Genomic DNA, 500,404 nt, shown 5'->3' on the forward strand with positions numbered 1-500,404 from the left:
CTTTTCCACTATTACAATTAAATATCACTTCAGTTTCGTTTCGGCAACATTGCCCGTTTTCAAAGTAATTATTTTTCTGTAATTGTTTTTAAGTTACTTCGACACAAAAAGTCAAATAAAACATAAACCCTTTTCAAATGTTGGTCCACAATTATGTTAGATTATGCTAAATTGCTTCCCAAACAAATTTTTATACGTCCAAAATGTGTCGTTGGATGATGATAGGCTGCTGAACCTAAAATTGGTGCTGTAGGCAAAAAACACGCTGATAAATTTTCACTCAATATGGACATGAAAAAGTTTTGTTAGAAAAACTTTTTTCCTTAAATATGTCACAGGAACATTATTCCCAGAAAAGTTAGATAATTAAAATACCTATCTGCAGAAAAAATTTCATCGATTTCTGAGATGAGGTTTTTTTGTAATATCGATTTTAATTTTTAAAACTAATTTTTTTCAGTGTAGAAATCGGTATTTTATTTTTTGGATATTTTTCTAAAAAACTTCTGGGAATTTCACGACAGTCCGCCATACAACACTTTTTTGTAGGTCTTGTCATTTTAGAGTTACATCGATTTATAAAAAATCCATGAAAAAAAATTAGGCCCTCATCAAATGTTACTCTTGACAATTTTTGAAAAACTAAGTATGCAGGGTGGCTTAGAAATACCATATCTTTATGCCCACCAAGTTTCATTCGATTCTGAGATGGTGCTGCCAGCCCCATAGAAGGGTTGGCGCGAAATTCGTCAGTGGCAACTATATTGCCACCAACAAATTATATTGTTTTCTATTTATTAACAAGAGCACTACTTATTATTTCTCATGTAGTGGCTTTATTTGCTTCCTAGTAACACCCCAGATGAATTTGAACCATCAAAAAATTGAAATGTCAATTTGAGAACAGTTTTTCTACAGATCATAAGTTTCGAGTGGAAAAAGGATTTTCAGTTATAATTCGTTAAAAAAACGACAAAGATATATTTTTTCCCGTTGGTATTAATTATTTTGAATCTCCTGTGTTAGATTATTACGTGATTGGCGTGAAAAAAGCTTTGCCTTTCTGTACCCTTGGGACCCTTGGAAACAAAAGCGCAAAAAAAATTGTTTTCACTTATATTGCGTTTTCCGACTAGGACTCTTCACCAGAAAATGTAATGTGCCTTGATTTGACTGGTTTTACACAAGGATGTTAACGATCATTTAGTAATTTAGTCATTTAGAAGTTTGTCAATAACTCATTCCAGAAGCTGAATTTTAAAATTTGTTGTATGGTGGACTTCTAGTGCGATGGTTTTTCTAGAACTATGCCTAACAATTCGTTGTTCGAATTCCACTAGTAACGGAGTTATAACACTAGTTGCAGTAACTTAAACTAAATGATTGGAATTTTGTTATCATTTAGTCTAAGTTACTGAAACTATAGCTATAACTCCGTTATTAGTGGAATTATTTTGAAATTCAGCTTCTGGAATGAGTTATTGACAAACTACTAAATGATCGAACGCAATTTACTGAATGATCGTTAACATCCTTGGTTTTACATAAAACCTAATTTTTAAAAATCTTATTTATTTTCGTTGTTGCCTGTTTTCCCGCTTGCCGGGCAGTGGCAACTATATTGCCACCAATGTTGTCCCGCTTGCCGGGCAGTGGCAACTATTGCCACCAATGTTGTCCCGCTTGACGGGCAGTGGCAACTATATTGCCACCAATTTTTCAATGTTTAATGTATAACAAACATACATTTGAGTTTTACCATGTCAACATTGTGTCCTATTGTTGTTTTTGTTAATTTATTGTTTAGATTCGTCTGCCTTATAAAGGGTTAAAAAAGATCCATGGTTCATCAGCTCAATGTAAGGAAGCGAATCTTTCGAACAGCTCCTGAGCGGAGCGCCCATCTCTACTCGTAACTGGTTGGAGGCGAGGTTGTATTTTATCACCGCTAACGTTTTTCATCGTGATCGACGAAATTTTGGTAGGTGCCATTGACCAAGAATCAAACCGCGGGCTGGTATAACCTCTAGGGAGTTTCGGATGATAATTGGAACTGCAGAGTGGGGATTGAAATTGCTTATAATTCTACATATTTACTTTGATTAACTTCTCAAGTGTAACAATGTCGATATGTCCGTACAAATCAAGTTTGATGCTGTACTTTCAAATCATCCAAAGTAGCCTGAAAATTTAGATAAACGATATTTTTGAGATACACAACTTGTCGAGTTGGTATTTATATAGGTAGTAGTATGCAAGACCCATCATTATTCCAATCGGTCATTTTTTGTTTGTTTTCAATTTGACTCGTTTTTGTCTATCCTAGAGGACAACCAACTCATAACTAGTGAAAGGGGCAATTTAAACCTATTTTGTTTTCGGTGTGGATTTTAACTTAGAAAGTGCATAATCTATCAACATTTTTTACACAAAATTGTATTTACTAGAATGCTTTCTATGTATAGATTTGCTACGCAACTAAAAAAGTTAGTAACTAAGTTGTGAACTTTGTAGCGAAATAGGGAAATCTTCAGGCATTTTCGTAAGGCTTCTTTATTACTTTCGACATTGGGATTTGTCGCGGGAAAATTGTGATCATTAATGATACTGGGCTAAATACATAAGTTAAATCAAGTATTAGAACGAGGGTGTCCCGTCGTTCAACCATTATAAAGACCCGCTAAAACATTCGCCTTATTCCATATCGCTTTCGCCAGTAACAACCACCCAACCATGTTGGAATGATTGGATACCAACACAAGTTTTACACATCTTGAGCTTAAACAACAGTGATTTGTCTTTTTTTCGCTGTCATCTACCACTCGGCATCGCCGTTGGATTTTTGGAATACGTAATCTTTACCGGTAATGTTCATAATACCGTCTTTCAGATAAAACTTCCATTTATTCCTGGATCTCGTAATCTGTAGAAAATAATTCATTAATTCGACATGGCTAAAATATATATTCATCTTTTTAAACCTACCTTATCATACTGACAAACAACCACATTATCCGTATCAAATAAATCAGAAGCATCCTCGTCGGTCACATCATCCTCGCTGTTCAACGGTTCTTCCTCTGCGCCTCCTTCTCCATCTAAGTCTTCGTCATCTTCTTTGTCCAGGTCGTCTTCATCGTCGTCTCCAATATTATCGTCACTGATATCGCTGGCTTCTTCGTCCGATGTTTCGACTGCACCATCAACCTGGTGCCTGATTTCGATCAAAACTGTAACGGAAGAACACACTATTAACCCTCTAATGCCCAAGCCCGCCTTTCAAAATGAACGAAACCATCCTTGTTAGCAAGTATTTATCTTTCCCGCCACGTTGTGTGAAATATAAAAACAATAGAAACCCACTTCCCGAATCTGTTAGATAGGGGCTATTATCGACATTTTCAATAACCTAGAAGTATTTCTGTTTTTAAATACCGTGAGCGTGCCTTATTCTGCGCGGCTCCTAATTCGGCGCACTTTGACACTAAAACATTTTTTTAAATTTTATTTACTGCTATTTTTATATTTACTTACATGTCATCAAAAAGTTGGGAATTTATTGATGTCATGGGCAGATAATACAGCAATAAATTAGCGCTAATACCGGGAATATTAGGAAAACAAAATCTGTAATATCAAAAAATGTCAAAAAATGGCCTCCATTAGCAGCAGCGCTAAAACGCACAAGAAAATTTTTTTCTCGAATTTAAGCAAAAAAGATTTGGACTCATTTTTTTAAAAGCGAAGTGCAAAGGCAGATTATTTGTTGATTCAGTATTATGAAAATAGGCTATCAGAGTGTAATCTCTATCTTATAGAAAGTAATTTATGTTGCGCAGAATATGGCACAAAATTTACTTTCTGTTACTAATTGTGCGCGCGGAATGGAAAGGTACAATAAGACTGGCTTGTCAATTTAAATTTAACGTTGGGGCTGTTTTGGCAAGGAAACATTTTCCGAAATGCTGGAATAAAACAAGAAGAGCAAAAAAAAAATGCAAAGATAGATTATCCGGAAAGAAATTGGCTTTGCGCACCCCAGCTCCACTATTTTTTTTTTTTAATTCGAGGTGTCTAATTAAAATGTATATATCACGTGACTAGCACGAACAATTTTCCCTGAAAAATCGACACAATTCCCCACTCGGAGATTTTCTAGGCCGGACTGGCATTCCGACATTTGAAAAAATAGCACTTTTGGCAATATCAGCATTTATGTAGGGCTGGTCTTATTGTTCGCGTTGGATTACATTTATTTACATTCCATATAATATTTATGTTTAATATCCGTTTCGATCGGAATAAAAAACTGCCTTTTCATCAATCGCGAACACAATAACCTATCTGGAAAGTTGTTTAACGAAAAAAAAAATGGATCGTCGAAAGCAACTTGTGGCAACGGCGAGCAATCAGATAATGGTATTGAAAAATGGGTTGTCCGACATTTCGCGGTAAAACATTCCGCGGTAAACCATTTCACGGTGTACCATTTCGCGGTCTGTTGGCGGTAATCTGTTTCGCGGTTTATACAATTTGGCGGTATTCCGTTTAGCGGTATATATTATTTCGCGGTTTGCAATTTCGCGGTGCTCCGTTTCGCGGTATTCAAGCTTAGCTTATCTTTTTAACTTTTTTTTTTGTATTTTTAAGTTTGCCAATCTTTTCTACCAACTATTAATTTTCTCTTCTTTATATGGCCGTTTATTTCATTGCGTTTCCCTTTCAAGTATTTTTCTCTTTTCTTTTACGCATTATTTGATGTTATCTCCAAAATACATATACAGTAGCCGTTCGATAACTGCAAAATGTTTACTTTTCAGTTAACGAATGCCGTTCGATAACTGCAACGCATTCTAGACGTCAAACGGTTGTCAATCGACGTCAGATGCAATAAAAGTGCATCTAAATGTGCAGCGCAATGCAGCTGTCATTGAGTTTGACATCAGTTTGAAGTTTAGCGGTCCGATAACTGCAAAACTGTTGCAACTATCGAATTGCAGTTAAAAAGCATTGCAGTTAAATGACTTGCAGTTATCGAACGTCTACTGTACATGATTGTCAATATTGTGTGAACTTTGTCATCAAGATACACTATATCATATGTCATATGGTAAAGGTCTTAATACCTTAAAAGGCTATGGTATTCTGGTAGAACTCAGAAGATGGAATGACTGAAAATTATGCATAAGGCCAAATGTATCTTCCTTTAATGTTAGCCAGTATTAGGCTAAATATCATGTGCTGTCTTCTTCAAATGTTCGCATTTGCCCGGTAAAAACAATATGTGTTGTTTCGTCTTACTTTTTTTTTTTTTTTTTTTTTTTATTATTATTTGCTAATTATCTAATACATGCATTCATCTCTTAGACTAGGTGTTCCGTGTTTTCTTAACACTATCATCCTTATTTGCTATGTTACTTTTTAGTTTAGTTTGCCTCTGGCAGTTAGAATTTTTCCTCTGGTTGAATTGAACCATGTAGGAATTACAATGTTTTCAACTTAAACTAAACTTAACCTATTTTATACTAAGGGTTCAAGGAGTTAATCGTTACAATAGAAGATTGCAACGATTTTTGTCTAAAATTGGAAATTATTTTGTTGGACATTTGTTGCAATGTCTCAATATTAGAAATTCTATGAAGTTCATTGGTACTATACCACGGAGGCAACTTCAGAATCATTTTCAAAATTTTATTTTGAATCCTCTGGAGTGCCTTCTTTCTGGTATTGCAGCAACTAGTCCATATTGGCACAGCATACAACATGGCTGTTTTAAAATTTTATCTTTTTTCTGTTCATAAGTGGATATAGACACTTAATATATTTGTTACATTTGACTTGAAGGCCTTCAATGTGATTTTTAAAAGTTAATTTTTGGTCTAGCAGAAGTCCTAAATATTTAGCTTCGCTAGACTAATTGATTGGAACCCCATTCATAGTGATAATATGTCTACTAGAAGGTTTCAAATAAGAAACTCTCGGCTTATGTGGGAAAATTATAAGCTGAGTTTTGGAAGCATTCGGGGAAATTTTCCATTTTGCAAGTAAGTGGAGAAAATATCCAAACTTTTTTGCAATCTACTACAAATGACACGAAGGCTTCGCCCTTTGGCTGAAAGGCCCGTGTCATCTGCAAACAAAGATTTTTGACACCCTGGTGGTAAATCAGGTAAGTCAGAAGTAAAAATGTTATACAATATGGGCCACAGTATGCTGCCTTGGGGGACACCAGCCCTTACAGGTAATCTATCAGATTTAGTATTCTGGTAGTTTACCTGCAGTGAGCGATCTGATAAATAATTTTGGATCAGTTTAATGATGTACAGAGGAAAATTAAAATTCATCAATTTTACAATCAAACCTTCATGCCAAACACTGTCAAATGCTTTCTCTATATCAAGAAGAGCAACTCCAGTCGAATATCCTTCAGATTTGTTGAGCCGAATTAAGTTCGTAACTCTTAATAACTGATGGGTGGTTGAATGCCCATGGCGGAAACCAAATTGCTCATCAGCAAAAATAGAATTGTCATTAATATGAACCATCATTCTATTTAAAATATTTTTTTCAAACAGTTTGCTTATTGAAGAAAGCAAACTGATTGGGCGATAACTAGAAGCCTCAGCTGGATTTTTGTCCGGCTTCAAAATAGGAACAACTTTGGCGTTTTTCCATTTATCTGGGAAGTATGCCAATTGAAAACATTTGTTAAATAAATTAACCAAAAAGGATAAAGAGCTCTCAGGAAGTTTTTTGATAAGTATGTAGAAAATACCATCATCACCAGGGGCTTTCATATTTTTAAATTTTCTAGTAATAGATCTCACTTCATCCAAATTAGTTCCCAACGAAGGGTCAAAAACATTCTCTTGATTGAGAATGTCTTCGAAGCTCCGTGTAACCTGATCCTCAATTGGACTAGTGAGACCTAGACTAAAATTATGGGCACTCTCGAACTGCTGAGCAAGTTTTTGAGCCTTTTCGCCATTTGTTAATAAAATTTTATTTCCCTCTTTAAGCGCTGGAATTGGCTTTTGAGGTTTTTTAAGAATTTTTGTTAATTTCCAAAAGGGTTTCGAACTGGGATCCAACTTTGAGACATTATTCTCAAAGTTGGTATTTCTCAGAATAGCGAAACGTTTTTTAATTTCATATTGCAAATCTCGCCAAATAACTTTCAACGCGGGATCGCGAGTTCTTTGGTATTGCCTTCTTCTCACATTTTTAAGACGGATCAGTAGCTGAAGATCGTCGTCAATAATAATGGAGTTGAATTTAATTTCACATTTAGGAATTGCAATGCCTCTGGCTTCGACAATTAAATTTGTCAAAGATGCGAGAGCATTATCAATATCACTTTTGGTATCGAGAGGAATATCAACATCAAAATTCCTATCGATATACGTTTTATATAAATCCCAATCAGCTCTATGATAATTAAAAGTAGAGCTGATTGGATTATAAATGGCTTCTTGTGAGATTTCAAATGTCACAGGAAGATGATCAGAGTCAAAGTCAGCATGAGTTACCAATTGGCCACACAGCTGACTTGAATCCGTTAAAACTAAATTAATTGTAGAAGGATTTCGACTGGAAGAAAAACAAGTTGGTCTATTGGGATATTGAATAGTATAATATCCCGCAGAACAATCTTCAAATAAAATTTTACCATTGGAATTGCTTTGAGCATTATTCCATGAACGGTGTTTGGCATTGAAGTCACCAATTACGAAGAATTTTGATTTGTTGCGAGTCAGAATTTGAAGATCAGCTTTCAACAAATTCTTTTGCTGCCCATTGCATTGAAAAGGCAAGTAGGCTGCAATGAAGGAAAATTGTCCAAAATTTGTTTCAACAGAAACTCCCAAGGTTTCAAAAACTTTGGTTTCAAACGAAGAAAATAATTTATGTTTGATACGTCTATTAATGACAATGGCGACCCCACCACAGGCGCTGTCAAGACGATCATTTCTGTAGATAAAATAGTTTGGATTTCTTTTAATGGAGAGTCCTGGTTTTAAATACGTTTCAGTTATAATGGCAATATGCACATTATGAACTGAAAGGAAGTTGAATAATTCATCTTCCTTACCCTTTAGAGAGCGGGCATTCCAATTTAGAACTTTCACACAATTATTTGGATCCATTGAAACGGAGTCCGATAACAATTTTTGTGTGTACTTTATACCAACCTGAACAGCTTCAGGAATGGTATTTGCTTTGAACATTGCATCAATCATGTGATGCAATTGTTCAGTTAAAAAATCAAAATCGGAAGCAGTCATGCTACCTGAATCGGCAACATGACCGTTATTTTCCGTTGGGACATGGGTATAAACCTCATTTTGAGAAGAGATATTTTGTCTACCAGCAGCGATGTTTGCATACGTAGGTACATTGGAAAAATTGGAATTTACTGAAGTGCTTGCTACCCGTTGACGAGCGGCAAAATTTGTTTGTGAATTGCGGTGGGTATGAATTGCTCGACCGGTAACCGGTTTCGAAATTTGAGCGTTTGAAAAATTTCTACCCGTCGAATCTGGGATCCGATTGGAATTTCCCGTCATCAATTTTGCACGGGAATTCAAAACTTTTTTGCGTGAAGGGCATTCCCAGAAATTGGATTTATGATTGCCCCCACAATTAGCACATTTAAATTTATTGGAATCTTCTCTCACAGGACATGCGTCCTTGGCGTGAGAGGTTCCACCACAAATCATGCATTTAGCATCCATGTGACAATGTTTGGTTCCATGACCCCACTTTTGGCACTTACGGCACTGGGTGGGGTTTTGGAAATTTCCCCAGGCCTGCGGAAATGTTCCCATGTAACACGGACATGAGACATAATACAGGCCTTTTCCAAACTTTTCATATTATTTAGTTCACTTTTGTTAAAATGAACTAAATAAAATTCTTGAGAAATGCCCCTCTGGGAAGTACCAGAATGGGATTTTTTTTCACCTTAATTACTTGGACTGGTGAAAATCCAAGTAATTGAGAAATTTCAATTTTAATCTCATCCAGTGATTTGTCATCACTGGGGAGACCTTTCAAGACAACTTTGAACAATCGCTCAGTTTTGTCGTCGTATGTGAAGAATTTATGGCGCTTCTCAGTTAAATACTGAAGAAGACGTTTGCGATCGTCAAAGGATCCCGGCAAAACGCGGCAGTCACCCTTCCTAGCAATCTGAAATGAAACCTTGATCCCCTGAAGGTTACTCAAAATCTCATTCCTAAAGCCAGAAAACTCGGCAACAGATACCACAATCGGCGGAATCCTTTGCTTTTTCGCATGAATCGAATCACCTGGGCTAGATTCGATTTGCTCAATATCATCATTAATCAAATCGAACTGATTGCTCAGTTCGATAGGAGAAAAATTATTTCCGACATTAGAGTTTGAAGTAATATCTGAATTCTCCAGCTTCCTTCTATTTTTCCGCGCTTTGGCAGGACGGTCTTGAAACCTTGTTTCTTAGAAGGAAGTGGAGAATTCAAAGACTCCTTCCTCTTGTTTTTATTAATACTCATTGCTGAGCGTGGAGACGTGACCTTCTAAGAGGTTTTTTCCCAGAACGGTGTCCCTGCAGGATTACCACCGCTTGTCGGAATTTTACTTCCGCAAACGGGTCCAACGTAAAACGAAGGCACGGGTCCTTGCAAAGATCGTAACGGGATCAGTGGGTACAAATTGCGCTGAGAAGCACTGTTGAAATTAAAATAGCTTCGGGTAGTATTAAAAACTTCCTTCCGCAAAGAGAGAAAGAACCGCACAGCACGAAAGCACGATGCGGTCTGATTTTCGTCTTACTTAAATGTTCGCATTTGCCCGGTATAAGGCAAATTGTGATGTTTTGCCTTCTTTAAATATTTGCATTTGCCCGGTATAAGGCAAAGCAATCCGTTATTTCGTTTTCTTTAAATGTTTGCATTGTGTTGTTTCGCATTCTTTACATACCGTCATCGGGGGTGACAATGGGTCAAATGGGGGTAAGAATGGGTCACTGTTTCAACCTCTTGTAGATTGGATTGAATACATCTGAGGGCAAGAAGATTAAAATATAAGAGACCTTTTCAAACGATTTTGCTCTTCGACCTCCTGACTGCCGGTGAAAGCGATAACCCATTCTCACCCCCAGACCCATTGTCACCCCCGGTGCGGTGGCGGTAGTCGTATTCGCAAATATGTTTTGCTTAAAACAAACAGTGTAAACTCAATGATTATTCGCTATACATAATAATTAGGTGAATTTCGAGGCTTTACAAAGCTAAAGAACACATTATTGAACTACTTGTAACATTAGTAAAATTAAACCTGCAAATTGGTTTTGACCGCGAAAAGTTTCACCGCGGAATTGTACTAACCGCGGAATGGTATACCGCCAAATAATATAAACCGCGAAATGTTATACCGCGATATGATACTGAACGCGAAATGGTAGACCGCGAACTGGTACACCGCGAAATGGTTAACCGCGGAATGTTTTACCGCGAAATGTCGTACAATCGAAAAATGAATAAGATCTTTGTGTACATACATCATACACACGTACGCGCACATACAGGCAATGCCTGTCAGGCATTATCTCAATTTATCGCAGCTGAATCGATTGGGTTTGGGTCTGATTCGCCAGGTCTTATATTAAAGTTCGTTCTTGAGCGAACGTTGTTTCGTATACTTAGCGTACAAGAACGGTAAAACGTTGTAGTCAGATAGAGTTTTGGAAACATAAATTGTACTAAAAACGTGCAAAAGTATTGAAATATTTGTCTAAATGTTCAAACCCATTTCATGAGACAAAAAATTACCCAAACTGAATTAGAATTAGGAATCATATGGTAATTTACAGATCGAATAATAATATATGTTCTTAGTCAATTTAATCAAAATTTTCACGATTCATAGTCTTCCGTGGATTATAGTTACACATCTGATACATAAAGATATTCATAAATCATTATAGTTTCTCGATAACAACAATTTTATTTCAAAATTTTCTTAAATGCGCAGAATATGGTATCTCCACGGTAATTTAGTGCTTCAAGAATTTGTTCCTTTGTTTGAACAGTAAGAATTACGAGCTTTCATAACCATATGAAAAGAATTCAAGCTGTTGGAGAAATAGTCTACCATCAATAAACATGTGTTTTACTTACTTTTCCTGCGATTTTTCTTTTTCTTCTCACGACTTGCCGCTGCTGAGTGAGACGATGTTGATGGTAACGAAACGGCTTCATTATATGTTGATTTTGGTAACAAATTATGGTTTAACACTTCGGAGAGCGCTATGATCGGAATTTGGAAGTTTTCGTCAGAAATTGTGTCCATTGGCATGTCATAGGCACCATCCATCTGTTTATGAATTTGTATTGTGTCTGGAAAAGAGTTAATTGTTATAAAAGTTTTCAAAAAAATATGAAGTTAATTACTCATTGTGTTGTTTTGCAAATATGAATTAACATGCTGCTGGAGTACGGATGAGGCAATTTGTGGCGGTAGGGGCATTATGGAGGTGATAATGGGTCCAGTGAGAACTTGCTGCAGTTGATTCTCTTGGAGCGCAGATGCCGGTACCTGGATTGTCAGTACTCTCGGTTGTGAGTTTGCTACATTTGGCAGTGCTGGTAGGGTTATCTGAATTGCGACCATTTTGTTGGGATCCAGTGCTGCCACAACTGCTGCCGGTGGTGCTGGTTGTTGGGCAGGTGGTGGATGTACTGCTGCAGGTTGTGGTATCGATGGTTGAGCCTGAGCCAGAGGCGGTGGTTGGAGTTGGTGTTGTGCCAGTATATTTGGTGGTGTTTCGTTTACAGGCTCTGGCTTGATTGCCGCTGGCGCTGCAGAAGATGGTACATTCATATTGGCTGACTTTGCCATTCCGTTCTGATTCTCCTGGTTGGCAGCGGCTGCGGCTGCAGCAGCTGCAGCTTTCGCTTTCTTGGTACCATTAGACTGAAATGTTATACAATTTATTAGAACTTCTTGAAAATTTTGAGAGAGATTTAATATTTGCAAAACTCTGGTGAACGAACGTTGATTATAATTACGAATAAAAATAGGAGGTACATCCGCGGAAAAGTTAATACTATATAATCAGGGCTGCCCAACTTATGGCCCTCGGCTCCATTTTGTGTGGCCCGCGATGTGAGCTTGAGCTTGAACATTACGACTAGGTCATCTAATCTTGCACAGGGAACCAACAGATGTTTGTTTGGTAGCCACTCTTCTTCAATGTACAAATACTGTTGATCTCATTTTGGTTAGGTAACCGTAACACTGGTGCCATTTTGAGGCTTAAGAAAAAAGCTGTAAGAATTCCAACAATTCAAAACTGAGAAATGGTTTGTCTTTATCAGTTGTTTTTAATGTTTTTATCTACCATTAATACATCTTCTATAAACACTCCTTAACCCTTTTTTACCTATGGTAGCTGTGTACTGCCGTGAATCGCACATCTGTCCCAAATGAATAGGAAACCCAGCAAATATGGGACAGATATGTGATTCACGTCAGTGTAGAGCGGCTGCATACAGCCCAGAGAGATTTGGTCTGCTCATCCAGGGAAAGTGATTGGTTTTATAAATCACATCATTCCGGGTTGGTAACGTGTCGTGGCATATGACTGACCATATACTAAGTTGTGGTCAGTAATAAACGACACGTACATAAAACAGGGATATACTACAATAGTTCTAATTAATTTAGCCCCCGTGTATTCCGAAAACATCGCATATGCAGAAGCACATGGGGAAAAAAATCCGCGGACCGAATTCCCGAGGTGTGAGGCCACCTTAAACCTCATATGATGTCACGAATTAATATAATGTGTAACTGTGAATCAAATTTCCATCGTCACAACTCTTTGTTTTCAGCTTTTTTGAATGGCTTTGGAAATGTTTCAATATTTGAAATAAAAGAGGAGGGATACCAAATATATTTATTTGGACAAATTGGAGAACTTAAAAGGAAAAGATTGAGATAATTAAAAATCAAGGAAAGTTCAAATCAAATTTAATACAAAAAATCGGTGCAATTAAAGTTGATTGCTCATGTTCCGGGTACATATAAGTAACCCGGAGTTGTAATTAATTACTATGTCTGAAACTCAACTTTGGTCAACTTGATTGAATGGGGTATTAAGGGTCTTCATAAATACATGACCTACTTTAGAAATATGTAAACTCTGAAATAGAATGGAATGAGCAAATGAGTCTACCAATTATCTCATGATGTTTGATATTACTGCACTATTTTTTACAAAGAGACAAATGTAGATTTGAAAATTTTCCCGGTGGTTATTAAATTTCCCGCATATTTCCCGACATTTTCCCGGTGATTTTCAATTCCCGGTTTTTTCCCGGTTTTCCCGGTTCGCTGGTCACCATGAGTATGGCAATGGTTGTATGGCAAACTGCGGAATGCCATTCCGCGGAGTCCGATTCCGCGGAATGCGACATATCCCGGGAAATCATTTCGCGGAATGTACATTGCGCGGAAACTGACCATTTCGCGGAATGACCCATTTCGCCGAAAATTTAATTGGGACATAATTTTTTTAGCTGATTTGCAAATGCTACCTCGTTTGTACTTTGTATGTAAGGCTGTCAAAGTTCTTCACAGTGTTTTATTTGCCGTCAAACTATGAGCCACATAAAATAATTGATATACCAAATGAATTCACCCTTCTTTAAATGCGCGTATTGGCGCGGTATAAGGAAAACTAATTATATTTGTATAACATGCACGCTAGGGTGGGTCAAATTAGTATGGGAAAAACTTTTTTCAATTTTTTTGATGGGTCGCCCGTTTATTCGGTTCTATTTGATGCCCCGCTGCTCTGGACAAAATTTCAGCCAAATCGGTCAACGTTTGAGCGGTGCTAAACTCGTTGGAAGTTTATATGCAAAAATGTATGCAGAAACATCCAAAAACAGTAAATTGCAGTTGGACGGCACAACTTACGATGAAGAACTATATGATACTCATTCAGATCTTGAAGAATTTATTACAGAAAGATTATGCGAGAAGATTAGAGTTTGCCCGGTTAAGTTATAAGCATTTCTCTGAAGTGGGGTTTGAGCAAATTTCGTTTCTTTTACCTTTGAAAAGAAATAAATTCACCCCTAACAGCACTCCAGTAAAATGCTAATATCTTTGCGCAATAAACTCTAATCTTCTCATGGTTTTCAGCATAACATTCTTTATTTAATTCTACAAGAACTGAATGAGTTTTCATGGTTCTTGATCGTAAATTGTGCCGTCCAACTGCAAATCACTGGTTTTGGATGTTTCAGCATACATTTTACCATATAAACTTCCAACGGCATCAAATCAGGGCATCAAATAGAACCGAATAAGAGGACGGCCCATCAAAAAATTTGAAAAAGTGTTTTTTGAGCCACCTAATGCACGCGTTACTTCGGTACAGTAGACGTTCGATAACTGCAAGTCATTTTACTGCAATGCTTTTTAACTGCAATTCGATAGTTGCAACAGTTTTGCAGTTATCGGACCGCTAAACTTCAAACTGATGTCAGACTCAATGACAGCTGCATTGCGCTGCACATTTAGATGCACTTTTATTGCATCTGACGTCGATTGACAACCGTTTGACATCTAGAATGCGTTGCAGTTATCGAACGGCATTCGTTAACTGAAAAGTAAACATTTTGCAGTTATCGAACGGCTACTGTATAAGGCAAACGACGAAACGGGTCGTTTTCTAAAAATTCTGTGTTTTTAAATGAAGGCATTTGGAAAAACAGAAAAGACAGAATCACCGTCTTCGATCAGAGGTCGCACAGACTGAACACTTTATATCCTAGCATGAGACAACATACAGGAGTATTCACACAACACCCAGTGGATCAGTGGAGAACTTTTCGCTTTACGAAAAGTTTTATCTTTACCGAAGCGGGAATCGAACCCATACTCCACAGCACATGCGTCTAGCTAGACGATTGATGTCGCTAACCGCATGGCTACGAAGCCCACGTGTATTGCAAATATTTGGATTGGCCTTCTTTACATACACGCGCTTTCTCGATACAAGACAAAAACTGGGTTCTGCGTTCTTTATTGCACGCATTTACCCGGGGGTACGCCGTTTGACATAAAGCCGTTTGGCATAAAATAATTTGTCATAATAGTCGTTTGCCGTCGGAGACCATTCCTCAGAACGTATTTTTCCGAGCACGCAATGGGTTGATGCAATGCGAAAGGGGAGACTATTCCTTCTTTTGAATTACGCAATAGCTCGGGATAATGCAAAAGAATTGATGATGCCTTTTTTTAAAGCACGCGTTTATTCGGAGCAATGCAAAAAAGAAGATCATTCCTTACTTAAAATTACGCGATTGTTTGCGATAATGCAAAATAATTGATGCTGCCTTCTTTTAATAAAGCTCGCATTTGCTAGGTGCAATGCAAAAAGGGAGGAGATCATTCCTTCTTTTAATTTACGCGATTGCTCAGCACGCGTTTGCTCGGTGCAATGCGAAAGGGGATATCATTTTTTCTTTTATATTACGCGATTGCTCAGGACAATGCAAAAGAGTTGATAATGCATGCGCCTTCTTTATTGTCAATATCAAGAAAACTATGTTGAAGTCCAGCTTGAAGTTGCGTAAAGAATATGATTATAGAAAATGAGATCATTTTCATTGCCAAATGACCTTTATGTCAAACGATTTTATGCCAAATGACTTTATATCAAATGGGGTAGCCCCCATTTTCCCGCTACATTGATTTTTTTTGGATTGGCCTTCTTTATATTAGGTATTAAGCTAAAATTGCGTTCTGCCTTCTTGAACTGCACGCATTTGCCCGGTATAAGGTAAAAACTGGGATCCGTTCAGTATTCGAGTTTCCTCGTACACAAGACTTAAAAGCTGTATGATTTTTTGAACAATGTACAAGAAGGATGATTTCAATAGATAGCATTCGTTCAATGACATATTTTCAAATGAAAAAGTTAACATTTTTTCTTCCCTTACTAAGCTGGGCCAGTCTACTATTGATTTACAATCAGAAACTTTTTTTCCTTTTCCCCTAATATTAGCTACACTACACTACACATAACTTTTGTTCTTGCATTTCTCTCAAAGAGGAATCTTTCCTAGTGAAAATATCATTGGAAAAAAGTTAATCAAGCCTTATTCCACTAAGGGTACCCCCGCTTAGTTTCTAAACCATATTTAAGCGTATGGGAAAGCACCACTTAAGAATTAAGCGGAGGTGAAGAAATTGGCCCTAAATACACTGAGAAAAATTCAAACATATTCATTATGTGTGGCACACATACATTTTGACTATAGCATTTCCCACAATACGGCTATGTGAATTCGCATAGCATATATGTGGAAACACACAACCGTTATTAACTAGAAACCTTCATGTGGACTCTCCTATAGCGGGTGGTTATTAACGTACACATAAAATTTATTTGTAAATTTCTTTAGATTTTTGGCAATAACATATGTGGATTTTTATTAGTATATTATATAATCAAACCCTACATGTATAACACACTGGAGGTTTTTGTTAGCAATCCTACTCTCGTCACCAACATTTATTATTCAACGGCTGGCATCCAACCGAATAAAGATTGGTCAGCAACTGAAGCAATTTCTTTAAAATGCGACTTAGTCTAGGGTCAGAAAACTCTTCTCAGCGAATGAAAACTGAACTATTGCCGTTGACACAACATGTTTGTCCTTTCTTGTAAATATACGCTCGCAACAAGTGATTGCCCTAGCTACAAAAGAAAAGGACTATGATTAGCTGTTTCTGCCTTTTTTCGATAAAACTCAATTCGTTGACATTTAGATAGAAACACAATCATCTATATGGCGTAATAGCCAAAATTTGAATATGGCGTAACAGCCAAAATTTATTCCTTCTGATTCTTCGTCTACATATATTATATAGCTTAGGGTGCCAATGAAAAACTAAAAACGAAAACTTTGGATGCCAAATGTCTTAGAATGCATGATCTGGTTTGTTTGTTTGTTTGTTTTTATTAACGACATTTCACACTGCTGGAGTGCATTCATGTCGAATCAAAAAAATTCCCCCCTTCCCGATATAATTTTCGAACAATACATTTCATTTTTTCTTCGACCTAGTGTTGTACACTTTCCATCCTGGATCGGGAAGATTCTCTTCGGTGTGCTGCAGTTCGTCCAGGCAGCAGTCATTGCCACACGATCTCTTCCGATCTTGTTCGCATCTAGCCTCATTCGAATTCGATTCATTTGTCCCAGTCGACAACCGCCTCTTTGCTGTGGTTCCGGGCTGTGGGTCGATGTGTGCGTCATCATCATCATCATCATTAGATTCGTTGTCGCTTGAGTTGAGATCTGCCGCATGCGGGGTAGCTTCAGCTGTATCGTTGCAATTTTCGTCCACGTCTTTGCTCTGTCGTTCGGCGGTGTTTGAAACTGTTCGTTTTTCTTGCTGAGTCTCAGATCCTTCGCTCGGTGTCACTTGTTTACTTTGGCCTCGGAAAGTTACGAGTGTAGATTCGTTTTCTATTACTATACGCGATGGTATTTGTACCTCCATCCTCATTCGTATCACTCTGACACCGTTTGGTATCCCAGGGAAGAAGTTCTTCCATACTTCGTTTTGAATGGAGATCACTTTTCCATATTGCTCCATATGCTGGATGATGGTTGTGTTAGACCTACATGGTGACAGGTCATAAAGCCTTACGGTGGTGGTGGGGCCATCTACATACACAGGGATGGAATATTTCACACCCTGGCATCGGAATGTGTGTAGGAGATGATGCTCTTTTGCAGCCGTAGTGCCAAGCCTGCTTCGTTCAGCTCGATGAGTACACAGTTTCTCAAGTTGTGCAGTTGAATATTTCTGACATCCACCATCTTGAGCTTAAGATCAACCTCGATGACTTCTTTCACTTGCTCTAGCGTAGGTCGTTTCGGAAGAACACCGAAATCGACGACCAGTGTGTTTCGCCTGTTCGATGACATTTTGCGACGACGCAAAATTGTTTCGCGACAGGATCCACAAAAAATGCTATTTACCGTAAAAACGTATGCGAGCTATCCGAAAACACGACTATCGCGCACGAGAAGCGAAAAATAAATGACTTTTTAAGACTTCAAAAATTTGAGACTTTGAAAAATTTTCGAAATCGAGTTTTTTTTTATGCCAAATGTCTTAAAATGCATGGAACGTTGATATCTGGTTTTGGACAGCCTTGAGCTGAAGAAAGTCTCGCTTATGTAGACAAAAAGAAATGTGTCATCTTAAAAAAAAATGAAAATAATTGACTTTTTGGGACATTTTTTCGAAATCGAATTTTTGTTTATGCCAAATGTCTTTCAAAAAAATTGTTCAATTTGAAAACAAATTTAAGTAGAAAAAAAATCCATTTTTTTGAAAAACAAAAAAAAACATTTTCGGGATAACTCTTGATCTCGACGTTTTATGCATTTCTATGACATCCAGCATAAAAAAAAAATCCCAAAATATAAGTCCCAGTAATTTTTTTCTATTTTTTTTTTCAAAATGGCACGAGATCTCGACGTTTCATGCATTTCTAAGACATTCGTCATAAAAAAAATTGATTTCGAAGTTTTATAGCTATATGAGGAGGACAAAGAATCAGAAGGAATATATTTGGTCAGTTACGCCCTTCTCAAATGTTGGTCTAGAATTGTGAATTAAAAAAAAACTCAGTTGGATTTTGTCATTAAATGCTTTCAAAATTGGTGTCTACTATCATGATGGGTCTCTAACAAACTGTCGTCTAACTGTTGTCATTATAACTTAAGACGGATGATTTGTACATACATACTATTAGGTATACATAATATAATTAAAGAATATGTTGTGGAATTGTTTTGTCTTAAAATAATTACATACCTTAGAACCGGAAACGGACTACATAATTGTCAATGGATATGGTGCAGGTACCGATAACGAGAAAATTATACCAGTTATTAATCATTAAAATGTGATTAGGTGGGTGCATAGCATCTAAATCTAAACAAATCTCGCTTAACTTTTCAAACGGACCTAAGTAACATTTTTTCATGAATTAATTTGAATAGCGCAATCAACACAAAAACATGAAAGCTTTTGATTACAGTACTCATATTAATTCATGCTAAAAATGTTACTTAGGTCCTTCTGAAAAGATCAGCGAGAAATCGCAAAGGACCATCATAGAATTATGTTAATCAACAAGACTATTTCTGTTTACATACACTATTGATGAATTATCATATCACTTATTTATATACAATAATAAAATTCATTAAAAAAGATCATCCATAAAACGTACTTCTAGTTTAAGTAATATGTAAGATGCAGGTCAATACCCAAACTTCATGCAAATTAAAAAAAAACATGATTGCATTCAAGATGAGGATAATTTTTCTAGTCCTGCATATATTATCAATCGTAATAAAAATAATTAAAATTAATTTGAATGATGAGAACAATTTGCACGTCAATTTGAAAAAAATCAAATCATGGTTTATGGATGACTTTTTTATTATAATTTGATATAAAGATACTATGAACAAACAGGAAATGTGCCGATTGGAATTCCAAATTTACTGTCAGTAACATTCCAAAAAATCGCGGGTAACATTTGATAAGGGCTATTTTATTTTAGCCAAATAAACACGTTTTAATTATTATTTTAATTTGATTTATCATTTTTAGCTAATAAACTCCAACTAATGGACTGTGTTGAACCTAATCCTAGAATTAAAAAACACATTAATAAAGATAAAAAAAAACTAATAGTTGTAAATGAACAAAACTTGTGTACCTATTTCGAATTTGCAACCTGATTTGCGTTAGTGAACGCGATATTATAAATTCAGTAGAAAATCGAATTATAGCCGCTATCGAAATTGGATTTTTCTCACAATCCATAAGTTAAACCTAATTTCGGAAGTAGTGCGCTGTATAGCACATCACCAAATGAAAACAGCGCACTACTTCCGAAGTTAGGTTTAATGTATGGATTGTGAGAAAAATCCAACTTCGTTAGTTGCTATAATTTGCACTGAATTGATTACGGTTACGGTTTTGCACTGAATTGATAATACAAATTCAATAGTTTCAGATCACATAAATTCTTTAGACCAATTTGAGTGTATTCAGCATCAGCAGATTTCGCGTCTTTGTTTATAGTATCTTTAATTTGATGGATACTAAAATTAGATATACCTTTGTACTGTTCGCTAGAATTGAAGGCGGTTGATCTGAGGGGTCGGGGGTAGTTTCGACGGCCTTGCTTGCCATCAACTTCGCCGTCCACACTTGCTTCATCTCTTGCAGCACTTGTTCGTCAACTCCCTCGTCGAGAAATGCATCTCGCACGCCGGCAATAACATCATCAATAACAGTATTGTAAAGTTTGAGCTGAAAATGAAAGTAAAAAAAATAACAATGCTGGTAAACCATAACTGCGACAAGTTATACACCGAGAAAATGAATAAATTATTATGTTCTAATGTTTACCTTTAATGTTTTCTTGTTCTGTTAGACACTGTCTGAGGATTGCGGTTTGATGCCGTATTTATTGACAAGTGAACTAAATCATCTCCACAAGGATTGATTGATTGATTATTTATTAACCAGTAGCTACGTTTCTTGCAGCAATAATTAAATAGGTAGTAAAGCAACGTAATGCTTTTTTTTAAATACAATTCATGTGATGAAGAAATCCGAATTAGGGAAAAATATCAAATCTACGAAATCTGAGATGTTTTTTTTACAAGACGCATTTCGCGCCAAATCGTTTCCGAAGTTAGCAACATCCTCTAAGATTACAATGAAAATGAACATAATCGAAAAATGGCAAATTCTACAAAAAAAAGTGATGTATCGCAATTTTTTTTGGCCCCTTTGGATTGCTATGATCGGGGTGGGTTTTTGAGAATAGACAAGTGATTATGCCGGAAGAACTAGTCTAATTTGACCAAATGAACACCGTACTGTGGGAATCAGCTAACATAATCCTCTCGAAAACTTTCAGGAATGTGGTTTTGTCAGTCAAGGCAGTCACATAGGACAAAGTCTAGTCAAAATGTAAATTTGAATATGTCAGTATTGTTTTTTTTGCCTTTCTCGTATACTAAGTATACGTAAAGGCTATATGATCGCTCCAAAAACAAACTTTTTATAGAAGGCCCGGAGACCCATAGTGTTATATACCGATCGACTCAGCTCGACGAATTGATGTGATGTCTGTGTGTATGTGTTTTACCGATTTACTCGCAACAAGTTGCATTCGACGCAGGATACTCTTCCATTGTTTCCTATTGAACATTGGCCAAATCGGACTATGGGCTTAAGAGTAATGGCCAAAATACTATTTTCATAATGCACGAGAAAGGCACCATCACCGCTAGGTGGATTAATCTGTTTTTTTTTATTTTTTTTATTCCTTTATTTATTTGGTAGGCACTCTGTGTTACTTAACCGCTACTGTGCCGAGATCTACTGTGGTATTCTGCTGCCAGAATCCACACAGAATCTATTTTTAGATTTTTCCATTATTCATTCTTGTTGTCGTTGCTGGTCCATCTCGTTGTGAGTCCATTGTGCTCGTTTTGTCCATGTCGTGTATCCAATGATCGTTGCATTGTCCGGTTGCCATTTATCCGGGTAACGTTTGGAGGAATGCCTCCGAGAAGAACAAGTTGTCGGTCGTCATCAGGCAGCCGTGACGGTGAGGCGTGCACCCCAGTACGCCACCGCATAGGCTGCGCATCCGGCGACTGACGAGGGCTTTGGTGGAGGTGGAACCCATGATCATTCGTTTGGAAGGCGAACGTGTAGCCAACTACGCTACGAGACCCTCTGTCAGTATTGTTTGTATGTACGTTAGGCGTTGATTATTTATTGAGTCATTTCTATTATTGTGAGTTGTATAATTAATGTAAAACACTACTTGTATTCTATATTTTTGATCTGTTATTGTCATTGTGTTGTTGTCGGTTACCTGTCTGTTATGTTTCAACATAAAGGTCTTATATAACTTTGTCTTATTAGTGTTTTAGTCATTGTTAGATACAGTATGTATAAAACTACAAAATAATTGTTGAGTATTGCCTTACAAATCCTATATCCTCTATCTATCAATATCTGCTTTCTTCTTTTATCAATCTCTTTTTCTCTTTTATATCTCAATCTACTTTTTTCTTCTGTCTCTCTTCTATCTCAGATTTTTAATTTAATATTTTTATATCCAATAGTACAGTAAACTTCTACCTTGGCTACTCTAAACAATTTCTCAAACAAAAAAAAAATCTGTTTAATAACTGAATCTAAAATCACAGACAAACTGACATAACACTTGTGAAATCCTCATCGTTCACTGATTTACTGGTCAATTTAAATTATCATTAGTTGGCCAACCGATCACTCGTAGCGCGCGTATCGGATTTGCTCGAGTTTGACGTTTGTTCACTACCGCCATCTGGTTCGTGGTTTGCCCAACTTACTGAAAGCAACAGATGTCGTTAGGGTGTTTACGACGATGAATTTCATGAGTGAATGTTCAATGTGTTATGTCTGTTTGTCTGTGCTAAAATGTTCAATATTATTATTTCATTTTATGATCAATCTAATTTTTTAACCTGATGTAAATCCTGATAAGTCTAAATAACTCTCCACTCCCAATTGAAAACATTCTGAAAATTGAATGTCTCTAAGATACAAAGTAGACTTCAATTTCAATCTATATTACAACCTATCCTATCCTTCCTATGGTTACGCGTTGGCTTCGCTACTTCCAGTTGACGAGAAATTGATTAATTTCCCGACACCTTGGAGAGTGCTAATTAGCCCTAGCGGATCTTCCATGTAAAGAGCTATACCCTATACCTGCCGGGACATACGATCAGGGGGGGGGAAGCCCATATGGCATAATGCCATTTCGCATAATGCCGTTTGGCATAATGCCATTTGGCATAACGATTTAAATGTCTAAAGGCCATTTGGCATAACGACCATTTGGCATAATTTGTTGGGTACCTCGAGGACATTTGGCATAACGACCGTTTGGCATAATGACCATTTGGCATAATCCTTGAAAAATGAATTAAATACAACGGGCCGTTTAGCAAAATTACCACTCGGCACAAAAAAGGTTAATCGTAGGAATATATCGACATTGATGTTTCATAAGGGCGAAAGTCGCGTAAACATTGACTTCTTCTGCTGATTTCAGGAAGATTAAACACTTTTGGCGATATTTTCCACTTCTGTTTGATAGAAGGCGCGGAGCGCCACCAGTTCCAAGTGATTTTTAGCTGGGAGCGGTCCTAGTTGTTGAGAAATTTGCAGGAAAATGCATTGTTTACGATTTGCGAGTATGCATTTACCCGGGATGAAGCAAAAGAGAAGATAACTCCTTCTTTAAAAGTACGCGTTTGACCGGAATAATGTAAAAGAGTAGATGACTCTTCTTTAAAAGTATGCATTTGCCCGGGATTAAGCAAAAAAGAAGATGACTCCTTCTTTAAAAGTACCCATTTGCCCGAAATTAGGCAAATGAGTAGATGACCCATTTTTTTTTAAAGTACGCTTTTGCTCGGAATAAGGCAAAAGAGTAGATGACTCCTTCTTTGAAAGTATGCATTTCCCCGGGATGAAGCAAAAAAGAAGATGACTCCTTCTTTCAAAATACGCATTTGCCCGGAATGAAGCAAAAGAGTAGATGACTCCTTCTTTTAAAGTACGCATTTGCTCGGGATGAAGCAAAAGAGTAAATGACTCCTTCTTTAAAAGTACGCATTTACCCGAAATAAGGCAAAAGAAATATGACTTTAAGAATTGTCACACACACACTTTCACTCCAACACTGCTCACAACATGCCGTAGAAACAAAAAATATTGTAGAAACAAAGATCATGGGAAAATTACACGGTGGAACATTTTAAACGTGAAAATGTTGTGAAAACTGCCAAAGCATTATTTGATCTACTCAGTTCTATTGTATACAAAGGTGATTGTAATGCCAAAGCCAAGAAGCAACTCATAAGCTGGATCATAAGCAGCACGGCGAACCACGGAACATATGCCAATTAATTAGTCTAAGTTTGAAGACTAAGGACAACTCTTTGTATAACATATCAGATTAAACTGTACTTCTTTGTATTTTTATCCCGAGCCATTTTTTAATCTCATTTTTTGGTTGGCACCCGTTAGGAGAAAAAGTAAATCACTCCTAAAGGTGATTATAGAATAAAGCCAGAAATCGGCCATTTTGTAAACCATGTGCTTTTCCAATATTGAGATGAAAGAACCATAACGCGTATGGGGCTGAAATAATGGTAGATCGTTTGCTTAGTTATGCTGAACAATCATAATTTGAGTTTCGGCACTGTACGAAAACTATTACGCCAGATTTGGGCTTTTGGAAATATATGTAGATAAACGTGTGGTGAATTTGAAATTCACCACGGGCTTCATTGTATAATCACCTTAAAATATGCATATGCCCAGAAAAAGGCAATAATACAGATGTAAATTGAGCTTCTTCCAAGAGTTTTGATAATTCTTTTAATTTTTATGCCAAATGGTCATTATGCCAAATGGTCGTTATGCCAAATGGTCTTTATGCCAAATGGCCCCTAGCTATTCAAATCGTTATGCCAAATGGCATTATGCCAAACGGACTTATGCCAAACGGCATTATGCCAAATGGAATTATGCCATTTGGGGTAGCCCCCGATCAGGGGCTCAGTCTGCAAAACAGCAGATCAACTGTGAATCGTTAGAGGCGCACTGAAGTGCTCCAAATGTGTTATGATACACAGATGAATATTATCTTCATTTGTATGAATTTTTGTGTCAAGGTAGGTAATTATGTTCCAAAATATACACTGTTTCTTTCCTATCCATTGGATTCTTATGAGACTCGTTACTATTGGTACAGTTGCACCACTATATGTGCAAGGGAGTCAATTTTGTTAAGGAAAATCATTGTTTTTCAAGTGAAATCTTAAGATAAGTTGAATTTAACAGGATATTTGAAGCACGACGCATCAACAGAAACCATCGTAAAGTGTATAAGTATGATAAATCTCATTAAAACCCCACTACCTCCACTATTGGTGCTACCTCCACTAAGGGTACGGTTACCCTATACTGAGCGAACCTAAAATAGCACCAACGCACTATAACATGTTTTTGCATTTCTCGTACAACAAAGTTATCATTTCTGTTATTATCAACGTATTCCCGGGCCTCGGCTAATCTGCGATGTCTTAACACTAGACAATACGTCTACCTTTAGACATTCAGTATATGCCTCTGGACTAAACCCTTTAGCCCAGCCTGAACCACCTAAGGACGGGTAGGTCGCAATGCCCCATACCGCCTTCGGTGACATAGTGCAATCTGCCAAATGGTATACGGAACGGATAGGATCTGGGTTTGCAGAAGTCGCTCACGAAAGATAACGAACAACGATAAAAGAGAGGCAGAAACCTCTTCGAATCATAACAAGCCATAAAAACAAAAAAAAATCGCACTTAATACAAGTTGAAAAAAAAAATGATTCGGATAGGCGGCCCCACCGATGGGGTTTAAAAAACCCTTTGTTCTCGCTCATTTTCATGTTGGGGATCATATTTTTTTCGCACAGCTGTGTAAAACAAGTTGAAATGCATCATCAGAACCGGTGCCCCCCGCAATTGGGGCTTATTGAAAGAAAATAATCATGGGTTGTGCCCCCCGAATCCGTTCATTATCGTAACAGCTACCGAAAAACGTCTCTCACGGTATGCTACCTATCGAGAGTGTATACAGACATGATAAGTGAGAGATTTCTCGCTTAACTCACAGAGAAACAGACGTCTCACTCTACACATGTATCATCGTTCATCTTTTTAACGGTGGATTCAATTTTTTGTAGGTGGTCGATCGGCCACCGATGGCGCTTCAATCGGTTTTGCTTGTGTTTGACGTTTGCTCACTACCGCCACCTGGTTGCCGCTTGTCCACCTAGAGTGCTTTTAGCATTGAGCGGTAATGTTTTCGTGACGATGATTTTGATTGCATTTTGTTCTAAGTGAGACGTCTGTTTCTCTGTGCTTAACTTTTCAAAAGGACCTGAGTAACATTTTTTTTCATGAATTAATTTGAATGGCGCATTCAACAGAAAAACATGAAAGCTATTGATTTGTAATCATTTAGTCTAAGTTACTGAAACTTTAGCTATAACTCCATTACTAGTGGTATTCAAACAACGAACCATTAGGCAGAGTTGTAGAAAAACCTTCGCACTAAAAGTCCACCATACAACACATTCCGAAATTCAGCTTTTGGAATGATCGAACGCGAATTACTAAATGATCGATAACATCCTTGTATTGCAGTATTCAAATTAATTCATGAAAAAAATGTTACTTAGGTCCTTTTGAAAAGTTAAGCGAGATTTGCTCATTCTCCTTTGTACTCAAACCCTGGATAGGATAACAATAAATATAAGACAAAAACTAGTGTAAATGTAATACCGTGGACCCCCGGTAATATGAGCGTTTTTAATCTGAACACTTTTTAATTTGAAACCCGTTGGTTTGAACATCGTTCAAATTAAAAATGGTTCAAACGTCATTTAGCACGTGGAATCGAGAAAAGAAAAATGGAACATCGTGAAATGGATCGCAGAATCAAAACAAACCAGCAAAGAGAGCAGCCAGAAACTAGTTTTTCTGATGCTCATAGAGTAGCCAGAAGTTCAAATTAAAAATGAACCCCGTTATTTTGAATGAGGTACCGTTTAAATTATCGGGGGTCCACGGTATGTTATAATCTCATACATGTAGCATTTGGCAAACCGCACTAGTGATTGATGTACTAACTCTTTCTAAGTCATTGGTATCAAATGGCATTTTTTCTCTTGGTAGCTTACTCTGTGGATTTTACTTTTGAGTAGATACTACAAGCTATGAGTTTTACTACTTTTTACTCAGACATACCTATGTATGATTAAATTTGATTCAATTATTCAGACATATGTATGATTTCAAAATTATTGAACCTTGAAGCGGTACTTGATAAATCTGTTCAGCGGTATCAATCGGTTCAAATATGGTCCAGGAAGTACAAAATTATCATAGAATGTCATAACGACTGAAATCATAAAATTTGATGTGCCGCATGAAGGGTTTTACTTTACTCATTTCCCAAGACTGACCTTTAAACCGGTGAGGCTGTCCACAAACCACGTAGACCGAAATTTTACATTTTCAAACCTCCTTCTCCCCTAGTAGCCTTTGGTAGACTTTTCCGAAATCTTTCCCCACCCCCCTTGAAGTCTACGTAGACTTTTCCAATTTTTACATCATATTGATAAATATCATATTATGTGATTGGAAAAATATGGAAATCAACCACGTTTTGAGCAATTCAGCTGTTCAAAATCATTTCAATATGGAAACATAACTATCCAATTTTAAACATAACAAAATCAAACTGAACAAAATCCAACAAAACAAAAATCAATTTAAAACGAAATCAAATTTAATCCTCTGTCCATAGCTCCTGAAACCAAATCTCAAAGCCAATCAATTTAATTTCTGTTGAATTCGATTCCTACTAAAGGTGTGCGCCGCCGTCGCCTTAAAAATTCCATATAATATCCCGCTGAATAGTCATCCATTGAAATCCCAAGAATTTTCATCTAAATTCCAAAAGTTTTCCCGTTAAAATTCCGATTAATTTTCCGTGAAAATATAGAATTATTCCCGAGGTAATTTTAAGTTTAAACGGACATTCCGAAACATTTCACGTGGGATTTTGAAATGGTTTACTACGATATTTTTCATTTTCTTTTGTAAATTTGGAGCAATTCAAAACAAAATCCTATGGACATTACATTATAAAGAATTTTCCGAATAATTTTCGGTGGAAATTATGGACAATTCTCAGTTGAAATTATGGCAAATTTCGCGCAAAAATTTCAAAAAAATTTTTATGAAAATTACAAATGCTTTCTCACAAAAATTGTTTATTTTTTTTTTTGGGAATTTCAAAGAGTTTTTGGTGGGATATTCAAATAATTTCTCGTGGAAGTTTTTAATAATTTATTTAGAAATTCTGAAGATTGAAAGAATTCCTCGAGAAAATTCCGAAAAATATCCCGGGGACTTTCCAGAAAACCTCCAGTGGAAATTCTGAAGGGTTTCTCGTGGAAATTTCGCAAAATTCCCCTTACAAGTTCCAAAGAATGTCATTTGGAAATTCCGTGAACTTTTTCTTGGATAATCCAAAATGCTTTTTTATAATATAACATAATTTTCCGTGAAAATTAAAAATAATCATTTATAGTTTCCAAAAAAGTTCCTGTCGTAAATCGAAAAAAAAAAATGTAGTAGAATCTGCAATAAAATCTAAGTGAAAATTTTGAAAAAAAAAATCGAAAGTTTTTATAGAATACTTTGGAGAATTCAACACAGAAAAAAATCCTGGTGAAATCTATGACAGTTTTAAGCCGTAGTTCAGACTATTACTTCACCGAAGTACATCAAATTTTTTTTGGAGAAATTCAAGAGATTATTTAGGTAAAACCGGGCAAATCCTGAAAAAATCAACAAAGTGAACTTCGCACAAAGCCACGTTAATAAAAGGGAAATTAAAAAAAAATCAACTCTGATATGTGTGTGTGGAAAAGAATAGAGAGAAAAGGTGTGAAATGTTGTGTCAAAACAGATTCGATGGATACGAGGAATTGACTGATCCATCGTTATTACCTAGTTATGGAACAGCTTCTCGCAAGGGCAGCTGTTGTATAATTGGTAATACGTCCGTGTACTTATTGGACTAGTATGGGTTCAAGTCCTACCGCCAGTCGAACCTTTCTTCGCAATCTTCTTCTTCTTATATATATATAAAACTTAATGTTTGTATGTTTGTATGTATGTTTGTATGTATGTTCCAGCATAACTTCTGAACCCATTGACCGATTTCAACCAAATTTGGAACACACATTCTTCATCTTAAGGAGACGACGATAGGGGGGGTTAGGGATGCTCTTTGGAAAAGTGGGAGGGTGTGGGGGGATGGGTATTGCATAGTTATCGATTAACATAGTTTGACTTCCGAACCCCTTGGCAGATTTCAACCAAATTTGGAACACAAATTCTTTATCTTAAGGAGACGATGATAGAAGGGTTAGGGATGCTCTTTGGAAAAGTGGGAGGGTGTGGGGGGAGGGGTATTGCATAGTTAAAGATCAACTTAGTTTAACTTCCGAACCCCTTGGCAGATTTCAACCAAATTTGGAACACAAATTCTTTATCTTAAGGAGACGACGATAGGAGGGTTAGGGATGCTCTTTGAAAAAGGGGAGGGGTATTGCTTAGTTAAAGATCTACTCAGTTTAACTTCCGAACCCCTTGGCAGATTTCAACCAAATTTGGAACCCAAATTCTTTATCTTAAGGAGACGACGATAGGGTGGTTATGGATGCTCTTTGAAAAAGGGGGAGGGTATGGGGGGAGGTGTATTGCTTAGTTATCGATCAACTCAGTTTAACTTCCGAACCCCTTGGCTGATTTCAACAAAATTTGAAACACAAATTCTTTATATTAAGGAGACGAAGATAGGGGGGTTGGGGATGCTCTTTGGAAAAGGAGGAGGGTGTGGGAGGGAGAAGTATTGTTTAGTTATTGATCAAGGGGTATTGTTTAGTTATCGATCAATTCAGCATAACTTTTGAGCCCATTTACCGATGTCCACCAAATTTGGAACCCATATTCTCTGTTTAAGGAAGACTATATCAGACAGGGTAGGAGTGTCAAAGCTAAATGAGAGAGAGAGCATATTTATGAAAGGAACAGTTTAGTATACCTTTTCATCGCATGGGTCAATTCAAACCAAATTTGAAAACACGTATTCTGACGAAAATGATATTTCCCAAAAATGATTCTTACCGATACACGATCCCAGAATATGACATTTCCCTGAAAATGAAATATCCCTGAATGAATCAGGCCATTAAAATAACACTATTTGGCCTGAGGTCATTCGACATGAAGAAAGCATGCATTTGCTGGGTATAAAGAAATGGTAATTGTTACTCTTCATCGAAATCATGGTTTGCCCAATGAAAAACAATGATTAATGATAAGAAAATTATTTTGAGCTTTTTAATGGAATGTTTTCACCCGTCATAAGACGAGTTTATACAATCCCATTGAATTCCACCACTTAATTGTATCTTGACAGATACGTATTTCGACCTCAAAAGTAAGGCCGTCTTCAGTGTCTCGTACGTCGTAAGTCGTAAGTCGAGTCAAGTACGAGACACTGAAGACGGCCTTACTTTTGAGGTCGAAATACGTATCTGTCAAGATACAATTAAGTGGTGGAATTCAATGGGATTGTATAAACTCGTCTTATGACAGGTGAATGATTAATGTGTTTCCTTCTGGATGGTGGATGAAATGGCTCCTGTAAAAGTAGGCATTTGCCCGGAATAAGGCAATGGTAGGAGTGATCTCTTCTTTAAAAATATAAATAATGAATGAATAAAGCATCGGTAGATGTTTTTCCTTCTTTAGCAATTGACGTTTTCCCGGAATAAGGCTATTCAAACCAACGATCCCTTCTTCAAGATCAATCAATGTTTCCATTGATCAAATGTTGAAATATAAATAAGTTAACACAATTACCCTGTTGACCAATTGGTTTTATCCTTTTCTAATTGTGAAAAAAAAAACTGAAAACCAAACTTGCAATTCCGAGCAAGGCCGGGTACATAAAGCTAGTATCTCATAAAAACACCTTAAAATAGCAAATCAGTCTACCGGTTCCAATCGGTTCAAATACGGTCCAAGAAGTACTTTGAACCGATACTCGGTAAATTTATTTACCGGTTCTAATCGGTTCAACTACGACCCAGGATGTACAAAACTACCATAGAATGCCATATCTTTCGAAATCATGATATTTGATGTGCCACATGATAAGTTTTTCTTATTTCCCAATACTGACCTTTGAGCCGGTACTCGGTAAATCCGTTTACGGGGTCCAATCGGTTCAACTACGGTCCAGGTAATACAAAACTACCATGTATTGCCATAACTTTTTAAATTATGAAGTCTGATATGTCGCATGATGATATTCCGTTAAGTGACCCCGTTACAGGTTCCGACAGGTTCTAGAATAATCATTTCCGAAGTATGCGTTCTGAGAAATGGCTATGGCTCCGGAACCGAGTGGCCAATCCTGAAAAACATAAAACTACTAAAACTTCAATAAATTCCTCTTCTTTTGGTGGCAGTTGCGATAAAAATGTTAAAAGAAAAAAAAGTTACAGCCAAAAAGAAGTCACAAGTCAACTATCATTTATCATAGCACACAAAAAAGAACGAGCAGTACGGTAACAACTTCGAGCTGCTCATTGGATATCACTTATGAAAACAAAGCCCATCTAGATAGCAGGGCTGGTAGCGATGATTGTCGTTCAAAATAGTGGCTTTAGTGACCAACGATGACGAAAAAGTGACCAAATAGTTACTTTAGAATGAAGTTTTAAACCGGGGATAGAGCTACATGTTGCATTAGCATTGTTATGATATAATTTGTAGATGGTAAACTGGTGTTTTGTTTTTGAAATCCTTATCTAGAATGGTATCAGAATGCAAGAAAAGGCAAAAACAACAAAATCATGAAAATTACTGCTACAGGCCACGCCCGTCTTTACCGTAAGGAGGGAGAGGATGGAAGCAAGAGGCCAGTAACTGCGATACTCTCATAATTACCACGGAGTTGGATATGTAGGATGGTATTCGTTGGATCAGCCAGAAGCTAGCAATATGACCATGGTACCATATTAGGGCATCATATAAAGTAACACACCACGAGAAGGTATCTACCCGGCGTCACGGGAACGTGTAGTGAAAAACAACTTGTTACACGAAATTATGTTGATAATTACAACATCATTTGATGTTTATTATGAGCTAGAAGTTTTCTGTATAACAACAAAAGAATGGTATAAAATGATCTAATTGATTCCTAGATGGTGAACTATTCGGACTCACAAAGCTTATTGGCGAGCAAACGTTGCATGAAGAAGGAGAAGCATTAAGAAAAAGATATTTTAGTTACTAGATAAAGATTGTCGCTTCGGTTCCCTTTGTTCTGCTGTCCGAAACATGTGTGGTACCTAACTGTCAAATCGTATGGATTTTCCTTCTTTGACATTTAGCTCCCCTATCCTCGCCAGCAAAAGATGTTCCGGACAGCGACGACAGCGACAATCTTTATCTAGTAACTAAAATATCTTTTCATTAAGATGATATTCGAAAAAAAAGTAGAAGGTTGTATCGTAGCGCTGCAGGAAATCTGTTGGACAGGACAGAAAGTGTGGAAAAGCGGGCATCGAGCGGCTACCTTCTACCAAAGCTGTGGCACCACCAACGAGCTGGGAACCGGCTTCATAGTGCTGGGAAAGATGCGCCAACGCGTGATTGGGTGGCAGCCAATCAACGCAAGGATGTGCAAGCTGAGGATAAAAGGCCGTTTCTTCAACTATAGCATCATCAACGTGCACTGCCCACACGAAGGGAGATCCGACGACGAGAAAGAAGCGTTCTATGCGCAGCTGGAGCAGACATACGATGGATGCCCACTGCGGGACGTCAAAATCGTTATCGGTGACATGAACGCTCAGGTAGAACGCTCGAACGACAACGACCAACGATGCATAAACTTTGCAGCCTCCCGCGGAATGGTAGTCCGAAGCACTTTCTTCCCCCGTAAGAATATCCACAAGGCCACATGGAAATCACCTAATCAAGTAACGGAAAACCAAATCGACCACGTTCTAATCGACGGTAAATTCTTCTCCGACATCACGAACGTACGCACTTACCGCAGTGCGAATATTGAATCCGACCACTACCTCGTCGCAGTATGTCTGCGCTCAAAACTCTCGACGGTGATCAACACGCGTCGGAGTCGTCCGCCGCGGCTAAACATTGGGCGGCTACAAGACGGTAGACTAGCCCAAGACTACGCGCAGCAGCTGGAAGTGGCACTCCCAACGGAAGAGCAGCTAGGCGCAGCATCTCTTGAAGATGGCTGGATATTCGATCCGCCATTGGAAGCACCGCAACCGCTGCACTAGGCACGGTGGCTCCGGATCAGAGAAACGACTGGTATGACGGTGAATGTGAGCAGTTAGTTGAGGAGAAGAATGCAGCATGGGCGAGATTGCTGCAACACCGCACGAGGGCGAACGAGGCACGATACAAACGGGCGCGGAACAGACAAAACTCGATTTTCCGGAGGAAAAAGCGCCAGCAGGAAGATCGAGACCGTGAAGAGACGGAGGAACTGTACCGCGCTAATAACGCACGAAAGTTTTATGAGAAGTTGAACCGTTCACGTAAGGGCCACGTGCCACAGCCCGATATGTGTAAGGACATAAACGGGAACCTTCTTACGAACGAGCGTGAGGTGATCCAAAGGTGGCGGCAGCACTACGAAGAGCACCTGAATGGCGATATGGCAGACAACGGTGGCGGTATGGTAATGAACCTAGGAGCACGCGCGCAGGACATGCGACTTCCGGCTCCGAATCTCCAGGAAATCCAGGAGGAGATCGGCCGGCTGAAAAACAACAAAGCCCCTGGAGTTGACCAACTACCAGGAGAGCTGTTTAAACACGGTGGTGAAGCACTGGCTAGAGCGCTGCACTGGGTGATTACCAAGGTTTGGGAGGATGAGGTTCTGCCGCAGGAGTGGATGGAAGGTGTCGTGTCCCATCTACAAAAAGGGCGATAAGCTGGATTGTAGCAACTACCGCGCAATCACATTGCTGAACGCCGCCTACAAGGTACTCTCCCAAATTTTATGCCGTCGACTAACACCAATTGCAAGAGAGTTCGTGGGGCAGTACCAGGCGGGATTTATGGGTGAACGCTCTACCACAGACCAGGTGTTCGCCATACGTCAGGTATTGCAGAAATGCCGCGAATACAACGTGCCCACACATCATCTATTTATCGACTTCAAAGCCGCATATGATACAATCGATCGGGACCAGCTATGGCAGCTAATGCACGAAAACGGATTTCCGGATAAACTGATACGGTTGATCAAGGCGACGATGGATCGGGTGATGTGCGTAGTTCGAGTTTCAGGGCATTCTCGAGTCCCTTCGAAACCCGTAGAGGGTTACGGCAAGATGATGGTCTTTCGTGTCTGCTATTCAACATCGCTTTGGAGGGAGTAATACGAAGGGCAGGGATTGACACGAGTGGTACGATTTTCACGAAGTCCGTCCAGTTATTTGGCTTCGCCGACGACATTGATATCATGGCACGTAACTTTGAGAGGATGGAGGAAGCCTACATCAGACTGAAAAGCGAAGCTAAATGGATTGGACTAGTCATCAACACGTCGAAGACGAAGTACATGATAGGAAGAGGCTCAAGAGAGGTCAATGTGAGCCACCCACCACGAGTTTCTATCGGTGGTGACGAAATCGAGGTGGTTGAAGAATTCGTGTACTTCGGCTCACTGGTGACCGCCGATAACGATACCAGCAGAGAAATTCGGAGACGCATAGTGGCTGGAAATCGTACGTACTTTGGACTCCGCAAGACGCTCCGATCGAATAGAGTTCGCCGCCGTACCAAACTGACTATCTAAAAACGCTTATAAGACCGGTAGTTCTCTACGGACACGAGACCTGGACGATGCTCGTGGAGGACCAACGCGCACTGGGAGTTTTCGAAAGGAAAGTGTTGCGTACCATCTATGGTGGGGTGCAGATGGCGGACGGTACGTGGAGGAGGCGAATGAACCACGAGTTGCATCAGCTGTTGGGAGAACCATCCATCGTTCACACCGCAAAAATCGGAAGACTGCGGTGGGCCGGGCACGTAGCCAGAATGTCGGACAGTAATCCGGTGAAAATGGTTCTCGACAACGATCCGACGGGAACAAGAAGGCGAGGTGCACAGCGGGCAAGGTGGATCGATCAGGTGGAGGACGACTTGCGGACCCTCCGCAGACTGCGTGGTTGGCGAAGTGCAGCCTTGAACCGAGCTGAATGGAGAAGTCTTTTATGTGCAGCACAGGCCACTCCGGCCTTATGATAAATAAATAAAAAAATTGTATCACACACTCTAAAAAATCATCACGTCATATTCACGTGAAAAATCACGTAACTGATCTGTCTTGAACAAACGACGATTGTTACGTGACGTTAGTAATGTTCACCTGAAATTCACGTAACTAAAAATCATGGTGAATATGTTTGTATGTACTCGTAAACAATTTAAGTGAGATTATGTTCGTGTGATTGCAGCTTCGGTATTTGCGGAAAAACAACATTGTAAACAATCTTCACATCAGATTTACCTGAAAACAAATATGGTTCTCATCCACCATACTTTTCACGAGTGATTGACTTGACACATAACCTAAACATATTTAGGCTTCGCAGAGGTAAGCGATATTTCAGTTGCGGGAATTTAAAAAAAATATCAACGGAAGTCGGATAAAATTTATAAGATTCGTAGTGATATGGAAGAAGACGAAGCTACATGAAGATAGGAATTACAGTTTTTCGATAGCGTTAGTTTAAAATGTTATTCCAGATTTGAGCTTCCAAGGGTGGACTACCTTTTGAATGATTTACAGCGGAAATAGCAGCAATTTCCGAGAAAGAAACTAGTTTCATCAATTCTCAGCAAATCTGATAAATTTCATTCGATATTCGTCAGTAACTTTGATTCAATAGTGTTTTTGCGATAACTTCGAAGCACAATGGCCGAATGACAGAATTCCCTGTCTAATGATAAAAACATCGTTCTGCATCAAATGCATTTTAACACATCAACATGCGAAGAGGTCTCCGAAGAGAGCTTTCACTAAAAGTTCAAGTAACCAGTACGTAGAATTCACGTAAGGTTCACCTGATCAAACACGTAACTACTTTCAAACTTCACGTCATTAGTACTGGAAAATCCAGTCAGATTCACCGGATAAATCACGTAACTTAACAAAGCTAAACTTTGTTCAGGTTACATGTCATTTAGGTCACTCTTACATGAAAAGTATGGTGGATGAGAACCATATTTGTTTTCAGGTAAATATGACGTGAAGATTTTTCAGAGTGCAGACACGACCGCAAAATTAACGTAGAATTACGTAGGGGAAACGACGGCTTTGGCAGGCTTTGTTCTATTATTGGTAGGGGGGTTTTGTTGACCGAATTTTATGAAATTTGGCCACAATATTCTTTGATACGCAAAGAATGTTTAGGTCAAATTTCAGCATAATTAGCTATAGAAAACCTCCCTGACAATAATAGAACAAAACCTGCCAAAGCCGTCATTTTCCCTATTAGAGTACAGTGACTTAGAACATAAATTATAGGTTTCTTGCCTTTAACCATTTTCTGAATTTGATTTTCAACATTTATCAATTCACGCGCCAGATGACTAATAGCCGAATTGTAGGCAATTGACTGTGTATAACAAGATTCCAACAAAGCCTGACGAAATTTATTTTTCCATAGTTTAGCATCTTTATTCAATTGTTCAAATTGTTGTTCAAAATCTTAAAGAGTTTGTCGATCGATTGACACAAACATCTTAAAAATAGATCGGAAGAAGGCTGAAACGCACAATGCACAGGTTGTATTTTTAAGCCCATACTTTCTGACCACTTTTCGTGACGGTCTCAAATTTGATTCTGCAGGATGACCCCCCTATGTTTTTTCGAAGGACGTATTCTACGTCAAAAAATTGCACGGAGAAGCATACGAAGAAAATTTTGAACCTCTTTTTAAAAGTTTTAGAAGCAATTTAATTAAAAACGATTAGCAGTGCGGGATCGGAAATTTCTTATACTGTGTATAAAGTGCAATATCACTAAATAAAATTTTAAATCGAAATGATGTGATTATTATACAATATAAGAAATTTCTGACCCCGTACTGCTAACCGTTTTTATTTAAATTGGTTGTAGAATTTCTAAAAAGAGTTTCAAAATTTTCTACCTATGCTTCCCTTGTTTTTTTATTAGAATATCATCTATTCTGTTTCTTCTTCTTCGTGCAACATTAGATTGCCAATAAATCTTTGGTAGGCATTTGTTTAAAGCAGAAATTTTTAAAATACGATTTTTCCTGTTAAAACTATACTATAATTTCTAAATGGCAGTATTAAAGTTAATAAAAATGATTGGCTTAATAATTTCGAGCTAAAAAATTCTTTTAAATCTAATTAATTTGTTATATTTTAGATTTTGAAGATCCGACCAAATTATTGACCTTCACAGTTTTTTTTTGGTATCTATGCTTAATTAAAAAACAGAATCTTTTTTTTATATAAAAATTTGATAGTTATACAATAATTTCAATTAAAAAGTTTTGAATTAAAGCATGATCGTGTGGTCCCGTAGTGTAGTTGGTTTACAAGCGGATGGTCATGGGTCCTATTCCCAGCCCTTCCACCAAACCCTCGTCAGTCGCCGGATTCGCAGCCCATACGGTGGCGTTTTTGGATACGCGCCTTACCGTCATGGCTTCCTGATGACGACTGACAACTTGTTCTTCTCGGAGGCATTCCTCCAACGTTACCCGGATAAATGGCAACCGAACAATGTAACGATCATTGGTTATCCGATATAGACAAACACATCGGACAAATATAAACGGACACAATGGACTCACGATGGCATAATATTTAATATTATTTTCGTCTTTTGTCACATTGGTCTTTTGATAATGAAGGGGATGGAAAATAAAAAATAATGAATTTATAAAATAAATCAAAATCATCCGTTTTCTTAAAGAATTTTCTAAAATAAAAACTTTTTTCTATTTTTCCGTTGAAAAAATAAAATATTCCCTCAATACATTAAATTTGACTACCAAATTTTGAGGGGGTGGGGACAGAACTAGATAATGAGATGTTAGTCCTTAAAATAGGCCCCAATCTAAAAAAATCTATTTTGTATTGTATACTAAGATTGTAATTGTAATTTAGATTTAATTTTTTTGAAACATATTCGGAATACTATTTTACGCAAATATGAGAGCCAAGCAATATGAAACAAATGTACATCAGTAAACATAGATGCCGATCCCATTCTCGGAAACATATGTTAAACGCCCCGGCAAATAATAGTGAAGAAATTCGATTAAATCGCATCAAATGACCTTGCCTACCTATACGGAAGTGATGACAATAAAAGCAAAATTATGACTCACCACCGACGTCTGACTGAGAGCCATGATTTATGAGCAGACGTTAACTTCCGGTGCTCCAGAAAGTAGTTTCCTAGCACCTACGCGCACCTGACCGATATGAGCTTTGATCCACTGCGTTGTTCCGGAGGTCCCACTATTTATGATCGGCTGAGATTGTTGCAGGTTTTCGTATTTTCTACTGAAACACAGTGTACCATACGTATTGCAAGGATTTATTATCGACGGAACAACAAACGACGGATACAGATGGGGTGGGAATGTGGCGAGATGGAAAAATAAAAATTGACACAAGAGATTTTTCACTTCATAACTACCTCTCCGACGACGGAGCAACAAGATGGGGTGGCAAAGGAATGACGACAATCGAAACGCGTGTGCCTCTAGCGATCAAAGCAGGCGACGGAATAAATGTCGCCACGAATTTCCGATAAACTGCCGACGACGGACCAGACGGGAGAAAACGGATCTGTTTTCTACGCAGGATACGATTCCGATTTTCGTTCCCCCAGTAGCCAATCAATCGGAGTGTGGGTTTCGCTCGTAGCGCAGTGAAAAAGCGAAACCAAATTTTTTCGACACGACACTTTTCCTTTTATACGTTTTGAACTGTTCTGGCACTGTTGAGTTTGAGGAGCTGTACTGATATTCATTGGAGTGAGTGAGAGGCAAGCAGAGGTGTTTCGAAATCGGATAGACGTGTCACTCACCAAGTTGAATAAAATGGGAAGGATACACTGAAATCAAATTTCATTTAAAATATAGGCTTTTTCATTTGACACTCCCGAGATAACTTACACGGAAGAAAAAAAGTACCCAACGTTGAGTTTTTTTAAGGCTCAAGACTCCGTAACTCTGTTTTGAAAATTAATGACGTTATTGCTTGTTAAGGTAGCCTCACACTTCGGGAATTTGGTCCGCGGATTTTTTCCCCGTGTATTTTTACATAGGGGAACTGTACCGGTTTTGGCCATGTTCCTAATTTGGCCAATTTTGCGAATAACTCCAAAAATAAATCAAATCGGGAGGGTTTTATTAGTTCCAACAAGAGATACATCCCTCACGATCCAACGCTGTATTTAACTGATCGATTATTTTGGAAAAATATGTATTTTTCAGGGTTGGCCAAAATAGGCACTAAGTTGGCCAAAACCGGTGCACTTCCCCTATGCGATGTTTTCGGGATTTGGGCACGGAAAATCAAAATCCCGGCCCCATTTAAAATACACAGGATTTTGTTTTTACACGATTTTTTTTCGCTCGTATTTTTTACCGTGTGACCTCAATTTGCCACCAAACTCTTCGCAACATGTTTCAAAAAATCCAGAATAAATCAAAGAAAAATCACATGATAATTAATATACGTTAAACATTTAGGATGAATGGAAAATTGAGAAAATGTAAATCGCGCAAAAACAAAATCCAGTGTACACGGGGGCCAAATTCCGGCGGAAATTTTTTCCGAGGTGTAAGGCAGCCTTTAGTATTCGTGAGGCAACTTGTACGAAAAAGTGACGAAAATTTGAGGTGGGTGGAAATGGGGTGGTAAAAGCTTGTCAGCTGCTACATAATGTTGCCAGATGCAACAAAATATTTATTTTTGAGCATTTAGGAAATATTTATTATATGGAAACTTATTTTAATTTTTTTCGTACACCACTGGGCTTTCAACATACATTGTTGGGGAAAGTACAGTAAAACACTTTGATTCTCCGAATATTTACATTTCATCCGGTAAAATTTCGAGCACTGAGCAGTCGAGCACACTGAGACAGTTTCCCAAATTGAGGTCTCCAAGCAGATTTTACCAACACTATCACAGAGTGAATTTTTTTGTTGCACACTAAATCAAAATGAAAATGATCATTTTCACCTGGTGTCTAGTTCAAATTTGCGATATTTTTCTTAGTGTTTCCACGCATTGTTTGTTGTTTTCTAACAGCAAACAAGAAAAATATGACAGTTCTAACAGCAAACAAAAGAAAATTTTGTAAACACAGCACCAACACTGATGGGGTTGGAGAGGGCTATAAATGTAAGACGAAATTAAGTCTTTTTTATTCTTCATCCGCAGACTGTTTGTTTGCTGCTGCGTGAGTCTCGTGCCATCCAGCCACACTTTCTTGTGCGCAGTGCAAATAGAACAGAATCGAGTTGAATTAGGCTGTGGCACACAGCCTTGAAAGAGTGCTAGCCACAGATACTGATTTATTAGTTCTAATCTGTAAAATGAGTAAGGAATAATGAAATGTATATTTGCCACCAAAACCGGCTATACGTTGAGAAATTATTCTACGAAAACATTGATTGTGGGGCGAGAAAATAGTAAAAGAGTATGTGCTGTCGTCTGCTTGGTCGTGGCTGCTGCTGCGGCTGCCGTAGTTTTGTTTTTTTTTTACTGCATGGTAGGATGAATGGTACGGTAAAATTAAATGTCAACCATTCTCCACCCTGCCAACAGAAGCTTGCATAATCTTTTCTTTTTTTTCTGGTTGATTTGATTAATTCGCAAACAAACCGCAATAATTATTTGATCAAATAAATCTGGCAACGATGAAATGATGATTCTTTTCTTGTATATGCATAAAGTTGTTTGCGTGTCGACTAGCATATTCGATGTATTGTTTTGATATTTCTAAGTTGCTTTGCCGAGATTTTGAGCGCACTATTTCACCTAATGCGGTACTGAATTTGGGTGTTCCGAATTTTGCAACATTCACAATACGGCCGTCAAATTTGTCTCTCACTTCAAATTTTTTAAAGCAGTTTTCGTTGCTTTTTCGACATGAAGTGAAGAAATTGGTGTTCAACATCAAAGACAAAAGTGAAAGTTAGGTAGTGAATTGTGTTTAGTTGTGATAAAATCAAGAAAACGGCGTGAAAAGAACAAGTGAAAAACTAAGTGCATGTGTATGTGTGTGTCTCGATCGTTCGGAGTTGGTGTGTGTATAATTAGTATACGAACATTTGTCCAGGAAAAAAGCAGTTTTAAGCGCTTTTCAGTCAATTAATTGATAATTAATTAGCTAGGTGAGTGAAAAATTCATATGAAAATACCATGAATATATGTTGACAGAGGTAAGTTGGTGAATAGCAGTGAAATATTGAATTTTGCTAAAATTGCATTAGTATTAGTGCGAATGAATACAAAATCATCTTTATCATCAAATTGATTACGGTTTATAGAGCCTTAAACTTACTTTTGAGTTATTTTTTCTCTTCTCTTTCATCCACTTTTTCTTCTGTTGTCAAAAACAAAAGAGCGAAACAATCCAACGGCGCCAGTTCAATACGGGAAGCCAATTTTGAGTTTTATTACCTGAGGTCGGAATTGAGTGAAATAAACCTCCATTTGGGTGAATAAAATTTCTGTTTGGTACTTTTTCAACATGGGAGTAAAGGCAAACTACTTCGACCCCATTTACTAAATTTTGGCTTCCCGTACGGATGTTCGAGGTAGGGTGAATTGAACTCACTTTTGGGTAGTTTATTTCTTCCGTGCAAGTTTGTTTATAGAAGGTTAGAAAGAAGCGGCATAGTAAATATTTTATATGGTCCAATGCACCGAGTTCATCATTGACGTTTGAGCGGTGCGCTGTTTACTAAGAATGAATACTTTTCCATTCATCAAGTTCATGCAAGTGTTCATTTTTAGTAAAGAGCGCCCGTCTCAAACGTCATTGTGTTCATTCGGTGCATTGGACCATTGATCAAATCGAGAGTAAAATAAAAACATTGAAAGATAAAAAAAAATACGCTGTTTTGATTGGTTGCTTTTGAACGAACATCGGGTGAATTTTTCAGGCCGGTTCACAGGTACAGCACTTTTTCGACTTTTGATTTAAAATTTAAAAAATACATATGCTATACGTTTTGACAGGGCAAGTGAATTGAACAACTCAGTTGAATTCAATTGACTTGCCAAAAGTTGAACATGTTCAACTTTCTTTTCGTTCAAGTGAATTGAATTAAGGTGTTTACACGTTCAGTTTGCGTTCGATACAAGCGACTTGCTTAATTCACTTGCCTTGTCTAAACGTAGCATTAGAGGCGTCAGAATATATGGGTTCTTTGGGAAAGTTTACCCCCAAATAAATACAATTTCTGGCCTAACGATAATCTGAGACCCAATAAATACCGATTTTTCTACACCGATATTAAAAAAAAATCTGGCCGCTCTGTTTTGCTGTGACACTGACACTGCCGGGTAAATACTGAACTTGCGAGTCTTGTGTACACGCTCATTTGAATCTACTCAAAAGTGAGTCAAATTCGACTCACTTTGGAAAAAAGTGGAACAGCTCACTTTTGAGTAACCGTATGTTTACTCACTTACGAGTAATGCAGCAATATGTCAAAATTAGAGTAAGACTTACTCACTTTTTTTCAGCTGAAAGTGAGTAGATCTTACTCACTTTTGAAAATGTTTTGCGCTTGGCAATGGAATGGAATTTGATTTTAATAAACGGAATAACTTTACGCCTAGCTCAAATCATTTATTAATATAACTGTAGTGACATGTACCAGTACATAATGCTAAGAGTTTACATAAGAAATATAGTTGGTAGACGATAAATTCATCATCATTCGGGCACTGAGTGATTTTGTTCTCGATCAATTCATTTTCTTCGTCACCAAGGAACGATTTGACCGGGAGCATCTTCTTCCAATTCTGCGTACGCCTAAAAATAAGAAAGGAGAGGAAATTATAATAAACTCAAAACATTTATCGGAACTAAACGTTCTAACCTTTATCATTACTTTGTGCTTGTTGCTTAGCTTGGTTGAGACTCGGGATCTGGATTTTCACGTGAACGTAATGGTCACAATAGCTAACGCTGTTGACCCGTGAAAGGCCCTTGACGGGTGCGCGAAGATGTGACCGGCACCACCTGGATTGTCTGATCTTCGTAGACGCCCTGCACCTTCTGTACCATCGACGACCGTTTGTGAGGGGAAAATGTTTCCATCGGTGTGTACATCGATACCGTCTTGGCGGAAGTAGCGATTCTTATCTGCGCTGTAAATTAAAAAATATATATTTATTTTCATAACGCATTTATTGATACAATGGGTACAACGCATTTGTTTCATTATGCCTCAAACGATTTACAAACTCGATATAATTGTCGGTTGCTTTTACTAACATGCGTACTCAAATCTCAGCTCAGTAGGTACTTAAAAACTTACTTGAATGTAATGAATAGTTCTTTGTTTCGTATCGCCTGTTCTAAACGCTGGCTGACATTGGAACGATTACACGCTATCGCTCAACCGTCTGCTCTTTGAAGGCTTGGTGCCCGGTTCATATCGTGATCCGGAACATTTGGGGCATGAATCCACCACAATAACGTGCATGTCTTTGTTGACACCGCGGGCATGGGAAAAGGTCAAGTTCATCATTGATTCCTAGGCACCCGGAAAGCTATATCGCGAATCTGAGAAATCAAGGAATCTGGAATAGAATCCTCCGTTGCCAAAAATTTTATGGAACAGCTCCTTACCATAAGATATTTGATCGTGCTGCGAAACTGCCAGTTCTGCGAGAATCCTTGCTGGTCATGTCCAGCCGGATCACCACCGCCAGGTCTGTCCATCTGCGCCAATGTCTGTCCATAAATAAATATCGTATTCACGTCCGGAACATTTCAGTTATCACAAAATACACTTTATAAAAGCACGAGAAAATTTTTCAAACAGTTCGACAGTTGAGACAATTAATTACGCAAAAGTGAGTAAAAGCTGAAATTATGGGAAGTGAGTGAAAATTGACTCACCTGCTAAATATAATGCTACTCACTTTTTGACATTTGCATTAAAATTCAAAAGTGAGTCATTTTGACTCACTTTTGAGTAGATTCAAATGAGCGTGTACAGCAAACTGTTTACAAACATTAGATTTTTCGGAGTTTTGTCCGTTTTGTCAAGATTTTTGAATTTAGTATTTGAGTTGAGTATTGTAGCAGTGAGGCTACTAAGGTATGATTTCCTCAGATTCATATAGCATAATCTTTAATATTAAATTAATATTTTTTTCATTACAGTGGAACATAATGGATTGTTGTCGAGTTTGCCTGGCGGATGAAGCGGATGTCTTTATGTCATTATTTTCCAAATCCGAACAAGTATCGATCGCGGAAATGGTGAACGAGTTGACCGGTTTGAAGGTAAAATGAAATAGTGCACTAGTGTCCTAATATTTAGGCATTTCAAATATTAACATAATTATTATGATGCATCCCAATGCAATACATCCTATTACAGGGCTGGTTGCGAATTACTATTTATTAACTACCAGACTCAACGAACTTCGTTTCGCCTAAAAAAAAATATTTGATTAGTTCACGAGTAATACAGCAATTTCTGGTTCATTTGTATGGGATCCCCCCTTCCAGAAACCACCACAGAAACATATCTTCCCTTCGAAAATCTCCACATGCCAGATTTGGTTCCCTTCGCTTGATTAATAAGGCAAAGACAAAGGTGCTGTTTGAACGAGATGGCGCCACAACATTTGAAGTAAAATTAATTTCCTTGTATGGAGAAATCATCCGTTCTCATCAACTACGCATCGCATCAATATGAAAGCTAGGTCAAAAAGCAACAATTAATTTTTAGATTTTTTGTACCCACGGCTTGTTTTACAGTTCTAAACAATAAAAGAGATTTCATTGTATCTCCATACTAAATTCTAGCTGTATACTTTCAATGAATCGACTGCTTTGAGCGTGCTTACAGCGGCACACTAGGAGTTAACTTTCTGAAATCAGTATGGCGAAAGGCATCTAAGGTTCGATTTCTCAAAATTAAGCACTTCAATCGAAAAAATATTTGGTAGGCGTAGTAGCGGACACCATCCCTCATAATCGGTACCAAATAGTTTTTTCATGAAAGGTCCTAATTTTCAGAAAACCAGCGTTAGATGTCTTTCGCCATACAAATTTCTGGCGGTTAACTCTTACTGGCTATTTTGTGCATATACTATAGCGCCTGGATGTGGCTGCGACGGGTAGAAAATCAGCCACTGCCAATAATTCATTTCTTCAAAACTGTTCTCCACCTCGTGTGTGTGGAAGGAACATTGAAAGCTTACGATATCGAACAGCAGATGTGTATATGCAATATTACATTGATACAAACACGGAGCAGCACCAGCTGTCGCCTGATAATGGAAATATTGCAATTATACCATCAGGTGTAGTGGCTGTTGATAAAATGTTTTGAAAGGGCCTCAAGCGGAATTTTTGCTAGAATGCAACTGACGATCTCCTATTCTCGAGTTATGATGCAATAGGGTGTCGCCAGTTGCATTTTAACAGAAATTCCGCTTGAGGTCCTTTCAAAACATTTTAACAACAGCTACTACACCTGTCGGTATAGTTGGAATATTTCCATTATCGGGCGACAGGTGGTGTTGCTGCGTGTTTGTATCAGTGTAATATTGCATATATACTAGTGACATCTGCTGTTCGATATCGTAAGCTTTCAATGTTCCTTCCACACACACGAGGTAGAGAACAATCCTGAAACACGGAACACGGAATTTAAAAAAAAAACGACTGCGCCCGGAGTAACAACCGTAGTTGGTCATGCTTATGCTGCGCAATAATCCTAATATTCTTACATGCTTTTTAAAGATAACAATGATCGTTTTTGTAATTTTATACTTTTTCAGATTTCAAAGGGAGACGGTCTTCCTCGGTTTATTTGCAAAGAGTGTTCGGAGGAAATTCAGAAATGCTACAGGGTTAGGCTTAAATGCTTGGAATCCGACAAGAAATTACGACACACCCTTGAAAAAACGCATCAAAAGTAAGTGCCTATGAATTACATATATAAGTATTCAAATTATGGTAGCAATCTTTGGGATTAGAATGAAAATCAATCTGAACGTCTATTTTATGTTCTTGTTCACATGATTGGAACGTGTTTTCTCAATGAATTATTGGCAGTGGCTGATTTTCTACCCGCCGCTACCACATCCAGGCGCTATCGTATATGCGTAAATAGCCGGCAAAAGTTAATCGCCAGAAGTTTGTATGGCGAAAGACATCTAACGCAGGTTTTCTCAACAGTAGGAACTTTTCATGAAAAACTAATTGGTACCGGTTATGTAGGAAGGTGTCCGCTACTACGCCTACCAAATATTTTTTCGATAAAGGTGCTTAATTTCGAAATATTTAACATTAGATGCCTTTCGCCATACTGATTTCCAAAAGTTAACTCCTAGTGTGCCGCTGTAAGCACGCTCAAAGCAGGCGATTCATTACTGACTTCATTAATAATCCACGTTGGATTAATAGGAAACTTTGTTGGATTATTACCACTAGACTAGCACCAATACATTTATAAGTTCTACTTCTTATTGGCATTACATCCCCACACTGGGACAGAACCGCCTCGTAGCTTAGTGTGTATTAAGCACTTCCACAGTTATTAACTGCGAGCTTTCTAAGCCAAGTTACCATTTCTGCATATATCATGAGGCTAACACGATGATACTTTTATGCCCAGGGAAGTCGAGACAATTTCCAATCCAAAAATTGCCTAAACCGGCACCGGGAATCGAACCCGGCCACCCTCAGCATGGTCTTGATTTGTAGCTGCGCGTCTTACCGCACGGCTAAGGAGGGCCTCCACACTTATCCTTAAAAGGTCTGATGGTACTCTAAAATGTGGTACATATGAAATAGCGGGACGACAAAATATTTTTTTCATTGGCAAAACCGCCGAATTTTCAAAAAAAAAACAAATCAATCGCCTGGCTAAGAAAAACAAATGCAATTTTAATGACTGTAAGAGTTACATTGGGAAGGGTTTAGTATGTAGGGTAGGATGGGGTCGACTAAGGCGAACCCACAATTCCCACAAATTTGAGCAATTAGTATTATGCAAGAAAATTTATTAAGGGAATACTGAATCGTGGGAAATTCAGTTTAACACGTAAAAGAATAACATCAATATCAATAATGACCATTTTTGTTTTCTTCATAACTTTGCTTCCAAACGACAAATCGATTCGCAATAGGAAAAGAATGCAGCACGAGCCAGATTGCTGCAACATAGTACATAAACGAGGCTCAATACAATGGTCATGGAACATACAAATCTAGATATTAGAGTGATTAAAATTTTGACTTTTTTGCCAGCCGATGCTTAAACGATTGCATTTGCCATTTTAATAATCCTCCTATTTTTTGAGCGAATTTGGATGTAATTTGATTGTGCACACGTCACTTAAAGTCTGTATGAAAATTACTATGAAAATCGACCCTTATGTAAAATACTATTTCGTGAGGTGGCCCATGAACTATTCATATATAATCAACAAATTGCCTACATAGAATACTTCCTAAGCTGGAAGACAGTTGTTGTTGCGAATCGATTTGTCGTTTGGAAGCAAAGTTATGAAGAAAACAAAAATGGTCATTATTGATATTGATGTTATTCTTTTACGTGTTAAACTGAATTTCGTTTCGTTCAAAAATGGCATCGTTGCCTTGGCGAAGGGGGGTGGGGGTGTCGTTGGTTGAATAATCTTAAATGTATTTAACGTCATATTTAAGTCGGCCTTGAGAATTATTGGCTTTATTTTCAAAATGTTCGTGTACATATTTTCACTCCGAACTCGAACCTTCTATAGAAGTCTTGGAGACCAATGATGTTATATACCAACCCGACCAGTTAGTCATAACAATTATATCAATATGTGTTACAAATAACAATACTTGAAATAATTTTGCTATAAATTCTTTGTCAATTTTTTTTTTATTTTACTACCAACTATCAAGCTCATTCGTCCCATTGGGCACAGCGTGAGCGTATACTGAGGAAAAAATCTATATATAGTCTATGTGTGGGCGATATAGATTTTTGCAATTGCTTTAATCTAATCCATTTTATGTGTGGGACTTATAGAAAATTTATAAGTGATGACACATATAATTTATTTATGGTTACCAATTCATTGTATTATATTTGTTGTTAAAATTGACTGTATTTTTTTAATATAATTTATTTATAATATGCAATACAAATCTCTTGATACATTAACCTGTCAAAATGCATAAAAATATAAGTAAGAACACACTACTTGTTTTCTTATTACATGATTTATTAAAACAAAATTCCAGCACAACACAATGAAAACAGTGCCATTTCAAATTTAGCGCATACGGATTCTCTCGAACACTGCAGCTGCCGTTGCTGCCCCCCTGCTGCTGTGACCATAGCGTTTAAAATAGAATAGCAGGAGCACCATCTAACTGCAACGAAATCGTCAAACCAAACTGCGTCTGGTAGCCTTTGTCCACTCGCGTTGCATCGGGATCAACAAGATGTCCATCGCTTTTCTTTGCAATCGCGCTGCATCTAACCGGAACGAAACCGCCAAGCCGACGGATATCGCCAAATTGGCCACTAGCACTGCATCTAGTAATCTATCAGCCTTTGCCCACTCGCGTTGCATCGGAATCGCCAAGTTGCTCGCCAATCGGCTTTTTTTCATTCCCGCTGCCGCTGCGTTATTTATCGACTTTCTCCACTCAACCTGCATCCTGAAGAATGAAAAATAAGCAAAAATGTATATGAAGTTTCAAATCATCGAACATAATAATGAAGCCTTACCTGCAAAAACCTTAATTTCTAATGCAGTGAATTTGTTCAGCACGCGTCTTTTCACCATTTTTTTTCTTCTGGCACTTCTCATTATTCGTACCGCCGCGACGGTTCGGACCTGGTATCATTTATATGTTCTTACATTTTCAATTTTATGTGTGAGATGTTATGGTTTTTAACCATTAGTCTCCACATATATTTTTGAAGAGGGATGCAATTGTTTGTAATAGCTAATGCATATTAAGGGTATCTGTATAATTTTGTAGTTCATAAAGGCCACATAAAATATATAACGGATGATTACTGATTATTGTATGTGTCGTTACACATGTAAAAAAATATTGATTTTTTTGTAGTGTATTTCTAAGCGACATCTGGCTTTACAACACTGTAGCGCAGAGTCAATTATATATCATTTTTCCTATTTTTTTGCTGCTTCTGTTTTTCGCCTTTTTGCTGCGTCCACATCTGCTTTATCGACGTGATCGATGAAGTCCATGACGCTGTTACAGAGGTGCGCGGTGGTTCAATTCAAGTCCATTGTCGAGTCCGTTTTTCATTGCTGTGGAGGTCTGGTTGCCATTATTCGTGTGTTGAAAAGTGGGTCATTGTCAGTCGCTGTCCGATGATTGTGATCACAAGCGTTCCCCAAAGCGTCGTTATTCACGCTGCACCTTTCAGCGACTTGACGAAAGGTTGTTGGGGGGTGCTGGGAACCGAACCCATGACCATCCGACGGAGAAAAATATGTGGTAGAATCAACCTGATTCTGCTTCAAATCAACAATGTTTTTGCATTGATTCATGAATAACAATATTTTTGGTTGATACAACCACAAATAGGGTTGAATCAAACATACGCGATAGTTGATTGAACTTTTGGATATATTTGTTTCAACCATGCTTTTCAGCTGTCACTGTCAAATGTTACATCAGAAAACAACTATTTGTATGGTTGTTTTCACTTTCGAAAATGCTACGAAACTACTTTATCGACACTACGATGACATCAACAAAATAGGAAAATATGACAGAAGCAGAATCGAACTAGTTACAAGGGGAGTAAGAGTCATCCACCTTACCTCTGCTCCATACTTACTTCTTGTAGACAGAATGATTTATCTTGATCAGTTTCTACAGGTTTTTCATATTACGAAATAGTTGCCAGAACAACGATATTATTATTGTTTCAATCATGCGATGCAGGATTGAAACAACAATAATGTTCAATTGAAAGAAGCAATGAATCATCGTTGAAACAACAATGTTGAAGATTGAAACAACAATATGCACGTAGTTTGGTGCAACAATCGAAATAGTTGTTTCAATCTTGCAAGATTCTTCTGCGTGCCGCTTATAAGGCGAGTGTGTAGCCAACTAGGCCACGGGACCCCCCTTTTTGTCAAAAATGAATGAAAGAAAATTTTACGATCGTCATAACTTGATTATAACATAATGTATTATGCTTATTTTACAGAAAAATAAAATTGCCAACATTTTTGGTAGATAGGAATTGGAAAAAACGAATACCTTCAGTACATCTTGATTTAATCGAGAAAGGCATCGTCACCGCTAGGTGGATTAATTTGGGTTTTTTTTTTAATTTTTTTTACTAATTTTATTTGAAAACTCATATGTGAATATGTACGTTATGTGGAAGATATTGATATGAAAAATGTATTGGAGATAACCACTTTCCCTTCGATAGGCCTCGAACCCATGACCCTACAGACTAGACTGGTGCTTTAACCAACTAAGCTACGAAGGACCTCCGTCGGCCTTCGCAACCTAGCGGCTACTGAACGAGCTCGAGATTCCCAGATTGGACGCATAGTCAAATCACTCGCAATCCATTTCTCAAGCAAATACTTCCACATGTGTATAGTACACGTCCTCATTAGAGGAGCGTGAGTATTTAGAATGTCTGGCGGCTATACACATTCTTCATCAGCAACTGTACTGATCAAGTGAGGTTGTGTAAGCTACTTGCCAGTCGGTGGTCAAGCTCAGACCCGACCGCATTGCGTAGGCAAGAGCACGCAACTCAGTTAAGTTAGTCAAGTTAGGGAGCGTCAAGGTGGGATGGTCGGTGTGCCCTGTGGGCATATACGACCAACCCGAAGTTTGCTTCAAGTGCCTGGAACCGGGGAACAAGCAATGGGACTGCAAAGGCCCTGACAGAAGCAATCTCTGCCGACGCTGCGGATTGGAGGGACATAAGGCACAATGCTGCACGATCACTCCCAATTGTTTGATTTGTTCCAGCAAAGCTGTGAACAGCAAGCACCCCATGGGGGGTTCGATGTGCCCGGCGTTTAAGCGTGCTGCAAAATCACAGTAGCTGACTTGCTGACTCGCCCAAGGCCTCGCCCAAGTTTTTGGTGTGCGCAGGTTTAGAGGAAACGGAGGAACACGTGTTGTTCGTGTGCTCAAGTTTTCGCGCAATGCGTGACCACATGCTTGCCACACGTGGTCTGGACACTACCCCGGACAACCTTGTTCGGAGGATGTGTAAAGATGAAGTTGGCTGGAACGCCGTTTTATCGGCTATCGCCCAAATCGTCTCGGAGCTACACAAAAGGTGGCGCGTGGACTCAAGGATGGCTAGTTCAGGCGCAAATAAGAGGTGGTCCAAGGGATCGGAGTCGGCTTCATGGGTCATACCGGTGGTCATGCTCTGTGGTCGAACTCGATCCTTTTATTGAAGAAGAGGCCGCGCGAAGAACAACATGGCGGGTTCCGAGCCCGAGGACGGAAAGGGGTCCTCGTCAAGGCTGGGACAGGCGTAGGCACCGCGTCGGCAAGTCCCTCTGTGTGTTGGCGAATAGACCCTGTCGCAGAGAGGTCAATTTGGGGTGCACGCGGCATCATCATTCTTGATACCAGTCGTGCAGAGGGAAGCAGGCGCGAAGTCGACCCTTCCCACCTTCCGAGGACATAGGGCGTAGTAAGGCCACCTGGAAAGCCGGCAATGCGCTGGCACGATATCATGGTGTTCTTCTAAAAAGCGAGTCACGATGTTCGGTGCTGCAAGGGCACGCAGCTAACCTCGAGAGTGCGTTGTGCACTGGCCCCCCTTTGAAGCATTACTTTCTGGTTGTACCGAAAGGACTATGGGCTTGGCGGCAATGGAAACGGTTTAGCGGGTCGGGGATGTAGTCCTGCCTCCCTCGTATGCTGTTGGAGGTGGTCCCTAACCCCGCACTTCCTGGACAACCCAGGATGTCTGTTGAGCAGATTCCCCCTCCATTGCTTAGGAAGAAAAAAAAAAACACATATAGACATCACCTAAATTCGTCGAGCTGAGTCGATTGGTATATAACACTATGGGTGTCCGAGCCTTCTATCAAAAATTCGGTTTTGGAGTGATCCTATAGCCTTTACGTATACTTAGTATAATACGCGAAAGGCAAAACGTTTGATTTTGGTTTGAGTTTTCGGGGGCGGAGTCAAGGTTCGCCGAAGAATTTGTAGTGAAGTTGCACAAACCCCCTTATATTTTTTGATAATTGGTGCTCAAGTTGGCGCTTGAATAAACGAGAAGTTGGTCAATCTGCTTGACCGTGTGTACGTTATATTAGTCACTGAAGTCACTATTTTGAGCAGCATTGATCGCTACCAGCCCTGCGATAGGTGGACAACGTTTGGTCATGTTACCGAAACCTGTCAAATCCACCAGGGAACATCTCGGCTCACAAACCATTCAGTTTGATACATCGCATAGGAGCAGCACAACTTGATTTACTATTAAGTAGGAACAATCGGTGCTAATGAGCCACAAAATATTACTTTATCGCAATTTAAAAAGTCTAAAGTGTGGAGTATATTGCAATAACATACAGTCGACTCTCAAGATTTCGATGTCCCGTAACTCGACATTTCTCATTATGTCGATGGTTTTCTCGGCCCCAAATCCACATACAGTTGTGTTTTCTACATCTCGATATCTCTCAATCTCGATGTAGTCTGGTAATATTTTTTTCGGAGTTTAATCGCTTTTCTTCTTCCAGTTCCAGTTGGAATGTAGAGCCATAGACTAAATTCCAACTGGAACTTAGCCTGCTTATCAACTTAGTATTTTATTAGCATTCCCTCAGTTATTAATTGAAGGCTTTTCTATGCCCGCCATTGCATGAGTATGTATCTTGTGTGGCAAGTACAATGGGTAAACTATGCCCAGGGAGCATATAAATTTTCCCACCCGAAAACATCCTAGACCGGACCGAGAATCGAACTTATAATCTCCGGTTTAGCAATCCTACTCCTGCGCCTTTGCACGCAGGGCTGATTGGAGATCCCAAATTTATAGATATTATATAAGCAGTATTTTTTATGTTTAGCTTATGTACTAAATATGTTATTTATTGTATGTTTTATTCACAGGATTAGAATAGTCGAGTTCTATCTTCAGCAGGAAATACATAGAGGAGAAACATCTTGCGCAGGGAAGACACCGGATAGTATTTCAGCTGAAGTTTTGAATAATGTTGTTCGGGATGATAAACTTATGGAAATGTTGAGCTCGAAAGATCCAGTGGATGTTCCTGTGGGGCCCGACTCAACTGCTGTAGCTGAAACGGCTTCTGAGGATGTCGAGCCATTAAGTCCGAGTAATATTTGTATTAAACAAGAAAACAGCATCGATTTAATTATTAAACTAGATGATAAGGAAGAGGGAACTGAAAACAAAATACTAGAAGAGGAGGTTGAGGCACTTGAAGAAGTTGCAGCAGCTTCGTTTGTTGAAGAGGAATCTACTTCGAACTTAAATGCTAGTTCAACCGAGAATGAGGAAGCTTGTAGCACTTCAAATCAGAACATGGTAGAGGAAGAACTGGAATATTCAGAAGTATATTTAGATATGACAGATGACAGCCCGGAAGGAGCACAGTACAATATCGTAACTGAAGGCGAAGATGATGTAGAAGATGACACGATTGTTGGCAAAGCCGAATCAGAGCACTCTCAAGAGGGAAATGCTGGTAAATCCATATGCTGTGGTTGCCAAATGGTATTCAGTTCTAATGCAGAGCTTGCACAGCATTCCAATGATGAGCATGGAAAAATGAGACTGAAGCATAGTGCTAAACCGTTCGAGTGTGATGTTTGCTTCAAACGTTTCCTCAGTGAGGCTCGATTACTAATACACAAGAATGATGTATATCGCGAGAAAAATCATGTTTGTGACATGTGTAACGCCCGCTTTTCTTGTCGCGGCTCTTTACTAAACCATAAAAAAACTCACGCCGAAAGAACTTACTTCTGCGAAGATTGCGACAAATCTTTCCACACCTGTAGCACGTTAAAGTCCCACCGCTTGCTACATACTAATAATAAGCAGTACAAATGTCTAGCGGAAAACTGTGACAAGACTTTTCGCAGAATTTCTGACCTGCACATTCATCTGGTCTCTCATTCCGATGAACGCCCGTTCGAATGTGAAACATGCTCTAGACGTTTCAAATCGAAAGCCCACTTAGTACACCATGGTAAAGTCCATACCAAAGAGAAGCCCTACAAATGTAACAAGTGCGACAAAGCTTTCGGGACGTACTCGGCCCGCAAGTTTCATCAATTCGGTCACGAAGGAATTCATCCATATAAGTGCATTTATTGCGATAAGACTTATCAACGTAACGCAAAACTTCAAGTTCACATCCGTCGCATCCATACCGGTGAGCGTCCGTTCGCCTGTGATATGTGCGACGATGCTCGATTCTACCAGAACTCCGAGCTAACTGCCCACAAAAGACAGTTTCACAACCTGGATATAAATAATGAACGGACTCAGAAGGAAGCGGAAGGGGAGGAGGATGAAGATGTGGAAATGGAAGATGAATAGGATATAGAGAAGCGAATTGTACCATAAAGCATAACAGTTCATAGTTTGTGATGTATATAATATATTAAATAGATTATATACTGTACGGAAACTAGAATATATTTTGCTAAATCATCAACTTAAAAACAGTTTTTTTAATCTCAAGAACTCTGATATCTGTGTAAAATGTGGTGAGGTAGGAACGGTCAATTCCAAAATCTAAAAAATAAATATGAGATGACATTCCTTTGAAACGATTTAACTCATGAACTAAACTACCTAATTAGGTAAGGACTTGCATGGACATGTTGAGTTGCTTTCGGTTTGGTTTTAGGCGTAATTAACCTGATAGACCATTTGATCTCAACTCCAGGACAGTTTTTGTTCACAATGGCTCTAGGTGCTTACATGGACATGTTGGAGGCTTTGTTAGAAATTAACTACAGAATTTTTTTAACTTTTGTTTAAAATTAAGTAGGGGGAGATTCCTCAGTAAGGGACTTCTAAGCCTTCGTTCAACGCGACATTCAATAACTATCCGGGTGAAGGTAACTGCTAAACCGTAAATACAAGGTAGGTATAATAGTTTATTAATTCATACGAACCATATTTGAGCATTTGAGGACCCCCAATTGGGTTGCTATTAAATCCCAAATAGTAATCTATAAGCAGTTGGGGTAAGAAAGGTAAAAAAATATACATGACAGCTATCAGTATGCAATCTACGAAATACTCCGTTACAACGCAACGCAACTTAATTAATTACAATGGTGATGTTCACACAGTTGAAATCCTTGGCAATGTTTCACATCTGTATCGAGACAACATTTTTTGGGAGACAGCAACGAGAGGAAGACATACGAATGGGGTTTAACGGTAGAGAACAGGAGCAAGACATTCTTAAGGGACTACGACACCAAAAGGGATGGATGGACGACGAATATAACCTAACAAACCCTAGTTTTAATGATGATGATTTTTTTGCTTAGTTTAAAATTTGAAAAATGGTTTCTTTATTACATAGTCGCCTCTTCACAGTAAGCTTTTCATATCCTCGCGTTGAAGCAATAACGATGGCGTTGACGTTTTAGTCCACATTCAAAAGAACAATCGCTCTCTATGAGTGATTGTTTGTTTATCCTCACGATGGATGAACAATTCAACACGGAGTGCCTGAAAGATCGTGTTAAAGTGCGCGTCGGTTCGGTTCCAGTTACGCGTTTCTCGGTATGCAAAAGCTACCAAGCTTACATTGTGCGAAATTTTCTCTTAACTTCGGGACAATCCAGGTAACAAATGAAAGTTGATACAGTTCTTGAGTGTGCGTCGGCTCGGTCGTAGAAGGGCGATCCTCAGTGTGTAGAAGCCACCGGGCCTGCATTGTATTAGTTTTTCTTTGTCGCGATACCATGAAGGTAAAAAAGTTTTTAATATAGTGTTCACTTAAAAAGTAGAACGGTCTCGAGGCCACAGATTTTTGTTCTGCTTTGTGCGTTAAGTTATTCAAATAATTAAGTGCGTAATCGGACGTGATTGTTCAAAACAGAACGGTCTCGAGATCAGGGAATTTTTGTTCTATTAGTGCGGTCAGTAATTGAACTAATTAGTGCGCGATAGTCAAACTACACGTTATACAGCATTTATTCGAATAGGATTTTGTGCAATAACTGTGCAATAAAAATCCTATTCGACTAAATGCTGATGTCATATTAGAAATTTGGAGACAGCACTCGTCGATAGAAAATCCTTCCGCACGCGATGGCATATGAGCAAGTCAAACCACCTTCCTTTTGCCAGTGGAGATATACCAGCTTCCACACTGATATTCCTCCCTCCCCCTTCATACGGGAGCTTGGCAGAAGGAAGGTCGTGTGATATGTGCCATCACAAATATTGCCCTCCGCTCGCTTTCAAATCGACTTCTATAAAAACATTCTTCATGCCTGCCGTATCCTAACGGAACTATCAATTCTATACTTTCGCCTCTAATTCTATCATGAACATGTGCGTCTAAGTTTGGAAGATGATATTAGCATTTCCATATCATTGTTTTTTCCGAAGTTTTATCTATCAAACTAATTGATGCGTTATTTAAGTCTAACTTTGTTCCGGATAGACAATACTGCTTGATGTTATAAATTTTATAGGTATCAAAATAAAACTACATCTTGGTGGCCGTAAAGCAGAATCGTAAATAAAAAATGTAAATGAATAAATTCCACTACTTTATTGTACCTTTGACAGATACGTATTTCGACCTCAACAGTAACGCATTGAAGACGACTTGACTCGACTTGAAGTACGAGACACTGAAGACGACCTTACTGTTGAGGTCGAAATACGTTTCTGTCAAAGGTGCAATAAAGTGGTCGTACACTAATTACGTAAGCAATTATGGGAGGAGGGGTGTTAATGCCTCTTTATTGGTGAATATTTATCTCGAATAGTTTTGTAACAGATGATTTGGGCACCCCTATTGATACAATTCTACTTTGAATCCAATTCTGTTTTATTAGTGTACGAGTGATCGCTGTACATCTATACTTATCATAAGTTAGTGTTTCTTTGTAAAAACATAAGAATAGTAGTGATCAAGACAATTGAAATTGCGTTCAACTAAAAATATATGAATACGAACCCATATTGTAATCTGCAACACTATATTGTATAGGAAGCGTATAAAAGTCCAAAGTGACAGCTAGTCTTTAGTCAGTCTGTGGGAGTCTTAGTCAGTCTTTGAGAGTAGTTAAAACTCAGCCGCCACATATCATGTGGCTAAACAACAGCAACAGTTAGTCCAAGAGTTCAAGTGTACAAGTAGAATATCGATAATAAACCGTGAAAAGCAAGAATGTTTTATTGTAGTGTCTCTAAGATGAAGAAAGCTTCCGTTTCGATTTGCCCTAGCCAAACCAGCATCCCCGACTTGAGCTCCTGGCGCTGACAAGGGGGTCAGACATTTTCTTACGCTCCATATAAATAAAAAAAAACGAACAGTGGGTAATGTCTGTGACATAACCGCTAAGTGGACGTAGGACTTGACTTGACCATGCCTTTAAGATACATAATATGTCCAGATTTCTCACATCAACTATTTTGGATAAATAATCGGCGTTGCATACCATTCCTTGGCAAAATCTTCTCATCAAACCGACACAGAAATCAAATCTACCTCGAACAAGAATCATCAAAAAAAATTCAGGAGGTATCTGTCACGAAATATTAGCCTCGACAGTGGCAACCTTCCCACTCAATGAAAATAAATACTAAGGTATGGAAATCCATATATTGTGTGCGTGCCTTTCGTGTATGGCGAAAAAGCCTTCACTACTACATTCGAACGAGCTCCCATAAGAAGCCGTGCAAATATGTACGTCAACATTTGCTGTTTACATTTTCCATCATCCACTAATACACTTGCATTTGGTCTTCTTCCTCACCTTCTATCTATTCTCATTGCTTCCCACTGAAGGACTGCCTGAAATAAACCACAAGTTGGCTCAGCAGGGGATGTAGACTGTATCTCAGCTCTTCCACTAAAGAGCCTTCTAATCCGTGCGATAGCACCTGAAGGAGAACATTATTTTTAACTCTTAGAGCCTTGAAAAAGGCTGTTTGCTTCGGCTAAGTGCAAAAAGTAAGAAAACGATCTTTTCAAATAACCGCGAATTTCTAGTGATGGTATAGAAAAGACTGAATGCTCTGCGATGATGATGGTTTGTTTTTGAGGGATATTAATGAATGCTCTGCGAGCGAATGCACTTTTCTTTTATACTACTTAATTTTGAATCTTCTCTGCTTCCCAGTTGGTGGGCCAATCAGCTAGCGTCTTGTATCCCGCTTCTTTGTCAGCCAAAGCGTCATCATTATCAACGCGTTCGAGAAGGGCTTCTTCTTTTTTACGCTTGTTGCTCGCTGCTGGCGTCTATTTCCTAACGGGACTTTTCGCTAGATACAGGCCAATAAGCCGGGCAAGCGAGCTTAGAATTGCAGTTTAGGTGGGAAGTACGTGTTCTTTTCTGAGACAACATTGTTAGTAGTAGAAGGAAGGAAACACCCGGACATGGGATTTCGGGTGATAAGATTTAGAATTGGTAACATGGGACGATCATTCAGTCACGTTCGCTTTGTGTGCGGTCAGTATCAAACAATGTTTATCTACATATTTTTTTATCAATGCCAAAAAATCCAACATTTGATGAAAAATCGATTGATAGTTTATGGATGTTTGAGCTGTTATCGGTGTTTTTTTATCCAAATATGATTATGTGAGAGATTTGGACATCTTATGAATCTTTAAAGGAATCTTCAAAGTCAAGCGAAGTCCTTCGTCCACTTCGCGGTTAAATCATAAAAAATATCCACTGTTAGTTTTGACGCTATTTATGAAAATCACGCATAAAATTTTATCTCTAGAATATTGGATTTGGCACCCAAGTACAATATCTATCCCGAAGGGTATTGAAAGCATTGATATTGATCTCTATTATTGGCTCTCTGAAGAATCATTTGTTTTCTGGACATACATGCTGCATCATGTGGCTTTTCTTTAGCCTGTCTCGGCTCAGCACCGATGCCGGCCGGTCTCGGCTCGACTCTGCTGCTGCTGCCGGTATCTGCTCAGCATTGCTGCTTTGTCGGGTCTGTAGGGTGGACTGCTGATGTACTGGCTAGGTTTCGGCTGATGGTGGTCGCTTCGATGGTGTCGAGCCGAAAAAGCGGTCGGTGCAGACTTCATTCCCTGTTAAAAGGTGTGAGTGCTGTTCAATCGATGATGCGGTTGCTTCGCTTGTCCCGGTCAGAATGAAAGTAAAAAATCGCGTTGCGCTATTTTATGGCTTCTCGGCAGACCCAGCGGCTGCTCATTCGCTGGTGTCTGCACCAATCAGAACGTGATAATGGAATGATGCAAGAATTATGCAGTACCCATATTTATAGGTTCCCTTGATCTCAATGTTTTTCATTGAAAACAGTTTCATGCCTATTGAAACAAGTTTTTCGGGTCTTATCAAGCATGGACATGGAAGGCATACTTGAAATCTGTCGATTGAGGGGCTTCCCGCAGAAATTCGTCCACTGAGACGAACGCTATTAACGTTTAAAATCTTTCAACACAGCGTAACGGGGTCGATTTGAATATTTTGAAAGGACACCCGGTATAGTGAAGAGAGACGTAAGTCCTACGTCAAAATGTAGAGGGTTGTATCAAAGATACGACTGTAATTTGAACGTGGAATTACGTATAGTGCGATACTGGATGCGAAATTTGATCATCAACATTTTATGCCGAAATGTTGGCAATTAACTGTTAAAGTAGAATTTCAAAATTGGCTGGCGAAATTAATTTTTTCAATAATTAAATGCATTGAATCATTTGTTTACAATAGTTGAATGGAATCTTAGAGAGCTTTCTGATCGATTTACACTAAGATCTCCGGGATCTGTTGAAAAACGGCTGAGTTATTGGCTTTTACATCCTGACCTCTTTTCGTGACGGTCTTAAATTCGAAACTTTGGAATGACCCCCCTATCTTACCGAAGGACGTAATTCTACGTCAAAAATATTTATGTGGGAAGAATCTTACATGGAGGGAGGTGGGATTGAAAAACCCAGAAAAAATGCTTACGTGATTAGTGTACGGCCCCAAAGTAGTGGAATTAAATGTAACAGTACAAACTCGAGTTCTATGACAAGTGAATACATTCCACTAAAAGCTTGAAATAATTTTCATATAAAACTAGATTTTTTTCAAAAAGATTTCCATTTTTTTTTCTTTTGTTCTTTTCTTACTTGTTATATGAATAACAATAAGTTTATCTATCATCTTCGACAAGCAAACATTATTTAATAAATTTGAAACTCGGTGTCATTACAGTTTCAAATCAGATCATAATTACAATACACCAGTCGAGCAGTTGCATATCAGTTTCAAAAAGTGCTCGATAAATAAAATTACAACTCTGCAAGTTAAAAATGAAGTTAAAAGCCATCGGAATCTTTTTTTTTCTTCAAGAAGGCCTTTACTTTTTTGCTGCTAACTAAAGACTAACATTATTCAAATAATTATTATTACAAATAACCTAGCACTCGCGAAAAATGCCTACCGCAGTCCTGCTGCAGTCCCAAGTTCATTCGATCGCCTCGATATCGATCGGTGGAACTGCTGATGGTGCTCGATGGTTCTGCTGTTGAAATCTACAAAAATGAATTTAAAAAAAAAAAACGTTTTAAAATATTCGTCTTGTTGTCCGACATAAGAAAGGTCTCAGCATGGTGGTGCAGCTCTTTTTTTTTATTGCAGTCACAGGCCCCCCTTTAGCCGTGCGGTAGGATGCGCGGCTACGAAGCTTGGTTGCTGGGTTCAATTCTCCGTGCCGATCCTAGGCAATTTTCGGATTGGAAAATGTCTAGACTTCATGATATACAGCCTCATGATATACAAATGCAAAAATGGTAACTTGTCTTAGAAACCTCGCAGTTACTAACTGTGGATGTGCTTAATGAACACTAAGCTGCGAGGCGGCAATGTCCCAGTGGGGGATGTAATTCCAATGGAGAGTCACAGACAGTATGAATAGAAGCACGATTGCGTTACTTTCTTTTATAATTTTCTTTAGACCTAGTTAGACCTGCCACTAACTCTTCTCAGAATGAGAAAACAATGGATCGCCGATGAGACCTGGAGAAAGATAGAAGAGTAAAAAGAAGCCAAAGCCGCCATAGAGCGAACAGAAACTAGAGGAGCCAAAGTCTTCGTCCGTTAACGACACTCGGTTCTGGAGGAGGAAGTGAAACGCTCATGTCGACGGGACAAGCGAGCGTGGGCGGACTCTCTGACAGACGGAGAGAGAGCCGCAGCAACCGGGGACATTCCCCTCCTCTATGATATCTCACGACGCTTAAGCGGGGCGAAGATGAATGCAGCGATGCCTGTGAAAGACCCACATGGTCAGTTCGACACTGTTGTTTTATAATTGGGCGAAAGTCGCAAACGTAAACTATGTCTTTTCCCGCAAATTTTTCAACAACTAGGACCGCTCCCAGCTAACAGCCACTTGGAACTTTTTGAGCTGCGCGCCTTCTACCGAACGAAAGTGGAAAATACCGCCAGAAGTCTCCAATTTGCCTGAAATCAGCATAATGGTACGTACACATGGTCAAGCAGTTTGACGAACATTGACTCAACCTAGTGGCATAGCCAGAAAATTGGTCTGGGAAGTTTTCTGTAATTTTTTTTCGATTTTTATTTTATTTTTGTCCTTTGGGAGGGGGGGATGGTGTTATGTCCAAAACCGCCCCCGTGGCTACGCCACTGCTCCACCCCTCGTTCAATCAAGCTTCGACCATATTCTACAAACCGCAACACGAACACTCAATTTATTCGACCCACACACGAACGACCGACGCGCCAAATGGAACACCAACCATCAAAAAATATATGGGGCTTTGTGCGACTTCACTACAAACGCTCAAACATGTTCGGTAAGCTTTGTCTACGCCCCCGACAGCTCAAACCAAAATCAAACCGCTTTGATTTTTTTTTCCAACCGAGCCACCAACTGTCAAATAGTTGTTCCAAAAACTTCACACACGGTCAGACAAAGCAGCAACCGAGGCATTTTCTTGGGAGTGGAGTCAATGTTAGTCAAACTGCTTGACTGGTGTGTACGCTACATAAGACATCAATGTTTACGTCTGCGACTTTCGCGCTTATGAAACAACAATGTCGAGTTATTGACCGTCCCAACTGACCAGCTGAAACGCTGGTTCGAGCACATAGAACAACTTTTTCATGTGGCAGTCAGGTCACCACCACCTAGGCATGATCTGCCTAGGATCCGACGTATAACATGCGTCAATACCAAAGCTCCATCACTGCTGTTGATTCAAAGATTCAGAGTCCCCTCGTCACTGAGTCTTTGTTGTTGTTTTTTGACGGATAACTGCTTTTTAACTGGGCTTTGGCCCAGTTATCAAACGCCCAGTTAAAAAACAGTCCAGTTAAAAAGCGCCCAGTTAGCGAACTGTTGCTGTACCTTGCATCCTGTCGACCGGGAAAGTAGCGGTGTCCCAGACATTACGAAATCAACGATGCAGTAGTCAGACCGCATCGTGCTTTCGTGCTGTGCGGTTCTTTCTCTCTTTGCGGAAGGAAGTTTTTAATACTACCCGAAGCTATTTTAATTTCAACGGTGCTTCTTAGCGCTATTTGTACCCACTGATCCCGTTACGATCTTTGCAAGGACCCGTGCCTTCGTTTTACGTTGGACCCGTTTGCGGAAGTAAAATTCCGACAAGCGGTGGTAATCCTGCAGGGACACCGTTCTGGAAAAAACCTCTTAGAAGGTCACGCCTCCACGCTCAGCAATGAGTATTAACAAAAACAAGAGGAAGGGGGAGTCTCTGAATTCTCCACTTCCTTCAAAGAAACAAGGTTTCAAGACCGTCCTGCCCAAGCGCGGAAAAAATAGAAGGAAGCTGGAGAATTCAGATATTCCTTCTAACTCTAATATCGGAAATAATTCTTCTCCAATCGAACTGAGCAATCAGTTCGATTTGATAAATGATGAAATTGAGCAAATCGAATCTACCTCTAGCCCAGGTGATTCGATTCATGCGAAAAAGCAAAGGATTCCGCCAATTGTGGTATCTGTTGCCGAGTTTTCTGGCTTCCGGAATGAGATTTTGAGTAACCTTCAGGGGATCAAGGTTTCATTTCAGATTGCTAGGAAGGGTGACTGCCGCGTTTTGCCGGGATCCTTTGACGATCGCAAACGTCTTCTTCACTATTTAACTGAGAAGCGCCATAAATTCTTCACATACGACGACAAAACTGAGCGATTGTTCAAAGTCGTCTTGAAAGGTCTCCCCAGTGATGACAAATCACTGGATGAGATTAAATTGAAATTTCTCATTTACTTGGATTTTCACCAGTCAGAGTAATTAAGATGAATAAGAAATCCCACTCTGGTACTTCCCAGAGGGCATTTCTCAAGAATTTTATTTAGTTCATTTTAACAAAAGTGAACTAAATAATATGAAAAGTTTGGAAAAGGCCTGTATTATGTCTCATGTCCGTGTTACATGGGAACATTTCCGCAGGCCTGGGGAAATTTCAAAACCCTACCCAGTGCCGTAAGTGCCAAAAGTGGGGTCATGGAACCAAACATTGTCACATGGATGCTAAATGCATGATTTGTGGTGGAACCTCTCACGCCAAGGACGCATGTCCTGTGAGAGAAAGATTCCAATAAATTTAAGTGCGCAAACTGTGGGGCAATCATAAATCCAATTTCTGGGAATGCCCTTCACGCAAAAAGTTTTGAATTCCGTGCAAAATTGATGACGGAAATTCCAATCGGATCCCAGATTCGACGGGTAGAAATTTTTCAAACGCTCAAATTTCGAAACCGGTTACCGGTCGAGCAATTCATACCCACCACAATCCACAAACAAATTTTGCCGCTCGTCAACGGGTAGCAAGCACTTCAGTAAATTCCAATTTTCCAATGTACCTCCGTATGCAAACATCGCTGCTGGTAGACAAAATTTCTCTTCTCAAAATGAGGTTTATACCCATGTCCCAACGGAAATAACGGTCATGTTGCCGATTCAGGTAGCATGACTGCTTCCGATTTTGATTTTTAACTGAACAATTGCATCACATGATTGATGCAATGTTCAAAGCAAATACCATTCCTGAAGCTGTTCAGGTTGGTATAAAGTACACACAAAAAATTGTTATCGGACTCCGTTTTAATGGATCTAAATAATTGTGTGAAAGTTCTAAATTGGAATGCCCGCTCTCTAAAGGGTAAGGAAGATGAATTATTCAACTTCCTTTCAGTTCATAATGTGCATATTGCCATTATAACTGAAACGTATTTAAAACCAGGACTCTCCATTAAAAGAGATCCAAACTATTTTATCTACAGAAATGATCGTCTTGACAGCGCCTGTGGTGGGGTCGCCATTGTCATTAATAGACGTATCAAACATAAATTATTTTCTTCGTTTGAAACCAAAGTTTTTGAAACCTTGGGAGTTTCTGTTGAAACAAATTTTGGACAATTTTCCTTCATTGCAGCCTACTTGCCTTTTCAATGCAATGGGCAGCAAAAGAATTTGTTGAAAGCTGATCTTCAAATTCTGACTCGCAACAAATCAAAATTCTTCGTAATTGGTGACTTCAATGCCAAACACCGTTCATGGAATAATGCTCAAAGCAATTCCAATGGTAAAATTTTATTTGAAGATTGTTCTGCGGGATATTATACTATTCAATATCCCAATGGACCAACTTGTTTTTCTTCCAGTCGAAATCCTTCTACAATTGATTTAGTTTTAACGGATTCAAGTCAGCTGTGTGGTCAATTGGTAACTCATGCTGACTTTGACTCTGATCACCTTCCTGTGACATTTAAAATCTCACAAGAAGCCATTTATAATCCAATCAGCTCTACTTTTAATTATCATAGAGCTGATTGGGATTCTCTCAAAACGTATATCGATAGGAATTTTGATGTTGATATTCCTCTCGATACCAAAAGTGATATTGATAATGCTCTCGTATCTTTGACAAATTTAATTGTCGAAGCCAGAGGCATTGCAATTCCGAAATGTGAAGTTAAATTCAACTCCATTATTATTGACGACGATCTTCAGCTACTGATCCGTCTTAAAAATGTGAGAAGAAGGCAATACCAAAGAACTCGCGATCCCGCGTTGAAAGTTATTTGTCGAGATTTGCAATATGAAATTAAATAACGTTTCGCTATTCTGAGAAATACCAACTTTGAGAATAATGTCTCCAAGTTGGATCCCAGTTCGAAACCCTTTTGGAAATTAACAAAAATTCTTAAAAAACCTCAAAAGCCAATTCCAGCGCTTAAAGAGGGAAATAAAATTTTATTAACAAATGGCGAAAAGGCTCAAAAACTTGCTCAGCAGTTCGAGAGTGCCCATAATTTTAGTCTAGGTCTCACTAGTCCAATTGAGGATCAGGTTACACGAAGCTTCGAAGACATTCTCAACCAAGATAATGTTTTTGACCCTACGTTGGGAACTAATTTGGATGAAGTGAGATCTATTACTAGAAAATTTAAAAATATGAAAGCCCCGGGTGATGATGGTATTTTCTACATACTTATCAAAAAACTTCCTGAGAGCTCTTTATGCTTTTTGGTTAATTTATTTAACAAATGTTTTCAATTGGCATACTTCCCAGATAAATGGAAAAACGCCAAAGTTGTTCCAATTTTGAAGCCGGACAAAAATCCAGCTGAGGCTTCTAGTTATCGCCCAATCAGTTTGCTTTCTTCAATAAGCAAACTGTTTGAAAAGATTATTTTAAATAGAATGATGGTTCATATTAATGACAATTCTATTTTTGCTGATGAGCAATTTGGTTTTCGCCATGGGCATTCAACCACTCATCAGTTATTAAGAGTTACGAACTTAATTCGGCTCAACAAATCTGAAGGATATTCGACTGGAGTTGCTCTTCTTGATATAGAGAAAGCATTTGACAGTGTTTGGCATGAAGGTTTGATTGTAAAATTGATGAATTTTAATTTTCCTCTGTACATCATTAAACTGATCCAAAATTATTTATCAGATCGCTCGCTGCAGGTAAACTATCAGAATACTAAATCTGATAGATTACCTGTAAGAACTGGTGTCCCCAAGGCAGCATACTGGGGCCCATATTGTATAACATTTTTACTTCTGACTTACCTGATTTACCACCAGGGTGTCAAAAATCTTTGTTTGCAGATGACACGGGCCTTTCAGCCAAAGGGCGAAGCCTTCGTGTCATTTGTAGTAGATTGCAAAAAAGTTTGGATATTTTCTCCACTTACTTGCAAAAATTTCCGAATGCTTCCAAAACTCAGCTTATAATTTTCCCACATAAGCCGAGAGCTTCTTATTTGAAACCTTCTAGCAGACATATTATCACTATGAATGGGGTTCCAATTAATTGGTCTAGCGAAGCTAAATATTTAGGACTTCTGCTAGATCAAAATTAACTTTAAAAATCACATTGAAGGCCTTCAAGCCAAATGTAACAAATATATTAAGTGCCTATATCCACTTATAAACAGAAAATCAAAACTTTGTCTTAAGAACAAACTTTTGATTTACAAACAAATTTTTAGACCTGCCATGTTGTATGCTGTGCCAATATGGGATAGTTGCTGCAATACCAGAAAGAAGGCACTCCAGAGGATTCAAAATAAAATTTTGAAAATGATTCTGAAGTTGCCTCCGTGGTATAGTACCAATGAACTTCATAGAATTTCTAATATTGAGACATTGCAACAAATGTCCAACAAAATAATTTCCAATTTTAGACAAAAATCGTTGCAATCTTCTATTGCAACGATTAACTCCTTGTACCCTTAGTTTTAAATAGGTTAAGTTTAGTTTAAGTTGAAAACATTGTAATTCCTACATGGTTCAATTCAACCAGAGGAAAAATTCTAACTGCCAGAGGCAATTGAAATGTATTAATAATAACTAAAAGCGTAACATAGCAAATAAGGATGATAGTGTTAAGAAAACACGGAACACCTAGTCTAAGAGATGAATGCATGTATTAGATAATTAGCAAATAAAAAAAAAAAAAAAAACGATGCAGTAGTTATGCGGATGTCATGGGGTCAGCTTTGAGCTAATATGCTAATATCCGATCGACCCCTAGTGCTTTGTTCGATTCCATGCTTTGCATGGCTGTTTGAATTAGGGCTTCCAATTTTCCCGGGAATCAACTTCCCGGGAAACGGGAAATAAAATCGCAATTTCCCGGGATCCCGGGAAATAAATTTGAGCGCTTAAATCCACAGATATGTATTCAAAATTATTATCAAAAATAAATTTTGGAGCTCAGATTTTTTCGCCTTATAACTGTTTTGAAGTAGATTTTACTGCTGGCTGCGTGCTCGATGTTGAAATACATTACAAAAGTATAAAAGTTTTTTATTAGGATGAATAACAAAATTATTCAAGTATGCCGTATACTTTATCTCCATGCATAAGATTATTTTAGAAGTATGAGAAGACAACAACCGATTTAGCTGAAAATTTTATGAAAAGCATATCTCATCGAATGCAAATTTAATTAAGAATTAACCTTATGACTAAAAAAACACGAAACATAGACTCGAACGACTTTCACAGTATATATTTTATTTCTGAGAATGAAAATACCCGAGCAGCACACATGTTGCACAAAAGTTTCTGTATTCCATATGTAACCGAATTTAGTCACATTTCAGTTGCTGCAACCAAATCGGTCTGGATTGTGCTGCTAGGGTAAGAGCTCACTTTCAGTGGATATGGCCTCATATAAACAAATAATTGCTAAAGATTTTGAACAAGTTTGTCGTCTATGTCCAAAAGCATTATCTTGTTTAATAGAGGTAATAAACTATAGAGGACGATTGTCGCTGCGGTTCCCTTTGTTATCGTCCCCAAACATGTTGGGTACCTATCTGTCAAAACGTACTGATTTTTCCTTCGTTGACATTTAGTGCCCTATCCTTGCCAGCAAAAGAATGTTTTGCCAGTGACGACAGCGACAATCTTCCTCTATAGTTTATTACCTCTATTTCTTGTTTGCACCAGATAATTTGGAGATTTCATCTTTATTTTGCAGATTCGCTTTCTTCAAGCATAAGGTCTTCAGTGTCCTGATGAGATTCTTCTCTTCGGCGCATTGTCGACTTCTGAAGTATGACGTATTCCTAATTGACTCTACTTAAATGCCTCAGGATTGCATCTCACAATTGCATCATACAACGTGATACGACTCTACTTATGCATGACTTCATTTCTTATCAATATGGGAAATCAAAAGGATTTTGGTTTGTTTATTGGAAGAGGACATTTCCTCCATCAATTCTGAAAACGAAGTTTTATTAAGAGAACGAAAAGCAAATATTAGTAAAAATATAATATACTAGTGTCTTAGATTTAGTTAATAAGATCAATATTTGTATCAAAAACATTTCCCGGGAAATTCGGGAAACTAAATGTTCATATCCCGGGAATCGGGAATCCCGGGAAATTCCATTTCCCGGGAAATACTTTCCGGGAATGGAAGCCCTATGAATGGTATATTCTTTAAGCTTCATGTAAAACACGATCACAACAATGCATCGCGAATTCCCTCGTCAGCCCAGTTAAAAAGCGGCGTTCGGTAACTGGGCTGGTGTTTTAGCCCAGTTAGCGAACGGATGCTGTATTTTAGTGAAGGTGCCCAAAGCGGGTGACCTGACTGTATGCGATAACTGACGAGGCACTATGTTTACTGAGTACCGTTCTCAAAGTTCTGTGCAAAGTTATCCTAGCCCAGATTCAGGAGAAGATCGATGCGACTCTTCGGCGCGGCAGGCCGGAAGATCCTGTGTGGACCATATTGTAACGCTCCGTATCATTCAGGAGCCGGTTAATGAATTCCAAGAGTCCCTTTACTTAGTATTCATGGACTACAGAACGCTTTCGACCGTCTCAATCACGCAAATATGTGGGGCGCCCTGAGACGCAAGGAAGTTCCTGAGAAAATCATCGGCCTCATCAAGGCACTGTACGAGGCCTTCCCGTGTGGAGTGCTGCACAATGGGGTCTTGTCCAACTCTATCCAGGTCGTAGCTGGTGTGAGACAAGAATGTATTCTATCATCGTTACTGCTCCTCATCGTATTCGTCGAGATTCTGGTAGGTGCGATAGACCGTGAACCAAAACGCGGGGTGCATGGAGCACCTAAACGACTTCGAATTAGCTGATGACGTTGCATTACTCGCTCATCAGCGCTCTGATATGCAGAGTAGACTCAACGACCTAGCCGAGCGCTCTTTTTCGGCAGGTTTAGTCATAAACGTCAACAAAACCAAATCGTTGGATGTAAACACGGCGACCCCTTCTATCTTGATACCAAGATCGACATAGGTGCACGGATCAAGAAAGCAAAGGCTGCCTTTGCGAGTTTAAGAAATATCTGGAAAAATAGGCAGATAAGTAAACGCACCAAAAAAAACGAATTTTCAACTCTAACGCAAAATCTGTGCTAGCGTATAGCGAAACATGGTGTGTATCAATGGAGAACACTCAACAGCTGCAGCAGGTGAACTTCAACAGATGCCTGCGGTATATGATTCGTGCATAGTGGCCTTGCAACTGCATCTCAAACAACGAGCGTTATCGTCGTTGTCACCAGAGGCCGATAGCAACAGAAATTCAGAATAGGAAGGGGCTGAATCGGCCACACCTTACGTAGGCCGGAAACAAATTCTGTAAACAAGCATTAGTCCGGAACCCAGCGGGACATTGCAGTAGAGGCGGCGAAGCCTCGATAAAGAAATAAAAGAAGTCGACCAAAATGGCTCAGGATGGAGATCTTTCAAGCACCACCGGAACTGTACAGGACCCATAAGTAAGTAGTTGAAGCTCACTCGTTGATATCTGTACCAATCAGAATCAAGCGAACGAATGACGCGAGAAAAAGGCGCACTCACATTAATAGGGTTCTGTGAAGGAAATGTTTTGCTTTAAAACCAGTTTTTGGCCTATTGAAACAAGTTTTTTGGGTCTTACTCGACATGTATGTATATGAAAGGCATACTTAAAATCTGTGGGTTGGAGGATTCACCATAGAAATCCGTTTGCTGTGATAAGCGCTTTCAACGTTCAAATCTTTCAACACAACGTAACGCGGTCGATTTCGAAATTTTAAAATGACACCCGGTAAGTAAAGAGAAAAGAAAATCCCACGTCAAAAACGTGTTAAAATAAACTGCGGGCATACATGAATTTTTTTTTTCCATTTTTTTTCCAAGTTCGTTTATTTGGTAGGCTCAGGCGTGTATAACACTTTACGGAGCCATGGTTCTTTGTGATATATACAATCAATATCATTTTATTATACAGTTAATAAGAGAGGGGTACATGAATTTTTATTGGCATGAGAAATTAACAGAACGAGAAGGAATAAAAAAAATCCAGAGAGGGGAAATATTAATCGAGATGTGGAAGATTTGTCTGTAAATTCCTTACAACGCCTGTTCTCATCACAAACTCACGATTACGCCCAAAGTTCAAACTCAATCCGTTGAACGATTTCCGAGCATTGTGGTAGTTAGCCACCACAGGCCACCACTTGAGTTTCCCAACTATCTACAACTGTTACTTTCTCGCATGTACGTGGTGTACACACAGCAAGCAATGAGCGGCATGCCAAACTTCACAGGTTAACGTGTCGAGCTGGCAGTCCATTCGATCCAGTCTGCAAACGCGCGTCCGGCCGTTCACGGTTAGCGTGATTGATTTTCACGATCGTGATTTTTTGCTTCTATCGTTTGGTGCGGTTGCGCGTAAAAATCTCATCATTGAAAACGAGGACGGTTAGTAGAGTGGTAAGCAGCAGGCGTCGGTTTTTATTTCCCGGTAGAAGAATTATTCTTGACTTGCTTAGTGGTGGTATATCGAGCCGTAATAATAACATCGATTTAATGCCAATAAAAGATCGAACGCATTTGTATGGCACCGCGGCACCATCATGATCACGGCGGGTGGATTTGTTTGCTAATAGCTGGTCAAGTGAAATCATTGGCCTGTGCACAGTGGACCCGAAGAAGCTCTATCAGATGAAAACATGTAGATTTCAAGTTATTTTCTCGACATTTATTAGAGCAACTAGGCCTAATAGCCTATTCAGATTTCGAGCTTAATGACATGATAAAGAGTATTTTGTTGCCAACGATCACTTATCTCATCTTCATTTCATGTTAAATCATGTAAAATACCTAGCAAGTGCTCGTAATTTTAAAAGGCTGTAAGTACTGTATAATTAGCGCATTTTTGATTAGCATCAGGGGCCCTCCTTAGCCGTGCGGTAAGACGCGCGGCTACAAAGCAAGACCATGCTGAGGGTGGCTGTGTTCGATTCCCGGTGCCAGTCTAGGCGATTTTCGGATTGAAAATTGTCTCGACTTCCCTGGGCATAAAAGTATTATCATGTTAGCCTCATGATATACGAATAAATGGTAAATTGGCTTAGAAACCTCGCAGTTAATAACTGTGGAAGTGCTTAATGAAAACTAAGCTACGAGGCGGCTCTGTGGGGATGTAAAGCCAACAAGAAGAAGAATATTTGATGAGGTTCTATCTTTATATATGTGTAGCCTATTCAGATTACACCATTTATTGGGTATGCGATTATTTATTCTTGGTAAAAAAACATTGGTTGTTACAAATCTTTATCTTTATTCTTCATCTTTATTTGTTTTTACATCAACAGGCATTCTAGTGCCCCAATAATGTTTGGTCTTATTCTAATCCTTATTCTATTTGTCAAGTCAAATCGATACACAATTAAAAAATAGTCAATTTTCCAATCTTAAAAATACACTGGAGAATCGTCGACGAAGCGTTTGACGCGAAACATGTAGGCTATAGTTTGTGCGTCGAAACGGTAGACGGATCATGTTGTTGCGTAACGCTCGAGGTGCGACATTAATGCTAATTTGGTCCAGGATTCTTGGGCAGTCTACGCGACCTTGTAGAACATCAGCAACAAACAAAGCCTTTGTCACATTGCTTCGTACATGGAGCGAGACAACAGCTTTCATAACTTGAAAGTCGGAAAGGATTCCTCCATGGGAATCTACGAAGCGCAAAGCGTAGAAAACGTCGCTGCACAGATTCAATCCTCTCAACGCCATTATTATAGTTCGGACTCCAAACTTCCTCGATCGGGGTAGCGAACAGTACAACGATTCCAGGCAGTGAACATCTGTAAAGTATTTGGTCAACCTGAGTATACAACCCAACGTACGGGAAGCCTTGTCCACAATATAGGAGATTGTTGTTTAAACGTTAGTTGAGAGTTCAAAATCACTCCTAGGTTTTTCACTTCGCTTATGCGTTCGATCAAAGTATCCTGTAGCCGGTAGCTGAATTGGATGGCATCTTTTTTCCATGAGAAAGAGATGATCGAGCATTTTTTCGGGTTGACAATCACAAGGTTTAATTTACATCATTCCTCGAAAACTAGTAGCTATTGCTGAAGCAAAATACAATCTTCAATTGATCCGATTTGTAGATAAATCTTGAGGTCATCAGCGTAGGATAGTCGTGGAGTTCTAAGAAGGAGGTGCACATCGTTAAAATACAGGAGAAAAATCAAAGGTCCCAGATGGCTGCCTTGCGGGATGCCTGATGTGGAAATGAACGGAGGTGTTTAATCAATAACACTTAGCTCTCGACCAGACATTTACGAACAAAACCATTCCAGAAGTCTGCCGTTGACGCCAAATCTTTCCATTTTCGCAATCGCAGTATCGTGGTTTACCATGTCGAAGGCAGCAGACAGGTCAGTATAAATGACGTCAGTTTGAGCATGACTGGCCAATGGTGACCATACTTTCCGCTATATAGGAAGTTAGGCATAGGAGATTTGAAGCTGTTGAACGTCCAGACATAAAGCCGTGTTGGTCATCGCTGATATTTTCCTTACAATGATCATGTAGTGGCTCTATGACCACGAGTTCGAATAGTTTTGAAACAGCGCTCAAAGAGGTGATACCACGGTAATTGTCGACGTCTCGTTTATTTCTCTTCTTTTAGACCGGAAACATGTTCGCTGACTTCCAACATGAAGGGAAAATGCAGCTTGCAATAGACCTACGAAAGATGCACAGCAGAGGAGTCATTTCAATTCTTCAATGTGTCTTTTGAGAAAGGAAACTGTCTGGCCCTGGATTGAAGGTCGATTTCAGCTTTGAAGAGGCTCTGACTATATTACCATTTCATCGATATTGATAAAGCTGAGTGTTCGACCCACAAGCGGGGTGTGTCTTGCTGCTAGTTCAATTTGCTCCACGATCAAATTCTTGCTAGAAAAAAAGAAGCACAAATTTCTCAGAAAAGAATAGGCAAATTTCATGGGTGGTAGCAGCTGTTACTCCGTTGAGCGTCATTGACGATGGCAGTCCAGACTCTTTGCGCTGTTTCTTCACATATTTCCAAAACTGTTTAGGTTGTGATCGAAACTTATGCTGAATATTCTGCTGATAGAGTTAAAAGCATCGCTTGCTGATCCTCTTGCACTCACGTTTGAGTGTGGCGTAATGGCGTTTGAGCGGGATTGTTCGATATTTAACAAAACTTCGCAGAGCACTCCTCTTGATACGTTTTAGTTTTCGAAGCGCATTTGTCTGCCAAGGTGGCCCGCTCTGTTTATTACGAATTATCTTCGGTACGAATCTGTCGACTACATATGCTTACGGATGTGGATGTCCCTTCATCGCTAGCGAAACATAAGTCCAATTAGCGATTATTTTCAATAGTAATGGAATTGATCTGTTGTAGCGTGGCTGAACTGTAACTATCAAGAAGCTTCGTAGCTCCAGCGTGGAGAACGGAGAGATTAGCATTCGGAAAAAGGAAGCCATTGAGGGAGTGTTCCTACAAGACCCCTGGCAAGTTAAAGTCACCAAGTACGACAATGTGATAAATAGAATTAGCAGCCTCAAGGATCGACGAAACGGAATTGCAGTGAATTCCAACATAATTAATGTCGCGGCTCGATTGACGTTCAGACCTGCTCAAGACATTCCCAGGAAGAATCTTCTTCTGAGCTGCAGGCTTGATTCAACAGCGACCAATACCCCTCCTCCGGAAGTTTTTCTGCTGTTGCTATGACTCCGGTCGCAACGGAAAACTTCATATCCAGAATCGAACACCTGACTAGATAGCGTGTTCTCATTGAGCCATGTTTCGATGAAGACGACGATGTCATAGCGCTGATCAGTGACAGCTAGACGATATTCTTCGATGGAAGAATTGATGCCGCCCACATTTTGGTAGTATACTAACAGTTTGTCTCGTCGTTCGATGCTGGAAGTTGAAAATCTTTCTTATTAGAAACAATGCAATGAAAAGGAATTTGATTTGTTTCTTATTTTTGTGATTTTCTTCAGTTGTGAGCAGGCATGTTAGCAAAAACGAGATTGGTGCTGTATTTCTTTGTTTTGCGATGAGAGAAATTTGCTCAGTTCGATGGAAAACTTTCTTTGAATTATTTAGGATTTTTTGAAACACTTGTCTTTTACTTTTGCTCGTAAGGCTAACTGGAGATTCAGATTCAAGTATGTTTTCTTTATTTACATTTTGCGAATTTTATGATTTTTTTTGCGTGACTTCTTTTGACAGCATTTGTTTGAGAAACAGGACAGGATGGTTAATTAGTTTTCTTTTAAAATTGAGGGCTGAACGAACTTTATTTTCTTATTATACAGCGTCTAACTGTAGGTTTTATTTACTTAAACAGTTAACATCATCTTAGCCATTTTTTTTTAAATTATTCATAGGGGTAATGACGGCTTTGGCAGGTTTTGTTCTATTATTGGCAGGGGTTATTTTTATGACTGATTATGCTCAAATTTGGCCCAAACATTCTTTGCATATCAAAGAATATTGTGGCCAAAGTTCATAAAATTCGGTCGACAAAAACCCCCCCAATAATAGAACAAAACCTGCCAAAGCCGTCCGTTCCCCTACCTAATTTAACTTCAAAAGCAAACAATGGTTCAGTTGCCCGTTGTAAGCAACTTATTGCCAGAAAATCGATTATGAGTGCTTAGTTAAGCTTAGCTTGGCTTGATTGACTGTACCCATTGTAGTTGCTAGTCGTGATTGGCCGAGAAACAACAAATAATGCACAGCTCACCAATTGAATAGTTTTGTCGGGACTAGAAAGCTGTTCTTACTATCTACATGTTTCGGAGTTTCTTTAATTCAAGACCAATAACGATGCCGGCTACGTCCTCACAGTCAACTAGGATACGAGGAGGAAAATTAGTTCGACACTCATTTCTACAAGAGACCGAGGAATCCTCTGCATCTCCATGAGCGCACTGGAAAGGAATAGTATGTTAGTTGGGAAGGAAATATATTGGGAATCGCCTTGGTAAGCGACTAATTATTTCATTTGAACGACGCCATATTCATGATGATACAAAAACGGAAAAGCAACGCGTGTGTCTTACGTATTTTCCCGAAGACTGATTCGATATCTTAACTATTTCGCGACGACTAAAACACGCACTGCACAACGCTTGCTCGATACCTACTCCGAAAAAACACGCACTGAACTGATGTCGAATTCAATAACAAAAATCGTTCACGTATACGCACAGCAATTCGAAAATTCCGCGTATTTTGAAGGAAAAATATTTAAAAAACCTGAGGGCACCTTTCTAATTTTATCAAAGCAAGTTCTTGGAGAGGGGTCAATTTCCCCCGAATATTTTAAAAGTCGATTTTTGACAGCACTCCAAAAAATCGATTGTGTATCAATAACAACAATAATTTAAGGACTGTCATACATCAGTAAAGTTAAATACTATATTTCTTAGAGAGTCTGTGTGGAAATCGCGTATGTTTATTTATTTTGGCTGTGATACATTGGAAATCAGAAAAGGGGATCAAGTCTACCCAGTCTCCCCTATATGGCGCATAAAAATGCATTAGAGATGCACCGAATAGTGGTATTCGGCCGAATACCGAATATTTAAATTTTAGTTATTCGGTGAAACGAATATTCTGCCTTTATTCGGCCGAAAAATCACTCATGCTCAATTGGTACCATTTTCCGTAGGTTTATTCTACAAGGGAATAAATATGTTTACCTCCTTACGAATTGTTTTCGAAGAGAAGGACGTCTTATTTCTAAAACATAACGATTCATATAAAATGAAAATAGGATGTGTGAACTTTGACATTAAGACATTTTTATCAAGTGTCAATCTAGGCCAAAGCTAAATAGGTTTTGAGATAACTGCAAATCAAATGTCGGCAATTATGTACTTTAAAGCCTGTCCACGTTAAATTTCGGACACCCATCATCCAACGCGATTTTTAAACATTTTTGCCAATCACTGAGACGAACTATTTACATGACAGCTCAATCTCTTCGCCTAACCGCTACTTTCAGCATGTTTTAGTTTTCGTCCAAATTGATGAAATGGCGACAAATGAATTGAACATTATCTGACTGTCCGAAATTTAACGTGGACAGGCTTTATTTGGAACGCTTCATGTTATTCCAGAATATATGTTTGCGACCAAGCCAAACAGTCGACAATAATTATATTTGTGTTTGCCTTATCGGGAAAGCCGATTTAAATAATAAGAGCAGAAGGATGTAGGATGATATATAGGTCTTGAAAATCCATAATAATAAAAAAAGACATAAATACCAGATTCATTAACATTTTTAAGTATTTTTTTGTATACCTGAGTAGTTTTATCACCTGCTCTCGACTGAATTTCACTATGAATTTTTCATATTTGCCAGTAGAGACCGTAAGACCGTTTATGCTGGTTTTATTAGATTCATGTAGAGTAAATTATGGTCTTATGTTATAAAGCTTAAAATGTTACTTTGGTATAGTGCTTTATAAAGTTCGTTTTTGGAGTAGTCCTGTAGCCTTTACGTGGACTAGGGTAACCCGACTAGGAGAGCATAACAGAAACTGAACACAATTTTAACATATTGTGATATTTATAACTTATTTTGATACAATTTTGTTCTTAGTAGCCATCATCTTTCAAATGTTGCAACAGGATTTTATCATAATATGATTTAAACAATACTTAGCACTGAATTGCCCAACAGTAGGCAATTAAAATAGATGTAGCAAAGTCTCCCAGCCATTGGTATTACAACGCTTATATAATTTAAAAAGGTTACCTAATTTGTAATGTTGTTAGTTAAAGTTAAAGTTCTTGAAAAATATTATTGTTCAGTCAAAAACAAAAAAAAATCTGATTGTTAACTACTACCTGGAGACCTAACAAGACCTATAAAAATTTCCAATGCATAGAAACAATATATTTTGTATCTGATAGTGTTATAAAATTCTAACAAAATATGTTATTTTTATGATAAAATTGTAACAAAATTTTATAGCTTTTTGTTTCCAGTAGTGTAGATTTTGATAGAAATTTAGTTATTTTAACAACATCCCGCACCATGATTCTAACAAATTTTGTTATAAAAATTTAGTATAACATAATAATATGTGTTCATATAATTTTGATATCCCGACTAGAAGAGCATAACAAAAATTCAACACAATTTTAACATATTGTGATATTTATAACTTATTTTGATACAATTTAGTTCTCAGTAGCCATTATCTTTCAAATGTTGTTACAGGATTATATCATAATATGATTTGAAAAATGTTTAACACCGAATTGCCCAACAGTAGGCAATTAAAATAGATGTAGCAAAGTCTTCCAGCCATCACAACGCTGATATAATTTGAGAAGGTTGCCTTATTTGTAATGTTGGTAATTTCATGTTCTCGAAAAATATTCTTGTTCAGACAAAAACAAAAAATTATGATTGTTGATCGCAATCTGTAGCCCTATCACGACCTGTAAAAACAATATATTTTGTATCTGATTCTGTTATAAATTTCTAACAAAATATGTTATTTTTATGATAAAATTGTAACAAAATTTGATAGTTTTTTGTTTCCAGTCGTACAGTTTTTGATAGAAATTTAGATATTTTAACAACATCCTGCACCATGTTTCTAACACATTTTGTTATAAAAATTTAGTATAACATAATAACATAGGATGATATAATTTTGATATGACCTTCTAGTCGGGAACCAACTTGATTTAAACCCCTACACAATTTGGACCCTGCTGGCGACATTTGATTGATTTCTAAACTAAAATCAATGCCGCTGCTAATTCCCCCATCGGCTTCAGGAAAATAATATTGTTCAGCATCTGATAAAATTGAAATTGAAAATTAAAATTGAAAAAGATGAGCAAGCTACGCATGGTTGCCCAAGGTTATGCACAGCGGTTCGGTGAAGATTTTAGTAAGGGCGCGCACCGGTACCGGGCACCGGGCACGCACCTTTGCAACAGACATTCCGTGTTCTGCTCACTGTTGTAGGTCATCAAGGACAACCAACGATTTCGGTTACAATAAAAAGGCTAAACATATTTTGGGAACCTTCATTAAAATTAAACAAAAAAAAACATGATAGTGCCTCTCTCGTGTATTATACAATGTAACAAGAAAAGAACTCGAAGGAACTCGACAGTGAAGGAAGTGTTGATTGGTCTTAGGTTCCGCCAGTTGGAGGCGGACGCTTGTCTGTTTATCAAACGATGCAGTAGCGGCTAGTGGATTTATGTGTTGATTTATGTTGACGATATGATTATCGTCTGCAAGAATGGACAGCAGATTACACGGCTGGAACGAGAACTGCAGCAGCAGGATAAGCAGGGTGTGTATTCTCGATTCGGTCTTGCTGGTGCGAAGACGTCGAAGTAATCACTAGATCCCAGGTATTTCAGACTGAACGCTAATGAGCTACTGGCTGACAACATTCAATCGGTGCGTTACTATACATAGTCGCGAATACAAGACTAGCAGCGGCGATCTTGATCCTTAGTAAAAACACCAGCCAGCCTGCGCAACGGGACTGGCTGGAGTTGAAACGTGCGGTGCGCTATCTTGTAGCCACACAAAACCATCAACTAAAGTTGAGCACTTAGGGTATCCCAAAAAAAATCGTTGTTCAAAAAGTTATGGTGCTCAACCCTGAATTGAAAGATATACCTGTCTGGATATTTTTTGTAGAACAAACCGACTTTCTAAAAAATCGTTTAGAGGTCGCGCCAGATCGATTTTCAAAAAATGAGCATTGCAGGTAAAAAAATCAAATATTGGATCCTTTTACAATTTTGTTTGGGGTCACCCATTCGTTTTATATTTTTTTATTTTTCTGTGGATCTTTGGCTATATTTTCCATGAATTAGTTTTTGGTATTATGCGTTTTTACAGTCTGCAGAATATCGAAAAAACACATTTTTTGACTAATTTTCGAACTTACTTCATCCTCACACAAAACATATTTTTTTCTCGTTCAGTAAAACTTACGTAGGGGAAACCGCCAAATGTTGAACGGCTAATTTTGTCGCCTATTGTTGAGCTTCCATAAGAAATGCACGTACGTTCAATAATAGGCGAAGAAATTAGCCGTTCAACATTTAGCGAATTACCCTACTACAAAGAGCTATTTATAAGGAATATTTTCATAAAAAAAGATCCAAAAAATGTTGTTCTGGGTCTGAGATATTGCCGTTTTAGTAAATAGGTAATAAGTGTACAAATTCGGTACTTTTTCTTTACATCTTATAATTTCATCAAGATTGCACCAATATTTGTGTACTTGGGCTCACTGGTGACTGCCGAAAATTATACCAGCAGAGAAATTCGGAAACGTATAGTGGCTGGAAATCGTACGTACTTTGGACTCCGCAAGACGATCCGATCGAATAGTGTTCGCCGCCGTACCAAACTGACAATCTACAAAACGGACTCTACGGACACGAGACCTGGACGATGCTCGTGGAGGACCAACGCGCACCTGGAGTTTTCGAAAGCAAAGTGCTGCGTATCATCTATGGTGGGGTGCAGATGGCGGACGGAACGTGGAGGAGGCGAATGAACCACGTGTTGCATGAGCTGCTGGGAGAACCATCCATTGTACACACCGTGAAAATCGGATGACTCCGGTGGGCCGGGCACGTAGCCAGAATGTCGGACAGTAACCGGGTGAAAATGGTTCTCGACAACGATCCGACAAGAAGGCACAAGAAGGCGAGGTGCCCAGCGGGCAAGGTGGATCGATCAGGTGGAAGATGACTTGCGAACCCTCCGTAGACTGCGTGGTTGGCGACATGTAGCCATGGACCGAGCCGAATGGAGAAGACTCTTATATACCGCACAGGCCTCTTCGGCCTTAGTCTGAAAAAATAATAATGTAGTACGTAAGTTTTCCTGAACGAGAAAGAAATGTTTTTTGTGTAAGGATGATGTAAGTTCGAAAATTAGTCAAAAAAATGTGTCTTTTTTTCGATATTTAAAAAGTTCTGCAGACTGTAAAAAAGATTCACAGAAAAATGAAAAATATAAAACGAATGGGTGACCCTAAAAAAAATTGTGAAAGGACCCAATATTTGATTTTATCGGGTACAGCGATGCTGACTGGGGCGGTAACACAACTGACCGGAAGTCCACCAGCGGATTAGTGTATTTGGTCGGTGATGGAAGCGTAAGTTGGGCAAGCCGCAAGCAGGGTTGCATAACAACATCAACAATGGAGTTAGAGTATGTCACGCTGTCCGACACGGGACAGGAAGCGGTTTGGCTGCGAACCGGTTTGGCTGGACCGATTAAGATGCAGCAACAATTCAGAGAGGAGCTTGAACTACGTCAGGATTAAGGGTCCAGTGTTCAGCGAGGAGGAGTGTCGGTATGTTCAGTCTAAGGGTGCAGATACACTGTACTCTGCACTGTATATACTCAGTCATCGGGGAGAAACCGGAAGAATGTTTTTTTAAACTGTCTTTCACAATTTTTAAATAATAAAGACGAATATAGACGTGTTTTTCAATCGGGTATATTTTCACGTTTCCCACGCTAGTTTTTATTTCGCTGCGGGAGAAAATCATTTCGTTGGTCATAATCCTTCCTGCAATTCCTCGGTAATTGTTGCACTCCAGTCTGTGTTCCTTCTTAAATAGTGGGCAAATGAGGCTGGCCAAACAGTTAGCAGGCAATTCCTCGTCTTCCCATATTTTCGACATAATATGGTGCCAGACTTCATAAAGCTGCTCACTGCCATGTTTGAGATGTTCAGCCGGGAGCTGGAAATTTGCTTTGAACATTGCATTAATCATGTGATGTAATTATGCAGTTAGACAATTAAAATCGGAAGCAGACATTATTGTTGGAGATTTACCAGTTGCAGATTTTCAATTCCCTCCCCAGGACCACTGTGCAATCGGAAGTATATTGTACGCATCGAACACACTGAATGGCGACTTCTATTATTATGTTTGATATTATTTCGTAAATTTGAAAATGTTCGACATCTTGGTGAACCCTACGAGGCCCGTTCGAATCCGTTTTGCAGTCTTGTAATTTATTTATAGAGTGTTGAGATTTTCTATTTGGCTGCTGGGCAAAAAAAAACGTTTTAAATTTAGCAAGCAGGAAAAATGCACAGATAAAGATATTAAATCATCGCGTATGAGTGGGATTGGCTTTAAAAGTACCACTAATGTGCGGGATATGACCTGTTCACTCGCGTGGGTATCCAGTAGCGCAGATGCCACATTTTGAGTGATGAAAAAAGAAACATCCTTCTTGTTTGTAAAAACATCACACAGCCTTGTGTGCGCATTTGTGCGAATCTGGAAATCAGAAAAATAAATGTAAGGTGCATATTTTTAGCAATAATTAATTGTTGTTTGAACAAAAATGCATTCGTACCAACATTCACGGTTCATTTATAATTTGAACTAGGGGTAATGACGGCAGACGGCTTTCTCAGGTTTTGTTCTATTATTGGCAGGGGGTTTTTTTATGACTGATTATGCTCAAATTTGGCCCAAACATTCTTTGCATATCATAGAATATTGTGGCCAAATTTCATAAAATTCGGTCGACAAAAACCCCCCTGCCAATAATAGAACAAAACCTGCCAAAGCCGTCTGTTCCCCTACACTAATTCTAACCTTTTAGGAAAAATGTATCTGGTTGTCATTTTAGCTGTTTTGATACAAGTAAAAAAATTTATTAACATATCTATTGCAAATAATATGTCTACAAAAATAATAGATTATTTATAATGTTATATATAGAGGTGTGCGCCGTCGTCGAGAGTTGGCATTTTTACATCAGTCCTTTTAATAAATGTTTGCAACTGCTATATACCATCCTTGATGCCGTGCGCTATTCTTTGACACATTTCATTGTGAATATTCTGTGCCAGTCCTGTGCTTGTTGACTTAAGGTCACAAAAAATTAGCAACAGCATTTTGAGGATGGGCATAGATACCTTATTATGCCCCGGACATGTGACATGACAAAATGAAAATTTCCCTCATTTGGAGGAAAATTTAAAGGGTTCTGTGCGGCAAAGTTCTCATCGCGATACTCACCTACGATGTAGGAGGAGATCCCATAGTGACGGACAACTTGAATGAAGGTTAAAATATGGGGATCTGAAGTTCCATACAGGTAAATGGTTTTAAAATAGCTTCCTTTCGTGCTACATAATATCCTGCTAATAAAAGCTTCATGCATTGTACATATCATTCCGACAGCAAAAAAGCGGACGTGAGATGCATTGTTGTGAGATCTGTCAGCCATCCAGAAGCAGAAAATCTCAACTTTTTTTGACTAGGTAGGGGAACTCTGTTCCATTTTCCATCTCACTGAACATATATTCATCTCATCGAAAAGAAAGAAATATAGCACCGATCCAACATGCGTGTTCACTGCTAAGAAAAACACCAGAATAAGAAACAAATCAAATTCCTTTTCATTGCTTTGTTTTTGATGGGATGAACATAAGAGCTATGAGATGAAGCGCAGAACAGTTCCCCAATTATCAATATTATATGAACCGTCTACCCTTCTGATGTACCTATGGGCTGTGAGAAAAACACACGCTACATTGGTTTCAGTTTCGTAAAATGAGAATATAATCGATTACTATTTATTATACTTGCATGCCTTTATTGTACAATTATTAATCTCGGAAAGAAGCAATACTTTTACAGACATGTCAATTGTTCATTGAACAGTTAAAAGCACGAATGCAAGCAGACATATGCATAAATTTAAAAACTGCAATCACAAGTACCGTCTCAATTTATTTCATGGCATTCCTTAGTTTCCAAGACATGTAACATGAAAATAGCACGAGCAAAAGTGCTAATTCAACTCATTGGTCATTATTAGTGGCATTTTCAGGGCCATTCATTCAGCCTTACTTCATTCGATTCATTACCATTTTATTTTTGGATCCAATCCAACAATAAAATTGAATTTATGACTATGTTTTCGGACAGATTTACAGAAAGCATCGGCAAATAGTGAATAGAAACAGACAGCTACGGAGCAAACAAGCATTTTGAGTCTGAGATAAAGTTGTAGTAAATAGAAAAAAGTGCGTGAGTGTGGCCAGGTGTGGAACTGGACCTGATGCAGCTGGCAGCACGTGCGCCTAGGTCCAGTTTGGCCAGCTGTAGCCAAGATCCAAGCCAAGTGGTACCCATCACAAGTCAACAGCAAGTGCGTCGAAGTTCTAAAGGATTCACGGCCATCGATGTCGAACCGGGTGAATCTGCGCCACGGGTGAGACATAAGTCCGTGTCGGTGTTGGTGAGCGACGTATTAAATTCCACCAACGGAAGCAACGATGGCGACGAAAACGGCAGGGAGCAGAATAATGGATGCCGACGACGGAGACCCGCCTTGGTTTCTCATCTTCAGCCGAGGAATCCATCGCAGAAACAGAACGCGAAGAGCTCTTGCCTCAGGGAATGCTTGCTGTGCAAATGCTGTAACAAAGGTGATCAGTAGCTAAACGGGATGTGATTGAAACGATTCAAATTAAAATTTTTGTCTGTTTGATTCGCGTGTTTCTGCTCTGGCGATAGGAATGGAGGAGTCGACCGAGGCGGCTGATACTGAGGAAAATGGTTTTGAAAGTGAGTATACCTTTCGTTTTTCTTAGATCTTTTTTCGCTTTATTCAAATTAGTTGATTTCAAGTATTCAAGGAAAAAAACAAAGCGTCTTCTAATACATTTTCATCATAACAGAGACTATATATTATGGTTGGGAAAAAACTTCATTGGCCCTATACAATCCAAAACACTTTTCATTTGCTTATAAAGTACATATATTGACCCGCTCAATTTATAAAGTACCAAGCGCACACATGAGAAAGAGAGCCAATCCACGGCACTCCTATACTACTGGGGAGGTCTTGGTGTGCACTGTGACCTAGAAGCAGGGATTGAACTTATCTTTTCATTATCATTTAGTTGTTAGCCGATAGCACGTTCCCACCAATTTGAGAGATTTGTGCCATCACCTTCTCAAGACTTTTTCATCACACTTCTGACGGGAAAGAAACTAAAAAAAGGAAAGGAATGTGGATGAGAGGAAAAAGGCAGTTTTGGTAAGGGACCCTTGAAGCGAGCATACAACGCACAAGCGTAGAAGAGCTTATAGCTTATTTTGTGCATTCTCCGTAGGTGTTGTCGAGACGCTCATAGAACTCGTCCCAAGTAACATTTCTAGATATATTATGCTCTATAAGAGGTTTTCATGACCAGTTACCAGTTCCAGATAACTTTCTGGCTAAACGGACCAATCTAGAAGCAGTTATTAAAATCGTTTTAAGAGTAGTAATAAAACTGCGATAAAACATTGGATTGTATTTGTTGATACTATGTAGGAAGTTGTCGTGATCATCATAAGAATAATAAAACAATTTTAATTTCATTCCGTTCCTTATAAATCTACATAATTATATAATTCTCTAAACTGCTCTTCAACTGGACTTCGTCGCATAGCTCCGATTTTCACCCCACAAAAAAACAAAGCCATGAAAGGGTATTTGATTTGTTTCTTATTTTTGTGATTTTTTCAGCAGTAAGCACGCATGTTAGCAAAATGAGGCGACGGAATTGGTGCCTTATTTCTTTGTTTCGCGATGAGATGAATATATGATCAGTGAGACGGAGCAGTTCCCCTATTTCTATTTAAAATAATATGGAATGAAGTAGGGGAAGGGGGGGCAATATGTCCTAGCTAAGCAAATACTGATTTTTTGTCTTATTTGTAACGCTATTCATGGGTATTTCTACAATATGCATCATTTTAACAAGATAGCTAGTTGATGCCATTCAAAAATTGTCAAAAAATCTCAATCATATTGATAATATCCACATTTCAAAAAAGTGGTGATATTCTGTTGCCGGAAAACTCATGAGGTAAAACGCCTTTTAGCTGGCAGCTCCTAGGGAACAAAGCACCATGCGTCGGCGAATCAGCATTCTGGTATGGATAGTGCGTGGAGACGCAAGTACATTGTAGGTTAGTGCCACTAGGGCGTTTTCCCTCGCCAAAATGTTAGATGCTTCTTCGCATACACTATTTTGAAACGTTTTTCGCCTAACCTACATAATTTTAGATCTAGTTTTGTTACGGACATCTTAATGACGGTAAATATGAGGGAAACCACAAAAGGCGTTTTGCCTGGAGGGGGGGGGGGGCGTTTTGGGGCCTCTTCCCCTAAACATGATTTCGTGAAAATACTCCAGACATAACTAATTTCAATCATCTATTTGATACGAATTAATGTATTTTTTATTACGGCTTTCGAAGTTCATCACTATACCAATATGGCGAGTCATTTTTATGTAAATAAAAAATCTAGCGGTAAAAAGCTAAATAGCTTTCGTGATAACCTCAATAATTCTACTTGGTTACTTAATTACCGTTTAAAACTTGTAATTAAACCTTGTCCTGATTAATTTTTTCAGCAATACACGGCGTCCTATTCTACGCCCAGTGGCTAAGCCAGGAAACGCTTTTTTCATACGGGAAGCGGTGCCAGATTTATGGAAATGAAAGTTCTCGGCGCGTATACGAATAAGTAGACAAAATCTATCTATCTTTTACGGAATTTGTGTTTTTCTATGATATGCAGAATTTGGAATCAAAACATGGGTTGGGTAGATTTGATAGAAATTTCAATCAAATGAAGTTTATTATACATTAAATAATACTTTACTTTGTGTTTATGTACATGTCTTCGAAACATTTTTATAAAAATCCACAAACAATTAAAGTAATTTATTTAACAGCTTTTCATATGTATCTTCTGGCCTCATTTGCCAAAATAAAATCAAAATAAATAAAAAAAACTGAAATTTCAATAATTATTAAGGTAAAACTGCCAAGAATCCAAATAATTTTCACCTCGCATTCTCAGAGCCACAAATCTCAACAAAGAAGCAACGAATAACTGTCATATTTTTATTTAAGCTTTGCTGCGTCGCAATATCCGTGTAATAAAAAATACAGCTGCTCATTGCTTGAAAGAGGAGCCCTTGAAAACGCGAGGTGGAATTAGAGGTGTGCGCCGCCGCCGCCGACAGTTTTTGGCACGCCGCTGCCGCCGTCATTTTTGCGTCGGCGGGCCGCCGTTTAAAATTTTTCACGCCGCTGATCTATAGTTTTCTACGCCGATTCAAATTTGAAGAAATGCGAAATTTTCAGTGGAAATTCCGAAGATTCAGTGTAATTTCCGTATAATTTACTGATAGATTTCTACAACATTACGTTGAAACTCCATAGGCTAGCAATTTTATTGTTAAAATTTCGAAAAGCTCTCCGTAAAAACTAAGCAAAGCTTCGTGTGACAACTGCGAGAAATTTTTCGTTGATATCCAAAAGAAATCTCATTGAAATTGAATTTTTGAACGGAAAAGAGTCGTTCGGCAAAAAGCCATTTGGCCGAAGACTGAAAGTTGTTTGGCCGAATATGTCGTTTAACCGAAAAGACTATTTGGTAGAAGCCTACTCGCGCAAATCTTGTGAGCAAATCGCTAACTTGTTTTAAATCATCGATTGTGTTCACTTAATTTGATATCTTGTAACGGTTAAAATAACAAAACGGATAGCAGAAAAATCTTACTGTGAAACCAAATTAAAAACTATTCCTGCTGTTGATGAAAACAAATCGAAAACTAATTTTGATATTGTTTCCGACAACAAAATAAGTACACAGTTTGATCTAGGTCATATCATTCAATTTAGTAATAGATATACAGCAATATGAGATGAAAATATGTTCTCATTATGTTTTCCGGATTTGCTAGGGTATGTATCTTAAAGTTATTTGGCCATGAATGTCATTTGGTCGAGCAGTTCCTTTGGCTGAAAAAATCGGTTGGCCAAATAGCTCAATAGCCGAATATGCCCGAATATTTTTTGAATTTCACCCCGAAAATTTGATGAACTTCTCCAGAAAATTGTTCAAGTTTTTACTGAAAGTACGAGACGAGCCAGCCTTGGGCTGAAAGTTTCAATAATAAAGACAAAAAAAAAATTACTGAATATTCATTTGGATTTTTTTTTCAAAATTTCCACTGCAACTACTTTAACGTTTCGAGAACGCTTTGGAATTACCAATAGTAGTTCTTTGGATTTATCGAGGAAAATTCTTTGGAATTTACATGAGAATCTCCTCAGAGTTTTTACGGGAAGTTGTTCCAAATTTCTACAAGAAAATATTCAATATATCCTTGGAAAGTTCCTATCGAGTTTCTGTTGAGTATTCTTTGAAAAGGATGCTTTAACGTTGACTACCTCAATCTAGATTATTCAAAACGGCTAGTTTGGCATAGCCAACTTTAAAACAACGGAAAAAGGCTCGGTGACTTGGATTTTTTTTTAATTTCTTCAGAAAATTCTTTCTATTTTCAAGAACTTCTTGGGAAATTCCATTGACCGAAAGTGACAGACGATCGAACTGATAATTTGGTAAAAGCCGTTTGCCCTAACAGGTCGTCTGGTTGAAACGATCGCTGGCCGAAAATACCGTTTAGCCGAAAAGGATGTTTGACAGAATGGGCCATTTAGCCAAATGTCAATGACTGAACGGGTAATATGGTCAAAAATGGCCACTCGTTTGGCTAAATGGCCTTTTTGTCAATTGACCATTAAACAAAATTTCGTAGCGCCTCTCTACTTTCAAGTCGATACTGGCCTTTAGACCAAAAGACATCTAACCAAGTACCACTTAGCAACACTAAACTTTTAACGGAAACGGTTATCAGGTCAAAACTGATTTGACCGAAAATGTAGTTTGGTCGAAAGCGACGTACAGCCAAAAGGAACATTTGGCCGGACTTGTAAAAAGTTGTTTGCCCTAAAAGGTTATTTGGCTGAAAATGGCGTTTAGCCAAAAAGGCGTTTGACCGAATAGATCATTTGGTCAAAAATGTCTTTTGGTAAGAATATTCATTTGGCAGAAAGAGCCATTTGGACCAAAACTACCAAAAGGCATTTTCGGTCAAATGATTTTCTCGGCCAAATTACCAGTTCGACTGAATGTCCATTTCATCTGTATGTCGTTTTCGGTCAAACTACATTCTTGGTCAAACCATTTTCGACATGATAACAGTTTCGCTCAGTTCGGCTTAATGGGATTTGGTTAGATGACTTTTGGCTTAAAAGCCAGTATCGACTTAAAAAGTAGAATGGTTACGAAAATGTCATTAGGCCAAACGGATGGATATTTTTGACTGAATTACCCGTTCAATGATTGACATTTGGCCGTACCTGTTGGCTCAAGCAATAAACAAATGGCCCATTCTGTCAAACGATCATTTCGACCAAACGGCATTTTCGGGCTGATGACCTATTCGGCCAAACGTTAGGGCAATCGACTTTTTCGACCAGTTCAGCCGTATGTCGCTTTCGGTCAATGAAATTTCCCAAGATTTTTTTATGGACAATACACTAGTCGTTCGATAACTGCAACATGTTTTCGTTTCACTTAGCGAATGCCATTCGATAACTGTGACACATTCTAGACGTCAAACGATTGTCAGACGACGTCAAATGAAATGCACCGGATTGTGCAGCGCGAAGCAGCTAGGGTAAAGTGCCCAATAGTGGACCCCCAACCAATAGTGGACCCTCCAGCCATTTTTGCACATTTTGCTATGAAATTCCATCGGGAGAACCTACCTTACAGTCCTGTGATTTGATTCCATGCATTGGAAATGCTATGGAAAATAAAACTAGATGATTTTTACAATTCTATAAAAAATAAACACGAGAGTGTCCATTATAGGAACATTTTGGGGGGTCCATAATAGGGAAAAAGAACGTCCCGAAACGAAACATGAAAATCAAATGAAGTGTCGACTATAGGGAAGCAATTTCCGATTATGGACCCCCAGGGGGTCTACTATAGGGCGAATTCAGTCAGAAATTAAAATGTTAATTTCAACTAATAACGTCGTGTATTTGAGAGTTTTATGTATGTATCGTGAAGAGGAGATGGATAACTTGTTATTAGACATCAAGCAGAATTAATATGTTGAAAACTTCTACTCCTTATGACATGAAGAGCAAAACTCCGCTACTAGGGGGTCCACTATTGGGCAGTTTACCCTATCATCGACTTTTAAATCGTTTTGAAGTTCAGCTGTCCGAGACTATCGAATTGCAGTTAAAAGCATTGCATTTAAATGACTTTCAGTTATCGAACGTCTACTGTACAAAGAATTTCCCAAGAAATCCAATAATTCCGAACAATTTTCCATTGAAATCCAAAGATCTTTCGCACAAATTTCTAAAGAAATTTCCGTTCAAATTCCGTGAATAATCCAGAGAATTTTCCTTGAAAACTTCTTGGAGTGTCCCGTGGAACAAAATTATCCGTCTTATTTATTCTAGACTGAGAAAGCAAATGTTAAAACACTCATTCTACCAGCCGTACTCTTCTACAAATATGAAGAATTGTCTGAGTGAATTTCGAAGAATACTAAACAATAATTTCCGAAGATTTTCCTGTAAAAGTTAGGAGCAATTTCTCGTGGAAACTCTGAAGTTTCTCATGTAAATTGCTACGAATTTGATGCTGAAATTCCAAACAATTTTATTTTTTAATTCTAAAGAGCTTCTCTTGGTAAGTCCGAAGATTTCTCGAAACTTCAAAGTAGTTCCCGTGGAAAATTAGGAAAATATTTCCAATTTTAGGAAAAACTTATAGAATTTTAAGAAGAAGTTCATCAGATTTTTCATGCGAAAGTTAAAAGATTTTTCCTTTGTAAATAAAAGTCTATCCCGGAAAAATGTAATTTTTTTGAAGATGCGTAATTAAAAAATCGCCACGCCGATTCACGCCGCTGCCGCCGCCGGCTAAAATGGCTTTCGGCGTGACGCCGAAAACGCCGCCGCCGCCGACCAAAACTCCAACAAACGCCACCACCGACGAATATCGGACCGGCGCACACCTCTAGGTGGAATAGAATTGGATTTCAAAAAGTTTGTCCTTTAATAAACAGATATCAAATTGTTTTTTGGAAAATGTGTTTCTTATAACTGGGAGATTTTTGAGCTGTTCCTTTTAACTTTAATTAGATTTTAATTCGAGAAATAAGTACATCAGAAACTCAGCACATCCTGTCGGTAAAAATATGCCTACTTATGCCTGTTTACAGCATCAATAGGCTTTGATTATTGTCACAATAAAACCCTAATAAAATGTGCATAAAACCAAGCATCGATACATTTTATTACTTGGGGGGTCAAATTGGTTTTATGGCGCACTAGAAAGCAATTATAAATCTGAAACGTATAATTGTTATCTTATACATGGTTTAGTTTTAAAACAAGGTTTATGAAGGATTTTTAATTTATTGAAGATCAAATCAATAGGCTTTGATTATTGTCACAATAAAACCCTAATAAAATGTGCATAAAACCAAGCATCGATACATTTTATTACTTAGGGGGTCCTTCACATCATCGGGTTTGTCGTTGGTTGGTGTGTCTAATCTGATCTAATCTAATCTAATCGAACACAAACGCAGCCAGTACAAAGAAAGCATCCTGGAAAATCATTGAGTTAGATGACGCCCAATAATTTTTCTTGTCAATATTGAGGCTTACAGCATACCAGTGGTATGACATAAACTTCAAAGCGGCCAGGCCCACTGCGTTGTGTTTGCCGCAGAGATGATTCTTCGAGATGTATCGTGTTCAAGTAGTCACTTCAACATGATACATATCACGAATCTACAGGGCTGAAGGATGCGTGGACATACCGTACCATACGCACCGCGTTCTTTTAAGTTCTTATTTTGGTAGTTTTTATATAAATATGTAGTGAAATGAATAACATTATAATAAGAAATTATATCAAATTTTATATATATTTGTAGAATATAACATCAATTTGGAGCCAAAGATAACTCGGGATGTACATCTCTTGTAGAAGAAGCTGGAAATTGTAAAGAATTTGATTATTATTTAGAATGTTATGATTATCAGATAGCAGGTCATGTGCCAGGACGTCGTCTGCATAAAGGTTACATGGCAGGTTGTGAAGCTTTCATTCCTGGGATGTTTTGTAGTGTACTATGAAAATGTTATATCATGAAAATATGAAGATACATAATACAATAATATAAATAAATAAAAGCATGAAATTATGAAAATTTTATAATATGAAAATAAGAAACATAAAAATATAATGTAACAAGAGAATAAAAATTGCTATATGAAATGAAAAAATATGAAAACATGAAATTAAAAAATGAAGATACAAAAATATGAGTACAAAAAAAACCTAAAAGCATGAGAATATGAAATTATTGAAAAATTTTAAAATATAAAAAGTGATATTGAAAATATGACAATATGAAGATCTGAAAATAAGGTAATATAAAAATATTTAAACACAAAAATATATAACATGGAAATATGAAAGTATAAAAACATATGAAAACATAAAAATTATAACAACATGAAAGTATAAAGATATAAGAAAGACAAAAAATTTAAATATGAAAATTAAATTTAAGAAATTATAACAATATGAGAATATGATAGCATGAAAAACGAAAATACAAATATATGAAAATACAAAAGATTAAAATATGGAATTTGAAATTAAAAATACAAAGACAAAAAAATATGAACATATACAGGAATAACAAATGTGAAAGCCTGAAAATATAAAAATATAAAAGCGTCATAATGTGAGCACATAAAAGTATAAAAATGGGAAAAATATAAGAATATGGAAAATATAATAATATTATAATATGAAAGTGTAATAACATGAAATTATATAAATATGAAAATACAAAAATACAAAATATAAAAGTTTAAAAATATTAAATCATTAAATATCAAAAAGAAAGTGTAATGTTAAATTTAAAGAGGTATAAAAATATGATAATATAAAACATAATAAAATTAAAATTTTAATGCACAGAAATAATATACATAAAAATGTTAGATTAGGAAGGTATAAAATACGTAATTAAAAAATATACAATGTTAAAATATAAAATTATAAAAAATATGAAAACCTAAAAATTAAAATGTAAAAATATGAAAAATAAATATAGTGAAATATAAAAAATAAGTATAATGAAATATGGAAAATAAATAAATTACTATAAATTATTTCGTGGACTGGAAACTAGTGATACTCATGTTTCCTTTGAAATCTCTGTCCAGATTGCTATCAGAAATCAAGGTGGGTGTAGTCCTTAATTTCAATCTATGACAAAAATGACAAAAGCATTAGAATAACTATTTCTGGCCACGCTTATCTGTACCGTCTCTAGGGAGAGAAGGAAGAAGTACCACGGAGTTGGATATTGGGAAGGTATTCGTTGGATCAGGATGTGCCTGTAGCTGGCAATGTGACCATGGTAGAACTTACCCCGTAACACACCACGAAGAGGTATCTACCCAGCGTTACGGGTAGGTTTGTCGTTGGTTGGTGTGTATGCATTAATCAAACTGTAGTTGAAGAACTAGCCCTTAATTCTCAACACGCATATGCGATCACTATTACTGGCCTCCATCTCATGATTCGACGTTGCGGCGTACCAATCACTACGAAACCAACTCCGTGCTCCACCTTCTCGCCGCCACCGATGCTTTCTCCATCCTTGGAGGAGCGAATATGGCCCAAGAGGCTAAAGATTTTGCACTGACGGCTAATAAGAAAAAGATTGCGCCTAACCCATAACGGCTCGGGCAGCAATCCGGTGAAGGTGCTCAGAGCAAAGCCAAACGACGTACGACCATAAAGGTCAAACGTCGTCTAGACGGAGCAGATCGGGGTGCAGAGGAGTCCGAAGGCCGAAGGGCGTGTGTTCTACTATAGCTGCTATGCCCTAGCACACAAAACCACACAACCCCGGACACAACCCCGAATATTTTTGTCCAGAGGATGTGCCCAGTAGTGGAGTAGTGAAACGCAGTTTCGACCACTCAGATTGACTGCAGTTTGCAAAGAAGACGTAGGTTTGAATAATTCCACATAATTCCTGAAGAGGTAAGTCCTCAGTACTCCTGACTCAGACAATAATGATTGCAATCATCAAGTTAAAACTTTTCACGGGAAAATTGTAGGCGAATTGGCTGGCGACAACTTCTCAAATTTTTTACTCAAACGATAATAAATGCAGATTTTTCATTCAAACCATAATCTTTACTAACTAGTTTATTTGTGGCCGCAGTAGCGCCCGTGACAACTGTTTTTTTCCAATCAAAATTTTCAACGTCTGTTGTCTGTGATTTTTTTCATCAAATGCTGTGTCTGGTTGTCTAAGGTTGTCACTGGTTTTGTTTTCTGCATCTGATAGTAAAAAAGAATTAAAGTGTCAAATATTTTATTTTTTGTGAGACTTTCCCGCGTGCTGCGTCTGGTTGGCTAGTCACCGGACAGACAAACAGGGCTATTATATTTATGATGTCAGCTAGTGGCGTAGCCACGGGGTTGGTTTTGGACATAAAACCCCCCCCAGAGACAATATTTTTAGAAGAAATTTTTTTTCGAACCTTTTCGAAATTAAAAAATGTTCAGAAAACATCCCCCCCCAGACCAATTTTCTGGCTACGCCACTGATGTCAGCTAATTGTCAATATTCCCGTTATATATTCTATTTGGCGTTATGGTTTCATGGTAGTAAGGAAAAAAAGTTCAAAATGTAACGCAAAATGATTTAAATGAAGTTACGATTTTCAAACAATTCTTAATCGCTGGCGAGTTTTTATCACTTGATCATTCAAAAGAAACATTGCGTGTGAGTTTTGATCATCCTCGATTTTCGAAAATTTGAGTTCCTCAGAATTTCTGGATTTGGAAGGGCCCAGAATGATTGGAAAATCAGTTTCCTTTGACTTGTTCTGAATTTGAGGAAAATTACAGTCTACAGGGGGCAAAGTTCAGTTTTTCTGAAGAAGAACTTGACGGTTTGCAAGGAGCCAAAGTTCCCACAAATCCTTGGAGAAAGGATTCTGAAGGGGTAATCAGATCTCTTAAGGAGGAACAACCCTTGTAATATGAGTTTCCAAGCAATCATGGAGAAGGAATTTCGCAGAATTCCTGGGGGAGATTTTTTTCAGAATTAAAGATAAAGGTAGTCTCCAAATTTCTTATAGGAGAATTCCTGCTGAAAGAATCAAGTCCAGGCTCGTCCCTTTCCTACTTTGTAATTTCTATCTTAGTTCTTTCTGTGATTCAAGTTCTACCGAAACGATTTCTACTGTTATAACCTTCCACACTAACAAATCCAAAAACGCTCCGTGGCACCTATGAGAGGTCGTAGAGTTCTCTGCATTTTTCTTAAGAAGGTGTCCAGCTAACCATCCTTCCCCTTCCTCGGCATTCGCAAGGACGTGGACAGATCTCGACTATTGGAAAATGCATTGCTTCCATCTAAGAGATAGTGATTAGTGCCAAATCAATGATGAAAGTGATGCTACTCTCATACAGTGGTGTTCCCCCGAAAACGCGAGCACTTTGAAACCTGGATTCTGTCAGGAGTGACCTTAAAATGATTCTTCTTCTCCTTCTTCTTCTATGGCACTACATTCCAACTGGAACTTGGCCTGCTTTTTAATTTAGTATTCCCTTAGCATTTCCTCAGTTATTAATTGAAAGGCTTTCTATGCCTGCCATTGCATGTGTATGTATCTTGTGTGGCAAGTATACAATGAATACAGTATGCCCAGGATGTCAATAATGTTCCCCACCCGAAAACATCCTAGGTCGGACCGAGAATCGAACTCGCCATATCCGGATTGGCAATCGTGCTCAATCTTGCAAAAATGTCTATATTTTTAAACCAGAACGTGTACTAGACGAGCTCGGTGGTCTATAGTAGATGGGAATACATAATTGAAGGCGATTTGCGACTGATTCCAAGTGATTATCTTCTCTATACATAAAAATGTGTTTACATTTCCTATGAGGCACTAAAACTCACGAACGGATGGACCGATTTGCAAGATTTCCTAACTAATCGATTTGTCTCGGGATCAGCTATATAACGCAACGTTTTCATGAGCTCTGAAGAAAGTCATCAGAAAAGCATGTTATGAAGTTCCAGCGTCTTATTTGTCCCATGTGGTAGTGCTCAATGTTGCAAAAACGTCTTTATGTTTGGACCAAACAAGCTCCACGGTCTATAGTAGCTACCGTAGCTATAGTAGCTTCTACCTTATAAGAAGGAGGTCGTGGTTTCAATTCCAGGCTCATCCCTGCCTACATACAATAGTCTAGGCTTGTGGCACCTGCGAATTTGTGCGAATTGTTCAATGCTAAATGCTGAATGTTAAATATTTGATCGTAACGTGTACTTGCCCAAGTACCTACCTACAGTGTCTTTGAAAAGCTACTTTTAGACTAATTGGCGGATTTGGGTGCTTCTTTCAATGAATTTTGAGATAATTTCCCCTAACCCATCCTGTATGCTGAAGGTCTTTCACGACATCTTTTTTTTTTAAATTCTGCTGTTATGTGTCTCTTTACGAGGAGAGGTACATCAGTGAAACATTTGCATATGAAATAAACGACGCTCGCCATATTGGATGGTTATCTTGAAGATTTGATCGAACATCTTAGGGCCTAGACAACATCTAGAAGACCGGCAGAGATTAGTGTTCTTTAGGCACTTCTAAGACTAGTTACCATTTTTGCCTTCGTATATCATGAGGCTAACACGATTATACCTTTATGCCGAGGGATATCAAGAAAATGTCCAATCCGAAATTTTCCTAGACCGGACCGGGAATCGAACCCAACCAATGCATGGTCTTGTTTGTATACATCTTATCGCATGGCTAAGGAATTCTTGAAAATCGCTTCATCGCTCACAGTTTTCTCATTTATCTTTTTGTTTATTGTTCTGGTCATAGCTATGCAGAAAAGTGTATAAATTAAGCAAATGTTTTGATTTTATGTTTCAGATCATTTTCATGGACAGTGAACTTCCATCAGCATGACAAATTGTCGTCGACGGATCGACATTTATGGATGTCTTTCTTCCGTCTTTAAACCTATAAAAAATGAACATTATCAATAGACCTTTTCTAATAACTGTGCAGTGTGCCTTATTCCAACTGCGTACCTTCTATACAACCGACATAAAAAAAATCATGATTTTGATGTCTCAATGTAGAAGCCCTTTTAAGCAAATGCTCAAATATACTGGAGTCAATTTTGAGATGATTTGTTGTTGATTATTTTTTGACATTGCATTTTTAAAACATTGAATTGACCCCACGACAAAATTCAAATAAAAATCAAAGAAAAATCTGGAGGTTTTTAAAAAGCTGTGATTTTTTTCAAGTCTCCAGTGTATTTTATTTGTAACAATTTCCATGGTTGTCATCACCACGACTTACAGTTAAACCATACGGCTAGCAGATGCTATTTAAAAATTGGGAAAAATCTGACTAATGATGATAATCATTGCACTTCAATAAAGTGGCGATGTGCTCTGCTACTTGCTAACGAAAACAACGTTTGAGTATGCACTGAGTGTGGAGACGCGTGGTTCATTGATGAGGTGTTCCGCCTCGCAAAGCGGCTTCATTACATCTACAATCTTATGTATGTATGTAATCACGTAATAAATCAAGCTTTGCATCATCTAGCTCAAAAACGATGAATATGTGGGAATGCTGAACCCCGGGGGCCATTATTTGTCACAAATCCCATTATTGGCCTAATTATTTTTAAGAATAATAAAAAAATAATCACTAATTCATACCTGCATATGGACATCTCTTTGCGATGCTATGCGATGTAGACAATTAATTGAAATGATTTGGTCAGTCTATGTGAGATTGGAAAAGCTTGATAACAATTTGCATTTCACTTCAATCAACTTTGTCGCCATTGGCATACTCTGACTTGAGATTGACAAATATCATCCAATAAAGTACGCTAGTAGGTATAATGTAAACATGGTCAGCATCATTTCTCAGCTGTTTCCTAGTATATATATATTATATTTATTATTTATTAAATTCCACTCCCGACGCAGTCTACGTTTTTGGCACATTCTTCCCGTAACTAGTGCTGGCACGCGAAGATAAAAAATCTTCCATTCCGAAAAACGCGTTGGTGGACGAACGGAAGCCATCGCACAGCACATTGAGTGGCAAATGGATTGGCACCCGTTCTCAGGATTTTCAAGTATATTTTGAGTTTTCCTATAAAAATAGAGCGTGGAAGGTCAAAAAAGAAACTACGGATCGGAAGAATCCAGGGTGTATGACGGCACGTGGAGTATGATGATAAATGATACTAAAGTCGCCTTATAATGCTTTGTGTGCTGATTTGGTTGATTCTGACTCGTGATATATGCGATATTTCCGTTCATGCTTCGCATAAAATAGAGGCTACCGTTGTAATTTCTAATTTCTTGCTCTAATTGGGTAGAAACATGGATACGAAAACAACTTCTAACAATTAGTCCGGTACTAATGGTGAAGGTGATTTACTTCTTTCAAACTCATAAATATGTATGTCTTTTCATACTATGTATATGAAAGTATTGTTTTATCGAAGTTGCAAATTTTTAATCTCAAATAGTGGACTGCTAGGAATATGTATGTCTTCATCAATTCGCTTTCACTTCCTGATCAGTAAAAACCAGGGTTTGCAGAAATCGCTCTCAATATGAACAACGATAAAAGAAAGGCAAAACTGTTCCGAATCATAACAAAGCATGATGACAAATTTATCAAACCACTTTCCTCCACCAATCGCATTTTATGTTGCATCATATACGATTGTGTGTTGACTGGGATGTTGTATAAGTTTCACAATATCCAGCCCTTTATACACCTGGTATAACTCGTGATTCATTCAACACCGCCAGATGCCGTTCTTCTGTTTACCGCCTAGTATTGTCTGCATCACCTTAAGCTCAAATACTCTGAAAGCTCTTCGATTAGCTTCCTTTAACATCCATGTTTAATAGCCGTATAAAGCCACCGGAAGAATCAAAGTAGTATACTGCGCAAATTTTGTTTTTGTTCGCAGACTAGGGTACTTAAACTGGTTAAGAAGTCCGTAATAATTCCTATTCGCAGCTGCAATACGCCCTTTCGCCTCGCAGGTAGTATTGTTATTGCAAGTCACTAGAGTTTCAAGAAACACAATTTCTTCAACAACTTAAACATTTTTACCATCCAGTGCCACTGTGAAGTACTAACGAATCCACGTTGATTGCCAGCGATCATGTACTTTGTTTTGCTGGTATTGATCGTGAGTCCAATCCTCGCTGTCTCCCATCTTAAAATGCGCAACACCCTCTTCCATGGCACGGTGATCAATCCAGATAATATCGATATCGTCCGCAAAGTCCAGCAGCATATGCGATCCTATGGTAATGGTACCGTTTCTCTGCACACCGGCGTGAGCTATATTGCCTCAAATAAAATGTACACAGATAGAAAAAGTTGTTGAAATTTACACGAAAGTAATGCACATAAAGGGAATGCCAAAAAAGAATGTAAATTTAAACGATACTATCAACTGAATGTATGCAGTTTATATTGCATTAGTCATTATTTATAAGATTTAGTTTCAGTCTTTGGAATATGAATCTGTTTGAGAATTGAATCAAACGGATTAAAGGTCTGAAAAAACTATAACAATAATAGGACAAACCTACCGGTCACTGCTTTTGCCTAAATATCTGTAGTTTATAAATAACAACTAAATAACTTTATTCTTGCTATTTCATCATAGACACTAGATTTTTAACGCCCACTGGCACATGGATCTACTAAATAAACTAATGATAGATAAAACTTATTCTTTCTCTTGCCTGTCTTCAACCCGTGATTGCATCGTACAATTATATCGCATCTTTAGTTATAACTTAAATTCTTAATAATTTTAAATAATTTATTCAACCCGTATTAGGATTGCATCGTATAATTATATCGCATCTTCAGTTATAACTTAAATTCTTAATAATTTGAATCGTAATCTCCTTTGATAATAAAAAGGAAATATTGAGAAGATGTTAGTCAAAAAATGTAATTGATATCCCAAAATCAGTTATATTCAAATTTGGAAAATAAAAAATATATGCTTATGTATGTGGCTTTTTCAGTCTGAGGATGATCAAAACGGTTAGATTTTGAAATTAACCGACGCTTCGGCCGAATGTATTAGGCCTTCTTCTTGCTACATGCCCAAAACATGCAACAGGTATTGATTCGCGAAAGAAAAACGGTTGACAAATAATTTCCCTTGAAAAAGGCAAAATATATTCGGCCGAAACGTCGGGTAATTTCAAAATATAGCCGTTTTGATTATCGTCAGACTGAGAAAGCCACATCCAAAAGCAACTTTTATTCCAGTCGACAATTAACAATAAATAAAAAAAATATTACAAAATATTTTAATACTCTCTATCGGACTGAGCGTTAGAGTCTCCGTTAGTATTTTCCACGTCATGCTTTGTGCATTGTGGAGTTTATTCTAACTATAGGCAAGCGGGAGCCTCTGAAACACCTTATGCCACTGATGGTTCACTACGCGTGACTGACGATACATTTCCCGATTGCTTTGATTGCTAATGATGTGGCTGTCAGTTCTGGTTCGCATTAAGCCTACTTAGATGGTTTAGGAGTTATTGGATATTTGCTGCATATAGTAAACAACAAGTGCTATTTCGCTGCCACACATGCATGACGCCGGATTTATCGTTTGTCGATGCGGTTCAAGCATAAATAGTTAAATAATTATCATTAAACATTTTCAATTATTTATTATTTAACATTATTTGAAATTGTTTTAATGTTCGATCCATTCCTGACTTGATGTGTAGGTATTCACCCTTACATGATGTCGATCTTACCCGCACTCAGCTGTAGCTGAGACTTCTAGTCCGTGAAATTGCTTCATAGATTTAGAATCAGTAGAATAGCTTTTACCCACAAGGTTTTGAGGCTCAAATAATCTGCGCTACAGACACCTGAGCAGATGCTCAGTCAAACAGCTATGAGCTACAGCGTGATCTGCTAAAAAAGTGTCTCCCAGATAACGGGTTACCGTAGGAAGGGGCTGTGCTCATGCACTTCTTCTAAAGTTGCGGCCACTTGTGTATGCTAGTTCGTCGACGGGCTGGCTGATCCACTGCTACATTGTCTACCAGTTGAATCCCTTCCTGGCGGTCGTCCTGGCTCGAATCCTCTTGGTGCCCCGACTACCGGCAGCTATAGCATGGGATGCTTTTGCGCATTGCATTTTATGCGTTTTTGAGTTGAGGAACATTCGACACGATATGTGTTTTATTGGAACAAGCATTAAGTTTTTTTATGCCGCTTGGTTCGATTTACTAGAACACAGACCATATGTAATTCTGCGGAGTGTGTTCCCTAACAATATTATATGTATTGTCATTGTTTACCAGAATATTCTAATTTCTGTTTGCATGGATGTATAATTAGCAAACTATATGAAGTAACATTATTTTTTGGCATTGAAAAATTAGGGAAAATATTTCCATGGTTTATTATTGTTTGGCAGCTACTTGGTCAGCATCATTGTATTGAGTACCCACTTGCAACAGTCGAGCTGTGTATCGGCAAATATATATTTATCCTTCTCGGCTTGTTTATACTTGTGGAGCTGGTAGACACGCTATCGCAGCTCATCGTCGCCGTTTGTTGGAAGGCGATATTGAGATGTACGAGAGTGTTTTAAATTTAGAAAAGTTGCAACACCGTCAGACGAGACGGTGACAATTATAGGATGGTTTCATTGATCGGAACCGTTTAAATGAGAAGTGCGATGTGCAAGATCTTTCGTGACATTGTCAACATTGCGTGTAGAGAAAAGCACGTGCTGCCCAGCGGAAAGATACATCTCAATTCACACTTCGTTCAGGTGATTTACGATGTTATTGTATTGAAGTAGTAGTGATAGTAATAATAATCCAACCTCCAACTTGTGGATCAATTGTTGCTCATACATATATGGAGCACTTCACATGTGCTGAGCGAGAGGAGTGAGAATTGTTTTCCTGTACAATTTGTAAATGAGGTATTCCAATCAACCTACTGACGATATTATCATATTATGACCTTTCGTACGTTACGAGTCGTCACTGCCGGTTCCGTGTATGAGAAACTGAACGATAGCTAAGATTCTCGTGTAGAAAATCTTACCTCTCTGAACTCTAGCACTTCAGCATTTAGGGTCTAGATTAATTTGATCAGACGTCTCCCATTTCGTGGGACAGGCCCGCATTTTTTCCAATTGTCCTGCGCTGAAAGTGTCCCGCGAAACGTCTTGCATTCCAGTTATTTCCATAGAATGGCCTGTGAAATGTATATGATTTTGATAATTGGCACGCATTTCATCAAACAATCTAGTGGAATAAAAGCAGAGACGTTGGGATTCAGTCTTACCGCGGGTCGTGGGTTCGAATCTAATCGAAGGAAAAAAGGGTTTTTACGATACATGTTTCAAATGGAATGAAATGAATTCAAGGGAACATGCATGTGCCGTAGACTGGCCCAGGAAACAAAAAGTTGTCTAATCCCACGGGGCACCCCCCAGGATTGTGTCTTTGGGTGAGAAAATCAATCTCTGAAAATTTCAGCTCAATCGCTTATTGCATAAGCTGGCGCATTTGATTTGAAGTTTGTATGGGGATTTCAGCCAAAATGTATAGGAAAATACACCTCCGTCACTCATTCGATCTGAAAATTGATTCTGATTGCTCAATTAACCTAAGAATTACAAAAACGGCAGTTGGTATGCTACAGAACAATTTCACAGAACATTGTATGATGATTAAATGAACTTTTATATAGGTTTCGGCTGATACGATTTGATCAATAAATCCAAAAATACACAATTCAGCGCCTAACAAATCAGACGAAAATTATATAAAAGTTCATTTAATCATCATACAATGTTCTGTGAAATTGTTCTGTAGCATACCAACTGCCGGTTTTGCAATATTGAGGTCAATTGAGCAATCAGAACCAATTTTCAGATCGAATGAGTGACGGAGGTGTATTTTCCTATACATTTTGGCTGAAATCCCCATACAAACTTCAAATCAAAAGCGCCAGCTTATGCAACAAGCGATTGAGCTGAAATGTTCAGAGATTGATTTTCTCACCCAAAGACCCAATTCTGGGGGGTGCCCCGTGGAATTCGACAACATTTTTTTCTCCCCATACTAAGCTGGGCCAGTCTAATGTGCCGTGTATTCACGGTCTCGATCTTCCTGCTGGCGTTTTCCCTCCTCCCGGAAAATCGTGTTTTGTCTGTTCCGCGCCGTGTTTGTCTTGTATCGTGCTCTTTTCGTCCTCGTGCGGTGTTGCAGCAATACCGCCCATGCTGCATTCTTCTTCTCCAGCGTCATACCAGTCGTTACTCTGCTCCGAGGGCACCGTGCCTAGTGCAGGGGTTGCGGTGCTACCAATTGCAGACCGAAGAGCTCTTCCAACCATCTACAAGAGAAGCTGCGACTACAAGAGAAGTTGCTCTTCCGTTCCGTCCAGCTGCTGCGCCTTGTCTTTAGCTAGTTGGACGTTCGACTTACTTCAAGGCGTGTTGTACCTCGTCGATAGTTTTGAGCGCAGGATAACTGCAACGAGCTAGAGGTCGGATTATATATTCCCACTGCGGTATGCGCAGACGTTCGTGAAGTCTAATGGAAGATCCATTAATCCACGTTACGTAAAATTCAATCATTTTTAACCCCCCTCCCCGTATGTCACACTTTTTGAATGAATCATCTAAAATTTTTGTAAACATCGTCACACTTTTGGCAACACAACGGTCACCTCGAGGCATGGCAGAAGTTTGAGTGTAGACTGTGCATGCTGAGGCAGGAGTGTCGTAGCGTAGTATCGTTGATGTGTCCCTACATACCACTATTGACACCTCGAGGCATGTGAGTGGAGTGTTAGGGTGAGCACCCAAATAAGACTCACATGGGGCGAGTGACATTTGGAGAAGCTGCTTTGGCGGCAGTGTGGTAGTGGGTTGAATCCAAACACAGTGAGACATACGTGGTACACGGGAATGTCCTTACTTCGGTAGGGTAGCGCGTGGTTTGCTTTGGCAGAAGAGTAATCGGCTTGTGCTGAGGAAGGAGTGTCGTAGCGGGCAACTGCTATCGTCACCCCGAGGCATGGCTGAAGTTTGTGTATAGACTACACTTGCTGAGGTAGGAGTGTCTAAGTTGTTCCATTCAGTTACCGCTATTGACTCCTCGAGGCATGGCTGTGGAGTTTTAGAGTGTGCGTCCAACCAAGTAAGTATCTATTGGTGTGAGTGCCTGTGTGAATGAGTACATTAAGTACAGCCTATCCACCAGAAGTAATTATGGAAAGCCATCGCGGGGGAAATTAGGGTTGGTGCCCAAGGAGAGTTTAGTGGGTGGTAGATTTGATTTTCCGTTTCTTGGTTAGGTTTTCTCCATCTGTCAGGGAAGGTAAGTGCTTTGGACTATTATTCCGCGGGAGGCTGCAAAGTTTATGCAGACTGTCCTGTCCGATCACCAGTATGTACATTTCCTCCCTTACTACCTGAACGTTCATGTCACCGATGACGATCTTGACGTCCCGCTGTGGGCATCCATCATATGTCTGCTCCAGTTGTGCATACAACGCTTCTTTCTCTTCATCGATTCGTCTTTCGTGTGGACAATGCATGTTGATAATGCTGTAGTTTAAAAAAACGACCTTCGATCCTCAACTTGCACATCCTTGCGTTAAACTCGGTAAACGTTTAAATAGGTTGAGGTTTAACAAGGCGTTCCGTAAATCAGCGATAAGATGGAAGAGCCATCACAGCTAATTACTGCTGCAAAACTTAAAGAACAATAAACTGTCTGCCAGCATGGGACAGTTGGATGCGATGTCTATTCGAGATCTTTATCATTAGAATGATGCAAATGCCACAGACACGTGAAACAAACAAACACAAACACAAACGTAAGTAAAGTACTTTCAATGAGTGCATTCATATCCTATCCCACAGATCCCATTGCTTACCAAAGTGAATCCAGATAGAATATCCTTTATAACTAGCACAATATCCTATCCCAAGACTAGTAGCAACGAAAGTCGGACTAACAATCATTTCCTTCCTATATGACAGTAAGGACGTGGCCGGCGCCGTTATTGATTAGAAATATTTGAGCTTCCGAAACGTGTACATTGAGAATGGTTAGCTAAGCCTAAGATCCATTCATTTGGTTCTCTGTACAGTTTCGCAAGTTTTGGTCAATCAGTCACTCTGCAAACTCCATCCATTGTACATTTGAAGTGCGCAGGCATAAGAATCGGCTATTTCAAACGCAAGATTTTTTATTTCATATTGTCATTTAAAGCCTTCGGATTTGATGTCAGGCTTCTAAAACAAATAAACTTCCTTTTTTCATCAATTCAGGAGCATCCTACTTCACAAACACGGGCTAAAGGATCATATGGATACCACTTCTGCCTCATACGCCGGAGGTTGTGGGTTCAAACCCAGGCCCGTTCCATTCCTTCTACTTTGTATCTTTTCATATATTTTTCATGTCCTAATAATTACTAGAACTGGAAATAGGCTTAATTCCAGCTCTCATTCATACAACTTTACTAGTTCTAGCAGTTAATTGTTAGAATGCGAAATGAGCAAAAAACTCGTTTCGGCATACAATTACACAAAACCCTTTCATTACTATCAGGAAACCCGTTAACCAAGACGAACCTCTGCCATAGAACCTAACCCCCAGATTAAAATACCCAACAGGGAAAAAAACACCCAGATTCCAATAAAAATTCCGCATGAGCTCGTGGCGAGTGCAGAGCTGTTCTCGGCTTGCAGTGGGCGAGTGATTTCATCAATTCCTTCCCATACCCGATGGATCGTGAGGACGTGGCCAGTGCCGTTATCGACCATTTAAAATTCTAGAGCTCTCGGATTGTGCACATTAAGGTTAAGCAAATCCCATGCTTCCATCCATTGGTTTCCTGTGCAATTGCGATTGTTCTGGTCAATCACGGAAGAGCAACTACGAAATGCACGGTCATTATGCTCATGCTCAATTCAAGGGCAATATTAAATTGGTTTCTGGCCATTTGGCTGAGTGTTGTTTGGCCGAATACTTTAAAAAATTGACCTCAGATTACGAGTAGTAAATAGTGAAATAATCAGAAGTAGGAAGTGGGAAGTGAAAAGTGGAAAGAGAAAAGTGAACTGAGAACTTCTTCGTTCTTCTTCTTTAATCCTTGATACTTCTTCCTAAGTCATTCTTCTTTCTTCCTTGTTTCTTCTTCCTCCTCCCTCCTCCCTTCTTTCTTTCTTCTTCCTTTTTTCTCCTTCCTTCTTCATCATTCCTTCTCTCTTCCTCTTTCTTTCTTCTTTATTCCTAGTTCCTTCTCCTTTCGTCCTTCTTCTTTTTTCCTTTTTCCTCTTCCCGTCTTTTTTCTTTCTTCTTCCAATTTTCTTTTCCTTTTTCCTTCGTCAGTCTTTTCTCTTCTTTTTCCTTCTTCCTTCTCCCCTTCCTTCTTCCGTCTCCCTTCTTTCTTCTTCCTCCTTCCTCCGTCTTCCTTCCTTTTTGCTTCTTCCTTTTCCCTGCTTCCTTCTTTCTATTTCTTTCTTGCTTCTTCCTCCTTCTTCATACCTCCTTCTTCCATCTTCCTTCCTCCTTCTACCTTCCTCCTTCTTCCTTCCTTCTTCTTCTTCTTCTTTTTGCCTTTCTCGTATACTAAGTATACGGTAAAGGCTATATGATCGCTCCAAAAACAAACTTTTTATAGAAGGCCCGGAGACCCATAGTGTTGTATACCAATCGACTCAGCTCGACGAATTGAGGTGATGTCTGTGTGTATGTGTGTGTGTGTGTGTGTGTGTGTGTGTGTGTGTGTGTGTGTGTGTGTGTGTGTGTGTGTGTGTGTGTGTGTGTGTGTGTGTGTGTGTGTGTGTGTGTGTGTGTGTGTGTGTGTATGTGTGTGTGTCTGTGCGCACCCGCTCAAAAAAAAATGTCACTCATTTTTCAGGTACTAATCCTCAACCGATTTACTCGCAACAAGTTGCATTCGACGCAGGATACTCTACCATTGTTTCCTATTGAAAATTGGTCAGATCGAACTATGGGCTCGGGATTTATGGCCAAAATACCACTTTTTTTTAATAGAAAATTTGTGTAAAAAAATGTCACTCATTTTTCAGGTACTCACCCGCTCAAAAAAAAATGTCACTCATTTTTCAGGTACTAATCCTCAACCGATTTACTCGCAACAAGTTGCATTCGACGCAGAATACTCTCCCATTGTTTCCTATTGAAAATTGGCCAGATCGGACTATGGGCTCAAGAGTAATGGCCAAAATACTATTTTTATACTGCACGAGAAAGGCACCATCACCGCTAGGTGGATTAATCAGGGTTTTTCCTTCTTCTTCCTCCTTTCTTCTTCTTTGTTTATTCTTCAATCAGAGATGATCTTGCTTCGTATTGCTTGAAACTCGCTTACTTCTCACTATCCACACTCAGAATAAAATGCATATTGTATATATGTGCCCCGCACTTATATTTTGACCAGTGTACTTTGCATTTCCAAAATATATGCGGCGCTAATAGAAATATTCCGTGCACTACTCACTTCACACACTTAATAAGGAAACGTATTTCAATTATTCAGACAAACGGCATTCGACCAAATGACCTTTTCGGCCGAATGACTCTAAGCCATTATAGTCTTAATATCATATTAAATTTTGTTCGGCCAAAAATCAACACTTGCAAAATTTTAACGTTTGGGTAATACAATATAGTTACTTCTGGAAAAATAGCTAAGGTCTGACGGTTTTGAACTTAATTTTAAGATTTAAAAAACACCTAAATAAAGATAAAAAGGTCTGCAACTTTCCATTGGTGTTTATGTTTATATTGCTGCATAATGTTGACTTGAAAAAAAAGTTATGAGCGAAACACGCAACTAGGCCCACAATGGGAGACACTCTTGCCATTTTGCAGCACCTCTAGCGCGTTTTGCCCCTAATTATTAAATGCTTTAGAAATTCATAAAAATCAGACTATTTCGACTAGGATACCATTGTGATATGAGCTTCGTAGTATACCATTGTGATATGTATCTAGTTTTGTAAATTTTGTTTCTGCGTGTTGAAAGAGCCGGTATATGAGTTAATATGACTCTATTCTCAGAAAGCAGCACATGCAATATTATATTCTTAATCTCATATTAAAATAAGTGAATGGTTTTCCAACTTTTTTGAACGCTCACGAATAGACCGCTTCAGGACAGCATGGACGAATGCGTAAAGGTTATACACGTGAGCGATTGTACGATTCCAACTGTTCAGTTTGGTTTGCTGGACCGCCTGCATTCGTTTGTTATCACAGCACGCGTTTATCAAACTGCCGAAGCCGAAAACCGATTGACCACCTGTGAGGAGTGCGCAAAATCTCTCATTCTGCCCAGCCAACCGCTCATTGTTCTCAAATTCTGGTTCCGTTTCCATCCACACTTTTCACGCTACTGATACGGAGCTGTTTACATGCTGGCGCCCGTCACTATAGCCGTCGTCGGATGCAATCATATGTTGTGTGTCAGTTTTTCTTTTTATCAGCCACATTTTCGCACACAGTATCGCTGGGTCGGTGGAAAGTTACGGACTGTTTTTCTCCCGAGTCGAATTCACGGTCGGTTTTTCACTTATTAAATTGTTGTTTTTCTTTATTTTGCTCTGACTGCAATGGCAGAGGATGCTGGGTTCAAGGCAGTGCAGTGGATTAGCCACAGTGACAAGAACTAGAACACAGTGTGAAGCAATCGGAGATACAATTGAAAATCAGCAGAATTTCCCGATTATAATTGGTTGATAGTCCCAGCACAGCGTGAAATCAATTTTTCCAATCAATTTCAAGGAGAATACTGCAATAGTGTGTAATAGCATATCTATTGCCGTATTATATAACATTGGATCCTTCGTTGTTAAATGAGATGAGCTAGACTAGAGGTGAAGTGGGTGGACATCGACGAGAAAAATTAAAGTCAAGAGCATTCAGGAAAAAAAGAAGTTACTTGGCTCAAGTGGTATCAAGTGAAGCAAATTGCAGTCGTGACGAATAATGAACGTGAAAATGCTTAAAGCAAAAGGAAGGAAGTTGTACAAAAGCATTTTCATCGTTGCTTGTTTATGAGATTGTTTACGTATACCGACATCCCCGTTTCCACTCTGGTTCGTGGACCAGTGTGACAAGACGGCACAAAGTGTAAACTGCAGCATCAGCTGAATCATATCAAGTGTGTGCAAGTGCTAAAGTGGAAAAGTGCATTTAATAAGGAAACTACACGTTGTAACTGGCGAACTACCATGCACAGTAGTTAGAGCAAAAAAGAAAACTATGTACTTATGAAATATGAGAGGATAGCAAACGATGAGGAGCAACTTTTAACCATCCTCAACAGAAGTAGCAGTGGGGTTGATCATATTCCATTTTGTTCGGTATGCTTCAGTTAAAGTTTTATTTTCATTTTCCTTGCGTATAATCTCGACCCGACATTGTTTGACGATGACGAGAGTTATCTATCTTACGTTGGGTGCGCTGGGGCGTAGTTATGAAAAAAATCGTTCTAGGAATAACGCTTTCAGACCGCTTTTCGGCTGTATCTTGTTGTTTGTTGCCAATGGCATAGATAAATGTTCTTAGAAGGAGTATGTATAACGAAACGACGCGAGCAAACATAATTTTGGCACGAGCTCAGCGTGTAGATGCGGAAAAGGGTAGCTTATCGCCGACAAATTGCTATCAACGCTACATGTATGCGTACGTGTGCCGTAAACTTTTCTTTTATGATAGAATAATCATCAATGCATAACGGATTATAAATGGATTACATTTTATTACTTTTGCGCTAATTGTTGGCTTATAGAATCTCCGGAATATCATAATTAGTCGGTTATAGATAAATTTCCATATCATGATGCGGTTTTAGTACCTAGATCCTAATGATTATGAAATTATAATCCTTCCTAGGAAACTTTCCAGTGAAAGTATACTGATGAATGTGCCGTGACGCTGGGTAGACACCTTTGACACACTCCACGCACTTCTACGCCATGGGACCAAAATTTTAAACTGAAAATTAGGGTCCAATATCTTTATGACACGAAAATGTATATATTGAATTATAAGAAAAACATTTGTTTCACTGAAAATTAGTTTGGGAACATATTTTAAAAGCCAATCAAAATAATAGACTTTTAGTACGAGAAAAAAACTTCCTAATCTAATTTTTACAAATGTGATCGCACCTATTTGCGTTCAAATGTATTGGTTAATACATGATATAGTAGAGTTTATGATGGCCTTTTTGTGAGCCAATTGTATTGCTTCAAAAAAAAAAATTGTTTTCTTAAAATTTTTGTAGGGGGAGATCCCCCAGTGCCGGACACATAAGCCATTTAACGAAAAACTCTCTAATTATCCGGATTATCTTTACTAGTACACCATATACACAAAATATGATCATTGATGATTCATACAAACTCTATTTGATCATTTGAACACGTTTTTGGACGATGTATTTCGATGTTGAAGTTTGGTCAAAATTTTCACGTTTCAAAAAAGTGACCCGGACACTATTGCATTATGTTTTAAAATGACCAAGTTCCTATTACATTAGTAAAGACGTGCGGTAAGACGCGCGGCTACAAAGCAAGACCATGCTGAGGGTGGCTGGGTTCGATTCCCGGTGCCGGTCTAGGCAATTTTCGGATTGGAAATTGTTTCGACTTCCCTGGGCATAAAAGTATCATCGTGTTAGCCTCATGATATACGAATGCAAAAATGGTAACTTGGCTTAGAAACCTCGCAGTTAATAACTGTGGAAGTGCTTAACCTTTTGTCTGTGCTCTGGGGTCAATATGACCCCAGGCCACTTTGAGTTGAGTGGCTGCCATTTTTTTAGTTTTCAACCGATTCTCCTAATTTTTGGTAGTTTGGTAATACTCGCCGAGATCTGTCTCCTAAGTGCAAATTCGCTTGAAAAATCTTGAAAATTTGCGCTACAGTGTACTTTTTTCAAAAAACTTACGTTGTCTGTGCTCTGGGGTCAAATTGACCCCAAATTTAAATTGCTATAACTTTTTCAATGTTCGGCCAATTTTGGATTTTTGGGGCTGTTTCGAAAGATAATTTAATCATCTTTCAGGTCGTTACCAAAGATTGACTATAGGTGGGCGGGTACATCGCGGGGAGGGGTTTTCGTAAAAAAAGGTACAAAAACAGTGATTTTTATGCTTATTTTACTTATATCTGAAAATCCTACCCATTTTGAACTGCACCTTTTCAAAAAGGTTATGCAGGAAGGTGAGTGCTTTGACATTAGGCATTGATTAGCTTAGAGCTTGGTCGCTAGGTGGCGGTATATTTGAATTCATTATTCATTAGACTACTCAAGTAACTCCGATATATAGAATTTTCCTCATTGTAAATATTCTTATCGCACAAATTTGAAATTTGTAAAGATGACGTATCTTTAACAAAGTTCGTCTGGTGGGGATGGACCGTCATGTGACGGAATAAATAATTAGGAAATTTACAAATAGGCGGCGCTAGTGTACTTGCAATATTCTTGCATATTTGAAATATTACTTTAGCTTGAGATCCCTCATACCTACAACCAAGTTGTATTCGGCAACATTGTTCAGGATGTCCAGGACTACAAAGCGGTGCTCAATATAATGAGCACTTCTTCCAAGATGCGGCGCTAGTGAGCTGTTATATTTGAGTATATTGTTGCATGTGAGATCTGATGTATTTTGTTTTGTAGCATTTTTGGCAAACATGAATGTTGTGGTAGAGTTCATCAAAAGTTTTCTTTGCATTCAACCTGCTCCAGCGATGCTGCAAATAATAGAATGTGTTCACAGAATATGTTTTAGGTCATCCAAGAAAACCCTGGAACTAAGGCCTTTGGGTCTTCATGCGTAACCAAAGATTAGCCAATTTGCCGCATATTTGTAAAATTCCCAATTATTACTTCCGTCACTAGCCAGTCCATTCCCACTAGACGACCTTTGATCAAGACGCCATTTTAACAAATTTTAAATTTGTACGATAAGAATATTTACACTGAGGAGAATTCTATATATGTATCGGAATATCTTGAGTAGTCCAAAATAATGAATTCAAATATACCACCACCTAAAGGCCAAGTTCTAAACTTATCAACGCCTCATGCCGAAGCACAGGCATTCCTGCATAACCTTTTTAAAAAAGGTGCAGTTCAAAATGGGTAGGATTTTCGGATATAAGTAAAACAATCATGAAAAATCACTGTTTTTGTACCCTTGTTCACTAGAGCTCCTCCCCGCGATGTACCCGCCCACCAATAGTCAATCTTTGGTTACGACCTGAAAGATGATTAAATTATCTTTCGAAACAGCCCTAAAAATCCAAAATCGGCCAAACAATAAAAAAGTTATAGCAATTTCAATTTGGGGTCAATTTGACCCCAGAGCACAGACAACGTAAGTTTTTTTGAGCACAGACAGAAGGTTAATGAACACTAAGCTGCGAGGCGGCTCTGAACCAGTGTGAGGATGTAATGCCAATAAGAAGAAGAAGAAGAAGAAAGACATGATTAAGAATAGTAATATTTTTCACTTGCTTCAATTTGTAGATATTAACACGTGTTAGTAAAGCTTATTTGACTCTCCAGCTCAATTTCTTACATCCTACTCAAAATTCCTTCGATATTCGATGACATCTTCAATTTTTGTTTCTGCTAATTTCTGTGACTTTCTGATACCTTAGCAAGAAAAATCAATTAAATTAAAGTAAGTTTAGCAAAACAGGTGCAAAGAATGGCTATTTGATCTTATGAAAAAACTCTCTGTCTGGACCCGGGGGACAGCTACCGGATACAGAAATTGATTTTGCACCATAGTTGCATTATATATCTAGCAAATCATGAGCGCTATTTAAAATATGGCTAATATTGATCATCTCTACATAATCAGAATGCATTCCATTGATTTTAATATTGTTGATTCAAACCTTCTAAAATAAGGCGAAACATGAAATTTTTTGACATTTTTGTTAAATTTCAAATTTTGTACAAAGTTTACAACATAAGGTTCTGATATTCCATGCAGGTAAAGGACTTTTCAATAGCTTTCTTTTGTATTACATAAGATGATGGAGGGGACTCTGCAAGTACCGTTTTTAGAAGTGTCCGGTATTGGGAGGTGTCCGGCGCTGGGGGATCTCCCCCTACTTTGAAAACAGTGACATTGAAATGGTGTCGCGTTACGAAAATAGTCGCATAATTGATACTACACAAAAAGTACATACATTGGAAAAATAATACTTCGGATTCTCTTAGTACTCGTAAAGAGCTTTCACTCTAGCTTTTATTATTTACTCATAGTTTTGAGTTGTCCTGCTTTTGACGGAAACTGAGTAAAATTTCCGTGGAAAGAAAAGAGATGGCAATACAATTTTACACAGTCACTGAGTAGGTAAAAGTTAGCGTGTTCTTTTCATGTTTTAATATCCAAAATCGGAGCATTTTTCACGAAGTTACACTAGGTACAAAAATTTGGTGTCGCGTTACGCGAATTCAGTGTTTTACTGAAATGAGGGATAACCGGCTTTCGGTGTATGTATACAGTATCACAATGGCCCAGAAATAGAGAAAAAAAATCTTTTTAGTATATTAGGGTTTGTACGTGAATATGTGAAACAAAATTGGGATGTATCATTTGATAACTGTCCATACTAAAAAATGAGTTCACATGCAAACAATAATGTTACGAAGTCAACAATCCAAAAATATAACTTTTTATTTTATTTTATAAAAAATATAAAAATATAAAAACCCTACTAAATGTTACGAAGTGGTGGGAAACTGCAAATTTTGATGTTTCATAGAACTCGTAGGGGTCATCCATAAATAACTCACGAGAAATTTGAGCTCATTTTTTTGTTCGAATAGATTGTGAGGCTTTTTTAAACCTCTCTCTTCGCGCTCGATATCACCATGTACTCATATGAGTAAACGTAGCGAACAGTTTGCTCCCGAACACGGCTTCCTTCTACCTTTCCACGGACCTTCAGAATCTTTCCGGATGCCACGTAGGACGTTTTTTTGCTTCAATTGTTTATTTGAAAAGCTCATTTGTCGTGAAGTCTTACGGAGCCGCAAAAATGCTTTTCGATACTAGTTTGATCTTGATTCTTATACATATTTTTGGCTTTGGAGAGCAGAAAGACTCGTGCTTTTTCTTTTGATTTGATGATTTTTAGTGTTTTAATTCAACCACTGCAAGAATAAGGGTCTATTGAAAAAGGCACACAGGGGGCTTCTGTGTCAAACATTGGAAATTTATTGATTTCCCAGTTAAGCCTCCCCCAGACCTAAGCGATTTCATCGCCGCGACGGCGACAACTAGTCGCCGCGATTCTATCGTTGGGTCGCTGCAGGCAATGTTTGATTTACGCTTCCATACCAACGGCGACAGAATCGCTGTCGCCAAGCGATAGAATCGCGTCGCGACTGTCGCATCGCGTGTGTTTGGGGGAAACTTTATGTTCATCGAGATGATCCTGTTTAGGGCTAAAATCTCGTTATTAGGGACATATTATATTCGGTTTTTGGGTTTTATTTTACATCAGGACATTAACACTATTCTTAAAATATTAACTCAAGAGCGTAAGGGCATTTTTAATGCACGTAAGCAACTCAGTGCACGACGCATCCCGAGCAAAGATGAATAACTAATTGATAACAAATTCTATTATCCGGTTATCGGACATTTTGATAACTGAACTTCTAATCATTTTGGCTGAATTAACAGCCAACATACCAAAAATGATACCAGATTTTTGTGCGTGAAATATTTAAATGAAAACAAATTAAGTTATCACTGATACCAAGTTGATAACACATTTTGTTATACATGCTATTTACTCAAAATAACTTATTTAGTTATCATTTAGTTATCAGCCATCACTGTTTTATCGACCAAAATAGTTAAATCTTCTTTACCGACTTCATTACGCATTGGAAAAAATATTGGCATTCATTGAGATTCGAACTCGAATCGAGTGATTGTACGGCGTCATCTCTTGGCACTCATCCAATTACGATTTCTTGAGGAGCAGAAGAGAAGAGCACTACGCTTTCTACAATCTTGCATTTACTGAAGTCTATTTACAATCAAATCATGATGCCATGACCATTATATGTAAATAAATGTCGGCTGGACAGAGTGCAAAACAGAATAACTTATAGATAACAAACTTTATTATCCAGTTATATTGATAACTAGAATTGTTATCATTTTGGTTGTATTACCAGTCAACATAACAAAAATGTTAACCGAATTTTAATTCAAAATAGCAAACCGGCGATCAAATGACAAATACAGTTCATCGTCCTTGTATTGAAAACTTTCAGTTGTTAACAAATAAATAAATATATAAATACAAGGCAATCGTTCCCGACCTTGCTCAGGTTAGTTTTCCTCACTAACTGTACATCATTAGGTTGCTAGCAACAACTTTGTAATTTCGCAGTGAAACGTTCCATGTTTTCATATGCATATATAATCTGCTATAATCTGCTGATCCCTGGAAGAATTAATCCATGAAAAAAGTTGCTATTTGGAGAATATCCTTTTGCTAGTTAAATCGAGACAACAGAAACCTCAACTCATTCTTACTTATGTACAGTCGAACCTCTAGGATTTGATGTTCTATGACTCGATATCGACTCATGGAAGCAAATTTTTCCATACTAAAAATTGTGTTATGGGTTACTGTGATGAAATGATTTTCTTTTCCATATCTCGATATTTCCATGAGTCTACCGTCCCTTAACTTTCGACTCATGGAGGTTTGATTGTAGATAACGATCTTGGGTTTGTATTTTGCGTTTAAACCTTGGTTCAAACTGTTAATAGTTGAGAATTTTGCAGCGCCGCACTCTAGATCGACTTCATTGGCAGTCTAATGTAGCATGAAGAAGAAGAAACAGAAAAGATGATATTCGAAAAAAAATTGCACGGGGAAGCATACGTAGAAAATTAGAAAAAGAAAAATTTTAAAAAGAAAATTTTTAAACTCTTTTTAAAAATTCTAGAAGCATTTTAAATAAAAACGGTTAGCAGTACGGGGTCGAAAATTTCTTATATTGTATAATAACCACATCTTTTCGATTTAAAATTTTATTTAGTGATATTGCACTTTATACACAGTATAAACCCCGACCCCGCACTGTTAACAGTTTTTCCGCTGCCTTCTAGAATGTTTAAAAAGAGTTTCAAAATTTTCTTCGCATGCTTCACCGTGCAATTTCTTGATTATCCGGCATTCCCTGTAAAATTTTCCGCTTCATCATATACATGAACACTGCGGATCCCAAGACGAATTGTATTGCCGTCCGTGAATTATATTGCCAAAAAGTAAATGCAAACTCATTTTTATATATAGACGTTGTCATGCAAAGTAGGCGGTTAGTCAAGAGTGTTCACAATTCCTGAATGAGCACATTCTCTTGGTCCTATAGTCTTGGATCATATGTTCCCGGAGTTGCAAGGCCATGAAATACTAATTTGTAGTTGAACCAATTCAACTCAGATACAAACATATATGTTTGTATCTGAGTTGAATTGGTTCAACTACAAATTAGTACTTCATGGCCTTGCAACTCCGGGAACATATGTATACATATTTCATTATTCAACGACACCTGAAATAAAAATTAAGTTAATAAGCATAGTATAAAACAAATAAGAAAACATTAACTCTTGCGTAAATTGCCTTGTTGACAGAGAAATAAATAAAATCAATTAAAATAATCATCTGCTGAAACGAAAATTTCAGTTCAGTGTTTGGAAACAGTTCTAGTTACACTTTTTATAACATCCACCATTATGGTGAGAATTGAAAGCTGGATTAATATTAATCCTATTGTGTATGGTAAATCTGTTTAAAGAAGAATCGCAATTTTTTGGTAAAGCCTCGTGTTAAAATACCTCGTGTTTACCTCGTGTTGAATATATTGGGATGACCATTCACCATAAAATATGTTTCCATAAGTTAGTTTGTTTACAAGAAGATAATGAACGACGCGATATTTTGAATAAAATGGAAAATTTGTATTGATAATAAAATTTGTTATTAGTCAGTTATCAGTTAATCACATGATTGATAACTAAATATCAAAATGATAATAAGGATAACTTAGCGTGTTATCAGTTTAATATCATTTCAGTTATCTGCCTTTGCTCGGGATCCGTTCATGTGGTAAATATTGCTTGCGACATGAGACATACACCAATGTATTCAGACATGTAATGAACAAAAAGTTAAAAACACACCACGTTTCAGTAGAAAAGAAGACTAAAAACAACAACAAACACATCTTCAACATTTCTGAGCTTCTTGAGCAATCATCACCTTTTGAAACGGTTAACATAGAAAAAAGACAACATAGAAGTTTTCATCTTAAACAAATCACTTCTAGAGAGATCGGTTATCTGACCACTTACTCAAAAACAGATCCGGATCGTACCTGGGTGTGACTAATATAAATATCAGAAAACCTATTACCATTGATTTCGTTTTGAAAACTGGATATGTGACATGAATGGTTTTGGTTGTTTGTTTGGATGGCCGGTTAGTCCCTAAAATCTTAACAGTCGAAACACCAGATCGTGGCCACCAACTCGAACAACATTCAAAGATAGATAATGTAACAATATTCCCTGTCGAATGCAACATGCTGCATCGAAATCTGCTGAAATTATGCACTCTATCAACGAGAAACATGTTCGCGTAACGCGACACCATTTGCAGAACACTGTTTGTCGATCAGCGTAACACAGTGGTGTTGAAATCAATACATCGAATTTCATTGTAATTTCCGTTTTTACCCACAATTTGAGTTCACAGCCTCATTTCTGTTGATGTATACGAGAAGTGCTTGGAATAAATCGAGATTCCAAACTTTAGTATATATTCTTGGCACTGAATTATTGACAAAAAAATGTTACGACACAAACCATATACCAGAGCTAAAAAACGCACTTGCATTGCAAACGACGAAAAAGTTCATTTCAGCGATGGTGTCGCGTTACGAAATGTAGCGCGTTGTATTTACTATATTTAAAGCAAGAAATCTTAAAGCGAATATTCTATCAGAAAGGAAATTTAGTGAGGATTATTATAAACCTGTTTAATCATATGCCCCCGAAGCTAATTTTCGAATGCAGACCTAATTTCTCCCTGAAAGTCGGCTCCTCATGGTGTCGCGTTACGCTGGAATGTGTCTAAAGGATCAACGGGAAAAAAACTGCAAAACATATATGATTTGTTGACCCGGCAGACGTTGTCCTGAATAGCCGGAGAGAATGCGCGTTGTGAATTGCGCATGCCAAGTTCCCATACGTATCTTAAGGCCCAAATTACCGTAATTCAGTCATTGACAAGAAAACAGCCACGTGCTTGTACCACCCCCAGGAAAAAAATCCGCCCACTGAGGAGAAAATGCATTCCCCAGCTGAATCGGGGAAGCACTCTTGTTTTAAAACTACATCAACATATAGTGGTGACTTCAATACATCCGTGGGACGCTTCATTTGGATGAATTTCGTAATATTATTTGAAAAAACTGCCTTTTGCAGAAAATATTATTATTATTTATTATTTAATCAGACTAAGGCCGAAGTGGCCTGTGCGGTATATAAGAGTCTTCTCCATTCGGCTCGGTCCATGGCTACACGTCGCCAACCACGCAGTCTACGGTGGGTCCGCAAGTCATCTTCCACCTGATCGATCCACCTTGCCCGCTGCGCACCTCGCCTTCTTGTGCCCGTCGGATCGTTGTCGAGAACCATTTTCACCGGGTTACTGTCCGACATTCTGGCTACGTGCCCGGCCCATCGCAGTCGTCCGATTTTCGCGGTGTGAACGATGGATGGTTCTCCCAACAGCTGATGCAATTCGTGGTTCATTCGCCTCCTCCACGTACCGTCCGCCATCTGCACCCCACCATAGATGGTACGCAGCACTTTCCTTTCGAAAACTCCAAGTGCGCGTTGGTCCTCCACGAGCATCGTCCAGGTCTCGTGTCCGTAGAGGACTACCGGTCTAATTAGCGTTTTGTAGATTGTCAGTTTGGTATGGCGGCGAACTCTATTCGATCGGAGCGTCTTGCGGAGTCCAAAGCATGTACGATTTCCAGCCACTATGTGACTCCGAATTTCTCTGCTGGTGTCATTTTCGGCAGTCACCAGTGAGCCCAAGTACACAAATTCTTCTACCACCTCGATTTCGTCACCACCGATGCAAACTCGCGGTGGGTGGCTCACATTGTCTTCTCTTGAACCTCTTCCTATCATGTACTTCGTCTTCGACGTGTTGATGACTAGTCCGATCCGCTTAGCTTCCCTCTTCAGTCTGATGTAGGCTTCCTCCATCTTCTCAAAGTTACGTGCCATAATATCTATGTCGTCGGCGAAACCAAATAGCTGGACGGACTTATTGAAAATTGTACCACTCGTGTTAATACCTGCTCTTCGTATTACCCCTTCCAAAGCGATGTTAAATAGCAAACACGAAAGACTATCACCTTGCCGTAACCCTCTGCGGGTTTCGAAGGGACTCGAGAATGCCCTGAAACTCGAACTACGCACATCACCCGATCCATCGTCGCTTTGATCAACCGTGTCAGTTTATCCGGAAAACCGTGTTCGTGCATTAGCTGCCATAGCTGGTCCCGATCGATTGTATCATATGCGGCTTTGAAGTCGATGAATAGATGATGTGTGGGCACGTTGTATTCGCGGCATTTCTGCAGTACTTGGCGAATGGCGAACACCTGGTCTGTGGTGGAGCGTTCGCCCATAAAACCCGCCGGTACTGCCCCACGAACTCCCTTGCAGTTGGTGCTAGTCGACGGCATAACATTTGGGAGAGTACCTTGTAGGCGGCGTTCAGCAATGTGATTGCGCGGTAGTTGCTACAATCCAGCTTATCGCCCTTTTTGTAGATGGGACACACGACACCTTCCATCCACTCCTGCGGCAAAACTTCCTCCTCCCAAATCTTGGTAATGACCCAGTGCAGCGCTCTGCAGAAAATATTGCAAAGTTGAAAAAAATTTTCCAGGAGGGGAAACTGTCGATTTACTCTCACGCTCTCTTATACTTTGCAGATACTCGAAAATCATCGTTCAGTGTTGCGTGTTGATTTGTTCTATATGTTATGCTTGTTTTCTCGAATATGTACGTAAACATCAATCAATAATCTATGAAAATGATGCTTTTCATGCTATATATTGGCACTAAATATTAGATGTGAGCTAGAACTGTAAAAACGCAAGCATTCATAAGCAACGCAGGTTCTTTATTTTTTCATAATTCAAGTGTTGATAATGTAATGTAATGCTAAAATAATAATGTAATGCTAAAACGGCATCACTTTTCATGTACAGAGAGAAGACCGATCATATGGTCATGTAAACAATCTATTGAATCTGGACGAACATTTGAGAAGGTAGTCAACTGCATCATAATTTTACATTCATGTAAAATGCATGTAGGAAATTGTGTAATTAGGAGAAGGATGCACAACAAATCAATCTCAGATGCATGTTTGAGGTTGTTTATGCGTATCACTATAATCTGTGCGCTGTACAGGTATTGAAAAGGACGTTAATATTTTGTGGAAATATATAGAGTTTGATACCTTTTGAAATGTTTGTGTACTTTGTACAAAATCAGATCTGAGCGAATGAGTAGGCTCTCCGCAAAAAAAGAAGCGAACAGCAAGAAAAAGAAGTCGATTTGATGTATGACATTTGAACCTTAAGGCTTCATGACATGTCATTCAGAATGGCTGCCTTGCGGCTTACCAACACAGTCAAACAATCACCCACCACACCCACCCGGATATGCACAGATAAATTTAATTCATATATTAACTACATACGTGACCATTTTCTCACTAAAAAAGGAAATCTGGACATAGTTCAAACTTCAATCTACGCGGCGGTATGATGATATTATCTATCACATAGCGCTAATGTAGAGAAGATATAGGGACACGGCAGGTATTTCCGTCCATCGTCGTAGGGGCTAAAACCAACGAAAGCAACGTACATTTGCTAGAACTTCACTATAGCAGAACGTTTCTCCTGAGCCTACGATTTGGTACGTATGAGTTTTACAAAAAAGCGTCTCTTTTATTGGTTTTCGAGACTATGACGAACAGACGAAAATACCTGCCGTGTCCCTATAAGCAAGTGAACAATGTGAAAAAAATCCCCCCAGTAACGCACCATGCTAACGACGTCGCCGGTTTCAGCACTCTGCACGTCGTCGGTAGCATCGTATGCAAGCAATCATTGATCAGCAGCTGACAGTGATGTCGATATGAACTATTGTGAAATCATAGCGGAAACATGTAAAATATCGATAAAATTAATCAATCTTTTCCTAACGCATTATGTATTGATGCAATAATAATATCTTATTGATTCTGTTTTGGAATGCAATGTAAAAATTGAAAAATCGGAGCAAAAAATGATCTTGAGAAGCTGACAACAACGGTTTATAATGTAAACATAAACAGCCAGCGTAGTGAAAACAAAATCCAATAATATTCATCCAAACTAAAGAAAAACTGATGCTTTTCTGACAAATTCTATCAGATAATCCCATACTTAGACTGTATTGATTAATACTGCGTCTAAATTGGGCTGAACTCTTCCGAATGCGTGCAATGTTTACTGTTGTCGGATGTTAACAAAAAATTAATCCCACGTGTATGCTTACTGAATTGGTATTGGAAGTTGCCACCACTACAAATCCATGGTTGATGATTTTTATGACACAATTACATATAAATTTGAGTGTCAGAACGCTTCACCTTAAGGTGTAATTGTGTCATAAAAATCATCAACCATGGATTTGTAGTGGTGGCAACTTCCAATACCAATTCAGTAAGCATACACGTGGGATTAATTTTTTGTTAACATCCGACAACAGTAAACATTGCACGCATTCGGAAGAGTTCAGCCCAATTTAGACGCAGACATGAAACTTACATATATGGCACTTATATGATTCGATATATGATGCCCTCTGTCGAATGAAACTTGTTGTGATAAAATCGGTTGAGAATAATTATATGAAAAGTTGTCTAATGTTTTCCTTAGTCGTTTGCACACACATTCACACATATGCACACACATACACACAGACAGACAGAAATTTGCTCAGATCGACGAACTGAGTCCATTGGTGTATAACACTGTGGGTCTCCAAGGCTTCTATAGAAAGTTCGTTTTCGGAGTGAAATGATAGCCTCTCTCGGTACAACTTTGCTGTACGAGAAAGACAAAAACTCTACTTACAGCTTACTTTGTTCAACACTTTTCTGGCTCGACCGATAGTTGCCACAGACAGTTAGCATCGATCGCTATCCCCTATCTATAGTTTGTAGTGTGAATATAGCCTACGAGCTTCAGCTGTGCGAGCAATAAAACACAAATTAAGAAGTAAAAGTAAGTTTTCTCCCACTTATCCGGTTAATAGGCAATTTTGTGCACCCGTTGAAACAAATTTTCACACGGAAATTCACAATTTTCACTTGAAAGTTATATTTGCAGCACGTTGATGACAAAATACAATGTACCCCATCACGACTGTTTATCCATCTGGCATAGTGATAAATTTATTTGATTGAAGCACACTTAAGCATGGAAAAGTTTCCAATCCTTGCATGGCCAGCACTAGCGCAATTGCACAGAGAACTAACAGATAAGCCGTGAGGCTTGCATCAGATTGAAACGTAGTTACCTGTTGTAAGTGGTTTGTATTTGAAACAGATTGTACGACCGTGATCGTAATAAATTATTTTTGTTTATTGGATTTATCGGTCAGTCCTATTCAAAGTTTGAGGGAGTAGATATTCGAAAGATAATTTAAAATCAATAGATTGATAACCGTTCCCTAAGGCGCGAACAAGTATAAAGCGACAGAGTGTGAAAGCTATAGTCATTTAAATTATTTTGCCAAATTATGCTTCAATAAGCTTCAGTTCGCCATAGTTTAAGCATCATGCTGTAGTGCATGTTTGGTTTCATTACCAACATTCGATTGACACTTGTAGTACCGGTACTTTGGCTGCCAACCCCGCGAACAGGAACGATCGGCAGGTTTATGCGGAAATCACACTACCACCCATATCGTGACGTGTTCTTTCAATCACCCGATTTCAATCTAATCGGATAGAATCTCTTTTTTTTTTGTTTTTAGCCATTTTATATTTAACACTAGCAAACCTTACGAGCTTCGTTTCGCGTAAAATTGATTTATTCTCTGATAAGTTCTTGAGTTATGCAGAAATTTATGTTTCATTTGTATGGGAGTCCCCCTTTCCAGAATAGAGAGGGGCTTCGAATGGGTATTATACCCCGTTAAGCAAAAGTGCGCTAGGCAAAAGGCGTAAGGCATAAGCACGTTAGGCAAATGGACGATAGCCACAATGGACGTTAGGCATAATGGACATTAGGCATTAAATGACCCAAAGAACAGCCTATGACATAAAGAAGGCAGAATTATGCCAATCGTCCACTATGCCTAAAGTAAATTATGCTTAACGTCCGTTATGCCTAACTAGGCTGATCATACGTACCGTATTTAACGGGAGAGTCCCTATTTTAGGGCCTTATTGCGCGGTCTCGTCGTAATCTAGAAAACCCAGATTAATCCACCTAGCGATGGTGATGCCTTTCTCGCGCGTTATAAAATGAAATAAGAAAAACACATTAGATAGGTCAAAATGGCACTTTAGGGAAATAGATTTCATTATTTCCATCATTTCTCATTTATTAGCGATATTAATGCATTGCACCCATCTTCAAAAAAAAATTTCAAGGGGGCAAAAAACTATGTTTTGTACAGAAAAAATATTTTAAGCTCTTTTTAGGGGAATGTATTCAACCGTTTAAGACGAGTTTAATACTCTCCATTTAATTCCACTTCGTTTTGCAATCTTTGCAGATACGTATTTCGACCGCAACTGTGTGGTCGTCTTCAGTGTCTCGTACTTTACTCGACTTCCCATGTTTTGTTCATAACTCCGGAACGCAAAGTCCGATCGGTCTAATTTTCAATAGAGTCAAACTAGGCCACAACCTGCGTCGAATGCAACTTGTTGCGAGAAAATCGGATAATGCTGAATACAAAAAAGTTTGTCTCACATTTTTGTACACATACACACACACACACACACATACAAACACACATACAAACACACATACAAACACACATACAGACATCACCTCAATTCGTCGAGCTGAGTCGATTGGTATATAACACTATGGGTCTCCGAGCCTTCTATAAATAATTCGGTTTTGGAGCGGTCCTATAGCCTTTCCGTATACTTAGTATACGAGAAAGGCAAAACCTTAATTTGTCCCGTTTTTTTATTGATTTCCAATGATTTTTTGCCTTTCTCGTACAACAAAGTTGTACCGAAAGGCTATCATCATTCACTCCGAAAACGAGCTTTTTATAGAAGCCTCGGAGACCCATAGTGTTATATACCAATCGACTCAGCTCGACGAGCAGAGCAAATGTCTGTCTGTTCGTGCGTATGTATGTGTGTGCACAAAAGCTAAGAAAAACATTAGACAACTTTTCATATAGTAATTCTTAACCGATTTTCTCGCAACAAGTTTCATTCGACAGGAGACAAAGCCTAGTTGATCACTATTGAATTTTAAATCGACCGTTGCGTTTGAAAGTTATAAAGAAAATGGTACATCGAACCATTATTTATTTTATTTATTTATCATCAGACTAAGGCCGGAGTGGCCTGTGCTGCACATAAAAGACTTCTCCATTCAGCTCGGTCCATGGCTGCACTTCGCCAACCACGCAGTCTGCGGAGGGTCCGCAAGTCGTCCTCCACCTGATCGATCCACCTTGCCCGCTGTGCACCTCGCCTTCTTGTTCCCGTCGGATCGTTGTCGAGAACCATTTTCACCGGATTACTGTCCGACATTCTGGCTACGTGCCCGGCCCACCGCAGTCTTCCGATTTTCGCGGTGTGAACGATGGATGGTTCTCCCAACAGCTGATGCAACTCGTGGTTCATTCGCTTCCTCCACGTACCGTCCGCCATCTGCACCCCACCATAGATGGTACGCAACACTTTCCTTTCGAAAACTCCCAGTGCGCGTTGGTCCTCCACGAGCATCGTCCAGGTCTCGTGTCCGTAGAGAACTACCGGTCTTATAAGCGTTTTGTAGATAGTCAGTTTGGTACGGCGGCGAACTCTATTCGATCGGAGCGTCTTGCGGAGTCCAAAGTACGTACGATTTCCAGCCACTATGCGTCTCCGAATTTCTCTGCTGGTATCGTTATCGGCGGTCACCAGTGAGCCCAAGTACACGATTTCTTCAACCACCTCGATTTCGTCACCACCGATAGAAACTCGTGGTGGGTGGCTTACATTGACCTCTCTTGAGCCTCTTCCTATCATGTACTTCGTCTTCGACGTGTTTATGACTAGTCCAATCCGCTTAGCTTCGCTTTTCAGTCTGATGTAGGCTTCCTCCATCCTCTCAAAGTTACGTGCCATGATATCAATGTCGTCGGCGAAACCAAATAACTGGACGGACTTCGTGAAAATCGTACCACTCGTGTCAATCCCTGTCCTTCGTATTACTCCTTCCAAAGCGATGTTGAATAGCAGACACGAAAGACCATCACCTTGCCGTAACCCTCTACGGGTTTCGAAGGGACTCGAGAATGCCCCTGAAACTCGAACTACGCACATCACCCGATCCATCGTCGCCTTGATCAACCGTATCAGTTTATCCGGAAATCCGTTTTCGTGCATAAGCTGCCATAGCTGGTCCCGATCGATTGTATCATATGCGGCTTTGAAGTCGATAAATAGATGATGTGTGGGCACGTTGTATTCACGGCATTTCTGCAATACCTGACGTATGGCGAACACCTGGTCTGTGGTAGAGCGTTCACCCATAAATCCCGCCTGGTACTGCCCCACGAACTCTCTTGCAATTGGTGTTAGTCGACGGCATAAAATTTGGGAGAATACCTTGTAGGCGGCGTTCAGCAATGTGATTGCGTGGTAGTTGCTACAATCCAGCTTATCGCCCTTTTTGTAGATGGGACACACGACACCTTCCATCCACTCCTGCGGCAGAACCTCATCCTCCCAAACCTTGGTAATCACCCAGTGTAGCGCTCTAGCCAGTGCTTCACCACCGTGTTTAAACAGCTCTCCTGGTAGTTGGTCAACTCCAGGGACTTTGTTGTTCTTCAGCCGGCCGACGTCTTCCTGGATTTCCAGGAGATTCGGAGCCGGAAGTCGCATGTCCTGCGCGCGTGCTCCTAGGTTCATTACCATACCGCCACCGTTGTCTGCCATATCGCCATTCAGGTGCTCTTCGTAGTGCTGCCGCCACCTTTGGATCACCTCACGCTCGTTCGTAAGAAGGTTCCCGTTTATGTCCTTACACATATCGGGCTGTGGCACGTGGCCCTTACGTGAACGGTTCAATTTCTCATAGAACTTTCGTGTATTATTAGCGCGGTACAGTTCCTCCGTCTCTTCACGGTCTCGATCTTCCTGCTGGCGCTTTTTCCTCCGGAAAATCGAGTTTTGTCTGTTCCGCGCCCGTTTGTATCGTGCCTCGTTCGCCCTCGTGCGGTGTTGCAGCAATCTCGCCCATGCTGCATTCTTCTCCTCAACTAACTGCTCACATTCGGCGTCATACCAGTCGTTTCTTTGATTCGGAGCCACCGTGCCTAGTGCAGCGGTTGCGGTGCTTCCAATGGCGGATCGAATATCTCTCCAGCCATCTTCAAGAGATGCTGCGCCTAGCTGCTCTTCCGTTGGGAGTGCCACTTCCAGGTGCTGCGCGTAGTCTTGGGCTAGTCTACCGTCTTGTAGCGGACCAATGTTAAGCCGCGGCGGACGACTCCGACGCGTGTTGATCACCGTCGAGAGTTTTGAGCGCAGACATACTGCGACGAGGTAGTGGTCGGATTCAATATTCGCACTGCGGTAAGTGCGAACGTTCGTGATGTCGGAGAAGAATTTACCGTCGATTAGAACGTGGTCGATTTGGTTTTCCGTTACATGATTAGGTGATTTCCATGTGGCCTTGTGGATATTCTTGCGGGGGAAGAAAGTGCTTCGGACTACCATTCCGCGGGAGGCTGCAAAGTTTATGCATCGTTGGCCGTTGTCGTTCGAAACGGTATGCAGACTATCCGGTCTGATGACTGTTCTATACATTTCCTCCCTTCCTACCTAAGCGTTCATGTCACCGATGACGATTTTAACGTCCCGCAGTGGGCATCCATCGTATGTCTGCTCCAGCTATGCATAGAACGCTTCTTTCTCGTCATCGGGTCTCCCTTCGTGTGGGCTGTGCACGTTGATACTATAGTTGAAGAATCGGCCTTTTATCCTCAGCTTGCACATCCTTGCGTTGATTGGCTGCCACCCAATCATGCGTTGGCGCATCTTTCCCAGCACTATGAAGCCGGTTCCCAGCTCGTTGGTGGTGCCACAGCTTTGGTAGAAGGTAGCCGCTCGATGCCCGCTTTTCCACACTTTCTGTCCTGTCCAGCAGATTTCCTGCAGCGCTACGACATCGAAGTTGCGGGGATGTAATTCATCGTAGATTATCCTATCGCAACCTGCGAAGCCTAGCGACTTGCAGTTCCATGTTCCAAGCTTCCAATCGTGATCCTGTATTCGTCGAGTCGCATTATCTCTTATATTGTTCGTAATGATTGGTTTTCCAGGCGGCTTATTGGGCCTGCGCAAACCTCCTGTCTCGTCGGAGGGCCGTCGTGTCAGGGCTGTTTAGCGTCCCACCTAACACCAGGACTTGGGCTTGTGCGCTTTGAGCGGCACACGGTCGCTTTGGCGGAGCCTACTTGCGGATACATGCAGCTTTTTATAGAGGTTTAACAGGGCCCACTGTCAAACCCCACCACATCCTAGGCAGGCGCCACAACTCGCAGATGGCCTGGGGAGGGATCGTCAACCCCTTGGACATAGTCCCTGCTGCCCCTACATCGAACCATATCAACGCCAAATAAGGTTGGTGTCTTGGCTAAATACGAGAAAGGCAGTATCACCACTCGGTAAATTAAGTTGGGTTTTTAACTTTATTTTCGTGATTTTTTTATAGGTATAAGTTCATCACGGATTCTTCCAAAGAGCTCCAAAATATTATTCAAACAAATTCAATATTTTGGGCAGGAATCTAAATCCAAATACAAAGAAAGGGGACGCAACCTATCAAAAAAGTGTAAGATGTTATGTTATAAGTGTTGCTTTTAAAAGAATTCTATTTATGCCGTTATGTATTTTGCATGGAATGGTTTTAGACAGTCGATGACAACAAGCGACAACGAGAGATTGTTTTCATACAGTTTCATTTCAATGACAATGGCGTTAAAATTTGGCCAATTTCATCAGTCGATTGAATGGAACCAAGTATATGTTGAAAATCAGGTCAGTCACGTTGGGTCAATGAAATGAAGCGCAGGGATTTCTAGATTAAGTTCATTTTCGGTTTTTTCTCTTGCAAAGTTTGTATGTAATTCTATTTTTTTTCAAATCTGTTTTTACACATATTATTATGGGATTCCGATGTAAGAAATTAGAATTTCGGCCCAATCCAAAATACAATCCGGCGGAAATCTCCGAGACCCCGAGCTGTAAACCAGGCTATAAATTAGCCAGGATTTGTTTAACTTTTCCCATCAAAATTATATGAGTCCCGCCTTTTTGGAAGCACATGGGAACAAAATCAATGGACAAGATTTCCGAGGTGTGAGGCTACTTTTAGTGTCATTTAAATCAATTTCGATCAAAAAGGACTGTGAATTGATTAGATTTGACATTTATTCAGATGTGCCAACCATATTCATGGATATAATTAAAATTACATTTTATTAAAGTTTTTTCCTTGTTGAGATTCTTGTTATTCTTATCCGTAAATTTTCTCGCACTTATATCCATGAAAAAAGGGTTTTCGCTCGGGAAATAAATATCCCAGCCTATTGCACGTTTCGCATTTGTCTTTTGACATTTTTTACCCTTCTTACACCCTAGGAAGGGTATTAAGATCACTTGAAAATCGATTTTTTATCCGAGACTCGGAGACCCAAGTCATATATACCAATCAACTCAGCTCGAAGAACTGAGCATGTGTATGTATGTGTGTGTGTGCGTGTGTGTGTGTGTGTGTGTGTGTGTGTGTGTGTGTGTGTGTGTGTGTGTGTGTGTGTGTGTGTGTGTGTGTGTGTGTGTGTGTGTGTGTGTGTGCGTGCGTGTGTGCGTGTGTGCGCGTATGCGGTACAAAAAAATGTCACATCTAGATCTTAGCGTCTGTGAACCGATTTGCATGGCCATTGAACGCATTGATTTTTTTTTGCAATCGGACATTTAGTTTCAGAGATATTCGTGAAATACCCCAAGCAGCACAAATTGTTTCACTACTGAACATTTCACTGTATTGCAACTATTCAGAAAGAAACAATCTTCTCGTATGTGCCATCAAATATAACTCTCTTGCAATCTAAAAAGCGCAAGAGGTAGAGCCTACGGAAACATCCTTAGATTGCAGTAAAATTGCAATAATGTTGCAAAATACTACAGCGGAAAAAAATAAAATAGAAATATAAAACTGGATTCGATTTATGGATCTTGTGATTGATAGTCCTTCACTCTACCACAGCACCATTCAACACTTCGAAGGGACTGCATGTTGACTCACAATAAAACCCATACGATTATGAAGTTTTGTACTCGGGTTTCCTGTTACTTGATTGCACCATCACAAGAAAAAAATGTGAGTTGTCAAAACGTTGAACGATGCTAAATTAAACATGAAGACACACTCAACTTATTTGCAACTTAATTTAAACCATCAATTAAATTTTGAAAGACGCATTGTTACTTGGTAAAAAATATGCAACTTAATGATTTTGCTTCGTGTTTGCAACATGAAGTGCAGCATTCTTTGTTTGTTTGTTTTCAAATGTCAAACACGTACTGCATTGCAATTTTAATGAAACATTGATCACAATTCGAACATTTTTGACATCTTGATGCAACTTTTTCGTGCTTTAATGTTTTTCCAATGCCTTTAATGAAACTGAATAGAAACAAGGTGCTTTTAGGAAGATGTTGCGTGTGCTTCTTGGAATGTGAGTCTAACTTGCGTGCTCACTCTTTACGCACCATGTGAGACTAACATGGATGCTTACCCTACCACCTGATTCACGCTCTAGTACACCAATCTGAGACTTATTTGGGTGCTCACTCTTGCACACCCTGCCACTCCTCCTGGCACACGCTCTGACACACCATGTGGGACTTACTTAAATAAAGGAGGACATGTCATCCCAAATGATGTCATCTGATAAAGCCTGCTTCTGGATGTCATCTCGATATGATGTACATAAAATTGGTGGAGGCGCGTGGTACATCTTTGTTTAATACTGATAGGGCGTTTTGTACTTTTTTCATCTATTGTTGGAAATTTGTTTTTGTTGCTAATTCTTCAACCACTTTCAATATCTTCTCAATAAATATTTATACATATATGCGAATTAATTGGTACGTGTGGCCGGAAATGCCTGAAATAGAGTAGACATAAATGTAAGGATTTGTATTTTGTTTGGTTTGCTAATACTATGTAAAAATATTTAAAAAATCAAATTGACAAAGTCATCGTTGATTTCTCATTAATGGGAGGAAATAAATCAATTTGCTGTTGAAAAGGATATTGCATGGATGAGGATTTGCCTACAATAGTAGAACATGACTCTCATTTTCATTATGATACTCCATTCTCGCCTAGAATGATTCAAACATTTTTTCTGATTTGAAAAGTTGCTTGGATAATAAAAGTATAATTGAATTCTATCAAAGACAAACTCGAGAAAATAAATTAGACAAGCATTTACATATATTGAAAATGGGAATCGTAACATAATGAACGCCAAACTAGATAGGTAAAAACGACAAAATAAACATTCCAAACACGCCTTATAATTTCGGCACAAAGTTTCACTCTAAGCACGTGCACGCAACTGAATCATTCTATCAAGTTAGCAGCTTATGGTACAAATCATTTCTTCCGTTGGCGTTGGTATGTACCGCTTCTCGAGAATTTTGATATATGCCTACAAAGTACATTTCAACACTTAAACGACTGGCGTTCCCCATATTCACATAGGACCCATTTATAAAGCATGTAGGCTTCTTGCGTATACCGAGTTGAGTCTACCTTTCAGTGACTGTAGCAGATGGAAGGAGAATATGTAGCGTAATATTCTATGAAGGGTGAAAGTGATTCATTAGTAGTCCCAAATGTTCCATTCACTTTGCCTCTCTCTAGGCGCTCATGGACTTCCATGATGACTTTGGATAGGAAGTTGATTTTCATTGTTTATTTAGGGCGTCATTGTAAAAGATTCTTCTGTAGCTTTATTTCATTTTATTACACTAAATGATTATATGCTATTTTAGTGCTAAAATGATTAGGGAACAAAATCGTTACAGACATTAATATTTTTTCTCTCCTTGTACACCCTAACATCTGTATACGTTGATCCACGAAAACCCATTTCCGGTGTAATCACAGTATTGCAAACTGAACGTTGTCCTACACGTGTTGCTAAATTTAAGGTTCCTCCATACACATGCGATGCGACAATCGCGATGCTATTCAATCGCTTGGCGCCGTAGGTATGGAAGCGTAAATGGAACATTGCCTGCAGCGACCCAAGGATAGGATTGCCTGCAGCAATCAAGGAAGGTCGTGGCGATGAAATCGCTTAGGTTTGGGGGAGTCTTTAAAAATCATTCGCGTGCTTACTACAAATATTAAAGTCAATCATTGGTTTCTTCACATTCTATTTTTGGCTTTTATAAATCCAATTTAACACCACCATACCATAGTACCATATTTATTGTTTCATAACAATACAATGGGTATACAAAACTATTACGTAGTGTAATCATACTTGAAAAAAGAACATATTAATCCACCTAGCGCTGAAGATGCCTTTTTCGTGTACTAAAATGGAATGAAAAAAGCACATTGGAGATCTAAATAGCAGGGAGATAAATTCCATAATTCACTTAAGTAATTAACATTTTAATTGAATGAGTGAGAGCACATACAGACACCACCTCAGTTCGTCCAGCTGAGACGATATCGTACTTCTGCTGGTAATGTTTCAAATATTGTAATGTAATGAAACAAGATCACATACAGCCAGACGCCACCTGTTTCCCACATCTACACATAAATACATTCATCCTCGTAAAACTGACCGATGGAATTTAATTAGATTTATTCGAACTGACCCTTTTCACTTTCTTCCGAAGCACTGCCAAATGCGATCGATGAAGGGTGAAACGAACAGGGTGAAGTCATAAGTAGGGTAAGGAGATTAGAAAGTCTTTCCTAGGTGTGATTCAACATTAGAATTCGACGGATTGCGTGCTTATTGAAGGAAGTTTGTAATGAATATGCAAATGCGGTTCGGTTGAGTTTCCTGAGGTATTTTTCGTTGGATTGCCTGCTTGATAGAATACAATATTATGTTATCGTAAGCTTGGTTTACACATTATTTTTTTTCTTTTGATTTTTCAACGCATCCAAATTCATCAAATTTTGTAAAAAGTACTGCAGTGTGACTGGCCTGAATAATAGGATTGAAGCCCATCAAGTATGACAAACATCAGTTTGAAATTAGATTTCATCACTTTCTTTATTTTGATTGCAAACTATAGAGGCATCAACACATATGAGTTCATTGGGAAAATTGACCTGATATAAGTCAAACAAATAATAATCGAAAATGTTAACGTTAGTGTTATTAGCTAAAATTTGACGAAAGAGGTCAATTCAACATTGTATGTTCCTTAGCGATGAATGATTAAAACAAAACTTCCCCTAAAAAAATAGGAATTTTTCATCAAAATTAGAAAACTGCCAATAAAGAAATCAAGGTATGAGCAATAAATAAATATAAAGTTTCCACAAATAATGCGATATTTCCACAAACAATTAAGAATTTTCCACATAACAAAAATAAATTAGCACTTTTAAAAGCTCTTGTATTTTGACATTTTTTAAAATTTTTAAGGAAAAGAAATATTTTGTGGAAAATTTTGCAATTGTTTATTGCTAATATTGATTTATTTATCGAAATTTTGTATTTTTCCCGTTAACCATTTTGGTTTCTTTATGGAAAATTGCAATTTTTGCTTAAAAAAATATTTTTGTTTTGTGGAAAATTCGCAATTGTTTATGGAAATTTTGCATTATTTTTGGAAATTTCATATTTATTTATTGCTCATACCCTGATTCATTTATTGGCAATTTCCTATTTTTTATGGATTTTTTTTTAATTCTTCATGGATATTTATTTTTTTTTGCCTGGATGAATAATTGAAAGTAAGTGTTTTTATGCTAGTCTAGTATCTTTCAATCGATCACAGCTTTAATGTTATATCGATACGAAATTGGTTTGCCAACATAAATAAAATTTTATTGTTCCCGCGCAGTTCCTTCGACTGCATTATTAAAACTTCTGGTGCTCAACTGCTCACTCATTGTACCATGCGTCATGACGATAGTGCATTAAATTCTTAACAAAAAAGGGGAAAGAGTCGTTTGATCGAAACCTATTCGACCAAATGCCACTAGGCCGAACAAACCATTAGGCCAAAACCCAAAGGGCAACCAACTCTAAACTTTGAGAAAATTTTACTCTTTGTCCCGCGATAGTATTTCGTGGTCTTTCTAGTATCCATTATTTTCGTCAAACAACGATACGGTTGCTAGTTCGGTTGTTATGGCGTCTGTCGGTTAGTTAATGAAACACAGGGCCCCCTTGTTTTGAAAACATCTGTTTTCCACCTCTTACAGATTCTAGAAAACATTCAAACCTCATTTTATATTTCTAAAACAGCAGCCCCAAAGATTGTTCCGAAAGTATTGGTTATATAAATACTTGTTCAGGTATGTTGTTTAGAAATTTAAAAGAGACTGAAATTAATGTGTTGCATAAAACGAGGTGGACTGTATTTACTGGGTGGCGTCGCTTATGCTTTCCCAACCAGAGCTCTTCGATCAATTTGTCGTGGATAAGACGTTGGTTTTCGCTAGTATTTGTTAGTATTTCTGGATACTGTCGAAAGTTTAGAGTTAGTTGCCCCTTGCCAAAACCCATCTGGCCAAAAGTCATTTGGCTGAACGAGTCATCCGGCCGAATAAGTAATTTGGCCGAAAAGGTCATTTAGCCGAAAATGACATTTGGCCGAATAAGACATTTGACCAAATAGGACATTTGGTCGAATAGGACATTTGGCCGAATAGGTCATTTGGCTGAATAGGTCATTTGGCCGAAAGGATCATATAGCCGAATAGGGTATTTGGCCAAACAGGACATTTGGCCGAATAGCACATTTGACCGAATATGACATTTGGCCGAATAGGTTATTTGGCCAAATAGGTCATTTGACCGAACATGTCATTTGGCCGACCAGGATATTGAACCGAATAGGTCATTTAAAAAGTGAGAAATGAGGTGTGAAAAATGAGATGTCTCACTTCTTACTACTTATTTCCCACTTCTCACTGTGAAAAGTGAGTAGTGCAATGTGAGAAGTGAGACGTCATACCACTCACTTTTCAGAGGGAGAAATGAGGAGTGAGAAGTGAGACGTCTCACTTCTCACTCTTCATTTCTCGCTTCTCACTATGAAAAGTGAGTAGGGCGAAGTGAGAAGTGAGACGTCACACTACTCATTTCTCACCTCTCACTTTTTGCAGTGAGCAGTGTGAAATGGGAAGTGAGTAGTGAGACGTCTCACTCTTCATTTCACTCTGCTCACTGTAGAAAGTGAGATTTGAGAAGTGAGACGTCTCACTCCTCATTTTACACTTCTCACTGTGAAAAGTGAGTAGTGAGACGTCACTCTTGTTACTTCGCGCTACTCACTTTTCACAGTGAGAAGTGGGAAATAAGTAGTGAGAAGTGAAGCATCTCACTTTTCACACTTCACTTTTCAAATGGCCTATTCAGCTTAATGATCTGTTCGGCCAAATAACCTATTCGGCCAAATGTCCTGTTCGAGCAAGTGTCCTATTCGGCCAAATATACTATTCGGCCAAATGTCCTATTCGGCCAAATGTCCTATTCAGCCAAATGTTCTATTCGCCCAAATGTCTTATTCGGCCAAATATCCTATTCAGCCAAATGTCCTATTCGGCCATATGTCCTGTTCAACCAAATGTCCTATTCGGTCAAATGAAAAAAAGAAAGAAAAAGTCAGAAAAAGAAAACGAAAATAAATTATAAAAAATTGGACAAAGGATTATTCAAAATTGAGTGATGCGCGGTCGCACATATACCAACTTTGTTTTGTATATGTCTTGTATGTTTGTTTTATATATAGAATAGATTACTCAAATAAAGTTTGAGTAATTTTTAAATAATTATCAAGTTCAAAAAGTCATTCATAAACAGTATTTTTAGATAAAATTAAATAGAATAACCATTTAAAAAAATGTACCCATGCCTTTAATCATTTCCGTAAATTAGACGATTATGGAATTTTAAAAAAAGCTTATGAATGAAACTAACGCAAACTAGTTACTTATAAGTTAAAATTTTACAAATTGAATCAACTCCACTTCTACTATTTTTGGTTCATCACTAACTAACCCAACTGCTAATCGCATTCAACCAAGCTGTTAACATATTTCTAATTCATTATTTTCAGCAACACCACCACCTAGCCTAACATTCCCAACAGCAATAACCGTGATAATCCTCGAGTTTAAGTGAGCTATTTGTTTTATGTCCCCTCATCGCGTTGCTATTAACGTCCATTTCCTTCCATTCCGGAGTGTTACGCTGATTGAAGCCACCGAAAAGTGAGTGATTGTTACTAATTCCAAAAAAAAATCTGCCGGAAGCAGTCGAGAAAGAAAAGTAAAACATCCTGCCACCGTCGCCGCCGTCATGGCCGGTCCGCACTTGGACGAGTCAACCGTGACGACCCCGTCTATAACCGGCGGGGTCGTCGTCAACACGGCATCTCTCAGCCTCTCGCGGCCAACAAATTACGATAGCTCCATCTGCACGATCGACGATTTCATATCCCACCTGAAGCACAAAGATCTGGAAAACGATGTCGCCAAGTACTTGAGCCATAAGCAGCGACCCTTCTGCCGCCGAGTGTTTAGTTATCTGCGGACCGCCTGGATGGGAGCTAAATTCTCTTCGAGCAGTGGTATCCATCATATGCGTATTAATGCCTTTCGCAAAATTCTCATCTTTTGCATTGTATCTTTCCTATTGCTTGCGTATACCTTCCGTGAAATGGCTTTTATCGTGATTGGTTTTGTAGAACCCTTCAACATTCCTACGTTACTGCTTATTTTCGTATTTTTCGTAGCACGATATTTACAATTTATTTTGTTAGCGCACGCAAAATCTCCATTGAAAGCTACTACTTTAAGGTATGATTTAGTACAGTCACCATTGATTTTCATCTGATTACAATGATTGATTTGACTACTTGATATCACCCTATATATGAACGCTCCTTGAAAATATTTGGCCGTTTGCATGAACGTCATTTGACCGAATGCCGTTTGGCCGTTTTTTTTTACTGAATTTGGGTGGGATTTGAAAAACATGTAAAACATGGAGGGGGCTGAGCATCTACACTCCATACATATTTTCAAACAAAATAAACCGAAGGATGCACAGAAATCCATAAACATAAACATGAACGTTATGTATGGTCCGAAGGTTTTTGAAGGCCATAACAATGCCAACATTTTTGGTATTTTTTTACACCCTGTAGGCAAAAAAAATGTATCACAGGACCGCATCCGGTCCGCTGGCCGTACGTTGGACAGCCCTGATTTAAAAACATTTGCAATGCTTAAAAAGTCTTACTGCTTTTTAGTCGTCATCATTTTGGTTTATTGTTGCAAAAACAACGGAAAAGCTACAAGGGGCATTTTTGACATTTTTGACACTATGTTTGGAATGCTATACGAGTCGTCCCTCAACTAATGGGGACGCATGGTGCACAAAACAATAAAACATATTACAGCCGTTTTTCAAATAAATTCCATTCACAGCATCAAAGCAAATTCTGTCCCTTTCAAAATTCCTTTCGTTCAATGAATGAAAGCATACCTATCTTTGCTTAAAATGGTTGCCAATCCATATGCAGCTTAGGCAAACAGTGAAATAATGAATTATGTTGGTGTTGCAAATAAACAAGGAACCTGACCATTATGTTTGTTTAAATTTTGGTCTATAGGAATAGACATAGTTAGTTAAAGTATCACGGGAACCACGATTTATTTTTTCCCATGGTGATGCTCATAGGTTATAACAGCAAAGTGAGACCTGTTAGTTTTACTCCAAGAATTGTATCATTTTTAATTATTGTTTGATGTTTGCTGATTGCATTAGTAATAATACCCCGACTAGAAGGTCATATCAAAATTATATCAACATATGTTATCATGTTATACTAAATTTCGGTTACAAAATTTGTTAGAAACTTGGTGCAGAATGTTGTTAAAATATCTCAATTTATACAGAAAATTTCACTACCTGAAACAAAAACCTTTCAAATTTTGTTACAATTTTATCACAAAAATAGCAAATTTATAACAGAATCAGATACAATAAGGTACACTGGGGGAAGTGGAAAAGGAAAAATCGATAGTGCATGTTTGAATTAGTGTAAAACCAGTTTAAATGATCTAAATGCGTTCAATCAAAATGGGCTATCAAAAACAGTCAATTTTGCACCAACTGTGCGGTAATTCATACCATTTTGATCGCTTGAAATTTATGGAAATAGATTTTAAAATTAGGAGTTGTTTTTCCACTTACCCTAGTGCGTTGGGGTAAGTGGAAAACCCATGTTACCTTGACCTTCCATAGTGATGAGTAGTTACATATAACTAAAATCAATACGATAATTGCTCTGAGTATCTTTTGTGGAATAATTTCATCATCTTAACGGAATAGATCCTTAAGGAATTCTCATAATAGCTTGGGAGGGCTGGTTTTGCCTTCTCGAGCACTAAGTGTATAAGTAAAATATATATGTTCGCCCCAAAGATGAACTTTTTAAAGGAAAAATGGGACTTACAGGGTTATAAACTAATCAACTTATTTTAACGAATTGAGATGAATTCTGTATGTGTGTGCGCAAAGCACGTACAAAATTATCAGCTATTCTTAAGCTCTTGTCCTTAACCAATTTGTTCGCAAAAAAAAAATCGCATTCAACGACGAAACTTGTTATGAATAAAAACTAATGTAAATTATACAACATAGTAACCTTTCAGTGCTATTTTTAACTTTCTTATACATTTTTTTTCATATGTAAAACATGTGAAAGGCATCAATACCGATAGGTGGATTAATCAGGCATTTTCTCATTTATATTAGTCCAATCACCACTGGAATCACAATGATAACAAAGAAGGAACATATTAAGATTCACAGCTATCGAAATAAACCCTGGAGGGAAGAAAAAAAATGCGTAATTAAAACATTATCCACTTCCCCCGCTGTGTTTGATACCTGGGGTAAGTGTAAAATCTTTGAATTATTTGCTTTCTTGGTACAAACCACTACCAATTGAATGGGATTAGTTTAATTGTATTGTAACGGTCACCTGTGATATAAATTCACTTGAAAAAAGGACAATTGGTGCAAATAAGAATTGATTTTATGAATGCAAAAATCAACTTTTCGCGAAACCTAAAATTACAGTTCAAGCGTTAACCGTGTTAGTGTATGTATTATACAAATTTCAACATAGTATTGGTGTGAGCATCAAAGTATATTCTTGCATAATGTTATAATGTGATAAAAACTGTGAAGTATGAACAATTTCATTTTTTCGAGTCGATTTTTACATTTACCCCCTTTTTCCACTTCCCCCAGTGTACCTTATATTGTTTACTGTGCCTAAGAAAATTTTTACAGGCCGTAATAGGTTTCCAGATTGTGACCAACAATCAGGAATTTTTGTTTGAGTCTGAACAAGATTATTTTTCAAGAACATGATTGTCCATTACAGATTAGACAACTTTTTCAAATTATATCAGCGTATTGTTATCTCTATGGATGGGAGACTTTCCCGACTAGAAGAGCATAGAAGAACTTAACACACATATTGTGATATTTATAACATATTTTGATACAATTTTGTTCGTAGTCGCTATTATCCTTTAAATGTTGTAAATTTTCATACACAGTATAAAAATGTTACACCATATATGATGTAACAAAAGGCTCCTTTAGATTCGACTCATTTTCCATTACTTTTTAAGATTACAGATCGTCGTTACTACGAAGCTAGCATTCAATATTGCGTACAAGAAACAGTTGGATGTAAAATTAGAGGCAATTGAACACAAAAATATGCGTTCAAATATTTCCATAGCGTGTAATTTTCAGAATTTTTAACTATCACAACCTGTAAAAATTTCCAACTGCAGAGTAAACAATATATTTTGTATCTGATTCTGTTATGAATTTCTAACAAAATATGTTGTTTTTATGATAAAATTGTAACAATATTTGATTGCTCTTTGTTTCAAGTAGTGTAATTTTTGAAAGAAATTTTGATATTTTAACAACATCCTGCACCTTGTTTCTAACAAATTTTGTTATAAAAATTTAGTATAACATCACGACTAGGAAGGCAAAACAAGATTATAACATAATTGTAACAACATCAATTATTTACAACAACCGTTGATATAATTGAGTTATGTTGAATTATTATCACATTTTTTCTTACCAAAATTATAACAGAATTAGTTATGTTTCATTGTTTTGTTAGAAAATTTAGTTATTTCAACAACATCCTGAACCAAGTTTATAACAGCTTATGTTAGAAAAATTGTTGAACTTAGTAACAAAATATGAAATAAATTTGTTATTCTCTCCTGATTGGAATAATAACATATGTTGATATAATTTTGATATGATTTTCTAGTCGGGTTTGCTACTTTATTTTTATTGCCTACTTTTGGGTAGTTCGGTGTTAAGCGTTTTTTAAATCATATTATGTTAAAATCTTGTTTTTTTAATCTTTCGTTTATTTGGAAGGCTCATTTGCCGTGAAGCGTTACGGAGCCGAAATCAAGTTTAACAATACATGTCTTGATTCTTATAGACGAGTTTAGTCGAGGTTATGGAATACAATAATACAGTAGGAAAGGAAAGGATTTTAAGGTGTTTAAGTAATTACAATGCTGATGTTCACAAAGTTGACATTCTTTGCATTTTCACATCTTTAACGGGACAAACAAACTTTTTTTTTGAGAGACTACGACGAGAGGAAGGCATACAGAAGGGATTAACGACAGACATTGAAATGTACAACAAGAGAAAGATATACGTAATGGGGTACGACAGACGAGGGAATGGGCGCAGACAATGATTACAGTCTTCAGACCGCATCGTGCTTTCGTGCTATGCGGTTCTTTTCTCTCTTTGCGGAAGGAAGTTTTCAATACTACCCGAAGCTATTTTAATTCCAACAGTGCCTCTCAGCGCTATTTGTATCCACTGATCCCGTTACGATCTTTGCAAGGACCCGTGCCTTCGTTTTACGTTGGACACGTTTGCGAAAAAAAAATTCCGACAAGCGGTGGTAATCCTGCAGGGACACCGTTCTGAAAAAAAAACCTCTTAGAAGGTCACGTCTTCACGCTCAGCAATGAGCATTAATAAAAACAAGAGGAAGGGGGAATCTCTGAATTCTCCACTTCCTTCAAAGAAACAAGGTTTCAATCAATAACGTCCTGCCCAAGCGCGGAAAAAATAGAAGGAAGCTGGAGACTTCAGATATTCCTTCTACATCTAACGTTGACATTATTTCTTCTCCTATCAAACTGAGCAATCAGTTCGATTTGATTAATGACGAATTTGAGAAAATCGAATCGATTCATGCGAAGAAACAACGGATTCCGCCAATTGTGGTATCTGTTATCGAGTTTTCTGGAATGAGATTTTGAGTAACCTTCAGGGGATCAAGGTTTCATTTCAGATTGCTAGGAAGGGTGACGGCCGCGTTTTGCCGGGATCCTTTGACGATCGCAAACGTCTTCTTCAGTATTTAATTGAGAAGCACCATAAATTCTTCACATACGACGACAAAACTGAGCGATTGCTCAAAGTCGTCTTAAAAGGTCTCCCTAGTGATGATAAATCACTGGATGAGATTAAAATTGAAATTTCTCAATTACTTGGATTTCCACCAGTCCAAGTAATTAAGATGAAAAAGAAATCCCACTCTGGTACTTCCCAGAGGGGCATTTCTCAAGAATTTTATTTAGTTCATTTTAACAAAAGTGAACTAAATAATATGAAAAGTTTGGAAAAGGCCTGTATCATGTCCCATCTCCATGTTACATGGGAACATTTCCGCAGGCCTGGGGGAAATTTCCAAAACCTCATCCAGTGCCGTAAGTGCCAAAAGTGGGGTCATGGAACCAAACATTGTCACATGGATGCTAAATGCATGATTTGTGGTGAAACCTCTCACGCCAAGGACACATGTCCTGTGAGAGAAGATTCCAATAAATTTAAATGTTCAAATTGTGGGGGCAATCATAAATCCAATTTCTGGGAATGCCCTTCACGCAAAAAAGTAGTATATAGTCGGTATAAAGTACACACAAAAAATCGTTATCGGACTCCGTTTAAATGGATCCAAATAATTGTGTGAAAGTTCTAAATTGGAATGCCCCTCTAAAGGCTAAAGAAGATGAATTATTCAACTTCCTAACAGTTCATAATGTGCATATTGCCATTATAACTGAAACATATTTAAAACCAGGCCTCTCCGTTAAAAGAGATCCAAATTATTTTATCTACAGAAATGATCGTCTTGACAGCGCCTATGGTGGGGTCGCCATTGTCATTAATAGACGTATCAAACATAAATTATTTTCTTCGTTCGAAACCAAAGTTTTTGAAACCTTGGGAGTTTCTGTTGAAACAAATTTTGGACAATTTTCCTTCATTGCAATGCAATGGGCAGCAAAAGAATTTGTTGAAAGCTGATCTTCAAATTCTGACTCGCAATAAATCTAAATTCTTCGTAATTGGTGACTTCAATGCCAAACACCTTTCATGGAATAATGCTCAAAGCAATTCCAACGGCAAAATTTTATTTCAAGAATGTTCTTTGGGATATTATACTATTCAATATCCCAATGGCCCAACTTGTTTTTCATCCACTAGAAATCCATCGACAATCGATTTGGTTTTAACTGATTCAAGTCAACTGTAAGGCCAATTGGTAACTCATGCTGACTTTGACTCTGATCACCTTCCTGTGACGTTTGAAATCTCACAAGAAGCCATTTACAATCCAATCAGCTCTACTTTTAATTATCATAGAGCTGATTGGGATTTATATAAAACGTATATCGATAGGAATTTTGATGTTGATATTCCTCTCGATACATCTATTATTAACAAATGGCGAAAGGCTCAAAAACTTGCTCAGTAGTTTGAGAGTGCCCATAATTTTAGTCTAGGTCGCAATAGTCCAATTGAGGATCAGGTTACACGGAGCTTCGAAGACATTCTCAATCAAGAGAATGTTTTTGACCCTTCGTTCGGAAATAATTTGGATGAAGTGAGATCTATTACTAGAATTTAAATTTAAATTAAAAAATATGAAAGCCCCGGGTGATGATGGTATTTTCTACATACTTATCAAAAAACTTCCTGAGAGCTCTTTATCCTTTTTGATTAATTTATTTAACAAATGTTTTCAATTGGCATACTTTCCAGATAAATGGAAAAACGCCAAAGTTGTTCCAATTTTGAAGCTGGACAAAAATCTAGCTGAGGCTTCTAGTTATCGCCCAATCAGTTTGCTTTCTTCCTTAAGCAAACTGTTTGAAAAGATTATTTTAAATAGAATGATGGTTCATATCAATGACAATTCTATTTTTGCTGATAAGCAATTTGGTTTTCGCCATGGGTATTCAACCACTCATCAGTTATTATTAGTTACGAACTTAATTAGGTTCAACAAATCTGAAGGATATTCGACTGGAGTTGCTCTTCTTGATATAGAGAAAGCATTTGACAGTGTTTAGCATGAAGGTTTGATTGTAAAATTGATGAATTTTAATTTTCCTCTGTGCATCATTAAAATGATCCAAAATTATTTATCAGATCGCTCACTGCAGGTAAACTATCAGAATTCCAAATCTGATAGATTTCCTGTAAGGGCTGGTGTTCCCCATGGCAGCAAACTGGGGTCCATATTGTATAACATTTTTAGTTCTGACTTACCTGATTTACCACCAGGGTGTCAAAAATCTTTATTTGCAGATGACACGGGACTTTCAGCTAAAGGGCGAATCCTTCGTGTCATTTGTAGTAGATTGCAAAAAAGTTTGGATATTTTCTCCGCTTACTTGCAAAAATGGAAAATTTCCCCGAATGATTCCAAAACTCAGCTTATAATTTTCCCACATAAGCTGAGAGCTTCTTATTCGAAACCTTCTACCAGACATATTGTCACTATGAATGGGGTTTCAATTAATTGGTCTAGCGAAGCAAAATATTTAGGACTTCTGCTAGATTAAAAATGAACTTTTAAAAATCACTTTGACGGCCTTCAAGCCAAATGTAACAAATATATTAAGTGTCTATATCCACTTATGAACAGAAAATCAAAACTTTGTCTTAAGAAAAAACTTTTGATTTACACAAATTTTTACAAATTTTTACACCTGCCATGTTGTATGCTGTGCCAATATGGACTAGTCGCTGCAATGTCAGAAAGAAGGCACTTCAGAGGATTCAAAATAAAATTTTGAAAATGATTCTGAAGTTGCCTCCTTGGTATAGTACCAATGAACTTCATAGAATTTCTAATATTGAGGCATTGCAACAAATGTCCAACAAAATAATTTCCAATTTTAGACAAAACCGTTGCAATCTTCTATTGCAACGATTAACTTCTTGTACCCTCATTATAAAATAGGTTAAGTTTAGTTTAAGTTGAAAACATTGTAATTCCTACATGGTTCAATTCAACTAGAGGAAAAATTCTAACTGCCAGAGGCAATTGAAATGTATTAATAATAACTAAAAATATGACATAGCAAATAAGGATGATAGTGTTAAGAAAACACGGAACACCTAGTCTAAGATATGAATGCATGTATTAGATAATTAGCAAATCAAATAAGTTAAAAAAAAATGATTACAGTCTTCCATCAGCAACTTTCCAAAATTGGTGGACCAGAGAATTAAAATCTTGTTACACCATGAAAGATAATGGCTATTAGAACAACATTTTATCAAAATATGTTATAAATATCACAATGTGTTAAGATTGTGTACAGTTTTTGTTATGCTCTTCTAGTCAGGACGTTATCAAGGTTTGAATGTTGTACTGTTTTATGAATTTGTTTTATTTTATCTCGTGTCAGAGAGCGTATTGGCACTTTAGTCTTGGCATAGTTGCCATGACATATGGGCGCAATACCTGTGTCCCATCCTTGGAATTTGGATCAGCCAGGAGTGGCAATAATTTTCTTAGCAATGTCACTTCCAACGTCACCCTTTTCATATACTCCCTGACTGTGAAACGGTGGCTACGGCCGTCCCTGTTTCTTCCATTACTGAATAATTTGATTACCAGTGGGTTATAAATTATCTCCCAATTTTAGCCTGCACCGTGGGCCTGACCGTTTTAAAATATGAGTCATATATATTTATGATAAAGCCTGTCCACGTTGAATTTCGGACACCCATCTTCAAACGCGATTTTTAAATATTTTTACCAACCACTGAGACGATCTATTTACATGATAGATCAATCTCTTCGCTTTAGTGCTGCTTTCAGCATATCTTAGCTCGTTAAAATTGATGAAATGGCGACAAATCAATTGAACATTATCTAACTGTCCGAAATTTAATCCTTTGACGATGATGATGAATCGTTATAAGTTCTACAGTAGCATAATTGAGATATCGTATTCATATACCATAAAGATATATGGTAAGAATTGGTAATCCCGGCAGTGCACGGTTGCTGAAATCGTGTTTTTAGCGCGTTCATTTAAAAGACCTTTATTATGTGATTTACCGTAATGGCGCCTTCGAGACATTTTAGCAGCAGCTCGATACGCTTCTTAAAAGGTATACGCCTAAAAGTGAGCTGAGAAATTTATTTTATCTACTTTACAACATGGAAGGTATATGTCTTTGTGGGAGTTGTAGCAAAAGTTCTCCTGAAAAAGATTGTCGAAGGCACCAAGTTCGTAATTTCATTATTTTTGGAGATTTTGCTTTTTATGCCAACAAACTTTGAACATGTTCGACGTATGAGCATGCAAGCATATGGAGACGCATGGTGCATTGGTTCAACAACTCCTTGTGATGGTAGAATGATTTCTAATTGCATAGTAGGAAATGGTCTCCGATGAAACATTCCTTACATTCGCTTACAACTCTACAGTTCATGTATTAAATTAAAGTAAATTTCTTGTATTTTGTTAAGCGTATGAAGTTAGCTGCCACAATTTGCCCGAGGCATTCCACGGGGGCATGTCAGTCGATCCTGAGCGACCATTTCGAAAATATTTGAAACTCTGCACAGTTTTTCAATTTCATCTAAATCGTCATTTTTCGATATCAAATCTTCATATTGAGTCACGACTAACTTTTCAAAAGGGTGTATGTGAAAATGGTTCAAAAATATTTAAAAAGCTGCACAGCAAAAACGGAATGTTCGATTGTTATGATTTTTTCAGCAAAGTTAGACAACTAAATGGTGATTCTTAAGAAAATGTGCACAGTAAAAAAATTTTTTTGCCTTTAAAAATATCATTTTTGTCACAAAAACTCAAATATCTCAAAACCCTATCTTTTTCGAACGTAATTTTTTAGGAAAACGGTCCATTATATTAGCTATCTACCATAAAAATTTGGTGATGGTAAACTAATAAACAAAAAGTTATGACATTTCAAACATTTCACAATTTTCACATTTAGTAAAAAAAAAAATTTTTCTGTGTAAGTTATTTCTAGAATTGCAGTTTGATGCAGATTTTATTGTTAAGGGACGTGATTTAAACAAGTTGTTTTCATGATATTTTGATTTAATTATTCATAGCATCTATAAGAAACTTAGACACGATCCAGTGTTGTGATCAAAAGTATTGATAGTGTCATAATTTTCATTGCACGTGACTGGCGAAAAATTCTTTTAATAGTGTTGAAACCTGTTGATAATAACGTTGATAGAAACATATCAGAAATGTTATTTTTAAGACAAAAGCTGCAAAATCAAAGATTTATATACACGTGTACGTCTATAGTTTACCTGCAAAAATATACCTCTTAGAGAATAGACTTTATGATCGGGAGGAAACGGGTATCTTCAACAACAACAAATGCATGATAGGTACATACCATGACAATGCTCACGAAAAAACAAAAAAATTACTACTACTAAGGTTGTTAAAGATCTTATAGTAATTTTTTCTTCAGTCAAGCAAATGACACCAAACTAGTCAGTAAAAACTTAAAAGTGATTTTGTTTATTGAAATATTACGAACAACATGAGTAGCCGCTTTCTCAACTGTTGTAGGCCGTTTGATGGAAAAAGTATTCAAAAGAGTTACGAAATCTCACCGAAAGCACCATAGATAAACTGAAAGCGACTGGTTATGCTCCAATGTCCACATTGAATACAAATTTACGCATTTGCACGTCCTGCCGTCTAAACGTTGACAAAAGAGCAATCTGTATATCATCGGTTGAGCAGAGCGCAGGAAGTTCGAAAACGACAGCAACTGAGGAATTGCCAGATGTATCGACAACAACTGAGGAATTACCAGAAGTATTAAGTGCTGAGAGCCTTGCCACCGTACCATAGGCGAAATCTGTTTCAACAAATCAATCGGAAGATGAGTGTATCCAAAAGGTCAACATCGAACGCTTTAACGAGGGCATAGCTGGGATAAAAGTGACTCCGATTAAATGGAGTAAGATGGACTACGTTTATTACCCGGAGAAAAAATACCGTGAAATAAACGAAGCTGTACGAAGAAACCTCTTCAAATTAGGACCTGATGATGTGGAAAATACAGACTACGATGAGGTAATTATAAATATGAAGGAAAGGTTCTCGAATGCAGCCACGACAAGGAAAGAAAAATTATTGATTTTGTCGATGCTGCCAAGTTCGTGGTCTATTCAGGATGCCATTGATGAGTTCAAAACCAATAGAAATACAGTAAAAGAGGCAAAACAATTGAAGAATAACTGTCTTTCAACCAAAAATACTAGGTCTAGTACTGCATTAACAGATGAGACAAAAGAAATAGTAGTTCAATATTTTGAAGATGATGAAGTAAGTCGAGCTATGCCTGGTCAAAAGATTATGTATCAGTAAAAAAGATGGAAAGCGTCAAGCAATCCAAAAACGATTAATGATGACGACTTTGAAAGAAGCGTACACACGCTTCAAGGAAATTCACGATAATATTAAAATAGGTTTTCCTCATTTGCAAGCCTTCGGCCAAGGCAATGTAAGCTTCTTTCCAATTCAGGAACACATAATGTGTGTGTGTGCACAACCCATGAGAATATTAATCTTATTTTACATAGTTTGAAAAGAATCAATTTAACAAAGGATATTAAAATGTTAACTGGTAGTCTTTTGTGTGAAAATACAACATCAAATTGCTATCTACGATCTTGTTCGGATTGTCCAGATTCTTCATCATTGGAAAATACTTTATTCGCTGAGTTTGAAGAAAAATATATTGATCAGTTATCATTTGAGCAATGGGTGACCACGGATAGGTGTGACATAGAAACTATTGTAAAACCTGTAGATGAGTTTGTGTCATATTTTTGCTTGAAATTAGAAAGTTTAATCCCTCACGATTTCATTAAAACAGAACAATCCAGCTTTTTAAAAATACGAAAAATACATTACCAAATGGTGAATCTTTAGTCCTTTGTGATTTTTCTGAAAATTACAGCTTTGTATTGCAAGATGAAGTGCAGTCCCATCACTGGAACGTACAACAAGCTACCATTCATCCAATCGTTATTTATTTTAATGGAAGTACGCAAATTGAACACTTAAGTTTTATTATAATTTCCGAAGATTTAAGACACGACTCCGAATCCGTAACCTTGTTCATTGCAACAATCATTAACTCTCTACGCGTTTATAAGCATAAAGAAGTCAAAAGATATATTTCATGTCTGATGGAGCAGCGTCGCAGTACAAAAATCGTAAGAATTTTTCGAGCCTATGTCAATTTAAATCAATGTACGGAATTGATGCAGAATGGCATTTTTTTGCTACATCACATGGCAAAGGTCCTTGTGATGCTATTGGAGGAACAATAAAGCGCATGGCCACAAGAGCAAGTTTAGCCAAAGAACGTGAGCATCCAATTAAAACTGCGAAAGAACTTTTTGATTGGGCAAATAGTAGAAAAGAAAAAGATTTAACCAAATTATCATTTTGTTTTACTACTACTGAAGAGTACGAAATAAAGGCTTCAGAGCTCAGCGAGCAATTTAATAACGCGAAAACGATCCAAGGAACCCAAAAATTTCACTGTTTCATTCCATTGTCGGAAAATAAAATTAAAGCAAAACTATACTCAAACTGTGCTGATAATAATTCAAAAGTGTTCGATATTTTAAAAATTTGAATAAAAATAAATAAAAAATAAGTATTAATAAACTGTTTTCATGATATCATAACCCATACCAAAATTCAAACCCAAAACTCTTAGAGTTTCTATAACAACATTGTGTAACTGCCACATTTAATTTAATACTTAGGATAATATTAATTCATTTTATTTATTTATACATATAATATTTATACATATAATATACTTAATATCGATGAATACATAAATATGGAATATCATACAAACAACTTGTTTAACTCACTCAAGGCCCTTAACAATAAAATCAGCATCAATCTGCGATTCTGTATGAAAAAAAAATACACGGAAATTTTTTTGTTTACTATATGTGAAAATTGTGAAATGTTTGAAATGTCATAACTTTTTTGTTTATTAGTTTACCATCACCAAATTTTTATGGTAGATAGCTAATATAATGGACCGTTTTCCCTAAAAAAATTACGTTCGAAAAAGATAGGGTTTTGAGATATTTGAGTTTTTGTGACAAAAATGATATTTTTAAAGGCAAAAAAATTTTTTTTTTTACTGTGCACATTTTCTTAAGAATCACCATTTAGTTGTCTAACTTTGCTGAAAAAATCATAACAATCGAACATTCCGTTTTGCTGTGCAGCTTTTTAAATATTTTTGAACCATTTTCACATACACCCTTTTGAAAAGTTAGTCGTGACTCAATATGAAGATTTGATATCGAAAAATGACGATTTAGATGAAATTGAAAAACTGTGCAAAGTTTCAACTCAATAGAAAATCATGAATTAAAAATTTTCTTAAATTTTGATGCTGTTGCTTGGAATCGCTCCGTTATTAAGTTGCAGTTAATTGAAATATGACTAAAAAATCCAATACAACTGTAAAAACTTTTTTATTTTTCAAGTTTTTAAATCGCAATACCTACTAAACAGCGTATTTCAATATTATCTAAAACTTTCTAGAACATGCAATAAATGTAGAAATAAAGATGAAAAAGATATGGGGGTTGTCAGCATAAAACGTAAAAAATCTTCAAAGGTAACGGAATTACGAACTTACCGTCTTCTACGAAGTTTTTCAGGAGAACTTTTGTTACAATTTTTATAAAAAATCAATCCTTTTTTATCTAACTTTTAGGGGGATTAATCAGTAGCAGAATACCTCCAAAGAAGCGCATCGACTTCAGATAAAATAGCTCGAAGACACATTTACGCTATAATAAAGGTACTATAATATAAACGCGCTAAAAGCACAATTTTAGCCACTATGCAGGCACATGTTTAGTAATAGAGATATTTTTTTTGACAAAACTTCTTCTTTTCTTCACATTCGACAGTTCAAGATTATGCTTGTGAAACAGAATATTACAGTTAGTTAGATATTCTAGAGGAATGTTCCGAAGCGCAATTGGATGTCAGAAATATCTAAAGCCTTCCTACTTTATACCACGATTTGAATGAATAATAAAACTTATCAATCAGAATGTTAGTGCCCATAACTGGGACAAGTACGTTCACTAAGCACAATTACAAATATTATGGATAAACCAGTCGTATTGACTGTACACTAAACTACTTCCACCATTGACCAGCTGCACGCAATTCGTTCGTTGTTTGCCTAGCTTCGTAAAAATATACATTTCTCGTATTTTTTATTGTTCCACCAAATAGCACCCACTAAAAAGCATTACTCGATATGGCATCGCTGCTGCGCTGGAAGTGTGTATATTTCATCTGTCTGTTGTTTTGAGCGACTCGAACTGTACAATGTAAACAATTACGATGGCAGGTTTTATTGCGTGTGTACTAAATGGTAAATGTTCAACATTATCTACAAGCGGACGTGCGCTGATGAGTGGTTCCATTTGGTTACTTTTGCAGTGGTAGGTTGATATTCGCTAACCTGTAAAAGAAGCATGACTTGAAGAGGTAGTGTACATTGGCTTAAAAGTCCCCAAAACGTGCGTTTTTCAGTTTTCGATCTGAAAGCTGCATTTTAGAGACATGGTGTCATCAGAAGAGTTTAAGGATATTTCCTTGGCTTCCTTTTGATAATAAAACATCAATAATCCACATTAAAGAGTGCTATGAAATAAAAAAAACCCAACTTAATTCACCGAGTTGTGATACTGCCTTTCTCGCATTTAGCCAAGACACCAACCTTATATGGCGCTTATATAGTTCGATTCCATTTCTTAATTACTTTTAAACGCAATAGTCGATCGTTATCAAATTCAATAGTGACCAACAAGGCTTTGTCCCCTGTCGAATGCAAACTTGTTGCGAGAAAATCGGTTAAGAATTACTATATGAAAAAGTGGCTAATGTTTTTCGGTTTTCGTGCACATACACACACATACACACGGACAGACAGACATTTGTTCAGCTCGACGAGCTGAGTTGATTGGTATAGAACATCATGGGTCTCCGAGACTTCTATAAAAAGTTCGGTTTTGGAGTGAAACGATAGCCTTTCGGTACAACTTTGTTGTACGAGAAAGGCAAAAAACGCAAATGTACAAAATCAGTGGCTGTCCTCTGCAATGTTATACCCTGAAAAAAATCCAATCATATTATTTATGTTGCACACATAAAGTTTGATTACAGAATTTCGCACATAGTGGCTATGTGGATTCGCGTAGCGTATATTTAGAAACAAACATATTCCAAAGGATGTTCCGATCATTTATTAATTTGCGTTCGATCATTTAGTAGTTTGTCAATAAGTCATTCCAAAAGCTGAATTTCAAAAGGTGTTGTGACTTCTAGTGCGAAGGTTTTTCTGCAACTCTGCCTAATGGTTCGTTGTTTGAATTCCACTAGTAACGGAATTATACCTATAGTTTTAGTAACATAGACTAAATGATATCAAAATTCCAATCAGTTAGTTTAAGTTACTGTAACTAGTGATATCCCAGTCAACATTTTGGTATGTTTATTAAATATTATACGTATTCATATACAACATCATTTAATCGTATATAATGCACATAAAGCCTCTATACGTACCAAAGTGGAGGCGATATAGGTAATAAAAGACAAATTTTTGCTTCTAATAGGATTTAGTATTACACCACTTACGATTTTTTTATGGCCCAAGTTTGATGATATTTGATTTTTCACTGACATTTAACCGACATTGCAGCCATTATGATTAATGTACAAGAAATTATGGCTTGATATACGATATATCAAAATTAAAGAGAAAAAAGAACAAGCAAATATTTTACTCACATCACTAATTGAACCATTTTCATTTTGTATTTCCACTTTTTTCCCTATTTATGGAAAGCAAAGTTCTAGATCTAGAAGTTATACAAACCAAATCTGGGAGCCGATCATATGAATGATTCATATCGCTTAGTTTCATACGATGTATGAACTATAAATAATTCAATTTACGTTATACGATAGCAAACATTATCATAATGATTTGCTAAAACTATAATCTTATAGGCCACTGCACGGACTGCTTTGTCTCTTTTTTGCTGCAAAGAAATTAGAAAACAACAAGGCCAGTAAACGTCAAATTTCATGAAAAAAGAAAGAGAAAGAGATTTTACTGTGCAGTGCCCTATAGCTTACTTCGATTTTAGTCGAACATTAGGGGACACTGGACACACATGATCCCCACTTTTTGTTTAGAATATTTCTCAATGTAACATACACAGATTTGCACGCTTCTTGATGGACTTGATAAAGAATTTAATAAGCTATTCAAAAACGTCATTGGAAGCAATTATTTGTTCATGAAAAATCAATTTCGCCGAAAGATAAAAAATTTGGCACAAACTTGCGGGGGACTTGATCCCCATATAGGGGGAAATTGATCCCTTTGTGAGCTGAACATGTTTAGGTTCTTCCAAGTCTAATGAAAGGTTGAATTGGTCTAGCCTCAAATTCTGACAATTCTTCATAGTCTGTCGTAATAGCAGTCGTGCGAAAGTTAAATATTGTTGGTATTAAGCAAGGCAAGTATTTTGGTTCTCGAATAGAGTAATAGTGACAAATAGAATGTCGGCTATAGCAACAAAATTGGCATGGTGATGATGATTTATCTTCAAACCATTCACTCCACTAAAAGACAGTGGTCATATCACGACAGCCATGATGTTCCCAAGAGGATCTCTCTTTGTGATTGATACAGTTATGATACCAAAAATGGTTGATCGATACATAAATATATCTTTGTAATTTTAGAATCTAATTATTCTACTAAATCTCTGAAAATTAGCCACACTGTAAATGCCATAGCCAATGGTAAATATCCCTGTTCAACTACACTTTGTTCTGGGTAATGAAATAAAGCTATTGAGAAATTCAAATTGCGCGTGTATCATCTGATTGACAAAATTAAAGAGAAATTACATTTATTTATACTTTTTAACTAGAAAATTAATTTTAGCAGATCAATTAGTTACATACAATACAATAATATGCGACGGTATACAACAAACGCCTTAATATATGCAATATCGGGATCAAGTGTGTCCAAACTGTGGGGGATCATGTGTGTTCATGTTGAGTATTTATCTTGTTTTGTTTTTTGTATTCAATGGAAAATAACCAATAGTTAATTGAATGAATTTATTCAATTCTAAAATAATTAAACTTTGTCCAATAAAAATTTGGTACTTTTTGGTTGGACATATTTAATCTAATCTAATCTAATCTAATCTCATACTTGCGCAGCCAATACTTGAAAGCATCCTGGAAAATGACGGTTTCTAAATTCCGTCATTTTTCTTTTCATACGGCCAGGCCAACTACGCAGTATGTACCGCAGAGATGATTTCTAGATACTGAGCGACCTCAGAATTTATAAACCCTTAAAGTCGATCCATACCATGAAACCGAGGGGATAGGAAGAAAGCGTGGACCTCCCGTACCAAACGCTTCCAGTTAGTATAAATAGTAATCAAATATTATATTAATATTTTTTCCGTTGGGAGCGAAGCTATTTAAAAGTCATGAAATGCTCCATTCGGCAAGTGATGGTTGACGTCGTGTTCAAAATAACTACATTCACTATAAATAAGAAAAGAAGAAAATCATCATTAGTAGGCGGTAACGTCAGCTTCTTTCCTCGGTAACAGTGTGATGACAATTCTGAAAATAAAAGAAGCGCTACCACAACATTAGAAGATTGGACACTTTAATTATACTCATGTTATTTTTGAAATGCTTTTCCAGACTGCTATCAGAAATCAAGGGGGGTTAAATCCTTGATTCCAATCTAAGAAAAACATTACAGGGACATAAGTATGACTATTTGCGGTCGGGAAGCATCTAGGAAGTTGGAAGGAAGGATTAGTGTAGTATTTACTTAATGACTTACCGACAATTTCATAAGCACTACAGAATTGGAAATTGGGGAAGGTTTTCGTTGGGTCAGGATTTGCCTGTAGCTGGCAATGTGACCGTGGTAGATCTTACCCCGTAACACACCACGTAAAGGTGTCTACCCAGCATTACGGGAATTTTGGGTTGGACATATTTAAAGTTATTAAACTTTTCTCCTTTGAAGAAAAAATGCTTGAGAATGCTTAAATAATAATAACTCTCTAAAACCCATATACATAAAGTAACTAATATCAAATGTTACTCAGGTTCAATAATCTATGTAACGGATCCGTTAGCACATATCACTGGTATAAAAATGTGATTAGCTTTCGAGAAAACAGGGGGGATCATGTATCCCTGGGGATCATGTATCCCTGGGGATCATGTGTGTCCAGTTTCCCTTATAACGAATACTTTTAGTTATTCATACGACAATTTTTAACATGAATTTGAATCTATCTACAACGATCGCCAACAGTAAGTAAACATCAATCAGTGTTGCGAAAATTACAAAAAATATTCTACAGAAATATAGAAATGTTCACACAATATGCTAAAAACTATGTCTCGCGCTTAGTTTCATAGGGGCGTAACTGTATTGATCGATTTCTCTTCGTCGATGTTTTCTTTTTATTATTGTACCAAATTGCGCTAGTTTGTCGATGATTTAATGGTTTGGTGTGATAAAGGATGATTGTATCTTGCACAAGAATCAATAATCACTTTTACCAAAAATTCAGAAATTTCCTTTTTTTGTGCTGTGCTCCACTTAGCTTTCAAGGATAGTGATCCAGTGCGCCAACCAGTTAGTAGCTTCCGAATAACTCCCAATTCAAGCAAATGCAAAAAGTCACCAACTATTATATCCTGTATCATGTCGAAAGGTCGCTTCATGAGAGATGTGCCTCCACGTTGATGATTAGAGTATTCGATTAACCGAAATTTTTAATCGTTTTGTAGAGGGGCGGTTAATTCTGGATAAGTCATTGTTCTGGATAACATGCTATACCGTCCTTTTGTTGTGTACTTTAAACATCCATATTTCCCATTAAAATTCGTTACTGCCTTTATGAATGTCCTAGCGGGAGTATAACAAATGAAGCAGCTAATCTTGATGCTCAAATGGTCACATTAATACTGAGGCTCGTTTGTAACAAGCGCAAGAGTTCATCGATGAAAGGGTTTAGGAAAGAATTTACATCTTTAGATTTTCCGTAGAAAAATCTCACCGCAAAAGGACTGATATCAGAGAACTCGTGAATGTTAACCAAGATTGGCCAGAAGTTTTTGGTCGTTCTCTTATAGATAGGTAAACCATCTACGTTTATGTTGATCGAAATTGAGATAGAGCTCGACATGTCTCGAAATATGTTTTTGAGACACAACTCTATCCCTTGATGTCAATATTGACCGTTTTCTTCCATTGGAAACAACTGAATGTTCCTGGGCGTTCGCATGATGAATCGCGGATCTTTCGGCAATTCTACTCCAAGATTTGTATTCAAAACGTTAATTAATGATTTCAAAGCCGACTGAGGGATATGGTGTTCATTGGTCCACTTCCAAATGTCAGTAATAAGATTTCTGTCGCCTGAAACAAGAGCAATTTTTTAAACCATTGGAAAGATTTTATTTTTTGAAATAAACACCTTGACATCCTTCATTACTAGGTATGATTATTTATGGAATCCCAGCAATCATTAGTTGATTCGTCGTTAGATTCCGCTGTAATCCTTGGGCCTCAGTCTGGGTAGACCTCGACTCCACCGATTTCACGGGTTTACACTTGGCCGTCCCGACCGCCCTCTCCAGCTTGGCGTCCAGCATCGACTTTCGAAGTTTCTGCAAGCTCCTCTTGAGGTCCTTGCTGATATTATGCTTCGATGACGCAAAGTCGATGATGGCGTCCAGCTGTTCCGTCGCCACCTCGAAGGCCGAAAGCCCATCGCGTTTGCGGTTCATCGCCTCCACAAGCCATGGGCCGTCAATAACCCCTACCGGCGTTTTTCTAGCCGAGAGGAAGGTTGAGTGACCCACGCTGGCGCTGCGCACTGAGCTGCCGACTATTGCTTCTGGCCTCCTAGGCGGAGACCTGAACAACCCACCTCTTGCGAAGGGGTTGTCGCCTACACTACTACCACTAATTGAAGAATTGACTTGGTTTTCCATTTTGGTCCCACGAGTTGCTCGGGAAAAGAGGTCCACCACGCCAGAGCCCAGCATGACGCGGTAAGGGACAATTACTGTGGAGGGTGCCCAGGTACCCCACAGGCTCCGTTAAAAGCCTAGCTTATTATTTCACCCCCTTTGTACCCTTAATAACATTCATTTGTAGTTGTATACGACCTGATAAAACTTAGTGATTTAGTGCGTGCGTTCATATACGATTTGTGGTTATCTGGGATAACTCCGTTATAACTTGAATTCTAACAACAAACCTTTAGGCAGAGTTGTAGAAAAACATTCGGAGTAGAAGTCCATCATACAACACATTTTGAAATCCAGCGTCTGTAATGAGTTATTGACAAACTACTAAACGATTGCAAAATGATTAAATGATCGATAACATCCTTGCATAACCCTTTTTAACTAATAACCTTTATGTAGATTCTTCTAAAGCGTATGATTATTAACGCACACATAAAATTTATTTGTAAATTTCTTTAGATTTTTGCCACTAAAAATGTGAGGATTTTTATTAATGTAGAGAATGTGAGTTGGACCATCTTTTCTGAAGACACAATATTCGAATACGGTTTGGTAACGAGTTATGGTTCGTTTTTTAATGCATGACCCCCAGAAACCCGAAGACCCATAGTGTTATATACCAATCTCTGTGTGTGTATGTATGTGCGCAAAAATGTCACTCATTTTCGGAAACTTATCCTTAACCGATTTGATCGCAACAAGTTGCATTCGACGGGGAATCCTGTCCCATTGCTTCCTATTGAAAATTAGCCAGCTCGGACTATGAGCTCAGAAGTTATGGCCGAAATACATTTTTATGTCAATAACTCGGTTTCCAAATTTACTCAATTATCAGGCACTTATCAGACAAAATCCTGTCCCATTGTTTCCTATTGAAAATCGGCCTAATCGCACTATGGGCTCACAAGTAATGGCCAAAATACATTTTTGGCCATTACAAATACATACAAAGCAAAATCCGTGTAAAAAGTTACTCATTTTTCGGGCACTAATCCTTAACTGATTCTCTTGCAACGCGTTGCATTTACCAAAAAATCGATTCAAAAACTCATTCATTTCTAGGGCCCTTATCGTTAACACATTTTTATTCCAAAAAATCGTTTTAAAATCTCACTTGTTTTGAAGAGCTTATGTACAACCAATTTGCAACAAGTTGCATTCGATGTGCAATCCTGTCGCATTAAACGAGAGAGGCAACATCACCGCTAGGTGTATTAATCTGGGTTTTTAAAATTGGTTTTAGGAGTATGGTTTATTCTAGTAAGTTGTTCATAATGACAAAAAAACATGTTGGTTTGAAAGATTACTTCGATCTATCTCTAATAAATTTTGTCGAAGTTATTGAGGAATCAATAGATTTTTTTTTTCACTTTAACACACCTTGAAAAATGGCAAAAAGCTTCAAGCCAAACAGCCACCATCTGAAAGATTCGGCTTTAAGCTAGCGAATGCATAATGTTTTGATTATTTTTTTCGCATTGTTTCACTATTAGTTTGATTCAATTTCAAATTGTAGTCCCTAATTAACGTTTTTTAGTTCAACTGTAACGGAAACAATTAAAAAGTGGCTAAGTGGTTATTTATTGCATAGTAACTCAAAATATGATTTTTGGGAATCATTCATACGAAACGTGCTCTAACTTGTCTTCAAACCGTTATTCGAATATTGTGTCTCTAGAACATGTGTTGCAATTTACATTCTCTATTACATTGCAGAGGACAACCACTGGTTTTGTATATTTGCGTATTTTTTTATCCCATACCGTCCTTTAAGGTGGATAGATCATTGATGTTTTCTTATCAAAAGGAAGCCCAAAAAATATCCTTCAACTCTTCTGAAGAAACCATGTCTCTAAAATATAGTTTTCGCGCCGAAAATAAAAAAAAAACGCACGTTTTGGGAGCTTTTAAACCAGTGTGTGTAGTGGCAGCAAAATAAAGTTTCCGCAAAATATTTTAAATTGTCCAATTACCAATAAAGTATCGCAAAGAGTATCAGTATCGTACATCACCAAGTAAGTAAAGTAGACTAATTCGCCAACGCACGTACATGTCTAACGGGTGTTGAACAATAGGCAAAAATTGACGATTTCCCCTTATTATGAAAAAGAAAACGTTCAATAAAATCGTATCCATTGAAAATTTGCGCGTTGGAAGTAGGAGTCGTTTATATGGAAAGTGATCTGTAGTATTTCTTTTTATATATTTTATGCTAACGGTTGGTGGACGAGGTGTGTCACGGAGTAAGATTGGCCTTGGTGACACTGACAGCGCTTTAGGCTAATGCTGACCCAACGAATATCCTGCTCGATTTCAAACATGGTGCTACTTATGAGGGTGTCGCTGAGTAGGTGTCCTCTTTCAAGTTCGTTACACACAATAGTCCCTTCGTCATACTAGTTACGAAGGAGATGGGTCTGGGAAGAGTAATCCCCACATAGGTACATGTTAATTTTGTATTATTATCATACCCAAATAACAAACCATGACTGTGAGCTGTTCTGTAATATTTATAACTATAATAAATTTTAGTTACATCAACCAGTTTATGGTATCAAAAGTTGGTAGTAATCAAAAGCTAAAAAATATTGGCTCATAAGATTAATTTTATTTGAAAACTTATGCAATGGGAAATCATAATCAAATCATCAGTTCACTGAATGATAGATGCCTTATTTCCGGGTATTAGTCAACTGACGTGGAAATCGATTATTATGTTTGAAAATCAAATCGAAATATAAAAACAATATATTACTAAAATTTCTTTTTAGAAATTCAATAATGTTGGCTTTTTAATAGTAACCAACGTGGTTGATAATCAGAATACAGCGATTTTGGTCAGTCTAATAACAGAGGTAATTTTTTTGACAATACACCCGATTCTTTTTTTACACGGGGGATGCGTGCCGTGTGAAAAAAATCCGTGTAAAAATAATCCGTGTTATTTCGAGAATCCGTGCAAAAAAATCCGTGCTATTTCGAGAAACCGTGTAAAAAAAGCCGTGCAAAAAATATAATAGAAAGTTACCGGATCTTCGATAATATGGGGGATGCGTTCCATGTTAAAATAAATCCGTGTAAAAAACTCCGTGTTATTTCGAGAATCCGTGTAAAAAAATCCGGGCTATTTCGAGAAACCGTGCAAAAAAAATCCGTGTTATTTCAAGAATGCGTGTAAAAAAGCCGTATAAAAAAATCCGTGTGAAAATAATCCGTGTAAAAAAAGAATCGGGTGTACTTCGAATTTCACCATATTTTTAGAGATTTTTGTTTCATTAAGGAGCATCAATGTATTTATAACAAGCTGTCTTTCAAGCTGAATTAATGCTCAATAAATAATAAGCTACAAGGTAATGTCCAAATCGATGCCATAAATCAAAAATAAAAGCTAATGTGTGACCGAGAAAAGGCTTTAATAGCGACCTACCTTCAAGATAATGCTGCGTTAACTTCCCGAGCAAAGTCGGTTAACAAAATTAAAGTAAATTGATATTGAGCTCTGCTGTAGAGATTACATTAAAAAAAATGGTGTCAATTATTATTTAATAAAAATTGATATGCCATCCACAGTTATCATAATGATAGCCATCAAATTACGCTTTTGATTATCTAAAGTGAGTTTATTACGAAGATTAAAAGCAACCTACAAACAAAATATGCTGTTGTTCTTGTGAAGGCTCATAAGATCGAATACTCATTTTGATATCAAATTAACAATCTCATGATTTCAAACTTAGTAATCATGTTGATTTCATTGACAGCAACATTTGTTTTCAGTATGATGCCACAGGCCCTGCTTAGCCGTGCGGTAAGACGCGCGGCTACAAAGCAAGACCATGCTGAGGGTGGCTGGGTTCGATTCTTGGTGCCGGTCTAGGCAATTTTCGGAATGGAAATTGTCTCGACTTCCCTGGGCATAAAAGTATCATCGTGTTAGCCTCATGATATACAAATGCAAAAATGGTAATTTGGTTTAGAATCCTCGCAGTTAATAACAGTGGAAGTGCTTAATAAACTTTAAGCCGCGAGGCGGCTCTGTCCCAGTGTGGGGATGTAATGCCAATAAGAAGAAGAAGATGATGCCACAGTGTAAAAATATACTCTCGTTTCTGCTGTGTTAACCGTTAATCCATACAAAACGAGATCATCTGGAGCTGGGAGGGAGCTCTTGATACTACACATCAAATTAATATTATACTGTCGTCATGCAACAAGTAAATTTTCAACAAGAAAAAACAATCAACGTAGCTGCCACCTGAGAAGACTAAATTCTGTTTTGCGTGTTATTGTTGTTATATTGCCTGGATAATCTAGATCTGGAGTAATCAAATATCTGACATCATGACAGCACATTTTGATTTCAATTTGATTTCAAACTTTGCTCGGGTTGTTCGTGTTTGTTCATTTAGGTATCACAAGACCCAGTATGGAGGTGCATGATCCATCATTACACATACAAAAACTCAGATTGATACTTCTTGTGGTTACTGGTTATACAGTCAAGACTCTATGGACCAAAACACCGTTCTAACCGATGCTAACTGTTAATATTCACCGTTTGAAGCAATTTACTGAAATCACTATATGAAAAATTATCAACGTAAAGAAGGCACATTCGTATAGAAACAAAAACATCGAGGGAAGTCGATAGGCATAAAAATCTAATTAGGATCTAATTTGAATTGTAACAATTGTAACATTGTTGAATATTGTTTCAGGCAAACTTCAAACTTAGAAGCTTTTATTGTACGAAAAAACCTTTGTAGCCTGTTTACTTCAAACAATAAAAAATCAGACCATATTCATGGGTTCGAACGCTTTCGTCTACTTATGTATAATGATAATGATTAACCGTTCGAGAAAGTGTAAATGCTTTCACTTTATCAAATCATTAGTAATTTTTTGGATTCATATATATGAAATTTGATAAGTGAGAATCAACTTTCTCCTATTAATTTGTTAATTAATTTAATTCAGAAATGCTGCAATAAATCATCCACCAATCAAGTAAGAAATAAAACTTGATTGATATTATATCACATTATGAAAACAAAATTCACATGAATCCTTAGCACCTTAGCCACAACGAGGATTCATAACTGATTAATGTTTGTTCTTAGTACTATATATGTTTGTCTATTCCATTCGTGTTGATCCCTTTTATTTTCCTTGATCTGATGCTTTGAAATATTTTTTCCTTAATTTTCTGAATTCTGAGAATCATTAAAGCATACATCCCTATATACACTGCGAAAGCCACCCTCCAGGAAAGTTCGCCCACTTTTTTTTCGTTCACCTTTCTGCCTTATCGTGCTTTACCTTCAGCCCCTTCAGATTGATTTAGCAGCCCCTCTCCGCCTTCCCACGGATTGTATTAATGTGGTTCCATGTTTTTTACGTTTACATATCTAGATTGCGAGCTTGAGGAAATCGTGGCCCCACCGAAGTACCGACCGGAATCCATTGCGGCGCTGTGTGCCGCAACGCGGTTCACCGAGTCGGAAATCAAACGTATCTACCGAGGCTTCAAGGCGGAGTGTCCGGCCGGAATCATCCGGGAGGAGACGTTCAAATTTATTTATTCGCAGTTCTTCCCCCAGGGAGGTAAGTGAGTGCGCGAAGAACAAAGAAAATTCGGAACTTGAGAAAGGCTCGGAATCAACTGATGTCTGTTGATGTGGGCACATCACATCAGACTAGTCCAGATTGAAATTTAATCAACAACATGCTCCTGTATTATTGATACTCTTAAAAAAACAATTTTGGTCATTTTTAATTGCGATTATGCGCGCAAACGGCTAAAAAATCACAAAAATGAGGAACATAACTTGTTGCGCTCCAATTCTTTGTTTTCGATAGTTATTTATGTTGATACATGTTATGAATTCAAGGAGGAGTAACATTAGTCACAATATTTAGATAGTAGGTATATATTTCAGTCAGAATTTTCATACATTACATATTACTTTACGATCTACAGAACCTCAATCTTTGCTGCTTAAAAATATGATTGTCAGTTGAGGTCATATTTTTTGTATTATTATTTAATATGTAGTGAATCACAACTTGTGATTAGCAATGAGTGTTAATTATTGTATTATGTACATATGTATGCATGTTGTGTCTACATTTACATGACCATTATAAAGGCAAATTTTGGTTTCGTGTTCATCTTAATCCAATACTCATAAGGTGACATTTTTAAATCAAAATAAACCACATATTGAATATGATCTCTATTTTTAAGAATCAGGCTAATACATACATACGCTCTGATGTCTTCAAGGTCACAAGGTTAAAGTGTTTCCATGTCTGGTCTTGCTCCTGAATACATCACCTGATGGCTTATTCCAAAGACAATGAATATCATACCTTGTAGATAATTGGTACGACACTTTTTTCAAAGATTGTGCATTTATTAATATTTACATAAACTTGCACTATTTTCCTGATATTGTTTTGAGATCTATTATTTTGAGGTCTATCTATTTAAAAAATGCAATAGAATCATGATTATACATACGGTAGAAAATATCTCAAATATTCTGTTTTAAAAATGGCGAAATCGGGATTTTTTTACATATTTCGAAACTAACTGAATCCTAAAACTATGTAAATCGTATAAATTGGATGAGATGGACAATCTGAAAAAATGGACATACTAAATTATTGGAATCATTCGAATTGGGCAAATAGGGGCAGGTGGAGCAATTTGAACATACGGTGCAATATGAGACACCGCGCGAGGGCGAACGAGGCACGATATAAACGGGCGCGGAACAGACAAAACTCGATTTTCCGGAGGAAAAAGCGCCAGCAGGTAGATCGACACCGTGAATAAACGGAGCAACTGTACCGCGCTAATAACACACGAAACTTCTATGAGAAGTTGAATCGATTACGTAAGGACCACGTGCCACAGCCTGATATGTGTAAGGACATGAACGGGAACCTTATTTCGAACGAGCGTGAGGTGATCCAAAGGTGGCGGCAGCACTGCGAAGAACACCTGAATGGCGATGTGGCAGACGAAGATGGCGGTATGGTGATGGACCTGGGAGAACGCGCGCAGGACATAATTTTACTGGCTCAGGATCTCCAGAAAATCCAGGAGGAGATTGGCTGGCTGAAGAACAACAAAGCCCCTGTGGTTGACCAATTACCAGGAGAGCTATTTAAACATGGTGGTGAGGCACTGGCTAGAGCGCTCCACTCGGTTACCAAGATTTGGGAGGAGGAAGTTTTGCCGCAGGAGTGGATGGAAGGTGTCGTGTGTCTTATCTACAAAAAAGGTGATAAGCGATGAACCGATGTTATTTAAATTCTGGTAATATTGTAAGTCATTCATTTATTTATTTTGTCTACATCTAAACAGATAACACTGAATCAACAATTTGACGCCACAATACACGGTTCGAGGCCGCATCTCTCCATCCTCGAATACGCCCCACGCTCGCCAAGTCGTTTTGCACCTGATCTGCCCATCTCGCTCGCTGCGCTCCACGCCGTCTCGTACCTGCCGGATCGGAAGCGAACACCATCTTTGCAGGGTTGCTGTCCGACATTCTTGCAACATGTCCTGCCCATCGTACCCTTCCGGCTTTAGCTACCTTCTGGATACTGGGTTCGCCGTAGAGTTGTGCGTGCTCATGGTTCATTCTTCGCCGTCTCACACCGTCTTCTTGCACACCGCAAAGATGGTCCTAAGCACCCGTCTCTCGAATACTCCGAGTGTTTGCAAGTCCTCCTCGAGCATTGTCCATGTTTCATTTCCGCAGAGTTCTACCGGTCTTATCAGCGTTTTGTACATGACACATTTGGTGCGGTGGTGAATCTTTTTTGACCGCAGTTTCTTCTGGAGCCCGTAGTAGGTCCGACTTCTGCAGATAAAGCGCCTTAGTATTTCACGACTAACATTATTATCAGCCGTTAGCAAGGATCCGAGGTAGACGAATTCCTCGACCACCTCGAAGGTATCCCCGTCTATCGTAACACTGCTTCCCAGGCGGGCCCTGTCGCGTTCGGCTACGCCCACAAGCATGTACTTTGTCCTTAACGCATTCACCACTAGTCCAACTTTTGTTGCTTCACGTTTCAGGCGGGTGTACAGTTCTGCCACTTTTGCAAATGTTCGACCGACAATGTCCATGTCATCCGCGAAACAAATAAATTGACTGGATCTCAGAAAAAATATTTTAAGGTCTTTTTAGTGGAATGTATTCAACCGTCTAAGACGAGTTTAGTACTCTCCATTTAATTCCACTAATTATAATTAGTTAGTGGAATTAAATGGAGAGTACTAAACTCGTTATAGACGGTTGACTAGATCTGTTGAAAATCGTACCCCGGCTGTTACACCCGGCTCTCCGCATGACACCTTCTAGCGCAATGTTGAACAACAGGCACGAAAGTCCATCACCTTGTCTTAGTCCCCGGCGCGATTCGAACGAACTGGAGTGTTCGCACGAAATCTTCACACAGTTTTGCACACCATCCACCGTTGCTTTGATCAGTCTGGTACGCTTCCCAGGGAAGCTGTTCTCGTCCATAATTTTCCATAGCTCTACGCGGTCTATACTGTCGTATGCCGCCTTGAAATCAACGAACAGATGGTGCGTTGGGACCTGGTATTCACGGCATTTTTTAAGCATTTGCCGTACAGTAAAGATCTGGTCCGTTGTCGAGCGGCCGTCAACGAAGCCGGCTTGATAACTTCCCACGAATTCATTCACTAATGGTGACAGACGACGGAAGATGATCTGGGATATCACTTTGTAGGCGGCATTAAGGGTGGAGATCGCTTGAAAGTTCTCACACTCCAGCTTGTATATACGTATATTATACGCATCATGCAACCCCTATTTTCTTGAATACGAGATGCTCAAGGTACTCCAAAACGTGCTGAAGTTCACCCCACGGTATCTATCAGATCAATCAAGTCTTTTGCTTTGTCCTCATCGTCGGTATAACCATTAAATTATTATTGAGTTTAGTTCATAGTATCCGCATAGTTTCGCTCGATCCTGCCAAAACTAGTATAGAAAGAACTAAAAAGGTGCTGAAATATTTTTTTCGGATATCCTAGGCCGTCCAAACTGTTCTGGAGTATATATCATATACTCGCTGATAATATGTCCAAAAATATCTATGTGATCATAAGACATGAAATTATCGAGTTTTGAATTAACGTAACCTATATCAGGCTCTCCAAAACGGCCTGAAGTTCAGAACATACGATCTACCCGATCAACCAAGCCCTGAACGATGTATTCGTGCAGCGCTAAACATCCCAGCAGGTCCATTGAGCCGATAAGATTTCACTCATTACTTTTAGAAACTACTACAGGCCTTTTTGGTTCTCCAAAACGTCCTGGAGTTAAGAACATGCCATCTACCCGATTAATCAAGCCCTGAACAATATATTCGCGCATCGCTAAACATCCCAGTAGGTCCATTAAGCCGATAAGATTTCACTCATTACTTTTACAAACTAATACAGGCCTTTTTGGTTCTCAAAAACGTCATGGTGTTCAAAACATGCAATCTATACGATCAACCAAGTCCTGAATGATATATCCGTGCATCGCTAAACATCCCAGCAAATCCAATAAGCCGATAGAATTTCGCTGAATTCCTTTACAAGCTACTACAGACCTTTTTGAATCTCCAAGGCATCCTGCAGTTCAAAACATGCGTTCAACCCGATCAACCAAGTCCTGAACGATATATCCGTGCATTGCTAAACATCCCAGCAGGTCTATTGAGCCGAAAGAGTTTCATTCATTATGTTTACTAGCTACTACAGACCTTTTAGATTCTCCAAACCACCCGGGAGTTCCAAAGATGCGATCTACCCGATCAACCAAGTCCTGAACGATGTATACATTCAACGCTAAACATCCCAGCAGGTCCATTGAGCTGATAGAATGTCACTCATTGTGGTTATTAGGTACTGAAGACCTTTTTGGTTTTCCAAAATGCCTGGGAGTTCAAAAGATGCGATGCGAAAGATGTATACGTGCATCGCTAAATAACCTAGCAGGTCGATTGAGCCGATAGAATTTCACTCAGCACTTTTACTGGCTACTACAGGCTTTTATGGTTCTTCAAACCAGCATGGAGTTCAGAACGCGCGATCTACCCGATCAACAAAGTCCTGAATGATGTATCTTTTTAGCGCAAAACATCCCATCCCAAAACATCGCAAAGCAGGTTCATTGAATCGATACGATTTCATGCATTATTTTTACAAGCTACAATAGACCCTCCATGATTTGATGTTCTTCGACTCGATATCGACTAACTAAAATCGCTATACTAAAATTATCTTATCGGTTACTCTGATTGTTCTTTCGAAAATTTTTCCAAGGAACTTCTATTCCACATCTCAATGTATGCTTGAGTCATTGGCCATTTCATTAGCGACTCATAGAGGATCGGTTGTATTATGGACCCTTTTTAGGGCTCGGATCATGTGTTCTATCCAATGAACCAACCTATAAACGGTGTATGATATGATATCCCAGTGGATTCTTTGAGTTGATATGACTTCAATCATTATTCATACAAGGCACTACAGACCTTTTAGGTTCAATAAAACGTCCTGGAAACCGTGACGATTGAAATACAGTCAAACCTCCATCAGTTTATATTGAAGGGACCATCGACTCATGGAAATATCGAGATGTGGAAGAGAAAATTCTTGGAGAGCTATTTGAAGGGACCATCACAGTAACCCAGAAAATATTCGAGAATCGAGTCATAGAACATCGACTCATCCCGAGCAGGAGCGACGACCTCGATAACATAAATTGGTATGAACTAGCCTTGCATAAGAGGTAAAATACCAAAAATTAATACCAAAAACTTATATGCAGAATATTTGAGGCATAACATGCTTAGGTATTTCAATACCAAACGAATAATAATTGGTTATGCATTTGGTATTGAAATTCAATTTAATAACTAAGTATGTTATGGCATAAGTATTGAGCATATTAGTTTTTGGTATTTTACCTCTTATGCAGGGCTAGTTCATTACAGAGTAAGGTATCAATAACAGAATTAGGTATTATTGAGCCAATTTCTCCTGCTCGGGTCTCTGTTGGTCGGGATGAACCTTGGACATTGGATATCATGTTCATGGAAATTAGGATCATATGCTTATTACACCGGATTGGGTGAATACCGATAATGAGGATATTGCGAAAGTTTTGATTGATCTAGAAGATACTATGAACTAAACTCAATAATAATTTAATGGTTATACCGACGATGAGGACATAGCAAAAGACTTGATTGATCTGATAGATACCGTGGGGTGAACTTCAGCACGTTTTGGAGTACCTTGAGCATCTCGTATTCAAGAAAATAGGGGTTGCATGATGCGTATAATATACGTATATACAAGCTGGAGTGTGAGAACTTTCAAGCGATCTCCACCCTTAATGCCGCCTACAAAGTGATATCCCAGATCATTTTCCGTCGTCTGTCACCATTAGTGAATGAGTTCGTGGGAAGTTATCAAGCCGGCTTCGTTGACGGCCGCTCGACAACGGACCAGATCTTTACTGTACGGCAAATGCTTCAAAAATGCCGTGAATGCCAGGTCCCAACGCACCATCTGTTCGTTGATTTCAAGGCGGCATACGACAGTATAGACCGCGTAGAGCTATGGAAAATTATGGACGAGAACAGCTTCCCTGGGAAGCTTACCAGACTGATCAAAGCAACGGTGGATGGTGTGCAAAACTGTGTGAAGGTTTCGGGCGAACACTCCAGTTCGTTCGAATCACGCCGGGGACTAAGACAAGGTGATGGACTTTCGTGCCTGTTGTTCAACATTGCGCTAGAAGGTGTTATGCGGAGAGCCGGGTGTAACAGCCGGGGTACGATTTTCAACAGATCTAGTCAACCGTCTATAACGAGTTTAGTACTCTTCATTTAATTCCACTAATTATAATTAGTTAGTGGAATTAAATGGAGAATAACTGCTATAGACGGTCAGTTTTCAACACGTCGTATGCCAGAAAACAACATTCACGGCATTTTGGCATTGCCGTACAGAGATCTGGTCGTTGTCGACGGCCGTCATCCAAACCGATCACTAATGGTGAACGATGACAGATATCACTTGTAGGCGGCATTAAAGTGAATCAGGATCTCACACTCCAGCATATCGTATATCATCACCTATTTTAATGCAGATGCTCATACTCAAAACGTGCTGATTCACTATCAGATCAATCAGAATCTTTGCTTTGTCACTCATCTCAGTATAACCATTGTAAATTATTGTGAGTTGGATTTCATAGTATAAGTCAATCAAAACAATGTCACATAGAACTGCAGGGTGAAATAGCTCAATGATACCTAATTTATGATCAGACCCTCATAAGAGGTAAAATGCAATAATTTTCAAGGCTGTTACAGATAAAAAATTTCAATAACAAAGCAGGAAAACACCTGGATTTAACAGGATCAAAACTGAAATCTGTACGTTAAATCCATGGTAAAAAAAAGTCGTCCTGAAAGAGTTAACACATGTTTTGTCAATGTTTTGTCAAGTTTTGTTAGTACGTTTGAATCATATTATTCCGTACGTCAAACAAGAACGAAAATGTCGAGGAAGCATTGTTGTTTTTAAATTTCAAATTAAACAATGTTGCTTTCGACTTATGAGTCGGAAGAAAAACTGACGCGTTCAGGATGATTAACTTCATTGTTTTCTGAAAGAAAATTGAATATCGTGTAGTGTAGGGGCAAGTGAAAATACGGGGTAAGTGGGTACTATGGCTGCCGATTAATCGGTGAACGTTTTTAATGTTAACAATGTTCTAGAAAGATGAAGCAGAATTATCAACGAATTCGCCTGACACAAAAAAAAATTGGAATCAAAACCATTTGCGGCACCATACTAATGGTATTGTTTAATCATGACTTTAAACTACCGGCAAAATCTATTACTTTTATTTTAATTCAATGGATTTCCAAAAAAATAGTCGTTTCTAAATTCATCATTGATGTGGAAATTGAATATTTTGAGCAATTAAATAATTGTGTGACATCAAAAACTATTTAAAAGTTTTGATTAAAGTTTTGATTAAAAATTCTGCAATTTTCACTTTTCCTTGATTTTTAACATACATGGGGCAAGTGGAACATATTTGAACAACATTTTCGATAGAGCCATTTTACCTGTTTTTAGATTGTTGTCTAGTGAAGAATAACTTCGACACTCATATATCATAGGGATCTGAATCAAATGCAGTTGATATCGTTGGTTTAGTTGTTAAGAAGTAATGTACAGTTGATTTACCAAATGCGTATTTTACTTTTTGAAAATTATATCCCTCATGGAAAAGAGCAATGGTTATAACTATGCATTTTTTTTTCCGTTTACAGTGCAAACAATCTATTTATCCTACAATAGATTAACAGGTTTTGTCTTGTGTTTTCTGATTTTTAAACTTCGCATCAGATTACCAGATTTTCAGATAAATAAAGTGCTTAAGACATAAATTGGCCATTTCGTTCTATTACAAATTTTCAACACCGCCTGAATAAAAACGTTCCTTTTGAAGTTCTAATTTATGTTAAACAGAGAAACATTCATTCGAAAAGTGAACAAAGATTTGCTTATCTCTTCCATCTAGCACATTTGGTTAGAAAGTAAGCTAATGTAAAACCAGACAACAGACAATTAAACAGTAAACTGGCTGTTGTCTTGTTTTTATATCTGCTAACATTGTAATCCCTTTTTTTTTGCCAAAAACAAAAGTCTGACAAGCAATAAAACTCCATCCATGATATGAAAAACTACGACTCAGAAATTACATGAACATTATATCTACATTCTTCAAATTAGCTTCGTTCGACAGTATAGAGCAGAACAGGTCCCACTTGCCCCGTTTGAAGGGGTAAGTGGGTCCCACAGGTAAATTTATTTATGTCACTATCAATATTTTTGTAATTGAATAAATGGCTTACAACACGTCTACACTTCAACAACGGAAGCATATAATGATGTATCAGTGGTTAATGTCCTGAAATACCCTGTTTTCTAAGTATGCGTTAGCAATTTTGCTGAACTAGCGTTTTTTTAGGTCCCACTTGCCCCGGGGTACCTTATTATGGCACGTAACTTTGAGAAGATGGAGGAAGCCTATTTCAGACTGAAGAGGGGATCTAAGCGGATCGGACTAGTCATCAACACGTCGAAGACGAAGTGCATGAAAGAAAGAGGTTCAAGAGAAGACAATGTGAGCAGGGACAGAAAAAGTCATTTCAACTACACTCAAACAGCTGACATCCAACACACAATCAAGTTGCTAGTCCTTCCCGAATTTGAATGTGCGAATGAATAGGACGGCATGTGCACGAACAGCAGCAAGCGTCGACTCTCGGTGTCAGCGTTGTTTTGTGCGGTGTCAAAATGAATCTTCAACTTGGCACATTGATATTCAATTTGAAATCTCAAAATATGAATATCATTTCATACTGCGGTGCATGGATTCAACATTTTGAAGTCAGATTCCTAAAATATATGCATCTTTTTAGTATATAAAGTAAAATAATCATCATTTATCGGTGCAAATCAACCGCAATTCAAAATATTCATTTCAGCCCCGGTAGATATTCGTTTTGTACGCTCGATTATCAATCGGCTATTGAGGATCGGGTGGTAAATTTGGTATGGAAGTTTGACAGCGTGCTGCGAGATGATCATTCCTGCATTGCCGAGCGTCTGATCAAAACAAACACGAATCAATGACGAAGCTGCCTACTGAGCATCGATGCAACTGATAGTAAAACGAAGATTTCCGTCCTTGAATGTGAGCCACCCTCCGCGAGTTTGCATCGGTGGTGACAAAATCGAGGTGGTAGAAGAATTTGTGTACTTGGGCTCACCTGGTGACTGCCGAAAATGATACCAGCAGAGAAATTCGGATACGCATAGTGGCTGGAAATCATACGTACTTTGGACTCCGCAAGACGCTCCGATCGCATAGAGTTCGCCACCGTACCAAACTGACAATCTACAAAACTCTCACTAGACCGGTAGTCCTCTACGGACACGAGACCTGGCTGATGCTCGTGGAGGACCAACTCTCACTTGGAGTTTTCGCAAGGAAAGTGCTGCGTACCATCTATGGTGGGGTGCGGATGGCGGACGGTACGAGGAGGAGGCGAATGAACCACGAGATGCATCAACTGTTGGGAGAACCATCCATCGTTCACACCGCGAAATCGGACGACTGCGGTGGGACGGAAACGTAGCCAGAATGTCGGACTGTAACCCGGTGAAAATGGTTCTCGACAACGATCTGACGGGTACAAGAAGGCAAGGTGCGCAGTGGGCAAGGTGGATCGTACTGCCCAGGTCACTTCGGCCTTATTCTGAATAAATCAAACCTATTGAGAAAGAAAAATCTAGCTCTAGTGTGGCTTGGTCGGTGTTTTGAAACAGCTATTAGACTTTCAATAAAATTCAACTTTGGATTGATAGTTTCCACCAGGGAGTGCCTCCCAGCATTACTTCTGGGGGAATAGGCAGGCTTACTGTAGTCGCTCATTCACGCTCAGACAGGCACTCATCCCGTATGAGCCTTACTTGGGTGCTTTCTCTAACACACCCTGACGCACCATATGAGTCTTACTTGGATGCTTACCACTAACATACCATATGAGCCTAACTTGGGTGCTCACGCTTTACGTACCATGTGAGACTTACTTGGGTGCTCGCTCACCCTGCCACCTGTTTCACGTTCTAGCACACCAATTTGAGACTTATTTGGGTGCTCACTCAAACACACCCAGGCACTCCTGACACACCATGTGGGTCTTACTTTGGTTCGAGGCGGACCTGAGTGGTCAATGCGAGGCGGACCTGAGTGGTCACTAACATACCATGTGAGGTCTTTAATAAAGAAACGAAAAAAAAATTAAAAATACTATGTGAGGCTGACTTGGATGCTCACTCTTCTCTCCTCTGCCATGCCTCGAGGTGTCGACAGCGATAGGTACCAACAGTTCTACGCTACGATCCTCCTACATCGGCATGTGCAGTCCAACACCTATGCGCTCACTCTTCTGCCTCTGCAGTTGCCACTCGCTGCAACACTCTTACCTCGACATGTGCAAACCTCTCATTCACTTCCCCACGCTCATCCTGTTTTCGCTCTAACTAACCAATCACAAGTAAGTCATGCTTGTCGACTGCTGCTCGGTGCGCCAGGTTCTCTGCGCAATCTGCAGGCAATTTGAGTGACTGCAGTCGAAACAGCGTTCCACTTCGTCACCGCTTGGCACTTCCTCTGGATAAGGGTATCCGGGGTTGTGTCCCGACCGCAAACGTCTAGCATAGCTCTTCTTTCGACGTCGAAACGAGGACATACGAACAGTATGTGCTCTGCAGTTTCGTCAACACCTCGGCAGACACGGCCCTCCGCGTACCCCGCTGTCGTGACCGGAACTTCCAAGCTCCGATTGACGGTATGGTGTCACCCGCCACTCGCCATCGGAGCGAAATAGTTGGCAGATGTGTGAAAACGCATCGACCAGGGCTACACTACTTTAACGTAGTGCCCATCCCGGGACCAGGACCTACAGGAGTAGGTCCAAGTAGCAGCGGAATTCCCGGTTACATTGGTAGACAGTGAGTAAGCGGGTGGCACCGCCCTCTGCTGATCGAAATGTCACTGGAGGAAGCAGATTCTCGTGGACAATTCGAGTAGAAAACACTGCTCTCTACTTGAATTGTCGTTCGGAGGTGACAGCATTCGCTCCGATGGCGAGTGGCGGGTGGCACCATACCGTCAATCGGAGCTTGGAAGTTCCGGTCACGACACCCGCGGTAGAAGGTATAGGTATTGGACAAATCATATCAAGAAAACACCAAGTCGAATCAAGATATATAAATTTCTGGAGTGGAACTGTTGGTAATTTGGTGGCATTGGTTGATTTGGCTAGACAAACAAATTTCAACTCAACTACCAAAATTACAGAAATCCCTCAATGCAGATTCTCGTATTCAGCATGTCACTCTCATGTTATGGAACGCACGCAAGGTCAATCAGTTTGACCAACATTGACTCCACCTCTCTTTTATTCAAACATCCATCAAGTTTTACCAATAGCGGCACGAACAATCAATTTATTCGACCAACAATATCACACACGAACGACCGAAGCGCCAACTTGAGCACCAACCATCAAAAAATATATGGGGGTTTGTGCAACTTCACTACAAATGCTCGAACATGTTCGGCGAACCTTGACTCCACCCCCGACAACTCAAACCAAAATCAAACCGTTTTAATTTTTTCCAACCGAGTGGCCAACTGTCAAATGGTTGGTCGAACAACTTCACATACGTTGAAACAAAGCAGCAACCAAAGCGTTTTCTTGGGGGCGGAGTCAATGTTCGTCAAACTGCTTGACCGGTGTGTACGTTGCATTAGATGAGTACTGTAATTTCAAATACTCATCATCGTTTGAAGCTTTACCAGATTGCATAGATCCATGAGAAAAAAATCAAATTCAAAATAATCACTGTTCATATTAAACGACTTTTTTGTTTTTTTCACCACCATACAAATTTCATGTTGATTGAAATCGGAAATGTCACTGGAGCAAATGCGACTGTAATGGTCCGCTATCGGTCCTTAAACAATGAATTTAAGAATATAGCAAGGTTTTTTACGCGGTTGGATTAAGCTGATTAGGACCTTCAGCATCAATAAAACAATGAGTCAACCCCTCCGAAAATTCGCAAAAAAAAGAAGACTCATGTGGTGTGTGAAAAGTATTAAGGTTACCCAGGAAACTAATCAATTCCAACCACGAAAAAAAAATCTTGGTGTAATTCGTCATCTTTTCCAATAGCGCAATTCTGGGTTTTCGGCGCTTAAGACCTGGTGCCCTTGGCGGGAGCCAACCTGGTAAACCATACACTACGGGGCTGACTGTGCTGTTTTGAAAAGATATCAGGTTTTTATGCCAATTTGTGTAAGATGTTAGTCTACTCGAACTGGGTTTTCCTCGTCACACTTCATTAAATATCAAACAGATGAAGTAGAATAAAATAAAATAAATAAAATTAATAAATTGGTAATGGTCTAGGTAAAACCTAGAAAATACAATTTTTCTTTCATAAAAACCGTAATTTGTAATATTTAAAAAAAAATCGCTTGAGAAACTACGCCAGTGGTTTTCGCTTTTTGTTAAACAACTTCTTTGTTTCCTCGCTTTTCTGTAATTCGATTAGTATTTTGGTACCTATATTTGGAAGGGTATACACTTCACTCTGTATTGCATTGAATAAAATTATTAAAGACATTACTGTTCGTTTATTTCTTTACAGCTAATACAGGTCTATATGCCCATTATGTGTTCAACACGTTAGATAAGGACCATACAGGAATTCTCAGCTTTGAGGTAAGATGCTTGCACCACGACTAGCTTGATTTCGATACAGATATGTCAAGCATTAATTTATTATACATTTCTTTTCAGAACTTCGTTCAAGGTCTATCGATTCTGTCCAGAGGCACGTTGGAGGAGAAACTTTGTTGGACTTTCTCACTATACGATATCAACCACGACGGGAAGATAACCCGAGAGGAAATGACTGACATCGTGACAGCCATCTACGAACTGATGGGAGAACGAGAGGATGGCGGTACCGATGATGTGCAAATTAAAAACAAAGTCGATATCATTTTTCAGGTTGTTTTCGTGGAATGATAAATTAAAAAAGTTTTCTGATGCTAACAGTTTTCCTACACTTCAGAAAATGGACTCGAATCGCGATGGAGTGATAACGATAGAAGAATTTCTTGACTGCTGTCGGAAAGATAAACTAATTTCGGATTCAATGAGCGTTTTCGACTCAACAATATGACCTTTGGAGAAACTACACACGCTGCCGGCGTACGTTGTAGATCAAAACCACACCGCAGATACCACCGAGAGTATGAACGGCTATAGTCAGCAGACTGATTGTAGGAACTTTTCTTTACGGCGCAAACAAGTTGTATACATTTACGATTGTATGTTTCAGTCTACAAATCGGACACATCCAACGGACCAAGGACAGACGAAAACCAAAAGACTGCCACCGTTCCCAAATCACAAATGTCTGCCAGCAGCAACCAGCTCAGCAAGTCCACCCGTGCAAGCACTCGCAAGCAATCGATCCTGATGAATGGTAAAGCGAAACAAAAGTCCAGTAGCGTCCGTTATCATCATCACCACCAGCTCAAACATTATCACATTCCTTTCGAAACGTATCAACAGCAATCGACTCGTCCCACGCATTGTTCAGTTAGAAATAGCTACCCGTCCGGGTACTCGGAGTACCCACCGCAAATGACCGGCGGGATCGCTACGATCACTCCGCTTGCCACCGGTCAGTGTCGTCCGGCGGAGCTAGGCTGCCACCAACGACCGGAACACCCTACCCTAGTTAAGGTGAAAGCATGGTACACTGTTTCCAAGCAAGGTTTAACATACTAGGGTCAGTATATCGAATGAACTTTAGGAACGATCTGTAGATCAAGGTTTGTTTAGCTTTAACTCGGTAGAAACAATTAAACTTTTATCAACAATAATGTTGAAATTAGGAATTATTTATATGAAGTTTATAGAATGTTATACACATCATGCGTTGGTGGTTGTATAATGCAGAATGGAACACATGTTGTTTACTTTGTTCATTTTGGAGTACTGCTGAAAAACTTTAGTGTTTTGAGATAAGGTGATTTTGTCGATTTATATTTCGATTCAAATTAATCGGCAGTTCAACTGTTCAATTTAGCATATGCTTCGATTGCTCGAACCTTTCGAAACTTGTGATTTTATCGAACATCAATGCAAAGTGCAAAAAGAAGCTCATAGAAATGTAGGAAGAAGATCTACTAGACCATTGTTGTATATAGCTAGAAATGATGAAATGTAACTGAGTAATGAAAGTTTAGAAAAGGAATAGCTACGAGATTTTCTTTCTACATTGACAAAAACACGTATCAATTAAAAATTGTTCTTTTCCTTTGCATAGAGTCATAGTTGCATTTTTCTTCATTTTTGTCTTACCTTATTCACCATATAGGGGAATTGTTCGGCACTTCATCTCACAGTTCCCATTTTCATCCCATCAAAACCAAAGCAATGAAAAGGAATTTGATTTGTTGATTTGAATTTTTGTGATTTTTTTAGCAGTGATCACGTAGGTATGTTAGCAAAAAGAAGCAACAAGAATAGTAATGTATTTATCTGTTTTGCGATGAGTTGAATATATGTTCAGTGAGATGGAAAACGGAACATTTCCCCTAAAATGATAAAACTTCCAGAAGAAACATTTCAATTTGTATGTTCTTTTTAAAGACATAAACTATAAACAAACTACTCAATTTAGCAGGGAACTTACCCAGAACACTCATTGTATTAGCATTGTAAAGATCTGCCTATATTTGAAATTGGGTCTTATGTTTTGAATTAAAACCATAGTATATTTATCAGACCCCATTTCATTCATGGAATCTGTTTTTTCGCCTAGCATTAAGACTTTTTTTAAAATACTAAGTTACCAACCGTAAAGGTCCTTCAGTTTTGGAAATTTATTTATTTTTCTTATATACTAAGTAGTTGGCATGTGATGGTCACCAAAGCTATTTTTTTTATTATATTGTGTGGGGTCTCCAGTAGCCTTGCGAGCAATGGATTTCCATTCCGGAGATGGCGAGTTCGATGCTCGTTCCGGTTTAGGACCGGAAGACCTAAGCGATTTCATCGCCGCGACGGCGACAACTAGTCGTCGCGATTCTATCGGTGGGTCGCTGCAGGCAATGTTCCATTTATCCTTCCATACCAGCGACGGCAGAATCGTAGTCGTCAAGCGATAGAATCACGTCGCGACTGTCGCGTCGCGTGTGTTTGGGGGAACCTTTAATTGGATGATGTGTTTCAGCGCAACTGTCCCAAACCTGCATACCGTTGCCAATGACGGGGACAATGGTCTTTGTTTACATTGCCGCATCGCACATGATAGCACACGGCTACGACATAGATGCGCGCTACTCGCGATCTGGAAATGGTAGAAACCCCGACTGTCGCGAGAGCCCACGACGGTTCCCAACTGGAACCACAATATATGCAATAAGGTCAATTTTATCACCAAATTTCGTATTGTCGATATTCTTTATCCATTCCTTTAAACTTTCAACCGGGCCCATCGTCTCAAAATCTTTTTTTTTGCGGTGAGAAGCGCTGTTATGATCGTCGTTGCTGATGTAAGCATGAAATGAATACATGAATTTGGTGAGCATGTTCCTGTTGTTTACTAAATTTTTTATTTCTTTTACACACAATAACAGACGCAACACTGCACTACAGTTTCTAAAATAAATTTGCGCAAAGAGGATTAGCCAATACTGATTCTGAACGATGCTCATGTTATGATTTTGGCAACATTCATTTTTTGATCAACCCTTCAAGTGACCCCCGTAGTTCACTTCTGTGGCCTGTTAAGCTGTTTCTCAAGTTATCCACAAATTCCAAACAAGTGAGAACAGTATTGACATTTCTCAACCTACTTATCTTAAATTAACTAGAATATGGTTTATATTGCAATAAAATTAATATATTCAAACGCTTTCATAGTCTTACTGAAAACATCGTTAAATTGCATGGAAAAATCAACTAGTTCGTTTGAGTCTATGCTAAATAACAATATTTATGGTAAAAACAAAAATATAATCAAACGGATTTACTACATTTAGCGTAAAATTAGGCGATTCGTCCTTTCGGTTGGAAAACGTCGGTACTGTTCTTCATTTCACCACAAAATAATAATTTCTACTACAATTTTTTTACGATATGATTTCTTTTTTTCCAACTAACCGCGTCGTGCGCCTTCAACACAAGCATGATCTTTGACCGAAACGCTTTTCGGTATGTAGACCGTCTGACATCATTTTTCATCAATCTGCCATTTCACAAATTGGAAGACATTAATACATTTTTGACGGGAAGAACGATCACTTTTCATCATTTCCTCTTAAACGAAATGTAAATTTCCCTTCTTTGCCGTATCGCGGATCGGAAGATTTTGCTGACAAATATGCAGGTTCAACATTTTTCTGGCCTTCAAAGGTTTAGTTCAATTTTGAGCCACGCCTGTCAATCTTCTTGAATGATTTCACGACTTGGGATATTGTCGTATGATAAATTCCCAGGTGTTTCTCGATCCTTCTGTAAAACGCAATCGACTTTTCCTCGACGGCCTACATGCTTACATTATTTTCTTAGAACGTTTTTAATCTTTTATTTTTTTCCCACACAAACCAATCAATGTGTCTCTCTTTTCCGAGTATAAAGGCTCCCCCAGACCTAAGCGATTTCATCGCCGCGACGGCGACAACTAGTCGCAGCGATTCTATCGCTGGGTCGCTGCAGGCAATGTACCATTTACCCTTCCATACCAGCGACGACAGAATCGCAGTCGCCAAGCGATAGAATCGCGTCGTGACTGTCGCGTCGCGTGTGTTTGGGGAACCTTAATGTAATTTTTATAGCTGGCACTGGATCTGAACTGATCATGATGGGTCATTTGTATATCAGAGTATTAGGTATGTTAGAAGAAGCTATCTACGTAATTACGTAGCGTAGAGCCACTATTGTTTCTACGTTATAAACCCAATTTTTAGAAAGGAATAAGCTGGAATGTATACGAGCTACAAAGCGTTATTTATTTATGTAAATTATGAAATAGAAAATTATTTCTTTAATACATTTTCAAAGGCAGGATTGTACGAGAACGAACACATAGAGCCATGGAAAGTTATCGCTAATTACATCAGAGGTTTTAAAACTAGCGATGAAATATTATGTGCAAATCCCTTTAAGAGTTTTGAATAAATTTTTAAGTATATTTTAATCACACTGGGATTTTCGTGCCTATTCAAAATTGCACTAGAAGATACACACACATATTTTCTGAATTACGTACCAAACGTGGACAAACTCAAAATCGCAAATCGTGTAATATGGAAAAAACTGGTTCAATATCCCTGTTGCGATGTTTGCACGACCCAACCAATTTGTATGTTTTATGAATGATATGATTATTATTATTAGTATACTTAAATACGCGGACTGTACACGTGTCACGTACAAGAGGCACCATGTAGAAGACTTTCGTAAGTATGGTAGTTTTTATTTCTGATGGGCTTATTCTCGGATAGGGCCTATACCCACTCGAAGTTCTCGAGTGTCGTGTAATATGGACCTTTTTTAGCCACTGAATGATGAACCATTAGCTCATGCATCTCAGCGAATCGAGTACCCATGAAGTTGTTAGGACTTGGCGTTTGCGAAGGACAATATAACAAGGGGAGACAAGAGGGAAAAGCAGTTTTGCATCGCCTACTTTATTATACTCTCTTAGAAGAGGTAAACCATTTCTATTACATCATTTAAAAACTATTAATCAGCAATCTGTCATTTTGCTCTAGCTTTTGTGCTGCTTTCCACTATAGTCTCATGAATTTTATCACACTAATTCAACAGCGTTTCATAATAAGACAAAATTAGTAGTTTTTAGTGGAGAGATATATATTATCTCTTATAGATATCAATACATTAGATCATAGCTCACCAAAGTTGGGGGGTCGCGACCCCCTTCCATAAGATTTACACAGGAGGGAGGGTCGCGACCCACCACTTTAGGAAACTATGCATTAGATAACAAAAATGACAGTTATGCGTTGCTTCCGTATTGAGTGGTGTGCCCTTGAAAGCGCGAGTGCTTTTAAATTTGGATTCTGTGAGGATTATGTAATCTAATTTACTCTAAGCAATCTTGATATTCCTACCTACGCCCCTCTTACCTTAGTTAATAACAGTTTGTTATTTTTCCAAAGAGTAACTTCTTAATGAACCTCAGTTGAAAGCAGTCGCTTTTCAAGTTTGCTCCGTCATTTCGTGTATCCCATTCTAAGAGGTATGGGCCCAGCCGGCAAGGAATCAGTTCACGGTATTCCTCAATTCCACGGAGAACTTGTTTTCTATAATTGGAGTTTTCGTGTACGTGCATATCTGGATGTTATGCGAGTGGTACATACCCTGACGGAGGACGGAGGATCCTCCGGAAGCAGCAGAAAAATTGAAGTTCGACGAGGCGAACAAAAATGCAAAGTCCATGTTGATTGATTTCCTGGAAGATGATTGTCTGGAAATCATACGAGATAAAACAACGGCCAAACAGATGTGGAATGCTTTGGAAAATTATTTTGCCAAGAAATCGACCGTGAATGACCCGTGAATAACTGCTCTGGAAAATCTTGGCGACGATGAGCTATCGCTGGACGTGGTGAAGCATCGGCTTTTGGGCGAAGAGGTGAAGCTACTTGATAGGCATCAAGACGACTCAAACGAGAAAGTAACCGCGTTTTCTGGTGAAAAGAAAGCAGATCGATTCAAGAAGTTCCTTGGTAAGTGTCATAAGTGCGGCAAGAAAAGGCATATGAAGAAGGACTGCCGCCATAAACACAGTGAAGCGAATTCTGCTACTGGATGTGGAAGCAAGGCGGTAAGCTTTATGGCTTACGATGAACGATGCTGGAGTCTTTTCATCTTTGAGCAAGCTGTCAAGTCTAATCATCATCAACGTTGCGAAGGATGGTGAAACTTTGGAAGCACAGAAGAAAGGTATCATCGAAGGTGTGAGTAACAAAGTCCAAGGCTGGTATAACGGTACTGTTCTGTGGTAGACAAACTACCTTGCGGAAAGATGACATGACTATTGCAACGGCGTACCTGATTGAATGCTTGTTGTGCGTATGTATGCCAAGCAGAAGTTAGGTATTTATGGCATCGTAGACTAGGACATCTAAATCAACAATCAATCTCGAAGCTGATGCAACACAACATGGTGGAGGGTATTGATACAAAGCCGGAGAAGATCAGATTTTGCGAACCATGTGTACAAGGAAAGTAGTGCCGTGAGCCCTTCAACGGTACACGTCAACGAGCGACTCGTGTTTTGGAGAGGATACATTTGGACGTCTGTGGTCCCATTGACCCCCCGGCATGGGATGGATGGCGATATTTTGTTTCATTCATCGATGATTACAGCCTCTTCTCGGTCAACTATATGCTGAAGAAGAAAAACCATGTTTTCGAGCGATTCCGAGAATATGAAGCGATAGTGACAGCAGTTTTCGGCAAGAAAATTTCAAAACTAACGGTGTATCAAGGCACAGAGTACGGATCAACCGAGCAAAGGAAATGGTATAATAATAAAGGCATCCAGATTGAGACGATAGTTGCTTATTCCCCGCAACAGAATGGAGTGGCTGAGCGGTTCAACCGAAGGCTTATTGAAAAGGTACGTTCAATGCTTTTGGATTCTAAAATGTCTTAAAGGATGTGGTGTGAAGCAGCGTTAACCGGTGTCTACTGAACCAAAGTCCGACGAATGCTCTGTCGGTCCAGTTGACTCCCGCTGAGTTATGGATGGGAGTGAAGCCCAATCTGGAGAAGCCTAAAATTTTCGGGTGCAGAGCATTTTCATGGATACCTGGAAAGCATCGAAAGAAACTAGATGCCAAAAGTTTTTAGGTTGTGATGGTTGGCTATGCGCCGAACGGTTATCGACTTTGGGACCGAACTCGTCGAAAGATCATCGTGGCACGTGACGTGAAGTTCGATGAAGGTCGTTTTCCGTATGAGTTGAAGCAGAAGCTAATAAAGATTCGCCGTTGGTAGTGCAATATTCTTACGAAATAAAGGGGGATAAGGAAGTCGCAACGCAATCAAAAGCCAGAAGTCGCTAGACAACTTGAGCAGTTAAACCAGCCAAACAATACCGACGATGAGCTTTTAAATGAATCCGATGATGACAAGTCAAATGAAACCAGGGATGAGATAGAGAAACCAACAGCATCGGCGCTCACATCGCAATCAGAAAACCACGAATCCAAAAGGCAACCGTTGGTGAGGCGTAGCGATCTGGAGCACACATTTTTGGGTAAGTTCTTTGACTATTTTGTTGGTTATGCAGCAACTTCTGCGATCCCCTTATCTACAGATGTACTCGAAACATACGGTCAGATTGCACGTCGAGATGACAGAGACGATTGGAAGCGTGCTGTTGCAAGCGAGCTGGAGTCACTGAGGAAGAACGATATCTGGAAAATGGTGACTTGTCCCAAAGATACTAAACTTCTGAAATTCAAGTGTGTGTACAATCTGAAGGAAGATGAGAACGGCAAATTAGTTCGCTTCAGAGCCCATCTTGTAGCGAAGGGATACCTTCAGAAGCAAGAACACGACTATGAAGAAACCTATGGACCGGTAGCTCGACTAGCTACAGTCAGAACCGTTTTGGCGTTTCTAGAAAATACTTCTACCACCAAATGGATGTACGTAATGCGTTTCTCCATGACCGCTTGAAGGAAACTATCTTTATGGAAGTCCCGGAGGGTGTATCAGCAAAACCTGCTTGTCATAAGACGAGTTTGTACCATCCCATTCAATTTCACCACTTGGTTGTACCTTGACAAATACGTATTTCGACCTCAACAGTAAGATCGTCTTCAGTGTCTCGTTCTTGATTGACGACCTTACTGTTGAGGTCGAAATACGTATTTGTCAAGGTACAATCAAGTGATGGAAATAAATGGGATGGTACAAACTCGTCCAATGACAAGTGAAGACATTCAACTAAAAAGCTCAAAATAATTTTCTTAGCAAAACCTGGTCAAGTTTGTTGGTTGCTGAAATCTTTATACGATTTGAAGCAATCACCTAGATGTTTGAATGAACGATTCAACGAAACAATTCTCGAGATAGGCTTCAGGAGATCAAGACATGATTATTGCCTGTACACAAAGTTCGATAAGGACGATGAACTGGAACTAATTCTGTACGTTGATGACCTGCTGGTGGCTGGCCGCAACCCGAGCAGGAGCGACGACCTCGATAACAGAAATTGGTATGATTTAGCCTTGCATAAGAGGTAAAATACCAAAAAATAATACCAAAAAAATTATAAGCAAAATACTTGAGGCATACCATGCTTAAGTATTTCAATACCAAACGAATAATAATTGGTTATGCATTTGGTATTAAAATTCAATTTAATAATTGAGTTTGTTATGGCTTAAGTATTGTGCATATTAGTTTTTGGTATTATTCCTCTGGTATTTTACCTCTTATCCAGGGCTAGTTCATAACAGAGTATGGTATCAATAACAGCATTAGGTATCATTGAGCCAATTTTTCCTGCTCGGGAATCTTCCGTCAGTAATGAAGCTGCAGAAGGATCTTGCAACCAAGTTCGAAATGTCTGACTGTGGGGAGCTCCGACACTTTTTGGGCATGAAGATTATGTATAATCGTGGCAATGGACAGCAACAGCTTTCTCAAGATACCAGTATCGAAAAACTTGTGAACCGTTTTGGGATGTCCAGCTCGTACACCAATGGAGAAAGGCCTCACGCTTAGTCGAAGTGGACCGGATGCAAGCCAACCATATCGTGAGCTACTGGGATCACTGATGTACATAATGCTAAGTGTGCGACCGGAAATTTGTTATCCTGTCGGATATTTGGGGCGTTTCCAGCAACAACCGACCACTGAACATTGGCAAGCCCTGAAACGAATTGTTCGATACTTGCAAGGCACGATCAAAATTCAGCTGAATTTCAAGCGAGACCCAACAAGTAAACTTTTGGTTGGATACATTGATGCCGATTGGACGTCCGATACAGAAGATCGGAAATCAGTGAGTGGCTATCTGTTTAAAGTATTTGGATGCTCGGTAATCTGGTGCAGCAAGAAGCAGACCATTGGCTGTTGCAACTTCGTCTAGTGAAGTACATCGCGTTCAGTGCAGCAGTTGCCGAATCTCTCTGGCTGAAAGGGATACTTAAAGACGGTCTCCTTTATTTAAAATATTAAGTTAAAAAAAAGCTGAACGGATTTTGATTCAGGAGATGTTGATTACTTTGTTATGCTTTTCTAATGCGTTAAAGAGGAACACTCAAAAAAATAGAGGCCCTCGTGTTGTTGTTTCGACGATGCACATTTTATTTGCATTCGATTCATTATAAGAGACTGTTACATATTTGTATTTGTATTTGAGATGGTCTATCTGACTAATAGTCTTAATAGAAATAAAAACTTGTTACTAGTTTAACAATCGTTTAACATGATTTACGAAACGTATCGAGATCGGTTCATTGTATCCAAAAACCGTTCGATGTTAGCGTGGTTGTAGTAAAGTAGTATTCCGCAGTGATCTATTCGTTACAAGGAAGTTCATCATGGATAGAACATCGGGGGCATCAGTTTCAGCAGACAAAAGTTTAGCAGCAAACAAAGATTGCTGTATTTTACGTCGGTTTTCCTCCGTGTCAAGACCTAGTAAACGACATCTTTCAGGACAGGGCGGCAAGTTTTCAGGATTTCCCAACGGCAAAGATGTTAGCGCTGAACCTATGAATCCCCTTCTACTCGCTCGAGTTTTAAGCACCATGTGATCTGATGGGGGTGCCAAGTAAGAGACTCGCTTTCTAAAATTGGAAGGACGAGTGCACAGTACAATAATTTCCAGCAGTATGGATCCGAGACCTTAGAAATGAAGCCTAGCTGCCTTGTTGCCTTTCAAATTATCGCTGAACGGTGCAAATCAAAGGTCACTCTGGAGTCCAGCAGGGTCCCAAGGTTTGAGACCCTGACTAGATTTTTGCAATCAATATGAACAACATGAAATGTTATCACTTGGCATTTTTCCACGCTGACAGTCAGCTTTTTCCTACGGCATCAGTCGTCCAATAGATTTAACGATACTTGTAGAGCCTGGCAATCCAACAATGTGAAGCTTCATATCAGCGTACACAAGTTTGAAACATTCACCAAGACCCAAAGCAGCATCTTTGAAGAAAATCACGAGCAGTAGCGGTCCAAGATTGCTACCTTGCGGCACACCAGATTTGTGAAAGGCGCTGAAACATAACCATCGATCTTCGCCCGTAGTTGCCGATCCATAAGATAGGACTTCAACCAAGATACCAGTTGTGTAGATATTCCGAGACGGGATAACTTGTGTAGCAAAATTTTGTGGTAGATTTTATCGAAAGCTGCTTTCAAATAGGTGTAGATAGTATCGATTTTGTCCTCCATACTCGAGATACACATTGATGTAAAACTAAACAAATTCATGCCCGAGCAGAAATCCGTGTTGATTGGTGGATATATAGTTTTTGGTAGCATCCAAAATTGCTCTGCACATTATAATCTCAAATAACTTTGAAACAGCCGAGAGGCTTGTGATACCACGATAATTCACCGCGTTTGAAAACGGGTTGAAGATATCACACAATGTGCCAAAACGTCAATGCATCGGCATATTACAACTGCAGACAATCTATCTGGACCAGCTACGAACGAACGTTCCAGTTTTTTTTCTGCCAATGAAACCATTTCTGGATTGACGGCAAATAATCCAAGCTCAACCATATTAACAGGAACATCTCGGATTGCTTCCTCGATTTCCTACTCGATGCACGAATATTGATGCGAAGAGCTCGCCAAACAGTTTGCAAGACTCATCGGTAGACGCCAGATGATGCATTCAGATATTCGATGGGATTGTCGCGCTTTTTCGTTTAGAATTGACAAAGTTCCAGAATTCTCGTGGGTGTCATATACTGAAGTCCTGAAGTGTACGGATTGTTGTGCCCCACGGTTGAAAAATTAAAAATAATATTCAATGCTTTTAAATATTATCATTGCATATGCTCCATGGAAAAATGACTCTAAGGCTAATAATAAAGTTGAAATGTTGCTTGTAATTTAATATGGAAAATTTAGGATCCATATTAGACCTCTTCACGTTTTCCAAAAATATCAAAAATTCAACCGGTCAGCCCTGAATCACAATTCTTATGCTAAAATATGCTTCCTGTCAAGTTTTCAGCTAATTCGGAAGAAATTTTGAGGTGGCTCAAGTCAAATTAGTGTTTTTGGGCTATTTTCAATTTTTGTATATAATGAAATGATTTAATGGTGGACGAGCTCGGTGGTCTAGTGGCTACCGCTTCTGCCTTATAAGCAGGAGGTCGTGGGTTCAATTCCAGGCTCGTCCCTTTCCTACTTTGTATTTCTATCATAGTTCTTTCTGTGTTTCACGTTCTACCAACACGATTCCTACAGTTATAACCTTCCTCCACACTAACAATTCCAAAACCTCCCGACCTATGACCTATGACCTATGAGAGGTCGTAGAGTTTTCTGCATCTTTCTTAAGTAGGTGTCCTACTAACCATCCTTCCTATTCCCCAGCATTCGCAAGGACGTGGCCAGGACAGATCTCGACTATTGGAGAGTGCATTTCTTCCATCTAAGAGATATTGATTAGTCCCAAATCAATATCTTCGATTACGGATGAAAGTGATGCATCTATCATACAATAGTCCAGGCTTGTACCACCTACGAATGTGTGCGAATTGCTCAATGCTAAATGCTAATGCTAAATAATGAAATGATTTAATGGTCTGGTTTATTTTGGGTAGAACACCAAAAGAGCAACATTTGAAATGCCCACTGAATAGTAATTTTTAATGAACAGTAACTTTTAGATGATTTACTCAGACAACGCTTAAAACGGTTGAAACATAAAAAAGAAGCATCACTCAATTTTCCCCTTGAATAAAATATTTATATATTTTATCAAATTTCATTTCATTCGATATTCTACATGGCCTGATAGTGTTCCGTGCTATTTACACGTGTGGTAAAGTTCCTCGTGCTACATTTGTGGTAAAACTCCATGATAAAAAATCGCAACAGTCATCAAACTTAGTAATTGGAATTTGTTACAACTTTGCAAACAAAACACAGATTAATAGCAACAGTTATCAACATTGTTACCTACGTACCACTTGGATACAAATACCGTAGATTTCTTACATGTTACAAACAAAATATCCTATTCGGGCCCAAACGAAGAACATATACATATAAATAGTAATAAATGTTTTGCCAACAGTATTGTGGGAACCAGAAGATGTCAAGCACATGTTTATCCGATTGTAATTATGACAGGTGTACTTTAATCCTCTTTTTATAGATGTGATGTACAACTTTTGACAAATGTTTTAAGCTTGATTATGATGAAGAACCTACAAACGTATAATTCAACATTTGCAACGATAATTTTAGCAGTACTTTTTCGAATCAAATGATTCAAGGACTCTCCGGGGTTCTAAACTTTTTGAAAAATAAAAGTCAATGAATGTAATTCAATGTTACTAAAACAGGTTTTTTGATACGTATTTGTAAAACTGAAGAAGCTTCATCTGAGTGTTTCTTTTTTAGTGGATGTTGAACAGAGTCTACTCTCAACACATATTTCGTTCCTAATGACAATTTGCAATGGAATTTGTTACTGTGTACGAATCATGAAAAAGCTATCTTTTCTAGAAATGGTATTAACTTTATAACATTAAAATAAACAATACAAGATGAAGAATATCAACGATGATAGAGGCAACTCAAAGAGAGAAGAAGAAGATAATACCATAAGTGTCTAATCTAGATGTAAAATTTGTTATTACAGTGTTATAATGGAGTGAAATGAATTAATAATAGAGTTTTAAAGCCAAATAATAGAACTACCTGATCTCGTTTTTTTCAGTGGATTTGACATTAAAAGACCTATACGAGTCACTTATAGAATTCGTAAAGCAATAGCATTTTGGACTTGGCAAACATGAAACATCCTATCAATAAAATTGAGAACACGAATAATATAGAAGAAAACAATGAAGCAAAATCGTATTCTAACGTTGAACTTCCTGTTATATGAAACAAAATCAAACTCAAGATTGTAGGAAATTGTTGTATAGTTTTAGGTGTAAAAAATTTATTGCAAACCGCACTCGAGTGCTGAATGAACGAAACTTAGAAACATAAGCAAATTTAGGTTTGAAGAAATAATGAAGCACGTTTGAATTTGCACAGAGATGGAATATAGAAGGCCAATTTGTGGACATGCGTTGATATAGATCATATGAGAAATGAAGATCGAAGTTTATTTTTTATAAGTGTAGACACAATATGAATTTTCTATACGTTGAGACTTAGGAATTTCACAACAAGAGAACAACAAACTTTGAATAAAATGTGTTGAACCAATGCAAAACATTAGGAGTGTGTATCTGATCTAAATATCAAAAGAAGAATCGATCAAAATGGATTATATTATATCTATATGGTTAGCAGAATAAAATGTTTCCGGTATAGGTGACTTATGTAACTAATTATCCGAAAATTCTTTTTACGGTCAATCCACCCCAAACAAGGTTACGAAAGATGCCGAAATATCATACGTAACTTGTATGCCTAGAGATTGAAATATGCACAAACTTTCACAGGTGTAAAAAGGGTTCCATTCATTGTAGGTGGATTAATACGGGTTTTATTTTTGATTCTACATGTTTTTGCATGTTTTAGAAAGTTCTAGATGACATGAAATTGCGTCGTTTGGTTAATACTGCGACTTGAAAGCTTGAAAAATATTAGAGGCAAATTGTAGCAGCCAACATTATACGCATAACAAAGTACTAATAATTGACTTATTAGGGCGTTAATACTACTATCTATCAAGTTGTAAGGGAATGTAAGTTATGTTTAGTCAAAAACCAATAGGAATTGACCTTATGCAAGGTTGTTTTTGCTCGCAACTTGATGCAAATGGCTCTCACTAGTCACTACTGGTAGTAGAACAGTTACTTATACTATATAAATTTTCGCACAATAAAGGATGTTTACAAAGAATTGATGGACAAATATACCATGCGTCTCCATATACGTGTGGGGTTTGAGTAAAATGCCTTCAGCGTGTGTTTATAGATTATACACCACAGCCCCACCACAATCGGCGAGCAGCAGGCCATGACTCTGCCTCTCCTTGTTAGATCTCCGTGGCATGCGCACGCATCCACGGAGATCACTGTAACAATTTCGTTCCGGCCATTTAGGGCCACACATTTTGGCGATCCTGCTAGTCTACTTTTTGGATCCTGTCGCTAATTACATGAGGTAAGTTGAATTCAAGTGGTTAAATTGTGAAAAGTGATATATTTTATATATATCACTCTTCACAATTTAACCACTTGACGGTACTTCTCCGACATTATCGACGTCAGGACGCTAACATCGACTCTGACCACTATCTGGTGATGGTTGAACTGCGCCCAAAACTATCCATCATCAACAATGTTCGGTACCGACGACCGCCGCGGTACGACCTAGAGCCACTGCATACGCGAAGTATCTCGAGGCAGCGTTGCCGGAAGAGGGTGAGCTCGATGGGACCCCTCTTGAGGACTGCTGGAATACAGTCAAAGCAGCCATTAACTACGCAGCGGAGAACAACGTCGAATATATGGGACGAAGTCGATGGAACGATTGGTTCGACGAAGAGTGCAGACAGATTCTGGAGGAGAAGGACGCAGCGCGGGCGGTCGCGCTGCAACAAGGTACCCGGCAGAACGTGGAACGTTATAGACAGTAGACCCGCCTTTTTCAGCAGAAGAAACACCGCCTGGATGAAGCAGAGTGCGAGGAAATGGAACAGCTGTGCCGTTATCAAGAAACACGCAAGTTCTATCAGAAGCTCAACGCATCCCGCAAAGGCTTCGTGCCGTGAGCCGAAATGTCTCGGGATAAGGATAGGAGCATCATGACGGACGAACGTGTGGTGATCGAAAGGTGAAAGCAGCAGTACGAGGAACATCGGAATGGCACTGAGACTACAGGCAGTGAAAGTCAAGGCAGCGGAGGAGATGACTACCTCAGTTCAGCGGACGATGGAAGCCAACCAGCCCCCTCCTTGAGGGAAGTTAAGGATGTCATCCAACAGCTAAAACCAATAAAGCAGCTGGTAAGGATGGTATCGGAGCTGGGCTCATCAAGATGGGCCCGGAAAAGCTAGCCACTTGCCTGCACAAACTGATAGTCAGAATCTGGGAAACTGAACAGCTACCGAAGGAATAGAAGGAAAGGGTTATATGCCCCATCTACAAGAAAGGCGACAAGCTGGAGTGTGAGAACTTTCAAGCGATCACCATCCTTAATGCCGCCTACAAAGTGATATCCCAGATCATCTTCCGTCGTCTGTTAAACTAGTGTATGAGTTCGTGGGAAGTTATCAAGCCGGCTTCGTTGACTGCCGCTCGACAACGGACCAGATCTTTACTGCACGGCTACCAGGTCCCAACGCACCATCTGTTCGTTGTTATCAAGGCGGCATACGATAGTATAGACCGCGTTGAGCTATGGAAAATTATGGACGAGAACAGCTTACCTGGGAAGCTTACCAGACTGATCGAAGCAACGATGGATGGTATGCAAAACTGTGTGAAGATTTCGGGCAAACACTCCAGTTCGTTCGAATCGCGCCAGGGACTAAGCGCTAGAAGGTGTCATGCGGAGAGCCTGGTGTAACAGCCGGGCTACGATCTGGACATTTGCATCCACGAGCTCGCCCAACTCTACGGCGAACCCAGTAGCTAAAGTAGAAGTTAGCTAAAGTCGGAAGGGTATGATGGGCAGGACATGTTGCAAGAATGCCGGACAGCAACCCTGTAGAGATGGTGTTCGCTTCCGATCCGACAGGTACGAGACGACGTGGAGCGCAGCGAGCGAGATGGGCAGACCAGGTGCAAAACGACTTGGTGAGAGTGGGGCTTATTCGAGGATGGAGAAATGCGGCATCGAACCTTGTATTGTGGCGTCAAATTGTTGATTCAGTGTTATCTGATGTCACATAAGATTCTAAAGTGGAGGCCATATAGGTACTTCTTCTTCTTCATTGGTATTACCTTCCCCACTGGGACATTGCCGCCTCGCAGCTTAGTGTTCATTAACACTTCCACAATTATTAACTACGAGGTTTCTAAGCCAAGTTACCATTTCTGCATTCGTATATCATGAGGCTAACATGATGATACTTTTATGCCCAAGTAAGGACAATTTCCAAACCGAAAATTGCCTAGACCGGCACCGAGAATCAAACCCAGCTACTCTCAGCATGGTCTTGCTTTGTAGCCGCACATCTTACCGCATGGCTTACCGTTCGCAACTTGTTGCAAATGGCTGTCACTGGTAGTAGAACATTACAAACTTTGAATTTATGCACAATAAGGGATGTTTACAAAGAATTGATGGACAAATATACCATGCGTCTCCATATACGCGTATACTTATATAATGAGCATGTTTAAGGCTCTAGAAACCGTAATCAACAAAGCAATGATAATATTTTTTGTTAATTGCATCAACACTATTACAAATTGAAGTAAAAATATAGATTTTACTGCTAATTTTCAACTTCCCGATCAATAATGCATAACCAAATTATAACAAGGGGAGTTATTTATTTCAGAAAAATATTGTAATAAAATGTAATAAATTTTGCTGGTGAGTTGTTAAAATAACAAAAAATATATCAAAAATACCTCTAGTCATAACACAAATAAAACAGAGGTTGATACTTTCATTACAACATTATAACAAACGTTGATATAATTTTTCTGTACAAAAATCTACTTTCAAGGTAATTGCCTACATCACGGATAAAATCTGGTACACTACCACGACGGATTTCCATCCATTATCTAGGCAATTAACATTGTTCCAGCTATGTATTAATATCGAGCGGGCTCAAGTTATACTGAAGGTGATTGCTTCTGATTTTGTTTCCAATGTCTACAAAAAATGTAGGCAATTATTTTGTGAAAATAATCATAACTAATGTTGTTATAATTTTGATATGAAATAAAACTGGCCGAAGACACATTTTTATCGAATTATCTAATTATTACACACGTTGTTTTAAATAACAACCGTTAATATAATTGAGATAAGTAAGGCCGTCTTCAGTGTCCCGTACTTGACTCGACTTAGTAAGAGACATTGAAGATGGACTTACTGTTGAGATTGAAATACGTATCTGTCAAGGTACAATCAAGTGGTGCAATTAAATTTAATTGTACTAACTCGTCTTATGACAAGTAAAGACATTCCACTAAATGCTCAAAATAATTTCCTTATCGTCAACTACTTCCAAACGATTTTTTTCTTTATGACATTTTGCTCACTTATAAGCAGTTTATCTATCTGAAATTGAATTTTTTTTACCTTTTTTCGAAGGGTTAACGATGGCTCTTACAGGGTTGAATAAGAGTTCCTAAAAGTTCCTTCACATAATATATGTTGCATAGAAACAGTTTTCATTGAAAACATATTTCTGACCACCCATTTGAATGAGAATTTCCGATAGTGGTCAGAGTCGATGTTAGCGCCACGATATGTCCTGACATCGATATTGTCGGAGAAGCGCCGTTCATCAATCAGAACGTGATCGATTCCTGATCGTGTCCGCAGTGGTGTTCTCCAAGTGTACCGACAGGAAAGATGCTACGAATGGTCATATTATTGGCGGCAGCGAAAACAATTAGTCAGTGGCCGTTTTCGCTCGTCAGCTGGTAGGCGCTGAACTTGCCAATATTTGGTCTGAACCCCTCCTCCTGGCCAAACTGAGCGTTCAAATCTTATATGATGATTTTGGCGTCCTAACTAATCCGAAGATCAGCTTTAGGCTTATTTCTTTCAGTAAAGCAAACATATTCGATTTTGACTATTTCTATTGTTACTACATATATTCACAAATCGCACAGAAAAAAATAGGGATCCCATATCATAAACGATAAAAAAGGTAAACAAAACTTAACCGAGCTAGAACACGTCTTTTTTTACAAAATGTATCGTTTAGATATATAAATGCTTTCTGAAATGACAAATGAAACGATCACAAGACACGAAAAACTTTAACATTGTTAAATCAAAATGATATGAACGAAGCGGGGAAAATTATGTCATAATTTAACAGCTAATTAACTACTTCTTTACTATATTCTTCAGGAGTATTGAAGAACTATTATAGTATGCAACAGCAAACTGGAATGTACGATTGTTTCGATTGTTTAAAGCAAGGCTCGCACGTATGATAACATGCCACACAGAATCTAAAAATATAAGCGGAAAGCTTTTTGTTGCTATAGACCATTTAATAGATTGATTCTGTGTCTGAACAAGCTTGAAATTTATTCTAGCAATTAGATGATTTAGGATGCAGGAAGTCAGCAAAGAATTTTTTCTTCTTTTTCTTTTCTTTGGTGCTGCTTTCGGTCTCGTCAGCATCCTGAAAGTAGGGGGACTATTTTAATAGTCTGTTTCATGGTCAAGTTTTGAACTGTATGTACCTTCTCTGAGTCGATTTTCTTCGATTTGGCCAGCTTTTTTGCTTCCTTGAGTTTCTTCTTTTCTTTCTTCGATAACTTCACCGATGCGTCACCACTTCCAACAGCTTTCTCCGAGTCGGAATCCTTTTTACCGTGCTTCTGCTGGCTGGCTGCTCTTTCTTCGATACTTTGTTTAATGCTCTGGAAGATACGAATAGTTCATCACAAAATGTTGAATATTACATTCAAAGCGATTGAACAAAAATAATGATGCATAAAACTAAACAAAAAGTAAAAAACAAAAACTAAGAATAAAGGTAGACTACTTCAGAGTTAAGTAATGTTATCTAATATCCACAATTAGCGGAAACGCTCCTTGAATTCATATGATGTGCTCAAATCAATACCATTTGAAAACAAAGAATTGGTGCACAAATTGTTTTATTTCTCATTTTTGTGATTTTTTCAGCAACGAGCACGCCGGATAACAACAAAACACGACACAAATTGAACCTAAGGCCCGATGCCCACGTAGCGGTTTTTTAAGCGCCGTAACGCCGCGTCCACGCAAGGTACCCAGCATCAAATGGAGTAATGCACACGTAAACGTGTGCACGACTACATGTGATGCTGGGTACCTTGCGTGGACGCGGCGTGCACGCAGCTTGAAAAAACGCTACGTGGGCATCGACCCTAAATTGCCTGTTTTGCGGATGTTATTCATATAGGAGCATGTTATTATAACGGAACAGATACCTTATAATTCAAATGTTAAAGTATCATCTCAGATATCATTATTTTGTTCTACAGACATCTAAAAAAAGAACGATAAACTCATGTGTCGTATTCCTGCCAAAAACGGCTAAATGGAATCCGCCATCGAAGAGCGGTGCGACAATTCATCTTTATCTACTAATTTTATCTTTATCTACGGTTTTCAACGTATACTGATTTTAAACTTAAATCATTCACCATAAACTCTGAATACTACATCATGAACTTATTATGGACTGCAATTAAACATGATAAACAAAAAAACCTTTAAGAAATGCTTCTTACCATATCCTCTTCCGCTTCCCTCAGTCGATCCATTTCAAGACAGTCAACTACTTCATTTCGCATCTGGACGATCTGTATGAATGATAAAATTGAGAATGGACAAAAATCAAGAATTATTGAACTTCAAGTTTTTGCTAACCTCAACCAACCGAGCGATTAATGCTTCTTCCTTCTCTTTATCGGTGTCAGTTTTGTTCCGTTCAGGCTGTGCCATCAACAGACGAATTTCGTACTCCAAATCAGCCTGTTCCTGTTCTAATCGATGCTGACGGCGCCTGTATAAACAAAAAAGGATTGGTATAGAAGAACATTGTATTGCAAAATGACTGCAGTTGTCTGACAATGTGAATGAAAAGTTCGCAAATTCTGTATTTAATATAGCATTTGCGAACTTTTCATTCACATTGTCAGCCAATTGTAGTCAGAAATTTTCATTATAAGATCTTATAGAAGTCAGATCACGATGAATGAACACAAGCAAAGTCGATGGCAAAATTAGAAAAATCCACTTAACGTGTTCTGTACATGCCTGGAGCATCATGGTTATTTTTTTTAAATCAATGGTTTTTCGGCCCCAATAAATTGAAGCCGCTTGGAGGAAAAATGCTTTTCTGCTACGTTATCAGTTCTACGTTATGATATTGATATGTGAATAGAAACAGCTATGTGCTTACGAGTTGCATTACATTCCCATACTAAAGATGGGTTTTGGTGGCTCCAGAGAGGACTGGAAAATACTTAAGAATCCCAACAAAGATATCTTACAATAAATGTGTGCAAATATTGATAATAAATAATTTCCGTTTCCTTTTACGAACATGATATCACAAATCAGTCAGAAAAGGGATTGGTGCGGTTTCGCAGTTATAAAATGTAACAAGCTAATGTCATTTGAAAACTGAGAAAAATATCATTACATATTTGCTTACAAAAAATTGGTAATGTTAAAAACTAATAAATTGTCCTCCAGCAAACTTAACGGAAAAACACCATCGCTTCAATTAGTTAGTAACATGACTGCACTAGTTTACAAAATAACGAATTTATTAAATGAACGAATTTGAAAATCAACCAAACAATGAATTAATGAATTGGCGAGTTAACAAATTCAAGATATATCCACCACAAGGCCCATAGCCTTTTACGCATTGTGTGATTTTATAATTCAAGACCAAATTTTCAAAACGACTTATCTGCTTCTGTAAACAAAGACTCAAACGGCGATTTGACGATTCTGATAGCTCTCCCACGCAAACCAACACCATCAACAGGTAGCGGAAACCTTCACCTACCTATTGGTGGTGTTGGTTTGCGTGGGAGAGCTATCAGATTCGTCAAATCGTCGTTTGAATCTTTGTTTACAAAAGCAGATAAGTCGTTTAGAAAATTTTGTCTTGAATTATTTATTTTACATACATCAAAAGTTTATGTTCACCCTATAAAACATATAACAAAGCGTTTGACACATATTTCTTTGGTCTTATGACCGATTTGTGATCTTCACGGCTCAATCGAAGGATAATAAAGGGTGTATTCGATAAAAATGGCACATACAGATTTACTCACCAAAATCAAACCGATTATCGGATTTTCCTGAAATTTTCAGGGAATGAAAAACTTTTAATGAGTTATGATTTGTTTTATTCGATTTCATCACCCATTCCGAATGCGCGCACATTCCTTTTCACTCCACCCATCAAATTTTGTACAATCGATTTTCCCAGTGTTTTTGTTGTTTTTACCCAAATTTTATTCAACTCCAGCTCTATTTTACTAATTTTGGGATGTTTGCGAAGTTTTGTCTTCACAATTGCCCAGAATTTTTCAATCGGGCGAAGTTCCAGTGAATTTGGTAAGTTCATATATTTTGGCCAAATTTAACTCCGTTAGCTCGGTACCACTCCAACACGTTTCTAGCGTAGGGGCAGGACGCCAGATCAGGCCAAAACAGAGTTGACACTTTGTATTTTCTTATGGATGGTAAAATACGCTTCTTGAAGCACTCTTCGGTGTAAATCGTACCGTTGATTGTTCCGGAAGTAGTGAAGGGAACGATTACTTCACCACTTATGCAAAACATCTGCCTTCTTTGCAAATTTTGATAACTTCTTTGTTCGGACATCCTCCGGAATATCTAACTTAGACTTGGCAACGAAATATTCTTGCCCTGGAAGTTGACGCAAGTCATCCTCTACGTAGATTTCATCATCCATCACGATGCAACACGATTTGGTGAACAACATCATGTAAAATTTTCGGGTGCGAGTTTCAGCAGTGGTGTTTCGCTTTTCATTTAAGTTTGGGGTTTTTTGCATCTTGCAAACATATAACCTAGCACGCTTCATGGTTTTCTGCACAAAACCAATCGACAGCTTGGACTTTTTAGCGACATCTCAAATGGACACGTTTTGGAACTTCTTGAGCTGTTGAACCACTCCGAGTCATTTTACTGTCCATTGGACCATTCACTTCCTTCATTTGAACACTCAGACGCTCCTTGAAGGTTCTTATTACACGAGATACAGTTGAATTTGTTAGCGATCGATCGGAGGGACGCCTGCGGATTTTGATGGTAGATGCACACATTTTTTCCCCTGTCGATCTTTTGTTCCGGCAACATGATCGTAACCACTGTATGAATAACTATGAAACTCTGCAGATGTAAACACTATAAATAAGATTTACACAAATTTTCTGGTTTTTTACTCAAACGGTTCAAAAGTTACAGAAGATTTTTGGTGTGCCATTTTTATCGAATACACCCTTTAAGTAGATCTTGAGCTTGAGATAATTGACAGATAAAGTGACCAGACGTCCCGCATTTTACGCAACACTCCCACATTTACACAACTGCTTTTAACTGGGCTTTGGACAGTTTGGATAACTGCTTTTTAACTGGGCTTTGGCCCAGTTAACGAACGCCCAGTTAAAAAGCGCCCAGTTAGCGAACTGTTGCTGTAATTCCATTCCACTGTGAGGCCGTGTTCAGTGTCTCGTATTTGACTCGTACTCGTTCTTGACTAGTACGGCCGAAATACGTAGGGAAAATACGTAGGGAAAAGATGGTCAATATGCTAAGCAAATCTCTTAAGATTCAAATTACCGTCATCCAGTCATTGACGAGAAAGACAGACGTGCTCGTACCACCCCCCAGTAATAAAACCACCCACCGAGGAGAAAAAGCAGTCTCCAGCTGGATGGGGGTAGAGATGTCGTAAATTAATCGATTACTTCGATTAATCGATTAATCGTTGTAATAATCGATTAATTTTGAATCGATCATTACCTAACGATTAATCGATTCAATAATCGAGAGAGATCGAGAGTAATCGATTTGTTACTAATCGATTAATCAGGATTTTACGACATCATAAGGATGTCGCAAATTAATTGATTACTTCGATTAATCGATTCATCGTTGTAATAATCGATTAATTTTGAATCGATTATTATCCAACGATCAATCGATTCAATAATCGACAGGAATCGAGAGTAATCGATTAGTTACTAATCCATTAATCGGGATTTTACGACATCTCTAGATGGGGGAAGTATTTTTGTTTCAAAACTACATCATCCAATAGCGAAGACATAATTATATCCGGTGGATACTTCATTTGGTTGTACTTCGCTTTAGTTTTTCAAAAAAACTGCCTTTTGCAACAAATTTTCCCAAGAGGGGAAATCGACGATATATATATATATATATATATATATATATATATATATATATAAAATATATATTATATATAAAAGAGCGTGAGAGTAAACCATGGTACGCATGGTCGGTAGTGTTAGAACGACTGAAGTCTGGTGAGGTCTGGCAGGAGTGTCGGGGGCAGATACCCCTGCGGCACCTCAGCATTAGGGGATATGAAAGTCTTGCTATGCCTGGCAGGAGTGTCGGGGGGTTGATGCTTCTGCGGCACCTCAGAAATAGGAGACATGAAAGGGTCTGCCTCGTAGCTGAGGTACAGCGGCATAGGAGCCACCAAGCCTCCGGCTTGGTAGACAAGTGGTACCACCCTGTTTCAGGACAGGGTGAACACCAACTGAATCATTCGAGCGACATAGGCAGGTGAGTGTTGGTTGGGGCACATGTGGTGCCAGTATGTTTTGTGCACATGTGGTGCATGGGGAGTACCAGGAGAGTTGAGGCGGATATGTGCACTTGTGTACGTCATGTACCCAATAGTCATCCCCAAGGCCCAAAATCATCCCCCGAAGTTTTACTTAATTGCGGGCCGGGGGTATGACTGGACAGGAAGGAGTTGGTTTTAATGGGTCGGGAGTGGTGATCCCATCCCCACACTACCTCCCTAGTAACATTTTGGTATTATGATGGTTTTATAACACTCTGGTAGAGTAAATTATGGTCTTCAAGGGCGTTATAAAACTTAAAATGTTACTTGTGCTGGGTACGCCTTCCCAGGAATCTTGGTAAAAAAAAGACAGACACTTTGCTTCCTAAGACGATTGGTTATAAGCACGTTTTCGGAGTGAAATGATAGCCTTTCGGAACAACTCTGTTGTGCGAGAAAGGCAAAATGAAATGGTCTGAGTTCGTATCCACATAACTTGAAAACGGCTGGATGGATTTTCTTCATTCACGTTCGTCATACTTTTCGACGGCTTTGTATTATATTTTCTTACACGAAATTCACGAATAAGGCTGGAACAAATAGAATTTCCTTTTTTCGTCATGTTGGTGTTTGCATAACGAAGTGGGTGGTAAATAAAAACCCAGATAATTCCACCTAGCGATGATGGCGCCTTTCTCGCGCAAAAAGGTACGCTTACACCTCGATGATGTACAAGAAAGGCAAAACAGTTACACCGTCTAATGTTATGATAGAAAATTTACACTAGTAGACGACAGATGGCGCTGCCAAAAGTTTCTCTCCTATGTTCGAATTTTGACTTTCGGACAATTTCATAGTACTATGAAACTGAACGAAGAGCATACTTACGCCTAAATGCGTGCAACACGAGTATCTTTATAGTACGATAAAACTCTCAATGGGAGCAAGCCACGGATAAACTTTAAAAATATTCATAGATGCAAGGCATTTTTCATAACACAATATTGTTCTATGTGACTATGTCTCATCACTATTTTAATATTATCTATTTTTTGCAATTTGCAATTATTATGAAATTCAATAGTTTTCATGCGTTTAAGTCTCTGTCGGATGCAACTTGTTGCAAGAAAATCGGTTAGGAGTTTCTGTGTGAAAATTTGGCTAATGTTTTTATGGCATTTTGTGCACACGCACACACGGACAGACAGACATTTGTTCAGCTCATCGAGCTGAGTCGAATGGTGTATAACACTATGGGTCTCCGGGACTTCTATCAAAAGTTCGAATTTGGAGTGAAATGATAGCCTTTCGGTACAACTTAGTTGTACGAGAAAGGCAAAAATAAATGGATAAATTGATAAAATCGTAAAACTCATCAGTTTTCTTTAAAAAAAATCTGGGGAAGCACAATATTATATTTATTTTTCCAGTCAAATTTTGAATCCCCCCTCAAATAATAAAATAAAGCCACATAAATTCGAGGGGGTGGTAACAGAAGAAGAAAATTATATTTATTTCGCCCTATAGTAGAGTAATTTGTGAAAAACTAAAATTAAGCTTCATGTAGAAAAATCGCATGGGTAGTTCACAACACGCATTTTCACCTACCATGCAACTACCTAGTGATATGATAAAGCTATACAATACACTAAAAAGCGGCTTATCCTCCACCGAAATACCCCAAATTTATACTTACAAATACATCAGCTCGGCTTGCCTCCGAAAAAGTTCGTTCTTCTCGTTCACCAGCTCAAACAGCTGCATAATCAGATCTTCCACCTCCTTCGAATTGGTCTGGATCCCGGTGATATCCATTTCCGGATCGACGCCTTCGCACCGTTCGCGAATCATCTGCTCCAGTATCACGCCCTGCTTCTCCAGTCCCTGTTGTTGCGTTTCGATAATGTCCAGCTCCTGGCGAATCTCTTTCAGCGGGAGCATTTTGATCGCCTTTCGCTCGGGCAATGGCACAGGCAAAGCCGGCGCCGGCCCTTTGCGCCGCTTCCATTTACCCTGCTGAGATTTGTTGGAGATCAATGCGTTGTAGGAGTCGTTCTGAGAGCTGGTTGGTGACGTCTGCGATTGACGATTGCGGTTTTGAGCTTCCTTGTTGTCCTTCATTTTCTCCCATTGCCTTTCGCTCGGTATAGTATCCAGCGTCAGACTATCATCGTCAACTTTCAAGGGAACGATGGTTCTGCGGTAGACTACAGAGTCGTTGTTTGATACTCGACTCATCGACTCGTTGAAGTCTGAATCATTGCTGATTAAACTGGCATCGAGTTTTATGAGTCGCTGAGTAGGGTTGGGGGATAGTGATTTTTGTTCGTTTGGCTTCGGCGTAGATGACGGAGGCGCCGGAGCTATGCGTTTTTTACGCGGCGTCGTAGATAAGGATAAGTTTTCGGTTGATACTTTTGTACTGGCAACTGGTACATCCGGTGCTTTTGATTTTTTGCGGCGCGTTATAGTCATTGAAGCAGATGCACTGTCCAAAGATGAAGCAAGCGAGACATTTGAGCCACCGAACTGACTCGACATAAAAGAGGTCTCCACCGAGCTTATAGAATCTGAATGGTTGTGCTGCTTGCGCGGTGTGGGAACCGGAGTTCGTCGAGGAGAGGGTTTAACGATCACTGGAACAATTTCTTTCTCAGGTTCGTCGTCTTCATCTTCGCCGAATGGATTTGCAGGAACAGATTTTATTTTGGGAGGTGGTGGACGAGGCGGTTTATTACTAATTGGCACCGATTCATCTTCGTCATCACTTCCGAATGGATTTGTGCTAGCTTTACGTGCTGAAGGAACAGGCTTGGACGGAATTGGCGTTTTATCTTCATCAGAATCGTCTCCAAAGGGATTCAAATCCGAAGGATACTGTTCTTCAGCTGTAGGCTCTTGATCCTGGTTTTGTACAGACTCTAATATAATTTCCGGCTTTTTCTGTTCATCAATAACGATATCACTTATTTCAATGGCTTCATGGTTAGGCACTTCGTCTAGTTTGTTCAAAGTAGAGTCAATCGTTTCATCACAAATCACATTAACCTCAGGCACATTTATTGACTGATTCTTTTCCTCTTCCACCTTTTCTGGTTCATTATGTAGCTCATCATTCAAGTCTTCCCTAACTGTAAGTTCTGTATCGAGAGTATGTTTTTCTTTCTCATTGGATGCGTTTTCACCTACTGTTGGCTGAACTATTGAATCCTCTTCCAAATTTTCAGGCTCAACATCAATGATGTTTTTCAATTCATCAGAAGTTCTAGAAGTCTTACGTTTGATTTTAGGTGACTCAAGAGATTCATTGTTATCACACTCAGTAACGGATTCGTCAGTTCCTTGATTGCCGTTTCGTTTCTCTTCCGAATTGACTTCGCTAGGTATTTGAGGCGATTCATTACCGACAGTAGATTCAATTAGGTATTGTTCTATTTCTTGAGATATCAATGGAGGAGGTTCAGTTGTTGGCGGGATTGGAGGAGGCTCTTCGCCTTCCGGCTCTATGTCGCTATCCGAAGACTCTTCGGCAGCGGTTGGTTCAGTCTTCTCTGGTTCTTTACCGTTTTCCAGCGAATCTTTGAGGAAGCTAGTCATCTTGGCCCGCCGAACCATGTTGACTGATTTCTCCTCATCGCTAAGTGATGCCGACTCGAAAAACGATATGCGCTCCAACAGTTTACTGCTACGACTGATGCGAACATTGTCACGACTATTATTAACGGGCGGCTCCGCCACGTCTGACGACATCGATCGTCGTCGTTCAGTGATTTGGATTTCCTCGTCTGGGCACGTTTCGCAGCAATATTCGCCATCGGTTTCCGTCTCGTAGAAGCTGCCCAACGTAAGCTGAGTCCCACAGCGGGCACATTTTAGGCAAGAGCGATGAAACAGTTTTTGTTCGAAACTTATCCGCTCGGCAAAAAAGACCGGGTTTCCGCACTTGCGGCAGGGCTCACGTTTTGGGACTCCAACGAAAGCGGTTGAGTTGGCCATCTAGTTGTAGAAATAATGAATTAGTTTAGGGATATTTAGACCAGGTAAAATGATGCAACTAATACAATCTATTTCATTAAAAAATTGAACTTATTTATAAATGCTGTTTTTTATCATTGAATATAGAAATCATTTCAAATGATTATTTATTTTGACAGACTCAAAAGACTAGGTAACAGAAATCGACATGGATCATCATGACAAAGGGTGTATTGATAGCTTAAATTAATATAGGTCAGATGAAATGGCATGCTTACAATGTTGTGATCTTTGAAGGTTGTATTAAAATAGAGTATTCATTACAAGTGTGGCATGTGGCCACAGAAAAACTTTAGCCATGAATGTATTCGGCAGTAAGGCAAGGTCTATAGTTGACAATTGTATAGAATATCTAATCAATATATTGTTTTAGTAATCAAAATCGAATAGATAATTCCAGGCTATGACATGGTGAGTTGACTTCCGGGGAAAGGCGCGTAACATAGCTCTGGTTCTAATCAAATTATCACGCTTCCACGGATCTTCCGATGACAATTGACCACCAGTTAAGGGTTGTGTACTTGGATGGTACTGTAGCCTGAAAACAGTTGTTTTGAGATTAGGCCCTACTATAGCGACCGTGTGCCGCTCAAAGCGCACTAGCCTAGTCCTGGTGACTTTAGGCAAATTTGACCCGACTATATCTGTTCACCAAGGATGTGCGGCTCCAACAGCGTCTGTTTTGGCATCCAAGGGCTTAGTATGAAATGCTCTTTCCCAGAAGCTATATATCTAAGATGGTAGCCATCCCGGTGGATAGGAACCTTAGGTCAACAACCTACTGTTCACGAAACTTAACAAATCGTTCGAGAAACTAACAAAGAAATATCGAGTACTGATTTAACGACAACGACTTTTGACATGAAGCAAAGGACACGAATTGGAATATGGAATGTTTTAACGTTAGCTTAGCGAGGTAAACCGGCACAATTCGCCAGCGAGGCACGGCTCATGAAGCTCGGAATCCTGGTCAAACTTTGGAGAACACAAACTACCGTCGGGAGAGGTATTGTTTTATCCCGGTATTTGAAGAAACAATGCTCCCCAGCACCGAGACGTTGATTTCCTGCTTAGTACCCAGGCACAGGCTCATCAAGTGGGAACCAATTACGGAGAGAATAATCATTGCCAGATTCGGAACACGGGTTGAGAACCTCACAATAATCCCATGTTATGCGCCATCCGATGTTGCTGAGTTACTGGACAAAGAGAATTTATACAGTGACCTTCATGCCGTAGATAAAATTCCGAAAGGTGACATCAAGATCTATATGGGCGACATCAATGCGAAGATTGGCTCCGACAACACGGACTATGAGCGTGACATGGGACGTCATGGTCTTGGAGCAATGAGTGAGAACGGTGAACTGACATGGTGATTGGAGGATCACTCTTTCCCTATCGACCAGTGTACAAAATCACGTGGGTCTCTTGTGATGGACAAACTGAAATCAAATCGACCACATCTACATCAGCCAAAAATTGAGATGGAGCCTTCTTGACTGCCTATAACCGCATATCAGTCTAATCTTTGCTGGATATCCTATTCACATTGGGACAAATATACGATTGAGGGCAGTTGATGTCCGGAATAAGCGCAGTGTTGACATTGCGTCTGACCAGCACCTTGGCGAGATCCGATTACGCATTCCTTGGATTCAGCGACGGAAGGAGATACTCCGATGGCAATTCAATACACGGTGACTAGAAAATCCAGCTGTGAAGAGATCGCTCGTTGAAGAACTTGGAACTCGGACAGCTCTGTTCTGGAAGGTGGCATCGTAAAAGATCAGTGGACGGCCATCATGTACGCCTTTATTGAAATCAGCGAAAAGAGTGGATTACAGATGCAACCTGGCGGAAGATTGAGGAGCGTAAAGAAGCAAAGGAAACCCAACAACGGTATTCGACCCTAGAGAAAGAAATTAAACGCTGCAGACGAGACAAGAGATCGTTGGTGGACTCCCTGGCCGACGAAGGGGAGAAAGTGGCGATATTCGCCTCCTCTACGATATCTGAGTGGAGTAAAAATGAATCCGAGGGTGCCGGAGAAAGACGCGACAGGTGAGTTACGCACCGACCCAACTGATCAGCTTAAACCTTGGTTCGAGCACCTAGAACAACTTCTTTAAGTTTCGCCGCCCAATCAACCATCAATAGCTCAGTCTGAGTCGCCAAGCGTGCGACGCATTATCCGCGTCAACTCCGAAGTTCCATCGTTGCAGAAGATTGAAGCATGAAACCCAACAAGGCTCCCGGGGTTGATTGCATTTCAGCGGAGATGCTCAAAGCTGGTCCCATGCTATCTGCGTAAATGTTGCATCAGATATTGCATAATCCTAGGAAACGTGACGTTTCCGGTCGACTGAAAGCAGGGCGTCTTAGTGAAGGTCCGGATAAAAGGGATCTGACTATCTGCAACAATTGGCGGGGAATCGTGTTGCTGTGAATTGTTCTCAAATTTCTGTGCAAAGGTATCCTGAATCGGATACATAGAAAGATAGAAACGACTCTCCGACGGCAGCAGGCAGCCCCGGAAGATCATTTGTAGACCATGGTCAACGAATTACAAAAGTCTCTCTATTTGGTATTCATTGACTACGAAAACATCTATCGATCGTTTGAACCACGAAAATCGGTGGGGCGAACAAAATCATCGGCCTCATTGAAGCGCAGTGTGCCCCGGTAGACCGTTATTATAAAATAAAAATGTCCATCAAAACCAAGTACAGAGCTCGATTTCTATGGTAATTCGGCACCTCTGGACCAATTTTTAAAAAAATCCCTAGGAGGAATCTCGAGAAATCTTGATTTGAAGTTTTTTATTAAGAAATTTCAAAATAATCTTTATTTTAATTCAATAGTATCCCCAAAATACCTTCAAAGCCATCCAAAAAGTGGTCCAAATTGTTTTCAACCAGTTTGCATTTGTTGCCTTTATTACAGTTATAAATTTTTACAACTGATTAAGCTCACCAAACTGACTTATGTATGTTTTTTGTATGGCTTGAAGCTGTCTATCTTCAAGAATGCTACCTCTCGTTCAGAACCATTCATGAATTCACGTGCAGGCTGCAGATTCTTTGTTGAATGCCATTCAGATTGAAGTTTGTATTTTTTTTATTGTATTCACAAATGTATTCAAGCATCAGAAGTAAAGATTAGAGAAAAAAATTGATGAAAAACAACAGCTTAAAGATTTGTTTAAAGTAGTGTAGTTGTTTAGCATTATATAACAGGTTAAATCTTCGTCAGATGCTGTAACAATTGAATTGACGGAGCTTTATCATATTCTGAGATTTCCTCGCAAAAGGATCATCGGACTGGTTATGACTCCAAAGATGGCGATAAGGAAAAGCTACAGTTTTCAAGAGGATCTCTCTCGAGAACCATAGAAAACATCAGGAAAAATGCACAAGAGAAAGAAGCAATTTTACACGCTTTGTGCATATTCTTTTGGGTTTTCGGTTACGACGAAGATAAAATATCCCATTTTTGAACTTTCAAAAACACTTTAATAAAGAAACAAAATGAACCTTGGCTTATCTCCGTCACTACACATCTAGTTAATACGATTTTAAAGTTGCTCGAGAAGCGCCATCTTGAGTAATTTTATGGGTGAACCAAGTACAGATGAGGCATCAACAAATTGCATAGAGTTCACTAGAATCCCGATCTTTCGGATTACGTCATTACTCTGCTTAAACATTAACAATTTTCTAATTAATATTTCAATCAGCAGGTTCTGAATGATTTCAAAAAAGTGCACGCAAGATACAGCTCTTTGAAACTCGAGCATGGTTTTGAGGAAGCAATTGATGGCTTTGCTGGCAGCTGGAAAAAGCCGCAACTTCCATTCACGTCAGAGTACCATATCTTGAATTATCATGTTTCAGAGTTCTATAAAGGTTCCGGAATAGGTTTTGGCTTACATATCAAACATGCTTTTTCTAGTCCGTTGATTAGAACTTTGACGAGATTTGGCAGCAAAGATCGATTAATAAGTGCTGTGATCGAGTATAACAGCTTCTAACTACTATTATTCTACACGAACTCTGGTCTTACTTCTCTCCATTATGAACATAAACACTAAATTAAAATTAATTTTTACCTTTCATTCTATTAAACATTGAAAGCAACACTTATACTAAACTCGAGCAAGTTAGCCATACAAAAACATACTTAAGTCAGTTTGGTAAGATAAGTCAGTTGTAAATATAGTTCTAATAACGGCAACACGTGCTTAGGGCCATCTTTGGCGTTGTGCAAGAAAATGGTGTGTGGCGGCGAAGGATGAAACAAGAGCTCGCCCAGCTCTACGGTGAGCCCAGTACCCAGAAGGTAGCTAAAGCTGGAAGGGTACGATGGGCAGGGCATATTCCAAGAATGCCGGACAGCAATCCTGCAAAGTTGGTGGTTACTTCCGACCGGCAGGTACAAGAAGAATTGAAGCATATCTATCTAGGTGGATTAATCAGGTTTTTTGGTGATATGTTGGATTCTTATATGGATTCTTTTGAAATTTCTTAACTTTAAACTTCAAATCAAGATTTCTCGAGATTCCTCCTAGGGATTTTTTAAAAAATTGGTCCAGAGGTGCAGAATTACCACAGGAATCGAGACATGTACTTTGTTTTGATGGACATTTTTATTTTATAATAACGGTCTACCGGGGCACCGTGGCAGTACGAAGCTTCTATGTACAGAATCCTGCATAACGGAGCTTTGCCTGACCCCATCCGGGTAGTGGGAGTGAGGCAAGAAGGTATTCTATGGTAGGTGCTATTGACCGTGTGGCGTGCACCAAACCGTGGGCTGCTCTGGCAGCCTTTTACTGTAGAGGATCTAATCTAAACGACTTCGATTTGGCTGATGATATTGCTCTACTAGCGCACCGCCGCTCTTATATGCAGAGTAAGCTGGACACCTGACCGAACGCTACATTATAAGTAATATCAACGAACTAGAATTTAAGATGGTTGGGAAGGGCACCATACGATCGCACACGATTCAAGTATAGAACGCACAAGGGAGCAGTAAAGAGAACTGAGGCATAATGGGTCTCGAAACTCATCGGCAATCTTGAAGATAAAGCCAAGCGTCGATCAGCTTTCGAATATTCAACTCTAACGTGAAATATGTGTTGTTATACGCAAATGAGATTAACAGAGATCACGCAGAAATTGAAAGTATTTATCAACCGATGTCTACGTTTTACAATTCTGGAATGGTGGCCTCACAACTGGATCTCGAATGCTGAGCTCTATTGACTATGCCATTAGGAACCGATATCAACAGAAATTCGAGAGCGTAAATGGAGGGCTAGAAGGAAGGGGTTATATGCCCCATGCACTAGAAAGGCGACAAGCTGGAGTATGAAAACTTTCGAGCGACCACCATCCTTAATGCCGCCTACAAAGTGATATCCCAGATCATCTTCCGACGTCTGTCATCATTAGTGAATGAGTTCATGGCAAGTTATCAAGTCGGCTTCGTTGACGGCCGCTCGACAACGGACCAGATCTTTACTGTACGGCAAATCCTTCAAAAATGCCGAAAATACCAGGTCCCAACGAACAAACTGTTCATTGATTTCAAGGCGGCATACGACAATATAGACAATAATTATGGGCGAGAACAGCTTTCCTGGGAAGCTTATCAGAATGATCAAAATAACGGTGGATGGTGTGCAAAACTATGTGAAGATTTCGGGCGAACACTCCAGTTTGTTTGAATCGCGCTGGACATCAAAGCTATCAGTACACTGTTTGTCATAATGACAAATATTTGTCAAGTCAGCCTGATATCCATGTCGATTTCTGGCCAGTCTGATAGATATCCGGAAGAACTTGACAAATATTTGCCATTATAACAAACAGTGGACTACGGGCTTAAGACAAGGTGATAGACTTTTGTGCCTGTTGTTCAACATTGTGCTAGAAGGTGTCATGTGGAGAGCTGGGTGTAACATCCGGTGTACGATTTTCAACAGATCCAGTCAATTTATTTGTTTCGCGGATGACATGGACATTGTCGGCGGAACATTTGAAAATGTAGCAGAACTGTACACCCGCCTGAAACGTGAAGCAACAAAAGTTGGACCGGTGGTGAATGCATCGAAGACAAAGTACATGCTAGTCGGCGGAACCGAGCGCGACAGGACCCGCCTGGGAAGCAGTGTTACGATACACGGGATACCTTCGAAGTGGTAGAGGAATTCGTCTACCTTGGATCCTTGGCTGATAACAATGTTAGTCGTGAAATACGAAGACGCATCGTCTGTGGAAGTCGGGCCTACTACGGGCTCCAGAAGAAACTGCGGTAAAAAAGGATTCACCATCGCACCAAATGTGTCATGTACAAGACGCTGATAAGACCGGTAGTCCTCTACGGACATAAAACATGGACAATGCTCGAGGAGGACTTGCAAGCACTCGGAGTATTCGAGAGACGGGTGCTTAGGACTATCTTCGGGGGTGTACAAGAAGACGGTGTGTGGCGGCGAAGAATGAACCACGAGCTCGCCCAGCTCTACGGCGAACCCAGTATCCAGAAGGTAGCTAAAGCCGGAAGGGTACGATTGGCAGGGCATGTTGCAAGAATGCCGGATAGCAACCCTGCAAAGATGGTATTTGCTTCCGATCCGGCAGGTAAAAGACGGCGTGGAGCGCAGGTACGAGACGGCGTAAAATTGTTGATTCAGTGTTATCTGTTTAGATGTAAGCTAAATAAATGAAATGAAATGGAGGGGTCGGCCACACATCACGAAAGAGCGGGGACGAATTTAAAAGCAAGCACGGAACTGGACTGGAATCCGCCAGGACATCGCTACAGAGACATACCCAGGGGCTCGTGGCGGCGTAGCTTCAACAAAGAAATAAAGGAAGTCGACAGGAATCTGACCTGGGCCCAGAACAGAGTTAAAGCGAGCAGTCGACAAGCGACATTCTCATAATATGATCAGAAAAAAATCCACGCCATGCGAACTCCCGGTAGATCTGCCATAATGGGCACTCTTGGAAAGACTCAGTGTTTTTTGCAACTTTGGCAGTTATTTAAGAAGTTGATGAACGCTGCGCGAAGCCTTGAAACTGTATGTAACTGTATGTGATTTTGCGATCGTTGAAGAAGAGCGATTTCGTCGGGATAAATTTTCAATTACGCCTGTCGTAGTAAATATATTTCTGAGTTAGAAACAGGATAGCTAATGGTGGACTTCATTAAACGCTTCCATTTGTAGTTGTTGGAGAAACGCTGCACAAACGCAACGACTCGAAATCATCAACTCCAACTCCAACTCCAGGAACTTTTTATGAAAATTTATTTGGTACCAGTTATGTAGGAAGGTGTCCGCTACTACGCTCAACAATTTTTTTTTTGATGAAGATGCTTAATTTTGAGAAATCGAACCTTAGATGCCTTTCGCCATATTGTTTTCAGAAAGTTAGCTCCTAGTGTGCCGCTGTAAACACGCTCAAAGTAGGCGATTCATTGAACAAGCCGTCCACTCATATGATGGAATTAGGTGCGGCGAAGTGTGCCATTGCACTAGGACGGAGTTCGTGAGCCTCTTGACGTGCGTGGCCAAAAATCTTCGGCGAGACAGGGAAATGAATCGCATGCTTTGAGCGTGCTTACAGCGGCACACTAGGAGTTAACTTTTGGGAATCAGTATGGCAAAAGGCGTTTAATGTTTAATATCTCGAAAATAAGCACCTTTATCGAAAATAATATTTGGTAGGCGTAATAGCGGACATCTTCCTACATAACTGGTACCAAATAGTTTTTCGTGAAAAGTTCCTACTGCTGAGAAAACCCGCGTTAGATGTCTTTCGACGTACAAACTTCAGGTGGTTACTCATGTTAGCTATTTTTAATTTTTTACATATACGATAGTGCCTGGATGCTGGCAGCGGCGGGTAGGAAACCAGCCACTGTACGTGATTCAATGCGAACCGTTGAACCTTCTGGCTGGAGGCTTTAGGTTTAGATGACTTTGAGAAAAGTGATAAAACATCAATCAAAATGGTTGGTTCATCCAGGCCCACCTTGTATAATTCCCATTTTGCTCCATCATCCACAACGATCTGATGGGTGAAAAAGTATCTACAGTACAGGACATCTTGGCAGTCAGACCAGAAGAATCAACAAGTAATGTGGATCTTAAGAGCTACGCAGAGTGTTCGGGCTAGTCTAGAGCCATTCAGAGCAGCTTAATGCTGTATGCGAGGTATAAAGAGGAATTTTAACGGCGCGACTCGTGTTTTGGCGGTGACTATTTTACACTCCACAACACTGTGATGGTGGGCCTTCCTTAGTCGTGCGGTAAGATGCGCGGCTACAAAGCAAGACCATGCTGAAGGTAGCTGGGTTCGATTTCCTGTCCGGTCTAGGAAATTTTCGGGTTTGAAATTTTCTCGACTTCCCTGGGCATAAAAGTATCAACGTGTTGGCCTTATGATATATAAATGCAAAAATGGAAACTTGGTTTAGAAACCTCGCAGTTCACAACTTTGGAAGGTGCTTAATGAACACTATTTTGCGAAGCGGCAATGTCCTGGTGGGGGATGTAACAAATAATAATAATAAAAAGTACACCCTGATGGTTGATTCGTAAGTAGAAGGTAGCCTTATTTTATTCGACCAAAAGCCATTTGACTGAATTCCACTTTGCCGAAAATACTTTGGGCTGAAAGTCATCAAGCCGAATTCCATTTGGCCGAAACGGTAAATATGCCAAAAGTTAGTTTGGCCGAATGTGACATATGGCCGAAAGGGACATACGGCCGAACTGGTACTTTGCTTAGCTTGAAAACCAATTCCACCCGGAGGCTACTCAGCGTAATGCACGCCCGTTGGCCTCTACATACTGAGAAAAATCACTGTTCTTTCGATAGTAGCGACGCGCTCTACAAAAGTACGATTTATCAAACACTAAATTAATTATCTTCTTTGTCTTGGGACGAGAAATAAATTATTCACACAATGCACGCCCGGTTGATTGGGGCCTAGATTGCGCGTTCGAAGGCCGAGTAACATAAAACAAATTCGTTATAGAACCGACCTAAGTGTAATAAAAGTTCTTTTCTTGTTTTGTAAACAGATTGTCGAAACAATGACGACTTCTCAATGTCAACAATCTTTCAAAGCAACCTTATTTCCATCGATTAATTTGGAACTTGTATTCATTATTTTAAAAGTTACACCGTCGATATCGGTTAGTGCATCGCGTCGTCACGTAGTATGCTAACTGTTTCAACTTTAGGCACGGCAACCTTAACTTCCGCATGAAGCCACGTTGCAACAAGTGTGACGACCTGCACCCAACGGATCAGTGTGACAAGGTGGGCGTGGCCAATCTCAAGTGCACCGACTGCGGCGACAAATATCGGGCCACCACCAAGGGCTGTCCAAAGCGGGCGGAGTTTTTCCGCAAATCCGTCTTCCACCAGGACCATGCTGTACTCGACGAGGTAAACTATACGGCCATCCCGACACCCCGTCGAGCGATTCCAACCCTCCCATCGTTACAACCGCACAAGTGCCGCAGCTGCCGATATGGATACGATATGGAGGAAGGCTACTACACAATCTTGAGCCCTGCTGAGTCGGTCCGGAGTCCATGCAACAATCGACCTGTACATAACAAACATGAACGACCATATTTTGCAGCGGGTCGTCTACCAGGATCTCACCCTAGACCATTAATCTAAAGTGGTAAATCTAAAAACACATGTTCCATAGAGGTTACTGACACTCATATGTCACCAGATTTAGTCACGAACAAGTTGCTGCAGCCATTTTGACTGATTTGTGCTGCTCGAGTCGGAATCAGCAGTCCTGGCGAAACAATCATCGAGTCGATTGGGGTCGGTTCCAAAGATGCGTGGACGACAACATGGGCTACTAGCGTCATCCGGCCAGAGAGGAAATAGACGAGCAGCTGTACGCCATACAAAAGGCGCTGTCCCAGGCCAGCCAACACTAACATAACATCATTTGGCTCACATTTTGACACTTCAAAATGCTCGATTGGGCCAAAAAGTACCAAATACTGGGCTGTCTGCGCTTATGACAAGTTGCAATCGGTTGACAAAAATTATCAAGTCCAGAATGATAGACCTCAGATCCAAAAGATCCACGCTCTCCCAGATTGTGCAAATCCGATCTGGAAATTGAACAAAATTCTGACGGCTCATATCAAATCATCGAAAATATGAAGGCCCCAGGCTTCAACAACATCCTGAATCTCGAACTCAAACACATGAGTACTCCGATTTTCGAACTCGCTGCTCTTTAATCAGTGTCTCCGTCTCAGCTACTTCCCATCGTCAGGGGAGTCAGCGAAAGTCAGTGAAAGTCATCCCCATCCGGAAGCCTGGAATGAATTTTTCCTCTCCCAAAAGTCTCAGGTGAAAAGACGATTCACCGCTGCTTACTTGAGTCTGCCGAACACCACAACATCTTGCTCGAAGAACAGTTTGGTTTTCGACGCGTTCGAATATGACACAGTCTCTCACCTACCAAGGTAGAGTGATCAGAGCACTACATGAACCGGTGCCAGCGAAAGTGGTAGGTACATGTTACATTGAGTAAATTTTTCAGGAGACGCATTTTCCCAAATACATCGAATAATAAATTCATATTTGCAATTTTTTGCAACTAAACTGTACCAACATGTTATGAATGATGTACCTAAAAATGGTAGTGAAAATAAGCGAATTTTATGACAAATTTTAAGTTTATTAGAACAAATTGCACATGTACCACTATTAATGGGAACAAAAGGAAACAGAAACCGAAAAACGTTGACAGTAAAAGTGGTACATGTACATTTTCAAAATCATTCTAAACGGCAGAAAACTATCTTGGAATTCAAAATAGAATTAAAATCTGTTGTGGAAACAGTCATGTTGCCGAATTTTCTTTTTGATTTTAGTGGGTGGAACTGTACATTAGACCTCTTCATGTTTTCAAAAAGTATCAAAAATTCAACCGGTCAGCCCAGAATCACAATTCTTATGCTAAAATGAGTCTCCTGTCAAATTTTCAGCTAATTCGGATAAAATTTCGAGGTGGCTCAAGTCGATTTAGTGTTTTTGGGCTATTTTCAATTTTGGAAAAAATCTAACAAGTGATATAAACGTCTAAAACTATCGCAACAACCTCTATACGAAAGCTTTTGGTGTGCTCTACAAGTCTTGTGAACATTGCGATTCGTTTCGTTCACGTTTTGTCCATGTTAAAGTGATTTTTAAGCTTTTAAGTGCATAAAAATACTGTTTCCCCCAAAAGTTGTTGTTCTACAAAATTCTTGAGTTTATGACAAATAATTGTTTATTTATTATATTATTATTTCTCTTTTTTCCCTGGAAATTTGAGTAATATAATTGCCCATGTGTGATTTATTGTTAAATTCTTAAAAATCAGAAGCTGAACATTTGTCAAAAATTTGCACGCTGAGATTTTTTCGAACAAGTTGTTCAAACAAAGAAGCTTCGATTTCACTTGTTACTACGATGCACTCAATGTTAAAAGCATGCAGACATATGGTGAAATTAACAAAATTTGGAAGTCATTTGTTGTAAGCATCAAATATCATATGATTTGATTTATGTTTTGTTCGAACAACTTACTTGAAGAAATCCTAGCGTGCAAATTTTTGACAAATGTTCAGCTTCTGATTTTTAAGAATTTAAAGGTAAATCGCACATGGGCAATTATATTACTCAAATTTCCAGGGGAAAAAGAGATATAATAATATAATAAATAAACAATTATTTGTCATAAACTCAAAAATTTTGTAGAACAACGACTTTTGGGGGAAACAGTATTTTTATGCACTTAAAAGCTTAAAAATCACTTTAACATGGACAAAACGTGAACGGAACGAATCGCAATGTTCACAAGACTTGTAGAGCACATCAAAAGCTTTGATATAGAGGTTGTTGCGATGGTTTTCGGCGTTTATATCTTTTGTTAGATTTTTTTTCCAAAATTGAAAATAGCCCAAAACACTAAATCGACTTGAGCCACCTCGAAATTTTATCCGAATTAGCTGAAAATTTGACAGGAGACTTATTTTAGCATAAGAATTGTGATTCTGGGCTGACCGGTTGAATTTTTGATACTTTTTGAAAACATGAAGAGGTCTACTGTACATGTACCACTTTTTCTGGCAACGAAATGGCCATTGTGATATATACCAGAAAATAAAATGTGCATATCTCCAGATTTAGTTGCCAAAAATCACTTTTTCGTTATTCCCTTACTAGATCTTTGCAAATAGAAGACGTTGGTGTAAAAAACCCAAAATTGACAAAAATGGTTTATGTACCACTTTCGCTGGCTTCGGTTCACATAGTGGTAAAACTTCAAGGAGGCATGGGTGTCCTGACCTCACCAAGTACCTCACCAACTGAAAGATTTGTATCAACGCAGCCATTTTTTTTCGTAGAGAATTAGTCCGATCTTCCATGCAAGTGTCATACATGTTTTTAAATCCTAGATTCACTTTTAGCCTAAAAGTTATAGAAACTCAATCAGAATATTATTAGAGCTTATTTTAAAATTGATAGCTGTAATTTCTCTGGTTGTTCCTAAAAATATTTCTTCGTTAAATAATAAAAAACAGGGACTCCGTCTTCGTCCAGAGGTGTCTGTACGAACACTTAACACCTAGCAAGAGACAACGGAAAGGACACATAACACCCAGTGGACCAGTGGAGAATTTCTCGATCACGAAAAGTTTCCTCCTTACCGGGGCGGGAATAGAACCCATACTCCATAGCACATGCGTCTAGATGATTGAAGTCGCTAACTGCACGGCCACGAAGCCCACTAATAATGTCTATCATTTTGAAAATTTTCTTTGCATATACCACTTTATATGAACTATTTGTATAAGTATGTTTTACACGTTTCTCAACGAATAAAAGGTTTAAAGAAAGTTGTTTGCAAATGGGTATTTTTTATGTGGCTCAACAATATTCAAATTTGAATTTGAACAAAAACGAACTTTGGTTAGTTGAGCTTCATTGATCGTTATTTATCATCAAATCACGGTGTAGATCATGCTTGCTGAGATTCATCAATGCCTATTTCGAAAAAAGCTCAAATCTCGGCAAAAACAATTTTGAGGAGTAACTATAACATGTCTTTGTGGGAGAAAATAATTTCTCGTAATTTAAGAAAGTATCGAGATTTAACTAAATTAAATATCACATTATTATAACATTACACATAAAAGCATAAAAGCAATCATAACAATACACGTAAAGCACTGAAATATCATGAGGATGATAATGGAACAAAAGCACGCTCGACAATAACTACAAATCAAACTTCGAAGTACAAAATCAAACTTTTAACAAACATTATTAAATGTCAGACACTACCACTACATGAGAAAAAAAATCAAACATTTGAAAAGATGTTATAATAGCAGAGGAAGTATTACCTGTAATAATCACCACACGATTCAGCCGGGAATGAGAGATGTTTCAATTTTCTACTAAACAACGTCGGTATGCCGGATGCTATCTAGGATGAGATTCCTCTTGTTTGTTCGGTCTTGTTCGAAACTTTGTTCTGTGTATTTTCTTTTACTTATATTTATAGTAGATATATACTAAACTTATGTAACTTTCTTTTATTTTGTAGTTTTTTAGCAGAAAATTTCTGGCTTATATTGACCCACAATATCCAAACTGTTATCTTCCTACAATTATGAAGAAATGGAAAAGAGAAGGGGAAAGAGAAAAAAGAAACGAAACACGCGTGAGCATAATGTGGGCTAATGGTTAATCGCTGTCGCAATGGCAGTTGCTGTGATTATCGTACTGTTCGCGGCCAGAACCTTGTTAATGTCTTCGAGTGAGTGTTAAGATTGTTTGATATTGATAGAATTAGTTTTATGTTAGATTTTTTTTTATTATTTTTCTCGTTTGTTGTTATAGTTATGGTAGATTCTAGATACTGTTTGTCAAATGATTAGGATGATTAGAAATTGTATAACAGCTTTAACAATTCACTGTGTTAAAATGCTAGCTAACACTTAAGTTTAAACTAGCAAGAAAAGCATTTTGATGTTAATGTCGTTAATTAACTTTTGCATATAACCATGACTTTCATTATTACATCCAATTTGGATAAAGCTCCACCAATTTTGTATTTCCAATTACATAGAACCCAGCAACAGTGATGACGATGACGGAAAGGCTTCGCGACGTTACGGACATTAACCCAGGAGGTAGACTCGTGGACTTGTTAGTAATACGATCACGTACAGTTAATATTCCCCTATGATTTGTGAGAGCCACAGCCATTTACTAGCCGATAAGAACACAAAAGAAGCTACTAGACACCGTCAGCGACTGAAAGTAGGATTTCTCTTACCTTGCCGTCCAAACCGTCCGTCGATTTGGTTTCCTTTTCTGCTACTTTTTTGTTCGTGGTGGTTGGTTCTGAATAAGTTAGGAACAAATAAAAAAATATATTTGAATTTGTCGGTTGGAAATTATGAACTAGGTATTTGTATACAATAACATAGAACATACCTTGATTACTGAATACTCGGTAATATTGTGATAGGTAGGTTAGTATTGAGAAACGGTCAGGCACTTCATACTTTAGCATATCAGCCGGGTCCAACAGTGAGGGGATGTTGAGATGCTTTTCCGCGATACTGAATGCTATTTCATTATTATAGTATATATCGTCTTTTTTGAGTGCCGCAAAATCTCTGCCATAAATAAGAATAAAATATAAGGAAAATAGAATTAAATACTAGTACAAACGATCCTTATAGTTAACTTACATTTTATTGACTTTAAACTACACAGACGACCCAACACCGTAAGAAAAGCAAGAAAGATATAATCAGAAGAAAAGATAAGATAAGGAGAGATAAATAAGAATCAGTTAACAATTGCATAATTTAACTACAGAGGTGCAGCCGGATGTTAGCACGAGCGAAAAAGACTTGTTAATTCATATTGCACATATTCACTTATCATGAGTTAAGCCCCAAAACAATTCAGCGGAACGGCGACGGAAACGGAAAATTTAATAGAAAATATTTGAGCTAACTGTCAATCCTGCGGCTTCCGTCGGCATTCCGCTGCATTGCACGGTACACCAAGATGCGTTGTTTCCGATGTATCGTGAATTGAAAGTGATATTGAAATTAGAGTTTTGGACACATGGCTCTGTAAGAAGGGCATTGAGATGGATAATTTGACCAAGCGTTTCGCTATCCACCCCCAAATGTGAAAATTCATGGTCAACAAGCTCCTTAGCCGTGCGGTAAAATGCGCGGCTACAAAGCAAGACCATGCTGAGGGTGGCTGGGTTCGATTCCCGGTGCCGGTCTAGACAATTTTCGAATTGGAAATTGTCTCGACTTCCCTGGGCATAAAAGTATCATCGTGTTAGCCTCATGATATACGAATGCAAAAATGGTAACTTGGCTTAGAAACCTCGCAGTTAATAACTGTGGAAGTGCTTAATGAACACTAAGCTGCGAGGCGGCAATGTCCCAGTGGGGGATGTAATGCCAACGAAGAAGAAGAAGCAGCTTGGGGAATACTACACGTTCCACTAACCTGTCGTAAAAGGAAGAAAATCACTGCCACGATTCGCATAAGAGTCCCATGTCGATATTTGACGATTTTGATTTTCTTTCAGAAATAAGCTTAAAATAAACTCATCTTTAAGAAAAACTGATAAAATAATAGGCTTTGTTCTAAAGATTTGAAAATCAAAACCCACTTGTGTTGTCCCATCTTGCTATTTATTCGCATAACAGTCACATTCCATAGGTTGATAAACTTTCGCACAAAATATCAATGTAATTATGGTCCATTTATAAGTTTCATAGCAATGTATAACGATAAAGAATATTATGCCAAATTTTCAGAAAGATTGCTGGTTTTATCGATTTATTAGAATTTTTTGAATTTCTCCATGTAAAACGAGTTTGAAAAATTCAACGGCATATTTCTCAAGTTGAAGAAAACTGACATGGGACGCTTATGCGAATAGGGGCAGATCATAACCAAGTGACGGAATTCGGACCAGAAAGTAATCATGTTATAAAACAAGGCAATATTATGCCAATTTGTGACCAGGAAGAAAAATGCTTGAATAAATGTTGGTATAGTGCTATATTTATTCAGTATTATATTTTTTCATAAAACTTAACAAACAGAATTAACATATATTTCTAGACAAATTTTAATAATTTTTAAAAATTATCTGATTTGATTCGAATAAAATAATGTGGATAACTTATTTTCGATACAGTTCTTAGTCGTGTGGAAGTGCTTTTAGTGAACGTAGGCTGCGAGGCAGCGATGTCCCAGTGGAAGATGTAATACCAGATAAGAAGAAAAAGAATAGTAAGTGCTATACTATAGATTAATTTCTATTAAGCAATTTGTTCAAAATCCAGGGAAACCCGATTTTTACTATTACTGCTATACCACTTTTACCAAAACAGCCAAAAATGATCCTTTTGCCTCATAACTCGCCTCTTTATCAGTAGAATGGATAATATCCATTGGATAGAATGGATAATATCCATTGGATATGTTTGCGTACGTTTTGACAGTGTTTCCATATTTAAGAAATCAGCCAAAATGCGCGCGCAAACGTTTGCTCCTCTCTGGAGTTGTGAACCTGATCGAGAGTCTGTGCGACTCATGAGGTCCCCGATGAGGTGCGGCTCAAACAGAGACACAGATAGATTGCAGACTAAATTAATGATAACGATCTTTAGTGTGAGACAACGGACAAGAATTGGAACAAGGATCAGCAATATACTGATACAACTGATCAATAAAGCGCACCGTATGAAGCTTGAAATGTTAGGAATGAGTGAAATCCTCCTGTACTCTGGCCTGCGGTATTACCATCTATTGTAGCAAGTCACCTGCCTTTTTTTATAAACGTGATTTTTTATTGACATAGGTCACCTGCCTGTAACACTGACCTATTTGGCAAAAGATATGGTTCTGGCTGTGTTATCGTTTGAATATCGGTATACCGTATGAAGGGCCTACAGGTAGTTGGCGGTGGTGGACTCGTAAGTAGGGACACTTACGCATAATCATCAGGGAATACAGAGAGTCTTCTTTCAAAAGTAAATTCCTAAAAACAACTTTAACAAAAACCAAACCTACAAACTTAAATTTTTTCACCGATCTCGGCTGTGCGATTCTCGGTTTAAGTTCTTTTGCGGAAATATCAGCTGAATGGACGTATGATTGCGGCGGCTTCTTTGAGTGCCGCTGCGAATAAATTACTTTTTCAGCTGAGTTGTCAGCAGAAAGTCAGGAACCGAGCGCTCGGCTGTGCGGATCTCGGCAAAAGAATAAAAAAATGCCGAGCTGAACTGAGTGTGTAACAATTGTCTTAAAGACCCAATAGTTTTGGAGAAAAGCTCTTCCTCTTTCCATGAAGTGTTATGAACCAGAAGCTGGCAAACCCACACTTCGTATCCACTTCACATCAACCGTATTTGTATTAATATAAATGAATCACCTGCTTTGAGCGTGCTTACAGCGGCACACTAGGAGTTAACTTTCTGAAATCAGTATGGCGAAAGGCATCTAAGGTTCGATTTCTCAAAATCAAGCACCTTCATCAAAAAAATATTTGGTAGGCGTAGTAGCGGACACCTTCCTACATAACCGGTACCAAATAGTTTTTCATGAAAAGTTTCTAAATTTGAGAAAACCCGCGTTAGATGTCTTTCGCCATACAAATTTCTGGCGGTTAACTCATGCTGGCTATTTTGCGCATATAGGGAGAGATCGAGTAATGGAAGGAATTGTTACGTAAGAATTGTGTTGCAAACCCCTGACATAATATCTATTTTTTGTGTATGTGGCCAAGCTCGCCAAGTGTTACATTCACTGCGTTGTTGACATGCTACGATCAATAGCACTCGTAAAACGGTCCGCTTCCGTATCAGAAACACCGAAGATGTAAGTGAATATTATTTAATAGTGCTTATATGTACTTTAATGTGATTAATAAATTGCAGCTTTATAGCGTGCGACAATGAAATCAACTGTGCATTATTGTCCTGCTAGAAGATCGGTGTCCGTGCTATTTTTAATACTATAAAGATCTTCGATTTCATCATCCCCATTGTATTGGAGCTAACCTCACACGCACCATACCACAAAAGTTCAACTCAATGGACGCAGTGGTTCTACGCCCCAACAAAAAAAAACCTCACTATGATGCAGCTCAGATGGAACAGAGATCGGTAGCAGAAGAGCCATAGAACAACTCGCATGACTACTGGACAGGTGCCTCCACTATATACTGGACAACGCGAAGCTAGTTTCAGCAGGCCGTTCTACAAACCAACTTATTTGAATCGTAGGGTCGTAAGCCGGCTAGCGTGAATGCATGTCTCATAGGTTGAAATGGCAAAAGTACCATTCTTTGTCAATGGTTTGTTCGCTCCGATATATGATGTTATGTTATCCGATATTATGATGCGAAGTGTTATGGGGGAGAGTGTTACGTAAGAATTGTGTTGCAAACCCCTGACATAATATCTATTTTTTGTGTATGTGGCCAAGCTCGCCAAGTGTTACATTCACTGCGTTGTTGACATGCTACGATCAATAGCACTCGTAAAACGGTCCGCTTCCGTATCAGAAACACCGAAGATGTAAGTGAATAATATTTAATAGTGTATATATGTACTTTAATGTGATTAATGAATTGCAGTTTTATAGCGTGCGACAATGAAATCAACTGTGCATTATTGTCCTGCTAGAAGATCGGTGTCCGTGCTATTTTTAATAGGAATATTGAAATGGGTACTAGATCCAAAAAAGCACGTTGCTATGAAAAACGACAACAAAACGAATGTCATATCAAGTTGTTGATATGTTTGTTATTTTCCAAAAATGGTCTAGTAGCCTAAAAATTTGAACGTATCGACATAAGGACAGTGAATCCAGAAAAAATATGATCAGAAGACATCGCGATAGAGAGATATCGAGATAGGGAGGTTATCGAGATGTAGAATGTCCAAATGTATGTAGATTAAAGGGACCGAGAAAACCATCGTGATAGGGAGAGATATCGAGATACAGAACATCGAGATGTAGAGAGTCGACTGTAAAACCGTTTCAAACCGAAATTTTACACATTTTGAAAAATCATCTTACGTTTTGGCATGGTAAAACACCCTGATGGTACTATCCTACAATATACTATGCGTCTCCATGCACTGTCCAGACCAGAATTCTGATTCGCCGACGCCTGGTGCAATATTACCTATGAGCTACCGACTAAAAGGCGTTTTCCTCATGCGTTTTCCGGCAAAGAAATGCCACCACCTTTTTTGAAATGTAAATGTTTTCAATATGATTGAGATTTGCTACAATTTTATGGTAGTGATGAACTTAATTTTAAAATTAAAAAATCACTTAAATAAAGAGAAAAAAAAATCCAATTTTATGATGGAATCAGCTAGCTACATTATTTAACTATTGCATGATGTAAACTACCCATGGAAATCGTTACAGCTAAGACATTAGAGCAGTCTTTGCTTAGCTAGGGGATGTTGCTCTTTCCCTTTCGCCAGAAGCAGGACGCGAGGAAAAAAGATGCCAGCGTATCTGGTGACGTCAACAATTTGTGGGAATGTATCCCCGAAACAGTCACAAGTACCGCATAGCAGTGATAGTCACTGCTCAACAACGTCAACGAAATAGTTGGTTTGATAAGGAGAGTCAGGGAGTGTTTGATACCCAATCCAATAGAATGTTACAGTTTGATTACAAATTGTTGGTTTTTGTTTTTTCAGACCCTTTCAGACCCTACACGGAGTACAAAATCAATCATGTTACATATCGGAAGCAGATATTTTTCGAGATCCGGGTGTTTATTTTTGTTTTGTGCGGTCGGAAAGCAAACTAATTAGTGCAAGATCGATCGTGTCATATATCTATGGTATAATTATCACCGTAAAAAGCCAATAAATGAATTATTAGCAGTGACTGATTTGCTACCCGCTGCTCCCACATCCAGGCGCTATCGTATATGCGCCAATAGCCAGCATGAGTTAGCCGCCAGAAATTTGTATGGCGAAAGACATCTAACGCGGGTTTTCTCAAAATTAGGAACTTTTCATGAAAAGCTATTTGGTACCGGTTATGAAGGATGATGTCCGCTACTACGCCTACCAAATATTTTTTTCGATCAAGGTGCTTAATTTTGAGAAATCGAACCTTAGATGCCTTTCGCCATACTGATTTCAGAAAGTTAACTCCTAGTGTTCCGCTGAAAGCATGCTCAAAGCAGGCGATTCATTAATTTCGATTTTCTCAATTCGTTAAGCTGAATCGTTGACTATGTAGCACTATGGGAAATGATGGCCTTTCAGTTAAAAGTTTCACACGAGAAAGGCAAAAAAAATCAATAATTGTTCTTTTCAAATTGACACAAAGATAAGATTCTCAGCATGAGTGTTTGTATTGTCGCAGAACAAGGATCCAGCTACATTTTGGTTTGGCTTTCTGTTTTCACTTAAAAATAACGTTCAATACAATTTATTACAGTACGGTATTTACAGCACATCCAAAGATGCAGGTTTATTGAGTACCCAAAACAGAACATTGGAAGTATTGGTATAATAAAAGTATTATTTTATTATGGCAGTATTGACTTTGCATTTATTGCTTATTAGCCCACCCTGCAGAATCGCAAGCGAGTCAGCTCACGCATGAGGCTTCGGTGAGTGAGATTTGAGCATGATTTTACCAACACTGATTACAACCCTTCTAAATGGTCTTATTCACCACTAGAAGCACTGAATCTAAGAGAACAAACTATTTGTATAAGCACTGCTTTTTGTATTAGATGATGGCTTTGGCATGTTTTGTTCCGTTATTGTCAGGGTTTTTGTTGATAGAACTTTATAAAATTCGGCACAAGGTACGTTGATATATATAAAAGATAAACGTGGCCAACATTAAAAAAATCTGCTAAAAGCGCAATTTCTTTTGAAGTAATTAATTATGCAGCTTTGTTGTAGTTATTGATCACAAGACAAACTTGCGTAAATATTAAGGAATTAGACAATGAAGCACAAAACTTCTGTAAAACAAATATTTGAATTCATATCAAGAAACAAATAATACAAAATCTAACATAGTTGCTCAAGCTCCGTTGATTTTTAAGTCATTAAGCGTAAATTCCTTCAAAAATTCCAGAGGAATATTTTTAGAAATTTCAGAAGAAATTTCTTTAGGAATTTGATAGAATGATTTGCGTAAACTCCAACAGAAATTTGTCCGTTATTTCTCTCTTCAACTTGAATCCTTGAATCTGCTGAAGTGCAGAAGTCGCTCCAAATTATCTGTGGGAATTCCTCCGAGTATTCTTACAAAAATTCCCCTGGGAATTTATTTTGAAATAATTTGGGAATTTTGTCGTCGTGAGTTCAAGTAAATTCTCCACAAATAACCTGCGGAAAATTTTCAGAGCTTACTTGCAGAAATCCCTTCATGAATTCCTACGGAAATCGCTTTAGAAATTCTTGCAGAAATTGATTGGTGACTTCCTGCGGAAAAACTCCCAGTTCTATTTTTGAGCACTTATTAAAGAAATGTCTGTGATCATCGCTATAACTTTTTTGTAAATTCAAGGCGGCATTCCTTTCGATTTTCTATAGTCATTCCTGCGATCACCGCTCCAGAAAATTCCTCCAAAAATGTTTTTTCGGGTTTTTAATGCTGCAGAAATCCTCTTTACGCTGTGGAAATTTATTTGCAAGGAATTTATACAAGGATCATCATAGGGTCCTTGTGAAAACTTCTTTAGGAAGTTTCTTCGTTTTCTGTTGGTAATCCTGTAAAATCGAAGATAACGGAAAGTATCATAAAAAACTCGCCAGAAATAACTTTTGAGAATCATTTTCTAATTTTTGATCGACTTTCTGCGGAAGAACTTATTAAAATGAGGCATCTACATTAAATTACAGAACATTTTTATGTTTTTAATTGTTGTATAAACCCCGTTCTAGATAAATGTTATAAAGCAAATATAAAATGTTCCAATGTTATAAAAAAATTCCTGACGACTTTTGAAGAATGATATAATATATCATGCTGAGTGGTTCATCGTAAAAGAAACAACCAATCAGAAACTGACAAATATTTTGGAATTACAAAGAAATTGATAAGATGAAAATGGGTGTTCATGTCCTATAATAGACATGGTTTGTGTGCGTCGTATTTTAGAATGGATTAAAAATAACAACAAGTGGCGTATCTCTCCTCATAACATTTGTTTAAATAATGCTTGAGAGTGTAATGCATGCCATTAAACAAGGAATAACCTCGAAACGTAAATTTGTTCTCAACAACATTTGCTAATGAAAATAAAGCCCATCTACACACTTAATGTTTTTACCGGGATCTCAGCAATTTGTTAAACTTTTACCGAGATTCGCACAGCCGAGCGCCAGTAAACATGTTTTTCGCCGAGATATCTGTCAAAGATGCTGAAAATCAGCAAATAATTTGCCGAAACTCAGCTACAAACCCCATTTTTAGCGAGATATTAGTTTTTTTTATTTTGCTGGGCACACGGCTGTGTCTATTTTGTCGAGCTGCAGAAATAAAAAAGTGTGTAGATATAGGCATCAAACTAATTTTCAAATAAACTTCCTTAGATTTAGCATTTTATTTATTAAATTTCCACCTAAAACTAAATCCGCGCCAAATCCGCGCGAAACCCTAAATTCGTTATGTAAATCCGCGCCAAATCGTAAAAACCCTGCAGTTAGTAATTTGAATATTGAACTTTTGCTCGACACTATTCGTAGCATTCGATTGTTGGTGGGAGATGAGTGGGGGAATATCCATTAGCAGACGGGTGTCATACTGATTGCCATGATGGTATTCTTCCAACTATGTCCTTAAGGCTAAATTATGTTCGTACATCATAAAGGTTATACTCCAAATTACTACACATTATTTGCTAAATTCTAGCTGCACTGAAGAAAGATCAACGACCATGCATTCGTAAAAAGAGAAACACATTTTCCATGGAAAAACAATCCATTACACCGGCCAATTAGAAATAATCATACTCACATCAAGTCCGGTCGAAAATTGTGGATGATTGCACAGAAAGCGAGGCCGTCGCGCCAGGAGGTGCTCATGTTTGTGACTCGGACATCCTTATAGCCCTCGGTGACGCGGCGACACCATAGTTCTAGAGCCTTCGTACCACGGCGTTCTGACATGCTAGGAAATCTGCGAAAAGATAGAGAAATAAACAAACCATTTGTATTATTATAAGGCGAAGTTTAAGATAGAAAAATAAGCCATACTCGGTGTTAGGAGCCGGCTGATACATTTGCATACAAGGTCGATCAGATACTGGCCATTGCTGGGACTATCCCATAAATCGCATACACGTTCCTTAGTTTGTTGGGTTTTGTTTGCCTTCAACAAGTTTTAATTGATTGTTTATACACTAAACCCGGTGGGGATAGTGTTATGACTTATGGTGCACTGCCATGTGCCGTGAGCAAGCTACACGATATATCAAATTTCAGCCTGCAGTGGAACCGGGTGCAAAGCTACTGCCGGATCAGTGTGATCTATGTTCTGTTCAATGAACACGACGATTGAAAACTTGTTGCATGCTGTGCTGTGGTCGATGTTAATCTTTTCTCCTTTCCCGCATATGTTCGGCTCAATTGATTTAACCTTGATAATGAGATGGCGAGACTTAACACTGGCATTTAAGTCGAACTTCGAGCGTATTTTTCATTGTAGAAAGAGTTGAAACCCATTAACAGCAATATCATTATGTTTTTACAATACGTTACGGGCAATTTTTTTAAAATTCATGTGCTATTTGGACCCTTCGCTGAGAGTAATCTCATTGTACCCTTTTCTGTGAAAATAAAAAAAGGTAGCGTAGCTGTATCCGATTTGGCGGAAAATAGTTTTTTTCAGAATCATTATGGCGTATAATGCCCCTATTCGCAATAAGCGTCCCATGTCAGTTTTCTTTAACTTGAGTAATATGCCGTTGAATTTTCCAAACTCATTCTACTTGGAGAAATACAAAAAAAATATGATAAAACCTGCAGTCTTCCTGGAAATTTGGCATAATATTTTTTATATGTATACATTGTAAAACTATTAGATGGATATAATTATATGTATTTTTTGTGCAAAAGTGTACCAAAACCTAGAATGTGACTGTTATGCGAGTAAACAGCAAAATGGGACAACACAAGGGGTTTTGATTTTCAAATTTCTAAAACAAAGCCTACTCTTTGATCAGTTTTTCTTGAAGATGAAGTCTTTTTAAGCTTATTTCTGGAAAAAAATCAATATCGACAAAAATGGTCATGGGACTCATATGCGAATCGCGGCAGTATATTGTCCCTGCAAAAATGCAAGATCTTCGAGAAGCCTGAGCATTGTCTCGGGCTCGGATCACTGCCTAGTAGTTACAGAAATCCGTACGCAGTGATTCTTGAAATAACAGAACGATGCGTTTCAATATCAAACGATCGCTGTTGACGGGGTTGTTGAGTATCTGGCAGTAGCTGGACGAGATGATAGGTGATGCTAACGATAGAGAATAGATGCGACGTCAACAGAATATGGGCGCTGCTAAAGCCAATGCAACGACGGATCGGAAAAATACTACGAGGAACTAGTGGCTAGTACCCGATAACACAGAGAATGGCCCAGCGTTGCAAGGACAGAAGAACTAATCTACCGCAATGAGAAAAGGCCGCACGAAGAGAATGTGATAGTTAAAGGTTTTACGCGACTGCTCAGTCTTGTTGTTTCACCGCACTATACCAGGTTTGAATCAACAATATTAGAATCGCTCTAACGCGTTCTGATTATGTGGACATTTATATAAGCCATGTTTTGAATAACCACCATGACGTTTTAGATACCGTTGTCGGGGTTGACAATGGTTCTGGGGTGAGAATGGGTCAGCGCCCTTATCGACAATCTGTAGGTCGGATAACAAAACCGTTCAAAAAGTTCTCTTATAATTCAGTTTCCTTGTCCTCAGATACACGAAGCTGCAGGCAGTTCTGGGTGGGCTTGGTTTCCAGCAGTCTACCGCTGATCAATGGTTTGTTTGTTCATCAACTGTGTTTATATTGGTCTATGTTGACGACATTCTTGTTGCCTCGTTCGACGAGTGAGATCCAGCGAGTTGTTGAGGCTCTCAATGATGAATTTCAACTGGCTTGCTTGGGGAATGTGAGCCATTTCCTTGGTATGGAGGTGAAACGTGAAGGAGGAGTTAGTATTCAAATTACGATTGCTGGCGTATATTCAACAGCTGATTGACAAGTTCCGGATGAGTCAAGCCAAGGCGCGAAATGCCCAATGCATCCTGATTTCGAGAACGTTACCCAATACAGGAGCTTGGTAGGCGGTCTGCTCTACCTGTCGGTGTGTGCCCGACCAAATATCGCCGCTAGTGGACGAATGGATTGGACGGCTGCAAAACGTGAAATCTGCTATTTGCAGTGTTCTTTCGGGGTGCAACGGATTTGGCGGACTACGCAGAAACACGCCATTCAACCTCGGGGTTTGTCATCAAGCTTGGTGACGGAGCGGTCGTATGGGCAAGCAGGCGTCAATCGTGCGTGATTCTTAGCTCCATGTTCGCGTCGGATCGTTGTCGAGAACCATTTTTACCGGATTACTGTCCGACATTCCGGCTACGTGCCCGGCCCACCACAGTCTTCCGAGTTTCGCTGTGTGAACGATGGATGCAAATCGTGGTTCATTCGCCTCCTCCACGTATCGTACGCCACCTGCACTCTACCGGAGATGGTACGCAGCACTTTCCTTTCGAAAATTCCAAGTGCGCGTTGGTCCTCCACATGCATCGCCCAGGTCTCATGTCCGTTTTGTAGATAGTCAGTTTGGTACGGCAGTGAACTCTATTCGATGCGTCTTCGAATTTCTCTCTGGGCAAAGTACACGAATTCTTCAACAACCTCAATTTCGTCACAATCGTGGTGGATGGCTAACATTGTCCTCTCTATCATGTACTTCATCTTCGATGTATTGATGACTAGTCCGATCCGCTTTGCGTCCCTCTTAAGTGTGATGTAGGTTTCTTCAGTCTTCTCAAAGTTACGTGCCGTAATATCAATGTCGTCGGCGAAACCAAATAGCTGAATAGATTTCGTGAAAATTACACCACTCGTGTCAATCCCTGCCCTTCGTATTACTACCTCCAAAGCGATGTTGAGTAGCAGGCACGAAGGACCATTACCTTACCGTAATCCTCTGCGCGTTTCGAGGGGACTCGAGAATGGTCCAGAAATTCGAACTACGCACACAGTTCATCCGGGAATCCGTGTGCCGTTTGTAAGCAAATTAAAAAAAAATCGAGTTGGTAGGTCACGTGTCCCACTTAGGCTCCACGCGTAATAGCCATATACTTGTCTTGTTTCTCGAATTTGAAGAATAAATGAAAACATGATCACTGTCTTCGACCAGAGGTCGCACAGAATGAAACTTTAACATCTAGCATGAGACAAAGGAGTAGGGTTAAAATCGAACACACACTCCACAGTACGAAATGCGCCCTCCTGACTGATGCCACTTACCGCACGGCCATCAAGCTAAGAAATATACTCAGTAAAATCACTATCTACAACATTTCAAACTACAGCTTTCCTCAGTAACAAGAATTTACGTGTGTTCCTTGAACTACCATTTTTATAACTATTCATGAAGATTGAAGAGTTAGTACATACACAACTCGAACTTTTTTCGATTACTTTAAGCCGATTGCTAAAAAAGTTGCTACCGCTGCATATAAGTAACAATTTTCATGCTTCTTGGATATAGGTACCTACATATTCAATTCTTAGGGCGGTTTTCTGACAGCCGCAAAAAACAATGTTATTATTAAAAGTGGTGCCTTTCCTAATGATAATATATCAATGATTTGCTGTGTACACACAGAAAAAATAATGAAAAGTAAATAATAAAGACGTGGAAAATTACACTATTCCGAGCGTACATGGATCTTTTCCAACAATTTAGCCCTACATGTATGCAATTTACATAGCATTATGACACTTCTTCGTATAAAAAGTGACATAATGCAATACAAAATGCATACATTCAGATGATAATATCGTTTAAATTTACACTCTTTTTGGCATTCCCTTTATGTGCATTACTTTCGTGTAAATTTGTAAATCTGTGCAGCTCAAAAACTTCATTGGAGCACAATTTTCGCCGTAAAACTGTCATAACTCTTAGTAATTACTCTTTCTACATTAATTATACCACATCATGTCACACCTTTTCACATGCTTGATTCAAACTAGATTTTCCCCGAATTTCGCTTTCAATTTGTTTGATCACCAAGCTGGTCTCCGAGGAAAATGAAAGTGTTAACCAACCTGTCGTTAACACGTTGGGTTTAATTTCACCACCGTAAATTCATTCTGCCGTATTTGATACAAACACATTAACATCCGTCGAATAATTGGGTATCGCTTTCCGTTCATATATATTAATACTTTTGAAGCTTCGCTAATGCATCTTTTATGACTCCAAGCTCCTTACCAGTGTTAATTTAATACACCATCTCACAATCGGACGGCACAACGGCTGCTTGTTTACAAAGTCGTAAGTTATGTATCTTCCCAACGATGCTTTTGCAAGTTCAACCAAGTTTTCATTACCACAGTCCAAAGATTTTGTATTGGCAGCAGTGACTGGGCGCCCGCTTGAGTGCAAAAGCCAAACATGAGAAACGTTTCCTCGTAACAATAACCCTAGCCAAAACGCGGTGCTGTACGTAATACACATTAGTCATGGAAAATCTCACGCATCGTTTACGGCATGTGGTGTTAATACAGTGCGCTTGATAACACGAGCGTGCCGCTGACGTACCGTTGCAGATCGGCCCCGGCTGGACGTGTACTCTGTGCTACTCGAATGCATTTCCCGTCTTTCCATACAGACGGTATATCGTTGCACCAAAATCAGTTGACGGACGTTTTGCGCATTAGTGTCATCGTTTGGGTGGCACTCGAGCGTAACTTGGGTTAGTACGTGAAGTATTGATTACTACTGGCTGGCTGTTGAAACCGATTGGTCAATTCATAAACTGGTAGAAATAAATTGAACGGAAGTTGGTTCTATCGTTTGAATGGATTTCCGTTTTAGAAGTTTACAATGCTAGCATGCGATTCCGAGTTTGGCCTTTCTCATAGAACACTAATGAGAATCGAAAAGAGAGCAACCTGTAATAATTATTATTGTTGAATCAAGGGTGAGACATATCTAATTGTTTTTAAATATTTGTATGTATTTGTATATTTGTAATATTTGTACAGATGGGAGAAGCTTCTTCCTGGCGTTAATACTCAAAATTTGAACACTGAAGGATGATTCAAATTTGCTATTTATATTCGTACAATTGACCGTAGCACGTCTCATGATGGCAAGATTTTGATTTTTGGTGATTACAACCTTTCTGACAATGGATCAGAAACCGACAAAGATTGTTATTGGACTCATCACAGTCATGTCTGAGTAATATGTTAAATATTCAATTATTCAATTCAATTCGCAAAAATGACATCAATGTTCCACTTTGTCTCCACAGAATGCGGGGAATTAATTGCAGCTAATTCACATCACCCATCACTATAGATTGTACTTGAAGAATCTCGATTGGACTTCAAGAACTTAAATTTTAACACTCAAATCTCTTTCCTGGACATGGACTGAACATTTGTGACGCACTGTGATGACGTCGATTCCGCCCCTCAGTAATACAATGATTGTTTAACCTTTTGGGACCCACGTAGTTGTGGAAAGTACAAAGCCTTAAAAAACATGCTTGTCGTTCACAGCAGGGCGATGCTACAAGTTAACCAACAATATGCTTGGCTGCCAAAAACAGCATTCTTGCTAAGCAAACCGTGAGCTCCGATAACTCATAAGTAAGAAAAATGCTGCATTTAATGAAACGATTCAGAAAAAAACCGTGCTTCTGAGCTTTAAGCTCAATCCAAATGCGTTAGCCGCGCGTACAAATCATTGGGTGAATCTCGCTATTGATATTACGTCATACGGACACAGTTCCGTGTGATGAAATCCTAATTCGTTCTGGAATTTCGTGCACAGTCAACGCATAAGGATAGTGGACTGCCTACAACTATGTTCTACGGATGCAATAATTATTCTGGAATATGCGCTCTGTTTAACGAGCGTTTTCAAAATGGATATATGATCTGATGTTGTTGATGATGATGATGATGGTCCCGCCAACTTACCCCTACAAAGGTTTGAGCTAGACGATTTATCTTTAATCACTTCACACTTTTTACATTCACTATTGTTCGACCAAACAACATTTTTGACCATATGATCCGTTCAGTAAATGAAATTTTGGGTCGTATTCGGCCAAATGGCTGTTTCTGCCAAACGACCATTTTAACCAACCAACAGAAACATTTTCGGGCAAATGACCTTCATGATTTCACAAAGCAATGATGGAAATGATATTTTCAGGGTTCCTGGGTCACTTGGGTTCAATCCGGCCGTATCGGCCACAATCCGGGGGACCTCCGGAATGACCATTTCCTAAATTGAGTCAAAATAGGTCGTGTGACACCTCAAACTTCATAATTTCACAAAACAATGATAAGAATAATATTTTAAGGGGTTTCTGGGCCACTTGGGTTCAATCTGGTCACATCGGCCACAATCCGGAGGACAGAATGGGCATTTTCTAAATTGAGTCAAAGCCCGTAGTGTACCACCTCAAATTTCATGATTTCACAATGCAATGATGAGAAAGATTCTTTTAGGGTTTCGTGCTTTCGTACTTTCGTGCTGTGCGGTTCTATTTTCTCTCTTTGTTAAAGGAAGTTTTTAATACTACCCGAAGCTATTTTATTTTCAACAGTGCTTCTCAGCGTTATTTGTACCCACTGATCCCGTAACGATCTTTGCAAGGACCCGTGCTTTCGTTTTACGTTGGACCCATTTGCGGAAGTAAAATTCCGACAAGCGGTGGTAATCCTGCAGGGACTCCGTTCTGGGAAAAAAAACCTTTTAGAAGGTCACGTCTCCAGGCCTAGCAATGAGCATTAATAAAAACAAGAGAAAGGGGGAATCTCTGAATTCTCCACTTCCTTCTAAGAAACAAGGTTTCAAGACCGTCCTGTCCAAGTGCGGAAAAAATAGAAGGAAGCTGGACACTTCATATATTCCTTCTAACTCTAACGTTGACATTATTTCTTTTGGGGGTGACTGCCGCGTTTTGCCGGGATCCTTTGACGATCGCAAACGTCTTATTCAGTATTTAACACCTAATCCAGAGAATATTGCCTCCTATAAAGAGCTTCTACCTACTTTCAAAGTATTGCACAGAGAAGCGTACCAGGTGTACATTGCTAGCGTTCAAAATGAAATAAAAGGGAATCCTAAATCATTCTGGAAATTTGTCAATAGTAGGCGGAAGAATGCCGACATCCCGGAGGAGATGAAGTATGAAAACAAATCTTCAACCAATGGACAGGACACCGCAGAGCTTTTCGCTGACTACTTCAAGCTACAAGCATCAAGCTGACTACTACCGTGAATGAAATGAATCCTCCAGACGCCGCTGCCATGGACTCTATGGATTTATCACGCGATGAAGTGGAAAAAGGATTGTTGTAGCTAGACATAAGCAAGTCGGCGGGGCCCAACAAAATCCCATCTAAGCTCTTGAAGGAATTCAAGGATGAACTCGCAGGACCCCGTCTTTTCTCTTCAATTCTTCGGTGTCATCTGGATGGAAAATCTCGCACATAACTCATATACATAAGAAAGGATCTCGTTGTAATGCGGAAAACTACCGTGGTGTCGCAATTCAATCCGCGGTGCCGAAATTGTTTGAACGACTAGTATATTCCCATCTCTACGAACGAATCAACGAACAGGTCTCGACAACTCAGCATGGATTCTTGAAAGGTAAGTCTGTTGTAACAAAACTGTGTGAATGCAGCTCCATGGTTACGGACTATATGTCTAAAGGCTATCAAGTTGACTGTGTCTATACGGATATTAGTAAGGCATTCGATGTTGTTGGGATAGACAGTATAATGCGCGCGGTAGCCGATTTTGGCATCGGAGGAATGTTGTTCGAATGGATTAAAGCATTCAGTATGTGAGAGTTTGCAACAATACATCGGCTGCCTTCGATGTTAATTCAGGAGTTCCACAGGGTAGCCATTTGGGCCCGCTGCTTTTCGTCATGGTCATGAATAAACTCCCGTCATTTATGACTAACGCGATAGTGTTGATTTATGCCGACAACGTAAAAATTGGTATGCCAGTAAAAGCCTTTGATGAGTGTGTCTTGCTGCAAAAAGATCTTTGCAATTTTGAAAGATTTGTTAGTGGGAATGGACTTAGCGTCAATGCAAGCAAATGCTCGGTGATTACCTACACCAGAAGAGTTCGGCCGATATCATTTACCTACAGTTTGGGTCATGCAATCCTGCAACGAGTAGATAGTGTTCGAGATTTGGGCGTAACAATGGATCAGTCACTGACATTTAACGAACACATCAACATAGTCATTAAGGAGACATTGCAACTTTTTGCTCTCACCCGACGGTTTGGACGTGAGCTTACTGATCCACATGCAATTCTCACAATTTATGTTAGCCTCGTTAGGACTAAACTGGATTTTGCGAGTGTGGTGTGGCGGCCACAATATGAAAAACATATTCAACGGTTAAAGGCAGTACAGAGAAAGTTTTTAAGATTTGCTGTGAGAAACCTTGGACGGAGAGAAGAGTTACCGGTGTATGAGAATCTCTGCTCGTTATTTGACCTCGACACAATCAGTACCAGACACAAGATTGCTGACATCGTCTTTTTCTGTAACATCTTGAGAGGGCGAATTAGTAGTCCATATCTCTATAACCGGCTCAACTTCAACACTAGCCCGATTACTGTTCATCGTCGGAGGGTCTCGATCCTACATTTAGATCAAGGACCTACACGCAGCACGAGCCTACCAGGTTCATGAATGAATTTAACAGACTACAAGATGTAATTTCTACAAACATGACAACAGAAGTAATTTGTGATAGATTAAGGATATTTTTAAGAGGACAATTGTATGTGTGACAATAATGTATGTGTATAATGTATAAGTAGGGTAAGAGGCTTACAACTTCTTCTTCTTCTTCATTGGCATTACATCCCCCACTGGTACATTGCCGCCTCGCCTTTTCATTAAACACTTCCACAGTTATTAACTGCGAGGTTTCTAAGCCAAGTTACCATTTCTGCATTCGTATATCATGAAACTAACATGATGATACTTTTATGTCCAGTGAAGTCGAGACAATTTCCAATTCGAAAATTGTCTAGACCGGCACCAGGAATCGAACCCAGCCACCCTCAGCATGGCCTTGCTTTGTAGCCGCGCATCTTACCGCACGGCTAATGAGGGCCCCCAACAGGCTTACAACCTATAGTCCAATAAATCAAATCAAATTCAGCAGAAAAGCGCCATAAATTCTTCACATACGACGACAAAACTGAGCGATTGTTCAAAGTCGTCTTGAAAGGTCTCCCCAGTGATGACAAATCACTGGATGAGATTAAAATTGAAATTTCTGAATTGCTTGGATTTTCACCAGTAATTAAGTAATTAAGATGAAAAAGAAATCTCGCTCTGGTACTTCCCAGAGGTGTATATTTCAAGAATTTCATTTAGTTCACTTTAACAAAAATGAACTAAATAATATAAAAAGTTTGGAAAAGGCCTGTATTATGTCCCATGTCCGTGGGAACATTTCCGCAGGCCTGGGGGAAATTTCCAAAACCCCACACAGTGCCGTAAGTGCCAAAAGTGGGGTCACGGAACTAAACATTGCCACATGGATGCTAAATGCATGATTTATGGTGGAACCTCTCACGCCAAGGACGCCTGTCCTGTGAGAGAAGATTCCAATAAATTTAAATGTGCCAATTGTGGGGGCAATCATAAATCCAATTTCTGAGAATGCCCTTCACGCAAAAAAGTTTTGAATTCCCGTGCAAAATTGATGACGGGAAATTACAATAGGATCCCAGATTTGCCGGGTAAACATATTTCAAACGCTCAAAATCCGCAAAGATTTGCCGGTCGAGCGATTTATACCCACCACAACCCACGAACAAATTTTGCTCCTACCTCTCACCGGGAAACGATCAGTTCGTCGAATTCTAATTCTTCAAACACGCTCTCCTATAGCAGACCCCACACGAGGCATATATTGACAATATTTTTTTCGTCAAACTTTTCATCAAACTTTTCTTCAATATTTTCACTGATTAGCCGGCATGGCCGTAGCTGAAGAAAAACTCAATTTTTTCTTGAACTAATACAAATCAAATAGCGGTATAACGCACAAAACACGCACACACTCAACCGTCATCGACTCCTGTGGGCAAACTGCGGGGGGAGATGAGGGAAAATATTGAAAGGAATATCAAACTTTTCTGATTTCCCTCAATATTTACTTCAATATTTTGGGTTCGCACTCACACCATCAATCTTTTTCTTCAATAATCAAGAGTTTGTCAAACTTTTTCCGTCGTGTGGGATCTGCTTATGATAGCATTTCATTTCTGAAAATTGACCGACGATGAATGACTTTCATACCCATTCCATCCTTCAACGGGAAATAACGTTCGTTCTGACGACTCAGGTAGCATGTCTGCTTCCGACTTTGATTTTCTAAATGAACAATTGCATCACATGATTGATGTAATGTTCAAAGCAAATATCAAAGCTGAAGCTGTTTAGGTTGGTATCAAATTTACGCAAAAAATTATTATTGGACTTCGTTTTAATGGATCCAAGTAATTCTTTGAAAATTTTGAATGGGAATGCCCGCTATTTAAAAGGTTAGGAAGATGAATCATTCAACTTCCTATCAGTTCATAGAGGCCTTTCACAAATTACGTAACGCTGAAGGGGGAGGGAGGGGGGTCAAGCCGAGCGTTACGGTCCATACAAAAAAATAAACCTTTTATACTAAAAGTGTTAAGTGGGGGAGGGTGGGGTCCAAAATCACCAAATTTAACATTACGTAATTTTAGAAAGAACCCATAATGTGCACATTGCCATTGTAACTGAAACATATTTAAAACCTGGTCTTTTCATCAAAAGAGATCCAAATTATTTTATTTACCGAAATGATCGTCTTGACAGCGCCTGTGGTGGGGTCGCCATTGTCATTAATAGACGTATCAAACATAAATTATATTCTTCGTTTGAAATCAAAGTTTTCGAAACCTTGGGAGTTTCTGTTGAAACAAATTTTGGACAATTCTCTTTTATTGCTGCCTACTTGCCTTTCCAATGCAATGGGCAGCAAAGGAATTTGTTGAGAGCTGATCTTCAAATTCTAACTCGCAACAAATCCAAATTTTTCATAATTGGTGATTTCAATTCCAAACACCGTTCATGGAATAATTGTCAAAGCAATTCAAAGCAAATTTTATTTGAGGATTGTTCTGTGGGATATTATACTATTCAATATCCCAATGGACCAACTTTTTTTTCCAGTCGAAATCCTTCTACAATTGATCTAGCTTTAACGGATTCAAGTCAGCTGTGCGGCCAATTGGTAACTCATGCTAACTTTGACTCTGATCACCTTCCTGTAACGTTTGAAATATCACAAGAAGCCATTACCAATCCAAACAGCTCTACTTTTAATTATAATAGGGCTGATTGGGATTTATATAAAACGTATATCGATAGGAATTTTGATGTTGATATTCCTATCGATAAAAAAAGTGATATTGATAATGCTCTCGTATCTTTGACAAATTTAATTGACGATGCCAGAGGCATTGCAATTCCTAAATGTGAAATTAAATTCAACTCCATTATTATTGACGACGATCTTCAGCTACTGATCCGTCTTAAAAATGTGAGACGAAGGTTATACCAAAGAACTCGCGATCCCGCGTTGAAAGTTATTTGGCGAGATTTGCAAAATGAAATTAAAAAACGTTTCGCTATTCTGAGAAATACCAACTTTGAGAATAATGTCTCAAAGTTCGAAACCCGTTTGGAAATTAACGAAAATTCCTAAAAAACCTCAAAAGCCAATTCCAGCGTTAAAAGAGGGAAATAAAATTTTATTAACAAATGGCGAAAAGGCTCAAAAACTTGCTCAGCAGTTCGAGAGTGCCCATAATTTTAGTCTAGGTCTCACTAGTCCAATTGAGGATCAGGTTACACGGAGCTTCGAAGACATTCTCAACGAAGAGAATGTTTTTGACCCTTCGTTGGGTACTAATTTGGATAACGTGAGATCGAATACTAGAAAATTTAAAAATATGAAAGCCCCGGGTGATGATGGTATTTTGTACATGCTTATCAAAATACATCCTGAGAGCTCTTTATCCTTTTTTGTTAATTCATTTAACAATGTTTTCAATTGGCATACTTCCCAGACAAATGGAAAAACGCCAGAATTGTTCCAATTGAAGCCGGACAAACACCCAGATGAGGCTTCTAGTTTTCGCCCAATCAGTTTGCTTTCTGCAATAAGCAATCCGTTAGATTATTTTAAATAGAATGATTATTCATATTAATGACAATTCTATTTTTGCTGATGAGCAATTGAGTGTTGAGTTTTCGCCATGGGAATTCAACCACTCTCAGTTATTAAGTGTTACGAATTTAATTAGGCTCAGCAAATCTGAAAGATATTCGACTGGAGTTGCTCTTCTTGATATAGGGAAAGCATTTGACAGTGTTTGGCATGAAGGTTTGATTGTAAAATTGATTAATTTTAATTTTCCTCTATACATCATAAAACTGATCCAAAATCATTTATCAGATCGTTAAGATTACCTGTAAGAGCTGGTGTTCCCCAAGGCAGCATACTGGGGCCCCTATTGTATAACATTTTTACTTCTGACTCACCTGTTTTACCACCAGGGTGTCAAAAATCTTTGTTTGCAGATGACACGGGCCTCTCAGCCAAAGGGCGAAGCCTTCGTGTCATTTGTAGTAGATTACAAAAAAGTTTTGATATTTTCTCCACTTACTTGCAAAAATGGAAAATTTCCCCGAATGCTTCCAAAACTCAGCTTATAATTTTCCCACATAAGCCGAGAGCTTCTTATTTGAAACCTTCTAGCAGACATATTGTCACTATGAATGGGGTTCCAATTAATTGATCTAACGAAGCTAAATATTTAGGACTTCTGCTAGATCAAAAATTAACATTTAAAAATCACATTGAAGGCATTCAAGCCAAATGTAACAAATATTTTAAGTGTCTATATCCACTTATAAACAGAAAATCAAAACTTTGTCTTAAGAACAAATTTTTGATTTACTATCAAATTTTTAGACCAGACCAGTATGCTGTGTCAATATGAACTAGTTGCTGCAATACCAGAAAGAAGGCACTTCAGAGGATTCAAAATAAAAATTTGAAAATGATTCTGAACTTCATAGAATTTTTAATATTGAGACAATGCAACAAATGTCCAATAAAATAATTCCCAATCTTCTATTGCAACGATTAGCTCCTTGTATCCTTAGTATAAATTTGGTTAAGTTTAGTTTGAGTTTAAAACATTGTAATTGTCTGTATGCAGCTGTTCTCGTTCATAAAACATGAAATGATAATTATATAGGTTAAAGATGAAAATTCAACACCATTACAATGTCTCCATAAGGAGAAAATGAGAAATTATAGTTTTCCTCGTATACCTTATGCAGATAAAAACATAAACCTCATGTAGACCCCTTCAGGTCATTGAACGCAATATCATATTTGCATTGGAGACCAGTTCCTGAAATATGTATTAATAATTACATGATGAAATTATCACTTAAAAAACAAAAACACATCATCTAACATGCCATGTAGTGTAGCGTCATAGTGGTAACGACTTGTTTTGCTGACAGTGACAACACTACGTACAAGACTATAGCTTACGCGGAACGTACACACGGTTGTTGCCGGTTTGGACACTTTGTGGCAAGCGGAGAAAACAAGACACTACAGTATGCCCCATAAAAAAAGATATGTAACAGCTTGATCATATTTCGATTCATTCATGGGACAGATTAGTTTTATGCATCACATGCATTACAACAGTTGAAGAAATATAAAAAATTATTATATGAATTTCAAAGAGAGATCTGATATTTTTCCCAGATTTTTAATATGCTTCTAATTTATATAAGATTTAAATTCACAATAAATTAGATCAATTAATCTATGAGAAAAATATTTTGCATTTTTAGACAGCTCGCTGTATACCCTATCAATCTCGACCCAACGCTACCTTATCTGTATACCTATACGATGGGACGGTGATTATTATCAAAGGCAATCGACGAACTGGTGCGGTGTGTAGCTCGGTATGCAATCAATGATAAAGCATGTAAATATGATTGATAAGCAAACGCTGCCCGTTAGTCCGGCTGAGAGGAAACCGACGGCGACGACGATGACGAGCGCGGCTGTCTAACGCACGGTGCATGATGAGCCATCACCTGTGAAGCGCCAGGGAACAAAACATGGGTGATTCAGTCTGATGATATGATGTATTAAGGGCAATAAACTTCTCGAAGTTTTGCTTCTCGTAAGAAGTCGGCTGATGGGAATCTGAGGAGGCAAAAAATGCACAACATTTAACAGTACAAGTAACCTCAACTTTGGTCTTCTCGATTCTTTGTGGTACCTCAACATCTACCATGGATGGATGGGAAGCGTGAAAAAGTACTGAGAAGCAGATGGAAAAAAGAGCTGCTCATAAATACGCGCTGTTATTGAGACGAGAGCTGTGTTGTATGATGATGATGGAAGAACAAAAAGCACACGGTGCCTCTAGAAGACATAAATAAACATGGGTACCTCAAACATAAGCTGTTTCGGAGTTCTAGTGGTCAAACAATGGACTCAAGTAATAATAGGTATTTTTGTGTGGGAGTAGAAGAAAGCTAAGACACAAAAATGCAATTATTATAAGAAGCTGTTTAAATTTAGACAATGATTAATAACGGCTGTGTAGTGGCAATAACGAAACACACAGACACCTCTAACAACTTTCGAAAAACTAAGAATGCAGAGATTCTGCCTAAGTAGCGGAGGTGGTATTTAATTTGATACATTAGCATTAGCATTGAGCAATTCGCATAAATTCGTAGGTGGTACAAGCCTAGATTATTATATGAGACTAGCATCACTTCACTAGCGTTACCACAGATATCGATTTGGGACTAATCATTATCCTTAGATGGAAACAATGCACTCTCCAATAGTCTGAGGAAGGCTGAGGAAGATTAGTTGGTTAGTTGGGTTAGGTTAGTTGGTTAGTTGGACACCTACTTTAGAAAGATGCAGAGAACTCTACGACCTCTCATAGGTGCCACAGGAGGTTTTGGGATTGTGTGGAAGGTTATAGCAGTAGGAATCGTTTTGGTAGAACGTGAAACATAGAAAGAACTAAGATAGAAATACAAAGTAGGAAAGGGACGAGCCTGGAATTGACCCCCTGCTTATGAGGCAGAAGCGGTAGCCACTAGACCACCGAGTTCGTGGTATTTAATGTGATACATAGACACATATTTCTTTATAACTGAAACAGTTATTGATTTGATATATACAAGAGGTAAAGCAGATAGCATAGAAATCAGAAACAATGTAATTATATTTTCGACTAGTCATCGTTTTTTGCACAGATCTATTGAAACTATTTACAAATTTAGATTTCAAAAAAAGGCAACATTCCCATCATGACTGATTGTAATGTGACAGGTGACCGTGAGCCCTCTACACTTTCATTTGATCTCTTGAAAATGAAAATGCAACTGTTTTCTCTTTCACATAACGATCACAAAAACTACAAGTAGGAAGCGGGACCATTTGGGCATTGTTTGTACATCACTAGATATCGACAGAAACTAACTACGTACTAAAAAAACAAGTAATTTGGTTGTAATGTGCTCGAGTAATGAACGTTGCTGACGGAAATAGGGGGTGCTGCCCAAATGGTTCTCTACCCTACTGGGGGTTGGTAGTCAAGAATAACGGCACGGATCGCCTATTGCTGTGGTAGAAGCACATTGAGGGATTTCGCGCCAAGACGACCAAATGTTGGCAACAGTTTCTCCAAAATTGATCAAGACTATCTTGAAAATATATTACAAGACATATAAGAGATAATATGACTCGATACAATCGGCAACGACGTAGGCGACCAATAAAGGATCACGATTGGAAGCTTGGAACATATAATTGCAAGCCGCTAGGTTTCGCAGGATGCGACAGGGTAAGCTACGATGAATTACATCCCCGCAACTTCCACGTTGTAATCCTGCAGGAAATCTGCTGGACAGAATAGAGATGTGGAAAAGCGGGCATCGAGCGGCTACCTTCTACAAAAGCTGTGGCACCACCAAAGAACTGGGAATTGATTTCATAGTACTGGGCAAGATGCACCAAAAACGCGTGATTGTGTTGCAGCCAATCATTGCAAGCTAAGGATAAAAGGCCTTTTTTCAACTATAGCATTATCATATTGAATCCGACCACTACCTCGTTGCAGTATGCCTGCGCTCAAAACTCTCGACGGTGTACAATACGCGTCGAAGTTGTTCGCCATTGTTTAGGACGGCTTCAAGACGGTAGACTAGCCCAAGACTATGCGCAGCAGCTGATATTGGCACTCCCAACAAAAGAGCAGCTAGGCGCAGCTTCATTTGTATATGACTGGAGAGATATTCAACTTTCAACCCGCAATTGGAAGCACCGCAACCGCGGCACTAGGCACGGTGTCTCCGTATCAGAAAAACGACTGGAATGACGGCGAATGTGAGCAGGTAGTGGAGGAGAAGAATGCAGCACGGGCGAGATTGCTGTCATACCGAGGGTGAACGAAGCACAATACAAACGGGCAAAACTAACAGATACAATAAAGCTGCTTTCCGGCGCGCGACAGACATTTGGATCGTGATTCCGCAGAGAGCAGTCCCAGGTAATTGGAGAGCTGTCCCAGTATCAGCATCAGTTCTGACAAGTGTGGTAAATCATCGATTGGTCATTGTCTTCAGCGTTAGTGGTTGTGAAGGCGCATCAAACATCGTAATTTGGTGAACCATGATTTTAAAAGGAAGTGAGTTGATTTGCGGCGAACTTTGATCAAAGCGACAACATATTTGATAGCAATTGTGGGGTCGTTGGCGATCTCAGCGACATCTGTGATGGCCGTCAGCGGTGGTTGCGGCAGAGCATTTATGCAGATTATCGCCTTTTTGGTGGAAGGGACACACGCCCAAAACCTGGTAATTACGCTCTATCCAGTGCCTCACCCCCGTTTTAAACAGCTCTCATGGTAGTTGTCAAGCCCAGAAGCTTTGTTTTTTTCAATCGGCCGATCTCCTCCTGGATTTCCTGGAGATCCGGAGCCGAAAGACGAACAATCAGGGTTCCGGAAACGACATTCTTGCGAAAAGCACTTAATTTACTGCTATTTAAGTGGAAGCAAGCCTTGAAAGATAAAAATGTGATAATTGCAGTATTTTTTAACCTGAAGAGAGCTTTTGAACCTATAGACAGGGCGAAAATGATTAGGGAAAGAGGATATAATGCCCCCACCTGCCTTTCGCCCCTGTTTGATTTCTAGAAAACTATAACTAAGGGTAAACATCAGTTGGAGCTATTAAATATTTGTAAAACCATCATACTATGTGAATGTGGAAGTATTTGTATTAATGAAAATAAGAGCAAAAAATATATAAATTGTGTGCGTGTTTATATATGCATGTATATAAGCATATATGTATATATGTGTGTATGTGTGTTTATAAGTGTACAACTGTACATACACTGATAGACAAAAGTATTCGCCCTGTTTTCATATAGATTACAATGAAAATATGACGAATACCCATGGCTATCAGTGTATGTATGTATATGTGTTTTTGTGTGCGTTTGTGTGGGTGCGCGTTTTAATATGTTTACAGTTTATCAAAGTCTTACTTCTTTTCCTCAATTATTCTGACGCTGAACATGTTTGAGCATTTACAAAGGCATATTGTTGTTCAAATAGTCGTACAATAAAATCTATTGCCAGTAAATGTTGGCAATAGAATTACAGTAAATTCAATTCTAATGGCAAACATTTGTTCGAGGAAAAATCGATTTTTTTTATTATATAGATACATAACAACCCCTATTTTCTATTGTAAAACTGCCATTTACAATAGGCTTTATGGTGGAAAACAATATTCTTCAATGTTATTCTATTGTGAGCCACAATAGAGTTTACCGTAAATACCATTTATTTCAGCGTACTGTTACAATTCTTTCTATTGTAATTCTGTTGGGATTTTCTATTAGGGTGGGCAACAAAATAACTTTTCTCAGTGGTTGATATGATATAAAATTGCTTCCACATTCAAAAATGTAACGTTTCTAATTTAACTGATTCGCGATTTGGCCGTAACTTATTTTGTTTTATTGCACTTCACGAAAAACAACACTGTGTATTCACTGGCTCCCGCGTACCGTTTTGGCTCAAATTCCGAACATGACTCATATTCTGAACACTCGCGTTTAAATGACCATTTTGGCTTTATTCATGTAATTTTCTCCATAGGATCTTGAATTCGTTTGTAATCTTAACCCTCAGTGTGGAAAAACGATGGAATTTTTATTTTGAGGGCGCTAAAACGCCAGTGTTTGGAATATGAGTCATGTTCGGGATTTGAGTCAAAACAGTACGCAGGAGCTAAGCACGATATGACGAATAAAGTGTCAGTAAATTGAACCGGGTGATAAACAAAAATGATAAACTGTCTTGGAAGCCTCTCATCGTCAAATGAAGCCTATGGAGTGGAAATGGAGTTCAGAAACTCCTCAGGAAAAAAAAAGTCTGTTGAGGTCTTTAGCTTTCCATTGGTGTTTATGTTCTGCTTCTTCTTATTGGCATTACATCCCCACACTGGGACAGAGCCGCCTCGCAGCTTAGTGTTCATTAAGCACTTCCACAGTTAATAACTGCGAGGTTTCTAAGCCAGGTTACCATTTTTGTATTCGTATATCATGAGGCTAGCACGATGATACTTTTATGCCCAGGGAAGTCGAGACAATTTCCATTTCGAAAATTGCCTATACCGGCACCGGGAATCGAACCCAGCCACCCTCAGCATGGTCTTGCTTTGTAGCCGCGCGTCTTACCGCACGGCTAAGGTGGTGTTTATATTACTGCATAATGTTGACTTGGAAAAAAATTATGCGCGAAACTAGCAACTAGGCCCTCAACCGGAGTCACTCCCTTACATATTAAATATTAGGATCTTTCAAAGTTTAATAACTCTGCGATAAGTGTACTTTACACATGCTGATCATAAAATTGCTTTTTTATTAAATAATGATAATCAACTGTCTGACGACTGTCACGCTTTGTGGTAAGAACAGGCTTTACGATTCAATAACGAATATGTTATAGTGGATTTAAAAAAATATCTTACTTTTGACATATATCATGAATCCGCAATATTTTTGAAATACGACAGTATTATAATAATTTATCTTTTATGGCATGCAATCCAGTATTCAAAGTATCATACTAATAATATCCCGTTGTTTATTATAGGACATTCACTACTCATTGACACTAATAGCCTAGCACTTCCTCAGTGAGAATATACACAACACGCCTTATATGACTTGTTTACGGAAACATCCCTTCATCAGTTGCCCTAACGCCTCTTAAGGAGAATACTATGTTTCAAAATATCCAGCATCGTTCGTGCCATGAGCTGAGCAACCTTCTTCGGTTAGCTAATCCCAACTGATTGCCTGCTCCCCGAGACAGAGCGCGACTTTGGCACGATTGATGAATTGATTTTATGAAAAATGGGTGTTTCATGGTGCTGTCTATCTTTGATTCGATTACGCAAAATCGTTTATAACTAGTGACGATCGTTGATAGGCGCAACGGACTAGCCTCGAACCCTCAACTGGGTGCGCGAACAAGCATTTATAAACGTCTATTCTGCGCGAATAAGCCTGCTGTACAAGGCTCCAATCCTCACTCTCTTTCTCAATGAAACCCTGAACCATCGCTGTGCCACGAGGTCTCTAGGCTCCACACCATCCAACTACAGATCCGCCGTTTGTACCGCTGCGCGACTAGCTGCAGTCAGTGGAACCAACTGTGAGCATTCGAAAGATCACGACCAAGTTGTCATTCATTGCAGCGATCGCGAGCGCGCGTATAGATTCAGACGTTCAGTTATGATGGCCATCATCACCTTCAGTAAGACGGCGGTGCTGGCGGTGGAGGTGATCAGCACAAAATAAAAAAAGAGATCCTCACTTACATTAAAGTACATACCTACTTACTGGCAGCTGCGCAGATTGCCTTCTAGAGCCTTGATCCTATTTGTCGAATTTGGCGAGCCCAATGTCTATGGTTCGTTGTTCTTCGCTGCCGCAAGGCATCTCTATGTGCTTTTCAATCAGCACCGTGTATGGCTATAATGGATGTAAATGAGCGCATTAAATAGCACACTCAGAACCGTGCTGTGCTATTTACCCAGTTCTTTTTGTGATTTGTACTGGTGTGTTATTGCTGGTTTCAAATTGGTCAGGACCTAAATTTCACAACAAAGGTGGGTGTGAATAATTCCTTTTCGGTAAAATTAAGAGACCTTTGAAGGGGGATTGGATTATGGGCTGAATTTGTGCTTTGTCGAACAAGATGATGGTTGTTAAATAATACTATTTATTGCTTACATTAAGCCAACTAATTTTCGAATAAGTCATTCATGAAACATATTTGAGATAAGTAGGGCTATTATTTAAGCACAAGCTATGTGGCCAAGGCCGAAGATCGTCGGTTTTACAGCCATTGTGTAGAATCCTTCATGCCACATTTTTGCAATGCTTAGACTAAAATCAGCAATGATTTAGTTTCATTGCAAATTTTTCAACATTTATCTAGTTTGAATCTAGAGCAAAATAATACAAACTCACAACTTTCCCCCGAAGATAAAATGACTGAATTATACACCAAAACAATAGAAAAATATTTGAATCTCGTGATTCATTTGTGGTTCAACACATGCATGAAATAAAGCTTAACAGTATAATAGCTTTTAGCATTTGAAACTAGACTGTTATAAAAACAATGAATCCAGGACAGCTGCTGAGAAAATGTATGTTTCAGATTTATATTCATAATAAATGTCCAAAATAATTTGAATCATTGCTCATTTCATTCCAATAATTATGTTATGGAAGAGTTAGAAAGAGTTATCATACACATTGTCATTTAGACAGAGTTATCATACACATTTCAATTCCTAGAGAAGCTGGTATGTTGGATTCATGTGCAAACAAATTTGGATCGACAGTTACAAACAATTTCATAGAGGGTTCGGTGCTCGGATGTTAGTACATATGATAAAATTCATTTGAATTTCACTCATTTCGTTCAAATGTCTTTTTTCAATCAACCATGTTACACGAAGCATAACCGCTGCAGAGAAATTATTATCTATCAGAAGCGTGTAGCTTTACGCTTTTTAATTTTGATGTTTTCAAACAAAAGCAATTTTAACCGCGTGCGCTTCAATTTCCAGGAAAACGATAGATATACCAAACGGTATGAAGCACAGGCCGCCTGTAGCCAACAGTGGTTTCTTAAAATTGAGCGGCGGAAAAATAACAACCTAATCAACGAGAGCAACGCAAATGCAACCGCTCAGCATTAGATTAACCTGAACAGCGTATGGGCGCACACAGGAGCATTATGGCAAAAAAGCTGTCCTTAACGTAATATAACTGCTTAATACTATAAGAAATGGCTCACATGTAAGGTGGAACGTTATATGCTATTCTTAAGTAATTAGGTGAAAGTTTTATTCAAACTTCTATCTAAAATTCGTTGGCTCACATTGAAATATTTGAAACCAATACTTGCAAATACGCCAAATGGAAGAAATATATTAAGGGTCGTTTTCTTCACCTCCGCTTAACTCTTGAGCGGACCTTGCTCAGACGATTAAACCTGGTTGAGGCACTAAGCGGAGGTGAAGAAATTGGCCCTAAATTTATTAAAGCTTGATAAAATTGCAATGGATTACTCTGTGTTATTTTCTTATACTTAATTAAGAACAACATAGAGAAGAGATCTACTTGCCAAGTAATTCGATTAGAATATGGCTGATTAATAAACGTTGAGAACGGTTTATAAAATTTTATACTATTTTTGCATTTTATCTCAACATTGTTTAAAATTCCATTGTTATAATATTTTTTTCTGCGCTGTAAATTCTATATACAAATTGATTAACAATTAGTAAAAAATAAGATTGACTCAAGTTCAATAAGTTGATTAAGAAATATTGTTTATAATACCCCTGCCCATAAACGAATTAATTCAGCAATATATTATTTAAGAACTTTTTTTTTAAGAATAGATTATTCCAGTTTTGACCATCTTTTCGATCGAAATACTCATTCATGAGGTCGTTGTCGTCGCGCAATCGAGGGGTCTCAAGTTAGGTAGCTTTTTTAGTGCGCTAAACTGGGTGCGTTGAAAAATCATGAATTGAAAATCTCCACTCACCTAATACGAGATTAGTCAACATCAACTTTTTCTTTACTGCAAACCGCTGTCCAGTAGGGGCATGAGAATGGAAAGTGCTCTGCGACTGTGGCCCTCCTCGTTTGCCTCGGACTCTGGCGTTCGGGTCGTTTCTCTTGTCTGCTCCGCACTGCACTCTTATTTTTATGCTTCAAATCTTCTCGCGCTGGGGCCACTAATGCCGCCTTCTGCTGACTAAACCACGGTGAACTCCAAAGGGGAGCCAACACTTGATCGCAGCAAACTGCACCACCGTCTTACTTTGTTGCACAAAATGGTTTCTCATGTGCATAAAATCATAAACATTTGGACACACAATTGTTTTATCTTGCTCTTGCACTCTTCCGATTTTATGCTGCACCTTTTCACTGCACTTTTCATAAAAAAAAAACTTTTCAACATAAACACGTTTCGATCGGCGCTGTCCAAGGAAAACTATAATTTCAAAGTAAAGTATAAGGAATCATCGACAACAGCCGCGGGACGGCTAAGCGAAGCAAACAGCACATAAACGACCGTACGACATCCGATGTGAAAGTAGGACTACTGGCTTGACTTGTACGCGCGGAGTCGTATACCCGTTCGAGCGCTGCTGCTGCTGCTGCGCTGGATGGATGGCGCTGCCGCGGTTTAGGTCCACCAACCAGCAAAAACAACAACAAACACTAACCAACCACTACACACTTCCCAAGTGTTGCCACTAAAGATGCGGTGCTTCTCTGAACGTTTTTATCGAGGAAAAAAAACAAGAAATCCAGTAACATGCTGATAGAACTGTTACACGCTCTAAGTCCAAGCTAACTATGCATGACCGAGAGATATGGTAATTTCAACATGAAAATTTGCAGTTTCGCCTATTAAAATTTCGACGTTGTATAATATGATATTATCCCTTTAGCTCTACTACTCAGATTGTTACTATGTCATCGGAATAGAAATCCTGATCTACAGTCATACCTCCATGAGTCGATATTGAAGGGACCATCGACTCGTGGAAATATCGAGATGTGGAATAGAAATTCCTTGGAAAGCTGTTCGAAGGGACCATCACAGTAACCCAGAAAATATTTTTTAATATGGCATAATTTGCTTCCATGAGTCGATATCGAGTCATAGAACATCGACTCATGGAGGTTTGACTGTATACGTAAATTGTAATCAGATTCAAAGAAAAGGGAAACATTATAAGCAGGGATTGAACTTATCATTTCATTATCATTTAGTATTCAAAAAATAACTTATTCCTGAAGCTGCATTCCGAAAAGTGTTGTATGGCGAACTTTTAGCGCCGCCGATTGATATTAGTTTCTTTATATACGTTGGTTTTAGATAGGTTTTATTATTTTCGCCTCTCAATCATTTTTTTCTTCAAAGGGGAAAGGTTCAATAACTTTGAATCTTTCCAATCAAAACGAGTCAAATTTTTACAACACCACCATAGGGGGTGACAATGGGTCTGGGGGTGAGAATGGGTCATCGCTCTCACCGGCAGCCTGGTTTCAGTTTTCAGTTTCGTAGAGCAAAATCGTTCAAAAAGGTCTCTTATATTTTAGTCTTCTCTCCCTTAGATACATTCAATCACAAACATTCTAAGTAGTTGAATCAGTGACCCATTCTCACCCCCATTTGACCCATTGTCACCCCCGACGACGGTACATAGTTTTATTATTTTGTAATTGAAAACTCATTTAATTGATCATTGCTTGACCCACTTTGAATTAAAAAAACCATCCATAGATGATTGAGACCGCATCGTGCTTTCGTGCTGTGCGGTTCTTTCACTCTTTGCGGAAGGAAGTTTTTAATACTACCCGAAGCTATTTTAATTTCAACGGTGCTTCTTAGCGCTATTTGTACCCACTGATCCCGTTACGATCGAAATACTCAATTAATAAAACTTTCTACCAAGTGTGAGTTTTTTTAGAACCAAAGTGTTTGTTCTGTAGGAAAATGGCTGTTCCTTGTTGGTAACACGAAGATTTTTCAAAAATAGTGACAATAGCCATTGGCGTAAATAAGGTGTGGGGGCAGGGAGGGCCTGGCCCTCCCCAGACCCACTTGTGCCCCCCCAGAAAATTTTAAAATTGAATTTATTTTGTAAACCTTCACATACTACAAAAATATTTCATCATTACTCATTGCATCGCATGACTTCTCTGATAGTTTTTTCAGCAAAGTATCGAACTTGTCATTGCAACTTGGACTTGAGAGTCCTTAAAGGCTCCGTCAGACGTTGCAAGCAAATCACTCGTGCGAGCGAATGATTTCTGAAAGCACTCGCAATTGCAGTCACACGTAGCAGTTTTTTACTTTATGCAAATGTCCGATTTACTCTCATGCAAATATAAACAAAAACGAAAAACTTGTTTTCCGGCCACAAAATCTAATTTCATTCCTAATTTTGCAATGCAACACTGCCACCTGAAAACGTTTTCACTTTTGCGAGCGAAAAATTTGCTAGTGCTGCACTAGCAAGCGCAATTTCGTTTCTGCGAGTTGAAAATTTTAAACGCTAAGCAGTCACACATTGCAAGCGAGCGTTTGCTTACGAGTTTTCATTTGTTTGCATGCAATCACTTTCAGTGTAGTCAGACAGGAAATTTTATGACAGTTGTCACTTTCTGCGAGCAAAATGCTCGTTGCGAGTGATTTGCTTGCAACGTCTGACGGCACCTTTAGATTTGTCAGATTTTGATTCCTTTATCAAAAATTAAATAAGTGTTTGCAAAGCGTGATAACATCCTAGTTTATTAATTAAATCAAGTTGACTGTTCTGACATCTAACTATAGTTAGATTTAAACGAAGCTGGAACTTTCTCGATAAAAATTTGAAGAATAGTAGTCGTGACTGTTTACACATATTATTGGCCCCCACAATTGTATGCTTCTTAATCCAGCAAAAGATAGTTCAAACTATAATTCTTTTGTAAACCTTTCCAAAATTGAAATTACATATTAGAATCAATGAGATATTAATCAAATATGCTGCAAAACAGTTGATCAAATACTTATAAAGGTTTATAGATGTTTAGATTTCACTGCTCAACAAAACTCGGCCTCTTGTAACTTAACAGACAACTTACGCTTCCCTTGTCTGGTGGCCTAAAACTAATGAGGCTGCTGCAAGGGCTAAGCTCAACAAAATCCAACGCACCGCTTGCATAGCCATCACTGGTGCAGTTCGTAGTACACCCACTTTGGCCCTAGACGCAATGCTTCACCTGCCCCGGTTAGATCAATTCATAAAGCTGGAAGCGGAAAAAAGTGCTCTAATGTTAAAGAGAACAAAAACACTGCTGTCGGGAGACCTTACGGGTCACCTCAGCATATTAAATGAATTTGCCATAAATCCCGCAATAGGAATTTGTAGTGACTGGATGGAAACGGTAGTCAATTATGACTTACCTTACGATGTGTTCATTCCTTCCCGCCAGGAGTGGGAAGGAGGTGGACCCAGCGTTCCAACAGGCTCCATAAATTTCTTCACAGATGGTTCGAAAATGAATAATCTGACAGGATCCGGAATCTATGGCCCTACAACAAAAATTTCTGTCCACTTAGGACAGTGGCCCACAGTATTTCAGGCGGAAATATATGCAATATTAGAATGCGTGTTATTATGCCTGAGGAGAAAGTATAGATTTGCAAAAATATGTATTTTCTCTGACAGCCAAGCGGCACTTAAGTCGCTTAATAACTACACTTGTAACTCAAAGCTAGTGTGGGAATGCATTCTGGCTTTGAAAACTTATCCATACGCAATCGAGTCTACCTATATTGGATCCCAGGACATACGGGTCTAGAGGGAAACGAGATTGCTGATGAGCTAGCCAGGAATGGATCTAATGAAAGGTTCATTGGCCCTGAGCCCTTCTGCGGGATCTCAGACTGCTCTGTAAAAATAGAACTGAACAAATATATGGTCAGTCAAATCACATCAAACTGGAATGCACTTCCCCATACGAGCCAATCCAAAAGGCTCGTAACAATTAACCCCAAGAAAACCCAACAACTATTAGGTCTCAACAAAAGGGATCTCAACATCTACACCGGTCTAATAACTGGACACTGCCCCTGCAGATACCATCTACAAAAGATCGGAGCAATCCAAACCTCAAATTGCCGCTTCTGTGACGAGGAGAGAGAAACATCAGAACACATCCTCTGCTATTGCAGTGCACTCACCCAACGTAGGTTCAAAGTTCTCAGCAAGCCCTTTTAGGACCTGCTGACATATGGATCTTATCCCCCAAGGACGTGGTTGGCTTCATAAAGCTAGTCTCGCCAGAATGGGGAGTCACATACTGTAACTCAGGATCTCTATTCATCAATAATAGATGGTCTTGAGTTCAGTCGATACCAAGGTATCTCAGTGACAAACATGTTACTGAGATAACTTGCGTATTTCACAGTAAAAGGGTATATCACAATAGTCCTAAAATCTGGACGCAGTGATCTTCACCCGACAAACGAGGAAAAAAAAAAAAAAAAACTTAACAGATATGCCCTTTTCAGCCTTATTGTATATATGCAGAACGTAAATCTTTACAGACATACTATTGTGGAATAAGGAAGAATAGTTGTTTTTATAGACAGTGGAATGAATAGTAACAAACTTATAAAATAATAAAAAAAAACTCACGGTTAAATGACTATTTTCTTCCATTTACTTCCACTAATTAATTTTTAGGTATCAAACGGATACGCATATCGTCCTCTACTAGAGGACTTCTTCAGTATTTTGTTATCGACTTATTATTTTATTTTTTTTTATTTTTGAATAATTCCTAGGTTTGATCATTTTAGGGTCCATTCGAATTCCCACTAACTATGCGTAATTACAGAATATAAAACTCTGCCGAAAACTTACAAGAATTTTTCACATAATATTGTAGTTCCTGTTGAAAACCGAAGTAAGCTCATGCGTCCTTAATTCAATTTTTCAATAACTCCTTCCAGATCTCAATTAATTTTCCAAAACGGGCCGAAACGTCGGGCAATGTGAATATAAACCCGTTTGAATATATCAGACTGAAAATTTTTCATGGACCCCACAATATCAACAAACCATTTTCGTTTCTACCTTTATAAAGTGAGGGATGTTCCTGGACTTTTCAACTCACTGTCCCACCATGTATTTTTTTTTTCAAAATACGTTTTTTTATTTATATGGAGCGACATCCTCGAAGTGCTCTAACAAATCGGAATATCATACAATTATCATGAATTGGGAAGAAAGTATTTCATTTGAACGTTTTCGAGGCTTTCCACATTCATACAAACGTAAATAAAGGGATCCAAAAACTGAAAAGTTGATTTAGAAATTAGAAAATTGGAAATGAAAATTAGACACGTATTGACTATATCACACCTTTATTAGAAATCAGTTATTTTTTCGCATATTGAGTGATGTTAACAACAAGTCAAATGGGCATAAAAAAAATCCTTGACAGTCCATGCGTGCAGTGCTTTACAGTCACTCTCAAAATTGAGCGTACAGCATGGATTAGATGAATATATTCGAAAATTCCAAAGGAAATTTGATTGTTGGATCGGATGATTTTAATGCATTTCAATATTTATCTCTTCCTTCAATGTATCCGTACAAAAAATGGTTATTTTCCTCCAAAGTTTATTTGTTTGAAAATAATCTCAAAATATGCCTGTTACAAAATTGAGCGTACAGCGAATGTTTTTCTATAAAATTCCTTATTATAAAAGCGATTGATGTAATTTAATGTTATTTTTTCATGGTTATATTTAAAATAATAAATATCCGCTACTAAAACATTCAATGTTTTGAAATTAAACCATGTTTTGGTCAAAATGGTGAACAATTAAAATGTATAAACAATGATATTTAACAATTCAATGCTGCTGGGCAAAATAGATGCTTAAGATATGGATTTCGCCGGCATCGTGTCTTATATATGATAGATAATCGAAATCCGACGAGACATTCGATAAATTTGGGAAAACTCTGTCGGTAAATGGTGAAAACAGATGTAAACATACAGAGAAAACGACAAATGTTGGGAATGGTGTAATTCAAATTAAGTATAACTTTTTTTTAAAGTCGATGTATAGATAGTTTATAAGCTCAGGACACTCATTAATAATAATATTAATAACAGAGCAGCATACGGATACATTATAAGATGTCATTTTATATTTGAAGACTCAGTCACCGTGAGAACAAATTTGGTTGAATCATTTAAATTCACCAAGATATTATTAAATAAGCTGCCGAACTTTTAAAAACGTTATTTTACTTGCCAAATGTAAATCATCCAATTTTATCCCTTATGGTAACAGATCGTGGAATTTAATCCAAATTTAATTATTACTAATTAAATTTAAAAATTACGATTTTAAGCTATTTTTTCAATATTAAATCAAAAGTGCTCTACGGGGTTGAAAAGCTGTATTTATGTTCGGTACCTTAAGATACACCTTGTACTTTTATAATTTGACTGTGAATGATTGAATTCAATAATATTACTCTAAATGAAAGACCTGAGACTATAATCGAGCTTTAAACGAATTTAAGTTAAAGACATACTAAATTTGAATCATGCCATTCCCAACATTTGTCGTTTTCTCTGTATGTTTACATCTGTTTTCATCATTTACCGACCGAGTTTTCCCAAATTAATCGAATGTCTCGCTCGATTTCGATAATCTATCATATATAAGGGAAGATCCATAAAGTACGTCACGCAAAAATTGGCAAATTTCGACCCCCCCTCCCCCCTTCGTCCCACTTTTTGTATTAAACCTCTAAAATTTTTGTATGAGTCGTCACGCTACTCGGAACCCCCTCTCCCCCCTAGGAGCGTGGCGTACTTTGTGGATGGCCCCTAAGATACGATGCCGGTGAAACATACAAATTAAAGCATCTATTTTTCCCAGCAGCATTCAATTGTTAAATAACATTGTTCTTACCAGAGCGTTAATGAATAAAGCTTCCAATGAATGATTAAACTTCTTATGATTAAACCATTCAACTCTATGATTAAAGATTATGATTAATGATTTATTCATTTTTGACAATGATTAATGATTATGATTAACGATTGAAATTATTTTTGACAATGATTAACGATTATGATTAAAGAATAAAACGATTGAAGTATGATTAACCTTCTTCGGATATTAGAAAAAACTTACGAATAAGATGTTAGGGTCATATTGACCCAGAAATGTAAATGCTTATAAAACAGTCAAATTTTAACCGAATTACAAAGTTTATATACCGTTCGAAAGATAAACTCATCAATTTTGTGGCTATGTGGTGATATGCTGGTTCTGGAGACAACGGCCACCGGGAAACGACTTCCACGGGGACCTTGTCGGTCATATAAGGGGAGCATAAAAATCGCTCCATGTATGCCTTTCGATCGCAAATTCTTCATAGATTCTCTTAAAACGGTAATGTATGGTCCATGAGAGGGCTTCCGTCGAAAGTGGCCACTCCTGGTACATGCAAGGTGCCCCCGGGGAACCCGCAGGAGGGGACATTTCCGTTTTAGCACCAAAATATGCCGTGCGGCGGCTCTGTCGTCATGATTTTCCACATAATAGATGATTATGCGCTTGAAATCGATAATTAACCACATTGGCTACTCTTGGAGTCTATGAGGTGCCCTCGGGGAACCCGTAAAAGAGGACATTTCCGTTTTAGCACCAAAATATGCCGTGCGGCGGCTCTTTCGTCATGATTTTTCACCAAACAGATGGCTATGCGCTTGAAATCGATAAGTGACCACATTGGCCACTCCTGGTACAAGCAAGGTGCCCCCGGGGAGCCCGCTGGAGGGGACATTTCCGTTTTAGCACCACAATATGCCGTGCGGCGGCTCTTTCGTCATGATTTTCCACATAATAAATGATTATGCGCTTGAAATCGATAATTGACCCAATTGGCCACTCTTGGAGCCTATGAGGTGCCCTCGGGGAACCCGTAAAAGAGGACATTTCCGTTCTAACACCAAAATATGCCGTGCGGCGGTTCTTTCGTCATGATTTTCCACCAAACGGATGGTTATGCGCTTGAAATCGATAAGTGACCACATTGGCCACTCTTGGAGCCCTTGGTGCCCTCGGGAAACTCGTAAGAGGAGACATTTTCGTTTTAACACCAAAATATGTCGTGCGACAGATTTTCCACAAAATAGATGATTATGCGCTCGAAATCAATAATTGACCTCATTGGCCGCTCTTGGAGCCTAACATGGGCCCCCAGGGAACCCGCAGGAGGGGACATTTCCGTTTCAGCACCAAAATATGCCGTGCGGCGACTCTTTGGTCGTGATTTTCAACAAAATAGATGATTAGGCACTTGAAATCGATAAGCAACGGCTGGAACCTATGAGGGGCCCCCAGGAAACCCGTAGAATGGGACATTTAACGTTTTAACCATCAAAGAGATGGTTAGCTCGAAATCGATAATTGACCACATTGGTCACTCTTGGAACCTATGAGGTGCCCCCGGGAACCCGTAGAAAGGGACATTTTCGTATTAGCAACAAAATATGCCGTGCGGCGGCTCTTTCGCCATGATTTTTCACAAAATAGATGGTGATGGTGATGGTGACATTTCCGTTTTTATACCGAAATGAATAAGTGATCACATTTTCTATTTTGGAACCTATGAAGTACCGCCGTGGAGCTCATAGGAGAGGATATTTCCGTGCTTACTCTCACTCACTTAAAATTGATTAGCGACCACATTGGCCACTTTAGAAACCTATGAGGTGCTTCCGGGGAACCTGTACAAGGAGATATTTTTATTTTTATTTCAAGACATGGCTTGTAGCGGCTCTTTCACTATAACTTTCCATCAAATAGTTGGTTATGCTCTTGAAATCTAATATCAACCCGGGGAAATCCCAGGCCCAGTTTCGGTAATTGTGGAGTACCGCGAAGAATCCATTGAACGTGTCAGTGCACACAAAATCTCACTCACTTTTTAGGAACTTTTCCTCAACCGATTTGCCCTTTTGTTTCCTATTGAAAATTGGCCAGATTGGGCTATGGGCTCCGAAGTTATGGCCAAAATACTAATTTCAGCACCTGCATGGGAAAATCACTTTTCTGGCACTTATGCTCATCTGATTGGCTTGCAATAAATTGCGTTCAGCAGGAAATTTTGGAATGCAAATAAACAAATATGAAAAATAAGAGCTATCTACCTATTAGTGTTATATTAAACTTTTCTTATATATTTCTCAACCCTTTTGAACGAACGACAAAGGCACCATCACCACTAGGTAGATTAATCTTGTTTTTTTTTTCTAGCAAATAGGTCATTCATTCTAAACTTAATATCTACAACCTATAAGGTACCCGCAGGAGTCTCACAGAAGGAGAGATTTTCTTTTTTATATCAAAATGTTGCATTTTCATATCATTGTCCACGGCGATCGGTGAAAACCTCAAACTTCTATGAGTCGATATTGACGGGACCATCGACTAATGGTAATATCGAGATGTGGAATAGAAAATCCTTGGAGAGCTGTTCGAAGGAACCATCACAATAGCCCAGAAACTATTTTTTTATTTGACTCAGTACTCAATTTCAAATAAAGAACAATTTCAAGCGCATAACCAACTTTTTGAAGACTTGTGGCCAGGGTAGACAATGTGATCTAAATCGATTTCAAACGCATAACCATCTATATGTTGGAAAACATGGAGATAAAGCTGCCGCAAGCGGCACAGTACATTTCATATAACCATGAAAATGTCCTCTCCTACGGGTTCACAGGGCATCTCAAAGGTTCCAAAAGTAGACAATATCACTAATCAACTCCAAGCACATGACCATCTGTTTGGTAGAAAATAACAAAGAAAGCGCCACCGCACGGCATATTTTGGTGTTAAAATGTAAATGTACTCCTCTACGGGCTCCCGGAAGCACCTCATAGGTTCTATAGGTGGACCATATGTCAATTATCGATTTCTAGGGCAACTATTTTGAGGAAAATCACGACGAAAGAGCCGCCGCATGACATATGTTGGTGTAAAAATGGAAATGTCATCTTCTATGTACGTGTTCTCCGAGGGAACCTCATAGGTTCCAAATGTAGCCAATGTGGTCACTTATCGATTTCGAGCGCACGACCATCTGTTTGGTGGGTGCACCTCATAGGCTGCAAGAGGGGCCAATGTGGTCACTTATCGATTTCGAGCGCATAATCATCTATTTTGTGAAAAATCATGACGAAAGAGCCGCCGCACCGCATATTTTCGTGCTAAAACGAAAATGTCCTTTCCTACGGGTTCCCCGGGGGCAGCTTGAATGCACCAGGAGTGGCCAATGTGGTCATATATCGATTTCAAGCGTATAACCATCTGTTTGGTGGAAAATCATGACGAAAGAACCGACGCACGGCATATTTTGGCATTAAAATGGAAATGTACTCCTCTAGGGGATCCCGGGGGGCACCTCATAGGTTCGAAAGGTGAAAAATATGTCAATAATCAATTTCGAGGGCACCTATTTGGAGGAAAACCACGACGAAAGAGCCGCCGCATAACATATGTTGGTGTAAAAATGGAAATGTCATCTTCTACGTGTTCTCCGAGGGAACCTCATAGGTTCCAAATGTAACCAATGCGGTCACTTATCGATTTCGAGCGCACAACAATCTGTTTGGTGGGAAAACACACCGAAAGAGCCACTGCACGGCTTTTATTGGTGTAAAAATGGAAATGTCCCCTTTTACGGGTTCCCCGAGGGCTCCTGATAGGCTCCAAAAGCGGCCAATGTGGTCACTTATCGATTTCGAGCAGATTATCATCTATTTTGTGGAAAATCATGACGAAAGAACCGCCGCACGGCATGTTTTGGTGCTAAAACGAAAATGTCCTCCTTTACGGGTTCTTCGAGGGTACCTCATAGGCTCCAAGAGTGGCCAATGTGGTCAATTATCGATTTGTGGAAAATCATGACGAATGAGCCGCCGCATGGCATATTTTGGAGTTAAAACGGAAATGTCCCTTTTCACGGGTTCCCCGGGGGCACCTCATAGGCTCCAAGAGTGGCCAATTTGGTCAATTATCGATTTCAAGCGCATAATCCCTGCTTGTACCAGGATTGGCCAATTTGATCACTTATCGATTTCAAACGCATAACCATCTGTTTGGTGGAAAATCATGACGAAAGATTCATGCACGGCATATTTTGGTGCTAGAACGAAAATGTCCTCTTGTACGGGTTCCCCAGGGGCACCTCATAGGCTCCAAGAGTGGCCAATGTGGTTAATTATCGATTTCAAGCGCATAATCATTTATTATGTGGAAAATCATGACGAAAGAGCCGCCGCACGGCATATTGTGGTGCTAAAACGGAAATGTCCCCTCCTGCGGGTTCACCGGGGGCACCTTGCAGGTACCAGGAGTGGCCAATGTGGTCACTTTTCGATTTCAAGCGCATAACCATCTGTTTGGTGGAAAATCATGACGAAAGAGCCGCCGCACGGCATATTTTGGTGTTAAAACGGAAATGTCCTCTTTTACGGGTTCCCCGAGGGCACCTCATAGACTCCAAGAGTGGCCAATGTGGTTAATTATAGATTTCAAGCGCATAATCATCTATTTTGTGGAAAATCATGACGACAGAGCCGCCGCACGGCATATTTTGGTGCTAATACGGAAATGTCCCCTCCTGCGGGTTCCCCGAGGGCACCTAGCATGTACCAGGAGTGGCCACTTTCGTCGGAAGCCCTTTCATGGACCATACATTACCGTTTTAAGAGAATCTATGAAGAATTGGCGATCGAATGGCATATATGGAGCGGTTTGTATGCTCCCCTTATATGACCGACAAGGTCCCCGTGGAGGTCGTTTCCCGGTGGCCATTGTCTCCAGAACCAGCATATCACCACATAGCCACAAAATTGATGAATTTATCTTTCGAACGGTATATAAACTTTGTAATTCGGTTATAATTTGACTGTTTTATAAGCATTTACATTTCTGGGTCAATATGACCCCAATATCTTATTCGTAACTTTTTTTGTGGGGTCATTCCTGTTGCACCTTAAAATACTTTTTTCATGTCAGATGCTTCATTTCCACAAAATATTAAAAGTCAAGAAATTTCAGAACGATCGGATTATCAGGTAAAAAGTTATTCTACTTTGAAGTTTCGTTTTGGGTCATATTGACCCCAACATCTTACTAAGGTTAACGATTACCGATCGTGATTAAATGTTGACTCAATATCTGTATGATTAATGATTAACGATCGATATGATTAATGATTAATGATTATGAATAATCCAAATTTATTGATTTGCATAGTGATCAATAATCAAGTAACCTTTCTACCAAATTATGTTATTAAAGGTATAAACATTGTATGATTATGATTAAAGAATAATGAATAAAAGCAATGTATGCAATGATTAAAATTGATGATTAATGAATAAACTCAAAACAATCATGAATACGATTAGTGATTAATGATTAAATGCAAAAATCTATGATTAACGATTAGTGATTAATGATTGAATCGTATTTTTGTATGATTATGATTAATGAATAATGATTAAATAACCCATTATTCATTAATCATGATTAAATCTATGATTAATCACTAATGCTCTGGTTCTTACCTCTCACTTGTTCGCCATTTTGACCAAAACATGGTTTAATTTAAAAAAATTGAATGTTTAAGTAGCGGATATTTATTATATTAAATATTATCATGAAAAAACAATATTAAAATACATTAATCGTGTTTATAATAAGAAATTTTGTAGAAAAAAATTCGCTGTACGCTCAATTTTGTCACATCATTTATTTTCAATTATTTTCATTAATTTTCAAATAAATGAACTTTTGAGAAAAAATTTCAACAGTTCATTGAAGGAAGGGATGAATATTGAAATGCATTAAAAACAACCGGGCCAACCATTAAATTTTCTTTGAAATATTCGATTGTAGTCAACTAATCTATACTGTACGCTCAATTTTGAGAGTGACTGTATACCACCTTAGAATATCATCCCTACCAGCTAGGACCATGGCCCCCTCTCGACCGGGACTCTAGTTACGCCTATGACAAAAGCTTCTCCATGAAATAAGGCAAAATCCTAAGGATCCTAAGGAAAATTCAACGACGTAAAATTGCAGCTGATCCCAACAAGCGAATAAACATTTGATATTCAATTGAATGCACAGTTTTAATTCATTTTGATTGTGAAGAACACTATTATCGATTGAATTTCACGATTATTTCTTCATATGTTTGCATGAAAATAAATTTAAAATCACAACAAATTTTATCTGTGTCGGATATCATAGTCGTTGAGGGATTCCGTGGTCGTAATTCGTGGAAGAATATTATATCTGCCAAGAATATGAAGAAGCGACAGGATTTTACTATTTCGGGATCGATGAACTGGTTAGAGAATGACGCAAACCAGCTACAGGATTGGATACAAAAAAATTCACTGTCTGCGAAGCAAAGTGGCAGTAATGTTATGGTACAAACGGTAACAAAAACCTAAGGTTTATCAATAGTTTATGAGTCATTTCATTTATTTGAACATTTTGAAGGATAACTTGAAAGCAAGCGCCGTTAAATTGGGTGATAGATCCAATTTTTACTTTGTCCAAAACAATGATTCAAAACATTCCACTAATCTCGTCTTAGAGTGGCTGCTGTGCAATGCCGAATCAACGCTCCCACATTCTCCCCAATCTTATTTAATGCAAAGGTATAGGGGAACTGTTTCATTTTCCATCTCACTGAACATATATTCACCTCTTTGCAAAGCGAATAAATACAACACCAATCACGCACTTTTTTTGCTAACATACGTGCTCACTGCTGAAAAAAATCACAAAAGGCAACACGTTCGGAACATTCATGTTCCAACATCGAATGTTGCCAAAATCGAATGGATTTTGTTTTCTCATGATACTTCAACATTTCTTCGTTTTTTTGTGACGCTAGACACACAGTGACCCTTTTTTACGCGAATTTTGAAATCTAAACGTTTACACTAAATTATTTTCTTCGTGATTTAAAAAGAATTTCATCGGTTTCGGGGTCTAACCAATTTCTTTTATGAAAATTTCGATAATTAGGCGCAGGGAATCAATTTTTCTTGGATGCGCATGCAAAATAAGCGACAAAAGAGAACCAACGACAAAGCCGGAATTTTTTGTCAGCAACAAAAAATAAGACAATTTTGTTGCTAACTTTTCATCCCGTTATTTTGCATTATCTCTACAGTAAATCTCGGCTCTACTTCTTCTTCTTCATTGGCATTACATCCCCCACTGGGACATTGCCGCCTCGCAGCTTAGTGTTCATTTAGCACTTCCACAGTTATTAACTGCGAGGTTTCTAAGCCAAGTTACCATTTCTGCATTCGTATATCATGAGGCTAACACGATGATACTTTTATGCCCAGGGAAGTCGAGACAATTTCCAATCCGAAAATTACCTAGACCGGCACCGGGAATCGAACCCAGCCACCCTCAGCATGGTCTTGCTTTGTAGCCGCGCGTCTTACCGCACGGCTAAGGAGGGCCCGTCTCGGCTCTAACCTATCATAATTTCTGCTTTTATGGAAATATTCAAGAATCTAACTATGATTACAAAACTAGTATCGTATTTTCGGAAATATCAGAGCATGCAAGCCAAATGATTATTGTCATATGGTGTGTGGGTTTCGACAAAGGTTTATTGCGAGGTGCGTTTGTCAGTAACAAACTCTGTTGACGACAAAGGGTATATTGTTAGGCGCTGCCCGAAAAAAAAATATTTACGCGGTTTTTTAACAAAAATTTTTGTTTACGTCGGTTTTGGGGTCTAACCTTTTTTTTATAAGGATTACGATATTTACGTGGTTTATAAGCAATCATTTAAAAAAAAAAATTAAAAAAATGTTTTGCTAAAATCGAATGGTTGTTGCCAAAATCGAATGGGGTCTGTATCCCATCCCATAGATTGCATCGCTTACCGAAGTTCTGGAAATCCTTCAACATTTCGTCATAACGAAAGGAATGAAGGGGTTATGGGCTATAGGGCGTTTATCGCCATTTTTCTCAGCTGCGGCGGCGTTTTCTCCTGAACTTTCTCGGGAAACTCTTCAAAATTCTTCAGAATGTCCAAGAAAAATTCTTCGCAATTTTCTCACTATTCTTCGAAATATCCTCAGGAAATTCACCAGATATTCTCCTGCAATGTTTCCAAAAGAAGAAAAATCTTTGTATTTTTTGGGAAACCACTCCGAAATTTCTAAGGGAAGTTTTCCTAAATTTTCTTATGAAATTTCATCAAAAAAAATTTTATATTTTTTTTCTGAAAATTCTACGAAATTTCATCTGGAAATCCTTTAAAATTTCATCGAAACATTCTTCGTGAGATAATTTTCCAGAAATCTAGAATTTCCTGTTAAAGTTCTACTAAATTCCTATTGTTCTAAAACTCTTCTAGAAATTCTACGAAGTTTGTCGGAAAATTCATCTGATTTTTTAGAAGTTCTACGGAAATCCCACAGGAAAGTCGGCCTTTATGAAACAGTAGCGGTTTTAATCAAAGCGATGAACAATCCAGTATTCCGCGAGCAATAATGGCCACCAGCTTGCCTTTGGGTTAGCTCTGATTTGACGTTTGTTTTGCACCCACCGTTCCGAGCATTTTGATCAATATGGTAAATGAGAAGGCGTGTATCCACTTCATCAGCAGAACATATGTAAATATCTACCATTTCATTCGTTAAAATATGATAAGATATTCGAGAAATTTTGAAAGAAGCTCGGGCATCGGGGCTAGTTGCCAATGTTTGTAACTAACGCAATGTCCAAGACAATCGTGGAAATGCAGAGGTATACTCGGTCTCTAATGGCAACGAGAGTCGGACTGACAGTCCTCCGTTTCTTATATGACCGTTAGGACGTGGCCGATACCGAGCTTCCGAAACGTGTACGTACATTGAGAATGGGTTCGTTTGGTTCTCTGTACAATTTTACAAGTTCTAGTTAATCAAGGAGTAGCTTTTCTGCATCGTGAAATAATAAAAATGACACGTGTGTGTTACTTTCGTATTGAATGTGGTGCCTTTGTGTGTTGTTAAAAGTGGTTTAAAGTTAATTTTCAAAATTCTTCACATTTATAAAACAATATTGAAAATTAAGTAATTTTTGTTTCTCTGTGTTTTTGCTCGTATACCTTTGAAAAGTGAAATATTTGTAATTTAGTATTTTTCTACACTAACCTTTATTCAACAGAAAGCTATAGTGGTGAATAATACGCTCTAAAATACATATTTATCTAACTTCTTACACGAGAAATAAAAAATTAACACTAAAAATTTAAAAATTTGCAATTGGTCAACAATGACTGAGAATTTTCAAACTCTAAATATGTTGAAAAATAAAAAATAAATCATTTATTGGATGAAAAACTCGAAAAACAAAATTCTAAAAAATGTTGGCTTTTCAGTTGAGGTCGAAATACATATATGTAAAGATTATAACGTGGGATCTCTAGTAGCCTTGTGAGCAACCATGCGCATGGTCTCTAAGGGCCTTAATGGACACCATGAATTGCTATTTGTTTTGTACCGAGCCCAGTAGTCAACTTTACTTACTTAGCCAGTTTAATTTGTTCAGGAGAGCGATTTGGAGAACTTAGATCATCCGATTTGGACATATCTGAATCACATATTTTGCGGATGGCTTCTAAGAACCTGTATGGAAACCATGGGTTGCTATTGGATTTGTATCGAACCCAGTTGACTTGGTAGATCATTGGACTGAATTCCAGAATGATTTAGAGAACTTATAACACCCGGATTGCACATATCTAAATCGTCAATCATTCGAATGGCGTCTAAGGGCCTGTATCGACGTCATGCATTGCTTTTAGCTTTGTATCAAGTCCAGTTAACTTGACATGATAGACCAATAGGTCTGAACTCCTGAATGATTTACACAACTTAGAACGTCCGATTTGAACATACAAAAATCTTAGATTTCAATCGATTTGGACATGCGCATGGCTTCTAACAGCCTGTTGATTTGGAGAACTTAGAACATCCGTCATATCTTCCTTTTTTATTGGCATTACAACCCCCACTGGAACATTGCCGCCTCACAGTTTAGTGTTCATTAAGCACTTCCACAGTTATTAACTGCGAAGATTCTAAGTCATGATCTAATACGGTGATACTTTTATGCCCAGGGAAATCAATTTCACAGGGAAGGGAAGACAATTTTCAACCCGTTAATTTCCTAGACCGGACCGTGAATCGAATCCAGCAACCTTGCTTTATAGCCGCGCATCTCACCCCACGGCTAAGGTGGGCCCACAAATTGAACATTTCTAAATCGTAAATCATAATTATTACCAAACATTACCTGTTATTTTTACATTGCAACAGAATCGCAAAAGTTGTTTTGAAATTCCAATTTTTCTATTGAATTTCACTGTAATTAGAATCCGAGGAACTCGACGGGTGAAAAAATAAATCGAGTGATTTGGATGAAATGCAACTAAGTAGTAGTGGTCGGGATGGGAATAAGTAGTGCTTACAAAGCTGATTTCTTTTTAAAAACCAAATTAACAAGCAACCTTAAGGTCACGCGATTAAATGTTAAAAAATTTAATCGTTCTAAATATGCTTGTAATTTGAACAAAACTCTTCAGAAACAATATATTGTTCTATTTAGTGCAACACGAAATTCACAATATACATGATAATCGTTATCATTAATTCTATATATGCTTTGCAATCCTGCACTTTAACGTACTTTAATAAGTAATATCACAATATTGTTCTGATTGTCACATAAGTTATTATTACATGTGGGAATTTAAATCAATAACTGTATTCAATATCTGAAAGAATGTTTCATATTTAACTCTCCAGATAAAGAATAGGGTAAAGTTTTGCTGGATGTATTAAAATAGTACTCTTTCATAATCCACGAATCAACAAAACATATCACAGCACAGAATTTATCAAATATTTTTCCGACAACAACATTCGAAGAAACACCGTCTGACACTTGTGTGTTTTCTATTAATATATTCTTCGTCGCATCGCCGTGTACATGATATAAGCGAGAAAAAGGGAATGGTCCTCTCCGAATGGCTCCAGTCAATTGGAACCGTTTAAGTTTTGTCGCTGCTTGAACTTTTCTGGCCACTGTCCACCACGAAAAATCACTCCGCGCCACTGGAATATCTCACATTTGTAATTAAGCTACACCTACTCGCTAATTGAAGTGAACTATTATGAACTTTCGTCCGAGTACCAAGTCTTTTTAGGCCGTACATGCACAACGCGACAACGACTTCAACTATAGCTGACTGACTGATGTCGATGATTCAGACACACCATCCGCTCGCCTCCGTACTGGCCCTGTTGGACAGTTCACATCATACGTCGTACGGTAAAGATAGAACGAACCGTAAAAACTCATACAAGAGCGCTGAGTAAAGAACAGACTTGGATAGATGGGAAAATAACACACCACACTAAACGGAACTCACACGGAGATTTGTCGGTCAACTCGCTCCGAAACTTACGGCAAACACAATGCAACCTTTTTTACTCGATGCAAGAATCAAACTGTTTGGGCTTTCTACTTCCGAGACCTTCGCTTGCCATACGACGGCGAGTCTGGCGATCAACGCAACGTTCACACAACGCTATGCATAAAATATGATAGGACTTGGGCCACATGGACCGTACGTATACGGCTGATCCAAAGTCGGTAGACAGACCCACCAATAATAGTCGAGAAACCCTCCCGCAGCGTGCTGTGACTGTGAATGTGCCTCGATGAAGGTCTCTGTTTTCAACGTGCTTCGCTATTTCTCTCTCGAGAAACGACACACATCGAAAAAACTGCGCTGTTGACCACGATGTCGCTATGTTGGCGAAGGTATGCTAAACGCCTCCCAATTTGCACGGTGAGAAATATACTGATTACTGCTTTAAAAATTAAAAAAAAAGTTTTCGAGGAACGTGTGAGCTTAAACTTAAGTGTTTTGAGTGCTACTATATTGTTTTCTCTCAAGTGTTTTTTTTCTACATTTATTCCAATTTACAATACAGGATAAAAGGCATCATTCCCTCTAGGTAGATGCATCAGCGTTTTGAATTTAGATATAGTCGATTCTAAAATAAAGAAAGTTTTTAATAGCTCATAATTGATAAAGTATATAAAATACCGATCACAAATCTGAACAAGTGGTAGTGGCTTTCGATGCAGGATTTTTATTCTATTTTCTAACTAAGGCCAGAGTGTTGTCTCCATAGACGAATCCAAGTAAAAATAAGAAGAAGACACACGACGGTGTTAACTTTGACAGATCCTACAGCGCAGCATAGGGAGATCATTTTAAAATGCTTATAATAAATTCTAGACAAATTGTAATTAAAATCTGATTGATGTATGATACGGAAAAAGTTCCGAACTGTATGATAGATACATTTTTGGAAAATATTAAAAAAAAAATGAGATAAGCTTCCAGATATGTAATTCAGAACTTTTTCCGTACCGTACATCAATCAGATTTTAATTACAATTTGTCTAGAATTTAATATAAGCATTTTAAAATGATCTCCCTATGCTGCGCTGTAGGATCTGTCAAAGTTAAAACCGTCGTGTGTCTTCTTCTTATTTTTACTTGGATTCGTCTATTGCACAGTGGCTAAAATTGTTTTTTGAGCGCGTTTATTTAATAGTATCTTAATTATGTGATTTAGCGTAATAGCGTCTTCGAGACATTTTATCAGTAAGTCGACGCGTATCTTTGGAGGTATTCATCCTTTTGATCAATCCCCCTAAAAGTGAAATGAAAAAATTATTTTTTTGCACTTCACAACATATAAGGTTTGATTCTTCATAAAAGTTGCAGCAAAAGTTCTCCTGAAAAACTTTGTCGAAGACACCAAGTTCGTAATTTCATTACTTTTGGAGATTTATTGATTTTTATGCCAATGTTCGATGTATAAGCATACAAGCATATGGAGACGCATGGTGCATTAGTTCATCAACTCCTTGATGGGTGATTGATTTCTACCTTGCATAGTAGGAAATGGTTTTTGATGAAACATTCCTTTTTTTTATTTTTTTTATTACCCACCGCTGACCCCCACACCAAAAAGCTCGCATTTGGAGCCCCCTGGCAGTGGACTCCTTAAAAAAAATATAGTAAAAGGTTTTAGTGTGAGGACAGTTATAATGTTATTTGAAAGTATAATTTCTCGAGACCCAGTGGAGATAAATTCTCCTTTTAAGGGACTCCTAGAAAATCAATACAACAAAACACACACTCACAAGTACAAATTATAATCTGGCAACAGCTGTAAAGAACTCAATAAATTTTGTGAAAACTTTTAGAAATATTTAAATATAAATGATGCATTACGCGATTGAAAAAAAAACAAAACAAATTTAAATGAATTCATGTATCTTATCCTTGAAATGTAGCTTAAGCGAAGTTTTGAAAGATAATCTGTTTTCAATGTTTCGTAGACCATTCGGTAGTAGGTTATAAACTTGAGGACCTTTTAGTGATATACGTTTTTGACCAAGTATCGTGTTTGCTCTAAGACGCGCTAGATGATTAGCTTGCCTAGTATGTCTTACTAGACTGGCCCAGGAAACAAAAAGTTGTCTAATTCCACGGGGCACCCCCCAGGATTGTGTCTTTGGGTGAGAAAATCAATCTCTGAAAAATTCAGCTCAATCGCTTGTTGCATAAGCTGGCGCATTTGATTTGATGTTTGTATGGGGATTTGAGCCAAAATGTATAGGAAAATACACCTCTGTCACTCATTCGATCTGGAAATTGGTTCTGATTGCTCGATTGACCTCAGAATTGCAAAAACGGCAGTTGGTATGCTACAGAACGATTTCACAGAACATTGTATGATGATTAAATGAACTTTTATATAGGTTTTGGCTGATACGATTCGATCAATAAATCCAAAAATACACAATTAAGCTCCAAATAAATCAGCCGAAAAGTAAATAAAAGTTCATTTAATCATCATACAATGTTCTGTGAAATTGTTCTGTAGCATACCAACTGCCGTTTTGGCAATTCTGAGCTCAATCGAGCAATCAGAGCCAATTTCCAGATCGAATGAGTGACGAAGGCGCATTTTCCCATATATTGCGGCTGAAATCTCCATACAAACTTCAAATCAAATGCGCCAGCTTATGCAGTAAGCGATTGAGCTGAAATTTTGAGAGATTGATTTTCTCACCAAAATACACAATCCCGTGGAATTCGACAACATTTCTTTCACCCCATACTAAGCTGGGCCAGTCTAAATTGTCTTACGTTATTATTTGAAGGTAAACTGATGTTATGATGCATATCAGCATTATGTAGAATGTCATTAACAATTGTACAAATTTGGAATTCAGCTAAACCGCGAATTCGAAGTATACCGTGAAGCCTATCGGAGTAAAGATCCAAAGTAGGGTGTAGATATGGTAGTTTGTATATATTTTTTAGGCACCTATTTTGCATAACTTGTAGCTTCCTTATTCTGGACTTACAAGCATTTCCCCATGCAGCAATAACGTATTGGAATAATGAATGAATACATCCGTAATAAAAACTAAGCAAAGCCTTTCTGCTGACGAACTCACTAACTCTTCTCATTGCTCCACACAGGACAGCTACTTTATTTTCAACATAATCTATATGTCTACCCCATGTTAGCGTGGAATCGAAAAAAACGCCAAGATATTTAAATTTATTAACTTTTTGTATTATATATTGTCCTATCTTTGGATCATCACAATTGTCTATTTTCTTCTTTGATGAATGGAATACAAGATATTTTGTTTTTGTAAAGTTTAAAGACAGTAAATTATTTGAGAAATATTCCAATAATACCTTTAGATCGCATTTTCCAGTATTTTGGTGAAAACCGACAATGAAGATATTTGGCGTTAATTACTTGACATAGTGGTGCCACCCGCTTTATGAACGGGCGTCACTTTGGCAATTTTTAGGCAGTCTGGGTAATACCTGTTACTTACAATCAAGTTGAATATTTACGATATTATTTTTGCGAAACCAATTGAATTACTTTTCAAGAGTTTTGCGGAAATTCCATCATAGCCGGGGCTTTAGTTAGGATCTAGGTCATTTATTAGTGTGATTACTTCATTTATTGTCGATGGACGCTTACAACTCTACAGTTCAGGTATTAATTTAAAGTTCATTACTAGTACTTTGTTATGCGTATGAGATTGACTGCCACAATTTGCCCGTTGTCAAATATGACTAAAAAAAATCCAATAAAACTGTTATAACTTTTGAATTTTTAAAGTTTTAAGTCACAATAGGCACCAAACGGCGTATCTTAATATTATCCAAAACTTTGAAGGACATGCACAAAATGTAGTAATTAAAGTGAAAAACATATGATGAAAAAACACATTTTAAGGGGTTGTCTGCATGAAAAGTAAAAAATCTGCAAAAGTAACGGAATTACAAACTTGATGTCTTGGTTCAAGTTTTTCAGGAGAACTTTTGCTACAACTTTTATGAAGAATCAAACCTAAATGTTGTGAAGAGGAAAAAAAAATTATCATCCCACTTTTAGGGGGATTGATCAGTAAACTGAATACCTCCAAAGAAGCACATAAACTTACTGATAAAATGTCTCGAAGATACCATTACCCTAAATTGCATAATAAAGATACTATTAATTAAACGCGCTCAGAACACGATGTTAGCCACTGTGCATTGTATTCGATCCATAGCTACACATCGCCAGCCTCTCAGTCTACGTAGCGTCTACTTGATCGATACACCTTCCTCGCTGCGCATCAACCATTATCACTCACCGACTAATTTTCCGAAATTCTGGGGCACCGCAATCGTCCTAACTCATCAAACTTATGTCTAAATATTGACAACCAATAAATTCTTAAGCGAAACACCGTTAAAAACCGGTCACATCACTAGATGCGCGGAAAACAGTCATGTTGTCCAGTTTTGTTGCATTTTCTACATTCCTTGGTTAGGGTGAAGGATGTATTTTGGACCACCAGTTCGACGGCTCTTATTTTGGACCACCAAGAGGAATTTGCACTCAGTGGTCCAAAATATGAGCCGTCATACTGGTGGTCCAAAATACCTCCCTTACCCTATAGCCTGGACAGATTACGAATAAAGTCAATTGATATCATTTTAAAAGAAAATGAGGTGTATGATCTTTGATATCAACCTTCTTCTTCTTCTTCTCCTTATTGGCATTACAGGCATACCTCGATAGTACGTACCCTCGATAGTGCGTACCCTCGATAGTACGTACCCTCGATTGTACGTACATTTTACCTCGATAGTACGTACAAAAAAAAAATTTTTTTAGTTCAGTTTTCTGTACGATTTTAGTAAAAATTTGAATATGCTTTGATCATGGCACATGCGGGGGTCCTTCATATGTTACGTAATAATTCCACAACTGATTTAAACACCATCGTGAGCCTCTAACAAATTTAGTAGTAAAACTTTGGAAAAGCAGCGTGTCATAAATGTTTGCCAGTCTTGCGTAACACATATTATACTATCATTTTAAACAATTGAAGAAACATCTGAAACAGCTGAACGATGCGGAGCGCGTCCAAGCCCTCATAAAGCAGAATATCAGCAAGAGGAATTCTTTTATATTGGACACGTTCGCATATGCACTCGCGTGAGTATGTCATCTGCTTAAGAGTGTTATCAGCAATAATTGAAATTTTATGGGTATGATTTGCTTACAAAGCAGATTAGCTATCCACTTAATTGAACAATTATTGTGTTTATGAATTATTTTATCTATCAAGCAAATTAGTTCCAGTTCTAGAACCCTTCCCCATGCATTAGTTCACCTGATAGACCAGAAAATATTTCCCCAAGGAGAAAATCAATTACATCATGGGAATGGTGATTCAAGTGAATTTTCGGGAAGATATTTTACTGTTTAATTAAGTTAAGTTACCACTTGTCGGTAACAATTTTTTCTTGAGAAACAAATTAGCAGCGTTACTAAATGAGGAGAATTTTTGGTCGAAAATGTCCTCTGGCTCTGAGACGTCTTACTGGGATTTCCGAAGAAGTTTATCTTGGAACAGTAGTTTCTCCCAAGAGTTCTTCCTGGGATACCTTGGTAGTTTGGTCGAAAATTCCATACATGATTTAACTTGATATTCTATCTAGACCTGTGCGCCGATTGAAATTTTATCGGCGTTGAGGCGTGATAGATCATTTTCAGCCAGTTACAGTGGCGTGGTGGTGAGCGGCGGTGGCGTGAGCCAGCGTGAATCAATTTATTACAAGTTTTCCGGAATTTATCTGGATGTTCCAGCAGGAATTCCTTCGGAAGTTTCTCTTGGAATTTCTCCAGATTTTTACGAAATTCCTCCGAACATCCATCTTAAATTATGGCCAAATATTTCTCCGTTAATCGTTCCAAATATACCCTCTATATTCCATTATTTTCTCGGTAATTTCTTCAGCAATTAGGAATTAGGAATTCTCTTCAAAATTTCCATATCCCCAGAAATTCCCATGTAAACTCCTCCGGGCATTCTTTCTGGAGTTACTCCAGGAATTCCATCAAGATCTCTCCATTAATTACTTCGAGGTCTTTCCGGAAATTCTCATTGAATTTCATCAGAAACTCACGTGGAAACCCTTGATGCTCACGCCACGGGAATTCTTCCGGAAATTCCTCCAAGAACTCTCCCGGAAAATTGTTCCCGTTTTTTTCTTCGGGAATTCTCTTGGAAATTCCTTACAAAATTCGTCTGCAAATTCATCTGGCTACAAAAATTAAATTTCGTCAAAACCAGTGCTGGAAATATTCGCTTCACGATTAAGAAAATATTTTGAAAATGAAATTGAGAAAGAATATATTTGTATTACCGTATTACCTCTTTACAATAATTATTAGAAATGACTTTTTTCTATTACTTAACCCAATCTGCTTCTAGAGTGTGTTAGTCTAACAATCATCGGCGGCGGCTTTTGTCGTAGTTTTAACCGGTAGCGGCGGCGTTTTCGGCATGATACTGACCTCACTATTTTCCGTTCGCTCGAAAAAAATCAACTGAAGTTTCGAGAAATTTGCAGAAATTCCACTGAAAAAATTTTGTATACTTGGCAACAGAAAATTCTCTCTTCAGAATTTAATCAGGAAATTTTCTTAAAATTTCACGGGCATTCTTCAAAATTTACACATAAAAATCCATAAAAAAAATTCGAAACTTTCATCAGAAAATCCGTATTTTTTAAGAAAACTCTAATTAGCTCCTAGGGTTTGCAGAAATCGCTATCAATAGATAACGAACAACGATAATAGAAAGCCAAAAATTGCTTCGAATAATAACAAGCCATGAAAAGAAATTAATCAAACTTGTATACAAGAATCGGATAGGCAGTCCCTACAGAGAAGTGATGATGGTCGCTTTGTTCTCGTTCATTTTGTGTTGGGGGCCACATAGTTGTATAGAACGAGTTGAAACGCATCATCAGAAACAGTGTTTCCCGGGTTTGGAGCTTTTTTTAAATTCATCATGAGGTATAGCCTTCCGAATCAGTTCTTTATCATGACAGCTTGCGAAAAAAAATCTCTCACGTTATGCTACATACAGCAAATGTATACAGAGATGATAAATGAGAAACTTTTTTATTCTCTTGTGGACTCAACTGCTGCTTACGAGGCAATATTTTGAATGAAATTTTCATGTTTTCCAATTCTTATAAATTCCCTTTTTCACAAATTCCACATTCTCCATAATTTCTATAGCTAATTCATATAATTTATCATAGGAACACGTCAAATATACAATTGAATTTTCAAAATATTTCAAGGATTAGCGGCATGACAGATGTTGCGCAACGCGTCGTCAATGCAAAGTGTCTAGTTGCAAAACTATATGTGACACCTCACACCATCCGCGCTACCGAGAAAAGTCCTCTGAATTATTAAAAATATTGCATTACGGATCCATTTTGAGGTATTTTCTTTCTGAAAATACAATGCAACTGTTATTTTTGTGTTATTTTGTTCTGATTCAATATATCGATATCGAAAGCAAAAATATCGATGTGACCGATATATTGAAAGCAAAATATCGATACAAAAATATCGAATATCGAAACAAAAATATCGATATTCCGATATATCGGAAATATCGGAACGTCATACACCTGTGTATGTGTGTGCATAAATGCTAAAAAAAACATTAGCCAACTTTTCGTATAGTAATCCTTAACCGATTTTCTCGCAACAAGCTTTATTCGACAGGGGACAAACTCTTGTTGATCACTATTGAATTTGAAAACGATTGGTCGTTGCGTTTAAAAGTTATGAAGAAAATGGTACATCGAACCATATAAGCTCCATATAAGGTTGGCGTCTTAACTAAATGCGAGAAAGGCAACACTAGCTAGGTGGATTAATCTGGGTTTTTTTTATGAGCATGAGCATGAGCATGAGCATTATGACCGCACAATTCGTAGTTGCTACTCCGTGATTGACTGAACTTGCGAAATTGTACAGAGAACACAATGAATGGGGCTTGGGATTAGCTACCCTTTCTCAATGTACACGTTTCGGGAGCTCAAATATTTAAAGTCAATAACGGCGCCGGCCACGTCTTTGCGGTCATATAGGAAGGATTGTTAGTCCGACTCTCGTTGCTACTAGAGACCGAGTATACCTCTGCATCTCCACGATTGTCTTGGGATAGGATATCGTTTTAGTTACAAATTAAGTTAATTTATCTGGATTCACTTTTAGTTAATTTATCTGGATTCACTTTGGTAAGCGATACGATCTACGGGATGGGAAATAACACTAGTTCGAGTTAAAAGTTAAAACATGAACGCCCGGTGGCATATGAAAAATGAGGAGATTCGCGTTTTGGACGACCGCACGGAAGCGCAGCACTCTACACACTCAGCAAATAAAAAACTGATATCCCGTCAGAAATAAGGTTTGTTAGCGGGGTTTCGGCAATTTTTTTGCTGGTTTTCAGCAACTTTGACAGAAATCTCGACAAAAAACATGTTTGCTGGGGCACGGCTGTGCGAATCTCGGTAAAAGTTCAACATTTTGCTGAGATCCCGGTAAAAAAAAAAGTGTTCTCACTTGCTCGATGGCTACAGCAAACTATTGAAGAACGCGCTTTTTTCGACCGGGCGCGACATGCGCATGAGCCACCGAACACAAGATAGATATTTTATTTCTTTCCCGTCGACTAAAACACGCACTACACTTAATTGTTCGATGGCTACCGTCGTGCGGGGCTTCTTTTGATTCCGGGGCTACTTTGGATTTTTATTTTTTTGAAAAAACTAAACGGAAAAAATATCAAATCTGTAACAGAAAGTTGCCGTCCAACTATCAACAAGACACCCGATTGGTGATAATGACAATTTTATAGTAATTTTCGTTATAATTCTTGTTTTAAAATGTCCAAAGTTGTCCCTGATTTTTCAAAAGAAGCCCCGCACGACGGTACTCTTATTACCGGCCGCGCAATGCAGAACACAATATTTTGGCCGATCGCGCGATAGTTCTGCTATTCACTCGCACAAAGCAGAACAAAATTTCGGTGACCAGCCGATCATTTTGCTTTCTGCACAAAGCAAAACTTAATTTCGACGACCATTTCGACGACGATTACTGGAGAATCTGAAACACGAGAAATCACGCACTGAAATGATTAACTTTATTACCGTCCGCGCAATGCAGAACACAACATTTCGGCCGATAGCGAGATCGTTCTGCTGTCCGAAACAAGAGAAATCTCGCACTGAACTCTGGATTAATCTGGGTTTTTTATATACAAAAACTACGGAGGTAAAATGTTCGTTTTGATGTTCATTTGAGAAGACTGCTTTTCGGTCAATCAAATGAGTTTTACAAATAACCATGCGTTCACTTTTATTTCTCTTGCAAGTGTGCCATTTTGGTTTTACCCAGGCCCATTTTTAAACAAATTTCAAATGCGTTATAAAGTTACAAAACCAGATCAATCCACCTAGCGTTGGTGGTGCCTTTCTCGCGCATTAAAAAAAATAAGAAAAACACATAAGAGAGGTCGAAATAGCACTTTAGCGGGAAAGATTTTACTTTTTCCATCAATTCATATGCATTTGCGGTCATTTGAATGCATTGCTGCAATCTTTGATCGTTTTTAAATTTTTTCTCCCAAGGGGGGACCCTTGGCAGAAAAAGAATGTTTTTTTCAATAACTTTGGAACGCAATGACCGATAATAGGAAACAACTAGACCGCAATCCGCGTCGACTGCAACTTGTTGCGAGCAAATCGAATAATGCTAAGTACCAAAAAGTGTGTCTCACATTTTTGTACACACACACATTTATACATACACACATACAAACATCACCTCAATCCGTCGAGCTGAGTCGATTGGTATATAACACTATGGGTCTCCGAGCCTTCTATCAAAAGTTCGATTTTGGAGTGATCCTATGCCTTTACGTATACTTTGTATACGAGAAAAGCAAAAATCTAGCAATTGTAAATGAAGCTAGTTTTGTAAATTTTGTGCCTGCACGTCGAAATAATACGATATGTCGGTTTATAGGGATTAAAACATCAAAAACCATAAGGGGGAATTTTGGACCGTTTTCCCCACTAACATTTTTCAATGAAATTAGTTTAGAACGGATAGATACAAAACTTCAAAAAAAATAATGTGAAACAACCTACAGGGTAGATAAGAAATAAAAAGGGCGCTTTCGAGCGAAACATTTATAAAAATGAATGCGTTCCAGCTAAAAGATTAATGGTTTATAGGTTGTTTCAATGATTTTTGTACTAAGAAAGTTAACTAGGTACAATCTATCTAGGGGAAAAGACGGCATTGGCAGGTTTTGTTCTATTATTGGCAGGGGGTTTTTGTCGACCGTATTTTATGAAATTTGGCCACAATATTCTTTGATATGCAAAGAATGTTTAGGCCAAATTTGAGCATAATCAGTCATAAAAAAAACCCCTGACAATAACAGAACAAAACCTGCCAAAGCCGTCATTCCCCCTATATAAAAATGAATTTCTGTCTGTCTGAAATTCTTCGACTTCGAAACTACTGAACCGTGGGCGTGAAAATTTGTATGCAGAGGTTTTTGGGACCGGAGAAGGTTCTTAAGATGGTTCGAGACCCCTCCCCCTTTTGGAAAGGGAGGCTCCCATACAAATAAGACAGAAATTTCTGCATAACTTGAGAACAAATCAGAAAATCAATTTAAGGCGAAACGAAGTTCGTCGGTTCTGCTAGTATATACATAAAAATGAATATCTGTCTGTCTGAACCTTATATACTCGGAAACTACTAACCGATTGGCGTGAAAATTTGTATGCAGAGGTTTTTGGGGCCGGAGAAGGTTTTTAAGATGGTTCGAGACCCCTCCTTTGGAAAGGGGGGCTCCCATACAAATGAAATACCAATTTCTGCATAACTTATTTAAATTAATTAATTAAGAAATTAATTAAGCGAATGAAACCAATTTGGCATGTGGAGGATTTGGAAGGAAAAGTATGTTTCTGTGGTGGTAGAAAAGCCGTCCCTCTTCTGGAAAGGGGGCTCTATACAAATGAAGCATACCCGAGCAGCACAAGTCAGACAAAAACGGTTGCAGCAACTTGATTGTGACTGAATTCGATCACATATAAGTTGCTGTAACAAATGTGGAACATGTGTGCTGCTAGGGATACATTTCTTCATAACTCAAGAACTAATCGGAGAATAAATCAATTTTAGGCGAAGCAAAGCTTGTCGGGCCTGCTAGTAATATCATAATAAAAAAATAGCAAATTTATTGTAAAAATTAAAACCTTTTAGAATATACCCTAGTCACCCTACCAAAAACATCTGTTTCTTCCATCATGTGGTGAATTAAAACATGAGCTATGTTGGAATCGTTGGAATAGATCGAAAAGATACTGTCAAATAGAACTGTATATAGATACAAGACAGTAGGAAGTAGAGAAGCAGATAGACGAGCAAGAACACGGACCAGCAACGGAGGATAAAGGCGAAACAAACTCGGTATATCATTCGCAAGCAAAATATTTTGACATCGTAAATACCACGCTTCTGCGCGAGAATTCAATTAGTATACAATAATACTTGAAAGAGGGAAAAAAGTAGCCACGTACAAATGAAAACACTTGTAATAATACGAATTAAAAATAAACTTGCCTTTTCATTCGATAATTAATTAAGGCCAAAAATTCTTGTGGAACCGCAGTTCGACATTTAGCGATACGCGAGGAGACTGTGGAAATTACGCCGAAGTCATTCCGCAACGAAAAATTATTCTCAGACAAGTTTCTGCTTTTCAGTTGGAAATGTATTCATATCAAGATCAGTTCACTTATCATTTTGTGCAATCCAGCTTTCGTGGCAGATTTTCAAGAGGCGTCTATTGTCGCGGTCACCGCCAACAAGCCGAATCGCATTTAGTGCTGCAGCGCGCCAGCAGCAATGTTTCAGAAGTGTAAAAATAAAACCATGCGCTTTGAGGATGCCCTGGCACTAGTTAGAAAGAACTTTTTGTGCGGAACGCCTATTAATCAAATAGATTGGCACGTGAGTAGAAGTCCTTTCGAAAGTAGCAAGGATGCATCCAGTCACTAACATCTTTTTTTTCTTTCCTAGGGCCTTTTGGACGATATCTGCTGGGAAGAACAGGAAGTATTATTGAATGAAACAGTGAATAATTCTCTAGTAGTTCAATATCCTTTAAGAACAGGATATCAGGTAGCATTTCTGAAGCACATCATACACCATCTGAATAAGATGAACGTAGAACAGCACGATCAGCTTTACGAAAGATACTGTGGTTTATTAAGTCAATCAGGGATGGAGGACCAAGCTGGATTCAGTTACAAACATTACGAGTTACCTGGGAACGGAGTGATTACCTTGAAGGAATCATCCGCACTTATATCGGAGGGAACAACGGGATTGTGTAGTTGGCAAGCTTCAAAAGCATTGTGTGAGTTTATTACAAATAATCTAGAAGACTTCCACGGCAAAAATATACTGGAACTCGGCTCAGGTGTAGGATTATCCGGAATATTTATGGCAAAATACTGTGAACCCTCGATGATAGTTTTATCCGATTGTCATAGCTCAGTAGTAAGTACGTTGAAGCAAAACGTTGAACTGAACTTTCCCAAGGGCACAAAGGTCGAAACTGATAACCCACTTATTAATTGTTTGGTCGATAATGGAGATTCGATAGTCGCTGTGATGGACCTTGACTGGAGTTATATTAACGCATCCAACATAAATCAATTGATCGAACCAGATGTCCTCGTCGGAGCGGATATCGTATATGACCAAGCGCTATTTCAACCTCTACTCACCGCTATTAACTACGTATTTGCACTCACAAACAATAAGTGCAAATTCGTTCTGTCCTGTACAGAACGCAACCAAGACACGCTGAACGACTTTCTGGAAATGCTAGGTAAGGCCGAAATCAACTTATCACATTCAAATTTAATCTGGTGTTCTCTTTCAGTAACTGCCAAGTTTCGAATAAATGAGGAGGCGGTGTGCTCTCCGAAGCATTTTCAATGGGATGGTACCGCTTCCAAGATCAGAATATTCTCCATCACTAGAGATTGGAGCTTTCAGTAACACAACCCACTAAGGAAAAGTGTACAACTTTAACCAATGTTCAGCTTTCCTAAAATCGTCCTACTATATATAAAATTTTGATCAGGTTCCTTCCAAACAATGTCCATGCATGTTTACTATTGAAGTTTTTAACTTTTACAGCTTTGGGCCTTAGGCTACCTAGCGACGTTCTCCTCCCTTACAATATTAGAAATAGTTTACACTTTCCACGCTGTGTTTAGATGAACGGTACAAATTATTTCATACGCAAGATGCAAATAAAAGACAAATAAAATCAACAAAAATAAAATAAGTATTTAAATTTGAATAATAATTTGTACTTTGAATGAAAATTATCCGAGCTTCTAAATATGTTCCACAGAAAATTACCAGATTAGGATTCTGTAAATCCTTTGTGAATCATACTGTTGCATCTTTCATAATAAACGCGATCATCTTGATTTGGTATTCATATTTTATCACTTATTTAAAGAGGACAAACGATAGTTCAAAGAACTATTTGTTTTCAGCAATTCGTAATATTTTTTTACCTTTAGTGATTAGAGCCACTGGGTGAAGATAAATTCTGTCCAAAATATCCTAACAGTCACGATGTACCTATACTGTCGTGAATCGCATATCAGTCCCATTTGCATTTTTATCGATTTCAAGTTCACCAAACGTTTCAGATTCACTTATCATCAAGGATCATAAAATCATAAACTTTGTTCCGAAATTATGTGAAAAATATCAAGTCAGTTCGTTACATTGTAAAAGCATTGTGGGGCCCTCCTGAGCCGTGCAGTAAGATGCGCGGCTACAAAGCAAGACCATGCTGAGGGTGACTGGATTCGATTCCCGGTGCCGGTCTAGGCAATTTTCGGTCTCGACTTCCCTGGGCATAAAAGTATCATCGTGTTAGCCTCATGATACGAATGCAAAATTGTAACTTGGCTGAGAAACCTCCACTGTGGAAGTGATTAGTGAAGACTAAGCACTAGGAGGCGGCATAGTCCCAGTGGGGGATATAGATAATAATAAGAAGAAGAAGACGAAGAAGAAGAAGAAAAGCAATCGCATACCACTGCGGTTCACGGCAGTTATCTTCTTCCTCTATGGCTCTACATCTTCTTCTTCATCTTCAATGGCTCTACATTCCACTGGAACTTGGCCTGCTTTTCAACTTAGTATTCTATTAGCATTTCCTCAGTTATTAATTGAAAGCTTTTCTATGCCCGCCATTGCATGAGTATGTATCTTGTGTAGCAAGTACAACGGACACACTATGCCCAGGGTTTCGAGAAAGTTTCCAACCCGAAAACATCCTAGACCGGACCGAGAATCGAACTCGCCATCTCCGGAGACCCCGCAGTTCTACATGAGTATATACTCTCACTCATCGGCCCGACAATTCTCACATATCGATATTACCTTTTGATACCAATATACTTTTTGTTTCGATTCATCAACCCTCTTCTTCACACAGAATATCTGATCCAAAATCAACCCATGCGTTCAGAATTTACACTGAATTGTTCGTTATCCAGTATGCCACCCAGTATCCCTCCCCCCATTAAGATTCTCCTTTTTTTCCTAATGAGCCTATCACCCTTTCTATAATGGTATCCTTAGGTTATAGAATATCTGTTCCACATTTGGTTGAAGTCGGTCAAGAGAAAAGATATTTTAGTTACTAGATAAAGATTGTCGCTGTCGTCGCTGTCCGAAACATCTTTTGCTGGCGAGGATAGGGGAGCTAAATGTCAAAGAAGGAAAATCCATACGATTTGACAGGTATGTACCACACATGTTTCGGACAGCAGAACAAAGGGAACCGCAGCGACAATCTTTATCTAGTAACTAAAATATCTTTTGTCAAGAGGTTCAGAAACAAACACACATGCATACAAACATTAAACATTGACGATAAATATCTATAGAAGAAAGATTGAACAATTTAAAATAACTGCTTGGTACCATAACCGAAAGAAAGCAAGCCTTCTTCAAGTATAAATTTAGTTTGAACTTTAGAAAAGATTTAAATTGATTATGTACAGAAGAGCAATCGAATGGCTTGAAATTTCCGTATATTGGATTATTCGATGGATTTCGGATAAATTCACTTGCTTTCTTCACTTTTTCGAAAAGCTCAGATACAATCTTTATTCTATTTTAAGAATATGCTTGACGAAGATCACCTTAACTTATCGCTTCTTAACACTTGGTCTTAACACATCCAACACAATTAAAAATTTACTTACCTCACGCCAAATGGGAAAGGTCATCTAGCTCTGGAGGCAGATGTGAACCTCCGTTTCCGGAACTGCTAGCACCAACAAATAGCGGCTTGGTGATCACGTTGGCTGCCGGTCCCTGCTGTCCGGATGATTGATTGATGAGTACCAGTTTTTGCGGTGACTGTGGTTCGATTTTGATTAATCCTGTTTGAGCAGCGCCGCTGGTGCTAGCGGAACGTTGACTCTGTTGTATTATACCTACAAAATCATCTTTGGGTCGATTTTTGTTCAAGGAAGAAAAAAGAAACGTTACATTGAAATTATTTCTTTGGTACATGATAGCACTGGTTGCTTGGGGAATTACTTGCATGCTTCGGATATTAGTGCGTTTTTTTTGCGGAAAGTTAATTTGTGGGAGATGTTACATATATCGTACCCTGAGACATCATGACCAGCATCGTTGAGAGATTTCGAAAATTCAGACCCAAATTTTGATATTTTTTGCCTTTCTCGTACAACAAAGTTGTACCAGAAGGCTATAATTTCAATCTAAATGTGTGTATGTGTGTAGCCCATAAATATTTCAAGACAAAATTTTCAAAACGACTTATCTGCTTTTGTAAACAAAGATTCAAACGGCGATTTGGCGAATCTGATAGCTCTCCCACGCAAACTAACACCATCAACAGGTAGCGGAAGCCTTCATCTACCTATTGGTGGTGTTGGTTTGCGTGGGAGAGCTATCAGATTCGTCAAATCGTCGTTTGAATCTTTGTTTACAAAAGCAGATAAGTCGTTTTGAAAATTTTGTCTTGATTTGTTTTGTTAAACGCGTTTCATATAGAGATGAGTGACGTTTAACGCTCGCACACTGATGTGCAATTCGACATGTGTAAATACATGTTTGTTTTCCTTCTGCTCATAACCTCAAAATTGATCGAGTCATCACAATGGTTGCGAAGGAGTCAAAAAATATATGGAAATATACTCATTTTTACCCAAACTTTGCTGAGTAGCACCATCTAGGAGTGTTTGTTTTCCTTTTATCGCCACTCACACATTCGGACGTGAGAATCTCAATACCGTCAACTGGGGGGAAGATGATCATTTTTAAGACAAAACATGCAATAACAATGTGTGTTTACATTTTAAATCGAAACAAATAGGGTAAAATGCCCAATAGTGGACCCCCTAGTAGCGAAATTTTGCTCTTCCTGGCATAAGGAGTGGAAATTTTCAAAATATTAATTTTGCGTGGTATCTAATATCAAGCTCTGCATCTCCTCTTCACGATACATACATAAAACACTCAAATACTCGACGTTATTCTTTGAAATTAACATTGTAAAGTTGAACTAAACTTGCCCTATAGTAGACCCCCTGGGGGTCCATAATAGGAAATTGCTTCCCTATAGTCGACACTTCATTTGATTTTCATGTTTCGTTTCGGGACGTTCTTCATCCCTATTATGGACCCCCCAAAATATTCCTATAATGGACACTCTCGTGTTTATTTTTTTTGGAACTGTAAAAAATCAACTAATTTTATTTTCCATAGCATTTTCAATGCATGTAATCAAATCATAGGACTGTAAGGTAGGTTCTCCCGATGGAATTTCATAGCCAAATGTTTCCATTGTGTTGTATTAATGAAAAAATGTCTGGAGGGTCCACTATTGGTTGGGGGTCCACTATTGGGCACTTTACCCTATTTTCAAAACATGTACTGCTATACGTTGCAATAATCAACAACTTTAGTTTTCTGAAATGCATTCGCATTTATTAAAATAAATTAAATTATCACACATTTTTGAGTAATCTGGTTTGGGGTGAAGTTGATCAAGACAGCTCTACTAAAATAATTATGACCTAGTAGTCAAAATACACTAGGTTATTTGTATGAATGTTGAATTTACTACGTAAAGAAGTCTACGAAGTCAATATTTGAAACGAAAATAGCGTCATTTATGACTATCTCTCTCTTTCTTCCACAAAATACATTTTCATGATTATAATCGAAAAACTCGGATTTCTACCTAGCGGTAACATTACTTGAACGGAGAATATTGTTGACTACCGTTTCATAAAAAAATTGGCACTTTTGACTGACAAATCAAATGATCATCTTCACCTCAATGATCATCTTCCCCCCAGTTGACGGTACCTAGAAGTACTTGACAGATTAGAGTGCAACTGGTTTCATTCGACGGAGCAAATTTCCTAGTTAGCCACTATTGTGTTTTAAATTCCAATTTCCAAAACCTCTTCTTAAATAACTTTGCGGAATGTTAATTTAGGAAGCATTTCACTTGTTTTATTCACCCATATTCTTGTTTCCATACGAACGCGCTTTCGATCGAATGTTGACGCGCATTCTCGTTTACGCCAGCAAAATCAAATGGAGAAACGGTACAAACGAATCGCATTCGTTCGAAAGTATCGTATCGTGATCAGCTTGTCAATCTGTTTTCCGAAGGTGCAAATCTGATCGAAATCTGTCCTCCGTTACGAGGGCGTGGCCCCGGGCCACCACAAATCTTATGTACCAAAACCAACATTTTTTGTACATTTTGGGGCCCCCACAAACTGTTGTCCCCGGGCCGCCCCTTCCAGCTAAATCCGGCCCTGATCAAGAGGCTACGCGGTGGTACTCTTATGCCCAGGGAAATCGAAAAATTGTTCTGACCGAAAGTTCCTAAATCGGACCGGGAATCGAACCCAGCAACCTTCAGCGTGATTTTGCTTTGTGGTCGCGAATTTTACCACTAGCTAAGACCTATACTGCCGCTAACCGCAAGTCGAGCACATCTGTATATGGCGTCCACATACATATATGCTCGACTTACTGTTAGCGGCAGTATATACACTAAACATTTGCTAGCTAATTGGGCTTTTTTTAATTGGCTCTTTTTTTTTATTAAAAGGTTTGTTAATTGAGACAAAACCCAATTAAAAAGTTTTGCCATTTTCAGTTTCGGCGCGAAATTCATAAAATAATCAGCATTGACGGTTATCAAAACGCCCCAATTGACGAGAGATGTTGTTTATAAATAACAAAGTCTCTGGCGTTCGCAAGTCGGGGTGAAGTTGTGCCTCAATAAGCGAATAATCGCTGTATACAAATAGAAAAAAGAAACACTAGAAAGTTTGAAGTTTTACGGTATATTTTTTTTATTTGAGTAATACAGAGAGAGCAAGGAAACTACTTTTATACACTTGTCATAAGACGAATTAGTAGGGAATTGGGTCGGTTGTGGGCAACGTGCGATTATGGGCGTATCTCTTGTCAGAAATCAGATGTTGTAATTCTGACAACTGTTTTCTGTTTGCTATAATAACACGATGGTTTTGTGCTATGAACCGAATCAGATAGGTACCTCTACTTTGCACTATGACCTTACTCCATTTTTGGAACTAATAAAAATCCACACCTTTTTAATGGCAAAAGTTTAAAGAAATTGACGAATTACATTTATGTGTACACTAGCAGAGCATGAGCATGAGCATGATTGACCGCCCACGGTTGCTACTCCGTTATTGCCAGGTCAGCTGTAATTACACAGAGAACCAACAGATGAAGTTTGGGACTAACATCATCTTCAATGTGTAAGAACTGGTGACCCAAAAATAAGCAATACCAGCGCCGGCCGTGTCCGAATGCAGGTCAATTAGGGAATAGGTGGGAAATTGTTGACGTGATACTCGCATTGATAGAAGCCGACGAGTCATCTTCACTTCCACGAGAAATCACTGGGATGTTGGATATATGGGGTAGGGAGTGTGGCAGGGATCGTTTTGGTAAACGGTATGCCGTGTATAGCGTGTAGTTTGATCGATGAAAACGAAAAAAAATTTAAAGGCCGCACAAAGCAGAACAAAATTTCGGTGATCGGTTGATCGTTTTGCTTACCGCACAAAGCAGAACAAAACTTTGATGACCGGCCGATCGTTCTGCTTACTAAAGAAAACATGTCTAGACGCGATTTAAACTTTCACTTTCTAATTAGTTTACACACACGCACGAAGCAGAACAAAATTTCGGTTACCGGCCGATCGTTCTGCTTACCGCACAAAGCGGAACAAAATTTCGATGACCGGCCGATCGTTCTGCTTATTAAAAAAACACGTCTGGACGCGATCTTCGATCGTTCTACGTCTAATACAAAGCACGAACAAATCTGCATTGATCGGATTGTTTCACTATCCAATTTACACGCCCCCTCAGCAGAATCAGACATTTTGAAAACCGCGCAACCGTACTGCGTCCAACACAAAACACGAACAAACTTGCACTCTTTCCAAGAGAGATCACGCACTGAACTGATTAAATTTATTACCGGCCGCGTAATGCAGAACACAATAATTCGGCCGACTGCGCGATCGTTCTGCTGTCCGAAACAAGAAAGATCACGCACTGCCATTTATGTGTACACTAGCAGACCCGACAAACTTCGTTTCGCCTAATTTTGATTTATTCTCAAATTAGTTCTCGAGTTATGAAGTAATTGCTGTTTCATTTGTATGGGACCCCATCTTTCCAAATGAGGGAGGGGTCTCGAACCATCTTAAGAACCATCCTTGGTCCCAAAAACCTCTGCATACAAACTTTTACGCCGATCGGTTCAGTAGTTTCCGAGTCTATAAGGTTCAGACAGAAATTAATTTTTATGTACACCCGATTCTTTTTTTTACACGGGGGATTCGTTCCGTGTAAAAAAAGTTTTCAGTTCAAAATTTGAAAATCCGTGTAAAAAAGTTTTATGATTTCTCGACAAATCATGCAAAATGGAACAACTTTGCAAAAAAATTGTATGGGTTATTTTTTACACGGCCTTGTAAAAAAAATCCGTGTAAAAACAGAATCGGACGTATGTAGATTTATAACACATTTTTTCGATCATTTCGCATGTTTTTGTATGTTTTGTAATTTTTTTTTGGTTTTGAAATTTGTTTTCCCAGGGGAGACTTTTGTTAAATAATGCTTTGGGTTATTAATAATTATTTTCGAGCGTCTTAGGGGAAAATGTTACACGGTTTAAAAAAATATCTTTCTTTTACTTCCACTAGTTTGGAAGTGGAAACTAGTGGAAGTAAAAAGAAGATAATTTTTTGAAACTTTGTGTTATGATATTGATCTAAGCCAATAACTCCAAACCAATAGCTTTGTGAATGCTGGCAATGTTTTTTAACTTCATGAATTTCGGATACCCGATCCAACGGGTAATTCCTCTATAACTACTAAGTCAGTGAGTTTCAAAATAAACTTCAAGATAATATATTTTGCCTTCCAAACATCTTTGAAGCATACGATATTTTTTCATATCTCTCAGTTTTCCTTAGAACTAGCTTAATTGGTAGTCTCATATACACTGAAGTGTATAAGTTTCAAACTAAATTTATTTTAACCAACATCAATGCTTCTAGAACTCACCTTGGGATTTTCTTGATCATCAACACTTTTTTCGGCAGTCTCCCAGACGCGCCTTGTGGTATTTCAAACCACAAACCATTTTTCAGCGGTCTTCCAGACACGCCATGTGGTTTTCCAAACCACAATTAATTATCAGCGGTCTTCCAGCCGTGCTTTATTATTTTTCAAACTATAAATAATTATTCAGCGGTCTTTCAGACACGCGTTGTAGCAATGCAAGTCACTTTGCCTTGTGATTTTTTAAACCATAAAATATTTTAGCACATTAACCACTTGAATTCAACTCACATTTCGTAATCAGCGTCAGGATCCAAAACATAACCTGCCAGGATCGTCAAAATATATGACCCCAAATGGCACCCCAATTTGGCACAAGATGCATTGATACCTACAATGAATGTTCAGGACAGATTGGATAGCTTGCAAATAATAAAAAATCGACAGCAACCGCAATTTATTCTGAAGTAGTAAATTATGCAACTTTGTTGTAATTATTGATCACAAGGCAAATTTGCGTAGAGATTTTCCTTAATTTCTGCGCAAATTTGCATTGTGACATTGCTATTTCGTTTTTTTAAACAAAACTTCTGTAAATCAATTAGGGTAACGGTACCAATAGTGGAGGTATTAGTAGATCTGTTAGAAACCTATAGTAACCTATGAATTATTATTTGCTCAAAAAACATTATTCGTTGTTCACTCGTTGCTAACAGACCTGTTGCTAATAGGTTATGAGCCCAGTTTACGCGCCTTGGCAACGATCAAACAAAGTGAAAATTTGAAAACGAATGTCTCTGTTGCGATCGCCTATACGTACGACTGGCACAGACGAGCCAAATTTGATTCAAACTATTGAAGCAGGTGTAGTAATAGAAGAAGTAGAAAACCTTCAACACGGTACAGCTCAAACATCGAGAGAAATGTTCCCGAAGTTATCACCAGCAAGTGGAGGCGGTATGTCACCATTGGCAGAGCGATTACGTGGTCAAGAGAACTATAGCTCATGGGCCTTTGCTATTAAGATGGTGCTCATTCGATAAGGGAGCTGGAAAGCCATTACCGTAAACCAGGATTGCCCAACCTTTTCAAGCCACGGGCCAATTTTTAGAATTCACACTTGCTGGCGGGCCAGAACATATTCGGTACATAGCTTTTTGAATATTTTCAAAATTATCAGTGTTTTTTTATTCACTTAAAAACGAAACACGATTTTAATGCTTTTAAACAACCGTTCGTGTTTATTTATTTTTTCATCGTTGCATTAGGGATCCATTTGAAACATTTCAGGTAAATTATTCACATCGGTAAAAGGTGTTGAAAAATGGGAATTTCGATACTTTACCAGCCAGCTCTTTACCTTTGCCAGTTAGTTGCTCCCTGTATATTACCGTCCCAAGCATAGAAATAACTTATCTGAAAAAATGCGACGCCGCCAGCATAGAGGGAATGGCATCGTAAAAAAAACGACATGGGACAACTATGCTTGGCAGTATAGGGATCAAAGCTGCCAATTTCTCTGTCATTCGAAGATGACCATCAATTCCTCTTATGAAGACAGCCACCTTTGCCACGTTTTTACGTCAGTATTTTCATCGTTTGTTTGTGAGAACGTGTACTCTTCAACGTGTTCCGCGCAAACTAGTGCTACTGAAGGAGGCTATTTGGAGGAACCTAGGAGTGTGTCCTAACACGATGTACCTAAACAACAATCGAAATGCTTTCCTTAACAAGCTCTTCGTCCTGGAAAGGTTTCACCCGTTTTGCCAAAATATTACCGACAGCAAAATTGGCCCGTACTGCATTTTCTGACATTTTCTGTATTCACTGTATCATTTTTTGAATCAATTAATGGAGATTTAAATTGACTGAGCACTCTACCTTTGAAGCTCTACCAACTTTTGTTCTCTACCTGAGCCAAATATGTATCATATTTCATAGAATGCTTGGATTCAGATTTTATTCGTTGAATAAAGCAATACTTTCTGAGCAAGTTAAGCAAACCGGCCTTCCTTTTTTTCAACGTAAACGTAAACTACTCGTGCCAATCTTTAGGAAGCGTCCACATATTACGTAACGCTTAGAAGAAAGTGGCCTAAATGTGACGATCCATACAAAAATTTCAGATGTTTCATAATTAATAGATCTTCCTTTATTCAAAAAGCGATGTTCTACATCAATCTTTTGTGTCTTGAGATCGCTCTATGCAATCATTTCAAATTAGATATAATATAATTTTTCGTTTCGAGATTTGATTTAAAACTTACGTATTTAATAATGAATAATAAAAAATAGTTTCCCGAGCCAGCTAGGAAAGCTGACGGGTAGAATCTGAGTTAATTTTTCTTACACGCCGCGGGTCACAAAAAATGGATCCGCGGGCCGTACGTTGGGCAGCCCTGCCGTAAACGATCCACCGGAGGAACTGTCGGAACGCGCTCTTGCGACAATTTTTTTAAGCATTGATCCTGTAAACTATAGCCTGGTGCAGCACGCGACGACCGCGAAGGAAGCATGGGATAGTTTGAAAGCGGCCTTTCAAGACAGTGGCTATATTCGTGAATTTGGATTACTTCGTCAGTTAACCGGAGTAAAACTGGTGGAGTGTGCATCTGTTGAAGAATATGTTAATGTCTTGATGTCCACCCGGCACAAGTTGACTGCAGTTGGTTTTGAAGTCAATGATCGCTGGATGTCCAGTATCTTGTTAATGGGTTTACCGAAGACGTATGATCCCATGATAATAGGTCTTGAAGCTTCTGGATGCAAGTTAACCGCAGATATGGTCAAAGCAAAAATACTCCAAAATGTGAAATGGCCAGATGAAGCATCAGGTTTTGATACGGAGAGAGCATTTTATGGTCAGAGGAAGAAGAAAACTGTGAATTCTAAGCCGGATAAATCAAAGGTGAAATGTTACCGATGCAGACAGATGGGTCATTATGCGTCCGAATGCAAGAAGGATGTAGATCAAAAGAATCTCAGAAGCAAGAGAAGAAAACAGACAAGCATTCAGCATTTGCGGCGCAAAATGGAGGGAACCCTATGAAGTCTGATTGGATTTTCGATTCTGGTTCCTCATCACACATGTGTCGTAATCATGAAGATCTGAAAAATTCTCGAAGTATAAGTGATAGTGTATTAGTTGCCAACTACAAGAAGACGTCCGTAATTGCAAAAGGTGATTTAGAACTAGACGCTGATGTTGGAGCTAACTCCAGTACAATCAAGGTATCAGACGTGCTCTGTATTCCTGAACTTGCTATGAATCTACTATCAGTTCACAAGATTTGTGGATTCGGCCATCAAGTTGTCTTCACTAAGGAATGGTGCAAAGTGTTTAATCCGAAAGGTAAATTGATTGCGATTGGAGACCAGCAAGAAGGTCTGTACAAGCTTCGTCAGAAAAGTAAATATGTTTCGTGCGTGATGCAATCCACGAATGATATGGCGTTGTGGCACAAGAAAATGGGACACCTAAGGCTCGATGCCCACGTAGCGTCATTTCAACGCAGAGTGCACGTGGCGTCAAAAAGACGCAGGTGTGCACCGGGAAAAAGCGGCAACGCAGCGTAACCACGCCGATGCACATCAGCGTTATTTTAACGATGCGTGCACGTGGCGTTGAAAAACCGCTACGTGGGCATCGGCCCTAAATGTGCAAAGCCTAAAGCGACTTCGTGGGATGGTCGTTGGAGTTCAATTTGACAAGAAGGAACTTGCACCAAACATGGGCAAGGAAAACATCAACGACAACCATTTCGATACAAGGGAACCCGAGCGAGTGAAGTGTTGGATCTGATATATTCGGATCTGTTTGGTCCAATGGAGCATATTTCGTTGACTGGCAGCAAATATTTTCTTACGTTTATAGCACTGCAGCAGGAAATGCTTTGTATAGTTTTTGCGCACGAAACTAGAAGTTGGATTGTTTCAAAGATTTTCAAGCTTTTGTGGAAACACAGACTGGTCATCGTGAGAAGCGATTGAGGACTGATAATGGTACAGAATACGTCAACCGGAAAATGCAAGAGTATCTCCGGAAGTGTGGCATTCATCATGAAACAAGCGTAGCTTACAATCCCGAGCAAAATGGATTAGCAGAACGTATGAATCGCTCTATTGTTGAAAGGGCACGATGTCTATTATTTGACGCTGGTCTGGATAAAACTTTTTGGGCTGAAGCAGTAGGAACGGCAACCTTCCTTATCAACAGATCGCCAACTAAAGGGCTTACAGTTACACCAGAAGAAAAATTTACCAAGAAGATACCGGATTGATTAGAGCTGCATGTGTTTGGGACTAAAGTCATGGTACATGTTCCAAAACAACGAAGGAAGAAATGGGATTCCAAATCAGAGGCTGGAATATTCGTTGGTTATGCAGCAGGAACGAAGGGTTTTCGAATCTATAATACACGAACAAAGAAAGTTTTCTTCAGTAGAGATGTAGTGTTCCTGAATGAGCAGACTGAGCAAGAGTGGTTAGATCCGATTGAGCCGGTGTTGCAATTACAAGAAGCAGATCCTGTTATTGATATTTTGCCCGAAATTTGCAACGCTGATGAAGAATTTCCCTCTAGTCTGGAGACTGACGATGTGGCTAGACATAATGAAAGCTTTGTTGAGTCAGAAGAAATTCAGGTAGACAACGGTTGTACGTCCGAAATAGCATCATCATCACCTGCGCTCCCTCCACAACAAGAATACCTGCAAGAGTCGGTAAGGCGCAGTGGACGGGAGCGCCGAATTCCAGGCAAGTACCTTGATTTTGCAATGAATTTCAATACCGCTTCTCAAAATGTTCCTGTATCCAATGTACCGATTAAGGGTGACCCTACAACTTATCAAGAAGCGATGCAGCATGATGATAGTAATTTATGGCAAGAGGCCATACTGGCTGAAATGAAATCATTGGATGACAACGAAACATGGGAGCTAACGGAATTGCCTCCGGACCGAAAAGCGCTCAAATCAAAATGGGTCTACAAGATAAAAACGAAGACTGACGGATCGATTGAACGATACAAGGCACGACTAGTAATCAAAGGATATCAGCAGGTAAAAGGTGTTGACTATCAGGAAACCTATGCGCCTGTGGTGAGATATGCGACTATTCGTTATTTGATGGCAGTAGCGGCCAAGCTGGATTTGCAAATTTATCAACTGGATGCAGTTACAGCTTTTCTTCAAGGCAACCTAATCAATGAAGAAATATACATGCAGCAACCTGAAGGTTTTGCAGTAGATAATGGGAAAGTATACCGACTTAAAAAGGCCTTATACGGTCTGAAACAAGCTATTCGCGTCTGGAATTCAAGCCTAGATGAAGAGCTACGAAGAATAGGATTGAAGAGATCAAAATTAGACGCATGTGTATACTTTAAAATAGTCGATGGGAAGATTATTATTATTGCAGTTTATGTTGATGATCTACTAATATTTTCAAACGATGAAGAACTAGTGGCGATTGTTAAGAAGCAACTAATGACGAAATTTCTAATGAAAGATTTGGGTGTTGCACAACAAATACTTGGCATCCGTGTGAATCGAACCAAAGGAAAGATTATGCTGGATCAAGAGCATTAAGTGAATGAATTACTACAACAATTTGGAATGACCGATTGTAATACCGTATCAACACCGTATGATCTGAATCAACGACTGACCAGAGATATGTGTCCAAAATCAGCCGAAGAAATTCAACGCATGTCAAAAATCCCATTCCGTGAACTTATAGGCGGTTTGCAGTTTCTTTCACAAGCAATTGCTTATGCTGTCAATATTGTCAGTTCCTTCAGTTGTAATCCCGGAGATGCCCATTGGACAGCAGCTATAAACGAATTCTTAGATACTTAAAAGGAACAAAGAGCCAAAGGCTCATCTATGAAAACAATAATCAAGCAACATTTAAAGGATACAGTGATGCGGATTGGGGTAACGATATCGAAACAAGAAGATCGGTAACTGGATATGTATTCGTCTATTCATGAGGTGCGGTTGCTTGGAGTTGTAGACGACAACCAACTGTTGCCTTATCGACTACGGAAGCTGAATATATGGCACTCTCTTCCGCGGCACAAGAAGCATTATGGTGGAGGTCTTTTAGAGCCGAACTTCATGGAATCGAAAACCCATTACCAATGTATTGCGACAACCGGAGTGCTATTTGTCGGAAGTTGTGACGGAAAAAGATGCTGGCTATTCTGCAAGAACGAAACATATTGATTTGCGTCATCACTTTGTAAGGGAGCAGATTGAGAGGAAGTCAATCGAACTACATCGCGTCGATACTAGTTCACAAGTGGCAGATATTTTGACAAAGGCAGTTCCTTATCCAAAACTAAAAGATTTTAAATAGGAATTAAAGGAATTCAAGGTTAAGGGGGAATGTTAGAAACCTATAGTAACCTATGAGTTATTATTTGCTCAATAAATCATTACTCGTTGTTCACTCGTTGCTAACAGACCTGTTTCTAATAAGATGCACAAAAGAAAATATTGTAAAAAAATTGATAATTAATGGAAATTTACAGCTTTAATATATTAGTCAATAAATAAACTAATAAATTTGCTAACAAAAATGAGATTGATGTCATTTAACATCAACAACTACAAAATATTGCTTGCACCACTAATGGGTTCCTTTAGCGGCGGTAAAAAATAATTTTGGTTCCCATAGTGGTACTATATCCATTGATTTCTTACGAGACTCACCACTATTGGTACCTACAGTTGCACCATCAACTGAAATCATCGTAAAGTGTATAATTAATTATGATAAATCTCATTAAAACCCCACAACCTCGACTATTGGTGCTACCTCCACTAAGGGTAAGGTTGCCCTAATTGAATTCGTATAAAAACCCAGATTAATCCACCTAGGGTAACGGTACGAATAGTAGAGGTATTAGTAGATCCACAAAAGAAAATATATTTTTTAAATTGATAATTATGGGAAATTTACAGCTTTAATATCTTAGCCAATAGATAAATTAATAAATTTACTAACAAAAATGAGATAGATGTCATTTAACATCAACAAATGCCAAATATTGCTTGCACCACTATGGGTACACTGTTCCTTTAGTGGCGGTAAAAATTAATTTTGGTTCCCATAGTGGTGCTATCCATTGGTTTCTTATGAGACTCGCCACTATTGGTACAGTTGCACCACTATAGGTGCAAGGGAGTCAATTTTGCTAAGAAAAATCATTGTTTTTAATAGATTTTCTTATCTGATCTTAAGATAAGTTGCATTTAACAGGATATTTAAAGCACGACGCATCAACTGAAACCATCGTAAAGTGTATAAATATGATAAATCTCATTAAAACCCGACTTGGTGCTACCTCCACTAAGGGTACGGTTACCCTAGCGGTGATGATGCCTTTCTCGCTCATTTTAAAATGTACCTATCGAGAAAAGTACTTTAGAGAGGTCAAAATTGCACAAATATAAACCAATTAATGGTTGACATTCATATAGAAGATATCTCGAGCAACATATGATTAGGGCCGAAAAACCAACAATGCTGAACCGAGAAAAATGAGGTTCAAGTTTTCTATGACTAATTTAATTCATTTATTGAATTTGAAACCCATTTCATGGCCAAAACCATGTCAATGCTATACGTAAATGGTTATATTATAACAGCAGATTAAGATTAATTGAAAAACCATTCGTAATCTACAAATTTTCAGCTAAAACAACAATTGTGCCGTTTACTCGCACTACCGGCAACACGTCTGGTTTTTAAGCCGTTTGCTCAAAGCTAGTAACATCATCAGATTTGTTTAGATTTGTTAGCCAGAGCAGTTCTGCTATGCGATATATCGAAAACCAAGTAAGAATATACATTTTAAAATCACTTGAAGCTAGTTTTTCTAAATAAACAATATAAAGTGAACGGCCTAAAAACCAAAGCAAACATTCCGCATGGTAGTAAAGGGCGCCAACAAAGGACTTAAAAACCACTATGGTGCAAATGGTTCATGAGACGTTCACTCAAAACAGCAATAAATGTGTTTCTTAAGAAATATCAAGTATGGAGTTTTACCTAGGATGAAGAATCATTTACAAAGCAATCGTTTATGCTAGAATATCAAAAATCATGGTTTTGGTTTATAAGCCGTAATCATATGTTACGCGAGATATAGACTTCCAAAACATTCGGAATAATTTTTATTATTCTATAGACATCCAAATTATTGAAATATTTCATTAAAAGCAACAAACGATGGAAATCATTAGTTGTTTTCAGTATTTTTTCTAAGCAAATAATTTATTAAACTTCTGAGCTTATAGTCTGATATGGCCCATTTCTAATAGGACACAATGAAACAGGATTACCTGACCTATACAACTTGTTGTAAGTAAATAGGTTAAGACTAAGTGTGAATTTTTGAAATACATTTTACGAATGAAATATGAGTCTCCGAGCCTCCTAAAAAAAAGTTTGTTTTTTATTGTAAAAAATAGTATATTGGCCAAAAAACAATAGGACGTATACTGCCATTATACGCATAACTGTCCCATGTATATAGGAAATCCCAGCAAACATGGGACAAATATGTGTATGACGGCAGTATAGCCTTTACGAGAAAGACAAAAATAATATTTTGTCCATAACTTCCAAGCCCATAATGGGATCCAGCAAATTTTCAATTGATCCCAGTTCCATTCGCATCCCAGTCGAATGCATCTTGTTGTGAGCAAATCGGTTAAGAATAAGTGCAAAAAAGTGAGCTAAACTTTTTTACGCGTTTCTTGTTTTGAAACAAAAAAGGTCTTGGTCAAAACTTCTAAGCCTATAGTACGATCTAGCCAAAAACAATGGGACAGATTTCCAAGTCAACTAAAACTTGATGTGAGCAATGAGGAATTGAACATCGTTATTGGTTTGATGAAATATAATCATAATCAATTGACCAATAGAAGCTTCATCCATTGTTAAAAAAATGCAGATCAGACAGCCATCAGTATCCTTAGATTTTACATTAATTTTATTTCACGCAAGTCATAATTCCTAATATATCGTTTCCTTCTGTAATATGAACCATATAAATTCACGCACAAAGCGAAAGTCTAACTGAATAAATACAAAATACACAACATTTTATGACGAAAAAACATATCCAACAGAGCATAATGAATAGGTACAAATATTTCCAAAAAGTAGCCACTTTTGTACATTAAAACCATTTGTTTACTCAGGTCATGTTCTGCGCCTCTGTGCTTAGCACAAGCAAATATGGAAGTCGATGGGAGGACCAAATTGAAATTCATCGACAATAATATTTTGTAATCCTCCCGATTTTTTCAATCTTGACTGGCTAGGTGCCAAATTTAAAAAATAATAATAAAATGCGCGAAGTTAGGGCGCGCGCGAAATTAGGGCACGGTATGTAATATTCTTTGTTTCTCTCCATTGAACCACATTTGATATGACCAACATTTAACAACGTCATATTACGGCTTTTAAATTTGAAATGAAATGAGATGAAAGCCCAATTTAATTTGTTAATGCAGGGCCACATAGAAGAACAAAATAACTCGCCTTCACCGGATGTTCGGATCCAATTAAAATTTGCTGTTGATAATTTATTGAAATGCCTTATCTAGACTATAGGCAATCGTTTAGTTGAAATACAACCAATTGCATCTTTTATAGATTCATAGTGTTAAAATTGCAAATATTCCTATCAACTACTGAGCGCCACATCCGTAGCTATTTCGTGTGCTTTCATCGCTAGGCTTATTCTTTGGTAAGCGTGGATCCGTTTTCAACAAAAATAATCATCGATTTCTAAAAAAAAAGGAAGAGCAGAGTTATTCTCAATTCAGCTTCAATGCCAAGTTTAGTAAAAAGTAGCTATCGAAACCATCCAGCGAATTATTTGCTATTTACCATTGAGGCAAACTCCAATGAACAGTGTAGTCTTTTTTATGTGTTAGTAGAAGCATTCGTGAAACTATTTCTGAGAGCTTTAATGTCGGCGTAAGGAACTTACCTTGCGAAGGAGACGGTGTTTGCTGACGTTGGTTAACGATGACAAACTTTTGTTGCTGCCCTCCTGCGGATGGCCCGGACTGCGACGATGATCTCTGAAGCGGACCTGAGCTGATCGAAGACAGTGGTTTGCTAACACCAGCCAGAGGTGTTTGTGGCCGAGCAGGCATATTGGATGCGGTCGTAACGATCGAAACATTTGCCGCCGATGCACTTGCGCTGGTGCTCGCTGGAGTAGGTGGAGGAGCCGTTCGTGCCTTGATGACCCCTTGATGCAAAGTTGGCCCAAGGAAGCCATAATCTTTTCTGAAATTATGATTACGAATGAGTTTTAAGCAACATGTGCGTTGGGGTTACTGCCCATAAATACATAATAGTTCCATGTAAATAGGTAATCGAGCAAACATGGGACTGTTACAAATGTATGGGAAGTTTTTCTACAGATACAAACTTGTACTCTTCAACGACATCCGGCTGATTTCGAAGAGTTTTCAGAACGGGAGAGCACGCCTTCTGGAGCATTGCTCGGATATGCCCTGCGGCAATCTTGTCGGTGGCACTAATGTTCGACCCTTGCAAGTGCACTTCCACCCGGTCGGAGATAAACTTAAGCCGAGGTATGATGAATACTTTGATAACTTCGGTTCCAAGCTCCGATAGGCCCTCCAAAGCACCGTACAACGATGACAGAGGAGTTTTGTCGTTCTGTAAGGCCGCGCTGAACAACCTGGTTACACGGGTTTGCAAATTGTTGGTTGATGTGTTGAAGTTTTTGCAGATCTGAGCCATCAAACGGGCGGCGAAATCTCGAAGCGCCCAATGGTTGTCCAATTCTGGACGCATGCATAGCTGCCTTGAAACGATGCACGTCGACACCGAGGGAATCAGCTCGTGAAGCTATAAAACAAATAAAGTAAATTTGAAGAAGCCCGGTTAGTTTTGTAGAACAAATTATGAAACATTACATTCAATATAATATTCTTATCCTCTAGAATGAAAAATAAGACCGGTCATTTTTAGTACCAGTTGTATAACAGTTGCTAGACATGAAAAGTGTTAGGGGGATCGGGGTAATACGGATAACACATAAGGAAATCATTCCGAAAGGCGCTGCAAAGGCTATAAATCATCATTCAAATGTAGTTGACTTATACTAGGGAGTGATACCTTTCATATGAATGATGAAAAATGCATGTGGAAATTGTTGGAATGCACTTTTGAAAATGTATTGGTTTTAATGTGTTTTCCCGAATATACGGGACAAAACGTTTTTTGGGATTGGAATAGAAAAGTGTCGCAATATGGATAAATATTATATTCCTACAACAGTTTAGAGTATTCTTTACACGTTTGCCTCTCTCGTACCACACAGTTGTACCGAAAGGCCATATCTTCTGCTTCTTCAATGGCTATACATTCCAACTGGAACTTGGCCTGCTTTTCAACTTAGTATTCTAATAGCATTTCCTCAGTCATTAGTTGATGCCCGCCATTGCATGAGTATGTATCTTGTGTTGCAAATACAATGGATACACTATGACAAGGGAGTCGAGAATGTTTTCCATCCGAAAACATACTTTTACGCTACGACCCTCCTAATTCGGCATGTGCAAACCTCTCATTCACTTCCCCGCGCTCAGCCTGTTTTTGCTCTAACTAACCAATCACTTGTTAGTCATGCTTGTCGACTGCTGCTCGGATTCGCCAGATTCTCTGTAAGCTGCAGGCAATCTGAGTGGTTGCAGTTGACAGTGCGTTCCACTTCTCCACCGCTTGGCACATCCTCTGGATAATGGTATCCGGGGTTTTGTCCCAACGGCAAACGTCTAGCATAGCTCTTCTTTTGACGTCGGAACGAGGACATACGAACAGTATGTGCTCTGCAGTTTCGTCAACACCTGGGCAGTCAGACGGGGTTCTCCGCGTGCCCAAACCTGTGGAGGTACTGCCGGAAGCAACCATGGCCTGACAGGAATTGTGTCAGATGGAAATGAACTTCCCCATGGGGTCTCTCATGGTTCATTCTTCGCCGCCACACACCGTCTTCTTGCACACCGCCAAAGTTATAAGTTATAAGTATAGTTATAAGTTTTTTAATGTAGTCTACATTATGTTTGACGAAATAAATAAATAGAAATTCAAAGATGGTCCTAAGCACCCGTCTCTCGAATACTCCGAGTGCTTGTAAGTTCTCCTCGAGCATTGTCCATGTTTCATGTCCGTAGAGGACAACCGGTCTTATAAGAGTCTTGTACATGACACATTTGGTACGGTGGCGAATCTTTTTCGACCGCAGTTTCTTCTGGAGCCCGTAGTAGGCCCTACTTCCACAGATGATGCGCCTTCGTATTTCACGACTAACGTTGTTGTCAGCCTTTAGCAAGGATCCGAGGTAGGCGAATTCCTCGACCACCTCGAAGGTATCCCCGTCTATCGTAACACTGCTTCCCAGGCGAGCCCTGTCGCGCTCGGTTCCGCCCACAAGCATGTACTTTGTCGTTGACGCATTCACCACCAGACCAACTTTTGTTGCTTTACGTTTCAGGCGGGTGTACAGTTCTGCCACCTTTGCAAATGTTCGGCCGACAATGTCCATGTCATCCGCGAAGCAAATAAATTGACTGGATCTGTTGAAAATCGTACCCCGGCTGTTACACCCGGCTCTCCGCATGACACTTTCTAGCGCTATGTTGAACAACAGGCACGAAAGTCCATCACCTTGTCTTAGGCCCCGGCGCGATTCGAACGAACTGGAGTGTTCGCCCGAAATCTTCACACAGTTTTGCACACCATCCACCGTTGCTTTGATCAGTCTGGTAAGCTTCCCAGGGAAGCTGTTCTCGTCCATAATTTTCCATAGCTCTACGCGGTCTATACTGTCGTATGCCGCCTTAAAATCAACGAACAGATGGTGCGTTGGGACCTGGTATTCACGGCATTTTTGAAGGATTTGCCGTACAGTAAAGATCTGGTCCTTTGTCGAGCGGCCGTCAACGAAGCCGGCTTGATAACTTCCCACGAACTCGTTCACTAATGGTGACAGACGACGGAAGATGATCTGGGATATCACTTTGTAGGCGGCATTAAGAATGGTGATCGCTCGAAAGTTCTCACACTCCAGTTTGTCGCCTTTCTTGTAGATGGGGCATATAACCCCTTCCTTCCACTCCTCCGGTAGCTGTTCGGTTTCCCAGATTCTGACTATCAGTTTGTGCAGGCAAGTGACCAGCTTTTCCGGGCCCATCTTGATGAGCTCAGCTCCGATACCATCCTCACCAGCTGCTTTATTGGTCTTTAGCTGTTGAATGGCATCCTTAACTTCCCTCAAGGTGGGGGCTGGTTGGCTTCCATCGTCCGCTGAACTGACGTAGTCATCTCCTCCGCTGCCTTGACTTTTACTGCCTGTACTCTCAGCGCCATTTAGATGTTCCTCGTCGTAGTGCTGCTTCCACCTTTCGATCACCACACGTTCGTCCGTCAAGATGCTCCCATCCTTATCCCGGCACATTTCGGCTCGCGGCACGAAGCCTTTGCGGGATGCGTTGAGCTTCTAATAGAACTTGCGTGTATCTTGAGAACGGCACAGCTGTTCCATCTCCTCGTACTCCGCTTCTTCCAGGCGGCGTTTCTTCTCCTGAAAAAGGCGGGTCTGCTGTCTCCGCTTCTGTTTATAACGTTCCACGTTCTGCCGGGTACCTTGCTGCAGCACGACCGCCCGCGCTGCGTCCTTCTCCTCCAGAATCTGTCTGCACTCTTCGTCGAACCAATCGTTCCGTCGACTTCGACCCATATACCCGACGTTGTTCTCCGCTGCGTCGTTAAGGGCTGCTTTGACTGTATTCCAGCAGTAGGAGCACACATGTTCCATATAAGTTACTACAACTCATATGTGACCAGATTTAGTCACAATGAAGTTGCTGCAACCATTTTTGTCCGACTTGTGCTGCCCGGATAGATGTCGAAATTTGTTCGAATCCAAACGGCCATGCTTACATAAGAAAGCTCCCGAAGAATCTGACAGAAAAGATATGAACCACATTAAGCTAGAGATCAATAAAATACAATCATCATTAGATACACTTGTTCAACGCTTAGAAGTCATCAGCCCATCTTCGTACATGTTATGCTGTGCGAGATAGTTCATCGTTGCTAACGTCTTCAAGGCTTCCACCATATATTCATGCTGATGCAGGGTGTAATTAATCGCTTTCCAACATTTCCAACATAGCCAAAGATGTGACAGAAGAAGAAGTTTGATGATTCATTAAACAATTGGAGTGGATGATGTTTAATGATGAAATGTTTAACCTCGCCAAGTCGTCACTGGATTATATGTCGTACAAAGTCATTGTAAAGACAAAGCATTCAACACCACCTAAATACAGCTGGCCGAAGGGAATTTGCTGTCGTGAACGTGAGTTCAAGAATCGTCTCAATGAAACCTGACGACCATCCCGTAATTACTGATTCCATGAAAAATTAACCTTGTTACTTTTTATATGTTCGCCAATAATTGTTGCTTTATATGCTATGTTAAATTGATAAAAAGTATTCTTTCCAAACGGTATAATGTTAATTTACACTACATATTATATTAAACATCTTTGGAGCTTCATCAGCCTGTTGATTTGAAGAATAAATAAACAAATCAAAGCATCTCTGCATAGCTAGCCTGAACATGTTCGGGTTCGATATGATTGCTGCCTTGAGAGCGCTGTTCGGAACTCCATCAACCCCTGGAGCTGTGTTCGTTTCCAGGGATTTGACCAGCGCGAGTAACTCTTCGTTCGTCACCGGCCATGTCGGCCGCACCCATATTGCTTTGCGGTGCAATAGGCCAGGGATTTGCGGTTCAGGACGGGAAGAGTACCTCGATAATCCTCGCCAACCTATCCGGGACCGTTCGGGGGGTGAAGAGCTCCCTTTGGTCTTGGCCATCACTATCCTGTAGGCGTCACCCCACAGATTCGCGTTGGCACCTTCGCATAGGTTGTCGAAACACGCTCTCTTGCTGCTCTTGATGGTTTTGCTAAATGCCAGTTTCACAGCTCGAAACACTTCACGGCGGAACCACCGTTGACTACCACTGCAAAAAGCTTCGCTAGCGCTTCTAGTAACGCAAAAAATAAATCTGCTATTCGAGCCCTTTCTTTTATAGTGTTTCAATATAAGTATCTTGAACAAACTTGAAAATCATGTATCTACTCTCTACACGCAGAAGAATGGGACTCCGCGAGATGATGTTGCATTCCACGAAATGGAATTCTGAAATTTGTTGTACAACCCAAATGATATTTTGCTAAACAGCATTATGCCAAATGGGCTTTTCCATGTATGCCCATTAGGGTGATAATGAAAATGACATTTTCGAATTTCAAAAAACGACATTGCTCACTAGTTCCATTACCCAAAATATGACCCCATGCAAAATTTGAGCTCAATCGGACATGATTTAGGGGTGCCTAAAATTTATCAAAGTTTTGAAATTTTTACCCATGAAAATTTTCCCAAGGGGAGACCAAAGGAAAAGTCAAAAATCGAATTTCTGTTTTTGATGCCAAATTACTTTAAAACGCATGAAACATCGATATATGATGTTATTTGAAATAAAAAAATTTGAAAAAAAATCTATTTTTGCTCTTAGAACATTTTTGGGAGTTTTTTCCATCGAATTTTAACACCGGACGATACGCAAACGTTTTTGTAGCCAAAAATATCCCCCTAGACAAAATTTGAGCTAAATCAGACATGATTTAGGGGTGCTTAAAATAAATCAATTTTTTTTTTCTCGCGAGGGGGAAATTTTTGTTTTGTTTTTTTTTTATGCCAAAGGACTCAAAATCAAATCAGATATCGACGTTTCAAGCATTTTTAAGTCATTTGGCATCAAAAACAGAAATTCGATTTTCGACTTTTCCTTTGGTCCCCCCTTGGGAAATTTTTTATGGGTAAAAAATTCAAAACTTTGATGAATTTTAGGCACCTCTAAATCATTTCCGATTGTGCTCAAATTTAGCATGGGGCATATTTTGGGTAGTGAAACTAGTGAGCGATGTCGTTTTTTGAAATTCGAAAATGTCATTTTCATTATCACTCTCGAAAAAAAGTTCTCGAAAAGTTATACACAGTTAAGTTACAGTCACTCTCAAAATTGAGTGTACAGCATAGATTATATATTCATATATATATATATATATATATATATATTCATAGATACATATATTCATCTCATCGCGAAACAAAGAAATTCCGCACCAATTTCGTCGCTTCTTTTTGCTAACATGCATGCTCACTGCTGAAAAAAATCACAAAAATAATAAACAAACAAAATACCTTTTCATTGCTTTGTTTTTCGTGAGACCAATATCGGAGCTATGAGATGAAGTCCAGGAGCAGTAACCCTAACTTAATCTAAACGATTTTTAATATCTATTTCACGTTTCAATAACATTTATAGCGATGAATCTTCTTTAAATAACATACTTGTAAAATATTTCATTCTACGGGCTTTATCACTGTAGCTGACTTTTAGTTGATACTAACAGATACTTTTGTGGTAACGGAATTTTTTCGCCACAACATGTTTTTAGCATAAGTTTGCAGAACATGTATTAATTTATTTTCCCAAATAATCATATGTCGTCCGATTCTAAGATACTGAATTTTTATTGAAGGATTGTTGTTGTTTACTACATACAACAGTAACATTTTTTTAACCTCATTTTATCGGTTCAGGGATTTTAAATACAGGCATACCTCGATAGTACGTACAATATACCTCGATAGTACGTACACAAAAAAACTTTTTTTGTTTAGTTTTCTGCACGAGTTTAGTTAAAATTTAAATATCTTTCAATCACGACACATGCGTGGGGTCTATCATATGCTACGTAATAATTTTACATCTGACTTTTTGATTGGCTGTGAAACATCACAGATGAAAGCTAGGTCCTTGCTTTCGATTTTTTTTACCAGGATGTCGGCTTTGCAGGAAAAATATCAGAGTCCTAGTTTGATTATACCATGGAGACCCATATAACCGAAACCCTGGGAAGATTTCGCTTCTGAAAGCATGCAGATGAATCTAAAATGTTTGGATCCTATATCACATTGTTTGACAATTCTTAACACTCAATCATGTTGAGTCATCCTGATTGATGAGACAGTGATCTATTCCCAGCGATACGAGACGTTCAAGGTTCTCCAAAACGTTTTCCAGTTCAACCTAGTTGTCTACCAGATCAACCAAAGCTTTTGCAATGTTTTCATCGTCGGCATATAACCAATCTGTTTCAATAGGCATCATGTGAACCTAATTTTCATGAATACGAGATGTTCATGGTATTCCAAAACATTCTCAAGTACCATCCATAGTATCTATCGAATCAACCAAGGCTTTTGCAATAACCACAACATCGATATGTCCCCAACTTGGCTCAATAAGCACATCCCAACAAACAATTTAAGCTGAATAAGCTAGTTTTTGAATGAGCGCTCTACGAGACTGGCCCAGGATACGAAAAGTTGACGAATAATACGACATGGAAAATCCTCCTGACATTCTCTCTGAAGTTACTCCAGAAATTTCATTATGAACTCTTCATAAATTACTTCGAGGCCTTTGGGGCTGTTCATATACCATGTGGACATGTTTTGATTAGTTTTTTATAGCCCCCTCCCTCAGTGTGGGCAATTGCTCAAACAAATTTTCTTAAAATTGTATGCACCGTAGAAATTCGCCATACCCTACCTCCCCCTAAGTTGCCCACATGGTATATGGACACTCCTCTCCAGAAATTCCCTTCAAATTTCTTCACAAACTCACGTAGAAGCCCTCTATAGCCACCTTGATAGACCCGGGGATTCCTCCAAGAACTGTCCCGGAAAATTGTCCAGAGATTTTTTTCTTCGGAAATTCTTTGATTCCTTAAGAAATTAATCTGCAAATTCATCTAGCTGTTTCTCCAGATATTCTTCCGGAAATTTTGTCAAAACTCTTTTGATTCTATCTTCAAAAAAATCTCTAGAAATTCCTCTGGAAATTATTTAAGGAATTCGCCCGGAAGATCATGCCGGAATTCACAAAGTTTCAGCCGGTACTTCCCCTAAAATTTCTACAAAAAATCATCAAAAACCCTTCAGGATATTCCGAGAAATTTTTCCCGTAATTCATAGCAATATCTTAAAACAATAACCCCGGAAATTCTTCTAGAAACTCTCCCCCTTTTTCTTCCAGAAATTCCTCCATGAATTCTCCCAAAAATTCCATCAAGATTTTCCCCGGAAACTACCTCAAGAATTCCTCCAGAAATCTCTTTATAAGTTTCCCCGAGAGTTTCTTCAAGAATTCCCCAGGAATTCATTTTGGAATTCCCATAGAAATTTATCAAGAACCGAAGGAGTTTTTTTGGAAGTATCCGAAGGAGTTCCTAAATGATTTCCTGGATAATTTCTTGAAGTAATTCCTGAAGAAGTTTGCGATGGAGTTCCTGGTTTGAGTCCCAGGAGGATTTTAAAATAAATTCTTGACGGATTAACCGATGGTTTTCCTGGAGAAATTCTCAGAGGAATTCTTAGAACAGTATCTGAAATAAATCTAAGAGAAATTTCTTCAAATGAAGTTCATAAGGAAATATAAATAATTTTTGAATTTCCAAACAAATTTTAAATAAAGTTATGAAACATTTTCGCGGGCAGCAGGGACTATGTCCAAGGGCTTGACGATCCCTCCCCATGCCATCTGCGAGTTGTGGGGCTTGCCAGTTGGCCCTGTTAAACCTCTATAAAAAGCTGCATGTATCCGCAAGTAGGCCCCACCAAAGCGACCGTGTGCCGCTCAAAGCGCACAAGTCCAAGTCCTGGTGTTAGGTGGGACGCTAAACAGTCCTGACACGATGGCCCTCCGACGAGACAGGAGGTTTGCGCAGGCTCAATAAGCCGCCTGGAAAACCAATAATTACGAACAATATAAGAGATAATGCGACTCGATATAATCGGCAAAAACCTAGGCGACGAATAAAGGATCACGATTGGAAGCTTGGAACATGGAACTGCAAGTCGCTAGGTTTCGCAGGTTGCGACAGAATGATCTACGATGAATTACATCCCCGCAACTTCGACGTCCGTGGCGCTGCAGGAGATTTGCTGGACAGGACAGAAAGTGTGGAAAAGCGGGAATCGAGCGGCTACCTTCTACCAAAGCTGTGGCACCACCAACGAGCTGGGAACCGGCTTCATAGTGCTGGGTAAGTTGCGCCAACGCGTGATTGGGTGGCAGCCAATCAACGCAAGAACGTGCAAGCTGAGGATTAAAGGCCGTTTCTTCAACTATAGCATCATCAACGTGCACTGCCCCCACGAAGGGAGACCCGACGACGAGAAAGAAGCGTTCTACGCACAGCTGGAGCAGACATACGATGGATGCCCACTGCGGGACGTCAAAATCGTCATCGGTGACATGAACGCACAGGTAGGAAGGGAGGAAATGTATAGACCGGTCATCGGACCGGATAGTCTGCACACCGTATCGAATGACAACGGCCAACGATGAATAAACTTCGCAGCCTCCCGCGGAATGGTAGTCCGAAGCACCTTCTTTCCCCGCAAAAATATCCACAAGGCCACATGGAGATCACCTAACCAAGAAACGGAAAACCAAATCGACCACGTTCTAATTGACGGTAAATTCTTCTCCGACATCACGAACGTCCGCACTAGGGTGGTTTACCGGTAATACCGAAACCGGTAAAACCGGTATTACCGGCCCATTTTTGGATACCGAAATACCGGTTTCATGAAGGTCTTGAAACCGGTATTTTCGGTATTCCAATTTTCATCAAAATTAGTAGATAAAAGACTTTTTTATATGGGTGACTAGAAGCGCCTGGTGTGATTAGTGTGCTCTTACTTTTCAGACTACTTTCAGCAGCAGAAGACAATATAATAATAAATCCCACAAATTATTTATTCTATTCTTAGGGAGAAACAATTGTTTAAATTTATCATACCATGTTGAAGAATAATTAGTTTTTGCTTTTGGAGAATCCGCTCACTACATTTTTCTAGTTCTGCATGAGAGGTTAATTATTTTAATTAATAGAATCTGGAATCATAAATAATGGTTGCAGTGTTGTAAAACGTCATCTGCATGACTAATTTGTTCAAAAAATTTTTTTACGCGTGTTGATAAACTCATAACGCTGGAGTAGTTCTGTATTTTTGTCCAAAGGTACATTGCTCTAAATATAGCATCTGAGGCTCGAGTGTAAAATCTGTTCAAAATGACACGTGTCATTTGACAGAATGTCATTTTGACTCCCACGCCTCAGATTACATATTTACATCATTGTCTTGTTATACAATGCTATATGCTTTTTCATAACTTGAAATGAAATTCTCAGAAAAACTTCAATACCGGTATTACCGGTATCAACATCGTTAATACCGAAATACCGGTTTTCACCAAAAGTGGTCAAAACCGACCACCCTAGTCCGCACTTACCGCAGTGCGAATATTGAATCCAACCATTACCTCGTTGCAGTATGCCTGCGTTCAAAACTCTCGACGGTGTACAACACGCGTCGAAGTTGAACGCCGCGGCTTAACATTGGGCGGCTACAAGACGGTAGACTAGCCCAAGAATACGCGCAGCAGCTGGAAGTGGCACTCCCAACGGAAGAGCAGCTAGGCGCAGCGTCTCTTGAAGATGGCTGGAGAGATATTCGATCCACCATTGGAAGCACCGCAACCGCTGCACTTGGCACGGTGCCCTCGGATCAGAGAAACGACTGGTATGACGGCGAATGTGAGCAGTTAGTAGAAGAGAAGAATGCAGCATGGGCGATATTGCTGCAACACCGCAGACCGTGAAGAGATGGAGCAACTGTACCGCGCTAATAACACACGAAAGTTCTATGAGAAGTTGAACCGTTCACGTAAGGGCCACGTGCCACAGCCCGATATGTGTAAGGACATAAACGGGAACCTTCTTACGAACGAGCGTGAGGTGATCCAAAGGTGGCGGCAGCACTACGAAGAGCACCTAAATGGCGATGTAGTAGACGAAGATGGCGGTATGGTGATGGACCTAGGGGAACGCGCGCAAGATATAATTCTACCGGCTCCGGATCTTCAGGAAATCCAGGAGGAAATTGGGCGGCTGAAGAACAACAAAGCCCCTGGAGTTGACCAACTACCAGGAGAGCTATTTAAACACGGTGGTGAGGAACTGGCAAGATCGCTGCACTGGGTGATTACCAAGGTTTGGGAGGATGAGGTTCTGCCGCAGGAGTGGATGGAAGGTGTCGTGTCGTGTGAAGGGCGATAAGCTGGATTGTAGCAACTACCGCGCAATCACATTGCTGAACGCCGCCTACAAGGTACTCTCCCAAATTTTATGCCGCCGACTAACACCAATTGCAAGAGAGTTCGTGGGGCAGTACCAGGCGGGATTTATAGGTGAACGCTCTACCACAGACCAGGTGTTCGCCATACGTCAGGTATTGCAGAAATGCCGCGAATACAACGTGCCCACACATCATCTATTCATCGACTTCAAAACCGCATATGATACAATCGATCGGGACCAGCTATGCCAGCTAATGCACGAACACGGATTTCCGGATAAACTGGCACGGTTGATCAAAGCGACGATGGATCGGGTGATGTGCGTAGTTCGTGTTTCAGGGGCATTCTCGAGTCCCTTCGAAACCCACAGAGGGTTACGGCAAGGTGATGGTCTTTCGTGTCTGCTATTCAACATCGCTTTGGAAGGGGTAATACGAAGAGCACGGATTAACACGAGTGGTACAATTTTCAATAAGTCCGTCCAGCTATTTGGCTTCGCCGAAGACATAGATATTATGGCACGTAACTTTGAGAAGATGGAGAAAGCCTACATCAGACTGAAGAGGGAAGCCAAGCGGATCGGACTAGTCATCAACACGTCGAAGACGAAGTACATGATAGGAAGAGGTTCAAGAGAAGACAATGTGAGCCACCCACCGCGAGTTTGCATCGGTGGTGACGAAATCGAGGTGGTAGAAGAATTTGTGTACTTGGACTCACTGGCAGTGGTGGAAATCTGTGAACATTGCCCACAAAAAGAGAAGTAGGCAATGCAAAATACTCGCGAACACTTGTTTTGCCTTTTTCTTGCCTACCTACTACTCGCAGAGAAAACAGAAAAACGAACCCCGTAAAATGTTCGTGAAGCTTCGCGAGTCATTCGGGTTAATTTGCAAAATGTCATAAAACAACTTCGGAACATGTTTGTCACGGATGTTCGAGGTGTTCGAGCAAGAATACCTTTGTTTATAGTTATTGTGTTTATCAGAAGTGAAATTTATCCATTGTATTCGAAATAACCACAAATACTCGCGACCGTGATTTTTACTCCCGAACAAAATACTGCCCTGCTTTTTTACTTTGCTCTGCCCGTACTCGCGAACAAAGCAAGCACCAGAAAAATGCAGTCAGTAGGTTCGCGCGTAAGACGCGCGGCTACAAAGCAAGACCATGCTGAGGGTGGCTGGGTTCGATTCCCGGTGCCGGTCTAGGCAATTTTCGGATGGAAATTGTCTTGACTTCCCTGGGCATAAAAGTATCATCGTGTTAGCCTCATGATATGTATACGAATGCAAAAATGGTAATCTGGCTTAGAAACCTCGCAGTTAATAACTGTGGAAGTGCTTAATTAACACTAAGCTGCGAGGCGGCTCTGTCCCAGTGTGGGGATGTAATGCCAATAAGAAGAAGAAGAAGAAGGTTCGCGCGAGTGTGGCATTTTTTGTAGGCCCAATTACACTCTTTTCTTACTCGTGAAGCGAGTATTTCCACCACTGCTCACTGGTGACTGCCGAAAATGATACCAGCAGAGAAATTCGGAGACGCATAGTGGCTGGAAATCGTACATACTTTGGCCTCCGCAAGACGCTCCGATCAAAAAGAGTACGCCGCCGTACCAAACTGACAATCTACAAAACGCTCATTAGACCGGTAGTCCTCTACGGACACGAGACCTGGACGATGCTCGTGGAGGACCAACGCGGAGTTTTCGAAAGGAAAGTGCTGCGTACCATCTATGGTGGGGTGCAGATGGCGGACGGTACGTGGAGGAGGCGAATGAACCACGAGTTGCATCAGCTGTTGGGAGAACCATCCATCGTTCACACCGCGAAAATCGGACGACTGCGATGGGCCGGGCACGTAGCCAGAATGTCGAACCGTAACCCGGTGAAAATGGTTCTCGACAACGATCCGACGGGCACAAGAAGGCGAGGTGCGCAGCAGGCAAGGTGGAAGATGACTTGCGGACCCTCCGTAGACTGCGTGGATGGCGACGTGTAGCCATGGACCGAGCCGAATGGAGAAAACTCTTATATACTGCACAGGCCACTTCGGCCTTGGTCTGAATAAATAAATAAATATGAAACATTTTCAGACTGAAATACAAAAGAAATTCTAGTAGGACTAGGGCCAATTCCTTAGTTCCCTGAAGAACATTTCCCATATTTTCAGAATCTTTATGTTTAACCGAGAATGTTTAATAGAAAGGGATCTAGTGACCATGGTGCCAAAGATATGTTTCATGTCGCAGTTTTTGTTCAGGGATCAGCTCAGCTAATTGCAGTTGTGAGTAGATCGCCATCCAATGATTTTGATTTGAAGACTTCATCGATGATTTATATTTACAGACTCAATACGTCGAGCTAAGTTCATAGGTATATACAAGTCGGCATTCCGGGCCTTCAATCAAAAATTCGTTTTCCATTGTACATATAATTCTTTTGTTACACCTTGGTGTACGAGGAAGGCAAAAACGTTTCTAAAGACGAGATAATTAAAATTACTTAGAAAGTTATCCCTTTTTGCCTTTCCCGTATACAACTTGAATCTTGAAATCAGTCTTGTAATCTCTATACTCATCTTAGTGTTATGTACTCATTTAATTACGAATCATGATAAAGGTTTCTCCAAAGCAACGCGATCCGACTGTTGCTATAGCTGGTCGTTTGTTGCTTTGACAAGGAAGCGTCAATGCAGCCAATAGAGTCGCAACGACAGTGACAGTTTAGGTCAACCTTAAAGCTCTTCATGCTCGTAGAATCTATAGGGGAAATTCATAAAATACGTCACCCAAAAAGGAAGTGATCTATTAACCACCCCCAATTGTCGCTTTTTATAGTAACGTGTATAATTAAGTACGATATGTGTAACATACATTACATATCTTTAAACCATTATTCCTACAAATGTTACGTAATTTATGAATGTTCCAAAGCATTAAAATACTATTTTTCGTGAAAAAAATAGCCTCACATTTACAAAGATGATGATTTTGTTCAATGCTACATGTAAGCAACATTTCAAGAAAAAGCTGGATCCTTGTGTACTATATCAAATGCAAATATGCTTGGAAAACAGAGCCTTCTATCGAAATTTTCGGGTCCCGGTAGATTTATAAACATTCTGCTATTCCTGAATAAACACAAATGCAAAAAAAAATATTTTTTCTCGGTAGATTTTTTTTGCTTCGATAATACGTACGCTTCGATAGTACGTACACTAAAATTACACAGGTGTACGTACACAGGTGTATCGAGGCATGCCTGTATACAAAATTTATGCGCGTAAATGCATCTAATAAAGAAACTGACAAATTTATGTGGGCAGTCAATATATTGAAATCTCCCAATTCTGTGTCATTGAACAGATAAAAATTGAGACTTCGAGACACCATTGATCATAACTTGTCGTGTCAAATAACGACAAACATGTTTTCAAAGCCGGGTGAGCCTGCCAGTAGTTTTAAATAGAAATAATAAATCTAAATTCCGCACTATTTACCGTGTTTCCAGATTTCCGATCAATTGAATTTTACAGAAACCTTTTATTCATCAACTAATCGGAGCATCTTGACTTTGTTAAATATTTTAGGTACCATCGTTCGAGTGTTCTTTTGACAAATCGGTCGCTACTTTGGACATTTTGAAACAAGAATTATAACGTAAATTACTCTCAAATTGCCAAAATCACAACTCGGGTGTCGTGTTGATAAATGTATGGTATTCTTTCCGTCTAGTTTTTTTTTAGAAAATTAAAAATCCAAAGTAGATCCTGGAGTCACGAGAAGCCTAGCATGACGGTAGCGTTAAGTACGTTGATATTCAGCTTATTTTCTGGAGTTAAAATAAAGCAAATTTAAATTTTACCAAACCCTAACTTTTATTGAAAGTTTCCTCAATTCAAAGCAGTATATGACAACATTAGTTTGACCAGAAGCTCAACATTTAATTCGTTTGAATCTGTGAAAAAATGAACGAAAATGCTATTTTCATAGCCCGGGGCAATACCATCGAAGTTGTTTGATGTTGGCCTACGTGACATCTATGAAGTGATGAATTTAATTAATCATAATGGTGCTTAAACATCGTAATGATGTGAACTACATAATTCCATGATTATAACAAAAAATTGAGCATGATGAAAAGCGTATTGTGTCGTCTAAAAATTATCAACGGGCCACATGTAGTGTATATTCTGAAATTGTTTGCGGGCCGCAGGAAAAGGCTTCGAGGGCCGCATGCGGCCCGCGGGCCGCACATTGGGGATCACTGATTAGATGAATATACACCTGTGTTCAGAATAATAGCAGCGGAAGCCGTTTTTCATACAAAATGGTCAACTTTGTCAAGCTGTAACTTTGTATCCCGATGACCGATTGAGCTGAAATTTTGGCAGTGAACTACAAATATGTTGAAATTTACACATACTAAGTAGCAATTTTTTCGAATGACGCGTTCAAAAATTACGCACTAGGTCAAATTGTTAAAAAAACAGCAGTTTTTGTTTTGGAAATATCAGGAAAACTATTGATTGGAATGTTATCAATTTGAATTCAGGTCCTGCGAGACCCTAAGTTTATAATTTAAAAAATACAATTTGTGGAATTTGACATTTCAATTGGCCAATATATCAAAAATAGTGACCTAGTGCGTAATTTTTGAACGCGTCATTCGCGTCAAATTGCTACTAAGTATGTGTAAATTTCAACATATTTGTAGTTCACTGCCAAAATTTCAGCTCAATCGGTCATCTGGGTACAAAGTTACATCTTGTCAAAGTTGGCCATTTTGTATGAAAAACGGCTTCCGCTGCTATTATTCTGATTACAGTGTTGTAAAAATGTCATTTGCATTCGTTTGTATAATTATCCCAGAACTTTTTTAAGAAGGTAGCTATCAATTCATGTTGTATGACGAACTTATAACGCTTAAATGGACCTACAACTTTGTCTAACAAGACTTTGCTGTAAATATGTAATCTGGGGCGCGGGAGGCAAAATGTCATTCAAATGACATTATGTCAAATGACACGTGACATTTTGGAGAGTTTTCACTCTCCAGCCTCAGATGTTATACTTAGAGCAATGTACCCTTGGACAAAAATATAGCCCTACTCAAGCGTTATGAGTGCATTCAAAATTATGGAATAAATTTGGCTTCTAAAGAAAGTTATGATAAAATTAGTCAAATGACATTTTACAAGCCTGATTCTGAACACAGGTGTAGGTATTCAAAAATTCCAAAAGAAATTGAATTGTTGGCCCCAATATTCATCTCTTCGTTCAATGTATGCGTACATAAAATGGTTGAAATTTTTTTTCCAAAGTTTATTTGTTTGAAAATAATCTCAAAATACGTCTGTTACAGGTGACAAAATTGAACGTACAGCGAATGTTTTCCTTCCTTATTATAAAGGAATTAATGTAATTTAATGTTATTTTTAACAAAATTGCACTCCAATTATTAGGTTTCGAAGAACTAATTGAATATTCAATATCAATGGTATACTTACATATTTCTCCAAATACAAAGCTGGGTTGTCCAGTAAAGCCCTGACCATCCGCATTAGGTAGATCAGAAGCGCCAAATTATTCTGCACTACGTTCACCTTCACACCCTCGGCGATGAATGTGCACATTCGAGGAAGCATTTCGTGCAGCCCTGGATCACAGGCCAACGACTGTAGGGCTTCCGCTCTGCGTGCTTCATCCGATCCCACGCAAGCCTCGGTTATCTCCTTGTAGTACAGTTGCTGCTCCACGGACAATTCGTGGGTAGCCAGCTGCTTGACGTGAACCGTTTCAACGTTTTTCAATTTTTGGGCTTTTATGGCCGGTTTTCCGGTAGTATCCTTCAGGTGTGCCCTGTCGAGTTTGTTGACTGGATTCACAGAATCCAGTGCTTGCAGATCCTTCGATAGCGGTGGAGGATTCTCCGGAATGGTAGGTTGAATACCGTCCACGCAAAGCCAATGCGCTCGCAAGGTTATATCCAACGGAATTTTCGGGGGAGCAGTTTGGATAACATCCGCCAGATCAATTTCCTTCTCTTCAATGAAGTGCAGCTCCCGGCCACCACCGGAAGCAAATCGAAAAGGGATGAAATCTGGCGACACAAACCCGTACTGTGGCTCGATGTTGCGGACCTTCAACGAGTGGTCAATATCGGCTATGGACATCTTCATCCGCTTGGAATGGTGCATGAATTTAGCTGCATCCTGGACAATTTGTTTCAACTTGAAGGAAACGTCGTCGGCCAACTCCTTCGCGGCGTCATCAGGGAGACTACCGACGCCAATACTTTCCGCGATTACCTTAATCGATTCTAGGGAAAGCGTCGTCCCATACATGGTTTTATCACGATCACCCATTGTTTAAGCACTTGATGCACGACACTAAATCAATTTTTTTATATTTTCAGGCAAAATAAATAGCAAATCAACATTAGACTAATTTTTACTGACGGATGGATATGCCGACGTTGCGGCCGTCATGAAGTCAGGTAAACAAAACATAATTTCTAGCTTAATATATGAAAAAGGTTAAAAAAGTAATAAGTTAAATAGGTTATAAAAGTTTGCAAAGTATTTTAAATTTAGGATAATATTATCTGAATAGTGCAGTTTGACCAACAGTTCTTTTCATAGAAATATTTTTATAAATTTCCACATGCAAATTAAAAGATCCAGCAGAGTATCATTAAAAAAGTTTTATTGAATAAATGTATAAAAGTGTTTACCAGTTGTTACGCTAGATCTGCATTTAAAACAAAACGTCAAAATTTTGGAAACAAATTTAAAAACATCGAAAAACATCGAAGATAGAGATAGACATACCACAGACAAATAGACATAAAACTCGTGATATTTTTATCCCATAAATATGATTTATAAATCCGCAGTACTGGATCTGTTCAAATATTTTTTTTATTCTTTATTAGAGTGATTTTTAAGTTTTACAAAGTTCATCACTTTGTTCAAATATTGCGTAACGCGGAAAACGTTGTTTTTAAGAACCCGCCACCCCCTCGTAACAATCTGTAACAAAATTTAGAACTACCCCCACTCCCATGCGTAACGCCTAACAAATACTTTTTGCCTTTCTCGTACAACTAAGTTGTCCAGGTAACCATAAGCATTAAAATAAGCCATACGTGCGACTATAAGGCTACCACAAAGCTAACAAACTTCATACTGGCTCTATAATAGCCCTATATAGCCGAAAAGGCGAAATAAAGTGCTAATGGTCACCTGGGTGTACCGAAAGGCTATCATTTCACTCCGAAAACGAACTTTTTATAGAAGCCTCTGAGACCCATAGTATTATATACCAATCGACTCAGCTCGACGAGCTGAACACATGTCTGTCTGTCCGTGTGTGTGTATGTGTGTATGTGTGTGTGTATGTGTGTGCACAAAAGCTATAAAAAACATTAGACAACTTTTCGTATAGTAATCCTTAACCGATTTTCTCGCAACAAGTTTCATTCGACAGGGGACAAACCCTTGTTGATCACTATTGAATTTTATAACGATCAGTCATTGCGTTTAAAAGTTATGAAGAAAATGGTACACCGGACCATATAAACTCCATATAAGGTTGGTGTCTTAACTAAATGCGAGAAAGGCATCAACAACGCTAGGTGGATTAATCTGGGTTGTTTTTAATCTTGTTTTTGGTATAATTTGAACCACGATACAATAAATTATTATTTTTTGTGAACTTTATGCTAATTTGAAGACCATAACTATTTTTTTGAAAAATTTAATTATTTTTTCTCATTGTTACGCGTAACAATTTCTCGAAGGACCCTCACCTCCTATATTTTGCGTAACAAATCGTAACAAAAATAAAACAACCCCCCACCCCCTATTGCGTTACGTAATATTTGAACAGACCCACTGGCCAATATTTGAAAAATAATTACCCGAATAAAAAATTTAATAGAATTACATCAAAAAATCATATAATTACGATACATTTTATTGATGAACATACAATTCTATTGTTCTTCTATTGTAACAATTAAATTGCCTTATTGAGATTCTCACGTCCGAATGTGTGAGTGGCGATAAAAGGAAAACAAACACTCCTAGATGGTGCTACTCAGCAAAGTTTGGGTGAAAATGAGTATATTTTCATATATTTTTTTACTCCTTCGCAACCATCGTGATGACTCGATCAATTTTGAGGTTATGAACAGAAGGAAAACAAACATGTATTTACACATGCCGAATTGCACATCAGTGTGCGAGCGTTAAACGTCACGCATCTCTATTGTTGTTCCAATAAACAAACAATAAAATCTCGCTTAACTTTTCAAAAGGACCTAAGTAACATTTTTTTCATGAATTAATTTGAATAGCGCAATCAACAGAACAACATGAAAGCTATTGATTGCGCTATTCAAATTAATTCATGAAAAAAATGTTACTTAGGTCCTTTTGAAAAGTTAAGCGAGAAATCTATTGACAGAAATATATTGACACTAGAATAACAATAAATCCTATTGTAATGGCAAACATTTATTAATTTATTATTTATTAACATTTATTGCCATTTACAATAAGATTTATGGTGGAAAACATTATTCTTGATTGTTACTCTATTATGAGCAACAATAGAGTTTATTGTAATAACAATTAAATTTATCGTATTGTTACAATAATTTCTATTGTAATTCTATTGGACTTTTTTATTCGGGATAGTTGGCCAATTGAATTCTTGATTTGTCGTGGTCTTGATTTGCCCAAGTTAATAAAAACAGTAGATATTGTGCCACGGTGCATCTGATGAGTAAATCAAGACAAAATTTTCAAAACGACTTATCTGCTTTTGTAAACAAAGATTCAAACGACGATTTGACGAATCTGATAGCTCTCCCACGCAAACTAACACCACCAACAGGTAGCAGAAGGTTTCCGCTACCTGTTGATAGTGCTGGTTTGCTTGGGAGAGCGATCAGATTCGTCAAATCGTCGTTTGAATCTTTGTTTACAAAAGCAGATAAGTCGTTTTGAAAATTTTGTCTTGAAATGTTCAATAAGCAAACACCATTTTTGCTATATCTGTAATGACATCATTATTGTAACACGGGAATAATTTCAAAATAAAACTGAATAATTTTGGTTATTGAACACCTAAGAGCCGAGTTGGCAAACAGTGAACTATAACCTAAATTTTAATTACTTCCAAAATTGTAAAAAAGCCTGTTCAAAATTAACACGTTTTTCAAAAATAAAATAAAAACCAAGAACTCAAAAATTCTCTTTTCGTAGCTTATGCATGACCTAAATAAAATCATAGAATTTCAATTTTTTTTTTAATAAAGAAGTTTCGTGCAATCTTGCATGCAATCCATTTCACTCGCACAGCTTTCGTAAAACCTCGCGTGCCGATGGCTCCAGCAGCCGGCGCGCCGTCGCAAAACAATCCATTTCAACCGTCACTGTTGCGTAAGAATGAGAAATCCGAGTAATCATATCGGCAGCATAGCATGACGAGCATAGGAGCAAACGAGATGGGCTGCCCTATGTTATTGTGCCTTTTGTATGTGCAAAAAACAACAACATGGTCCGCGGCGTTCATCATCAGGGGTTATCGCCGTTCTCTCGTTTGATTGCTCATCCTTTTGGTGTTCGTCTGTCAGACCGCGGTCATCATCTGGACGTCGTTGTTTCAGAAAAATCGCGTTTTGATACGCGTTTCTGTTCTTCTCTACCTGTGGTGCGTGTGTTTTAGGTTGCGAGTGTGCATTTAGCGTGTGATTTTCCAACAAATAGGCCGATTTCCCGGAAGCAGTTTTTAGAATCCGTAATTTTCCAATCGGCTGGAAATTTTGGTGTCGGTCAAGTGAAAGGGAAAATCAGTGTGTGTTTGCCAGGAGAGTGAGAAGTAAAACACGAGGCGACGGTACAGCGACGAAGACGGGATCAAAATTCGATCGTCCTTTAGGGAAAGAAAATTGCAAAAATCTTTAGGCTTGCGATATAGAAAGCTTCGTTGTGCAATTTTGTTCGCGGGTTTTGCAACGAGTCAATTCACTAGACCCAGTAGTCTGGACATTCCCATATCGTAACTTTCTGCTGTACGTTCTGAGGAAAGAGGAAGAAGATCGATTGTTGGACAGGAAGGACGTTCCAACTAAATCTAGTGATAACGGCTAAAAGGATCAACATCTTGTCTAGCGCTCAAGTAAGTTCAGCAGATTTTGTATTGCTTGAATTATGTTTATTCCGGTAACTACCTTCATAAATCTCGCATCAATTAGACGAAAAACGTGTGTCGTGGACTGTGTTCTTTTTTGACAGCTCAACGACGTAAAAATGTGCAACGTGAATTACGAGAATGCGCGTAACACACATACCTTTGTAGTCAGTGTTGTCAGTAACGCAGGGAAGTGAGAAAATGCGAGAAAACTGGCTTATTCCAGTTTCTATTATTTACTTACACGCAAAATTACTAAAAAATAAATGCAACCTGCTGCGTTTCTGTTATTTTTTTCAATGGTAGTGTTAATTGTGTTAATTTTGCTGATATCTGGGAAAATCCAGATAGTGTTAACACATTCGGCTTTTCCATTTATCAAAATTGATTTGCACTGAACAGCCTCTGAGGCTATTCTGCACCCCTTTCAGTGCAAATTGTTTTCTATAGGCTGTGAACCATTCCACCGATTCGTTTAACTTTTAGTTAAAATTTGACAGTTCGATGGTTATTGGGAACATCGTGGTTCAAATTTCACCCGAAAGCCGACCCATTTGAGTTTTGACCTTTTAACCACAGAGAAATAACCATCCAACTGTTAAATTTTAATTTTAACTAAAAGTTAAGCGGATCGGTGGAATGGTTCACAGCCATAGTAGACCACAAAAGCGTACACTAAGCTCCATCTTAGCTTTTGGACATTAAATCTTTTGACGTAAACTACGTCTAAAGTCTCAAACGTAATGCAACGAAACGGAAGCGGCAGGACTTGACAGAATATGTATGAAATATCTGTTAAATCTTGCTGGCCCCAGAGAAAGGGTCAGATAGGTACAGCGGTAAAGGGTGTAAAATTTAAATTTCAAAATTGGGGATTATCACGAAATTATGATGTTATGAAAACTCATATGTGAATATGTACGTTATGTGGAAGATATTGATTTGGAAAATGTATTGGAGGTAACCACTTTCCCTTCGATTGGACTCGAACCCATGACCCTACAGTACGCTAGACTGTTATTTTAACTAACTAAGCTACGAAGGACCTCCCGGAGAAGGAGAATTTTAATTAACGAACGTTAATAGCACCTTTATCTTTTAATGGATTTTTGATATTTATACATTAACCAACTTGGGAATTCAGTTGTCAGTTTTATTTAAGTTTTTGATTATCAACGTTAAATTGTTGATAATTTTAATTCTTTCCAAACCGTTAAAAAAAATCAATGAATCGTGTTTATTAGAATGACTCAAATTTTGACTTGTTCGCTCCCCTATGCTTAAACGTTGACATTTGTTATTTTATTGATCCTATTAAATTTTTGGTTTTGGATTTGGTTATAATTTGACTGAGCACACGCAGTTTGAAATTTGTATGAAAATAATTTAAAAACAGTAATTTTGTAGTTAACCGGTCCGCAATGTTGCCAGTTTAGGTATAAAAATCTATGAAGACGTTGGCAACATCAGATTATCTTTGTTGCGAAACTATGTTGCGAAGATGAGGACTGATGTTTCAGCACCAGATACCCCCGAGGCGTCATTCTACATTAGAGAACAGTTTCAAAGCGCTTATGGCCCGTTTACATATGCGCTAGTTCTAGCAGACAATGCCCTATCCGACAATACTAGCGCTATATTAGCACAATGTAAACAGGAATTGTCCTCGCTAATAAGCGTTTACATTATGCTAATTTCGCGCTAGTACTGTCGGATAGTGCATTGTCCGCTAGAACTAGCGAATATGTAAACGGGACATTATGGCCCGTTTACATATTTGCTAGTTCTAGCGGACAATGGAGTATCTGATAATACTAGCGCGAAATTAGCATAATGTAAACGCTTATTAGTGAGGACAATTCCTGTTTGCATTGTGCTAATATCGCGCTAGTATTGTCGGATAGCGAATTGTACTATAGAACTAGCGAATATGTAGAAGAAGCTTCCTCGGCACCACGCAAAAAAAATATATATACATGCTTCTATAAAGTGTTCTACACTTTAATCCGTCCCACTGGTCGAAGCCAGAGTCTATTATATAGAGTTATGGCCCGTTTACATATGAGCTAGTTCTAGCGGACAATGGACTATCCGACAATACTAGCGCGATATTAGCACAATGTAAACAGGAATTGTCTTCGCTAATAAGCGTTTACATTATGCTAATTTCGTGCTAGTATTGTCGGATAGTCCATTGTCCGCTAGAACTAGCTCTTATGTAAACGGGCCATTAAGCAAAGAGGATCTTCTTACACTTATTCTGAATGATGCTCTTGTTATTGTGTTCCCAACTTTCACTTTTGTTCAATCCTTCAAGTGACTTCACGGAAGCGTTCACTTCTAAAGCTTTTTAATTCGATAACCTCGTCACCCACAGAGTGCAAACACGTGAGTTTCTTGTTGCTACTTTATTGGTGAATGTATTGATGTTTTTTGAAGCTGTTTCTAGATCAAATCTAATACATTTCAATTCATGCGTTTTAATGCGCCATAACAATCATTAGGCGATAACAATACTTCCGCCTCACCAACAAGCATTTGTTTATTCTGCTCGATAAGTAGACGGTTTGACAGTTCAATAGGTAGATTTGGCTTCATTCTTTGCGCAACTCTATATATAATAGACTCTGGTCGAAGCCTTTTGAATTGAAGGGCAAAACACTTTAGAAAAATCGAGCGTGCCCCATTTCAAATCCAAACGCAAAACACTTTCAAACCAAGGGTTCCCAGTTGTAAAAATAAAGTTTTTTTTCTTCTTGAATTGAAATGTGAAACTCTTGGAATGCAAAGGACTCGACCTTCTTATTCGAATGATTTTAAATTAAATTAAAAATTAGATCCATTTGAAATAGAAATTTCTACCATTGGAAAAAAATAACAGATTTATTTGAGTGTTTTATCAAAGAAAATCTTATTATTCACTTTGTATTCTTAACATGATTGCTAAGCCTCAAAGGCAATTCAGCGGAACGGCAAGATTTAACAGAAAATGCGTTAGAAGCAGCAGCTACAAAAGATGGTGAAGATCTGGTACATCGCTCAACCGCCGAAAAATATTTCTAGTTTGCAGTTCATGCTGAATTTTTATAATTATCATGTTTTCTGGAAAGAATCAAAATTAAAAATATGTACAATAGTTGCTACAGAAAAAGTGAGACAAATTGCGATTTCTCTATTCTAACTAACTAACTAACTTCTAACTAACTAACTTCAACACTAAATTATAAAGCGAATTTAGTGTTGAAAATTTCTCTGTTGAAAATTGAAGTTAGAATAGAGAAATCGCAATTTGTCTCACTTTTTCTATAGCAACTATTCGGTCGCCATCGGCCACCTTCGGCAGCCCAGCTGAGAGTTTCTCTCTCAAAAGAGCGAAAGTTCGTTAAACAAATACAACTTTAGGGTTTGGCCCACACAGTAAAGCACATCGGGCTAAACCGTAAAGTAGTATTTGTTCAACAAACTTTCGCTCTTTTGAGAGAGAAACTCTCAGCTGGGCTGCCGAAGATGGCCGATGGCGACCGAATGTGGCGTCACGTCTGGCATACTCAGTACATTTTATGTACCAGACGTGACGTTTCATTCCGCCCGCCCACTGTGGGTGGCATTGTTTTAATTTTTTCGACTAATACAGGCATAGAGGACATTGACCCACACCTCTACTGAAGCACATCGCTCCTCGACAGTACCCGGCTTGTGCAGAAGATGCCACGTTTAAAACTCCCCACTTTCAATGTATAAAACGAATGTTTTGTATTTGCCTCTTCCCTTGTTCGTGCAGTAAGCAGTACGTCATCGAGCGAACATCAATCGGTGCACCGAAATTAAAACTTCGCTGTGAGCTAAAAACGAAGCATTCGTTCGTTTTTTAACGAATTTTCCAAGACCTGCGCGTGTACAATCAAATTTCAACTAAATTAACAATCGTTCAAGCATAGGGGAGAAAAAAAAGACAAAATTTGAATCACTCCTCTGTTCATGCATCCCTAATACGGACATCAGATTGATGTAAGGTCTTTTGTCCCATCATATTCTCTGTGCATATAAAGAACCTTGTTCTGCGCGCGTTTTATTTTCGGGATTTCAAGGAGAGTGCAGCCAGGTTGGCGCCAGGTTACGGTCCGCTAGTGTTGGTGGCGGTCATCGATAGTGGAGCAGCGGTGGTTGCTGATAGTGATTGAAGACGTTGAAAATACTTTGGTTCTTTTTAGGACCGTTACTACTACCATTCTATTCGGAAGAAAGTTAAGCTGAGAAGACTTTTCCAAAGTGTTATCGCTAGTAACTGTGGCAAATTTTTGGCGTTAAATTTTCTAGCAAGATTCCTAGAAAGGTTATGTGCTGTTAGTGATTTAAATGTGTATTGCTGAGAAGAGTAACGTTATAGAAAATTGACCTAAGACGAACTGCCTTCAAAGTACCAAACATAATCGCTTGGCTTCGGTAGTGCAATCATGGCGTCTGGCCACCCGCAAAGGGTTACCTAGGTAAACGTATTTGTGCGTATTTGGTAGATGGGGTAGAGATCGTGTTCCACTTTGTTGTGTTATTGCTTTCACATAACAACTACACATATTAGCAAGCAATACGATGTATGCGGGAGAGACGAACAGATTGAATATTGAGACTTAAGAAACAATTGAACAATGGAAAGAGGTTTCCGACCGAACCACCATCGGCAATGTGTCGTTTGTCTCTTTCCATCTGCTGCAAAATTATAACTGTGGTAGTGCAACACCGAGCATCAGCACAAACAGTCACTTGAAACACGTGGTTATTGGTTGCCAATTTTACTTCCTCCTTAATTTTGCGCGCGTAACCAGAGATCTTTCAGCCTGTTTCAAAAGTGGTACATGCCCTTTGTCGTACATAGAATAAAATGCCCTCATGGCATATGCTCATGGCCATGCTAATGACTATAAATTGGCATATGCTAATGACTATAAATTTATGAAGTAAGACTTCTAGGCTTACACGAACATGAAGTTCGTTGGCTACATGGAATCAATGAAAACTCGGAATGCAATCATATGGCAAGAAGCGATCACACAACTTGGCTATTCCTCAACAACTGCACGGATGTTGATCTGCAGACCTTGAATTGACGGAGTTCATAGACTACTTCGAACCCATGATAATAAAAAGCACTACATTGAATTGAGGTGATGTCTGTATGTTTGTATGTATGTATGTATGTGCGTGTGTACAAAAAAATGTGAGACACACTTTTTTGTACTTAGCCTTATTCGATTTGCTTGCAACAAGTTGCATTCGACGTGGAATCCTTCTTTATTGTTCGCTATTAGAAATTGGCTTAATCGGTAATTGCATTCCGCAGTTAATAAAAGAAACAATTTTGCTTTTTTCGTTGTACCGAAAGGCTATCATTTCACTCCGAAAACGTACTTTTTATAGAAGCCTCAGAGACCCACTGTGTTATATACCAATCGACTCAGCTCAATGAGCTGAGCAAATGTCTGTCTGTCCGTGTGTATGTGTGTGCACAAATGCTAAGAAAAACGTTAGACAACTTTTCATATAGTAATCCTTAAGTTGTTTTTTTTTTCATATTTCCCAAAGGTCCCTATTTGGGAAAAAAAATTCAAAATAGAAAAAAGGATTTTTTTAAAGGCACCATCACCGCTAGGTGGATTATTCTGGGTTTTTAAAAAAATACCGCAAACAACAATGATTTTCATGAAATAACTTTCACCGCCTGTGGTTTATTGTGAATCATTTCTGAATACCTGTCAACAATTTTGGAAAACCTCTGCGACAAGAAATTATGGGTTCCGTTCACGTATTTTTGCCCCCAAATTTCACCAGGAGGGTGAACATAATCGGGATATTACTGTACCAAGAAGGGGTCACATGAAGTGTTTAATTTTCAATAACTGGCTCCATTACGGAGCCCACGCAAAAAAAAAAAGAAATACTTAAAATACAAACAAATAGCAAGAAGGGGTCACATAACTTGTTAATTTTCAAATAACTACCTCCATTAAGGAGGTTGATCCACTGACCTTGACTATATGGAGCTCGTTGACTACCTGGAACTCACGACAACAACAATAACTGCGACCCCTTCAAGCGATCGCCAAGAAGGGGTCAGACAACTTGTTTATTCTTCAATAACTGCCTCCATTACACAGGTTGATCCACAGACCTTGAATCTGTGAAGTTCGTAGACTACCTGGAGCCCACGACAACAACAAGAACTACTTGGAATGCAAGCAAATACCTAGAAGTAGTCACACAACTTGTTTCTTTGATAACTGCCTCCATTTCGGAGGTTGATCCGTAGTATTTGACTCTATGGAGTTCGAAGACTACCTGGAACTCACAACAACAACAAGAACTACATGATATACAAACATATACCAAGAAGGGGTGACACAACTTCTTCATTCTCCAATAATTGGCTCCATTTAAGAGGTTTATCCACAGACCTCGATTCTATGACGTTCGTAGACTCATAATCCATGACAACAGTTAACGTAACGTCGCATGCAAGTATAAATGTTGTTCCTAGAACATCCGAAACACTTAGCTCATCTGAAAACCAACCTCTCCTAATTTGCCTCATATAAATGCTTGAAACTTTTTTCACGATCCTATAGGGAATAAAAAGAGGGAGCATTATTTCGAATTTGGAGCGTAAAAAGAGGGAGCGTTATTTGCAATAACTGTGAAAATAAACTCAGATGTGAATATGTACATTATGTGGAAGCTTTTGATTGATTAGAATGATTTTGAAGATTAGAAAAATGTATTGGAGGTAACCACTTTCCTTCAATGGGACTCGAACCCACGACCCTCAGTACGCTGAAGTCTAGCGGCCAGACTGGTGCTCTTAACCAACTAAGCTACGAAGGACCTCCATCGGCATTCGTAACTTAACGGCTACTGGAAGAGCCCGAGATTCCCAAATCGAACGCATAGTCGAAGCACTCACAACCAATTTCCCAAACCAATGCCTCCACATGTATTTTGTTTATTACCAGACTAAGGCAGGAGTGGCCTGTGCAATACATAAATGTCTTCTCCATTCAGCTCGGTCCATGGCTGCACGTCGCACAGTGGCGGGACCTCATACAAATCCCGGACAAAATCTGAGATTGCGTTCAAAACTTCACCACAGAGTAATTTTGAAACGTTGAATTCATTTTGAGGTTAAAATGGTTATACGACATTCTTTATGTTATCCAAGGACTTCCGCAAGCCCAGGCCCTAGGATCTAGAACAAAGACAGCGTCCTCATTCTAACATTGCACCAGTCAATTTCCCGCTTAGGCGCAGCTCGTGCAATTCGTCATACTAACCACAGGAAAGTAGACAAAAAAAAAATTAATACATAATACCAGATTTTTTAGAACATTTCCCAAAAATTTTTAGCCAAATTTCATTTTCCCTTCAACAAGACACCAAAAAATTAATTTACAATGTACAATCAATCAAATTTGGAACTAGCTCATTAAATATATACGTTAAATTAAAAAAAATTGGGCTTCACGAAAATTTTGAGGTTTTGTCCGGCTTTCCGCCACTGTGTGTCGCCAACCACGCAGGCTGCGGAGAGTCCGCAAATCGTCCTCCACCTGATCGATCCACCTTGCCCGCTGTGCACCTCGCCTTTTTGTTCCCGTCGGATCGTTCTCGAGAACCATTTTCACCGGATTACTGTCCGACATTCTGGCTACGTGCCCAGCCCACCGCAGTCTTCCGATTTTCGCGGTGTGAACCATGTATGGTTCTCCCAACAGCTCATGCAACTCGTGGTTCATTCGCCTCCTCCACGTACTGTCCGCCATCTGCACTCCACCATAGGTGGTACGCAGCACTTTCCTTTCGAAAACTCCCAGTGGGCGTTGGTCCTCCACGAGCATCGTCCAAGTCTCGTGTCCGTAGAGAACTACCGGTCAAATGTGCGTTTTGTAGACAGTCAGTTAGGTACTGCGGCGAACTTCATTCGATCGGAACGTTTTGCGGTATCGGTATCTCTGCTGGTATCGTTATTGGTGGTCACCAGTGAGCCCTAGTACATGAATTCTTCAACCATCTCGATTTCGTCACCACCAATACAAACTCGTGATGGGTGGCTTACGTTGTCCTTTTTTCGTCTTCGACGTGTTGATGACTATTCCAATCCGTTTAGCTTCACTTTTCAGTCTGATGTAGGCTTCCTCCATCTTCTCAAAGTTACGTGCCATAACATCTATGTCGTCGGCGAAACCAAATAACTGGACGGACTTCGAGAAAATCGTACCACTCGTGTCAATCCCTGGCCTTCGTATTACTCCCTCCAAAGCGATGTTGAATAGCAGACACGAAAGACCATCACCTTGCCATAACCCTCTGACGTTTCGAAGGGGCTCGCAAATGCTCCTGTAACTCGAACTACGCACATCACCCGATCCATCGTCGGCTTGTTCAACCGTATCAGTTTATCCGGAAATCCGTTTTCGTGCATTAGCTGCCATAGCTGGTCCCGATCGATTGTATCATATGCGGCTTTGAAGTTGATAAATAGAAGATGTGTGGGCACGTTGTTTTAGCTTTAGCTTAGCTTTAAAGCTGGCTTAGCTTTAAGCAGCTTTAGCAACTTAGCTTAGCTTAGCTTTAACAACAGCTTTAGCTTAGCTTTAACAGCTTTAACAGCTTTAACAGCTTTAAACAGCTTTAAGCTTAGCTTTAGCAAGCTTTAGCTTAGCTTAAGCTTAGCTTTAACAGCTTTAAGCAACTTTAGCTTAGCTTTAGCAACAGCTTTAAGCAGCTTTAGCTTAGCTTTAGCAGCTTTAGCAGCTTTAGGCTGAGCAGGCTTTAAGCAAACGAGGCTGAAGCTTAGAAGCAACTTTACACAGGCTGAGGCTGAGCAGGCTGAAGCAAGCTGAGCAGGCTTTAAACAGGCTGAGCAGGCTTTAGCAGCTGAGCAGGCTGAGGCGGCTGAGCCCAGGCTTTGAGCAGGCTGAGCTTTAGCTAGCCCAGGCTTTAGCTTAGGCTTTAGGCAGGCTGAGCGGGCAGGCAGGCTGAGCCCAGGCTGGGCAAGCTTAGCAGCTAGCTGAGCCAGGCTGAGCGGGCTGAGCAGCTTTAAGGCTGCAGGGCGCAGGCTGAGCGGGGCTGGCAGGCTGAGGCAGGCTGAGCCAGGCTGAGGCTGGCCAGCTTTAGCAGCAGGCAGCTGAGCAGGCTTTAAGGCTGAGCCGGGCTGAGCAAGCTGAGCCAGCTTTAGGCTTAGCTTTAACAGCTTTAGGCTTAGCTTTAAACAGGCTTTAACAGCTGGGGCAGCTGAGCTTAACAGCTTTAGCAGCTTTAAGCAACAACTTAGCTTTAACAGCTTTAAGCTTAGCTTAGCAGCTTTAACAGCTTTAGCTTAGCTTTAGCTTAGCTTTAACAACTTTAACAGCTTTAGCTTAACAGCTTAGCTTTAACAGCTTTAAGCTTAGCTTTAAGCTTTAGCTTAGCTTAGCTTTAACAGCTTTAACAGCTTTAGGCTTAGCTTTAGCTTAGCTTTGGCTTAGCTTTAGCTTAGCTTTAGCTTAGGTCTAGCTTAGCTTTAGCTCAGCTCTAGCTCAGCTCTAGCTTAGCTTCAGCTCAGTTTTAGCTTAGCTTTAGCTTAGCTTTATCTTAGCTTTAGCTTAGCTTTAGTTCAGCTTTAGCTTAGCTTTAACTTCGCCTTAGCTTAGCTTTAGCTTAGCTCTGGCTTTAGTTTAGCTCTAGCTTAGCTTTAGCTCAGTTTTAGCTTAGCTTTAGCTTTGTTGCTGATATCTGCGTACTTCTTATTATGATAGTTGATTGTGCACATACCATGATATTTGAAAAATTTTGATGTTTTGGAATGTTTGCCTTGGAAAAAATGTAATAAAAACGCGTTTCTTCTTCGTCTTCTTCAATGGCTCACATTCCAACCAGAACTTTGCCTGATTTTTTACTAAGCATTTTATTAGCATTTCGACAGTTAATAATTGAAAGCTTTTCTATGCTTGCCATTGTATGTATCTTGAGTGGCAAATAAGTACAATGGACGCATGCCCAGTAATTCGAGAATATTTCCCACATTATTTTAACTTATTACGAGAAGTGAAGACACAATGATACCTTCAAATTACATCCCAGAAAAATTTCTATCAAATTTCTCGTACAAAAATGTCGAAGAAATTGAAGTTCTTGTTTTCTTTTTTATCTGTCCAAAAATTTCCTCCACACTTTCGTCGGAATCCCAAAATAAGAAAATGTTGAAAATCTCTTCGAGAATTTCTTTTCTTACAGCTGTCGCAAAAGTATAAACATTTGCATCGGCGATGTCTATGAATCGAGTGTTTATGCTGCGCAATTAAGTTTGTTTAGTTAACTCGTCTGCTTTGTAATCATTATTGGTTTTTTTTAGAAATAACTTGAGCACTGAGACTTATGGAATTACCTCAGATTTACAGGAATCTCCCGAACTTACTATTCTCTTTTGTTAAGAAAATTATTTTGAGCTTTTTAGTGGAATGTCTTCACTTGTCATAAGACGAGTTTGTACATTCCCATTTAATTCCACCACTTAATTGTACCTTCTCATATACGTATTTCGACCTCAACAGTAAGGTCGTCTTCAATGTCTCGTAGTCGTAGTCGAGTAAAGTACGAGACACTGAAAACGACCTTACTGTTGAGGTCGAAATACGTATCTGCCAAGGTACAATTAAGTGGTGGAATTAAATGGGACTGTACAAACTCGTCTTATGACAAGTTACTATTCTCGTTATTTCTTTGAACGGGCTCACGTTATTTCTTTGAAAAGCTCAAGAATATGATTGACGATGTCCCATTCGTATTCAGTCAAATTCTTGACCGAGGATACCTCTCCGGCATAATAGGTTACAGCAGCTCGTTGGTCAACCATGCGTTGCAACATGCAGAACGTGGAGTTCCAGCGGGTGCGAACGTCTTGCAGCAGCTTTCGTTTAGATAAATCATATTTGTCTTGAATCTCAACCAATCTGTAACACGCCAGAGGCGAGTGATTGAAATGTGTTACCAAATTCTTGATTTTTAAATGATGTCTTTGATAACTTTTTGACACTCTAAAGCGTCAAGAATCACAAGCTGGAGAGTATGGATAAAACATCCTACGTTTGAAAGTTCCGCGTCAGCTAGACCTTTTGTCATATTTGCTGCATTATCCCGCAATATAAGATAGACTTTTGATGCGGAGATGCCCCAGTTAGCCAGCATTTCATGAATTTTTATTCCAACTCTCTATCCTGTGTGTGATCCGGAAAACTCGCTTGTATTCAAGGCTGCGTGTTGTAAGGTGCTTGATTTCTCATCCAGCCAATGTGCAGTCAAACTTATTACCGCTTTATTGTTCGGTGAGGACCAAATGTCTGTCGTGGTGAAAGACATGTACTCAACTCCTCTAGGTAATGATTCCCTTATGGATCGTTTGCATTTTTCGTATAGATTTGGTAATACCTACTACCGTTGTAAAACGTTTTCAACCATTGATGTAGGTTGAAGGTCCACTACAATCATTAAAGGGTTCTTCTTATTGTTTCTACTGGCTGGCTGGCCTGGCTAAATTGTTTCAGTGTTTTCTTTCAGTGTGCACTATTTCATCTTCTTGTAGACAAGGATGTTACCGATCATTTAGTAATCTCGGTTCGATCATTTAGTAGTTTATCAATAACTCATTCCAGTAGCTGAATTTTTAAATGTTTTGTATGGTGGACTTCGAGTGCGAAGGTTTTTCTACAACTCTGCCTAATGGTTCGTTGTTTGATTTCCACTAATAACGGAGGTAAAGCGCTAGTTGCAGTTACTTATACTAAATGATAACAAAATTTCAATCATTTAGTTTAGGTTACCGCATCTAGCGCTATAACTCCGTTATTAGTGGAGATGGAGTAACTCCGTTATTAGTGAACCATTAGGCAGAGAACCATTGCAGAAAAACTTTCGCACTCAAAGTCCACCACACAACACATTTTGAAATTCAGTTTCTGGGACGAATTATTGATAAACTACTAAATGATCGAACCCAGATTACTAAATGATCGGTAACATCCTTGCTTGTAGATAGTGGTCTTGGAAGGAACTATATTCTTCTTCGCTCCTTCATGCGATATAATTGAGGGCATTTACATTCGACTAGACAAAACACAATTAAATATCATACAAAAAGTGTATTCGCGATGCCAATTATTTGACAGCCTCGAGCCTCCACCTCCAATTGTACGAAGATGATCAGCAACGATTAGCGATAGAAAAACAGATTCATCATTGCTTGGAGACACTTTTTTATTTTTTCCCCGAACCAAGTCCGGCACAGGCGTCGAAAAAGCGCGTTTCATTGTGTAATTTTCCATTGAAATGTGGGATGTGCTATCGAATGCTGCTTTCCAAAGAACGTTGTCTGGGACTGTTTTTGCTTCGAGCCTTCCTACTTCGTAACTAACTTGTGAAGCACTGTTACTGACTGTCGCCCCGATACAGGCAAATTAGGAAGCTTTTTTAAAATTTGGAGAATGTTGTTGACCTCAATGTTTTTCCTGAATTTTAAGTATAATGTGTAATAAGTTAATTGATTTGGAACAGATTTGTTCCTATTTTTCGCTTCCGGTATGAATGAAAAACGCACTTTTTCTGTGGTGTCTAATATTTGGAAATTTAACCTTATTCGATTTGCTCACAACAGGCTGCATTAGGCGCCGATGGTTGAGTGGTATTAAGCGTGACTGACCGTCACCGTAGTGGGCCTGATCACACTTTCTTTCGTATAGGAAGTGAAGCCGCGTTTCCCGGTACATGCGTTGATTGGTACGGTAGAGCTAGAGTCATCTTCCTGGCGTCGGTGATTGTCTTCGGGAGGAAATACAATACAAATACGAAATACGAATACAATGTGCCCGCACATCAATTAACTTCAAAGCCGTATATGATACAATAGATCGAGATCAGCTATGGCAACTAATGCACGAACACGGATTTCCGGATAAACTGATACGGTTGGTCAAGGCAACGATGGATCGGGCTATGGGCGTAGTTCGAGCTTCAGAGGCATTCTCGAGTTCCTTTGGAACGCGCAGAGGGTTACGACAAGGTGACGGCCTTTCGTGCTACTCAACATCGCTTTGGAGGGAGTAATACAAAAGGCAGGGATTGACACAAGTGGTATCTTCTTCTTCTTCTTATTGGCATTACATCCCCACACTGGAACAGAGTCGCTTCGCAGCTTAGTGTTCATTAAGCACTTCCACAGTTATTAACTGCGAGGTTTCTAAGCCAAGCTACCATTTTTGCATTCGTATAGCATGAGGCTAACACGGTGATACTTTTATGCCCAGGGAAGTCGATACAATTTCGAATCCGAAAATTGCCTAGACCGGCACCGGGAATCGAACCCAGCCACCCTCAGCATGGTCTTGCTTTGTAGCCGCGCGTCTTACCGCACGGCTAAGGAGGGCCCCACAAGTGGTATGATTTTCACGAAGTTCGTGCGGCCAGGGATAGAATGCTCTTCGGAGCCAGGAGAACAAATAAATGCTCACACGAATCTTTGCTCTTCTCTTTTGCACTTTTACGTTTCACTCTTATTCGGGTAGCTTCAAAACATTTTTCAATGATAATTGAATGATTTGACTTAATGAAGTGAGGAGAAAGTTGCCCATTGAGTATCTTTGAGCCTTTTTCCGAAGGATGGAACTGATGGTGGCGAATAAATTTATTATAATTAGTTGGCCTAAATGTAGACAGTAGGTTATTGTGTTTATCGTGTTTGTTAAAAAAAAAACAATCCAATCGCTGATATAAGGCGAATTTAGGACTGTTCCATTTAATTTCTAGAATAGGGATGGAATAGCACTAAACTTGATTTATGCTAGTGAAGACATTACCTTAAAAGAGCTTAATAATTTTTATTCGAAATGCAAGCATTTGACCAATAGTTCTGTTAATGTGTTTTAGTATGAAGCTTCTTTTATATGCGAATAGTCTCACGCGTTTTTACGCGTTTACGCAATATTATGAGGAAGGGCTTAGTGCCTTTATGCTACTACTTCTACCTTATGAAAAGGATATCAAGGGATCGGGATTCCTGGCCCTTCCTTCTCCATATTAGATAATTTCGTCAATAATCTCTTTGCCATTCAAATTCCAATTGCTAGCCAGATAAATGTAGAATTGCGTACATCATGCTGCCTGTTACTTAGTAGCAGTAAATATATATAAAGATAGAATGGCATTCATTCCTACCCGGTAATGGATGCTATACACGGTCGCTATTTTCATGCTGGGCTCATACAGGTACGAATGTGTGAGGTTGTTGTGCGGGTAGCGATGGTCTGATAGAATTGTGCTTCAATTTCATTGTTGATCTCAACAACAAAAATGATGCTCATCAAAGTGGGTTGGACTAAGTGGAGGAGGCGAATGAACCACGAGTTGCATCAGCTCTTGGTTGAACCATCCATCATTCACACCGCGGATAGTCGCCACTCGCCAGACAATATAAATACTCACGCTCACTCACTAATGTGAATGTGTACTACACACATGTGGAAGTGTTGGCTTGGGAAATGGATTGTGAGTGCTTCGACTATGCGTCCGATTTGGGAATCTCGGGCTCATTCAGTAGCCCCTAGGTTGCAAAGGCCGCCTTCGTAGCTTAGTTGGTTTCAAAAGCACAAATCTAGCGTTCTGAGGGTCATGGATTCGAGTCCTATCAAAGAAAAGTGGTTACCTCCAAACCACTTTTCAAATCAAAATCTTCCACATAAAGTAGGTACATATTAACATCTGAGTTTTCAGAACATTGTAAATTAAAAGATTCTTCATATTGTTTCTACTGATGTATTGAGTAAATTTATTCCGTGTTTTCTACATGAGATATTTCTTCTTCTTGTAGAAAGCGGTCTTGGAAGGAACTATATTCTTTTACGCACATTTATGCGATATATTGAGGGCATTCACATTTGACTAGACATAACATAATGAAACTTGTTGCATACCAATAAAAAATGTAGGTATTATTCGCAAAGCCAATTATTTGACAGCCTCGAGCCTCCACCTCCAGTTACGAAGAAGATCAGCAACGATTACCGATAGAAAAACAGATTCTCCATTGCTCGGGGACACTTTTTGCCTTTCTCGTATACTAAGTATACGGTAAAGGCTATATGATCGCTCCAAAAACAAACTTTTTATAGAAGGCCGGGAGACCCATAGTGTTATATACCAATCGACTCAGTTCGACGAATTGAGGTGATGTCTGTGTGTGTGTGTGTGTGTGTGTGTGTGTGTGTGAAAATGTCACTCATTTTTCGGGCACTTATCCTCAACCGATTTGCTTGCAACAAATTGCATTCGACGCAGAATCCTTTCCCATTGTTTCCTATTGAAAATTGGCCAGGTCGGACTATGGGATCGGAAGTTATGGCCAAAATACAAATTTATACGTAAAAACCGCGTAAAAAATGTCACTCATTTTTCGGGCACTTATCCTCAACCGATTTGCTCGCAACAAACTGCATTCAACGCAGAATCCTTTCCCATTGTTTCCTATTGAAAATTGGCCAGGTCGGACTATGGGATCGGAAGTTATGGCCAAAATACAAATTTATACGTAAAAATCGCGTAAAAATGTCACTAATTTTTCGGGCACTTATCCTCAACCGATTTGCTCGCAACAAGTTGCATTCGACGCAGAATCATTTCCCATTGTTTCCTATTGACAATTGGCCAGGTCGGACTATGGGATCGGAAGTTATGGCCAAAATACAAATTTATACGTAAAAATCGCGTAAAAATGTCACTCATTTTTCGGGCACTTATCCTCAACCGATTTGCTCGCAACAAATTACATTCGACGCAGAATCCTTTCCCATTGTTTCCTATTGAGAATTGGCCAGGTCGGACTATGCGGTCGGAAGTTATGGCGAAAATACAAGTTTATACGTAAAATCGCGTAAAAATGTCACTCATTTTTCGGGCACTTATCCTCAACCGATTTGCTCGCAACAAGTTGCATTCGACGCAGAATCCTTTCCCATTGTTTCCTATTGAAAATTGACCAGGTCGGACTATGGGATCGGAAGAAATGTCACTCATTTTTCGGGCACTTATCCTCAACCGATTTGCTTGCAACAAACTGCATTCGACGCAGAATCCTTTCCCATTGTTTCCTATTGAGAATTGGCCAGGTCGGACTATGGGATCGGAAATTATGGCCAAAATACAAATTTATACGTAAAAATCGCGTAAAAATGTCACTCATTTTTCGGGCACTTATCCTCAACCGATTTGCTCGCAACAAGTTGCATTCGACGCAGAATCCTTTCCCATTGTTTCCTATTGAAAATTGACCAGGTCGGACTATGGGATCGGAAGTTATGGCCAAACTACCTTTTTTTAATAGAAAAATCACAAAAAAAATGTCACCTATTTTCGGACACCTAACCTTGATCGATTTACACGCAACAAGTTGCATTCGACGCAGATTCCTGTCCCATTGTTTCCTATTGAAAATTGGCCAGTTATGGCTAAAATGCAAACTTTTACGAAAAAATCGCGTAAAGAATGTCATTCATTTTTAGGCATTTATCTTCAGATTATTTGCTCGCAACAAGTTGGATTCGACGCATAATCCTGTCCCAATGTGGCCTATTGAACATTGGCCAGATCGAAATATGGGATCGGAAGTTATGGCCGAAACACCATTTTTGCCTTTTGTCTACAAAGTATACGAAAAGGCTATATGTTCGCTCCAAAACCAAACTTTTACAGAAGGCCTGGAGACCCATAGTGTTATATACCAATCGACTCAGCTGAGATGATGTCTCTTTTACAGAAGGCCTGGAGACCCATAGTGTTATATACCAATCGACTCGATGAACTGATATGATGTCTCTGTGTGTGTATGCATGTGTGTGCGGTGCGCGCACCAAAAGTGCGAAAAGTTTAGCTCACTTTTTTGGGACTTATCCTCAACCGATTTACTTGCAACAAATTCCATTCGACGCGGGATCCTGTCGTATTGTTTTCTATTGAAAATTTGGAAGATCGGACTATGGGCACAAAAATTATGGCCAAAATGCTTTATGTTATAAAAAAGCGCGTAAAAAGTCTAGATCATGTTTAATGCACTTACTCTCAATCGATTGATGGACGCGGAATCCTATTCTATTATTTTCTATAGAAAATTGGCCAGCTTGGACTATTACCTTAGAAATTATGGCCAAAATACTTTTTGCCTTTCTTGTGCTACAAAGTTGTACAGAAAGGCTATAATTTCTCTCCGAAAACGAACTATCGGATGATTCCACACTGATACACTTCCCTCCCTCTTCATACGGGAGATTGGCAGAAGGACGGTCATGAGATTTATATCATAACAAATATTGCCCTCCGCTCGCTTGATGGGAATGACATTTTCGTTTTCTTTTTGTATAGTCAGAGCTTCAGTTTAACAAACATCCAAACATCCTTAAAATATATAACTGGGTAACATAAAACAGGGGTATGTACATCAAAAAGATTGGAAAAGGAAAAAAAATGTAGAAATTCTTATTAGCATATTGTAGATCAAGTTGAAAATCGAACCGAGATCTCGCGTTTTCAACTGGATCTACAATATCTTTGCTTAAAATAATCCGATTTTCATAGATCGGACAAAGAAGTTTTTCTTTTTTACTCCTAGCTACTAGCTCATCTGCTTTCAAGCAAACACATTTTACGAAGGTCGAGAAAGGCACCATCACCGCTAGGTGGATTAATCTGGGTTTTTATTTTTTTTCCCGAATCAAGTCCAGTACACGAGTCGAAAAAGCGCGTTTCGTTGTGTAATTTTCCATCGAAATGTGGGATGTGCTATCGAATGCTGGTTTCCAAGAAAAGATGTCTGGGATTGTTTTTGCTTCGATGTAGCCTCCCTACTTTGTAACTAACTTGTGAAGCACTGTTACTGACTGTTGCTCCCATGCAGGCAAATTAGGGAGCTTTTTTTTAAATTTGGAGAATTTTGTTGACCTCGATATTTTACTGAATTTTAAGTATAATGAGTAATAAGTTAACTGATTTGGAACAGATTTGTCCCTATTTTTCGCTTCCGGTATGAATGAAAAACGCACTTTTTCTGTGCTGTCCAATATTTGGAAATTTAACCTTATTCGATTTGCTCACAACAGGCTGCATTAGGCGCCGATGGTCGAGTGGTAAGCGTGACTGACTCTCAACCTAGCGATTTTCATGAAGTCCGTGTAAGGTGCAGCTATTTGGTTTCGCCGACGATATTGATATTATGGCACGTAACTTTGAGAAGATGGAGGAAGTCTACATCAGACTGAAAAGGGAAGCTAAACGGATTGGAATAGTTATCAACACGTCGAAGACGAAGAACATGATAGAAAGAGGCTCAACAGACAAGTTCACGAGTTTGTATCGATGGTGACGAAATCGAGGTGGTTGAAGAATTCGTATATTTGGGCTTACTGGTGACCTCCGATAACGATTACGATAAATCAGGTCTTGGGAGACCCATCCATCGTTCCATAAGATAAGCCACACGACGATAACCCCTATCATTGACGCTAAAGTATCCACGGTATAAACCGCAGAATCCGCCGGCCGCGAGATCAACCGCGTGCACGGCAGGTGCAAGCGACCAAGGTTGTAACGGTCGGCTAGTTTCGGTTGAATTAACCATTTCGCTTGAGCCCCAGCAAGCAAAAAGTTTCAGTTGCATGCGAAAATTTGCATTCCCGGCGAGACTCTTCACGGCGAGTTCTTAAAAAAAAACCTTATCAGTCCACATAACAGCGATGGTTCCTTTCTCGTTGTTCATAAAATGTAATGCAAGTACATTAGAAAGGTCGAAATAGCATTTTAGGGAGATAAAATTGACCACCAATTGACATTTATTTGCATTCATTTGAAACAATGAAGCATCATCTGGAAAAAAAACCACATTTTTTCTCAATAACCATTGGAATTACAAGCGATGATGTTGTAACGACCGATCGGTCTGATTTTTACAAAGCCTCAGTAACATTGACGTATTTATTGTGGTTATATAGCACACCGAAAACTAAAACGATGTCTCTAAGAGCGTTATAAAACCATAAATGTTGCTTGGCATGGGACCGAATACAGATTTTGGTATGCCCTTACGTACATAATTATAAGACATCCACCGGTTGGGTGTTGGGTCATTAGGATCCGTAGTTAGGGAAGATCAATTAATTATGTAACACAAAAATTGACCTGAAATTCAAATGGGAATCCGTTATTTGTACGCCATCTATAAGGAACAAATTAGGACAATCAAAAAAATCTTACTATTGAGAGAGGTAAAGGGCGTCATTTTTAATGGTATGCATATTTGGCAAGCGTTTTTTTTAATATATCGGCTAATAGATTCATTGTGTTTTTTTACATGTGTGCTTCAAGAATATTATTTTGGATCTTTGAATTCCTTCAGTGTAAAAGTAAAAGATTCTTCAATTAAACTTAATGGCATATTTTCCGGGTAGTCGTCAGACAATATAAATACTCACGCTCACTCTTATATGAATGTGTACTACACACATGTGAAAGTGTTGGCTTGGGAAATGGATTATGAGTGCTTCGACTATGCGTCCGATTTGGAAATCTCGGGCCTTCGTAGCTTAGTTAGTTAAAAAATCACCAGCCTAGCATACCGAGTGTCGTGGGTTCTATCAAAGAAAAGTGGTTACCTCCAATACATTTTTCAAATCAAAATCTTCCACATAATGTACATAGTCACATCGGAGTTTCCAGAATATTGTAAATTAAAGGATTCTTCATATTGTTTCTACTGATGTATTGGCCTGGCTAAATTGATTCCGTGTTTTCTACATGAGCTATATCTTCTTCTTGTAGACAGTGGTCTTGGAAGGAACTATATTCTTTTTCGCTACTTTATGCGATATTATTGAGGGCATTTACATTCGACTAGACATAACAAACTTGTTTCATACCAATAAAAAATGTAGGTATTATTTGCGAAGCCAATTATTTGGCAGCCTCGAGCATCCAGTTGTACGAAGATGATCAGCGACGATTAACGATAGAAAAACAGGTTCACCATTGCTTGGGGACACTTTTTTATTTTTTCTCCGAATCAAGTCCAGTACACGCGTCGAAAAAGCGCGTTTCGTTGTGTTATTTTCCATCGAAATGTGGGATGTGCTATCGAATGCTGGTTTCCAAGGAAAGATGTCTGGGATTGTTTTTTTTTTCGACGTTGCCTTCCTACTTTGTAACAAACTTGTGAAGCACTGTTACTGGCTGTTGCCCTCCATACAGGCGAAGTGGGAAGTTTTTCCTGAGGTTTAAGCATAATGGGTAATAAGTTAATTGATTAGGAACAAAGTTGTCCTTATATATTTTTTGCTTTCGGTTTAAATTGACATTTTCGATCTTCTCACAATCAAGGGATCAATTCTTCTTCTCCCTCGGATAGGAAGTAGAGCCGCGGGTCCTGGTCTTGGTTCCTGCATCAGTGCTGCCACCTGGAAAAGTTTCGAAAATAATAGAATCATGGAAATTTGACATGGCATGGTATAGAAAATGACGAATAAAATGCATCTGGAACGTTATATATTTTTTTATAGTCAAACAATTTTTAGTTTGTGGGGTTAGAAATTCAACAATCTTAATCATCAACTGCTTATTTGAAAAAAAATCGAGATATCATGTCTATTTTGTGTGCTTTCAAATGCTTACCCCTTAAACCAAAATATTTTTTTTTAAACAACTTTAATTTTTGTTTTATAACAAGAATATACTTCATTTCCTTTACCACACCGTTTGAAATTCCAATGACTCTACTTTTTCTCTCGGTGACAGCAGGCGGTCTTCTCCTTCCCTATGCGTAGATGGGTATGATATACAGATTTCAGGTGGAGTCATCTTCCTTGCGTCGGTGATTGCCTTCGGAAGGAAACAGGCCGACGGAAAATAAAAGCAAATGAAACAAAAAACTATAGAAATCAACTAGCGATGCTAGTGCCTTTCTCGTGCACATAAGAGAAGATTTAACTAGCACTATTAGGTGGACAGGATTTGTGGATTTAAAAAAAACCTTGTCTAACGCAGCCTTGTCTAACGCAACTTGCCCACAGAGATTGCCTTCTGAGAGCCACACGCTGAAAAAATGTGCATTGAAGGTGTGGTAATTAGGATTGTGGTACCGGTAGTACCGGTACCGAAAATCCCGGTAATCGGACGGTTTGCAGTACCGGAAATACCGGTAATGAACATCATTGAGAACTGGTATTTTTGGTACTTAAAAAACATTTGATTTTAAATAAAAGAAGATTGGAAATAAATGCTTAAAAATCACTTGTCATAAGAGTTTGTATATTCCATTTAATTCCACTACTTTATTGTACCTTTGACAGATACGTATTTCGACCTCAACAGTATGGCCTTCTTCAGTGTCTAGTGCTTGACTCGACTCTCGTAAGTAATTTTTATCTAGAATCGATCGACATCACAAATGGTGAAACAATTTTTAAATATTTAAAATTGTAATATTTGTAAAAGGTGAAAACTGCTCATGGTTTGAACTAAAATGTACGGTAGTTTAAACTACTGGCAGCAGCTCCTAAATCTAATACTACCCAACAAACAATTTAAGCCGTATAAGCTAATTTTTCAGCTGAAGAAGCATATTTTTTACAGTTGTGTAATTCTTAAGTTTTTTTCAATTAAAATAAGCATAAAAGTGTAATACTAAGATGCTTTTAGAAAGATTTTAAACCAAGCATTCATGTAAAATAAAGTTTGTTGCAGTAAAGTGTTTCTACTATGACTATAATACTAACCCTGCAGTGTTACATCCAACACTGTACTGGTACCGTGATCCGGGGGAACATTGATCATTTTTTTTATTGTTTTGTAAATATTTCTTCCGTAAGTAAAATCATGCCTTTTTTATATTTTTAAAACGAGTACTGCTACATGTCGAACGTATAAGGCTGTTGTTCTTGATCAAATCAAAATTTCGAAACTAAAACTATGGATCAACCAAGAAAATAAGATGACTCACATAACCACAGGTATGAAGTTCAATGTTTTTGTTATTATTCTTGTTTTGAGTGCTTTTTTGACAGCATGCGCTCAAAAATAATGTTGATTTTATTTTTCAAATTTTGACGAAAAATAAATGCAAATTGACCCGAAAGTTATATCATTCAGCAGCAAATTTAGTCAAGATTGAGATACCTAACTCACAGTAAGAACTTGTAATAATAGAAAATTTATTCATTTCTTGAAAATGGTTGAACTGATCAATGTTACCCCGGCGATCAAAGTTCCTCCAACTTACAGTGTATCCCATAATTTTTCATTTTCTACTTAAATAAAATATATAAAATGCGGCTTTGGGACAGAATGTCGAAAGACAAAAGGTCGAAGGACAAAAGGTCGACGGACAAAACGTCGAAGAGACAAAAGGTCGATGGGACAAAAGGTCGAAGGGACAAAAAGTCGAAAGGACAAAAGGTCGACGGGACAAAAGGTCGAGGGGACAAAACGTCGACGGGACAAAAGGTCGAAGGGACAAAAGGTCGAAGGGACAAAAAGTCGAATGGACAAAATTTAAAAATCTATAATTCTGTATACATGAAAAATATTAAATATACGACATTAAATATTCTGAAAAAAAATCTAGCTTATTACATTTCCCAGAGATTTCTCCTTCTTTATTTCATGGGCAGTTCTTTAACCAATTTACAGTGAATATTCAGCAGCCAGGGCGAGCATTGTATGATTTTGGTTAGTTCTCTTGTTAGATCGTGCTCTTGTAACACGTGTCGCTTCGAGTGCATGTTTGAGTGAAATACGTTGGTTTTGGTATCTTTGATTCAGTGTCGTGTAATTAATTATTTCGCCGACGCGACTTCCTATACATTGTTATACATTACAATCCGATGTCGATCATGGAGAATCAGAAGATTGTCAGTCTCTTGTATAAAGTATAAATGTGTGTCAAATTCATTTTCCACTCATCATCATGTATTAGATGGGAATGTTATTGGTTTTAATTCAACGTGACGTTGTTATTGGTTTTAAATAATAAATAAGCACTGAAGCATGTACAGAAAGACTGGCCTTAATCCGTACAAAACAGTTTACATTATGCACATTATTCGCTGATTCAACCGTACGGATCATTTTAATTAACACTCAAACATGCGTGATGTTGTATATTGTACAACATTACCGAGAAAATCTCTCTCATGGTACACAACATGAACGATCCTGCATTAGTGTTCCAGGATATAATCATGATTGTGCATATGCAACCACTCGGAGTATTCGAGATACGGGTGCTTAGGACCACCTTTGGCGGTGTACAAAAAGACGGTGTGTGGCGGCGAAGAATGAACCACGAGCTAGTCCAGCTCTACGGCGAACCCAGTATCCAGAAGGAAGCTAAATCCGGAAGGGTATGATGGGCAGGGCATGTTGCAAGAATTCCGGACAACTACCCTGCAAAGATGGTGTTCGCTTCTGATCCGGCAGGTACGAGACGGTATGGAGCACAGTGAGCGAGGTGGGCAAACCAAGTGTAAAAAGACTTGGCGAGCGTGGGGCGCATTCGAGGATGGAGAGATGCGGCCTCGAACCGTGAGTTAACGTCGTTGCCGAACGGACTTTGTGGAATTCCATCGACGTTCTCATCGGTGTCAGCATCAGTGTTGTCATTTGCATTCGTTTGTATAATTTTCCCAGAACTTGTTTCAGAAGGTAGCTATCAATTCATGTTGTATGACGAACTTATAGCGGTTAAATGGGCCTACAACTTTGTCTAACGAGACTTTGCTGTAAATATGTAATCTGGGGCGTGGGAGGCAAAATGTCATTCAAATGACATTATGTCAAATGACACGTGACATTTTGGAGAGTTTTCACTCTCCAGCCTTTGATGTTATACTTAGAGCAATGTACCCTTGGACAAAAATATAACCCTACTCAAGCGTTATGAGTACATTCAAAATTATGGAAGAAATTTTGCTTCTAAAGAAAGTTATGAGCAAATTAGTCAAATGACATGCAGATGACATTTTACAAGCCTGGTCAGCATTTTGGAGTTGGCAACATTTAGGCGCATTATCAGAACCAGGCGAACGATATCGAGGGCGATCATCGAACGTGTACCTATCGAGGCAGTGCAGACTCAGGATACTTGTAATGTAGTTAAGTTGAGGATAATAAATCAGTTGGTTGCGAACAGTGAAGATAGTTAGCCGTTGAGGATTTTTTAAAGAACTCCGTGTTCTCGAATTATTAACTCGTGTATTGTGGCGTCAAATTGTTGATTCAGTGGTTTCTGTTTAGATGTAAACTAAATAAATGAATGAATGTACTTATGCATATTGCATATTGGTGGTAGAGTTTTGTGTAGAAATTAGAGGTTGTGGAATCAAGTCAAGATTGGGCCATCGTTCTAACAAACAGTCTGTAGGTATCTTATATTACATTTTCCTTGTGCTGAATTTGTTGAAAACATGGGCCAACCTGACCCTTATTTGGCCAAGTGTCACCCCCGATGACGGTACTTACATCATAGTTTTCCTTTGTATTGTTCTCAATACTATGGCTTTTCAATTTTAACCAATTTTGTAATTTCGACCTTTTGTCCTTTCGACATTTTGTCCTTTCGACATTTTGTCCCGTCGACCTTTTGTCCATTCGACCTTTTGTCCCGTCGACCTTTTGTCCCTTCGACCTTTTGTCCCTTCGACATTTTGTCCTTCGACCTTTTGTCTTTCGACCTTTTGTCCTTCGACCTTTTGTCATAGATTCTTAAAATGCACCTCCGCTAGTCAATTTGCTATCTTTTCAACGATGCTATCTGCTTTGCGGAAGAGGCCCTGTGAAGCGCAGGAGTTCCACTATCAGTTGCTGTGAAACCTGCTGCAACTGGTTCACAGGATTGAGTAATTTTCATCTGGAGCTGGATAAAAGTCGTTTTCGCTGGTTTATGTACAAATTCATTTGTGTCCTAGTTTGTAGCACATTGTTCATAAAGTAAAGACGGTCTGAAGCGTCGTATGTTAGGAAAACATTTACAAACGTATCAAGAAAACTCTTCACCCGGACCTATTTCTTTTCCCCTATTTACAGTCGCGACATTGTATTGCCATCGCTATTCAAAAGAAGGAATCAATTCAACGGGTTGCAGACCGTTTATTTTGATAATTGCTGATCGGCGATATTAATTATCTTATTTGCTTTCGGCGCGTGACAAAATCATCTTCGTCAAATAAAACCTCACTCCCGTGTCCGTTGAGTATCACTGGACAAATATTGTCTTAGATTCCGAGTTAGGATTTCGCAAAATAAAAACATGTTCACCTAGCAGACATGATGCTTTTCTCGTGCAGTATATGAGTTACTAACTTTTTCAAGAAAGAAAAAATAACTTGTTCGGTTCTTTGTGACAAAATGCGATTTTTGGTTTCAAAGGTATTTGCAATGGACACTTTGAGTAAATTTTAGACCGATTAGATTTTAAATAATAGAAGGGGTTTTAGTACCATGGCTAAGATGCTTTACAGGCAACAATAAAATGATACAGTTTAGGTCTCATGACAATAAAAAACTAAGTAGAATTAGTATACCATACTCCAAAATGTTATACTTAACAACACGTATTTATACAGTGGCGTTCGGGTTAACGGCATTTATTTATTTATTACCAGACTAAGGCCGGAGTGGCCTGTGCAATACATAGAAGTCTTCTCCATTCGGCTCGGTCCATGGCTACACGTCGCCAACCACGGAGTCTGCGGAGGGTCCGCAACAGGGCTTGGATGAATGTAGCAATGAAGATGAGGACCGATGCTTCAGCACCAGATATACTCCCGTATCAGATATCAGAACGTCGGCTCAGGAGGCACGTTCCCCTCAATTTGGGAGATTTGTGCCATCGCCTTCACTGGCCTTTCTCATCATTTACCTGACGGAAAAGGAAGTGAAAAGGGGAAAGGAAGAGGAAGTGAAGTTGGAAAGGAGAATGGAACCATTTATAGGAAAGCCAATTATGTAGACTCACACACATTCAGCTAGGGACTAAAGAGAGGTGTCACAAAAACACAGAGGACGTAACAATGGACGAACGTCAAAGACGAAACACAGAGTGCACTGTAAAAAACGCATAATGCGAATCCATATAGGTGACAATTTGTTGAAAACTAAGTAAAACACATATTCATAACCCCACTCTTATTTAACCTCACGTTGAGATTGAACAAGAGTAACCGAAGCCGAACGTCAAGGACGAGACACAGAGTACACTGTGAAAAACGCATAATGCGAATCCATATAGGTAACATACACAAAGTACATTGTAAAAAAAACGCATAATGCGAATCCATATAGGTGACAATTTGTTGAAAACTAAGTAAAATACATATTCATAACCCCACTCTTATTTAACCTCACGTTGAGATTGAACAAGAGTAGCCGAAGCCGAACGTCAAGAACGAGACACAGAGTACACTGTGAAAAACGCATAATGCGAATCCATAAAGGTAACATACACAAAGTACATTGTAAAAAAACGCATAGTGCGAGTCCATATAGATGACAATTTGTTGAAAAAAAATAGGTGGAAGTTTGTTGAAAAACTAAGTGAAACGGCCCACACTCATATCCCCACACTCACGTTGAGATTGAACAAGAGTAGCCAAAGCCAAACGTCAAAGACGAGACACAGAGTACACTGTGAAAAACGCATAATGCGAATCCATATAGGTGACAATTTGTTAAAAACTAAGTAAAACACATATTCATAACCCCACTCTTATTTAACCTCACGATGAGGTTGAATAAGAGTAGCCGATTATCTCGGAGAAGTAAAAAGTCAACTACGCCATAGCTCCGGTTAGCGCAGCGAGGGCTAAAATACTGTGAAGGGGCCCTGGTGCTTCACAGGCTCCGTTTGCGGTTAGGTTCTTATTAGACCCCCCTAACCATTCATTCGTAGGCACGGCCGCATCACACCGAGAATTAGGGGTCACCTGTATGGTGGACTTTTACCACTGGAACAGGCAATCCGTAATGTTATTCTTAGCCAGATAACCAGCTGCCGACACCACACGGCTATCTAGGCTGTTCGTGGAGAGAAGTTGACATTGACTTTACGTCAACTCTCAATCCGCAACAGGGCTTGGATGAATGAAGCAATGAAGATGAGAACCGATGCTTCAGCACCAGATATACTCCCGTGGTAGGTAGCTTCATGAGAGAGCAGTTTCAAAGTGCTTAGTGAAGAATGCTTCCTCGCTCAATACGGCACTGTTGTACGAAACAGGTTGGAGAGTGAAATCAAGCGTCCGCTAAAGGGCCCCACAGACGCTCCGACGTGTTGTACAACTTTGACTCCGCCCCCATGCAATTTGGATCGGTCGGAGTGAAGTCTGCGTGCAAGTTGTACTGTCCAACAGTCGTACAACTTGCTCACAGACGATTCGACTTGCCTCCGACCGAATTTCCTGGAGGCGGAGTCAAAGTTGTACAACACGTCGGAGCGTGTGTGGGGCCCCTAATGTAGAGAATATTTAACTCTCTTGCCTCACTTATACTGAGTTGCGCATTCCAACAGAATGAATGAATCACGATACATACATAAAACACTCAAATACACGACGTTATTTGTTGAAATTAATGTTTTAGAGTCTGTCTGAATTCGCCCTATAGTAGACCCCCTGGGGTGCATAACAGGAAATGGCTTGCCTATAGTCGACACTTCATTTGATTTTCATGTTTCCTTTCGGGACGTTCTTCTTCCCTATTGTGGACTCCCCAAAATATTCCTATAATGGACACTCTTGTGTTTATTTTTTATAGAATTGTAAAAGATCATTTCATTTTACTTTCCATAGCATTTCCAAAGCATGTAAACAAATCATAGGACTGTAAGGTAGGTTCTCCCGATGGACCTTCATAGCAAAATATTTTCATTGTTCTGTAATAATGCAAAAACGGCTGGAGGATCCACTATTGGGCACTTTACTCTACTCCCGAGGAAGTAAGCTTCATGAGAGAACAGTTTCAAAGTGAAGAAGCTTCCTCGAGAGTGAAATCAAGCACTCGCTTGTGCAGAGAATATTTAACTCTCTTGCCTCACTTATACTGAGTTGCGCATTTCTGTTGGAATGAATGGGTAAAAGAGAGGTACAAAATGCAGGCTATCTCTTTCTCGCTAATATGGTTTTGTATTTGCATTTTTCACTCGTATCTGAAACACTGCCGATGAACGAAGGAGGCATCCTTATTTCACGCTGGCTACTGAACGATGCATCCTCGGCACTACCCGGCTTGTGAAGATGCCACGTTCAAAACTCCCCACTTTCAATGAATAAAACGAATGCTTTGTATTTGCCTCTTCCCTTGTTCGTGCAACAAGCAGCACGTCATCGAGCGTACATCAATCGGTGCACCGAAATTAACACCTCACTGTGGGCTAAAAACGAAGCATTCATTCGTTTTTGAACGAATTTTCCAAGGCCTGGTCCGCAAGTTATCTTCAACCTGATCGATCCGCCTTGCCCGCTGCGCACCTCGCTTTTTTGTGCCCGTCGGATCGTTGTCGAGAACCATTTTCGCCGGGTTACTGTCCGACATTCTGGCTACGTGCCCGGCCCACCGCAGTCGTCCGATTCGTTGTGTGAACCATGTAGGGGAGTGGTGTCAAAAATCGACTTTTAAAATATTCGGGGGAAATTGATCCCTCTCCAAGAACTTGCTTTGATAAAATTAGAAAGGTGCCCTCAGATTTTTTAAATATTTTTCCTTCAAAATACGCGGAATTTTTGAATTGCTGTGCGTATACGTGAACGATTTATGTTATTGAATTCGACAGCACATGCAATTTTAAAATTTGGGGAGACTTGATCCCCTTTTTGTGATTTCTACGCAATTAATATTTTTTTCCTGACAACCCTTTATCAAATCTGTCAAATCTACAAAAAATTAGAAGCCTGAGAATAGATTTATATTTTTTTTTCACCAAATTTTTGTATGGGTGACTAATAAATCATCAAGTGTCACCGTATTGAGGCAATAACTTCAAATCCAAATATCCTAAAACTTTGATGGAATGTTCACATTTTCATCAGTACAGATCATTAAGCATCGGGCAGCAGGGACAGCATGGACCATGTCCAAGGGCTTGACGACCCCTCCCAAGCTGTCTGTGAGTCAGGGAGAACTGCCTAGGGCGTGGTGGGATTTAGCAGTGGGCTCTGCTAAAATCCCTCCCAAAAAACCACAAGTGCCCGTAAGCAGACTCTACCAAAGCGACTGTGTGCCGCTTCAAAAGCACAAGCCCAGGGAGTGCCAATTGGCATGGGGAGTGTCCCTACTCCGGTAGGGTAGCGCGTGAGCTGCTTCGGCAGGGGGTGGGTGGTCCGGTGGTGCTGAGGCAGGAGTGTCATAGCGCGTCACCGCTATTGTCACCTCGAAGCGCAGCAGAAGTCTGAGTATGGACTGCACATGCTAAGGTAAGAGTGTCGTAGCGTAGTATCGTTGATTGGTCCCTACATACCGCTATCGACACCTCGAGGCATGGCAGTGGAGTGTTAGAGTGAGTTGTGGAGTGTACCTACTTCGGTAGGGTAGCGCGTGAGCTGCTTCGGCGGGGAGTGAGTGATCTGGTTGTGCTGAGGCAGGAGTGTCATAGCGTGTCGCCGCTATCGTCACCTCGAAGCGCAGCAGAAGTCTGAGTATGGACTGCACATGCTGAGGTAGGAGTCGAGGTACCCATCGACACCTCGAGGCACTGCAGTGGAGTGTTAGAGTGAGCACCCGAAAAAGGGTCACATGGAGCGAATGGTCTTTGGAGAAGCTGCTTCAGCGGCAGGGTAGTAGTGGGTTGTACCCACACACCTACAGTTGTGCACATGTGGTGCATGGGGAGTGTCCCTGCTCCGGCAGGGTAGCGTGTGGTCTGCTTCGGCAGTGGTGTGATTGATCTGCTCGTGCTGAGGCAGGAGTGTCGTAGCGTAATATCTGTAACTCCCAGGCAGTTACCGCTATTGACACCTCGAAGCGCAGCAGAAGTCTGAGTATGGACTGCACATGCTGAGGTAGGAGTCGAGGTGCCTATCGACACCTCGAGGCATGGCAGTGGAGTGTTAGAGTGAGCACCCGAAAAAGGGTCGCATGGAGCGAATGGTCTTTGGAGAAGCTGCTTTGGCGGCAGGGTAGCAGTGGGTTGTACCCACACACCTACAGTTGTGCACATGTGGTGCATGGGGAGTGTCCCTGCTTCGGCAGGGTAGCGTGTGGTCTGCTTCGGCAGTGGTGTGATTGATCTGCTCGTGCTGAGGCAGGAGTGTCGTAGCGTAATATCTGTAGGCCCAGGCAGTTACCGCTATTGACACCTCGAGGCATGGCAGCGGAGCTCCCGGGAGAGCATCCAAGTAAGACTCAAATGGAGTGAATGGTGTGCGAGCACCCAAGTCAGTCTCGCGTGGGACGAGTGCCTGTGTGAGCGATAATGAGCGAGTACGCTTAGTACTGCCATCCCCCCAGAAGTAGTACTGTGAGGTAGTGCCGGGGGTAAACGATGGGGGAGCCCAGGGAGTTTAGTCGGTATTACCGGTATGGTCGAGTCCGACACTCCAGTACACTTCCGTGTGGTAGTTTGGCAACTGCAATGCACGTGTACTGGGTTAGTGTGTAAATGCATTCTCCCTTGTAAAAAAAAAAAAAAAAAAAAAGATCATTAAGCATATTTATGGCTTTGTGCTGTGAAAAAAAGGAAAGCATTTGGTCATTGTCATGAAAAGTTGTTCAAATTTTGCTTGGGCAATAAAAAAATCTTTGGGAAGGTCAAAACATACAAACCGCCCTGCAGAATAAATAAGGTTGTCAATCCAAAAAATTACTCACCACATAAAGGTCATTTGTCTAGAGGATCTATACTAAAAAATACGCTAGAACAAAACTACTTTAGTCGTCGATAAAACAGGGGGTGATCAAGTCTCCCCGGGGATCAAGTCTACCCACCTTCCCCTATGGTTCTCCCAGCAGCTCATGCAAGTCGTGGTTCATTCATCTCCTCCACGTACCGTCCGCCATCTGCACCCCACCATAGATGGTACGCAGTACTTTCCTTTCGAAAACTCCCAGTGCGCGTTGGTCTTCCACGAGCATCGTCCAGGTCTTGTGTCCGTAGAGGAAATCGTACGTACTTTGGATTCCGCAAAACGCTCCGATCGAATAGAGTTCGCCGCCGTACCAAACTGACAATCTACAAAACGCTTATAAGACCGGTAGTTCTCTACGGACACGAGACCTGGACGATGCTCGTGGAGGATCAACGCGCACTTGGAGTTTTCGAAAGGAAAGTGTTGCGTACCATCTATGGTGGGGTGCAGATGGCGGACGGTACGTGGAGGAGGCGAATGAACCACGAGTTGCATCAGCTGTTGGGAGAACCATCCACGTTCACACCACGAAAATCGGAAGACTGCCGGGCACGTAGCCAGAATGTCGGACAGTAATCGATCAGGTGGAGGACGATTTGCGGACCCTCCGCAGACTGCGTGATTGGCGAAGTGCAGCCATGGACCGAGCTGAATGGAGAAGACTTCTATGTGCAGCACAGGCCACTCCGGCCTTAGTCCGGTAATAAATAATAATGCTGCACTTCTGGCGATTCACGAGAGGTTAATGGGGGTGGGGGTTGTGCTGGGAATTTAACCCATGACCATCCGCTTATTAAGCGGGCGTGTAGCCCCATGGGACCCCCCTAATCAACTCTCTTTCTTATCTTCATTCTACATTTCAACTAGAACTTGACCCGCTTTACAACTTAGTTTTCTTATTTAGCATTTCCACAGTTATTGATTAAAAGCTATCTTGTCACTTGTGTGGCAAGTACAATGGATACACTATTCTCAAGGAGCCGAAAATATTTTCCACCCGAAAACATCCTTGACAGGAACCGAATATCAAATTCGCCATCTCCGGTTTTCTGTAAACCTATGCCTTTGCATGCGAGGCTACCTGGAGACCTCCACGAATCCATAATTAACATATTATATCTTTAAAGAAGGTCGCCAAATATGCCAATCCACTGTTCACCAAAGGGTGCAGTATATATCCCAAAACTTGGAAAACTTCAGCAAGATTATGAGCAAGTGGTTTTTAATTTTATTTCATTTTCAATGCTGATTCAACCAATTCTTTCCGTTAGCAATACCATAGCAGAATTGCCAACTGATAATAATAATGATGTATCGATGATGACATGCTCAAACGGAATGACGTTAACCTTCCGGGACTCGCATGGTACTGGATCACTTACGCAGTCTCGCTGCTGTTGTGAACGACAAGCGTGCTCTTTTAGAAGGTGTTGTACTTTGTACAACAGTGCGAGCTGCAAAGATCAACCGTCATGTTGGCAACAGACTTACAGTGACATTCAGTATGTCCAAATGCGTGACCCGAAAAAAACTAAAACAATCAAACCACACCAATTAGCTACTAATTGTTTGGTGCATCAATAATTGGTAGACACGATAACCTTGTTTCTGTAATGCTTCAAGTCATTTGAACTTTCCAAATTTATATCAAGTGCTAATAGGATAAATGCCGGATAATATTAGGAGAACTTTGTTCACAATCTTGTTTCATGTTAGTGACAATTGTTTCAAGTTCATAATTATGCAAAACTTGTCGAAGCTTGTCTTTCGTATTGTATAGTTAGAATTAGTTTCATTAATCGTGCGCTCGGGAATATAGTCACTCCACCCAATCAGCATTGTGACATATAATTCAAGGTCAGTGTTTACTAATTTAGCAAAACTAATATTGCCACACACATCATGCCAGAACAGCTTGCGTTCTTATTTCAACACAGCCTAGTTGTGCCGCAAATTACTCCTTGAGGCCATGTACATTCGGCCGTAGACCAGAACCGGCTATTCATAAAAGTCCCGGGAGCAGGAATAATACTTTATGGCATCGTTGGAGGTAGTACATTAGTATTGACGGTGAGTTGTCCAATTGGATAAAGCTCCTAACGAGGTGTTGAGTAGCACCCACCGAACGTGTTTCAATCAATATTAATCGGTCTATGCAAACAATAATTATAACACAAATGTCCCAGGTTGATGTTGAATGTATTGTACATTTGGTGTTCATTAGGGTCTAGGGTTGTAAAATGTTATTTCGTGTCATTTGATTAATTTGCTTAGAACTTTTTTCAAGAGCAAATTTCAATTTATGATGATGAGTAGGTATTTACTTACTTCCATTATAAGACAGTGGCAACTATATGGCCACTAACAAATTAGGAGCTATGCAAATTTTATTAACAAATGTAGGAAAGGTCCAAAAACATGCTCAGCAGTTTGAGAGTGCTCTACACACTTAGAAGATTTACACACACACTTAGAATATTTTACAGTATACGGTAATTTTTTACCGAACTTTCAACAGCTGAACGTACGGTAATCAGTCCGGTAAATTAAACGATTGCAGATCGTTCGGTACTTTTATTTTGTGATGATCTGTCAAAAAGTACTGTACAGTTTGGTAATTTGAAAAGCAAAATTACCGAACGTTTCGGTTCTTTTTTCTTTTTCAATTAGTTAAAATTTATGCAATGTTTATGCTTTCAAAGGTTATCAAATAAAACAAACTTGTAGTTTCAAAACATGAATTTTCTGTATTTAATTGTTTTCTTTTATTAAATTGGATTATGTATTCATCAATCAATGTAATAATAATCTAGCACTAGCACTAGGTCGAAGGGACAAATGGTCGAAAAGGACAAAAGGTCGAAATGACAAAACGTCGAACGGGACAAAAGGTCAAAAGGACAAAACGTCGAACGGGACAAAAGGTCGAAAGAACAAAACTTCGAACGGGACAAAAGGTCGAAAGGGACATAAGTTTGAAAATGACAAGAAACTGAAACGGAGACAATCAATCTCGCCCCAGAGTTGCCCTACACACTACACAAAACTCTGCTCTTTTGTTTTTACATTTTTTAACAATTAAATAAAATTCATTCAATAAGTACCAGTAATAGATGGATGTTTGAGTTTTCTAAATGTCACTTCGATCAAATACACCGGCGTGTATTATACGCCGGTGTATTTTCAATGCGTGCGCCTGCGTGGCTGCGGCGTGCACTATTTTGACAGATCGAAGTGACATTCAGAAAACCTAGATATTCATGTATTACTCATTGGATAAATTTTATTTAATTGTTAAAAATAGTGAAAAATAAAAGAGCGTTTTTTGCCAACTGTATAGGACTGTCTCGCAAAATACAAGCATTATTCATTTCTTATTAACAATCTTTTTCATCTCTTTCAGAACTATCTATATATTTATAATATTGTCTTGTAGTAATTACTCCTTCTTTGAAAATTACTCATTTTTCAACTTTGATTGATTAGATGAGTGCATTATTTCTGCTTGAAGTTAAATGCTTTTTATAAATTCTTTCGGAATACACCCAACTTGTTATCAACTTGATCTTGATAGACCTTTTGCCCCTTTCGGTCTTTTGTCCTTTTCGACGTTTTGTCCTTTCGACCTTTTGTCTTTTCGACCTTTTGTCCTTTCGACCTTATGTCTTTCGACCTTTTGTCCTTTCGACCTTCTGTCCCTTTCGACGTTTTGTCTTTTTGACCTTTTGTCCTTTCGACCTTTTGTCTTTTCGACCTTTTGTCCTTTCGACTTTTTGTCATAGATTCGTTTCAAATCCGAACTCTGTCAAATAATTTTGGAATTACAATTTGTTCGGTAAAATATTACTGATTCCCGGTAAAATTAATCTCGCTAACCGTACCTACTGTAATTTTTTATGTTTACCGTAATTTTTCGTCAAAAAAATTACCGAACAGGGAAATGTATTTTAAGTGTGTAGGTCTCACTAGAATCAGGCCACGTGGAGGTTCAAAAACATTCCCAATCAAGATAATGTTGTGTACCCTTAGAGTTTGTGACAATAATAGGTATATAATAAGCGTGAACGGTGGGGGTGTTTGTCTAGGCATCTCATGAGGTAGTAGACGTCATATTTGAATCGCCCCAAATAGAGAGTCATGAAAAATCTATTAAATATTATAATTAACTTAAAGTTAAAAATAAAATCTTTGCTCCAGATAAAGTCATGCATAAAGATTCCAAACTGTTCTAAAAAGTCTTATTTCTTATCTCTATATATAAAAATGAGTTTGCATTTTCTAGGCAATATAACTCTCCAACGGATCGATCGATTTTCAAGATTTCCTCACTAATCGATTCGTGTTGGGGTCAGCTGTATTTATAAATACACACTTAAAATACATCGCAGATTGCTGTGAAATTTCATCGAAATCTCAACAGCAGAACTGTTCGGTAAATAATTTTAAAGATTTTCGGTTTTTTGACAGTTGAAGAATGGAAAAAGTCACTGAAAATCGGTGAAATAGATACCGAACAATTCTGCTGAATTTCATCAGAAGTGTGTATGAAAAGATGAAACATGTTGCTGGTCAAACTAAAATCGAACTAGAGGGCGACGGTACTATTAACTAAACCAGCGGTTTTCAACATTTTTCTTGAGAGGTATCCCTTCGAACCTTTGCATTCATTGTAGTACCCTCTATTTTTATCGCCATAATAAAAATAAGCGTGACTAATAAGATATATGAAAAACGGACCTGTAAACTAAAGGCAGATATGGCTCTCCACATGGTTTCTGTTCAAAAAGTTGTTGAAACTTTCGTAATTTTTTGAAACTTTTTAATTCAAGTTAAGTAAGTTAATACATAAAGCTTCCAAGCCTCTTGTAAAGACGCTTCCGAGCTTCTAAAAAAGAGGCTCCCGAGCTTTTTGAAAGGAAGTTTTCTACCGTCTTGAAAAGGGCTTCCGAACCTCTTGAAAGAAGACTTCTGAGACTCTTGAAAAAAGGCTTCCGAATCTCTTCGAAAGAGTTCTCTGAACCATTTGGAAGGAGGCTTCCGAGTCTCTTGAAAGGAAGCTATCGAACCTCTTGGAAGAAGGCTTTAGAGTTATAAGAGTATATAGAAGTCTGTTTTGAATAATCCGTAATTTAAAAAGGAATTTAGATGCGGCTGCCGTCAAAAATGTTGCTTTGAAAAAAGAGAAACAAAACTTTGCAGAAAAATAATAACAAAATAAATTGTTTATGGAAATCACGATAAAGATGGCTACAAAATAATATTTTTCACGCTGGTTTTCCAATGTATTTCCACGGAAACGAGGTGCGCGTTCGATTTCATGGTGAAAGCTGGTGAGAAGACATCGTCTAATCATTAATTTCAGTGATAATTTTCACTGACTTGAAAATGCTTCTTCGTTTTCAATATGGCCATAATATATTCCGATAAACACCGTTATAAACTCTTTGCAATATTCTTATTGGGGTTATTCATTTGACCACATTTTGATCAAATTATTATTTTATTTATTCAGACTAAGGCCGAAGTGGCCTGTGCGGTATATAAGAGTCTTCTCCATTCGGCTCGGTCCATGGCTTCACGTCGCCAACCACGCAGTCTACGGAGGGTCATCTTCCACCTGATCGATCCACCTTGCCCATACTTCTTGTTCCCGTCGGATCGTTGTCGAGAACCATTTTCACTTGATTACTGTCCGACATTCTGGCTACGTGCCCGGCCCACCGTAGTCTTCCGATTTTCGCGGTGTGAACGATGAATGGTTCTCCCAACAATTGATGCAACTCGTGGTTCATTCGCCTCCTCCACGTACCGTCCGCCATCTGCACCCACCATAGAAGGTACGCAACACTTTTCTTTCAAAAACTCCCAGTGCGCGTTGGTCCTCCACGAGCATCGTCCAGGTCTCGTGTCCGTAGAGAACTACCGGTCTTATAAGCGTTTTGTAGATAGTCAGTTTGGTACGGCGGCGAACTCTATTCGATCGAAGCGTCTTGCGGAGTCCAAAGTATGTACGATTTCCAGCCACTATGCGCCTCCGAATTTCTCTGCTGGTATCGTTATCGGCGGTCACCAGTGAGCCCAAGTACACGAATTCTTCTACCACCTCGATTTCGTCACCACCGATAGAAACTCGTGGTGGGTGGCTTACATTGACCTCTCTTGAGCCTCTTCCTATCATGTACTTCGTCTTCGACGTGTTGATGACTAGTCCAATCCGTTTAGCATCGCTTTTCAGTCTGATGTAGGCTTCCTCCATCCTCTCAAAGTTACGTGCCATATCAATGTCGTCGGCGAAACCAAATAACTGGACGGACTTCGTGAAAATCGTACGTATTTTGATCAAAATGTGTGGCTTTGATCGAGCTTTGGAAATAGGACTGATTACGCTCTTCGTCACAACCGTACAGTTGCTTATAAGATCAAACGGTATTAGACATTTGAAGCTTTTTCAGCAAATTTATTAGAGGTTTATTGATAGAAATAAGATTGTTAATAAAACTGAGCAACTAGCCATGATGACTGGTGTCATAAATCCGCTATAAGAATTGAATAAATCCTTCAAGCATGGAAATTGTTACTTGGGGAGTCTCTTGATATGAAGCTTCTGATCATATTGAAAGGAAGCTTCCGAGGTTATTAAATGGAATGGAGACTTTCCATCCTCTTGAAATGAGACATAGAAAGCTCCTTAAAGCAAGCTTTCGAGCTTCTTGAAAGAAGACTTTTGAGCCTCTTGAAAGGAAGCATCGAAACCTCTTAAAAGGCTTTTTGAATAGAGGATTCCAAGGCTCTTCAAAGGAAGCTTACGATCCGCTTCAAAGGGATCTCCCAAGCCTCTTGCAACGGAGCTATTCGAGCTTTTAGTTTCTAGATTTTGGTTAGGAAGCTTATTCCTTTTTTTCTCAATCAGATAAATCACATAAAAGATTTTCAAATTTTGTGCCTTCGTTGTTTTGTTCTTTTGACATTTGTCCTACAGTCCTTCATACATTGTACTGGTTGTGGTAGGCAAGATTAAATGGATTTGATTTGCTGATCAACAAGCATATTATGTACAACACAAAGTTTTAGAATCAAAAGTAAAACAATTACCAAAACTTTATCAAAACTTTTTATTGGAATTGTAATACATCCGCCTTTACGCATTTTGTTCGAGGTACCCCCTGGGGCCAGCGAAGGAACCTCCGGTGGTGCATGTATCCCAGGTTGAGAACCACTGAACTAAACGATTGACAGTTAGGTAAAAAAAAAACATTATTAACTGCATGGTTTCTAAGCCAAGTTGACACGATGATACTTTTATACCCGGAGAAGTTTAGAAAATTTCCCGAAAATGTCCTAGACCGGACCGGCACACAGTGGTTCCATTCCCGTAGAAGGGCGGTCATAAACATAAATTACGGAAATTATACGGTAAAATGGTTTACTTTTAGTATTTTTCGGGTTAAACTGCCCATTTTTAATTATTTGGTAGGCTCAGTCATTATCATACTTTACGGAGCCGTTTTTAGTATTATATGCAAAAATCCAACAAACAACGTTCAATTTACATTCTTGAGGAAGATGCGTGGGTGCTTGTTATTGTTAAAGTAGTAAACGAAAAAAACCTGATTAATCCATCTAGCGGTGTTAATGCCCTTCCAGTGCATATGAAAAAATAGTATTTTTGCCATAACTTTTAGACCCATTGTGCGATCTGGCCAATTTTTATTAGAAAGCAAAAGGATATGATTCCATGTCGAATGCAACTTGTTCTGAACAAATCGTTTAAGTCTGGATCAACATTTGAAAATGGCGTAACAGCCAAAATTTATTCCTTCTGATTCTTTGTCCACATATATAGCTAAATATGTAGACGAAGAATCAGAAGGAATAAATATTGCCTGTGACGCCCTTTCCAAATGTTGGTCTAGAAGTATAAGTGCCTGAAAAATAAGTGAGTTTTTTTCCGCACATACATACACACGCACAGACATATATCATCTGGTATCTAATACTATGGGCCTACGGGATCCTATAACAGTTCGTTTTTGAAACAAACGTATATGAGAAAGGCAAAAAGGTTTAATATATCAATTTAAAGTTAAATATAATATATTTTCTCATAAATTATCCATAATTCACAATATACTATTTAATAATCTGCACAGATAGCTCTTTAATGACAGCTAAAAATTCAAATATCTTCTCAGAGATGTCTAAATGGAAATCGGGGAGAAACATGCTTTTCAGTCCCATAAAGTTGACCATGATAAAGAAAACATAATACTCGTGTTCATCAATTTTGGTATTTTTTACCATCGTTTATTTATTTCCAAGCTCAGTCGCAGACTGTGGTAACTGAAATGCCATTTAGGCAGCAGCCACAAATACGAATACACTTGAAGAATATTCAAAAAGAAATTGAAGCGGTACACGATTAAATTGAGCAGAAAATATTATATCTGTTAAACAAACATAATTTTGTTTTTTTTTACCCTCAGGTTTTTCGTGGACGGTTGCAGCTGAAATAGCCTTTAGATGAAAGATAGGAGTGTAAATATTTACTCAGAGGATGTTTCTGGACGGGATTTGAAGGGGAAACATACGTTCTTGGAGGATGAAGATAACAAAATTCAGAAGAAAATTGTTTTTCCGTCGAAGAAACATAGAAAAGTTTTTTGTTTACTAATTGTTTGGTCGCAAACGGTCGCAGCTGAAATAGCCTTTAGATCATAGATAAGAGTGTAAATATTTACTTAGAGGATGTTTCTGGAGGGGATTTGAAGGGGAAACATATTTTCGTAAAGGATAAAGGTAACAAAATTTAGAAGAAAATTGTGTTTCCGTCGAAGAAACATAGTAAAGGTTATTTGTTTACCATTTGCTTGGTCGCAAACGGTCGCATCTGAAATAGCCTTTAGATGACAGATTAGAGTGTTAATATTTACTTAGAGGATGTTTCTGGATGGGATTTGAGGGGGAAACATACTTTCTTGGAGGATGAAGATAACAAAAATTTAGAAGAATATGGTTTTTCCGTTGAAGAAACATAGAAAAGTTTTTTATTAAACGCAAAAAAAAGCGTTCATGAATTCGTGAACTAACGAGTTCACGGTGTATTTTTTCGGGAACAACAGTCACGGATTCGGGAATATAGTCATGTTTTCTGGAACGTTCTGGAAAACGTGACTGGTGTTCCCGAATCCATGAATTAAATCACGGTGTATTTTTGCTGGTTCACGAATTCGGGAACGCTTTTTTTTTGCGTGTACCATTTGCTTGGTCGCAGATTGTCGCAGCTGAAATAGCCTTTAGATGATAAATAATAGTGTAAATATTTACTCAGGGAATGTTTCTGGAGGGGATCTGAAGGGGAAACATATTTTATTGGTGGATGATAATAATGAAATTCAGAAGAAAATTGTGAATCCGTTCACAAAACACAGTAGAGTTTTTCGTTTACCATTTGCTTTTTTGCGGACGGTCCCAGCGGAAATAGCATGTAGATGACAGATTAGAGTGTAAATATTTACTCAGAGGATATTTCAAGAGGGAATTCTAAGCTAAAACTTAAGTTTCCTGAGGTATGCCAACATTTTCACGCATAGTTCATTTAACTGGATTATCCTAAATTAGAAGCCTTATACAGAGCAGATTAGCTCAAATTCTATAAAAATGAAGATTGCATCTTATATAGTATACCATAAAGTAGCAGTTTTGGGGTAACTTGTTGAATTTCGATAAAGTCATGTTTTTGGATTTATGACCTATGGGGGAACCACTGTGGCGGCAATTGAATACCAGTTACCAATGCTATCAAAACTTGTGTTTACTCTTAAACTTAAACTTAAATGTTTAAATTGAAAAACAAACAATTCAGAAAAGGGCTGTTAACAAATTACGTAAGGCTGTACGAGGAGGGAGGGCCAAGTGTTACGATTCATGCAAAAAAATCAAACTTTCAATATACAAAGCGTTACGAGAAGGAGGGTGGGGTCCAGAATCGCCAAATTTATAAACGAACCCAAAGTGCGGTATTGCTATTGCATGTAAATGAAAACAAACAACTGATAATTGATGGAAATATTGGAATCTTCATCTCTAAAGTGACATTTCGATCTTTTTATGTCTTTTTCTCCGCTTCTTCTTCTTTTTCTTCTTATTGGCATTACATCCCCACACTGGGACAGATCCGCCTTCCACAGTTATTAACTACGAGGTTTCTAAGCCAGGTCATCATTTTTCGTATATCATGAAGCTAACACGATGATACTTTTATGCCCAGTCGAGACAATTTCCAATCCGAAAATTGCCTAGACTGTCCATCGGGAATCGAACCCAGCCACCCTCAGCATGGTGTTGCTTTGTAGCCACGCGTCTTACCGCACGGCTAAGGAGAGCCCCTGGAAATCTGGTATCTTATTTATTGATATTTGCGACAAATGTACATTTTTTATATACTTAATATCGTTTTCGTTATATGTGCGCATTAAAGCGCTTGACAATGTAATTGGATCTACTTGTGGAGACCCGATTAAACTAGATTTCAATAAAGTCAACTACAAACCAGACGACAGTTGAACATCTAAAGCCCACCTCAATTTGTTATTTGATAACAATTGTTAGCCAAACAATTGCACCAATTTCCTAGACAAACACACCGGCCATTCCATATCTTATTTATAACGATCTGACGCTCATTTGCATATGACACAATCGAAACGAACATAATAGGGTTAGGCTACACTTTCAGTGTATCATCAAATTGCGCTTTGTAAAGAACATACATATTTCCGCCACCATTCTTACTGGAAACGAAACATTGACCAGGTTTCAACTATTTTTATTTTTTTCAGATTTGTTAAGAGCGATACAAATATATTTTTTAAATAAATGTCAATCGCCTCCTTGGATTGTTTAATTTAAAAACAAATCATGAATTACCAAAACGTTCTTTAACAAATCCGAGTAGGTTTTCGATTTCGCTCGGTTCATAATATTTATTTTTTCAGGATATAATTACATAATTCCTTATTAATCTTAGTCCTTATTGAAGTCTTCTTATGTCTTCCGTTACTAGGAACAAGGGTAGAATATGCCAAAAGAATCCAAATTTCCAAAATTTATCTGATTATTATGGGATTTGATGGTTTTCGTGAAGTAAAATTGATTTCATTAGTTCTTCAAACATATCATTAATTTACAGTTGTTCTGTAAGTTATGAATTATGTTAAATCTGGCCAAAATAAGTTCATTTACTCTGATCGAAGCAAAAAAGCGCAGTTGTCCCGCAACAAGTGTGCTCCCGATGGCGGCCAAGCGGTTGCATTTCAATTACGGAGATGATGATGTGCGGTCTAATTTTCGATCCAGATTGTCAGATTGTCTCGACACCGACGGCGACGGTTATTTGATGATGTCGGCGGCGGTGGATGATAATGCCATTCGTTTGCTTTACGTAGCGGAAATCACCATCGATTGATTGATTGGAATGTTATTTTGTGGCTTTTTCTTGGCACGGTAGAATTTGATGTTCCACATGTTTGCATGCATGGGTTATTTCGACAAATTGTTTTTGCTTGTGTGTGTATTAAGGTGACTCAATTTTTTTCCAAATTTTTTGATGGCCGCCCTTTTATTTCGTTTTATTTGATGCTGTATAGGTGAATTTATTATTTTTCTTTTGTAAAATAAATTTGCTGTAAATACGCTCCAGTAAAATACTAATATCTTCGCCGGGTTAACTCTAATCTTCTCGCAATTTTCAGCATTACATTTTATATTAAATTCTGCCAAAGCTGAATGAATAACATAGTTTTCCATCTTAAACTGTGCCATCTAGCTAGCTCTTAATTACTGTTTGTCGATGTTTTTTCATACATTTTTTTATATAAGCTTCCAATGAGTTTAGCACGGCCCAAACGTGGACCAATTCTGCTGAAATTTTGTCCATAGCATCAGAGCATCAAATAGAACGGAATAAGAGGGCGGCCCATCAAAAATTTTGAATTGGGTGTTTTCCATACTAATTTGAGCCACCCTGTTGTGCATACACTTAGGGAGCGTCCACAAATTACGTAACGCTTAGAGGGGAGGGGGTTGAGCGAAGTGTGACGATCCATACAAAATTTTCAGATGTTTCATACAAAAAGTGTGACATAGGGGGAAGAGGGGGGAGGGGGGTAAAAAGGTCAAATTTTTGCGTTACGTAATTACTGGATCTTCCCTTATGCCAGTTTCCTAACTTAGCTAAGAGATTACGAATTTTTCACCGTTACTCACCAGATTATATTAAATTGGACTTTGATTCATCTGAATTGTCCTGCACAATTTCAGAGCTGCTTGGTTCTTGCTTTTATTTCTCGGAAATCCTATACCTGAGAATCAGAGACTTTCAATCATGTTAACAACCTATACAATAACCGCATCAATTATTTACCAGTACAATTATCATTCAGCCATTGCCCAGCAACAATAACTGTTAGCATCCGAACCAGTCAACAGTACTACAATGATTTCACAATTACTCGTCATTTCACGTGTTTGTAATATGCTGACAAACGTCAAACGACGGCCCGGAGGCAAAGCTTTTTCGAGCGATGTTCTCAACTTTTATCACTGTACAAATGCGACAGCATTTATTTCCACCCGCACACGCATCGTCATTATGCCTGCATTGCGCTGATTACAATAAAAAAGTTAGTAGCATCCAAAATCGGTGCAAATTTACCTCCAGAGTACAGTCTAATCAATCAGCACACATTGATCACTTGCCTACATGTTCGGTAGGTGTGTCTGGAATACGTGATAATGGCCAGGCTTCTCAAATGGTTTCAATTTTGTCATAATCAGAGCCCATTTCAAAGTTCATCATTTTTTTTCCTGCTCCGTCATTGTCCGGACTTCGCGGTCACGCTTATCACGTGTTTTATTTTCGATAAAGAATTCAGAATTCAGCATTGTTCGGCATTTATGTTAGGTTTTGGGTACTCCTCTGAGATAAGGATTGGACATACCTCTAGAAACTCGTGGCATATCGAGACAGAAGATAATGACGCTTGATGATTCAGTCTGGCTCGTGGGTAGTACCCGGAATGGACATTTATTATTCACGTGTCAGAATGGGATATATGTGTTATAAATCTGCCGGATGCTTTCCGACTAAAATCTGTTGATACTCGTGTATTCAACCTCTAGCAGCACGATTTATTTTTTGATTTTTATTTTTGCGTTTTTAGAATCATGTAGTAGTATATTACGAATGTATCTCTTCGGTAATGGAATGGCCCTGAGTGAACTAGTCATCGAGCAGCAGGTGCACAGGTTTCAACTTGCATTCCCAATAAACAGATTAATTACTTTGACTCATGGTTGTGGGATGCACTTACCTAGGCTTGTTCCAGTGAAACGTCAATTTCGTAATTCTCAGTATGCACTCATGCTTCTCTTCCTGTTATGCATTTCGAATCTTTACTTCTGTCGAGCTTGAAAATTTACTTCATTGTTTGAAAGGTTCTTATAAAAGTTGACTCGATATTCTTAGACTCTTCCCAAGTTGGATGGCAATTATTGAACCAAGAATGTATTCATTATTAGGAATAGATGCAGTTAATTTTATTACGGGAGTGTTAAGTAGGGTATATGTCTCAAACCTTAGCCTGTGGTTTATTGGAATAGACAACCTATGGAGCTTAAACGAATTCCTACGGAAGCAATGTACAAAAAGGCTGCACTAGTATATTTGAATAGCACATAGCACATATTTTAAATGTTAGACTGTAAGCTAGAACTAAACAATGTAAACTATGTATAATTTCGTAAATGACACTGAAAAAGACTTGATCTTACGTCATGTTTCAATAAATAACTAAACTAAACTAAACTAAACTAATATGCTGTGGTTGAGCACATTTATCGTTGTACATTTCTTCTTCTTCTTCTTCTTCGATGGCATTACATTCCCCACTGCACTGGGACATTGCCGCCTCGCAGCTTAATGTTCAGTTATTAACTGCGAGGTTTCTAATTCTAAGTTATGTTAGACTAACACGTCTTCTTCTTTGGCATTACATCCCCCACTGGGACATTGCCGTCTCGCAGCTTAGTGTTAAATCAGCACTTCCACAGTTATTAACTGCGAGGTTTCTAAGCCAAGTTACCATTTTTGCATTCGTATATCGTGAGGCTAACACGATGATACTTTTACGCCCAGGGAAATCGAGACAATTTCCAATCCGAAAATTGCCTAGATCGGCACCGGGAATCGAACCAAGCTACCCTCAGCATGGTCTTGCTTTGTAGCCGCGTAGCTTACCGCACGGCAAAGGCCATATATTAAACAAAAAAAAAACAATCACTGTCTTCGACCAGAGATCGCACAGATTAAACACTTAACAAGTAGCATTAGACAACGTACAGGACATTTGCACTACACCCAGTGGACCAATGAAGAATTTTCCGCTTTACGAAAAGTTTTCTCTTTACCAGGGCGGGAATCGAACCCCACACTCCACAGCACATGTGTCTAGACGACTGACGTTAGTAACCGCACGACCATGAAGCGCATAAATTATGCCCCCAGAAGGCGTGCTTACTTTTACTTATTACAACAATTGGTCTAAAACAACAATAATTGTGCACAATCTCTTATTTTAGCCATCAAAATTCTCGAGCAAAATGGACTTTATGTTCGGCAAATATTCCCAAACTTAGCTCTGGTGGTGGATGCTTTTTCAGTCCATGAAAGGTTGGTACATTATTCACTATAAATCGTTTGTAAAGCTGAATGGTAGGCAATTATAATGTGATGCTTCAAATGAAAATCGTAAGGGGTGATTTGGCAACATGTGCTCCTAATATTGTCCCAAAAAGTTTTGATTAATCGTGTCGCTATACTGTGTGTGTGTGTGTTATTACAATCTAACTCCCACTGTCTGGCAGTGGCATTATGGATAGAATATTAGTGCAACTATCAAAATTTAATATAATTGCAAGAATCTTAGATCCGGGAGCTAGAAGGTGATAGCTCTATTGTAACTCCTATAGCCCATTTCAAGAACGCAAGCATTCCGAAGCTATAGTCGTTTGCAATAAGCCCCGCGTGATTACACCCACATATCATAAGGATATCTGAAGTGCATTCACACTTCCTGGACCAAAATTTAACTTTCTGATCCTGGCGCGTATTTAGTAATAAAATTAATCAATATAATGATTTATGATTTATCAGAATTAATTACCATTTTCCAACAGTAATAGTACACTAACCATGTTTGCACATTTACATTTCTTGATCACATTATTAGTAAGGGCATTGCCCGTGCTAACAATCGATCACTCAGAAAATAAGAAAAGTTTAGTTATATCAAAAAGAAGAAACTAAACAGACTAAACAAACTAAATGACTTTCGGTCACCACACTCCTAAAAATAGTGCAAAAACTATACCCAATACAACTTACGACTCAACATTGAAACACGTTAAAAACCAACATGAAACTTGCTCACCAGATTAACAGCTGCATCCACAAAGTTCAAAGCCAGCAGGAACAGTACTTTGACTTTGATGCGTATAATTTTTTACATAAAGAGTTTACACGCATATAAGGACATTTTACAGTCGTTATCACTTTCCACGGTATCCAATAAACACACGAGAAAATCACTCTCCTGCTGGGTGGCGTAGCCCGAAACACCACCCGCCGAATCTCACAAAATGCAGAAAAATTGGCAAACCGACGCGAAAACAACAACACGTGCGTTGATAACCATGGCACACTTGGATCTCTGATTAATCGTGTCGCTATACTAATGCTAAAATAGTGTGATTGTTATCCGTTAATCTTTTTCTACTCATTGGCATTACATCCCCACACTGGAATAGAGCCGCAGCTTAGTGTTCATTAAGCACTTCCACAGTTATTGACTGCGATGTTTCTAAGCCAGAGTTGCGTACTCCTCCGCGTAGAACCAAACGTGGCGACATCCATCACGTAAATTTTGCGCTGACTCACTGCTGCTGTTTCTGAAGAGGAAGCGCTGTGCATCCTTGTATTCCGTAACTATCTTAAGTTGGTGATACATCTCTCGGATGTCCCTGCCGAAAGCAATCCTTCACTTCCGGAAACCGAATATCACCGACCCTAATGGAACAAGTACATTCAGCAACATTGAATTCAAGGAAACTCCTTGTACAGTTGCTACAGCGGCACAGACTAGCCGCACCTTCCCGGGCTTTTTTGGGTTAAGAACGAGGTTCAGAGAAAGATTCCAAACGTTGTGGCTCTGTGTGCTGCCTATCTCCTCCTTCGTCGCCAGATGTGCATAGCCTTTATCCAAATAGTGGATCTGATTCCAAACCTTCTGGTATAAATCCGGCTTCCTTTCCAGTCTTCTCTCCAAATGTGTCACTCGCTTCAGGGCCATTGGATAACTATTCGGGAAGTGAATCTCATCCGTCTTCCATAGAAGTCGTCGGGTCCAACCAAGCTTACAGCGGACAGCAATCGGCTCGATTGTCGTGCCGATCTTTGCCTCCATCGGAGCAAAGGAGTAGATGTTGTTTGCTTCTATTAGGATCTCCTATCTGGACGACCGTCGTACGATGTGACTTTCAAATCTCGTATGTGTTCATACTCCATCGCCAGTTCTTCAGCTTTCAAAGCTTGATGAGGCAGCATCAGCTTCTCGACTGTGTGAACCGCTTACAGCAACATCTTCTCATTACTAGGCGGACTCACTGCCGAAATCCAAACATCCATACGCCAAGAACTCTTCTCTGCCTTTGAAACGTTAGCTGTCCACTTGATAGTGAGCTTCTCTTTTACACCTACAAGCCCCAAACGATCAGTCAGCTTGCTGTCGATCAAAGTTACTGAGGCACCTTCATCTAGGAATGCGAGGACTGTTACCGACCATCCCCCAAAACGAGTCAGCGCACGGATCACCGACGGTGGTTCTGTCAGGACTTCAGGGTCTTATCCCATGCAGATCGGATGAAGGTCGTTGCCAGGTGGAAACTATTTTACCGACTGCGGACCTAGGACTGTTTAGTGGTGTGAATAGTTCTCATCGGGAAACGATTCGCAATGAATGCAAATCCTATCCTTTCTACATAAGCAAAATTATTACTGAAATTTCGATTAACCGTTTTGTATAAACAGATCTATTGAACTAGTACTCATATTCATGGCCCCGTTATTACCTACTCTTGCGCATTAGAACCATCATTAGTAGCCCACCCGAATGAAGCTAGAAATCAAATGAATAACTTATTTTGCCTCCCAGGGCTGCATGTGTCTATAATGAAGAAACAAAAAAAAACCTGATTGATCCAGCTAGCGGTGTTTGTGTCTTTCTCGTACATTAGATATACTAAAAAAAAACGAGTAAGAATTTCTTAGCGTGTTTTTTTGTATAAAAATCGTATTTTGACCATAACTTTTGATCCCATAGTCCGATATGACCAATTTTCAATAGGAAACAACTGGACAGGATTCCCCGTCCAATGCAACTTGTTGCAAACAAATCGGATCAAAATAAGTGCCTAAAAGATGAGTGAGTTTTATTTTGCGCACATACATACACACACGCACACACATACACACAGACAGACATCATCTCAATTCGTCGAGCTGGGTCGATTGGTATATCACACTATGGGTCTCCAGACCTTCTATCACAAAATCGTCTTGGATGTGAATATATAGCCTTTTCGTTACACCTTCGTGTACGAGAAAGGCAAAAACTTATCTTTATATTGTTAATATCGGTTTAATCCAATAATTAGATAGTATAGAGTTTCTCGACACAAATTGGGTTATCATTAAAGGGTGCCCACGAAAAAAAACAGTCAATACATAATCCGTTACAACCATATTTTTGCTTGATCAACTTTTCAGGTTATGAAATAAAACTCTTTCCTATGGTTTGCCATGATGATTTTATTCAATTTCACTGCAAGCTTCAAGTTTCGCCACGATTCTCTTAAAAATCCGCATAAAGTTGTGTACAACAATAGAAACAATATAATTTGCGCATTGGCTCTCGATTTTTTCACTCCATCAACTGTATTAACTAGTTTAGGTTGTTTCGGCCCAGTCCCAGTATGTTTCGGTTGACAGACACTCTGAAAAAATGTGGAGTTCAGCTCTTATGGAGGTGTCGTTTATCGGGGTCGGTTTTATGTGGTTTCCAGTAGCCTTCTCGAGCAAAGGCGTAGGATTGCCAATTCGGAGATGTCGGATGCTTAAGATTTTTTTTGGGGTTGGGAACTTTCTCGACACCCTGGACATAATGTATCGATTGTACTTGCCACACAAGATACATACTCACGCATTGGCGGGCATAGAAAAGCTTTCAATTGATAACTGAGGAAATCCCCAATAGAATACTAAGTTGAAAAGCAGAAATGTTAACCTCTTTTGTAGGGGAAGGGGGGCAATATGCCCTAGCTAAGCAAACATTGCTTTATTGTCTTATTTGTAACGCTATTCATGGGTATTTTTACATTATGCATCAGTTAAACAAGATAGTTAGTTGATGCCATTCAAACATTGTCAAAAATCTCAATCATATTGATAATATTCACATATCAAAAAAGTGGTGATATTCTGTTGCCGGAAAGCATCAATCTGTTTAACGAAGCATAGAATTTACAGAATGCAAATTTTTTTTTCCCTATGACAAATAAAAAGTTTCACCATTTTTGGCGTGTTGCAATTTTATCGTCGACACCCTTTATATATTGCTCTAAATTTATTCCGCGGGCGCATTGATTCGTTCCACGGCTTTCCTCAAAACGGAAACTGCAAAAACAATTCCGGCAATTACCAGTTGGAACCAGATATTACGAAATGGAGAAAGAACAGCAACAATTTAATGGCGCTTTTTCAATCCGAGTGATTTAAAAGCGTACCGTCTTTTATTCAACACATTGCTGCCCGTGCTTGAGATCGCTGGAGGAAGATCACGTGCGAGCATCGTGATTTGTACTGGCCACACCAGAGAGCTAAGTACCTCACGCTGCGATTCGCAAAAAAATACCTTCATCTGTTTGACATTGTAGGGGAGGAGGCACGTTTGATATAGGGGCAAAAGGCTTTCAAATATTTCCAAGAAGTCCCAGCTAATGCGCCCAACTAGGGCCGTTAATCCCAATCAGTAAAATTGTGAGATATCATTAGGGGTCATTGTTCAGTTGACACGTTTTTAGAAAAGGAATGAAATGCGGACTGTTATATTTTGTTTAATTGGACCAAAAAGGTTGAACTATAATTTTGAAGAGTTTTTTTTACAAAATTGTCTCTGCCTTTGTACAACCTGGTCAAATAGATTCACTAGGGCAGTACCCCATATTCCCTTCATCGATCTTTATTAGTCAGTCGCTTTCACGGAGAGGAGACCCCTCATAGAATGAAAGAATCTAAACCATATACTTAACACGGATATATTCAGGGGCGATGTATTAAGGAATAGTTTATTTTCACCGGGGTCGCTGTTGTACCTGATCCCCATAACGGTGCAAGAACAACATCAAGAACCACAAAACACCAATCACCATCGGAAGGCGAATTCCGTATATAATGATGAGTTGTAGTTTCGGAGATAAATCGATAACCGGTTTTTTGCGAGCTTTTACATTCACGTGATTTATGCAAATATTATTTGCTTTCTCGTGTATTGGAACATTTCACAATCTGCATCATTATCACAGGACCACTTCTAACCGAAACTAACAGTATGTGCTCCGAGCCTTCACAGCTACGGAATTCCGCTCCATCCAGTTTCAATTTACACTCAATTGATATCCATTATCATCGTTAGCGAGCTATTTTGATTGGTAACAAATTGAGTCAATAAAAAGGCGCCGCACTCGAAATTTTGTCGTCTGTTGGTGATGTCCATTTTAACGCTATTTTTGCTCGGTCTTATGATATTCGCGCCATTCATTGATTGGTTGTGAAATTATTTAGAGAGCGTTAGCCATGACCCGGCACCTCGTGACTTTGCATTTTTGCCCACACTCAGCTCCCAGGAGTCTCGGTCGTTTGATGAATGAACTGGACTGAAACAAGGCATGTTGAAAGCGGATAATGCAGAACTCGTTTCGAACCTAGCAACAGGAGTTGGTATAGGTTAGTAAATTTAGTTTCCGAAAACAACTCAGTCCACAAATGATGTTGAAGCCAAATGAGGATTTATTTTTAGTGTATTAAAATGTACATAGGTATTAACAACTGAAGCTTACTGTAAAGCTTTTTTGGGCAGGTAACCCTGTTTCCGAAATGATGTTAGTAATTTATCAGACTGTGTTGTTTTGTAGAGGTTTGTTTACCACAACGCAATTGATTTAAGGAAACAGATTCAACTGACAAATTGGATATTTTTCTAACAATGTTGCATTTTGTATGATTGGGAAAAATGTTTGCGAACAGATTCTTTATTTCAATCTGAAATATATTAATTCCAGTTTACAAATAACACATCCATTTCTCAACAATTAAAAATACTGCGCACTCACCAATCTAGCTGCGGAACTGCTCACTAGATGAGCACCACAGCCGCTTGCATTCACATGTCACAACCATATGGAGTAAACTCCTCTGCTTCCACAAGACACAGACAGGTCCGAGAGTGCAATCATATGTCGTACGGGATAGCATGAAGTCAATTAGCAATGATAACAAATGTGTTTAGTTCATTTGACACCATCCGTTGAACCGGAATCTGAATTAGTCACGTGTTAGCTTGGTACCATCAAGTGTTGGTCTGCGGCAGTCGGTGATATTTATGATAGACTTTGAACACCTTTCTTTATGAATTAAGATTCAAGCAATGCTAGCCACAAAGTACGTCACGCCTCTAGGGGGAAGGGGGTTCTGAGCAGCCCGACGATCTATACAAAAAATAGAAGTTTGTTACAAAAAGTGTGATGAAGGGGGGAGGGAAGCTGAAAATCGCCAATTTTTGCGTGACGTGGATCTCCCCAAATCATAAAAAAAAATTGTACGTTCAAAGTATCGAAGTTCGATGAGGAAAGACGTGAGACTAGGTCTTACAGCTTAATCGTTTTTTTTTTCGTTTCATCTCATATTTTAACACCTCCATGAAGTAGTTATAATTTATATAAAATACTGTAAATAATACATGTTTCTTTTTTTGTTTTTGTTTGCAGGTAAGCGATAAACGGATTGTAAAAATAAAATTGGTCCTGATATGTAAGTAACTCTTACAATCGTTATTGGAGGTGAATGTTAAATGCGTACACTCAGATTTTCTTCGCATTTTCAAGGGTACGTTCCTAGCGATCCGTTCGATGAGGAATGTAAAAGTTTCTAAATGCATGCTGCTGGAGAGCGAAGCATTAAGTTACATTTTTAGTTTACTTAACTGAATGCATCAGTCTAAACATCAGGATCATTTTAATGGACTCGGTATTTGAAAAAGGAAAATGGTTTATTCTCTACATTTGTTAGTGAAACGTTAGAATTGATGATGGACACTAATTTCTCGTTTTAACAGTTCAAATGAAGACCAAAATTCGGATGCAATAAGAACTGAAATCAATGAAATCAGCCATCACATTCACTGATCAATAAACAAAATGTCTGAGCTAGAAAGATCCATCAGGTACGATGCACGCATTCTGGCCACACAAATTATTGCTCATTGTCATCGGAAAAGGTAATTTGGCCAAAATTGTCGTTTAGCGGAAAGGGTCAAATTACATTTTAGAAAAACGGCCCTTTCTGCCGAACGACCGTTTCGGTTAAACGTCATTATCGGCTAAATTATTAGTTCGGTCGTATGTCGCATTTGCCCGTTTTTGACCTAATAACCGTTTCGGCCAAATGAAATTTGGCCAGATGACTTTCGGCTTAACGAGCTATTCGGCTTAGTGGCATTCGGCTTAACGAGCTACTCGGCTTAGTGGCATTCGGTCATATAGCTTTCCGCCAAATGACTTTCGGCCAATCAACCCTTCTTCCTTTGGAATAATTTTTCGTAAAATCTCCTAAGAATTTCTATCACAAAAAGTTTCCCGTAGAAATCCAAAGAAATTCCGCAACACTTTTCCGGAAAAAAAGTCAAATTTTCACGTGGAATTTCTGAAGATTTTTGGTGATTCCACTTTGGGATTTTGAAGAATTGCCCATAGAAATTTATAAAAAAAAAAAACATGATTAATCCACCTAGCGGCGATGGAGTCTTTCTCATGTCTAATAAAAATAGTATTTTGGCCATAACTTGTGCCTGAAAAATGAGTGATATATTTTGCGCACAGACACACACACACATCACCTCAATTCGTCGAACTGAGTCGATTGGTGAATAACACTATGGGTCTCCGGGCCTTCTATAAAAAGCAAGGATGTTATCGATCATTTAGTAATTTGCGTTCGATCATTTAGTAGTTTGTCAATAACTCATTCCAGAAGCTGAATTTTAAAATGTGTTGTATGGTGGACTTCTAGTGCGAAGGTTTTTCTGCAACTCTGCCTAATGGTTCGTTGTTTAAATTCCACTAGCAACGGAGTTATAGCTAAAGTTTCAGTAATCTAGACTAAATGATAACAAAATTTCAATCATTTAGTTTAAGTTGCTGTAACTAGTGTTATAACTCCGTTATTAGTTAAATTCTAACAACGAACCATAAGGCAGAGTTGCATAAAAACCTTCGCACTAGAAGTCCACCATACAACATATTTTGAAATTCAGCTTCTGGAATGATTTATTGACAAACTACTAAATGATCGAACGCGAATTATTAAATGATCGATAACATCCTTGATAAAAAGTATGTTTTTGAAGTTAACATATAGCCTTTTTGTATACTTAGTATTCAAGAAAGGTTAAAAAATCCTTTTTATTCCACAGAGTTTCCTGTTGAACTCCTGAAGATTTTTGCTTGGAAATTCTAAACAATTTTCCATTGAATTAAAATTTATTTTCTTGTTGAAATCCATTTTTGAAAAATTTCACGCTGAAATGAGGAAGTTCTAGAAAATTTCTCATTAAATTTTCAGAGTTTGTAGCGGATATTCCGATAAATGTACTTAAGTTTTGAAAGCAATGGATTCTAGACCTGCGCGCCGATTGAAATTAAATCGGCGGCGGCGAGATAGATCACTTTCAGCCAGCGGCGGCGGCGTCACATCGTTGGTGATCGGCGGTGGCGGCGCGTGGCGTGGGCTACTTTTATGCATAACAAAACTGCGGATTTCTTTGGAAGCTTCCAGGAGTTACCTCGTAAGTTCTTCCAAGAATTCCTCCGAAAGTTCCTCCAGAAGTTCCTCCATAAATTCCTTCGGAAGCTCCTCCAGGAATTTCCAAGGAAGTAAGGAAGTTCTTTCAGCAATTCTTCCAGCAAAATCTCCGGAACTTCCTTCAGCAATTCCTCCGGTAATTCCTCCGTGGTTCCTCCAGTACTTCCTCCGGAAGTTCCTCCATGCATTGATCCGGAAGATCCTCCAAGAATTCCTCCGGAAGATCCTTTAGGAATTACTCCGGAAGCTACTCCAGGAATTCCTCTGGAAGTTACTCCAGGAATTCCTCCGGAAGTTCCTCCAGAGTCCAGAAATTCCTCTGGTAAATCCTCTGGAAGTCCCTCCAAGAATTTCCTCGTAAGTTTCCCCGAAATTTCATCCAGAAATTCCTCTGATAGATGCTGCGGAAGTTCACCCAAGAACTCTCTTCCCCAAAATTGCCTTCAAGAATTTCTCTAAAAGTTCATCAAAGAATTTCTCCAGAAGTTCCTCCAAGAATTCCTTCGGAAGCTTCTCCAGGAATTCCTCCGGTAGTTACTCCAAGAGTTCGTCCGGAAGTTCCTCCAAGAATTCCTCAGGAAATTCATCCAGGAATTCCTGGGAAATTTTCTCCAGCAATTCCTCAGAAAGTTTATCCAGGAATCCCTCCAGAATTTCCTCCAAGAATTCCTCCGGTATTTCCTCCGACGGTTCCTCCGGAAGTTCGTCCAGCAATTGTACCAGAATATCCTTCAGGAAATCTTTCAGAAGCTCCGCCAGGAATTCTACTAGGAGCTACTTCAGAAATTCACATGAGAATTCCATTAGATTATTTCACAGATCTTCTACTTCTTCAGGATAAGATGCGCAGCTACAAAGCAAGGCCATGCTGAGGGTTGCTGGGTTCAATTCCCAATGCTACAAAAACTTTTAATAAATTACTCCGAGCACTCCTGATATTCCCTTTGAATACCTTTCAAAATTCACATGGTATTCCTCTATACCCATCTCCCATTCAGCTCTCGAGAATTCTACTGGAAATTCGAAAATTACTCAAAAATTTTTAAGAAGTTGCTTCAAGATTTGTTCAGCAAATTCCTAGAAGAGTTCCTTGCTGACGAAATTCACCTAAAAAATACTCCAGGTAATCCCCAACAGTTTGTCAAGAAATCAACCAGAAAACTTTTCTGGATTTTTTCCGCTTAATTCCATCTGGAATTCAGGGTTGTTACGACTACGCGGATTTCGCGATTTTCGCGGATTTCGCGGTTTTCGCGGATTTGGCGCGGATTTACATAACAATTTTAGGGTTTTGCGCGGATTTGGCGCGGATTTAGTTTTAGATGAAAATTTAATAAATAAAATGCTAGATCTAAGGACGTTTATTTGAAATAAGGTTTATGTCTTTCTTGATGGGATTTATTTTATTTAGCATGTTGTTGAGAACTAAACTTACGTTTTAAGGCTATTTACATTTTTTTCGGATATGTCTAAGCTCTTATTGAACGAGCATGTATTATATACTCTTAAGCATTCTTTAAACAAATCTTATGAGAAACATCACAAAATATAGACATGCGGGTTATTGAAGGACATGAACACCCATTTTCATCTTGTCAATTTCTTTGTAATTCCGAGATATTTGTCAGATTCTGATTGATTATTTCTTTTACGATTAACTTATTTGTGCTTACGTAATTAGTGTACGACCCCTTAGTATAATATATCATATCATTTTTCAAAAGTTTTTTCGTCAAGAACTCTTTAATAGTGCTTGAACACTTTATTGTATATTGTTTTCAAAACATTCATCTAGTACGAATAAGCGTTTATGCAACAATTGAAAACACAAAAAGTTCTTTGATTTGATGCAGTTGCTTCATTTTAATAAGTGCTTCCGCAGAAAGTCGTCCAAAAATTAGTAGATGATTCTCAAAAGATATTTCTGAAGGCTTTTTGCGATATTTTTATAGGATTATCAACAGAAAACGAAGAAATCTCCTAAAGAAATTTTTCACAAGAACCATATGAGGATGCTTGTATAAATTCCTTACAAATAAATTTCCACAGCCTAAAGAGGATTTTTGCAGCATTTAAAATCCGAAAAATTATAAAAGAAATTTTTGGAGGAATTTCCGCGGATTTTCTTTAATTTCTGCAGAAAAATCTAAAGCGATTTCCGCAGGAATTCATGAAAAGATTTCTGCAAGTAGGATTTTCCGCAGGTTGTCTTTGAGGAATTCACTTGAACTTACGTCAAAATTCCCAAATAAATTACAGAATAACTTCCCAGGGGAGCTTTTGTACAATTATGGAGCGACTTCTGCAGCAAACCCGAAAGCAGTTGAATTTCCAAGAAAATTTTCGTGAGAATTCCCGGAGGGTTAACCACAGCAATTGCTGGGATGAATCTGCACACGAATAATGAATTTCTGCAGAAATTCTCGGAGAAGTTTTCGCAGATATTCTAAGAGATTTTGGCTGAAATTCCAGTACGGTCAAAATAAAAAAAGGGTCAAAAAATTGCAAATTAATTTCCACTAAAAAATTTTATCGGAATTCATGCATGAACTTGTTACTAGAATTGAAAGAAAAATAACTCATGAATAACGTACTAATTTTTGCTAAAGTTTACGCAAATTATTCTGCCAAATTCCCAAAGAAATTTCTGCCGAAATTCCTGAAAATATTCCTCTGGAATTTCCGAAGGAATTTACGCTTGAAAATCAGGATTCTGACTGGCAAATCAACGGAGCTTGAGCAACCATGTTAGATTTTGTATTATTTGTTTCTTGATACGAATTCAAATAATTGTTTTACAGAAGTTTTGTTTAAAACCGGAGCTGCATTGTCTAATTCCTTAATCTCTACGCAAGTTTGTCTTGTGATCAATAATTACAACAAAGTTGCATAATTTATTACTTCAGAAGAAATTACGGTTTTGGCAGATTTTTTATTATTTGCCAACTTTATCTATAATCAATTATAATCAAATCTGACCTGAATATTCTATTTATATCAATGTATCTTGTGCCAAACATTATAAAGTTTGATCGACAAAAAATCAATTGACAATAACAGAACAAAACATGCCGAAACCATCATCTCATTTATAACCGGTGCTTACTAAAATAGTTTTGGCTGTTTAGTTCTTGTTCACTTAGCTTCAGTACTTCTAGTGGTGAATAGGGCCATCTACAGTGGTTGTAATACTAACTGCGGGTTACTTAGTATGTAGAGGAAATGGTGGTAATAATATACTAAGTTGAAAAGCAGGCCAAGCTCCAGTTTGAATGTATAGCATTGAATAAAAATATTATAAAAAGCAAGCTTGAATAGAAGACGTTCAGTAAATTGTAATAAAAAAATTGATATTCAACCTTTATTTGCTTAGAATTTAGTTCTAAGTCACCTGGATTTGGCGCGGAATGGATTTCATGTCACGCGGAAATGGCGCGGATTTGATTTTAGTTGGCGCGGATTTGGCGCGGAAAATATTTCAGGATCTCCGTAACAACCCTCCAGAATATTCTAAAGAATTTGCCCTGGAAATACTCTCAATTTTTCTTCTACGAGCTCCAAGTATTCTCCCACAAAAATCATCCATATCAGTGGAATTTACTTCGAAAATCCTTTCAGAAATTCCATGAATGGTGCAGGAATTATTTTTTTAAAGAAGAACTCACTCATATTTTTTTTGTAGACAAATCTGAAGGAGGTCCTGAAAGATTTTTTGAAATAATTCCTGGAGCATTTACTGAAGAAATTTTCAAAGAAATTTCTGATTTGAATCCCTGGAGGATTATTTGCATAAACTCTTCAATGATTTTTTGATGTATTTTGTACTTACAGCAAAAATTCTCGGCAAGAATCCTGAAGAAGTTGTTGAAGAATTTGAAGTGTTTTTAAAGAAAGTTTATGTGGAATTTAAAAAAGTCTGCTGAATTTCTAAACACATTTTACATGTAATTCTGAAATAATTTTAGAGCGAAATACGGAGGGAATTCTTGTAGAAATTTTCGGAGGTGTTCTAGAAATAATTCCTTGAATTCCTGAAGAACGATTTCCACAGTTTTTCGCACTTATTTAGCTTAAAATCAGCTATATGCTAGTAACAGTTGACATCCAATGATTTCGTCCTGAAGACTTCATCGGAAATAAGAATAAATTCTCTTATATATAATTGGCTACAAAGCAAGACCACGCTGAGGGTGGCTGGTTTCGATTCCCGGTCCGGTCTAGGAAATTTTCTCGACTTCCCTTGGGCATAAAAGTATCATCGTGTCGTGAAAGCCTCATAGACATACAAATGTAATAATTGTAATTTGGCTTAGAAACCTCGCAGTTATTAACTGATGATAAGCTCAATGAACACTAAGCTGCGATGCGGAAATTTCCCAGTGCGCAGTGGGATATGTAATGCCAATGAAGAAGAGAAGAAGAAGAAGTATTTGGAAGTAGATTAATGTCATATAAAGGTGGCTGAAAATGTGCATTTTGTTCTTGCCGGATGATGAAACTTTTGTAAAAATGCTTAAAAAAATCCTACTGCTTCAATAGTCCTTAAATGACCATCGGCGTGGTAAAAAATACTCGGCGGCGTGGTAAATTTTCATTTGGCGGCGTGGTAAAAACTCAAAATCTCAAAACTCATGGATGATTCAAATCAAGCGTGAGTTAAAACGCACCCAACTCAGCACCTAAAAACTCATGGATGAGTTGAATCATGCATTTGAATCATCTTAGGTTTTCTTTTGTTCTCCTTCGTTAAAAACAGAGAATTGACGTTTGTCGCATAACATATTAGACACTCTTTTATGTATAAGCAATAAATTGCCCCCAAAGTGATTTCTAATGCGTTTTTAAACCAAAATGATTTTGTGGCAAATGAGTGAAATGATGCGTTTTAGCATGAAAAATTCAAGCGTGATGCATTCCTTTCAAATCGCAGGCGATTTCGTTCGCACGGGAGCGCTCGTTGATTGAGATTTATGAGTGATTTTACCAACACTGGGCGGCGCGCCGATTCATTTTTAACGGGGGCGGCGCAAGAAAATCGTCAGCCGCGGCGCACAGGTCTAATGGATTCTCCCGAAAAAATCCATAAAAAATATGTAAGAAACGAATGTGATAAAAAACGCCACTTCAATTTTTGCCGCCGCAAATGGTTTCCAGTTTGACGCTGAAAACGCCGACGCTGACCAAATTTATGACAAACGCCTCTGCCGTTGATTTGCACCGGTGAACACCTCTGATTTTCATACTTGAGAAGAAAAAAAAGAAGCAAATCAAATCCATTTATTAGACATTCAAGGTACCGATTGAACCCTTTATGGAGAATCCGGGTTACTATGTATGAGATAACAGCGCCTCTAGCGTTCTAATACTTATGCTTCTACTATTTTATCCTTTCGCTGAAGGGGCTCCAAAACTTCACATGGCTTATTTTACGCGGATTTAACGAAAAAGTAATTTTTACGCGTTTTTTTCAATAGGTCAAACACTCAAGAAAACCGCGATAATTCGATTTTCTTATAAAGTCGTTTTTTACGTGGTTTTCGGGATTTACGCGGTACGTATACCCGCATAAAATCCAACTACAAGGTACCGTCAACTGGGGGGAAGATGATCATTTTTAAGACAAAACATGCAATAACAATGTGTGTTTACATTTTAAATCGAAACAAATATTTTCAAAACATGTACTGCTATACGTTGCAATAATCAACAACTTTAGTTTTCTGAAATGTGTTTGCATTTATTAAAATAAATTAAATTATCCCACATTTTTTGAGTAATCTGGTTTGGGGTGAAGTTGATCAAGACAGCTCTACTAAAATGATTATGACCTAGTAGTCAAAATACACTAGGTTATTTGTATGAATGTTGAATTTATTACGTAAAGAAATCTACGAAGTCAATATTTGAAACGAAAATAGCGTCATTTATGATTATCTCTCTCTTTCTTCCACAAAATACATTTTCATGATTATAATCGAAAAACTCGGATTTCTACCTAGCGGTAGCATTACTTGAACGGAGAATATTGTTGACTACCGTTTCATAAAAAAATGGCACTTTTGACTGACACATTAAATGATCATCTTCACCTCAATGATCATCTTCCCCCCTGTTGACGGTACTTATCTCTGAAAGCTTTGAAAAAGGGTGGCGTGTATTATTTGATAATGTTTGATTTGAGCTTTCTAAATGTTGTTCTGTTGATAAGAAAATTATTTTGAGCTTTTTAGTGGAATGTTTTTACCTGTCATAAGACGAGTTTAAACAATCCCATTGAATTCCACCACTTAATTGTATCCTGACAGATACGTATTTCAACCTCAACAGTAAGGCCGTCTTCAGTGTCTTGTACTTGACTCGACTGTTGTTCTGTTGTTTTTCCCTTTCTTGTGCAACAACGACGTTGTTCCAAAATGCTAGCTATCATTTCAGTTCAAAACGAACTTTTTACAGAAGTTTCGGAGACCCATAGTGTTATATACCAATCGACTCAGTTTGGCTAACTGAGCACTGAGTCTGTGCCTGTGTATATGTGTGTGCTAAAAAAGTAAGAAAAATATTAGCCGACTTTTCTTATAGTACTCCTTAACCGATTTTCTCGCAACAAGTTGCATTCGACAGAGGCAAAGCTTAGTCACTTTTGATAACGATTGGACACTGCGTTGAAAAGTTATCAAGAAAAATTTGAAATATAAAATGTGGTTCGATCAAATAGGGAGCGATGGTATTATTATTATTATTATTATTTAATCAGTCCTGGTGTTAGGTGGGACGCTAAACAGCCCTGACACGACGGCCCTCCGACGAGACAGGAGGTTTGCGCAGGCCCAATAAGCCGCCTAGAAAACCAATCATTACGAACAATATAAGAGATAATGCGACTCGATATAATCGGCAAAGACCTAGGCGACGAATACAGGATCACGATTGGAAGCTTGGAACATGGTATTATGGACATCTGAATATATTTTGGACTTTTGGCTATATTTTCTTCAATTCAATTCGTAAATATGGTCAGAAATGTGATTATGAAAGAGGTTAAAGAGACAGGTGATTCCTATTTACTAAAAGGAAGCTACGTAGAAAAACACGCAAAATATATCCAAAAGTCCAAAATATATTCAGATGTTCAAAATACATCATTTACCCTATTCCTCGATATACAAATGAGATTGCTTTGCTCAAATTTGATTGCATGAATCCAATTATTGAACGACACACTTATTTTTTTTAATTAAAAATTAATTCAATATCATCTTAACATCTTATTATTCGTTGAGTGTTGAACTTGAAATTTGTGGGTTTTGATTTATTACTAGAAGATGTTGATTCTTTGATTCTGCTATCAAATTTACTGAAGCGTACATCTTCCACTGTTACTAACCATGATTCATTTTATGAATGGTATTATTGCCATAATGATAATATTTGATTACATGTACATAGGGACGACGGTTAGTTTAAAGTATGCTGCTCTTAATCTTAGGTCTCACTCTATTCTGAGAGCACTTGATAAAATGATCTTACGACGCTAAATCGTTATCGCTTGACGTAAACAATTCAATAGCTGTATTTGTTTATTAAAATTGGAAGGTTTTCCACTCGTGCAGCCGCATCATCATTATTAACATACATGATAATGACAACACCTATTATCACGCGACCCCTCGATCACCGACTGGCTATACCGAACAACATTAGCTCATATTCAAAATCCAACTTAAAAGAAGGGCTCACGTATATACACGTACTAGGGCAGCCCAAATTAAAAAAATATTTTCCATCACTTCGCCATTGAGGCCACATGGCAAGTCTTAAGTTCGTCGAAAAAATGCTAATCAAAATATTAGAGCTGTGGTCAACTCACATTTCTATATTTTGTTTTGCCCTAATACAACACACAGTACAGTACAGTCAGCACAATCGTAGAAAAGCGCGTGTTCCTACGTATACTCTCGCGACCGGCATTTTCCACTCGCGGGGCTCGCCGCATTGCACACCGACCGTATATTAATACGATTCTGCTCGACTTACCAACACCACCAGAGGCCCGGAAAGATCTGAAATAAATTGCAAACATGCTGCTCGAATAATTCAGTTGAACCAAGTTGATTGAAGAAGTCGCGCGCGCATTTATTGCCAGAAGCTAATTACACATAGGGCCGAAAGCTGCACCTTCGCGGTACAATTTTGGCTGAGTTGCGATATTTTGGTGTGAGCATTGCTTTAAGCAATTGAAAGTGTCCAGTTTTGTCTGTTTCGCGGTTGTAAGCAGTTGTGATAAAAGGAATATCGTCGATTCTTTCTAGACGTGTGCCGTTGATCTGTGATAGATATTTTGATTTTTGTTCGCGTGAATCGTTGTTTGGGCAGTTTGGTGCTGCTGCAATAAGTCGGCCGAGTTTTCTGAAACACAGTTTCGGAAGCAAAGTGAGCAGCACATTGATTGTGATAACATTTGAATAGTTATTCAACTATTTAACCAGCACAGACATATGTGATGTAAGTATCATATGGATAGTTTTTAAACTTGATGCAACTTGATATAGAATTGTAAGTGACTTCATAGGAATCGGTATGATACATAACCCATTGCATTAAAGTGGAAATTTTCCACAATCGATTACCCATTCAGTGTTCGCTGATCCAAAACCTACTATAATTAGAGACGGGATTCGCAAAGCGGGTTCAGTTAATTCCAATGAAGTGTTGCAATACAGCTACGAGCCTTGAAATTTTGAAGTGTTATTACCTCTTGGCATTGACCCGTCCCGGTACGGAATGTATCGCTGTCTACGTCAGATTCCCCGCACATCTTTTTCTGGAAGGTCACCTGTCAGCATCATCAATGGGGGCATTTCCCTCCCCCATTTCAATTGGCTTTCCACGAAAATGCGTCAACTTTGAGTCCAAGCCGGAAGATGGGTTGAATGAAATACAGAAGAAAAAGCTAGAATGAGGACTAAGCGCTCGCCACCGGTCGTCTGAACCGGCTTTGCCCTGACCATGATACTTATTTTTCCCTCTCATCGGTGTCATTGGTTGGTTGGCTGTTTGCCGTTTATTCAGAACCGTCGCAACAATGTGGTATTCGACTGTACCTGTGATTATTTCCGCTGCCTCGCCGCCCTGTCGATGGTGGTTGGTTGCGCATAAATGACGCATGTTGGCCACAGCCAGTTGGTGTGTTATATTTTTTCGAAGATGTATTGCCTGTTATAGGCAATTTTTTGTCATTTTTGGGGATGAATGCAAAATTTATCAACGCAATTATGATTAATAATCGCTTTAAAAAAAAGCTTAAAGTGCTTATAAGCCTTCATGTAAACATGTACACTTTAAATGTGCTGGAAATTTAGCTCGAAAAATTTTCCTTGCAAAACAAAATAAAAAATCTCTGGAAAATAATTCTTGTTATTTGAAGACATTATTAAGAATTTTATCATTTTTTTGTCTCTGATGTGTTTTCGTTCTCAAAAAAAAAAAATGAAAAATAAACAAACTAATAAAAAGCGAGTATTTACCATTAAACGATTTACACGCATAAACATATAATAACTAATAATATAACACCTTCCTAAGTATGAACGCATTTTGTCCCAAACAATATTTAACTTTAACACGACGACATGATTAATGGTCATGTCACCTTCAAGCTTCACAAAGAGAAGAATACATTCTACGTGAAAGTGATCTGATTTTTCGCGAAATGACCAAAGGTAATGCGTCACTTTGGCTAGCAGTGATCAGCACGATTGTAGCAGCCATTTTTCACGTGAAATGTTTCAAAAAAAAAAGCAGTGATACAGAGAGAAGGTGCATGGAAGCGTAATAGAGCTTATTTTTAGTAGATGTATCCTTTTCGTGTTTCCCCCCTTGTGGAACGGTAGAGTAGACATAACATCAAACCAATGAGTGTAATCGTTAGCTCCATGTATAAAAAAATAAACTAACCGTGGTTTTGCCGACGGTTGCGAAATATCTTCTTTATAGGGAATCGATTGCATTTGCGAATCGTTTATATGTTTGCTGTGATAAATATGTTGTATTGACAGAATAGCACCGTTCTTTTCCGCGAATTACTTGAAGCTTATCGAGTTTCAAAAGAGTTGTAAAATATGCAGGTTCGTAATAAAACGATTAAGTTAATCATTGGTTCAATCTGACACTGATAACCTTTTTGTTGAGTGGTACCCCTTATTTCCTACATGCTTGTGTCAAACATAATGTAACTTTGAAGAACAGAACGATGGGATGTATGAACCTCTTAAGTACTGTGCAAATAATTACGACAAGTAGTGGTCAAGAAATATTGCCACGGCTGAAATTTATTGAGCAATACAGAAGTGGTAAGTAGGGTAATTCGCCAAATGTTGAACTGCTAATTTTTCGCCTATTGCTGACCGAACGTGCATTACATATGGAGATTTCCCTATTGCAAATTTCGTAACACAAATAACGCCTGAAATTCAAATTAAGTTGAGTCTCTATTTCCATAGTGGATTTTTTTTTGCTTTCTTCAATTCACAATGAATTAAACATGTTGGATATTGCATTGTTATATCGGGAGAGTTCTTAGTTTTAAGCGCAGTATCTCACAAAGTATTAAATAGTCAATTAAAGAATCGTTTATTGTCAGATTCTCTGGATGTGATACACTGCAGCTGTTGTAATGTTCCCAAATGGGTGGGTACATAATAATTTTGGATGTTATTTTTTTTCCAGTAGGGTTTAGGATATGCTGGGGATATGAAGTGAACTTTCTTGCTTACGGCTTGTAGCACTGAGGGTTTCATTCATTTATTTAGTTAACATCTAAACAGATAACACTGAATCAACAATTTGACGCCACAATACACGGTTCGAGGCCGCATCTCTCCATCCTCGGATACGCCCCACGCTCGCCAAGTCGTTCTGCACCTGGTCTGCCCATCTCGCTCGCTGCGCTCCACGCCGTCTCGTACCTGCCGGATCGGAAGCAAACACCATCTTTGCAGGGTTGCTGTCCAGCATTCTTGCAACATGTCCTGCCCATCGTACCCTTCCGGCTTTAGCTACCTTCTGGATACTGGGTTCGCCGTAGAGTTGGGCGAGCTCATGGTTCATTCTTCGCCGCCACACACCGTCTTCTTGCACACCGCCAAAGATGGTCCTAAGCACCCGTCACTCGAATACTCCGAGTGCTTGCAAGTCCTCCTCGAGCATTGTCCATGTTTCATGTCCGTAGAGGACTACCGGTCTTATTAACGTCTTGTACATGACACATTTGGTGCGGTGGCGAATCTTTTTCGACCGCAGTTTCTTCTGGAGCCCGTAGTAGGCCCGACTTCCACAGATGATGCGCCTTCGTATTTCACGACTAACGTTGTTGTCAGCCGTTAGCAAGGATCCGAGGTAGACGAATTCCTCGACCACCTCGAAGGTATCCCCGTCTATCGTAACACTGCTTCCCAGGCGGGCCCTGTCGCGCTCGGTTCCGCCCACAAGCATGTACTTTGTCTTTGGCGCATTCACCACCAGTCCAACTTTTGTTGCTTCACGTTTCAGGCGGGTGTACAGTTCTGCCACCTTTGCAAATGTTCGGCCGACAATGTCCATGTCATCCGCGAAACAAATAAATTGACTGGATCTGTTGAAAATCGTACCCCGGCTGTTACACCCGGCTCTCCGCATGACACCTTCTAGCGCAATGTTGAACAACAGGCACGAAAGTCCATCACCTTGTCTTAGTCCCCGGCGCGATTCGCACGAACTGGAGTGTTCGCCCGAAATCTTCACACAGTTTTGCACACCATCCACCGTTGCTTTGATCAGTCTGGTAAGCTTCCCAGGGAAGCTGTTCTCGTCCATAATTTTCCATAGCTCTACGCGGTCTATACTGTCGTATGCCGCCTTGAAATCAACGAACAGATGGTAGGTTGGGACCTGGTATTCACGGCATTTTGAAGGATTTGCCGTAGAGTAAAGATCTGGTCCGTTGTCGAGCGGCCGTCAACGAAGCCGGCTTGATAACTTCCCACGAACTCGTTCACTAATGGTGACAGACGACGGAAGATGATCTGGGATATCACTTTGTAGGCGGCATTAAGAATGGTGATCGCTCGAAAGTTCTCACACTCCAGTTTGTCGCCTTTCTTGTAGATGGGGCATATAACCCCTTCCTTCCACTCCTCCGGTAGCTGTTCGGTTTCCCAGATTCTAACTATCAGTTTGTGCAGACAAGTGGTCAGCTTTTCCGGGCCCATCTTGATGAGCTCAGCTCCGATACCATCCTTACCAGCTGCTTTATTGGTCTTTAGCTGTTGAATGGCATCCTTAACTTCCCTCACGGATGAGGCTGGTTGGCTTCCATCGTCCACTGAACTGACGTAGTCATCTCCTCCGCTGCCTTGACTTTCACTGCCTGTACTCTCAGCGCCATTCAGATGTTCCTCGTAGTGCTGCTTCCACCTTTCGATCACCACACGTTCGTCCGTCAAGATGCTCCCATCCTTATCCCGGCACATTTCGGCTCGCGGCACGAAGCCTTTGCGGGATGCGTTGAGCTTCTGATAGAACTTGCGTGTATCTTGAGAACGGCACAACTGTTCCATCTGCTCGCACTCCGCTTCTTCCAGGCGGCGTTTCTTCTCCTGAAAAAGGCGGGTCTGCTGTCTCCGCTTCCGTCTATAACGTTCCACGTTCTGCCGGGTACCTTGCTGCAGCGCGACCGCCCGCGCTGCGTCCTTCTCCTCCAGAATCTGTCTGCACTCTTCGTCGAACCAATCGTTCCGTCGACTTCGACCCATATACCCGACGTTGTTCTCCGCTGCGTCGTTAATGGCTGCTTTGACTGTATTCCAGCAGTCCTCAAGAGGGGCCCCATCGAGCTCACCCTCTTCCGGCAACGCTGCCTCGAGATGCTGCGCGTATGCAGTGGCGACATCAGGTTGCTTCAGTCGCTCTAGGTCGTACCGCGGCGGTCGTCGGTACCGAACATTGTTGATGACGGATAGTTTTGGGCGCAGTTTAACCATCACCAGATAGTGGTCAGGCACTGAGGGTAAATTTACTGAATTTCGCGGAAACTATTCTATTTCGAGGATTTCGTGACTTCCGTGAAATAGCGAATTTCCGCTACCCCGTAGTCATAGTATTGTGTATTATGCTCGGACTATCAGGTTTTGATTTCTTCTTGGTTGGACCTTGAAAAGAAACCAAAAATTATGTCACATATTGAATATTTGGGCATGTCCGTGCATTTCATCAAAAGTCAGGATTTCGTTTTATAAACCATCGCATTTTTTTTATCTCGGTGGTATAGCTTATTATACGAATCGAAAACCCGTATTAAAAATGATTTTGAAGTAAGTTTAGCTAGTTTAGTTTGAGTAGTTTGCACTCTTGTTTGATTGTTTGGTGGAAATGTATGTGAAAGTATGTCTTTGTTGCGAAAACAAAAACGTTACAAGTAACTGCTCGTTCTGATCAGCCAAAAAAGTAATATGACGGTTACACACTTTCATTTACGCCGCGGAGGCCGTAAAATTTTTCATGTTATTTTTTATAAATAGTTGTAGCACGGTTTTACGAATATTCCCACGAAACCACATGTTTATTTCATTATTTGGATCCTCTATAAAGCGCTGCAGTTTAAGCTTTGAGTAAAAATGATAATGATGTGGCATTTATCCCTTATATAATTTTTAATGATTTTAAATGCTTTCAATAACAGTTGTCCTATGAAACAGTCGTTCCGTGGTTGAACTCTAAATTAGAAAACAACTGCGGAAGACTACTCGTATTTTTTTTTATAAAGCAAAATGAATCTCAAGATGGACTCCGTATAGGAGTGCACTCACTGAGTAAAATAACGAAATAAGAAAATCCTTGGGTTCAAACGTGTGAAAATATTAGCAATACTTCAGAAGTCACGAAACTTCAGAGGGCACTTGCAAAAGATCATACGAATGAGCTAAGGAATCTGAAAAAAGAAGATGGATTTTCCACAAAAACTTCTGGCGAAACTTAAAAGTTGATTATGGAAACCCATTTTCCTGGATCGATTATGTGTGTAGGCCCAAAAACAAGTAGTTCGTTTGAAAGCCACCATAGCAGCACACAAGTTCCTCATAGGTTACTGCAATTCATATGTGACCAGATTCAGCCACAATCAAGTTGCTGTAACCATTTACGATTGACTTGTGCTGCTCGGGAAAAGATGTTCAGCAAGAACAACTAACATGTCTGATGATTCGAAAAATGTTGCACAAGCCGTGGCTGACGATATTTTCACGAAATCCAAGGTAGAGAATGCAGGGAGATCTTTCCAGCCTTATAAATCTGCAGGACCGGACGGTTAATTCCAGCAATGCTTCAAAACGGCGAATCAGTGCTTATTTCGCCGGTTATTGAGATTTTTAAGGCATGTCTAAGACTTTATGGAGGCAAGTAGAAGTATACCAAAAGTAGGAAAGCGAGATAAGACGCATCCTAAATCATTCAGGCCCATTAGTCTTCCATCAGTTCTGTTGAAAACTATGGAAACGGTATTAAGTGATTATATCACCTCAAATTACATGAAAGCATCCACTGTTTAAGTTCAAGTTTGCCTACCAGTCAGGTAAGTCAACAATTACGGCATTTCATACAGTGGTATCTAAAGAAGAAAAAACTCTATCGCTTGTTCTTTCTTAGATATTGAAGAAGCTTTCGATAACGCTTCTTATTCGTCAATGGATCGTGCTATGAAGAAAATAAACTTCGACATGAACATTATTAAATGGATTCACACCATGCTTGCAAAAAGAAACATCTCTTCGGAGCTGGGAAGTTCGTCTATCAAAGTATAAAGTATGGGCAGCAAAAGGTTGCCCTTAAGGAGGAGTCCTCTCGCCACTAATGTGGTCCATAGTTGTGAATGATCTTTTAAAAAGCTCAAAGGAAAAAGGTTTCGAGGTTGTAGGCTTTGCTGATGCTGATGATATTGTCATCATAGTGAGGGGGAAGCTTGACAATGTCCTTTCTGAGAGAATGCAATGGGCTTTAAAATTTACCTATGTATGGTGTATTCAGGAAGGCCTTAGCATCAGTCCGTCAGAAATTGTAATTGTACCATTCACTAGAAAGTGAAACTAGATCTAAAAGCTCTTAAGCTTGGAGGACTAGAAATTCAGCTTAGTGAACAGGTCAAATACCTGGGAGCCATTCTGGATTCCAAACTGAACTGGAATGCTCATATTAAATGTGCGATCGGAAAGGAAATCAGTGATCTGGATATGCTCTAAAACATTTGGAAGAAAATGGGGCTTAAGCCCAAAAATGGTAAATTGAATCTACCTATACTTTCATTATAGACGATTGCACGAGCCAAAAACTCCATATAAAAAAATGTAAACATTGCCCTCATGAAACTTCACTCGCCATTTGAACACGGATAAAAAAAAATTGTCGATGACGTCATGATGCAATGGTTCATTCGTTTAAAACTGACATATGCTGCTCTTGTATGGTGGCCAAAAACAAAAGAGGCTACTGCGTATTGTTTTGGAGAAATATCGATTTTTGAAAAAGGAGTGGCATCTCACTCGGACAGTCCGAGTCGGACTTACTCTATGCAATGCCAATACAGATAAATAGGTGGGCCATCGTAGTGAAATACATAAAAATAATAAAAAAAAGAACCAGATTTTGGAGAAGAGCAAAACGTTTTACGTACCTAGGGAAGTGGTGATTCCATTAGACATAAACAGTTTCTCAACCTAATGTGTCATCGAAAAACACTACTGATGTTTATGTTTATTTATAGCTGACTTCGTAAACAACTGTCACAGTTTTTTTTTGTCTTTGATGATCTAGCACCTCTAAAAATTGGGGGGAACCCGCTAATTGATTTGGCACGTGAGCGCGTCATGATTTGGGGATTACGCGTTCCTGTTAATTTTGATATCTTATCAGTGCGGCTACCATGGAACATTGCAGTGTGTTTTAATTAGATTTTTCTTCGGGTCATTTACCAATTGATTTTCTGTGCTTACTTTCAAGTTACCATTAAATTCCTTCGTGAATCTAATATTTTAATCAATGATAATTTATTGAATCAACTTTTCCATCCATAATATTCAATGAAATTTATTTAAAAATTAACAATGTTTGTTAACTTGTTAAACTTGAAAAGGATCAAACGAGGCGGCATGTTAATGGATTCGTTACGCCTTGCTTCGGTAATTATCCAGTTAGTGAGATTCTACTTAGAGCTCCACATGCAGAGAAACACCGGCCCCTGTGTAGTATTGTTTATCTAGTTAGAAAGCAGTTGAACAGATTAGCACTGAACCTGTTCTGCCAGACAACTTGCACGCTCTCGTTTGTGCATTTTTTATGAATGTTGCCCATTGCACTAAACTTATCCTCAACCTTGTTTGTAAATTATTTATCACTTCAGATATCACGGTCAAGTCAGGGTTAGTTTAGCGAGTCCCACCTATGGGCCTACTCCCTCGAGCACCCGTCTATCAGTAAAGCGCCGCCGGGATCAGAACCCACCCCACTCGTAATCAATTATATCGTAGAAGGAAGTTGAAATCGAAACTTGTCCACATTGTTGTACCATTGGTTCTGGAATCTGGTCGTGATTTGCATTTTTCCCGGACCTCCCCATATCAGCATTGCCGTTTTCGAGCTGCTCACCCCAGTCAGTGTGAGATCAACTGTCGGCGTGTTGTCGCTTATCATGATTCACTGAACAAAGAGATTCGCGAAACGTGATTACGGGGTTATGAAAATGAAAGCGATCTACCGGACACTATATAGATTCCAACTGATCAGTACAATATGCAATGCATAGTAAATGTGAGTTTGTTAGAATGAACAGATTTCAAATATCATAATAAGTCAAACATTGATACCCATTTAATCCTTTTCATAACTAGTGACCAGCAAGTGCAAACATTTCCTAACCGAGCTTGATTTCATCATCCTCGTGATTTATTACAGCCTGCTCGGAGATCATTGCCCATTGCTCTCGCAAAAATCAGCAGTCGTGTGCCAGATTTCGAAATTTTTATGTCTAATGAGCTAGGATTGAGTTTCACCATACATATTCACTTTAGTGCGACTAGGTTATAGGTAGCATCATCTTGGCGTGGTGAATCGTTATCGTTTGATTTGACTCAATGGATTCGTCATCGACAGGGAGCAAGAGTCGAGTGGAAACAACTATCTCGTACATACACCATCGGTTGGTATTTACATGAATGTATGTAGTGTTATTTAATGCTTGGAATGTTCTTATCGCATTTCAATTTACTATCAGGGCCGTCTATTTGGCATCGCTCTGGTAACTTACGGATTAGTGATTATCAAAAAGTTGCGTTGTAATTTCCATATCTGGGTTGTGGGTTAAATTGGTCCGAATCTATGTAAACAATATCGACGACACTTATTGTGCTCTTAGTTTGTTTTGACGCGACAGCGATAGCTATACCATAAACATATTATATTGCTGATCTTTGGAAACTTTGTGATCACGAATGAACTGCAAATGCCCATTAAAATATTAACATAAATCAATAATTTTGTTTTTTATTTCAAAAGCTTAGGCAGCAAAGATGATGTTGATGTAAGCTAGAGCTCTGTTTACTATTGATGAAATAAAATTGTTTTTAAAAGATAAAGACAAAATAAAAAATTTAACGAGAACCGTACAGTCATGCGTTTGGCACATGAGCGTCTTGTGATATTTTTCGTTATAACTAAGATACAACAGTCGTCATCCAAAATCATACGCCATCTGGCGTCACGTCGTCGCAATCTGTTATATCTGGTCGCAAAGTGCACCGTCCATCGTTGCGAATTATCAAAATGACGATTCACCCGTAGATACACGTTATCAATATTCGATTCATTTCCTCGTGTTGCTCGCAACAAAGCGGTATATCATTTACCATTGCCTACTAATGGTTGATTGGGTAGCGCAGGATTTTTATTGTCATTATTGCTTTTTTACGAGATACTCAGCCAACTGCTAGTTGATTTGGGAATAAAGAGCAATAATCGTAATATTTTGATTTACGTGTGCCGTTGCTAGCTAATTATAAATCGCCAGTCAGTAATCATTACATTTTTTGTTTTATTTTGATTTATATGTCACCATTGAATGTTAACATCATTCTAATATGGGTACTTAATTTGTTTTCCAATTATCGTCAGGAGCGAAGGTTAATACGCAAATTTGACTTCAACTCACATATCAATAAATAAATAAGTGTGGAAAACTTTACAAACGCACATACCATAATTTACTAACTAACCCATACCATAAGTTCGATTCTATAGAGTACTAAAAAAAGTTATTTTTATATTTCAACAAAATCTAAGTTTAACGAAATTTTCCTCCGAATTTTTTCGATGTCGTGATCTATTTCTAGTGCTTATTTATGTTTTGCTTGTGAAGAGATGTGAAGAACATGACCTGCTTTTCAACTTAAGTAGTATTCTATTACCATTTCCTCAGATATTAATTGAAAGCACCCGAAAATATCATACACCGGGGCCAAAAATCGAACCCACACCATATCCGGATTGGCAATCCTACGCCTTTGCTCACAAGGCTAACTGGAGACCCTTTCTACCATTAAACTTAAATAATCATTGCTTGTATACCGTGAATCAGCCTAAATAGCTTCAATGCGTTTTCATTAATTATCTATTAACATCTAAGGGAACTGTTCCGTTTTCCATCTCGCTGTACATATATTCATCCCATCGCGAAAGAAATTCCGCACCAATTTCGTCGCTTCTTTTTGCTAACATGCATGCTCACTGCTGAAAAAAATCACAAAAATAATAAACAAACAAAATACCTTTTCATTGCTTTGTTTTTCGTGAGACCAATATCGGAGCTATGAGATGAAGTCCAGAAGCAGTAACCCTATTTTGTCAGCCAATGATGCTGGTTAAACTACGTTCCTTTTCCATCATCTTCCAATATGACGCATTTTGTTTGTTAATCTTGAACTTTATTCAGTATCCCGTCAGCCAAGGTTAGTCTATTCATTTAGTTTCTGCTCGATTTGCTGCTTTTCGTTTCATGGATGGCCTAATTCGTCCTAATTTGATAAGCAAGACTGGGAAGCGGCGACAGGCGATTAATGCGTTCTCGCTAAACCACTTTGCTTTAAACTGTATTGATAAGGGCGAAAGTAGTAAACAAAAATTGAATGGTTGCACGATAGATGCACTCAAAATGTTTTACACTCACAAAATAAAAAAGCTAGGTGCATCGGTGTTCAGTAAATTTGAAATGCTTTTATTTAAACAATATAATGTTTGAGTTTCAAAAATGAAATTCAGGTAATTAACAGCTAAGTATTAAAATGAAATAACTTCATATATCGCTGTTGGATTGAGGTCCGCGACGTTAGGCATAAGGGCTTTAAGCATAAGTACGTTAGGCATAGTGGCCGTTAGGCATAATGGACGTTTGGCATAATTCTTTATATCATGGGCTGTTCTTTGGGATGTTTTATGCCTAACGTCGCGGACATCAAACCATGTTGAGTTAAACCAATATATATTTGTTTACAAAACCAGTTGACATTTTTGCATCGGTGCATAACTGATCTGTAATAATGCCCGATAAATTTTGTTGAATTTCATATTAAAAATTCCACATCCCTTCTTTCTTCTTTGATTACATCTTCTTTCTTCTTCCTTCTTTTTTGTTCATTCTTCATTCAGAATTGATCTTGCTTCGTATTGCTTGCTACTCGCTATCTCACCTATCACATCTCACTTCCTACCAAAAACTACCCATTTCTCATTTGTCACTTCCCACTTCTTGCTTCCTCACTTCTTACTTCACTACTCACTTCTCACTTCATACACTTGATAAGGAAACGCATTTCAACTATTCGGCCAAATGGCATTCGACCAAATGACCCTACTAAACCGTTTTGAAACAAATATTGATTCTCTGTCTAGCTTCCTTTGTTATCTTTATTGCGTCTTTTTTAGATCATGAAACTCATGGTTGGGTCTCTTGTGGATCTAAAACAGCATCTCCAATGGTCGCCGGCTTTCGACTCAGTGATTTAATCAGGGAAGTGGACCTTTAACAATTCACTCGTTGTATCGCTGGGCTCTACAGTGAGCGTACCATCCGTCATTCGGAGGCTTCCACACCGTAGGAGTGGTCTTTCGAGGAAGGTTGATTTCGAGAACTCATGATTTCTGTGTGGCTCTTCTCATTTGTTGTAGTTTGACAGAGTCCTTCTGTATAGGCCTTAATCAGCGGAAAGTTTGCTGCGGTTGAACCCCCTTTGCCCGCGGTCTAAGCTTCTCAAGAGTTTTGTTCCATCTCTGCTCAAATTAGTTGATTTCGAGTTTGGGTAGCTCTCTTAAAATGCATTAAGAAGGATTTTGAAAAAAGGGTCTTGGTGACCTTGTGCCACTACTTCTGCCCCATAACCAGGAGACCAAGGGTTCGATCCCTGACCCTTTCTGACAAATGTCTAGAGAACTAAACTACTAACTACGCTGAAAAGTTATTCGATTGGTTTTCTCCTGCTGGAGACTACTCGGATTACTTTAAAGTTTGGTTTATTACTTGGTTCGCTTGAATTGTGCGCTTGATAATTCACTTGTGGTTTCGTATCACTAATATACTCCTTGGTGAAAGGAAGAGAGTGCTGGAGAAGTGGAAGAATGAGTTTACAAAATGTTAACATGCTTCATATTTGAATATTCTAAGAATTAGTGCTCACTGCGAGGAAACGTGGATGAGGAATCTAAAATGGTCTGCATGGTTTTTTTTTTTTTTTTTTTTTTTTGTCTTTATTAAAGAGACTTTCAGGGTCTGCATGGTCTAATGCAGTTAAAACATGACCCATGAACATGACCACATGACCATGAATAAAAACCTAGAATTATTTGGTGTTGCCTTTTTCGCGCATTACAAACGCATAAGAGACGTCAACATGGTCCTTTATACATCACTATGTTACTGCTTTGGCAAAAAGTATGAGAAATCTCATTAAAAACAAAAACAAATGTATTTTGCAAAGTATGAAATTCATTTTGCAAAGAAAAATCTCAGAACCAATTAGTTGCGACTTTCTCAAGCTACAGTATTGGGATTTATCATTCTCCCTGGAAATCAATGTTTTGTTCGCTATATCATCGAATGTATATTCATGCTTCTTCTCAGATGTGGAGAAATATCCACAGGAAATTTTTAATTGGCGCACCTGCATAATTATCTGTACAGCAACTTTCAATTCGCCATGGGCGCCTCCGTAATCCTAGTTAGTAGTTGATGCTCCGGGTTTAGATTTTATATATCCCAACGAAGAGTTTTTCCTCAATGAAAACACTCGGTCACTGCAAAAACAGAAAAAAAGTGTTTCTTCTAGTGAACGTGGGAGCTTATCTGGGCAATTGGCAAGTAGGAGAAAAACTGTCGAGCGGTTTGATCCGAACAGTTTTCCGATCTCATTAGTCAGAACTTGTGTCGGAATCAAATCAAGGGAAATAACCATTGCCCGTCGTGGACTATGGTTGTAATGCAAACTAAGAGGAAGAAGAAGAAGTAGAAGAGAAATGTGCCTTGTTTGTAACCGAACGCAAATTTCAATGCATAATTTTTTCCTGGTTTCAGTTGAATGCTTACACATGTTAGGGGATACCGGGACTGGTTGACCGAGTTTCGCTTTCGGAATGTCTATATCCAATCTGGTTAGACTTTTTGAAAAACAGTTTGCGCTGTCATAAATATACAAGTCTTGACCATATATGTCAAGGGGCTTTCAAAGTCTCCACCAAAGCAATAAGGTAATTAGAGGTAGGGGGAATGACGGCTTTGGCAGGTTTGGTTCTATTATTGGCAGGGGCTCACTATGCTCAAATTTGGCCTAAGCATTCTTTGCATATCAAAGAATATTGTGGCCAAATTTCATAAAATTTGGTCGACAAAAACCCCCCTGCCAATAATAGCACAAAACCTGCCAAAGTCGTCTTTTCCCCTATATGTCAATAAAGTAGTTGAATAAGATTAGATTAGGTACCTGACGAAAGAAAGAAGGAAGGAGGAAGAAATATGAGGGAGGGTGGAAGAAAGAAAAAGGAAGGAGAAAGAAGACATAAAAGAGAGAGGAAGACAGAAGAAGGAGGAGAGACAGAAGAAGAATGGATAAAAGAGGAAGAAGGAAGAAAGATGAAGGAAGGAGAGAAAGAAGAAGAAAGTCCCTTTCGATGTTTTGTGTTTTTCGACCATTTGAATCAAAAGATTGAAGGCCAAAAGGTCGATAGGTGGAAAAGACAAAAGGTTGACAGTACAAATAGTCTAATAGACAGAGATTGGAAGTTTCATTCATTAACCATAGGTTGTTCTTACCAGTTATGGCTTATATTTTAAACAGACGCTATTCTTTAGAGTTTACTCAACCCTCTAGCACTCAATTTTTTTATTTAGCTCAAAATCAATATTTTGCTTTCCAAAACCGATCTGAACACATTCTGGAAAAAAATGAATTTGCGATGTATCATTACTCTATAAAATGTATCGTCTTTTGAGCATATAAAAATAAAATTATTATCACTAGAAGATGGTATGTTAAGCCAAAAATGATATATTTCGAAAAATCATTTTGATGAAAATGAGTGAAGTTTCAGGATCTTACATTTCGGTAAGGAACACTTTGATTAGAATATTGATTTGACAAAAGGAAAAAAGGAAAAAATCTAGAAAGAAAAAAATATCAGATAAAACACAAATAAATGCAAAAGAATGGTTGTATAACACTCTCGACGTTTTTCCTCATTTTTGTAATTTCGACCTTTTGTCCTACAACCGTAATTTATATCTTTATAGTCTTTCCGACTTTTTTACTTTGGGGTCGTTCAAAAATGATGTCACAGGTTTTAAGGGCGGAGGGGGTCTAAGATTTTGTGACAGTACATATACAAAAAAGCGTGACAGAGGAGGAGGGGGTGTCTCGAGATCTCAAAAAGTAGTGGACCTCATATTTGAATCGCCCCTCTACTTTTTGTTTCGATCTTTTGTTCTTCGATTTTTTGGTCTTCGACCTTTTGTCCTACAACCATCCTCTCCACCACTCAGCTGTTTCTTGATTCTCACAGATGAGAACCATGTAGCCGGAATTTTAGATGTGCTTTATTTTTTTTTTTCGAGTCGTTTCGCTGATGTACTACTCTGAGAAGTAATGTTTCTTGAAGTAGGCTAAGGGAGGTATTTTGGACCACCAGTTCGACGGCTCATATTTTGGACCACTAAGTGCAAATTCCTCTTGGTGGTCCAAAATAAGAGCCCCCGTAAAGGTGGTCCAAAATACATCCTTTGCCCTAGTTCCAGTCAAGCTGTAGTGAGTTGGACATTTTGAAAGGCTTTGGGTGTTATTCTGACTATTACATAGGGGGAAAGACGGCTTTGGCAGGTTTTGTCGACCAAATTTTATTAAATTTGGTCACAATATTCTTTGATAAGCAAAGAATGCTTAGGCCAAATTTGAGCATAGTCAGTCATAAAAACCCCCTGCCAATAATAGAACAAAACCTGCCAAAGCCGTCATTCCCCCTAGTTAAATAGATGTTACCAGCTAATCCCTTCCTGAGTATAATGATTCCGTTTTGCAGCGACGCTCGGTGTAAGGACATTTAAGGTCACTCCTTACGGAATCCAAGTTTCATAGTGCTCGCGTTTTCGGGGGCACACCACTCGATACGGAAGCAACGCACAACTGTCATTTTCATTATTTCACGCATGCTGCGACGCAGCAAAGCCAAATCAACCAAAATGACAGTTGTTCGTTGCTTCCATATCGAGTGGTGTGTCCCCGAAAACGCGAGCACATTGAAACTTGGATTCCGTGAGGAGTGTCCTTAAGTGCGCTCTTTCAAATCTAAGTAGGTTTTGTTCAGGGCTTTTAGTAGAGGTGGACTCCGCGCTTTCTATTTGGATTGTGGATAAAGTCTTTTTCCTGTACTTTCTGCTCTCCGGAGAGTTTTGAGCTGCTTCCTCTATGAGCGCGCGAGTTTTCGAATTTGATTACTTTATTACCCGACATTCTGATTGCGTGCCCTGCCCATCTTAGCCGTCCGATTTTCGTAGTTTGGCTGATTGGAAACACGGTTTTTCCGAGAGCTAATGCAAATCGGTGTTTATTCGCTTCTTTAGTGTAAACATCAATCCGAGTCTTATTAGAAACAAATCTGTAATTTGAACATTTAGTGTTCACACTCGATGTAGAGAAGCCTCTTTCAAGAAAATAAGTTTTCCCCAATTTTCATACGACGATTAGCTCACGTCCATCAATTTTCGTGTTGAAAAGATGTTTTCATGGTCACATTGCGTCGTTGGGAATAACGAACATTTTGAGTGATTTAATGTCCATTGAAACTACCAGGAAACTATGTCCCAATTTGTTTCGCTTTCTCCGCAACATTCACTCCAAATACAAGTGCTTTGACAAAATAAGACATAAAAATCGCCATTTCGCTTGAGTGGCAATCTATAAATCACACTCTCGAATGCTAATTATTCAAAGAAAACGAAGTAAATAACTATATCCCCGATTGAAGGTTCTTGGCAGTGCGAACCATGAAGCCAGTGGCGTGGGTCGAGCGTGATCGAGAAATCATGCCCGTAGAGCAAAAAGAAAAACATGCAGTTGAAATAATGCAGATAGACGACAGCGCCTACAAATGGTGGTGTGTATGTACTTATTGCTGGAGTTTCTAAATTCGGAATTCAAAGGAGGCAGTACGCGCACACCGTTGGAAAGTTGGAAGAGATTTATGGATCAGACGTCATTTGATCTTCTCTATATTATGGCACTGACGCGTCCGAAGGGTAATTTGTTTTCGTTTTCGGCGATTTTCATTCGCTTTTTTTTGTGAAACTGGTTGAACCCATAATCTTAATTTTCGCGAGCGGTTTCTGTTTATGATGGTTCGGCGTTACCGGTATATTTTGCGACATCCGGTTATATCCGGTTCATTCTGCGTAGCAAAAGTGAAATTTCAATTACACAATATTTTCGTGGTATTCCTACTGAACTACTGCACTAATGAAATCAAGGCATTTGCTTTTGTACTATGTACTACTTATTCTTAAGTCATCTGGATAAACTCAAATACAATTACACGACAGTTCAATGCTAATTTGATCGAGTAAACATTTAGTGCACGTCACTTTTGTTTCGCTGGTTATTGCTCAGTGACAGTAAATGCATCCTGCGATATCCGCCAAGATGCATATTTCTGATATTGATTTATGTACATGCGACCGGTGATTGTTATATTTCCCAACAATCCCGTATAAAAATCTACCAAATCCTGTATAATTGTTTATATTAGAATCTATTAATTTCGCATATGCCCTTATACAGGTTTTGGTAGGTTCTTATACAGAATTGTTGGGGAATCTAACAGTCGCTGGTTGGGTTAGGTGAGAAATTGTATATGTTTAGGTAAATTGTATGTTTATAAGTTCCATTCTGTGTGTTTATTATGCAGAACCTAACCACATAGCCCCGAATAATTGACGGGTTATTGTGCTTGACAATTGCCGCCGACTAGACCCGAAGGATGAGATGGTACAGTTTCGTCTCGGATTGAATGTACGGCATCAAATAAATGCAAAACAATCTCGCTCAACATGTTCGAAAATAGCGGGCTACTTGTGTGTCATTATCGATTTATTTGTTTGCATTTTTTGTATTCGTTTGGGTAATTTACCTCACATTGCGTGGAATTTCGGTACGTTCCTTTGACATTATTTCGCATTGAACTTCCTTTAAACCAATTCCACCCATGTTCCGGTTCCGAGCACTTACTAAAATGGGTAACAAGACTGTATCAAATAAAGAAAAAAGTTTGCTAGGACTTGGCCATAAGTGTGGAGGAAAACAAAACCATGTCATGACAGACCGAATGTATGGTTGGGTACGATAACGTAAACAAACATAAGCTAATAATATAAACATCACATCTTTAAATTTGTTGATTGCAATTGTGACGTCGTCATGTTCGGTTTTTGAGACTTGATAGTCCGTTTGGAGACTGGAAATTTTGCTTCACTTACCTGTCTATGTAATATACCATCAAGAGTATTCATAAAGATGTATATGTAACCGCATTTCTCGAACCCTTTCTGTGGTGCATTTTTTTCTACGGTGAACAAACCGGCTTTGAAAACTTATTTTCGTCCTACTGAGTGGCGAATTTCGCGTGAGGATGCTGCGAAAGTAAAACTCTGTATCACATCGGTTAGGTTTTTATATCTTTATCTAGCAGAAGACTACTGTTGCGAGTGGCGTAGAGAAACGTGACACAAAAATGTTGGCAACAGGCATTTGCTTAGACTATAAACCCAAGACGACGTCGACGGCACTCCGTCGCGCAAAAATAAATATGTGCTCGTCCTATCAGTACAGTCTAGGAAAACATTGGCGGGCGGAAGAAAAGAACCGTACGGCCTTCAGGCTCTTGGTTGAAAGCGAGTGTGTAGTTTCTTCAGTGCGTACTTCGAAGGCAAATTAACATTGCCATCTGAAATCAGAAACCCATTGCACACAATTACTGTCATTATCCAGTCTTAAACACCGTTTTGACATTAGTTTTAAGTTATTTGCCCACAAATGTAATAAAGGGATTAATTATGTCACGAGAGTTGATCCCGACATATGTGGATTCATCCGTGAATCGCGATGTACGCGTTTCATTAATTAACTACCATTCTGTAAACCGGACATCAACGTCTGTTTCTATTGTATTGCTCAATAAAATAAATCTTTCTCTTATCTCCTCTGAAGGAAAGAGTCTCGCGAACATTATAATTTATAAAGCGGTGAAACTCATTATCATTTAAAACGTCGCTAAGAAGGCCATCCATTACCATGAGCAGCGTTGTATGAACCAGCTGGTGTAGTACCAAAAGCAAAACAATACATAAAAATTCTAAGTCAGTCATATAATACACGAATTCTGTTTTAACATTTATTTCACATAACGGCCTGATGTGTGTTTTCTTTGCGATTGCAAATTTCATCACACAAAGGTTTATTTTAGGTGGATGAAATTGATTATTTTCTTAGTTAACCTGACCTTTAACAACTTTTTGGTATCACCTGATTTTTTTTTGATTTTTTTGTGTTTAGTTTTCGTGTTAACACAGTTTCATTGCAGCTGAAGGTCAAAATCAATTTTGGTCGACCCGTGTAAAATTTAACTTAGGTGTATCTTTGTTGATAAAACGAAGCTATGCTTGTTATCTTATGTAATATACCTAAAGCATTTGCGTTTCGATGATTCATTAGAATGAGCAGCCTGAGTGTGGGTAGTTTTTTTTTGTCTTTATTAGCGAGACTTTCAGCCCAGTGTGGGTAGTTGATTCGATTATAAATATTTCTAGGGAAGCGTTGATTCACGTTTTCACCGTTTTACAAACATTCACTTCTTTTGACTTATTTAAGTTGAAGGAGCAGGAAGCAGAGGGGTGTAACAAGTGACATTTTGATCAAATTTTAGTTGAATAAGCAAAATTATTCTGGTTTAAAGCTATACGAAAATATGTCGATAACGTTTGTAATAATAATAAAAATTCACAGAAAATTATTGATTTTTTAATTCTCATACAATTTGTATGGAACGAAAAATATTGAAAAACTGCCATATTCTACCAAAGACCATTTTCTTAAAACTATGTTTTTATCACTTACACCCCTTTGCGTTTGATTTCCTTCAGTTATAATCAAAATTTGTGTAATTTACTCAAAACTGATAATGAGAGACCGCTGAAAAAGGGCATAATGGTCTCACTGTCCTGTCCTCACAATCTCACAATCCTTAGGAACAACACCAGCGACAAGCTGTGATATTATAACGGTTTGTTCGTGCTTAGTTAAGGGCGCTGTTCCATTTTCTATCTCAAGGAACCAAATTCATGGCTGATGTAGAACTTGTTAATGTAAAGTTCAGCTACTAGAGGATCCACTTTTGGTACTTTTTTAAACGATCTTCTTTTTCTTCCAAATGGAACTTGGCCTTCTTTTCAACTTAGTATTCCGCGTCTTACCGCACGGCTAAGGAAGGCTCTTTTGAACATACGACGTTTTAAAAAATCAGGCGAGATTTATTTTGTGGCCGATTGAGAAGTATTACGGTTGCAATGAAATAGATTTGATAAAAAATGTAATCGGATAAACCATTTGTTTTACTTTCGCAAAAATAAGTATTCTAGTTAACGCATTGTAATTTGTTCATTTGTAAAGCACTTTCATTTTGGTTTCTTCTTCAAACACTGTTGGAGGATAGACAAACAAATTCGAAAAGTGTCATCAACTGCAAAATTATGCACAAACACGAACATTTTGCTCTGCGGCAAGTGCTGACAGCGTTTGTTTACGAAAGTAAAAGCGATGCTCAATTAATGGGCTTGGTTGTCATATAGCGTCATACGTAGAAGGACGTGGGTTCAATCCTAGGCCCGTCCTATTCCTCGTACTTTGTGTCTTTTGATATATTCCTCATGTTCCAGCAATCGCTAGAATTGCAAAGGGACTGTTCATAAATCACGTGGACTCTTGAGAGGGGGAGGGGTTTAAAAAAAGTCTACGATAGTCTACGAAGGGGACGGGGGGGTTATACCAATACTCTACGTAGACCTTTTTATTTAATTTATTTTTTATTTTTTTAAAAACGATTTTACAGCAGCTTTGTGCGAAGTACACTAGCTTGATTTTTTTTTCGGATTTTCCGGTTTTTTTTGCATGACTTTATCGAAATAATCTTTTGCGTTTATCCATGTAATGAATTTCACTGAAGTAAAAGTCTGAACTACGGCTTAAAACTATCATGTATTTCACCAGGAAATTCTTCTGTGTTCAAAGTATTCAAAGTATTCTATAAAACCTTTCGAAAAATTTTCCATCACTTGGATTTTATTGCAGATTCTACTAGAATTTCTTTTGATTTTCGGCAGGAACTTCTTTGCAAACTATGAAAATTATGTCGTGCTACAACTGATTTTTTTAATTTACAAAGGAAGCATTTTGGAATATCCAAGAAAAAGTTCTTGGAATGCCCAAAAGATATTCTTTGGATCTTGTAAAGGAAATTCTCCGAAATTTCCGCGAGAAACCCTTCAGAATATTGGCTGGAGATTTTCTTGGAAGTCCCTGTTTTTTTTCCTAATTTCGGGAATTATTCGGAATTTTTGCGAAGAATTCTTTGGACATATAAGTAATATTATTAGACATTCCCGTGGAAAATTCTTCGTAAATTTCTTCGACAGTTTCAATGCAAATTCTTTGGAATTATCAATGGAAAATTTTCGGAATAAATAAATTGTTGAAAACTTCCATGAGAAATAATTTGAATTTCCCACCAATAACAATTTGAGTTTCCACAAAAAAGAAATTGCAGTTTTTGTAAAAAAAAGCGTTTCTAATTTTCATGAAAATTTATTCGATTTTTTTACGAGAAGTTCACAAAAGTTTCATCTGAAACTTCTCTATCATTTCCACCGAAAATTTCTTCTCAGAAAATTATTTGGAATGCTTTAAAATTCACGGAAAATTACTCGGGGTTTTTTAACGGGGAAACTTTTCGAAGTTAGAAGATAAATCGTGGGATTTCAACAGATGGTTATTCAGCGGGATGTTGCATAGAATTTTCAAGAAAAGCATCGGAATTATCACGGATAGAAGTTTTCAAGGTTATCAATTGGGAAATTTACGAAATTTCCACGCAAAACTTTTTGGAATGTAGACTTGACCTTCTCGGAATTTCAACACGATTTTTTTTTTGAAATTCTGAAAATTCTTCGGTTTTCACAATTTTGAACTGGCTAGGAGAACACTTCTAAAAGAAATCGAATTCAACAGTAATTAAATTAAATGGCTTTGAGACCTGATTTCAGGAGTTATGGACAGAGGATTAAATTTGATTTCGTTTCAAATTGATTTTTGTTTTGTTGGATTTTGTTCAGTTTGATTTTGTTATGTTTGAAATTCGAATTTTGTTGAAATGTTTACATGGAAATTGAATTGAATAACTGAATTGCTTAAAACGTAGATGATTTCCATCTAATTGAATATATCACACTTTCATTACTATCATATTTTCAACCCGTTAACCAAGACTAACCTCTGCCATAGGACCTAACTCCCCGATTCCAATAGAATTCCGCAAGAACTCGTGGCGAGGGCAGAGGTGTTCTCGGATTGCATTGGGCGAGCGATTGCATCATCAATTCCTTCCCATCCTTGATCAACCGTGAGGACGTGGCCAGCGCCGTGGTCGACCTGTGCACATTGTGGTTAGAGAGCAAACCCCATGCTTTCATACATTGGTTCCTTGTGTAATTGCGATTGTTCTGGTCAAGTAGCAACTATGAAATGCACGGTCATCATGCTTATTCTAATACAAAGTATTGAAAAGTATTCGCATATCTCTTAATATAGGATCTTCAATCTCTACAACTGTTTGCTGACAATTATTTCCATTAGATCTTTTTGTCATGGCACCTTGCCGGAGTTATGGAAGACCTGTGGGAAACTGCTTCGATCACTCCTATTTGCGAAGCAGGTTTTAGCTAGTCTGATGAGAATTATCGCGGTGGCTAAACCAAAACACTTAAGTTTTTTAACGTTAATCTCGCACATTGACTCTACAGTCTGATATATATATTAATTTCATCTTTGGTGCATTGCAGCATAGCATAGCATAGTTACGGTGTACTTCGTAGATTTTACACTAGTGATTCTCATGTTTTTCTTTTGAAACCCTTATTCAGATTGCTATCAGAAATCAAGGTGGGTGTGGTCCTTGATTTCGATCTAGGATAAAAATCACAAAAGCATGAGGATTACTACTCCTGGCCACGCCCATCTTCACCGTAACTTGGGAGGGGAAGGAAGTGTTGGTGTAGTAGTTACTTAACGAAAGGCCCCCGACTCAGTGACACCCTCATAAGTACCACGGAGTTGAATATTGGGGAAGGTATTCGTTAGGTCAGGATTTGCCTATAGCTGACAATGTGACCGTTGTAGATCTTACACCGTAACACACCACGCAAGGGTGTCTACCCAGCGTTACGGGGGAAAATTCATCTTTGGTGCATTGCAGGTCCATGAAGTAAGACACGCAAAAAAGGTGATTTTTAAGTCCCCTCCCCCTTCGTCAAGCTTTTTGTATTAATTCTTTTTACTAACAAACAATTTTATTTTTTATAAATATTATAACAAATTTAAATGATTTCAGCTTTTGAAAATGTAAGACGAAAGCAGTATGAATGCAATATTCGCTGTAGGATTTTAATTGAGCAACTCGTGAATTAAAGTCGAATTGAATCTATTACTACATATGATGTCAATATTTTTCCACGCGTTGAATCTTGCTTGTACTTTGCTATAGATGGCTCGATATATAGTCGTGTCTCCAACAATGCGGTAGATGGATTGTGCTGGCTTTTGGTGTGCAGTCATGGTTGGTTTGGTACGTCTGGTACGAGAGTCGACTGTACTACTTTGAGTCTCAAATTAGATACTTGTGAATATTTTTAAAAGCGACAATAAAACAAATGACCCTGAAGATTGCTGAAATTGGTTGCATGCCCAAATAAAACATCTCATTTCGCCTGTCGTTGCTTCCCGTTGGACCATACGTTAGTCGTCAATCTGATTGTCGTTCGTTCGCAGATAAAATCTGTGCTTTTGCCAACAAAAAAAATAGGATCAAAGTTATATAACCTATATGGCAATCGCGAGCTGTGTTTTCATTTTTTTATTAATTCATAGATCGTATGTTTTCACTTTCGTCGTATAACGAGGTGTACTATTTAGACAGCACTCTTTTTTCCAGTCCGCCACGTTTATTACTCGGTCGCCATACAACTGAATCATTTGATTAGTAAATAATTAGTATCTGTTGGTTTCTAATGATGCACAGAAAGTACAATCATTTAATTGGAATGCGGCCAAGTAATAAACGTTGAGGACGAGAATAGAGGTGCTGTCCAAATGGTCCTTCTACCAATATGTTCACTCCAAAAACTAAATTGTTATGAAGGGGCCGAGTGTATATAATTTTATTAGACTAGATGAATTGGGGTGATGCCTGTGTGTATGTGCCCGCGTTAAAAAGCACTCATTTCCTTTTATGTCATTCTCATTTATCTTACCGAACCGATTAGCTCGAAGCAAGTTGCATTGTACGGAGAATAGTGTTCTGTTGAATAAGGAGATGCAAAGTTATAGGCATACTTCTGATTGACCATGGTACATGCACTTTAGAACATACACATGTTCCTATTCGACATAACAATACGTTGAAGAAATTTTCAAGTCAAAAACGCGATGCATATTCATTTTCTAAATTTATGGCTGAATGAACTGAAGAGATAAAGCATGTGGTTACGGAGTGATCACAATTCGCTGACAATTTTGCCAACTCTAGCCGCGTTGTCCCGAAGTTAACCATTTTCACTCAAACGTTTTTTGCCTTTTTCATCATAACTAAACATCCCCGTGAGCAGGAAGAAAATTGGGGTCCGCTCTTTTCTGCGGTGCCAATGACATTCGTCGCAGTCGCACGCCATTGCAAATCACATGATCGTTGTTGTGACGTCAATGCTCGTTAGAACGCACGTTTTTGCACCACTACCCTAGAAGAAAACGAAGACAATCAATCAGCTCGCACGGTCAGATGACGCCTATTCGGCGGTTTGGAAAATAGAACGAGTTGTTGAGAAAGAGACGATTTCCGCGGAACGACCGTCTGCTGTACCCCCTCTGTTACATAGGATGTTAGCTCGTCCGCTTCAACGACACCGGTTTCCTAATTTTGTGCTTAGGGGAGAACGGTCCAAAATGCACCCCTTAAGCTTTTTCGATGATTTCGCCCATATAAACAAAAATACCCAACCATTTCAACGTATAGGTGCAAAATTTACAAACCCAGCTACATTTCACAATGATCTCCTATTCAAAACAATAACGTTTTCATGACTTTCTAACGCATTTAAAAAATGTTTTAAAAATAGGTCTGGGGCAAAACGCCCGAATGGTGGTCTAGAATGACTCAATTGCATGTAAAATGATGGTGAACGCATGGTTGTTTGTTATTTCTTAATGGATTGAACTACAATCTTACGGATATGGTGGAAGAATAGCAAATCGGTGAATTTGAGTGAATATGAAGGGATTTTGCTAATTTTTTCCAATGGAGCTCAATGATGGATAACTAATTATGAATTGTAATAGTAATATTCGTTCATAAATGTACAACAATAGATTATATGAGTGATTTTATGAGTGAGGCCATTTTGCCCCAGGGGTGCATTTTGGACCGTTCTCCCCTACTCATTCTCAAGTAGGTGCGCACTTCACATCGCTGATGGTTGTCTGTGTCTGTTTCCGGTGTCATTTTGATATTATCGGTCTCCTAATTGTGTGGAACACTAATAGAGCTACAAAAAAGTGTCCCGGCAATACATAGGTCAAATTATGTAACGTTGTTTGGTGTAAAAATAGGTGACGACATCGCGACCTCGTCATCGTTCGAATACCGACGCTTAGTCTACGCATGAACATCACCACCCAATCCAATCATCGCATCGTCCGTTCTCTTTATTTTGATATGCACTTTCCCGTTATGTAATATCAATAGGATATACAACATTCAATTAGAGGAAAAAATAGACGCCGATTGCACTGGAATGCTATACAGGGCAGGCTACTCCGGCTTTAGTCTAATCGCCTTCGGCAGTCCATTCGCAATAGCTACATATTTGGTAAAAACGGTAATAGGGACGCGGCAGGTATTTTCGTCTGTTCGTCATAGTCTCGAAAACCAATAAAAGAGACGCTTTTTTGAAAAACTCATACGTACCAAATCGTAAGCTCAGGAGAAACGTTCTGCTATAGTGGAGTTCTAGCAAATGTACGTTGCTTTCGTTGGTTTAAGCCCCTACGACGATGGACGGAAATACCTGCCGTGTCCCTAAATGAGTTAAAATAGTTGACTTCACAGCTTGATCCAAGAGATTTTTTGTTTTTCTCGTACACTTAGTGTACGACGTGTACTCATCCGACGAGACCTCAGTTAGTCTTATCGGCAGGTCTAAGGTGGCGGGCTCGACTCTCAGTCCAGTCGAAGGGATCTAACAGGTTGAAGATTTTCTCGACTTTCTTGGGCACAGAATACCATTGTACTTATTACACAATATACAAACTCATGCGTTGGTTGACATCAAAAACTCACCATTAATAGCTGTGTGAGCAATAAGCTGGCAGAAGTCTAGAAGAAGAAGACTCATCTGATTAGCCCGCTTCAAGTCGGCTGGGATTCTTGCAATGAATATGTATAAACAAATGTTAATCATTGGACCTATCTACCTATCAGTGCTATTGAACTACCTTCATTTTTTTACTTTTTTAAAGCACGAGGATAGCACCTATATCGCTAGACGCTGAGTAGATTGATAAGATTTTTTTTTATTTTATCATTATTGTCCGCAGCCCACTCATAATCGTTATGTTGTGATTTAAAATTTAACTCGTACGTCAGAAGTATCCATCAACATTCTGACTTCTGCCATTCAAACTACATCTTCACTAAATCATTCGTGAACTAATCTGATAAAGTGCATAACAACCCAATAGAGTTATTAGCCCCCCATTCTCGCCATGCATAATGCATTAGACCACATTTGTGATGATATGACAATTTGACATCTCATTTCTAGAACGGGGGTGGTGCCATCAAGTACATGTTTGTTTTCTCCAGCTATAAGCTGATTTTGATTCAGTTTGTCGAAAAAAAAAGTAGCGAACGATGAAGAACAACACAGTGTCATAATTCTGCAAACGTCTTCGTGTCGTTGCTGCCTGACTGGTCCCAGAGAAGCAACCCGGCAGCAGTCGTCGAGAAATCGGTAATAAATACTGCCAGCCAGCGTCGGTTTCCGCTCCGTCGCCACCCGGGGCACGTGGGATTACTTGCTAACGCTTCACCATCATAGGCACAATTTTGGCACTGTTTTAGGATTTTATTTCTAGTTCACATGGTTTGGTTTATTGCTTTCTCAGTTGAGTTGCCGCTTTCCGTGATCGAATGCAATTTCGCCGCCAATTTGCAAAACAAAATTAACTGAAAACATTAGGTTTACTTGTGGTTTTGAATGTTGTCGATATCTGAAGAGACAGATATAACAGCTTTCAGTACATTCCCATTTCGAAGCACAAAAAGATGCAACAATAATGATGAGCATCATTTCGCATTTAATCTACCCAACTAGTATTCCGCGCTTCTTTTCCGTTGAATAAAACTATATATTTTGTTTAAATGTGATTTAAACACGTCGAAGACGATGTACATCAGGCCTGTCCAACCTTTTCAAGCCACGGGCCAATTTTTAGAATTCACACTTGCTGGTGGGCCAGAAAATATTTTGTACATTACTTGTTAAATATTTTTATAAATTGAAACATTTAATTAATCTATTCACATCGTTTACTGGATGCTAAAAAATGAAAATTTCATTACTTTACCAGCATATTGAACAGATTTGCAAGAACAGTCCTCAACAGGATGAGAGAAATGTACCAGATTTCAAGTCATTGAGAAGTTTGGCGATATCTGCTAGAAAAGCCAAGGCACTCACCATCCAGCTCGGGCAGTGGTTTTCCTTTATCTTGTAGAAATAGTGCCATTTTCTTTTCGTAAAGTATAAAATCTCTCAAGGATGGTAGCAAGGCTTAGTCAATGAAATTCACAATAATACAGTAAGTCTCGGCTTTCATTTCGGTCAAAATAATTTATAATTTATGGGGGTTGAGTTTCCTAACGTTGATAAAGTTGATTGTCTTAATAACGATCGTCAATACTTGAGAAATATTAAAATTTTCACATATCGATTCTTTTGGTTAATATGGAATGGCAAGGAAATATCGCTATACCTATGTGATTGCTTTTCCTTGCCCAGAATTGTCACAACCCCTTTGTTCTTTCCTATCATTGCTGCTGCTCTATCAATCGTAAGGTCACTTAAGTTTTCGAAGGAAAAAAAAGTTCCTTTACACAGGTCTTAACAGCCCTCAGGTTTTCCCCGTTACTTGTTGCCTACATTGGGAATAAAGCTGCCAATTTCTCTATCATTCAAAAATGACCATAAAAACAGCCACGTTTGCCACGTTTGTCACGACGGTATTTTCATCGCTTGCGAGATAGTAGAATATGAAGCTGATGGCTTTTTCACGTTACGTAGCTTTCAAATCTTCTGCGAGAACTTTTACTCTTCACCGTCTGCGCAAACTATGCTACAGAAGGAGGCTGTTTCCTTAGGACACGATGTCAACAACAACCGAAATGCATTCCTTAACAAGTTCTCCGTCCGGGAAAAAAATCAGTCAGTTTAGCCAAAATCTTACTAACCGAAAACTGGCCCGTACTGCATTTTATTCGTTGAGCTCGAGTGAAAAAAGTTTGTTGCTTTTATAATCCATTGTACCAATAATTTGAATCAATAAATAGAAATTTAACCAATGGAACCATTGGAATTTTATCAATTTTTGTTTCCTACCTGGGCCCTTTCAAATATCATATTTCATAGAATGCTTGGATTCAGATTTTATTCCTTCAATGTAGCAAAACTTTCCGAACAAATTAAGCAAACCGGCTTTCCTTTCTTCAACTTGAACATAAACTACTTTGACCGATCTTTACTGAAAACGCTTTGTCCTGCAAACGCATCAACCTTGTCTTGCGGTCGCTTATGCAATCATTTCAAATTATGAAAAATATTATTTTTCGTTTCAAATTTAAATTAATATTTTTGCAGCGCGAGCTTTGATTTAAAACTTACATATTGAGGTAGAAAAACTTGCGGGCCAATTATGAGTTTATTTTTCTTACATGCTGCGGGCCACAAAAAATGTAGCCGGGGGCCGCATCCGGCCCGCGGGCCGTACGTTGGGCAGCCCTGATGTACATGATTGGAAGAGGCTCAAGAGAGGACAATGTTAGCCACACACCACGAGTTTGTATTGGTGGTGACGAAATCAAGGTAGTTGGTTGAATTCGTGTACTTGGGCTCACTGGTGATCTCCGATAACGATACCAGCTGAGAAATTCGAAGACGCATTATGGCAGAAAATCGTACGTACTTCGGACTCCGCAAAACGCTCCGATCAAATAGAGTTCGCCGCCGTACCAAACTGACTATCTGCAAAACCCTTATTAGACCGGTAGCCCTTGTGGTAGCTCGTGGAGGACCAATGCGCACTGGAAGTTTTCGAAACGAAAGTGCTGCGTACCATCTATGGTGGGGTGCAGATGGCGGACGATAGGTGGAGGAGGCGAATTAACTACGAGTTGCGTCAGCTGTTGGGAGAACCATCCATCGTTCACACTGCGAAAATCAGACTGCGGTGGGCCAGGCACGTAGCCAGAATGTCGGACAGTAATGCGACGAATGTGAATGTCGACGGGAACAAGAATACGAGGTGCACAGATCAGGTGGAGGACGATTTGCGGACCCTCCATATACTGCATGATTGGCGACGTGCAGCCATGGACCGCGCTGAATGGAGAAGACTTTTATGTATTGCACAATGGCGGAGTGGCGGCCTTAGTCTTGTAATAAAAAATCAAACAAACTAACATCAGATTTTGCAATTCTGTTATAAATTTATTAATAGTAAAATTTGTTCTACGAGGGATGGCTGAATGAATGGCAAAATCCGGCTTTTGACGCAGATGGATTTTGCATAATTATTTTTCTTTTCTCTTCCTGCATAGTGAATATTTTGAAACCAGGTCAGTTTCAAACTGTAAAAAAAAGACCAAAATGAACGGTTTACTAATTATAAAACGCTGTGAAAAACTTGCATATCCGACCACTTGGAACGCCACTATTTCTAAAATGAAGTGCCCAATTTCTAAATGATCTAGCCATTACAATAAGCCTAGGTTCAAGCGTCATTACTCGCCCTCTGGAATAAAAGAGAAAAAAAAACAAAAGCGATGAAAAACAAACGGGAATACATAAAATAATAAAAATATACCATGTTTACAGGGTGCGGCAGAAAATAATGCGAAAATGTTTAAACTTCTAAATTGGGTTTATTCTAGTAGTTAGTAACTAATTTCAGTTGAAAGTATATTTGTTTATGTTTACATTAAAATGCCGCACCGAGAGATTGTAATTGTTGTATTGTAAATTTGTAAAAATGTACCCATAAGAAGTGACTACACGACCAGAAGACGTCGAATGAAATTGCTTTGGTGGTAGGATGTCTTTTGGCCACAGTTTATTGCCCTAGAATGTCTCTGCATGATGGGTCTAAGTAGCTGAAGCCGGAAAGTGGACGTTCGTGCTTTGCACGTATGCCAAACGTGATCAAATCGGCTCGTGAAAGGATTTCTCGCAACCACTAGAAAATTTGCCAAGGAAATCAAAATTTCTGAGAAATTCATTCGAAACCCATCAAAGAAGATTTGCCTTGCCAAGAAGATGTACCTTCCAAAGCCTGAGTGAAACGCCACTTGTTTACAGACCGGGTATAGGAGCTACGAGTGACTGGTACAAAAAGAATGCTTTCTTTGTTGAAGAAGGAATAAAATATCCTGTTTTCCGACGCGAAAGCTTTTTAGTATTGATGCTGACGCCACCCGAGCAGCACACATGTTCTACATAGATCACAGTAGCTTATGTGTGACCAGACAATTAGGTTGCTGTAACTGTAGACTTGTGCTGCTTGGGCAACGGCCGCACATACCTGTTCATTTTACAGAAGAAAATTGTAGATGTTCTGAAGAAAGTGAAGTTTTAATTCCAAACCAATCCGGCTGGTGTCATGATGTTCGGCTTGGGGCGCTCAGCGGTTTGAAACTGCGCCTGTTTTCATTGATGTTGGGGTTAGAATCAATACCGAATTGTTCATCGGTATTTTAAAGGATCAAGTGCTTCCCTGGGGAAGGCCAAAATTCTCGGAGGATCAAAACGTTGGAGATCAAAACGTCACGTCAAAACGTCGCTGAAAAACAACATGAAATTTTGGTGGAAATATTTGTGGCACCCTAGCAGTCCGGATCTTAATCCATTGGGTTATACGATTGGGGCGCATGCTGAAGCACGGGCCTGCAAACCATCGCACTCTTGTGTGAAGACCCTAACGTCAGCCATAAGGACTAGGTTCAAAAGGCGTATTCTAGCTCCGGCGTAATCTTGAGGATATTATTAATAAAAATAAAGCACACACACTTAATTTTTTTTACCGGGATCTCAGCAAAATGTTGAACTTTTACCGAGAATCGCACAGCCGTGGCCCAGCAAACGTGTTTTTTGCTGAGATTTCTGTCAAAATTCCTGATAATCAGCAAATAATTTGCCGAAAATCAGCTAACAAACGCTATTTTTGACGGAATATCAGTTATTTATTTTGCTGACGCACGGCTGTGCGGATTTTTGCCGAGCTGCAGAAATAAAAACTGAGTGTGCACATTCAGTAAATTTGTTTGAAATGACCTTATAATGATAACTGAACTCAAAAATGTTGAGATTATTGCTTGGAGCAGTTTAAAGGGGATTTAAAAGAAAAAGAACCAATTTTCACATTATTTTCTGCCGCACCCTGTACTTACTAAATGCTTATCTCAGTTATCCCTCCCAAAATACAACGTTTTCGAATTATATTGTTGATCCGATTTAGCCACGCTCCGATTTAATCACGTTTATGACTCGATTTTACCAAGTTTCGACACAATTTTGTTATCTATAAAAACATTTAAAATTTTAATCGTCCTCCTATTCTTATAAATCATATTGAAAACAACTAACATTTTTTCAATAAAATAACTAATACCGTCTGTTGCTTATTATGAACCATTTCTAAGTGTTTGACAAGGCTTTTGGAAGTATCTACGACTAGAAATTGACCAAGGCATACATTGCTTCATATTCGTGAAATTGAACTAAAAAAATACAAAAACTGCCTTATTCCAACATTTATTATAGTCTTTTTCGTCAAACCATCGATAATTTTTTTTTCCTATTTTTTAAATGGGTTATCTTCTGGTCTGAATTCGGGTCATTTGGTGTTGGTTTCTTCCTTTTTTCTGCAGGTCAACAAACGTGTAGTGATTCTCAAGCTTTTCGACTATAGATCTCATAGTCGCGGGGTAAAGGCTTCGTCAAACTATTCATCGTGTCGTGACACCTTGGAGCTAAACTCAAACAAATACTTCTATTAGTTTTTGAGTAGTAGCAGCACTTTCAAGTTTTTTCAACTTATCATCATCCTTTTATGCACTGACAATAATAGAACGAAAGATGCCAAAACCATTATCGCCTATAAAAAAGCGGTTCTTATAGAAAAAGTTTTGACCAGGTTTAGCTTTTAACCAGGGTTGTAGGGTCTAGAAGGGTTGTATTGCGAACTGTAATTTCTTTAGTTCTTTTTTCAAACATAAAAATATGTGTGAAGTTTTAATTTAGAATCTAATGAAAAAATCAGTAATATTCTTAAAAGGAGAACGTTTAGAAAACTTTTATAACAAAAATTGATATTTGTCCAAAATCTTGGATTTCATGCCGCGCGAAAACTCGCTGGTTGTGTGCAATTGAGAAAGGTGGTTCGATTGCCACGATTGGTGGTCCTAGAACGAGCGACCAGGAATATGTCGAAGATTATATATTCGATTGAGTTTTAGATTCTAAAATATATTTTTGGATGATGACCGATATAATTGTGCTATAATGTAAGGCAGGGATGGACTAATGTGGGAGGATCTTCCAACTAACCTTTAGTTGGTACTGTTATTCCTTGTTACAATGCAGTGGATGTTCGGTTCCTGGAGGATACGACTGACATCCTTGAAAGATCCAAAGTAAACCGTAACACCGTTGGCCTCCGATAAGGGACTCGTTGAGTTAAACAGCCCCGATTTGGTTAAGGACAATCAGATTCCAAAAATGACTGTCACAATGGTTATCCTAGTCCTCGCGTTTTTGGCTGCACAAACGTAAATTATTAGCCCGAGCAGCACAAGTCAGGCACAATCAGTTGCAGCAACTTATTTGTGACTAAATCTGGTCACAGACGAGTTGTAGTTACCTAAGTGAAATATGTGTGCTGCTAGGGAGGCGATCGGCATATCTGAAAATCATTTTTTCGCTGTTGCCAGTCACTCGCTTTTGATTCATGCCCTTGAAAGCTTTATGTTGTTTTGAAATTGGATTCTAACGCGATTTGCCTTGAAAGGCAGAAGAGGGCTGCTAAACAAGCGGCTCATCGGCAAGGGCATTCGTAATATTGGTTGGGATATTATGGCATCCGAATTCGCCGAACTTCTTACAAACGGCATTTGCGTTTAATGTGTTATACCGAATTTAGGACCCCGAAGACTTCGTATGAAGATCAGCGGGGCCCATCGCCGTAGTTGTGGGGGATTTGCTGCTCCGTCATATTTTCCCTGATTCATTTGACTTTCCGCAATTGCGTACTATTAGATCTTGTCCATTAAGAATCAATGTCTAACTTGACTACTTTATTACTAATTACTATGTTCGAAAATTTGAACTACACAGATAAAAATATGTTGTGATTTTAAATGTATTTTCATGCACATATTTGGAGCATGCAAATAAACGTAACATTCAATCGATCTCACTATTCTTTTAAATCGAAATAAATTTAAACGGTGCTTGCGTGTAAAATACAATCAAATTTGATTGAATATCGAATGTTAATTCGTTTGATGGGATGTGCTGCAATTTTACACGTCGTTGAATTTTCAAAATTATTTGCTGTGTATGAAACTGCACAACATGTGAAAGATTTAGTTCAAACAATGTATTGGAGGGTAGCCACTTCCTTCGGTGGGTTTTGAACCCATGAGTCCAGTATGCTAGTAGTGCTTGTTTTCAATCCAGTTTGGTCCGTTTAAAGCACGGAGGTGGTCTGACCGGGTACCCTGCCTCAGCCAACAGATCAGTGCCCCGGGTTCCAAGCAGAGGTGGTGCTAAGAGCATATTTGCGATAATGCTTTAGATCTAGGAGTGCGTCGGGTGAACTGCGATCCCACTAGTTGAGTCCGACAGTGTCAGAATGGGTTTGTCGGAAAGGGTTGTCGCCATTGGCGTAACTACAGGGGGGCTAGGGGGGGCTATAGCCCACCTAGAATCAAGTTAGCCCCCTAGAATTCCTACGACTTTGCATGAGTATGGCACACATCTCGCGCTCTGATCATATCTGGGCGTAACTGCAAATAATGAATTCTTATCATTTCTCTCTACAGTGAGTTAAATATATTTTATCATGTTTTCTAACTTCGAAAAATTGATATATCTTGGGTTAGGAATGCTAAACACGAAGGATATTACGCTCCCGTTATTCTCAGCCACACATATAATTGCTTAAGGTGAATTGCGTACGAATCTAATTTCTAAAGTAAATTACACTTCCGGAGGCACATAACGCCAAAACACAACTCGTTTTCAGTACGCACAAACAAGTTTTTTAGATGTGCTTATCACCTATGCATTGACATTTGTGCTGCCAAAATGAGAAATCAGCCAAGGTGAAAGATAGGACGGGCATGGTTACAGTCATTTTGGGAGTCTGTCGAGAAAAATGTTGGAGTTGGAACAGTATTTTCATGCTGATTCAATGCTGATTGAATAAATAATAGAAGTAACAGACTAACAGAACAAATACAATAGGTGAGATTTTGATTGAATAAAGAAAATTCAAGTAAAATAATAATGTAATATTAAGACAACATGAAAAAGACAATTGTTCAACTTGAGCAGGAGACACTGGATGCTTAGGTTACTAAAGAATTTCTAACGAATATTTACTTTTATTTATCAGCAAATCATCAACTATTTATATTTATATGGTTACATTGCGTTGCATTGCATTGCGAGCATTTTTTTTTTCAAAGTGTGCCTATGACCTCTAGCTCTCCAACAAAACCCTTAAGGTGAAGGTGGGTTGAGTACCAAAACAAAGCTTTGAAAGTATTTGTACAATAAAAACTGTCATATACTGTAGTAGCATTGGTGTCGTATTAAAAAAACAAAGAATATTAGTAGGGTGGTTCAAAAAACGACCCAGCACCACCACGCTCACTCGATTCCGTCCTATGCTCCGAGTGTCCTCCAAAAACCGATTTGAACAAAAAGTGGTTGAGCGCATGCCGGTTCAAGTTTGTATGAAAACTAGTATGGAAACTAAACCTTTTATTACACTGCCTACAGTGCCTCCCCTCCATACGCTGGCGAAAAGAGAACCCACACAGCTGAAAGCAACATTCCAGAGACTGAAAGAAAACCGCACCGCAGAAAAGATCCATTGATTACGTAACGCAAAAATAGCATTTTATACCCCACTCACCCCCATGTCACACTTTTTGTATGAAGCATCTGCCCCTGGTGCGATAGTGTAGACTAGACTAGACTAGCAGGATCTGCCCCTGGTGCATGGCATTTTTGAAAGGATTGTCAAGAAAAACCTTTCGATATTTTGATAGCTGAGCACAACGTATCGTTTGCCTGTAAAGCAGTTTCAAGGAGAGGTAACTAAAATGTAAAAAGACAGGAATAACGTCTTCTACCAGAGGTCGTACAGACTGAGCGCTTAACACTTAGCATGAGACAACGGACAGGACACCCAGTGGACCAGTGGAGAATTTTTCGATCACGAAAAGTTTCTTCCTTACCGGATCGAACACATACCTTTTATTACACTGCCTACAGTGCCTCCCCTCCATACGCTGGCGAAAAGAGAACCCACATAGCTGAAAGCAACATTCCAGAGACTTCACTGAAAGAAAATTGCACCGCAGAAAAGATCCATTGATTACGTAACGCAAAAATAGCATTTTATACCCCACTCACCCCATGTCACACTTTTTGTATGAAGCATCTGCCCCTGGTGCGATAGTGTAGACTAGACTAGACTAGCAGTATCTGCCCCTGGTGCATGGCATTTTTGAAAGGATTGTCAAGAAAAACCTTTCGATATTTTGATAGCTGAGCACAACGTATCGTATGCCTGTAAAGCAGTTTCAAGGAGAGGTAACTAAAATGTAAAAAGACAGGAATAACGTCTTCTACCAGAGGTCGTACAGACTGAGCGCTTAACACTTAGCATGAGACAACGGACAGGACACCCAGTGGACCAGTGGAGAATTTTTCGATCACGAAAAGTTTCTTCCTTACCGGATCGAACACATACTCCCTAGCACATGCATCTAGACGATTGACGTCGCTAACCGCACAGCCATAAAGCCCACAATAACTTGAAATTATGTCTAATGGATATGTAAAACTCGAAACTCTTATGTATAAAGCTCTTTTTTTACGTACCGTCGTCGGGGGTGACAATGGGTCAAATGGGGGTGAGAATGGGTCACTGTTTCAACTACTTAGAATGCTTCTAGAATGGATTGAATGTATCTGAGGGCAAGAATACTAAAATATAAGAGACCTTTTTGAACGATTTCGCTCTACGACCTCCAGGCTGCCGGTGAGAGCGATGACCCATTCTCACCCCCCAGACCCATTGTCACCCCGATGGCGGTACCAAATTATTGGGAATCCCACGACATTTCTAGATTTTTATGTCAGAGTCGTCACTGGATGTATTGAAATAGCTGTTTGGTAGGCCAACTTGCGGACAGTTGAACGAAAACAATAACTTTTTTGTGTTTGGCTGTAAGAATAAAAAAATTTAGCCCCCCCTAGAATTTTTCCTTAGTTACGCCAATGGTTGTCGCAGCGATGATAAATGCCGCAGCCTCTGCAAAAACACGCTGCATTGGGGCTTTAGGTTGTCCGATACCGTTAGGACTCCAGATACTCCTATCCTGACACCGTGATGTGAAAGAGACCTATCGTTATACCAATGCTTATACATACAAAGACTGTGTTTAACAGTACTACTATTGACTACAGCATTGATCTTTGTGTGGAGAATCATAAAGGGATCCCATCATCTCCGGATGTTGCAGAAGCAAATGCGGCAATCTAATGAGGCCCCGAGAATTTTCCGTAGCTCGTAGCCAGATCAAAGGTGGACCCGCAAACGAGAAATGCTGGATGGTAATAATGTGGAAAATGTAACAATTTTTCAGCTGTCTGCGCTGAGAAACTCCTTCCAGTTCCAATGCTTCCTTTTAGCGTCTCTAATAGTAATCTGACACTGCCGATGATTGTCTTTGTAAATATCCGAAAATCTTACCTTCAACTGATGTTTAGGAGGAACCCTCCTGAGTGCTCGGAGGCCCTTTCAACTAGGTTTGATCACCATCTGAGGGCTCGGCTACCCGGGTAGGCTAAAGGTTTGTGGAGTCGTGGCGTGGGTAGCGTCCTCGGAGGCTTCGAAGAGGGCAAAGCCGCGGGGATCTGTCCTTGATCCACCCCTGGAAGGATGGTGAGCGTGCATATCTCCTAGGAAAAGGAAAGAGAGTGGGGAATTGGTAACGATGTTGCTTACCTTCTGTTTAATATTTGAAATGGAACCGTAGAGGATATAGATGTTGATGGCGGTAAGTTACCGCAGAAACGAGCTCCTACGACTATAGATCCTTGTTTATATCGACTCATATACCGAAAAATCGCGCTTGATTTGACTCATATGCACGAATAATTGTAAGAAAATATTGAAATCGCGTTCATTGCATAGAACAATGAACAGAAGAAGATAGAAATAGAAACGGTCTAAAAACTAATAAACCATATGTACATATATACTAAAACTAAATATGTAACACAAAGAGTCTTATCAAACAGAAACAATCTTCAAAATGTTCATGACAGGCACCTGTCCATAAGCTAAAAGGTTTTATATAATAAATTTATGAATCGGTGCGATATTAATTGACTCCGTAACAAACGAAGCATATCATTTTTTTTATATATTTATGTTTTATTGTTTTATTCTTTATTTATAACATGGCGGCAAGCGACGTAGGTGTAAATAAAACTAGTCTATACCATGGAAACATGTTCCTTTGATGTACATAGAGTGCTAAGGCAAAATTAGCAAGATGATTCTTAGAACATTCCATTATATATCGCATCACTGCGTCATCACTTGTTGGAGTGTTGTGTTCTATCAGCTGTGCAGGAAACAACCCCCACAAGCCACAAGGACGTGCCGGGCAACATATGAATCTGCCATAAAGAGAGAAAAAAAAAACAAAATCTGGCATCGCCTAGTCATCTCGTCCAACGCAGGTACCACTCGCCACCTGTTTTCTCTGTGACTGAACTCGAATGGATGCATTCGTATATCGAGAGACGTTCTCGGAATGGAACACACGTCAAAATTGGCATGTCTGCCTCATCAGTGCCAGTGCACAGCACGTGTCTCTGGAGGACGGTGAGTCGGATCGTTTTCCGGGGAGGGTATAATAAATAAGTGCTCCAGTTTTCCTTCTATCGTTTTCAATTAGATGAGCACATAGCAAAAGCATAACTTATGCATCCATGGTCACTGGATACTGCCTTTTGATGAGTAGAGGGGATATGACTCTTGAAGTTCCACCTTTTCAAGGCCAACTGCAACTTGATCATTTACTCCTAAGTCACTGCTCAAAGATAGATTCCATCACAGTGACGTACAAAGATGGATCCACTTGGCATCCACAAAGCAACGGTCGCACTCGTCATGGAAAATCCAATGCCATGTTTTCGTTGGTTCCACTTGCTAATCCGGGGTCCGCTGACTTGGTGCCATCACTGCTCGACAAGTGCAATCGACCGAATCCAATGCTCTTCATCCCTGTATTTGCTGTTGCCCAGCACCTAGAATGCTTGCCAGACAAACGGTAGGCAATGGTGATAGATCCCTTGTGCACTTGACCTTCGGTATTTGCAGTTCGTTCATTCCTATGGATACACCTAGTGCTACGGAGCAAAAACAAGAGCGCAGAAATAGCGGGAAACCCTTGGTAATAAATTCACAATTTTCATTTTCACTCTCCTCCGTCGCCATCGCCCTGTAATGCAGCACGCGCCTCATTTGAATTTCCGCGAGAAAGAGCTTGATGCGATGGATATTCTCACAAGTGGAAAATGATTGCCGTCGCCGCCGAGTTCGATGAAACAAAAACTCAAAAACAGGAAGGAAAGCAGTTTCCAGTGTGTAGGTCGGTATGAATGTTCGGGTGCGGGTGGCGACTCGTTTTTTATCCGTGGATGGGTGGGCAACCCCCGCCGTTAACTAAGCTACGTAAATGGAGTTGGCACAATGTCATTCCACTATACATATGCGTAAAGTTTAGCGTTCATGTTAGTGTTGTCTATTCTATATACAGAGAGTTGATGTACTTACTTCGATGAATCCATTTCAAAAATTTAATTTTATGATGAACACTACTTTGTTTTGCTCCATTTGATTAAACGTATAGAGTATATGTAACACAACTGGAAGAAAGTAGTGTTAGGAAAGGATAGGATTTTATAATTGGTTCCCCATAATACATAATGTTCTGCGTACAAATCAAAATAACATTTCAGGAGCCATAAATATGAGAATTTTGAACGTTTATTTAATAAACTTGAATTGTCTCCAATTTCAATTGTCATTTTTGGGATCGCAAGGCTGAGGGAAACAATGCATCAAAAAGATATCGGTTCGAATTTTCATCGTAATTCATCTTAATGTTCATAAATACACATATGTAGTGAAACTCTGTTGACATTTTTGTTTTCTTTTCTCTTATCTTCTTGCAGACATGATTAAAACCCTCACTAAAACGTGCTGTCAAATTTCGCCAAGGATACGCTACATGGAACAACCGCTTTGACCGGCACGTACACGAAACTTAGCTCATCGTTAGTAAAATCAACCACCACCCGAAAACATACACGACTTTGGATTCGATTCAAAAGTAGAGAAAGTAGCGGTTCAGTTTTTGTTTGATTGTTTCGTTAAACTAGAACGACTTCAAACCGGTTCGAGTAAAAGCCACGAGAGTCATCAGGTCCTTCCAAAAATCCTCTCATTCGTGGAGTTTTAACGCTCACATTTGACTGACCTCCATAGCAGTGTAATTGTTCCTAGCCTTCACAGGTTGTACCCTTCAACCTCTCCCCGTTCAAATTAAACCACCTGGGAGTTCTTCCAGGTCTGCGTTTTTGCTCACTACAAGGCACCCCCTTGATTTGGAATTCCTTTTCTGTCGCGAAGTTTTGTTCTGAAAGGGAAAGCGAACGCTGACCAACTCAATTCTTCAAAAAACCTAAACCCCCCAAAACGATGGCTGTTTATACAAAACTATGCTTACCTGATATTGTCAAATTAAAACGCTAGTTAGTAAAACCTTTGTCCACCCGAAGAGGTCATCAATCGAATTTACTAATTTTAACGTTTTTAAGGTACAATATCAGTTAATTATCATCGGTTTGTAATAGTAGTTAAGTCTTTTTTTGCAAAGCCACTTTTTTATTTAATTACTATAGAAAGTACACTCATACATTTAATATAAATAATTAATAATTTTAATATTATAATTTTAACGAGTACTATTCACTAGCGTAGTGCTTTTTATGAGTACTTCAGTTTGCAGAAAAAAAAACACGATTTCTATACATTTTTGCGAGTGCACTATTTTGTACCCGTCGTTGGTAGAACTATAGTTGGAACCTCAGGAGAATAAGAAAGTTGGTATCGCTCTAAAACCCACTGGGTATTATTTGATAGCAAGCTACTTAATATACACACTTTTGTATCTCATATACCCTATCGCGTGTTCGGAAATTTTGTGAAAAAACCGAATATTTTCACATCAACGTATCTCGTTAAGACTCCACTTATTCCCCGATTCCCACGAAAATCTCTCAATTTTAAACCTACGACGAGCAAAAGCATAACAAAACCCTCATCATGGAACCATTCTCACCGGAAATATTGTGGCTGGTGATCCTCGGCTTTGTGATTGCCTTTATTTTGGCATTTGGAATCGGTGCGAACGATGTGGCCAATTCGTTCGGAACGAGTGTCGGATCCGGTGTCTTGACGATCCGGCAGGCCTGCTGGTTGGCCACTATTTGCGAAATCACCGGAGCTGTGCTGATAGGTAAGTTCTAGTTTAATTTGGGTGCTAAGGTGGGATTCCGTTTTGAAAATGAATTGGCGAACGAAAACAAACACTAATTTGTTTTTTCTAAAATCTATTTCATCCATATTCCATCTGTCGGTCAAAATTTTATCTCATCTCCAACTTATCTCATTTTTGCTAGCAATAAAAAAAACTCAGAAATAAGAAAGAAGCCCATTTGTCTTTCATTTATTGCGTTATGTTAGAATGAATATGGGAAGTAACTCTTTTGTCTTCAAACTTTTTCAGTAATTCAATAACGTGTTGAAAACTTGTTCAGTAATTCAATGAATGTTGAAAACTGAAATCACTGCTAATCAATTTTTAAAATCCTAGGAGGGCTAATTTTTTTCTAGGGAGGGCTAGCCCCTCTTATTTACGCCTGTTGGACGAAGTGGTTGTTTCGAACCTCCTTACAGAATCGCCTTTTTAGCAATTTTATTAGGATAAGGTATGAGTAGGTAATTTCGATTTTTACTTATATTTGGTTACCTCTGTTTTAACTAAAGTCCAACAATGTATTGAAGGTCCATCTTGTGTTGGAGTTGGTGAAGGTTTCGGCCAAATTATTATCGATCGCTCTGATCTGTCTACGTAGCTCTCGACTGGCACCCTGAAAGTTTGTTCCATTGTCCGAGTGAATCTCAATGGACGACCCGCGGCGTGCCACAAACCGACGTATAGTCATCTTGCATGACTCTGCTGACGGGGTGTGAGCAACTTCTAGGTGAACGGCTCTAACAGTAAGGCACGTAAATAAGGCAACCCAACGTTTAACGAGGCTACCCGGACCTGGACGGGTCCAAAGTAATCGAGTCCGACGTATGAAAATAGATGTGCCATGACTGCTAGTCATGCTTTTGGGAGAGGAGCCGTCCTTGGGGCTGCCGGTGCTGCCTTTGCGATTTTTCAGGCCTGACATTCCTTAACCACCTGGCGAATTGCCGTTCAAAGATTGCTCACGTGGAACCGTTGACGTGGATCTCATTATGGAAGATTCATTGATTACGTAACGCAAAAATTAGGCATTTCAACCCCCCTCCCCCTTATGTCACACTTTTTGTATGAAACATCTAAAAACTTTGTATGGATCGTCACACGTCGCTCATCCCCCTCTAAGCGTTACGTAATTTGTGGACGCTCCCTTATATACCGTCGAATGATTTGCGTGTATAAATCGACGGTGATACCAGTCGATGACCAGCTTGGTAGGATAGTGATGACGTTCGACAATAATCGGGAACTTGAATACGGACTTGGGAATACGGAACTGCCCCTATACGACTGTCTACCCGCATCACGCCATGCTCGTCCAAGAACGGCGACAATTTATAGACCGGATTAGTCTTTTCAATGGCCCTTTTTGAATTCTTATACGTTTTAGCACGGCTATTTCGTCAGGACATGCTGAAGCTTGGACTATGCGCCAAAGGTTGTTCTCTGTATTCTGTAATTCTTGCTGCTTTAGGTGATCTGTTACTAGCACCTCCTTCTTAATTTTGTGATAACAGTTATTAATGAATCGATGAGTATATGCAGCTGTTCGGAGCGGACATTCCCACTTGGAATATTCGCTGATTTGATAGACATCCTCTACGGCCCTGAAGTAAGCTGCACATGCGTACGCTCCCTCGCTAGCATCTGTGAAGACATGCAACTCTATCGAATCGATCTCTGCCGCGGCGAATCTTGGGAAGTAGGCTATTTTTTTCCCTAGGCGATGGAGGGGGAATCTGCTCAACAGACATCCTGGGTTGTCCAGGAAGTGCGGGGTTAGGGACCACTTCCAACAGAAAACGAGGGAGGCAGGACTACTTCCCGACCCGCTAAACCGTTTGCATTGCCGCCAAGCCCATAGTCCCTTCGGCACAACCAGAAAGTAATGCTTCAAAGGGGGCCAGTGCACAACGCACCCTCGAGGTTAGCTGTGTGTCCTTGCAGCATCGAACATCCCCAAGTAACCATGGAGCTAAATATACTTGCAAATAATACAGCCATTAAAGTTGACTTAACGTGGAAAAATGCCCTTTTACGAACAAAATAATGCCTTATTACTTTGACATGTTGAAATAAAACATATGTAATGCATCGGTGCATTCGTAACGCTGAACTAGTGTATCGTTGCTTGACAGGCGATGAATAAATGCATCTTTACATCGGTAAAACCGATCTAATGCAATTAGAATTTAATATGCTGATCTGTGATTGATTACATGCATGAATTAATGCTTGGTGGTTACTTGGGTCGTGACTCGCTTTTTTAGAAGAATACCATGGTATCGTGCCAGCGCATTGCCGGCTTTCCAGGTAGCCTTACCAAGCCCTATGTCCTCGGAAGGTGGGAAGGGTCGACTTCGTTCCTGCTTCCTTCTGCACGACTGGTATCAGGAATGATGATGCCGCGTGCACCCCAAATTGACCTCTCTGCGATAGGGTCTATTCGCCAACACACAGAGGGACTTGCCGACGCGGTGCCTACGCCTGCCCCAGTTTTGACGAGGACCCCTTTCCGTCCTCGGGCTCGGAACCCACCCGGCCGCGAAAGCGACGATACCATGTTCTTCGCGCGGCCACTTGTTCGATAAAAGGATCGAGTTCGACCACAGGGCATGATCACCGGTATGACCCATGAAGCTGAATCCGAACCCTTAGACCACCTCTTATTTGCGCCTGAACTAGCCATCTTTGAGTCCACGCGCCATTTTCTGTGTAGCTCCGAGGCAATTTGGGTGATAGCCGATAAAACGGCGTTCCAGCCAACATTACACATCCTCCAAACTAGGTTGTCCGGGGTAGTGTCCAGACCACATGTGGCAAGCATGTGGTCACGCATTGCGCGAAAACGTGGGCACACGAACAACACGTGTTCCGCCGTTTCCTCTAAACCTGCGCACACCAAGCGCGACCATGATTCCCTCCGCCTCAGTGTCGTAACTGTTGAGATAATCATCGACATAGTGGTTATTCAGGATCGCCTTGGCAGCATTTGGGAACTTCACTTCGTGCTCCCTAGCGTTGAGGTTTTTTTATGTACTGGGCCTGACAGGGAGAGCATGTCTCTCCAAAGGTACCGACGTCCATCACGAATATTTTGACCGGTTGTGATGGCTGTTTCCGATAAAGAAATCGTTGGCAACGTACGTCTTGTTGGCGAAATCGGAATTGGTGGAATATTTGCATCAGGTCACCACAAACTGCTACAGGTCGTTCGCGAAGTTTACTCAACACTGACGCGAGCGGCGTCAAAATATTCGGTCCTTTTAGGAGCATAGTGTTCAAAAAGGTACCTTCTACTTTCGCTGCTGCATCTCAAACAAGGCGAATCTTCCCCGGTTTCTTCGGGTTTCTTACTGCGCCCATAGCCATGAAAGAATTGCTAGGAAACTGCACATGATCCTGGCGCCAGAGCAGTTTAGTTTCAAATCGATTTGAAATGCGCTTCGTGGTCTCCTTTAGAATCCGACGAGCACGTTCGTCCTCTTCCGATTCCGGTCTTTTGTCTGCCGAAACTCCGACGCTCTCAATTGTGAAGTAACGATAAACGGGAGTATGTAAATCCTTATCGCTTCCTAAATCTCGTCGGTATTCGCAAACGTGCAGCGTAAAGTTCGTCGATTTCTTTCCGTCAGTTCTATATCCGTAGATCGACCAACCGAGTCGAGTCTTACTGACCCGAGGGTAACCTCCCTAATAACATTTTGGTTTTATGCTGGTTTATAATACTCTTGAAGAGTACATTATGGTCTTCAAGAGCGTTATAAAACTTGAAATGTTACTTGGGCTAGTTGGCCTTCGCGCAGGCTTAGCATTGCTGTCAGGCCGGCGTTCGATCCAATAAGGATGCCTGGGGTGGCTGCTTCATAGCTGGACACCGGTAGACCACTAAGGTATGGGTATTGCCGTACCAAGTTTTTATACTTCAATGTTTGCTTCGGAAGGTTAAGACTATTAACCGTTCTAGCGTCGTTAAGAGTGAACTCTCTTTTTTTCTTCTCCAGAAATTTCCAAATGAATTCGTTGACGATTCTTGTCGAATGATGTTGTTAGTCCACATTAGGCAAAGAGGAAGACGTTCGCCATCGTCAATGCCTAATCGTTCTGCCATCGATTCGAACAATCGATGAGTACAGAGTCATATGGGATACGTTACCCAAGAACGCAAAGGTTTCTACAGATTTCTCCTTCCAAAATAGTTTTACGGGAAGAATGTGGAAAAGTGTTTATTTTTTTATGGCATTGTGCGCGTTCCTGTCTGGTCGGTGGTTGGTGTTTTTGCGCACCTGTATCCAGCAATTGGTTATGGCGTTGCTGGCAGCTATTCAATCCGCAAATCGCTAGGGCCGCCGTCCATGTTTTCCTAAGCACGTGCGACAAAGTCGATGGAAAATGCAACATGTGTTGGCTTGATGGGTTGACGTCGATGTGCTACAGAACGTAGTTGACCTGGTAGATCAATTGATCTGAACTCCAGAACGATTTGGAGAATCTGGAATTTTTGTAAGAATATTGTTTGTAACACGTTATCTATCTCCTCAGGAATTTGTAACATTTATGAAAAAGCCGGTTCAAGATCGTTTGAGAAATAGCTGAAATATAGTCATTTTGAGCGCTGTTTTGTTTTGTTTTCCAACATAGTAGACCCTTCCAAAGGTATCTAGGGATGTTCGAAAAATTTATGTGGCATTCCCTTATGGAATGATAGTGAACTATGCTAAATTATATTGAGTAAACCAAATTTTACAATTTTTTGATTGGCAGCGTCCTGACTCACGGCATTCCAGGGCAAAACTGAGCACCCCTAGAAACATAGAACACCGGTATTGAAAAAAATACATGAGATGAGTAAAAGATCAATAAAAAATGAAAATCGGTTAACGGGGTACTGAGATATAGTGATTTGAATTTTAGGTTTCCTCCAAATTTGATCTCGGTATTCGGCGTGTTAATGTAAAAAAAAAAACCGAAATTGCATCCGGTTAATGATTCTGGCCAAGAGTACTTCTATATTTCTTCTTACTTTTTTCTTACTTCTTCTTTTTAATTCTTTTCTCATATGTCTTCCTTTTTCCTTCTTTGTTCTTCCCTCTTCTATCTTACTACTTACTACCTTAATCCTTCTATCATTTCTTTATCCTTCTTTCATTTTTCCTTCCTTCGTTTCTTTATCTTTATCTCTTTATCTTCTCTTTTTTTTCTTCCTTGTTACTTCTCATTTCTTCCTTCTTTCTTATCTCTTCTTTCTTTCTCCTTAATTCCTTATTTTTTCTTCTTTCTTCTTTTTTCATCTTCTTCGTCTTCTGTATTCCTTCTTCCTTATATATTCTTCCTAGTTCCTTGTTCATTTATCCTTTTTCTCTTTTTTTATTTCTTCCTTTCTTCTTCCTTTTTATTTTTCTTTCTTTAAAGTTCCTTCTTCGTTTTTCCATATTTTTTCTTCATTATTTTTTCCTTCTTCCATGTTACTTCTTCCTTCTTCTTTCTTCATCCAATTTTCTACTTCTGTCTTCCTTCTGCCTTCTTCCCTGTTTCTTCTCAGTTATTCTTTCTTCCATCTTTCTTCCTCGTTGTCCCTTCTTTCTTCTCATATCTTCCCTTTTTTTCTTTCTTCTTCTTCCGTCTTCATTCTTTCTTCTTCCTCTTTCCTTGTTCCTTCTTCCCTTTTCCTTCTTCCTTTTTTCTTCTCATTATTTTTTCATTTTCCTTCCTACTTCTGATTTCTTCCTTTTTTCTTCTTTTTCTTTCTCCCTCTTCCTTCTTCTTTCTTATTTCTTCTTCTTTATTATTTGTTCTTTGTTCTTTATTCCTAATATTTTATTCCTTATAGTCTTTTCTTTATTTTTAATTTTTTATTCATTATTCACTACTCAACAACTCAACTTGTACTCCATCGTACTGTTGGGATCCTTTGCACCCCACCAGTTTCAGCCTTCTGATAATTTACAGCCTTGGGATAATTCCAGCCTTTTCAAATTTCAGCCTTTTGGCTTCAGCCTTATGAGTAATCATCCTTATGTGTTTCAGCCTATGGGTGGCTTTGTCTATTCTAAGTTGGTTGATTATTTATTGAGCATAAGACTAGCCCTAGAATCTTTTCTTCATAAAATATACTGTTGATAACATGTTTGTTATGTGTCTCCTATTTTCGTTCGATCTTTCAACAGTAAATTAGAACGATACCTATAATTAAGAATCGAATGAAACTAATGTCCCTCTTTCTCATTTTCAGGTTACAAGGTGTCCGATACGATGCGGAAAGGAATCTTGGACGTGGAAATGTACAAAGACACCGAGACTGAGCTCATGCTGGGTTGCCTTTCAGCGCTGGCCAGCTCCGCTCTGTGGCTCCTGGTGGCAACCTTTTTCAAGCTGCCCATCTCCGGTACACACAGCATCGTTGGTTCAACGATTGGCTTCAGTTTGGTTGCCCGCGGTATGCACGGACTCAAGTGGAACACACTTGGCACAATTGTAGGATCATGGTTCATTTCCCCGGTACTCAGCGGATTAATGAGTGTGTTGCTGTTCTGGGTGATACGTAAATTCATTCTGCGCTCGAAAAATCCCCTGGAAAGAGGACTGTTCGCGCTTCCCCTGTTTTACGGAGTAACACTTGCCGTTAACGTGTTTAGTATCGTACATGATGGTCCAAAACGTGAGTTGCAATTCTATCATTATCATGCAAAACAATACCCACCTTCTGCGTTGTTACAGTTCTGTACATGGATAACATCCCTACTTGGTTGGCCCTCGTCGTTTCCTTAGCCATAGGATTGATTGTAGGCATTTTAGTTCAGTTGTTTGTTGTGCCCTGGCAGAGGAAAAAGATCGTGAATCAGGAGAACAAAAAAAGAACGGAATTTACCGTTGGTGATTCAGATTGTGATTCTTCCTCGAATGGTAGTCCCCGTCGTCCGAAGCGTCCTCTGTCGTTGGTCGGCGATGCCAAGGGACTTCCAGCCATCACCGAAACAACTGAACTTGTGTCGTTTTCACCGCAACACCAGCACAATAATTTAATCAAGAAACTGTCTATCGACCTATCGCCGAGTGTCATCAAGGGGACCAGCCCGAATCCGTACAAGATCGATCCTAAGATTGTGCAGAAAGCCGAAAATCTTCTAGCTGCTAACAAAGCTAGTCTGGACAATACCGACCTTACAATCACGAGCCTGAATTACATCGACGAGTATCAGTCGACGATGAATGGAACCGGCCGAGTTGCACTGAATTCATATTTCGATCGCCGGAACAGTAGTAACCTTTCTCCCAAATCGCAAAATTCTATTACATTAAGTAATGGTGTAAAGTAAGACTGATTATTTTAAAATTATAAATCAGACAATAACCTAATTTCTCTTTTACAGAGACCAATCGACAATCGTCCAAAACGGAAAGTCCCCTAGTAGTCCGAAAAGCGATAGCACCCTTCCAATCGCTGATTACACCCTGGCACCGCCCAACATTATCCTCAATAGTACCGGCAACGATCTAAAAAGGGACATAGGGAAAATCGAAAACGCCGCTGGTCTGGATCACACCCTGATAAGCACCACCCTTTCGCCAAACTCAAGTAAAGTTCCACTGATTAGTGGAAAGGAGGGCTCCGAGGAAAGCCAACATCCCCCACCGGAGGAAACCGAAGACGTTTCGGCGTTGTTCTCGTTCCTGCAAATCCTGACAGCAACGTTCGGAAGCTTTGCTCATGGTGGTAACGATGTGAGGTGCGTTGATTGAGCCCCGTAAAATTGATTGAGCTCTTTTCCTGATGGTTACTGTTTGTATTTTTAGCAATGCGATTGGGCCCTTGATTGCTCTCTTCATGATCTACCGAGAAGGCTCGGTGCTACAAAAGTCTGAAACTCCTTTAGCGATTTTACTGTACGGTGGAATCGGCATATCCGTCGGTTTGTGGCTGTGGGGACGTCGTGTTATCGAGACGATTGGCAATGATCTCACAAAAATTACACCATCAACGTAAGTATTTTAGAAAGTTTCAACTTTGGGTGTAGCCAAACGTATTATTCTATTGCAATTATTTCTGAACAAAATTAAATTTCACATTTGTAATAAAGCTTTCCTAAGGTGAAGCGCGAGAAAATCCAATTTTCCAATTACAAGACGTCATATGAGGTTCTCATCTCTATGGATTTTTTTTCATTACAATACAGGTTTGGAGAGAAGGGTTTTAGATTTTCATGACACTTTTTTCTATTTTTGATTCAAAATGAAGAAATTTGTGTCTGTGTCTGCAACTGTGGGACCCACATTAGGGTGGTGTTGCTGTCCAAGGTTGGGGTTGTGTAAGCTATTTGCCAGTCGGTCGTCAAGCTCAGACCCGACCGCATTGCGTAGGCAAGAGCACGCAACTCAAGTTCAGTTCAATCAAAGTTAATTGCCAAAGTTGAACCTCACTTGATCAGTACAGTTGCTGATGAAGAATGTGTATAGCCGCCAGACATTCTAAATACTCACGCTCCTCTAATGTGGACGTGTACTATACACATGTGGAAGTGTTGGCTTGAGAAATGGATTGCGAGTGATTTGACTATGCGTCCAATTTGGGAATCTCGAGCTCGTTCAGTAGTCGCTAGGTTGCGAAGGCCGACGGAGGTCCTTCGTAGCTTAGTTGGTTAAGGCACCAATCTAGCGTACTGTAGGGTCATGGGTTCGAGTCCCATCGAAGGGAAAGTGGTCACCTCCAATACATATTCCAAATCAATATCTTCCACATAACGTACATATTCACATATGAGTTTTCATAACATTGTAAATTAACGTTCAAGTCGGGTGGTTTAATCCCCGGAAATAGGCAATTAACTTTGAATGAACTTCATGGTTCAGCTTGTCGAATGCTGCTGTGTAAATCAGGTCCGAGGTCAGTGCGAGCAATCATTCTATCCGTGACTTACGACGTTAGGTACAACAAGTTAGGGGCCGTATACATATTACGTAAGCACTTATGGGGGGAGGGGGGTCGGTCAATATATTACGCGCCATATAAATAAAAAAGCTTTTGTATGGAAAAAATCTTACATGGGGGGAGGGGGAGTTGAAAAACCCAGAAAACTTGCTTACGTAATAAGTGTACGGCCCCTTAGTGGTAAAACCATGTTGGTCGGCGCAATAAGCGGGTTCATGACAACCAGTTCAAAAAGCTTCGTTATTGCACTAAGCGATGTGATACCCCGGTAGTTGTTCACATCACGCTTGTTCCTTTTTTGTAGACCGGAAACATATCTGCAGTATTCCAGCGAGATGGGAATGTGCCGCTGCATAGAGAGAGTTGGAATAACAGGAGAAGCCGAGTCAAGTACGAGACACTGAAGACGGCCTTACTGTTGAGGTCGAAATACTTATCTGTCAAAATACAATTAAGTGGTGGAATTCAATGGGATTGTATAAACTCGTCTTATGACAAGTGAGGAAAAGTGGTTCAAGCAGACAGGAAATATTCGTTTTTGAAGATCATCTATGGAATGCCGTCAGGACCAGGCTTAGATGAAGTCTTAAGCTTAGTCATCACTCTTGAGATGGCTTGTACATTCACCTCGATATCACCGAGTGATTGATTCGCTGATGGGACGTTGCTGGCAGCGGTAGTCCCGACATCAACAGGTAGTTCGTCTTCAGACACATTGGCAAATCTAGCTGAGAACAGGTTGCATATACCTTGTTGGGGGTGCTTGCAGATTCACTTGGACGATGGAAATCCAGTCCCTTTGCGTTGTTCATTTATGTAGCTCCAAAAGGACTGTGGATAAGATTTTAGTCGTCGCTGTATCCCTCTTTGGTAGCATAGGAAATGATAACGACAACAACTGACCCGCTTATACTCGTGGTTGATTCTAACATAGTGTAACTTCTGAGTGCGGCTTTCTTGTACCTTTCCAGCGACCGAATAGAGAATAATTAATTAAGCAGGGTTATTTGCAACATTCGTGCTATATTACTTACCTGCATTTGCAACCCGACAAACAGGTCACATTTTTCCCAACCCAATTCGTAGTTTTTTTTCCAGTAGGATGGGAATCTGCATCCAGACATCAGTGGGCTACCGGCGAACGGGGTTTAGCTACCGCCGACCCGCTAAAACCACCCTGTTCACAGACCCTGAGTTTCCCAGGAACAGTCTTGCGGCATTACTTCTGGGAGGGGTCCGTGCGACTACGCACGCCAACATACTAGCTACCCAATAGCTTCAAATCTCAACTAGCTACTCACTAGTTCCTCTACCTCTTAACTAGCTACCCACTAGTTCCTCTACTACTTGACTAACTACCCGCTAGTACCTCACCCTCCAGACTAGCTACCCACTAGTCGGCGCTATCCGACTGCTGCTCGGCGCGCCAATTGCGCTGCAAGATGCTGGCAATCTGAGTGGTAGCGGCCGAGACCGCGTTCCACTTTTCAACCTCTTGACACATCCTCTGGATAAGATTATCCGGGGTAGTGTCCCTCCCGCACACCTCAAACATTCCGCTCCTCACATCGACGAAACGAGGACATACGAATAGTACGTGCTCGGCAGTTTCGTCGACCCCTGGACAGTCCGGGAAGACGGGAGAGTCCGTATGCCCAAACCTATGTAGGTACCACCTAAAGTAGCCATGGCCTAACAGGAACTGTGTCAGATGGAAGTGAACTTCCCCATTGCTCCTATTAACCCATCTTGATACGCTAGGTATCAGCCGATGGGTCCACCTGCCCTTAGAAGAGTTATCCCCGTCCCGTTGCCACTTGATAGTCGAGGTGACTCTAATAGCTTTACGGGCTCCTCTGGTTCCGCTCATTTCGAAACTCTCCTCGTCTTCCCGTATGACTAGTCCAATGGGTAACATACCCGCAATCACACAAGCTGCATCTCGAGATACCGTGCTATAGGCACTTACCACTCTGAGGCACGCTAGCCTGTGTACACTCTCCAGCTTCTGCAGGTTACGTTCGACGCTAAGCGCCGTCTAAGGATAGATACGGCAACCCCAGCTAATAACCTGTGTCTGCTGGAGCGCACCCCGAGCTATTGGACATCATCCTGGATAATGCCGCAATAGCTGTCGAAGCTCTCCTGCAGGCGTAATCTACGTGACTGCCGAAGTTCAGTCTATCGTCGATCAGCACCCCGAGGAGCTTCACCTCCCGCTTGGAAATGATCTCACAGTCGCCCACGCGAACTACTGCCTCCTGTACCGAGTTACGGTTGTTAACAACAACCAACTCATGAGCTAGCCCCAGCTGCCTTGAGCTCATCCATTCCTCTATTATAGCAATTGCGTGGGCCGCTGTCAGTTCCACCTCAACAATCGACTCTCCGTAAACCTCCAGCGTTATGTCGTCAGCGAAGCCAACGATCTTAACACATGGGGGAACTTCAGTTTTAAAACACTGTCGTACATAGTGTTCCATAGCACCGGGCCCAGGATAGATCCCTGAGGGACTCCTGCGGTGATAGAAGAACTACCCTCCCCTTCATCGGTCTCGTATAAGAGTACGCGATTCTGGAAATAGCTTTCCAAAATGTTGTACAGGCCCACCGGAATGCCCAACCGGAGTATCGAGAGCGCGATGGCATCCCAGCTTGCGCTGTTGAATGCATTCTTGACGTCGGGCGTCACAATCGCACATAATCGAGTTCCCGTCCGCTTGCGTTGTATCGTTACTTCCGCAGTTTTCACAACCGAGTTGATAGCATGCACCGTGGACCTACCCTTACGAAACCCAAACTGATTGTTTGACAGGCCGTTCGTACCTTCGTACGGGGTCAGCCTGTTGAGGATAATCCTCTCAAGCAACTTCCCTGTGGTGTCCAGTAGGCAGATTGGTCTGTACGCCGATGGGCCACTTGGTGGTTTCCCGGTCTTCGGCAACAGCACCAGCTTCTGTATCTCCTACCTATCGGGGAAACTGCGCTCGTCGAGGCATCTCTGCATGGCTGTCCTGAACATGTCCGGGTTAGCCATGATCGCTGCCTTCAGAGCGAGGTTTGGCACTCCGTCGGGCCCCGGAGCTTTGTTCGTATCAAGGGTTCGGGCCACCGCAAGCAACTCTTCGTTCGTCACCGCTGCCACTTCAGCACTCCCGTTCTGCGGTGCTAGAGGTGGCCAAGGACTTGTGGCATAGGACGGGAAGAGAACCTCGATAATGCGATTCAACCTTTCCGGCGACCGTTCAGGAGGCGCCAGCCCTCCTCTGGTCTTCGCCATTACTATCCTGTAGCTTCAAGGATTAGCATTGGTGTTCAGGCATAGGTTGTCAAAACACTTCCTCTTACTACTACTGATGGCCTTGTTAAGGGCCAACTTCGCAGCTTTGAACGTCAAGCGGCGTTCATCCCTTAGCTGCTCAGAGCGAGCTCTCTGCATCCTTCGCCTAGCCCTAGGGCAGGTTGACCGAAGGTCTGCGATTGCTGCACTCCTCCAGTATGCTGGAGGTCTACCGTTCCTCGGTTATGCCCTCCTCTGCATGCGTCACAATCGCATGCACGTGACAGGACAGTGCGACTGTAAGACTGTCGGTGTTGCCCTCCAGTCCCAGTGCCGCGGTGAAAACTTTGCTGTCGATGCTTTGGGCCTTCCACCCACGGACCTGACGGAGATTCCTTAACCTCGGTTGCTGCACACCACAGCTGATCACGTAGCGGATGGCTAGGTGATCGCTGTGGGTGTAGCCCTCATCGACCCTCCAGTTCAGTCCCCGGCTAGGCCGGGGCTACAGAACGTAACATCAATGAACGACTCCACCCCATTCCTACGGAAAGTGCTGGTTGAGCCGTCATTGGCTAACACGACCTCCAACTTTGCTAGAGCCTCTAGCAAAGCTTGACTTCTATGATTGGTGCAGCGGCTTCCCCACTCCACCGCCCAAGCATTGAAGTCCCCCGGTATGACAACCGGCTTCCGACCTACAAGGTCGGATGATAGCCTATCGACCATCCGGGTGAATTGCTCTATTGGCCACCGTGATGGGGCATAGCAGCTACAATAGAACACTCCGTTGATCTTAGCTATGGCGACACCTTCGACAGGTGTGTGTACGACCTCCTGGACCGGGAACCGGCCCGTTGTGCAAATCGCCACCATCTTGGAGTCGTCCGCGACCCAGTTTCCGTTATTGGCAGGGACACGGTACGGATCTGCAAGAATAGCGACGTCGGTCTCTGACTCAGATTCAGCTGTACTACCCGCACGGCGACTTCTTATTGCCACCACCGAAGGGACAAGTAGGTCCACCCATAACATGGTTACGGGCTTGCTTCCTACTAGCGCAGATAAGGCACCTTGGTGCTTTATCGCAGGCCTGCGCAAAATGTCCCTCCTCTCCACAACGACGATACAGGTTACTTCGGTCTGGCCCCTTGCACTCCCATGACTTGTGACCAGATTCGAAGCACCTAAAACACTTTTCGACTAAAGGTGGCTAGAATATGCTTACTGGACATATTGTCCATCCAACCTTAAGTTTCCCGACCGCCAGGACCTTTTTGGCGTCTGCTACCGGTAACTTGTACCAAGCTGCTTGCGTGCCAAAGGGCCCACATCTAAGACGAATAGAAGACCGCTCGACTTCTATATCGCACTGCGCCTTTAACGATGAAATGAGGTCCTCTGCCTCAGTGACTTCGTCCAGCTGTTTACACCGGAGGGTCACATCGGTACCCAGGGACCTCACTTCCACTCCCTCACCCAGGACCTCCTGGGCCAACCTCTTATAGGTGGTACCGCTCGCCTTTGCTCCACGCTTCAGCACCAAGATCAGTTCACCTGCTACCTGTACCTCTCTTTGTCGGTCTTGACCAACAAGGCCTCACCTCTGTCCCTAAGTTTCCTTGCGAGGTGAGGACCCTCTTCCCTCCTCTTAGCTCTGCTAACGAGCTGTCAGGGATTTTTGGTCCGCTGAGCAGCCGTCGCAGAGTGGCTACCATCACCCTGGGGTTTAGTAGCCTGGGCTCTCTCGACGATCGGGCGCCCTATCGAACTCGACCGCACCGCTGTCCGTAGCAGTTAGGCGCCGCTTCACGTTACCGGACCGACTCTCTGACTGCTGTCGGGCGCGTTTGGAGCGCGCCGCCGTCACTCCCTCGCCGACACTCGAGGTGGTGTCAATCACCTTTTGCCTAGGGACCTTCCCTCCAAGGAAGGAGAAGGGTTCTGCCCTAGTGGGAGGAGACCTCGCTAGACCCCTGCTTGCGAAGGGATCTCCCGCTGCGCATACGCCCCCCTTACCTCTGGAAACTAGTGTACTTGACATAGCTTATGGGTCCCTTTGCAGCTGCCATCGAATCCTACTGAAGTAGTCGCTTCTGTGATCTCATGGTTGTCTATGCTTGCGAGTACTCTCGTGTTCAGAGCCAAATCGGGGTTCGTCAGGGAGTTCATCTGAGCCTACTTCTGTCTGGTCACCAACCAGGCAGCAGGATTGGACAGCGTGCCACAAGGCCCGCCACGGTTTTACGCCACGGTTTTTTTCAACTGCCGTTGATACGCTATCGTTTCCAGCGAGCACCGCGCGGAGGCGAACTACACTGCCCGCCAACCCAATTCGTATACGATGTTCTATTCGCTCGCGCTTTTTTAATTACTTCCGCTTTATATTCTGATGTCCGGCGAACACCACGCTTCTTTTTTCGAATAGTTTCCGAATCGAAAACGGTTATTTAGAATCTGAAATCATTTTTGTCTGCTAGCAACCAGTCAAACATACTTTATACAGCACTGAACATAGAAAATTTGAAAACGATCGACGATATGCAGTTTCTCAAAAAAAAAAGAAATATTTCTAAAACTGACTTTGGCTGATATTTGCTGGGACCATGAAGTAACCTTTTTTGCCATAAAAATGTTACATATGCAGTTTCTCAAACAAGTTGTTCAATTGCTTAACAGAAGGCAATCCAGCTTTTTACGCTAGCCATAAATTAACGAGGGGTGAATCGAATTTGACATGTGCTGTGTACAAAATTCGAAGTGATGTTCTGAAATATCTAAGTAGCCATGAACTAGAGTCTATTTATGGATCTGTCATATTTGTGTTTAAAATGAGCGAAAGAATGATTTAATTTGTTTTACTAAAACGGGAATCTAATTTCTTTTAATTTCAGAATTTAGGCGAGATTGGGATATGCACTTCTTCGAGAATTCAAGAAAATTGGAAAAAAAAGTTGTCTCAATCCACAATGGAAGTCTATATTGCTCCTTGGAGGATTTATGTGTGGGCGATCAAAACAAAAATGAAACTTTCAGATAGTTCCCCTGTTTTATGTCCAATACAGCGTCTTCGGAGCACAGAACTGTCCCGATTTGAATCTGCATTGTGCTGCAGTAGACTGTACCGAGTGGGCGGGGTTATAGTCGTTCTTCATTAATTGTACGAAATGCGAAACCACCACGTGATCTACCACAAAAAGCCCAAAAGTCGTGCGTTGTTTTCCGTTTCAAATCACTTCGTATTACTACAGTATTAATTATGGTTCTTAATCTCTTACCATGTGTGAATGGCATATCTCATTATGATACGGTAAAAAATGTCTCAATTTACCAAAAGACCAAAAGATCTTCTTGACTGGTAGTTGAGCTAAAAAACGTCAATTTTGGAATTCGTCACTTATTATTTCAATAAGCAAGCATGATATTCTCTTGGTTTTTCGAAAAGTTACAATTTGATGCATTCTCTGTTTGATTTTACTCCTCCTCGTGCCCTTACGTGATAGCTATTCTAGTTGGTCATCCTGCGGCCGCATAGTCATTGATGGGAAACAGTGTGATTCTATTGTCAAATGATTTGATGAAAATCATGGGTAAATTGTAATTCCAAATAATGTGGCTTAGAGCAAGGTGACTTATACTGGAACACATCTGATACTGAGTTGACTCAAATGAATGTCAGATATTGTTCAGCAAAAATCACATTAATTGCTGTAAACCGCATTAGTTGGAATTACAATTTTAACAAGATTTTTGAAAGTTCAGTTTTGCCTTCCAGAGAATCACACATAGTCCATCGTTTGAATAGTGTCCCCATCAACATTTCTTCGAAGACACAGTATAGCTTTAAATATTTCTGAAGCAAGATAAAGAATTCCATGCGTACTCCAAAATGTTCATAAACACCTGCAAAGTTGAAAAGTAGTATATATATTCGGAAAGAAATATTTGATTGAAATATCTCAGATTAAAATATGAAAACGTTTTCCAAGCTTTGATTTGCAGCAACATGTTGACAGCTTTATGTTTACAACGAAAAATTAATAAAGCACAGATTGCTGAGATCCATCTGTCTAAGAATTATAGTGGACACAGCATATGTCAAAAGGGGTGATTCAACAATTTATGGCACCATCGCATAAAAAGCTGGATAGTGGATATTATTCCTTTTTTAAAAGCAGTTTGATATTATCTGAGGAATCTCTCTGGGCAGTGGGTTTCTGGGGAACGACAAAATCGCAGCCATCGAACTCAAGGATTATCCTCACAGAATCCTGAACTGGAACCCCCTTGGAAGTTTTCAAGAGCACATTTTTATTATTCATTCCACGCAAAGCTGAAATAATAATAATAATGACAGTTGTGGGTTGCTTCCGCTTTGAATGGGGTGCCCTTGAAAACACGAATGCTTTCAGTTTTGGATTCCGTGAGGATTGTCCTTAAAAAGAAAGTCAACAACAGTTTACTTGACATTTTAATTCTTTCTATCTGCTATTCGAGTTGGATATGCCCCACAAGAAGTTCTCAGTGGGCATAGAAACTTATGCAACGGTGAACACTCCAAGCAAATAAAAAAGGGCGAGTATAAAGTAACAAGTTTGGGTTTTGTAAACAGAAATATAAGGAATTAGATCAGATAGGGATTGAATTATTTTCCTAAAATTGTTTATGTACTTTGACATTTTATACCTTCTATCGAACCGATATTTTTATCCAATATACATTATGAATAACAAAACTAATAAACTACATTTTTTTCCTTTTTCCCCAGTGGTTTCACCATTGAGATCGGTGCAGCCTTCACGGTACTACTGGCGTCCAAAATCGGTCTGCCCATTTCCACCACCCACTGCAAGGTCGGCTCGGTGGTGTTCGTTGGACAGGCCAGCGCACCAAAGAAGCTCTCGCCAGACGAGGAACGAGCAATGAAGCTGCGCAATCCGCACGAACATCACCACTACGCCACGGGACAGCAAAAGGCCGTCGACTGGGGCTTGTTCCGGAATATTGTGTACGCTTGGGTGGTCACCGTCCCGGTGGCCGCACTGCTCAGTGCCGGGTTCATGTACGCCCTGTGCGCTATTGTGCTGTGAAATAACAACAACGAGGATGCATAGAGGAAGCGGTGGAAGACGGAAGACGTCGTCTGGTGATGGAAACTGCTGCTTATTTTAAGTTGTTATATTAGTTGGATATAAATGTGTCGAATCCTTCTATGGATTTTGATTCACGTCAAAAGTTTTAAAAGCGCTTTTTGTGAAAAGTTTAATTTATACATTTGTTTTAAAGAAAAACGTATAACAGTCTGAAGATATTAATGATTTTGTAAGTCTTGTTTAGACGAAAAGTAGACTTAAAGGAAAACTTGTTATTTTTACCATGGCTTCCTAATATGGAACACAGAAAGAGCTTTTAGTTGTACTTCATTTTGATGGAGCTTATGCAAATAAAAGTAGTTTATCTCGATGATTAAGTATAATAGCTGGGAGTAATTACTATGATAAATACAATAATTAATTTTAAGTGTACATCTCAATAAAACAAGTGATAACCCACAAATTTAAAACAAAGAAAAATAATAAAAAATCGCTGTTGAAAAACCAAAAACAATCAAATGAACTGCACTTGTTTCGACTCAATCAGTAAGCAAACATAAAACACTGTCAATTTTATGCTACCATCAATACTAATGCTCGCTTATTTGCTTAAAATCATCGGGACGACAACCATACGCATATTCTGGGGCTCTTTAACCTTCCTTATATGTTTGTCAGAACATTACAACACTAACTTTTTTGAAAGTTTTTTTTGCTGTTTACTTTTGCTAAAGCAACCATGGCGATCTAGACTTACTTCACAGTCCAAGCACCGGCTAGACCTAATGTCATCTGATAAAATGTGGTGTTAAATTGATGTCCCGCCTTAATCGCCGATTTGCCTTGGCTTTCGGCGTGGGTGGTAGTGATATTGCAAGAAAAAAACGTTATTAAATGTGTTGTTTAATTGAATGTTGTCCGTAGGGCTCCCACGCTTCAAGCGATAGACACTTCCTATAACGGTAATCCTTATAGGAATCGATATATGTTTAGAAAAGATGTACCAGCATAGATAGAATGCGCATTAGAATGCCAATGCACACACGGCTCTCCGTTTAAATTTTGTTTTCCGATTCGTATTATCGAATTATGCATCCTACAAGTTGTTGGGGCTCAAAGCTGTGCATCCCGTAAGGTCACATCCGTTTGTTTCCTCCCACGTAATAGTAACCAAGCGAATTTCTTTTTATTTAAATTTGATTTTTCTCATTTTTCTTCTCAATGATAGCTGCTTACAAGAGCGATAATAGGTTCCATAAATAGTTTAGCATGTAGATTATCTCGTGACAAAATGCTCGAAAAATTGCTTGGACCGAAAAGAAACGTGTAGAACACTGAATGACCACGAACATCTGGTAGTCGAGCAGGAAACGTAAAATTTATATTAGAATTATTAATTACTTATATTAAGGGTGATACTTACAATTAAATAAAAAAGAGGACAAGTGGAAAAAGATAAAACAAACTAAAAAGCAAAAAAGAACTTAGCTAAGGTGAAATTTTCCATGGAACCCGATAAATGTTGCTCTCCATGTAAAGAGTGCGCTCAGCGTGAAACCTTCTGTAATACGAAGCCACGTTGCAACGCTCTTACATCTCATTCAATTGAGTTAAGCGCTGACAAAAGAGAAATAACTATAGTATGTGGAATATGTGGAAATTTTGTTAACTTACGCTGAGGAAAAAAATGTCGTCTTTCATCTTTGGAAATAAACTAAGCTGAATGAAATCCGATTCGACTCATACAAATATTAAAATGATGTAACGCAACGAAATACTTAACGGCAGAGGTTGTACTTAACCGAAGCGATGAAAATGCCGAGTCGTTGAAAATGTATCAAAACGCTGTTCTCGTTTAAAGAAATCTAATGCAACTGAATTAACTGTAATTTGTCACCAAAACATGGAGATTATCCGGCCATCAACTTAAAACAGTTTAATTTCAAAAAATGAAAGATGTAACCAAAAAAATCCCATAAAACTGTAAGGCATAATAGAAAGTAATAAATCTTTCGTCCTGACACGATGTGCAAATTGTGTGTTTTTCCTTCTGCCATTTTGACGCATAAAATCCAATTTCCCGGGTCAATTACATAAAAGGGCATTTGTTATGTAAGGTAGCAGTTCTCAATATGGGGGGTACATGTACCCCTGGAGATACCATCATTGGAATAAAAGGGTGAGTACCTACCTGGGTACCTGGTTGGGTAGAGCGTCAATCGATACATCTTTGTCTGGCGAATTGTAGAGCTCCATAATCGTCGATTTTGGGCGATGTTGCTCCAGTTTTCTTGAACTTTTAGGGTCCCGTGTTGTGGCCTTCTACGAAGTCGCCGGCCTCTATCCGGTTTACCGCTCTATTCGTTCTACCGTATAAAGGGTGAGTATCTAAGACAAAAAAATGGGGCCCTCCTTAGCCGTGCGGTAAGACACGCGGCTACAAATCAAGACCATGCTGAGGGTGGCTGGGCTTGATTCCCGGTGCCGGTCTAGGCAATTTTCGGATTGGAAATTGTCTCGACTTCCCTGGGCATAAAAGTATCATCGTGTTAGCCTCATGATATACGAATGCAAAAATGGTAACTTGGCTTAGAAACCTCGCAGTTAATAACTGTGGAAGCTGCGAGGCGGCTTTGTCCCAGTGTGGGGATGTAATGCCAATAAGAAGAAGAAAAAGAAGATCTAAGACAAAATGCGAATGGCGGTTGTATTTTAAACTGTGATTGATATAAATTTATATCCCCCCCCATTGATTTTTTGCCTTTCCCGTATTTGTGGTTAAATTTTATTGTTTGGGGGAGAAATTTCAAATTTCATTGGAAAAATAAAATACAGTCGACTCTCTACATCTCGATGTTCTGTATCTCGATATCTCTCTCTATGTCGATGGTTTCCTCGGTCTCTTCAATCTACGTATGTTTGGGCATTCTACATCTCGATAACCTCCTCATCTCGATATTTCTCTATCTCGATGTGATCTGATCATATTTATTTTGTTCTGGATTCACTCTCCTTATGTCGATATGTTCAAATTTTTAGGCTACTAGACCATCTTTGGACAATAATAAACATATCAAACATATCATCGTGGCGCGCGCATCGGATTTAGCGGAGTTTGACGTTTGTTCACTACCGCCATCTGGTTCGTGGTTTGCCCAACTTGAAAACAACAGATGTCGTTAGGGTGTTTACGACGATGAATTTTATGAGTGAATGTGTTGTCTGTTTGTCTGTGGTTTGATTTTGGTTTGAGTAGTCGGGGGTGGAGAGTCTCGGTCTAGGGGAGGGCATGGCACCAGCTGGTGGGATGTAATTTTTAAAGGCGATTTAAAGCACTGTGCGCATGAATTGCAATAGAAATTGTTTGACTAAGTTTATCGCTCATTCGTCCTAGAACTAACATAAAAAAAAAATCGCGAATAATACAATTGAGTTCCAATGATGCTGTGATTGCTTCAAAACGCTGTGTCTGTGTCAACTTGTCTTCTAAATGTGGTTAAGTGTGTAATCATGAATCTTCTTCGAATTATCTATAAATGAAATTCGATATGAGTATATTTCTGAAAGTTTTCAAGCATTTCCATGATTACTTAATGCATAAAGATCTCGATTTTTTTGAAATTTGAAATTTTTGAAACTTTTTAGATGTGGAATAAATTCCACGAAATTTTGTCATAATCAGTAGAAGTATTCATGCAATTCCAAAATGTATGCTATGTGCTGAAATAGTTAAGTACCGATGAACACAAATTTGGAATCCGAAAGTGTTTTTTATGAGTCATAAATTCCATGAGTCATAAAATTATGAGTCATAAATCAAATTCTAGAATAACATACACTCTGAAAAATCTTCACGTCATATTTACCTGAAAACAAATGTGGTTCTCATCCACCCTACTTTTCACGTAAGAGTGACCTGAATGACAAGTAACCTGAACAAAATTTAGTTTCCTTGAGTTACGTGATTTATCCGGTGACTCTGACTGGATCTTCCAGTACTTATGACGTGAAGCATGAAAGTAGTTACGTGTTTTATCAGGTGAACCTAACGTGATTTGTACGTACTGGATACGTGAAATTTTAGTGAAATCTACAAGACAGCAGGTAACCACTACATGTTTTAAAATGTATTGCAATATAGTGATTTTGGAATGAATGCCAAAATGAACAGAACAGGGACTGCCCATAAAAGGAAGCTTTTTCGCGTTATTGACAGGGAATGCCGTCATTTTGTCATTGCGCTTTGGAGTTATCACAGAAATACTGTTGAAGAAAAACAATGTAATCGGCGGATGTTGAATTAAATTTATCAGATTTGTTGAGAAATTATGTCAATGATAATCGCTGAAAATTTGAAACTAGTTGCTTGCTCGAAAATTGCTAATATTGCCGCTTTTAATTAACCAAAAAGTAGTGGAACCTAGGCTATAAACTTTATACTAACGCGACCGGAAAACTGTAGCTCTAGACTTCCATGTAGCTTCCTTTTCTTTCACATAATTTTTCAACGAATCTAATAAATTTTATCCAACCTCCGTTGCTTTTTTTTTCAAAGAGGAGAAATGCAGGCACGGAAAATATCCGCCTAGATGCACCTGAAATATCACTTACCTCCGCCCGCGAAGTATCATCATGTTTAGGTTATGTATTATTAATTCTTGTTTACAATGCAGGTCTTCCGCAAATGCCGAAGCTGCAATCACACTAACACAATCTCACTTGAATTGTTTACGTGGATATACAGTCATATTCACCAAGATTTTTAGTAAAAGTTACGTGAATTTCTGGTGAGCATTACTAACGTCACGTAACAATCGTCATTTGTTCAAGACAGATCAGTTACGTGATTTTTCACGTGAATATGACGTGATGGTTTTTTAGAGTGTAGGGTTTTTGTAGTTACTGACGTTTGGAAGAGGCTTAATTATGTTTTTCTGAATAGGTGAGAGATTTCTCTGCAAAAATCAAAGAGACTTGAGAAGCAACCAAATCGATCTGAATTGTGCTGCAAAAGAAATGTTTTCTGATACGAACTGGTTTCTAAATCTATTTTTTATCCTAAAACAAATTCTAAATAAAGCAGGCACAAAAGAGTTTTCCGATGATCCTTATGAAATCCTTAAAACATTAAATGGAACAAGATCTTTTGAGGATTATAAAAATATTTCTATAATGCAATCTCTGTTGTGAGTGCGAAGGTTGCATAAGTTTTGTCCTAATACTTTCAATGGAATGCGTTGTTGATTTTTCTGTCATTGTAACAAAGATTCTTAAGTTTTATAATTTTATATCTTTCAGTGCCAGAATTATATAGCGAGAGCAAAAAGCTCCATAGGAATTTGATCAACAGTTTTGCGGCATACCTTGCGATTAACTCGAAGATTTTCGAAAGAATGGTCGTTCGAAATTTCATTGACCGGATTTGTGTACATGTGCTCATTTTGATGTAGTTGCTTCAGTCTTTTTTGAAGCGGATGGTAGTTTAATAGAACAGAAATATTTATATCTTAATACAATTATGTTTTTATGTTTCTGCGACCAGGATACTAGTCAAACAAATGCAGAACAAATTTATTATTTTAAGCTAGCAACTGTTCTAATTCATTGATTGATTTTAGGCATTGATTTTAGCTTAAAAATCGAGAAAATGTTCCCGGGGGTCCAACTTAAATATTTCGATGCTTTGCTGAACAAATGGTCATAGATGTGATAACGCAATAAAATGATGTTTATGGAATTCATAATCAAAATATGTAATAAGAAATATGTAGGAAATATGTAAATGAAATAAAAACTGACTAAGTTGGAATTACTTTTCAAAATTTTCTGGGGGGGGCACAAGTAGGTCTGGAGGGGGCCAGGCCCCCCCGGCCCCCCTTATTTACGCCAATGCACAAACCCCCATATATTTTTTGATAGTTGATGCTCAAGTTGGCGCTTCGGTCGTAATGGAACGTACACACGGTCAAGCAGTTTGACCAAAATTGACTCCACCTCTCGTTTATTTAAACATCCATCAAGTTTCACCAACAGCGGCACGAACAATCAATTTATTCGACCAACAATATCACACACGAACGACCGAAGTGCCAACTTGAGCACCAACCATCAAAAAATGGGGGTTTGTGCAACTTCACTACAAATGCTCAAACATGTTCGGCGAACCTTGACTCCGCCCCCGACAACTCGAACAAAAATCAAACCGTTTTATTTTTGACTTTCTCGTACAACAAAGTTGTACCGAAAGGCTATCATTTCACTCCAAAATCGAACTTTTTATAGAACTCTCGGAGATCCATGATGTTTTATACCAATCGACTTAGCTCGTCCAGCTGAACAAATGTCTGTCTGTCCGTGTGTATGTGTGTGTGTGTGTTTGCACACGATACTGAAAAACATTATCCACTTTTTCAAATAGTAATTCTTAACCAATTTTCTCGCAACAAGTTGCATTCGACAGGGGACAAAGCCTTGTTGATCACTATTGAATTTGATAACGATCGACCATTGCGTTTAAAAGTTATTAAGAAAATGGAATCGAACTATATAAGCGCCATATAAGGTTGGTGTCTTGGCTAAATGCGAGAAAAGCAGTATCACCACTCGGTGAATTAAGTTGGGTTTTTATTGTTCAACCAATTTCGGATTTGTTGGGCTGTTTCGAAAAATAATTTAATAAGCTCCTACAACACGATCGATTCTGTACTAAATGATTTTGTCTTCAAAGCAGACATTACTTTCTTCGCTTCGTGTTCTTCCGCACTAGCTGGCGTGACAAGCATCAATACGATCGATCGCACACTGATTAAATAAATTTTTGCTTTGCGAGGCAAAATTGTTTTAGCTCGCGTTTTCTCTGACCAGCTGCAGGAGCCTGATCAGCAACAACATGATCGATGTTGTGCAAATAGTCAAACAATATCACACAATTTAAATTTAAATCTTGGGGCCTGTATTTTTATTTTTATAGCATGTAATTATAAAATAATGTTTAAACGCGGTGGTGAGGCACTGGCTAGAGCGCTGCACTGGGTATTTACCAAGGTTTGGGCGGATGAGGTTCTGCCGTAGGAGTGGATGGAAGGTGTCGTGTGTCCCATCTACAAAAATGGCGATAAGCTGGATTGTAGCAACTACCGCGCAATCACATTGCTGAATGCCGCCTACAAGGTACTCTCCCAAATTTTATGCCGTCGACTAACAATTGCAAGAGCGTTCGTGGGGCAGTACCAGGCGGGATTTATAGGTGAACGCTCTACCACAGATCAGGTGTTCTCCGTACGTCAGGTATTGCAGAAATGCCGCGAATACAACGTGCCTACGGAGTCTCCAGTTGGCCTTGCGAGCAAAGGCGTAGGATTGCCATTCCGGAGATGGCGATTTCGATTCTCGATCAGGTCTAAGATGTTTTCGGGTGGGAAACATTCTCGATTCCCTGGGCATAGAATATCCATTGTACTTGCCACACAAGATACATACTCATACAATGGTGGGAATAGAAAAGATTTTAATTTATAACTGAGGAAATGCTTATAGAATACTAAGTTGAAAAGCAGATCAAGTTTCATTTGTAATGTAGAGCCATCGAAGAAGAAGAAGAAGAAGATAACGTGTCGCCATATAATCTATTTATCGACTTCAAAGTCGCATATGATACAATCGATCGGGACCAGCTATGGCAGCTAATGCGCGAAAACGGATTTCCGGATGAACTCACAAGGTTGATTAAGGCGACGATGGATCGGATGATGTGCTTCGAGTTTCAGGGGCATTTTCGAGTCCCTTCGAAACGCACAGAGGATTACGGCAGGGTGATGGTCTTTCGTGTCTGCTATTCAACATCGCTGTGGATGCAGTACAGGCATACCTCGATAGTACGTACCCTCGATAGTGCGTACCCTCCATAGTACGTACCCTCGATTGTACGTACATTTTACCTCGATAGTACGTACAAAAAAAAATTTTTTTTTCGTTCGATTTTCTGTACGATTTTAGTAAAAATTTGAATATGCTTTGATCATGGCACATGCGGGGTCCTTCATGTTTTACGTAATAATTTCACAACTGATTTAAACACCATCGTGAGGTTATAACGAATTTAGTAGCAAAATTAAAAAAAAGCAGCGTGTCATAAATGTTTGCCAGTCTTACGTAACACATATTATACTATTATTTTGAACAATTGAAGGAACATCTGAAACAGCTGAGCGATGCCGAGCGCGTCCAAGCCCTCATAAAGCAGAATATCAAGAGGAAGAGCAAGAGGAATTCTTTTGTCTTGGACGCGTTTGCATACGCATTCGCGTGAATTTGTCACCGACATAAGAGTGTTATGAGCAATAATTGAAATTTGATGGGTATGATTTTCTTAGAAAGCATATTAGCTATCCACTTAATTGAACAATTGAATCATTTGTTTGAGAAACTGCATAAGTCCATTTTACACTATATCGAGAAAACAACAAAAAACTGTTTTTGAACAAATTTGCACCGAATCTTTTGATTTCTTCGATACAGATCAATAGTTTTTGGCAAAACTCAACACCCTGGGGCATTTTCAGTGCAAAAAATATAAGCATTACTCCACAATTGCTCTTCAAAGTACGTGGACATATGAAGTTTCTCAAACAAACGAAAAAAATTTCATACATTCCTGAACAAATTTTTTTTCGTATTATTTGCCAGAATACGTATTTTTGGACGAGGATTCAGAATATATAACAATCTCATTTTGGCCAAAAATGTTACATATGCAGTTTCTCAAACAAACGGTTCAATTATTATGTTTATGAATTATTTTATCTATCAAGGAAATTAGTTCCAGTTCTAGAACCCTTCCCCAAGCATTAGTTCATCTGAAAGACCAGAAAATATTTAAGGAGTAAATTAATTCCATCATGGGAATGGTGATTCATAAAATTGAATTTTCGGCAAGATATTTTACTGTTTAATTAAGTTTACAGTAAGCTTAGCTCCAAATTTTTTTCTTGAGAAACAAATTAGCAGCGTTACTAAAATGAGGAAAAAGGTTGGTCGAAAATTTCCTCTGAGACGTCTTACTGGGATTTCGGAAGAAGTTTATCCTGAAACAGTAGTTCCTCCCAAGGGTTCTTCCTGGGATACCTTGGTAGTTTGGTCGAAAATTCCATACATGATTTAACTCAATATAGACCTGCGCGCCGTTTGAAATTTTATCGACGGTGAGGCGTGATAAATCATTTTCATCTAGTGACAGTGGCGTGGTGGTGATTAGGGGCGGCGTGAGTCAGCGTGAATCAATTTCATGTATTACAAGTTTTCCGGGATTTATATGGATGTTCCTCCAGGAATTCCTCCGAAAGTTTCTCCGGGAATTCCTACGGGAGTTTTTCCAGATATTTCTCTGAAAGTTCCTCCAGAAATTTCTCTGAAAGTTCCTTCAGAAATTCCCCCGAAGTTCCTCTAGGAATTTCTCAGCGAATTCTTACGAAATTTCTCCGACCATCCATCTTAAATTATAGCCTAATATTTCTCCGTTAATCCTTCCGAATATACCCTCTAAATTCCATTATTTTCTCGGTAATTTCTTCAGCAATTCACTTAGGAATTCTCTTAGAAATTTCCATATCCCCTTTCTCAGAACTTTCACCAGAAAATCATTCAGAAATTCCAATGTAAACTCCTCCGCGCATTCTCTCTGGAGTTACTCCAGAAATTCCATCAAGATCTCTCCATTAATTACTTCGAGGTCTTTCCGGAAATTCTCATTATTTCTTCAGAAACTCACATGAAGCCCTTGATACTCACGCCCCGGGAATTCTTCCGGAAATTCCTGCAAGAACTGTCCCGGAAAATTGTTCTTATTCGAAATTAAATTTCGTCAAAACCAGTGCTGGAAATACTCGCTTCACGAGTAAGAAAAGAGTGTTATTTACCAAAAATGCCATACTCACGCGAATCTACTGCCTGCATTTTTTCTAGCGCTTGATTTGATCGCGTGTACGGGCAGAGCAATGACAAAAAGCAGGGCAGTATTTTTTTCACGAGTAAAAATCACGATGGCGAGTATTTGAGGTTACTTCGAATAAAATGGATAAATTTCACTTGACATAAACACAAAAACAATGTACAAAATTGTGTTCTTGCTCGAATATCCGTGAGAATCATGTTCCGAGGTTGGTTTATGACATTTTGCAAATTAACTGAATGACTCGCGAGCAGTGACGGGAAATGTCATATCGATGTCATGGAACTAATTTGTTAATAACTTTTTTCACAAGTTATTCCCAACTGTATGTTTTATATAAACATGTAGCCCTTAAAGGATCCTAAAACTTTTTCTAATAGGTCATTGCTCTAAAGCTGAAATTGACGGCGTGAGAGCCCAATTAGGGTCAAATGACATTAATGTCATGACATTCCGTGACATTTTTTAAATTTCCTTATCATGCCTCACACTTTGTATTTAGAACAATGGTTTGCTCGGCAAAGTTGTAGCATCCTTTAAGCATTACATGTTAACCGAAACATCTGAATTGTAAATAACTATTGAAAATCACTGCTCGCGAGGCTCCACGAACATTTTTCGGGGTTCACTTTTCTCTGCGTGTAGTAGGTAGGCAAGAAATGACAAAACAAGTGTTCGCGAGTATTTTGCATGGCCTACTTCTTGTTTTATGAACAAGATTCACAGATTTTCACCACTGGTCAAAACTCTTTCGGAATTACCTACAAAAATTCCCCTAGAAATTCCTCTGGAAATTATTTAAGGGATTCTCCCGGAAGATCCTGCAGCCATTAAGTAAGTAAGTATTTTTTTTAGGAATTCGCAGCAATATCTTAAAACAATAACCCCGAAAATTCTTCTAGAAACTCTCTCACTTTTTATTCCAGAAATTCCTCCAGTTATTCCCCAAAAATCCGCCAATAATTTCCCCGGAAATTACTTGAAGAACTTCTTCAGAAATCTCTTTTAAAGTTCCCCCGAGAAGTTCTTCAAGAATTTCGTTTCGGAATTCCCACAGATTTTTCTCAGAAAATTCCTTCAAGTTCTTTTTCCAGGAAGGATAGGAGTATTCGAAAGGATTTCCTGAAGAATTTCCTAAAGTAATTTTTGAAAAAAAATCACGATGGATTTCTTGGTTTGAGTTTGAGTTTCGAAAAATCTTGATGGATTTACCTATGGATTTCCTGGAGATATTCTCGGAAAAAAATCCTAGAAGAATATCTAAAACAAATCTAGGAGAAATTTGAAAATATGAAGTTTTTTGAATGAATTTCCTAAGGAATTTTCAGAGGAAAATATTTATGAATGTTAAAACCAATTTTAAATAAAGTTTTGAAATAATTTCAAATTAAAATACGAAAAAAATTCTAGTAGAATTTCAGAGGATGTTCTTGGAGTAATTCCTTAGTTTCCTGAAGAACAAACCCACATTTTCAGAAAAAAGTATCTTTATGTTTGGCCGAGAATGTGTTCAATAGTGGCCATGTTGCCAAAAATTATCCCACGTAGCACTTTTTGGCCAGAGATCCACGCTAGTTGCAGTTTGTGAGTAGATCAACATCCAATGATTTAGATTCAAATACTTCATCGACAGACACCAGTGGTACCTCAATTCATCAAGCTGATACCGATCAAGTATATAAAAGTCGGCCCTCCAGGCCTCCTATCAAAAAATCGAAAGGCATTAACGATTCTAAAGAATTAATGTCGCTTTGGTAAGCAAGCGTCAATGGAGCCACTAGAATCGCAACGACTGTGACAGTTCAGGACAACCTTAAAGATTTTCATTTACATAAAATCTATAGGTGGAATCCATAAAATACGTCACGTAAAAATGTTGTGATCCACCCTATAGATAGTGGAATATATAGATGAGCGAAGATAAATCCTCTGTCTCCAAACGAACTGTCAAACGTGTCTCCAAACGAGCATGACGTCACGATTTCAATGGAAACGTTAAGGGCTGTGACGTCATACGCGCGTGTGCACGGGCAAAAAAATCGACTCAGCCTTGCTTTCGCTCATCTATAGATTCTACTATCTATAATCCACCCCCAATCGTCACTTTTTGTAGTAACATGCATAATTATGCATGATGTGTAACATATCTTTGAAACGTCACGAATATCACGTAATTTATGGGTGTTCCTAAGCATTAACATACAATATTTAAAAAAAAAAAATAGCCCCACATTTACAAGGACGATAATTGTGCGCAATGCTACATGTAGGCACCATTTCAAGAAAAATCTGAGTCATGTTGGTCCGTTGTGTACTATATCAAATATAAATTTGCTTAGAATACAGAGCCTTCTATCGAAATTTTGGCTTTCGACCGGTTTTATAAACATTACACCACTCCCAAATAAATAGAAAGGCAAAACAAATTTTTTTTGTTTCGATAGTACGTACGCTTCGATAGTACGTACACTAAAATTACGGAGGTGTACGTACTATCGAGGTATGCCTGTAATACGAAGGGCAGAGATTGACATGAGTGGTACGATTTTCACGAAGTCCGTCCAGTTATTTGGTTTCGCCGACGACATTGATATTATGGCACGTAACTTTGAGAGGATGGAGGAAGCTTACATCAGACTGAAAAGCGAAGCTAAACGGATTGAACTAGTCATCAACACGTCGAAGACGAAGTACATGATAGAAAGAGGCTCGAGAGAGGACAATGTAAGCCTTCCACCACGAGTTTGTATTGGTGGTGACAAAATCGAGGTGGTTGAAGAATTCGTGTACTTGGGCTCACTGTTGACCTCCGATATTAGCAAGAAATTCGGAGACGCATCATGGCAGGAAATTGTACGAACTTTAAACTCCGCAAAATGTTCCGATCGAATAGAGTTCGCCACCGTACCAAACTGACTATGTACAAAACGCTTATTAGACCGGTTGGTAGTTCTCTACGAACACGAGACCTGCACGATGCTCGTGGAGGACTAACGCGCACTGGGAGTTTTCGAAAGGAAAGTGCTGCTTACCTATGGTAATGTGCAGATGGCGGACGGTACGTGGAGGAGGCGAATGAATAACGAGTTGCATCAGCTGTTGGGAGAACCACCCATCGTTCACACCGCGAAAATCGGAAGGCTGCGGTAGGCCGGACACGTAGCCAGAATGTCGGACAGTAATCCGGTGAAAATGGTTCTCGACAACGATCCGACGGGAACAAGAAGGCGAGGTGCACAGCGAGCAAGGTGGATCGATCAGGTGAAAGACGATTTGCGGACCCTCCGCAGACTGCGTGATTGGCGACGTGCAGCAATGGACCGAGCTGAATGGAGAAGACTTTTATGTACAGCACAGGCCACTCCGGTCTTAGTCTGGTAATAAATAAATAAAAATCAAAAACTAATAAAACACTTATTATTCCCCATACAATGCCCAGACTCTATTGTTTACACATTTGCCATTTTCTATTGTGTGAAACAGCAGGCTTTTTACACTAATGAAGAAGTACTTTGATATATTTTAGCATTAATTTATTAGTTTGTTAGGTAGTTAATGTTAATCACAATCGAGGTACAACACAACTGCCTCGTGAAAAATTTTCCCTTGGAATGTTCTTATAAGCTTGTATACAACCGCTGCCCAGAAAACAATCCACGATGACAGGCTGTCAAGATATAACCTCCATCAGAGCGAAAACTCAAGTCCTTCACCGGGAATGGTATTATATGCGTTATGTGTGCTTCCTAGACGTATGGCCACCACTGCTACCGGTTCTGCACCAGCTTCGTCGCCAAAATTCGGATTAAGCTTACAGGGATTCGTAAACTTGCTTTCCAGGAATGTTCTAACCAGACTCAGCCTGGTTGATTTATTTCAATGTCTTTTAAGGTGGTTATACAACAAAGCCACAAATTGGCCATCTTGGAAACCACGTGTTTTTCTAGTGATTTTTCAAGAGCACGAATTGAGAAAACCTCAATGCCCATGGGTATGAAACATCCGTAGATCGTTTGCTTACTCATGCTTAACAATCGACTTTAATTTCAGCATTGCACGACAATTATTACGCTAGATTTGCACTTTTGACAATAGGAGTAGAAAATCGTGTGGTGAATTTGAAATTCACCACATGGCTTGATTGTATAATCACCTTAAACGAGTACGTGTTTTAAAGTACATTAAAAAAATAGCTGAAAAATATTTTATCTTGCCATTGTACTCTACCAAAATGATTTTTTTCCTCCAATCGAGTGACATATTAGTGCTGTCCAATGAGCAGCTCGAAGTAGCTCGAAGTTGTTCCCGTCCTGCTCGTTCTTTTTTGTCAACAAATGGGCATGAGCAGGACAGGGAGAAACTTCGAGCTACTTCAAGCTCTCATTGGACAGCACTATTACTCTTCTTACAAAGGCATAATTTCTGCGTTAAACTGTATACGGTGCTCAAAAACGGCACTAACCCATCTTGCCTCACCTTACCCTATATCGTGATTAAGGCCGGAACAAATCAGAGTCTATTATATCAAGGCAAAATTTTCAAAACGACTTATCTGCTTTTGTAGACAAATGTTCAAACGTCGATTTGATAAATCTGAAAGCTCGCCCACGCAAACTAACACCATCAAAGCGTAGGTGAAGGTTTCCGCTACTTGTTGATGGTGTTGGTTTGCGTGGGAGAGCTATCAGATTCGTCAAATCGTCGATTGAATCTTTGTTTACAAAAGCAGATAAGTCGTTTTGAAAATTTTGTCTTGATATAGAGTTGCGCAAAGAGTGAAGCCAAATCTACCTATTGAACTGTCAAACCGTCTACCTATCGAGCAAAGTAAACAAATCTCGGGTACTTATTCAAAAGGACGTATGTTATTTTGTAAACAAAGATTCAAACGTCAATTTGTCCGATCTGATAGCACTCCCACGCAAACCATCACCACAGACCGGTAGGGGAAGCCTTCGACTACCTGTTGGTGGTGTTGGTTTGCGTGGGAGTACCATCAGATTGGACAAATCGACGTTTGAATCTTTGTTTACGAAATCACATACGTCCTTTTGAATAAGTACCCGAGAAATGCTTGTTGGTAAAGCGGAAGTATTGTTATCGCCGAATGATTATTAAGGCAAATTAAAATACAAAGAACTAAAATGTATTAGATCCTTTTTAGAAGCAGCTCAAAAACACTTCAATTAATCCCCTATTAAAGTAGCAACAATAAACTGACTTCTTTACACTCTGTAGGAAGCTCGATTCAGAGTGTAAAAAAATCGAAAATTTTTGGTGAAGTCCATTTTTCTTCATTTGTCAGTTCACTTCCGACACATTCATAGTCGGCTCTGGAAAGTCAATATTCAGTTGAATATTAGTCATTGAATATTTATGCACATTTTACAAATTGATAAATTATCTGAAATCTGAACATGTTTCAAATGAGTAAAGTGATTTATCACACAGGACTGAATCCGATTTTCCTCCGCGAGGCACTTTCAACGGTAAACATCAACAGTGCTGTCCAATGAGCAGCTCGAAGTAGCTCGAAGTTGTTCCCGTCCTGCTCGTTCTTTTTGTCAACAAATGGGCATGAGCAGGACAGGGAGAAACTTCGAGCAACTTCAAGCTCTCATTGGACAGCACTAACATAAACAATGCTAATTATGTTTTTTTCTGCACATAGTAAACACACTCAGTGACAGTCGAATGAATGAGTTCGTGGAATAGTCGTCTGACTATGTCATTCTATGTTTTGAATATATATGCGATGTTTGTCAAAATTCGGACCGAAGTTGCTTCATGAAGATGAATATTTTAAGCTCTGGCTCGATTATCGAATTTGAAAGTTTTATAAGTGAACACTCCCGTGAAGTCACTTGGAGGGTTGAACTAAAAATCAAGTTGCCAACATAATAACATGAGCATCATTGAGCACCAGTGTAAGCAGATCCTCTTTGCGCAACTCTATATATAGACTCTGGAACAAATATTATTTTCTTCTTCAGTTCTCCCCTCCCCCACGATTTTGACGTAAACTACGTCTAAGGGAAGACTCGGATACAGGGTGACAAATGAAAATTTGCAAATTCGAGACCGTCACGAAATCATGTAAGATTTTGAACTTTAATAGCGCCTTTATCTTCCGATGGATTTTTGAGATTTATATATCAATCGATTCGGAAATTCTCTACCAATTTGTCTATTATATTGAAACTTTTGGTTATGAATGTTAAAATAGGGTATCGGATCATTTTAGCAGCACCCTTTTTTCTTGTCCGCAAGAGTCTCGTTTCGGCCGTCGCCGTTCAGTGCGGTTGGTTTTTGGACTCTCCTTTGTGTGCGGTGTTTCGCACAAAAAGTAGAACAATGGAGCCGGACCAGTGACCGCGGTCGAAACAAATGTAACAAAAATGCGTAATGCAGTGCATGGTGCATAAAAAGTGATCCAGATTATAGATAGTAGAATCTATAGATGAGCGAAAGCAAGGCTGAGTCGATTTTTTTGCCCGTGCACACGCGCGTATGACGTCACAGCCCTTAACGTTTCCATTGAAATCGTGACGTCATGCTCGTTTGGAGACACGTTTGACAGTTCGTTTGGAGACAGAGGATTTATCTTCGCTCATCTATATATTCCACTATCTATAATCCAGATTATAGATAGTAGAATCTATAGATCGTAGAATCTATAGATGAGCGAAAGCATGGCTGAGTCGATTTTTTTGCCCGTGCACACGCGCATATGACGTCACAGCCCTTAACGTTTCCATTGGAGGCATTCCACGGGGGCATGTCAGTCGATCCTGAGCGACCATTTCGAAAATATTTGAAACTCTGCACAGTTTTTCAATTTCATCTAAATCGTCATTTTTCGATATCAAATCTTCATATTGAGTCACGACTAACTTTTCAAAAGGGTGTATGTGAAAATGTTTCAAAAATATTTAAAAAGCTGCACAGCAAAAACGGAATGTTCGATTGTTATGATTTTTTCAGCAAAGTTAGACAACTAAATGGTGATTCTTAAGAAAATGTGCACAGCAAAAAAAAATTTTTTTTTGCCTTTAAAAATATCATTTTTGTCACAAAAAATCAAATATCTCAAAACCCTATCTTTTTCGAACGTAATTTTTTAGGAAAACGGTCCATTATATTAGCTATCTACCATAAAAATTGGGTGCTGGTGAACTAATAAACTAATAAATAGTTATGACATTTCAAACATTTCACAATTTTCACATTTAGTAAAAAAAAAATTTTTCTGTTTAAGTTATTTCGAGAATTGCAGTTTGATGCAGATTTTATTGTTAAGGGACGTGATTTAAACAAGTTGTTTTCATGATATTTTGATTTAATTATTCATAGCATCTATAAGAAACTTAGACACGATCCAGTGTTGTGATCAAAAGTATTGATAGTGTCATAATTTTCATTGCACGTGACTGGCGAAAAATTCTTTTAATAGTGTTGAAACCTGTTGATAATAACGTTGATAGAAACATATCAGAAATGTTATTTTTAAGACAAAAGCTGCAAAATCAAAGATTTATATACACGTGTACGTCTATAGTTTACCTGCAAAAAATATACCTCTTAGAGAATAGACTTATGATCGGGAGGAAACGGGTATCTTCAACAACAACAAATGCATGATAGGTACATACCATGACAATGCTCACGAAAAAGCAAAAAAATTACTACTACTAAGGTTGTTAAAGATCTTATAGTAATTTTTTTCTTCAGTCAAGCAAATGACACCAAACTAGTCAGTAAAAACTTAAAAGTGATTTTGTTTATTGAAATATTACGAACAACATGAGTAGCCGCTTTCTCAACTGTTGTAGGCCGTTTGATGGAAAAAAGTGTTCAAAAGAGTTACGAAATCTCACCGAAAGCACCATAGATGAAAGCGACTGGTTATGCTCCAATGTCCACATTGAATACAAATTTACGCATTTGCACGTCCTGCCGTCTAAACGTTGACAAAAGAGCAATCTGTATATCATCGGTTGAGCAGAGCGCAGGAAGTTCGAAAACGACAGCAACTGAGGAATTGCCAGATGTATCGACAACAACTGAGGATTTACCAGAAGTATTAAGTGCTGAGAGCCTTGCCACCGTACCATCAGCGAAATCTGTTTCAACAAATCAATCGGAAGATGAGTGTATCCAAAAGGTCAACATCGAACGCTTTAACGAGGGCATAGCTGGGATAAAAGTGACTCTGATTAAATGGAGTAAGATGGACTACGTTTATTACCCGGAGAAAAAATACCGTGAAATAAACGAAGCTGTACGAAGAAACCTCTTCAAATTAGGACCTGATGATGTGGAAAATACAGACTACGATGAGGTAATTATAAATATGAAGGAAAGGTTCTCGAATGCAGCCACGACAAGGAAAGAAAAATTATTGATTTTGTCGATGCTGCCAAGTTCGTGGTCTATTCAGGATGCCATTGATGAGTTCAAAACCAATAGAAATACAGTAAAAGAGGCAAAACAATTGAAGAATAACTGTCTTTCAACCAAAAATACTAGGTCTAGTACTGCATTAACAGATGAGACAAAAGAAATAGTAGTTCAATATTTTGAAGATGATGAAGTAAGTCGAGCTATGCCTGGTCAAAAAGATTATGTATCAGTAAAAAAGATGGAAAGCGTCAAGCAATCCAAAAACGATTAATGATGACGACTTTGAAAGAAGCGTACACACGCTTCAAGGAAATTCACGATAATATTAAAATAGGTTTTTCCTCATTTGCAAGCCTTCGGCCAAGGCAATGTAAGCTTCTTTCCAATTCAGGAACACATAATGTGTGTGTGCACAACCCATGAGAATATTAATCTTATTTTACATAGTTTGAAAAGAATCAATTTAACAAAGGATATTAAAATGTTAACTGGTAGTCTTTTGTGTGAAAATACAACATCAAATTGCTATCTACGATCTTGTTCGGATTGTCCAGATTCTTCATCATTGGAAAATACTTTATTCGCTGAGTTTGAAGAAAAATATATTGATCAGTTATCATTTGAGCAATGGGTGACCACGGATAGGTGTGACATAGAAACTATTGTAAAACCTGTAGATGAGTTTGTGTCATATTTTTGCTTGAAATTAGAAAGTTTAATCCCTCACGATTTCATTAAAACAGAACAATCCAGCTTTTTAAAAAATACGAAAAATACTTTACAAAATGGTGAATTTTTAGTCATTTGTGATTTTTCTGAAAATTACAGCTTTGTATTGCAAGATGAAGTGCAGTCCCATCACTGGAACGTACAACAAGCTACAATTCATCCATTCGTTATTTATTTTAATGGAAGTACGCAAATTGAACACTTAAGTTTTATTATAATTTCCGAAGATTTAAGACACGATTCAGTATCCGTAAACTTGTTCATTGAAAAAATGATTAACTTTTTACGCGTTGATAAGCATAAAGAAGTCATATATATTTCATGTCTGATGGAGCAGCGTCGCAGTACAAAAATCGTAAGAATTTTTCGAGCCTATGTCAATTTAAATCAATGTACGGAATTGATGCAGAATGGCATTTTTTTGCTACATCACATGGCAAAGGTCCTTGTGATGCTATTGGAGGAACAATAAAGCGCATGGCCACAAGAGCAAGTTTAGCCAAAGAACGTGAGCATCCAATTAAAACTGCGAAAGAACTTTTGATTGGGCAAATCGTAGAAAAGAAAAAGATTTAACCAAATTATCATTTTGTTTTACTGCTACTGAAGAGTACGAAATAAAGGCTTCAGAGCTCAGCGAGCAATTTAATAACGCGAAAACGATCCAAGGAACCCAAAAATTTCACTGTTTCATTCCATTGTCGGAAAATAAAATTAAAGCAAAACTATACTCAAACTGTGCTGATAATAATTCAAAAGTGTTCGATATTTTAAAAATTTGAATAAAATAAATAAAAATAAGTATTAATAAACTGTTTTCATGATATCATAACCCATACCAAAATTCAAACCCAAAACTCTTAGAGTTTCTATAACAACATTGTGTAACTGCCACATTTAATTTAATACTTAGGATAATATTAATTCATTTTATTTATTTATACATATAATATTTATACATATAATATACATAATATCGATGAATACATAAATATGGAATATCATACAAACAACTTGTTTAACTCACGCAAGGCCCTTAACAATAAAATCAGCATCAAACTGCGATTCTTGAAAAAAAATATACGGAAATTTTTTTTCTTACTATATGTGAAAATTGTGAAATGTTTGAAATGTCATAACTTTTTGTTTATTAGTTTACCATCACCAAATTTTTATGGTAGATAGCTAATATAATGGACCGTTTTCCTAAAAAATTACGTTCGAAAAAAGATAGGGTTTTGAGATATTTGAGTTTTTGTGACAAAAATGATATTTTTAAAGGCAAAAAATTTTTTTTTTTTACTGTGCACATTTTCTTAAGAATCACCATTTAGTTTTCTAACTTTGCTGAAAAAATCATAACAATCGAACATTCCGTTTTTGCTGTGCAGCTTTTTAAATATTTTTGAACCATTTTCACATACACCCTTTTGAAAAGTTAGTCGTGACTCAATATGAAGATTTGATATCGAAAAATGACGATTTAGATGAAATTGAAAAACTGTGCAAAGTTTCAACTCAATAGAAAATCATGAATTAAAAATTTTCTTAAATTTTGATGCTGTTGCTTGGAATCGCTCATTGAAATCGTGACGTCATGCTCGTTTGGAGACACGTTTGACAGTTCGTTTGGAGACAGAGGATTTATCTTCGCTCATCTATATATTCCACTATCTATAATCCAGATAGGGGCATGTTTGTGCAGGCATGAGACGATCAATAATTGTTATCAATGCCAATGCCCTTGCTAGTAATGCAATCAATTTATATTAAAAAACGACTTTGGAAAATGCATTTTTTTGCAAACTGAAAACTAATAAGGCCGTAACACATATTTTTTTTTATTTCTTTATTATAGAGGTTTGCAGCCCTGGGCTAGCTCACCTCCTAAAACCCCCCTCAAGTTGTTATTTTTGAGCAAAATAACGATGTGGGTGAGACATATTTAAAAAAAATATATATATTTATATCGGCCTAATAATATGTTGTCCAATTAAATGCGCGCCTGAATCAGAAGGATTTAACTTTGATTCAGGAAGTGTGAATGCACTTAAGATATTTTTATAATACGTGGGTGCAATAATGCGGTACTTATTGTACACAACAAAAACTTCGGAGCGCATACGTTCTTGAAAAAGGCTATATGAGATACAATAGAGCTATCACCTTCTTGCTCCCTGATTCAACAGTCTTGCAATGATATTAATAAAATGTTTGCACGAATATTTTATCCATAATGACACTCAGTGTTGGGAGAATCATACTCAAATCTGAATCATCGAGGTTTCATGCACGAGCTAACTCGCCTGCGATTCTGTAGGGGAAGCATCGCGCTTGAGTTTCTCGGCCAGAATCGCATTGCTTCGTTCACTCACCGAAAAATGATTTCGTTCTAAAAAGCGTCAAAACGCAATCGAGACGTATGTTTTGTTTATATATAATTATTAGCCATTGTTTTAGACGAAAAATAGTTAATCCAATGCATTCAACAATGAAGAACACGTAAATATCATGCAGTGATGCAAATTGCGATTCAAATCATGAGCAAATCTCTCGGTCATAATTCTGATGGGATTTGACTCACGCATGGTTTGAATCGCCGATGAGATTTGAGATTTTGAGATTTTACCAACACTGCCAGACAGTAGGAGTTAGAATGTAATAACACACACACTATCTTTTCCCGTCCGCAACGTTTACTACTCGCGCGCACCACAACCAAATTAATTGGGTTTTGGTACATGATTGACATTTTATGATTTCTAGTGATGCACGAAAAACAAGATATGCCTATGATAGGAATGTTTCTGAATAATAAATGTTGCAAACGAATGCTTCCCTAGGGCTTCTTCTATTGAAATATTTCATCAAATGCTTCAAAACCCAAATGTAGGCAATTCGGATCCAAGAAAGGCATCATTACCACTGAGGACTAAATTTGGGTTTTCATAGTAAATTTTTTAAACAATTGTCGTATCCAACCATTTTCATATCTTAAGATACGCTAGTTTTGTTCGAAACCAGTGACATAAGTAATCAAACGAATTTTCTAAAAATATTCATGCATGATGGCACTACAATCCCAATGAACAAAACTGCCTTACGTAGTTTACGTTGGGCGGTTGTGTCTTGTACATAACACTTCTGATTTTTTTTTTGGATTTAAGGGAAATTCTTTTTTTTTCGAGAGTTGACCAGTTGTAGTCTTAATAGACTGGTATCTCGGCTGGGCTCTCCATGTGATACACAATACTAGCAGACGACTCAAGCTATGTTGCTCACTAGGTCACTGCGGTCTGGGTTCGTATTGTGATCATACCGATACATTTCCCTTCCCGCAGTCTGTCAGTTTAAAAAACAAATAATAATAATAATGAAAGCTCATCACGCGCATGAATGTTTTCCGAATAATTAACATGTAAAGTTGATTTAATGTTTTCTTGGAGCCGACATTCAATACCGAATAGTAGTCTATGTTGACAACGGGTGGTACTGATGCCATCTCCAAGTAAAGGCCGTTTTACAGCGATTAACGCAACGGCGCATCTTGACAGTAATTCTGTATTCTCTGTCAAAACGCGTCACCGCCCACCACCGCAGCCGAGCCATAACACTTTGATGTAATGTGATGGGATCATACTAGTGGACTTTGTTTCAACATGGAATAATTTAAATGGTATCGTAAATATACAATAAATTAATTTAAGTACTATTGCAATAAATCGACATATTAATCTGAGAGCTTCCATTATTTTGGCGGTTGATCAAGATTATGGCGTCATATCCTTTACAGTACTGTCTGATATCATAAATTTCAGTAGTCAAATGGTCATGTTCTATTCCGCTCTTCAAAATTCAAGTCTTTAAAGTCTGGTCCAAGATTCAGTTATCAATGGTATGGTAATGCTTCATTGCGTCTATTTCCTAGCTGAATGAATGAATTTTACGATTATGAAGCATTGATTTATATGAATAACATCATTAAAAATATGTACTACTCGTTGGATCTTTTGGTCACATAAAATACAATTATGTTGATGTGTATATGGTATAGGTATACACGATACACCTCGTTAAATTTGAATTGCTGACTATATTTCAAATAAACACCTTTCATGAAAACTTATTTTGAAACTAAAATATCGTATTACAATTTGATGAATATCAATAATCGTCCAAAGTTTTTAAAAATTATCTAGTGAAAGCAGTCGAAACCGAATCGAAAAGCCAAAACTGGCCACAGTTTAGAACCGTTCACCAAACAATCTTAAAAAAATTGAGCCTGCTATTTTAACAACTACATATTTTTAACCATGTTCCAAGAAAACGCTATCTTTGTGGACTTATGACGGCCTTGCATAGCATCATCATCGTCTCGGAACTAGAATCAGTCAGTAAAGATTTCAAACCATTTCGTGAGCTTCCATTTGATGATGGGCTTAAAAAGACATTGATTGATATCCTCCTCACGATCTTAGGTGGTCAAACTATTAGTCATGTAGAGAAAAGGATAGTGGATGAAAGCATCATATGGTCTATTCTCATGTACATAGGTTGCTAAGGTCTCAGTTAAACGTGACTCTATCTCTTGTTTTATCGTCTAGCGCTGATCATGAGTTCATTCCCTATCGGTCATTTACTGTGTTATAAGGTAGTCAACTAATTTTATTTGTCTTTCAGAATACACTTAGTCACGTCTCCTATGTCCTTCAATCTTTCTTTACATTGGAGCAGTGGCGTAGCCAGAAAATTGGTCTGGGGGGGGTTTTCTGAACATTTTTTTTTTCGAAAAAAAAATTTTCTTCCAAAAATGTTGTTTTTGGGGGGGGGGTTTTATACCCAAAACCACCCCCGTGACTACGCCACTGCATTGGAGTATGTATTATTTTTCCTAACCCAAAAAAAAAAATGAAGAGCGAAACAGGTTTGTTTATACGTTGATCCATGCAGTAAAAGTAAGAGTAAAATAACAAAGATTACTGAGAAGAAATATCGAATACAATCACCGTATATGAAGCAAAATTAGTAAATCTACAATATCTACTTTCACTACTTACTGTATACTGAACTATGAACTACAATTGGTGCAATGGATGATCGTTTGCTTCCCAGTCTTTTGTGTTAGTATTTTGTTAGTTAAGACTGGTACTAGACCCTGCCGGAACCTCCGCAGCATATACTCAAGAAGATGTTGTTAGATCATGCGACACCTTCTCTAAGTATTTGCATGGAGGTATGATATATCAAGTGTTTAATTATTTTCTATATATTGGCAAAAAATACTCGACGCGTTTCTGTTAAATTGAAATGTTACCGGGATTAAAATACGTACTTCAGTACTGCTTATAGTGTAACCTTACTCGGATGCAATTAAATTCATCTCGTTTTCGTCTAACGGTAATGTGGTGAGTACTAATAATACTAGCAATGTGTACTATAAAAGAACAAATTATTTCACAATTTTAACAATATGCAGACACTTGACTTATCAACGTTGACCCCATCATCCGTGGACAGGGTTTTTTGGATTTAAGGGAAATTCGAAATTTTATTATAAAAATAATAATATCCAACTTTCTCAGATTTTTTTTTAAATCCTAGAACTTGAACTTGGGATTTTGTAAATTTATTTTTTATTTCCCACCCTTCGTTATACAAAGAGAAAAAGGAATTTATATTTGTTCCTGCCTTATTAGATCTAGTGAAGTTGAGCTACACACATCTTGGTGCATGAAAAGGGCAAAAATCAAAAAGGTTTTCTTTTCATTCCTTTCCACTGATGAAACTAGCATCTGTTGAACCATTTTATTGTTACGTAAAAGGAACCGTAATATTAAGCACAACTTAATTTAGTGACTGTTGGCTAACAACAATAATGCTTCGAGGATCATGTGAACTACAACGGGAGGTAAGACAAACTAAACATCAGTGTTTTCCAAGCGCATTTATATTTAATATTTACTCTTTATTCAGATAGATCCTTTGTCATTTTGTAATGTATCCGCTATATTTCATTTGCTTTCATTTTATGCTAACAGACTAATATTGTGTTTCATCCCCCGGGGTCACTGACAGCTCTAAGAATGTCACTCTAGAGGAAATGCGATCAAACTTGCACTTCGAAGTGTGGTTTTTGAACTCTGTTTAAAATGCCCAACAAATGTGTTACCTTTTGTTCAACCGATGATTAGTCCGCACCCCAACCGGAACTGGTTTTTGGTGTGATTTAATATGCCACTAAGCGCGAAGGTAAATGGCAGCGGTTGTAGTTTTTTCTCCAATACGGCCGCCACTGACCAGTTGGTGTCAACCATACCGCGGAACACAAGCTCTGACTTTGGCAGGTCGATCTGGTAGCCCAAAGTGGCTACGGCTTCCTGCATCCGGAGACTGGTTTCTATCTCGACGCCCAGTTGCAGTTGATCGCTGGCTTTCTGGTAATAGCAGACGTGTAATCCGGCGAGCCCAATCGTACCGGACCAGGTTCCAACCTCGGCAGCGTACCGCGCGGCAGCGGACATTATTGCTATTTGACCACCGGGCACTTGTGGTCCATACTGATATGCTAGCTCTCCGCCGAGCGCTAGTTTGTTGGTTACCTGCGAAGGAAAAATGTTGAAAGTTATTTTCTTTTGGAAATGATTGTAGGGTTAGGCGGGGCAAGATGGGTCACGGGGTAAGATGGGTCAGTGCCATTTTTAAGCATCGTATACATTTTAATGTGGAGATTATGACTTTGTAGGAGGAATAATTTGGTTCTACTTTATTGTCACTCGATTTGATGATGAAATTTCATTTTGGTAGAGTATGACAAGGTAAATTATTTTTCAGTATTGTTTCTTATGCGAAACACATTTTCTATAAAACGTGTAATCTCGTCGAGCAGTCTTAAAACATTTTTAGTAATATAGTGAAAGTATTATAAGTAATGTTGTACTAACTGCATTGAAATAAATAAATTTGGTCGAAAATTAAACATTCTAACACGAACTTGCAAATGGGGCAAGATGGGTCAGCACATACTAAAGGACATAGTTCGTATTCAAAACATATTTTTCATTGCTGATGTGATCATTCTAAGGTTACTTTTGAGCATAATGATGTTAATTTGTTAATTAAAAATGTATATTTTTGTCTTTAAAAAAGCAATACTCGTTTTCATGAGAAATTACAGACATTTTTAAATGTAGTGCCATTTCTTAATCCGAGGCTTTAAAATCCTTTTTTATTCAATAACATCATTGGCATTAAACTCATCTATCTGTGTGTAATTTAATATTGTGAATAAAAACATTATTAATTCAAGACAAAATTTTCAAAACGACTTATCTGCTTTTGTAAACAAAGATTCAAACGACGATTTGACGAATCTGATAGCTCTCCCACGCAAACAAACACCATCAATAGGTAGGTGAAGGATTCCGCTACCAGCTGATGGTGTTTTGAATTGCAGAATTTAAAGGTGACCCATCTTGAACCGCTGTTTGGCCCATCTTGCCCCAGCATTTTTTGATTGACAGAAAAATAGACTTCTACTTTAATGACTGAAAATGAAATAAAAAGTAGAATTTTTGTTATTTCATATCGCTGGCTTACAGATTATGAGCTATTCTTATAGATCCACGTTGAAAAGCTACATTAAAATGTTTCTATTTTAAGGCATTGAGGGTTCGCCTTAGGTGACCCATCTTGCCCCATCCTACCCTACTATCTGTATTATTTTCAATCAGGCAATGAAGAAGTGTATAGGGGAAAGTGGGGCAAGATCGCTATATGGGACTAGACAGCCAACGTTGATGACTCAAGTGAGCATTATTATTGCAAGTGATGGTTAACAATAATGTAGCTATACAACTGAAAAACGCACTTTGTCAACCTCATTTGGTCAGTAAAGTAAAACGTAAAAGTAAAACGGAAAACATTTCATATCAATTCAACCACACATTTGTTGTAGGATATTCTTAGTTATGAGGTAGTGGGAAATCCAATACGATTTTTAATCAGTTAAATCTGCTAAGCGAAAGCTTGGAAAGAAAAATGGGTATTTATTTGTTGGCACTTGGTGCGATTTGTCAGAACCCCGGCCATTTGTTCTTGAAATATTGATTTTAAGATGGTTTAGTTGGAATTCGAATTTTTTTATAATTTCGTAATTACATAGTTTAAGGTTTAAAGACTAAATGAATTATTTTTCAGCACAAATTAATATCTACCAAAGATAGTATATAACTAAAGCCTATATATATATATAATTTGAGGAGATTTACAGTAATTATTATCAAAAAGATATAAATCTTTGGATATATGTCGACTTAGGCCGGTATTGCTAACTGTATTAGGAACAAAGTCATCTCCAGGATTAAGTTGCGCCTAAACCTTAAATGCATTTAAAAATTATCAAAATAGTTTCTGCCTAAATCTGAGATGATTTAAAATAACGGATATGGTTTTAATCGCAAAAAATAGCTTTAGGTAAATTAAGATATTGTCGTAGAGCCAGTGGTCAACAGATCAACATGGAATACGAAATTTTCTAGTGAAGCATCTTTGCACATAATCCCTAGAAGTGCAAGAAATGTGTCACACGTTCTAATTGAATTCAGAACACTTTTGATATAATGTTTGGTCCTTGCTCGTCTTGTCCGGAGGGGTTGGCCATATCGCCCCATATGGTAAATATAAGCAACATAAAAACAGCTGTTTTTAAAACAGTTTATAAGATACTGAAACGCCATTAATTCGTGTTAATTGATACATATGTGAAATACAGGTCATCGTAAAGGTGTTTCACGGACAAATCAGCAGATTTCGAAGAAGTTTCACTATTTTATAAGGGTTACCGCTTATGATGGCCATGTTGTCCCACTTTCCCCTACACAAGTAAATATCTTCGAGCTACAACAGAACTATCGCAATTTTGAATACAACGCAGGAAGTTATAGACGAATACTACAGTCCCACATGAATAGGAATCCCGGTATGCTACATATCGTATATGTATACAGAGATGATAAGTGAGAGACTTGTTCATTCTCTTTAGGATTCAGTCCCTGCTCAGTAATGCCAATTGTGAAGAAAAAGATGTATCGCGTTAGAGGGTTAGTAAAAGAAGATCGATAAAGCATCTTTTTAGGAATCCACCCATAAGATTCAACGAAAATGCTATTAGTTTTTGCTTGGGGATTCCCATGGTCTCAGAATAATTTGGAAGCGTAATTCCATACTACAAAAGGGGTCCCGTAGCGTGGTTGGCTACACGTTCGCCTTACAAGCGAATGGTCATGGGTTCGATTCCCAGCCCCTCCACCAAACCCTCGTTAGTCGCCGGAACCGCAGCCCAAACGGTGGCGTTTTGGGGTACGCGCCTTACTAAATGGTGGGTTGACATCAAGGAAGGAGCGCCCATTAGAGCTCTGGTCCCCACAAGTTTCTATCTCACGCTTCCACGGATCGTCCGATGGCAAAAGACCGCCAGCTAAGTGTTGTGTACTTAGCTGGTAGTGCAGCCTGGGCACTGTTGTCCTTCTGATATCAGCTAGAGTGAGAAGGTACCCCTCGAGCGTCTGTTCACCAGGAGGTGTGGCTCAAACAGCGTCTGCGAGAGTTAATGAATAAAGCTTCCAATGAATGATTAAATTGGTAATGATTAAATCATTTAACTCTATGATTAACGATTATGATTGATGATTTATTCATTTTTGAGAATGATTAAAGATTACACACTAACTTTTTCTATTTCGAGCTCGGCAAAATTGGGCACCGCTGTAGCTCAGTAAATTTCAAAACTGAACTTCGGCAGAAAATTTTGTTTATTACTGATTCTCAGCAAAATATTTGCTGTATCTCGGCAACTGAAACGTCACTTTTAATGAGATCTCGGCAAAAATTATGTTTGCTGAAAGTCGGCGGTGCCCACCCAGGGTTGCCACATTTAAATCTGTATATTTTCTCCAAGAAATCTTCATATCTGCCAAAAAATCTGTATCCATCTAAACCCAATCAAAAAGGTTTTTGAGTAAACTTTGTGTTGAAAAAGATGTAAATTCAATAATATGTGAATAGAATCTGTCAAAATTCCGTCATTAACTGTTGTAGCCATATACGCAACAGCTTTAGTGGACCAACCACATTGCTTAGTCACACTAAACCCACTAAACAGAACTACTGAATAATTGTTTCTGGATATGTGAAAAAGGATCTGATTTTCTTTAATTATTGCTTGAGCTTTTTCTGAGACCCCTGTAATCAAATATAGTCTGAACACTTTTTACGGTGCATAGTCTGGTTTCAAAATCATTGATTCGCATGAACTGTTAATAAAAAGTAAAACTAGAGTCAACATGTTCTTTCTCTTTAAATTAAGATTTTGCTAATTTGAGAATAGCCTTCAATAAGATCAGTTTGGCGAAGAATATAAATTTATAATCCTCAAACCTCATAGAAAACAAATATTTATTAATAGTAATTATTTATATAAGTACTTAACTCTTCAGGAAATCTGTAAAATCTGTAATTTAGCTGAAAATCTGTATATCTGTATATATAGATTCTTGGTCACCGCTCTACCCCAAAAATCTGTAAAATACAGAATAATCTGTATATGTGGCAACCCTGTGCCCACCTCGGGAAAATAAACAAAACATGCTGAGATCTCGGCGGAAAAATTTAAGTGTGTATGATTAAAGAAAAAAATATTTTTTTTACGATGATTAACGATTATGATTAATGAACAAAACGTTTGAAGTATGATTAACGATTACCGATCGTGATTAAATGTTGACAGAATATGTGTATGATTAATGATTAACGATCGATATGATTAATGAATAGTGACAATGAATAATCAAATTGAATGATTTGCATAGTGATCCATAGTCAAGAAACCTTTCTTTCAAATTGGGTTATTGAAAGGTATAACATTATATGATTATGATAGCTATACCTAAGGTGGCAGCCCCACCAGCGCGATGTAGGTAACGCGACCCCGGTAAGGAAGCTTACTGAAGCCTCTCAAATACCACGAAAAATGGAGATAGAAGAAAAAGAGAAACGTTATTTTTGGCAACCGACCCGGCAACGAAATAAGGACTATGATTGGAAACTCGGTACCTGGAATGTCAGGACCCTAAATGAACCTGGACGAGTGAGCCTTCTGGCTCGTGAACTGCAGAAGGTTGGAGTGAACGTGGCCGCTATTCCGATGGCCTAGATCCGGAGAACGTGAATTCCGAGCCGTGGACCCCACGACCAACACTGCATTCAAGTATAACATCTATCACAGCGGCGGCGGAAAAGCAGAGCATGGAGTTGGTTTCGTAGTGATGGGCAAGCAGATGAAGCGAGTGATGCGGTGGAAACCCATTAGCGAACGAATCTGTGTGTTGAGGATACGGGGCAAATTCTTCAATTACAGCCTAATCAACGTTTACGCACCGACAAACGATAAATCCGACGACGTGAAGGACACGTTTTATGAATGTCTTGATAAAGCCTATTGGGAGTGCCCAAAGCATGACGTGAAATTTGTTATCGGAGGCGCTAACGGACTTTTTCCGTCCCATGATTGGTAGGGAGAGCCTTCACTCCGCTACCAATGAAAACGGCCTACGGCTAGTAAATTTTGCTGCTGCCAGAGGGATGGCCATCAGTAGCACCTACTTTGCACGAAAGAACATCCAAAAGCACACCTGGAGACACCCAAATGGTGAAACTTGCAACCAGATAGACCATGTTCTGGTGAATGGGCGCCATTTCTCGGATGTGATCGATGTGCGGACATTCAGAGGTCCGAACATTGACTCTGATCACTACCTCGTTATCAGTAAAATTCGATCACGGTTGTCAAATGTATCGAACGAACGATCACAGCGAACGATGCGTTACAATATCCAGCGATTGTCGGCGGAAGAGTATCGGCTGAGTACCGCCAGAACCTCGACGAACTGATAAGTGCAATCAACGTTAGCGACAACATCAACGATCTATGGGAGTCGATCCATGGAGCGGTGAGCACAACTGCACGAGAAGTGGTAGGCACTGTACAGAGGCGACCCAGGGCGGAGAAGAACATTGCCAGAAGCCGGATGTTGGTGTCGGGTATCCGATCGAATAGAGATCGGTACAAGGAAGCAAGAGCAGCCGAAAAACGAAGCCACCGCAGGAAGAAGAAAGAATATGAAGAACAAGTGATTTAATCACTAATAGCGAGGCGCAGGAAAAAAAGAAGCAGAACGATATGCGAAAGACAGCGCCATTTCCCGTCATGTGCAACGATCAACAAGGGAATTTGCTGACAGATAAAACCGAAGTGGGGGGTCCCGTAGCGTAGTTGGCTACACGTTCGCCTTAAAAGCGAATGGTCATGGGTTCGATTCCCAGCCCCTCCACCAAACTCTCGTCAGTCGCCAGATGCGCAGCCCATGCGGTAGCGTTTTGGGATGATATGGACTGGCAACGATAACAATAAAGGCAATGGAAATCTAAAAATAGTTTCTGTGTGGATTCTGCAAAGCAGAATACCACAGTAGATCTCGGCACAGTAGCGGTTAAGTAACACAGAGTGCCTAAAACAAATAAATAAAGGAATAAAAAAATAAAATAGTGGCTGCCAGGTTGAAGCAACACTTCGAGACTTTGTTGAATAGTGGAAGTGACGGTGCATCGGTGAACAGAATAAATAATGTAATGCATCACCCTGCTTGTAAGAAGTGTAAGTTGCGATTGTTTTCTTCAAGTCGAGTCAAGTACGAGACACTTAAGACGACCACACAGTTGTGGTTGAAATACGTATCTGCAAAGATATCGAAATAATTGGTAGAATTAAATGGAGAGTACAAAACTCGTCTTAGACGGTTAAAAAAGCTGTTAAAGAGCTGAAAAACAATAAGGCTGCAGAGAAGGACTAGCTCCCGGCTGAAGTCTCAAACATGACAGTGAGCAGCTTTATGAAGTTCTGCACCATATTATGTCGAAAATATGGGAAGACGAGGAAATGCCTGCTAGCTGGTTGGGCGGCCTCATTTGCTCTCTCTTTAAGAAAGTGCACAGACTAGAGTGCGCCAATTATCGAGGAATAACCCTCCTTAATTCAGCGTACAAAATTATGTCCCGTATTCTGTTCAACAGATTGAGACCGCTTGAAGAGTCCTTCGTCGGCGAATACCAAGCAGGTTTTCGTGAGGGCCGATCAACGACGGATCAAATGTTTACCCTGAGACAAATCCTTGATAAATTCCGGGAGTACAACTTGCAGACACATCATCTGTTTATTGATTTCAAGGCGGCGTACGATTTAGTGAAACGGAATGAATTATGGCAAATTATGCTTGAACATGGTTTTCCGGCGAAACTGATACGGCTGAATCGTATAACGTTGGACGGATCGAAATCAAGTGTAAGGGTTGCGGATGAAATATCGACGTCATTTGTTACCTTAGATGGATTAAAGCAGGGTGATGCACTCTCGAATCTACTGTTCAATATAGCGCTCGAGGGAGCGATTAGGAGAGCTGGTGTGCAAAGAAGCGGTACCATTATCACAAAATCGCATAATGCTCCAGGGATTTGCGGACGATATCGATATTATCGGAATTGATCGCCGTGCCGTGGAAGAGCCTTTGCGCCTTTTAAGAGGGAGACAGCGAGGATTGTACTCACGATCAATACCAGCAAAACGAAGTACATGGTCCGTAGTCTGCAAACGAAAACAAAACTCTTGCTGTATACTACTCTAATTCTTCCAGTGGCTTTATACGGCCATGAGACATGGACGTTAAAGGAGGCTGAACGGAGAGCTCTCGGAGTGTTTGAGTGTAAGGTGCTGCGGACAATACTCGGCGGTAAACAGGAGAACGGCATCTGGCGGCGTCGCATGAATCACGAATTGTACCAGGTGTATAAAGGGCTGGATATTATTAAGCTTATACAACACGGCAGACTACGGTGGGCTGGTCACGTTGTTCGTATGCCGGAAGAACGTCAAGCGAAGATAATATTTAGTAGAGAACCCGGAAGAGGCCGCAGGCTTCGTGGAAGGCCGCGTACACGATGGCTTTTTGCAGTTGAAAAGGACCTGAGGGCGCTCAATGTTCAGGGCGACTGGAAGCGATTGGCCCAGGATCGAGTCCAGTGGAGAAGGATACTCCATTCGGCGTAGGTTCATCGAAGAGCTGTAGCCCATCAAGTATCAAGTAAGTAATTTTGAGAGGATGAAGGAAGCCTACATCAGATTGAAAAGACGAAGTATATGATAGGAAGAGGCTCAAGAAAGGACAACGTAAGCCACCCACCACGAGTTTGTATTGGTGGTGACGAAATCGAGGTGGTTGAAGAATTCGTGTACTTGGGCTCACTGGTACCCTCCGATAACGATACCAGCAGAGAAATTCGGAGACGCATAATGGCAGGAAATTGTACGTACTTTGGACTCCGATCGAATAGAGTTCGCTGCCGTACTAAACTGACTATCTACAAAACGCTTATTAGACCGGTAGTCCTCTACGGACACAAGACCTGGACGATGCTCGTCCATCCATCAACGCGCACTGGGAGTTTTCGAAAGGAAGGTGCTGCGTACCATATATAGTGGGGTGCAGATGGCGGACGGTACGTGGAGGAGGCGAATGAACCACGAGTTGCATAAGCTGTTTGGAGAACCATCCATCATTCACACTGCAAAAATCGGAAAACTGCGGTGGGCCGGGCACGTAGCCAGAATGTCGGACAGTAATCCGGTGAAAATAGTTTTCGACAACGATCCGACGGGAACAAGAAGGCGAGGTTCATAGCGAGCAAGGATGATTGGCGGACCCTCCGCAGACTGCGTGGTTGGTCAATTAAAAATCCAGAGCACAACGTAATAACTTGAAAATTATTTTTTTTATGCAAAATCAAATAAATCTCTATACCTATAAAAAATAAACAAATTCTTTTGAAGCAATAGGGTAACTATACTTTTAGTGGAGGTAGCACCAATTGAAGAGGTAGTACGATTTTTTTAGTAATTATACACACTACGACAGTTTCAGTTGATGCTTTAGCGGTTCTCAACCTTTTTCTTAAGAGGTACGCTTCGAATCGAACGCAATAATTGAGATACCTCTTATCTTTATCACCCTAATGAAAATAAGCGTAACTAATAATATATATGAAAAACGGCTCAGAAAACTAACGGGATATATGGGTCTCCATTGTTTTAACACATTTGTTTTAATTTTTCGTTTTTTTCGTAAAAACTTCCAATTTAAATTATGTTTATACGTCAAGCTTCGTACAAAACTTTGAAGATCTGAGCCTTTTGAAAGGAGGCTTCCGAGTCTCTTAAAGGGAGGCTTTTGAACCTCTTGAAAGGGACTTTCGAGTTTCTTGAAAGAAAACTTCCGAGCCTTCTGGAAGGAGCTCAAGCCTCTTGAAAGTAGGGTTATGATCCTTTTAAAAAATGGCTTCCGAGCCTCTTGAAAGAAGGCTTGAAAGGAGGCATCCGAGCCTTTTAAAAGACCTTTTGAAAGGAGGCTTCCGAGTCTCTTAAAGGGAGTCTTTTGAACCTCTTGAAAGGGACTTTCGAGTTTCTTGAAAGAAAACTTCCGAGCCTTCTGGAAGGAGCTCAAGCCTCTTGAAAGTAGGGTTATGATCCTTTTAAAAAATGGCTTTCGAGCATCTTGGAAGGAGGCTTACAAGCCGCTTTGAAGGGGGCTTCTAAACCTTTAAGAAAAAAGTCCTTTGAGCCTCCTAAATGGGGATGGATTTTAGTTCAGAAGCATATTCTTAACATACCAATATTTTTCTAATTTTTCTAAATCAGGATGGAACTAACAAAACATGGTCAACAAATCGCTCAGCTAACCAAACGCATTGCTGCATCTTCTCCGGTCCTTCAACAACAAAGTGGCTCTACCCGCCAACCTCCATCCAAAAGACGTCGTCAAGAAGACATAGGGTCGCATAAACCTCTTCTTGGTGGCACGAAAATAGTTTCCGACGCTAGCGTAATAACCGTACCTGAGCCAATTCAACTGTTTTGGGTTTACCTTTCTCGTATCCATCCAAGCGCTAAATTGGAAGCTGTTGAAAAGCTAGTAAAGGATTGTTTAAAGTGTGAGGAAGCTGTTAGAGTCATTCCTCTTGTAAAACGAGGCATCGACACTAGTCGTCTGAGCTTCGTTTCCTACAAAATCGGAATCGACCCCAAGTTTCGAGAAGCAGCTCTTGACACTCAAACCTGGCCCAAAGGAATTTTATTTCGCGAATTCGAAGACAACAGCTCAAAAAACATGTTCTTGCCTCTGCTGAATACGCCAACCATCACGATTTCTCCCGAAGCCGGCTCGTTCCAGTTTACGACACCCTTATCCGGAATAAATCTAGAAGGTTAACTTATTTCAACGAACCTACATCATCTTCACTACCGGGACGCACGCTTGCCATCAGTACTGAGGAAGCCCCTAGTCGACTCATCACAGTCGAGCCATTCCTGCCAGCGATCTTCAGCCGTTCCGGTCCTGTGTTTGAGCTCGGTGAAGGGGTCTTCCGCACTCCCTTGAAGGTAACATGGCACACATGAAGGTAACACTGCTCTGCCTGAACAATCTGCGTTTTCCAGCGCTCTCGGTAGTATCAGCCCCGTGGAGACAATAGACCATGGGGATTGATCGTGTGCTACATTGACCATCCATCGGTTTGTCCCCGTTCCTCCTGTTGGTGCCTCTTCTGTATCATCACTGGGACGCACGCTTGCCGCTAGCACTGAGGAAGCCCCGCACCCCCCCAACGCAGTCGAGCCGTTCCCGCCAGCGTTCATCAGTCGTCCTGGTCCTGCGTTTGGGGCTAGAAATGGGGTCTTCCGAACTCCTGTGTTCGGCAAGTATGAACAACATTCAAATGGGTCTGTTCCTAAAGCTGCACTGTATTCTAGTGAACAATGTATCTCGCATATCTCCACGCCCTCCTATTCGCCCATCGTCGCTTGCTGGCCAGTCGCCTCTGCAGAGTGTCCAGGACGCACCGCAGTAAGCTTCTCGGGAGATTTTCCCCTCTATCCCTCTATCTCAGTCGCGCCATCTGCTGCCAGAGTTCATCCAAGTCGTCCTGGCCCTGAGTTGTGGATTGGAAATCTCCCAGCACCTTACTCCAGGCAAGTACCTATGCAACAATGAACATTCGCTGCCTGATTCGGATCTAACTTCCAGCAGTTCTCCGGTAGTATCATCAACCAGGTCGATCGATCGCGACACCGATGATCTCTTGATTTACTACCAAAACGTAGGCGGTATCAACTCAGAAGTAGACAGCTATCGTCTAGCAACATCAGCTCAGTGCTACGATGTTATTGTCCTGATCGAAACTTGGCTTGATGATCGCACACTCTCGAGTCAAGTGTTTGGTACTGAATACGAAGCGTATCGGTGTGACCGAAATCCTGAAAATAGTAGGAAATCTACTGGTGGCGGTGTCATCATTGCTGTACGGCGTGGTTTGAAGGCAAGGCTAATTGAAAATTCCACGTGGCAATGTTTGGAGCAAGTCTGGATATCCATCCAATTGAAGAAGAGCGCCATTTTCCTTTGTGCCGTGTACATACCTCCAGATAGAACACGTGACGTTGACTACTTAGATACCCACTGCCGTTCCGTCTTCACCGTAGTCGAGGGTATGGCAGCGGCGGATGAGCTTCTTGTCATTGGCGACTTTAATCTTTCCGGTGTTTCGTGGAGACCGTCTCACAATGGTTTCCTCTATCCCGATGGACATCGGTCAGTATTTCACTCGGGTGCTTCGCATCTTCTCGATGACTACAGCACGGCGATGCTATCTCAAATCAATCATGTAGCGAATGAGAATCAACGTTGCTTGGACTTATGTTTTGTGAGCAAGCAAGATGTCGCCCCGTTCATCGCCGCAGCTCCAGCTCCCATGGTTAAGCTCGTCCCTCATCACCCTCCTTTAGTTGTCCGAATTCCGGTGAGCCTGGCCAACGAGTTCAATGTATTTCCCGCTTCCGTATCATACAACTTTCAGAAGGCCGATCATCAAAGCATTGTCGACGTACTATCTGATATGCCTTGGGACGCTATACTTGCCGATAATGTCGAAAATGCTGCGTCGACTTTCTCGCATATCTTGGCATACGTTATTGACCGACATGTTCCCAAAAAAGTACACAAGAATAGCTCTCATCCGTCCTGGTACACTCGGGAATTAAGAGAACTTAAAACTGCCAAGAGAGCCGCCTTAAGGAAATACACTAAATACCGCACGTTTTCCTTAAAGGATCACTACGTCAGACTCAACAACGCCTATAAACGGGTCAGTCGTATATGCTATTCCCGATATCAAAGTGAGATCCAAACCAATCTCAAAACGCATCCTAAACTGTTTTGGAATCATGTCAACAAACAACGCGGGGAATCTGGCCTACCTTCCTCTATGACATTTAAGGGCGAAACTGTATCATCACTGCAGGAGATCTACAGACTGTTTTCGCTAAAGTTTGCTGACGTTTTTACCGATGAACAGCTTACCGACAACGAAGTACATCACGCAGCAGACAATGTTCCCCTATATGGCCATGTACTAGGTGTTATCGACATCAGCGAAGAAATGATCTCCTCTGCTGCATCAAAACTAAAGTCATCGATCAAACCTGTTCCCGATGGTATTCCATCCAATTTCCTGAAAAGACACATTTCCAGTTTGCAGTATCCGTTGCTCCTCCTGTTTCGGCTTTCCTTATCCAGTGGCATCTTTCCTTCATGTTGGAAGATTGCACAAATGTTTCCTGTGCACAAGAAAGGGAACAAACGTGACGTGGACAATTATCGAGGAATAACTTCGCTGAGTGCAATATCAAAACTGTTCGAACTCGTTGTGATGGATCCTCTGCTTTCTCACAGCAAGCAGTATCTGTCTGAAACTCAGCATGGATTCATAGCCGGTCGCTCTACTAGTACTAATTTATTGTGCCTTACATCTTTCATCACGAACAGCATGACGAAAAGAGCTCAAACAGATGTCATCTACACAGATCTGTCAGCTGCTTTTGATAAGTTAAACCACTGCATCGCTATCGCCAAATTAGACAAGTTAGGAGTAAATGGCACTCTATTGGAATGGTTCCGATCATATCTATCCGGCCGCCAACTAACGGTTGCTATCGGCGACTGCAGGTCTGATTCCTTCGTGGCTACATCGGGAATACCCCAAGGAAGTCATTTGGGTCCGTTAGTCTTTCTACTATATTTCAATGACGTGAATTTTGTACTCGAAGTTCCCCGCCTATCGTATGCTGATGACCTGAAAATGTTCTTGCAAATCCAATCCATCGAAGATTGCTATTTCCTTCAACGTCAGTTAGAATCCTTTGCCAATTGGTGTAACGTCAACCGTATGATAGTCAATCCGGCAAAATGCTCGATGATCACTTTTTCTCGGATTAAAATCCCGTTAGATTCGACTACACGCTTTTGAATACCAGCATAGAACGTCTGAGTCATGTCAAAGACTTGGGCGTAATTTTGGATTCCCAGCTGACGTACAAAATGCATATCTCATACGTTGTAGGTAAGGCTTCCAAAACCCTGGGCTTCATCTTTCGGATGGGTAAAGAATTTTCTGACATTTACTGTCTAAAGTCTTTGTATTGCTCACTGGTGCGGTCGATACTGGAGTATTGCTCCGCCGTTTGGAATCCCAATTATACGAACGTTGCCGAACGAATTGAGTCCGTGCAACGACGCTTCCTACGATTTGCTCTGCGTAGACTACCGTGGAGAGATCCATTACGCCTGCCAAGTTATGAAAGCCGCTGTCGGCTTATCGATCTGGAGCCGCTAAGAGAACGCCGTAACACCGCTCGAGCTGTACTTGTTGCAGACGTTTTGCAAGGCCGAATAGATTGTAGTGACATTTTGGAACAGATTAATATTAACGTACAGCCGAGAACACTTCGCAATAACGCTATGTTAAGAATGCCATTTCGTCGGACTAACTACAGTATGAACGGTAGTATTGAAGGATTACAGCGTATATTCAACAGGGTTTCTACAATATTCGACTTCAACCTGCCTCGTCAGACGCTGCGTCGAAGATTCAAAGAATTTTTCACTTCGCAATAGATAGCTGTTTTAGTGTTTGTGTCCATTTTTTTTTTAAGTTTTTGACGATATGTATACTTATATCTTATATCTTTTTTTTATTACCATCATTAGGACATAAGTAGTCTGTTGATGTAGGCCTTAAATAAATAAATAAACTAAGATATAGGGTAACCGGCGGTAATGTTGACCCTGGATGTAACATTGGCTCATCATGCAAATTAATCAATATTTCAGCGATAATACGTCGATTTGCAAGGAGATATTAACCACTGCTTCTTTAAAAAAATGTATCAAACATATGTCTGCTTTATTACGCTAAATTTATACACTTCTTAAACTATTAAAACAGCAATTCTCTTGCGTGAAAAATCCCTTATGACTCGATTTTTCAGCAGCCATGTTTTGTTGACTTATGCAGGCTGGCTGTGCTAGAGTTTTTTTTACTGGAGAAAATAACCGAAAGCTGCGGATAGAATATCCGATGCTTGCGATTAGGTTGCTGAGAATCTTTGTAAAAACCGGTTAATCCACTCAGCGGTTAAGTTTCATTCGCAAATTACATAACGCTAAACTTGACCATTATCAACCCACACCAAGCCTCTATTAATGCTTCATGTATGGTAGGGTTCTGAAATTTATAAAGTCCTTATTCCACGCTCAGACAAGTACCCTCCCACAACCTAAAACGTCATGTAGTTTGTGAATGGGCCCAAAAGATATTTTAGTTACTAGATAAAGATTGTCGCTGTCGTCGCTGTCCGGAACATCTTTTGCTGGCGAGGATAGGGGAACTAAATGTCAAAGAAGGAAAATCCATACGATTTGACAGCTTGGTACCCAACATGTTCCGGACAGCAGAACAAAGGGAACCGAAGCGACAATCTTAATCTAGTAACTAAAATATTTTTTATGGGCCCTCACGCCTTTTCTCGAATCACGATACAATCGTTTTCATTCGCAGAACAAACCAAAAATAATCGCCTACCTTACGGCTTCCACAAGCACGATTCAAGCATCAACACACCACACACAACACGAACACGCCAGTTCGATACACAATTTTCTTCATAATTTCACAAATGAATTAATTAGTGTATGAATATTTAGTTTTATCATCATTCGCACCAATCGTACTAACATTTTCTCATTTAATATACGAAAGATACAATGGATCGTATGTTTCATCCGACAAACTTTCAACATAACATTTTATTCTTTTCAACAACTATTTTTCCCATACCTGATTAGAATAGCAATCGGATATTTATCAACGACCGAAGCGAAACATTAATGTGCTTCAACAACCTTGATAGAAACATCCGATGCGAGAACAAGTGCGTTAATAATATATGAACGTATTTCGTTCCTATAATAGACACTCGCACCGGTGAGCATAGTCTTAGAAACCTCTCAATTAATAACTGTGAAAGTACTGAATGAACACTGAGCTGCGAGGCGGCAATGTCCCAGTGGGGGATATAATGCTAAGAAGAGAAAAGATAAGATCATGTGAAGTAATTTAGACTGTACAATTTTTGTACAGATTCATCATATTAGAGCCCAATTTTTCGTCATTGCAAAAATAGCGTGTACAACTTGTTGCAAAACTCGGTTTTTTCAGCACTCCTAGTTTAACGTAAAACTTGTACTGAAAAAAATCTTCTTTTTTTTTGCAACTAGTTGCACACTTATTTTATGTTCAAAATTTTTCAATAACCATATTAATACGTGTCCAGAGCAAACTTAAGGTCACTTCTGACGGAATCCAAGTTTCAAAGTGCTCGCGTTTTCAGGGGCACACCACTCGATACGGGGGCGTCGCACAACTGTCATTTTTGTTGATTTAGCTTTGCTGCGTCGCAGCATGCGTGAAATAATAAAAATGACAGTTGTGCGTTGCTTCCGTATCGAGTGATGTGCCCCTGAAAACGCGAGCACTTTGAAACTTGGATTCCGTCAGGAGTGACCTTAAAAAAAAGTATAGTACAATATATATGTTGCAAAGAAAGTAAATAGCGATAACAACAAAAAATGGTGAAATCAAGTGGCAATGACTTGTCGTTAGCAGCGGTAAATCTTGCATAACACGACCTGGCCTTTGAAAAACGCTCAACTTTTTTTTTATATAGTTTTAGGAATTTTTAAAATTAATGAAAACTGTAAAACCTCAAGTGAGATACTTCAGATAGGAAAAAAGTCTATGCGATTTGTATATTAACAACTACACAAAAGATCAAATAACTTACCGCTTGTAAATAATGCGCCACCATAACTCCGGAATTGTTTATAATGTTTGGATTGCCCACGGTGAGGGACGCAGTAAAGTCCTGACCCTTGTAGTCCGTGGTCAGCTGTGCGGCAGTGACTTTCTGATTCTGGATTTGGGAAGCAAACTTGCACCGAACGTTCGGAGTCAGCTGGTGAATGACGTTGGCATTCAGATTCCCGGCCGGATCGATATCACCCAGTATAACCGGGAAAGCCTCCGATGGGGAGAGTTGCTTCGTGCCTACGTAGGTCGCTCCGAATCGGTATCCACTCGTGTTGGAGGAGTTGAGGTTAATGGTGTGGGACACTTGAAAGTGATTGCTAAGTCCTTTATTGATCATCAGCTTGGCGCCTTCGAAGTTGGCTGGCATGACATCTTTGCACTTTTTATGGAGCTCTTCCATCGAACCGGGGTTCTCCAAAGGTTTCTCTGGCTCCGGGCTGGCAGGGATTGGTTCTGCTGGGGCGGGAGGTGGTAGGCCACCGGCAGCGATCGGTTTTGAAGCAGCGAGCACGTTTCCCATCGCAATTCTTTTCTACAGATAACAACACGGAGCAAACAAATCCGTTCTGGATTCCTTGCACTATTTTCTACACTTTATAATTTAAACTCTTTGATGAGAAATCCGCATCGATTACGCAAAAGATAACGCACTACCGAGCCGAAAAACACGAATCGCATGAAAAAAGTCTCACACGCGAGCTATCAAACGAAGATGCAACAAAAATTGACATTTCGATTGACAGAAGCTGTTACGTAATTAGCAGTGGTGCCAGCGTGTGAACAAGCGGAAGGGGGCGTCCATCAGTTTTGCGCAACACATTCAATGCACGGAAAATAATAATAGGGGTATAAGGTATTGTATTTTGCATTGGAACTTTTCGTACACTACTAAAAATCCACACATATTTCTAGATTGCTTTGAGAATAGGTCGTATGTGCAAAAGAGAGGCTCTCTTTGTTCACGCTCTTTTTCGCTTGTACATAAGCTAATTTTGCATATTTTGCCACATTTTCACTTCAGAACGCTAGACAAAGCTATAATCTTTAGATATCTGCCAAGAAATCTGAAGTAAACTTTATTATAGGTCTGTAATAATCGAAAGAGAATGGAGGCAAAGAGAGACTCTCTTTTGCACATACGACCTATTCTCAAAGCACTCTAGATTTATTGGCAAAAATCCATAGATTTAACTCATGATGTATATCAGCGCACACATAACCATTCTCCACGCGAACTACTAATAAAATATATATCCAAATAAATTTTATGTGTGGTCTCGAATTAGCAATTATTTAATTTATGTGTGGTTCTAAATCGATTATATTAGGGTGGAGCTATTGCAAAAATTTATAACGACGACACATATATCTTATACAGATATTTTTGGCAGTGTATCGTCGCTGAAAACATTTACACTTGTCTTCAGCGACTGCTTCCCCGATAGACCATTTGTACATGTTAATCACTCATACATAAATAATACTGTCAAAACTTGCATTTGATAATAATAAAGCTAAAAGCTCTATTTTTTGACATCGACACACAACCAGTCGATATTAATTGTCAAAAATTAGGGTTACCAATTGATAACTCTCCCCTTGTCGCCAGGTCTGGTGCTGAGGGCTCGGCGCGTAAACCCAGAGGTGGGAATAAAATTTTGAAATTTATACGCAATATTGTATGTAGCCAAGCGGACACCAGATGGCGACCCGGATTAAAAATACCATAGAGTTGCAATAAAATATCATAAAAATAAATAGAGGTAATAAACTATAGAGGACGATTGTCGCTGCGGTTTCCTTTGTTATTGTTCCCAAACATGTTGGGTACCTATCTGTCAAAATGTTCTGATTTTTCCTTCGTTGACATTTAGTGCCCTATCTTCGCCAGCAAAACATGTTTCGCCAGTGACGACAGCAACAATCTTCCTCTATAGTTTATTACCTCTATTTATTTTTATGATATTTTTTTGCAACTCTATGGTATTTTTAATCTGGGTCGCCATCTGGTGTCCGCTTGGCCACATACAATATTGCGTATAAATTTCAAAATTTTATTCCCCTATTACCAATTAAAGTGCCATATTGTTGTTCCAATAGACGTACAGTAAATTCTATTGCCAGTAAAATATTGGCAATAGAATTACCAGTCGGGATTCGCTGGTTGGGATTTTAATACTTGGGTCACTTTTTAGTTGGGCCTCCGCTGGTTGGGCCATGGCCCAACTAAAAAGCAAATGTACGTCAAAATTCAATGTAAACACGGAAAACGGGATTGTGCGTCACTGGATATCATTTGTGATGTTCAAGTCGAAATACACGTGTTCAAATGGCTGTCAGTTGACCCAACTAAAAAACGAACAGTGGGTAATGCCTGTGACATAACCGCTAAGTGGACGTAGGACTTGACTTGACCATGCCTTTAAGATACATAATATGTCCAAATTTCTCACATCAACTATTTTGGATAAATAATCGGCGTTGCATACCATTCCTTGGCAAAATCTTCTCATCAAACCGACACAGAAATCAAATCTACCTCGAACAAGAATCATCAAAAACAATTCAGGAAGTATCTGTCCGGTCACAGAATATTAGCCTCGACAGTGGCAACCTTCCCACTGAAGGACTGCCTGAAATAAGCCACAAGTTGGCCCAGCAGGGGATGTAGGGCCTCCTAATCCGTGCGATAGCGACTGAAGGAGAACATTATTTTTTAACTCTTAGAGCCTTGAAAAAGGCTGTTTGCTTCGGCTAAGTGCAAAAAGTAAGAAAACGATCTTTTCAAATAACCGCGAATTTCTAGTGATGGTATAAAAAAGGCTGAATGCTCTGCGAGTGAATGCACTTTTCTTTTATACCTTATTTTGAATCTTCTCTGCTTCCTAATTGGTGGGCCAATCAGCCAGTGTCTTGTATCCCGCTTCTTTGTCAGCCAAAGCGTCATCATCATCAACGCGTTTGAGAAGGGCTTCTTCTTTTTTACGCTTGTTGCTCGCTGCTGGCGTCTATTTCCTAACGGGACTTTTCGCTTGATACAGGCCAATAAGCCGGGCAAGCGAGCTTAGAATTGCAGTTCAGGTGGGAAGTATACGTGTTCTTTTCTGAGACAACATTGTTAGTAGTAGATGGAAGGAAACACCCGGACATGGGATTTCGGGTGATAAGATTTAGAATTGGTAACATGGGACGATCGGGACGATCATTCAGTCACGTTCGCTTTGTGTGCGGTCAGTGTCAAACAATGTTTATCTTGATATTTCTCGATCAATGCCAAAAAATCCAACATTTGATGATTTTTAATGTTTGAGCTGTTATCGGTGTTTTTTTTAAATCCAAATATCCTAATATTATGTGAGAGATTTGGACATCTTATGTGTTTTTAGGCATGGTCAAGCGAAGTCCTTCGTCCACTTCGCGGTTAAATCAGAAAAATTATCCACTGTTAGTTTTGACGTTTTTTATGAAAATCACGCATAAAATTCTATCACTAGAATATTGGAGTTGGCACCCAAGTACAATTTCTATCCCGAAGGGTATTGAAAGCTTTGATATTGATCTCTATTATTGGCTCTCTGAAGAACCGTTTGTTTTTTGGACATACATGCTGCATCATGTGGCTTTTCTTCAGCCTGTCTCGGCTCATCACCGATGCCGGCCGGTCTCGGCTCGACTCTGCTGCTGCTGCCGGTATCTGCTCAGCATTGCTGCTTTGTCGGGTCTGTAGGGTGGACTGCTGCTGTACTGGCTAGGTTCCGGCTGATGATGGTGGCTTCGATGGTGTCGAGCCGAAAAAGCGGTCGGTGCAGACTTCATTCCCTGATGCGGTTGCTTCGCTTGTCCCGGTCAGAATGAAAGGAAAAAATCGCGTTGCGCTATTTTATGGCTTCTCGGCAGACCCAGCGGCTGCTCATTCGCTGGTGTCTGCACCAATCAGAACGTCGTAATGGAATGATGCAAGAATTATGCGGTACCCATATTTATAGGTTCACTTGATCTCAATGTTTTTCATTGAAAACAGTTTCATGCCTATTGAAACAAGTTTTTCGGGTCTTATCAATCATGGACATGGAAGGCATACTTGAAATCTGTCGATTGAGGGGCTTACCGCAGAAATTCGTCCATTGAGACGAACGCTATTAACGTTTAAAATCTGAAAAATATATTAAGCTCGTTTAGTGGAATGTATTAAACCGTCTAAGACGAATTAAGTACTGTCCATTTAATTCCACCAGTTAATTTTCGTTATCTTTGCAGATGGTCGAAATACGTATCTGCAAAGATAACGAAAATTAACTGGTGGAATTAAATGGACAGTACTTAATTCGTCTTAGACGGTTTAAAATCTTTCAACACAGCGTAACGCGGTCGATTTGAATATTTTGAAATGACACCCGGTATAGTAAAGAGAGACGTAAGTCCTACGTCAAAACCGAATTCGTTGGTTGGGAGGAGGTCGTGGCCCATCCAGCGAATCGCGACTGTACATTAAACTCAATTGTAATGGCGAAAATTTGTTCGAGAAAAAATCGATTTTTCTATTGTACAGATACATAACAACCCCTATTTTATATTGTAAAAGTGCCATTTACAATAGGCTTCAGACTACGTTCAGACTGGTGATATAGCTACTTGATATAGAGAATCTTGACATGAGACGTCATATGCATTATTTACAGTGAAAATTAGATTTGTGAACTTTGATGTCAAGCTACTCTATATCAAGTGATATAGCTCGTAGTCTGGATGGCACATTATGGTGGAAAACAATATTCTTTAATGTTATTCTATTGTGAACCACAGAGTTTACCGTAATTACTATTAATTTCAGCGTACTGTTACAATAATTTCTATTGTAATTCTATTGGTTTTTTTTATTATGGGATCCTGGCCAATCGCTTCCAATCACTCTGAACGTTGAGAGCCCTCAGCACCTGCAAAAAGCCATCGTGTACGCGGCCTTCCCCGAACCCTACGGCCTCTTCCGGGTTCTCTACTGAATATTATCTTCGCTTGACGCTCTTCCGGCATACGAACAACGTGTCCAGCTCACCGTAGTCTGCCGTGTTATATAAGCTTGACAATATCCAGCCCTTTATACACCTGGTAATACGCCTTTTCATCTCGCGGGTAACATCAGTATCGCACGTCACTGTAGTTAAAAGTACTCAAATTTTTCTACAACTTTAAATTTTTCACCATCCAGCACTACATCACTACCATCACCATTAATGAACCCACGGTGATTTCCAGCTACCATGTACTTCGTTTTGCTTGATCGTGAGTCCCGCTCCCTCTTAAAAAACACAAAAGGCTCTTCCACGGCACGGCGATCAATCCCGAAAATATCGATATCGTTCGCAAAGCTCAGAAGCATTTGCGATCTTGTGATAATAGTACCGCTTCATTGTACTATTGTACACCTGCTCTTATAATCGCTCCCTCGAGCGCTTTATTGAACAGTATATTTCAACACGTCGAAGCCGAAGTACATGATAGGAAGAGAGGTCAAAGTAAGCCACCCACCACGAGTTTGTATTGGTGGTGACGAACTCGAGGTGGTTGAATAATTCGTATACTTGGGCTCACAAGTGACGGAGACGCATCATGGCAGGAAATCGTAAGTACTTTGAACTCCGCAAAACGCTCCGATCGAATAGAGTTCGCCGCCGTACCAAACTGATTATCTACAAAACGCTTATTAGACCGGTAGTTCTCTGCGGGCACGAGACCTGGACGATGCTCGTGAGGGACTAACGCGCACTGGGAGTTTTCGAAAGGAAAGTGCTGCGTAACATCTATGGTGTGGTGCAGATGGCGGACGGTACGTAGAGGAGGCGAATGAACCACGAGTTGCATCAGCTGTTGGGAGAATCATTCATCGTTCACTCCGCGAAAATCGGAAGACTGCGGTGGGCCGGGCACGTAGCCAGAATCCGGTGAAAACGGTTCTCGACAACGATCCAACGGGAACAATAAGGTGAGGTGCACAGCGAGCAACGTGGATCGATCAGGTGGAGGAAGATTTGCGGACCCTCCGCAGACTGCGTGGTTGGCGACGTGCAGCCATGGACCGAGATGAATGGAGAATACTTTTATGTGCAGTACAGGCCTTTCCGGCCTAATAAATAAAATAAAATGTCACTTTTTACAGTTGAAACTTCAGCACGGTGTTGATTTGTAGCCTTACCGCTCGCCTAAGGAAGGCACTTACGTTTTCGTTTTGAATTTTATGCCACTTGTTAAACTTATTCATTGACATAAGTTTCAATTTTGGTATGTGTTGGGGATTTTGATTTTTATTTCTGTGATTTTTTATATCTTTTAAGTTCATCACATATGTGATCGGAAAGACTTGGGTGTATATTAGACATCTTCAAGTTTTCAAAAAGTATCAAAAATTCAACCGGTCAGCCCAGAATCACAATTCTTATGCTAAAATAAGCCTCCTGTCCAAATTTCAGCTAATTCCGATAAAATTTCGAGGTGGCTCAAGTCGATTTAGTGTTTTTGGGCTATTTTCAATTTTTTTAAAAAATCTAACGAGAGATATAAACGCCGAAAACCATCGCAACAACCTCTATATGGAAGCTTTTTGTGTGCTCTATAAGTCTTGTGAATATTGCGATTCGTCCCGTTCACGTTTTGACCGTGTTAAAATGATTTTCAAGCTTTAAAGTGCATAAAAACACTCTTCCCCTTAAAATTGTTGTTCTACAAAATTCTTGAATTTGTGACAAATTGTTGCTAAATTATTATATTTATTTTTCTCTTTTTTCCCTGGAAATTTGAGTAAAATACCTTCTAATGTCCGATTTACCGTTAAATTCTTAAAAATCAGAAGCTGAACATTTGTCATAAATTTGCACGTTGGGATTTCGTTAAACAAGTTGTTCGAACAAAGAAGCTTTAATTTCACTTGTTACAACGACGCACTAAATGGTAAAAGCATACAGACATATGATGGAATGAATCAAATTTGGAAGTCGTTTGTTGTTAGCATCAAATATCATATAATTTGATTTATGTTTTGTTCGAATAACTTGTTTAGGGAAATCCTAGCGTGCAAATTTATGACAAATGTTCAGCCTCTGATTTTTAAAAATTTAACGGTAAATCGGACATTTGAAGTTATATTACTCAAATGTCCAGGGAAAAAAGAGGAAAATAAATATAATAAATTAGCAATGATTTGTCATAAATTCAAGAATTTTGTAGAACAACGACTTTTAGTGGAAACAGTGTTTTTATGCACTTATAAGCTTGAAAATCACTTTAACATGGTCAAAACATGAACGGAACGAATCGCAATGTTCACAAGACTTGTGGAGTTACACCAAAATCTTCCATATTGAGATTGTTGCGATGGTTTTCGGCGTTTATATCTCTTGTTATATTTTATTCAAAATTAAAAATAGCTCAAAAACACTAAATCGACTTGAGCCACCTCGAAATTTTATCCGAATTAGCTGAAAATTTGACAGGAGGCTTATTTTAGCATAAGAAGTGTGATTCTGGGCTGACCGGTTGAATTTTTGATACTTTTTGAAAACATGAAGAGGTCTAGTGTATATATATATGTGCATAAGATAACAATCCAAAGCATAATGCCCATCCAAGCCTTTCTAAGCTATGAAAACTCATATGTGAATATGTACATTATGTGGAAGATAATGATTTGAAAAATGTATTGAGGGTAACCACTTTCCGTTCGGTGGGACTCGAACCCACGGCCTTACAGTACGCTAGACTGGTGCTTAAACCAACGTACATATTGTACATATTCACATATGAGTTTTCATAACATTGTAAATTAATGTCAAAATCGGGTGGTTTAATCCCCGGAATATATGCAATAAACTTTGATTGAACTTTTTAAACCGTTTGTAGGAAATAACGTAAATTTAGTTCTGCTTCGTTATGCACTTTAACGCTTGAGCACGACTAAACAAGAGGTAGCGATAAATATTTGATGGTTTCCGTTTCAGAAAGAAAAAAAGTTATTCGAGACCCCTCGTTATTTTTTTTTCAAATAGTCACGAAATGAAAGCTGAAGAGCTATATTTTCACGTAGTGGTAGTTTTTGGCGATGCTCATTTTTTTTGTCATAAAGGTCCTCCATACACACGCTGTGTAATCAACGTTTACGCAGCGACAAACGATAAATCGGACGACGTGACACGTTTAATGAATGTCTTGATAAAGCCTATTGAGAGTGCCCAAAACATGACGTGAAAATTGTTATCGGAGACGCTAACGTTCAGGTCGGTATATATATATATATATATATATATATATATATATATATATATATATATATATATATATATATATATATATATATATATATATATATATATATATATTATCCAGCGATTGTCGGCAGAAGGAGTATCGGACGAGTATACCATCAGAAGATCGACGAACGGATAAGTGCAATCAACGTTAGCGACAACATCAACGATCTATGGGAGTCGATCCATGGAGCGGCGAGCACAACAGCACGAGAAGTGATAGGATGGGTTGGTTCGATGTAAATTGTTAGAGAGTGACAGACGAGAAGAACGTTGTCAGAAGCCGGATGTTAGTGTCGGGTCGGGTACCCGATGGAATAGAGATCGCTACATGGAAGCGAGAACAGTCGAAAAACGAACCCACTACAGGAAGAAAAAAAGTATGCAGAACAAGTGATTACTGAGGCGCAGAAGAATGGAGTAGAATGATATGCGGAGGTTTTATGAGACTGTCAATGGCGTGCGGAGGAAGACAGCGCCATATCCCGTCATGTGCGACGACCAAGAAGGAAATTTGTTGGCAGATATAACCGAAGTGGCTGCCAGGTGGAAGCAACACATCGAGACTTTGTTGAATTGTGGAAGTGACGGTGCATCGGTGAACAGAATAAAAATTAGCGACGATGGACTAGCTATGGAGTCGCCTACATTAGATGAGGTTAGAAAAGCCATTAACGAGCTGAAAAACAACAAGGTAGCGGGTAAAGACCAGCTCCCGGTTGAACTTCTTAAACATGACAGTGACCAGATTTATGAAGTTCTGCATATTATGTTGAAAATATGGGAAGACGAGGATTTACCTGCGAGCTGTTTGGACGGCCTTATTTGCTCTCTCTTAAGGGCACAGACTGTAGTGAGCATATTACCAAGGAATAACCCTCATGAATTCGGCTTACAAAATTATGTACCGTATTCTGTGCAACAGGTAAGCTTTCGTGAGGGCTGATCAACGACGGCTCAAATGTTTACCCTGAGACAAATCCTTAATAAACTACGGCACATCATATGTTTATTGATTTCAAGGCGGCGTACGATTCAGTGAAACTGAATTAATTATGGCAAATTATGCTTGAACATGGTTTTCCGGCGAAACTGATACGGCTGATCCGTGTAACGTTGGACGGATCGAAATCAAGCGTGAGGGTTGCGGATAAAATATCAACATCATTTGTCACCTTAGATGGATTGAAGCAGGGTGATGCACTCTCGAATATATAGTCCAATTCGTTTAGCTTCGCTTTTCAGTCTGATGTAGGGTTCCTCCATCCTCTCAAAATTACGTGCCATAATATCAATGTCGTCAGCGAAATCAAATAACTGGATGAACTTTGTGAAAATCGTACCACTCGTGTCAATTTCTGCCCTTCATATTACTTCCTCCAAAGCGATGTTGAATAGCAGACAGGAAAGACCATCGCCTTGCTGCGCGTTTCGAAGGGACTCGAGAACGCCTCTGAAACTCTAACTACGCACATCACCCGATCTATCGTCGCCTTGATCAACCGTATCAGTTTATCCGGAAATCCGTTTTCGTGCATTAGCTGCCATAGCTGGTCCCGATCGATTGTATCATATGCGGCTTTGAACTTGATAAATAGATGATGTGTGGGCATGTTGCGTTCACCCATAAATCCCGGCTAGTACTGCCCCACGAACTCTCTTGCAATTGGTGTTAGTCGGCGGCATAAAATTTGGGAGAGTACCTTGTAGGCGGCGTTCAGTAATGCGATTGCGCGGTAGTTTCTACAGTCCAGCTTATTGCCCTTTTTGTAGATGGGACACACGACACCTTCCGTCCACTCATGCGGCAGAACATCATCTTCCAAAACCTCAGCAATTACTCAGTGCAGTGCTCTAGCCAGTGCCTCACCACCGTGTTTACACAGCTCTCCTGGTAGTTGGGCAACTCGAGGGGCTTTTTTATTATTCATCCGGCCGATCTCTTCCTGGATTTCCTGGAGATTCGAAGCCGGAAGCCGTATGTCCTGCGTGAACGGTTTAACGGGTCAAAGAACTTTCGTGCGTTATTAGTGCAGCACAGTTGCTCCGTGTCTTCACGGTCTCGATATTCCCGCTGGCACTTTTTCCTCTGAAATCGAGTTTTGTCTGTTCCGCGCCCGTTTGTATCGTGCCTCGTTCGCCCTCGTGCGGTGTTGCAGCAATCTCGCCTATGCTGCATTCTTCTCCTGAACTAACTGCTCACATTCGCCGTCATACCAGTCATTTTTCTGATCCGGGGCACCGTGCTTAGTGCAGCGGCTGCGGTGCTTCCAATGGCGGATCTCTCCAGCCATCTTCAAGAGACGCTGCGTCTAGCTGTTCTTCCGTTGCGAGTGCCACTTCCAGCTGCTGCGCGTAGTCTTGGGCTAGTCTACCATCTTGTAGCCGCCCAATGTTTAGCCGCAGCGGACGACTCCGATACGTGTAGTATACACCGTCGAGAGTTTTGAGCGCAGACATACTGCAACGAGGTAGTGGTCGGATTCAATATTCGCACTGCAGTAAGTGCGTACGTTCGTGTTGTCGGAGAATTTACCGTCGAATAGAACGTGGTCGATTGGTTTCTTGATTAGGTGATTTCATTGTGGCCTTGTGGCTATTCTTGCGGGGGAAGAAAGTGCTTCGGACTACCATTCCGCGGAAGGCTGCAAAGTTTATGCATCGTTGGCCGTTGTCGTTCGATACGGTATGAAGACTATCCGGTCCAATTACCGGGCTATACATTTCCTCCCTTTTGGGGGCAGCAGGGACTATGTCCAAGGGCTTGACAATCCCTCCCCAGGCCATCTGCGAGTTGTGGCGCCTGCCTAGGATGTGGTGGGGTTTGACAGTGGGCCCTGTTAAACCTCTATAAAAAGCTGCATGTATCCGCAAGTAGGCTCCGCCAAAGCGACCGTGTGCCGCTCAAAGCGCACAAGCCCAAGTCTTGGTGTTAGGTGGGACGCTAAACAGCCCTGACACGATGGCCCTCCGGCGAGACAGGAGGTTTGCGCAGGCCCAATAAGCCGCCTAGAAAACCAATAATTACGAACAATATAAGAGATAATGCGACTCGATATAATCGGCAAAGACCTAGGCGACGAATAAAGGATCACGATTGGAAGCTTGGAACATGGAACTGCAAGTCGCTAGGTTTCGCAGGTTGCGACAGGATGATCTACGATGAATTACATCCCCGCAACTTCGACGTCGTGGCGCTGCAGGAGATTTGCTGGACAGGACAGAAAGTGTGGAAAAGCGGGCATCGGGCGGCTACCTTCTACCAAAGCTGTGGAACCACCAACGAGCTGGGAACCGGCTTCATAGTGCTGGGTAAGATGCGCCAACGCGTGATTGGGTGGCAGCCAATCAACGCAAGGATGTGCAAGCTGAGGATTAAAGGCCGTTTCTTCAACTATAGCATCATCAACGTGCACTGCCCACATGAAGGGAGACCCGACGACGAGAAAGAAGCGTTCTACGCACAGCTGGAGCAGACATACGATGGATGCCCACTGCGGGACGTCAAAATCGTCATCGGTGACATGAACGCGCAGGTAGGAAGGGAGGAAATGTATAGACCGGTCATCGGACCGGATAGTCTGCACACCGTATCGAATGACAACGGCCAACGATGCATAAACTTCGCAGCCTCCCGCGGAATGGTAGTCCGAAGCACCTTCTTTCCCCGCAAAAATATCCACAAGGCCACATGGAGATCACCTAACCAAGAAACGGAAAACCAAATCGACCACGTTCTAATCGACGGTAAATTCTTCTCCGACATCACGAACGTCCGCTCTTACCGCAGTGCGAATATTGGATCCGACCACTACCTCGTTGCAGTATGCCTGCGCTCAAAACTCTCGACGGTGCACTACATGCGCCGAAGTCGGACGCCGCTGCTTATTATTGGGCGGCTACAAGACGGTAGACTAGCCCAAGAATATGCGCAACAGCTGGTAGTGGCCTCCCAACGGAAGAGCAGTTAGGCGCAGCGTCTCTTGAAGATGGCTGGAGAGATATTCGATCCGCCATTGGAAGCACCGCAACCGCTGCACTTGGCACGGTGCCCCCGGATCAGAGAAACGACTGGTATGACGGCGAATGTGAGCAGTTAGTAGAAGAGAAGAATGCAGCATGGGCGAGATTGCTGCAACACCGCACGAGGGCGAACGAGGCACGATATAAACAGGCGCGGAACAGACAAAACTCGATTTTCCGGAGAAAAAAGCGTCAGCAGGAAAATCGAGAACGTGAAGAGACGGAGCAACTGTACCGCGCTAATAACACACGAAAGTTCTATGAGAAGTTGAACCGTTCACGTAAGGGCCACGTGCCACAGCCCGATATGTGTAAGGACATAAACGGGAACCTTCTTACGAACGAGCGTGAGGTGATCCAAAGGTGGCGGCAGCACTACGAAGAGCACCTGAATGGCGATGTGGCAGACGAAGATGGCGGTATGGTGATGGACCTGGGGGAACGCGCACAGGACATAATTCTACCGGCTCCGGATCTCCAAGAAATCCAGGAGGAGATTGGCCGGTTGAAGAACAACAAAGCGCCTGGGGTTGACCAACTACCAGGAGAGCTATTTAAACACGGTGGTGAGGCACTGGCTAGAGCGCTGCACTGGGTCATTACCAAGATTTGGGAGGAAGAAGTTTTGCCGCAGGAGTGGATGGAAGGTGTCGTGTGTCCCATCTACAAAAGGGCGATAAGCTGGATTGCAGCAACTACCGCGCAATCACATTGCTGAACGCCGCCTACAAGGTACTCTCCCAAATTTTATGCCGTCGACTAGCACCAATTGCAAGGGAGTTCGTGGGGCAGTACCAGGCGGGTTTTATGGGCGAACGCTCCACCACGGACCAGGTGTTCGCCATTCGCCAAGTACTGCAGAAGTGCCGCGAATACAACGTGCCCACACATCATCTATTCATCGACTTCAAAGCCGCATATGATACAATCGATCGGGACCAGCTATGGCAACTTATGCACGAAAACGGATTTCCGGATAAACTGACACGGTTGATCAAGGCGACGATGGATCGGGTGATGTGCGTAGTTCGAATTTCAGGGGCATTCTCGAGTCCCTTCGAAACCCGCAGAGAGTTACGGCAAGGTGATGGTCTTTCGTGTCTGCTATTCAACATCGCTTTGGAAGGCTAATACGAAGAGCAGGGATTAACACGAGTGGTACAATTTTCAATAAGTCCGTCCAGCTATTTGGCTTCGCCGACGACATAGATATTATGGCACGAAACTTTGAGAAGATGGAGGAAGCCTACATCAGACTGAAGAGGGAAGCCAAGCGGATCGGACTAGTCATCAACACGTCGAAGACGAAGTACATGATAGGAAGAGGTTCAAGAGAAGACAATGTGAGCCACCCACCGCGAGTTGGCATCGGTGGTGACGAAATCGAGGTGGTAGAAGAATTTGTGTACTTGGGCTCACTGGTGACTGCCGAAAATGATACCAGCAGAGAAATTCGGAGACGTATAGTGGCTGGAAATCGTACATACTTTGGACTCCGCAAGACGCTCCGATCGAATAGAGTTCGCCGCCGTACCAAACTGACAATCTACAAAACGCTCATTAGACCGGTAGTCCTCTACGGACACGAGACCTGGACGATGCTCGTGGAGGACCAACGCGCACTCGGAGTTTTCGAAAGGAAAGTGCTGCGTACCATCTATGGTGGGGTGCAGATGGCGGACGGTACGTGGAGGAGGCGAATGAACCACGAGTTGCATCAGCTGTTGGGAGAACCATCCATCGTTCACACCGCGAAAATCGGACGACTGCGGTGGGCCGGGCACGTAGCCAGAATGTCGGACAATAACCCGGTGAAAATGGTTCTCGACAACGATCCGACGGGTACAAGAAGGCGAGGTGCGCAGCGGGCAAGGTGGATCGATCAGGTGGAAGATGACTTGCGGACCCTCCGTAGACTGCGTGGCTGGCGACGGGTAGCCATGGACCGAGCCGAATGGAGAAGACTCTTATATACCGCACAGGCCACTTCGGCCTTAGTCTGAATAAATAATAACATTTCCTCCCTTCCTACCTGAGCGTTCATGTCGCCGATGATGATTTTGACGTCCCGCAGTGGGGATCCATCGTATGTCAAGTGATATGCGTATATTAAAAAAAATAGTAGCTGTGTTTTGTCCTATAGATATCATATTGCTGCCATGCGTAGTTGATGAGAACTAAGGATCCTATAATGAGAGATATGCGAAAGCTAGATATTGTGGGCTTCGTGGCCGTGCGGTTAGCGAAGTCAATCGTCTAGACGCATGTGCCGTGGAGTGTGGGTTCGATTCCCGCCCCGGTAAGGAGAAAACTTTTCGTAAAGCGAAGTTCTCCACTGGTCCACTGGGTGTTGTGTAAATGTCCTGTCCGTTGTCTAATGCTAGATGTTAAGTGTTCAGTCTGTGCGACCTCTGGTCGAAGACGGTGACCCTGTCTTTTTAAAAAGCGGCCATTGTGAGCCTATCGAGCATTGAGAGCTGTCGAATGTGTGAGCCAAATTAACATTAGTATTGCTGCAGATTGAGAGGTATTGCGATTGTTATGAAATAGGTTTTAGGAAAAGCTTCATCGAAAAAACAATTTGTTTTACTTTCGCAAGTAAATCATCTGGAAAAGTATTTACAAATCTCTCATTATAGGATCCCTAATGAGAAGGAGTGGTTCATACAAACAAGCAAATTCATATTACTAGAAAATCAGATACCAACACGTCACTTTTCAATGATATTGCATGGCAGTTATTACTTTACACCGTTCAATGTGCAAAAACGATCCATAACAAAAAGGAAAACGATCCGTAAAAAAAAAAAAAAATAACACTAATAGCAAAATTCAATAGATTAAATATGTCTGTTTTTGCCAGCTGACAAAAGTGTGAACTGAAAACAAAACAGATGATAGGGCTTGAGTTCTCACTAACACCATCATACTGACTCGACCCCGTTTCGTTTCTCGTTCAGTTATTCAGAGTCGGGGCCGGTTCTGACCCAGGTTTAAATCCGAAAACGACATTAGTTCGTGCATGAAGTCTCGATGATTAAGATTTGAATATGATTCTACCTACACTGGTCAGAACTCCATAGAACAAATATCTTTATAAAAGCTTCGATAAAAGCATCCTACATAGGAAAGTCTAGAAAACATCTAACCTAAAAAAATCCTAGGCCGAACCGGGAATATAACTCAGCCACCTTCAGTATAGTCTTGGCTGATGCATCCTTCCAACTCCTCAACTCAACTCCTTCAAACTAAGACATGTATAGAATATATGAAATAGTGATCTGGTAGAGCAGAGGTTCCCAAACTGTGGGTCGCGACCCCCAGGGGGGTCGTGGGCTGTCCAGTGGTGGGTCGCGAAAGACAAATCTTAATTCATAATTTTGTAACTGTTAAGAAAATTATTTTGAGATTTTTAGTGGAATGTCTTTACTTATCATAAGGCGAGTTTGTATCATCCCATTTAATTCCACCACTTGATTGTATCTTGACAGATACGTATTTCGACCTCAACAGTAAGGTTGAAATACGTATCTGTTAATGTACAATCAAATGGTGGAATTAAATGGGATGGTACAAACAAAATATATTTTAGTTACAAGATAAACATTGACGCTTTCGTCGCGGTCCGAAACATCTTTTGCTGGCGAGGATAGGGGATCTAATGAAGGAAAAATACATACGATTTGACAGTTAGGTACCACACATGTTTCGGACAGCAGAACAAAGTGAACCGAAGCGACAATCTTTATCTGGTAACTAAAATATCTTTTGAACAAACTCGACTTATGACAGATGATTTTGTTACTATTTTGTCCCACAAATCTATTCCATATTTAGAATTAGGATTTAAGTAATGATTGGATGGGGCCCTCCTTAGCCGTGCGGTAAGACGCGTGGCTACAAAGCAAGACCTTGCTGAGGGGGGCTGGGTTCGATTCCCGGTCCCGGTCTAGGAAATTTTCGGATTGGAAATTGTCTCGACTTCCCTGGGCATAAAAGTATCATCGTGCAAGCCTCATGATATACGAATGCAAAAATGGTAACCTGGCTTAGAAACCTCGCAGTTAATAACTGTGGAAGTGCTTAATGAACACTAAGCTGCGAGGCGGCTCTGTCCCAGTGTGGGGATGTAATGCCAATAAGAAGAAGAAGAAGAATGATTGGATGATTAAATAACAACAAACCTGACGAGGTCAACGGCCTTTTTTGTTATACGATATTTGAGCAAGTAAAACGAAGTCCTATACAATCCAAATCTAAACCTCGAACCCAATCCAAAACCAATCCTAATCCAATTCGAATCCAATCTAAATCAAATCCAAATCTATTTAAAATCCTAATCCTAATCTAATTCAAATCCAATCCAAATCCAATCCTTATCAAATCGAAATCTGAATAAATTTCAAATCCAATCCAAATCCAACCCAAATTCAATTCAAATCCCATCCAAATCCAATCCACATCCAGTCCAAAAACTTGACGTAATTTTGACAAATACAATAATGGGATATAAAGCAATTTATCATGATTTGTCCAATCTAACGTGATCTCATTTTTATCTAATTTCACAAAATCAATGCATTTGGTACCTGATGGGTCGCAAGCAATATGGGATTCGGCTAGGTGGGTCGCATATCCAAAAGTTTGGGAACCTCTGTGGTAGAGAATCCTATAAAGCTACGGTGCTCCAATACCTTGCTCTGAATCACAAATTTCATTGTTAATTTAGGCTATAAATAACTACCCAAGTAACCAACAAGCATTAATTAATGCATGTAATCAATCACAGATCAGCATATTAAACGTTAATTGCATTACATCAGTTTTAACTAGAGATGGGCAAAACGGTTCACTTCGTTGAATGGATCAGATCTGGGTCGTTCAATCTAATGATCCGGATCTTTCATACGGATCGGAGCTTTGGAATAATATGAAAGGAGAATGCAAAACGGTGAAACGGTTGTCATTCAGGATCATGTTTTTGACCCTTGCATACAAAAATTTCATCACTCTCTCGCTCACGAGCTAATATTACATGTATGAAGAACCCACGATAAATCTTTCATTTTGACATTTCCCTATAAATAGTCAGATAATTTGCTGATCTGGTGAACCGCATCTTTCAAAAAGTGAGCTACGGATCATTCACTCATAACAAAGATCCGGATCATTTTATCGGTTCCGGATCTGAACGCCCATTTCTAGTTTTTTTTAACGATGTAAAGATGCAAAAGTAATAAGAATTGGCTGACAATAATTAATGATGTGCAAATGATAGAAAACATGCGATATATTCTCCTAAAGTGCTTTTTTGACCTTTCTCATGTGATTTTTTCACTACATTTAAAGATGCAAGAGAAAGGCATCATCACCGCTAGGTAAATTAATCTGGGTTTTATTTTGTGAATAATGGAATTAATATAATGATCAAAGCATCTATGCCCCAACGAACGATAAGCCTGATGACGTGAAGAATTTCGAGTTCTATGAGAGCCTTGATAAGGCCTACGGAAAGTGCCCAACATACGATGTAAAGATTGTCATCGGGGATGCAAATGCGCAGATCGGAAGAGAAAGTTTCTTTCGCCCTGTCATTGGTACCGAAAGCCTTCATTCCGTTATCAACGATAATGGTCTGCGACTTGTAACCTTTGCTGCTGCTAGAGAGATGGCAATAAGCAGTAAATACTTGAGTAAATACCTACTTTGCACGTAGGGTAAGACGGTATAATGCGCCCCACCTGTCCAAAACGCCCCCGTCTGAATTCTAACTATAACTATAACTAATTAATGGTCAAAACCAGTTGGTACCTAAAAGTATTTGTAAACCCATCATACTATGTGAATGTGGAAGTATTTTTGTATTACACAATGAAAATAATAGCAAAATTCAAAAAGTTACAGTTTTGATGTAACTTTGTATGTTTGTTTGCTCAACATTCTGGAGCGACTCTGGCATACTGTCCGCAAAACTTGGACTGGAACACTCAGTTGGTCAACAAAATAACTTTTCTCAGTGATTAATATTGTATAAAATTGCTTCCATCTTCAAAAATGGAACGATTTTCGAAAACATGTTTCACTGGCCAAAACGCCCCAGTGTAGGCAGGACGATATGCCCTTACCAACTGGACACAAGCGCAGCGAGCTTGCAGCAGTTACTTCCAAATTGTATGGAAAATATTGAAATATAATTCACACCTGCTTGAATGGACCGATGTTGCTTTTTTAATGTCAAGCGCATAAGGATTTGTAGCCTTTTTATTATGGGATTGATAAAATACTAATGAAGGGTTTTTAAACGTCTTTTGATGAGGTGGGGCGTATTGCCCAGGTACTTTTTAAAATTCATTTATTCACGACTTTTCAAAAAAGCTTTATTACGTGTTATCTGTAATATTTTTATATGACTACTCACGGGCAATGCATTTGCGACTTCCTGGACTATCAAATAATACAAAGTTTGCATGAATTGCGTTGAAAAGTAAAAAATTATCAAGGAATTGCCTTAGGGGGGGCATATTATACCGTCTTACCCTAAGCATATCCGCAAACACACCTGGCAACATCCGAGTGGGGACACTTGCTCACAGATATACCACGTGCTGGTCGACGGACGACATTTCTCGGATATTATAGATGTAAGGTCCTTCAGAGGTCCGAACATCGACTCGGATCACTACCTTGTAGTTGCAAAAATTCGGGCGCGATTCTCCAGTGTCACGAATTCACGAAACAACAAAACGATGCGTTTCAATATTCAACACTTGTCAGTTGAAGGAGCTGCTGAACAGTACCACCAGAATCTGGACGAGCCGATAGGAGATGCCACCGGATCTGGCGACGTCAACAGATTGTGAGAAAATATCCACGAAGCTGTGACTACAACAGCGCAGGAAGTGCTACGCACTGCACAGC

At 39.2% G+C, this 500,404-nt stretch overlaps 9 protein-coding genes and 1 non-coding gene across 24 annotated transcripts; 5 read left to right on the forward strand and 5 right to left on the reverse strand.

Annotated features, from left to right (window-relative positions):
• Positions 1-2,061: 2,061 nt before the first annotated feature.
• Positions 2,062-38,879, reverse strand: LOC134225334 (transcription initiation factor IIA subunit 1). Of its 3 annotated transcripts, none has more exons than XM_062705308.1 (8): positions 38,563-38,878; positions 38,249-38,423; positions 20,221-20,415; positions 18,901-18,918; positions 11,436-11,958; positions 11,163-11,381; positions 2,986-3,230; positions 2,062-2,923 (listed from the first exon to the last, which is right to left on the reverse strand). In XM_062705308.1, the coding sequence occupies exons 2-8, from the start codon at positions 38,270-38,272 to the stop codon at positions 2,816-2,818; spliced, it is 1,332 nt and encodes a 443-aa protein (XP_062561292.1). In that variant the 5' UTR covers positions 38,273-38,423; positions 38,563-38,878; the 3' UTR covers positions 2,062-2,815. The 3 variants fall into 3 exon arrangements, with proteins under 3 accessions (XP_062561292.1, XP_062561293.1, XP_062561294.1); XM_062705309.1 differs by having other exon boundaries at positions 38,249-38,426; XM_062705310.1 differs by lacking the exon at positions 18,901-18,918 and having other exon boundaries at positions 38,563-38,879.
• A 5,235-nt stretch (positions 38,880-44,114) lies between these two features.
• LOC134225543 (zinc finger protein 98-like) lies at positions 44,115-54,829 on the forward strand. Its single transcript, XM_062705722.1, has 4 exons — positions 44,115-44,224; positions 44,290-44,412; positions 45,921-46,057; positions 53,245-54,829. The coding sequence occupies exons 2-4, from the start codon at positions 44,299-44,301 to the stop codon at positions 54,701-54,703; spliced, it is 1,710 nt and encodes a 569-aa protein (XP_062561706.1). The 5' UTR covers positions 44,115-44,224; positions 44,290-44,298; the 3' UTR covers positions 54,704-54,829.
• Positions 54,830-70,962: 16,133 nt separating this feature from the next.
• LOC134224109 (Kv channel-interacting protein 4-like) lies at positions 70,963-176,040 on the forward strand. Of its 2 annotated transcripts, none has more exons than XM_062703355.1 (8): positions 70,963-71,126; positions 83,646-84,148; positions 84,237-84,287; positions 161,466-161,657; positions 174,418-174,491; positions 174,570-174,782; positions 174,847-175,057; positions 175,117-176,040. In XM_062703355.1, exons 2-7 carry the CDS (start codon positions 83,779-83,781, stop codon positions 174,955-174,957), a joined length of 1,011 nt encoding a protein of 336 aa, XP_062559339.1. In that variant the 5' UTR covers positions 70,963-71,126; positions 83,646-83,778; the 3' UTR covers positions 174,958-175,057; positions 175,117-176,040. The 2 variants fall into 2 exon arrangements, with proteins under 2 accessions (XP_062559339.1, XP_062559340.1); XM_062703356.1 differs by having other exon boundaries at positions 70,974-71,095.
• Positions 176,041-183,537: 7,497 nt separating this feature from the next.
• LOC134222150 (uncharacterized) lies at positions 183,538-183,927 on the forward strand. Its single transcript, XM_062701294.1, has one exon. It carries the CDS (start codon positions 183,538-183,540, stop codon positions 183,925-183,927), a length of 390 nt encoding a protein of 129 aa, XP_062557278.1.
• Positions 183,928-192,756: 8,829 nt separating this feature from the next.
• LOC134220011 (MICAL-like protein 1) lies at positions 192,757-282,190 on the reverse strand. Of its 8 annotated transcripts, none has more exons than XM_062698934.1 (10): positions 266,806-266,985; positions 248,229-248,681; positions 225,675-225,836; positions 217,101-217,285; positions 216,940-217,007; positions 200,204-202,503; positions 194,565-194,700; positions 194,426-194,497; positions 193,388-193,567; positions 192,757-193,326 (listed from the first exon to the last, which is right to left on the reverse strand). In XM_062698934.1, the coding sequence occupies exons 3-10, from the start codon at positions 225,824-225,826 to the stop codon at positions 193,234-193,236; spliced, it is 3,186 nt and encodes a 1,061-aa protein (XP_062554918.1). In that variant the 5' UTR covers positions 225,827-225,836; positions 248,229-248,681; positions 266,806-266,985; the 3' UTR covers positions 192,757-193,233. The 8 variants fall into 8 exon arrangements, with proteins under 8 accessions (XP_062554918.1, XP_062554916.1, XP_062554915.1 ...); XM_062698932.1 differs by having other exon boundaries at positions 266,770-266,985; XM_062698931.1 differs by lacking the exon at positions 266,806-266,985 and adding an exon at positions 266,490-266,630.
• Positions 278,192-280,235, forward strand: LOC134226145 (protein-lysine N-methyltransferase EEF2KMT). Of its 2 annotated transcripts, none has more exons than XM_062706726.1 (4): positions 278,192-278,326; positions 278,676-278,869; positions 278,939-279,755; positions 279,810-280,235. In XM_062706726.1, the coding sequence occupies exons 2-4, from the start codon at positions 278,765-278,767 to the stop codon at positions 279,926-279,928; spliced, it is 1,041 nt and encodes a 346-aa protein (XP_062562710.1). In that variant the 5' UTR covers positions 278,192-278,326; positions 278,676-278,764; the 3' UTR covers positions 279,929-280,235. The 2 variants fall into 2 exon arrangements, with proteins under 2 accessions (XP_062562710.1, XP_062562709.1); XM_062706725.1 differs by having other exon boundaries at positions 278,215-278,326; positions 278,623-278,869.
• Positions 282,044-315,429, reverse strand: LOC134220012 (transcription initiation factor TFIID subunit 6). Of its 2 annotated transcripts, none has more exons than XM_062698940.1 (4): positions 314,442-315,429; positions 298,035-298,480; positions 297,585-297,889; positions 282,044-282,414 (listed from the first exon to the last, which is right to left on the reverse strand). In XM_062698940.1, the coding sequence occupies exons 1-4, from the start codon at positions 315,297-315,299 to the stop codon at positions 282,170-282,172; spliced, it is 1,854 nt and encodes a 617-aa protein (XP_062554924.1). In that variant the 5' UTR covers positions 315,300-315,429; the 3' UTR covers positions 282,044-282,169. The 2 variants fall into 2 exon arrangements, with proteins under 2 accessions (XP_062554924.1, XP_062554925.1); XM_062698941.1 differs by lacking the exon at positions 282,044-282,414 and adding an exon at positions 297,171-297,379.
• Positions 315,430-318,547: 3,118 nt separating this feature from the next.
• Positions 318,548-441,763, forward strand: LOC134221477 (sodium-dependent phosphate transporter 2). Of its 3 annotated transcripts, XM_062700670.1 has the most exons (8): positions 318,548-319,122; positions 371,235-371,277; positions 421,070-422,415; positions 428,663-429,088; positions 429,148-429,742; positions 429,801-430,157; positions 430,225-430,410; positions 439,405-441,763. In XM_062700670.1, the coding sequence occupies exons 3-8, from the start codon at positions 422,223-422,225 to the stop codon at positions 439,724-439,726; spliced, it is 2,079 nt and encodes a 692-aa protein (XP_062556654.1). In that variant the 5' UTR covers positions 318,548-319,122; positions 371,235-371,277; positions 421,070-422,222; the 3' UTR covers positions 439,727-441,763. The 3 variants fall into 3 exon arrangements, with proteins under 3 accessions (XP_062556654.1, XP_062556653.1, XP_062556652.1); XM_062700669.1 differs by lacking the exon at positions 371,235-371,277; XM_062700668.1 differs by lacking the exons at positions 318,548-319,122; positions 371,235-371,277 and adding an exon at positions 381,424-381,828.
• Positions 325,922-326,010, reverse strand: Trnaa-ggc (transfer RNA alanine (anticodon GGC)). Its single transcript is given in 2 exon segments — positions 325,922-325,957; positions 325,972-326,010. It is a non-coding gene; the product is annotated as a tRNA-Ala (tRNA).
• A 22,835-nt stretch (positions 441,764-464,598) lies between the features above and the next one.
• Positions 464,599-481,891, reverse strand: LOC134225336 (mitochondrial import receptor subunit TOM40 homolog 1-like). Its single transcript, XM_062705311.1, has 2 exons — positions 481,144-481,891; positions 464,599-465,406 (listed from the first exon to the last, which is right to left on the reverse strand). The coding sequence occupies exons 1-2, from the start codon at positions 481,687-481,689 to the stop codon at positions 464,984-464,986; spliced, it is 969 nt and encodes a 322-aa protein (XP_062561295.1). The 5' UTR covers positions 481,690-481,891; the 3' UTR covers positions 464,599-464,983.
• Positions 481,892-500,404: the final 18,513 nt, after the last annotated feature.

Source organism: Armigeres subalbatus, chromosome 3, assembly GCF_024139115.2.
Source record: "Armigeres subalbatus isolate Guangzhou_Male chromosome 3, GZ_Asu_2, whole genome shotgun sequence".
NCBI lineage: Eukaryota > Metazoa > Arthropoda > Insecta > Diptera > Culicidae > Armigeres > Armigeres subalbatus.

Excerpts from the sequence above, each read along its gene's own strand:
- LOC134225334 (XM_062705308.1), bottom strand. The coding sequence starts at position 38,272 with ATGGCTCTCAGTCAGACGTCGGTG. Across the intron at positions 11,382-11,435 it reads TTTGCAAAACAACACAATGA|ACACAATACAAATTCATAAA; the intron begins GTAATTAACTTC and ends ACTCTTTTCCAG. Across the intron at positions 2,924-2,985 it reads TTGTTTGTCAGTATGATAAG|ATTACGAGATCCAGGAATAA; the intron begins GTAGGTTTAAAA and ends TATTTTCTACAG.
- LOC134225543 (XM_062705722.1), top strand. The coding sequence starts at position 44,299 with ATGGATTGTTGTCGAGTTTGCCTGGCGGATGAAGCGGATGTCTTTATG. Across the intron at positions 44,413-45,920 it reads ACGAGTTGACCGGTTTGAAG|ATTTCAAAGGGAGACGGTCT; the intron begins GTAAAATGAAAT and ends ATACTTTTTCAG. Across the intron at positions 46,058-53,244 it reads CTTGAAAAAACGCATCAAAA|GATTAGAATAGTCGAGTTCT; the intron begins GTAAGTGCCTAT and ends TTTTATTCACAG.
- LOC134224109 (XM_062703355.1), top strand. The coding sequence starts at position 83,779 with ATGCAGCTGGCAGCACGTGCGCCTAGGTCCAGTTTGGCCAGCTGTAGC. Across the intron at positions 84,288-161,465 it reads TGAGGAAAATGGTTTTGAAA|ATTGCGAGCTTGAGGAAATC; the intron begins GTGAGTATACCT and ends TTACATATCTAG. Across the intron at positions 161,658-174,417 it reads GCAGTTCTTCCCCCAGGGAG|CTAATACAGGTCTATATGCC; the intron begins GTAAGTGAGTGC and ends ATTTCTTTACAG.
- LOC134222150 (XM_062701294.1), top strand. The coding sequence starts at position 183,538 with ATGGAGAAAGGCCTCACGCTTAGTCGAAGTGGACCGGATGCAAGCCAA.
- LOC134220011 (XM_062698935.1), bottom strand. The coding sequence starts at position 225,826 with ATGTCAGAACGCCGTGGTACGAAGGCTCTAGAACTATGGTGTCGCCGC. Across the intron at positions 202,504-216,939 it reads CGGACGGTTTGGACGGCAAG|ATGGCCAACTCAACCGCTTT; the intron begins GTAAGAGAAATC and ends TTCTACAACTAG. Across the intron at positions 193,327-193,387 it reads AGAAAATCGACTCAGAGAAG|GATGCTGACGAGACCGAAAG; the intron begins GTACATACAGTT and ends CCCTACTTTCAG.
- LOC134226145 (XM_062706726.1), top strand. The coding sequence starts at position 278,765 with ATGTTTCAGAAGTGTAAAAATAAAACCATGCGCTTTGAGGATGCCCTG. Across the intron at positions 278,870-278,938 it reads TTAATCAAATAGATTGGCAC|GGCCTTTTGGACGATATCTG; the intron begins GTGAGTAGAAGT and ends TTTCTTTCCTAG. Across the intron at positions 279,756-279,809 it reads CGACTTTCTGGAAATGCTAG|TAACTGCCAAGTTTCGAATA; the intron begins GTAAGGCCGAAA and ends GTTCTCTTTCAG.
- LOC134220012 (XM_062698940.1), bottom strand. The coding sequence starts at position 315,299 with ATGGGTGATCGTGATAAAACCATGTATGGGACGACGCTTTCCCTAGAA. Across the intron at positions 298,481-314,441 it reads CTTTGTATTTGGAGAAATAT|CTTCACGAGCTGATTCCCTC; the intron begins GTAAGTATACCA and ends TTTGTTTTATAG. Across the intron at positions 297,890-298,034 it reads GATGTCGTTGAAGAGTACAA|AAAAGATTATGGCTTCCTTG; the intron begins GTTTGTATCTGT and ends TCATAATTTCAG.
- LOC134221477 (XM_062700670.1), top strand. The coding sequence starts at position 422,223 with ATGGAACCATTCTCACCGGAAATATTGTGGCTGGTGATCCTCGGCTTT. Across the intron at positions 422,416-428,662 it reads CACCGGAGCTGTGCTGATAG|GTTACAAGGTGTCCGATACG; the intron begins GTAAGTTCTAGT and ends TCTCATTTTCAG. Across the intron at positions 429,089-429,147 it reads CGTACATGATGGTCCAAAAC|TTCTGTACATGGATAACATC; the intron begins GTGAGTTGCAAT and ends GCGTTGTTACAG.
- LOC134225336 (XM_062705311.1), bottom strand. The coding sequence starts at position 481,689 with ATGGGAAACGTGCTCGCTGCTTCAAAACCGATCGCTGCCGGTGGCCTA. Across the intron at positions 465,407-481,143 it reads TGGCGCATTATTTACAAGCG|GTAACCAACAAACTAGCGCT; the intron begins GTAAGTTATTTG and ends TTTCCTTCGCAG.